The sequence below is a fragment of the Paroedura picta genome, chromosome 4 (assembly GCF_049243985.1).
Source record: "Paroedura picta isolate Pp20150507F chromosome 4, Ppicta_v3.0, whole genome shotgun sequence".
Lineage (NCBI taxonomy): Eukaryota > Metazoa > Chordata > Lepidosauria > Squamata > Gekkonidae > Paroedura > Paroedura picta.
Genome location: NC_135372.1, coordinates 81,158,069 through 81,591,460, shown reverse-complemented (window position 1 = coordinate 81,591,460; position 433,392 = coordinate 81,158,069). Strand labels below are relative to the sequence as shown.

Sequence of the window (433,392 nt, the reverse complement as noted above, 5' to 3'; positions counted from 1 at the left end):
TCTCCTCCACCCCCGGAAGCAGTCCTCAACCAGGAAAAGGTTGGGGACCACGGGTCCAAGGGACTCACAAGAGTCTTCTCCAGCACCAGAGTTCAAAAGCCTCAATTCTTTGAAGCTCGGCCTTACTTATGGTTCAACTTTCACAGCCATACATTGCAACTGGGAAGACCATAGCCTTGACTAGACGCACTTTAGTTGGCAGGGTGATGTCTTTGCTTTTTAGGATGCTGTCTAGATTTGCCATAGCTTTCCACCCCAGGAGCAAGTGTCTTTTAATTTTTTTGCTGCAATACCCATCTGCAGTGATCTTGGAGCCCAGGAAAATAGAATCTGTCACTACCTCAATTTCTTCCCCATCTATTTGTCAGGAATTGAGAGGGCCGGATGCCATGATCTTCATGTTCTTGATGTTGAGTTTCAACTTTTGCACTTTCCTCCTTCACCCGCATCAACAGGCTCTTTAGTTCCTCTTCACTTTCTGCCATTAGAGTGGCATCATCTGCATATCTGAGGTTGTTGATATTTCTCCCTGCAATCTTGATCCCAATTCGTCACTTATCTAACCTCGCCTTTCTCATGATATGCTCCACATACAAGTTAAATAGGCAAGGCAACAGTATACAGCCTTGCCAAACTCCTTTCTCAATTTTGAACTAATCAGTGATTTCATGCCTGGTTCTCAATGTTGCTTCTTGACCTGCATATAGGTTTCTCAAGAGACAGATAAGATGCTCTTAGGTTTAAGATGCATATAGGTTTCTCAAGAGACAGATAAGAGGTTTAAGATAGTGGAATATAAAAAAGATCCTGAGATGTGGTGCTCCTTTCTTCTGACTACATAGCTGCTCTCTATCCATCCTCAGTATATTATGAGGGAAGAATTACAGCAGAAAAAGTATGAGAACTTGCCACCTAAGCCTGACAAATTCTTGTGAACCAATTTAGTATATTCCTCATCTCACAGAGAAAATATAGAAAGATTTAAGGTCCAGGTTTATTCTTTCAACATGTAGTTGATTTTCCCTTAATAACACCCATATTGGCACATTATGTCAATCTGCAGGCAGTAAGATTCCCATGTGTGGAAGATACACTAAAAAATCCTGTGTGGTGTGGAAGCAATTTGGGTAGTCCTTGCAAACAGATGGGGGCACTTCTACAGGCAAGAACTATGGTTTATTTTACCTCATGTAATTTTGAAGAAGAGTCTTCATACCCTCTTGGAAAATGATATCTTCAAATAATAGGATGTTAGGCTCTGTCTACATCTCAATTTGGTAACACTTAACAGAGTAGAAAGAGCAACTGTAGTAAAAGCTGAATTCTTGCTCTCAACTCCAAACTACCTTTGTGTGGTTTAAAAAAAAATTATGTTGGAGCAGTTGACTGAAAATTGCCCACTAATGGCTACTTGACACACTTTTGTGCATATCTGAAGGGAAGCAGCTTTGCTTAAACTGTTTGCTGTTCACCAAAGGTATCAGCCCATTTCAGATGCGACATGGTGATATAGCTTGAGTTATAAAATCTTCCACGCTTCAAGTCAATCACCATTGCTTTGAGGGGAACAAAGAGAACGTCACTCTGTTCTGAAATGCATGGAGCAGTCTTTATTTACTTACTGGTGTAGTGGTCCCCAACCTTTTTGTCACCGGGGACTGGTCAATGCTTAACAATTTTACTGAGGCCCGGGGAGGGGGGTAGTCTTTTGCCGAGGGACGTTACCGCCGCCTGAGCTCCTGCTCCATTTGCTTTCCCGCCGGCGCCCCTGACTTCCTGCCACCCACTGGGGGGCGCTGCCAGCAACAGCTGTGCAGTGCCATGCCTAGGGGGAGCCCCAGCCATGGTGGCTGTTGGAGAGCACCAAAGGTGAGCCAATGACAGAGTGGCAGGGCAGCCCCCGAGGCAGCAGCCGGGGAGGACGATGAGGCGCCGTGGCCCGGTACCGACTGATCTACGGACCTGTCCCGGTCCCTGGACTGGGGGTTGGGAACCAGAGGTGCAGTTGATAGGTCCCACTCAGACAAAGCTGGGCATTGGGAGGATGTATAAGAGTGCTGCTGGATAAAATATAAGAGAAGGATGTCTTGGAATGTCTTTAGGTCTTTAAAGCTTAGGTTCTCAACATTCACAGAACCTTTCAGAGGTTGCCACACACATGCAGGTGAAGTTTTTTTATAGGGATTCATTGTTGTCAGAAGATAAGCAACAGCTGGAAATCACTTCTATGAAGCTTATGTATTCTCTATCGAAATTTCAAATGGCAACCATGTTACCTCATTGTGTCTCTCCTCTCCATCCTGCAACCTCATTGAGCCTGTCTGTCTACATTGAGAGGATGGCCCCTTTATTTGCCCAGCCCCAGATTCTAGCTATGTGGGCAGCAGTAAGCGGCTTCCTGTCACTGATGCCAGTCCCAATCAGCCTCATCCCCATCCTTCTCCTCCTGTAACTATCTGCACGTAAGCAAGTATTCCTTGAACATAAATCTCCCTTCATCTGCCCCCAGTACTGGGGGTTGGTAGTTAGGTTTGTTTTAAATGTTAATCTAATTCACAAGTTAATGTTATGTCAATGTAAATTCCATCCATGTGCAGTGTATACTTGATTGCTCTTTAAATGTGCATAGAGTAGTTCTGATGTTACAGACAACCTACGTACAGCTGAACATGTGATACAAACTCTACATTAGTCAGGTACTGATCCCTGATTTCATTGTAAGGTGACTGTGTGTTGGTTCTTTTTTTACTAATAGCTTTTATTAAGAACAACCAAAGTGATACAACATATTCTCTTATACTGGATCTTATAAAAATGTGGGATGGTTATGTCTGTATGTGGGGGGATAAGGTCATGATCATGAGCTTGGTGTAGTGCTTAGGAATGCTGACATCTTATCTGGTGAGCCAAGTTTGATTCCCTGCACTTCCTCCACATGCAGCCAGCTGGGTGACCTTGGGCTCGCCACAGCACTGATAAAGCTGTTCTGACTGAGCAGTAATATCAGGGCTCTCTCAGCCTCACCTACCTCACAGAGTGTCTGTTGTGGGGAGAGGAAAGGGAAGGAGATTGTAAACTTTGAGACTCTTCCTGGTAGAGAAAAATGGCATATAAGAACCAATTCTTCTTCTTAATGAACATTTTTCCCTGAACGTTTTCAGTCTTAGGAGACACTGAGTTTGTTTTATTGCAAACAAATGAAACTTACCCAGGAATGTATTGTGACAGTTTGGATTCTGATCACTGTGGCTCAGTCTATCCTTCTTTACAATTTAATGGACATGAATAGGTTAGGTCATACAGCCTCTTAGGACTTGAAAGGAAGTGTCTCCCTGTTCAGCTAAAGGAAGGGGGGAATTTTTTGTGGAAAGAAAGAACAGCTGTTAGATTCATTTCTCTCTACTGGGCCGGTTGGTTGAAATACCTTGGTGCATAGGGTTGCCAGTTTCAGGTTGGGAAACATCTGTTGATTTTGAAGATGGAACATGAGGATAGTGTTTGTGGGGTTATGAAGGTGAGGGGACTTCAAGAGGGTTTCATGCCCTAGATTCCACCTTCCAAAGTGGCAATTTTCTCCAGGTGAATTAATCAGTTGCTTGGAGATTAGTTGTAATTACAGAAAATCTACAGAAATTACCTGTAGATTGGCAACCCTGGGGGTTAGGATCTCACCTTGTGACTATCTACCAGATTTGTTGCCCTGTAGGAATACCTCTTGCTCACTGGCCTGTGCGCCACCTGTATATTAAAAAATAAAATCCCAAAGAGTTTCCAGTGGTCTTTCCTCCAAAGGGAACCCTCCAATCAGAAAAGGATGTGTCCTGGGACCTTTGCTCTTTAATTTGTTTATTAATGACATAGTGCAGAGACAGCACACAATTTGTGGCACCCTCTATAGGCCAGCAGAAAATCTCAGTCCTGCTGTATGCAGATGATATGGCCCTTTTCTCCTGACCAGAGTTGGACTAAGTAGGCTGCTGGATAGATTGGGTGATTACTGTAGGGAGGAAGCTCTAACCATTAACTATCAAAAAACAAAAGTCATCGTCTTAAACCCCCCCCCCCAAAAAAAAAGATCAACTTGGAGTATACAGGGCACCCAAATAGAGCAATGCAAATCATTTAAGTACTTAGGTGTGACATTCTCTGAGACCCTGTCATGGCATGCCCACATAGCATCCCTAAAAGCATCTTAACACAGCCCGCGGCGCTGCGGGTGCCGCGGACTAAATAAAGCTGTAAGGGCTGTGTGGGAGGAGTTAGGGCGGACTCGGTCCAGGATGAGGAAGGGTGCCGATTGGCCCCTTCCTCTGGACAGACCATCGGCCGGGCCAATTCCCACCCTACTGACAAGGAAGCAACTGCGAGCCACGCAAAGCGCGGCTCGCAGTTGCTTCCTTGCCAGCAGCCTGACGCAATGGAGGCACGAAGCGCCTCCAACGCGTCAGGCCGCCGCTCAAGGGAGCTCCCGGCATCCATTCAGAACACCTTTGTGAGACGTGTCTTAGCTCTTCCCAAAGGGGCCCTGGCCGCCTTGATGAGGGCAGAGCTTGGACTTCCCTCTTTTAGAGCTCGTGCACATTTAGCCCTGCTAAAATGGTGGAAAAAGAATACACTGTCTACTGCAAACTCCTTTAGCCATCAGTGCTTTAACTCTGCCATAGAAGCTAAAGGGTCACTTTCTACCTGCACAGATGGTATTATTTCACACTACACTGTCCCAGATGATTTACTAGCAGAATTAGGAAAAAACAAAGACCTAAGAGAATGGGTTTTCTCCCAGGACGCAAAAATTGACAGATCTTTAATTGTGCGTTACAGGTGTGCTCCATGGTTTAAGACCTTTAAAAAAACATCACAGCAGAGTCCCATATCTGGGTAATATAAATGTGAGCAAGCTAAGAGTAGCGTTTTCAGCCCTGAGATTTCAGACAATGCCCTCTTCTGTTCTGACAGGGAGATATGCTCAAATCCCTCTGTTACAACGTCTCTGTATTTGTGGGAACCTAGTAGTTGAATATTTGCCACACTATTTACTGGAATGCTCACTGTATACAGATTCAAGGAGGAAATTTTTAAATAAAATCATTCCAGAGGCATTTTCTTCAGCTCATGATAGATTAGGGTATTTGCTCTCCGATACGGACACATTTGTGTCACAAAGGGTTGCCACTTTTGGTTTGGCCACAAGAAAGATTCGAGCTGGCCTTGCAGCAAATACTGCATGCTAATGAGCAGAAGGTATGGGTGAATGTATGTAATTTTTACTGTGTTTGTTTTTGTTTTTAATAATTCTATTGTATCTGATCTTGCAATGGCCTATGGCCTAGTGCAATAAAGTTTGACTGACTGACTCCAAAGGGAACCAGCCTGGGAATGTATTTGCCCCTGGAAATTCTGTACTCAAATAAGAGAGGTGCACATAAGGCTGATGTTAGATGGCCACTGGCTTCTTGGAAAGAAACTGCAAGCTGGTGTTGGCAGCACTAGCAACAAGAAATTATGTTCCAGCAGCCTAAAGGCAAGTCCATGCAAACTTCATGGGAAAAAGATGAAATGAAAAACACCTTTGAGGCAAATGAACTTCTGACTAAGGACTGGTTTTGATATTCACTGTATTCTTAGGAATGACTGGTATTAACTCCACCCTGATCCCCAGTGCCTCCTAAATCTGTGTGATGATAAAGGAGAAATTTCATTTGAAGCAAAAGATGAACTACAATAATACAAATGAATAGGAGAAGGGAGAGTTGAAGGCGTCTAGACTCTGAATGCAGAGCAGATTCCCCCACTCCAGATATTCCTGCTGGTTTTTGGTTGTGACTCTCAGGCTATGAGCCCTTTTGCTTGGGCCCAAGGGCTTGTATCTCACAGCCTTGCCCAGGCCTTAAGTGCCTGCCCAGGAGAAAGGAAAACATTCAGCCTGGATGTTTCGGGCTATAGCAGCCATCTTTCCACAATTTGCCTTCCTACTCAAGTAGTTGAGTAGGGACATGGAGCTGGGAAAGAGAATGTGGCTGACAGTGAGAACGCTATAAGGGAAACCCTCCTTTTTATCCACTGCTGCTTATGCACAGCATTTGAGAACCCCACATTATGCAGCCAAGACTTATCCCAGCAGGAGGGCAGCAGGCAATGGCCTTGAGGTTGGCATAGAATCATAGAGTTGGAAGGGATCCTCCTGGGTCATCTAGTCCAACCCCCTGCACTATGCAGGACACTCACACAACCCTATTGCTCATCCACTGTAACCTGCCACCCCCTTGAATCTTCACAGAATCAGCCTCTCCATCAGATGGCTATCCAGCCTCTGTTTAAAAATTTCCAAAGATGGAGAACCCACCACCTCCCGAGGAAGCCTGTTCCACTGAGAAACTGTTCTGTCAGGAAGTTCTTCCGGATGTTTAGACAGAATTTCTTTTTAATTAATTTCATCCCATTGGATCTGGTTCATCCCTCTAGGGTAGCGATCCCCAATCTGTGGGCCACGGACCACATGTGGTCCATCGACTAATTGGAGGTGGGCCGGGAAGGACGCCTTCTCCCCTCCCCCAGCCCTTTGCTTCATCCCCCCCCCCCCGCCCCTTTATAACACACTTCGGGTGTCATTGTCTCCCATCACTCCCAGATGGGACTATCTCGTTGCAGAGAAACAAGCTCAGGGTTCCCATTGATTTGTCATTGACATGAGTTAAAATTTCCATGAAAATAAAATGTTCCTTATGTTCATTGTTGTGGCGTGTCTGTATCTTATTTTGAAGGGATGTTTAAACATTACCATAGCGATCAGAGAGCGTTAGGGCAGTGGTTGAGAGTAGAGGAGTAAACTACCCCCCCCCCACCGGGCCTCAGTAAAATTGTCAAGCGTTGAGTGGTCCCCGGTGATAAAAAGGTTGGGGACCACTGCTCTAGGGTATGCTTCAGACTGCATGGCTAGAGCAATGTGTAGGTCCATGGTCTAAAGGAGAATACCCCACTGCATGCGGGGACTTGTCTCAGGGGAGGCAGGCTGGTGGACACTCCTGAGAGCCCTCCCTGTACTCCTCCTGCTGCCTTTATTTACCTGGACCTTAGCCCTGTCACCTGGACCTTGGCCCTCTCCCTCCCTGCTCTTCAGTTGTTATGGCTTACAGTTGTCTTTTATTGTGACAGCTTGGGTGAGTTGGGCATTAGGATGAATCTTTTCACCTGGAAGGCAATGCCTGCATGCCCACATGCCACAGTTGGGGACTCCCCTAAGGGTTATGGGATGGAGCCAATTATGCAGCATGCCCGGCTTGGGGGCTGTCAACATGGCTTTTACCACCAGGTGGCAAAGGAATGACATAGTGATGCACATGGCCCTCTGGATTTTCCACCTCTTGGTTACACCCCCTAGCAGTTGGACTGGGGATGTGGGGTTCACTGGGTGACAGGCAGGTTGCCGGATGCAGGGTCCATCCTCATGCTCCCCCATTGCTCCTGCACTGCATTCAGTAAAGCCGTGGGTCTTTTATTTCCCCAGCACCTGTTTTATTCTGCACCTTTGCTCCCCTTTATTCCCTTCTCTCCATCCCACAGATGGCTGGTGCTAGGTTCACAGGAGGGAAGTAGAAACATCTGAATAAGGAGTGCTTGGGTTCAACAAGCTTGAGAACACTTTTTAAAGTGAAGATTGAGTACTAAGAGCTCCGTTTCCACGTCTTGTCTCCTTTGGTATGTGCTCCTGAAATTAAAAATAAAATGAATGTACAGGGCTTCCATTGCACTCTAGATTCTGTCCTTTCTTATAATTTTTTAAAAAGAGCAACTCACTGGAAATAAAAACTAAAACATTCTGTCATCCTTTAAAATCGCAGCAATTTTCTGGGCTGGAAAAAAGCTCAGTTCTCTTATGGCATTGTTGTGTGTGGTCCTCGGGGTCACAAAGTGCAGACTGTAGAGGCTGAGGGTGGGGAGTGCAGAATAAAACCTAGATCTGAATCATTTTACATAAAGCAGCCAATCTGCACAGTGCAAATGCACACTTCCCTCACTGGCTTCTGGGAATAGCTCAAGGTCCAAAGGTGGCCTTGTTCCAATGAAAAGAAGCCAAGATGGGGTGCAGGGAAAGGAAGAAACTGCAGCACTTCAATTCACATGTTCAAGTAGAATTGAGAAGCACTTGGAGAACTTCTGATGACCAGCAAGTACAGCAAGGAAGAGGTCTGCATATTTCTGACAGGTACCGGGGGCATTTATGTAACCTTTGATTTATTTTAGTGCATGCCATTTGTACTCAACTAATTCCCTCCTAATAAAAATAGTTTCCTCTTTAATATATTAGAAAACAATACTCTGACAAGAGCTAGTCAGGTTGCCCAGGAATAGTTTACTTCTTGTCTGGAAAATGGTATGGATATGGCATAAACATCACCAATTACTCCATGGTGAAGGAAGTGGAAGAAATGTTTATATCTTGAGCATGAATTCAACTTGCTTGAAGTTTTATAGGCTTTTTTTCTGGTGCCCCATGAAGAAATTTTGGTGGGCTGAAAAGGTCTGGAAAGAGGTGGGAGTTCAGACAAGGCAAGGAAACCATGTAGGGAGGCAAAAACTAAAACGGGTATAAGAACTTGTGAACAAAAAAATGAAAGTGTAAATAGGAGGACGAATAGGCAGCATACTTCTCTGTCAGCTTAGTATTGGTTACTGCTCTCTTTCTTTCATATTCTCTTTCCTCACAGGCTGTGCTGATCAAAATGACTGGAAATTATTTGCCCAGGCTATTATCTTTATACTATAGTTTTCTTCCTTCTCTCTCTCTCTCCCTCCCTCCCCCCCCCCCATCCCTTCCATTCTGCTCACTTACACTTTCCCATATGGTGACTTTGGAAAATTCCTCTTTGCATAGAAAGGACAGGAAATTCTCTTTGAGAGAGAGGGTTGCCTATTTCTCGCTTTCCGCCCCCCCTCTAGTTCCACTGATCACATCTGGAAAGGATCTGACTTGGGAAATTGTTTGGTGCTTGGAGTGTGTAATTGACATGGCGTAAGCCAAGGGAACTTGGTGTGAGAGAGTGTGTGCATGTGTGTATGTGTGCATGTGGGGGGGACAAGGGAAACATTTTTCTCCAGATATTTTCATCACTATCATCTAAGCAGAGGTGAGTTTGTTTCAGCAGTTTTCTTCTCTAATAGAACATAGTTGGGGGACAGTGAACAGCTGCTTTGATTTTAGCCATGGCAGTTTGAAAACTCATTATGCACACCCAAAAATGAATAACCTGGTTATACTAACAATAGGTTCTATTTTACTGTCCTGAAATACAGAATGCTGTAGGCATTGAATTAATTAACTATAGCTTGTGCATGTCTAATGGACTTTACTGGATAGAAAATTTTCTAGCAACTCTTGAGGACTCCAGATTATGCTAAGCAGAGCACCAAAATGTTCTCATGGTGCTGGGGATTTGGGGCTTGACAGAGGCTGCTGCTATGAACACTGAAACAAAAACCAGGACATGGTTGCTACTTAAACAGGAGAAATCTGTTGTACCTGTCTTCAGCTCTGTTGGGTGTCTCAGAATCACAGCCCAAAAGCAGTGGGGTCTTTGCATAGACTTGTTGTTGTGTGAGGCAACATTCTTTGGAGGAGGCATTTGAGAGCTAGGATTTCTTTAAAAACAAAAACAAACTTAAGATCTTATTTGAACTGAAAATGAAATCAAAAACTTCTGCCTACTGCTGTTTTAAGTAAGCAGATGTTTCTGAATCCTATCGGGTGGCACCAGAGCACAATTCAAAGCCAACGAAGCAGGAAAAGGCAGGCTGATATCAATAATATATGAGTCTTCTTACTTAGCAAAAGAATTGACTTCAAAACCAAAATCTATCTCCACGTTAATCTTTACTTTTGTCATACAATTTGTATTACAACAAATTATATTTACTGATATCAGAGATTATTCTATTTTGCAGTGTCTTTATCAGACTTTAGACATATAAACATTTTGGGCTTTATGGCATTCACTTACAAAAAGAAATAGGATCCATGCTCTACCACAGAAATGCAGCATGTGGATGTTGCAGTCTTTGGAAGGGAATTCACTCAACATCTGATGATAGAAGTTGGACTGTAGACAACAAACAGCTTCAATGCGGTTTTCCAAGCTGGAGCCAGCCTGAAGTCTTGTATTGCTCTTTGGGGAAAACTCTTGTGATGTGGAGCAGTATCAGCTTCAAAAGGCTTGAGTTAACTGCCTTCTCTGCCACGTGCCGACTGTATGGTTTGGGTTGAATCATGTTAGTATATAATTTATTTAAAATGTATAAGTGTGCTCCTATCCTACTATGAAGTATGCTAACTTCTATGGGACTGGCTTCTTAGAAAGTATATCCAGAGTACCAGCCTAATATTCAGATTTCATTGATACTGACTGTTTGCTGAGTGATATTCGATCAGCCATTCTCCCAGTTAGATAAATGCATGAACACCCATTAGAAAATATGGCTTTTCTTCCATGCTACAATGATCTGGTTCACAGTCACACAGTATCTGTTAGCAAACATTTGACAGCTAGAAAAATGGATTTTTGCTTTCTTTGCAAAGGCTTGCTGACATTTTTATATAATATAATGCACACACTCATTATTTTAATTGAGGGTTGCCAATTCTAGGTTGGGAAATACATGAAGACTTTTGGGTGGAACTGTGTTACCTGAATTGGTCAGGAGACATGTGTCAAGTTTGGGGAATAGCTTGCAAGAGATCAGGCAACTTTAAAAGTTGCCTATGTATATTAGGTAATTGCTGCACCCTGTGAACTTGAGGCAGACAACAGATATATAAGAATAAAATAGGCAGTCTTTATTTAATAGAAAGTAAAATAAAGAGACATAGACAAACGTGTAACAAGCACACTATCAATCTAGCAGATGGGGAAATAAAGGATTGAAAGGAAAAGAGTCTGTGATAGAGGGTCAATGGAAGGATAGTTACTAGGTCCTGAAAAGGTGGAGACACAGACGGCACGGAGTCCAGCAGGGCTCTCTGGATGGATCCAAGGCTCCAGAGTTGGCAAAGTGGGTTGCCAGAACAGGGACTTTTGTACCCTGTTGGATGGCGGAGTATGCTAGATCAGTGGTCCCCAACCTTTATTAGGCTGGGGACCGGCAGGGCATTGGGCCGCGCCCGCAGGGCCCGCGGCCACGCCCACGCTTTGGGCCACGCCCACGCTTTGGGCCGCGCCCGGCCGCGCCCGCGGGCCGCGCCCACGGATCGGGCCGCGCCCGCGAGCCGCGCCCGTGGGCCGCACCCGCGGATCGGGCCGCGCCCGCGAGCCGCGCCCGGCCGCGCCCGCAAGCCGCGCCCGTGGATCGGGCCGCACCCGCGGACCGCGCGGGCGCGGCCTGCACGGGCGCAGCCGGCCCTGATTCCCTCTCCCCGCCCTCCCGCAGTAAGTAGCTTCCCGGGTTTTTTACTGCGGGGGGTTTTTACTGCGGGGGGGGCGGGGAGAGGGAGCCGCGGCCCGGCCCCTTGGCCTTTGCGGCCCGGCGCCGGGCCGCGGCCCGCAGGTTGGGGACCACTGTGCTAGATATTGCACGCACACTAGATGGGCTGTCTCAGGGTTGAAGCAATGGGTAAAATGGGTGCTAATGGCTCAGGAGATGGGTGAGGGAGGGACTTGATGGCTCTGGTAGTACAATGGGATGGTTCCAGGGGTCTCAAGAGACCAGCTAGTTGGGTGTAGGGGAAATTCCCTCCTGGCAAAGTGGCTTGGGTTGAATCACAAGTATGAAGACAAAGAGGATGGGCAAGAGCTCTCCGGTGCACCGTCTCTGCTGGCCACTGAATTAGCAATACAAAGGAGTGGGAGAGGAATGAATGCAGAGCACAAGGGTTGCAGCTGTCAGGTCAGACCGGTGGCTTTGGTCAAGCTGAAAATGGAGTCTGGCCAGGCTAGAAAACCTAGAGTCTGGCTTTGGCATAAGCCTAGACTGGTAGAGGAGGCCATGGGTGATTGGGCACTGTGTCCAGCGATGAAGGGTTCCATCATACATAACAACAGGGAGTGGCTAAGATTTGGGGCAAGGAGGGACCTCAGTGGAGTATAAAGCTATGGAGTCCACCCTCCAAAGCAGCCATTTTCCCTAAGGCAACTGATCTCTTTAGTTTGGAGATGAGCTACAATTCCAGGGAATCCCCAAGTCCCACCTGGGGACTTGCATCCCTAGTTTTATGGCTTGTGGACATGTCTTTAAGTTGCATTGACCTATAAAAGAATGGTGGGCCATATATAGTTTACTTAGGAGGGCACTGCCTGTATTTTGTGTTACAGCAGAGTCAGGAAAAGCTATACCTGTCAAATTCCGTTTCTATACAACTACTAGAGAAATAGTGTCCTGTTTTACATCTGGTTACCTGTTTTTTCATTGGTGGTAAGCCTTCATCTGAGAGTACAGTACCATGCTATTTAAAGAGCAAAGCAGGCCTGCTTTTAATTTTTTTACAAAAACACCTTCTATATTTATGTTGTAGCGGTAGTGCCAGCTTTTACAATCAAAAAGCTTGGGAATGCCAACTCATGGTATTTTCCTTGATTTCAGTGGAAATGTACCCAAAATTCATCATCCTGTTTCCTGTGTTGTGGCTGTTGGCACTTGGCTCTAGCAGGATTCAAGATCAGAAGGATGAAGACAGCAATGATTTCCCAGAAAATTCATCTGAAATGCTCAGCCCAGAACGCAACTCATTGACTCCAGATTGCCCTAAAAAATGTAGCTGTTTTCAGGAAGGGATTGTGGATTGTGGAGGGTTTTCTCTGAAAGAATTTCCTATTGATATACCAGAACTGACCAGCCACCTTTCCTTGCAGGTAAAGTAAACAAAACATGGATCACAAATTAGTTGTGGGAGTCCATTGTTATCTAGTTGCAGCCTAGTGATTTAATGATTGTATGTGCGTGCGTGGGCAATGCATAGTCTATGGCAGGCTTATCAAGATTGCTTAAGGGGAAAACATTATAAAAATGTTCATCATTGATCATTTTGTGTAAGAAAAAGGGGGCGGTTTTCTATACAAAATGTGCAGTTCTAAATCAGATACAAGCAGCTTTGAATCAGTAGGCAAAGAAAAAAGGAAGATACTTAGGGAGCTGAAGCATCAAAGCGCCACACATATAATGGTTTTTCTTGTGCTGCTGTGACCTTTAAAATGTCTCAGCTTATATCCTGGTCCTGGAGGTCCTGCTGATATTGTCCCTGGAAGTGTTAAGTTTCAGCTTCTAAAAGGCATGTCTTAGAATTAACACCAAGAAAGACCCACAGGAATATAGTTAGTTGTTCCTTTCCCTTTTGGCCTAGCGATTTACTCAAAAACATTGTGTGTTGATTGAGAGCACTGCTCAGTTAACATGCAAGCAGCCCCACTGTAGGCAGGCCAGCGTCAAAATTCACCACCCACCCCTATTCACTTCTACATTTCCCTTAGGAAACACCCTGTGTAAAGAGCAGTGCAAGCTAGGTCCCTTTTGGTCTATTATGGCCTGGAGGCAACAAACTAGAGAACAACTAGACAGGTTTTTTTTTTTTTTAAACACAATTTCCCAATAGGAATTGGTAGCCATATTGTAGCCATGCGTCCCAAGGCACAATTCCATGTAAAGGCATTGTAGGGCCCAATTTGGATCAGGACTAGAGCACCAGTTTTAGGAGTCAAACAGCCTGGGGATTATTTGCCCCATCAGGCAGCTGCATGAACAAGGAATACCTTCATGCACAGTGGTTGAATAGAGCAAATAAGAGTTGGGGAAATGGCACAGGGGAAATCCCTTTTCTTTTGCGCTATAGTCCTCCTTACCAGAATTGGCCATCTGTTGGGCTACCAAACATGGAGAACTTGCAGCTGGTGTATGGCTGCAAGTTTCTGTAGTATCACAAACACCACTCGTTTGACTCTTAAGGGACACAAACACCCTCCTATGGCAAAACTCGCAATTTGTGATAGGACATGGGTGACTGTTACTTGAAAGGGGTGGACAATGTACAGACGTCTACTAGGCATGTCCAGCATTTGAGTGCATTTACCATAGCTCTTTTGATCCCAGCCCATGTGGCCTTGCCTAATCCTGTCTTGGGTTCTCTATTTATTGCAGTACAAGCAAAGGCTTTTGCCCCCAAAGCAGCTGTTGCAGCATCCTATACAAGATCAGTAGGGCAGGAAACTGAACACTGTGCCCTACAAGCTCACTCAAGAGATAAGCATTCTTGTCATTCAGAGCAAGGTGAAGATTCTTGGAAGTGCCTTTCTGTTTTAACTGGGAGTCCTCTTAAAGGCTTTAGCTGCTGATCAATCTTCTCTCTTCCTCCAGAACAACCAGATAGAAGAAATTTTTCCAGAAGAGCTTGCACGTCTTTACAATCTTGAAACTCTCAATTTACAAAACAACAGGCTCACTTCCAAAGGTAAGCCGGGAAACTTCAGGATAACATCTGAGTGCGGATAAAAGCTGAGATGGATGAGCTTATTATAGGGCAAAGCATATGGCCATTCAGCACTCGGGGAGGGGGATTAGAGTTGTGCACCACTTCTGACCTATACATGTTGATTTGAAGGTTAGAATAAATCCTACATCTTTGTAAGGATCCTGTTTTCACAAAGAGAACCCATGCACTAGGAAAGTACTCCCCCAAGTCCACTCTTTTATAATTATGCTAGTTCACTCTGCCCAGAATTCTGTACCCCCTGAATTCTGATTTAAGAAAGAGGATATCTTCTTTAACCGCTCTGCGGTTAAAAATAAAAGGCTAAGGGCTCCCTGGGAGGAGCCCGTCCGTGATGGGGACGGCAGAGGATTTGCCTCCTGCCCCCCAACTGACCAGTGGCAGCCCCAATCGGCTGACGCGAAGCACCAGCCGATTGGGCCCTCCGCTGCTCCGCCCGCCTCCTCAGCCACCCACCTCCCAACGTCGCCTGCCTTCCCCTGCCGCCCGCCATTCCCAGCCCGCCAGCCCCAGAGCCACCTCACCAGCCGACCGCCCTACCCTTCCTCCATGGCCGATTCCTCGCCTCGCCTGCTATGTCACCCTTCTGCCTCCCTCGCCCGCCCCAGACTGCCTCACCTCCGCCAAGGCTACCCATCACGCCTGGCCCCCCAACCACCGTCCATCCCCGCTGTCTTCCACTACTCTGCACCGCCTTCCCCGCTCTCTATTCTAACCCCCCAATATCCTTTCCGCCTCCTACCCTCCACCCGCCCTCAACGAGTTGCCGCGCCGCCGTCAGGCTCTGCGCCCCTTCTGCTGTCCGGCTGCTTTGCCTCGCCGACTTCGCGCCCCGTCCCTGCGGCCGCCTCCACCACCCCGCCCCGCAGACCACTCCCCCCAAACACCAGTGCGCCGCCGCCCACACCCCCCTCCACCCCTCCCCACCCTGCCGTCCGACACCACCTGGAACGCGCCCCGCCCACAGGGTCATGCTGCCGCCCACAGCCTGAGCACGCTCCCAGCACACACGGCGCCCCGTCCTCTGCGATCCTTCCACCGCACGGTACGTCCTCTGGCCTCTGTCTGCCGTGCCCCTCCCCCATTCCTACCTGCCATACCCACCCGCCTTCTCTATCCCCACCCCGCCACTTTCCTCTGCACAACCAGCCACCCAGCCACCCATCGCTACTGCACCCTCCCCCTCCCCAGCCTTCCCCCTGGCCCCCCACCTTTCCCTTCATCTCCCACCTTTCCTTCCTTCTGCCCACCATTCCATTGCCCCGCCCTTCCTACCTACCTACTTCGTCCCTTCCTTACTCTTCTTTTCTCACTCTTCCTCCCTCTCTTTCTCTCTTCATCCCTCTTTCCCTTTCTCTCTTTCTCCATGCCTCTCTTTCTCCCTTACTTCTACCCATCCCCCCAAGCACATTCCTAGCGTCCGCTGTATTTGACTACAGCAGGCTTAATGTCTAGTTTAAAACTAATTCTGAAATATAAATATGTCATTTAAAGCAATGTGCTCCTGTGCTGAGAGAAACATTACACAAAAGGAATCTTGGTATGACCATATTTATAATTATATCAAGATTTTGGTGAGATGCTCAATCTATGCTCACGTGGACATTGATTGTGTGTGTGTGTGGTTACAACAAAGGAACAGAACATGAACTTGGGAGCAAATCATGCAAGCACAGCATTCTGTCAAGAAACCTGAAAACCGTAAAAAGAACAAAGGATAATTTTGGAAAATAAGTGGTAATCTGAAATTCTAAAATATGAGAAATTTGGATCAAAGGAATTCCAGATGCTTCCCTGCAAAGAAATAAATAAAAGGGCTGCACTAGTCCCAGGAGATAAAACATAAGGTCCAAGCCAATGTTGCAAAATCAAAAAAATTATATTAGTTTAAAATTTCCTTCATGTTTGGACAATAGTTCACTAGTGGAAGGGAAAATATACACAAATATATGTATCAGCATTTTTTGGGAATAATACTTCACCCTTCTTCAAACACCATGAAGTTCCATTGAAGCACTACCTGGATTGGTTTCCTTTGGAAAAGAGATAATTGGAGTCTATTGGCTTTTTTGTAGAGATAATTGGAGTCTTTTGGCATTTTTGGCAGAGCAGTGGTAGACATACATAAGCACTTCTTCAGGACAGCAGACTCACATATCAGTTCCTCAGTGAGAAAGATCCTAGGCTCCGACTGAATAATCCATTTTTATAAAGTTCATTAGCTGGAAATCTCACTTAAAAGACGGCAGGACGGAGGCGGAAGGCCATGGGGCAGCCAAAAGCCTCCATGGTGGCTGGATGTTCCACTTCCTGCCTCTCCCTGGGCGAGGAGTGGCGCTGGAGCCTCATGGCTCTGTGTGGTCAGCACTGTGGTGTGGAGAAAGGCCTTCTGAGCGGGCACACAGTTCCACATGGGGCCAGGCCCAGCAGAAGCATACCTGGCCACCTCCATGTGAATCAAGGAGCAGTACTGTTGCAGAAGCGGGGATGGCACTAGCTCTCAGTTTGGAAGACCAAGAGCTGGCTGGGAGGTGGTGACGGCCCACTGTGTTTGCATGGGGTTGGGAAGTGGCAACATCCCACTCAGCCCACAGGGAGGCAGATGGGCAGAGAGCAGGAAGGCTTCCGGTGGGCCCAGTTCTGTGCGGGACTAGAAGGCCACGGATAAGGCCCCACCCACCCCACCCAACATCTCAGGTCGCACAGCTGGGAGGTGGGCTCGGGCCATGGAGAGGCAGGCAGGCAGGTGGCAAGGAGGCTTGTGGTGAGTCTTCTGGCAGGACCGGCCCCCACAGGACCGGGAGGCCGTGGGGAAGGCCCTCCCAGCCCCATGCAGCAACTCAGAGCATGCGGCTGGAGGGCAGGGTCAGGCCACAGGTAGGCAGGCGTGCAGGCAGTGGGGAGGCTTTACAGGACATGGCATTCACAGGGCCTTCCTGCCCTCCCAACAGGCGGCACCAAGGCTGGGGCCAAGCGACATCCCAGGCTCTCCCTTACTCCCAGTTAGTTAGTTAAAAATATTTTTACTCTTGTACTCAATATTTTCTTGAACTCAGCACAATAACATATTTCAAGGACACAAAATTTAAGACTCTGTTACAAAATAAAAGCTCATAGAACCTAGGTGTTTTTGAGGCGGGGGGGAAAGAATATTAACACAGCCCTCCTTCAGAAGCTAGAAACCCTCATTGCTGATTGTTCCTATGAGCTTCTGATTGTCCAAACATTCTTTTTATTTTTAGGACTTCCAGAGGAAGCATTTGAACAACTGGAAAGTCTGAATTATTTGTACCTTGCAAACAATCAAGTAAGGACATTTGACAGATGTAAGAATTGCTGCATAAATATGTTTATTTCAGTACTTGGAACATGTAATAAGTATCCCCAGGACAGAGGGTGGGTTAAGAAGGGCCTTTTATTGTTTTGGTTGAAGGGGGAAATTGATGCAAGGTTCACTGCAGGCAACACTGTACAGAGCTGCATAATGACTGTTAAAGGAAACAGGTTTAATAGGTTACATGCTACCATTTTCTCCTTTGAAAATATTCAAGAGGCGAGAGAAAGTACTATTGAACAGCATATTTCCATACACGTATTCAGTTTTGCGCAAAGGAAGACTGTGCATACTTTTGCACACATTGGTATTCATAAGACTAGGAAGCGGCCAACTTCTAACAAGTGCCAAACTCTTTTGGCTTTCAAAGGGTTTAGCAAGCAGCCTCTTAAAACACGTTTCCCCCTATGGACTTAAAAATAAGCATTCCAGAATGGCTACAGTTTTGCGGGTCCAGTAGTATACACATATCCCGTACAAAGTTATCCTCTTGCATTAATACACCAGAATCAAAGGTGTTATCTTACCTGACTGAGCTATGGAAGCCCATTTGAATGGGCTCTTCCTGCTGCATTACAACAAATGTCAGAGTGGCAGGAGGACTGATCATGTGATATGTTGTGCTCACTTAATTACCCGTTTTGTTGCACACAAGCACAGAGCTAATATATATCCAATTCATCTCACAATTACTACAATGAAAATGTGGAGCCAAATATATCCTAAATGTCATAAATATACTTTATGAAAAGTATAAGTCCCCCATCACAAAAGGTGGAGTTTTGAAGAAAGACTTGACCAGCTGGCCATGATTCAGTCTTGGAGCAAAGCTATGAAATTCAGTGTAAATGCTAAGTCAAGTTCCTTTCTCTACAGCTTCAGCTACAGCAGTACAACTGAATATTGTGCCCAATGAAAGGGAAATTGCTGTAACTGTACAAATGAAATTACTCTATTGTGGCTGAGTTGCAGTATCAAACTGCTTCTCTAGTAACATCATGTCCTTTCCTTCCCTTTACAGCTATTTTCCATGTAACAGTTTTGGCAAAGAGCAGTTCCATAAAAGTAGAACACATGCCAGATTGTGACTAATATTCCAGAACGTTTCTGTCCAATTTCCCCCCTTATGCGATAAAATAGTTTTTGACCTTTCTTCCTGAGACTGCAGCAGAAGAAAATTGCATCCATATAATAGAAGCAAACTTCAGAATATGTTCTGCTTTTATTTATTTACTGCATGGCATGTGTAGTGTAGCCTGGGAAGGGACATTGCCTGGTTCCACATTATGCCCCCTAGTATTCCTTAGAGCACTAGTGCTCCATTCAGATTCTTGGAGGTTTCCCACCCCAATACTAGCCAGGGTCAGCCCTGCTTAGTTTCCGAAATCTGACAGGATCTGGCTTGCCTGGGCTATCTTTTCTACTGGGACATTATGGACATGCAAAAACAGCTTGTTGCTTTGACTATTGAGTTCCAGGACAAGCCAGACAAAATGCTTTCTGCATCATACACTCTGCAAGGGGAGATGCTATAACCAAGACCTGCATGGTTTTTCTTCAGCAGGAAGGAAGGGCTAAGATGGAAATGCTGAACTATCATAGGTACATCATTAGCTGCCTTGTGGCTATTTTAATAGAAAGGTATAGCAATGATCTATAAATAAATAAGTAAAATAATCTCTGCCCATGCAAAAACAATCTCTGTACTTAGAATCAGATTCCTCTTCTGGTATAAGATGATTGTGCACAAGATTACAAATCCTCAGAAATATTATTATGCATAGCTTAGGGAATTTTAAAAGAACAACTTTTGGAGCATAATTTCTTATATAAGTTGAAGGTCATTAAAAATAGTCCTGTTTTTCTTACTGAGATTTTAGAATGTCCTTGCCAAAGTCAATATTTTATAGCATTTTTACTATAACCCTGAAACTAGCATTACTCAGAATTAGGAATCTTGTAAATAAAATGCACTAGAACAGTGGTCCCCAACCTTTTTATCACTGGGGACCGGTCAGCGCTTGACAATTTTACTGAGGCCTGGGGGTGGGGTAGTCTTTTGCCAAGGGACACCGCTGCCGCTTGAGCCCCTGCTCCACTTGCTTTCCCGTTGGCACCCCTGTCTTCCCTCCGCATGCTGGGGGGCACTTCCAGCAGCAGCTGCGCAGTGCCATGCTGAGGGGGAGCCCCAGCCATAGCGGCTGCTGGAGAGCACCAAAGCTTAGCCGTCAGCAGAGTGGCAGGGTAGCCCCTGAGGCAGCAGCCAGGGAGGAGGACAAGGAAGAGCCATGGCCACGGACTGGTACCAGTCCCCGGACCGGGGGTTGGGGACCACTGCACTAGAAGATCATACATAAAAATTTCATTCTGCAGATGCATATTTGAAGCATTTTCTCTATGGTCTGGTGAACATGAGAAAATCCTTGCTGGATGAGATCAGTGGTCTATCTTGTCCAGTCAACCAGTTGTCCTGCAGAGCCAACATACAGGGCCGAGAGGACAAAGTCTTCTCCTGATATCGCCCCCTCATACTGGTATTCAGAGGATTACTGCCTCTGAAGGTGGAGATCATGTCATCTTTGTGCTTTGTGTACTGCTTAGTGTACAACTGATATGAAACATTGAATATTATTAGAATTGACTCCCATTACTTTCCTACAAGCCCTCAGATGAGGATACTCTTCATAAAGTACATGCATAGCTTTTAAAAGCAACCTAAAAAGCAGCCTTCAGAAGGGTTGTTTCTATCATTATCTACTCTGTGAGAGGGTTTAGAATGAGAAGGCAGAGGGACTTTGTCATGTGCTCTTGCTTTGTCAAGGGACTATCCTAAGAGGAGCAGTGACCTATTTCTGAAAAAGATTATAAATGCTGCAGGAAATGTACTTGTTCTCGGAATCCACTTTTTCCATTATTAATAAAACAACAACATTCCTAATCCAAACAAAAGTTCTTCCAGGCATATTGCAGGAAAAGATAGACTGTTTCCTGCAGTGATCATTTATGTCACTGACAACAGAGATTTTCTTTTCTGTGAGGGTAATAATTTTCCATGTCTTTTGAGGAACAAACAGCCTGGTAACTGTCTGTTGTAAAGGTAACTATGATGGTGGATGAAGTTTTATGTTATATAACTTTGGCCTTATATTTGTTTTTCAGCTCACAGCAGCTCCAAAATTCCTCCCAAGTACCTTGATCAGTGCAGACTTTGCTGCTAATAATCTCACTAAGATTTATGAGCTCACGTTTGGACAGAAGCCAAATCTGAGGTAAATAAAGAAGTCAGGAGGCAAGGAAACGAAAATATATTACTGCTTTTGAGGTAGAAGGGGGAAAGTGGTTGTTTAGGTTTTTAAAAGCCATTTGTGGTCCGCAAATAATGCTTGGAACAAGAGAAGATAATTGTTTATCATAGAAGGGATTCAAGCCAATCATATACAAATGCATCATGTTGGCATCTGTTGGATGTTATTCTATGGTGGAAAATATATACCATATCTCTTAACTGAAAATTCAGCTCTCCCTGTGATCATTTTTCAAGCGGTTCCAACCTGTGACAGCTTTAAATATTTGTTATAAATGCATCATGCATCAGAATAAAAAAGCTATGTGGCTTCCACCCACACGTGAAAAGTTTCTGCTCAAAATGTATACAGCACTTAAACAGTGGGAATTTCTACACGTGAAAAATGAAGCTGGACAGCCTCCTAATGTTGGTGACATATTCAGGGCCCTCCACATGACATTACCTACATCCAGAAGTTGCCCAGCAGCCACCTCATGATTTCACCATTTAAAACTCACGTTGCGGTAAATCCAGGAAAGTGGATTTACCACCATAAAATGTGCAAGCCAGAGAGAAAACAGGGCAAAGCACGTATGGAAGGGGAAAGTCACAAGGGGAAAGGGAAAGGGGAAAGGGACATCAGCTTGCTCCCACCCTCCCCCTCAATTTTCTGTCCAGTGAGAGAGGCAGATTCTCACTCCCTGTCAGACCAACCTTCATTAAGTCTCAATGTAGTGTTTTTTTACTAAGAGCCTCCTTCCCTTCCTCCTCTCGGCTTTCAGACCCCTGGAGGCAATACGGGTGGCATGGGGTGGCATGGAAGCAGCACGGGCAGCGTGGAGGGAGAACAGATGATGTGGAGGCAGCATGGGGCAGCACAGAAGCGGCACAGGTGGCATGGAGGCAGCACCCCACTTAAGAAGTGCTTGGAGAGGGAGAGGGAAGGCAGGAGCCCTAGGTGATTGCAGAAAGGAATCACTGAGCGGCAGGAGGGTGGGCCAGCAGGTTGGGGAGGGGCAAAGAGAGGAGAAGAAGAGATGGGGGTCTGACAACTGAGAGGAGGAAGGGAAGGAGGCACTTAAAAAAAACTACAAAGAGACTTAATGGAACTGATGGGGGGGGCTACGTCCCTTGCTGTGCCCTCTGCTGGCTGGCCGTGTTTGGGTTTTTTGGGGGGTGGTTACCTGACATGGCAATGCATAGCAATGAATACACATTACCACGTGTAGGTTTAAATTTTTTTTAAAAGCTAGACCACCAAACTTCTGATTGGTTGCCTCCATTGATTGACAATAAGATTACAACACGAAAAAAGGAAAGTTCACAATAGAATACCAACAGAAAAACAAGGAACCTATTCAGTGCTTGAGTCCTCCAATATAAGATTGTTGTAACAATAGTGAAAGATAGTCAGTGTGGAAAAATCCTACAGTATTTCCTTATATTAGTGTTTTAATAATATCAATAATCCATTGGCTCAAAGGTATCAGGGAATACTGTAGGATATTCCCAAGAAATTTGGATCTGCGCTGTTAGTAGTAGAATTTTGGGTTGAATTGTTTACTTTCTTTGGGTATTTAAAACTGCTGATGTGGGGATCTCATCCACAGCAGAAATGGTCTAGGTGGACTCCTGAACTGTATCATAGGTACAAAGGACTCTGAACTCTGAGGTACTGGTGGCAGGAGTTGTGCCATTTGTCTTAGGGTCCCATAGGGACCACGGGGGAAGGGGTGGGATCATCAGTAGAGACATGAGATGGTCACAGGGTTTCCCCAATGTCCCTGGGCCAGCTGGAAGGAACAGAGAAACGCTGGCAAGCTGCTAGTATAATTACTCATAGACCCCTGACAAAGAGGTTTCGAGTTCATTGTTCAGAAAACTTCCTGGAATAAAACAGAGCAGTTCAGTTTATACGGATCCCAAATTTACTTGTTTTTCTTTTATATAGGTCAGTGTACCTGCATAATAACAAACTTGAAGATTCTGGGTTACCAGAAAGTATGTTCAATGGGTCCAGCAATGTGGAAGTACTGATTATGTCTAGCAATTTCTTAAAATACGTTCCAAAGAATCTACCCCAAGCACTATATAAGCTACACCTAAAGGTAAGAGTCCCAATTCCATGAGGTCTTTGGGGGCTGGGTGTGGGATCGTATCTCTCTACATGTCAAATGCTTATGCTTGTTTAGATCTGAGTATTTGGACTGTTTGGATTATTATTATTGATAATAATGTTATAAACAACAGCACCCAGGAATGCATAAAAATATTACCATGACGAATACAATTAATGCAAACAACTCCACTAAATCTGAGAGAGTCCAATAACAACGTCAACAGCTAAATCATCCCTAGGCTATGAAGTCAGTAGACAGGATGAACAAATCCATACAGTGCTTCTGCAAGCAGAAGCTTTCAGGAGCTTTTTAATCGCTGGCAGAATGTGTGAAGGAACATCTCCTTTGCCAAAGGGTCTTTTGCCATTCAACACACTTGTATGTGTCAAATGGCAAAAGATCATTCGGTGTAAGTTATGCCAACATGGTTAAAAATTTGGTTCCCAAATTTTGGTTTTATTGGTTATCTGTTCAGAACACTTCCTGAGAATAGGAAATCACAAGATCTGTGAAGAGGCCTCCTTTAGAAAAAGGGCAAATGTGTGAGACAGTCCGCTTGCAGGCATGTATGGTACATGTAAGACTTGCTCCAAAACTAGAAACATTTAAGCCTTCCTTTAGGGCAGGGTTCCCTGACATGTCGCTCAACCATACTTAATTCCCTTGGTACTTGCTGAACATTTCAGGAAGTGGACATGGCTATTATAACGCACAGTTTTTTCTGGCTGCCCTCCTTCAAATGAAAAGATTTTCCACTGGAAGACCAGGAGGACTTGCAAGAACTTGGGTTTTTCTTAACAAAAATAGAGTCCAATACTTCAGACCAACACAGCTACCCACTTGGGCTTTTCTTAGTTAGCATGTGGTTCCAAAATTGCCAAAATGATGATGGGATCATATTCAGCAACTGCATAAAGCAAGGGATGCAAAGTGGCAGAAGATTCCAGGGAGCAACTCTGTGCTTGCACACTACTTCATCATTGGTTTCTGCATGAAAGCTGAGAGTGGCACCTGGTCTCAGACTAGTGCTGAATGCATGAGATAATATTTTTAAGGTTTAAAAGGTAGCAACCTTCGGAAAGCAAAACTGAGTAAAGTGTGACTATATCTGAAGTGTTAGGGAGGGCTTTGAGCCAACATTAGCAGCTGCTTGCTTTGCCGTAGAAAGGGCCAGCTCGTACCTTGGGAAGAGGCCATGGCTCAGTGGAAGAGCATCTGCTTTGCATGCAGACGTTCTCAGGTTCAGTTAAAACGTCCAAGCAGGAGCTGGTGTGAAAGACTTCAGCCTGACTCCCCAGAGAGCTGCTTCCATTCTGAGAAAAGAATACTGAGCTTGATAGACTGATGATCTGATTCCATAAAAGGCATCTTCATGCATGTCCATCTATGTTTCTAGAAGGCTATGCTCTACTTCCTATGTTTACTTATCACAGAACAACAAGTTGGAGAAGATTCCCAAAGGAGCCTTCAGTGAACTGTCAGGACTTCGAGAACTATATCTGCAGAATAACAAATTAACAAATGAGGGAATGGACAATGAAACCTTCTGGTGAGCACATAGAGTAGGTCTTCTTTAGTAGATGTTAAAGTCAGTGATGTGCTGTGCACTGGGCAATCAACAAATGAATCAAAAAAGTAATTGTAAATATCATTACTATAACTAATTCCTGCCTGGCCTGACCAGGATGGGGGCAGAGGGCAGCAGGAATCCTGCCTTTTGGTATTGGCAAGCAGGGAGAGGAAGATAAATGGGGAGGGACAGAAAATGAATGAATAAAAGCAATAGCTAGTAAAGAAAAATAATGAAAATAATGTTTTTGAAAATTAAAAAGCAAAGGTGGTTCCCTACTATGGCTTGTAAATTATTAATTGATCCAATAATAATAATAATAATAATAATAATAATAATAATAATAATAATTTGGTTTTTAATACCCCAAAGGAGTGTCAAGGTGGCATGCAATCACATTTTCGTCCTCTCCCCACAAGAGACACCCTGTGAGGTAGGTGGGGCTGAGAGAGCTCTGACAGAACTGATCTCCTAGAACAGCTTTATGACAACTGAAGGTTACCCAGCTAGGTGCATGTGGAGGAGAGTAGAGGTCACCACTCTTAACTACTGCACCAAGATCATAACAAGAGCTCTGCTGGATGAAATCAATGGTCCATTTCATCCAGCATCCTATTTTCCCATAGTAGCCAACCAGATACCCTGGAAAGTGGAGGTGAAAGCACCCATTTGCTTTTCCCCTACCCAACATATGACGTTCAGAGAGATACTATGTAGCTGTAATGACTAATAGCTATTTGATGTACCCATGAATTTGTCTAATCGTTTAAAAATCCACACTACTGACCATCATATCCCATGGCAGCAAATTCCTTTAAGTTAATTATGCATTGTGTGAATTATTATGTCTTTTTGTCTGTCTTGAAATTACAACCCACTATTTTCATTAGGTGTCCCTGAATGCTAGTCCTTTAGGAGAGGAAGTAAAAGTTATCTCTATCCACTTTTGCTTTTTTCTATAATTGTTGCTATACTGATTTGGCATTTTCTTTGGACTATCTACTATGTATGTGACCCCAGCATCAATTTCCTGATCAGTCACTATCTGCTTGGACTCCTTTTACATATAGAGTTAGAGGGGTTTTTGCCCATATGTGCATCACTGTACATCTGCTTATGCTGAAACTTATTAGCCATGTTGTTACCTACTCAATTTTGAGAGACCCATTCAGAGCTGGGGTCTCACTTTTCAAAAAGTGTTGGGGTCTCACCATTCTGAAAACTTTGGCTACCTCACTGCTCACCCCTGACTCCAGATCATTTATGAATAAATTAGATATGATCTATGCCTCTGAAGATTTGTGCAGTTGGAACAACACTACTTTTTTCTTTCAATTGTTTGACCAATCCATGTACTCCCCTCTCCTTCTTGTTGTTTAACCAATTACCACCTATCCCATTAATGTTAAATTTACTCACTCTTAGTTGAGAGACTTGGTTAAAACTTTTTTGAAATCCATAATGTCTTCTGGCTTGCAAATCAAGTAGGTAGAACCTTCCTCTTTAGGGTTCCCTAACTAACTGTTCAAAGGCACAATTATTTATGGTAACTAGAAAGTCATAATCAGAAGATGCATTTACCCAGTCAATATAAAGGTAGGTGAAGATACCCGTGATTACAATATCTTCCTCTTTGGATGCCTCCCCTATTTCTTTTTTTTTAATCTCAAGATTACCTTCTGAATTTTAGCAATTGTGTCAGCTTTCGTAGACTGTATGCGGATCAGTGGTGAGCCATTCTCACATGTACATATGTTCATGAAATCTAGACCCTGGATTTTTAGGATGCTGGTCCTTGGATAGAAATCACAACAAAAGCACTTTGAGACATTAATCTGAACAACTGTATATGTGAAGGCATAAACGAGTGTGTAGGAAATAATGTTAAAAAATAATAGGAAACTGCTTAGACTGAGGCAGCCTATCAAACTCACCACTGTCAAGATCTCAAGTGGGAATATTTCCAAGTTATCTATCTGAGCTTTTTCAGCTGGAGATGGCAGGAAGGAAACATGGGGGCCCATTCCGCACCAGGATCATTGTGGCAAATTGATTACTGAAAGAAAAAACGGAATTTAAAATAGTGGAATTCGGCGTAACGCATACCTGCCTTTGTAGTGGAATCCAGTTGCGTTTCAATCGTTTCCCACAGGTTTCCAGTCTCGGCAAAAATTGCTTGAAAGGAAGCTATTTTTGTCGTGCTTTGTCCCGCCCCTGGCCGTCAATCAAACGAGCAGCCAATGGGCGGTTGTTACCATGCTCCGGAAAAGCCCCTTTGCCTTTAAGAACATGTTTTTTTTAAAAAAGAATAACACGTTGCAATGAATATGCCTTGATTCCTTGCTTCCTCCTAACGTAGAGACCCAGCTAGCTGGCAGCTGGACTATGAGCTGCTGATTCATCGTTGCCACGGTCCCCCCGAGTGAAAAAAAAAATCCCCCCTCCCGTGCACGGGTGTGATTTTCAGCCGAAAATAAAGGGAACTTGCAAACAGGGCTGTGTTGTGCTTGGTGACTTGAGGGGAGCTTTAAAGCAGCTCTGTGGAGGGACTGCAGCTGGAGAAGCCTCGCTGGGTGAATGAAGGTTCGCTGGTTCGTTGCTCTCCACTCGCTCCAAGAAAAAAAAAATGGCGATCACTTTGCCGGAAGTTCAGAGGAGAGAGCCAGGGGGAGGGACTTTGCTGAAACCGCAACAATGGTAACGCACAGAACTTTTTTGCTAGTGTTGCAGATTGGTTGCAAGAGTGTAGCGCTTTCCAGAGGGTGAATCCACTTTTTGGGATTTCCCTGGAAGCGCTACAATGAAGCACTTCTAGCGGGACTGTTTCAGGAGTGTGGCAGATTGTGTACAACGTTGTGCATAACTGCATATTAGTAGCGATTACAATTTTCCACATTCTTGCTATAATAAACTTGTGCGGAATGGACCGGGATATTAAACAGGCAAATAACATTGTTCTATTTAGCGCTGAACTATGGGCTCTCCTCTGCCTCCCCCAGACTCCACTTCATTTCTGATTCTGAGCATTGTGGACAAGGAAAGTAGATACAGAGTCTATTCTTCCATTTTTTTAAACAGCAGTTGTAACTGAAAACATTCCTTTTCTGTTTTTCTAAGGAAACTTTCAAGCCTTGAGTACCTGGATTTGTCCAGCAATAATCTTTCCCTCATCCCAAGTGGCTTACCTCGAAACATTGTTCTTCTCCACTTAGAGAAGAATGCAATCAAAACAATTGGCAAGGATGTCTTGACCCAGATTAAGAATATGGAATACTTACTGCTTCACAATAATAAACTGAAGGCCAATGGGATTGATCCACTGGCTTTTCATGGCCTGAAGAAGTTGCACACTGTCCACTTGTACAACAATCAGCTGGACAGGATTCCCAGTGGGCTGCCCAGACGAGTGAAAACTCTGATGATTCTTCACAATCAAATCTCAGAAATTAACAGGAATGATTTTGCTTATACGTATTTTATGGAGGACCTAAACCTGAGTTATAATAAAATAACCAGCTCAAAGATTCATCGGGAGGCCTTCCGCAAGCTGAGGCTGCTTAAGTCCTTGGATCTTTCAGGCAATAACCTTCACACCTTGCCTTATGGTTTCCCAAAGAACCTGCACAGTCTTAAACTGAAAGTAAATGAGATCAGCTCCATTCCTAGGGGGACTCTATCTGGAATGTCAAAGCTACAGGAGCTCTACCTCAGCAACAACAAGCTAAAAGTCAGTTCAATTCACAGTGAATCATGGAGGGACCTCACCAGTCTCAAGGTACAAAAATATCTCTAATTAAAATTATATCCATGGCATGGTGTGATTCTTTCCGTATAGATGTAGCCAGGGGGAATATATCTCACTGTGTTTTGTAGTAAGGAAATTCAAGTCCTGCAGTTAGAGTCTGCAAAATAAAGAATTATGCATACTATTAGCATGAAAGCCCATTTTAAAAATGGGAATTCAAAGGAGTCTAAGGGGTTAGGGAAAGCCCCCCCCCCCCCCCCCCGTGGCTCCCACTCTGCAACAGTGTCCTGTCGGCCCACGAAGCTGGCTTAGCAGGCCAAAGGGATGGTGGAAAGGCCCCTCCCGGTGGCTCCCTCCAGCACCAGTGTCTCTTAGGGTCGCAAAGCCCTGTTGCCACCTCTCAGAGAGGCGGCGCCAGGGCTTTGTGGCCTGCAGGGAGGCTGGAAACCCACTCCCGGCTCCCTCAAAGCGGGAGCGTCCCTGCAGGCCCCAAAGCCCTGGCGCCACCTCTCTCCTCATGGGTGAAAATGGAGGCCACAGCTGTGTGGCTGCTAGCAGGCAAGGAGGGAGGTTGGGAGCTGGAGGGAGAGGGCCACTCTGGGTATGGCCAGCTTTGTGAACAGTCCTCTTAGGTCTGTATCTGAGCAACTTTTAGAAGTATTGTAAAATCTTTTCACTCATCCTGGCTTTTACCTAAACAGAAACAAAGATAGCTTGTATCATACATTTCACTATAATAATGATTTATTTATTAAAAGGGCTCAATAATTAAGTTCAGTATAGCAGTTTTAAATAGCGAACCCTACATTAGATTTGCGTTGAAAACATGTCCCGTGCTGTTCCATCTGCATGCTTAATTATTATTCCCTCAAGATTTTGGAATGAGAGGGGCTATAAATAGTAAATGCAGGTATACAAATGTAAATATTGGCCATCTTTTCATTTTGTCATTTAACTAATTCTGCTTTTCTTGTTTCTAGCTAATACCGACAAAAGTGATCAATGTACCAAGTGGTCATTTTGTACAGAAACTTGATTTTGTATCATTTCCACTATATTTTTCTAGTCCCAAAATACTGAATAATCTCTGTGCAATAACTTCTGGCTGGTTCTCCAGGCAGCTGATTACCTCCTCCCATACTAAGTCTTTTCAAGGATTAGTCATGATTAGCTTGAATCTTAGGTTTTAACAGCATGGAATGCACTTCAGAAAGACAGGATATATTCTTTATTTATTAAATATTTTCTCATTTTCCTTTGGAATAATAAAAAGGAATTTACAAACTCAAAATCCATGTTTAGTAAAATGTACACTATCTACACTGTATTTTGTTATAAATCAGAAGTAAAACATAGGGTTAAAAAAGACTTCTGTCCCACTAATCACAGGCTTACTTTAGGTAAACAGGCATTTTCTTCTGTAATAATGTTCTTCTTATGCAATAATGTGTGCATGACAGTATATTTGCCTGTCTCTGAAATTCACTCTTTCTGAACCAGTTCACTGGCATGGGCAGAAGATATATAATCAAGAAGCTCAAGAAGAATGAGAAAGTAATAATTGCATTTGAGAAATAGGTGAGCTTGTACCTGGGAAAAAGTAAAACAATCAATAGACCATTTCTTTCTTTAGGAGCTTTTTATGCTTCATCTCTGGAGAGCCAGATTAATCCTCTTCAATGGCCTTTAGTCCTAATTGCATCCCCAGACATTCTGAACACCAACTGCTGAACTCTCCTATGTTGTACAGCCAATAAAAGTTACAGCAGCAACTATTGGCCCTGTCACATCTAGAATACCGGCCGGGGGGGGGGGGGCAACACCCTAACAAAACTACAGGGAGCAAGGAAAAGAAAGATAAGTCACATGAAAAAGTTCAATATTATATGCCTGGACTTGCAGTAATTCCCAAGAAACTCTAGACGAAAAAGCTAGCTGCTACTTGGAATTCTTTAATTTGAAAGAACTGGGAACTGAAAATGGGACTTTCTGGATGCAATACATATAAGCTACCACTGAGGCACATATTGCAACTTGCCCAGCAGCTCATTTCTAGGGCTCCATTTATTTATTTACAAAATTTGTATTCTACCTTTTTGCCCAAACAGGGCTACTATGTTAGCTAACAATAAAAAGTAGAACACCATAAATCTATCATATAACCAACTTAAAACTGAGTAAAATACATGTATAAACATGTTAAATATATGGTGATCATATTAATTAGTACTAAAGCCTGTTGTGGGCTGAAATGGTTTGGTGTGGGTTTTGTGAAGTGTTGTTGCCAGCATGGTTCTTTCCCTTTCCATCAGCTGCCCCTCTCCCTACAGTCGCCAGGCTGGTTGGGGGTGCAGCAAGAGGAGAAAGGAAGGGGGAAAGACATGGCTAGGCCAGCTCCCAAGGTGGTGGCACCTTCTCAGTATGATGGTGCCAACAGTCGCAGAGGTTGGACCTTGGATTCCCACTGCTTTCCTCAACTGAGTTTTCTATCCTGGCCAAATGCCTCTTGAGTGCCATAATACTAGGCCACATTTGTCCTGGTGAGGAGGGTGGTGGCTGTTCCCCCACAGACAATTGGGGTCTGGTGATATATCACGAAAGACTAAGGGCTGCCTTGCTATGGAGGCCTTCCTCAGGGCATGAGTCCCTTTTGTGGGATGCATTTGGATTCTTGTGGGCACATTTAGTGTCAGGGAGCTGGGGCAAATGAGGCAGGGGAGTGTCACACCTTGAACTCAGGGCCTTGCTCAGGGAGGGGGGGATTTCACCAGAAAAACTAATTTATCAGGAAACCAGTTGGTATGGTGCATGGTTATCAGACCCAATTCCCTACCCAGCCAGTTGTGTGTTCATGGCTCCCCCCCCCCCCTCACAGGCAGGAGGCACTTTTGATAAGAGGGAAGTTTCAGGGAAGAGGCCTGCTATGACCCTGAAGAGTCTCACACACCACAAGGAGCCTTACATACCCATATACACCCAGTGTCTGATGTGCCTGGCCTTGGACCTGAGTAGAGGGAAGGGAGTATCATGCTCCACTGCTTGGGGAGTGACAGACTCCGGCCCCAATCCTGAAGGTGCTGGACTCAGTAGGGCATAGCCACATGCTCAAGACAGCCATGGGAACTGCAGTCCTGGAGTCCTGGAGCACTGAAATGCTCTTCTACTCTTTGCCAGTTCTGAGCTGTCAACATGGTTGGTTTTGTCAGAGGACTGAGTCCTGGGGAGAAGTGAGCCAGGGATTGCATCCTGGTTGGTAAGCAAGGGTGGTCAAAGGCAACTGAGTAGGCAGCTGAGGAGGGCGGGGCAGGGGACAATTGCCCCCCCCCCAGTGAAACTGACCATGATGAGTGGGAGACCCGAGGGATCTGCCTAGCAACTGCTGATGGATATTCCACTAATAGGAAAAGGATACTGGACTGCCTTTTGCCTATTGGTGGAATATCCCCTACTCAGGGCCAGTTGTCTTCTGCCAGTATGGTACACGTTTTAATATATGGAAAGATGGAAAGATATTACAGGTAAATAAGAGTGGAGAAAAGGCAAGGCCAGAAGTAATGGTGCAAGTGAGGCAATAGCAAGATCAGCCCAAAGAATGAGCTGAGGTTGCTGGGACTAAAGGTGGGACAAAGCCAGCTGTGAAAAAATTGGGGGTTGCACCTGCCTCAGCCACAGAGCATTTGAATGCCACATTTCCATTTATACTCCTTTCCTCTCATCACCAACATATCACTAATTTAGGCAATTAGATTCTCCCCTACACAGAATACACAAAGAAGAATGTCCTAATATCCTGTATAGTAAGTTGAGCCCATTTCAAAGCATCAAAGATAAGGTTATTAATTCTTCTAATTGTCTACTTTCTGTACATTTCTTCCAGATATTAGACATGGCTGGCAATCAGCTGACTGCTATTCCATCTGATTTACCTGAATCTCTAGAATATCTGTACCTTCAGAACAACAAAATCACCACAGTGCCAGAGGATGTCTTTGATTCCACGCCCAACATAAAGGGAATTTATCTCAGGTTTGTTACCTTTATGTAAATTGGTCACACAGTGAAACCATCTTTTTGTGCATACAATCCGAAAGGCTAAAGAATGAGGTTTTTCACTCCTAAAACAAGTATATACACATTGTGATTGTGGTTCCAAGGTGGGATATGTATTTTGCTATAATTAACTGAACTTTCCCAAACTCTTGGCAGCATTCATATCTTTCCCCTTTCCTTCCTTCCCACTTACCAACCACCCTTTCTATATGCCCCTATTAATCTTCATTATTTACTTATGCTTCTCCCCACTGGGGACCAAAACGAACATATATCATTCTCCCCTCTATTTTATCCTCACAACAACCCTGTGGGGCAAATCAGAATGAGACTGTACAAGTGCCCCAAGGTCATCCAGTGAGCTTCCATGGCAGTGTGGGGATTTCAGCCAGGCAATCCCAGATTGTAATCTGGCACTCTAAGCACCATGTCACCCTGGCTCTCAGCTTCCCTCCTCCCGGCAGCCTGTCCCTGGGAAAAGTCTGTTCCAGTTTAAAAGGTGTGTGGTAGCAAGTTATTCAAGTAAGTTGGGAGGTGGTTACTGCCAGGTAGGGACGTGAGCCTCCAGGGATCTCCTGGGGATCTCCTGGTATTACAGCTCATCCCTAGACTACACATATCGATTCCTCTGGAGGAAATGGCTGCTTTAAAGGGTGAACTCTGTAGCATTTTACCCCACTGAGGTTCCGAATCTTATCCAGGCTTCACCCCCAAATTTCCAGGAGGTTCCAAACCTGGATCTGACAACCCTGTTCCCCCGTCCCCTGCCAGTGATCAAGAGGGACCTGGCACCCCTACCGCCGGGCCCAGCCAAGTTGTATGAGTTGTGAAGTTGCTGCTAGGTCCAGGTGAGCAATCTGGAATTACCTCATTGGGTAGCCAGAGCCACACCTGGATGAATGGTGCAAAACTGTTGGGTAGGAAGTTTTCAGGTAGTTGCTATTGCACCTCCCTTCACCCCTAGGAGTGCTCCCTTCAGGTCAGGGCAGGGGGCAGGTGTAGACTGTAAAGCCAAAATAGCCCTGGAAACGTCTCATCCCCTGAGTTTTACTAACATAAACCAAAATTTGAAAGCTAGCAATATTGTTCTGATTGTCTAGTTTAATCAATGGCAGGAAATGGGGCAGCAACCCTGAATTCTCATTCATTTCCTAAAGTAGGAGTATATCTCTTGTCTGACCATGGCCCCAGTATCTGGATTTTAAGTATCCATAGATGGGGGCATATAGAGAATTAGATATATGGCTAAATGGGGAATTCATAAGACCCTCATGGAGGGACGGAATCCCATCCTTATTCTGCTGGCCCCCCAATCACCAACTCCTGTTCCTCCCCTCACCTAGCTGCCTGCCTTGCCACCATTTCCACATTTTACATGGCAGGGTGTGGTGGTAGTATGGCTGTAAGATGTTCCACTCTTCCCTGTCTAATTGCCTGCATTGCTGCCCCTCCACAGCTCACAAGGTGGCATCTCCCACTCCTCCACCCATATAGCTGCTGCCACACAGATCATGCAATAGTGGGGGTAACAGAAGCACAAGCTCCTGCATCTACCCTGCCTGCATTACCACTGCCTCTGTGGCTAACACAACAGTGGGGTAGGGAGGTATATGACCATTCCCTGCTTCTCCTCCTCCTGCCTGATTGTGTTTGTGACTATCAGATATTGACATCCATCTATTGCCTCTACCATGAGGAGGATGAAAGGCTGAACCAAACAGAAGTGCATGGTCAAGCCACGCATCCCTGTTGGGTGGTGGGACTTACTCCTCTACTTTTTTATCTTTTTAGGTTTTTTGCAGACATGGTAATCTTCCATGTTTATTGAAAGGTCTCTCTCTCTCTCAAACTAAATGGCCCTGATCTGCAGATTTATATCCACAGATAGGGCCATGTTGAGAATTTATATATTGCTATTCGAATACTTTGGCTACCTCATGAGAAGGAAGGACTCCCTGGAGAAGAGCCAGCTCCCAAGGCGGACGACAGAGAATGAGGTGGCTGGATGGAGTCACCGAAGCAGTAGGTGCAAAGTTAAATGGACTCCGGGGAATGGTAGAGGACAGGAAGGCCTGGAGGATCATTGTCCATGGGGTCAGGATGGGTCGGACACAACTTCGCACCTAACAACAACAAATTGGGATATAAGCAAAAAATCCCCCAAAGTAAATGGAAATTAGTACAGAGTTGTTTTAGACAGGCAATTCATGGTCAACTTGGATTGTGGTCTATTAGATCTCCAGAAGAACAGTGATAAATGAGTTCTTTATACTGGCAATAATAATTTAAAAGCAGAGGATTGGGAATGAATGCAAGTGATTGTCCTTCTTATTTTCAAGGTTTAACAAGATTGCATTTAATGCAGTAAAAGAAAGCACATTCCAACGACTGAAGCATCTGCAAGTGCTGGATATTGAAGGGAACTTTGAATCCAGCGATCCTCTGAAGAATGGAGATGATTCTGATGAAGAAATGGAAGAAGACAATGAAGAGGATGAACAGGATGTGGAGGAATAATGCAGACATTGACTGAATCAAGCATAGCAAATGGTAGAAAATTAATTTTAATTATTTGGAGAGGGGCGCTAGTTGTACTGTCCTTTAATTTGAAGGTTAACTTCAGCCAATACACAAAAATAAATTCATGATTTACTCTGGAGTTGCTATGCTGGCAAATGAATGTCTAGAATGGAGATCTGTGTAATGTCATAGTTTAACTAGCAGAAAAACCCATTGTAGAAAAAGTACAATGGGCCCTAGCTTCCCCACTCCCCGAGGCAGGCCTGCCAAGGTCTGGCACGGCTGCAGCAGGGCTGTTCAGGGCGGGGCGAATGCTGGCGACATCTCCCTCCCTCCCAACCTAGGCAGCCCTGGCAAGGCCTGATGAGGCTGTGGTGGAGCTGTTCAGGGCAAGCACTGGCAGGGGCAAGTGCTGGCAGGAGCTCCCTCCCTCCTGCCAGCCTGCAGTCCCAAGCCCTCCATCCTGTACCTGGCTTACCTTTTGCAGTCGAGTAGAGTGGGCTGGCACTTCCACTTGGAAGAAGTTGGAAGGGGATGTGGCCAGGGGCAGGATAGCCTACCTGATTGGCTGTTCATTGAACAGACAGCCAATCAGGTAGTTGTTGAGTCCCAACTCCTCCCACCACCCCAGTCAAGCTTTATTTATGTTACGAATGGGTGATATCACAAGATGAGCCAGGGTATTACAGAGGAAGAGCAATATCTACACAAGTATAATAGTATCAGGTCCTTTGTGACTTTCTGCTGAGCGCAATAACCTCATGCTACTGTGCCTACATGGCTTCACAGATAGGCTATGCTTATTCTCTTTTCCATTCTGAATCTTACAGCTCGGATGTGTGTTCAATGAACAACAATGTTATGGGATATTGTTGGATATTGGGCACTCATAAATATGATCACTTTTTTCTTGGCAAGGATTTTATTATTAACAGCTGTACTATGGCAGAAATTCAATAGGTGCTGATTCCCCTTTTCCTAAAAAGCTTCAAATCTCTATTTATGCCTGTTATAGAGTGTTTGAAGGAATGGGAGCTCTATGCACAAACCCAGGAGATCTCTGAGGGCCTTTCCGCACAAGGACCAATGTTGCCAATTGGTCCTGCAAAGCGGAAACACTATTTTTAAAACTGCAATCTTTGCGTTACGCATACCTGCTTTTTTAGTGGAATTCAGTAGCGTTTCACTCGTTTCCCACAGGTTTCCGGTCTCGCAAAAATCGCTAGACAGGAAGCGATTTTTTTCTGTGCTTTCTGGCCATCAATCAAACGTACAGCCAATGGGCGGTTGTTATCATGCCCCGGGAAAGCCCCTTTCCCTTTAAGAACAGGTTAAAAAAAATACGTTGCAACGAATATGTCTTGATTCTTCCTAACGTAGAGACCCATCTAGCTGGCAGCTGGTGTGGGAGCTGGTGATTCATCGATACCACGCTCCCCCCGAGTGAAAAGAAAAATTCCCCCCCCGAACGGGCGAGATTTTCGGCCAAAAATAAAGGGAACTTGCAAACAGGGCTGTGTTGTGCTTGGGGACTTAGGGGAGCTTTAAAGCACTTCTGTGGAGGGACTGTAGCCGGAGAAGCCTCGCTGGGTGAATGATGGCTTGCCAGTTCGTTGCTTTCTGCTCACTCCGAGAAAAAAAAATGGTGATCGCTTCACCGGAAGTTCGGAGGAGAGAGCCAGGGGGAGGGACTTTGTTGGAACCGCAACAATGGGAATGCACAGGTCTTTTGTTGTTGCAGATTGTTTGTAAGAGTGTAGCGCTTTTCGGAGGGTGAATCCACTTTTCCCGATTTCCCTTTAAGCGTTACAACGAATCGCTTTTTGTGGGATTGTTTCAGGAGTGTGGCAGATTGTGTGCGACGTTTTGCGGAACTGCAAATTAGTAGTGTTTACAATTTGCAAGCCTTCTGCTACATTAAAGTCATGTGAAATGGCCCTGAGAGTTAACCTGGGTCTTAGTATTCTAACTGTTACTCACCCTGGACTGTTGGGCTGAACTTGCTTTATAAAATCCTAGCCAGGTCTGTCATAAGATCCTTTGCTTAACCTAACTGCATTTTCAATAGTAGGTGCCACTGCCATGATTTATTTCTGATTTCATGTTTTGCAGGAAGTCATGCAGTGACATGTATCTCTGTGTTCGTGTATCGGCATATACCTGTATCTTTCTAGATATGCAGAGTGCAATGGATTACATGAAAGTGGTGGCTTTGGTGATGCTTGTCCTGGCCGGTTGTTGGAGACAGTCTGCCAATGCTGGGGAAGCCCCAAGCACCATTCCAAATCTACTTCATCTTTTCCAAGAACGTCCGGGATTATAAAGGATGGGGAAAGGGATAACCAAAAGCTGGCTTTTGTTCCCCTTCTTGCACTTGCTGTTTTGACCTCTACAAAAATGAGACTTTTTAGGGAAAATTTCACCACATAACTTTTGCCACTGTTTTTTAAATGAACCACTGTATACTTTCTATATAAGTTTCCATTGTAAAAACATGAGGCATCTTAACCATCAAACAGTAAAAAGGCCAACTCACCATACCAGATAGCTCCGTCCCTCTTTTGGTTTAATATGTATATTTGTGTTTGAAAAGAAATCATATTACGGCTGGATCCCATTTATATCCCTATTCCCAAAGCCTGAGATATGCACCCATCTTTATCAAGATTTAAACTATCAAATTATTATGTGTTGTGAAAATAAAAATGTATTTTTGCCTTTAAAATGCTTGTCAGACTTCCTCTGTCTCTATACTTGTGTGCACAAATGCACAAACTTTGTTTTCTGTTGAAATACAAATATTCATTTTTATCTCCCTGTTTTTATTCCTCTGATGAAGTGGAGTTTTGCAGATATTTTGAAACATGATATATGATATTGTGAATGACTCCTTTTCATAAATCCATACCACACAATCAATTCTGCCAGCGGCAGCCATGCATATGTATCAAATCAAATCAAAATTTATTATACGATCAAAGACCAGCAAGTCATAAAATCCAATGATCAAAAGATTATGTATATGTATAGTTGCTCTAACTGCTTGCCTTTAGATTCTTCTCCTGTTTGTGTTTGGAGCTTCTATGAGGCTTTTTGGGGGGGGAGCACAAGAGGAAAAACAGGACAATGGACAAAGGGCAAAAGAGGTAAGAAAAAGTGACATCACCCTGTTAATGTTTTAACCCATCCCATATGTCCTCATCCTGACCTGGATGGCCCAGGATAGCCAGATCTTGTCAGATCTCAAAAAACTAAGCCGGGTCAGCCCTGGTTAGTCTCTTGGATGGGAGGCTACATAGCAAATCCATGGTTGTTATACTGAGACAGACAATAACAAATCACCTCTGAAATTTCTCTTTCCTAAGAAACCTTATGGATTGCCATAACTTAGCTGCAACTTGATGGCATTTTACCTCCACACTGATCCTCCTTACAAGAAACTAAAATATTGTGTACTAAGAATTCTATCCCTCCAAATGGTTAGGATACTATTATATCCTGCTGTTACTGATGGAAAACATCTTTAGCTGCACACAACACAAAGCTGTGCAACAGAAGTTTGCTATGAAAGTGGAGGGGGAAAGGGGTGGGAACTCTTGAGGCCCCAACCAGCTGTCATTGCATCTTCCTCTGCTGCCCACCATCACTTTGGTCCCCAACCAGCCACTGCTGCCTCCTCCTTTGCCATGTGCCGTTACCTCAAGCCCCAACCAGTCACCATCACCTCTTCCTTTGTCCGCCATCACCTTAGGTCCCAACCAGCTCCTCTTCCGCTTCTGCCTGCCATCACTTCAGGCCCCAACCAGCCACCACTGCTTCTTCCTCCACCACTTGTCTGCTGCAGCAGCGAGCCTCTCCTTGTCCTCTTGCTGCCACTCCCAACACCATCACTTCACCATGCCCAACCAGGGAAAGTGGTTGTTCCACTCCTCTTGGCTATCAAACCGGGACTCACGGAAAGGATTCCTGCCTTCCCTTGCCAGGCATGGTGAAGGTGTGCCAACTGTGCAAGGGGGAGATCTGTAGGGCAGGGGTTGCCTTGACTTCTTTCTGATTCTCCAGTAAACCTGCCCAAGGAGGCTTACAAAATAAAGCTGAATTAAAACAGAAATTTAAAGTTGTTAAAACCCAACAATAAAAACCCAGTCAGAGCATAAAGCAGCTTAAAATGAATTTAACAGTTTGCAGGCTAAAAGCACACCATTAAAATGGTGTTAAGAGATCAATGCCTTAATTAAAAGCCGGGGTGAATAGAAGTGTTTTGGCCTGGCACCTAAAAGAGAGTAGTGCAGGCACCAGACAAGCTTCAATAATACTTTTTGTTGGAGAGACCCTTTCTTCTCTATCAAGGAGTATTCTTGCCCCATGCATGACCACATACTACTTTTGGATTCTATAGGTATATTTGGAACAGTGAGTGCAGTAATAAAATAGCTGCCACAAACTGGCTGCCACAGAAGGCAGAGCCAGGCACACAATATATGTCACAATTTAACTTCAGTTGCACAGTATAGATTCTTGTGCTGTCTCAAGAGCCAGGTCTGCTAGCTTGGCTCCCCTTGGCTACCAACCCAGGTCTCCAACAAACTTGGGGATCAGCCCTACGTTGATAGCTGATGTTTTCCCATACTATTACATGAGAAAAAAAACAGTAAAAAAGGCAAATGCCATTTTGGGCTGTATCAACAGGGGCATCACATCAAAATCACAAGATGTCATACTCCCATTGTATACGGCACTGGTCAGACCACACTTGGAGTACTGTGTGCAGTTCTGGAGGCCTCACTTCAAGAAGGACGTAGATAAAATTGAAAGGGTACAGAGGAGAGTGTCGAGGATGATCTGGGGCCAAGGGACCAAGCCCTATGAAGATAGATTGAGGGACTTGGGAATGTTCAGCCTGGAGAAAAGGAGGTTGAGAGGGGACATGATAGCCCTCTTTGAGTATTTGAAAGGTTGTCACTTGGAGGAGGGCAGGATGCTGTTTCCGTTGGCTGCAGAGGAAAAGACGCGCAGTAGCGGGGTTTAAACTACAAGTACAACAATATAGGCTAGATATCCGGGAAAAAAAATTCACAGTCAGAGTAGTTCAGCAATGGAATAGGCTGCCTAAAGAGGTGGTGAGCTCCCCCTCACTGGCAGTCTTCAAGCAAAGGTTGGATGCACACTTTTCTTGGTTGCTTTAGGATGCTTAGGGCTGATTCGGCGTTGAGCAGGGGGTTGGACTAGATGGCCAACTCTATGATTCTGTGATTCTATGATTCTATGAGAATCCATTTCTCACAAGTTTTTTGGTAAATCAAGGACTAAGGTAAAATTAAGACCTAGCCCTGATACTATCCTGTTGCAACTAGGATATTACTATAGTATACTATAGTATAGATGTACAATTTTGAAATGAGTGATCAGCTAAGAGTGTGAAAGTTGTTTCTTAATAATGTTTTTTCCCTAGAAATGGAGGAAGAAAAGTATATTCCCAGTATAAAAATCACACAAGGCAGTTTTGCTACAAACACACATGTTTGGAAGGTGTTATGCAGTGTAGCTTCCATTAATGTGTCCAAATAATAGGCACATCCGCCTCTGTGATATGGCAATTAGCTTCTGATTGGCTTTGTGACATGAATGGAGGAGTTCTGTTCTCAATAAAGTCTATAAGACCTTTTGGCTTTAATGAGTGCAACCCTAACAGCAGGGCCTATTGAGCTTTGGGAACCTGAGTAGGTACTTTACCCTTGGACTCCTTAGATAAAGAGAAAATGTCACAAAGGTCCTGATTGTCTAATGACCGTAAATCTGATTGCAATCAGAATGGCATGTATATAACTCCCTGCTCCCATTCTGTGCTGAAAATATGGAAAAAGCTCCAGTGTATCCTTGGACTGCAATAGTTGGTTGCCAACACTTTTTAAAGAGAGTTGACAGTGATTGGAAAGAGGCATTGTTTCCTAAACATATTTCTTTTGCCTCTGGTCAGACAAGTTTTTCTATGTTTTTTAGGTGAAGGTGGGAAGGATGATACAGACAAAACAGTGTTGCTTTCATTGCCACTGCAAAGGCATGTGCATTGGTGATGAGACTTCTCTGTATGCTTTCTAGCTGCCATTTTTATACACATGCACAAAAATTAGTTAATTATTTCACATATCCCCTTTGGATCCCTTTTGGCAACAAGCAAATAATTAAAAATCTGATAGGAGGAATCTCTAGCTATAGATCAGCATGAAACACACCTGATAAAAATCCATGATGACCTAATATGTCAAGGAATCTTTAGGGAAGTCAGTTATTTCCTGAACTGGTGATGTTACCCAGTCCATATGCATAGAAATTTAGCCATCAAGGCTGGGATTCTGATACGTGTGCACTGTATTTTTGTCCATTTTTAACCTGGTTCATTGAGGAGAGGGTGGTGAGAATTTTTTTTTCTTTCAGCTGCAGCAGCATTTATGGTAACCTGAAGTGCCAGCACAGCACTCTGGCCATGTTTTAAATTTTTAATTCATGTTATTATATTTTCAACAAGAAAATGATGCACAGTCTAGCAGGGGTGGCCAAACTGTGGCTTTCCAGATGTTCATGGATTACAATTCCCATGAGCCCCTGCCAATTGGCCATGCTGGCAGGAGCTAGTGGTAATTGTAGGCCATGAACATCTGGAAAACCACAGTTTGGCTACCTCTGGGTGAGTTTGCTTGGATGCTGAAATTTCAAATCAGACAGTAGGAGTCTGGCTGACAGATATACAAAACTTTTTTTGTGAAGTGGGAAGATGCAGAATCATACACAATCATGTTTTTAAAATTAATTCAAAATAATAAAATAAATTCCAGTAAGTTTTATGTTTCTGCTCAATGTTCTACTGGGACCCAACTGGTTGAGGGACTTAAGAAAATATTCTCCAGTTTTTAGCAGGAAATGATAGACTAGTGCTGAGACAGTCTGCAGACGTTCAGTTGATGAAATAGGTACAGGAAAGCTTGACCTTGACTCTCATTCAGAGAAGCTCAGCAGGGAGGGTCCTAAGGGCCTCGTTTGTAATCCCTTCACTGGTAATCCCCTTTCTGAAAGGCGGCAGATTTCCAGATTGACCATCTGCTCACTTTATACTTCTGCTGTTATTAGTAAGAGGTAATCTGTATTACAATGGATGAAAATGACCCTCTAAGTCAGATTATTTTGTCTTGTCTAAACATTCAGATTTTGGGAAATAATCGATCAGAATGCAGGCATAGATTGGGGCCAATCCAGCCAAAGATTTCTTATTTTTTTCTTAAAATCCTAGCTTTCGCAAATTGTCAGCATACATTATTGTGCAAACAATATAATACATCAAAAAAGTTGTTGGTGAAAAGCACTTTAGTTTTCAATTAAAACTGAAAAGCAATTTGAAGCCCCACTCATTTAAACAGTTAAGCAATGAAACTTGCAAGGGCTTCAAGCTTGATTGTGCTCATTATTTGCCCTTGACCAAGATGGACTTGAAATGTTTACTTTTAGTGGAATCTAATTTAGAGCAGCAACATCTAACTTGCTAGAGTAAAGCTTCCAAACTGCCAACACTGCACTCTTTCGGGAGTATTCAGGACAAGGGTCTTTTTGCCTTTTGTGCAGTATTGTTTCTGTACATTGCTGGGTTGTGACAGTGGACAGTTAATCAGGATTGTTTAAAGGGTGCAGAAGTAATGCAGGGGTAGTCAAACTGCGGCCCTCCAGATGCCTATGGACTACAATTCCCATGAGCCCCTGCTGGCAGTGAATGCTGGCAGGGGCTCATGGTAATTATAGTCCATGGACATCTGAGGGGCCCCAGTTTGACTACCCCTGAAGTAATGAGTCTGTGGGGAGCTATGGCAACCAAGAAATGAACTGATCTAGGGAGAAGGGACAAATGAAAAAGACACCCCTACTTTTTTTATCTCCCTCTCCCCCAAATATAATACCAGAGGGACAGGCTAGGGTCAGGAAAATGACACACGTCCAAAAACTGCTGCCAGAAGTGACTGCTTTATAGCAGGCCTTATGAAGTGTGTAACAAGATGGGAAAGAACTGTTATTCATTTATTTATTTACAAAATTTATATCCTGCATTTCTGCCCTCACAGGGATCATCAAGGCAGCTAATTATTTAAAATACATGTAATAAAATCACCTTTTAAAACTATTAATATTTCTTGGGTTAAATGTTTTGAAAAATCATTTTCCTTGGTAACACAGAAGCATTATGCAGTATCCCCAATTCTCCATGTTTTCTGATTAAGGGGGAAATGCTTTTCAAATAATTTACAAAGATGATCTAACTCCAATGGTAATGAGAGAAAGAACTTTTACTTACAAAAATTGAACCAGATCTTACTTGATACATTTGTATAGGTACATTTAACTATTTGTTTGTTGGATTGTTTGTGTTTGTTGACCACAGCCCTCAGACACATGTCTTAACCTTAACCCCCCCCCCCCCCCCAAAAAAAAAACCCAATACATAGAAGACCCAATATTGGCAGCAAAAAAAAAAACAATCTACAGAACTCCCCTTTCCCATCAATCCGTACCCTACCACAACAGTTACCATTGCCCCAGGGGGGTATCTAGTGGCAATGCCCGGCCTATGGACCTGTGGATGGTGGGACCTGATCTTCCTAGCCTGGCCTCAATCAAACAACTGGTGGAAGAGCACAATCTTGCAGGTCCAGCAGAACACTGACAGCTCCATCAGGGCCCTCAGCTCTTCCATGAGCTCATTCTACCAGGTTGGGGCCAGGAACGAAAAGGTCTTGGCCCTGGTTGAGGCCAGGCATGCCTCCCAGGGGCCAGGGACAACAAGCAAATTCATACCCATGTGAGTGGCATAAGGAGACAAACGGTCCCTCAGATAAGTGGAACTCAGGATACAGATGGCCTTGAAGGTAAGAACAAAAATATTGAACCTGATCCAGAAGCCAACTGGTAACCAATGCAGCTGCCTCATCATAGGCTGGACATGGGCCCTCCAAGATGACCTTGTGAGGACCCTAGCTGCCACATTTGGTACCAATTGCAATTTCCGGGTCAGAGACAAGGAAAAGCCTGCATAGAGTGAGTTACGTTCATGATCTGAGCCTCCATAGATAAGGAGGCATCAAAGATCACCCCCAAATTCCTGGCTGCAGGTACAACTGTAAACTGTACCCCGTCCAGGTAGGGGAGGTGTGCTTTCTGGTCCTGACTTAAGGTGCCCATTCGTCCCGCATCTCGCGGGACAATAACACTTTATGAAGAAATGTCCCGCATCCTCTGGGCTTTAAAAAAAAAGTCCTGCCTGGCCGCAGGCAACCTCATAAGCCACCACCTCACCGCCGGCAGGGCCTGGGCCCCGAAGCAGTGCCCTCCGCACGACAGGTTGGGCCATGGGAGAAGCCCAGGTGAGGATGCCTGGCTGCAGCCCCCTCGGCACCAACAGGAGGGGGAATGGGGGAGAGGAAACAGGCTGCTACCGCCCCACCACCACCACCACCACTGCCGAGCAGGAGCTGCTGCCCCCTAACCGTTGCCCCCGCCACCCCCGCCTCTCACTGCCACCGCCCTCGCCGCCCCCACCACCCCTGATGTCCCGCTTTAAGCTCCCTCACAATCTGGTCACCTTATCCTGGCTACTTCTACCCAGTCACAGGACCTCCATCTTAGAGGGGTTGAATCTCAGACAGTTCTGCCTGAGCCATCCAGAAACTTCTTCCAAAGATCTGGCAAATATTTTTTCCCAGTGGCTTTCCCTTTGGGAACTGACAATGTCCCCAATGGCATCTGAGTTCAGGGGTTCCATTTATTTATTTATTGGATTTTTAACTCAAAAATCATCTTGCAGCAGGTTACAATTAAAAGATAAAAACTTCAATACATCTAACATTAAAAATCATTAATCATTAGTTAAACAGCATACTCTGGTGGCGAGAAAATAAAAGCCCACCCCCTGAGATCTTCCCCACATCCCCCACTCACTCCAGCACCTCAGGGCTTAGACTCCCAGGGGTGTCGATTGATCTTAAACATAATTCTTGATGTACATAAGTCTTAATTGTGGAGGGAGTTATTGTTTAACTTTCAGAGATGCTTACTTGTCTGATATTACTGATCTCACCCCTGTGCATCTTTTGATGAATGCAGTTAGCAAGCTGCTGTGTCACTAGGTCAGATTAGGTACATATTGTCTACGTTTGAACATACAGGACTTGTTACTGTCTACATAAAATATCATCAGAAAGCAGGAGAACTATGTGTTTGAGTCTCAGGCTGGATTGCTGCTTTTTCAGGAAGCTATCAACATCTGGATCTATTTTAGGGCTCTTGCAAAACTAAACCCCAGAAGAGCTTGCTTTCCCCCTCCACCACTATGAGACAGGGAAAGACGTGCTTGCTAGAATTCCCGTGGACTCTTGATGTATTTTCAATTTTCAGTGCAAAAATGTATACTCCTGGAGTCTTGATAGTTAAGGTACAATTTATCTTTTTGTCCTATTTATGCATTCTTGCAGTTTAAAGGCATAAGAAATGCCTTACTGGATCAGACATAGTTTGGCATTATTTGCAAGTCTCCCAGCAACGAGCAGACTCCATGCTGTCTGCCAGAAACTGACCAAAGGTCCACCACAATATATCCTGCCTCCCATGTCCTAGAACAAAAGTAGTTAATCTGCAGTGTTTATATGGGATGGATGCATTATTTAATCTTAACTAGCATTCCAGAATGTCTTAAGTTAACTGCAGATTAATCCACCCCAGGCTTAATACTTGATTGGCAATGCAGCAGAAGAAAGAATTAGGAGTGTTTGTCTTGTTTATTTTGGATTCTAAAACAATTAAATTCCACAGTTTGGCCTCTCAGGGTCAAACTAACTGTGATGTGAGAGATCCAAGATACAGATCATTCTTTTTTTTTTTTAAGCTTCAGCACTGGGGCTAAAGGATCAAGGAATAGGCATTCGCTTTAACCTCTTCCAATCCATGCCTTCACGGTTTCCTTGCGTCTAGTTAGCCTCTGGAGAACACATGCAAACACCTGTTTGGTACCCAGTGTACTGAGAAGCAATAGGCTAAAACTTCCTTTTATCTAAATTAAGCACCAGCAATCAAATTGGAGACAGATTAATGAAATGTTGCATCTTCCAGTGTTCTGAGGGGAAATACAAACATCCCCATGGGCACCCACCTGGCGCCTCGAAACGCGAACATCTTCATGGCAGACCTGGAGCAACACTTCCTGAATACTCACCCACTCTCACCTCTCCTTTTTTTATATATAATTTTGTTATTTATTATTATATAAAGCATTTACAGAGAAATTGAGAAGAAAAAGCGACCAGCTGATATGGTTTGCCATCTCTTTTAACATACATATTCAGTTCCCATCACATATTATTCCTAATCTAGAAGTTTTTACCATTTTTCTTAGCCAAGTGATTGTTAATACATATGAGAGTATGATCTGTTATAAGAATACATTCTGTTATTATCTTAAATGATATTAGGTCACTCCCCTTCATAAATTGGCCCTGGCCCAAGAGTTACTACTGCCATCTTGTTAATGCCTATGAAGTATGGTTTGTCATCCTCTTTTAGCATACATATTGACATACATATTCAATTCCCATCGCATATTAATCCTGATCTAGGAGTTATTACCATCTTTCTTAGCAAAGTAGTTGTTGATACATATGAGAGTATAATCTATTATAAGGATATATTCTATTATTGTCTTAGATGATATAAAGTCAGTTCCCTTCATATATTGGTCCTGTCCTAAAAGTTACTGCTGCTGTCTTTCCCACAGGAAGCCAGGAGAATACTCCATTGTTCAACTCATCCTTCAGGTGGTCGCAGAAAATGAAATTGTGTTTTTTTCCATAGTAGAGTGTTTCTGATTGTCCTTCTGTCAGGGCCAAAGAAGTCTCTTACTTGATTCTTGCTTGCAGTCGCCTTTGAGTAGGATCTGAATACTTTATCAATCTGGATCTCTTCCTCTGGTCGCACAGGAATATCTCCTGATAGCTTCCTGGTTGCTGTCGCTTTTGAATAGACTCTTTTTATTTTGCTGATCCAAATCATTTCCTGCTCTGAATAGACTTCCAGGTTTTCGGTGCTTTCCTTCCTTGAATCTGTTTTCCCAGGTTCTTCAAAGGTACTTTGGGTTTTTACATCTCTGGCTCTCTCCCTCTCCTGTTGATTAACTTCTAAACATTGAGTTTTCGTTTGATTTATTATTGGCAAAGCTGTATCAGCTGCTCTCTCCGGGCCGTCGGCTCCGTCCAAAAGCTCCCCCTTAATCCCACGGATTTCCTTTTCCAGCTTATTGACTGCTTTCAGTATCTTTGAGTTCCCTTCGTATAACAAATGGAAAAGCTGTGCCTTAGTTAATTTCTCCATAGTTCCAGGCAGTCACAAATTAGAAATAGAAAGTCTCGTACGGTCTCGCGGGAGCACGGGCGATCCCAAATTATCAGTTTGTCGATCTCTGTATCAAGTCAGTTACCCCCACTGAACTTTTTTCACCAAAACTTCAAAGTTCTCTCTTTGTTTGGTTAGTGGGTATAATTAGCTGGGAGTCTCTCACTCGGCGAAAGAGGGAATTCACTTGTAAATTGGTTGAGGAGGGGGGGGGAAGAGCTTGTGGAGAAAGAAAGGGAAGAGCCAGAAAGCTTTCAATTCTTACTGTTGCAGACTCCAGCTTCTGTCAGCGCTTCTATCAATCTGGTAAAAGATGGTCTGGGAAGAATGTAGGGTCAGCTGGTCGTTTCAAGCTTGTAAAGTTGTTTGCGACAAGGACGCCATCGTGACCTTGAGCACACGCCGCTATTAATCCGGGGAGTTCGGTCCCCCTACCTCCCCACGGATCTGTAGGACCCTCAGGATGCCGTTCCCGGTTCCTGGGGCGACCGGCGAGCAGATTTGCGTATCTGCTCAGGTCAGCCAGGTGCAGAAGCTCCTGACCCTCGGCATGGCTGAAGAGCTGAACAGAAGTCCAGCTTTTTATGGCGCCATCTTCAGTCGACTCCACTCACACCTCTCCTATACCTACGATTCATGGGGAAGTTTCTCATTGCAGGGGGGGCGGGGAGAGGGAGCCGCAGCCCGGTGGTTGGGGACCACTGACCTATACCATCAAAGGCCTATACACCTGCTCATCTTCCAACTTAGTATATGTCATCAAGTGCCAACAAGGTCCCCTGTTCTCTACATAGGGCAAACAGGTCAAAAGAATTAATGGGCACAAGTCTGACATTAAAAACCACAAAATTGAAAAACCTGTAGGGGAACACTTCAGCCTTCCAGGACATTCAATAAGGGACCTGAGAGTATCTGTTGTATTGCAAAGGAACTTCAAGAACAGGCTAGAGAGGGAGATTGCAGGAATGCAAGTTATTACAAAACTCAATACTATGACATACCCAGGACTCAACAGGGACAAAAGTTTTTTAGTTCACTATTCATGCTAACCTTGTTCAACTTTTGTATCCATATTCCTCACTATTTATTTTATTTGTGATAATGTGACTGTAAGATATGGGAATGTAATGGAATTTTGAGTTTGACTCCCTGGCCTTGGGATAATTACCAGCAATTCCCTGGCTGGAAAGTTTCACAGTTGTATGGAGACGGATGAAGCAAGCAACATGTGGAGAGGTGAGAACCTTTGATCACTAATAAAAGGCAGTTTGGTTCTCCCTGTGTAAAGTACACTGAATTCCACGCGATTGTTTGGCTGTTTTGACAAAGGATTATCATTGGCTGTATTTGGTTGTGACATAGTGTACCGATGTAACAGAATTTATTTTTGCTATATATTCCCTGTCATTTAAGAAGATCATAGTCTGACGAAGAGTGCTTGCACTCGAAAGCTCATACCCTGAATAAATCTTTGTTGGTCTTAAAGGTGCTACTGGACTCTGATTTTATTAAACAGTTGTTGTTGTTGTTAGGTGCGAAGTCGTGTCCGACCCATCGCGACCCCATGGATAATGATCCTTCAGGCCTTCCTGTCCTCTACCATTCCCCGGAGTCCATTTAAGTTTGCACCGACTGCTTCAGTGACTCCATCCAGCCACCTCATTCTCTGTTGTCCCCTCCTTCTTTTGCCCTCGATCCTTCCCAGCATTAGGCTCTTCTCCAGGGAGTCCTTCCTTCTCATGAGGTGGCCAAAGTATTTGAGTTTCATCTTCAGGATCTGGCCTTCTAAGGAGCAGTAAAGGCTGATCTCCTCTAGGACTGACCGGTTTGTTCGCCTTGCAGTCCAAGGGACTCGCAAGAGTCTTCTCCAGCACCAGAGTTCAAAAGCCTCAATTCTTTGACGCTCGGCCTTCCTTATGGTCCAACCTTCGCAGACATACATTGCAACTGGGAATACCATAGCCTTTACTAAACACACTTTTGTTGGCAGGGTGATGTCTCTGCTTTTTAGGATGCTGTCTAGATTTGCCATTAAACAGCTATGCATCTAAATTTTCTGCTGCAGCTACATTGCATTGTGACGCTAGAAGTGTAGAAGTGATACCTGGTGCAGTTCTACCACAATTTTAGTTGATCAGGTTCCCTGTATTATTTTCTCCAGTTAGTGTGCCATCCTAGGCCTGTTTTTTCTAAAATGCTAAATATTTTATTTGATCAGGGGTAAAAGCAGGAGGAAATAGAAGTGAACATGGGCAGTTCAGAGCTCCTTTCCACTGTGATATATATTTCAGCTCATACAGAGTTGCAGATGGTTTGCTTTATACTATCTTTTGAGCCTACTGCAAATGCATTCTTGTTGTCTTCTGGAGAACATAAGAGAACCATATTCACCAGAGTCTACACATACCACTTATATAATCATCAGCTGCAGTGAATATATGACTATGGAATGATAAGTGAGCCACATGCCTGAATATGAGATCGAATTCAGAGTTTGCCTGCCTAATTGGGCCCTTCAGCTAAACTACTGAAAGCAGTTTCTAATGGGACATGGCAAAAAAGACAGGTCAGTGTAGTAACAGCAGCAGTGTGTTTTGGCTCTTAATAAATATATATATATATATAGACGGTTTTCTAGAACAGTAGGTGTGGATGTTGCAATGAAAAAAGGGTACATGGCCCCTGGCTATTAAATAACCTATTCAAATTGAATGTCTAAACCAAATTGAGGGCTCCAGCAACATCCAGTCAGCTTTCAGAGAGCTGAGGCTATTTTGGGGAAAGGAAAGGCACTTGACAGTTGGTCTGATTCTTGGCTCAGAGATATCAGAATTTTAGGTCTGGTTCGAAGAGAAGACTTATTAGAGGTAGAGTCTGACTCCAGGGTGAAACAGTCTGGGTAGACTGGTATACCCTCTGCATATAAATTGACTAATCTGGTTCAACTCTATCCTTCAGAAACTGGAAGAGTTACTGGAAACTGTTTACCAAGGCTGTAGGACTCAGACAGTAACTGGTTCCAGGGAAATTCCCTGTAGCCTGATCAAAAAGATATCCGTAGTGAAATATCACCTGCAATCTCTGTGACTTCTTGAGACGACAAGGTGTATATAAGGCTTTCTGACACTATGACCCATGAAGAAGACATTATTTACCTCCGTGCATGATGTGCTGTGCCTGTGACTACTTAAGCATTCAAACTATTGTAAGAAGAAAAATAACAGTTGTGCTGTTTTTTTGTAAGCCTGCCTCAAGAGTCTCATGCAGCATACTTCACTATTTAACAGCTGCTGAAATAAAGACTTAAACATTCTATACCAGTGGTTCCCAACCTTTTTATCACCGAGGACCACTCACCGGGGACCACTCACCGGGGACCACTCAACGCCTTTTACTGAGGCCTGGTGGGGGGGGGGTAGTTTACTCCTCTACTGTCAACCACTGCCCTAATGCTCTCTGATCGCTATGGCAATGTTTAAACATCCCTTCAAAATAAGATACAGACACGCCACAACAATGAACATAAGGAACAGTTTATTTTCATGGAAATTTAAACTCATGACAATGACAAATCAATGGGAACCCTGAGCTTGTTTCTCTGCAACGAGATAGTCCCATCTGGGAGTGATGGGAGACAATGACACCCAAAGTGTGTTGTAAAGGGCTGGGGGGGATGAAGTAAAGGGCCGGGGGGGGGAGAAGGCGTCCTTCGGGGCCCACCTCCAATTAGTCAAAGGACCACATGTGGTCCGCAGCCCACAGGTTGGGGATTGCTATTCTATACTATACCACCTTGAAAGGGAAGAGAGGAGGTATAAATTTCTCTGAAAGGTGGCAGTTACAATGTTTAAACAGGAAAGCAAGAGGATTGATCTCACTCATTTACTGTAATAATTTTATTTAATGGTTGTAAATTAGAATGCCAGCATCCATGCTACTCAGCAAGGAGAGCGAGATATTATAGGTCATTCCTAGGGTGGGAAACAGTAGCAAGCTTCTAAGTCTTAATTCTTCATTTCAGAGAAGAGCAGAACAGCTCAGAATCTTGCTTGTTCTACTCCTTTATTGCTCATTGTGTTCCAACGTGACTTCTTATATTGCTAAACAAATCTCACATGATCTTACAATATGATCTACAGATACACTGACATTTTCATAAACATTTGTAAGCGGGTGGCTAAAGATGTCGTCCTGAGAGGGTGGCAGGGCATCTGCTCTGCTATCTCTGAAGCCTGACAGGGGTCAATTGCGCAAGCAATTGGCAGAAAAGAGGAGGGGTACGCAAACCCCACCTTACCTTTCTACCCAGGAAGTTCTTGGGGCCGTCTCCTTTAGGGAGTATATCTCCCTGGATTATAGGCTGTCAGCGTTCCAGGTCCAGAGGACGACTGCCATTTTCTATCTCGGACTTTCTTTTCTTTCTTTAGTCTTAAAGTAGCTGCTTCAACCCTACACGATGATTTACCACAAATGAACGTTTTGAACTGAGGGGAGGACATCGGCTGAGTTCCAAAACATCATTTACTGCAAGTATCTCTCGTTTTTTTTTTCTCCGTCTCTCTTCCTGCATCAAAGCCCTTTGTTTCCCCCCTCCTCTTACTCTGCTCTGCCCGAAGCCACCTCGTTATGAGGCAGGCTAATTCTCCTAACTAAGCAGAAGAAGGACTCAAATCAACTCGAATTAATTGGCAAAAGCTCTTATTGTAATTGTTTTGGTTTTCGGAGATAAGAGATAAGAGCTGTGAATGGGAAGATCTCACGAGAACTCTGTGCCAGCACGAGAATATCTGCCTTAACTGGCTTCAATACGTCACATGCCAGAGGATAAAACAGAGGACCTCTACTGGCCACTTGTAAAATTGTTTGAGGCGGGTTTTTTTAAAAGTCAAAAACATGTCTATGTTAAAAAGATTGGCTCATCTAATAGAGATACAAACCCAAGATTTCAAAGTATTTATAGATGGATTGGTCAAAAATATCTCCAAGGAGATCCAAGATGGCAAGGAAGAAGTCTCCAATAGGAATGATGGATCAATAACAGTGGCTGATGACAGCTTTAAACAAGGTGGAAAACCAACAGCAGAAGAGAAATCTGAAATTCATATCTTCAAGGAGATCCAAGATGCCAAGGAAGAAGTCTTTAACAGGAATGATGGATCAATAACAGTGGCTGATGACAGCTCTAACCAAGGTGGAAAACCAACAGTAGAAGAGAAATCTGAAATTCTGGAGACCGAAAATGGGATGCCGGAGTTCTGCAGCCCAGATAAGGACACCCTTTTAAAAAAGACATACAGCCATCTCAAAGCAACAGTGTACAAAAATCAATCAAAAGAAATATGGATCTGCAGTGAAAGTAACCGATTTAAAGGAGCTCTTTGGGGAAAAAAATGTATTGATACTGGAGTCCAGGAGGTGCAATGGCCTCAAGATTTATCGATGCATATTCTGTGGGAAAGAGTACAACTGCACTTTCTACGCCAAAGGCCAATGGGACAGAATATAAGTCTACGAGAACGACAAGATGTAGCAAGAATCGAGATGAGACCCCCTTAAGAAGACCGAAAGCTCATATTGTTTTATGTTTAACTAGAAAATAAGCCCGCTGCAGGCAAAATGCAGCGGGCGCTACGAGGGCACGCGATGAGGGCGTCAGGGCTGTGCGGCGGGGCTTTGGAAGTCCGGGAGGGGTGGGATCTCGCGGCCTACTTGGTTTCCTGGGGTGCGAGCGGCGGGCAAGCTGGAGGGCAGTAGGAAGTGGATGGGCTGCGGCTGGGAAGGTGGCTGGGCACTCACCGGGAAGCTGGCTGGGCAGACTGTGAGTGGCTGGATGTAGAAGCGCTGGAGGTGGGAAGCTTGGGCCGCGTGGTCGAGTGCGCTGCCGGCGGCGCTGGGTGGGCCGAAGTCTCCCCCACCGGCTGCTGCCGGTGGGCGGGTCCGGTGGGCGATTAGTGATGGGCGGCAGCGGGGCGTCCTGCGCGTGCGCGGGCGTCGGGAGCAGCCTCAGCCGGCGTCATGGGAGCTGGGCGGCTGGCGCTCCGTGGTGGGTCGGATCAGTGCCAGCGGCGGTCCCGAAGCATCCCCCGCCGGCCGCTGCTTGCTGCCTGGGCCGGGGGGCGATGTATTGTTAGTGGCAGCGGCGACCTGCAGCCTTGCAAGGCTTGGAGGTAATGGCGGCGGGCGGACGGCCGTGACGGAGCGCAGAGGGGGGCGGATCGGGAGGCGCTTTGTGGGCGGAGAGGATCGCTCACCAAAGCCGGGCCGGAGGGTCCCCGGGGAAGTGAGCCGCGCCACGCTCAGCCAGACGGCCGTCCCTGCGGGCTCCGACGCAGCTTGTCTCCCCGCCTGTCTGCGTCCTTTGACGGCAGCGGCTCCCAGCAGCTTCCTTTACTGCCCGTGGATACTGGTGGCGCTGGAGCTCTCCGCGTCGAAGCGGCCAGGCAGAGCGGCACATAGGCTGCAAGTGAGCCAGGCCGCCACCGCCACACGTGGGCCAAGAGGGCAGCGGGGGAGGAAAGGAGGGAGGCCGCGGCGGTTCCCTTTTGCAGGCGGCGCGGGATGGCGCTGTCGCTCGGGGGAGGTCCCGGGCTCGGTCAGTCGACAGCGTGAGACGGCGAGCTGCGTCAGGCCGGCCGTAAGGGAGCCCCCGGCAGCCGCGCTGTGCGCGGCTGCCGGGGACTCCCTTGCGGCCGGCCTGACACGTCGGAGGCGCTTCGCGCCTCCGACGCGCCAGGCCACCGGCAAAGGGAGCAAGTGCGAGCCGCGCTGCGCGCGGCTCGCAATTGCTGGGGCTGGGAATCATAGGGACCAATCGGCAGGCGCTGCGCGCCTGCCAATTGGTCCCTACGATTGTCTGTCCAGAGGAAGGGTCCAATTCGGACCCTTCCTCATCACGGACACATCCCGCCCTAGAACCCCTTAGCCTTTTATATAGTCCGTGGCGCCCGCGGCGCCACGGGCGGTTTAAAGATGTTATACTGTATTCTATATTTCTATTTTTATGAAAAAGGGGAAGCAGTGTCTCTTTCTCTCTTGTTTCTTGTTTCTTTTCCTTTGTAGGCATATAGGTAATATAATCATTAGTGTTGGAAATATAAAATGGGGTTCTCCCCCCTTATTTTTTCTTTCTTCTATTAGTGTATTGTTCTAGGGCCAAAGCCTACACTGACCTGTAGAAAATGTTTAATGTTAAGCTTTCAACTTAAATCTGAAAATATACCTGTCAGGATGGCTCTTAGAATGGGTCAAGTATAAATTGTTTTGTAGATGTATCAGAATTAAGGATAAGGAGAAGCTATAGAAGACTGAAAGCTTATATTGTTCTATGTTTAATGTTAAGCATTTAATCTAAACCTGGAAATCTTATTATTCTCTGTATTAACAACATATACTGTATCCTACATTGCTATTTTTATGAAAAAGGGGAAGCAGTGCCTTTTTTCTCTCTTGTTTCTTTTCCTTAGTAGGCATATAGGTAATATAATCGTTAGTGTTGGAAATATAAAATGGGGCTTTCCCCCCTTATTTTTTTTTATTGGTGTATTGTTATAGGGCCAAAGCTCATATTGATCTGTAGAAAATGCAAAGCTCTCAACTTATACCTGTCAGGATGGCTCTTAGAATGGGTCAAGTATAAATGGTTTTGTAGATGTATCTGTATTAAGGATAAGGAGAAATTATGAAATCCTTTTGTAATTTTTTTTCTTTGTACATCTTTAAGGCAAAGCCCTACTTTCCTCTCCCTTCATCAGGGTATTGATACAGGGCCAAAACTCATACTGTTCTATAAGAAATGTTTAATGTTAAGCATCTAACTTAAACCTAGAAATATCTGCCAGGATAGCTCTTAGATTGTATCAAGCAGTTAGCGTGAGGTCTACAATCTCTCAAGTAAGTTGATTAATAATAACTTTTCTTTTGTATATCTAAACAGGCCTTTTTTTAATGTAGTGGAAATGTGGATGGCTCTTAGACTCATGGCTCTTAGAGTTTTGGGCAAAAGTTTATATCACTGTGGAGTCAATGTGGGGTCGTATATTTTCAAATGATGATTATATTTTATTTTCTGCTTTTTGTATCAATAACTCGTGTTGCATCCTATATTTCTATCTTTATGAAAATAAAAAAATAATTACAATAAAAAAAACATTTGTAAGCATGATCTATAGTACTTTTATTTCAGTTCTCACATTACTGAGTTTGCTTGTAACTCGGGGGGGGGGGGTATGTGAGGCAGGGAGGGAAGATCTGGCCCTTCCTCCTGAGCCTTTTTTATAACCTTCAGGGAAAAGTGGTCAATAAATGAAATATTATCATTGCTGAAATAATAATTAAAAACTTTGGATGTGATGTAAGTGCATCAGAGGATACCCCTGTGGTAACTCCATATCATTTCCCCTGAACCTAAAAGACCTGGGGATGCTGTTCACTGGCCTGGCTTTCTAAGCTCAATATAGGCCTCTGTGACCCAGATCTCATACTGATCCCCTACCTGCCTGTTTTTGCATCTGCTAAAGACACTGTCCTCAGACTGCTCTAGCCCCCAGGCAGAGCAGAGAAGATGACTGGCAGCTATTTTATCTCTATTGCTAAACCACTGCAGGTACCAAATGCATGCAAGGAAGGGGGGGGGAGGCTTTTGGTTATATTATGTGAGAGCAATCACAGAACGCTCTTATGATGCAATAAGGAACTACAATTTTTTAAAATAAAATGTTGCACTTATCCTATGCCTATTTAAACATTTTTTGGCTTTGTGTGTATGTGTATGTGTGTGTGTGTGTCCATGACCTTTGTATAAAGTCTAGAGAGACTAGGGCTGAATCTGCACTAACTTTGTTTATTCCGTTGTGGATCCTGCTGAATCCAGATTGATTTGAACTTGGGTCTTTCTCTCTCTACCCCCTTCCCCATCTTTAAACCGCCCGGCGCTGCAGACTAAATAAAGCAGTAAAGGCTGGTGGGGAGGAGTTAGGGCGGGCTCTGTCCAGGATAAAAACTCAAAGGAGCGAATCAGGAGCCGCTTCGCGGCTCCTGATTCGTTCCTCCGAGTGTCAACCCTGGACCAAGGAGGCAATGGGGAGGCGTGCGAAGCGTGCCTCCCCATTGCCTCCTGGGCCGCCATTGCCTCCGCCTCGATGTGGGGAAAGGAGCAGGCGCGGCGGCCCTGCTCCTTTCCACCCGCACACCTGCCCAACTCTGCCTTCTTCCGGCCGCTGGAGTGGCCGGGAGAAGGCTGCCACTAACTCGCAACCTTCTGGCTTCGCCACTGCTGCAGCAACAGACTTCGGCCGTCCAAAATGGCGCTGCGGACTCCGACTCTGCCACCCAGCCGATGCACACTCACCGGCCGGCCGATGCCTCACACCCACCATGCCGAGCCACGTCGCCGCCCGCCTTGGAGCAGCCCGCGATCCACCACCACCTCACGAGCAATGAGGTGAGACAGACGGTAGGCCCACTTTCCATACTCAAACCCCAGCCCCGCCGAACCCTTCCCCAGACCGGGTGGGGGGGGGGAATCAGGAGAAATGCTTCTGCGGCCTCGCAGACCCGCCCCAAGCCATCTAGCGCCCATCTTATTTCGAAATAAAATGGGCTTTTTATCTAGTTGAAAAAGAAAAGTGTTTTGCACGTGGTTAGGGAAGCTCAGAAGGGGAAGGGGGAGCCAAGCACAGCAGGAGCCTCTTTCTTTCTTTTCTTGAAGGGGGGAAGGAGAGGATTGGAGAAGCAAAGAAGGAAGAAAAAAACCCAAGAGGCAAATTTCTACTGAAAGAAGTTTAGGTTTCTGGATCTTCTGCTGAGAAAAGTTAGGGCTTCCCCTTTAAGCCTGGAAACCAATCAGGGCTTCTCTACCATGGAGTTCAGCCCCAAATTCAAAACCAGCAGAGCTCCGCATGCTTTCTCAATCTGATTCTTCAAATATTGAGGGTTATATCCACTCTAGGATATTGAAGGATAAAGGTAGGGTCACTCCAGATCAATCATGCTTGTTGCAGAGGGAAAATTTAAATTGGACAAAATCGAAATGGAAATCACATTCAGTGGATATGGCAAGGACTGAATCGACCTGGGATTGGAATAAAAGCTCCGTGCAGATTCATCCCAGGTGTCTGGTATGGCAGGCAGCCTCCCCCTCCTGCTCTTTGGCTCCAAAGGAAGCAAAAAGGGGAGGACAGTAGAGGAGATAGATTTGTGAGTTGTGCAATGCCACAGCATTGCTTCTGGGTATGTACCTGATATTGTAGCATTGTGCAAAGGCATTCTCCAATGTCTTCATGCACCTTGAAGCTCCTGGGATTACACTGTGTGAGAACACAATAACTCCAGTCAATAGCTGGAAACTTTATTGTAGTTAGAATGCATGTGGTATTCCCCCATTACCTTTACTGCCACACTTAGCAGTAACTATGAGGGGACTTTCCAGCCCTTCTCTCGACTGCTGCTTGACCTCAATTGCCTGCAAGGGAAATTATTATTTCAATTTATTTTTCTTAAGTTTTTAAAAATGGCATCATGCTGATGACACACCACCAGATTACTATCATGATATTGATGAAACACTATAAGATTCAGTTAAAGCCACAGAGTTTTGAACAAATCTGAGAACACTGCATCAACATCACACCAGTGACATGATGGTATGTTTGTTTGCTGGAAGTCACATTGTTTAATTCCCCCCCCCCTCTCTGTCACTGCCTGGCAACCGTAAGCCATGCTGAGGCTCACTATTACCACTAAGTATGCTCTCAAACTTACCATTTCTCAGTATTTTAAGGCAGATTATATTTTGGCCCCCATTAGTGATCTTGGCACTGAGAACCTATCGATAAGCTTCCATTTCTGCACATTGTTAAAAATAGCGTTATGTCAGCCGAATGGCTTAACACTAAATATAATCACGCCTCCTGCCCCCTCCTCACCTTTCAATGTCTCACTCTTCTCTGCTGCCATTTCACGCTTCTTCCCCTCCACATGACTGCTTGAAATGGTGGAAGAGAGCGACACGGTTTTTACGCAACTCTCTTACACCTGTCAATCAAGCCAGGCAGCCAATCTCCTTTCTCTATGCTTCAAAGCAGTGGTCCCCAACCTTTTTATCACCGGGGACCACTCAGTGCCGGGGACCACTCACTGGGGACCACTCAACGCCTTTTACTGAGGCCCGGTGGGGGGGGCAGTTTACTCCTCTACTCTCACCCACTGCCCTAACGCTCTCTGATCGCTATGGTAATGTTTAAACATCCCTTCAAAATAAGATACAGACACGCCACAACAATGAACATAAGGAACATTTTATTTTCATGGAAATTTTAACTCATGACAATGACAAATCAATGGGAACCTTGAGCTTGTTTCTCTGCAACGAGATCTGGGAGTGCATCTGGGAGAGATGGGAGACAATGACACCCGAAGTGTGTTGTAAAGGGCCAGGGGGATGAAGTAAAGGGCAGGGGGGGGGAGAAGGCGTCCTTCGGGGCCCACCTCCAATTAGTCAAAGGACCACATGTGGTCCGCAGCCCACAGGTTGGGGATCACTATTTAAAGGACCTGAGATGCCCACTATTTTTTAAAATTCAATAGTTGAAATGCCTATGTATCTAATCTATACAAAGATTCACAGTGCTTCTTTATTGCCACCCCTTATGGAATCATGAGTCTTGCTTCTTTTAAAAATGAATCTCCCTCCAGATTGCGGGGGGGGGGGGGGACTTAGAAAGGCACGCTTTGTGCTACAACTTTGGGGGAAAAATTTTTTTGGCTTTGCCTGCACACTTTTATGCCTATTTGTTGCTCCAGGCAATTTGCTTTAAAAACAAAAACAAACTCCCATCCCCAGGAAAAGGAAGAGGGAAGCAGGTGCGAGGGTGGGACATTGGAGGTGGAGATAATGCGTCTTCGCCTCCATACATTTTTTTGCTGGTGGCCTGCTGATTGCTCTCCAGTAGCTACATAAGTTGGTGAATCTACTTTTGGTTTTAAAATGGAGGATGTAGCTGGCCATTTACTGCTGCATGTTGGCAACATCATATGGAGGGGCTGAAATATAATGACAATGAAAAGTATGGATTTCACTATTTTTAGGGTGCGTAAATCCTTTCAGTATTTACAGGAGAACAGTTTGGAGATCACTTGGTCTATAAATAATGAGAGTATTGATTAGTGGCATGTGATAATATTTGGCAGTATTTGATAGCTGAAATGTAATTGTGTACTCTGACGTGTGTGATAATATCCAGTACTATTTACTATTTGAATTGTTATGAATTTTCATATTGAATAAAATAAAGCCATCAAGTAAGATGCCAATATATCTAGAACATTCACATTTGAATTCTGAGGCAAACACTTCATGTTTAAATGTGGAGGTACAAATACCAAATTATGAAATTCCTTATACAAAAACAGAATGGCAAAAATTGAAAAACTGACTAGTGTAAAGTATGAAAATATTTTATTTCAGCTCTATGACACAATAAATAAGAAAGCACTTCAGTCTAGTAGAGGACGACATGTTTATTAAAAACAGTTTCCATTTGAAAACATTGGTAATACATGAAGAGCTGCTTTATAATATAAGAACTCAAAGAGGTGGGAGAAGAAAGGGGAGAGGGGAGAAAGGGGAGTGGGTAAAGAGCCCTCAGAAAGACAGGGATAAAGAAAACAAGAATCAAATATCCACAGCAACTTTCTACAGAAGTCAAATCTTAGGGCTGGCACAGATGTGTAAACAGTGTCAGATCCTTTACTCCCCCCCCCTCCAAATGGCTCTGTGTCTCATTTTCACTAGACCACTTGTGCAATCCTATGCACACTTATTTGAGATTAAATTCACTGAATGCAATGGAAATTATTTTAGAGCAAACTTGCATAGGGTAGCACAATATAGGACATAAAAATTACTCCCTATCTATAATGAAAGAATAAGGCAGGGGTGAAACATACCCAGACTGCCAGTGTAGCAAGTAATCTGGGAAAGTAAAACTTCAGGGAAAGAGAAAGGATGAGGCAAGAGATGGGAGTGTGCTGAGACATAGTCAATCAACTGTGAAACCAAGCTCAGACTGAAGAAGAAGCCATCTGCTATGAAAGACATCTTTTCTCCAAAGCAGGCACTGAAAAGGAAGGTAGCTTCCAGTCCCAAGAGAAGTTAAGTTCCTAGTGGCCACTTCTTCAGAAGCCTGCAGCATAGGAGATATATGGATTTGGAATCCAACCTTAAATCACTGCTTGCCAAGCAATGTTCAGAGTAACACTGAACACTACCACATAACATTTCTGCATGTAGGACATTCGAAGGCAAAAGGATCCTGTACTTTTGAGATTTTGCTTTTAAAATAGTTTGTCATGTAACTATATCTTGTCATAAACTTACACCTGCCATAATGTTGGTTTATTTATTGCAGTTTAATCTTTACTTTCCTCTGAGGAGCTTTGTGATGAACATAGTTCTGTGCCCCTTACCATTTAACCATCACAACAACTCTGTGAGGTGGTAGGCTTCGAGATAGCAATTGGCCCAAGTTCCCCGGTGAGCTTTATGGCTGAATATAATCTGAAACTAGACTTCCTTGGTCTAAGTGTTTAACTAGATAAGATACTTGATCATCTCCCCACACAACCTTTTAAATATGAAATAGCAGCCATACGGTGAACTCTTTGGATTGTCATTCTTCTTCTGCATGTTTGTCTATAGACATGGACAAGGGTCAAATCTGACTGTCAGAACCAGGCAGGGCTGGAACAGAATCCCCCACCACCACCAAATTAAGTCGCAGGCTGAATTAGGGGGACTGCGTTTGACTGCTATTTTTACTTTTAAACAGATGAGTAGCTCCCTTTGCAGATCAACTAAAATCTCATCTAGTTAGGGCCTAAGTTTGCATATATTCTGGCTTTCAGGTTAGAATGAACTCTCTTTAGCACAATGATTGAAGATATTCTAATCATACTCCATCAAATCCAATTTATGACACTGAAATTGGCACTGTCCATTCAATAGCCACAGCACTGCTCCCTTATTCCTCAAAGCGTTCCACTGTCAAATATATGTCATTTCCATATAGAAGCAAAGGAATGCATGGCTGTACACTTGGGACTGAAGCAAGTCTAGCTAGGGGGAGAAAAGCATGATTATGCATTCAGAGGAGCAAATTGAAAGGTGCTCATAAAAATATTATGATGGAACTGAGAATAACATTACAATATTACTGGGCCATCTTCATACACGTTTCATCTTCTTTCTGTCCATAAGGTCTATATTAGTCAAGAGATCTGGGACATAAATGGCTTCATATATAATCTATACAGATGAGAGAACATTGCGTACTCTTCTTTAGCACCAGTTCTTTTGTGTTTGGGCTCCCACAGTCCAGACACTCGGAATACTAACACTTGTGGAGCTAGATTTTTAAAAAAAGGATTGAAGGAAAAAAGAAAAAGCAGCAGCATGCATCTGGCACTTGGAAGGCAAACTGACATTTGCTTGTTGGGATCTTTTGGGATTGCAGCTTAACAAACTGACTTTTCGAGAGTTTCAAGAATGAGACTGTCCTGGTAATAATAAAGTCTTAAATTAATAAAAAAAACCCTATTGTTTCAAAAAGAAATATAATTTGCATCATGCACATTATAACCCTTGCAAGCAAAAAAAAAAAATTGCCAAATAACAAACCACTGTTTCAAAATCCCTGTCATGTCTCATCGATGCTCCATCGTCATTGCAGTCAATGGAGATACAGGAGAAGGACAATTAAAATGCAACTACGGAAATGCATGTTGCAATGAAATGGGCCTATTAGATACACAGAAAACAATATTTCAATGTGGGTTAGAATGAGGGAGAGTGTGGTCCGTGATTTGTTATGCTGCAACTATTTTTATTTTGCAAGGTTTATAACAATACAATCTTACAAACACGAAATGATATCCTGGCCTGTCCTTTTCAGCTTGTTGCCACACTGGTTAAATGTAAAAAGATTTGTTCCTTGATGCTAAAAGATCAGTGCGATTTCCATAGATCATTCTGGAACTAAGCATGACACGTCTCTTTGGTTAGGGAAACAAAAGACATTACTGAATGCTGTAGACTTCAAGATTAGTGGGTGTGAGAGAGGGAGAGCTGTTAGGAGCCACTTTAACAGGAACAGACTTTTTACCTCCACAAAAGTATTAAATACGCTTTTGGAATCATATCAGTTGCCCAAAATAAGATTAAAGTTGTCCATTTATTAAGTTCCTTTGTGCTAAAATCACCCAGCCCATTGAAAAAGCCACACCCTTTGAAACTGTCAGTCTTCACAGATGTTCACAGCTGGCCTCATAACTTTAGTGCACTCACGACAGTCATTCTATGCTTTTCACTCAAGGCAGAATACTGTCCCTACCGTCAGCTGTGAGGTAATTGGGTATTATTGGGTTTCAGATACCACCAAATTTAGCAGTTACACATTTGTTTCTAGTTCATTGATTTCAATAGTGCAGTGGTCTTTACTGCGGGATTTCTCTGTGTGGTTATCTATGTGGTTTTCTTCTTGCTCCACTTGAACAGGTATGTGATGCTGGAAGGTTTTTGCTGATGCTGGACCACGGATCTCATTCATGCCCTTCACACAGCCATTTCTTTGGTAAGCCATGATCTGGTGGATGCTGATAGGCTTTGTTTCACAGATCAAAGGCATCTATAAACAAATCAGCAAGATACAGATAATGGTGTTATAATTTAGATAAAAGTGTGGCAATCCAAATATCTCTCTTACATGCCACCGTTCCAAAATACCATTTTTGAGCCCTCTCTATCCTGACTTCCACCTGGTGGAACGAGCTCCCAGAGGAGATCAGGGTCCAAATGGAACGAAAACAGTTCCACAGGGCCTGCAAATGGGAACTCTTCTGTCAGGCATTTGATTGAGGTTGAGCAGGACCAACAATACCCATTAGGCCCCTGAACCTCCCTCCCAGGAATACATGCACCTGACTCGAACCATGGACCTGTTTGATTGTTGTTCTGTTGAACTGTTATTCTTCTGTTGTTGTTATTGTCATTACCATTGCTGCTGTTTCTATTCGATGTAAAAAACTGAGTTTGATGTATAGTTCCTTTATGTTTCATGTGAACTGCCCTGAACCTCAGGGGAGGGTGGTATACAAATGTGATAAACAAACAAACAAACCATCATTGTCATCATCATCATATACCATAATCATCATAACTTCATAAGAGCACTATATAAAACACCAGGTGCACTGGCTAGTTACTCACTTCTTTAAAAAGGAGGTGATTGGTCTTGAGTGGGAGATATTTGACCAATAGGATCTTCCCAGCAACAATACTGCCTTTTTTCTATTGGTAGAATATCCACCATTCAGGGCCAATAGAAAAGCTTCTATATCCCCTCCACGGTTTTAAAACACAGCAGGACTCAGGCTTCTAACAGGTTGGGACTCAGTTCTGGAAGTCACATGAGCAGGGTGCCCTCCAGGCATGAGAAAGAACTTGTAAATTGCCACTGTGTGGGGTCAAACCAACCCATCTGGGATTGGGAATTCCTCTCTTAACACCCTTAACAAAGTTAAATAAGTGCACCCTGTTGATGCTCCTTAATTCCTCCTCTGGTTAGGTGGCTACGAGGATTCAATTGCTTTGAAAACGCCTCTCTTCCTGCTCCCAAGCAGGAGCCAGATAGCCCACTGTCAGGTCAGGTGTTGCTAGCACTGTTGCCATTATTGCATGGAGAGCTGATGAAGGAGGGACAGCATCCAGGGCAATGAGCTGGGAACCTCGCCCCCTCTCCGGGTGTGCCCCTCCCTTGCTTCCATGTTTACACAGAAGTTAGTCACACAGTGACTTATCAAAATTATCTTGTCGGTTTGGTCCTACCTCAGACCCATCCTTGGTGAATTCTTTTCTGCAGATGTGAGCCATTATTCCAGCAGCAAGGGCATCCCCCAATACATTGATCATGGTTCGGAACCTGTCCCTGTCAAACAAAGCAGTAACATGCAGAGGTTTGTTTTCGTGCAATCTAATATCATATATGCTTATTCAGAAGTGAACAATCAATACGAATTAAGTGTTGTCAAGTCATAATCAACTGGCTCCCTGCATGAGGTTTTCAAGGCAAGAGAAGAGCAGAAGTGGTTTGTGATTGCCTTCCTCTCCATACTAACCCTGGCTGTCCTTGGTGGTCACCCATCCAAGAAGTTGTGACCACAGTTCCTTTCAATGCAGTTGGGCTTCCTGTTTCCCACTGCTATCAGAGGTTTGGCAATTGGTGTCACATTGAGTCTAAAGGTGGTGGCCTTGATTGTGGAATTTTCTTTCCTGCACGTTGATACCGTCTTTGTTAGTATTCTGGCAAATATAGATTTGTTTAAGAGGGTTTTAAAATTTAATATAATTAATTTTTCTCCCTATTTTAATTCTGCTGATGTTAACCGGATTCCCTATTTTAACCTTAAGTAGATAATTTGGCTCCTTGTTTTGATTCCCTAGTAACTTTATTCAGTTTTATTCTGCTTAGGGGTTTTGTTTTGGTTTTTTAAGATTATTACATATTAGTTTTTTGTGACTGGTATTTTTTATTAATGCTACTTGTAAGATGTTTTGGCTAACTTTGCTAGACAAAAACAATATGAATATTTAAAGAAATAGCCACATTCATTCTGGAGACCCACTAATCCAACCCAGCTCTCCAACTGGCCACGTGCTTCTGGTCTCCTGATTTCATTTTGCTGGCAACCAGCAACTTCACGGGTTCATCTGGAGCTAATTGTATGACGTGTGAAATCCAGCAAAATTTTAGGGGATTTGAAAATAAAGGAAGAATCTTCTTATTCTACCAGTCCAGAAATATTAAGAATATTTTGCAAATAATAAAGGAAGCAAATCTTGAGCCAAGTATTAAAAATAAAACTGGAACATACTGTAAAGACAAAAACAGGAGAACAAGGAAGGGAAATGTACTTTATATAGGCCATTTTTTTAAAAGAAATATTCGCATGGGGAGCCATTAAGCATGTCCAGATGCAGAGTAGAAAACACAACATTTTCATTCCAGTTGGAAAAGAAACAGACTGCGGACATTTGCTGCTGATGGATAGAGAGGCAAGGACTGCATAGACTGAAGGAAAGGAATGAATTGCTGGAAGATAAACATCTGTATGTTTGAAAATACTATGAAGTTGTGTTTCTCTCCATCTCTCCATTGCTGTCACATTAGCTTTTAGTAACAATTAATTTTCTCTCATGACCCCTTTTCCTTTATGCATAGCCTGCTAAAATCTGTTTCATTCTGACTTCTCAGTTTTTCAGAAGATGACATAGAAAAGGGAAACATTTGCAAAATGCAGTTTTTAAGCTGATTTCAAGAACATAAAAAATTGAGGGGAAAGGGCAGATGTATTAGATGGAACTACTTTTAGTACTATATTTGAAGCTAAATCAAGTTCATCTTGGCAATGCAACATTAAATCTGAAATTCATCATGTGATTTCCTCATTTTTCCAGTGCAAACAAGCACATCTGAAAAGTCAATCACATTGGTTAATATATTGACGTGGGTCATAAAGCTGAAATCCAGGAACATCCAGATGTTTGGCTTAGAAAAGCAAGTGAGGGTCCAAGAGCAGCATTGTCCAGATTTTAGCTTTTTATCTTAATAGAGAATGAAGTTGAGTTGAACCCAAAAGGTTTTCATATGCTGTTAAGTGTGTGTGGATGTATATGAATAAAGATAAACTTCCCATTATGAATTTCAAAGCTAATTAAGAATAACAGCAATTTGCCGTAACATTAGATGTTTTAAAGTACTTTTCTTTAAAGTATAGCATAAGTAAGCAGCTTTAGATATTGTTACAGATTGGTAAAAGGTGTCACTTTTGATTGGTGGAAGAATCTATGCAGAGTATGTATTGTGTAAGTACACAGCACTTACCATACAGTCATTTATATACATTTACTTTCTTATTAGTCAGTCAGTCAGTCAGTTAGGTGCAAAGTTGTGTCCGACCCATCATGACCCCATGGATAATGATCCTCCAGGCCTTCTTGTTCTCTACCAATCCCCCGAGTCCATTTCAGCTTGCATACTTTCTTTATAGTTTTCCCCAAATATGAATATTACGTATAGTTAGATATTAAATAGTTGTTTTTTCAAAAGATTTGAAAAGTATGTGATATCAGTTAAAAGGTACAGAGCAATAACAATTATTTAAGGTAAGAGTTCACACTAATTAACTGACAGTAATATCTATATACAATATCCACCTGGAGAGTAAAGTAAAGGATGTTAATAAGAGCTGGCCTTCTGAGCCTTTCTGGTACTGGCTAGATATCAGGAAATGTTTTCTTTTCACAGTCAGAGTAGTTCAGCAATTGATGTCCTAAGAAGGTGGTAAGCTCCTCCTCATTGGTGGTCTTTAAAAGCAATGGCTGAACAGATACTTATAATGGATTCTTTTAGGCCAGGGGTACCCAAATTGTGGCTCTCCAGGCGTCCTTGGACTACAATTATCAGGAGCCCTTGCCAGCATAGTGCCAGTAGGAACTCATGGTAATTGTAGTCCACACACATCTGAAGAGCCACAGTTTGGCCACCCCTGTTTTAAGCTGATTCTGCACTGAGCAGGATCGCCTGTTTGATCCCTTCCAATTCTATAATGATATGATCTATATTATCTGCCTCCTTTTATTACCTATCACTGTACACGGCAAAAAAGAAAAAAAATCAGATGTGGTGAGGTGGAATACATTTACCCAAATTATCTACTTGCTTGTTTACTGCACTTCTGCTTTATCTCACACAAGGACTAGATCAGGAGCACAGGTAGATGATGCTTAGTTGGAGCCTATAGATTGGATTCAAGATTTTTATTCCATAGGAACCTGGAACGTCAGATCCATGAATCAAGGCAAGCTGGACGTGGTTAAAGAAGAAATGAGAAGACTGAACATCGACATTTTAGGAATCAGTGAACTAAAATGGACAGGAATGGGTGAATTTAATTCAGATGACCATCAGGTATACTACTGTGGACAAGAATCTCGCAGAAGAAATGGAGTAGCCTTCATAATCAATAAGAGAGTAGGAAAAGCAGTCTTGGGATACAATCCCCAAAATGACAGAATGATCTCAGTTCGAATCCAAGGCAAACCATTCAACATCACAGTGATCCAGGTCTATGCCCCAACCACTGCTGCTGAAGAGGATGAAGTTGATCAGTTCTATGAAGCCCTACAACACCTTCTAGAAGCAACGCCAAAAAATGATGTGCTTATCATCATGGGGCATTGGAATGCTAAAGTAGGAAGCCAAAAGATAACTGGGATAACAGGCAAGTTTGGCCTTGGAGTACAAAATGAAGCAGGGCACAGGCTGGTAGAATTTTGTCAAGAGAATACAATGGTCATAGCAAACACTCTTTTCCAACAACCCAAGAGACGACTCTACACATGGACATCACCAGACGGTCAACACAGAAATCAGATTGACTATGTACTCTGCAGCCAAAGATGGAAAAGTTCTATACAGGCAATAAAAACAAGACCAGGAGCTGATTGTGGTTCAGATCATGAGCTTCTTGTTGCAAAATTTAGGCTTAAATTGAAGAAAGTAGGGAAAAGCACTAGGCCACTCAGGTACGAACTAAATCATATCCCCGACGAATATACAGTAGAGGTGACAAATAGATTTAAGGAATTAGATCTGATAGACAGAGTGCCTGAAGAACTATGGACGGAGGTTCGCGACATTGTACAAGAGGTAGCAACTAAAACCATCCCAAAGAAAAAGAAATGCAAGAAATCAAAATGGCTGTCTGAGGAAGCTTTACAAATAGCTAAGGAGAGAAGGGAAGTGAAAGGCAAGGGAGAAAGAGAAAGATACACCCAATTGAATGCAGAATTCCAGAGAAAAGCTAGAAGAGATAAGAATGCCTTCTTAAATGAACAGTGCAAACAAATAGAAGAAAACAATAGAATGGGGAGGACCAGAGATCTTTTCAAGAAAATTGGAGATATGAAGAGAACGTTTCATGCAAAGATGGGTATGATAAGGGACCAAAATGGTAGGGACCTCACAGAAGCAGAAGAGATTAAGCAAAGGTGGCAAAATTATACAGAAGAACTATACAAGAGCAAGCTTAACATCCCTGATGACCACAGTGGGGTAGTTACTGACCTGGAGCCAGACATCCTGGAATGTGAAGTCAAATGGGCCTTAGGAAGTCTGAGCAACAATAAAGCTAGTGGTGGTGACAGCATTCCAGTTGAACTATTCAAAATCTTAAAGGACGATGCAGTAAAAGTGCTACACTCAATATGCCAGCAAATTTGGAAAACTCAGCAATGGCCACAGGATTGGAAAAGGTCAGTTTACATTCCAATCCCAAAGAAGGGCAATGCCAAAGAATGTTCAAACTACCGCACCATTGCACTCATTTCTCATGCTAGCAAAGTTATGCTCAAAATCCTACAAGCTAGGCTCCAGCAATATGTGGACTGAGAACTTCCAGAAGTACAGGCAGGATTTCGAAGAGGTAGAGGAACTAGAGATCAAATTGCCAACATACGCTGGATCATGGAAAAAGCTAGGGAGTTCCAGAAGAACATCTACTTCTGCTTCATTGACTATGCTAAAGCCTTTGATTGTGTGGAGCACAACAAATTGTGGCAAGTTCTTAAAGAGATGGGAATACCAGAGCATCTTATTTGTCTCTTGAGAAATTTATATGCAGGTCAAGAAGCAACAGTGAGAACTGAACATGGAATCACGGATTGGTTCAAAATTGAGAAAGGAGTTCGGCAAGGCTGTATACTGTCGCCTTGCCTATTTAACTTGTATGCGGAGCACATCATGAGAAAGGCGGGATTAGAGGAGTCACAAATTGGGATCAAGATTGCAGGGAGAAATATCAACAACCTCAGATATGCAGACGATACCACTCTAATGGCAGAAAGTGAAGAGGAACTAAAGAGCCTGTTGATGCAGGTGAAGGAGGAGAGTGCAAAAGTTGGCTTGAAACTCAACATCAAGAAAGCAAAGATCATGGCAGCCGGCCCTCTCAATTCCTGGCAAATAGATGGGGAAGAAATGGAGATAGTGACAGATTTCATTTTCCTCGGCTCCAAGATCACTGCAGATGGGGACTGCAGCAAAGAAATTAAAAGACGCTTGCTCCTAGGGAGGAAAGCTATGGCAAATCTAGACAGCATCCTAAAAAGCAGAGACATCACCCTACCAACAAAAGTGCGTTTAGTCAAAGCTATGGTATTCCCAGTTGCAATGTATGGCTGCGAAAGTTGGACCATAAGGAAGGCCGAGCGTCAAAGAATTGAGGCTTTTGAACTCTGGTGCTGGAGAAGACTCTTGCGAGTCCCTTGGACTGCAAGGCGAACAAACCGGTCAGTCCTAGAGGAGATCAGCCCTGACTGCTCTTTAGAAGGCCAGATCCTGAAGATGAAACTCAAATACTTTGGCCACCTCATGAGAAGGAAGGACTCCCTGGAGAAGAGCCTAATGCTGGGAGTGATCGAGGGCAAAAGAAGAAGGGGACGACAGAGAATGAGGTGGATGGATGGAGTCACTGAAGCAGTAGGTGCAAACTTAAAAGGACTCCAGGGAATGGTAGAGGACAGGAAGGCCTGGAGGATCATTGTCCATGGGGTCGCGATGGGTCGGACACGACTTCGCACATAACAACAACATAGATTGGATTCAGGCTATCATTTCCTTCACTAGAATGAAACTTTTAAACTTCACCTTGCCACTGCAACTCACCGATCATCATGAAATGCTCCTCTTGGGGGACTGGGGGAATCTGAGGAATGGCATGAGGATGGTGTACAGCAGGAAGGGGTATCAATGGAAATTGCCAGTTTAGGCTGGATTCAACCGTATGTTGTTGTCATTTCTATTATTATTTTGTCATCATTGTACATGCTACTTCATTCAACAGCAGAAACAAAACAATTACAAACTCCTGCCTCAACTAACTTGTAATTGTAGCACTGAAACTTGGTAGGAGGCAATTGTGACAGAACTGGGTGTAATGGTGGTAGATTTATATCTTCAAATGCTGCTTGTTGCTGAATAGGTGCTGTTGACAGAGAGTGATTTCAACCAGAAAAGTTGGAGCAGGCTAAATTTCCCTTGACCTACCACTTCTGTTTCCCACAGTTACTACACTCAGTCACATTTCTCCTGCATTTTCAACACACTGGAAAATGGCTTGTTACGTTAATTACTCCTTTTCTCTTTCCAGCCACAGCAACTTTTCATGCTGATAATTTATAACAAAACAAAATAAGAATGAATGATCTATTGTTACTTTGATTGCAATGAGAATAACTGTAATTAAAGCCCCCCAAATTGATAATTAAGAATCTGTTCAAGAATACAGCCAGGAGTCTGACTAGGATATACTCAATTCTGAAAATTAATAGGAAGCAATATAAAGCAAAGGAGAAACATTGTAACACACAGAAAGCCTGAGAACTTGAACAGCTTTTTACATAGCAAAACTGTGTGCCTGATTTTGTTATTGTATTTTTTTATCTCCACCGCTGTCTCCTTTTCAGAGACTATTTTAGTCTCTAAGGCTAGTGTACACCTTGTGGCATTGTTCCAGCAACATACGCAAATCTAGCACGCTATGGCAATGTACCAACCTGAGCCAATGTTCCACTAAGAGATGCAAAAATAACCAAATATTATAGTGCAGTAAACTTTTATGAGATACATGAAGAAATAGCATCATGGGACAGACTTGCCCAGCCAATATGCTTCGTTATCTGGTTTAAACAAGTTACAATGTGTACTGCTAATACAAAATGGATGCCAACCAACTACCTTTGAAAATTAGCATTTACTCAATAAGAGATACAAAGTAAGATTGAATAGGTTGGTTCATGTCTTGCACAGTAAGAAGGACAAGTGCTATTTTCATAATACCATTTGCCGGTGTATAAGACGACTGGGCGTATAAGACGACCCCCCAACATTTCCACTCAAAATACAGTACATACAGTACTATGGGCCACTATGGGCAGCTATGTCTATCTCAACTAAAATGCACCCGGCATTTAAGACAACCCCCCCACTTGGAGGCATGTTTTTCAGGGGGAAAAGTAGTCTTATACGCCCGCAAATACTGTAAATTAATTCTGGGTGAAGATTATTAGTAGCAGTAATTTTAAAACAGTACTTTTAATATGCAATGTCCTTTCCAATCTGTCTGTTATGGAGATTTCACCTTCATGTTCATAGCTGATAGGACTGCATTTAGAAGCAATATGCCTTTGTATTAAGAATCTGGGGATGAACAGTAGAAAATGTCTGTGTCATGATATGACTGGAACGGCTTGTACCACTAAGTTTCTTGATGCTTTATATATCTGTTCTTTATTTGTCAAAAAACACATGCATATTTAAAATGCAAAGGGCTGCATCAGAACAGAAGACTCCAGCAGTTCCCCACAACTCCAGCCTGCCCTTCTCCTTTTCTGGACTTATGGGTTTACTAGGAATAAAGCCCATTGTAGCGAAAATACAATGGGCGCTAGCAGGCGCTCCGCCTTTCCAGGGGGTGCGGGCAGGGGTCCCTGGAAGCGCCCCTGTACCCTGCGTGCGCGACGGGGCCACCGAGTGGGTAGAAAGGGAGAGGGGTGGCAAATGTGCCGCATCGGCTGCGGTGCACACTATGGCAGGGGTCCCGGGGGCAGAGCGAGGAAGAGGCGAGGGCAGCGTGAGGCAAGGAAGCTTACCTGTGAGAGTGGCCATTTTGGAGGGCGGGCGGTGGCTCAGCGGCGTCCTTGTCGTGGCGGCGGGCAGCAAGAGGAGGTGAGAAGGGAGGCCGTGGGCTCCTGCGGTGGTTCCTCGGTGGTCTCGTGATATCGGCGGTGAAGTTGGAGCGCGGGCGGCGGCTTGTCGGCGGATTCTTAGTATCTGCAGCCATTTTGGAGGCTCATCGTCGGCTCATCGTCGGCCTCTGTGTGTCGGTGGCAATGTTGGAGCGCGGGCAGCTGCTCGTCGGCGGGCTCGTTGTCTCCGCGGCCATGTTGGAGGGCTGGCCGCAGCGGCGGCAAACGTGTTGGAGAGGAGGGCTTAGGAGGTCAGGCCGTGGTGGTGGTGGCGGCGGCGGCGGCGGGGAAGGCCGGGGAAAGGCGGGCAAGCAGTGAGGCGCAAGTGGAGGGGGGGGAAGTGTGCGGGCGGCGGCAGCCGTGGATGGATGTTGGGGCTCAGGTGTGGCGGGCAGGGAGGGCGGTCCGGGGTGCGGGTGGGAAGGGTGTGGTCGGCGGCATCCGGTCAGGCGGACCACAATTGTGGTCCGTAGGCGGAGAAGGGCATTCGCTGGGCGGAGGGAAAGCGATTTTCCCCGAGCCCAGAGAAGTGGGGCGAGCCTCCTCCCTGACGGCCATCCGGGCAGGATGGTGGCTCAAGAGGACTGGAGTCTGTGGCACAGCGTTCGGGAGATGGGCCAAGTATAAAATAGGGAGGCGCGATGGCCCTGGAGTGCCACTCGGAGGAGCGAATCAGGAGCCGCTTCATGGCTCCTGATTCGCTCCTCCAAGTTTTTATCCCGGACAGAGCCCGCCCTAACTCCTCCCCAACAGCCCTTATTCTTTTATTCTTTTATTTAATCTGCTCCGCAGGAGCGGATTAAAGATTTTAAACCCCACAGACTGTGATCAAGGGAACATTTGGTGAAAAATAAACAAATGATACCAACCTTGGATACCTTCAAGTAAACGACATTGTCATGTTCATTTTGTTATAGACTGTCTCTATCACACTGTGCTCATGAGCCTTCTGGGGGCATTTAATTTTTAACTATGTCCTGAACTAGATGAAGTTGTGGCCTGAGTCAGACCCAAGCTGTGGAGTGGTGGGCTATGGCTTTCATGACCAAGCCTACTGCTCCCTCCTTCAACTCACGGTGTGCTGTAGGTGCCTATAAATTGAACTGTCCCATGATGATACAAACCATCTGGACTTAGAGATAAAAGGAAAGCCCAAGTCACTTCTAGTCACTTACAATGCCCAGTCAACAGCAATTATTAGAGTGATGTCATCTGTAGGCAGTCCCACTGATGTCAGGACGATGACCATGGTTACAAGACCAGCTTGTGGGATTCCAGCGGCACCTATACTGGCAGCTGTCGCTGTGATGCTTTTATAAAACAAGCAGAAAGACATTTAAGATTTCACAGAGAAGTCTGGAATTAAACAGATATGAATGCAGGAGAATTGGAGAACAAGTCTGTGCATTCTGGTTCCTAGCTCATACTGAGCTGCTTGTATGTATCTGCCATCACACACAGAATTCAGCTTTGAATTCATTCAAAATATTTGTGATGCATGCTGAATTTTATTAATTGGCCAGACTAGAAGATTTTATTTATTTATATATTATTGCACTTCTCTGGAGGCTCAGGAAGGATTAAAATTTTAAAGAAACATACAGATTTAAAAATCTAAAATTTAAAACTGATTTATCCAGCTCTGCATCCTTAAGAAGAAGAAAATAAAGAGGATGGGGGATGATGGCAAGAGATATTCCCCAAGTTGGAGATTGATTAGGTTAATTTGGAAAGGGAGGCCAGCAAAGTTTGCAGATGTTATTCTGAGGCCTCAACCATAGCTCTGTGGAAATGTTTAACTTTTGTTGCTGTTCCAAACCTCTCAGTGAGCCTTGTAGAGTAGACATCTGAGTAGATTGTTTTGCAGTTGTTGCAAAAGAGAATTCAGTTCCTGACTTCTTAAACAGACCTTTAGCACAGGTTGCATAACTTGTATCCACAAAGCTGAATTCAGTGCACTAGGCCTTTGTTCTGGTTTACCCAAGTTGGCTGCCAGATATGATTGTTGAGGTGCATTTGGTGGGCATTTGGGGAGGGAGACATAATATACTGGGCAGTATAGAACAAGACAAATAATTGCATCAAAACTAAGTGCAGAGATTTCCCTGCTTTTGGCAGTAAATCCTAGCATGCGTCAGAATTGAAAATGCACATTATAAATACATTCCCACATAAAGCTGATTTCTTCAGCTGTGGCAGAACAGCAACGTGACTGATCTACCAATAATATATCAGGGATTTATATGTTTCATTATTTGAGAGGGGGAAGGGAAATCTACCACAGCTTTTCTGGAAACCAACTGAATGAAACAGCTCTCCCCAGTCTGCCAGAACTTGTTGAATGCCAAGACTTAACCTGAAATTTGTGACATAAAACAAAGAGCATGCCTCAGAGCATCTGAAGAGTGTTTTCCTGTAATAGCCACAGATATCTGGCATTATGGGGAAATGCTTTCGAATTGGAGGTAGTGGTTTATGGGTTCATTTGGGAAAAGTTCATTCAGGATTCAAGACCAAACTAATGTAGAATAAAAAATATGTACGGCATAAAAGAAGATTCAAAACACCAAGAAGACAGTAGGGTTCGGTGCTTTGGCCGCCAAAGCAGCCATTTGTGCCCGAAGCAGCCAGTGCCAGGCCGTGGGGGGGAGGGGTGGCGCCGGTGCCGCTGCCTGCGGGCAATCGCCGGGTTCTGTGCCACCCCTCTCCTCCCCTTCCCTCCCCCTGCACCATGGCACTGGCTGCTTTGGGTGTGAATGGCATACACACACTGCTGTACCCTGCACAGTGGAACTGTTTCACTGCAGCTGCATTCCCTGGGGGGATGCAGAAAGCAGTGCACCAGCTTGCACTGCTGGAATGTGTCCCCAATGGAGATACAATAAACAGTGGAGCAAGCTGCTCCTCTGCAATGCTCCGGCAGCGGCCTGGCATAGCTGCCGCCATGTATCTATAAGAACTTTCCCTCCTTATAAGTAATTGTCCTTTCTTAAACTTAGTTAAAATACTAATTTCTGAACACATTTATTGATTTATTGAACACGTTTATTGATCATAGCTTAAAGTATGAGTCTCGTATGTCCAGTATTATAATGACAGAAAAACGTCCCACATTTATTGGATCAAATTGTTGTTTTTTTACCTGATAGTGATGATCTGACCAAAGTCCAGCTCATAATTATTAACTTGAGCAATGAAAATAGCTGCTACTGCTTCATAAAGGGCAGTTCCATCCATATTAATAGTGGCCCCCACCGGAAGCACAAATCTGGCAATCCTCCTATCCACATGGTTATTCTCTAACAAGCACTTGAAGGTTATAGGCAACGTAGCTGAGCTGCAAGAATAAAACACATTAAGAATAGGCAATTTAACAGGACTGTTAGGGTTGAGAAATCTGTATTGTTTTTAAAACAAATACCTGGGATATCCAAGATTCCAAAGAACCGTGTTCTCTGCAGGAGAATAATATCCTCCATAGAGTATTCTAGCATCTAGCATCCTGTCCTCAGGAATAAAAATAGGGTTGCCAGCTCCAGGCTAGGACATTCTTGGCAATTTGGGGAGAGGAGTTATGAACCCTGGGGAGGGCAAGGTTTCAGAAGGAGAGTGGCCTCAGCAAAATATAATGCCATAGAGTCAACTATTCAAAGTAGCCATTATCTCTAGGGGAACTGAGAGAGTAATAATTTCAGGAGGTCTCTAGATTCTACCTGGAATTTGGCAACCCTAAAGAAAACCCCTACACTCCTATTTTTTAAAACTTCTATGGAGGCCAATGGCACAATTGTTCCTGGCACACATCATCTCATGATGTGCCATGTTCACTCTGACCTCAAGATGACTATTATATCAGATTCTTGGAATATCTCCATCTTGCATTAACTGCATCCCTCATTACATACAACATTTCTCATAACAGCATGTTCTGCCTTGCATACTCTGGCTTAGTTTTGCAGACTACCTAGGTTGTTTCTTATGCAAGGAATCAGAATTTTGCTTAGTATGAAAAATATTAACTGCATCCCTTCCCCTTTAGGAAGAAAACTTCCCTTAGCACAGCAATTCTGATACAAGTTCCTCCAACACCACACCCCAACACACATCAGTTACTTTAACTTATTAAGAACTGGTTTATCAAGAATTATGTTCACTTATTAAGGACTGGTTTCACTTATTAAAAACTAATTTATCAAAAATTACTTATTAAGGACTTGTTTATCAAGAATTTCAAGATGTTTTCTATTATCATGTCTTGTGACTTCCTGCTAATTGGGAACCCAGACTGAAATGGATCTACATAATCAGATTATACAAGATGCTTAAACCTGACCCTTGAGTCCTCTCTAAAGTTATTAAAATCATGCCCTTAATGTGAATATTATGTAAAGCCCTTCTGTGTGTATTGTTTAACCAGAGAGGGTACATGTGGAATTTACAGATCTGTGATCCAAAAATAATTACCTGTTTATGTTAATTTCCCTACAGCTCAATGATGTCTAGTTTCTGTCTATTTTACCATAGCTGCTTTCACAACTAAATCAGCTGCCTTGTGCAATCAAACAGGGCAGCACTACTACTACCACTCCAGCCATAGAAACACAATTTATAATTCCAGCTGGGTATTAGGAAGTCATCCCGTGAAATATTATATGCTATAGTGTGGCTCTTTAGTGTAATTGCTTTAGTGTTTTTTGAATCACAAAGATATAATTGGAATAAGACATTTATCCTTTTATGCTGTATGTAATCTGGATTATAGAGTTAGTTTATAGAGGACCTCTTCTGATGTGAATGCAAGTTAGTATTTGCAGGAACATATTTAGGAACATATTTAGCATTAGACTAGCTAGTCATCAGAATCTTTTCAGACCTTCATTTCTATGATACAAACAGGAACATTAGTGTGGTCATATTGCACAGGATAGAATAATTCCATGGGATGGGGTACAAATCTTGTAGATCACCTTCTGCTATCTACCAACCGTGTAGGGAACCATTGCAGAGTGGGTACCATCCCAAGTAGTCCCAAGAAAGGTGGTCCCAGGAACATTGAGAAGTCAAGGAGAAGAACTAGCAGGATCAAGTCTTCCTATTCTTTCTTCCAAAGAAGTTTCCTCACAAGGGGAACAAGGTAGTTTCTGTACCAAAATCTCACTAGAAGCAGGATTAATAAACAGATGTCTTCCAGCACCTTGAAAACTAACTATATATTCCATCATAAGTGTTCCTGGAGGTTTCATTTCTTCAGATGCAGTGAGTGGATTCTCACTATATGGGAATAGATTTTATTAGTATTTAAGATGCCACAGGACTCTCTGTTTAGCTTTATTGCAGCAAACTAACATAGATAAATATCTGGCATGAGAAGCAGGACTGAAGAGGAACTTCCGGAAGTACTTTGAACAGCCACAATGCTTGCCCAAGACTAGTAAATTAGGTCTAGCCACCTTTAAAGGTGTAGGAACGGCATCTTCATGAAAGGTGGTGGTTTCTTGTATTACACTCTGATGAACACTTGTGGCAAGCAAAATGTGCTCTGGCCACAATCCTTGGGTGACATCAACAAACTCTTGAGATCAAAGAAGCTTCTGGGAGAGGACCTTCATTCAACACAGAATTCAAGTCAAAACAGATGTTGAGTACCTTGATCCCCAAATTATAATGGGTTCATTTAGCAACATATGAAAGATTAGCATCCATTTCAAATATTCTTCAATGTGAAGAATATAGAAGCATCATTAGTAGCATTTCTGCATTTTGTTCCACTTCCTTGTATTGATTTTACAGAGTCCCATCTACTCATCAATTGGTTCTGGTATGTTCTATTACTCAAGTGATTTATGTGTTACATCATTTGCATGATACCTGGATGATGTGGCCAAAGCAATAAGCAAGGCTTGAAGAATCCCTCTGATGAAGACAATTGGGTTCTTCTTGGTGATGAAGAAGTACATCATTGGCAGAATGAAAAGTCCATGAACTACCAGGCCACAAACCACTGTAATGGCATAAAAACCTAGCTTCTTCCCAATGGCTGAAGGATCATCCATTTCCAAGATCTTACCAGCAATAAGAAACACTATTCCGAAAGGAAAATACCTAAAAAAGAAAAATATATACTGCATGTAAAAGAGAACATAAAACTGAAAACGGTTAACAATTGTAAATTTAAAGAATGTCAGGACTATTTTATTATGTCAATAAAACAGTACATCTGCAATATAACAATGGCCAGCTCCAGAGGTTTGGGTGCACTGAAAATCTAATTTCAGCTATGGAGATAAGAAAAGTGGTGATTAACTCTTTCTTCTTGGGTCCTTTGTTGTGATCAAAATAAAGAACTCTTCCCTGTCACTAGTGGAGAAACAAATATAGGGAGCGTGTGTTGGGAAGCAGAGTATGATTCTGATAAAATAAAGCAGCCTGCAAGGAAAGAAGTAAGCAGATTCTTCTCTAGCATCACTGCGACAATCAGCTCTCATGGCTGTATTTCTGAAACCAGGTGATGGGTTTGTATATTGACTGTTGTTTCACCCCTCAATTTATTGTTTTTATTTAGGTATTATTTCAATTTCTATTCCACCGCTCCCGCACAAAGTGGGCCCCAAAGCAGTTAATAATAGTTGTTGTTGTTGTTGTTGTTATTATTATTGATGGGAATATTCATATTATAAGCTTCAGTCTCAGGGACAAATTCCATGTTTTATTTTCTTACATGTTCATTGGAAAAAAAATGCATCCACATTGGGACTGTTTTCAAGATGGGAACAGGAATTCTTTAATCCTTTACCTTTGAAAAAATTGCCCCACAGCTACTTTTAACTTTGCTGAAGAAAGCTTATTGATACTTGTATTTTTCCCCCAGTTGGGACACAACCAACTCAAAAATTGCTTTGTCATTGAGGAAATGGCCAGGGAGGAAAAGTTAAAGAGGCTTTTCTCTCGCTGACCTTTTCCACATTAGGAGATATACCTAGTTTTAACATTGCTTTGGATTTCGATTAGATGCTGTGAGTTGAAATTTGCTTCCCACATTTGGGCTTTCCTCCCCTCATTTTCCAGGCTGTAATTCACCATATACTCTCCACATTGTTGAAAGAAAGCATCCTCCCATGATGCTTTGCTCCCTTCCCCTCTTCTAAACGTTTTTTTAAAAAAATGGTACCTGCTTGCACCTTTCTTTTAATTGCACCCCTTCATTTCACCATTTCATGCCCCTGATCCCCTGCCCCCTACATCCCAGGTCCTTGAAAAGAAAAGGTTATCATGTTACAACACTGCTGCAATGTCATGCAGAAGACTATTTTGAAATAAGAACAGTGAAAGCAGCAAGGACTGTCTGGGTGACGGCTGCTGCAGGGGGCAATGACAGTGTGCTCCTGAGAAACCAGGCTGTGAGCAACAAGATGCCTGAGGTGAAGGCAGGTGCCACTTGTCTGCACTGCTGCCTCCAGCCTCTGATCTGCAAGGACAGCTGTGGTAGAGAAGAAGAGCCATGGCAGGGCTGGCAGGGGGAGTAGAGGAGGAGACTGGACTGACATATGCATGCACAGGTCCTGCTGCCTCCAGAAGTCAAGAAGCCCTCAAGAAGCCAAACCTGTCCAACCCGCCGCCAAGGCTCATATGCACAACAAACCTGCCCTTCATTGCCCGGAGGCTTGGGACACCAAAGGGCCGGAGCATTATGCACACAAACCTTGTCAGTGAGTTGGAAAGGCTTGGTTTCTCACATACATGATGTCTCAAGGCATCAGGAATTGCGCATACTGGGAGGAGGGTGGCTGGTCAGTCAGTCTAGCCTCCTCCATTCTTCCTGCCAGCCCCTGCCATGGCTCTTCTCTGATGTCATGGCCATCCTCATGTACAAGAGGCTGGAGGCAGCGGTGCAGGCAAGTGGCACCCATCTTCACCTCAGGTCCTTGCTGATTGCAACTTGGCTTCTCAGGAGCACACTGTCATTGCCTCCAGCATCAGCTGTCAACTGGGTGGTCCCTGCCGCTTTCACTATTCCAATTCTTTTTTAATCAGTCTTTTGCATTACGATGCATCGGCATTGTAATGTGGTAACCTTGTTTGTTTTTTTAAAACACACCTGGAGAGCAGGAGGGAGGAAGTGATTGAGGGCATAGAATGGTGAAATGAAGGGGTGCAATTAAAAGAAAGGTGCAAGCAAGCACCACTTGTTTCAAGCAGTCTCTGAATTATGCCCCCCAGATGCTCAGTAGATAGGAGCACTAGGGCACCTGTTCCTCGGGAAGGGGAGGAAGGGAGGGGAGAGGGACAATGGCGATGAGGAAAGGGGAATACCCAAACAACTCAAAATGATGGATGTGGGGGAAAAATTGCATGCATTTCCACATTGGGCAGCCCTATATTTGACCCTATTAGACCCCGCTTGAAAAGATGAAATCCGATTTTCTGGGGATTCCTTTGCTTGTGGGACAAGTGGGGGGCAATTTGGGTCTGCACCTGAAAGAGATTTTACTTTGGAAATGGACAAAAAAAATCAACCTTTAAAAAAATGCAAACCATAAAAAAATGCAAACCATATTGTTAATGTGGAAATAATCTCCCCCTGCCCAAACCCATAAAGCAGTCCCATATGGCTGCAATTGAAAACGAAAGAGAATTCAGAAGAAAGCAAAACATGTCATTCGACAAAGAAAAAATGAAATGGTTGTCACTCAGTTCACGCAGGTGATTTCAGAGCCCAGCAGCACTCTGACATGAAAGGATTCCAGAGCAGAGAAGTCAGTCATAAGGGTTTCATGAAGACAGGCAGGTTGAAAATTATGACCTAACAAGAAATGTATCAATGGCATCCAGAACTACTTGAGTTCCTCCAGCAAGATAATGCTGAAGAACATCTTTTTTTCCAAAGAGAATATATACTCCTGCTCATCTTACGATGAATATTATTTAGCTATCCTACTTCAGATCATGCCACTGAAACTTTTGGGTTTCAAGTTTCACTTCTCCCAACATACCATTTACTTACCACACAGCAACAGCCACTATCTTCATGACAGATTCGTTTAAGCACTGGCAAAAGCTCACCAAGGGAACGCCACTGCTACCCATTCTACCCAGCATTATTCCTGCAAACAAATAATATCTTTGTTCCATTTTACTTGCTTTCAGATCCATTTCCACAATTCACCACATTTCTTAACACAGAAAACTATTTTATGTATGTATGTATGTATGTATGTATGTATGTATGTATGTATGTATGTATGTATGTATGTATTTATTTATTTATTTATTTATAATTTTATTTATATAGCGCCATTCTCAGAAATTCTACTTTCCACTCATCACAAATCTGGCTCTGCATCACATCGCAACAGGTGACAAATTTTATCATTTGATTGAGAGTTAGGAATACATTAGATTCTTTAAAAAACAAACACCCTGAGCTAACTTGTCATGACAACCAAGTCTCTTAAAAATATGTACATAATCTTTTTACACCACCCAAATTGTTCCCCTGTACTTTTTAAAATGTAAAGATATACAGCCGTGTTGTACACCGCCCTGAGCAGCAAGGAAGAGTAGTATATAAACTGAATAATAAATAAATAATAAATCATAATAATAAGTAACATTTAAGATGGGATTTTACAGTGAATCCCAGCTGGCTTGAGGGGCCTTGTTGTTGGCCTTCCAGAGGAACTGGTTGGCCACTGTGTGAAACAGAATGCTGGACTAGATGGACCCTCACTGGTCTGATTGAGCAGAGCTCTTCTTATGTTCACATGATGGGAAAGAGCTGGGGCAATAATACTAAACATCTAGGAAATATGGGAGATGCATGTCTCCTAGGCAATAAAATGTCACATTTATTTTCTTTTGGTCTGTTCCTCATGACACCAGAAGCTAGATATTAAACAGATTCTGGAAGAAGGGTAGTTGAATAGTGTTGCCAAAAGAGCCCTGTCCGAGGAATTGAGGCCTATTGCATATTAGCAGGAAAAAAAGGGTAATTGTGGAATCTTTGTAGTCCTCAACCAGCCTGCATATATCTGGGAACATTGCTGAAAATTGGAGGAAACTGAGGCAGATATTTGAATGTCACCTACCCTTATCTGTGCTGAAGCAAAACCTGATACAATAACACCCATTCTGATGCACATGGTGGGAGAGGAAGCACTGAAGATTTATAATGATTTCCAATTAGCAGAAGGAGAGAAGCTAAAAGCTTTGTATAATAAAGACTACATTTAAGGACTACTCTATACCCAAAGCCTCACGTTATCTTTTAACGTTTTTTAAACGTTTAAACCTAATTTCCCCTTCTTTTGGTCCACTTTGAGTAACAAGCTAGAAGGGATGGGTCATTCAGAAAATTACAGATAATTTAATAGAACGTTACAAGTATGTCAAGTTCTCTGACACCTTAAAATGCTTATCAAGGTTATTTTAAATTCCTGCCTGATTTTTCAGTACACTGGAAATGCACGGCTACAACTCACAAAAAAATACCTCAAAAGTCTGTATGCTCTATACCTTTTGGGAGGTATCACTTTATGTAGATCCCATTCATCGCTTCAGGTTGTGAGGGGAATCAGTTGCAGTGTTCATACAATATAGGAGCACACTGATGGAGCTGATACTTAGATGGACATTGACTGCGACCAAGTTCCTGCAGCAATTAAAATTAATGCCAAAGTAATGTCCCAGCTCCTGTTTGGATGCCCCTTATGGGTTCCTGCCTTTAATAAATCTATTGTGGGTGTTCAATCTGCTTTCTATAGGCAAATTGCAGGGGTTCCCGATTGTGTCTCCTACCATGCCATTTGCGCAGAATTTGGCCAAATTAGGGTAGAGACAAGGGCCTGGATAGCTACTTTTAAATTTTCATAGAATCATAGAATCATAGAAATGGAAGGGGCCATACAGGCCATCTAGTCCAACCCCCTGCTCAATGCAGGACTAGCCCTAAGCATCCTAAAGCATCCAAGAAAAGTGTGTATCCAACCTTTGCTTGAAGACTTCCAGTGAGGGGGAGCTCACCACCTCCTTAGGCAGCCTATTCCACTGCTGAACTACTCTGACTGTGAAAAACTTTTTCCTGATATCTAGCCTATATCGTTGTACTTGAAGTTTAAACCCATTACTGCGTGTCCTCTCCTCTGCAGCCAGCAGAAACAGCATCCTGCCCTCCTCCAAGTGACAACCTTTCAAATACTTAAAGAGGGCTATCATGTCCCCTCTCAACCTCCTTTTCTCCAGGCTGAACATTCCCAAGTCCCTCAACCTATCTTCATAGGGCTTGGTCCCTTGGCCCCAGATCATCTTCGTCGCTCTCCTCTGTACCCTTTCAATTTTATCGACGTCCTTCTTGAAGTGAGGCCTCCAGAACTGCACACAGTACTACAGGTGTGGTCTGACCAGTGCCGTATACAATGGGACTATGACATCTTGCGATTTTGATGTGATGCCCCTGTTGATACAGCCCAAAATGGCATTTGCCTTTTTTACCACTGCATCACACTGCCTGCTCATGTTTAGTTTACAGTCCACAAGTACCCCAAGGTCTCGTTCACACACAGTGCTACCTAGAAGTGTATCCCCCATCCAGTAGGCATGCTTTTCATTTTTCTGACCCAGATGCAGAACTTTACACTTATCTTTATTAAATTGCATCTTGTTCTCATTTGCCCATTTTTCCATTGTGTTCAGATCTCGTTGAACTCTGTCTCTATCTTCCGGAGTATTTGCCAGTCCTCCCAATTTGGTGTCATCTGCAAACTTGATGAGTAGTCCCTCCACCCCCTCATCTAGATCATTAATAAATATGTTAAAAAGTACCGGGCCGAGCACCGAGCCCTGAGGTACCCTGCTACTCACCTCTCTCCAGTCTGATGAAACACCATTGACAACAACTCTTTGAGTGCGGTTCTCTAACCAATTCCCTATCCACCTAACTATCTGAAAATCCAGATTGCAGTCCTTCAACTTATCCATCAGAACATCATGGGGAACCTTGTCAAAAGCTTTACTAAAATCCAAGTAAATGACATCAACCGAATTTCCCCGATCCAGCAAACCTGTTACTTGGTCAAAAAAGGAAACCAGGTTGGTCTGGCAGGACCTGTTGGAGACAAATCCATGCTGACTTCCTTGGATCACCAAATTGTCCTCCAGATGTTTGCAGATCGTTCCCTTTAATATCTGCTCCATTATCTTCCCCACAACAGAGGTCAGACTCACTGGTCTGTAGTTTCCCGGGTCATCCTTCCTCCCTTTTTTGAAGATCGGAATAACATTTGCTCTCTTCCAGTCCTCCGGGACATCTCCAGTCCTTAAAGAGGTTCCGAAGATGATGGACAAGGGCTGTGCAAGTTCTCTGGAAAGTTCTTTGAGTACTCTCGGGTGCATTTCATCCGGACCAGGGGATTTGAACTCATCCAGTGCAGCTAAATGCCTCTCGACAACCTCTCTATCCATGTTAACCTGCCACCCAGACACTGTCCTTTGGCTATGGCCATCTCTAGATGTGCCTAAACACTTTGACCTGTGGGAAAAAACAGATGTAAAATAGGCACTAAGGCTTTCTGCTTTCTCTGCATCTTCCGTTAGAGTTTGTCCATCCGCACCCAACAGTGGGCCTATTGCCTCCTTCACTTACGTTTGCTTCTCACATAGCTGAAAAATCTTTTCTTGTTACAATGGGCTTCCCTGGCCAATCTTAGCTCACCTTCAGCTTTGGCCTTTCTTATGATTGATCTACAGTGCCTAGTAACCTGTAGGTACTCTTCTTTAGGGCTCTGTCCTTCCCTCCATTTCCTGAACATTTTCCTTTTCTTTCTTAGTTCCTCTTGAAGTTCTCTGTTCATCCAAATAGGCTTCTTAGAGCTCCTGCAGTGTTTTCGTCTTTCTGGGATAGTCATTGATTGAGCATGCAATAGCTCCTGTTTGAGTAGCGCCCACCCTTCACATGCTCCCTTCCCTTCCAGCATTGTCGTCCATGGTATGACACTCATCATGTCTCTGAGTTTATTAAAGTTTGCCCTACGAAAATCCAACATCCGCGTCTGGCTACAAGCTTCCTTGGCTCCCCATCTCAAAAGGAATTCTATGAGGACATGGTCACTTCCCCCTAGGGTCCCCACCTCCTTCACCTCATCCACCAACTCTTGCCTGTTGGTCAGTATTAAGTCCAGTATGGCTGAACCTCTTGTGGGTTCATCTACCATTTGATAAATGAAATTGTCAGCCAGGCAAGTCAGAAACTTGCATGACTGAGGACTCTTCGCAGAGTTTGTTTCCCAGCACACATCTGGGAAATTGAAGTCACCCATGATGACAAGGTCCTGCCGCTTGGATATTGTCTCAAGCTGCTCACAAAGTGCAGCATCCGCATCCTCTCATTGGTCAGGCGGTCGGTAGCAGACACCAACCACCACACTGTTTGTTTTCCCCTCGCTTATTTTCACCCAGATGCTTTCCACTGTAGATATGCTCTCCTTCACTAGAATTTTCTGACAGGTAAGCCCTTTCCTCACATACAGTGCCACTCCTCCACCTCTTCGATCTATTCTGTTTTTTCTGAACAGTTCATATCCATCCACCATTACATTCCAGTCATGAGAATCATTCCACCAAGTTTCTGTGATGCCTACTAGATCATACCTTTCCATCAGCATGAGAAGTTCCAGCTCTTCCTTTTTATTGCCCATGCTTCGGGCATTAGTATAAAGACATCTGAATCCTTTTACTTTTGGTTCCCTATGAGCTGGCCTTGCCGGTTGGGCTGCCTCCGATCGTTTTCCTTCCATACACTCCCTATGTTGATCGTCTCCTTCCCCTAGTGGCTTTAGTTTAAAGCTCTCCTGATGAATCTCCCCAGGTTCCTGCCAAACACATTCTTCCCCAGTTTCAATAAGTGCAGTCCATCAGGTGCTAGTAGGCCTTCCTCAAGAAAGCCTATCCCATGGTCCCAGAAACCAAATCTCTCCTGCCGGCACCAACTACGCAGCCAGTGATTCACCTCCATTATCTTCCTCTCCCGACGCATTCCTCTTCCCTTGACAGGCAAGATTGAAGAGAATACCACTTGTGCCCCCATTTGCTTGAGCTTCCTCCCCAGATCTTGATAGTTTTTTTTAATAGGAGCGATGGTATTCAGGGACATGTCAATTTTGGGTCAGACTGTTTTTTAGAATAGAAACTGGCAGCCTTTTAACTTGTCTAAAAAGTGACCCTCTTAAATTTCAATGGTTCCAGACTATTGAACAAAAATTAGTCTCATTGGCATCGATCTGAACTCCCTACTACCTCTGGAAGAAAAATGTATCTTCCGGATTATTAAACAGAGAATATTAGACCATGAGCAGCAGGAACTCATACCTACCCAGCCTCGAGTCTGCTCACCAGCATTCTTTGGCATCACTATGCAGAGAAATATTATGCCTACATATTTGCATCTCCTTGATGTCCCACCCTTGAGAAGAGCTTTTCTCCTGGCACGAATGAATGCTTTCCCCTCAAAGGTCTTAGAGGGAAGATTCCACCGTATCCCATACCATGAGAGACTCTGTCCGTGTGGTTCTGGCTGCCCTGACTCTGTCTCACAAATTTTGTTAGATTGCCCCTTATATGAGCAGTGTCGGGATGAGAGCTTTGTTGCTTTGCTGGGAAACAAGCCTTCTGTAAGTAAATCTATGACCTTGCAATTTGTGCTCTCTGACAAAGACCCAGAGGTAACCATTTTAGTTGCCAGTTTTAACTAAGATGCTTTTATAATATGCTGCCTACCTTGTATTTTATCTTTTATAGTTTATTTAATCATTTTAAGATCTGTTTGGTTATGTAACCCTATTTTATTATTTTGTTGAAATATTAAACCCTATTTATAAACCCATATATAAACCCTATTTATATATGTCTTATACATATTTTATGCCAATAAAAGGTTACTGACTGACTGACTGATTGGGACAAAGTGGGACATGATCTAAGGCTTAGACAGTATTAGAAGTAACTAGAGCTGCATATTTAAAATTAAATCCAGCAAAATGTGGGTTTGGAATAACTGAACTGACATTTCTGTAAGATGTTATCTATACAGAGTAGGTGAAATATTGACACAGAAAAATTGAGGTTATCAAGATGGCCCTTCAGCTTCCATCTAGTCCAGCATTCTGTCTCACACAGTGACCAACCAGTTTCTCTGGACATTCAACAACAGGGAATCCAGTAAGGCTCTTCTTATGTTCTTATCTTGACCCAATCCAAAGCCAGGATGGCCCAAATTCCACCTGCCCTAGTGATCTTCTGTCCATAAAAGAAGGGCTTCATGCGATAGCAAATTGTTCCTTGGTCCAGAGCTCCGCTGCTGACTTCTGAGTTGGAAGTGCAGGTATATTTAGATCTGAGAATTAGGTCACTGGTGTACTATATTATACCATTAGACTTTGGACAGTCTGCAACTCAGTTGCTTATAGTATGAAAGGTATGCTGTACGTTTTCTATTGTTGAGGCCTTATTCAACGGACATGATAAGAGTGATGCATAAAGGCAGAAAGAAGTGCTGATGCATCTATTAAAACAGCATGTTGACGAAAGGACTTGAGGATTCCCAGGACTGCAAACTGGTGGCAACAAAGTATGCACAAGAAATTATAATTCTAATATATAGAGTTTATTATGGCTGAACAAATGGTGCACCCTCAGAAATATCAAGTGTGAACAGGATGCGGTTAATTGTCTGATCATTTCCAAAAAACGACAAGACTTGCTGATATATAAAGATGATGTGCACTTGTGTTCAGCACCTTTAGTATCTTGGCAGAAGAAAATAGGATGCCAAGCTGAGGCCAAGCAAGGCACATAATGAAGACCAGAGGGAGCAACAGTTGCCCCAATAGTCAGGGAGAAGGGCGCAAGCTCCGAAGATGGCCTAACAAACTTGCCAAGGAGGCTGGAATAGGACAGGGAAGTGATTGGTAAAGTCTGATTCCAGAATGATAGTAATGTCCCCTCTACAAAAATGCTAGCATAATCAGAGTCTTTGCTGATTTTCAAATGAAAAGAAATCCAGAGATATAATCAACTGTTGTAATTTAAAGACACAGGGCACATAGAAGATGGGAGTTTACAGAAGGCAGTAACTGCTGGATAGAAGGCAGTAACATTAGAATGTAATACATTTTTTTTCTTTGATGTGTCTATCATGTGATCCAATCTCTAGCTTATCTCATGCTTCTTGGTCCCAAATCTGGCACCTGAATTTATGGCAGGAATCACTTCACTCAGCATAGCAGTTTCATATTGCTCATCTAATGAACCTAACCTCTCCCCCGCCCCAATGTGCACTTAGTTATACCCAAGCCAAAAAATAAACTAGAAATTAGCTGTTTGTGGTCAGCTCATAGGTATCTGAAAGGACCGAAAACACTTGCAAATACTGGGCATAGTAAAAATCTATCTCCCAAATATTTCAGGTTTCCGGCACCAGGAGTCAAAATGGAGAGGAAGCTTGTCTGCCAACAGTTTGGAGGCATTTCCTTCCATTTAAATTTTAAAGGGCCATTATTTTCTATGGGAATACTTGGTCCTCCAAATGTCCTACCCCATAGAAAATAATTACCCTTTAAAATTTAAAAAGACAGGAAAGGACTAACTGCTCATTGGATAGACCTAGGATGTAAGGCTAGGCCTACCAGCCACAGGAAATAATGCAGCCCTTATTTCTTATGAGCAACAGAGAGACCAAGTCTTCCCACAGAAAACAAAGCCCATGGAAACTGCCCAAATGGTCCTGGATTTTCACGACTGCCAAATAACTGACTAAAAAATCCCCAAACAATAAGATGTCCCAAACATTTGTGATAATGAAACTCATGACCTCCCTAAATCTGGGTCAGAAATTAATCCCATTTTTTGATTGCATATTCCTCTGACCTATGCTGAAAAACACTAATATGCTAATAGAATTCTATATTCTGCAATATTAATTTGTACAACAATTCCAGATTTGCATAACTAAAGCAGCAATTAATTTCTATAATTTTTCTAGTCACAAAATTAATGTGTAAAACAGGGCCCCCCAATATAATACCCATGGACACCAGGGTACCCACTGACACCTTTCCTGGTGACCACCCAGTGTGGGTGGGGTCAGGCAGGGCTCTTGCTTAGCAGGGCATTTTATTGGACATCCATTAATTGAGCAGATTAAAATAACTTTGTTTCCATGGCAGCTGCAATCACAGTGTTGTTTTTTGCCTCCTTTTCCAGTGTATTTTTAAAATTACCCCTCTTCTTCCTAACACATGAGCAATTTTGCAGCAGGCTCTACCTTCTATGGTAGCCATTTTGGGGTTACATTCCCCCCCCCACACACACAACTGGTGCTAGAATTCCAAAGGTTTCCACAAGATCAAAATGCTTTGTGTCCCCTTGTATCAAATACAGAATTCTGTGCAGCAGTATAGCTCAGCTTCTGTAAACCTGAATGGATGTAAACTTGTTTTGCACTATATTCTCCACAAGTAATTTACAATGCAACTCTACACCCTGACTTCAGTAGATCTAAAGGGTATAACTGAGTTTAGGACTGCATTATAATACTGGTGCAATCTCTAGTATCTATCTGAGTACAAAGTCTCTACTCAGTGGTAGCTGTGAAGTGAATTTGGAGGCTTCTGCCCAGATTCTAGTAGAAAGTCTGGGTGACAAAAAGAAAGTATCTCAATTGGCCGCATTTGGTATTCTTGCTTGGCAACATTAGCAGACATTAACATATGGTTTATGAAATACCAGATGTCTTTTTGTACAGAATAACTCATCAACTAACAATACAAGAAACTGACAAATACAAGAAAGAGTTGAACGTCATAAAAATAATTATGTACTGCTAGCTTCCCAACCCATAAGGAAAATTAAAGGCTCCACTGTTTTTAAGTTCAGATGACATTCTTGTTTATTTCTCTCTGTTTCTAATCTTTCAAAAATACACACAGTGGATAATATTTCTTAAAAGGTTATGTTGGTTGGTAATATATCTGCTTCGACCCCATGTCAAATAGTATCCCAAATACTACTTCCACATGATATTCAAGATAAGGCTTTAGTGACCCACCACAGAAATAGTCATCATGATTGTGAAGCATTGTGAGTCTTCCCTTGACGAGGCTGCCCCCTTTTTGCCTGCCATCACATCCCAATTCTTTGAGGCTCCTCAAGTCTCAGAACTGGAAAAGGGGGTATTGGGCAAGGATTTCAGCGTCCAGGTTCACCCCTCCCCCAGAGTGTGGCCTTTTGACTAAGGCCAACACCTCCTTCTTTCTCCTTGATCTGAGCCCATTCTGCACACCTGTGATAATACACTTTCAATGTGCTTTTCCAGCTATATTTTCCAGAAAATATAGCTCTAAAGTGTACTGAAAGTTCATTATTTAATAAGCCCTGATATCATAGCCTCCTGCCTCAACAATCCATTTAAACACCAACCTCATAGCCTGGGTCACCATCTGAGCCAGCTACTGCAGCCCTGCTCCCATTAAATGCCCCCTCCAACTTCTCCTGACCTTTTCCTTGCCCTCACAGTCCTGCCTCAATGGGCCTTTCTGCTGGGCTGTCACGTGCTCGCCTTCTAGCAGTTTACTGGGTTGGGGTCCAGTCAGCTCCTGACCCAAGCTGTTCCGGATGAGTTGTTGGTCACGGTTGGGCCACCTGCTTGCATGCCGCACTCCTTTGAGGCCTCTAGTGCTTTGGAGCCTTCTGCAGCCCTGGAGAGGATGACCCCATCCTCCAACATCCTTAATACTGCTACTTCTGGGAGTACTGGGTCTCATTTCTTGATCAGCCAACACATTATCTGTCCTTCCCATTGAACCCATCTGCACCACTAGCACCTCCTTCAGGAGTGTGTGTAAGGGGGTCATCTGGTTACATTGGACTTGGCTATGGTGGAGCAAGACATAGGAGCATGGTGGAGAAGGCCAGAAGAGGTGCAACTAGCTTCAAACAATCACTCACTACAAGCCCCTAAGGTTTGCTGTGAGTGGCTAAATCATTTGCAAAAATTCCTGGACACAAGATAGAACTTATGTCATGGAATTATGGCTCCCAGGTGGGGGCTACTATCACCATGCCCAGGGTGAATAAAGCAGTGTTGCATGGTAGATTTGTTTAGCTGTTGGTGAGAAAGAGCCAGGTTTCATCAGAAAAGCATCCTAAAGGGTTACATGGGATAGTATGCCTATTATATATACTTGGTGCACAGCTCCTATATAGAGTCATGCCTCTGCAATCCATTATAAAATAAAATCTGCTTAGTGGGAGATATAACTATATTTTGGAGATTTGCCAGGACATTCCACTAAATCAGGCATAGAGAATTTGTGACCAGGGCTGGTTCCAGGTTTTGGGGTCCCTGGAGAAGCTACTGACCCCTCCCAGGTACAGCTCGGACACAGACAGAAAAGGCAAGTGGATACAAGTTGCCGCTCCTAATTGACATGCCTTAATGATTGTGGAGCAGCTATTGTTGGCCAGCCTGCCCTCTCCCTCTGGTTATGGCTGCTCCTCCTCCTAGTAGGAGCCCTCATCTGATAGAGGAAGAAGCTACCACCTCCATTGGGGGTGCATTTGTTTTGAGGGTGGGCAGCTCTGCTGCACATAGACCCCCAGTGTACCACTATCACCATCCAGAAAGAGATAGTAGGCTGCCCTCACTTCAGTTGCACAGAGGCTGGCCTCTCAAGGCCAAGGGGCACTGGCAGCTGCCAGCAAACCCAACACCAGCCCTGCTTGCAACTCAACAAGCCACCCAAGCACCCCCCCCCGGGTCAGGTGATCATCAATGTCTTGTCACTGAAAGCATCATCATGTGTGCTTCCATACACAGATCACTGCCAAAACCTCGCCCATCAAGTGGCCAGTGATCTATGTGGGGCCCCAAAGTTTCATGAGACCCAGTCATCTTGCAAGCTGGGAGGGTAGGAAGAGGTTTTCCTACACTTGTCCCACATACATATGCATTCTAAGATCACCTCCCAATAAGCAAAATTTTTACTTGCCTTTGTCTTTTTAGTTGAAGGCAGATTTTGGTTTCTTTAATTTTAGTTTAGCTTAATAGGATCTGACCTGCTCTAGTTCCAGTAAAATTCATACCCTCTTCTACAGACAATCTGTGGAATCATCACAATCCCCATTTTGGTTTTTTTGGTTTTTTTTTCCATTCTGAGGATTAGACATCCAGTTAAGTGTAATGGTTGTGCTTTTACTATTCCCCATCTATACTCATTCAGTTGTTCAAAGACATCCAACACTACAAAACTATTTGATAGTGCATGCCTGTAAAAAAATCTTTCCATACAACAGCAAGTCGCAGGCTCTGGATGCTTTCCCATAAGGCTTCAAGTGGCTTTTTGTAAACTAGTTTGTAATGTGATTATAAAACTTTCATTGTCCAGAAAACACATTCATGTTACAAATACTTTCTATTCTAGATTATCAGTGATCACATGTCTACAGACTTTGCACCAAAGAGATTCAAAGCTGACTATTCAGGTATGAATGCATTCTCTGAATGTCAAGGCCTGCTTTTGGTACTGGGAAGAAAGCGATTAGTAGCAATGGGAAACTAAACCATTTCCTTTGCTGAGAATAAGGGAGCATTAGTTTGATGAGAAGGACTAGAAGAGTGTAGGCCAGACAATCAGGGAACTGTTTCAACAAAAAAAGATGCATTCCATTGGAATGACAGGGTTCTTTAAAACAAAAAACTTGAACGCACAAATTGCGTAAAAACTTTGTGCTGATAATGAGCTGAATCTCAGAGCGCACACATCTGTGTATACAAGATGGGTTCCAGATCTTGCTTACTTCCTGTTTCAGGAGAACAAGCTGCAAAACCCAGTTATTTCACAACACAAGTGCCATACGTATCAAATTGCAAAGCCACGCTATATTTTATGAATGATGCTAATCTTCTTCCTAGCAGAAAGGTGACGGCAGTTTTGCTTCTGAAGCTAGGTTGGGTTGATTATGAAAGAATAGAAGTCTTCTTGCTGAAAGCTATAAGAAAGGGGAACTCTCTCCCTCTTGTTCTGAGGATCACTGTCATTTGGTCTAGGAAACAGAGCCTTCTTCATTTGAGTTAACTTTTTCTTGCCATCTCCCACTGCCTTTTCCACTAAAGACAATGGGAAGCTAAGGTGAAGGGAAGCTAAGATGATTTTGTCAAACTAATACTTCAAATAAAATTTACATTATTCAGAGCAAGAGACAAACGAGCTCAGGGTACAGCCATGAGAAAAAAGGATTAAACCTCTTAAATATTCTACTGCTCTCTGCAGGACACACTGAGAACTGCTGGACTGAATCCCATCGAGTGTGCAACCTAAATTAAAGGTTAAACTAAAATATGAATAGCAGTTCAGAAACTCATGCCAGCATTTAAATTAAAATTTAATTACATTTGACAAAATTGAGCACAATACAGGAAAAGTTATTAAGCCCCACAGTTGACTAAACACTCCCATGGATCAAAAGTTCTCCCTGTGCATGCTTCATCAAAATGGATGGAATTGGTATAAGAGCACAACTACGCAATACTCATTTGTTTACATAGTGTTCCAGGATACAGCTCCAACTGCATTTTCTTTTAACATTAAATTCTGAAGTTATCTAGTGCAGCGGTCTGCAAGCTTCCGCTTGCTGCGGACCGCTGCGGTGTAGTGGTCGGAGAGGGCGGCCCGGGGGCCCGCGCACGCGTGGCAGCCCCAGCGCAAACGCGCATGCGCGGACGGCCGCGCACGTGTGTTTGTGCCCGACAGGGGCGCAAACGCGCGTGTGCGGCAGTCCGTGCATGCGCGTTTGCGCTGCCGCCATGCTGGCGGCCGCGGCTTCCCCTCCCGGCCCCTCCGAGCCGCGAGCAAATCGGCCGCTAAAGCGGCCGATTAGTTTGCAGCTCGGCAAGCTTCTCTTCCCTCCCCTCCCAAAGCGAGAAGCTTTGGCGGCCGATTTGCTCGCGGCCTGGCGAACTTCTCACTTCGGGGGGGGGGGAGGGAAGAAGGAGCCGCGGCCCGGCGCCGAGGCCTTCGTGGTCCGGCGCCGGGCTGCGGCCCGCGGGTTGGGGACCACTGATCTAGTGTATTCAGGTACTCTGGAATTTGGTTTTCTGAATAATAATCTAGATACACCTTTACAGTTCCCAGTCTGAAAACTGCCCAGGAGAAAATGTAGTCCTACATTCGGTATCCAGTTCTTCTTCAAGCTTCCTTGCCATAGCAGTAATGGCACCAGCAGCCCTGCCAGGCCCTCTCCCACCTTCTCATGCCAGTTTATGGCTTGGTACCTTGGCAGCTGCCCCCTTCCCCTTGGTCATTAGCAAGTCCACTAAAGGGAGTGTAATTTGGGCATAGGACAAAATGAAATCATGGTAAAAATCATGGCCTTGGGAGCATGCTGAAAACTTACAGAATGAGTTGGCTGATTCACTGGTTTGGGCCTCTGTTCAGAGCCTGGTCCCTGGTGTTGTTACTTAATTTCATAATCACATTTACAGGAAGGGAGTCAAATAGACATGGCCACATGGGGCTACCTTATACTGAATCAGACTATTGGTCCATGAGGGGCAGTATTACCTGCACCGATAGGCTGCAGCTCTCCAGGGTTTCAGGTAGAGGTCTTTCACATTGTCACCACCTGATCCTTTTTGGTGGAAAGATCTGGGATTGAAACTTAGACCTTCTGCGTGCCAAGCACATGCCCTGCCACTGAATCACACTCCCTCCTTTTTAGAAGCATTTGTTCTTTTAAGCATTTGTTCTTATATATGAAAATGTATCACCTGATTGAGACAGATTCACTCTCAGTTATTCTTACCTAGCAACTCAAAATTTCATATACAGAGATGCTATCTGTACATGAGCCCAACCACAAACAATGACTGAATCACAAACCTTTTTTGAATGGTTGGCCTGTGACAGAGGTAAATAACAATATCCACATGCTGTTCTCAAGCAATTTCAATTATGCTGTGCAAGTTACACAGCTACACAAAAAGGTAGAATAGAGAAGAAGAGCTCATTTTTTTCTACTATGCTTTTCACTACTCGAAGGAGTCTCAAAGTGGCTTACAATCATCTTCTCTTCCTCTCCTTACAACAGACACCCTGTGAGGTAGGTAGCGTTGAGAGAGCTCTGAGACAACTGTGACTGGCCCAAGGTCATCCAGCTGGCTACATGTGGAGGAGTGGGGGATCAAACCTGGTTCTCCAGACTAGAGGCCACTGCTCTTAACCGCTATACAAAACTGGCTTTCTCTGGAGATGGGAGAATCAGGGCCATTCTGCACAGCATTGTGTAACGCTATTTATTCTCATTATTCACGACGTCATACACAATCTGCAACAGTCCCGCAAAAATCACTTCGTTGTAGCTATTTTCAGGGAATCCACAAGAGTGGATTCCCCTTTAAAAAAACGCTAGACTCTTGAGAACAACCTGCAACACATCCGAAAAAGACATGTGCATTCTCAATACAGCGGTAGCAAGCATGTCCCTCCCTAATCTCTTGCTTCCGGTGTTGCAAGTCGGAAACTTGTGTGTTACGAGAGCAGCGCTAGTGGGAGAGCCTTTTTTTCGATTGAACCAGCTGTGTGCGTTACCGAGACCTGCTGCTTTTGCTTGCTCAGACTTAGCAAAATTGCCCATTGTGTGGAATGGCCCTCATAGTGGACTACTGGATGCAAAATAAATCAGTAAGAATAGTGGAATGACATCAAGAATGCTAAACAGAAACACTATACTACATTAAATAATATCTGTACTCGATGTGCATTTGATTTATGCATTAAGAATACATACCCATGGTAGCCGAGAATATTACAATTCCCAATACGTTCATGCCTTCACTGGTACCTGGTTCAGATTTGTAAATCACTTCTGGTGATGGTGTGATATCCAAGGCAAAATTTTGAATGTTGGATCCATTTTCATCCTGAACACCATAGATTATGATTCGACGAGTGGTGCTTTCAGATGTTACCTTGTTGGCTTTGACAATAGGGATGCTTTTGGTTCGGTACTGAAACAGCAGACATAATTTCCATTATATTGGGGAGGTCACTCTTTCTGGGTTTTTTTTCAATGGGAGTGCCTAGAACTTTTCTAAAGTGAAATCTAGTTACAAAAAGTGCAAAACATTTTAAAGATATAGGGATCTTTCTCAAATGGCAAAATCATAGGGGAAAGTTGTAACTTGATGATAAAGAACATTCCTGTGCAAGCTTATCAATTTACCTACACTTTAGGGGAAATGTAATGTCAGTAAAGTTTTATTTATTATTTATTTATTTTTCAATGTATATACTGCTGCTCCCTGAATAGTCTTGCAGTAAAACATTAAAATACAATAAAACTCCAATAAAATCCTCCCAAATTACAACAGCAAAAGCAGCAGTGGTCACATCATCTTAACCCAATCCTATCCCACCTTGTTCAACCAGTGTCCAAGTTCTCTTCCGGTGAGAGTGGAAGCAGTTTTGATAAGCCTTGGGGGGATCCTTAGTTGGACTACTGGGACTCTGACCTGGCCTCAACCATACGCCTGGTGGAAGAGCTCCGTCTTGCAGGCCCTGCGGAAAGCTGACAACTTCAGCAGGGCCCTCAGCTCTTCCGGGAGCTCATTCCACTAGGTTGGGGCCAGGACCGAAAAGGCCCTGGTCTAAGTCGAGGCCAGGCAAACATCCCAGGGGCCCGAGACAACCCCTCCTAATATGCTCTAACCCTCCTACCCAGACTGGCTGTTTCATCTAAAATTGCCTTTGTACATTAATTCTGTTTTAACAGGGATTTCAGGTGATGAAACTGGCAATCCAGTTCTGTCTTTTTCCAGAACGCTTTTGTGATGATTTTTGGTTTCTTTTGAATGAATGAAACTGCATCTCTAGCCTCTAATGTAAGCCCCTGCAGGGCCCTTAGCTCTTCCAAGAGCTCATTCCATCAGGTAAGGGCCAGGACTGAAAAGGCCCCGGCCCTGGTCAAGTCGCCATGGCTGAGATTGAGATTTGTGAAAGATTTCCTGTCTCTTTAATTTCAATTTATCAACAATGCAGGTTGGATTAGGACTGTAGCCTCAGCAGTGAGGAAGAAGGGGTTAAAACTTCTCACAGTTCCATTTTTCCAGACCTAAATACCTCCTATGGTCACAAAAGGGGAAGATTTATACCCCTCTTCTTCAGTCTTAATCTTCCCTAAGGAAAAGAGACCTGATTACAGAAGGCTCTTTCCTCTTGTTGGATTTTAGCCAGTAGAGAGTTTGGCTTTGAAGTTAATCCACCTAGAATTCCCACACACCCTTTCTTCAAAACCTCAAGCTTCACCAGGCTTTCCCCCCTTTTTTTGCAGGAGCGCTACAGTACAAGGGTGCTGAGGAAAGATTCAGGTGGGTAGCTGTGTTGGTCTGAAGCAGTAGAACAAAGTTTGAGTTCTGTAACACTTCCCATAACCTTCCCTGGCCAGAAAAATCGGAGCTTTAATAATTAGTTTTACATAGAGCCAATTTACATAAATAACCTGGACAGCACCTAGGGAATGCCTGTGGTGAAAATATCTTATAATTAAAAATGGAATGGGAGGGGCTGTGTTCTTACAAATGATGACATGCCTGCACTTGCCAGGGCTCAAGCATACAACAGTTTTTCATAACTTTCATAAGTTTCTTTTACAATTACTTTGGGCAAAGCCCACTGGAATTAGTAACTCTGCGTGGGATTACACTGTATATCTGTCTGTCTTTCGTACCACAGGATTCTTTTTATATGTTTTGCCGCTTTCAAAGGACTCCCTTTTTCCTTTGAGGAAGATGTTGATACTTTTTAAACACTTTTTGTTAATGTGCATCCAAAAAAAAAAAACACACAAAGAGGAATTACTATGGTCACTTTGCTAATTCATCTGCTCCAGAAGTAGAACGCTAGCATCCACGTTGGGTCTGGGCTTCCCTATAGTTACAGCTCATTTCCAAACTACAGCTCATTTCCAATTCTCGTGGAGAAAAGGATGCTTTGGAGGATGAATTCTATGGCATTATACCCCACTGGCTACAGTACACCCCACAGAGGCCTGTGTCCTCCCCCAGGCTACACCCCCAAATCTCCAGGAACTTCACAGCCTGGATTTGGCAATCCTACTCCTGACCCACCACCAGTGGTTAGGGGGGACTTGGCAACCCTATTCAGAAGTCAGTCAGGGCACTGCTGGGTACCTCATAGCAGACGGACAAAAGCCTTCAAAATGGTGTAACAGTAGGTGTTGGGAGTGGATAAGATATAGCATTTCACTTGTGCCTCCCAAAGCAAAATTCATGTTGCCTAACAATGATTCTGTTCATGAAATGTTACTCAGGTACCAAAACCTGAAAGATCCCACTAGCCAGCATTTATAGTTGGTAGGTTGAATGTGGTCACAAGCTGTGCGTATTTGTTTTATGGCATAGTCACATGCTGTATATATAACATAAACCATGGAAGACATATTGCAAAACAAGTAAAACCACACCTACAATCAAAGAATCATAGAATAATAGAGTTGGAAGGGATCTTCTGGGTCATCTAGTCCAACCCCCTGCACTGTGCAGGACACTCACAACCCTGTAACCTGCCACCCCCTTGAGCCTTCACAGAATCAGCCACTCTGTCAGATGGCTATCCAGCCTCTGTTTAAAAATCTCCAAAGATGGAGAACCCACCACCTCCCGAGGAAGCCTGTTCCACTGAGAAACCGCTCTGTCAGGAACAACTTCTGGATGTTGAGACAGAATTTCTTTTGAATTAATTTCATCCCATTGGTTCTGGTCCGTCCCTCTGGTGTAAGAGAGAACAACTATTCTCTATATGGCAGCCTTTTAAATATTTAAAGATGGTTATCAGATCCCCTCTCAGTTGTCTCCTCTCCAGGCTAAACAGACCAAGCTTTCCCAACCTTTCCTCATATGTCTTGGTCTCCAAACCCCTCACCATCTTTGTTGCCCTGCTCTGGACATGCTCCATTTTGTCTACATCCCTCTTCAAGTACCTCTTGCAGGGCACTGAGAAATAAAACATTCATGATTTATTATGATTGTGCCTACTAACAGGCAACATCTGGCTTGTTGGTCTCTAAAATTATTATTACTAAATAAGATTGGGGACATTCACACCAATTAGGGAAAAAAACCTGTCCTCCTCAACTCAATCCTTCTTGAACCAATAGGCTTGCATTGGGCCCTGGTAAGCCCTATAGGTTTTATCCAATCTTATTTTCTTGCTTATTTGAAGATGCTCTCTAGCGTATTATTAACTGTGATCCACTCACCTGTTTAAAAGTGGCCTCAACAAGGTTTGAAGGAAACATGTTCCTGAAAACAGATAATAAATATATTGCCATGAGATTACATATAATTTATATTAATTCAAAATCAATTGACTAGTAAAGAAGTTTGATTGTCCAGCCTTTTCTAATGCAGAACCTGTAACCAGCATTTTTTCCTAAAATAGAAACATATGTTAATTGAAGACTCGCCAGTGCTACTAATGAAGTAGTACAAAAAGGCCATCTTGTTTCTCTCAAGTAGTTTTTTCTAGATTCATACACAGTGTTGTTCTCTATGGTTTCCCTACAGTTATAGAACTGCAAAACTCTACCCAAGCCCCAACATCTTATGAATGCATGGCATAAAACTAGTTTGCTTGTGTTCATGCAAGATGTCAGTTATCCATTATGGCAGCGAGCCCCAACCCCTGGTCTGTGGACCGGTCCTGGTCCGTAGATCAGTCGGTATTGGGCAGTAGCTCCAGGCAATTTGCTAAAAACGGCCATTAAGGTCTTATCAGCCGTCCCTTAAGACTACCCTCCCCCTCTCCCCCTGGCCTCAGCAAAATTTTCAAGCATTGACCGGTCCCCAGTGATAAAAAAGTTGGGGTTCACTGCATGATGGCATTGCATTCAGCAACAAATGTAAGTTATACATACAATAACCCATGAGGCCTTCTTCAGTGTTCTAAATAATAACACACATTGAAAGTATAAAATAACTGTTCCAGGAAAGGCAGGTTGTATATGAATCAATGGGATAATGTAGCTTCAAATAATATTTACAAAGTTTGGCTGAATCAGGCCTATGTGTATTGAGGAGCCCATACCTATCAGAGATAATAACTTTGTACAACCATTCTCCTCTATTCACAGTGTATGTCCAGGACTGAAACAAGTGGTTATTTATTGTAGGTGTGATCAATATTTTGGTCTAGTGGTTTATTGAATGTATAACTTATATTTTTGCTGTGTGCAATTTCTTAATGGATGTGACACCCACTATGTCTTTATTTAAATTATAGCTTAATTTGTGAAAGATAATTGATCTGGAATAAGAGATTCCCACTGAGGATTTTTCTTTAACCTGAACTGAAGGCGATCTAGGCATGTGGTATCATGACAAATTTCAAAAAGGAATATGCACTGAGTCTCCCTGGCTGCAGCGACTGTAATTAGCAGCATTACAATGTAACTGGGACTACTCGAGAGCAGGAATATCAGATGGTTAGTAGCTAGATTTAATGTTAGCCAAATTTGTGGAGGATTACAGCATTTTATTTCTTTATCATTCTTTATCCAGCAGGAATTACAACTGCTCCTCTTAATACGGGAGTCTGGAATTTTTCCAATATATTTTAAATAGATTGGTTTGTAGTTAATTTTTTTATTTTCTAGCATGCACCATTCTTTGAGGGTAGTTTTGTTCAAAGGTGGTCTGGTGGGAGGATGTCCTTAATGTTCTTGGAAAAAATCATACAAGAAAGCAAAGACGAGTAAAGCAATTTGCACTGACATATCTGCTCATTGTTGTTGTTGTTAGGTGCGAAGTCGTGTCCGACCCATCGCGACCCCATGGACAATGATCCTCCAGGCCTTCCTGTCCTCGACCATTCCCGGAGTCCATTTAAGTTTGCATATCTGCTCATAGAATAGTGCAATTTCTTTATACCAGAAAGGTGTATTGGCCTAGTTGGTGGGCAAATGCTGACCACTCCAGAGAGAGGGGAAATGGTACAATGGAAAAGGTTCTAATGTGCACTGGAATAAGAATGCAATAGGGTTCCATGTAACCCCCCCGACCAGGTTTTGTTATACAGAAACATAATTTGGGGAAAAGTTAACTTGACAGATAAAAAAAATGATCAGAGGTTTTGTTGGCTGTATCAGAGTTCTGTGGAAACTCCAAAGTCCCATTTTAGTACAGACTGCTTTTTAAAAGCCTTTTCTCCACAACATAGAATAAAGGACAAATACTATAGGAATTGGCTGTTGTAGGTATTCCAAGCTGCATGATTGTGGTCTGGAAGTTTTACTTTCTGACGTTTTGCCAGTAACTGCGGCTGGCATCTTTAGAGGCAGAACACAACAAAATGGAAATCTCTCTGTGCCAAAGTGGCATTCCCATCTTGCTATCCTACCTCTAAAGATGTCAGCCACAGTTACCTTCGAAATGTCAGAAATTAAAACTATCAGACCATGACCACCTTGTCCGGAATACCCACAACAGTCAGTTCATTCTGGCTGCAAAAGTCTTCAACTATAGGAAATTTCAATGACAGTTTTGATGGGACTGCAAACAGTATTTCAGAGGCAGGAGAGACCTACCGGCATGGTCTCTGGTGTTCTCATATTTGTTAAGAGACAGATTCCACATTTTTGAAGAAGACTGGTTGAATCTATTGAATCTATGAAAGCTTATGCTAGAATAAAAGCTAATTAGTCTTTGAGATGCCATAAGATTCCTGTTTAGTTTAGTTTTTAGTTTTTTTAGTGCTAAGTCAGGATCTGAAAATGGACATAATAAACCTTAAGAGTAGTTTGCTAATCTGTTGGCTTCGGTTGATAGAGTGACTAACAATGCTATTGTGGGGTAGGATTTATATAGCTACCTTCAGTAAGATAAAGCTTTAAGAGTTTGTTCTTCCAGGAGTGTCCTAGCTGAAATGGAACTCTTTTGGAAACATATGTAGTTTCAATATTTAGTACATATACTCCAGTGCTGAGGAATCCTAATATACATTCATCTAAAATCTGTTGTGTTACCATGTACTTAAACCTGTGCCAGTACCCAATAATGGCAGAGAACCAATAAGGCGCACATAGAGCTAATTTCATGACTGATGTCACAAACTTCTATTGAATGTTCATCAGAAATTCTAAACTGTGCATTGAATGAAGCAGAATTCTTAAAAGAGCAGTCTCAGGTTCAGTTTGGATGTAAATAAATGCTGTTCTGTGATTGAATTGCTGGTTGCAAGAAAGACATGGTAAATCTAGACTTTTATAAAAAAGATTGGAACACTCTACAACTTTAAAGTAAATTTATTTGGGCAACACACTTCATGATGATACTGTTTCTGCATTTCATCTTTCATTTCTCTAGAACCCTGTTTTTGCCTAGAATTTAAAATTGATTTATATTATATAGCCTTTCATAACACAGTCTTTAGAAACTGCACTGTGTGATATGGATGACTGATATCTACTATTGAGTTTTGTCTCTTTTAAAAAATAATACCCCCCACGGTTATTTTATATACCATTTGATGGTATTTAATATTCATCAGAATTGATGAACTTGTGTATGTATGTGAGAGAAGGAAGGAAAAAGTCATTCCAACAAAGTATGCTGTTCTGCCCATGAGTGCAGGTAAACACAAGAACTGTCACTTTACAATAAATATAATGCAATTTTTAAAAAGTTGATCGACAAATTTGTGTTTGTAATCTTTACTGAATCAAATAGAATTCTCAGGTATCTTATTCGAGAAATATTTCTTCAGGGATTACCTAGACTTGATTTAAAATACTTATTTCAATTATTATTTTGATATTTTGCATCAGTGTGAGAAGATCTGATTTATCTCTACTAACCAGTCCCCTGGAGGGCTTAGTATTGTACACTTATAATCACTGGTAGTCATCTGAAATTTTCATTATGGTGTCCTATTAGTTCACATTTCATTTATTACTTAAATATTTATACTGATTTTCTCCTCAACAGGGCCCCAGGCAGGTTAAAACATTATTTTTCCCTTCTCTATTTTATCCTCACAACAACTGTCCTGGAAGCTGTGAGAGAATGACTAGCCCAATGTCACCCACTAATTTTTCCTAGCTCTCAAAGCACCCACAATCAAACCAGTGCACATATAGTACTGCACATCACTCCCTTGCATTGTGGAATAAAGACCATTATAACATCTAATCACCTACTGACATAGCCAGGATATCTTGTTTTCCATGTTTGGACTGAGGCACCTGTCTTTGGCCATTCAAGGCAAAACTTTGACAGACAGCTCACTTTCTTCCAGTATTCTTGTTATGCCATTCTGGGTGCAAAATGGTATTCTAGGCAGTATGTTTGCAGTATTTCCCTTCCTCTCCCCCAGTGGACTCTGGCTCTTACTTCTTGTATTCCTAGTCCCCAGTTTGCTGTTTCCCTGTTTTAGCAGAGATAATATTTGCAAAATCTGGGATCATTAACTATTGCTGCTGATCATAACTCAACATATAAAAGGTATAACACACCCAAGTATATAGGTAAATGACTGCAGCAGAACAAAAGAAAAATTGGGCTATACCTCATTCACAAGCAAAACCACACACACCTCAAGCCATCTGAACCAATGGGGGTAATCACATTTTACAGTTTTAAGAGGGAACATAGTTGGGTTAGTCCATGCGGAACAAAATAAACATCAGTGTCAGGGAAACTGTGTCTTTCATTACAAATTAACTCTTTAAAATGCAGTATGTAAACATTTCAATTTGTCAGAATAGATGTCATTTTTCTGGATTAAGGGGAAGTTTCTCACATTTCTCAAAGTACACAATATTTTGTTTCATGAATCCAAACAATACAATTACAAAGTATTTGACTCTGTGGTGAAAGTGAGGAATGAGCACAGCCGGTGGACAAAGAATGGATAATGACTTTAAAAATGATTCTGTATATAGAGCCTCATAATCAGTAATAAAAACAGAATGGACGTGGCCAATAATAATTTCCTGTAAATTTTCTGTTCGGAGATTCCAATTTGCACTGGGGCATCAGTCACTCATTGAAGACTTGAAAGAGCCCCCTGCCCAATCATGGATTCTCCCTTTCCTTTAAGGATTGGCTAATTTAGTCAAAGGATATATACACAGACTGAGCTGGATAAAATGGAGCAAACTGACAAACTATTAATAGTAACCATGAGGAAGCACTAAGATAGTGAGGGTGAGAAGAAAAGTAGACAGAGGTCTTAAATTAGCATGGAATTTGGCTTCACAGCAGGGTAGGGTCCGCAGGCTGCACCATGTTGAATTGCATGCTGTGAAAGCAAAAAGAGACCACTCACAGATTGATTCCTATAGGATTATAACAGGCTCTAAATATCTAACTGTAGGTATAAACTTTTATTAGTCTCCTGTGATAAACAGTTTTAATTATGATTTCCAGATCTAAACAAAATGGACTTTCTTTTAAAGGCAATATACAATAAGAATTAAAACACTGTCTTTCCATATAATGAAGAGAGATCTCTGTTCAATTTTTAAATTGAATAGCATAGACATACAACACAAGGACTCACTTATTTTAGATTGTTTTATACATATTATCTTAATTCACTATTATCTCTACTTTATACCAATTCTTAACTTATTTGTTCTAAGCAAGATTACTAAAATATAAAAAGCCAGAACCCATTTGAATGGTTGGGAAAATTTACCACAAATGTATAAAATGTTGCAGCTAAATGAGTGACAGGTCTGCTATGTCTTCTAATAAAAAGAGGTAGTGTCTCCATATAATCTTTATTTTGGAAGAATTAAAAGATTTCCATAAAAGGATAACATCAGGAATTTTTCTCTCTTACTGTCTGGAATAATGACTGGTAGTTCACTCTAAAAAATCCAAGGTCATTTTTTTTGGGGGGGGGGATCTCATGTACATCACAAGGAGTTCCCCTGTTATAAATACCTTCGTTTGGCTAGAGATTAACTTGGTCAGTATAAGCTGTTCATGTTAAAAGATTGGTTACAGTGCCACCAAATATTAGCTGTTGTTTCTTTTATTCATCTAGGGCTCAGTATATTCCAGCTGCCATCAAACCATTTAATGCCAAGGTGGCTGCACAAAGTGTATATGGGGCTGGTATCTGGATTGATAAAACAGAGGAGTCCTTGGATTCAATTCTTCTTCAATGTCTACATTCCATCTCTAGAATACTGAATTGTGTAGCTGGGGGGGGGTCTTCAAGGTGACTTGGGACAGCCATCTCTTGAAGCTCAGGAATGGTTGAAGTTTTTCCCCACTAAAGTTAAAATTATGCACTCTGATACCTCAGCTTAATCAGACAGGACTCTTACTTTTCCCATTGGGATAAACTTGTTGAACAAGGACTCCTTGGACTTCCTCGGATTTAAAAGTACAGAAAGTTAGGAGAATGAATAAGGAACCTCTATTTAAGTATGAGTCATTATTTAAGTTTTCTCATTAATCTCACTGATGCATGCCCAACAAACAGATTTCAAAATCCATTTAAAATTCTGAATTTACCCCAAAGTTTGAGGAGAGTGGGGAAAAAACAAATTCCTGGTTCTGCTGAGCTTTTGCAAAGCTTCACATCAGATACATGAATATAGTGACTAGGATTGCCAGGTGTCCCCACTCTGGCCACTGGCAAGGGATGGGGAAGAAGAGTTGCAAGATCCAGTCTGGGAAACTCCTGGAAATCTGGGGATGGAGCCTGGGTAGCACAGGGACCTCAGTCCACACTCCATTTTTTCCAAGGGAACTGATCTCTGTAGTCTAGAGCGGGGGTCGTCAACCCCCAGTCCGCAGCCCAGTAATGAGCTGCGAAGGCCTCGTACTGGGCTGCCGGTGGCCATGCCTGCCTCTCCCCCCGGCAGTGAGAAGTTCGCCAGGCCGCAAGCGAAGCGGCATCCAAAGCGGCCGCCTAAGCAGCCACCAAAGCGACCACTTCACTCGCGGTCCGGCTAGCTGCTCGCTGCGAGAGGGGGGAAGAGGTAGGCACGGCTGCTGGCACGCTGGTGGACACAAACGTGCATGTGCAGCAACTCTGGGTGTGTGCGTTAGCGTCCCTGCTGGTGCAAACGTACATGCACGGCAAGCATGCATGCGCAGCAACTGCGCTTGCACGTTTGCACTCAGCTGCCGCGCATGTGCGGCGCCTGGGCCGCCGGCTCTCCCTCACCCCCGGAGGCAGTCCTCAACCGCAGAAAGGTTGGGGACCGCTGGTCTAGAGATTAGATGTAATTCTAGGCACCACCTGGAATTTGGCATCCCAGGAGGAGAGACAATCCAAAAGGTAGGCTTTACTAGTAGACAAAATACAGAACTGAGGAAAGTGTCAGTTCCCTTCTCTGCTTGTCCAGTACTCACTGGCTTCCTATTGATAGCACACAGCGTCTTCTGTTCCATGAATCCTTTATTTCACAGGTTTACAGCAACACAGTATTGCTGTCTGATAGCTAGGAAATTTCATAGCAACTTTGTTGCAAGAGAAAAATTTTTAATTCCTACTACAAATGAGAAAGCATTTCGGGTTCACAGCTGGCAGGTGACAACCCTCCAGGAGAAACCAGGCTGAAAGGATGGACTTGCTAGTGTCAGTCTGATGAGCAACGTCAATTCCAGTACAAAATTGGAAGTGACGTCTTTATTATGGCTCTTGTTGCTAACTATATTAGATTGATAATGTAGTAAATGTAGTGTAAAGAAGGAATGAAGGCCACTAGGTATAAACAAAGTAGCTTAGACGTATTTTAAGGGAATGAATGTGAATTTTCACTTGCTCTTTTTGCCTAGACGTTTTTCTGAATGTACATAATGCATTTTTGTGCTACTTTGTATTTCTTACTTCTAGGTGCTCAGTGAAATGTACAGGCCCAGACGAACTTTGCTTCATATTGTGCACAGAGCCTTCAGAGCAACTCCATGGTAAGGTCTAATGGCCCTAAATCCCTACGTTCATTTTCTATATGTTATGACCTTGAAAAAGGAACGTTGGTGCTCTTTAAAATGCACTTATGAGCAGCATTTAATGCTGGAGGAGGGAAGTCAATGGAGGGTTCAAATTTCCCCTCATCACGCCAATTCCCCAGGGCAACAATGCACAAACTATCCCTAGCAGCTTGGGGACAAGTAAAGGAGGTGTGCAATATTTTCAGCTGTGAACTTTAGAAAACTCTGTCAAGGCAAATAAATTGAGTGATATAACACACTATCCTTTATTGTACGAATCCCACTTCAACTGATCTTAGAGTGGTTAGTATCATAGGTGTCAACTCATTGCTTCCATTCTAAGCACCCACTCATACAATACTTTGGTTTCTATTATCATAACACTTCTTCCTTTTAGAAGAGATTATTACTGTCTTTAGCCAAAAGGTTTAATTGATGTAGCCATTGGAAATGATGTCCAAAACCTTATCTGAACTCTCACAGTCACTTACTGTATCAATAGGTGATATGTCTTGAGCCTCTAGTTCATTTGTATCTGATCTACATTCTCAGTTGCCTGAGCCATCATTAGCTCAAGGTTCATAAAGTTTCTCAAATCTGTTCACCTATGAAGAGCTTATTAAAGCAGATTTAAATACATGCACATGTCAAATAGAGTTTTAACATCCAGTTTCACATAGCAAGGGATTGTACTTGCCATCTCTTCATTTATAGGGTGGTTGGTTTGGAAGCTAATGGTGTCTCAGATGGAGGGACTAGGTTGGGCTAGACATGCCAATTTATGGGATCTCATTCTTACTCTCCTTCTTACTCTCTACTATCAGATGCCTTCTATGATTCAGCCATTAGAGCTGATACATGCTACAGATGATTTATGTTTCTTTAAAAGTGGAGATGGAAAAGATTCACAGCTCTCATCAGCAAAGGGACATGCGTACTTTAAAACCCTGAATGATCTAGCACTAGCCTAACATTTTGGAAGAGGGTAGGCAATGCTGACTTGGGAAGAAAACAATTTTAAGCAGTTCTTCTATACAGATGTTATAAAAGCAACAGGGGACCTAACCACAAGTAAGAGGCTCTTTCATTATTCTGGCAGAATACAAATTGGGATATGATCTTCAAGTACTTTCCAAAAGAAAGTTTTTATATTCTGTTCTCAGCAATGAGTCATGCAGATATTTGCACAGCTTTATAAATTGAGATGTTTATTTCTTCTCAGCAGGAATCCAGCTGTTCTCTGTATGCCAATGCGCATGCTGTTTTCTCTCCCTCTGCCCAGGTTAGAGATGAATGATTATAAACTGTCTCCTTCTGTACACCATAACATAACATCACTGTGCCACTGGCATCCATTCAGCACAGACAATGAACCACTTCCAGCACTCAGTTCCCCTCCTAGAACACTGGGAGAGGAAGGCCTGCTATTATCTTCCTGCACTCCACAGGCAGTGGTGGTCCTGGTGGCAACTAGAGGGTATAACAAACTTCACACAAGTTAAAGTCCCCATCTCAGAGTGATTCTTTGGCTGCAGCTGTGCAGAGGATGAAGTGATGTATCATCTCATTCCTGGTGGCTATTCATGCAAGTTCAAGAGATGAAAAGTTGCCTCCATTAACATGTTAGGATTTTGTTTTCAGTATATTGACTGTTTACAATTTATCCCAGATTGGAATATTTAATATCCGATTACTACTTGTCCACAACTGGACCTTCTCCAAGACTAATCTGGGCTGCAGCATGCTGCCAGCCACTCTGATAGCTGCCCGCATGGGAAGAGGGCTGGCACTGCCAGGCCAGGCAATCTGTAGCTCCTATTTAGCACAAAGCATCTTAAGCCGGAATAGTCAGGCTATCAGACAAATGGGGAAAATGTATAGGAAATCAGGGAAGGCCATTAGGCCTGCTAGTGATTAAGCCTGGCCTATTTACCACATTCACCATCAGAAGTGCTCGCTGTACAGAAATACATCAAAATGTAATGTATCTTAAAAGACTATCACTCTTCACTACAAAGTTACAGACAGGGTAATGTTTTCCATTTTATAAAATCAGTAACAATGAAGGCTATTACCGAATTAAGTCCAGCAGTGCATCTGCAGAGCTCATTATTGGCTTCCCGCTTTCCTCAGTGTTCTCCTTCTGGGCTGCCCCACCAGGATGGATAATGGAGACCATAACAATTCCCACAACCACAGCCACAAAAGTGGTCCAAAGATAGTACGTGACTGTGATGATGCCTAATCGACTAGACGTCTTAGCGTCAAGAGCTGCTAGCCCAGACATTAAGCTGTTGGAAAGAAAGACAAGATAAAATGTAACCGTTGCCAAATGCTTACTGAATAATACTTATTGTTACAGTCCACAAGATGTCAAGAGAAAGTGGTTGGATACCAGAGAGCCATCTTCTCTTCAGAGTTTATGACATATCTCTTCTTAGGGAATTAGAGTCTATGGCTAAACGCTATATACACGCTACATGGATTATAATGGGTGCACATGTGTTTCAAAGACAGCTTTCACCTTTAAAATACACAGATTTGGGTGCCATATTTGAAACATAACAACATCTTTCATAATGAATGTGATTTGTCCATATTGTACTTGTGCTTCAGAAAATAAAGATGATCAATCAAAGATCCTCACCATTGCCCTAGCCTTAAAAAGAGGCCTACCAGTCTGACACAGTAAATCTACTTACAGGTTATTGTACTGGCAATTTAATCTAAATTAAAGGTAAGGCTAAAACAAACAAACAAACAAACATCTTCATCTTGGATGGACAGAAAAATTCCTACACAGACATAATTTATCTAGTCCTTACCCAGAAAGATGCAAAGGGTCCTGGCATATATTGCATGCAGGGGGTCATTCTTTGGATACATTTTATAGCCAGATATGCATGTATTCAGTAAACAAATATAAAAATAGTCTTTCTGTGTTATGTGTGGTTGCAAACCTCCATGAAGAGAAGCCTAGAGATCTTCTGGAATTATAACTGATTTCCAGACTACAAAGACCTGCTCTCCTGGAGAAAATGGCTGCTTTTGAAGAAGAAGAGTTGGTTCTTATATGCCACTTTTCCCTACCCGAAGTGGCTCAAAGCGGCTTACAGTCGCCTTCCCTTTTCCCTCCCCACAACAGACACCATGTGAGGTGGTTGAGGCTGAGAGAGCCCTGACATCACTGCTCGGTCAGAACAGTTTTATCAGTGCCGTGGCAAGCTCAACGTCACCCAGCTGGCTTCATGTGGGAGAGTGCAGAATTAAACCCGGCATGCCAGATTAGAAGTCCGCACTGCTAACCACTACACCAAACTGGCTTGAGTGTAAACTCTATGGTATTACATCATGACTGAGGTCTCTCCCCTCCACAAAACCAAACTTTGGCACCTGCATCACAGCAAGGTCTCAAATATGAGCTGATAAAAAAGTAGAAGATAACACTACACTTTGTTAAATGCAAAATGGCTTAGATCTAAGAAGCTATACCTATATGACATTTCACTGAAGGAAGAGAAGGGAGGGGCAGTTTTGCCCAGTTCCCCCCCCCCTGTCTTCAATTCTTCAGCCCTTCTGGTTCTCAGCATCTTTTGGAAGGATCTTTCAGAGGAAGGGGTAGGCTTGGAATATTCAATTTCTGCTGATGGATCCCAAAGACGTCCAATGCATGGTTTTGTAAGCAGATTTTGCAAGAAATGCCTAGGACAGAATTCACATACATACTACAAAGCTACATTCCAGCATTTACAATGTTTAAAACTTCATATTGCCATTATTTAAATACCAAGCATGTTAGTTGAACAAATGCAAATACCCCGTTGAGCCTGCTGGAGGTGGTGGCCACCTGGGCACTGCAGTTTCCCAGGCTTATAATCCTGGCCGACTTCAATGTCCATGTGGATGCACTGCCCCCAGGACTTGGCTCGCACTTAGAGTTGGCCATGGTGACACAAGGCAGTTCAAGGTGGTGGTTTTCCTTTTAAGTCATACATGGCATGGGAGCAAGGTATCAGAAGGACAACGTTCTCCCATACATTCCTGCTTGGGAACTAAGATCACAGAAGTCCCCTTGATTGTCTCATCAAATAAAGCTCATCTGATGGGTACATGAGAGAGGGCCTTTTCAGTGATAGCCCCATGATCATGGAGCAACCTCCCAGGGAGGTGTGTCTGGCCCTCTCACCCTCAGTTTTTAGGAGTTAGCTGAAGACAGTTAAATTCATGACTAGCAAGAAAGGCCATTGCAACTAGGAATGCAATGGGCGCTAGGACCCAGGGGACACCGGCAGGCACATCTCTCTCTCTCTCTCTCTCTCTGCATCACAGCAGGAGCCATAGCAGGTAATCAGGGCTGTTTGTAGCTGGGAATGAGGGCTCATTTGGGCGGCTCTCTCTCTCTGTCTGTCTCTCTCTCCCTCCCTCACAGCAGGAGCCATAGCAGGTAATCAGAGCTGGTTTATGGTTTGGCTGAGCTCTCTGGGTCTCTCTCTCACACGCTGGCTCCTGCAGTGTCTGAGAGCAAAGTGGCTAGTGTCCAGGGAGGGAGGGCGGGAGCCGTAGGTACAGGGCCAATCAGGGTATGGCCAGCTTTGCTGGCTGCCTCCTGATTGGCCCTATTCCAACTCAGACAGCCAGGACACTCTCCACCCCCAAGGCTGTTTCACAAATATTAAGAGGAACAAAGGATAAGGATGGCATTAGACCTCTGAATACTGGCAGTTTTAAATTATTGATTATTTAATTGATTTAATGTATTCTATTGTGTGTTTTTTTGTTAATATTATTTAATATGCCTAAAATATTCAGAATTATATTGTTTAGAAGCAAATTATTAAAGCAAAAGAGAGGAAGTGAGCATCTTATTTTAAACAATGATCAACAATGTTGGTGTTTTATATATAGCTTTTTCCTTAAGTAGCAAGGTTGTAAGTTGAACAAACTTTGAGTCCAGTGGCACTGTATGTCCAATTCATGTGCATCCATATTTCCCCAGACACAATGTTATGGAATGAAATTAACCATTCATACTTATAGACAAAACATAAGCAGTAAATTAACATACAGCAGAATGAATATGTTTAACAGATTCCAGAGACAAATATGAATAACAAGTTATTTGGATTTTTTTGGATTCAATTCCAGGGGATTGAATTTCAGGGGGAACAGTGGGCTCGATAAATGTCTAAATGAAAGAGGAATAAGCAAATATATAATCTATAGTGCAAGTTGTGAGTCATAGTTTAATATCACCTGCTTGAAATTCTATTGAATCATAGAATCAAAGAGTTGGAAGGGGCCATACAGTCCATCTAGTCCAACCCCCTGCTCAATACAGGATCAGCCCTAAGCATCCTATTGTGTTTTATTATTTACATTGTGAACTACCAAAAGTCTCTGCAAGGTAGAAAGATAGCTAATCACTTTTTAAATAAATAAAAATAAGCCATTCCGTTCAGGTCTAGTGGATTCAGTCCCTCTAGAACCGCCTTTTTCAACCTTTGAAATAGCCTCTGAAATATTCTTCAGGCTTCAAGTAACTTGAAAAGTGATGCCAGCTGGCAACTCCCCCTGTCATGCCCCTGAAGTCATGTGTTTACAGTGTTCATGGCATCACTAATAAAATGCTTGTTAAATAATGTTAGTTTCATTTTTGTGTGTGCTGTATCTCGCTTGAACAAAACAAGGAAGCATTCATAGAATCATAGAATAAGGGACCTCATGGGTCATCTAGTCCAACCCCCTGCACTATGCAGGACATTCACATCCCAATCGCTCATCTACTGTACCTGCCACCCCTTTGCCTTCACAGAATCAGCTTCTCCGTCAGATGGCTATCTAGCCTCTGTTTTAAAATTTCCAAAGATGGAAACATCTCAGCTGTTATAAAGCCCACTGCACAAACCAACAATTCTCCTCAGGGGAAATGATCTCTGTGATCTGGAGATCACTTGTAACTTTCAGAGCTCACCAGATACTACCAGGGGGTTTGCGATCCTAGCAAGACCTGAGAATATCTTTTCCCAGGGTCAGAAATGGCTGCCAGGGCAAAGGGAAGCCTGGAAAGAAAGGAATCCTTGTGCAGGCTGTCCTTGCCTAGATCCAGGTGTAGTTGCTCTGAGCTAGGAATGTTAGCCTCGAGATGGGGCCTGGGGATACACCAAATTACAGTTCACCTCCCAACTACAGAGATCAATTTTCTTGGAGAAAATGGCTGCTTTGGAGGGTAGGCTCTGTCACATTGGACACAGTCCTCTCCTGCTTAAATATCTGATTTCCTTTGCTTGCAAATATCTGATTTCCTCCAGCCTTTTCTGCTGGCAGGGCTTTGAGAAGTAATTCTGAGAGGGGGAAATGGGGGGAGCCAATGGGGGGAGTACAGCAGATTCAGATCTTCCTTCCCACTCCTTTTCCATTATGTGTGAATTCAATAAGACCACCATAGACCAAACAGATGAGCAGAAAGCCACTCTATCCTCCTTACTCCTCCCCAGGTTAGTTAATTTAAAACTGTACATTAAAAAAATTAACCCCCCCCCCCCGCAACTTGAGTAACCCCTCAGGGGCTCAGGAGTAACAATAATTATTTCTGTATGGCACTACATGTACATTACACTTCAAAAATTGCTATTAAAAAGGGGTGAGGTGGTGGCAATGTATGCTACCCTGAGCTTCATCAAGGGACAGATATACAAGAAAATAAATAAATAGATATAAAATACACAAACTAATGAATGAATATTAATAGCTTGAAAGCTGTAGGATATCCACAGAAACATTGTGGGTTTCAGTGCTTTAATTAACAAGCCAATAAAATACCCCCAAACCATAGCTACTTTCTTTTCTGATTATTTACACTAGATTCAGATTCAGAGTACCTTTATTGGCATAAAATTGCAAAGCATAAAACGAAAATTTCAAACAGTTCCAGATGTAAAATCTATAGGAAAAGATTTTCATTTTAAATTGCCAGTAAAAACTTTGCTACTTTTATAATAATTGCTCAGTCATTTAGTATCATTTTAATCCAGTGTTTCTCATTAACACAACTGAATTTCAATTTCTTCAGATAATTAGCTAACGGGCAACGATAGACATCAAACTTGGGGCACACCAGAAGTATATGGTACAATGTGTCAGGGACACGACATCCATGTAAACAGTATCTATCCTGAGGAGGGATCTTCAAAAATCTACCTTGGGTGACATTTGAGGGAAAGATGTTTAAGCGAGCTACTAAAAATGCTCTTCTTAACTGGTGTGTTTCCAAAATTTGGAGATACATGGGCATGGATTTGTAAGTTAAGGGAATATCCCAGAAGTGAGGAGAACATACACTGTTGTTAGAGGAGCCCAGAATCTGGGTATCCTGATCTTCTAGTCTCTGTGATATTAGTTTTAATATCGTCCTTTCGTCTTACATGCTAAGGGTTGAGATGTCCAGACCCATAATTTGAAGTTTTTGACATTTTGCCCAACCAGCTGAAAGAATAAGGGTCACTCAAAAGGTTAATTAACAAACTACCCGTTTGGGCATGGAAATGAATTTTTAACCAGTATTTAAAGGACTGAAATTAAGCCTGGGCTTCTAGACATTTAGATTTTAAACAATGATCAACATTGTTGATGTTTTATATATAGCTTTTTCCTTAAGTAGCAGGATTTTAAGTTGGCCAAGTTATGCGACAAGTATATGGTTTGCCACACAGTTTGGGACTCCTAGCAAATTTCTGAAAAAGAAAGATTGGATTTTCTCTAATTTATTTTTAAATGCATCCATCCATATTGGGATTCCATAAGGATTCTGAGGAATTATTTTGGCATTGTAGATTTTAATGGCTGCTTGAAGGTTTTTGTTGCCTTTTTGATGATAAAACTTGGCTAAAAGGGACAACTGGCCTTTTGCAGATTTGATTGTTTTTTCTCTATGGTTGGCCCAACTGTTATTATAAGAAAAAATTATGCCTAAATACCTGTAGTGATTGACCTGTTCTATGGGTTTACCATTTATTATCCAGGGAAACTTATATCGGGTCTTTACAAATACCATGATCTTCGTTTTTTCAAAGTTTATTTTTAGTTGATTGTCACTACAGTAATCTCCGAATGACCGGAGATAGCGTATAAGGTCAACTCGAGTTCTAGATAAGTTAACTGTGTCATCTGCGTATAAAAGAAGTGGAGTGGGTCTTTTGCCAAGAATGGGGGGATAACCATTAACTTTGTCAAAATAGAAGGGTAAGTCACTTAAAAAAGATTAAATAGCTGAGGGGCAAGGATGCAGCCTTGTTTCACTCCTATGGTTATTTGGATTTTTGGTGTTAAATTTTCCTCAGCAGAATATTTGACTTGGCAGTGTTTGCTATGATGGAGCTGTTTTAATAGAAACAGTAGATGCTGGTCTATGTCTAGATTGTTTAATTTTATCCAGAGTTTCTCTCTGGAAACTGAGTTAAAGGCTTCTTTTAAATCAATAAAGGCAACAAATAATTTGCCTCTCTTAGGTTTGGTGTATTTCTGGCTTAAAAAAGCTAAAACAGTTCAATGATCTAAGGTAGTGTATCCCTTCCTAAACCCTATTTGCTCTGGCCCTATGATGTAATTGTTGGATGTCCAGTTTATAAGTTTAGTGGCCAGTTATTTTGCAAAGAGCTTACCTACGGCTGACAATAGACTGATGGGTCGGTAGTTACTCGGAAGGTCAATTTTTCCTTTTTTATATATTGGGATTATGATAGAATTTTGCCATGAATCTGGGATTAGTCCTGTTTGGTTGATTTTTGTAAACAGATGTACTAGAGGAACAGTCCACCAGTCAGCATAATGAATAATCAAGTCTGGAGGGATCCCATATGGACCGGGTGACTTATGAGGTTTTAGAGATTTTATCAGTTCAGAAATCTCAGCAGGTTTAACGTTTGGCCAACAGGAAAGGGAAGAGGATTGTCCAATGAACAGTTGAGGGTCTAGTGAAGATGGTGATGTGAACAATGTGGAAAAATGGTCCATCCATTTGGAAGCTGGAATAGGACAACAGTTTTATTTGACTTGTTTGTTAAGGCATTGGTCACAATTCTCCAGAATATCCGGTTATCAGATGAATTTAGTGCTTTGTTTAATGACTCCCAGTTTCTGTTGTGGAACTCAGATTTTTTTTTTAGCAACAAGAGACTGGTATTCGGCTTTAGCTCTGAGATAGTGGGATTGGTTATCAAGAAATATTGATTTATTGAATAGCATGCAATAGTGCCCTAATAGTTTCTTTTTCAATAAGCATTCTTTATCAAATGAAGTAGGGGTTGAGATGTTATTAGGAGGTTTTGATAGGTGATAAAAAAGCCCAATTACTGATTCATAGTGTTTCAAAGCAGAGTTAATGGAGTCTCCTGTAAAGAGCTTATGTCTCAAATCTTGCATTTTGGGGGAATTTATCACTTGCTCACCCCCTTCAAGGATCGCTGCCTTGTTGTGGCAAGGGGGCTTGCGTAGTTCAGTGAAGCTATGAGCTATGCCGTGCAGGGCCACCCAAGACGGACAGGTCATAGCTGAGAGCTCTGACAAAAGGTGATCCACTGGAGAAGGCAATGGCAAACCACTCCAGTATCTTTGCCATGAAAACTCTATGGACAGTTCCAATAGGCATAACGATATGACGCTGGAAGATGAGCCCCTCAGGTCGGAAGGTGTCCAATATGCTACTGGGGATGAGCAGACGGCTAGTACGAGTAGCGCCAGAATGAATGAAGCGGCTGGGCCAAAGCCGAAAGGACGCTCAGTTGTGGAAGTAACTGGTGGCGAAAAGACAGTCCGATGCTGTAAAGATTTTTATTCCATAGGAACCTGGAACGTCAGATCCATGAATCAAGGCAAGCTGGACGTGGTTAAACAAGAAATGAGAAGACTGAACATCGACATTTTAGGAATCAGTGAACTAAAATGGACAGGAATGGGTGAATTTAATTCAGATGACCATCAGGTATACTACTGTGGACAAGAATCTCGCAGAAGAAATGGAGTAGCATTCATAATCAATAAGAGAGTAGGAAAAGCAGTCTTGGGATACAATCCCCAAAATGACAGAATGATCTCAGTTCGAATCCAAGGCAAACCATTCAACATCACAGTGATCCAGGTCTACGCCCCAACCACTGCTGCTGAAGAGGATGAAGTTGATCAGTTCTATGAAGCCCTACAACACCTTCTAGAAGCAACGCCCAAAAATGATGTGCTTACCATCATGGGGGATTGGAATGCTAAAGTAGGAAGCCAAAAGATAACCGGGATAACAGGCAAGTTTGGCCTTGGAGTACAAAATGAAGCAGGGCACAGGCTGGTAGAATTTTGTCAAGAGAATACAATGGTCATAGCAAACACTCTTTTCCAGCAACCCAAGAGACGACTCTACACATGGACATCACCAGACGGTCAACACAGAAATCAGATTGACTATGTGCTCTGCAGCCAAAGATGGAAAAGTTCTATCCAGTCAATAAAAACAAGACCAGGAGCTGATTGTGGTTCAGATCATGAGCTTCTTGTTGCAAAATTTAGGCTTAAATTGAAGAAAGTAGGGAAAAGCACTAGGCCACTCAGGTATGAACTAAATCATATCCCTGACGAATACACAGTGGAGGTGACAAATAGATTTAAGGAATTAGATCTGATAGACACAGGGCCTGAAGAACTATGGACGGAGGTTCGCAACATTGTACAAGAGGTAGCAACTAAAACCATCCCAAAGAAAAAGAAATGCAAGAAATCAAAATGGCTGTCTGAGGAAGCTTTACAAATAGCTAAGGAGAGAAGGGAAGTGAAAGGCAAGGGAGAAAGAGAAAGATACACCCAATTGAATGCAGAATTCCAGAGAAAAGCTAGAAGAGATAAGAATGCCTTCTTAAATGAACAGTGCAAACAAATAGAAGAAAACAATAGAATGGGGAGGACCAGAGATCTTTTCAAGAAAATTGGAGATATGAAGAGAACGTTTCATGCAAAGATGGGTATGATAAGGGACCAAAATGGTAGGGACCTCACAGAAGCAGAAGAGATCAAACAAAGGTGGCAAAATTATACAGAAGAACTATACAAGAGCGAGCTTAACATCCCTGATGACCACAATGGGGTAGTTACTGACCTGGAGCCAGACATCCTGGAATGTGAAGTCAAATGGGCCTTAGGAAGTCTGAGCAACAATAAAGCTAGTGGTAGTGACAGCATTCCAGTTGAACTATTCAAAATCTTAAAGGACAATGCAGTAAAAGTGCTACACTCAATATGCCAGCAAATTTGGAAAACTCAACAATGGCCACAGGATTGGAAAAGGTCAGTTTACATTCCAATCCCAAAGAAGGGCAATGCCAAAGAATGTTCAAACTACCGCACCATCGCACTAATTTCTCATGCTAGCAAAGTTATGCTCAAAATCCTACAAGCTAGGCTCCAGCAATATGTGGACCGAGAACTTCCAGAAGTACAGGCAGGATTTCGAAGAGGCAGAGGAACTAGAGATCAAATTGCCAACATACGCTGGATCATGGAGAAAGCTAGGGAGTACCAGAAGAACGTCTACTTCTGCTTCATTGACTATGCTAAAGCCTTTGATTGTGTGGAGCACAACAAATTGTGGCAAGTTCTTAAAGAGATGGGAATACCAGAGCATCTTATTTGTCTCTTGAGAAATTTATATGCAGGTCAAGAAGCAACAGTGAGAACTGAACATGGAATCACTGACTGGTTCAAAATTGAGAAAGGAGTTCGGCAAGGCTGTATACTGTCGCCTTGCCTATTTAACTTGTATGCAGAGCACATCATGAGAAATGCGGGATTAGAGGAGTCACAAATTGGGATCAAGATTGCAGGGAGAAATATCAACAACCTCAGATATGCAGATGATATCACTCTAATGGCAGAAAGTGAAGAGGAACTAAAGAGCCTGTTGATGCGGGTGAAGGAGGAGAGTGCAAAAGTTGGCTTGAAACTCAACATCAAGAAAACAAAGATCATGGCATCCGGCCCTCTCAATTCCTGGCAAATAGAAGGGGAAGAAATGGAGATAGTGACAGATTTTATTTTCCTGGGCTCCAAGATCACTGCAGATGGGGACTGCAGCAAAGAAATTAAAAGACGCTTGCTCCTGGGGAGGAAAGCTATGGCAAATCTAGACAGCATCCTAAAAAGCAGAGACATCACCCTGCCAACAAAAGTGCGTTTAGTCAAGGCTATGGTCTTCCCAGTTGCAATGTATGGCTGCGAAAGTTGGACCATAAGGAAGGCCGAGCGTCAAAGAATTGAGGCTTTTGAACTCTGGTGCTGGAGAAGACTCTTGCGAGTCCCTTGGACTGCAAGGCGAACAAACCAGTCAGTCCTAGAGGAGATCAGCCCTGACTGCTCTTTAGAAGGCCAGATCCTGAAGATGAAACTCAAATATTTTGGCCACCTCATGAGAAGGAAGGACTCCCTGGAGAAGAGCCTAATGCTGGGAGAGATCGAGGGCAAAAGAAGAAGGGGACGACAGAGAATGAGGTGGATGGATGGAGTCACTGAAGCAGTAGGTGCAAACTTAAATGGACTCCGGGGAATGGTAGAGGACAGGAAGGCCTGGAGGATCATTGTCCATGGGGTCGCGATGGGTCGGACACGACTTCGCACATAACAACAACAACAAATCACTTGCTCAATCTGAGGGACCAAGAATGGAGCCCAAGTTAATTTTCTAAAATTCAGGGGATAGTCTAAAGTTACAGAATCTACCTTTGAACAGGAGTCCATCAATTCTATCTTAACTGAGAGAATTAGAGGCATGTGGTCACTTTCTGTTCGACTGCCAACTACAAAGTTGCTGATCTGACTAACAAGGGACTAGGAGACACAAACGAAATTGATGACGCTATTACCTCTAATCGAAAGATGTGTACTCATTTGAGTTTGGGAATTTTTTTGAGCCATTTAGAATTTTTAAATTCATATCAGAGCACAATTTGATAAAATTTGTGCTCGCCCTATTGGATTTTGGGTCTATTCCATGATAAAGACATCTATTATTGATTCCTATTGGATTTGAATTTGTTAGGGCCTTGGTTCCTAGTGTAGCATTGAAATCTCCAATAAGGGCTAAGTCAGCCTGTGGATGGTCACTTTTGAGGGTTGCAATATAATGTGTCACCTCTTCCCAGTTTAAATATCCCTCAGTAGCCTCCAAGATTGGGGGAATGTAGACGTTAACTAAGATAATACTTGGATTGGCATTAATTAAGAGAGCTTGGGCATAGGGGGGGCATCACCTATATACGATATTGTTTCTTTAAGATTTGTTTTCACAAGGAAGCAGAGGCCCATTATTTACACTAGCAGCAGTATTTTCTGGAGTAAGGTGCCCATCTGTACCGCATCTTGCAGGACCGTAATGCTTTCTGAAAAATGTTCCTTGTCCCGGGACTTTTCATAAAAGTCCCGCCTGCTGCGGGCAGCCTCACAAGCTGCTCGAGGAAGGCCGGGTGACAGAGCCATCTGGGAGCTGGGTTTTGCTCCCTAGGGGAGGGGGAGGGAGAGAATGCAGGAGGCGACAATGAGGCTCGACTGAACTGGATGGTTCCTCTGCAGCGTCCAGGACCGGCAAGGGGGCCGGGGGCTTTGCTTGGATCTTGCGGCGCCCGCCCAATTACAAGTGAGAGCAATGGGATAAAGCTCAGCAGCTGTGGAGCTCATGGGGCGTGCCTCCCCCTCTGCCTTTGGGGCTTACTGGGGCTCTTGCGAGCTGCCTGCAGCCCCGCCCACATTCTTTTCAAGGTTCTCCTGGCAGGTGGCTGGGTCTCACACTCTCTCCTGCAGTGTCCAGTACCTGCCAAGGTGAGCTGGGAGAGCTGGGGGCCTTCGTCAGATCTTGCAGCACCCGCCCGATTACAATCGGGCAAGAATCGTGAGAGCGACAGGATGAACTCAGCGGCCCTGGAGCTCATGGGGTGTGCCTCCCCCCTCTGCCTATGGAGCTTATTGGGGCTTGCATGAGCTGTCTGTAACCCCACTCGCATTATTTCTGCCGCCCCCCCACTGCTGCTGCTGCCGCTGCCGCCCCCCTCCCTGCCACCCCCCTGTTGCTGCCACCACAGAGCAGGAGACCCCCCCACACCGGTGTCCCTCTTTAGCTCCCTCACAATCTGGTCACCTTATTCTAGAGAAAAGAATAAAACCTCATAAAAATGCAGGTACTTTCCAATGCCTTCAGCATAATTAATTAACAATAACTGGGCAAACAAGTGGGTATTATTAGGATGACAAAATGATTTCCCATGACATAGTGATTGCTGTTTGATGAAGTTTCTAAACATTATGCTGAAGTGCAGCTTAACCTTTATCATAGATTTGGCAAAAACATAGTGGTGGGATTTAGTATTCAGGTTCATGACATCCAGTAAATTAATTAAGAAAATGCACTGCTTTACTGTTTGCCAATCTCTAATCCTGTAGGTTTTGATTTCAGTTCAGTGTATACTGATGGGGGGGGGGGGGAAGGGAGGAACTAAAATAAAAAAAACTAGAGTTTGTTGTTGGTTGGTTGGTTTTTACTTCCATGTTTGTTGGTTTTGCTTTTTTGTCCTAGAAGCCCTTCCCATTTAATCCAGATATTGGAAGGCTGATTGTGATAAACTCACAGTTTAGTTATCTGCAGTGTCCTAGTATGGTGCCTGTTATTGCCTATGCTTTCACAACTAGCCTTACATATTTAATGCTCACAGAAAATCGATCCAGTTGGATAGAAATGGTTGAACATAAAATCAGAACCATCGGAATAGCTTTGGACACCCTATATTTAGATTCATTCAGGTCTGCTTATAAGAAAATTAAGTGTAGAATTCTGGATATTGAACTACAAGAATTAACTAGTGCAGCTGATAAAACATGCTCCCCACTTAACATAGGAATTCGACCTAGACTGGAGTCTACAGCTCTGCATTTTTATCAATTAATTAATTCACAATGGAGAAGGGCTTTTATGTTAGCGAGGTTAAACGTTTTACCCTCTGCCTTGCTAACTGGGAGACTCAATAATGTTCCCTATGAAAATAGAATTTGTCCATGTGAATTGTATTGAATCTGTCTTGCATGTTCTATTATACTGTCCATTTTATGAAGGGATTTGAGTCACATTTTTATCCTCTTTCTTAACTAGGTGTGCCAGGTCTTCTGACCAGGCCAAAGTATTGTTTTTAATGGACAACCAGAACCCTGTGTTAATTGAGGGGATGGCAAAGTTTCTGTCAGCTGCTATTAGGACGCGTCTAGCTAAACTTGAAAGTTGATAATTGTTTACTCTCATAATTTATATGCTATTATAATGGTTCTATTAATTTTATTATCGTCCTCTGATTTTTACATGTCTGTAATGGTTTTATTAATTCTCTTATCCCTTTTATCACGCTAATAAAGTATATGCTTAGACTGTAAATGAAGGAGGAAGGAGAAAATGCATGGAGAAGTAGAACATTTGCTGAATGTCATCTACCATGGAGTGAATACAATACACCAGTAAAAGCCTATGCTTTCATATTATGGGGAAATAAAAATTTCTCTTTGGGGAGGGGCAAATTCTTATTTCTCTTAATGTAGTAAATTATTTATGGTGTATTGGTAAATTCAATAGACAAAAGGAAGAGGTTAAAGTAGTAGAAACAAGCAAATTGTTAAGGTGATTAGTGTTTCAGCAAACAAATAATTCTAAAAAAGTTGCTGCAACCTTTTCTAGAAAGCTGCTTCATCCTCTCAGGATATATTATTTCCATTCTGAGCTGCTTTATAATCTGACCTGCTAACCACAGAATAAATTTCAACCAAGATTCTGAGCAAAGTCCTGTTTCTCACTTTGACTCTCTCATGTTGAGCCTCCAGGAACAATTAACATTATTTATTTTCTGCCGGCCTAAGGCTTGGGCTAGAACCTATTAAGCTGTATTGCTTTACATCTTCACCAAATTCAGATGCAACATCCATGTACAAAGTCCTTTCTGATTGTAGTGGTTTATACTCATTTAGTTAATGCTTTATTGACATGAGCGGTATTTAGTTTTTTTGATGCCTAACAGTACACACATAAAAATGTGCTAGAGTTTCTAAAGCTTGAGCCCAGGACATAAAATAACTAAACTGGTAAAGGAGAAGAACTATCATTTCCAACCATGGCAAATTTATACAGCTGTTAGGAACCCAGATACTGCTAGGACACAATGCAGAACTTGTCTCCTCTGCATGGATTGCTAGTGTAGCTATCATGTCTGTCTTTCTATGGCAGCTTGTTTTTCAAGCATTAGCAAACGGTAATCCTTCTTTCCAATCACTTGCTGAATTCACAAGAGCAGGTCAGACTAGTTTTGTTCTAGCCACTTAAAAACCCTATTACAAGATATATACCAGCATAATCTGAAGTGACTATTGCAAATATGGGAGTAATGATCTGTTTATTTACCTAACGACAAGTGCATTCATATTATGTGGATATGGATGAGAGCTTACAAAAAACTCATATTTTAAGCCTTGTTTTGCCCAGCAAACTATTGTACTTCTAGTCCTAGGGAAGGAAACAGGTAGAAGATACTGCTCTCATATGATGTGAACACAAAAACTTAACTGTTTCCTGTTGAGACCTCTGGGCATTCAACTACACAATTAATTTAGGTTGGATGGGATCCATTATTTGTAAAGATAGCTAACATATGACAAAATGGTGATTGGGTGGTGTATCTGAAAGTGACAAACGAAAGGCACCATATCACACCTTTCCCTTATCTATAGTAGTCCAATTACAGATGATGTCAGATTACAAACTGGGGTATAGCCTACTGTTAGCATACAAACTGATAAATCCTGGAGGGGTCTAATAATGAGATTGCCCTGTCTTTGGAGCATGGTCATTAATAAGATCATCATCTGTAATAAGATTATCCTGTCACTAGATAATGTTGTGAGTAGGTTGATGTTGGGATGGGAAAGTCCTCAAACGTCATTATCTGTTGAGAAGCAGTTCATTAGGGGTACCTGTTGATAGGGCAGAAAGCCTAGTTGGTACTATTCACTGCTAATCTCATTGCAAGTACTACGAACAATGATAGTAAATCTCGGAACTACTATACTTTGAGAGCAGGACAAGAACCCAAGAAAACTACTTGCCAATGAAGATAATTAAGATCTCCTGCATATACACTTCACACACTGGATAAAACAGGCTTACAACAAAACATCCAGTAAAGGAGGAATGTTGCATTATGGAAAGTCAAGAGTCAGTATTATTGCATTATCTCAGTGGCTTCAAGCATTTGTTGACCCAAGAGGCAAATTTGCAAATGCACCAGATTATAATAAAGAGCTAGCTGCAGTTCTGGACAAAGCTGGTTAGTAATTCTAACATAGAGAGGACTCTGACATTGAGACAAAGGGGAATATGCATGTCTGCAGATTTACAGTGCAATCCTGTGAAAAGCCATTCCAGTCTAAACCCACTGTTTTCAAAGGAAACTTGAGCAATTCTACAGAAGATTGCAACATTAGGCTTGGATCCACTAGAGGTCCACTATCCCACAAGAGCAGCATTTTGAAAGGGGGTGCATTTTGGGCTACAGAAAGAAAAGGGAGGACAAAGTTGTGTTACATGGATGGAAATCCTTCTGCTCACAGAAGCACTCTGGTGGATCCTTCATCACTGCTACCTGATGGTTTAAACTGAAACCATTTTCTAGAATTTAGAAACACAGCTAGCACAATTTGTATTATTTCATTATTTCTAAATAACATTGGCCAACAGATTCCCAAACTGCTTAAATGGAATTTGGTCTTATATCAGTTCCTTCTAGATCCCATTATGTTTTCTGCTCATCATTAATTGTTTCCCTTTCTGAATGATATTAGCTTCAAATGCCCCCAACCCTGGAAAAGGGAAACACAAGGAGTTGTCTGAAAAATGCATTCAACTCATGCCTCTCTAACTTGGTCTCTTCCTCCCCCATCAGAAGCCATCTGGATATTGCTTTGAAATAGATGGATTATGGATAAAGTTGTCAAAGGAGATTAGTGTGATTAGAAAGACATTAATCTTGTCAAGAGGTAATGGTCAAGTATTAACCAGCAGCAGTTGCTACAAGACCAATGATTGTTTTCATTCTAATACTTAGGTTCCAACTGTACATTGTACTATCCTTAAGCCATTTTGTTAGGTGTGTTGTGGAAGTTCTCAGCTCAGAATTCAGTTCCTAGGCATACAGAGAACAACTTGCATTGGGACCATGGGAATGTGGAGAAGTGTCTAACCCCCTTATCCCCAAGTTCCTCCAAGCCTTCTGGGGAAACTCAGATATACTAATAGCTACAAAATAAGTTTGACCAGTGGTGCAAATAGCAATTCACTGATTCTGGGAGGGGAACGGCATGAAGGAACAGCTGACATGTGTGGGACATCAATTTATACTTCAACAGAAATATATTTCAACTGCTTCTCCTGAATCAATTTCAAGGGTGAATTACTAGCTAACACTCTTCTAAGATTCACTGTATGATAACACAGAAGCTTAATAAGTTATGATTTGGTTCTTTTTAGGTCTGATTTAGCTCTAACACAATCTTATTGAAAACTGCAAATTATTCAGGAGCAAATGCTTTAAAGCGGTAGGAACAGATGGCCTACAGGTCGGCAAAATAACCTGACCCCAAGCAAAAATAATCAGAGGCTAGAGGAAGCTAAGGCTTAAGATATTGAAATGAAATGATCATTTTAAAATGGTGTGGTAATGGATGAAAATTTCTGCCTCCATAGTAACAAAAGGGTCTACAGATTAAAAAAAAATTAAAACCTGGGAATTCAGAGGAGCTAGTAGCTAGAACATTATAATGTCCTATTCTATAGTGATATGTCAATTGCCATTTAAAAAACCCTCTGAGAAAGCCCTTGGGTAGTAAGTTTGAGAGCCAGTTTGGTGTAGTGGTTAGGAATGCGAGCTAGGTTTGATTCCGCGCTCCCCCACATGCAGCCAGCTGGGTGACCTCGGGCTCGCCATGGCACTGATAAAGCTGTTCTGACCGAGCAGTGATATCAGGGCTTTCTCAGCCTCACCTACCTCACAGGGTGTTTGTTGTGGGGAGAGGAAAGGGAAGGTGACTGTAAGCCGCTTTGAGACTCCTTCAGGTAGAGAAAAGTGGCATATAAGAACCAACTCTTCTTTTTCTAAGTGGGGAGGAGAATGGTGGCCATAGGGGTGCATAGGAAACATTAACAAACAGCAATATTTGTTTTCAAAAGTGGGGACTTTACAAAAATGAGGGGACAAGTTAGAAGGATACAGTAAGGGAAACTCAAGAGAGCCAGATCCCTATAGGATACTTGAAAGCTATTAAAATCACCTTAACTGAAGCCCTTATAGAATGGCATTCCCCAGAAGTACCAGCAAATGTAAAACAATGCCTGCATGGTTAATGACCCAAGCCATGGAAAACATTAAAAGACTTTTAAAAAACAGAAAAAGAAAAAGTGAAAGGTCTGCCCCAATGAAGTGAACCAAGGGGAGAACAGACTCTGACAAAAGAAGTGCAAGTTAATAATAACACAAACAAAATAATTTGAGGAGTGGACTGCTACAAGCATCAAGTTAAGTATTTCTTTAAATATATCCATAGCAGTAAACTCACAGGGAGGCAGTTGGGCTTTTGGATGATCAAGTAATAAAATGAATGCTAAAGGAAGGAGGGGAGAGGGCAGAAACCCTAAATGAATTGCTTGCATTTGTGTTAGTACAGAACAGCCTTTCTCAACTTTTTACCATTGAGAAACTCTGAAACATTCTTTTGAGAAACCACAGAAGTGATGCGATTGTACAGACTATGGTTGGGCAACATAGCTGTGTACATGCCCACCCGGACCCCTCCCCTTCCCACCCCCTCCAGGACATTTTGGGAGGGGTGGGTGGGTTGAAATAACCATATATGGTTTTATCACCCGATGTATTTTTAATACATTTAAAATATTTTAAAATTATTTAAGAAGAATTTATTCTTATATGCTGCTTTTCTCTGCCAAAGCAGCTTAACGATTGCCTTCTCTTTCCTCTCCCAAGAGACACTCTGTGAGGTAGAGCGGGGAATCAAACCCAGCTTGCCAGATTAGAAATCCGTGTTTTTAACCATTACACCAAGCTGGTCCCCACCCATTTAGGAAACCCTTCCAGGGTTGTCAAGGAACCCCAGGGTTTCACAAAACCCTGGTTGAGAAAGCCTGGTGTAGAAAATGAAGGGTGACTACCTAGACAAGAGCAACTATTTTCATGGAGTCTGAAGACCTGAGTCAAACTGAGGTGATAATGAAATATCAAGTTCTAAACCTATTCAGGAAATATAAAACCAACTAGAACTAAAGTCCATTTTATACAGCAATAAAATGGGTGCTAGGCAACTCTGGGCGGGGAAATCTTCTCAGGGCGAAGGCTTCCCGGGTCATGGATTGGCGCAGGCAGCAGGGCACGAGCTGGGGCATTTTGGGGGGGCCGTGGACAGCCACCCGGCCACCCCGCAGCATCCCGGGGGCTTCAACCATCTGCAGGAGCGGCCTGGCGAGGGTGCCCCGGGGTGCGGGAGAAGGCGGCGAGCGATAGGCCAAGGGCGTAGCATCCCGGGGCCTTCTGGCAGCTCCTGGGGCCGGGAGAAGGCTGTGAGCCCCCCCCAGCGCTCCGTCTCGGGGCCTTCTTGCCCCAGGAGCGGCCTTGCTGCGTCGCAGATATGGCGAGGGGCTGGGAGAAGGCGGGTTCCCACCCCCACCCCGCAGCGTGTCGTGGCCTTCTCCTGGGCCGAGGAGCAGGTTCGCCATGTCAGCGGCGCGGTGAGGCTGTCCCTTGGGTCGGGAGAAGGCCTCCACCGATGTCGGGCTCCCCCCCCATGGCCAGGGTTCCCAGGGCGGGAAAGGGGGCGGGGAGCGGCCTGCCCATGCCGCCTCTGCTCTGTCCATTTTTATAGATGGGCTTTAATTCTAGTAACATAAGAAAATAATAACATAAGAAAATAACATAAGATGGAGGACAATAAAATACCAGCCCATTCCCCTGTTCAGCATGGATCAATAACTCTCTCTCTACCTGGGAACGAGGCCCCTAGTTGACCTCAACGTAGAGATCCTCAGATGGCAACACCAGGTACCGCTCTGGCCTCAACCATACGCCTGGCGGAAGAGCTCCATCTTGCAAGCCCTGCGGAAAGCTGACAACTCCGACAGGGCCCTTGACTCTTCCGGGAGCTCATTCCACCAGGTTGGGGCCAGGGCTGAAAAAGCACATCAACATGTCTCTGGTTTCACTCTACCTGGATTTTCAGTTCTGCTAAATTTGAAGGGGCACCTTACTACTTTGTCAACAGACTCCTTAATACTGTAGTACGGGTATCTGTCCAGATTAAGGACATAAAAGCATAAAATCTAAAGTAGCAGCTCCTATAAAATAGGAATGAAGAGCGACAGAAGGAAGATCTTCTTTACACTTAGGCTGTTTGAGTGTGAATATGGGGTTGTATATGAAATGGCCCATGTTTACACTGACACATGGTCTAGGAAACACATATCTATGTTAACACATAGAAGTCTAAGGTTCTGAGAACTGGACTACATTAGCATGGAAAAACTAATGCCTGGGGATATTTTTTCTCTGGCTTAATGGGGAAAGCCCTAGGGATGCAACAGGTTAGGAAGCAAGACATCATGTCTTAATGAGAGGGTTTCCTGCTTTCCATATGGGGAAAAAGTCTCCCTGTGGTAGAAGCCTTTCATTTTGCTCTGCTTAAAGGTAAAGGTAAAGGTATCCCCTGTGCAAGCACCGAGTCATGTCTGACCCTTGGGGTGACGCTCTCTAGCGTTTTCATGGCAGACTCAATACGGGGTGGTTTGCCAGTGCCTTCACATTTGTAAATTAAGTGAATATTCACGTTTCTAGAGCCTTGTAAATTTCTAGAGCTTGGTAATCCAAAGTAAAGTAAACCTTGGTAGCACATCTCTTGAACTTCTTGCAGTTAGCTCAAAGCAATTCAGATGTTTCCACTTCAAAGATTGCAGTACAGAAACCAGGCTGATACAGGGCTGCATCTGGAGACTCGTGTTCATATTCCCCTATGTTTTGCACAAGGAAAACCAAGTACAAGCCAAACATATACAAACAATTTTTATGCATTAGTGTTGATGATCCCTTTAATTCCTGTTGCATGCAAGAATGGTGTCAACAGAAGAAGAGTTGGTTCTTATATGCTTTTCTTTACCAGAAGGAGTCTCAAAGCAGCTTACAATCATCTTCTCTTTCCTCTTCCCACAACAGACACCCTGTTAGGTAGGTAAGTCTGAGAGAGCCCTGATATTACTGAGCGGCCAGAACAGCTTTACCAGTGCTGTGGAAAGCCCAAGGTCACCTAGCTGGTTGCATATGGGAGAATAGGGAATCAAACCCAGCTTGCCAGATTAGAAGTCGGTGCTCCTAACCACTACACCAAGCTGCCTCTCACTGATTTATATGAGGTTGTATATTTTTATTTTATGCTTGCGCTAGTAACAAAGTCCTTATGGAGACATCACTGAGAAATGACAGCTGTTCCAAGGTGAAGGTTTCAGCAGGGAATTTAAATTGGTGGAGTGACCCATTCATGGCTAGCCCAAGGGTTTTTGGCACCCTGGACAAACTGTGATCTTGGCATTCATTTAGGTTAGCATTTCATTTTCTACAGTGGCCAAACAAACATTTTGAGAAACAAAAAAATTGTAGAAAGGATATAGCTGGGCCATGTAAGCCCCAAGCAAGAGACATTTTGACATGCACAGCATTTGCTTATGAGCGCTATGTTCCAATTCTTGCCAGCCTCTCCTTTTTTTACTCCCTCTAATCCCCTTTAAGATTCTGAGAAACTTACTCTAGTAACCATGGGGACGCCTTTTCCTTAATCAGCATATATAGGCAGTGAAGAAAAAATGTCAACCAATATATGAACTGGAAGAGACTGGGCATTTCTGCACATTGGTCTAAATAGCGAAACACCTACTGAATAGCAAAGCATCAGGGTCAGATCTTAGTTTCCAACATACAACATATAGAAAGGACAGGGGCCATTATTAGGGAGGGCTGGCCCACAAGCAACTTTCAGAGGCTCTGAAACTCCACTTTTGGGTCCCGACCCACAAGCTGGGAAATACTGCCATAGAATCCACCCTCAAACCATTCATTTTCTCCAGGGGAACTGATCTCTGTAGTCTGGAAATGAGCTGTAATTCTGAGAGATCCCCAAGTGCTAACTGGAGGCTGGCATTCCTATATCAGTAGCTTAGTAGCAGCAATATGATCAAGAATTGTTCCCCTCTACTCCAGCCAATACTTCCCGCCAACATATTTTAACCAGAGGACAGACACATCACATTTGACTAAAGTCCATAGAAATTCCACATTTCTAATATATATATTTTTAAATTGGCCACCAACTTCCGCATTCCAGATCCGAAACACACATTCTGTTTCAAGTATTATTTTTGTGTCACAACTTATAATTACTAATCTCCTTTCATTAGTATGTCAGCTAGGATGAATGTTAATTTTAAAAAATGAATGGCAAAATACATATGTAGAAAATGTCACAAATCAGTTAAGGCATTTGAAAAAAGAATGTTAAGATTCCTTGATGATCGAGGATATTTCCTTAAAGTGTGTGTGTGTGTGGGGGGTTATTATTGGGAGATAACACTGTTCAAGTACCTATTAAGGTCTGGAAAAAGTAGCCCCTCCCAGCTGCATAGTGAGGGCAAGTATGTGTCCTGCATGCAAAGAAAGAGTAGTTTGAATTGCAAATGCCAGTAGCTACAGAAGTTGATAGACTTATTATTTACTTGTACATACTGAAATTGCTAACTTATGCCATAAAATATTACCCATGTGATTAGACTGATTTGTAATAAGATTTTAGCAATTATGTATTATGTAACATACATGTAATTTATTAATGTAAAATAACTGAAATACAAAGTGTGCTTTGGATCAGGTGTAGGTCACAACTTGAGTTAAGAAAATAACAATGAATATTTTGCTTAGTTATGAAGTACACGATTCCACATGGACTCTTGGTCTATTAATTTTATGAAGCTTTACATGTATTTGATAGTTTTCTGTAAATATATAAATGAATGCCCTACACTGTAAAGCAATACATTTAATCAAATAACATTATATAAGAATAAAAAACATTGACATGTATTATTATAATATATGTAGTGACAGATGGAGTGGGGTAATGTGGTTGCCTTTGCAATGGCACAGCAGACATTACATAATTCATTTGTCTATTATTATTTCCCAAACAAGGGATTATTTCTGACAAGCACCATTTTCAATATACAGTGGACTTTAATTAACTTCACAACATGGTGCACACCCCAGCTTATTGAGAGGGCAAACAATAAAGCATGAATAGGATAACCCTATGTTATGCACAAATGCTTTTTTGAGCCTCAGTGACATTTCTCCTTAGAAAAGCCACATGATAAGATATAAGAAGACCTTAGTAGATACCTGAGCCTTCGGGGAAAGGCAGCATATAAATTGGAAAATAAATAAAGAGGGGAAGTAATGCCTCTACCCCTGCCTGCTTTTTACCCATTCCAGATCTCTGTTCAGGGGGTTTCAGCCTCTATTGCTCGTTGTCCAGAGGAACTGGTTGGCTATTGTAAGACAAGATGCTGGACTAGACAGACCTCTGGCCTGATCTAGCAGGGCTCTTGTTATATTCTTATGTGTTTGCTCTTCATGCAATCTGATTCAACTATTTATTTCAGTTACAATTTCTACAAGTTTTTACTGGCAAATCCAAATGGGTAATACAGTGATCTTCTTAGGAAAAGCTGCAGTTTTTTAAAAAAAAATGAACTGATAATGGATAAGCATACATCATATAACAATTTACTATGGCATTTGCCTATGCAGATATCAGTGAAAGTGAGTTTTACTTTCTTATTTCAAGGAACTAAACTACATATTGTAATCACCAACTAGTTATAAGCAGTTATTCATTTACTTACCTTGAAACAACTAGTGGCAGAATAAGCATTTTCAACATTCTCATAAGTAACTCTCCCGGAAACTGGAAATAGCTAATTTCCTGTGAAAACAAAGAAGTATGTTAAGTCTTCCCCAAGAAACAGTAAAAATCCTTTGATTTCTGTAGTATTCTGTACATCCTACAGTATGTGATATAGATACTGGAAAGATGAAAATATAAACACAAGGGATGAAAGGAGGCTCTGGTAATAACAGGTTTGTCTTACACACGCTGTGCAATTCTAGTGCATAAGTAAACCCCAATGAGTTCAAGGGAACTTACTGATTAATAAACGTATTTAAGATTGCAGCCTAAAGCAGACATTCTAAGCAGAGCTACACTATTCTACAGTTAGAGAGCCTCTTGTGGTGCAGGGTGGTAAGGCAGCAGACATACAGTCTGAAAGCTCTGCCCATAAGGCTGGGAGTTCAATCCCAGCAGCCGGCTCAAGGTTGACTCAGCCTTCCATCCTTCCGAGGTTGGTAAAATGAGTACCTAGCTTGCTGGGGGGTAAACGGTCATGACTGGGGAAAGCACTGGCAAACCACCCCGTATTGAGTCTGCCATGAAAACGCTAGAGGGCATCACCCCAAGGGTCAGACATGACCCAGTGCTTGCACAGGGGATACCTTTACCTTTACCGTTAGAGACTTTGAGTTTAAGAATTTGTTATTTATTTATTTATTCATTAGTTCATTCCCGCTGCTATCAGAAAGCTGTCTCGCAGCAGGTTACAGAAAACCCTATGTGATAGATAAAAGTCTTAAAGCCAACAATAGCCTGGTGGCAATCTTTAAAAAAAAAAAAACAACCTTCCAACACCCCCCCCCCCAGTGCCTCAGTGAGAGCCCAGGGGTGCCTGCCATTCCTGTTTATTCCAGCTGTCATTAAGTGTGGAGGGGCCCCTAGCTTCTTGTTGAATGTTATCACATTACTTTGAGAATAACATGGCGAATACTCTTAACATCAGAAAAGAATTTGGCCTTAGATACATTTAAGAAAAAATATTAATGCACCTTTAAGCATTTATCCACATTTCTCTTAATAGGGAGGTTTTTCTGAAGGATAATTTCTATTCATCACTGTATAATTTGCAAACAAAGCCCAAAACAGGTTTAGTCAATCTCTCTCTTTTTCATTGCACATTCAAGAATCATTGATTTGGAAGGGACCCCCGGGGTCATCTTGTTCAACCCCCTGCAGAATGCTTTTAAAATTTGTACTGTAAGAATGACACTATTTAAAATAAAACTAAGTTCTCAGCTAATAAGAATGCCTCTGGGCCTTTGGGCTTGGAATGAACATCGTTGGACCTCCTTCTCCATCCCCCATTAGTTATAGTGGTGAGGAATGGGGTTTTCTGCCATGTTGGGAGTATTTTAAAGTCTTTTAATGGGAGTTTTAATGGTATTCTTTAGACATTGTGACCCACCACGAGCTGTTTAGGGAGTGGTGGGAAATAAATCTAAATAATAATAATAATAATAATAATAATAATAATAATAATAATAATAATAATAATATTTTAGATACCTATATTTTAATATAATTTGGGGGGGAATGCTTATTCAGCAAACACATTTAAGAAGCTATTGTGGCTTGTGAAGATGGAACACTATTAAAACAGATGGATTCTTCAGAAAGATGCAATTACCAGACCTTTCTTCCAAATTGCTATGAAAGAAACTAATAAACGATCCCACCATCACGGAGAAAAATTCCAAAGTCACTCCAAAGCTGTACAAAGCTTCAACAGCTTCAACTACAAAGTAAGTAAATAAAAACATTCCCAAAATATATATCCATAGCTTTGTAGCTGTAAAAGTTTAAGCTCCAAGTGATGAATGGGAAAATCTTACAATCAGAGCCTTCTTCCTTGTTGACTAATGGAATCCTGTGACATGACTGAAGCAGAATTTTGGCTGGAAGCCATGCCAGTTATTCTGGAGTACTTTCAACAGAGTCTAATTGAGATCAATGGGACTGCACCAGAATAAATGGTTTAGAAGCATAGCCTTTCTGTATACCCTTAGCTTGTTCTCACTAAGACAGTAGCATTTATCTTTCATCCATAACATTCACAAAAGAGCCAGTTAAAAACAAAATTACACTCAAGCATTGTATATCATATTTTGTTCCATTTCAGGATTCAAAATGTTATGCATATATAACATTCTACAATGTTTATTATTAATTCTGAGATTTCTGAGGCAGCTCTATATATGAAATATACAAAACCTGTAAAGCTAACACAACAGACTCCTTCACACAAAAATTAATAATAGCTCTAGAACTAGGCAGAAATCATAACATATGCCCTCTAATGGGTGACAGGATCTCCTCTTTTGTTACAAGCTCCCCCTCCTCATTTGTCACTGACCTGTGGGGAGAGACGTCTGGTCCTGAGGAAGAATCCAAGAAGACATCCCACTATGACAGATAACACTGAGAGAATAAGCAAACCATTTCTTTTACAGGCATCCTTGACCCGAACCAACATTGCATCCAAAGTCACTGCCATGATGTCCTTGGTACTTTCTGCAAGAAGCTCAGCATCCCATGGAGACAGGAACCTCACCAGCCGCTCTTGTTAGACTAAGCAGCTCTGGCTTGGTATAGATTAGATCAAAGCATTTCTAGTGCTGCTTAGCTGACCTGCAAGGTCATCTCTTCTGCCAATAGCCACCAAGCATGCAGCTGGCATTATTTCCAAATTAATACCAATAATCCTATTAGCGACTACATCAATAAGAACCTAGAAGAAGATTAGGGACTCTGGAAAATTAGAACAGAGTGGAGTAGTATTTTTGAAACAAGTGAGCTTTCCAAGCAAAGCAGCATTCTGTAAGGAAAACAGATGAATATCATGATGCATTTGTCAACCTGCATAGCACAGTGTCCTTAATGGCAGAGGCTGTCAAGAGAGCAGAAAAAGCTGTGCAGAAATTGTGCTTGCAAGCAAGGCCTAGGTGAGTAAGACCAGCACAACAGGGCAGGATGGGTGAAAGGCTAAATAGTGGTTAGGTTTACTTTCCATTATTACTATTAGGGTGAGGAGAGAATGGATAGGTATATGTATATAAAATGCTTTACAAGGCATGATGAAGCCAGGAGAAAATACACTGGAAAGCTAACTAATGATAACCAGCACTTGTTAATAGCTTGAGCATTTTGCTGAAGGGGTGGGGGGAGGGGAAATTTTACTTTCAGAGAATATCAGATGTGAGGCTGATTCACTTTTCCTTAGCATTCATGAAGCCTGTCTTTCTGTTTTTTAATTATGGTTATCATTACAGAACACTAGTAGTTTAGATATAAATTGCAGCAATATACCAGGTATTTCACAAAATATGAAATAGGATGGGGTTTGTGGCTCAATGGTAGAGTGTCTAGGACTGAAGGTCAATCCCCCTTCAGGTTTTTTTTTTAAGTGATGTGAAAGACCTCAGCCTGCATCCCTGAAAATCTACCTCTGTTAGTAGAGTGGGAAGTACTGATCCAATTAGACCACTGGTCTGATTGGGTATAAGGCAGTTTCATGTGTTCATGAGGCATGTCATTTGTTTAAACGCAGCCACAATTTAAAATGTAAAATTCCTTATGCTGTGAGAAGAATATTGCAACTGGAAAACGCGTAAAACAATAGGAAATACTATTAATTAGCAGTTTCAGGGGATGCTTAGGACAGGCTTTCTCAACCTGGGGTTTCTTGACATCCCAAAAGGGGTTCGTGAATGGGTGGGAATTAATTAAATCTATCTATCTATCTATCGTGTGTGTATAGAGAGTATATAATTTGTTAAACATTTATTGGGTAATATGACCATATATGGTCATGTTGGCCTCCCCCAATGCCCAGTGATGGGCCTGGAGAGGGTGGGAAGGGGAGAGTCCCCAAGTGGGCATGTATACAGCTATTCTGCACAATCATACCACTTCTGAGTTTCTTGAAGCCTGAGGAATGTTTCAGGGTTTTTTTCATGGGAAAAAAGTAGAGAAAGGCTGGCTTAGAAAAATCTCTCAATGAGATCCAGAATTAAGCATTGCTTAAGTCCATTGGTTGTGTTTCCTGATGGTTTGGGAAGTTAGAATAAGCATGAGTGTGGAAACTGTTCTATATATAATGGAAATCTCAGAAAAAGGCATCAAGATAGGCACAGAAGATACGTGCAAATGAACAGCTTTGACCCTTGACCATAGCACTAAGACATTTGCAGCTGTAAGGAACTGTGCAGTGCAGTCCTATGCATTATCTAGAATTAAGCTCCAGTGAGTCAAATGAGATTTAGCCTCAGTATGTGTAAGACAGTGGCCTTATTCTACAATATTTTTCCTACCTAACACCCATTGAACTTAGTAGAATTTACATCCATGTAAATGGAATCAGGCAGCATAGTTGCAGTATTAATCAAATGTATAGTTCGATTTTATGAAGTTACGAGCATCTAAGCACACGAAAATCACTAGGATAGGATAACAGGAGATGAAAAAATTGCTATTTTCAGCATAATTTATTTTAAAATAAATGTATTCAAGATCAGACTATAAAACTGCAAAGCTCTTTTCAGGAAAGAATCAATCAGGGTATTACGAAGAGATCCCTACACTTTGATATGAAGGGAACTGGTTCTTATTGTGCAAAAAGGAATGGATATACACAGATATGCCTCCGGAACACCCAAAAATGAAAACATTTGGATAATCCAAGCACTGAATGGTTTTCTTAGAACAAGGTATGCTTGTCATATTGTTACACATTAACTTGAAAGTTTGCAAATCTGCAAATCTTCCTTTCTCAACTCTGTCTACTGTACAGCCACTATTACTAACTAATCCAAAGGAATTTACAATATTGATTGAGGCAATTCTTACAACAGTTTTGAACACCATTATCCTGTTTTACAGCTGGAGGAGCATGGCTGAGAGACAGAGACCTGTCCAAGCCATCAGTGTGTCTCTGGCAGAGAAGGGACCTGAACTTGATGCTATATGGCTTCTAAAGGTTTCTTTTTTAAAGCTCTTGGATCTACCAGCCTATTTGAATGTGAGCATGAGGAGAGAAGCTTCTTAAACATGATACAAAATATTTACTCAAGACTGGCATTTAATCAAAATTACTCAACACAAATCAATTGCCGTGTCATTTATATAAAAGATTTATATCCTGCTGCTTAACCAAAGGTATCTGATTTGTCTTCTACATAAAATGAACATTTAGAACAATTGTCATTATGAAAAAGGCAAGAATCAGTTCAAAGGAAGTCAATTTTTAAAAGTAGCAATGGCAAACCAAAACAAGACAAAAGGACATGTCCCTACCCACACAGGCAACAAGCATAGGGGTCAGAGTATTGGACTTTCAAACTACTGTACAGGAGCTGTGGCTCAGTGATAGAACATCCACTTGGTATGCAGGAGGTCCCAGATTCAGTCCCCAGTATCCCCAGTTAAACAATCATAGAGTTGGAAGGGACTTCCAGAGTCATCTGTAGAATGCACGAAATTCTCAACTACCTGCCCGCCCACAGAGACTCAAATTCCATGCGCAGACTATCTGCCCAGCCACTTGCAATCTGCCTCAATTCACAGAATCAGCATTTCTTTGAGCTGTCTATCTAGCCCCTGCTTAAAAACTTCCAAGGAGAACTCACCACTAAAGTGGGGCAAAAATAACCATGTAAGTCAGGCTGAAGTCTTCAGAGGAAGAAATGCACTAAGTATAGCCCAAATCAGGCATTGGTCTGATTCGCCAGTTAGAGGGGATTCCCTTCTCCTTTTCCATTTGAAGTTGAAATTCATGATTGGGGGAGGGGGGCGTGACTGGTAAATGCCCGCAGAAAGGGAAACGGGGTTCCCTCGGAGAACGAAAGAGGGGAGACACGGACACCCCTTTCCCTGGGGTAGGTCTGCAGCAGCCGCTCACTTTTCCCTGGCCGGCCGGCTGGAGTCAGCTCCTCCCAGAGGCGGGTCGTGGCAGGCAGCCTCGCCTCTCTTGCGGAACTCCACCGTACACAGTCCAGAAAGGGCCGGAGGGTGAGGACGGTTGCACGCAGAAACGCACGAATCCACTATGGCGGCCCAGGCGGTGCTCGCGTCTTCCTTCTCCCGCTTCCGGGGGGCTTCAGCCTCTCAGTTCCAGCCTGTCTCTGCCGGGCTGCGAAGGAGCTACAGCCAGGATGGCTCCACCTCGCAGTTCTTGCACCGCAGCCTCGTGCCCACCATGCACTATCAGAAAAGCTTGCCGCGGTAAGTTCGTGCCTCCTCGGCGGGACCGGCATTCAGTCGCTGCGCTCAGCCGCACGATCCGACCTTTCCCTCGAGCCATTCAGCCGGTTCTCCTGCCTTTAATGCAAGTCCTAAAGCGCCCCTTTCGCCGCCGCTCTTATTCGTGAACTAGTCGTGACACGCCCATTCATTAGTAGAACGCACCCTTGCAAGAAGCGGAAGAATGGCTGCGCTTCTGTCGCCTCTCAGGCCACCTTTGTATAGGTCGAATTAAGAGGGTGGATTATCTCGTGTTGAGCTTGAAACTGTGTGCCCAACTGGAGATGCCAAGTCGTGGACACCCACATACTTTCTAGTTGTAGGAAATATAGTTTCTCCGTTGGTGCAGCAATATGGCAGGGTGGGAAAACTGCATTTGCTGAAGCTTTGCCTTACATGCAACTCTTAAAGGTACAACAGTACACTGGACTTTGCATCTACTCCCTCACGAGGACACTTCATCTGCCCTTTAGAATTATACAAGTAGGGTTCTGTTTCCTCTATGCTTGTGTTTTATTGACTTTCATTCATTCAGTTGTCTTTCCCTTTCTTCTGGCAGATTCCTCATAAAGCATATGTAGGATGAAATTTTAACCTTATAATAATTACTGTACAAGAACTGCTGCTCCTGAGCTGCATACATTAACTGAGCAGAAAGCCTTTCTGCATCCATTTTGAGTGAATAGGAAAAAGTACAGCATCACATAGTCCCAACTGTGAATGTAGCAGAGTGATTACTGTATAAGATTACTGCAGTAATCTTGGAGAGTGTTTTGATGTGTTAACTCCCAGTGAATTCAAAGTCGTTCCTGGAAGTGGGCATTTCCTTGTGTGGAGATCAGGGTTTTATGTGCCATTTAAAAAGAGATGGCATACTGCACATATTGACAAGTATGGTCTCTACTTCAACCTTCATCAGTGCTGCAACAATTATCTCCTATAAAATTCCTCTCTGAAACTTTGAACCTATGGCCTTCTAAAGCTTATGACACAAGAGGAAAACAGGATACAAATTAACTCTTATTCATTACCAGGGATAGGATAAATAAGATTATTTATGAAAGAGGGTTAAAATATTTACAGGTAACACAGCTTTTGCTAGATTCATTAAGTTATACTGTTTCTGTTGTCAATTCCAGAATGAGACCTTCCCTCAGCCTCAGGATTCTCACAGTGTAAATGTGGGACTCTCCCAGAAACCACAGAGAATTAGCCAATTTCCCTCAAATACTGGACTTTGATACATCTCCAGTTGGCTTCTTTTCTATGGCTTCTTTTCACATACCCAATTTTCAGGCTAAAATTTCAGTAATATGAGAACTGAAGCTACATCATTTTTGTTTAAAGAAGGAAGAAGAGCAGGGAGAAAATCCATGCAAAGAAGGGCACAAACCTTTTGGGGGAGAGACAGCAGTGCTGCACAGTGGGTGGGTGAGGCATTAACAACTACTGCAGCTGCCCTATGACTCCAGCTGCTATTGAATGAAACTGACAGCATGCATTTTCTGTACCATAATGACCAGGGGAAAGATCTATTCCACAGGCTTCAAGGTCGCTATTTCTTGTGGAAATTATGTGCCTGACATATGCTATTTACAGTGGCAACTGTTTCCAACCTGGATATAAAGAAACTCTTCTTTTGGCCAAGATTAACAATATTCAGGGAACAAAATGCTAGTTCAGGGCAAGATCAGGCAAAAGACAAGCAAAAGAATGCTTGGGGGATTAGCACTGAGTCAGGAGCCCCCAGATTTTTGGTGACCTTGGAAGCCATTATTTGGCCTTGGAAGCCATTTCCCCCAAATGCTCTGGCACACGTTGTGTTGGAAGGGGCCATACAATCCACCAAGTCCAACCCTCTGCTCAATGCAGGATCAGCCTAAAGCATTCAGTATATGTCCAGCCATTGCTTGTAGACTGCCAGTGAGGGGGAGCTTAACTATTCTGTGGAAATGTTTTTCCTGATATCTAGCCAGTGCTGTTCTACATGTCATTTAAAACCATTACTGTGGGTCCTATCCTCTGATGCCAACAGGAATCATTCCCTACCCTCCTCCAAGTGACAACCTTTCAAATGCTTAAGGACAGCAATCATGTCCCCTTTCAACCTCTTCTCCAGGCTGAACATTTCCAAGTTCCTCAGCCATTCTTCATGAGGCTTGGCCACCAGGCCCCAGATCATCCTTGTCGCTCTCCTCAGCACCCGCTCAGTTTTGTCCATGTCCTTTTTGAAGTGAGAGAGAACAGCAGTTCATTTGGGAGGCCTTGAGATATAGTGAGATATAGTCTTTGTTAATGCAATACTGAATCTTGCTAGGTCTTGTAAACTGGCAGAAGTTCTGTCACATAATGAAATGAGCCAGAAGCATAACTGAATGGCAGCAAAGAATCTGAGTCAGGGCTGGCATGAAAAGCCTTCTGCCTTTAGGTGGAGCCAAAGTACAGTATGTAGGTGAAAGGTTAGCACTAAAAGTCAAGGGTTATTTACATGATTGCTGTCCTCATTTTGTATATGCTACCAGTTTCAATAGGACACTCATGCCCTTTTACTACTGATAAATACCAGGCAAAATGAAAATAAGCACTCATCTTGTTTATTTTGCGTATGTTCGTTTTAAGTATACATTATTCGTGTCTCCTGTCTTTTACCATTATCAAATAGAGGTCCCTTTGTTCCATGTAAAACCTACTCTGTACTCTCCATAGAAAGTTATATCCCACTGATTTCTGTGGGATTTAGGTAAAGTGCCACCCTATACAGAGTTATACCTTTCTAAGCTCACTGACAGAAGCGGTCTTGGGTATAATTCTGTTTAGGATCCTGTTGATTGTTTCAGAACTATTTTAACACCATTTCCTAATTTTGGCATTTAAATATTGAAAGCTTCTCCAGATACAGTATTTTATATTTATACTTAGATCAAATCCAAATACTTGATGAAGTACAGAAACACCTGTGCAAAGAACAATAGAATTACATAGTGTTAAATACCTTTCTTCTTAGAGCAGGGTTTCTCAACCAGGGTTTCGTGAATGGATGGGAGTTAATTCATTTTTATATATTTTTAATAAAATTTGTTAAGCACTTATTGGGTGATATGACCATATATGGTCATGTAGACCCAACTCTCCTGAGCCAAATTGCCAGTGATGGGTATGGAAGGAGTGGGAAGGGGAGGGCTGTGGGTGGTATCCTGCATGATCATGCCACTACTGGGGTTTCTCAGAGCCCGAATAATGTTTCAGGGAGTTCTCAATGGTAAAAAGGTTGAGAAAGAATGCCTTAGAGCAGTGTTCCCCAACCTTTTTATCACCGGGGACTGGTCATCGCTTGACGATTTTACTGAGGCCTGGGGGGGGGGAGTCTTTTGCCGAGGAAAGTCACTGCTGCCGCCTGAGCCCTTGCTCCACTTGCTTTCCTGCCGAGGAGGAGCCTCAGCCATGGTGGCCGCTGGAGAGCACTAAAGGTGAGCCGGCAGCAGAGTGGCAGGGCAGCCCCCGAGGCAGCAGCCAGGGAGGAGGACAAGGATGAGCCGCGGCCTGGTACCGACGGATACACGGATTGGTACCTGGCCCGGGGGTTGGGGATCGCTGCCTTAGAGGCTGTGGGGGTGATCTGGGCCAATGACCTGGGTTCTCCAAACCTTATTCCATTTTCCTAGGCCACCCTAAAGCCCTCAAGCCAGCCCCCATCAGCTGTTGACAAGGTTCCGGATCTTCTGCCTGCACAGCAACTCTCCAGCATCCAAGTTTGCACTTGTGATAGCTCATTCATTCCATCTGTGTTCCTGTCAGACTTGATGCTTAGTTAGGAGATAAGGTTGATTTGACCTTATTCTCGGCATACACCGTACTACCTGCTTGTTTCCCCATCTTCCTCCAGCTAACTTATTGAAAACTGCATTCCAAAAGAGAAGGCTAATTGTACTTTAGAAGAGGCCTGTTGAACCAGAAAAACAAACCCATCTGCAAAACATAAGCAGTTTCTAATAAGTAATTAATAGCTGACTAATAATTTCAGAAACTTGTCACCCCATAATTGATAAAGGTAATGCATTATTGCATCATTGATAATGAATTATCTTAAAGAGTTTCAGGCCTTTATTTAATGCTGTAAATTGGTAAATAGGCTAACTGGGAGTTCAAGAATGGTTTTAGTTGCACAATCAACTACACAATGATGTATTTATATGTGTGTTGTCTCTTTTGATCCACTATTAGTTTGCCAGTTCCGAAACTGGAAGACACAATTAGAAGATACCTGAACGCTCAGAAGCCTCTTTTAAATGATGATCAGTTCAGGTAAGAAGAAATAAAGGGTGTGAGCCAAACAAATCCTGTGTGGTGCCAGCAGAACCTTCCCCTTCCCTTTGAGAGTCAGCACAAGCAGTTTGGATCAGCACACCAATGCAGACCCACCATCAAAGTACTTTAACCTTGAACAGCATTTCTTCATTTTCAGCCCCAAGTTTTTGCAGTCAGTTGGGGAAGGAATGTAAAAGGAAGAGCCAGTGTATCCCAAAACTTGTGTTAGCTGTCAGAACCCTCCTCTGCTAAGGAGCAGTTTAGAGCTAAAAGAGCCAGAAGCATTCATCTTAATACCACTCCAAAGCCCTAATGAAATGCTCTGACCAAAGTAAACAAAAATGAATGCCAGGCAGAGGCCTGGGAAAGCACTTTTCAAGATGCAAGTCAGAGCGACTGACTGGCTGCTACCCCCTCCTTTCTTGGAGAGACGCATGACTTAGAACAATGGGTCACAATAATCCTTTCAGAATCCAAGCTTGATTTCATGCTCGCCCATTACCCTTGATTAAGCAGCAATTAATCAATGCTTTATTCACCCCTCCCTACCACCCTTCCTGCCTGGTGCTAGGAGGACCATCAAACCTCCTCCACCCTTTTGTTTACCTCCGATAGAACTATCTAGTTATTGTCCTCTGGCAATGAGTCAACCTAACTCAGGATACATTTTGTCTTATAAATATGCTAACCCAGCAGTGTGTGTGCGCGTGCGTGTCCTTGGATCCTTTGGCATCCCACCACTTATGTGGACTCTTCCCACTCTCGCTTACTGAAATATTGATAATTTCCTTCCACAGCTTGTTGCTGCTGCGGACATCCTCAGGACCAGTGAATATCATCCTTCTTAGAAACAGCTTTCCCCTTTCCTCCCTGCTTTTCTTAATTAGCTCTTGTATGCATTTATTGTGTGTGTGGACCCTTGTTTGTATTTTCAGTGTAGTAAAAAACCTTCCAGTTGAACATATGCCTGGTTATTTCTGAGAGTTCTTATAGATGAAAGTCTCAGTTACTCACCTGTTACTCCAAGCTAGTTCCCCCAAACTAAGTGGAGACTGCCTGCTTTGGGTAAAACTTGTGGCCTTGGGACCTACTTTATCCTTGTGTCAAGAAGCACAGTTTAACTAAAACTATTCTCTCTCTCTTTTCTAAAGGAAAACAGAGCAACTTGCTGTCAACTTTAGGAATGGAATTGGTAGAGAATTACATGAACAGTTGGTTGCACAAGATAAGCGAAATAAGCATACTAGTTATATTTCAGGTAAAATAGATTTTGTGAATTATCACTTGTTATTGATTCTGTTCCTTAGATGTGTGTATTTAGCATGTATATTCTGCCTTGTGACTGGAAAAGATTCTCAAGGCAGCTGTTGATCAAATCAAAATCCATTTGATGTTCTTAACAAAATAAAAAGAAACTATCTAAATTGAATCAAAATAGTAGATGCATCCAATTAACAAAAAAAACCCCCTTCACAACCTAGACTCAAAACCCCCAAAGTCTTCTCAAATACTGTATTTGCTGGCGTATAAGACGACTGGGTGTTTAAGACGACCCCCCAACATTTCCACTCAAAATATAGAGTTTGTTACATTATATTACAGTACTATAGGCCACTATGGGCAGCTATGTCTATCCCAACTGAAGTGCACCCGGCGTATAGGACGACCCCCCCCCCCCCACTTGGAGGCATGTTTTTCAGGGGGGAAAAGTAGTCTTATACGCCAGCAAATACTGTAACTGTTTTCACTGCCTGGCCTTTTGAGGTATCCCTGGGAAGATATTCCATAGCTGTACTGACTCTGCCAGAAAAGGCTTTGTCTCGAACCCCCGCACTTGGACAATGGAGTCAACCCATGTCCCCAGGTATTGCTCTGAGTGTCCGAGTAGGTATATGCTGAACTGAAAACAGACTGTGAATTCATTTGGAATGATGTACTATGAACGCATTAAATTTCATAGAATCAGATAGGTGCCAACTGACACATCTGTACATCACTCTTCATAGTATACCCTACTGTATTGTGGGACTTGCCTATAGCTACATGTGCATAGGATTACACTGTCTGTTATTCGGGTACAGTTAAACTCATGAGGAAATGTCATTGAAAAAATACTGTTTAGCACTATGTTAGTTGAGATAGTCATGTTCTGTGATGGTAGGCAATGCTTTAAATTGGGGATTCTATGAATAGAAGAATGCAAGCTGGATAACCATGAGACTTGTGGGACATATACACTACTGTGAAGTTTCCTTCTATGCACAAATCTCCCTTTTCCAAGTCATGATTAGTACTGGAACTTGAACGGTTTCACCATTTTCTTGTTTTTTCTCTCTTTTAAAGGACACTCAACTGTTCTCATAAAATATATTCAGTCATCAGGTAGTAGTCTTTGTGTAATTGACTGACTGTGAAAGTGACAGCTAATGCATTTGGAAAAAAGGAAAAAGTAGTGGTGAAAAGAGCTAATGTAGTAATCCAGATGCTGCTTCAAAATGAATGTAAATCTGTTTCAGGATGTTGAACCAAATAGGATCTCCAGAATTCAACAGACTCAGCTATAAAATCCTTTGTCCCTGGAGAGAGAGAGAGAGAGACAGACAGGAAAGGGAGCAGCTTCAGCCTTTAACACAAAAGCACTGTCTTTTGTCAAAGAACAAGAAAAGGAAAGATGCAGACAGAGGAAGACCAGAGAATAAAGAGAAGGAGACAGCAAATGTAATAGAACAAAGGACAGACAGAGAGGAAAAGAAAGCAAGAGAAGGCTTATATTATTTAGGTTAGTAAATACTATTTATTTAGCATTGGTAAGTTTTTTTACTGTGTATATCCTTTTGGAATTTGTGAATATATAAATGAAAAGTAGAAGTGTCTATATACCAAACATACACAGTAAATACCACGTTCCTCATGATTTGCTTAGGACATCATCAAATCTAGCTGACATATTGAAGAATGATAATGACTGGATTCATCATGTTTCTTTTCTCTGAATGGGAATTTAAGTGCTCTCTGACACATAGTATTTGCTCAGAAGTATTAAAGTGATTCCAAACTGATAATGGACCATTTTATAGTATTTAAAATCTCTGGAACAAGAATATTGTTTTCTCTGTTGTGCCTTTGTTTTTCTGCTACCTTGTTTTTAATATAATTAATATTAATATTAACGAAATAAGTTATATGAACTTATTTCATCTAAATTATCATTAAGAGGACAATGAGCAAACTAACTCACTCTATGTTTATTGTGACAGAAAGTTAAGCAGAGTGCACATTTTTTGTTGTTGACATCTTTTGTGTATGTTTTCAATGTTGCCTGAAGATTTGCTAGTTTGGCTATTGCATTCTGCACTGTTAAGAATTGGCTGCATGAATGTAACAGGACATGCCAGTGTAGCAACCATTGGCCTAGTAATTCCCTCATTTCATTGGCTGACTCCATTTTCATGAACCAAACTTTACTTAGCCTTGATAGAAATTGAGCAAAGAAAGCCCCTCAAAACATACACTCTGAAATTTGTTCCAACTTACTGGTTTTAATAAGACGCAGCAGTGACTAACCTTTTATCTTCCATTAACATTTTACAGAACTTGTGGTTGGGGGAAAAAACCCTACAAATAGTAAACCAAGCATAACTAGAGGAAAGCCAGGAATAGGAGTGATGCACTGGCTGGGAAAATGAGGATTACTGCAGAGAAAAAAATAGAGGAAACAGAAGGGCAGAAGGATGTTCCTCAAAGATGAAATAATGGCAGGACAAAGAGAAGAGTAAACTATAAGTAGATTCTCAGCACTAAACTATACCTCCAAAACAATATAAGCCACCTGTTAATTTCACACAGGAGAAATCAGTATAAGCTTTATTTTTTATTTCAGGAACATGGCAACTAAATTGTGCATGCTGCACGTCAAAGACCAGAGATTAAAACAGAAGACCCTGTCTATGAGTAGGCTTGATACTTTGCATAGTAATGAGATTGTCTGTCTAGTGGTTGTTCATCCATATTTAACACCTCTGTATTTTAGGTCCCTGGTTTGACATGTACCTAAAGGCTCGCGAATCAGTTGTTTTGAATTCCAATCCATTCATGGCTTTCAGCCCCGATCCCAAAGCTGAATATAACGACCAGCTCACAAGGGCAACCAACATGACTGTTTCGGCTTTGCGTTTTTTGAAGACTCTCAGGGCTGGCTTTTTAGAGCCAGAGGTTTTTCACCTCAACCCCTCCAGAAGTGATACTCAAGCTTTCAAAAGATTTATTCGATTTGTGCCTTCCTCTCTTTCCTGGTTTGGTGCCTATATGGTCAATGCTTACCCACTGGACATGTCACAGTATTTCAGGCTTTTCAATTCCACACGATTGCCTAAGCACAACAGGGACGAGCTTTTTACAGATGAAAAGGCAAGGCATTTATTGGTGCTTAGAAATGGAAATTTTTACATATTTGATGTAATTGATAGAGAAGGCAATGTCATGAAGCCCTTGGAAATTCAAGCACATTTAAAATACATCCTTTCAGACAACAGCGCAGCTCCTGCATTCCCTCTTGCTTCTCTGACAACTGAAAGTCGAGATTCATGGGCATCGCTAAGGCAGGAGCTGCTTGACAATGGTAACGAAGAAGCCTTAAGGAAAGTGGACTCAGCAATCTTCTGTCTATGCTTGGATGATTCTCCAGTGAGAGACCTCATCCACTTGTCCCATACTATGCTTCATGGGGATGGCACCAACAGATGGTATGACAAGTCATTTAACCTTATATTAACCAAAGATGGCACGGCAGCAATTCATTTTGAGCATTCGTGGGGAGATGGAGTGGCTATGCTGAGATTCCAAAATGAAGTATTTAAAGACAGCACCCAGTCGCCTGCTGTCACACCCCTATCACAGCCTGCTGCAGTGGATTCTTCTTTGGCTGTTCAGAAACTGGCCTTTAAATTGAACGATACTTTAAAAGAAGGAATTGTCAAGGCCAAACAAAATTTTGACGATGCTGTGAAAAAGCTGACAGTGGAAATATTTGAATTCAACAGAGGGGGTAAGGAGTTCTTAAAGAAGCAGAACTTGAGTCCTGATGCTGTAGCTCAGCTGGCATTCCAGATAGCCTTTCTGCACCAGTATGGCCAAACTGTGGCTACGTATGAGTCTTGTAGCACAGCAGCATTCAAGCATGGCCGTACAGAAACTATCCGTCCTGCTTCAGCTTATACAAAATCCTGTTCAGAGGCTTTTGTCAGGGAGCCACACAAATACAGCACAGCAGAGATGCAACAGATGATTGCAGAATGCTCCAAGTATCACAGCCAACTCACCAAGGAAGCTGCTATGGGTAAGTGTGAATGCTGGGTAGATGTGATACCATCGCCACCTCCTGCGGGCTAGATTCAAAACAACTTCTTAACAGAGGTTTTAAAAGCACATTGATAGCTTTAAAATGTTCTGAACAGCAGTCCTAAAATGCTCACGTGTGGATCAATTGTAAGTACCTTGTTCAAATAGCAAATAAACAGTATTACTTCAAGCATTCACAAGCATCAGTTGCAGACTTCTCATTTATTTTATTTTATTACATTTATATACCACCCTCCATTGTGGCTCAGGACAGTTTACCATAGAGATATTCAAAGATAAGTCTACATTTTAGTGATACAGCGGGTCATACATAATACCATATTGCTTAAACAATAAGGTTTGCAGCTGCTATTTTAATAAACTATTTGTAATTGATTTACATGAGCTTTTATGACTGCTGTTTAAGACATTTTTAAACTATGGATGTGCTGCAATCGAAATCTGAAAGGTTGGATTTTTAAATTACCAACATTATGTATTTATTTGAATTGATACTTCGTGATATGTGAATATCTCTGACTTCTCAATATTTAGTGTTTGATGTTAGGACTATGAAATAATTCTCTATAATTTCAGATGCTTTTTACATGCTACTTTGAAGCCACGTACGTACAACTTTTGTTGGTTATGGGCATGGTGCAATAATTCGCAGAATTGCTTCAGTTGGAATAACCCTAGAGAATTGCAGTGATGAAGACTTACATGCATATATCAGCTCCGCCTGAAAGCTCTCAGATTAGTTTCTGTCATTCTGCCTATCTCAAACTGCTATTAGTACCTGGATTTCTTTTAGTTAAGACTTCTAAAGTTTCTCTGAATTGCCACCAACAAATAGTTGATATAAATGTATAACCTGTCTTTCTCTGGTGCATCTCAGGACCCAGGGGGACTGTATTTTATCTGTTATTAGCTGCCGTGAGCTGGCAGGCCACGGGTGGTGGCCTATAAGTTAAATAATAGCATTACAGTTGACATACATTAAAAATATTTAAAGCCAACATATAATGATCCATTAGGAGGATATTCTCCCTTTTCCCAGGTTAAGGCTGCCCCAAGAACTCTTACAGCCTTCCTGGACTGCCCAGGAGGTGAGAGAACACAAGAATAGTCATTCTGGTTCAGACCAAGGGCTCATAAAGTCCAGCATTCTGTTCACAGTGGCTAATCAACAAGATTGCAACAATACCATCCGGTCTTTGCTCCCCATCAACTGATTTAAAAAGGTATTCTGCCCCTGGTACTGGAGGTTGTTGTTGTGGTCATACAGCATAGCAGGTAGCCATTTGAAGCTAATCTTGCCTTTACTGTAAACTCATTTGGTGGCCTTAGCCTATCTGGACAGGTTTTGTACTTTTATATATTCAATTACTCAATTTATACTCTGTCTTTCTCCTCATTGGGATCCCAAAGTAGCTTACATTATTGGTCATGAAACACTGGCTGTTGTTTGGCTATGATAAAATAAAACCAGTTAGGGATGCATTCAAGAGCTGCAGAAGGCCATGGGAGCATAATGCCATCCTTTCTTACCTAATTGTCCTAGTGATCCTGGAGGTAACATATGTGGACCACTCAAACTATCTACAAGATTACTTTAGGATCAAATACCAACAATAGTAACACGTGTAACTGGAGTTTTACGGCCAATACATCTCACTCATCACCCTAGCCATAGCATTCATCCCAGTTGTGGTTTCTAGATGCACTTCCAGGTCAGCCCCACATACGGCTCATTGCTGTATTCTAGATGTTATCAAGGCACGTACAAACCTATCGTGTGGCGTTTTGTCAAATACATATTCAGTGTGTGAAGTGCTTATGATATGTCACTTTGAAAGATGTGGAATAAGGTATAACAAGCAACATTTTTTGCTCAGTCACTATTGCATTTTATTTTGGCAGGTCAAGGTTTTGACCGACACCTGTTTGGCCTGAAGTATTTGGGAGAATCCACTGGCATACCCTTGCCGGACTTTTACCAAGACCAAGCTTATGCACAGATCAATCATATCATTCTGTCCACCAGCACTTTGAGCAGCCCAGCTGTGACCATGGGTGGGTTTGCCCCAGTGGTGCCTGATGGTTTTGGCATCGGGTATAGAGTGCTTGATAACTTCATTGGATGCATTGTTTCTTCCTATACAGCCAGGAATGCGCATGAATTCCTTCAGTGTGTACATAAGTCACTGGATGACATATTTAATATTTTGGAAGGTAAACACATAAGTAAGGGCTAGTCTGTTTGAATATGCAGCATCCCGGGACCGGTAGAATGCTTTCAGGAATCTGATTGCAATTTCAGAACTGCATCTGCTGTCTTGTGCTTCCTTTGAAAAGTGTTAACTTTTCAGGGGAGAAAAAAATCATGAATTGAATTCTGTACATACGTCTGATTGTAAAATAGTGTTGTCTTTGTACTGATGGCTTATCTGTGGTTTCAGGTCCTAGGCTGCTCTGCTGTCAGCTAGTGTGGCTGATCTGTATAAACTTGTGGGACAAAATTATTAGGTGAAGTATAGAAAAACATGCTCTGTTGAGCTGCCAAATTCAGTGAAGAATACCACTGCTGCACAAAAAGCTTGAAAAACACTTTTTGATGATTAGCATCTCTACATATTAATTGTAGCATCCGTTAGAAAGTGTTAGTACCCTCTTAGCAGAACCTAGAACCTTCTTTTAAGTTATACATTGATAAAAAACATACACCAGGGGATTACGGAAAGAAGAACAGAGCATATATGGAGTAGGGCTATGTCCTTCATAGTGCCTTGGCCTGGCAAGATCTTGGAAGCTAAGCAGGGCCAACCCTGGGTGGTATTTGTATAGGAGACCTCCAAGGATTTGGGTTGTAGTTCCTCCAAGGAACACTATGAATCTTGATGCAGAAAACGGCAAATCACCTCTGAATGTCCTGTGCCTGGCTGCCAGACAGTCCTCAGAGCTCCTGGCAACACTTCACATGCCATATAATAAAAAATAACCATCTTAGCATTTAAAGAAACAGAATCATTTATGTTGTGTCAACAGTGTTTCTAATTGCTATACTTTGATCACATAGCTGATATGTTCTGAGAAGCATTCTATAAAGTCATGTTATAAGTCAGCCTAAAAGCTTCTGACTTTATCTCAGGCCGAAGACAGTCCTTTTATATTCATTCAGTATAAAATAATCCTGCATCCATATAGTACCTCTACTGAACTTTGGCTCCAATAGCAAAACTTTTCACAAGTGAAATTCCATCTAAATATGCGGAAGAAGTTCCTGACAGTTAGAGTGGTTTCTCAGTGGAACAGGCTTCCTCGAGAGGTGGTGTGTTCTCCATCTTTGGAAATTTTTAAACAGAGGCTAGATAGCCATCTGACAGAGAGGCTGATTCTGTGAAGGCTTAAGGAGGTGGCAGGTTACAGTGGATGAGCGATAGGGATGTGAGTGTCCTGCATAGTGCAGGAGGTTGGACTAGATCAGGGGTAGTCAACCTGTGGTCCTCCAGATGTTCACAGACTACAATTCCCAAGAGCCCCTGCCAGCAAACGCTGCCAGTAAATGCTGGCAGGGGCTCATGGGAATTGTAGTCCATGGACATCTGGAGGTCCACAGGTTACTACCCCTGGACTAGATGACCCATGAGGTCCCTTCCAACTCTATGATTATATGATTCTAAATATATGACATGATTATTGAAAACTGAATTGCTGAAACAAGTAGCTTGGGAAGGGCAGCTAGAATACATATCCAAATTAAATGCATCTGTTCAACAGTATTACCTGTACCAGAATGAAATGCTTGTACTTAGAATAATGGACTTATTTTTTAAATATATTAAGGAGAAAACAACGTTTAAAATGTGCCTTTGTTGGAAACCCCTTTGATGTACCAAGGATTCAACAGAAGCTGAAATGTGAACAATCAGGATCCCTGTTTTATGTATTCATGAATCATGGAATCGATTGAAATAAACAATAGCCTTAAGAACATTGTCTCTTATATGATGATGGAGCCCTTGCAGAGTCCCAGATTCTTACTCCTTCTACTCTCTCTAAATATAGCATGTAAGGAACAGGCAAGAAGGAGAGACTAGTTTAACTGGAAGTATTCTAGACCCATATGGTTAGATCCTTTTTTTCAATGGGAGGAAAGACTACAGGGGCACCAGTCTCAACCATGTTTCTGCATTGCAGGGGAAACAGAATAATTATGGTGGAAAGAGTGTTTCAAGTCACAATGCAAAAGACATAACACGCTTGAATCCATTCACTTTTTTCAAGTCCTCTAATTTTTTTAAAAGGTATACACCAAGACTTTAAAACCTCTGCTGAACATTTTTCCCATATAGGACACTTGTGAATGAACTTAAACAAATTTAAGAACTTACACAGCATTGATATTATGCCCTCTCAATTTTTCTTACTTCTGCCTCATCAATCTGATGACTTCTACGCAGGAATTTAGGAGCTCCATTAATATATAGTTGTTACACTTGCAGCTTTACATGAGTCCCCAAACCCCTCCATACTTCTGTGGTGCTAGCATGCTGTGTTCTGGATTTGTCCTGCATACTAAACCGTGCTGCTTTTAAACTTTGTGAGGACATGGGTGGGGGTTACTCTTTAGAAAGTAAAATACTTTATTCTTGATTCAACAATTACAAATTAATATGGCTGTGGAAAAAGTAACACCGTGACAAACAAGTTTCAACATTTGACAAACCTATGGGTAACTTCATAGATTCCGACAGATTCCTTTATTTTTTCATCATAGTCATTCCAATCCTGTGGAATTAAATTCACAGTGTTAGCTACATACAAGGTAACTTCTGTACTAGGCAGCGGAAGCTCTAAGCGAAAGTTTAGGATTCTGTGCTTGGAGTTGAGCCTGGATTTCTGATACAATAACTTCTCCCTTGCACTGAGAAGAAAGTTAGAAAACAGCCATTCAACATTTAACTTGACTTCTAGCTTCTTTATCATTTTTAGCTTAAGCAATAGTTTTCCTATGGTGAAGTCCACAGTCACCTAAACAGACAGGCTTCACTTGAAGCAGAAAAGGGATTCAGCAACTGAGCTGTCTACCTGCTTGTCTTCTACAATGGTGTCATTATGTGCCAGCGACTGTAACCTGTTCTCAGTAAAATGTCTATTCCTCTCCTGTATTTGGCAGAGTCTGAGGATTTGTTTTCTCTTGGAGGGGGAAGAAAAATACATGAAGATGGGGATCTTTTACATGAGAATGTTCATCCCTCCAAACTGGGGAGATGTACTGAGGGCTGCTAACAAAGTGCTCAGTTGGAGGAATTAAGTTAGGATACAGCTTTATATTAACACTACAGACTGTACCTTTTCCAATAAGTTAACATCAGTGAAAGGTGTTCCAGATTCTGCACCTTCTGCAACAAACCCAGCCTGAAAATATTCAGAAGGCCATTATTAGCTTCCCCAGTGAGTGGAAACCCAATAAGGATTAAGAACATGGCAAACGGGCACAGATTATCCCCTCCCTGGACCAGTTCTAGGGAACTACCCAGTGCTATTTGGGGAAATGGGCATGTAGAGACAGACTGGCCATTAAGGCCACCAGGTATAACATCGTGTGTTGATGGCCTGGAGGGCTGCCTTCCCCTGCTAGGGCCTCCTTGACCCCAAATGAAGGGCAGCCCTTGCAGCCACCACTGTGGTGAGTCAATAGACCTTGTCCTGTGGGGAGTGGGCAAGCCACCGTGAGCAAGCTGATGATTCCAACCCCATGCAGGAGAACCACCATGTAGGGTAGGGAAGCCCAGGCCTGAACTAGGCATGCAAGGCATTGTTGCAAATGAGCCAGATGCCCTAGCACTATATGAGGTGGGTAAGCGGCTGTGACTGACTCACTCCACATGGAACTGGGGACGCCAGCTTGCTCATGGCAGCAGTTCACCTGCCCCCTGAGGCCAGGACAGGCCCCTGCTCCTTCCCCACTCTGTTTGAGTAGGGGCAGTCTAGGGCCCTTTCTATGTGCATTGTGGTTCCCAGTTCACTCCTGATCTCAGGTAACCACATCAGTTCAGGTGCTGCCTCTGGTGGGGCAAATAGTGGCTCCCTAAGATCGATTCAGCTTGGGAAAAGAGAGTGTGGAAAAGGTCTAAGCCCCTTCTCAACATGATCCAAATCTAAATTAGGTCCTTGCATGCTTGAAAAACAAAGCTTCTCTGCCACCCAGGGGTGCAGCCGGGGGAAAATGCAACATGTAGTTGGACCCACAATGTTGAAATGAAGTGGAGGCTAGGGTCTACAGAAAGCTGTGAATGAAATTTTTTGTTCTCTTTTTTATTGAGCTGTCACAAAATTCTCAGAATCTACTGCAGTATTTCTCTTCCCCTCCCAAGTCCCCCATTGAAAATGTAACATTTTGAATATTTAAAAACTTAAAGCTTGCTAAGAGAAATAGACTTTTGCAAGTTTTCAGGGAATGTATCATGTGATGTTATTCCAACTGAGCATTTTCATATCATATGATATCTGAGCAGGAGGAAAGAATCACCATTTTTGCTTCAAACATGGTTGCAGAAATTGGTCTCAACAAGTATAGTTACATCTGTATTTAGGCTCAATAGACAAATGCTTCACAGATGCCCAGCAAAAAATGACTTGCCTGTGGTTGGAAGTCCACTGGTTCAAGGCCACGACACTCAAACTCAACTATTGTTTTAAAGGTCTCACTGTCTTCAGCCTAAAATTAAGACCAAAACAGCTTTCAGTCAGGAGAAATGAATACTCATTTCCCAAATATCACATCCCATAAAGACACAAAGTACCAATAGTCCAGCATCTCTAATAATTCATTGACCTTATATGTTTCCAAGTCTAATTCCCATCTTTCAGAAAAACAATGAACAATCCATGAGTAACTCAAGGAGAGAAGAAAATATACTTTGTACTTCAGTGATTAGGGCTTGGTTAAACCACAGCCCATAGCCAAGTAATCAATGGTACAAAAGTTCTTGCATTTGGAGCATAAAATGTATAGGAATAGCCAATTAAAATAATAAGTTGCTCTCCTTATCCTAAGATTTAAAAATACTTTCAGCATGTATCACCTCATTTATCTGGAGCTTGGTATTTTCAAATAATTTATAAAGCAGACTCCCATCTTCCTAAACCAGTCATTCTTTACACAGAAGAGAGATTGTGTATCTGCAACCACCACAGAATCATACAGGACATGGAAAACAAGAGCATATCCAAAACAAAAGGAATCCTACAGGCACACTGGTGACAAGGCACAGGCAAATCTGGTAAAACAGACAATGTAAAGACGAATGTTGCATCCATACTGAAATGCAGTTGCTCATGCATGTCTACATAAAAGTAATTCATGTAGAATTGGAGTTTAATCAATTTTAATTTAAACATCCTCCCATGAGTGCCTTTAATCAAGAAGTGCAGTTGCACTTAGAACCCTTCCGTGCCTGGGTAGCTTTGGGTGAAACACACAATAAGTTGCCATTTACACTGAAATATAGCAAAAAGACATGAACTTACATTGTAAGGCTTTATGGTGTGACTTAAGATATCTGCAAGGGAAGAAGAAAATGTATAGCAAAAGAGGGAAATGATCACTTATGTGGTGTACTGGTTATACTGCCAGGACAGAACTAGGCAAGGAAGCCCCTGTTCAGATCTCCCCTCAGCCATCAGGCTGGCTCGGATGCCATTAGGTTGAGAGAAAAAGAGAACCTGGTCTATCTCATGGGGCTGATGCAAGGACAAAATGGAGCAAGAGAGGACCATGTGTGGTATTTAGACCTTGGTGACATAAAAATGCAAGAGCTAAATGATAAGTTTCAACATGTTTATAAATGAATATGAAATAAATAAGATGGTAACTCCCAAAGCTGAATCCAATACTTAATTTTCTATGAATTCCATGTCAATTATTTTACTGCATTTTAATTTAAATACCCTCCTGTAAATAGATTATGTAATGGGTTGTTCCATAGTTAATCAAGATGAGAAAGACAGTGTCAAGAAACACATAAACATTAAAACAGTAAAATGCTCAATGTACTAATTAATTCTTTTCAAAGTGAGAAAACACAGAGGTTCTTAGATTACAGTTAAAACTGAAAATAATGACTCTCCTTGCTGCAGACAAAACGGCAACCCAAATGCTGCTCCTGCCTGCCACGCCTCCAAGAGCTTGGAGGTGGGGAGGTGAATGCTTGTTGTGGGAGAGGGCAATAGGGAACACCCCCCCCCCTTTGCCAACGGAAACACTAGATGGGAGCTAAGAAAAAAGTCATTAAAATATACATGCAAAAATTAAAACCATTCCTCTCATAAGAGCAGTTTTTTTTTTAAGAAAGGAAAAGGAAATCCTCAATGAAAGCAAAGCATGCTTCCAAACGAATACTGAATGTTATTACATCAAACATGCATTTCTGACTAGACAACTACTTTCTGGGGCCTCAGGTTCATGAGCTGTTTATTTTGAGCCCCTATCCAGTTTTCCTTCAGGGCTGACCTTTGTACAGTGAGCATCTTATCTGGTAGAAATAGAAATTTTAGCTTGGCACATTATAAAAGTGTTCATAGTTGAAAATTCTATAAACTGGATATGACTGCTGACTGAATCTGATCTACAGATGTGCCCTTAATCAGGGGGATTGATCTTACCTGCTCATAGAAGGCACTTCTGCCAGTAGAGGGAATTGCCCCCTCCTGTTGCAATCTGTCCCCCTGTCCCACATTATCTACTGCTAGGGACTGGTGGCCTGCTAAGAATAACATGGGCAACAAAGGGGGAGTTTCCAGTGTGTAGGAAATGAGCAAATATCTCCCCTTTCAGCAAATCTAAAACTTGTGCAACATGTCTCACTTGCCCTTAATTGTGATTCAATTTTATTTATGGTGTGATGTGATGTTTTAATACAAATATATTGCAGTTGAGATTAAGATTAAAAGTAATCTTAAAAACAAGTAATCCCTACAATTGCATGAAACAGTGAGCCCAAAATATTCAGTCTATATAAATAAAATGTATGCTTGAGGAGACATGGCAGATGTCCCACTGTTGTTGCTGCAACACAAATGAACTCCAGCCAAATTTCTTAACCATGAACAAAGTTGAATACACTTTATCCCAGCATATGATGATATTTCTGAAGAAACTGTAATCCCTGATTACTCCCAATTATGGCTTCTCACTGCATTTTCTTAGAATAAACCCTTTCATTTAGAAAACACCTACATGTCACATGGCCTCTATTAACAAATCCAGGAAAAAAACTTCCTCCAGCTGAAAGACAATAGTTAAAAATAAGGTTGACAGACTTAACTCTTTATGCCCTGTGGGATGGAAGTACAGAAATTTTACCTACCTATAGAGTTTTCTCTGGAGCACAGCTTGCATTTCTGCACCATTGTAGCACTCCCTCTGCCTCCTTTGAGAGGGTGACTGTCCTAAACAACATTTCCCAAGGAGTCATTAATGTCAAAATTGTACAGCTCTACAGGAAAAGCTATCAGCTACAGCTGATACTAATGCAATATTTAGATTGCTTTGAAAAAGTAGAGCCCTTTTTCTTTGGGACTGCTGAATTTGTATATCAACAATTTTCAACTAATAAAATAAATCTGATGAGAACAGATCTTTAGTATATTTCTTATTTTTTCAAAAATCCTGTATGTTCAGCCCTTTCAAAATACAGCACTTGATTCAAGTACAGAACTCTGTATTTAACTGTAACATGGATATTAATTGGGAACAATTTATGAAGGGCAAGTATATAAATGAGCCAAGAAATTATTGCTCTGAAAAAGTTTCAGCATTGTTTAGAGATGATGGACACTGGGGGGAAAATAGCCCTTGTCCGTGCTAAGCTACTAAATATCATCGGGCTAGTAAACACAAAACTGCAGAGCCATGTAACTAACAAGTAGACCTGAATATTGAGTGTCTGCATAGGCACTGTGCAGCTAATCCATAAGCAGTGCAATCAGTGGGAGCTGGTAACCTCTGTTCCTGTCAAAGTCAAGGTAACATTGCATCATCTATCCCAGTGGTCCCCAACCCGCGGGCCGCGGCCCGGTGCCAGGCCGCGGCCCGGTGCCAGGCCGCGGCGGCCATGGCGCCAGGCCATGGCTCCCTCTTCCCACCCCCCCCGCAGTAAAAAACTTCCCAGGCCGCAAGCTTGTGGCCCGGGAAGCTTCTTACTGCGGAGGGGGGGGGAGAGGGAATCAGGGCCACGCATGCGCGGCCGAAATCGCGCATGTGCTGCACTTTTGGTCACGCATGGCGCATGTGCGGCCCGGCCGCACATGCACGGCATGCGCGGGCGGGCAGTTGCCCTGCCGGTCCCCAGCCTCAAAAAGGTTGGGGACCACTGATCTATCCCACTACCCTCTCCAAGAACCTGTTCAGGCACTCCATAGATCCACTGGACTCATCTGATAAGGAGAAACAGAGTTGTCATATGTACATTGGCGGCATCTCACTCCAGTTCCATGCATCCAAACAGATCTAACAGAAAGCTAAAAATGTCGACAGCATAATTTCTAAATAGTGGATAGGGAATTGGTTAGAGAACCGCACTCAAAAGAGTTGTTGTCAATGGTGTTTCATCAGACTGGAGGGAGGTGAGTAGCAGGGTACCTCAGGCCTCGGTGCTCGGTCCAGTACTTTTTAAGATATTTATTAATGATCTAGATGAGGGGGTAGAAGGACTACTCATCAAGTTTGCAGACGACACCAAATTGGGAGGACTGGCAAATACTCCAGAAGAGAGACAGAGTTCAACGAGATCTGAACACAATGGAAAAATGGGCAAATGAGAACAAGATGCAATTAAATAAAGATAAGTGTAAAGTTCTGCATCTGGGTGAGAAAAATGAAAAGTTTGCCTACTGGATGGGGGATACGCTTCTAGGTCACACTGTGTGTGAACGAGACCTTGGGGTACTTGTGGATTGTAAACATGAGCAGGCAGTGTGATGCAGTGGTAAAAAAGGCAAATGCCATTTTGGGCTGTATCAACAGGGGCATCACATCAAAATCACAAGATGTCATAGTCCCATTGTATACGGCACTTGTCAGACCACACCTGGAGTACTATGTGCAGTTCTGGAGGCCTCACTTCAAGGACATAGATAAAATTGAAAGGGTACAGAGGAGAGCGATGAGGACGATCTGGGGCCAAGGGACCAAGCCCTATGAAGATACGTTGAGGGACTTGGGAATGTTCAGCCTGGAGAAAAAGAGGTTGAGAGGGGACATGATAGCCCTCTTTAAGTATTTGAAAGGTTGTCATTTGGAGGAGGGCAGGATGCTGTTCCCATTGGCTGCAGAGGAAAGGACACGCAGTAATGGGTTTAAATTACAACGATATAGGCTAGATATCAGGAAAAAAATTTTCACAGTCAGAGTAGTTCAGCAGTGGAATAGGCTGCCTGAGGAGGTGGTGAGCTCCCCCTCACTGGCAGTCTTCAAGGAAAGGTTGGATACACACTTTTCTTGGATGCTTTGGGCTGATCCTGCGTTGAGCAGGGGGTTGGACTAGATGGCCTGTATGGCCCCTTCCAACTCTATGATTCTATGATTCAATGATTCACTCATGTCAAATGCTAAGCTGCCAACTATTTCCTTGAAAAATAGATGCAAACAGTGGCCCAATGAGGCAGTAAAACCACCAACATGTGAGTTATTCATAAAGTGACAGGCAAGTGGTTGACCACTTTGTGAAACAGGATGCTGCACTGGATGGGACCGCTGGTCCAAACCTGCAGAGGCCTGCATCTTATGACAACACTTCTCAGTCTCCCAAGTATTAAATGTAATCCATCTAAACACCTGTAAGCACCCCCAAACATTCTCAATTCTCATAGCATTTGAACCAAGTTGATTCTATACTGTGTACATTATAGTTTCACATTCATGTGTTACATTTTAGAGACTTACCATTAATCGTAAATATTGCCATTTTTCTGAAACCTCGCCACAGTTCCCACATTTCAGCTGAAAAAGGAAAACCAAACACAAACTCAAAATGCACTGAAAAATCCAACAGCAGAATGGTACCACAGGGGGAAAAGACTAGCGTAAAATTAATGGATGGATGTGAACTGCAAGTGAGTCCCAGTGAACAAAAAAAAAAAGCTCTGAGCAAGTCAGATCTCAAATATATCATCACAGATTACCACCAAAGATAGAGCAAGAGTAAAGGCTAGGGCTTGATCCAAATGTCTTTTTTCCTAGGAGTTAAATCCTATGTCTACCCCGATTTCCATTGATTCCCTATGATCTATCTTCCTCTCTAGCTACAGCCCTGGCACAACATCCCATGCAGTTTCCAATTAACCCCAACCCTCAGGAGTTTTTCCAGGGAGCTGCAACAGGAGGGGAGAGCCAGCAAAGCCCTGTTGCATGGGTAGACTGGAGTTTATTTATAATTTATAGACCACCCCTCCACAATTACAGACTTGGAGCAGTTCACAACAGTGATATACATTTAAAATAATAAAATAAATTAATTCCATTACCATCATAGCATAGCTGGCAAGTTATAATATCATGGTAGTAGTAAAAATATCTCCTAGGGGAGGAACATGGAGAGGATAGGAAGGAGGCCCACAGAACTCTGGCAGCTCTGTCAGGGCCCAAATCTCCACTGGCAACTCATTCCACCAGAACTGAAAAGGTATCTTGTGCCAACAAAGTTCCTACAGTTAGCTTTCGTGGCACCTGAAGATCAGGGAATTTCTTTTCTCTTCTTGCCAATAGGAATCTTATGTAACTACATTCTTTGGAAGTGTAGCAGTCCATAACGCGCTAAACCTATACATGCAATTTGAGTAATCATGACCATCATATTTATTAAATGAATGTCTCAATGAAACATTGGGAGGGAAGAGAGACTGAAAAGCAGAATGGGCTTTATTCATTTCCATATAATTTGTATACAGCTTTGCTAATGATAAATTGTTTTTTGAAATGTAGTGAGAATAAACTTTTAAAAGACAAACAAACAACCAGCAAGGTGGCAAAAATGAATCAGTTAGGCATCTGGGGCAGTTTTATATAAAATATATAAAATAAATATAATATATTATATAAAATATATATAATATATATTATATATTTTCCATTCTTAGACCTGCTGTTTAAAAATAATCTTCAGAGATCCTGATCAGAGTGCACCACAAGATTAGGTAGGTTGAGTCTTTTCTGGGGTGGCACCATTTTGGTAGCACAACCTCTCCAGAAACTATTCCTGCAGTTACAGTTGTTTTCTTTCAGATAATAACAGCATTTTTAAAAAGCCTGATTTGATCAGGTTCACCTCAAAACTATATTATGTACTTTAGTGATCCAAGAATCCATAAATATGTAAACAAAGAAAGGCCAAAGTCTTCCCATAAGCACTTTCCAAATCTGGAACCCTTATTGTGAATTTCAAATGCTGGTTGAGTTTACTTAGTGGAGATTATATCTGAAGAAATGTGTTTGCACATGAAAGCTTATATACCTTGAAAAAAGCCCTAAGATGATTCCATGCTTGAGAGGAGTCAGGGGGCAGAAGGGCAAGGTCTCAGCTAACTGCTGTCAGCAATTGGTTATCTATTTGCCCGTTATTCTCTTAATATATAAATATTTAATATACACAAAATGTTTCCCATGCAATTCAATCTCAAATGAATACAAACTAATCCAAATTGCTGTTCCCCCCCCCCCCCCTATTTATCTCTGGAATCTGTTAACCATTTTCATTATGCTGTATGTAAATTTCCTCTCATACTCTGCCTATAGATATGAACAGCTAACTTCCATTCTATGATATTGCATTTGGGACAGTGTGTGTGCACATAGAAGCTCATACTTGAAGAAAACTTGTTGGTCTTAAAGGTGCTCCGCTGCTTTGAAGCAACACCCGCCTGAAACTATCTTGGTGGGGGAGAGAAAGGTACTCTACACTCGTTTTATTGTTGCTAACCCCATAGGCCGAGAGCAAAGGACAAGAAACTCTGGTTCCTACTGAGCCCACTAGTGCCCACTTACTGCTACTTGGTTCTTTCACACTAGAGGGCGACGAAACATCCTTCACCTCGGAGCAAGACATAGCCCCTGCAGTTTGCGCCAATTCCCTAGGTGCTTTGCATAAAGCTGGCCACGGCCTTCCACACATACCTTCAGATACCAGCGGAAATCGTCCCCCACCGCTCTGAGATTGGTGATATTTTCTAAGGTGGCTTTCAACTGCAGCCCAGTCTTCTGCAAAGAGACGTGCGCATATCAGGCGCGGGCCGTGAGCCAGCCCCGCACTCACCCGAGCCCCTCAGTGTTTCTCTTACCCCCATCGCTGAAAGAGCAAAGTCCCACAGCAAGCAAAGAGCCGCAGCGGGTGAGAGGCCAAACAATGACAGGACCGGGCCGGGGTGGGGGAGAGAAGTCTCCGGTCGTTTTGCACAACACGCAATCCGGACTCCAGCCGCGTTGGCTCAAAGGGATCCAGACAGCTGCTGCAAAACCTCGCGAGACTTGGGACGGGCTCTCTCCCTCGAGGCTGACCGTACTGCACAAAAGACAGAAGCGACTATTTGCCCATACTCAAGATGGGTGCCGCGTGCGTGACGACGGCGCTTTAAAATGGAATACGGACCTACTGTTCGTAGCCATTGGCAAGGAAGTAAATTTGTCCGCGGTACAATGTTTGTGACTGACAGGAATGTGGTGCTGTGTGTGTTTCGTGTAGGGAGCGGGATTATTTGCCACAGCAATCGATTATAAGGCACTCGGTCTTCGGTTGGGTAGGGAGCAAAGACTCGGCAACAGGCCCTGTGCTGACATTCCTGGAGGGCGGGGCTTGGAGAAGTCACTCACCATGCCTCACCTAGAAGTTTACAGCCCCATGCACAATACCCCAGGTTCAGTCCCCGTGGTATCAGGCTGCAAGTGACATGAAAGATTAAGACCAACTCCCAGGTGGAGTCAGGATTACAACAGGTCTCTAGAGATCAATTCCCCTGGAGAAATCGGCAACTTTGGAGGATGGGCTTTATAGTATCATATCCCACCCAGACACACCCCTCCTCCCCAGGCTCCTATCGCACTGATGGTGTAAAATGTATATGTGAACCATATGTTGTTTACTTTGCTGCTTTAGAAACAATGTGGTTAGGAGGATGGGACTGCCCTGTTGCTATTACAAAAGCAGATTGAACTGTATGATGAGCTGTAATAACTAGGATCTTGAATTATGCCCTGCACAGAATATACAGTATTTGAATGTGTGGCTTGTAGCCTGCCTCATCCTGGGGAGAAGCAACCACTTTCAGATTAAAGATCTACCTTCCCCAAAAGATAGGCATAATAGTGATAATATGGCAAAAAGAGCTCCTCAAGGCATGAGGCAAATTCTGAGAACACACGAAAACCTGATTTCCCCCCCCCCCTTATTTGTACTGGATTCAGATTAAAGGGATTTGTTTCCCTTCCCTTGGAAAGATCAACTGTGGTAGTGGAACTGGTTATAATGTATGAAATGTGGCTAGTAGTTACTGATATTAATAAATTAAACAGTACAGCCTCAATACCAATCCTCGTGAGGACCCCACTGCACACTTGGAAGTGTCAATTTATTTCTGCACTTCCTGCCATTTAACCAATTTTTAATCTATTAGAAAACCTGTTCTTTTATCCCAGGATTGTCAAATTTACTCAGTTGTCTTTGGTGAGATAACGTGTCAAAATCTTTTGAAAAGTCCAAGTATATAATGTCTACTGGGTCACCGCTGTATACATGCTTGTTCACTTTCTCAAAGAACAAATGGTTGGTGAGGCAGGATTTGCCTTTGCAGAAGCCATGCTGATTTGTCCACAGCAGACTTTGTGCCTAATAATAGATTTTTTAAATTAGTTTTCTTGGACAGATGTTAGGATAAGTGGCCTAGAATTTCTTGCTTCTCCTTTGGATCCTTTTAAAATATTGCTGTAACATAAGCTACTTTGGAGAGCCAGTATGGTGTAAACCCACTTGTGGGGAAGAGTGGTATACAAATCTAATAAACTACAGTGGTTAAAAGGGCAAAAGACTTATGCTATCAGAAAAGAAACCAGGGTATAAAAAAATAACAGTAGTTAAGAGTGGTGAACTTTAATCTGGAGGACCAGGTTTGCTTCCCCACTCTTCCACCTGAAGCCTGCTAAGTGATCTTGGGTCAGTCATAGTTCTTCCTCAGCCCACCTACCTGACAAGATATGTGATGCGGAGAGAGGAAAGAAGGAGATTGTAAACCACTTTGAGACTCCTTAGCTCTTCTTCTCTTCAGTCTTCTGGTACAATAGCTGAATATAGTGTTACATATATGGGTTAGATCAGTGGTCCTCAACTTTTTTAACAACGGGGACCGGTCAACGCTTGACAATTTTACTGAGGCCCGGGGGGGGGGGTAGTCTTTTGCCGAGAGACGTCGCCGCAGATGAGCTCCACTTGCTTTCCCGCTGGCGCCCCTGAGTTCCCGCCGACCGCTGGGAGGCGCTGCCAGCAGCAGTTGCGCAGTGCCACGCTGAGGGGGAGCCGCAGACATGGCAGCCGCTGGAGAGCACCAAAGGTGAGCCAGCGGCAGAGTAGCAGGGCAGCCCCCGAGGCAGCAGCTGGGGAGGAGGAAGAGGCGTAGCTACGGCCCAGTACCGACTGATCCATGGACTGGTACCGGTCCCCGGACCAGGGGTTGGGGGCCACTGGGTTAGATGATCAACTACTTCACATCTGAATTTCCTAGGTTCTCTAGGGGCATGCCATCAGGGCCTGGAGACTTACTGGCTTTTAATTTCCCCAATAGGTCTATAACAGGGGTGTCAAACATACAGCTCATGGGCTGGAACTGTCCCAATCCAGGGCTCTTCTGTGGCCCACAAGCAACGAGTGCTGTTCTCAACCTGTGAGGGAAAAGGGGTTACAGGACAACAAAAGCACCCCCTGGAGGTTTTGGAAACAGACTCTGTCAGCCTTTCTCAGTTCTGCTGCTTGTACAGGAAACACAGGAGCAATGAGAAGTGGCAATGGGGGGGGGGAGGGTCTGGGAGTCATGCTTTTGTGGATTCCTCAGTAAATCAATTTCTTTCACTGATAGGAATCAATGAACTGCTTAATAAGCTTTGCCTGTATTCTTTATAAAGAATGTCTCCAAATACCTAGTATTTTAGAGCAGTGGTCCCCAACCCACGGACCGTGGCTCCCTCTTCCCGCCCCCCCCCCGAAGCGAGAAGCTCGCCAGGCTGCGAGCAAATCGGCCGTGGAAGCTTCGGCGGCTGATCTGCTGGCGGCCCGGAGGGGCGGTGAGAGGGAGCCGCGGCTGCCGGCGCTAACGCGCATGCGCAGACCACCACACTTGCGCGTTTGTGCCCGGCAGGGGCGCAAACGCACATGCACAGCAGCACTGCGCACGCTCATACCGCAGCGCATGCGCTGCAAGTCTGCGCATGCATGTTTGCACTGGGGCTGCTGCGCGTGCGCGGGGCGCCCTCTCCCCCCACTCCGGCGCAGCGGTCCATAGCAACCAGAAGGTTGCAGACCGCTGTTTTAGAGCATGTATGTCAGATTTGTTCATAGTAACAAATTAGTTTGACACCCCTGATAGAACATAATTTCTGGTTACCTCAATTTGCCTCAGTTCTTCACACTTCCTTCCTCTGTAACAAGTGGCTGTAGCACAGGTACATGCCACATTACCCGAAATGAACAGAGAAACACAAAAATTAATTGAGGTTCTTTGTCATCTCCCCATCTTCCCTTTATTTCTTTGTCATGCAATAATCCAATGCTCCTCTAGTGGATTTCCTATTCTGGACATATTTTTTAAAATGTTTATTGCTTATATTAATGTTTCTAGCATACCACTCTTCAAAATATTTTTTTCTAAGCCTAACTACTGATTTACAATGCTTTTGCCAGAGCCCGTCTACCACTGACTGAACCTCATTAGACATTTTGATGTATTCAAAATTGAGTATAAAAATTACCAAGTATAATATAGTGCAAATGTATATCAAAATGCAATTAAAAAAACTCAAACCACTACAATGGCTTTACGGATATGTGACTATTACTCAGAATAAGAAGTCACCCCTCCAAAGTAAAATAAATTCTGAATACACTTTTAAGATCACAGTTTTGATTACAAACTTCCTAAATAAAAAGATACTTCAGCATTTATTAAATTCACTCTATACAAACTAACATACATAAAAGTCATTTAATAGAAGACACATGGAATGAGAAGAAATTTTACAATGCAAACTTAAATTGGCTTAATTTTGAAGTGTAATCCAATAAGACTGAAGACTAGACACTTGAGGTCCTGGACAAGGTAGTAAAACACTCTTAGACCCTCTGGATCTCTGAAATGTAAAAAAAAAAAGTTTAACCATTTTAGAGCAGGCTTTCTCAACTTTTTTTTACCACTGAGAAACCCCTGAAATATTCTTCAGGCTTCGAGAAACCCCGGAAATGGTATGATTGGGCAGAATATGGCTGGGAAGCACAGCTGTGTACACACCCTCCAAGAACCCTTCCCACCCCCTCTATTGACAATTTTGAGAGTCAACATGGGGAGTCAACATGACCATATATGGTCATATCACCAATAAAAATATATTAAAACTTAATTAATCAACCCATTTTGAAAACCCTTCCAGGTCTGTCAAGAAACAACGGGGTTTCATGTAACCCTGGATGAGAAAGCTTGATTGAAAGTTAGAATATTAGACACAGTGGAAAATACAATAAGAGAAAGCCTCCTACAATTAATCAAAACTACAACTTATCAAAAGCATCTTTAGGCCTGGCTCTTAATAGCTGGATCAACCAGCATGTGGCAATTATACATGACTGTTTTTGTTTTGTTTTTTAAGAGGGGGTAGCAAGATAGAATAATGAAATGTCACAGCTGAGATCTACTCAAACTGCTAGTTGAATTCTCATCTACTAAAACTTAGAACATCAAATCCAATACTCAACTTTGGCTGCTGCAGCTGCCCCAAAGAGAAAGTCAAGTGACAAATTAAGCATGACAGCTAAAGAGGTACAGTTGCTGTCCCCCATCTAAAATCCCTCTTTATGTTGTGTGATGCTTCTGTAGACATAAAATCAGAACTATTACTCAACCATTTTCATCTTGACTCATTCTTGGGAGCAAAACCTATTGAACAACATGTGAATTACTTCTGATTTGACCTGTTTAGGATTGCTCCCTAAAATGGGTCACTTATGGATTTTGGCTACGGCCTTGATATCACTGGATTAAAGGACAATGTGATTCAGCTTGTAGTCTTAGAAACAGTCATACAAAACTATTTAGAAAGCAGCTTAGCTAATCCTTTAAAAAACTACTTACTTGGACTGATTTACATCAATGAGAGAACCAATTTTTGACGTGGTAAATGATATGTGTTCATCGCCAATTACAATCTCAAGCTCCTAGAAAAATAAGCAGAAATAAAATTGTTTTATCATATACTGCCTTAAAGATCCAATGTTAAGACAATAATGTCTATATATATACACACACACATTCTCAATCCTTGAATAGGATGTACCATTCAAGAGGCTTGGATCTATTATTAATATAGCATAATTACAAGATGACTTTTTATTAATGAAGTGAAATATAAGTAGCTGGCCTACAACAGTCTTGAAGTAAGCATATTTCTACTGACATCAGGAAATGTGCTAACCTGCCGGCCAACTCTGTCAGGTGGTGGCCACAGTGCATCATCTTCTTTTGTAATTTCACTGTCATCAATTATCCGCTTCAGCTCTTCCATCACACTCTTGTGGACGTATGCCTATAAACATGTAAATACATGCACCAATTCTTTAGGAAGATAATCTTTATATAAAGACAAAGAAAATATTATTTACCCACTATCTTTTCTTTTTATACACGCATGCCATTATCCACTGAAATAGCATGTGGGAAGTATATATAAGGCATATATTGCTCTTACAAGAGAATCTGCAATCAGTACTAAAGCTCCCAACACTTGAAGGGGTGCAATTAACACCGGTGCTTACCATCAAGAGCTTGGGCATGATTTTGGATCCCTCCTTATCAATGGAGGCACAAATCATGAAGACAAGCCCGCCTGACAGGTGAGAAAGGTTGCACCTTACCTCTCAGAGCCCAACATAGCAAAAGTGATTCATGCAACAGTGACATCTGGACTAGACTTCTGCAACTTTCTCTAAGCAGAGGTGCCCTTGAGATTGCTCTGGAAACTCCAACTGGTTCAAAATGCAGCTGCACAAGTCCTGACAGGGACTCAATGGAAAGCACACATAACACCAGTGCTTACTCAGCTGCAATGGCTCCAGACTGGAGACCATATCAGGTTCAAGGTGCTAGAGTTAATCTTTAATGCCCTAAATGGTCTGGGATCGGTGTACCTGCTCCTTACTTTATAATCGCTCAAGAGCTTTAAGATCTTTGGATCTACATCTACTCAAGGTCCCCAGCCAAGAGGTGAAACTGGGCTCAACCAAGGTCAGGGCTTTTTTGGTGCTGGCCCCAGTCTGGTGGAACATGCTTCTGGGAGACATTGGGGCCCTGAGAGATGTTAATCAATTCCACAGGGCCTGTAAAACAGAGCTGTTCCATCAGGCTTATGGTTGAGGCATAAAATAGCACCCATCAATGTAGGCTGGGCTCACTTCTGAGAAGAGGAAATTCAGAAGATCAGCTCCTGCCAAAGGACTCCCCTTTCTGAAAATTTTATGTAGGGGTGTTCTCGGTAATAATTGGAATGTTTTAACTTTAATTCTGTATGTCAGTTTCGAAGAAGAATTATATGCCACTTTTCTCTACCCAAAGGAGTCTCAAAGAAGCTAACATTCGCCTTCCCTTTCCTCTCCCCACACCCTGTGAGGTAGGTGAGGCTGAGAGAGCCCTGATATTACTGCTCAGTCAGAACAGCTTTATCAGTGCTGTGGCGAACCCAAGATAACCCAGCTAGCTGCATGTGGGGAAGTGGAGAATCGAACCCAGCTCTCCAGATTAGGAGTCCTCACTCCTAACCAGTACACCAAGATGGCTCTCTACACCAAGCTGGCTCTCTTTTATTGCTGTTACCCACCCTGAACAATTCTGAAGGATGGGACAGAAATAAGCATTTATTATTATAGTACAACAACAAGTTTTATTTATGGTCATTCAGACCAAAATTCCAATGTACAATTAAGATACAAAATAGATATTTGAATACAAGAGGGGCATTTAAAATCAAAAATATAAAATATGTTGGGGTTAAAACTCTTCATTCAAACAGCATTGGCTATTTAGTATTTAATCAGTATGTTACGCAGTTAAAGAGGAAACTTTCGGGCATATAAATACCACACAATTTAATGGCAGCTGAACAAAAGTTTGCAGCACATAAAGTTTTTTTTTTGTTTTCGTCAATTAGAAGTTTCTTTATATTCTTTTAAGGGAGGCTCTAACGTTGGCTGGATTAGGTTGGTTCTTATGCCATTATAGATGAGATAGTGTAGCAAAATGTGTTTGCTTGCTTCTAACTGGTCACTATTATTATATTACTATATGCAACTTTTGTATAAGTTTACCAAATAAGTATAATGTAGTAGAAAGTTCCTTTTCTACTACACAATTTTAATATGCACAGAGAAACAGCAATATAAAATATTACAAACTATAATATTTAAAATGCAGAGCCACAGTTTTCAATGACAGCTAAAAAGATTCTATGTTTTCTGCAATTAGGAATATTAGGAATTTAGTAAAAACAGCAGACAAATACTCTCAACACTTTCCCAGTTATTTATAATTCAGACATCCAGTAATGTTTCTAAAGTACTATAAAAACTATAAGATATACTAAGGTCTCTACATGAGCTTTGTTTGGATTCAAGATTCATACACCTATTAGTGTTAGAGTTAACTCACCTCTTTCCTGATCATCACATCATTTTTATAATTGCTGTTGTTAGCATATCTGAGTTTACCTGTTGAAACACAGAATTAAGTAATTCAGGTATATACAAAAGACGACCATTACTGCTTTAACCTAGAATCAATTAAACCAGTTCTATATTCACATATCAGGACTAAAAAACAAAATATTATTCCCTAATCAGAAAAAAAACGATTGTTTATTTTTTTAACTCTAAAATAGCCGCCTAGTTCCTTACCTGACCAGTACTGTTGCCTTCCTGCTAAGATCAGGTTGACAGCAACCCAGGAGAGAGCCTTCTTGGTTGTGGCATCATAACTCTGGAACTATCTTCCCAGGAAGATTAATTTGTTCCCTTTGGTTGCCATCTTTTGCCAATGGATGAAGAATGTTTCATCTAGTATTCCTTCAGTGATCCCTCCTTTCTATTTTTTCAATTTTTAAATGGTTTCATATGCATTGTTTTGCTTTGATTTTAATGGCTATTAAAATGTATACTTTAATATTTATTTTAGTCATTGACTACCTTGATCGCCCTGATCAGAGCAGAAAGGCAGGATATAAATCTTGCACATAAATTAACAAATGCTTGTCTCTTTGGGCATCACAATCACGAAGCTCTTTCCTCTACCTCCCTGGGTATGGGGGAAGGGGTCTGGAGTTGGATGGGAGCCATTAGTCAAAATTGCCTATTTAGCCTGGTTCCAACAGATTATGCTAGTATGTTCAGGAGACATCCATTTTCTTAGTCATTTACCATACGAGGCTTTTATTCCGGGTCAAGTGGAATATTCTGGATAGGGTAGGTTCTTCAGACAGCTACTACCTGCCACTTTTGCAGTAGGATTCCTCCTTTTCTCATGATTTTTGCTTGACAGTTTTCGCCCCCCCCATTACTGCACTTTTCTGTGAACTGAGCCAATAAGTGCCATGCAGCTTTTCTTGCAATTGTCTTTACCGCAACAGAGCTTCCTTGTGATATCTTGGCTCAGCCCAACTCCATTCATCATTCAGCCTTAGGCCCTTAACCTGTGGCAAACTGCAGACTACAAACACAACCTCACCTTCTTCTCACGGTAAACAAAAACCAGGCTTCTCTGCTCACTTCCAATCAGAAGTCCCCAGCCCTCAGCAAGTGCTCTTCATCCACCCACCCCCGGATGAAGTTCCCCCTTGCCTCCGAGTCCCGCGCTCAAAGTATGCAAATACCTCCCGGCTTCGGCCTTACCGTCCGGACGGAATTCGAACTCAAGAAACTCGTGCCCGAACTTCCCCTTGTGCCCGACGTAATACCGCAAGTAAAAATCACTCGCCATGGCTCCCCTCGCGCACCAACCCGCCGAAAGACCAGCAGGCTCCACGAAGGAAGCGTCCACTTGCGCGCGGTCGCGCAAAATGTACGTCACCCAGGGACTGCGCACGCGCGGGTCGAAAACCGAATCATGCAATCGTCGCTCGCTTGCACGCGACCGGTTTAGATCATAGAGATAAAGCCTAGAGCTGTACCGGATGGAAGTTTTTGCTAGCTGTTCCGTTTTACAAATGATTTGGTTTTCCATGCAAATCATGGAGATGCCCAGCCCTAGAGTGACGCCAGTCATTAAAAGCTCTTGACCAACGGCTACTTTTATAATTCGGGCTTTATAGTCACTCTGTTATTTCTTTCTCTCTGGGATTGTATGTTATTCATAAAAGAGGCGTGGCGAAGAACTGAACAAGGTGTAAAAGGAAACGCAGATAGAGAAGTTTTGAGCTCATTGTTCATAGGCATTCAGCCTAAGGTATTGTTTATGTATTTAGATTTTTATACCGCCCTTCTATACGGCTCTGGGCGGTAGTAGAAAGGTGTTTTGGTTTGTTTGTTTTTTAATCAGGTACCACCTCTGACCAGAATCATGCAGTGTTAAAGGTAAAGTATCCCCTGTGCAAGCACCGAGTCATGTCTGACCCTTGGGGTGACGCCCTCCAGCGTTTTCTTGGCAGACTCAATACGGGGTGGTTTGCCAGTGCCTTCCCCAGTCATGACCGTTTACCCCCCAGCAAGCTGGGTACTCATTTTACCGACCTCGGAAGGATGGAAGGCTGAGTCAACCTTGAGCCGGCTGCTGGGATTGAACTCCCAGCCTCATGGGCAAAGCTTTCAGATGGCTGCCTTACCACTCTGCGCCACAAGAGGCTCTTTTATGCAGTGTTGGCAAACGCTTTGTGTGCGGTTTCTTCCTTACACAATCACTTTGAATAATTTGGGCCTCTTATAAGAATAATCCATGTTAAATTAGTAATTGACTTGAGACTGTACAAACCTTGCAAGGCACTTTTTTGGAGGTGACTGGTATAATCCCTTGTGGTGAACTTGTGAGGCCGATCCACGGCAATTGGTAGTTTATGCCATCAATTGTGTTTGTATCCAGCTCTCCTGCCAAGGAACTCAGGGTTGCATACATGGTCCTATCCCCCCCTTTTCCCTCATACAACCTTTCAAGGTAGGTTAGACATGAAATACTAACTTGAGATGGCTTAGTGAGTTTTTTTTAGTAGAGGTGGTATTTAAAACTGCCTTCCAGATCTTTCTGACATTTATTACTCCATCGTGGTGGAAGTGACATGGCCCAGGTATGTTGGCTATTTTGCACCCTCCAAGTGCAGTTTCAACTATTCAGATACACTGCAGGCACAGAGAAGAAAGCTGAATTTGTGTCAAAACCTGTTTACCCTCCCCCCACCTTTAAAAGATAAATCTGCTGTGCATTGAAGCTCACAAGCAGTATGAGCTACAAAAAAAGAACAATGCTTGAATACATCATCTACATTGATTTAACATGCAGTATTAAATCAATATTAAAGCAGGATCAGGAAGTACACCCCCCCTCCCTGGATGGGGTGCAGCTCATGGCTGTGCCTGCGGCCAGGAATTTGGGGGTGATCCTTGATCCCTCGTTTTTGGAGGCTCAGATCACAAAGGTAGCCCAAATGGTGTTTTACCATCTGTGCCAAACTGGGCTACTAGTGCCCTACCTGTTCCTGGAAACTTTGGCCACAGTGATCCATGCAATGATCACTTCCAGATTAGACTTCTGTAACTCGCTCTTTGTGGGCCTTCCTTGTCTCTGATCTGGAAATTGCAGTTGCTGTAGAATGTGGCTATTAGGGTCCTCAGGAGATCACCTTGGAGGGCCCATGTCCAGCCTATGCTGAGGCAGCTACACTGGTTACCAATTAGCTTCCTGATCAGGTTCAAGGTTTTGGTTCTTTAAGGCTATCCACTTTCAGGGCCCTGCATATCTGAGGGACTGCTTATCTCCTTATGCCCCCCACAGGGCTCTTTGTTCCGCAGGAATTAATTTGCGGGTTATCTCCAGCCCTTGGGAGATACGGCTGACCTTGACCAGGGCTAGGGCTTTTTTAATCCTGACCACGACCTGGTGGAATGATCTCCTGGAAGGTCTGAGGGCCCTGATGGAGTTATCAACGTTCCGCAGGGCCTGTAAGACATTTGGTTGAGGCCGGGCCAGGAACATTGGGTTCCTCCCTGTATAGGCATAGCCTCTGGTCTGCTGGGCAGAGGCACTTCTCTCGAGGATGAGAGTGGATATTGGGGACTGCCTTATAGTCTGCAGTTGGGGTAGGGATATAGGGACTAGCTACTTCCATTTCAGTGTATCTGAAAAAGTGTGCCTGCACACAAAAGCTTACATCTTGAATAAACCTTGCTGGTCTTAAAGGTGACGCTAGACTCAATCTGGAAGAGTAACCTTTCTAAAGAATGCTGTTAATGTTTTGCAGTCTGTCAACACAAGAAAGGGTCTTGTTAGACCATTTTTTTTTTGTCATAATGCTTGTCTCCCTGGTCTCCAAATCTTATAAAATTAAGACAGCCCAGTAAATATCTTTTAAGAAACTGATTGTTGTGGGGGAACCGCAAAGAAGGCAGGGACTTGTGAGACACTTAATGTTGAAACATAACTAGTTTAATTAAAGAATCTGATGTTAAGAAGATCATTAGAACTGTTTTGTGAATAGCTATATGCTTAATAGACACAATAAGAATTACGTTTAAGTAAAGAAGTTGTAATTTAATCAAGTGTTGGTTAATTTTCAGGGCTTTGTTGTACTAAGTATGCCTAATGCAAGTATAGGTTTTGAGACAGGCTAATAAGTGTATGAACATTAATAACTTGTGTGCTTATTTGCACACTTCAGTTAGAAGGGTTTTTCATAATTGCTGTGCAATGGGAGCTTTTGGTGCCATGAAAACAAAAACACACTGCAGTTACCAATAATTTTTTTTTAATCTCTCTATAGAAACAGTGCAGTGTCTTACAAATGTATTCATTTGGTTTTCAGTATTACTACTGATGTAAGTACAGCAAATATTATAAAGAGCAGAGTCCCTCCCCCCCTCCCAATCCCAGGCTTTTTGTTCAGCTTAAAACAGAAACACAAAAGGCACCAAGCAAGAACGTATCCCAAAAGAACTTCAATATGACAAGACAGAAGTTGGAAATGGTTACAGTTTTAAACAATGTCTTCATGTTCCCATTATATACCGAAAATAATCCTGTTTTTTGTTTCCAAAAAGCAAAATTTGGTTATTGACTTCAGTTACAAATCTGTCCAGTTGGAAAGCAGGAAAACTTCACATCATAGTAATTTACAGTAGTTTTTTGGGGGGAACCCCAAATTCAGCTTCTTTATACACAGGATTTGTACACAGTTTATTATTATTTTCTTTAAAAAAGTATCAAAACTGTAGAGCCTTCAAATCTATTTACAGATTGAGGTTCGTCACAGGGGTATTACATACAAAGATTTTGTTCTCATCTTTTCTTCATACACACAGTGCATGACCTTGAATTAATGAACTGAGCAACTTAAAAAATAACTATTGCAACTGCATTTCTTCCTTCCTACCTCAAGGAAAAGTGTTTATTTACTCATAGGCCATTGTTCTCTAAATCTGAACAAAATCGGAAATCTTCATTCTTCAATGCTCATGATAAGAAACAAGTGTGGGCAGAATTCTTTCCAGTTACTCAACATATTTTTATGTGTACAAAAGGAGATTCAGAGGCATGTTGGTTGCATCAAGTGATAAATGGTGTGATTGAACCACTAGAGATTAATGGCTTGGACTTCGACATTCTCTTCAACAGTAGGCTTTCACAATTTCCCTTGCCCTTACCTCTATTGCTTGACAAATCCATTATTGAAATCTGGGATAGGAGGTAAGAAGAGGATTGTGATTTAAAATGAAGACTTATTGTTACTAAAAACCAAGAAGATATTCTGTTGTATATGTAAGCCCTTATGTCTGCTTAAAACAGCTTTTGGCCACTTTTGATTTTTATTAATTTAGAACTTGTATATGCCACCTTGCCAGAAAAAACTGCTTGAGGCTGTTCACAACATAATGAAAACACATGACCAGATTAAAACTGACTCAACCAGCAATAAAAACCATCTCAGCTGACCAGCAGCGCATCAGCAGAAAACACCATAGAAGCAGGCCAAGACAGAATGCTTTAAGCCCATACAAATATTTAAAAAAACATTTAGAAGGTGATTAATTTAGGGTAGACTGATGGCAAGAAAGAATGCAACTATTTCACAGTTTATTTCATGACATTTTCTCCCACAGAGCTTTTTGGGAAATAAAAATCACTATAGCCTTAGGTATCACTTGATGCTTTGCAACTAGACACGTGAACATCCTCCACTGTAAGGTGCTTTATTTGTGATGGCACAAAATGATATCAAATTTGCATCTGTTGGGCTTGATCTGTAAAGACTGATTCACACACCAACCCACTTTTATCACTTGATATTTGCTGAATTAGTTATCTCCGAGAGCAATAACAAGTGCTGCACCTCTTGATCACAGATTAAACTGTAATAAAAAAAAACAGTTCTATACAGAATGCTGTTGTCTCATTTGTCAACAGAAGCTTTGAGTCCAGTGTAAAATCAGCTTTTATTTACAACCATTCTTCAAGTTAAAGATCTATCTTGGAAAGATAATCTCAGCACTTCTAAGATGCAGATTTGGACTTCTCGAATACAGTCAACCCAGGTGAAGCAGCAACTTAATTTTGATTCTTGTGCTCATGCATTTATTGTACAAAGTAACTGGAAACACAGTGAATGTGATGCTCAGAGCAATGCAGAGTTTCCCAACTGTATATTTCCAAAGTTTTCTTGTACAGAAATGCAGTATTTGCAGTTTGACTGAACGATGACTAGGGTGTGGAAGGCAAATGTTTAAGTCTTTCCCCGTGTCATTTTTTTCCTGTTAAAATCCCTCCCACAAGTTAATGTTTGCCCTGAAGTGGGAAAGTTGCCAGTATTTTGAACAAACTTGCAGCCCTCTGCCACTGAATTTCATTAAAAAAAGAAAACACTAGAACCAGAGATTTCTTGTGCAACATCATTTAGCCCTTAGTGGCCTAGTGCAACAATCTACCCAGGATAAAATCTGCATAACTTTGTCTGGATTGTGTTCTAGGTAGGTGTTGTGCAAGAGATCTCTGATTAGCTGTCCCATACCACTTCTGCACCAGGAATTAGCCCTGCCTTACTGGTCATCTGGTGGCGGGATAAATTCCTGAATCTGCTTGATGTTGGTGGTGAGACAGGCCCATTCCAGGTGTGGCCCAACTCAGGCCCTCTGTTGCCCTGCGGCAAGGGAACATGGATATATCTGTGTTCCCTTTTTTGCCTCAGGCAGCAAAGGGGCCTATGCTGGGCCTGGGCCATGGGGAAGGGAAGAGTCGGTCTGTCCAGGCACAGCTGCCAGAAGGGGAAAAAATGCCCCAGGCAGCTCTGCAAAGCTGTCTGGGATTTTTTGTTGTTTAAGAATGCAGTATTGCACCCCCATGCAATACCACATTCATAAACAAAACAAACATCCCACATTCATAAACAAAACAAACATCCCCATAAACAAAACAAAAAAGCCCCTGCTGCCCTGCTGCGAAGTGGATCCTTGCTGTACTGGCTGCCCGTGCAGAGGCACAAATCCAGAGCGGATGAGGTGCCAGTGGCAAAATCCTCCCATGTGTGGGCGCGGGAAGAGCCAGGGCAACCTGTCCCAGCTCAACAAGCAGGCTGCAGCCTGGTGCACCTGCCTCCGTGTAGTAAGCATCCCAGTGTTTTGTTTTTCTATGAACTTCAGATGCAGAGGGCTACCAGATTTACTCTCTGATTTCAAAGGGAAGACAATACAACTGTTGTTTGCATTCTGGTGCCCTGTTTTTCTGGTATAGCCAGATTACCTGTGCTAATCATCAGCAAAACCCAACTGTAGTTTGACCTAAGTTGGGGCTCCTTGGCTATTCTAAAGCTGGTGGTGACAAACATTAACTTAATTAGCCAAAGGATATAGGCAGAACAGAGACCATCACTGGAATAAAAATGTATTAATGATTATTTGTGATCTTTATTTAAAGTGACCATAAATAGAGGACGAAACTCTTTCTTTTTACATATAGAGAGGAAAACTGCTGCCAATTAATTCCTCCCCCTCCCATTATTTTAAAGCTAGTATCACTAATAACAGTTCTTAGTTATCACTTGAAAAGATCTGGGAGAAACTGAGTTCTAGTTTACAAACACTATTTTTGATGCATCAATCCCTTTAAAGCATAAAGGAACAAACCGACTGACAAATCCTTTAAATGATTCAAATGCCAGTAAGACTTGAAACCTTTTCTACCCTTATGCATGTATGCACAAAAGAAAGCCCCATTGAGTTCTATGGAACTATTCTTAAGAATTGTGTTTAGGATTGCAGAATAAGCTTGCTAAACTATGTCTGAAAATCCTGAAGTAATAGTTTGGGACAGCAGGCATGTGCCACCGACCCAGAGTTCTGCCTATGCATCTCCTTGCACACAACTGAAGTAAATGGGGGAATTCTGTACGCAATTTTTGTGTGCACATGAGATTTACTGGATTCTTCTTCTGGGCTAAAATTTGGTTTTTGTGTTATGTGAGCACTTTGTTTCTTAGACAGTCATTGACTATCCTACTGTAACAGCTGCAATTCTTAGTCAGTGGCTTTAAACTTCAAAGCAAAATATTCACAAAACATCCCTTAAGAATTCAATTATTCTATTTCCCATAGATCTGGGCTAATCTTGTAAAATATATTCATATATGGATAGATATATACACAGATCATCTATGCACAGCAAGGCAAACATACAAAAAATAAATATTCTCACCCTCTAAGTATATATACAGAACAAAGCTCATATCCAGAATTTGTTAATAAATATCCTAAACAGTTTTATAGATCTCTTTTTCTCTCTTACGTTGATGGATAGCCACAAAGTATGTTTGATATATTTACAAAAACTCTATAAATATAGCTTTTAAAAATGACGTGCAAGCTACTGACCCTTGAGTCCAGCTGGTTATATACAGTTAGTAGCTCAGCAGCAGAATAGCCTCCTCACATGTACAGATGGATAGTGCAAGAAGTTAAAAAGGTGTATAAAAGATTATACATACAAAACTTTCACATCCTTTGGATGTTTGCAGTTTATTACAACTTTGTGGTTACCCCCTGCAACATAAATTAAAGGAGGGGGAGAAGGAGATGAAAGAGAGATGTATTTGTGATTCACAGCAAGTGTGTTCAGTGCATATCTGTCAGTCCACCAGTGGTGTGTGCGTGTGCAGGATGGTGTAGGTACACAGTCCTCATGGCAACCCATCGTCTTCAAGACTTAACGCTACACGCTGTTGAGAAAAAAAAAGAAAGAGAAAAGCATTAGTGCTCCAAGGCCTACAGGAACTGAATCTTGGAAATGGGTATCCTATATGCATGAAATAAATTCTGTTTATTAAACACTGGCCTAATAACGGTAAGCTTCACAGGAAAATAACAATAAAGCCAGCACATGTTTGCCCAGGCTGCCCTGAGTTCCAATTTTAAGTTACACTGGAGTATTGCAGAATGCTGAAAAAAATGAACCATTCAGTGAGTCTGTCTCCTTTACTACTCTATATTTCAGTGAAGAGGAACTTCCCTTCATTCGGACATCAAAGGTAATTCAGCACAGGCCACGAACACAATTTGTTTGCCAGGTCTGCACGCTCCCCACATCCCTCCTAAATCCTCTCGTGCAGAGTGGGATCAAAAGCTTTCCAGTCTGATCAAGCTTCAGTTTTCTGTGATGGTCAAATGCAGGTGCCTCAGCAAGACTCAAGTTTGATTAGTCCCCAGAAGTTTGTATTCTATACTAGGATTTAACTGAAGTACAGAATCCCAGTTTGTGGGGAGTAATGTTCGGCTTACTAAGGCATTTGGATTTGTACTGAATGGCAAACTGGATCAAACTGTGGAGTGTTTAATCAAGTTGCATACATGAAAGTACCTGGGAGGTGGGAGAAGTGAAGGCAACATGCAAGAACGGCAATGACTGTGTCTGCACCCAATTGCAGTTCAGTTACACTGGCTCAGGGCTGGCACCATAAAATTCTAAAACTCTCTTACTAATTCTGGAAGATTTGTCGGAAAGATCAATCAGAAGCTTACTGCTGGGTATACATGTCCAATCTGTGCTGTTCTCCCAATATGAATTTCATCTTCATCTTCCTCTTCTGTAGTTTTCCTGTACACAGGGTTATCAAAGTTCATGCTTTTTGTGTTCTTCCGTTTCCAGTTTCTCCAGATGAGGTATCCTCCCATGCACAACAAACCAATCACCACTAGAACAAAGAAACAGGAAGAAATACACAGTTTTAGTTGCTTCCAATGAGTGGGGATGGCTGTAATTCTCAAGCTGGCTCTCCAGAGAGGTCTGTGGGTTCTCTATACCAGGGGTGGTCAACATGTGGTCCTCCAGATGTTGATAGACTACAATTCAGCAAATGCTGACAGGGGCTCATGGGAATTGTAGTCCATGGACATCTGGAGGACCACAGGTTGACTACCCCTGCTCTATACCATGTCAGGTATGACCTCGAAAATTCACCTTCTAAATCAAGTAGAAGCATGCTTACCCACAGGAACAACAATTCCAATAATGGCGGCCATAACAGTTGATCCAAAACCTTGCCCGTCATTAGCATCTGCAACAAAGAAAATCAACTGAGATTCAGTAAAAGAGCAACACATGCATCAGGAGAAGCCCTGGAATCTACAAAATCTAGTTGCTTTTGGCATAACAAGAAGCGCTCATTTGTTTTCACATATTTATTTTATTATACCGCCCTCCCCGGAGACTCATATATGACAACATATGCAGGAGACAGGCCTCTATTGTCGTACACAAGCTATGCGAACATTTTTCCAATGCCTCCATCTTTAGTACTAGCACTTATGCAAGACAGCACCACTTTTCTCTATACTAAGGAGTGTAAAAGTGGCTTACAATTGCCTTCCCTTCCTCCCCCACAACAGGAACCTCGTGAAGTAAGTGAATCCTGATGGCCTGCAAATTTATTAATGTTTGATGGCTAATGCTTACTAATCAATGAAGATTCTTGCTGCTCCTGGTGTTTTAACAAGCCCAGTCTCATTGTTTTGGCCTGAGGTCTGGAAACAAATCTGTTCTGGTAGAACAGATGTGGAGAATAAATTTCAGTATTTGGGCTCAAGGCTACACCAAGCAGAAAACTCAGCTTTGCATTAAAAAAAAGTCATGCAACTCATAAATTATCTGGAACTGAGGACTGAAGGTGTGGTGTCTGCACATGGTCTGGTTTTAGGACAGGTTATGGGATGAAAAAAGCTTTGGTCACCATGATGGATGACCTGCATTGGGAGACAGACAGAGCAAGTATGACTCTGTTGATTTTCCTGGATCTCTCTGTGGCACATCCCTTTCCAAGCTGGGAGTGGGAGGTGCCATGGGAGGTGGTCTTGTCCCTCTCAGAAGGTGGTGCTGAATGACTGCTCCTCAAACTTGGCCTGTGTGGTCTGGCAAGGCTCTATACTTTTCAATAGCCTTATGAAACTGCTTGGTGAGATCAGCCAGAGACTTGGGCTGGTTTACATCAGTATGGAAAAACCTTTCTGTTTAAGGAAACTTTACAATATGAAAGAAAAGCCTAAGAACACCTGAAAAAGCCTGTAACTAAGAATTAGGTGTGAAATAACTGATTTGTATTAAGACAACTGATTTCTTGATTCCAACTACCCTTTCTGTCTTTGTAAATAGAATCTTAAAGTTATTTGTTGGAAAAATGTCTCAGTGCCATTCTGACAAAGGGTTTATTGATGAAAAGATGGCTCTATACCTTCCTCAAAGGTTCCAGGGTGAATAAACCAAGAAGAAAAAATTGTGTCTCTAGAACCAGCATTACATTTTATGGCACACACACAGCCCAGCCTGATATAGTGACATTTATGTCAGATCCAGCCCCCATGGCAAATGAGTTTGACATCACTGTTCTAAACTGTTTAGGCCGGAAATGGGACCCATCATTAGTACCCACTGCCGACAAGATACCACCATGATGAAATGCAAAAGAAGTAGACATGAATGAAGGCAGGAACTTCAACTGAAAAGATGAAGGGACAAGAGAAGGGCTAGAATGAATACAGGAAGGCACTTTTCTAGCTCCCTCTTACACAGCGCACCTGCTGGCCTGGCTGCTGTAGCACCATGTAGTGCCTTTCCATGTTAGTCATTTAGGATTTTTCTGGATTCTCATTTTCCTTGCTTGTAACTTTTAGTTGCTTCATGGTTTTTTCTCCTGTTCCGCATGTGCTTTGCTTCCTTTAGTGGATGATTTGCTATTACACTGGTTTATGTTAGGCATACAACCCTGCGATTGAAATCTGCAGGGAGAGATGCCAGGCATAAATTAGTGGAATATCGAAGCAACCACTACAGGCAGCAGAGCATGTGCAGAACAAACATTCTGCCCCTGAAGCAACTGGAACCTACAAGCAAGGAAAATGAGAATGTCATAAAACTCTTAGTAGCATTTACAGTTGATCACAGCAACTGAGATGCCTACCAGTCAGAATCACCTATTGAAGGTAGCCATTTTATTAAGATATGAAAAAAGAAGTGTTCAGATGTATGGTTTGCTTGTAGCCCTTGTGTGTTTGACAGCAACTGCAAAAACATGTAGATGAGAAAAGTACAGTACTATTTATTATGAAAAGTCTACTACATGGCAAAACACCTCCCAAATGAGGAAAAGTAGAGTGCTTTTGCTATATTTGCAGTTCTGCTGAGGTTTTGGAATTCCAAGCATGGAATTGCTCCTGGAAAACACGTAATGAACAACATCTTTAGGCAGAAAACTTGCTTGTGTTTTTTCAGCACTCTGCCTCTGGAACACAAGATCAAAAGATTTGTCTGCTAAAAATGTATCCTGTTGGACTACCCATCACAAATAGACTCTGACTACCACAATCCTGGAACCTGGAATGTCAGATCCATGAATCAAGGTAAGCTGGACGTGGTCAAACAAGAAATGACAAGACTGAACATCGACATTTTAGGAATCAGTGAACTAAAATGGACAGGAATGGGTGAATTTAATTAAGATGACCATCAGGTATACTACTGTGGACAAGAATCTCGCAGAAGAAATGGAGTAGCCTTCATAATCAATAAGAGAGTAGGAAAAGCAGTCTTGGGATACAATCCCCAAAATGACAGAATGATCTCAGTTCGAATCCAAGGCAAACCATTCAACATCACAGTGATCCAGGTCTATGCCCCAACCACTGCTGCTGAAGAGGATGAAGTTGATCAGTTCTATGAAGCCCTACAACACCTTCTAGAAGCAACGCCAAAAAATGATGTGCTTATCATCATGGGGGATTGGAATGCTAAAGTAGGAAGCCAAAAGATAACCGGGATAACAGGCAAGTTTGGCCTTGGAGTACAAAATGAAGCAGGGCACAGGCTGGTAGAATTTTGTCAAGAGAATACAATGGTCATAGCAAACACTCTTTTCCAACAACCCAAGAGACGACTCTACACATGGACATCACCAGACGGTCAACACAGAAATCAGATTGACTATGTGCTCTGCAGCCAAAGATGGAAAAGTTCTATCCAGTCAATAAAAACAAGACCAGGAGCTGATTGTGGTTCAGATCATGAGCTTCTTGTTGCAAAATTTAGGCTTAAATTGAAGAAAGTAGGGAAAAGCACTAGGCCACTCAGGTATGAACTAAATCATATCCCCGACGAATACACAGTAGAGGTGACAAATAGATTTAAGGAATTAGATCTGATAGACAGAGTGCCTGAAGAACTATGGACTGAGGTTCGCAACATTGTACAAGAGGTAGCAACTAAAACCATCCCAAAGAAAAAGAAATGCAAGAAATCAAAATGGCTGTCTGAGGAAGCTTTACAAATAGCTAAGGAGAGAAGGGAAGTGAAAGGCAAGGGAGAAAGAGAAAGATACACCCAATTGAATGCAGAATTCCAGAGAAAAGAGAAGAGATAAGAATGCCTTCTTAAATGAACAGTGCAAACAAATAGAAGAAAAGAATAGAATGGGGAGGACCAGAGATCTTTTCAAGAAAATTGGAGATATGAAGAGAACGTTTCATGCAAAGTTGGGTATGATAAGGGACCAAAATGGTAGGGACCTCACAGAAGCAGAAGAGATTAAACAAAGGTGGCAAAATTATACAGAACAACTATACAAGAGCGAGCTTAACATCCCTGATGACCACAGTGGGGTAGTTACTGACCTGGAGCCAGACATCCTGGAATGTGAAGTCAAATGGGCCTTAGGAAGTCTGAGCAACAATAAAGCTAGTGGTGGTGACAGCATTCCAGTTGAACTATTCAAAATCTTAAAAGACGATGCAGTAAAAGTGCTACACTCAATATGCCAGCAAATTTGGAAAACTCAACAATGGCCACAGGATTGGAAAAGGTCAGTTTACATTCCAATCCCAAAGAAGGGCAATGCCAAAGAATGTTCAAACTACCGCACCATTGCACTAATTTCTCATGCCAGCAAAGTTATGCTCAAAATCCTACAAGCTAGGCTCCAGCAATATGTGGACCGAGAACTTCCAGAAGTACAGGCAGGATTTCGAAGAGGCAGAGGAACTAGAGATCAAATTGCCAACATACGCTGGATCATGGAGAAAGCTAGGGAGTACCAGAAGAACGTCTACTTCTGCTTCATTGACTTTGCTAAAGCCTTTGATTGTGTGGAGCACAACAAATTGTGGCAAGTTCTTAAAGAGATGGGAATACCAGAGCATCTTATTTGTCTCTTGAGAAATTTATATGCAGGTCAAGAAGCAACAGTCAGAACTGAACATGGAATCACTGACTGGTTCAAAATTGAGAAAGGAGTTCGGCAAGGCTGTATACTGTGCAGGGCCACCTAAGACGGACAGGTCATAGCTGAGAGCTCTGACAAAAGGTGATCCACTGGAGAAGGCAACGGCAAACCACTCCAGTATCTTTGCCATGAAAACTCTATGGACAGTTCCAATAGGCATAACGATATGACGCCGGAAGATGAGCCCCTCAGGTCGGAAGGTGTCCAATATGCTACTGGGGATGAGCAGACGGCTAGTACGAGTAGCGCCAGAATGAATGAAGCGGCTGGGCCAAAGCCGAAAGGACGCTCAGTTGTGGAAGTAACTGGTGGCGAAAAGACAGTCCGATGCTGTAAAGATTTTTATTCCATAGGAACCTGGAACGTCAGATCCATGAATCAAGGCAAGCTGGACGTGGTTAAACAAGAAATGAGAAGACTGAACATCGACATTTTAGGAATCAGTGAACTAAAATGGACAGGAATGGGTGAATTTAATTCAGATGACCATCAGGTATACTACTGTGGACAAGAATCTCGCAGAAGAAATGGAGTAGCCTTCATAATCAATAAGAGAGTAGGAAAAGCAGTCTTGGGATACAATCCCCAAAATGACAGAATGATCTCAGTTCGAATCCAAGGCAAACCATTCAACATCACAGTGATCCAGGTCTATGCCCCAACCACTGCTGCTGAAGAGGATGAAGTTGATCAGTTCTATGAAGCCCTACAACACCTTATAGAAGCAACGCCAAAAAATGATGTGCTTATCATCATGGGGGATTGGAATGCTAAAGTAGGAAGCCAAAAGATAACTGGGATAACAGGCAAGTTTGGCCTTGGAGTACAAAATGAAGCAGGGCACAGGCTGGTAGAATTTTGTCAAGAGAATTCAATGGTCATAGCAAACACTCTTTTCCAACAACCCAAGAGACGACTCTACACATGGACATCACCAGACGGTCAACACAGAAATCAGATTGACTATGTACTCTGCAGCCAAAGATGGAAAAGTTCTATACAGGCAATAAAAACAAGACCAGGAGCTGATTGTGGTTCAGATCATGAGCTTCTTGTTGCAAAATTTAGGCTTAAATTGAAGAAAGTAGGGAAAAGCACTAGGCCACTCAGGTACGAACTAAATCATATCCCCGACGAATATACAGTAGAGGTGACAGATTTAAGGAATTAGATCTGATAGACAGAGTGCCTGAAGAACTATGGACGGAGGTTCGCGACATTGTACAAGAGGTAGCAACTAAAACCATCCCAAAGAAAAAGAAATGCAAGAAATCAAAATGGCTGTCTGAGGAAGCTTTACAAATAGCTAAGGAGAGAAGGGAAGTGAAAGGCAAGGGAGAAAGAGAAAGATACACCCAATTGAATGCAGAATTCCAGAGAAAAGCTAGAAGAGATAAGAATGCCTTCTTAAATGAACAGTGCAAACAAATAGAAGAAAACAATAGAATGGGGAGGACCAGAGATCTTTTCAAGAAAATTGGAGATATGAAGAGAACGTTTCATGCAAAGATGGGTATGATAAGGGACCAAAATGGTAGGGACCTCACAGAAGCAGAAGAGATTAAGCAAAGGTGGCAAAATTATACAGAAGAACTATACAAGAGCGAGCTTAACATCCCTGATGACCACAGTGGGGTAGTTACTGACCTGGAGCCAGACATCCTGGAATGTGAAGTCAAATGGGCCTTAGGAAGTCTGAGCAACAATAAAGCTAGTGGTGGTGACAGCATTCCAGTTGAACTATTCAAAATCTTAAAGGACGATGCAGTAAAAGTGCTACACTCAATATGCCAGCAAATTTGGAAAACTCAGCAATGGCCACAGGATTGGAAAAGGTCAGTTTACATTCCAATCCCAAAGAAGGGCAATGCCAAAGAATGTTCAAACTACCGCACCATTGCACTCATTTCTCATGCTAGCAAAGTTATGCTCAAAATCCTACAAGCTAGGCTCCAGCAATATGTGGACCGAGAACTTCCAGAAGTACAGGCAGGATTTCGAAGAGGTAGAGGAACTAGAGATCAAATTGCCAACATACGCTGGATCATGGAAAAAGCTAGGGAGTTCCAGAAGAACATCTACTTCTGCATCATTGACTATGCTAAAGCCTTTGATTGTGTGGAGCACAACAAATTGTGGCAAGTTCTTAAAGAGATGGGAATACCAGAGCATCTTATTTGTCTCCTGAGAAATTTATATGCAGGTCAAGAAGCAACAGTGAGAACTGAACATGGAATCACGGATTGGTTCAAAATTGAGAAAGGAGTTCGGCAAGGCTGTATACTGTCGCCTTGCCTATTTAACTTGTATGCGGAGCACATCATGAGAAAGGCGGGATTAGAGGAGTCACCAATTGGGATCAAGATTGCAGGGAGAAATATCAACAACCTCAGATATGCAGATGATACCACTCTAATGGCAGAAAGTGAAGAGGAACTAAAGAGCCTGTTGATGCGGGTGAAGGAGGAGAGTGCAAAAGTTGGCTTGAAACTCAACATCAAGAAAACAAAGATCATGGCAGCCGGCCCTCTCAATTCCTGGCAAATAGATGGGGAAGAAATGGAGATAGTGACAGATTTTATTTTCCTCGGCTCCAAGATCACTGCAGATGGGGACTGCAGCAAAGAAATTAAAAGACGCTTGCTCCTAGGGAGGAAAGCTATGGCAAATCTAGACAGCATCCTAAAAAGCAGAGACATCAGCCTACCAACAAAAGTGCGTTTAGTCAAGGCTATGGTATTCCCAGTTGCAATGTATGGCTGCGAAAGTTGGACCATAAGGAAGGCCGAGCGTCAAAGAACTCTTTTTTGAACTCTGGTGCTGGAGAAGACTCTTGCGAGTCCCTTGGACTGCAAGGCGAACAAACCGGTCAGTCCTAGAGGAGACCAACCTTGACTGCTCTTTAGAAGGCCAGATCCTGAAGATGAAACTCAAATACTTTGGCCACCTCATGAGAAGGAAGGACTCCCTGGAGAAGAGCCTAATGCTGGGAGCGATCGAGGGCAAAAGAAGAAGGGGACGACAGAGAATGAGGTGGCTGGATGGAGTCACTGAAGCAGTAGGTGCAAACTTAAATGGACTCCGGGGAATGGTAGAGGACAGGAAGGCCTGGAGGATAGTTGTCCATGGGGTCGCGATGGGTCGGACACATAACATAACAACATAACAACATAACAACCACAATCCTCCATCAACAGGCAAATGAGACATGTATTTGGATGGTCAATATACAACAAAAAGTCCTGCATCAGAAAATGTGAATGGTGTTGAAAGGCAGAATACTGCTATCTCAAAGAGACCGCATCATTATTATCCTTTGAGCAGTATAAAGAAAGTGGTTCATCATCCACACACCCTTTACTTACAGTGTTGGGAGAGATTACTGTTCCTTGTTGTTGTCATCTTAGGCTCTGTCTGGCTGGTTGTGGTTGTATGAAAACTTGTAGTATCCACAAAGGTGTGTGATGTGGTTTCTTGGCTTTCTGTGCTTGTATTACTGGTGTTGCTGGTTGTAACAATGGTGGTTGTAGTGGTAGTGATAAAAGCAGTTGTAAGGTCGGTAACAGGGGAAAAGTGAGTTGGAGTAGAAACTGGCACAGTAGCTGAGGTAGTTAGAAGCTCTAAAAACACAATCAGTATAATCATCATCTCAGTAGGTAAACAGGACAAGTACTGCTTTATTTACCAGAGAAGCCAAGGTTTTATCAAAACTGTATGAGACAACAATAAGTTCAGTTAAGGAGGAATAATGAATATAGTCCGCATTGCAGACTATTGTGCGTAACCTTGGCCAACATATCTCTTTAAAGATATAGAAAAATTTAAAAACTACAGAAAAAGATCAACTGCCAAAATAAAGTTTATGAATGAAGACCAGACCAAGTGGAGCTTTTGGATTAGAAAACATTTAAAGGGATATATGAAAACTGTGTGGTGCCATCAATTAATGGCAAAAAGACAACAAATAGAAATTAGAGGCCGCAAATAAGTGCAGCCCCCATTGAGGCCGCGACGGATGACAATGAAGGGCAAAGGCACGCTTGTTGCATGCTGCAGAGGCTCCTGGCGGCACACAGAGGAGGTGTGATGTGGCTGCCTATTTATAGGTGCCACGTGCTCCTGCTTGGCCTCTCAGTGCCTCATGCTGCCCAAACAGCTTCCCTTCCTCCTGCCCTTTGTTCAATGGTTTGTTCATGTTGCAAGTTTCATTTTTGTTACTGTTGTCACAGCTGTGGTACAGGCATGGTAAGGAGCCCGTTGGCAGGGAGTCCAGTTTGTGCACTGGACTCCCTGGGGGTGGGGGTTTCTCTAACGAGGCCGGCCCAGCTGGGTGGCCAGGGGCTTGTGTCCAGGTGGCGGGGGGGGGGGGGGGGGGTACCAATTAGGAGGTGGACACCCATTGGTCCCTGTGTGTTGCCTCCCATAGAAAAGATACCATTGATGGGATGGGACCACTCTCCTGGCTGGGAGGAAGTGGGTTCCATGAAGTCATGGTTCCAGTCAATAAGCAGCCGAGGTTGTATTAAAGGCTGCAGCCATTTTAACGCTAAACAAGAGAGTCGCATATTCATTGGTTAATCGCCGGCCTGCTAGTCAATATATATTTCTCTCTCCCCATTCCTCGCCATAAAATATGAAAAATGAGGCTAATCATTGAAGCCGATTGCCGGTAGGCTTAGGAAGTACTTTAGCAGTGGAACAAAATTTGTGAATTCCCTCTTTATGTGTTTGAAAGTGGTTTGAACATAGAAAAGGAAAGCAATGTGCCCTGTCAGTATTTCTGTGTAACATCAGAAACTGCTATACTTGTGAAAAATTATTCATAATATTCCAAATGGAAGCAGTAGTGCTCTTTCCAATGGACGTAGGCATAGGCTACAGGGACGTCCACAGAGTTAAAGTTGTCTTTACCTTTGTAGCACCTTTTCATGTCAGGACCCAACCACATGTCGTCAGGGCAGGCACATGTATACTTTGGGGAATGTGGAGAGATTTGAGGTGCAGGAAGACAAAGGTATTCACAGCCTCCATTTGGAAGAGAACTGAGTTCACAAGATTCTGGACCTATAGGAGGGAAAGAAAATAACAGCAATATATATAGACTAGTAATCAAGCCCGCTGTAATTTAAATACAGCGGGTGCTAGGCCAGGGAGCCCCCGGCAGTCGCATGGAGCACGGCTGCTGGGGGCTCCATTTGCCGGCAGCCTGACGCAGGTGCCTCTCGCCACGTCAGGCCGTCGGGCAGGGAATTGTAGTCCATGGGCATCTGGTGGGCTGCAGTTTGACTACCCCTGAACAGTAACAACAATATATGGGCAAAAGCAATGCTTCTGCAGAGTTATTTATGGTAGGGCAGTTGCACACGTGAAACTTATAACAATACTAGTAATCAAGCCCACTGTAATGTAAATACAGCGGGCACTAGGCCAGGGAGCCCCCAGCAGTCGCGCGGATCGCTGCTGCCGGAGGCTCCCTTTGCCGGCGGCCTGACACGTCGGAGGATCCAGGAGATCTCAGTAATTACCAACGGGTCTCAAATATCCATTTTTCATTGAATGGGTAGTGACCGGACAATTCCAAGATTTATTGGATCCAAGGTTTATTGGATTGGATCAGTCTGGGTTTAGGCCCATTCATGCAACTGAAACAGCATTGTTCACTCTGGTGAATAAATTGTGCCAGCAGATAGATCAATCTTTTTCAACCGTTTTACCATTGAAAAGCCCCGGAGACATTCTTCAGGCTATGAGAAACCCTGAAAGTGATGTCAGCAGGCCACACCTTCCTGCCAGGCCCCCAGAACTCACACATCACCAGAAATCCCCCAGACACTCCCATCAGATGTGACATTGCATCTGCATGAAACCACTAGGTGAGGTCCTCAAGAGATCTGGCCTGCATTGTCATTCAACTTGTCTGAAGGTCATTTTGGAGTGGATGTGGGATAATAAAGTCAAGTATAATCCAGACAAACAGAAGTGCTATTGTAGATGGAAAGTCTGATCCATGATTTAAGGCAGGGTTTCATAAATAGTCACAGAAGGGTTTTGCCAATTGGGTGGGAGCTAATTAATTTTAATATATTTTTTAATTATCAAAAACAATTATTGGGTTATATGATCACATATAGTCATGTTGATATGCCCCCCTCTCAAAATGACCAATGATGGGAATGTGGAAGTAATGGAGCGGCATAGGCCTGCCCCGTCCCTGTTTCTGCAGACTCCCACAGCAAGCTCCCTTTGGTGAAGAAGCGCAAACTGGTAGCTTGCCCAGGGTAGAGGTATGGCTCTGTTCACAAATCATCTGAAAATATTTCTGTACTGCCTCTTCCTGTGCTGTGGGAATGATCTGGCAACGTCACATCTGGTGGGAATGTCTAGGTGATGTTACTTCTGGTGACATGTGATTTTCGTGGGGCATGGCAAGAAAGTCTGGCTTGCTGATATTGCTTCTTGGGTTTCTTGAAGAATGTTTCAGGGGTCGTCAACAATAAAAAGGTTGAAAATGGCTGATTTAAGGTGTCATCCATTCTGGAGGGGACTGTACTTCTCTTGACGGAATCGGCTCATATTGCTGGATAGGCAAATGGCAACTGTGGCCAGCAGCACCTTTTACCAGCTTCAACTGGCTAGCCAGCTGTGTCTTTTCTTGGTTAGAAACGGTCTGGCCACTATGGTGCATGCCCTGGTCACATCTAGATAAGGTTGGTACAATGCAATGCAATAGGTCTGTCCTTGAGACATGTTCAGAAATTTCAACTGGTATAGTATCTGCTGCCAGTGGGTTGTAGGGGCCATATCATTCCAGTCTTGGGCCATCTACACTGGCTACCAATTTGTTTCCAGGCATAATTCTAGGTGCTGGTCTTGAGTTTCAAAGCCCAACATACCTGCTCCCTTATGAACCCATCTAACACTACCCTCATCTTCAGAGACCCTGCTTCAGGTACCAATGCCTTCTGAGATTAGATGGGTGGCAATTCAGGAGAGGCCTTCTCAGTCATGGCACCAAAGATCTGGAACTCTCTTTTGAGGTACATTTGTCTATCCCCTTCTGTTGTCATCTTCTGCCAGTGCCACTTTTTTTCTTTCATGTGGCAATTCCATCAGCGATCTGTCCATTCTGAGCCATGTTTTAATCACTATACATATTTTAACTTTGTTTTTAATTTGTTTTAATGATGAGAATTGTGGGTTTTTAAAAAATGATTTTATCATGTATGATTTAAATTCTTAGCTGATTTAGATTTGCCTGGCTTGACCAGAGCCAGGGTCTATTCGGCCCTGGCTCCAGCCTGGTGAAATGAGTAGCCAATTGAAATCCAGGCCCTTATGGAGCTGTCAAAATTCCACAGGACCTGTAAAACAGCACTCTTCTGATGGGCTTTGACTTATTTTAGGCTATCCACAGTCCAGTTAGCCCAGCAGAAGGTATTTAAGAGGGTGAGGCAGAGGGGTACTGGTTTCATCTGTTCTACTATTATTGTAAACCACCCCAGGCCTGCTTGCAGGGAGGGAAAGTATCATCATCATCATCATCATCATCATCATCACCACCATCATCATCATCATCATCATCATCATTCGATTTATTGCCCGCCACTCCCTTGCGGCTCGTGGCGGGTTACAACATTTTAAAACCCCAATAAAATCCATTAAACACAACTACAGTATGTGGAGTATAAATTCTGTAAATCAATTCAGTCAATAAAACAGAATCCCCAAATCAGACGTGGGTTTTGCAATACAACCTTAACCAGATACACCCTTTTAAATCCGATGAAGTCTTAGAAGGGTGTAACTCTTCTTCGGATTATACTGTTAATACATTATGTAGTGGATATAGATCTGTCTCTGATAACCTACTACAGTTATAAAATTTGGTCCATTGTTGTATACAATGCATTCCTTACCTTTTGGTTGTTTTAACTCATGAAACACTACAATATCATGTGGATTATTGAGATTCTCTGCTAAAATGGAGATGTCCAGCCCATTCAGCCGGTTGGCACTGAAGATTGCCTCATTCTCCAGGTCAGTCCAGAATACCCTATCCTGCAAAAACAGAGACTGCATTGTGCACCAGACTGACTATTTTAAATATGTCTTCCTGCATATCTATCTCCTTGGTATTGTCCTAACCCTTCATTCAGAGTTCACACACAAAGGAAGTGGGCTAGAGTACCATTAAGTTCTGTCAGGTCTGTCCTAAAAATACATTTCCAAGGCATTGTGAAACTGATTAAAATCAATGGTGCTCAATGCATCATAGACTCGTTTTAAGATTTCAGTTACTGGGTGCTAATCCACCACCTCCCTGGATGATGACACCTCATCTCATAGAGTTGGAATGTGCAAGATCAGTACATGAAGAATGCCCTGCAGGGGGCATTGGAGGAGATGTGTAGTTAGCATATTTAGCTCAGGAACGTCCTGAAAGTTTTCAAATAACTGTGTATGGATTAACTCAATTGGAGACCTCCTGGTCCTTTGAGCATACTTCCTCCTTGCTTGGCTCCAGTACAGACATGGCATAATGCTGTCAGAGACTGCAGGATTCTCTTTCTCTCCTCTTTCTTTCTATACAAAATTGTTTCTCTTCATAATAAAATTATTTTTGATGAAGGACACATCTTCTGGTGCAGCCCCTGGGATGCAAATGGGTATGGACACGACGTGTGTAGCCCTGCCCCAGGGAGTGACCCAGAAGAGGCTGGGGCAGCTGCACGGCACCATAGCAGGTGGATGCCTGGGGCAGCGTGGGGTATTGCAGGAGGAGTCTGGGCCACCGCTGCACTGCTCGGGGAGGCCTGGGCAGACATGGGGCAGTGCAGTAACTGAGCGGACCAGTGCAGTGGCCAGGTGGGCCAGTGCTGCTACAAAAGTGAGGATAGGGGGAGAGAGCAGGGAGCCTGGGTGGTGGGGAGGCCTCTGGAGGCTGGGACAGATGCCGTGTGGCTCCCGGGGGTGGGGCAGCTGCCCTCCAGGCCTCCAGGGGCTGGCACGCAGGATGTGACAGTAGCATGGGCCCAGGCACTGCCTTCCAAGCTGGGAGAGTCGGGGGCCCTCCTGGGAAAAGAGGTAAGGAGGGAAGACTCTTTGTGTGCATGTTTGTGTACATCTGGGTGGGGGAGGGTCTGGGAAGTAGGTCGGGGAAGGAAGAGAGAAGGAGAGGGTGGGGAGGGGGAAGTGGGGAGGGAAGGGGTTTGCATGTGTGTGTTTGTGAGAGACAGAGAGAGGGAGGGAGGGGGATGGATTAAAGAGCTCTTGAGCAGGTATGTGTCTCACATATCTGTGAGAGCCTGGATGTCACTACTTTTATATTCTTTTAAGCAGCCTGGTGCTCTGCCCCATGAATCGTCTGATCTTTGCAGCTACCTCTGAGGACAGCCACTGCAACCACTTTGCCTGAGCCAAGAAGGACCTCATGAGGCTGGGGGGAGGGATTGGCCTCATTCTCTGAAACCACTTCTGCTGCCATTGCACTTCAAGTATCCTGAGGGGAAATGAGCTCAGAGAAAGTGCTCTTTTCTAAGACCATCTACACATCCTTCTCCACAGACCTTTAAACTTCAAGCCAACAACTGCAGGCACTGTTCTTTAATAAAAACAGGAGCAATAATACTATTATCAACAGAAAGCACATCATGTGCCAGATAATACTACCACAATGTTTTCAGGCTGCTTATTAAAAGCCCTGAGAATGTTTTGTTTAGCTTAATTATGAGGAAGTGAAAGGTAAGAAGGATGTAAGCTCCCTCCTATTTTGTAAAGAGGAAAGGAGTATTATTTATTTATCCTTTGCTGTTGCTATATAAGCATCTCTACTATACTATATTTCAGAGCTCTCCCTTCCCCATGCACTCTTCAAAGAACAGCGAATAAAATATAATCTACTGAAACAGGCTGCTCAAGAAAAGAAATTCTAGAGATGAACTAGCCCACAGGTGAGGCAAGTGTTCCCAGACTGCTTATCAAAAGGCCATCTTGTATTCTTAACGGTATTTGTCTGCCTTGTGGGGCCACACTAATTCATGAGCAAGATCTGAAGGGGTTTTTTTGGAAACTGCAACACTCCCTAGTATCCGAGAGAAAGTGCCATTCCATGCTAAATCTTCCTTCTCTTCCACACCTGTATTAAATTAGTTTTCATGTCAAGCAATCCACTGAATTTCTGAGAGATTCTGTCAGGATTACTCTGGCCTGTTTCAGGGTACACTTCCCCAAATCATGCAATCAAAATATGTTGTGCGATCTAACAAAACCATACAACTTACATAATTCTAACTTCTACCAGACACCCATTTTTTGCTCTCTGGCACTTCCTAACAGTGAGGTTACAGCTTTTGACCTGGTCCATTTCTGACTTGCGCATTCCTTAGAAAAGCTTTCATCCTGCTCTTTCAATGCATCTTAAATAGCCAACTAGCAGTCCCACTCCACAATCCGACTCCTTGAATCACAAATATGACACAGTCCTAGACAATTGCACCTCCCACTCTAACACTGTCCAGTTATTTGCTACTAACATTCAGTACTGATAGCTCTTCTTTCAGTTCCAGACCTGCTACTAATCAGTTCCTTGGCTAAGGCTGGAGCTGGTATTCAGGTTCTAGCTAGGATAAGTCGTATCCCCTGGTCTCATACCTCAAATACTGCTAGTCCAAATGGATGGCTCAAGTAGTTTGCAGAAGAGATGAGAACTTTCCTGTTGTTGCCAGTGAAATCTACACTTGAAAGTAAGTGCAATTTGGAGTCTACCCAGTAGAGACGCTGATTCAACAAATCTGAGAAGAAAAAAAGCCAAGGTGAAATACAACCCTATGCATTTGACCTTGCTGTTTATTACTGTGGTTACTATTGCTCCCCCAGCATCCTGCAATACATCTTTTGTAAATATATAGTGCTTGAAGGTATTCAGGATGAGGTTCGTTTTTGCAGCGGGCAGGTGGGCTTAGACATGCTCTCGTGTGCCAGGGGCAGCCATGCTGCTCTTCTACATGTTTGTGCCACACGGAGAGGAAATTATATGCTGTATTCACAAGCACTCAAAGTTGCTGGCAATGGTTGCCTCCTACCCCAATAAAACTATAATAAGATGAACACATTTTATAATTAACACCATTAAAATTAACCCACCCCCTGGAAAGCCAGCAGTTTCATTCAAACAAAGTTTGAGATCAGTGGCAACTTTAAGACCAACAGAATTTCATTCTGAGTCTAAGCTTTTATATGCATGAATGCTTCTTTAGATACACGGAAACAGACTTCCTCAAGCCTTACATATAGATAGTGGTGGTGGGGTTAGTTGCCAGGATGAGCTACTTAGATCTGTGAATAGCAACAAATTAGCATACAAGTAAAAGCGTTCTTGCATCTGTTAACTATGTTTGAGTTCAGTGGCACCATTAAGACAACAAAGTTTAATTTTGGGTCTCAAAGGTGCCATTGAACTCAAACTTTGTTTTTTCTTTGTATGCTAATTTAGGATGCTTTGGGCTGATCCTGCGTTGAGCAGGGGGTTGGACTAGATGGCCTGTATGGCCCCTTCCAACTCTATGGTTCTGATTCTAATTTGCTGTAATTTACAGGCACTAACTGCTTTAATCCAGTCTTAGCTATACTTATTGCTCAGTTACTTATGCATCTTGGCTCTAACTAGCCCTTCCTGGCAACTAACCTGCCCCCTCCATCTTTATGTAAGGCTTGAGAAAGTTTCAATGTATTGGAAGAAGTGTTCATGCATAGGAAAGCTTATACCCAGAATTAAACTTTGTTGGTAATTAAGTTGCCATTGGACTCTATTCCATTCCTTCAGACCAACATGGCTATACATCTGAATCTAGTTTTAATCAAACATCTTCCTGGCATTAAAAAAATCTTCAACTGATGCTGGCAGGCCTGTGAAAATGATGCCAATTGCTTGCTTTTGTGTGTGGATGCCACAACTTGGGATGGCAGCTGAAAAGCTTATCCCCGAGTGTCTACCCATTGCATGTCATTGACCTTTATGCACGGCGACCACTACGTTGGGCGGCTGCCATGCCATTGTGACGGGGCAGGATGCCCCACCATTTCCCGTGAACGTACGGGAGCAGGCTGTGCAGGGCTGCCCTGGCATAGCGCGCTCACTTGCGCTTTGCACCAGGGCCAGCAGGGTAAGTGGTAGCGGCCGGTAGGGGAGGTTGGGAGGGGCCGGGAGGAGTGTGGGGGGGCGGGCTCCCTCCACATGCTATGACAGGGGCAGGGGGTTGCCCCTGCCAACTCTGCGGCTCCGCAGGGGTGTGCGGTGTCCCTATAGGGACACCGTAGATCAGGGCCAGGCGGGCTGAAAGGCCCGGTGCTGGCAGTTATGCACAGCACCGGCCCTCCCCAGCCCCTGCAGGCAACCGCAGTATCCAGGAAGCTGCGTAAGTTCCCGCATTTCCATCATGCGGGCCTTCCGTGGCCCTGGGCCGGGACATGCCCATGCTGGTGGGTGGGGGCTTGCATAATCGAGGAGTTTCCCCAATGTCTTGCTGCCACCAGTGCAGGCATTCTGGCCCGTGCATAATGGGTCAGAGAGTGTGCATTGCTCTTGGAACATTCACGTTCATTTGCTTAAGATCCTCTCTTCTGGCAATTGTTTCCCAGAAAATACTGCCCCACCCAGCTGTTTCTCCAGACAGAAGGTAAGAGAGACAGGGTTCTGCATCTTTCCCCATGTGGCTGGAAGAAAGATGGAGAGGAGAAGAGGGATTTGTGCAAACTCTTTTTCTGCTCTTTCTTTCAGCTCTTCAGTGAAGCTGCTCTGTACAAACTAGCAGAAACCAGGAGGCAATTTATACATCTCCTGCTCATTGCCTACTTTAATGTTATGGAATGAAAAGAACCAAACCAGCAGAGGAATCTCAGGAGGATTCGCACCATCTGCAAACATTAGTATTGATTGAGAGAACCAGCCACAGGTAAGAAAAAATCCTCTGAAACATGTATGATTATTTTCCTCTTTCTTAGTTAACTGAACAATCTGAAGGTTCCAGAATCTTGGGATTTGTGATGACCCAGTTTCAGTTTGGCTGCTTACCTAAGGTGATGCCATTGGGCCACTCAATGTTTTCTTTTACAAGCACTTGCCGATCCACACCATTCAGGCCAGATTTTTCAATTTTTGCTATGTCACCCCAGTCAGACCAATATAGGAATCTGTAAGAGATGGGAAGTCTTAAATCAAAAGGTGCAGTTCTGCCATTCCTAGTCTGTGGTGGCCGTGTCTTTAAAACAAACTTAATCCCATTTTGCTGACATTAAGATAACTGGATTCTATATAGGAGTATGAATTAATTTGAATGAGATTAAACCTATATTCATAAGGTGCTTCTCATATTCTCTTGTTCAGTCATAGAACTGCAAAATGACTACTGGGTGTCCAGCACCAGAATCAAGTGCTGTGGCTGTGTGACAATCATCAAACTCTGAACTTGATTCAGTATGAAAGCTCTCGGAGACAAATGTATGTGGCACAAAGTGCTACCATTTCAATAGGACCTGAGCAAAGCTTTTGAATTCACAAAATGGAATCATATTGAATCAATCTCCTAAAGCTAGAAACTATGAAAGATACAGAGGACATCCAAGCCAATGTCCTGATTTGTGGGGATGTCCTCCATACTCCAACTTCCTAACAGCCCTAGATAAATCATGTACCAATGTATGGGTCAGTCATGAGTCTTACTAATATTGAAATTCTCAATATCTTGCAAAAGGAGTTTTCACATGTCATAACACATTGTCACAGGCAGTTGCCTTGTGGCAAAATATGACATCTTTCCCTCTCTTTCACACCTACCCTTGTATTGGATCCACTGCAATGGCTCTGGGTTCACTTAAATTAGTACTGAAAAGTGTCCTTCTTTTAGCACCATCAGCTGTGGCTACAGAAATGGTCTTGTTTCCTGAATCTGTCCAGTAGATATTCTTGTGAACCCAATCTATTGCCAGGCCTTCAGGAGAATTCAGTTGGCTGTCTATTAGCACCACATGTTCCGCTGTGTCACTGGCTTTGTCTATGTAGGCACTGTGGAGACCAAAATTGACACTATTTACAGAAAAGTAGTAGTGGTGGTACTGATACCAGAATGGGGGTGGGGGAGGAAGGATGAAAAAGGAAGGAAATGTCATCAAGTTGTAGCATTAGTACATTCTAACTAGAAAATTTTACAGCTCAATTTAAATTCTGTATGCAAAAATTCAGAATCACTACCTTGTTATGTACATTTGCTTTAGTTTGTGTATTAATTAGTGAAGGAGACATAGCTCGTTAAGAACAATTGTTCCTATGGGTCAATTCTTCCATTTGGTTATGCTTCCTGTGAGTACTTCTGCTTTATGATAAATAAAATAATATATGGTCTCCTATTCCTAAAAACAAAACAAATAACGTTTAATGGGGGAAGGATGGTTTAGTTGGAAGGATGATGATAACTCAATTAAAAATAATCTTTCTGTGCTCTGTTATCTTATTGCTTCTGCTAAGGATAGCAGAAGCAAATGCTCCTCAACTAATGTGATGGTGTGTCAGGAGGGGAGAGTTATTTCTCAGAGACAACACACAATCCTTTAATTTTTACTGAACTATGTATACATTTATTCATAAAGTTTTTATGCCACCTCTCCAAGGAACCTACGCATGGCAGCTTACAAAATAACGGACAACAAAAGAGGGAACAAAATAACCCAACCTTCGGAGGGAAGTGGAAGGAGGAGGGGGTGGTCAGGGGTGGGAGACGGAAAGTTGGTCGCTGGCTGGTCACTGGACAGGCAAGCCAGTTGGAAGAGGCACTCAGTTGGAGGAGACACAGCCACCCCGAGTGAGTGTTAAGCGCTGAGTAGCACTTAAGCCATGAGACACACGCCTCCTCCAAAGCCTTACCAGAAACATTTAAGTGGAAAAGATTTGTATCCCGCCCCTCACACTGTCTCAGGGCGGCTACCAAGAATAAGATTAACAGTGAAACTTATAATGGTGGTGTCAGGCTTGAGATGGAGGGGATTTATTTTCTGCACTAATTTGCTCTTCAGCAGGAAGTTCAAGCTGGCTACCTTGACAGAGAACAGCAGACTTTGGCTCCTGGACCACTACCTGCTGTTGGCTATCTGCCTTGTTATAATCTGGCACAGTCATGACTTGGATTCTGTTGATATGCCATTTGACTTCCAGAGAATACAGTAGGTGGCACCCTTCTCTTTCTGGTGGACCAAAAGACCTTCCTTAATGTTATAGTGTAATGGCTAAGAATGTGAAGTGTGCTGCTAGCATTATTATTGCACATATGTACAATGACTTCAGTTGTTCTGTATGCCTATGGTTTGGTTGCCATTATGCATCTGAACTGCAATGAGTACTTGGATCATACACTGCCTGTTTTGTTTTTGCATTTTTGAACAACTTGTGCATATTCCTAAGTCAAAGTGTTAGTGTTTTCAAAGAGCTGGCATCCATTGAAATGGAGTATTGGTAATGAAGAAATCATCTAAGTTAAAAACTTTCAAATATCTAGGTATTACTTTTAGTTACAATGTTAGTCGGACAACACACGGGAATAAGATAATAAATATGGCCAGATGTTCAGCTGCTCAAATAAGACAATTTTATTTCTTAGAGGAAATCAATATGTCTTTGCTGCTGTTAGGATTTTCAATAAACAGAAAGAATTTTCCAAGCTGGCGATGGCAAAAAGTTTTATTCAGAACAAGTTCCTAGGTATAAAACCTTGTTTTCGTATTTTACTTCCTCAGTAAACTTATTTCTGAATTGTTTTTTTCCCCCCAGGGATACGAACAAAGTCTTCAACCCTCTGCCTAATTCTTATATTTTATATACCTTATATTTTATATTTTAAGTCATATAATTTGGGTCTATTAGTATCAAAGATCCATAAAGGTAACATCTTATAAATGTCATTTATGAGATGTTACCTTTATGGATCTTTGATACTAATAGACCCAAATTATATGACTTAAAATATAAAATATAAGGTATATAAAATATAAAAATTAGGCAGAGGGTGTAAGACTTTGTTTGTATCCCTGAAAAAAAAGAAAAAAAAAGAAAGAAAAAAAAACAATTCAGAAATAAGTTTACTGAGGAAATAAAATACGAAAACGAGGTTTTATACCTAGGAACTTGTTTTGAATAAAACTTTTTGCCATCGCCAGCTTGGAAATTTCTTTCTGTTTATTAATCTTTGGCTGACGGGTCATCTCTGCTTGTTAGGATTTTCAAGGCTAAAACTGTATCCTAAATTATATTTGTCATTCCTATCTGGATTAAGAAATTTAACAAAAGTAGAGAGGGTATACAGGCTTATTTTCTCTGCCAAATATTAGGAACTTTTTGATACTAGAACTTGGAGTATAACTTTTAAATACTGGTTCAAAATGTACCTGAGATCTGAGCCAGGAAGTTTAATATTTCATCTAATAAGTGCAAGTTCTGTAGTCATATCCTACCATTTATCACGGGCCCTATCACAGGATATGCAAGGCTGGAAAAACCAAAATAAATAAGAAGCACAAGCAAGTTTTTAACCAGGAGGACTGAACCAGTTAGCGAGAGTTAGAAACACCAAGGACAACTACCATGAGGTTCATGTGTAGGATTTTCATCCATATACAGAGCTGGATCCTGCACAAAATTTCCACTTGTGCTACAGGTGTTGCACAAGCAGAAATGCAAGAAAAAGACTGCATTAGCCTTGTGTGCCAAATAAAACTTTGTATATCACCACTTGCATTTCCATGTGCATACAATCGATCTTGTGCAATCAATTTCAGAGCACTATAACATATAGATAGAGTCTCTTGTGGCGCAGAGTGGTAAGGCAGCAGAAATGCTGTCTGAGGCTGTCTGCCCATGAGGCTGGGAGTTCGATCCCAGCAGCCGGCTCAAGGTTGACTCAGCCTTCCATCCTTCCGAGGTCGGTAAAATGAGTACCCAGCTTGCTGGGGGGTAAACGGTAATGACTGGGGAAGGCACTGACAAACCACCCCGTATTGAGTCTGCCATGAAAACACTAGAGGGCGTCACCCCAAGGGTCAGACATGACCCGGTGCTTGCACAGGGGATACCTTTACCTTTATAACATATAGGGAGGAAAGCTCTAGGTGCTGAACAAGCTCTTGCACAACTGGGACTGCTTATGTTTCCACTTGTGCACCACAGGATACCAGTCATGTGCTAGCAGTGGTTGGTTGAAATTGGGACATTTGCGCTCTTATCACCAGTTAGTCATACTTTCACCATGGAAATATTCTAAGTAGATATTTGAGTCAAATGCACCTGGCTGTAATGGAGGACAAGAGCAATTCAGGTTCCAGTGCACAATTCTGACATTGCTGTATCAACAACATGACATTTCACTGAGCAATTAGATACAGCCCCAGAACACTCATCTAAGCATTGCACTCTCTGCATTCTTGATGCCACACTGGAGAAGCAGAGAAATGGATCTTGCAGTTAAGTGACTATATTGTGTGTTGATGGCTACTACCTTCAGTGACTCCTGAATTATACAAATTCTCAGAGGGCAGGTCTATTAAAGGTTCCTGCGCTCAATAGAGCAGTATTTTTTATGAGAGGTCACAACATTAGCAGTACATAAAATGAAGCATGCCTAAGGATAGCTGAGTGACATCTTCGCACCTGTAGATCTTCCGATAGAATAAATCACACCAGAATATCCTATTTGTTGCCACCTCCACGTCCAAAGCGACAACGTTCTTAAGCATAGGGATGACACGGGAGTAGTCCCTTTTCACCAGGTCGATCTTGCGTACTTCGTGACGGTTTGTGAAAACCAAGTATGGGCTCTTCCCTGCCAGAAAACAAAACCCTGAAAATCACCTTTCTTTCTCAGGACTTTACAGAATAGCACAGATCTAGTTGCTGTATCTAAAGAGCATGCCTGAGCTGGGAGAAAATCAAATAGCTTTCAGATGCACTGAAAGGAAGGGCTTGCAGCTGTTCTCACCACTATGTCCAAGTTGTATTTGTATCAGCTGAGCATAAAGCCACCCATCCCTTCCCACCCCAAACTTGGAAGATGGAGGAATCATTCACACATATGCACAGTGTGAACTTTTTTTTTATGTTCACGTGAACACATCAATCTCTCTTGCAGTGAAATCCACCTATTAAAACCCACACAGAAAGCTACACGTGAGATTCAGGTAACATTGCTTTGCACGTTACACTACTTTCCTTTATGGCTTCATTAAGAAGCTAGAAAGAGTGGTAATCAATCCTCATTCTATCCAGCAACTGAAGACATCACAGGGAGATGGTCTTCCCATATAGATCACAGATGTGTAGGGGGAGCCTGCAGAGTGTTTGGGTGTCCACAGCCTCTAAAAGGCACAGGCAGTCCTCATAGTTGCACAGATTGAACAGAATCAAGTGATTTATTAGAAAAAAAATCTATAGCAGGTTCCATTTACCTCACCACAGGTATAATGGAAAAGTGAGAAGCCAAGAAAGCAAATACATGTTAAGCAACACACACTGAGCCATTTATATCTTTAGACAAAGTTGCCAATTTGGTATTTGCAAGAAAGCTGCAGAATACCGACCCAGGTTGTACCTTTGTATGTGCATTTTTGAAACTAACTTCGTCAAGATATTTTGCGTTCTGATCTTATTTTCATGCAGTTGATGGGTACAAATAATAACAATGAAAATTGTTAATTGAGGCCGGGCGGAAAGAAGATCAGCCCCCCCTCACAAACTGGCGGTAGAGAGCGTCACCCCCCTCCTGTAGTTGAAGATGCGGAGAGCAATGAGTAGATTACGCCATCGCTGTTGCCATTACTGTAAATTATCGGATTTTATTGTCATTTTATGGTTTTAGGGGACGGGGTTATGTAAGCCGCCTCGAGCCTTTGGGGGGAAGCGGGGTATAAATATAATAATAATAATAATAATAATAATAATAATAATAATAATAATAATAATAATAATAATAATAATGAAAATTGTTTTGCATTGATCCCAGTCATGTAGCTGCAAAAGAACAAGCTTTTTTGGTTTCCAATTTTCCTTTGGTTTCTCTTTACCCAGAGTCTTTTAGTCCAAAAGCTGGTCTTGGTACCCTAAGACTTATCAGCAGAATGGATCTGAGCATTTGCTTACCTACAGCTTTGCAGTTTTTGGACAAAGTGTCCATCTCGTAACCCTTGTAGCATTCACATTTATAGTCTCCCTTGTAGTTAATGCAGATCTGACTACAGGCATCGGGATTCTCACATTCATCTATGTCTGGAAGGACAGTTTGAAAGTCATCAGTAACTCAAATTAAGGCCATCAGGGGAAAGAATGAGCCCTGGAGTAAGCCATAATTATGTATGTTTAACAATGAAACACAAGAAATTGCCCTTCCCATGCAAATTACCGCCACATGTCTTCTTGTCCAGGAGCTTGTATCCAGGAGGACATTCACACTCATAGCCAATCTTCAGGTCTTTGCATATGTGGGAGCAACCACCGTTGTTGAGTGCACATTCATTCACCCCTAGAAAATACACAGATTATTTAGGCAATACAAAAAGTTTAGTCCTTATTGTACAAGCAATTTTCAATCACTTGATTTGAAATTTCTTCAGATAATTTAGTAGTAGAATTTTAGCTCAGTTTGTATCTTGTTGGCCTTTTGGGCCACATTTTTCTCATTATTTTTACAGTTCTACAGAAATTGTGCTTTAATTTGTAAGCAATCATGAAGGACTCCTTGAGCCAAATGGTGGGATAGAAGTTTTTAACAATTAACTAAAATATTCACTGTTCTTACACCACCCTCTACATCCAAGAAAGGCATGGATATATAATGGATCAGAAACCTCAAAAGGGACTGCCAGTTCTGGTGGAAGACAGAATGACTTTCCTGGACACCTCGGTGCTTCCAAGGCCGTGGAAGTGAACAACAGTAAATTGTGGGGTCTACCTTTTTGATTCTATAAATCCACTGTCCACCAATACCACCAACAAAGATGGCAACCAGAATTTCCATTTAAATTAAACAAATTTCTATGTCACTTATCTCATTTCAGAAATGTTTGATGCTATTCTATTTTCTCTAAGTGGCACTGGAAACAGCAAGGTGCCTGCTGTTCTAGACACCCTGCCAATAATAGTTTGGTCTAGCCCTGACATTTTGCATGAACAAAGGCAGTATCATTTGTTCCCCCCACTGGCAATAGCTGAAATTGAAAATCCAGTACAATTTTATCCCAGCAACTTTAAACGGCAGAGGGGTTGAAAAAGGTCATTTCCATGCCCGAAACAACATTTTGTTTGTCGTTTCAATTAACCTACACAAAGTGTGAAATAACATTTTCTTCCAGGTGTGAGATTTGCTATACTGTTAGTGCGGCAATCCTGGGGTTGTTAGGACCTGCCTATATGTATACTGCAAGAGAAGAGTTGATGATGTATATTTTTCCCAAGTCCCTTCCTTTTTCTTTCAAGGGTACTTTATTTAGCTGATGTCATGATGCTTTGAAGGACATTTATGAAGCATTCCAGAAAACAACAGCCTTGCTAAAGACCCTAATGCAAAAGGTCCATCCCTTCCTAACAGAGAGGTTATGATTAATGACAGCAGCAGGTTCACTGGGACTGGTGTTGGTGTTGATATGGTGGTTTATGTTGGCTGCTGTTGGTTATTCCCACTGACCTTGCCTAATAGCATTATCTAGGCTGGCTGCAAGCCATTTAGGCCATGCACCTGTTGAAGGTTGCTGGAAATGGATTAAAGTTCTCCATATGGTTATTCCTATGTGGGACAAAAAATCATATTGGGACAAAAAAAATGTCAGATTCAGGATTTAGGCTTCTGGGGTCTGTGACTGAGAGGGGAAAAGATTTTGGGGTTGTAGTAGGTAGCTCAATGAAAGTGTTAACCCAGTGTGCTGTAGCACTGAAAAAGATAAACTGTGCAAGGGATGATTAGGAAAGGAATGGAACACAGAACAGCCAATATTGTAATGCTCTTATATAGACCTCTGCTATAGTGTGGCCGCATTTGGAATATTGTGTACAGTTCTGGTCACTGTACCTTAAAAACGACATTGCAGAGGCGGAAGAAGTACAGAGAGGAGCAACCAAGGAGATTATGGGTTTAGTGCACCTTCCCCATGAGGAAAGACTAAGAGTCCAGGAGTTTTCAGCTTAGAAAAGAGAGGACTAGGGGGGACAAGATATAGACAGAGGTTTATAAAATTATGAATGTGGTGGAGTGAGTTGACAAAGAGAAATTTTTTCCCTCTCCCAAAATATTAGAACTCAAAGACATCCAATGAAGCTGATGGGCAGTAGGTTCAGGATAGACAAAATGAAAAACTTCTTCACACAGAGAGTGATTAAAATGTGAGACAACGCAATCTAGAATGGTACCAGATAGATATCGGGGGGGGGGGGATTCACAGTCAGAGTAGTTCAGCAGTAGAATTGGCTGCCTAAGGAGGTGGTGAGCTTCCCCTCACTAGCAGTCCTCAAGCAGTGGTTTGGCATATACTTATCAAGGATGCTTTAGGCTGATCCTACACTGAACAGGGGGTTGGACTAGATGGCCTATATGCCATCTTCCAACTCTGATTCTATGACGGCCATATGAATAAACAGCTTTTAAAGAGGATTAGCTATAGTCATGGAGGATAGGTCTTTCAGTGGCTACCAACCATGGAGACTGAGATGAACAACCACATTCAGAGTCAGTCTCTAAATCTCAGTGCTAGAAGGAACATCAGGGGAAGGTCTCATCATCTATGCCCTGTTATTGGCATTCCAGAGGAAATGGCCATCATGTGAGACAGGATGCTGGACAAGATGGACCACTAGTCTGATCCAGCAGGACTTATGGGATTTTGCAGCACAATATGCCAAGCTCTATTGTCCAACACCTAGCAGACTTGGGGGTTCAAGGTGCTGTCCTTAAATGGCTCCAAAGTTGGGGACAGAGGGTGATGGTAGGGGAGAGCATCTCTCAGTCGCATGTGGGGGTCCACAGAGAGCTATTCACTCCCCAATGTTATTTAACATCTACATCCCTTCACCCAACTGATCTGGCATTTTGGGCTGTGTGGCCATCACTATTGTGATGATACCCAGCTGCATCTGTTGATGGATGGCCATCTGTCTACACCTCTGTACTCTGGCCAGATGTCTAGAGGCTGTGGCAGACCGGCACAAGCAGAACTAGCTGAAGTTAAATGCAGCTAAGACCAAGGTCCTTTGTCTGGGTGGTGATTCTCTAGATGGGCCAGTACAACTCCTGGCTCTTGATAGAATCTCAGAGACTATCAAGAGCCTAGGTGTGATTCTGGACTTCTCCTTATCCATGGAGGCCCTGGTTACAAACATCACCCACCAGATCTTTTATCATCTTCACCAGGCCCAACAATTAGTGCCCTATCAGTCAGCATCCAACCTAGCCACTGTGATTCATGCAACGGTCACCTCCAGCCTGGATTATTATAACTCACTCTACATAGGACTTCCCTTGAGACTGTTCCAGAAACTTCAATGGGTCCAGAATGTGGCTGCAGGGTCCTTACCGAGACGTGCTGGAGGCTCCATATAGGACATGTTCTCACCTAGCTGCATTGATTCCAGATTGAAGAGCGGATCAGGTTCAAGGTCTTAGTCCTCACTTTTAAACCCCTAAATCAGTGGTTCTCAACCAGGGGGTCAGGACCCCTTTGGGGGTCGAATGACCCTTTCACAGGAGTCTTGGCAGGGCAAGCAGCTTAGCCAGGGGGGGGGGTGCCATCCACACAACAACCTTGCTGGGTAGATCGAAATAGAGCATTTGTCTGTCTGGAACAGCGGAAAAGAGTGAGATTGACATGGTGGAACAAGAGGCAGAACTGAACTGAGAAACCATAGGGGGGAAAACAATTCATATACAATCATGAACAATGGATCTTCACACCATTGGTCAGCTTTGGTTTAATTTCTGTGAAGGAACACTTGCATAATTTTATGGTTGGGGGTCACCACAACATGAGGAACTGTATTAAAGGGTTGCAGCATTAGGAAGGTTGAGAACCACTGTCCCTGATCTGGGACCTTCGTATCTATGGGACCGCCTTTCCCACTATGTCCTCCAGAGACCATTATGATCTAGCCAGCATAACCTGCTTAGGATCCCTGGCCTCAACCTGATCAGATTGGACTCAACCAAGCCTTTTTAGCCCTGGTGGAATTCTCTGGCAAGTGCAATGAGAGCTCTCAGACATTTCCGCAAGGCTTGTAAAACAGAGTTATTCTGCCAGATCAAGATCTAAAAAATGACCTGATCTACTACCCTCCTTGTCAGAACTCACCGACCAACTCAATGGACCATATTTCAAGTCCCCTCTTTCTCTCCCATGATGGAAGAGTGGACAATTGTTTAATATATGTTTTTAATATTATAACATAATGTATTTACATTTATATGCTTGTACTAATTTTATATGTTTTATCTCTACTGTAAACCACCCTGAGTCCCAAGGGGCAGGGCAGTTAATAAATACACTTATAAACAAATAAACAAACAAACAAACAAACTACAAGTAGAGGTTTAACAGGTTTAAGCAGGATAGCCTGGTCTGACATAGCCAGAAGCATGCTCCATAATTTCTATAAATTATTCCCTTGTCTCAGACTAGGTCTAGTGATTACCACGGCAAGATCTGTCAAATGCCCACAGCAGACTTCAAGGCTTTCTCTAATCTAGATGCATTTGTCCATTGATTTACACTGATTCTGAGACACCAGAGTAACTAATGGTTGTGTTATGCCTTGAAATAATAACATCTACTACTGGGCAACGACTGTATTCTGCAAATTGAATTGGTGTTCCAGACTCATACCAGCAATTATTATTATTTATTTAAATTAACTTTACTTTTCTAACCTTGCCACTCAAAGGGGCCAAAAGGAGGCTTACACATTTTTAAAGTGGTCTTTGATATGACAGATGATGATGTATTGGTGAAGTACATCATCATGACTGTGGTGATGTTGTTGGGTAACAATGCACCAATTAATTAGACCTAATTACCAGTTTGGTGAATTAGAGGGTCAGTTCTCTCATGGTTTTTTATTCTCTTTGGTCAAATAGATTATAGAGTTTCTATTGGAGAAGCATAATCAGTAATAATCAGTAATATGGAATTTGTTGTGTGAAATTCTTCAAGGGTCATGGCTCCTGCCTATGATTATCACCCATCTTCAGTAGGTCTAGCTATATCAGGTTGCAGATGACACTCATTATTACTATTGTTTACAAAATTTTCACCCTGCTTTTCTTCCCTTTCCATTACTGGAGAACCATTAGGATTATTATTTATTATTTATTGTATGGCATGTGTAATGTAGCTAGACCATCCAAGGATTGTCTGGCAGCCAGGCAAGGGGAGGTGGATTGCCACTGCTTGCCTTCGTAGCATGACCCTAGTGTTCCTTGGAAGAACTATCACCCAAATCCTTGGAGGTCTCCCATCCAAATACTATCCAGGGTCAGCCCTGTTTAGCATCCAAGATCTGATGGGATTAGGCTTGCTTGGGATATCCAAATCAAGCCCATTAGGAAGAAAGGTGTACTATATATAAATCAATAAAATCAAAGTACACAAAAGCTACCGTGAAAAATTTTCTAATACTATCTGAAAGCTGTGGCCAAATGGCAAAGTGGGAACAAGTGGGAGCTGAATCCAGATGAGAGTAAGATGATGCTGGTTAGAAAAATGACGTTGGACTGATTTGCTAGCACTGGATGGGATGAATTTATCTTTGTATAAAGAGTTTGGGGGTGCTCTTGGACCCAACATTTTAATACAAAAACACCTTGGTGTTATTGCTAAGAACACGTTCCTACTATTACAACTTGCTCATAAATGATCCGCTAATCATCCCTTCATATATGGGGGAAAGGCTGGATTTTGAATACAGAAGGATTTACGATTTTAATGATATGCCCTTTTGTCAAGAAACAGTAGTCAAGACTAATAGCAGTCACCTGTTAGCTGAAAGACAGTTTATTCTTCCAATGTATCCAAAACAAAAAGCAAAAAATATCCTGACCCAAATCAAAGTCAAGAACCCAACAATGTCAAAACAAAGGGAATAAATTCAAGCCTTTGTAGGGTAGAACACAACTTTAAAATTAAATGCTAATATTTATTAAAATTAAAAATAATCTGCAGCATACTTTGGATGAAGGTTGGCTCCTACATGACAGCATACCTTGACCAGGGACTGCTTTTGAAACATTAAAGGCCTTAATTTGTTTTCTGGACCACAAAACTGATTAAGGTCCATAGTGTCCAGAGTATATTGTATCATTTTATGTATAGTAGATAGATTACACTGTATAGAAAAATCTTTGTAACTCTTGTATTTTATATATGCTGTTTTTATTTCATGCCTGACCATTGATAAAGGCAGTAAAGCTGAAATGCTTCTGGTCATTGGAGGCATTGGTATGCATGGATGCACTGATTTTATTGAGGCTATGAGATAAACTTTGGGTTTTTAATTTTAATAAATATTAGTACTTAATTTTATAGTTGTGTTCTACCTTATACAGGACTGAATTCAGTCCTCTCTATTTAGCCATGCTCATCCATGTTGGGTGCTTTCACACATGCTAAATAAATCAATTTCAGTGACCATTTGCAAGTGGATATTGCCAGCTAGCACAGAAAAATCCAGTTGCAAAGTACACTGAAAGTGATTTAAAGTGTGTTTTTTACTATGTGTGAAAGTGCCTGTTATTATAACTTCTAGACTGGACTGGAGTAGCACAGTTTTAATGTTACTCCTATTAGTCCAGAAGCAACAATTAAGCTCACAGGCTAAGTAGGGGGAGCTGCTTTGACAAACAAGAGCTGGGTTCTTTAGATCCCACTTTTTAGTACCCAAAGTTGGTTACAATCACCTATTTTTCCTGAGATTGAGAGAGGTCTGAGCAAACTATGAATGGTCCAAGGTCACCCAGTTGGCTGCACATGGAGGAATGAGGAATCAAACCCTGTTCTCCAGATTAGAGGTCACTGCTCTTAACCACACTGACAAAATAACCCCTGCTTTGAAATGGGTACACTGGATGCCTATTTGCTTCCAGGCTCAATTTAAGGGCCATTCCGCACGACTTTAATATAGCACTAGTCTTACATTTTGTTTTCGCCACTAAAACTGCGTTCCGCATGACGTCGTGAGCAATCTGCAACACTCCTGCAACACTATAGCTTCGTTGTAGCGATTTCCGGGGAATCGGGAAAAGCGGATTCACCCTCAGAAAATCGCTACAGTCTTGCCAACAACCTTGCGAAAAAGACATGTGCGTTCTCAATGTAGTGGTTGCAACCAAGTCCCTCCCCCTGGCTCTCTCCTCCGAACTTCCAGCGAAGCGATCGCCATTTTTCTTCCCTCGGAGTGGTGAAAGCAACGAACCAGCGAGGCTTCATTCACCCAGTGAGGCTTCTCCGGCTACAGTCCCTCCACAGAAGTACTTTAAAGCTCCCCTAAATCCCCAAGCACAACACAGACCCTGTTTGCCAGTTCCCTTTAATTTCAGCCAAAAATCACGCCCGTGTGGGGGGGGATTGTTTTTCCACTTGGGGGGAGCATGGTAACGATGAATCGCCAGTTCACACGCCAGCTAGATGGGTCTCTCCATTGCAACAAATCAACGCATATTCGTTGCAACGTGTGTGTGTGTTTTTTTAAACCTGTGCTTAAAGGGAAAGGGGCTTTTTGGGAGCATAATAACAACCGCCCATTGGCTGTTCCATCTGATTGACGGCCAGGGGCGGGAACAAGCACAGAAAAAAAATCGCTTCCTTTCTAGTGATTCCTGCGAGACCGGAAACCTGTGGGGAACGAATGAAATTCTACTGGATTCCACTACAAATGAAGGTATACGGAACGCCGAGATTCCACTATTTAAAATAGTGTTTCCGCTTTGCGAAAGCAATTGGCAACATTGGCCCTTGTGCGGAATGGCCCTAAGTTTCTTCTTCTTACATTTAAAGCCCTTCATGACCTACATGTCTGAAAGGCATTTTTAGGTAAGCATGCAAAACCATTCTGAGTAGACTCTTTGTTGATACTGCCCTGTTTGGCAGACAATCTGCTGACATTTATCTGTAAGAAATCTCTTCCTGAAACTGCAATGGAAACAAACTTATGGCTTGGCAGACAAAACTTATTTCTTGATGTACTTGGCCCTTCAGAGTTTTATTGTATTTTTGCTGTATTAGGCATATTGTAGGAGCTTTGATTCTTTGAGAAAGATGGTCTACAAATATTTCAGCAATAGATTAATGATAGATACCTAACAACTCTGACATTTAAACCAATTTGATAAGCCTTTTATCTTATGGAAAAGATTGCATACTCAAAATGTATGGTATGAAAATGTCCTTAGAATTTTTAAAAGAGGCAATCTGCAAACATCTGAGGGACTATTTGTTGATCTGGGAAAGTCAGCATGAATTTGTCTTCAATAGGTCCTGCCAGATCAACCTGGTTTCCTTATTTGACTGAGTGAGGGGTTTATTAGATTTTGAAAACTCAGTGGATGTTGTTTACCTGGATTTCAATAAGGCTTTTAACAAGATTCCCCATGATGTTCTGATAAGTAAACTGGAGGACTGCAGACTGGATATTCAGATGGTTAGGTGGATAGGGAACTGGCTAGAAAAGTGCACCCAAAGAGTAGTTGTCAATGGTATTTCATCAGAGTGGAGGGAGGTGAGCAGCAGAGTGCCCCAGGGCTCAGTACTGGATCTGGTACTTTTCAATATTTTCATCAATGATTTTGATGAGGGGTGGAGGGACTACTCATTAAATTTGCAGATGACACCAAATTGGGAGCACCCCAGAAGACAGTGTTAGAGTTCAATGAGGTGTGAACATGCTGGAAAAGTGGACAAATGAGAACAAAATGCAATTTAACAAGGATCAATGCAGAGTTCTACATCTGGGTCACAAAAATGAAAAGCATGCATACTGGATGGGAGATACACTTCTGGGTAGCAGTGTGTGTGAATGAGATTTTGGGTTACTTGTGGACTATAAACTAAATAGGAGCAGACAGTGTAATGCAGTGGTAAAGAAGGTGAATGCAGTCTTAGGCTGTATCAACAAAGGCATCACATCAAAATTGCAAGATGCCGTAGTCCTGCTATATTTTACATTGGTCACACTGCACCTGGAGAACTGTGTGCTATTCTGGAGGCCCTTCAAAAAGGATGTGGACAAAATTGACAGGGTGCCAAGGGGAGTGATGAGGATGATCTGGGGCCCAGAGATGAAACCTTATGAGGAAAGGCTGAGAGACTTGGGAATGTTTAGCCTGGAGAAGAGGAGATTGAGAGGGGACATGATTGCTCTCTTAAGTATTTGAAAGGGCAATGAGGGCAAGGAGTGGTTCCTGTTGGCAGCAGAGGCTAGGACGCACAGTAATGGGTTTAAACTATGTGTAGATATCAGGAGGGAAAAATCACAGTCAGAATAGTTAAGCAGTGGATTAGGCTGCATAAGGAGGTGGTGAGCTCCCTCTCACTGGTGGTCTTTAAGCAGGTGGCTGGATATATACTTATCAAGGATGCCTTTGGCTGATCCTGCATTGAGGAGGGGGTTGGACTAGATGGCCTGTATGATTCCTTCCAACTCTATGATTCTATGATTCAGTTACCTCATGTTGCACACGATGATATTATTTTTTATATATATTTCTATTTTAAGCACTGTTTCAATGTCTGAAATATTTTAATGGTTTTATCTTGGGGCCCATGAATTGGTGGAAAAGCAGTAATGAAATATATATTTTAAATAAAATAGTAGTGTGACACAAACTCACAAACCTTTTATGAGGATATACCAATTGTTATTTATGATGATCCCATTTACTTCCCTTCCTCAGGGGCAAGATTTTCCCTCCATTTTCTTTCCTTTTACTGACAGCTGCCTTAATAAATGGTTTTCTACTTTGCTGAAGAACTCTGGCTGTTCCACCCTGTCACTGTATGATGTTTTAGCTGTTGGCTCAGCTCAGGAACCTGGATATATTTACTGGTCTTCACTTTGTTTTATTCAAGGGCTACAAATAATTAGATTCCAGGTCATTTTACATTCAGGCAATGAACAGAGACAAGGAGAACAGGCAAACGTGTTAATGCAGCAATTTGTTCCTGGATCCTAGGCATACAATGAATGGGAGAGATTGTTTAAAAAGGCGGTAGAAATAAAGAAGAATGAGTGTACTGTACCACATGCTTTTAGGGGCTCATCAGACCAGTCCCTGCAGTCCCTTTGTGAATCACACACTTTGACTTCCTCTATGCACTCTCCACTCTTACACTGAAACTTGGTGGAACTCTTGCACGTCGCTTCTGTTGCATCAGGCAAAGGAGGGAAAGCAGTGGTAGTTAGATTAGGCACAAAGAAATGATGGCTGGACATCAAGATCAAAGAGGATGTAAATTAGAAGGAATGGGATGGAGTTAGGCAACGGAATACTTAGTGGCAACATATAACGAGGGTTGTGTCAAACAGCAATGCCTGACAGTGCTGTGAAGAAAAGCACTTGCCCAGTGGTTTTGGAAGAGGGCCTAAGGATGCCCTTCCCATCCCTACCATCTTGGATCTTTGCCCAGTGGTTTTGTAAGAGAGCCTAAGGATGCCCTTCCCATCCCTATCATCTTGGATCCACCCATACCAGGGCACTGCCTTACTTACCATTAATACAGCCTGCTTCATCACTGTTGTCAGGGCAGTCATGGACTTTATTGCACTGTTTTGCTCCATGGATGCAGGTCCCATCACCACACTGGAATTCATCTGGGCTACAGGTCACCAAGGCTTGAAAATAAAGCATTACAGAAAACTGTAAACCATTATGCATGTTGTTATTAGGTATAGTGACAGGCAATTATGATTACTACTCTCAAAAATTATGAAAGTTTTGGAAACTGCTGTTTTCTTCCTTGGAGAATAGCATCACCTATGGGTAACCTATGGGCATTTTCTGTACCTATTATCCATTACACTGTATTTTATTTTCTATGCATGTACCTTATTCTTTCTCCAAGGAATTCAAAGTGGCCTAACATGGGATTAACTATTTTATCTTATGAATAGACCACGAAACAGAGATTTATGCAAGTTTACTTATGGAACTTCATGACCAGTTAGGGTTTTGAACCCATCTTTATCCACTCTATCAGTACTGGCTCTCCATATGATCTCAGATAGGTCCTGCTGAAAATGGTAGAGGGGGGAATATAATAATGTTTTTCCCAGGCTGCTCTCCACTTTTATTCTGCCCCTTTTTGCTCAGCAGGATTCATGGTATCCACAGAATCATAGAATCATGGAGTTAGGAGGAGCATTCAGGCCATCTGGTTCAACCCCCTGCTCAAAGCAGTATCCACACCAACAATGCATCCTTGGCTGAATTAAGGTGGTATCAGTAGATCCACAGGATCCAAACCACAAAGTTTTTAGATAAGATAAATGAACAACTCCCAAGATGAATTTCAAAGCTTACAACTATATGAATAGAATTATCTGAAATCATTCATCCGAGTACTTCCTCCCTTGGGGAATTGCATTCTCATCCTAAATGACAGAAAATCACTGCCAACGAGTAGCTGGAGCAATACAAAGCAGGTGCTAATTCATGTGGATAGAGTGCCCCATGGCAGCATCTCCTTGGCAATTTCACCAACTGTCCCTAGGATCAGAAATTATGACCCTTCAATAACCTGGAAACAGTGAAGAGGCAGCAAAAAAGAACACAGCAGGTACCACAAGGCATACTAACTTGGTGCAATCCATCACATAGCACAAACACACAATAGGGACGGAGGATCACTATACGGAACCATGCTCTGGCAAAATTAATGTTTTCAGCAATGATTTATACTGCTTCTGTTTATCTTCAATATTTATCTAAATCCACAGAATTATAACATGGAAAGGTAAATTTGTGGATCACAGTATATGTTTAAATGCAGACAGATGCATGAATGTACCAAAGTGTTACTTTATGCTAAATGCTATTATTTACAAAAAAGAAAACATGCATCTCCTCTTGGTGGGAATGCACAAACTCCCTTCAGAGATGTAACATGATGAAAAGTGCACATTCATCTTATAGCATGTGAAATTGCTCTGAATACCTCTAATGTGTTTATGTTTCAAAGTAATCTTTTCTACGTGGTTTACTCACCAACATATGGTCATTGGGGAATTATTAGCTTATTTCTGTGTTTTAGCTGGGAAACCAACTGTCAAGCCACAACCTACTTCCACTTAAGCCACTTTAGCCTTGTTAAAGTTAATGGGACTAAACTAATTTAATGAAAAAAGCAGCAGTTAAAATATTTTTAAAATTGCATGCTTGGGATCCAAGTAGCCATGGGATCAAGCTTATTCTTAATTGTCCATGACAGCCTGTTAGCATGCCATTACCAATCATTAACTTGTCTATGTGATTCTAGTCAAAGGGACCAAATATGAGAGGCATGGCCTTCTGTTTACCACATGCACTCTGAAATGGAGTTACATGACATTTCATTCACTAGCAACGAGTCCCTGCAAAGGTGAATATCATATAGAAGAACAATATATGAAAGGGACAGATCGAAAATTGGGACCCTCTGGGATAGTTTGTTAGGGCCATACTATTTTTTTTAATTTGATTTCTATACCGCCCTTCCATATGGCTCAGGGCAGTTTACATACAACATCATAGTGGATACATGGAACGAGTCAACATACAACATAGTCAATATACAACAATAACAACCCAACAGAGGTTCTAAACAACAACTTCGGTGGTCCCAACAATAACAACATACAAGCTAAACTCCCTAGAGAGGTCAGGCTGCTTCAGGCCATGGAGGGGATGTCAGAGGTGGGGGTGACCTGTGGTCGGTCTCAGGCAAATGCCTGGTGGAGGAGCTCCCTTTTGCAGGCCCTGCGGGAGTTCAGGCAGGCCCTGACCTCTTCAGGGAGCTCATTCCACCAGGTGGGGGCCAGGATAGAAAAAGCTCTGCCCTCGTTGAGGACTGACGTGCTTCTTTGGGGCCAGGGATCACCAGCCAGTTGGCAGTGGCAGAGCATAATGCTCTTTTGGGGGCATAGGCAGCGAGACAGTCTCTCAGGTACACTGGGCCCAGACCACGTATGGACTTGAAGGTAAGAACCAAAACCTTAAGCCTGATCCGGAATTCAATTGGGAGCCAATTGAGTTGTTGAAGTATAGGCCGGATATGAGATCTCCACAGTGTGTTGGTGAGAATCCTGGCCACTGCGTTCTGCTCCAATTGCAGTTTCCGGGTCAAGGATAAGGGTAGACCTGCATAGAGCGAGTTGCAGTAGTCCAGTCTAGAGGTGACCGTCACGTGGATCACTGTGGCTAGGTGTTCTGGTGCCAAGTAGGGAGCTAGTAGTTTGGCTTGGCATAGGTGGTAGAAGGCTAGCCGCGCTACTCTTGTGACCTGCGCCTCTGTAGGGCACATGATGTGAGATCAGGATAATGGTGCACAGGGTTAGAACTGCCTTTTCCCTCTTTCAATCTCCCCCTCCCTTCTGTCTCTGACTCCCTTCTAATTCTCTCCACCAGACAATTCCCCCTTCTTTCCTCTTCCCTCAATCCCCTCTTCTTTCTTTTACTCTCCCCCTCCCTCAGGCAACCACCTCCTTTCTCCTTCTCCCCCCAGACAATTCCCCATTTTTTCTCCTTCTCCTCCCCTCCATAGACAATTCCCCCTTCTCTCAGTGTGGGCCTGACCCATGGATTTAGGTATCTGCTCACACTTGAGAAATACATATACAGATTTTCAGGGATTTTATCTCTTTTTGTTATTATTATAGTTTCCTATTTGAAAAAAGCCTGTAGATTACTACACCAGTATGGGAGCCAATTACTAGCATTTGTGTATTCATCTGCTTCTGTGCTATATAATGGTTCTCCCTAATTCTGTATGTTGGCTGCAAGGAGGCTCTGCCCAGAGAATATTAAATGTTCAGTCCTTGCAAGTGGGAATTGTCCACTTTCCCACAGATGGCTGCTTTTCAGCTGTTCTACTTCTGCGTAGTTTTAGTATGAATAGTACATCTCATTTCAGTGTCACAATTATGAATATTTCAGTGAAACATTTTCTCCATTTCCTTTCCTTGCAGTCTCTGGATGATTAACCAGCTTAAGCTATTTAGCTTCTGAAAAATGGATGAAACATCTCAAAACATTGCAACAATTTGTGAAAGGCACAAAAAGAAATCCATTATTCAGTAACTCAGGGCCTTTCACAATCTGACTAGGAACTTCTGTTGCACCCCACATGGTGTGATAAAGCCAACTGTTGGCTGCTCCAACTTAAGGTTCAGATATTCTTCAGTAAAGCCTTAGTGGGCCTGAAGTTAGGCTGCAATTGCTTTCTACATACAATATTTAAGACAATTTGAAAGCCAATCAGAGATTCTATTATGAGCTACCCAACACAAATGTGATACAGTAGCAAGCTCTCTCACACACACTTCCAGAAGCCTGGAGGCTCACTGGCACAATTAAAATGCAGTATCTACCTCAGAGGTGAGTTTCCAAAGTCTCATTGCCTTCATCATAATCGTGTATGATTTCTACTATGAAACATGTACCTAACCCAACCAAAATATCTCCTAGCTGCTAGTGACAGGATCTTCTGGGATAAAACTGATGCAAATCAAAAGGTTCTGATCTTGATAGGAGGAACATACCACATTGCAGTATGCTTCCACCTTCATCACTTCTTCAACACGTCAATAAGTCAAAGGTTAAAGTGAATGTTGTACTGTAAAGATATGCATGCTTTGGAGTCAGCCTCATTGAGGCTCACTGGGACTAACCTCCAAGTGAACCCACAAGGGACTGGCCTGCATGAGCTGCCATCCCAAATTGACAGGCAAGTCCACAAGAACCCATCTCACTTCTCAACATAATTTAATGTCCTGTGAACACTCACGGCAATCTTGCTCATCTGACTTGTCTTTGCAGTCCTCATCTCCATCACACTTCCAGTTGAGGTGGATGCATTCCCCATTGCCACACCGGAACTCATGAGCTGCACAGGTATTCAGGAGTTGAGGCTTGAGTTTATAGCCACACTTCTCCGTCGATTCATCGGAATGATCCTCACAGTCAGCCTGGTTGTCACAAACCCAGGGCTCCGGTATGCATTGGCTGTTGTTGCACTGGAACTCGTTGGGACTGCAGGTGAGCGGCGAACACTTCCTCTCATCACTCCCATCACCACAGTCATCATCGCCATCACACACAAATATGGTGGCTATGCAGGTCTTGTTACTGCACTGGAACTCACTTGAGGAACAGACTTTGAGGTGAAAGCAAAAGAGACAAGTTTAGAGAGCTCAACGTTAGTTTGCAGAGCTTCTTTGCTAGGCTTTCTGCCACTCCTAAAATAGTCACTTTCCCCTCCCCATCTCATCTGTTTACTGAGGAAAATATGCTCAGATTTGCATGTGTCTATGCTTTTTATGAGACCCCACTGTTCTGATGCATTCACTGGTTAATGGGACTAAACTAAACTCAGTGAAAGCAGCAGTCAAAATTTCTCTTGTCACCTTTATCTTCATCCACTGCCCCACGCCTGTTTTGAGAAGAAGAGCTGTTTTTTTATACCCTGCTTTTCACTTCATCCCCCACACCTGTTTTGAGAAGAAGAGCTGTTTTTTTATACCCTGCTTTTCACTACCCAAAAGAGTCCCAAAGCAGCTTACAAACACCGTTCCCTTTCTCTCCCCACAACAGACACCCTGCAAGGTAGATGTTACTAAGAGAACTGCTCTACGATAACATCTCTAAGAGAACTGTGACTCTCTAGCTGGCTGCATGTGGAGAAGTGGGGAATCAAACTTGGTTCCCCAGATTAGAGGCCACCACTCTTTAACCACTACACTACACTGGCTGACTGGATGTAGTTTCACTAATTCTTGCAGAATAATCTCTGCATGCATGCCAAGGCTATAGCCTGCTTTAGCCCATCCTTTCCTTCACATGATTCTTGGAAACAGTTACAAGATCTAAGGTTGTGCTACCCATATTCCAATTTCTTAGTTATCAGCATGGGGAAATCTGAGAGTTGGAAAGTTTTTACTTGTCCTCACTATGTTGACTGCATTCTCAGTTGTGCAGCTGAGCAGATACTGTGTGGGCAAGTCATAAAGATGGTCACAAATGAGTAGAGTATAGGGCATTGCATGGAAATGGCCATATATTTACTTCATTCATACCCTCCCCAAAGCTCAATAGCAACATTATTTTTATAGCTTGTCCTTCCTGGTTGGCTCAGGGTAGATAACAAATAGGCTTACATTATCCTCTGCTCCATTTTATCCTCACAACAACCTTGTGAGGTGCCACTTAGCCTTGTCCCCCTCCGAAAGGCCCCAAGTAGCCTATGTGGTTCTACTTTGGCTCAACACAGTGCTACCTCAATGAACAAAGATATTGTCAGTTAGGCACCAAAAGAGTGCAAGAAGTTGCTATTCTTCTAAGAAGGGGTGGATTTCCAGCCTATTTCCTCATGTTTATTAATTGAAACATACACAAATTTAATACTGCCTGTTGTCAAGCATTACAACTGAACTAAAGAGGGGGGAAAACACTGGCCAGATGGCCCAAAATCTCTTTCAAGCGTGAAAACTGCCAGGTGGCAAATATAACCGAGAGGAGTCCTAGAATTGTGGGTCAGTAAAACAGGAAGCATTGTGCTAATTTGGAGGAAAAGAGGAGCAAATCTGTTGCTAATAAAAGCCAAAGAACAGTGGTACAACCACCTGGCAGAGGCCAGGAATATGGGTGTTCATCTAGGTACTCCAAATAAAAAATCAGGAGGTTGGGAAAGGCAATTGGTGAATGGCAGAAGAATATCCTGCAGACTACTCCGCACTACAGTATTCTTTGACAGGACTTTGATTACCAAGCGTGTCAATTTCATTCCCTTCCAAATATAAGTATATTTCAGAATTTCACAGCATGCCTTGTTTTGAACATATTAAGTGGGATGCACAGGGCAAAGACTCAGTGAGGTACGCAGGGATTTCACTGCTGAGTTGCACTGATAAGCCCCCTTTTCAACAGACTGAACATTCCCCTGGAAGTCATGGTGAGGCATTTGCATACAAATTAGACTATTTCCAAGCGATAAGTTGGGCTCGATTTTCTCCTCCTCCTTCCCTCTTGGCCTGCTAGATTTAGAACTGAACCAGAGATATCTACCCTGCCAAGAATTCCCTTAGAACACACTTAATAATTTGTAATTTGCTTGGTAATTAAGGGAAAAAATACCTGTTCCAGCAATTTCAAAGATCCCTGGGAAAATGATCACTTCTATAAATTATATTAAATGAAATAATCAGTCTTGGAAAACAGTCTTTTAATTGCTCTGTAGCGCTTTGTAGTTGCTAAGTGAAATAGATATTGCTGTGCTTGCACAGTTCTCATGATAAGCCACTCTTGCTTAGATGTGCTAATAGCTGGGAACAACAACAACAATACTACAGGAAGAGTGATAGAATATTAAATTGGGAGGTAATTCAATATTAAGGTATCTAATTCGGTTCAAATTCTAATTTCAGATTTCTTTGCAAATCAGAGAGTTGGGTGTCCAATGGCCATGATTTGTACCTGTTCCTGACTGCAATGTCCCCAAACTGTGTTGATTAAAGGACGTAGACAAAATTGAAAGGGTACAGAGGAGAGCGATGAGGATGATCTAGGGCCAAGGGACCAAGCCCTATGAAGATAGGTTGAGGGACTTGGGAATGTTCAGCCTGGAGAAAAAGAGATTGAGAGGGGACATGATAGCCCTCTTTAAGTATTTGAAAGGTTGTCATTTGGAAGAGGGCAGGATGCTGTTCCCATTGGCTGCAGAGGAACGGACATGCAGTAATGGGTTTAAACTACAAGTACAACGATATAGGCTAGATATCAGGGGAAAAAATTTCATAGTCAGAGTAGTTCAGCAGTGGAATAGACTGCCTAAGGAGGTGGTGAGTTTCCCCTCACTGGCAGTCTTCAAGCAAAGGTTGGATACACACTTTTCTTGGATGCTTTAGGATGCTTTGGCCTGATTCTGCGTTGAGCAGGGGGTTGGACTAGATGGCCTGTATGGCCCCTTCCAACTCTATGATTCTATGATTCTATGATTCTAACAGTTTTTAGGCTTTGTTGTTGTCTATGGTTTTATGGAATTGGATATTGTATGCTATGTGATTGTGAACCACTGTGAGCCAGCTTGCTGGGAGCGGCGGTATATAAATCTAATAAATAAATAAATAATAAATAAAGAAGGAAATCAGGTTGGTCTGGCGGGACTTGTTAGAGATAAATCCATGTTGACTTCCCAGGATCAGCAAATTGTCCTTCAGATGTTTGCAGATTGCCCCCTGTAAAATCTGCTCCATTATCTTCCCTGAAACTGAGGTCAGACTCACTGGGATAGCATTTACTATCTTCCAGTCTTCTGGCACATTTCCAATCCTTCAAGAGGTCCTAAAGATGATGGACAAAGTTTCCGCAAGCTCTCATGTGCACACCATCTGGCCCAGGGAATCTGAACTCATCCAGTGTAGCCAGGTGCCTCTGAACAACCTCTCTGTCTGTTTCAACCAGCTACCCAGACTCTATACCTTGCCTACTACTACCTAGATGTGTTCGTATTCTGGGAAAAATCAAAAGCAAAATAGGTACTGAGACTTTCTGCTTTTTCTCTGTCCTTTGTCAGTGTCTCTCCATCTTCGCCCAACAGTGGGCCAATTGCCTAATTAATCCTACAGATGTTTCTCACATATCTGAAGAAGCTTTTCTTGTTATAGTGGGTTTCCCTGGCCAACTTCGGTCCCGTTGATGGTTGACCCACAGTGCCTTGTAACTGGCAGATATTCTTTAGAGGTCTGTCCTCTCCATTTCTTGAACACTTTCTTTTTCTTCCTTAGCACCTCCTGTAGGTCTCTGTTCATCCAGACAGCCTTCTTCAATCCCCTACCATGTTTCTGTCTTGCAGAAATAGTCATGACTTGAGTATGCAATAGCTCTTGTTTAAGAAGAGCCCACCCATCACTTGCTCCTTTCTCTTCCAGAATTCTTGTCCATGGGATGACTCTCATCATGTCTCTGAATTTAATAAAGTCTGCCATAAGAAAGTCTAACATACACATTTAACTACGAACTTCCTTGGGCCCCCAGGTCAAAAGGAATTCTAGGAGGACATGGTCACTCCCCCCGGATCCCCACCTCCTTCACCCCATCCACTAGCTTTTGAAATAGCTATATTTTGATTCCTTGTATTCTTCACACAGTCTTGGAATGTATAAACAAAACCCATGTGGTATTTTGAATGTTGGATCAACAAGCATCTCAGCTGTCATAAAACCCCAATTTCATAACAATGGAATATACAGCACAGAAATCCCAATTTGTAGCAGACATTTCAGAGAAAGTGTGAAAAGTTGGGATCTGATAATGGAATAAGGCTGCCAAGAAGCAGCATTGTATAGTGGTTAGAGCAGCCCTTTTCAACTTTTTTTTGCCATTGTGAAACCCCTGAAACATTCTTCAGGCTTTAAGAAATCCCAGAAGTGATGCAAATATGGTTTGGGAACATAGGTGTAGATGCCCACTTGGAGCACCTCCTCTTCCCATCCCCTCCAGGCCTATCATTGGCTATTTTGGGAGGGAAGTGTGAGTCAAGGAAAGGTTGGATAGATAGGAAAGATCAGGGTAGAATCCATTCCACTAAGTCTCCTGAGAAAAGATTTCTTATTCTTATACCACTGGAGGTGCAAACTATATCTGCATTAAGATGATGGTATAATAGCATTTTCATTTTCATTCTCACTCTCCTCTCCCAAACTGGCTTCTTCAGCCATTTATGGCCCTGACTGGTTATTATTCACTGTGTCCACATATCAAGCAGTGATTTGAGGTACTGGTGACTGACTTTAGACCAGTCACTCACTATGAGTTTCAGACCAGTGGTCCATCTACTCCAGTATCATGTTTCATACACTGATTAACCAGAACCTTCCCTTGCTGTTATCTCCTGGAACTGGAATTCAGAGATTGACTGTTTCTGAACATATGTCTAGTAGTCACGGATAAACTCTCTGCCTAGCATATCTCAGATGTTGTTCTGTGAATAAATGGAAAAGGGAAGAATTCTGGATCCATGTTATGCAAAAAAGTACAGTAGTAATGAAGTAAACAATAAATCAGTAAATAGTGGGAAGAAACTGGTATGAGGGATTGTCTTGTGGACTTTTAGGCGTTGAGTATATGTTTAATCAGGACCTTTTTAAAGTTTGCTATGAGGAAAGAGTTAATGTTAGGGAAAGATGCTGTGTGTGAATGACCCTGCAGTAATGGTGGCCTATATGTAGTGCATGTTGGAGGCCCACAAGATTGTGGAGATAAGAATCCCATCTTTCCCCCCATTGTGACTCCAGACCAGTGGTGACAGTGAGAGCACCTGGGGGCCTCTCCTGGTGTCCCCCACCACTGCAGCCGGCCTTTAAGGTTCTCCTGGGGTCCTTTGCTGTAGCCCCCAGAATGCTAAGCTACTGTGGCAGGGCCTGAAGCAGACAACACTTTTTCAAAAATCAATTTGGGGGGAATTTAAATCTCCAATGTATTTAAAAAAAACTTTTTGGATTTTCTGCAAACCTGTTGAGTATCCCAAGTTTACAGAAAAATACATTTACTATTGGGGTGGTCCTGATCCACATTTAGATATCTGCAAATGTGAGTCACATTTTGTTATTAGATACACAGATGCTGTTGATATTATGAATTTTCCTTCAGCAGGGTGCAAAGCAGCAGAAGAAAACAAAGATTTCTTTAGGCATGCTAGGACTACATGTCATCTAAAAGTATCATTCTAGTTTCATAAACTAATAATAGTAACAATAGACCAGGGTTTTATATTACGACAAGCTGGAGCCCCCTCCCCCACAATGCTCTATTCTTAACTGGCCCCTGATAAAAGTCAAGGAACTTATTCATCTCTCTTAATAGCTCCACAGCTACACTTTCAGATCACTACCCTTAATCTTGTGTTAAATATCAATTTCTAATGGCTAGATATAAGCTTTCCTTATGAGTTCAAAGGTTTTTAATACATGTGAAAAGTTCAATGACTATGCACACCACTAACATTAATATTTCAGGGTTGCACAGAAGCAACTGCCTTTGTAACATTTCTTCAAATAGATTACAAATCATTGAGCAAAGTTTGCATAAGCTCTTGAGTTCCTGTCCTCCCCAAACCCCTTTTTGGCAAGACTAAACCAATTTACACACTTCAGCTGGGAATTTCTGCAGATCTAATGAGCATTTTTCCTTTCTTCATTAGCTCATGTCCACCCCTCCTTCTGCTTGTATGTTTTTCTCCCTCTTTTGAAATCTGCTAGACATACAAATCAGAGATCTCCACAAATATGTGCAAAAATGATCCTCTGTTCTAATAGTTCTTCCACAACCCAACACATGTACTTTGGTGAACATTCATCAAAGGACCTCTCAGGCAATTAGTGGATGTTAACACTTAAATGGTGATAAAGTTGCTGCCTTTGGCACAAGCCATCTGTATACATGCTTTGATTTTGCTGCCAGTTATATTATGAGCTTTGTTAGTATGTAAGGGAGGAAACAAATATGGATTTCTTTTTTTGCTCTGAAAAAAAAAGTTCCACGTCCCAAGGAAGAAATGTCAAACAAATATCAGAACAATGTCATCAAAGTGCTCTTAATATAAACCTTCAAAATCCTGGACATGTTTAACTAAGAGACTTCAAAGTAATAAATAACAATTGCAAAATTTACTCAGAAGGTCCATCTCATTCCTATTTCTTCCTGATTTGAAAAATTAGAGGAGCATAGATGATGCAAGAAAAATGCATGTCTGTTTAGCTATAGATCAACCTACATATTTCATGGGCAAATATACATACTACAGATGTTCTGAAAAGCTGGCTTGCTTATGTTTTGCATAATATTTGCTTAATATTTCATATTTTTATCTGTTACTGAATTTGAGAGATTTGAGGGGGGGGGGGTAAAACACTGGTTGTCAATAGATATGACCTACCATGGTGGTTAAGAGCAGTGGCTTATAAGTTGGAGAAAGCTTTAAAATCTTTCTTGGTTTTAAAGGAGCCACTTACAAGATGGTGGAGATGGTTATTTCAATAGGATCATTATGGTGTCAAAATAGGTTTTTGAAGTTGTATAGATTATTATTTTCCTCCCCCAAAGGAGGAGTACCCCACCATATGTCATTGGTGGTGGTCAGCCTCTCCCCTGATTTCCCAGTGAGGTGGTTGGGTTGGTTGCAAGCTTGCGGCCCGGGAAGCTTCTTACTGCGGGAGGGCGGGGAGAGGGAATCAGGGCACGGCCGGGCATCGCGCATGCGTGGCCCGTGCGGGCACGGCCCGATGCGCGGGCGTGACCCGATGCACGGGCGCGGCCCGTTGCCCTGCCGGTCCCCAGCCTCAGAAAGGTTGGGGATCACTGTTCTATGGCATCATGTCCAGTGTTGAACTCCACTGCCTACCCAAACTCTGCAGGCTCTACCTATAAATGCCCAGGATTTCTCAACCCAGAGTTGGCAACACTAGATGGTCCATAAAAACGGAATAAACAAATAATGGAATCAGCTCTAATGAAGCCAATCACAAATGCCAATTCCTCCCTCAACCATTTCATCATTCTTCATCAGAGCTTGACTAGAACAGTAAGGAACAGATTTGTGCCTAATGGTTTATAAAGATTCCTCTTCTGGAGGCCCAGTAGAGGAGTTTTGTTTTCATGCTCTGGATGCCCTAATTGCAGATGAAAACAAATTCTGCCATAGTTCAAACTATCTGGGGATTTTGGTGATTTTCCACCTTCCCTTATAGTGAGTTGATCTTTACAACTTATTTCTTGCTGACAGATATTGCTGGCATGATGTATCTCAGCCTCTTCAATTTTTTTAATTCAAGAAATAATTTTCTTGCGTAATTTCTGTTATTATTAGGGACATTTGGATATAATTGCTATTGTTTCAAAGGAAGATATTTTGACTAAGACCCATATTTCCAAATCAAAAAATATTTTTATAAGTTAACTTCAACAACGGATATTTGGTTCAGGTGGGTCCAAAGCAACAGAACACAGTTTGAATCCAATGACACCCTTAAGACCAACAAAATTTAATGCTGGGTATAAACTTTCAAAGACCCTCTTGTGGCACAGGGTGGTAAGGCAGCCGACATGTTGTCTGAAGCTCTGCCCATGAGGCTGGGAGTTCAATCCCAGCAGCCGGCTTAAGGTTGACTCAGCCTTCCATCCTTCCGAGGTCAGTAAAATGAGTACCCAGCTTGCTGGGGGGTAAACGGTAATGACTGGGGAAGGCACTGGCAAGGCCACTCTGTCTACCAAGAAAACGCTAGAGGGCGTCACCCCAAAGTGGTGCGTGCACAGGGGATACCTTTACCTATAAACTTTCATGTTCATACACACTTTGTCAGATATTTGGTAGGGCTGCCTCTTGCTGACAACCCTCTTTGCCCAGAGGCAGTCCATAGTCTACATCACTATGTCACTCCACAGATTCTCTGGTGATTTCAACAAATACCCTGTGTGTAATAACATATATCACCCTGGCTCCCATGAACGGACTGGTAACCCTAACATTTGAAGATGCTATACTGAGAAAAATCTGCTTTAGATCCACATTTGACATGCCATTAATTGAACAGGATGCAAAATCTGCCTATTTCCTGGATTTCTCCTCTCCTTTTCAGTCTAGTGCGGAAAAATCTTTGCTAGAGTCTTAAGAGCTTTCCTTTAGTCAAATTAAAGTTATCAGATTACATTCAGATCCTCTGAATCTCTGTTGAGTTCCTAACCCACTTTTAATATTCTGATTAGAAAAATGAAATCGGATTAGAAAACCAATGGTGACGGATGTGCTAAAATATTCCCATACTAGGTCCAAACCAGTTCTCATGTCAGATCAAGGTGTGTATCTCAAGCCAATTCCAGATCAATAGGCTGGTGTGGTTAAGGCACGGAAAGACACAGTCAACAAGATGAAAGCAGGCAAAGGCAAATGCTAATAGTACAGCTGGGAAATGAACTGATGGAATACCGGTATATCTCTTCTCCTTCTTTTGTCTGGTGAAGGCACTTTTATGGCCTCCAATAAGCAGGAATGATTTGGGGTCTATTTTGAAACCTTTCCTTGGAATGATTTAGGGTGGTGACTAAATCCAGCACTGATATACTTCAAAGACAGGCATATCTTAGATGATGATGATGATGAAGATGAAGAAGAGGAGGAAGAAGAAGAGTTGGTTCTCATATGTCACTTTTCTCTTCCTGAAGGAGGCTCAAAGCAGCTTACAGTCGCCTTCCCTTTCCTCTCCCCACAACAGACACCTTGTGAAGTGGGTGAGGCTGAGAGAGCCCTGATATTACTGCTCAGACAGAACAGTTTTATCAGTGCCATGGTGAGCTCAAGGTCACCCAGCTGGCTGCATGTGGGGGAGTGTAGAATTGAACCCAGCATGCCACACTCCTAACCACTTCATCAAACTGGCTCTCTACACCAAGCTGGCTCTCTTTTATTGCTGTTACCCACCCTGAACAATTCTGAAGGATGGGGTAGAATTACATAGCCCTCCTCAGTGTCATCTGCCCTTTAAATCTGAGTCCCCACAGCTGCAACCTGTAAGAACCAAGAAAAAAGCCTTAGAAAAAATAACTATGGAATTTCATGGACATTCAGCTCTCCATCCAGCATTACAAGTTCTGATCTGTCCTGCAGTGAAATTTGAACACATATGAGCATATGCAGAAATTTATTCTTTTAATCTCTATCTTGGCTGGTGCCTACCTTATTCTTCATTAGGTGCTAGGCCAAAACATTGCTCTTTATTTAGGTTTTTAACACAGGGATTCCATCTTGTAAAGCTGTTGTATGGTTAGTTTCCAGCCTGTGGACAGCATCATTTTATACTACTCTGTTTTAAGTGCTTTTATTCTTAATATTTTATTGTTTTTACCGTTTTAAACTGTAAGCTGTCTTGAGCCGGTTTGAAGAAGTGGCATATACACTTTCTGAATAAATAATCAAACAGCTGCAACCCCCAAAGCTCTTTCCTTATGATATATAAATAATGTTTCTATTATAATTTTAAATATGATACAATAATTTTGTGATTGGGAAGATCCTGGCAAAGAAGACAGAAATTAAAAATTTACTTTGTAATCCCCAAAATGCATTTGAAACCATTATGATAGTTTCCTTGCCTTCAAGCATAGTGAAAAGACATGGTGAAAAGAACTTTCTTTTAATATATTTCAGTTTTTGTTGCTGGCAAAGAACATAAAGTAATTATAAATGATCATGGAGATTGGCCAGGTGAACGGGAAGAAGAACAGATTATCCAGCAAAAGTATTTAACAAATAAGGTAAAGTTATAAAAGAATGTCATACCTCAGTTTTACAGCTGTGTAACTACTGGACAGCTGGAAGGATTAATGCCTGTACTATTCATAAATTAAACACTGCATACAGCTGCTACTTGATCACTACATAAGGTATTAGAGCTCCTTATGAAGTAGGAGAAATTGCAGGGAAATCCTCATTGTTCTTTAGGAAAAGTCTCAACATATATCCTGGAGGTTAGCAAGAAGAAAAAATAAGAATGACTGTGTTTGGATCCAATCCCACCCAGACAATGAAATAAGGGTGGCTTTTGTACACAAATATCAGCTGTTTGTCATAATTAAATGTAAGGCAGTTCATTTACAAAGTCTTTTGCACAAATTGAACAAAATGCATGTTGTAAATGCTTGTTAGAGAGTTCAAACAGGGACACAGGCATTTTTGTTTCTCTTGTACAAAGATGTCCTCTACTAACATCCCTTTAAGGTGGATAGGATGAACAGCACATCAATGGGGGGAAAAAACAGAATGCTAGATCCCAGAGCCTCAAGTTCAAATCATTGTTCATCCACAGACCTTCTGAACAGCCCAGAATAACCCAGTTTGTTTCAGTCTCCAATTTTTCAGTCTCCATGGTATGCCTGTCCCTGCCCTTCTTGCTAGTGCTGCCACTACCAAGATAGTGTGCATCTGCTCAGAAGCACAAACACAATGGAAACTATGTTGGACCCCACTACAGCCAGTAACCACCCCTTCTTCTCTGTAAAAGTACAGTGTGGCTCAGCTGTGAAAAGAAAAAAAATCTTTAAAGAGCCTAAAGGGGGAAGAGGAAATGAGGTGGAAAAGCTTAGTTCTGCCTCCTGCCCCTATTGGTTGCAGGTGGAAGGTCCGCCTGGACTACCCCTCCAGACTCAAACGTCACACAACAGATCACACCCTACATCAACAAATAAATGGATTAGGTAACCCTGAGATGCTCACTAGTGATTTGGACCATCCCTCCTAAAACACATAAGTCACAAAATGAATCCAGAAACAAATCCACACACCAAAGCAAGAACCAGGGCCTGAGAAAGAGCCCTAGTAAACAAGAAGAAATAAGGTATCTACAGAGACCCATGAGGAAACAGATCACAACAGTAGCACGGCTGGCATTTTTTTCTCCTTCACCAGGCCAAACTACTAGCACCCTACGTGACCATGGAACACCTAACCACAGTGATCCACGCAACAGTCACCTCTAGACTGGACTTCTGCAACTCGCTGTACCACAGGCCTGCCCTTAAACATGATCTGGAAACTACAGCTGGTCCAAAACGCAGCAGTCAGGTACTCACAGCAACACCATGGAGGTCCTACATTCGGCCCATCAACCAACAGCTGCGCTGGCTTCCAGTCGAATTCCAGATCAGGCTTAAAGTTTTTGTAATCACCTTTAACGCCATATGTGGCCTGGGCTCAGTGTACCTTAGGGATCGCCTCTCTGGCTACACTCCCCTTACATTCTGCTACCTCCAACTTCTTAGTGATTGCTGGCCCCAAGGGAGCTTGCTTGACCTCAGCCAGGGCCAGAGCTTTCTCCATCCTGGCCCCCACCTGGTAGAACAAGCTCCCAGTGGAGATCAGGGTCCTGCCTGAACTTCCACAATTCCGCCGGACCTGCAAAAGGGAGCTCCTCCACCAGGCATTTGGTTGAGGTCGACCTGAATCAATCACTTCCCATTGGCCCCAAGCCTCCCTCCCATGGAAAACACCGCCCCGTAATTTTGTTACTGCATTATTATTCTTCAACTACTGAGGTATCTGTATTATGGAAACTATTATGGAAACAGGTAAACTGTTACCTGTTTTATGCAAACTGCCCTGAGCTACAGGGGAGAGCCAGTTTGGTGTAGTGGTTAGGAGTGTGGACTTCTAATCTGGCATGCCAGGTTCAATTCTGTGCTCCCCCACATGCAACCAGCTGGGTGACCTTGGGCTCGCCATGGCTCTGATAAAGCTGTTCTGACCGAGCAGTAATATCAGGACTCTCTCAGCCTCACCCACCCCACAGGGTGTCTGTTGTGGGGAGAGGAATGGGAAGGCGACTGTAAGCCGCTTTGAGCCTCCTTCGGGTAGGGAAAAGCGGCATATAAGAACCAACTCTTCTTCTTGTAGACCTAGCAGCCAGGTTGCACAACTCAACCAGACTTTGTCTTTGATCTAGTCAACCATTTGGTCCTGGTCAACCACCTAGCCTTCCTAGGTGGGAGCAATATAGCCTTCAGCTGGTTCTCCTTAGGATTGGTCCCAGAATGTAATCATGGACGGAGAGAGATCGTCGCATGCTAGGCTGCTCTTTTTCTGGTGGTCTCTGGGAAACTGTGATCCATCAGGCAGCTGATATACTTCAGCTGTGTCTTCACAACCCATGTATCCTACCCTGCTTGATAGTGGATGGATTTTAATTGGAATTGATTTTTAACCATTTTATATTTTAAAGATTATTTATTGTATCTTTGTATTGTTTTTATTGCTGTGTTTTATTTACTATTAGCCGCCCTGAGTCCCATTTGGGGGAGAAAGAATGAAATAAAGTAATTAACACAAGGTTCCAGTGTTCTTCCAGTGTTCTAAACCAGTGTTTTGAGGCTGTGGTGAGGAGGCTAAAGCAGAACATACTGAAGTCACTTCTGAAGACATTGGGAAGGTCTTAGCAGCAGTGGATTAATTTTGTTTTGAGAAGTTAGCATTTGAAGAGCAAGTAAAGTGCTTGTGGGTGCTCATGGACCCAGATTTGGTATTTGAAAAGCCAGCTGGCATAGTGGCCAAGACTGCCTTCTACCATATGCACCTGGTTTGCTAGCACTCGCTTTTGCTGGTCCAACCACACATGCTTTTGTAACCTTGTGGTTATACTGCTGTAATGCACACTACATTGGGCTGTCCTAGAAGAAAACCGGAAACTGCAGCTGGTTCAGAATGTAGCAGCCTGATTATTGTCAGGGCTTAGCTGATGGGAACAGACCTTGTGGGCGTCTTTTCAAAAGTGACACTGGCTGCCAGTTTCTTTCTTTCCAGTTCAAGGTCTCTTTAAAGTTCTTTATAGCAATGGATTCACTATCTAGATTTAAAGGACTATCTCCTCTTTTATGTCCCCATGCACCAGCTTTTGTTCTCAGGCTGCTACCTACTGCCTGTTCCCCAACCTAACATGGCTCATCCAGAACCCAAGTCTTTTTCATTGTAGCTCTCATTTTGTGGAACTGGCTTCCTGAAGAGGCGAGGGGCATGACTACCTTTAGAAATTTTTAGGAGATGCTGCAAGTCCATTTTATTTACCCAGGCTTTTAATTCCAGATGATGAGCAACATATAGGATCCATGAAATTGCTAACATTGAAATACCATAGTTTGGAAATAGTTTAGGTGTACAGAATTCCACCCAATGGGAAGACCATTAAGACTAGGAAACATTGTTTACACTATTAATATCATAGGACTGACATTTTTCTATGGCAAGCATGGGAGAAGGCAGGCCCTTCTTTCATCTACCCATCACAGAGTTTGCTGTCTTTTGATTACTGCAGAAGGAATTCATATTACCAGAGGGGAGAAAAAAGATCACGGGAAAGAAGTTTTCTGTTCCTCAGGCAAGAACAGAAACACTTTGGAAGATGCAAGAATGCAAGGATTCTAGTGTGCATTGGAACAAATGTACAGTACTGAATAACAAGTACATGACTGGACTACTATCAAGCAATGGCACACTTTATCTTCACCTTCAATAGATACAGCAGGATAATCCTCCACAGGAATCACCCACTTCTTGTATTTTAAGGCCCTTTTAAAAATCAGGCAATGAGTATAAGATGTCAAATACTATACAATAGTTCTCCAATCCGAATGAGTAGCTGCTGCAACAGCTGTGTGTGTGTCTATGTTGTGGAGGAGGAATTCTGATTAATTTCTTTCAAAACTTAATAAGACGTATGTTCAGGAAAATGAAGCCAAAGTTGTTTCTGTTTGAAGGAACTCATGCTGCTCTCCCAGATAAAAACATCCCTTTGGGTGCCTAACTCAATAGATCAATAGAGAGAGATGCCTCCATTAATAGTATGGATATTTCATCTGTGAGATCACTGAGCTGCAGGTGGTTTAGTCTCTGGAGCAGAATTAAGCAGGATGCATTGTGCTTTTAGTAACTATTGCTTAAAGCTAATGATCGGATGGTTCATGGGAGCACTTAAAATCAGATTAAGTGGTACTCAGAAAGGAAGAGAGGCTTCTATACTGTACTGTGACTCTGGGGAGGAGCAAGACTTTCCCCACCTCACCTTCACTGCATGAATACAGACCTAACACAACATGTTGCAACCACTTAGTGAGCCAGACAACTGTAGCATCCTGCCAAGCGAGAATGAGGCTTTGAATATTCTTCTGCAGATTTCCAGTGAGGTTTTGATATTCCTCTACAGACTGCCAATCAGTCACAGAAGAATAGTGAAATGTTCGGTGCCACTCAGCACAATAGGCAGACATCTTATCAAATACCATAGACAAGAAGGGATCAACACCCCTCTCTTGCATGCCACACTCCTCCGAAGCATCTCCTTCTAGTCTCACTTTAGTGTCACAAGACAAAGAATCTTAGAAACATCATGTTTGCTTACTGACAGACAGATGAGCCACCAATTAGACACCTATTTTCCCAGATACTATCAGGCTGTTGGCTCATTATTCCCCATGTGAATACTAACCACCTCGCCCCACATGGCCAGTTAGTATTTGATAAGACGTCTGCCTGTATTGTGTTGAGCAGAAAAGAGAATTTCGAAAGCCTTCTTAAAGTCCAAGGATATAATGCGTGCTGGATCACCACTATCATTCCTTTTCTCACTCCAGTCCCATACGTTCATCCTAGCTGACCTTGCAGGGTTGTGGTGCAGATAAAAAGGCAAAGATAATAACGCAAGCTACTTGGTTCACATTGTTGCAGAGGCTGTGTGTGGGTGTTGGGCGTGGGGAGACTGAAAGGTGAAGGCAGAGGGTTGGCTGCAGGATGGGAAGGAGAGAGGGTAGCCCACTCCGTGCTGGGAAAGTCTGGACGATTTGAGAGGTGGAGCTTGGGAAAGCTGGGGTTTGAGGAAGGGGGGGGGGAAATTCAAAAGGTATAACGCCATTGACTGAGCTTTCCAAAGCAGCCAGTTCCTTTATGGCAACTTAAACTACCAACCCCCAGGTGGGAGCTGCAGATCAACCAGAATTACAACTGTTCTCCAGGCGACAAAGAAAAAAATGGCTGCTTTGGAAGGTGGCCTCTGTGGCATTCTGCCCTGTTGCGGTCCCTCCCCTCCCCAAACCCTCCCTTCCCAAGGCTCCATGTCCAAACCTCCAGGGATTTCCCAGCCCAGAGCTGGCAACCCTGCCGAGAACTGATCTCTGTAGCTGGCAGATCTGTTGTGATTCCAGGAGGTCTGCAGGCCCCACATGGAGTTATGTTTAGAAATGTAGAATGGCCAAATATTTTGAAGCCAGGGAAAAACATGTTTTTGTTCCCAAACAGAAATTTTGGGAACAACTGAAATATCTGAAACACTTTATTTTGCAAAAGAAGATGAGACAATGTAGTGTGTGATACATCAATCTAGCCTAAAGATTGCAGAAGCATGGGTCAGTGTGGCTGTTTCATGTATCTACATATGTTGGAATACACCGACACCAACAGACTGGGAGATTCCAGCACCAAGCTTGAGGCTATCTCTGCCAGCTCAGACAGAGTATCCAGTAGCAAACTAGGTCTATGGTAAACCAGAAGGACACCCGATCTATCCCTGGTACCCAGCTCAAGCAACACACAGTCAATGGCAGCAATATTCTGCATTGGGAACCGGAAGAAGGAGAACAACTCTCAGAGGGTAATTCCCCCATGACAGGAAGCTTTAATATGATGAAAGGCTGTACTCCAAACAAACCTTTGAGTGAGCAAGATAAAAGGAGGGTGGGAAATCAGACACAGGAAGAAGCAAGAGGGAGCCGTAACATTCGTTTTTCCTTTCCAGATTGGGAAGACGCATAACACAAAGATAAGACAGGAAGAGTGAAGAAGATGTTAAACTGAGAAGAAATGGGATGGGAACTAAAGGTTTTTACCAGTTTTGGATAACATAAAGGATTGGCATCAATTCTGGGCAAACCTCATGAGTTTTAAACAGCTGAGATATTGTTGTCTTCATTGGGGGGGGGGGGGGCGGGACCACAGGAGATTTGTGGCACTTAAAAGATCAACAACACTTTATTCCAACAAACTTTCATGGATAGCAGCCCACTGTGCAGATGCTATGACTAGATCTGCACTAAGCTGTCATTAGATACAGGAGGTTTGAAAAAACGGGAGCAAGGCTGAGAGACCATGAAATTCAGGAAGTACAAATCTAATCAGCAGAAATACAAAGGGCATTCACTAGTTATGTCAAGCTATTTAAAACCTGGACTGGGAAGGGAGAATCAGCAGAGATTTATGGTTCCAAGCCACTGACTCAATGCCAAACCTGTTTTTTGGAATTGCTTGACTCACTTTTCCCTAGTGTTACCAAGGCTCAAGTCCCCCCACAGCCTATGTATTTATTCTTATGCACTATACATTCTGACTCAGGAGTTTATGGCACTTTCTAGCATGGAATTTTTTAACAGGATCCCTGAGTCCAATGGGCTATGTCTCATGGAATGTATTCACATGTGCAGCCATTGTTGCAGAAGTTGGAGCACTAAAATTAGATCCAAACTACATGATATATGTGGTATGTGCAGTACTACAATGGGTCAAAACCATCCCCAGGGAGCCATTTTGGCTTGGGGAAAAGGCACAGCGGGGAAGGCTGAGTCCTTCCTCCACCCACATTGCAGTCCCAATCTCAATCAGTTTCCTGTGGCTTTTGAGTAAGTGAGTTCACCGTGGTATTGCTGGGAAAGTGAGTTGGGTCAAGGAAACCACAACCCCCAAGCACATTGTGTAGTTTGGCCCTTACTTCTTACTATCTGCTAGCCTGAAGCAACTGTATCCTTGCACAAGACACAGCAAAATATATTTCTTTTGATACAGTTTCAAAACTAAGCTCTTCCTCCAAGCCTTGGGTCGAGGCCAGTGAACCAACTCCATCAAACTGGAGCCCCAGGGGGGCCTCATCCACAATCTGCACTCTGCAGATGAAGAACTGAGCCACGGTGCAGTGTTAATCATCAAAAATGTTAAATGTTCTACTGTTCAATGTTATGCCATTAGTAATGTTATATGTTCATAATTATGTTTTTTCCTTGTATTGGATCACAACTTTCCTTGTATTGGATCACAATTTCAAATGTAAACCATCCTGAGCCGTAAGGAGAGGCAGTATATAAATATAATAAAATAAATGAAAACGTGAACTATGTGCTGTACATTGCATTATTCAATGAACACGTTATTTCATGAAAAGTATTAAAACACTATGTAGCTCCATCCTTTTTGCTATTGTTTGCACAAACTGAGCTAACTACACATTGCTTCCTGCTCGAGCATCACTAAATCCAACCCCAATGACAGAGAAAATGGGTTTTCAGCGTATACTCATTCACTACTACTCTGTGCCCTAGAAGCCAGGGGAGACTGAGCAATCCATGTGTCCCTGCATCAACATCATGTTAAGAATATCCCCTACTCCTCCTCAGTGCTATTTTGGATTTTAGCAGATAGATAACCTGCTCCACTGTATAATGCACTGCACATATCCTGATGAAGGCAGGCAGGTGTGTGAGAGGCAGGAGGGATAAGGCACTCTGCTGTGGGAGCTACAGAAGTTCAAATAATGGTATACTGAAACTTACCACTAGTGCAGCCAGCCTCATCAATTCCATTCTCACAGTCTTTCTCCCCATCACATCTCCAGGAAGAAGGGATGCACTTGTTGCTGGAGTCTCCACAGCTGATTTTTTCAGCTGGACATAGTTGTCTGGCTATAAAAATTGCAAAAATAAAACACCTGTTACTTTAAAGAGGAACAGTCATTAAACAACTCTGCAAAAAATCTTACATGCATTGCATTTTAGGCATATTTCTACTCAAAGCTGAAATTTTTTGGTAGAACAAATCTTGCTAGAAACCTTTGTTTGTGGTGGCCGAGGTCATCATGCTTCACAGCACTAAGGCATCCAGACTCTCAAAACACACTGTGGCATGAGGCAAAGCTTTATTTGACCCCTCCCCTCATGTATGTTGAATAACCAACAGTGGTGAGGTTCATTTACAAAGATACAGAAAACACAAGAATTGTAAAGGAAAACATCCATGATTAATAGAAAAAAGATTACAAAATGGAATGTGAAACAGATTTTAATAAAACAAAATCCCAAGGATGAGGAAATCTATGAAGCAGATAACAATTGGTGTGTGGTTTTCTTTTACAACATTCATACATTATGGAAGTGCTGCACTCTTCCTTATGTATTATCCTACTACTGCTCAACAAATACAGGTACTATATTTTACTTTATAATGGTTACTAGTGGTCAAGATCTGAAAAATCAAATGCTTAAGTAGAAAGCCCTACTGGGTTAAATTATTATACCTCTCTTTGGGTCACAGTCATAGATGTGCATCCAAAGAACTGTGAATATACCAGAGCTTTTCTAGATTCCCTTTCTACTGCAGCTGCCCCAGAAGGCTAGGGAAGCTCCAGACAGGCTATGGCATGCTGTGAGATAATGCAGATAGAAGACATATTCTCAATTCACCAGTGCATGTGTGGAAACACTGGGCTGCATCCAGCAATATGTCAGCAGAAGGTGCTGGCAACTGTGGATTTTCCTGTGTGCCTCAACCTCAGCAGTGCCTTCCCCTTGAGTTGGTGGACCTTGTGCTTCCCCACTCCTCAGTGCAGCCTCTCACTCACAAGACTTTTAGTGGTATGCGCTGAAGATCTCAATTACATTTTGTTTCACTTCCTGTTAAGTACATAATAAATTTATAGTCGAGTGGCACCTTTAAGACCAACAAAGTTTTATTCAAAGTATGAGCACTTTGTTGGTCTTAAAGGTACCACTCAACTCTAAATTTGCTCTGCTGCTTCAAACCAACACGGCTACTCACTTGAATCTGTAAAGTACATATTAGTGTGTGTGGGTGTGTATGTTTACACACACACACTTGTGTAAACAAAAAAGGATTGTCCTAGAAAGAATCTAGAGGTGTATCTGTATACAGCTATAGATGCATTCCAGGTCAATTTTTTTCTGTTTTTCTATCGAGATTGCCTATGTAGGGGGAAGCACATGCCAGAGACAGTCCCCAGATACAAAGAATGCTTGAACCCCTAGAGCTGACATCATCAGAATGCCACAGCAATGGTATTTTACCTCCGCTTCTCCTTTTTTCCATGACATAATATCCTATTTAGAAACACTCTGGCAATAGAAGCTTTACTCAGTTTTACATGTAAGCAATTTAATTTCTATAATCTTGCACTTTTAACCCACAATTCTGGCACACACACAAAAAAGGACTAAGAAATTACAAGACATGGCAGGAATGGACAAGAAACAAAACAACTGTTCAGGTGAAAATGTATTTATTTGAGGGCAAGTCTCTGAGGAATTGGCCTTCTCTGTTTCTATAACAGAATTTTCTCTCACTGTCAGAAAGGCCTGAGGGTGAAGTTGCTAGAGAATTTGTACTTTTTGAAAGGATTGGGGGCAGGGTGGGTGGGACAAACAATGAAAATATGAAATTACAATGAAACTCAGCAAACTGACAAGGAAGATGTATGTATTAGGATTATTTTGAGCCCTAACCTGGACAAGAAGCAGCTGCCACAAAAAAAATGGGGGGAATGGAATGAAGGGAAGAGCCTATTTATGAAGAGAATGAGACATGAGGTTAATCATCTAATTAACAGAGTAATTGGATACATTTTTAAAAATGCATGCAGTAGGCCTCACATTATTCATTAATTCTAGCCAGGGAATTGAATGGAACTGGTGGCTAAGCATGAGCTAACACAATCTTCACTGTCATACCTAAGCCTTACAATGTGAATAGGATAAACTTGTGAAAATACACAAACAAAATAAAATCAAAGAATACTGGGGCAGGGTGGGGGGAGCCAAGGATATTTTGGTCTGTATCTCTGAGGCAATCCTGATAACAGCAAGCTATGGAATACAGTCACAGGTGAAGAGGAACACCTTCTGCTTACTTGCTTACATAGCTTTTCCACTGGTGTCCAAAATATTTCCTTTCTTATAGTGGGAAGAAATGAATGGTTATCTTAGTACATGATAGTGACCGCTGTCCGGGCTGGGGAGTTTGTGGCGATGCAAAACACAGAGAGGCGGCCTTCCCCAAAAGAGGACATTGAACAAACTCGGTTAAAATGTCAGACACATCAAGCCCAATTTATCACAATGAAACACAAATGCCAACGATGGACAACAATGCTTTATTTATAGGGAGACATGGGAGAAGACGACAAGACGGTTCCATTGACTCGCCACAGCCAATAGCCCATTCATTCTACTTGCTTTCTTTACACACCAACATTACAAATTCTTTCACAGAAATCGTAGAGCCTAACTGGCGCCCCACTGCTTGGCTTCCTCTTGTGCCACTGCTGAGCTTTTCAGGCACAGAAGCATTATGTATTAGGGAAAGGAGAGATAACAGAATGGATTTGTTTTCGCAAGACCATTTGTCAGGTTCTCACCATACAGGTACTCAACACGCATGCGCAAAACGGACTTTGCTCACTTCTACTTATGGGAAACCTACAGACCTTTTCATTAGCAGGCTAGACAGCATCCGTGAGTGTGAAAAAAGGCCCATTTTTGTGGAAATGTGCTACTAACTTGAACAATGAAGCTAGCATTCCCACTACCATGTCAAGAATTTCTAACATTGTCCTTGATTTGTTCTGAGACAAGAAAATAGTAGGCAAGTGTTTTGCTGTGATAACACGCTAGATCAGGCTTTCTCAGAGCCAGTTTGGTGTAGTGGTTAGGAGTGCGGACTTCTAATCTGGCATGCCAGGTTCGATTCTGCGCTCCCCCACATGCAACCAGCTGGGTGACCTTGGGCTCATTACGGCACTGATAAAACTGTTCTGATCGAGCAGGAATATCAGGGCTCTCTCAGGTTCACCCACCTCACAGGGTGTGTGTTGTGGGGAGAGGAAAGGGAAGGCGACTGTAAGCCGCTTTGAGCCTCCTTCGGGTAGGGAAAAACGGCATATAAGAACTAACTCTTCTTCTTCTTCTTCAACAGGGGGCTCATGAAACCCTAGAGTTTCTTGACAGCCCCAAAAGGGTTCTGCTGATTGGGTGGGAGTTATATATATAACATATATATATGTTTTTAAAAAAATAATGACATGACCATATATGGTTTCTACCCTCCCAGAATGGAAAATTATGGGCCTGGAGGAGGTAGAAAGGGGAGGGGTCCCTGTCATAAAAATCCCTGCTGGCTGAGGCTTGTGGCACATGGTAGAGGCTGGAGTCCAGAGAGGTAAGTACTCTCATTTTAATTTAACTGTATTGGGGGTTGCAGGGGGGTGACAGAGTGGTGGATGGCAGCCCCAGCACTGTTCTGGCCCAGCAGAGTGGGCTGCTGGGCTGTTTCTGGCATGGCAGAGGGCAATGTAGCCTCCAACACTGCAGCTGCTCCATCTCTGGGTGAGGATGTGTTTTGACTTCTTGGGTGCAATCCCGGCCCCATCAGCCACACTTGGGGGAGTTAAAGGGGAAGTACTGCAGCCATGAGCCTCTTGTGGTGCAGAGTGGTAAGGCAGCCGTCTGAAAGCTTTGCCCATAAGGCTGGGAGTTCAATCCCAGCAGCCGGCTCAAGGTTGACTCAGCCTTCCATCCTTCCGAGGTCGGTAAAATGAGTACCCAGCTTGCAGGGGGGTAAATGGTCATGACTGGGGAAGGCACTGGCAAACCACCCCATATTGAGTCTGCCATGAAAACGCTAGAGGGCGTCACCCCAAGGGTCAGACATGACTCGGAGCTTGCACAGGGGATACCTTTACCTTTACCTTTACTGCAGCCATCCCCTTCCCAGCAGCACTACAGAAGGAGAAGGAATGGACTAGTGAGGTGCTTGCCCTCATTGCATTCCCAGGCAACCCAATGCAAGCCTGCATTTTTTTAAAAACTAAGAGCCATGTGGAGTGAGAAGTTGCTTCCAACAAGTCCGGCTGACTTTTGTTTCATTCACTGCAGGGGAAGAGAAGAAAATGAGTGGATGGGGGACATTGTTGCAGCTTTTGTCTGGAAAACAAGGGAAGCTCCCAGTAGCGTGGGGAAAAAGGGGGCCCAAATCCTTGTCCCTGCAGCCCGATTTCTGCTTTTTCTTCCAGGCCATGGCTAGCCACCCCCAGGTAAGCTGGAGAAGGTAGAGCGCTGGCTCATGGCTGCCCCTCACGAGCCAGCTTGGCTGAACCATGCAACTGCAGCAGCCAAATGAGCTGCATGCGGGAGCTACCTTTCTAACCGGCATGTGTGGAGCTTTGTGAAGAGGACAGACAGGGAGGCCATCCCAGAGACAGCAGCCCAGTATTGGGGGTGGGAGCAACAAAGGCCTACTCCAGCCCTGTTCCCAGACCAGCAGAGTAGGCTACTGAGACATTTCTGGCATTGGGGGTGTGGGAGCAACCGAGCAGGACGTCTCAACCAGTGGGAGTGTCCAGGTGATGTCAAATCTAGTGACATGTGACTTCTGGGGAGGTGTGGCCTGTTGACATCACTTTTGGTGTTTTTCCAAGCCTGAGGAATGTTTCAGGGGTTTCTCAATGGTAAAAGATTTAGAAAGACTCTAGACAAATATTTAGAGTGGCATACCTGAGGGACACTTTAAAAACAATTACAGAGACTGGATTTGTTCAAACATCAGCTTCAGGACATTTAACCAGTCACTACACTGGACCATTAGCTAGTGAATTAATTCTGATGACCACTGAGACAACAAAGGACTGGGGGGAAAATTGCTATTCCCTGTTCAGCAAAACAGACAAATATTTTATCTTCATCCATAAGGTATATAGATGGACACCCCCTTCACCCACAAACACACTTGGAAAATATAACAAGTGATGTAGTGTGCCCCCAGTGCTATTTATGATGGCTTGTTGTGAAATTTACCTTGCACTAGCATCCTCTGTGTACTTTCCTTGCTGTTGCCTACATGAAACAGCTCTGGGTAAAATGTTATGTTTTAAGGCTAAAATAATTTCTGGTCAAAGGCTTCAAATGAAATTATTCTCAGTAAACCAAATATGTTGAATAAAACTTTTGGTATCAGAATTTTGTCATGCTATTAACAGGATCACAGCAGTGAAACTTGATAAATATTAGCTATTATGTTATTTTGCTTGATAATTACTTTGTTTCTCAAGTCCCCAGGCTAATAGCTTATGCTTTGCACAAAGAACTACAGCCCTCTAACAAATACAAGTCTTAGGTTTTTGAACAAAAACTGCACTCTGGGGCAAATGAGGTCAAGCATTTTTCTTCTCTTTGGCATCACTCCTCTCCCTGACTTGGGGAATCATTCTGAAGTGTACTAGTTGCATAAGGATACTTGGCATAGACAGGAAAGACACCTGAGTTGTTTTACACAGATTAACATATTCTGTTATCATCTTGGGGATAAGTATAAATGAATGATCAAGAAATTTAAATCCAATACTTAATCCTACATAAACTCTGTGTTTTATCAGGATATCCTGAAAGGTATTCATTTCAGGACAAAAAGAACCAGGGCCTTATAACTGCGGGTGAATACTTGGAGGAAACATCAATATTATGTAAATGACACCTAGACTTGGGCTAAAAAAACAAAAATAAGCTTTGTCAAAGGATGACTAGATATATCACAATGGTGCTTAGTATGGGAACTGTTGAGTTATTACAACGGCCCGGTGAAACTAAATGCTAAGTATTATTGTTTTGATATTTCTGTCATCATATATTTTTTCTGTCAACTGATACTAACAGAACAACTAACATCATTGTGGTGGGAATCCACAAAAAGTAGCCGTGGTACCTGAAAAGGTGGGCACTACTGATCTATTGGACTAAACTGGTAAAAGTCACCTAGGAGTATGGCTGATTAAGAGTTTAGGAGATTGAGTATTCTCTCTCATCAGTAAGCTTACTGCTGCCTTTCTCAACTCTTTTACCACTGAAAAACCCCTGAAACATACTTCAGGCTTTGAGAAACCGCAGAAGTGGCCTGATCATGCAGAATATGGCCAGGAAGCAGAGCTGTGTACCCCCCACCTATGGCACCTCCCCTTCCTATTCCCATTGGCCATTTTGGGAGGGAAAGTGATATATGGTCATATTACCCAATACATTTTTAACAAATTTAATATATATATATATATAAATAGTTAACTCCCACCCATTCAGGAAACCCTTTCAGGGCTGTCAAGAAACCCCAGAGTTTCACAAAACTCTGGCTGAGAAAGCGTGGCTTGCTGAATAGTTGGTCACCCTTCTCATGGGAAGCACACTTCAATGAGACTCATATATGCTGAAATATTCAAGGATTCAGTGCAACAACTGTGGCCTTTGTAGTCACAATCAGGTCTTCCTTGCCATCTTTGAATTACAATTCTCTCTTTCAGGCCACAATCTGACCAAGGCCTCAAGTTTTGTGATATGTGCAGGGGTCCAGGGGCCTCCTCAGTGCCCTTGGATTGAGTACATTTCCTGGTTCCATCTAGTTATTGAATTGCTCTATTTTCTTTATTTTAAGAATGTCTTACAGAATATCTAGTTAGCTTTTAAATGCCCAGAATAGTATTCAAAACGTATGAAATACCACAGAAGGCTGAGGTAGGTAATTCACAATTCAGTTTCAAAGCCAGAAATCAATAAAAACTTTAGTCAAACTGGAACATGCTTTTCAGTCAGTCAGTTGACCCTTCCTCTGTGCCATGTCCTAATCCTATTTCCTCCTCATGTCTTTCACTGAAAATGCTTTAAAAAAAAAGGGGGGGGGGGATATCCTCCAGAAAATTCCAGAGGAGAAAACTCTGTAGTTCACTCTAAAAAAATACCCTGCTTTACCCACTTGCAAATCAAATTTCTCTAACTAGAGGTGCATAGAATCTCCAGATGTATCTCCACATGTGTAAAGCGGAGGGAGGTAGCATTCCTAATATGACAACTCGAGCCATGTAGGCCATTTTGAATGCCCTTCTTGCAGTTTTGAACAATTAAAAAGAAAATATGGCATAAGCATGTTATTTAGAGCCTGTGCTAATTGCAGCTCCTTGGCATATGTTTATAGGCATGTTATCTTCTTTTCAGGCATTATGGTATTCACTGCTACAATACTTGGCAAGCAAGCTATAAGCACTACTGTGCAATCTCCATTCTTGACAAAGACAGACTGAGGTAGGAGCACCACCATCTGTCTCCGCGCTTTCTATGGAGAAGAGATAGACAACCCAGGCAAAGTTCTTAAAATACAAAGGTGTTCACAAGACATATGTCTAAAAGTAAAAGCAGGATTTACAGGGTTGTTCTCAAAAGCCCTTCAGACAGGAAAATTTCAGCACATGAACTTGTAAGCCTCAAATGTAAGAGTGGGTATTTGAGGAAATTGTCTTTCACAAATCTGTTGAAAGAGCAGGTGCTGTTTCTAAAGTCCAAAGCCATATGGTTTAGATGAACATTTCCTTAAACTGATCTGAAGAAATGAATGTATCATCAAGCCTCAGAGCTGCAGCTGGTCCAATAAGCAAGTGACAGCAACTCATAGTTTAAACAGAGAATGCAGCAGCTTTGCAGACGATGAACTCTGGATCCATCTGCCACTGTTTTCTTTAATTCCTTTGTATACTGTCTTCCCAGATTTGGAGAAGCACTACTGGTAGTCCTAGAGCTATACTATTTCCATGTCAGGAGGATGCATGGTCTATGGTCCAGTTGAGACTGCGGGGAGATGAATTTGCTGCCTCAAGTAAACTGCAGATATTGCTGACTTATCCTGTGTTCACTGATAATTCAATACCAAACATCATCTCTCCAAAATACATTAGAATATCTTTCTAATGCATTCAACAGATGCCTGAGAATAAGTTTATCCTGTCTATAATACCTATCCAATACTTTTTAGATTACTAAACTTTTTAGAGTTGGCATGTCATCTATTCAAATGTGTCAGTCTATAGAAACACCTCTCAGATTCTTGCATAAAACTCTGTTTGCATACTTGAAAAGTTGACCAATGCAAATGCAAGACCCCAGCATTTATGCAAGCAAGACAGCCATCAATCTGTCCTCACTACTAGTAAATGCAGGGGATGTGCAACTCAGTCCAAATGGACATACTATAGTTTAGGCATCTTTTTGTGAATCCTCTTGCTTCAGTAGTTTGTAGATCTCCAGGCTACATGAAGCTTTGGATAAAAGAACTGTTACCTTTTTATTGTAGCAAACATATTTGACATTCCTTGATCTACATAAATTGGGAACTTCACAGCCTTCTCTTCATCAGTCCATTGTGAAATGATGGAATATGAATGATCAGTTGAGATGAGATAATGATTAGTTACGTTTGTTGCCAGGCAAGATTTTTTGTCCAGAAAAAAGTCATTTCTTCATTATAGCTGCCAAAATACACAATTCCTTTAAGTTAGAGGAAAAGATAAGTGCCATGTCATAGGGCTGCTCAGTGCTAATTAACTAATTATCTGGAATAATAGTTTGGGGGGAAGAAACCTATGGGTGAAGATCAGAATGAACTTGTACATAAAGAATACTTCACAGAATATTTTGAGAACCAGGAAGATAAAACAATTATTACATTACCATTGCACATCTATCAACTTTTTTCATTCATTCAAAGGAGAGAGAGAGAGAGAGAGAGAGAGAGAGAGAGAGAGAGAGAGAGAGAGAGAGAGAGAGAGAGAGAGAGAGAGAGAGAGAGAGAGAGAGAGAGAGAGAGAGAGAGAGAGAGAGAGAGAGAGAGAGAGAGAGAAATGTTTTGGAAGAGACTGAATTATGAAGGTCAGAGTGCTGCCAGTGTGAAATAAGCTTTGCAGTCAGTTAAGAACACTTGAAATTCATTTTACAAAAGTGCAAATGATCAAAGACAGCATCACATGGGAAAAGGCACCAGAATTCCTCAGTCTGCTAATTGACTTAAATGCAGATTAAATGTTGCAAGCTTCCTAATACTTGCAACATTTAATGAACCCAGTATAATGTTTGGTGGTCCTCATGTGACTCAGGTTCTCTCCTGCCTCAAGGGCAGCTCCATTCATGGCACTAAATGCATAATTTTATCTTAGTCATAATGATTATGTATTTCTAGACCATTTAGTTCAGGGGTAGTCAAACTGCGGCCCTCCAGATATCCATGGACTACAATTCCCATGAGCCCCTGGGAATTGTAGTCCATGGACATCTGGAGGCCACAGTTTGACTACCCCTGATTTAGTTGCTCCAAAAGATTCCTAAACAATATAATCCCTGTCTCGGGCATTCATCCAGTCTGGTGTCTTGTGGTTGATTCTCTAGAAGGACAACAAACTTGCACTTGGGCTTAGTTTGCCACATATTCTGTCACAGCTGCTTCACAGTCATCAAGGTAACTCAGGCTTCTCGATTTCTAGGACTGTATCCTAAGATTTTTAGTGGCAATGATACTTGTCCGAGTTCCACAACAGAAACTGGGAATCATTAAACAAAGCACTAAATTCATCTGACAACTGGATATTCTGGAGAACTGTGACCAATGCCTTAACAAACAAGTCAAATAAAACTGTATGTCCTATTCCAGCTTCCAAATGGGTGGACCATTTTTCCACATTGTTCATAGAATCATAGAATCATAGAGTTGGAAGGGGCCATACAGGCCATCTAGTCCAACCCCCTGCTCAATGCAGGATCAGCCCTAAGCATCCTAAAGCCAAGATGTAGAATCATAGAATCATAGAATCATTACCGTTATTACCATTCACATAACCGTCTTAACTAGACCCTCAACTGTCCATTGGACAATGCTCTTCCTTTCCCTGTTGGCCAAACGTTGAACCTACTGAGATTTCTGAACTGATAAAATCTCAAAAACCTCATAAGTCACCCGGTCCAGATGGGATCCCTCCAGACTTGATTATTCACTATGCTGACTGGTGGGCTGTGCCTTTAGTACATCTGTTTACAAAAATCAACCAAACAGGACTAATCCCAGATTTATGGCTAAATTCCATCATAACCACAATATATAAAAAAAGGAAAAATTGACCTTCCGAGTAACTACCGACCCATCAGTCTATTGTCAGCCGTAGGTAAGCTCTTTGCAAAATATCTGGCCACTAAACTTATAAACTGGACATCCAACAATTACATCATAGGTCCAGAGCAAATAGGGTTTAGGAAGGGATACACTACCTTAGATCATTGCACTGTTTTAGCTTTTTTAAGTCAGAAATACACCAAACCTAAGAGGGGCAAATTATTTGTTGCCTTTATTGATTTAAAAGCAGCCTTTGACTCAGTTTCCAGAGAGAAACTCTGGATAAAATTAAACAAGCTAGACATAGACCAGTGTCTACTCTTTCTATTAAAACACCTCCATCATAACAACCACTGCCAAGTCAAATATTCTGCTGAGGGAAATTTAACACCAAAAATCCAAATAAACACAGGAGTGAAACAAGGTTGCATCCTTGCCCCTCAGTTATTTAACCTTTTCTTAAGTGACTTTCCCTTCTATTTTAACAAAGTTAATGGTCATCCCCCCATTCTTGGCAAAAGACCCACTCCACTTCTTTTATACGCAGATGACACAGTTATCTTATCTAGAACTCAAGTTGGCCTAATACGCTATCTCCGGTCATTCGGAGATTACTGTAGTGACAATCAACTAAAAATAAACTTTGAAAAAACGAAGATCATGGTATTTGCAAAGACCTGATATAAGTTTCCCTGGATAATAAATAGTAAACTTATAGACCAGGTCAATCACTACAAGTATTTAGGCATAAACTTTACTTATAATAACAGTTGGGCCAACCATAGAGAAAAAACAATCAAATCTGCAAAAAGCTAGTTGTCCCTTTAGCCAAGTTTGATCATCAAAAAGGCAACAAAAACCTTCAAGCAGCCATTAAAATCTACAATGCCAAAATAATTCCAAAATAATTCCTCAGATACTCTATGGAATCCCAATATGGATGGATGCATTTAATAACAAATTAGAGAACATCCAATTTTTCTTTTTCAGAAATCTGCTAGGAGTCCCAAACTGTGTGGCCAATCATACACTTGTAGCAGAACTTGGCCAACAGAGTCTAGAAGCCCGGGCTTGGTCTGTCCTTTAAATACTGGTTAAAAATTCATTTCCATGCTCAAACGGGTAGTTTGTTAATTAACCTTTTGAGTGATCCTTATTCTTTCAGCTGGCTGGGCAAAATGACAAAAAAACCCTTCAAATTATGGGTCTGGACATCTCATCCCTTAGCATGCAAGACGAAAGGACGATACTAAAGCTAATATTACAGAGACTAGAAGATCAGGATACACAGATTCTGGGCTCCTCTATGTTCTCCCTGCTTCTGGGATATTCCGTTATCTTACAAATCCATGCCCATGTATCTCCAAATTTTGGAGACACACCAATTAAGAAGAGCATTTCTAGTAGCTCGCTTAAACATCTTTCCTTCAAATGTCACCCGAGGTAGATTTTTGAAGATCCCTCCTCAGGAGAGATACTGCTTACACGGATGTAGTGTCCCTGACACGTTGCACCATATACTTCTGGTGTGTCCTAAGTTTGAAGTATTTCGTCACCCATTAGCTAATCATCTGAAGAAATTGAAATTCAGCTGTGTTAATGAGAAACACTGGATTAAAATGATACTAAATGTGAGGGACACAGCAACTATTATAAAAGTAGCAAAGTTTTTACTGGCAATTTTAAATGAAAATCTTTTACGATAGATTTTACATCTGAAACTGTTTGAAATTTTCATTTTATGCTTTGCAATTTTATGCCAATAAAGGTACTCTAATTCTGATTCTGATACTTGTATGTAGCTTAGATCTTAAGATATTCCAAAGCATTCATCAGAAAATGAAACTACTGCAGTCAGTGTAGACTGGATAACAGATGTCATAACTTGAATAAAGACATTACTCATATCTTTAATGTGTCCCTTTTTCTGCATGCCAACCTTGGCTCAGTTTTAAAATCTGCCTGAGTTTCTGAAGTCCAGGAATTTGTTGGACACACTATCATATTGATGGTAAAAGCATCCTGTGGGAGTCCAAACCCTGAAATAATGTTCCCAGGAGGCATGTAGGACCTGCAGGAATAGTTGGGGCAGGACTGGAAGTCCCCAATGAGGAGGAACCAGCAAAATTCACCCCTTCCTTGTGCCCATGCAAATCTAGGTAGGATCCAAGCCATTTTATTAATACATGCCCTAGGTCAGCGATCCCCAACCTGTGGGCTGCGGACCACATGTGGTCCTTCGACTATTTGCAGGTGGGCCCCGAAGGACGCCTTCTCCCCCCCTGTCATGAGTTAAACTGCCAGTTTAATTGTCATGAGTTAAAATTTCCATGAAAATAAAATGTTCCTTATGTTCATTGTTGTGGTGTGTCGGTATCTTATTTTGAAGGGATGTTTAAACATTACCATAGCGATCAGAGAGCATTAGGGCAGTGGTTGAGTGGTTGAGAGTAGAGGAGTAAACTACCCCCCCTCACCGGGCCTCAGTAAAAGGCGTTGAGTGGTCCCCGGCGTTGAGTGGTCCCCGGTGATAAAAGGGTTGGGGACCACTGCCCTAGGTAACAAACCAAATGGAAAGTTTATATGACAACATGGCTTAAATAGGCAATAGCAATTTTTAAATTCACATTGTGATGAAACTGGAACATACATGAAGATCTTTAGTCTATGTAAAGTAGACTTTGTGACAAATTCTGTCAATACATTCAGACTCAAGTGGTGAAACATCAGGACCATCTAAGTAGATAAAAATAGTCACTACCTGCTAAAATTATCATGAATATTCATACCATTAATTATACATCCTACTTCTACTATAATAGTTCTGATGTTCACCAAAGACACAGATTAAACAGTTCCTTTGCTGCCAGAATTTCTCTCTAATTAATATATGCTTAGCCACTTCTAAAAATAACAATTAATTATGGACTTTAAAGAGCCCAAGCTACACCTTTCATCCAATTCTCTTTCTGATCAAAAGGAAGGAAAATATTTTATTCTAACAGTATAACTCAGGGGTAGTCAAACTGTAGCCCTCCAGATGTCCATGGACTACAATTCCCATGAGCCCCTGCCAGCGTTTGCTGGCAGGGGCTTGTGGGAATTGTAGTCCATGGACATCTGGAGGGCTGCAGTTAGACTATCCCTGGTATAACTTATTGTAATGTTCAATTTTCACTTTTATTCTGTTTCTCTGACAATTGCAGGTATTTAGAATGCACTACAATTTCTGATCTTGAGTTGGTGAGGCCCCTTCTGGAAAATGGGATAGAACAGCAAATCTCAAACATACTTTCATATATTTTTTATTAAATATCACAAATACCACTAATGGAATTTTATCTTTGAGATCTTCCATTCCAACCAGAAGCTGCATAGCCCATATCACAGCAAGGATAGCAGCATACAACTACAAACATCATTCTTGAGCTCAAACAGGACAGTAAGGACTGTAAGGAATCTACTTTTTACAAACTGAGGAGGTCTTAAGTAAGATAGGAGAAGTATAATGTAACATATGTGGGTTATCCTGAAACTACAATTGTGATTGCATGGGTGTTTTGTGCCAAAACACAGGGTTTCATGTCTAGATTTGCCATACTACTCCCTCATCCCGGGTGTGTATCATGCGTTGCTTTATACAGCAATGACAGCCATATCAAGCAACCTGCTTCCATACCACAGCACACCTATGGGGAAGGAATGGGCTAGTCTCTTTTAAGCAAATACTACAGTGGTTCTCAACCTTCCTAATGCCGCAACCCTTTAATACAATTCCTCAAGTTGTGGTGACCCTCAACCCTAAAATTATGCAAGTGTTCTTTCACAGAAATTAAACCCAAGTGGACCAATGGCATGACGATCCATTGTGTTTTTTCCTGGAGTTTCTCAGGTCAATTCTGCCACTTGTCCCACCATGCAGATCTTGCTCTTTTTCGCTGCTCCAGACAGACAAATGCTCTTTCTCGATCTACCTAGCAAGGCTGTTGTGTGGATGGCACACACACACACCCAGCCAAGCAGCTTGCCTATGAAAGGGTTGTTCAACCCCCAAAGGGGGTCCCGACCCCCAGGTTGAAAACCTCTGAGATACAAGAATATTTATACTTCTGCACACCACTACAGTTAATTTGGGCTCATCAACTGATCTAGAAACCATTCCCCCTTCAGACAGGAAATGGAACCCCTAATAGCTGCTAGATAGAACATTGGAAAGATGCTTGCAAGAAATCTAGTTTTATATTCTAACCCATTCTATTATGTCCAGCAGTCATTTGAAGAACTTCTCAGAAGGATGCTCCAGAGTTAGAAGAAATAAAAAAAATTCTTGCTTGACATCAAATCTCAATAAAGGTAAAAGTAAAGGTATCCCCTGTACAAGTACTGGGTCATGTCTGATCCTTGGGGTGACGCCTTCTAGCGTTTTCATGGCAGACTCAATATAGGGTGGTTTGCCAGTGCCTTCCCCAGTCATTACCGTTTACCCCCCAGCAAGCTGGGTACTCATTTTACCGACCTCGGAAGGATGGAAGGCTGAGTCATCCTTGAGCCGGCTGCTGGGATTGAACTCCCAGCCTCATGGGCAGAGCTTTCAGACTGCATTTCTGCTGCCTTACCACTCTGCACCACAAGAGGCTCTTTCAAATTTCAATAGCTATGGATAATTCTGAGCAGTCAAAATATTCTTGTATCCACTATAAATGTATTACACTCTTAAAGCAGCTTATTTTAATCAAAGGAATAATTTGAAAGGGAGAAACATCCCAAGCACTTTTAAATAATAATTCCAGTCTATACTTATCCTCTGGTTCAGATTGCAATGAGTCTTGATCCACTTATATCAAAACAACAGACGGATACCATCTGTGCTAGCAGTATACTGTTGGATGATTACTTCATAGATTGTGGCTCATATGAAAAAGGTCTAAAATTTACATGCTGTAAAACTATTTCATATTGCTTTTTCTGACAGCGGCACAATTTTGTAAAAATGAAAATACAATATAGGCAAATACAACTGCTAAAGGTGGTATAGCAGAATCAAGATATTTGGCAGCTCTGATACTGAGTACAAAGCACTGGAAATGAAGCTTGACTATGAATATTCTACCCGAAGAAGTCACAGCTTACAAACACCAGCACATTGCTCTAAAGTTCATGATTGATATAGGTATATATTTTTTAAAAATTTGGAAGAATGTACTTAAAAAATACAGGAAATTGTTGTAATGGCAAAAATATTTTGGCCATAATGGACAATCTATGCAGTATCATAGGCTCCACTCCTTTAGCTATACTATTACATATTTGAGAACCACAGAATATTTTAACTTTGCAAACCCTTGAAGATATTTGGATAGTTATGTTAGACGAGGCTCTCAGTGTAACAGGAAATATCAATTTAAGCAGTTGGACGCTAAGCAGCGATCCGGTTTGTCATGCCATCAGGGTTCTGTCCATGGTGCTGAAACTTCAACTGTCATTCTGCCATGGTTTGTTAAATTGATTCTGTGCATGCTGTTCCATCTTCCCCTTTATCAACAGACACCACCACGTGTGAAAACTGTGTGCTATTTTACAGCAACCGAGCATGCAATAGTTTCAAAACATGGGAAACAAAAGACATGATATTCAAAAATATTACATTGTGCCATGACATTTTCTACAGTCAGGTAAAAAGTCAGCCCTAATACAATCTCAGTATATTTGCTATCTCCTACCCAACTATAACCCTCACATTTCTGTAGGTCCCTGCATGTTTTCCATGCTTGGTGATATCTTTCCAGAACTTGGAACCTTGTCTTCAAATATAAATCAGATATCCCTTCCTTTGCTTTTTGGATAAACTAATTTTGCTTGATCACCAGTGTTTATAAATCCTTCAGTTCTTTACATTCTACTCAAGGTCCTCATAATCTTTTGAAAACATGGTGCCATCATATTCTGTTGTTTTCACCTTTCTTCTCTGTAACTATTTATAAATAAACTAGGGACAAAGTCCATTGCATTCAGGAATACAATAGGCGCTAGATGGGGGTGGTGGTGGAAGAACTCTGCAGATGGCCTCTCCCTCCCCCCAGGACCTGGAAAGATTGCAAGGCTGGAAGCCCCCAGGAATGGAACTCACCAGCAGGGGCAGCTCTCAAACAGCAGGGATCTGCAGCCTCTGAGGGCAGTGGGAGGAGGGGGTGGTCAGGGGTGGAGGACAGAAGGTGACTGGCGGGCTGCTGGACAGACAGGCAAGCTGGTTGGAGGAGGAGGGATTCAGGGGTGGGACAGCCACCCTGAGTGGGTGTTAAGGGCTGAGTGTCTCTTAAGCCATGAGACCAGCTCCTCCTCCTAGCCCTTACCAGAAATATTAAGTGGAACAGATAAAATCCAGGGAAGGTAGTAAATCAACACTCTGAGGATTTGGCACTATGTGCCACAGTCTGAGATCTCTTTATCCTCAGAACTGGCATTTTAGTTTATAGAATTTGTTTCTTGAAATTCACTATATGAAGCTGGAACAGAAGAGTTATTCAGAAAGTTCCATAAATAATTTTATAAACACTACAAATGATTTATAAATATATTCTTCTTCATAAAAATCAGCAACATAAGGAACCTAAGTCCTCCTAAAATCAGTTTATTACAACTCGTACTTTAAAGATGGGGGGGGGGGAGAGAATCCTAAAAGTTCACACTCCATTTAAATGATCAGAGACAAGCACATTTTAAAGTAGCTATTCTGGAATACTGTATTCACCAAACTCTCTTCACATCATGCAAGATAAAAATCAAGTTCAATGCAGAACAATCCTTATCCATGGTTCCTCTATATATTTGTGAAACAGCCTGGGGGGTGAAACGTGTCTGGCTGTCCAAGTTGGAATAGGGACAATCAGGGTGCAGCCAGCAACACTGGCTGCACCCTGATTGGTCCTGCCCCTACAGCTCCCACCCTCCCTCCCTGGACACTAGCCACATTCTTCTCAGACGCGGCTGAGTCAGAGAGAGACACACAGAGCCCTGCCAGACTGAACACGAGCCCTCATTCCCTCCTATTGCTCCTGCTGCAAGGGAGGCAGAGAGAGACACAGAGAGAGCCACCCCTGCTGCAACGAAGGGAGAGACAGACAGACAGAGGGAGCTGCCCCAAACTGCACACCAGCCCTGATTACCTGCTATGTCTCCAACTGAGACACGCAGCAGTGAGAGGGAGAGAGAGACAGAGAGAGATCTGCACCTCCCAATGTCCCCTGGGTCCTAGCACCTATTTAATTCCTGCTTGCAATGGGCTTTCTTGCTTATCTTTAAACAGCCCGTGGCGCCACGGGCGCCACGGACTATATAATTCGTTAAGCCCCCTAGAGGTGGGCTTTGTCCGTGATGAGGAAGGGTCCGGGTTGGACCCTTCCTCACGACAGACAATCGGAGGGACCAATCCTCCGATTCCCAGGCTGAGCAACTGCGAGCCGCGCGCAGCGCGGCTCGCAGTTGCTCCCGGTCTGACGCTGCGGGAGGCGCGAAGCGCCTCGCGCAGCGTCAGACCGCCGCCCGAGGGAACCCCCAGCAGTCGCGCGAAGCGCGGCTGCTGGGGATTCCCTCCTTGCCGGTCTGACGCTGCGGGAGGCGCGAAGCGCCTCGCGCAGCGTCAGACCGCCGCCCGAGGCAACCCCCAGCAGTCGCGCGAAGCGCGGCTGCTGGGGATTCCCTCCTTGCCGGTCTGACGCTGCGGGAGGCGCGAAGCGCCTCGCGCAGCGTCAGACCGCCGCACGAGGCAACCCCCCTTTCAAAACCCCTTTTTATAAAGGGGCTTTGAAACTAGTTATTAATAAATACATTTAGACAAGCATAGTCATTTCTTTGTTTTGTCATCTGAAAACGTGTGGTGGGTTGTCCTATAGATCTGCAAATCAGGACAGAGCCCTCATGGTATTTTTAAATGACTACATTAATCTTTAAGATGGTGGCAACGTCCCCAATTCAGATCTGTGGACCTTGTTAGCTCTAGTTTGGCCCTAAGTATAGTTGTCAGAACTTCAACACACATTCTTTGCCTGAAAGCCAATGTTGCAGAATGCAGCAAACTTGTATTTAAAACACTGCAACCAGACTTTGGAATGGTTTTCTCCATTAACCCTATGGGTACTTTAAAATGGGCTTTTCAAAACACATGGGGAAAATGATGATTTATTGACTGGGAAGTTGTGAGATATATAACAAAGAAAAACTATGGGATTTGTGAAATAATAGATATTCCAGTAAGAATTGAATTATGTGTAAAGGCAATATAAGTAAACAGTGAATAGGAAGCTCAGCCTAGCTTGCATTTTTACTCTTCACAATTCAGGAGCTTGTTCATCCCTTTTTAAAATCATGAAACTACAGCAAATGAGTAAAATAAGTAAAAAATAAAACAAAAGGATGCATCATATCTTAAAATCCCCAAGGCAGTTCCTTAACACTGCTGGTTTGTCAAGGAGATGTGCCAGGAATGACTGTACAGCAGTTAAGCAAGTAGATAATTATGGAAATAAAAAGTTTTTATAATGGATATTTTAAAAATTCAAATGATTTTATTGCACATTTTCACCGCATTGCATTAAATGGATAATTTAATATGTGGTTGGAGCCAAGAATAATATGCAGCTATTGTTACTGCCTATGCTGTGCTCTTTCTTGTACAAACTGCTAGTATGCATTGTCTGTAAAAAGGAAGAAAAAGAAGAATCCAGGAATTCAAAATTCTTTACAAGGGCTCACATTCCTGCTGCTACCAGAATTCTTTAACACTTGCCTACTGCCTTTATCTTTTTGAGGTATTTCAAAACTTTCATACATAATGCTAAACACAGAGGATGTGAAAACTTTCCATTGATCATACTCTTCCATTGCCCACAAGAACTTTATTACTATATTTCATGAGTGTGATGCCAATAAAATACTTGAGGGCTGGAATGTCACAACCTAGCACTTCTATTAAGAGGCTAAGCAATAAACATAACTCCCTCCCTATGTCATGCAATACAATACAAGTAGATTAACCATAGAGACAAGAGTTTGCTTGAGTAGCCCCATTGACCATTGTGGGGTAGTGGTAAATGAATACTACCTAAAACTTTCCAAATTCTCCATTTTGGGGCCCACATAACTGGCTAGAGTAGTAATGTTGATGACTAACAATACTGCAGCATAATAAAATGTGTACATTTTAATGGAGAAGGCTAACAGCTGTAAGTGGAATTAGTTATGGTAAAAGTTGGATCAGAACTAGCACATACAATAATACAATACAATCCACACTCCAATCCATCTTTGACCTAAGTTTTCCAAAGACTAGGAGCAAAATTATGCTCAGAAGATATTCTGTGAGCACCTGATATGCAGGTAGCCACTCTGACTGTCCTCTTAATTTAAGTAACTATGTTACCCACTGATAGACAGGGAATTTGTTACTAGGATGTATAATTAATGAATACATTTCTACCTGATGTTCAGAGCGGGAGAAGCTACTCTCTTGTTTAACTCAAGCTTCTGACAGAAGGCTTTATTTCCAACACTCAATACTTATGCTAATTTGTAAAATGGTCAAGCCATCATAAGATTACTTTATTTTCTTTTTATCATTTTTACAGAAGACCCCTCTAGAAACAAGTCACTATGCAAAAATAAGGGGAACAGGGGAAATAGTAACATATAGTGAATTTATAATGTCAAAAATAAATGTGGGATTTGAACCTGATGAATGGACGCTCTTTAGTGCATCAGCTTAAAATATGAATTAAGAGCTGAGCTAAAGAAAGGATGGATGTTGAAAAGTTAGTTGTTGAATAGGCTGCAACATTTTTCATATATAGGATTTGTGATTCTATATAATCATTGTAGCTGCTGCACTGGGCTTCTGGCTTCCTGACAGATATTTACTTTTTTCAGGGCTTGTCTGTAGGAACCCTATTTCTGAGATGTGAACTTACAAAGACTATTTGCAAGTTCATCATTTTAGGGTAATATAATCAGAAAGCGAAGACAGGAAGAACAGCCTGAGAAAAGGTCCCTTGCCTTGCCTTGCCAAAACCCCCTTGAAAGGACGGGCTGACTGGTGGCTGCAGCTGAGATGAAACTTTCCACCTCAGGCCACCACCAGCCCACCAAGATTGTTCCTGATGACCATAATGGCCAATCTGTCTCTGTCAGAAAGATGGGAGCTTCTGTGAAGCATGAAATAAGGGCCAGCAGGATACAGGTGCAAGCCTTCTAGAATTTGGAAGCCAGGGTGATTGCTAAGCAGCAACAAATTATACTGGGGAAGGAGAATCACAATCATCTGAAGCTGAGGCCACAGCCAAGCAAAGCAGGGAAAAAGAGCGAACTGAGCCATATACTTAGCTAGTTAAGATTCTTTCTCCAATTTACATAACAAGCCCAGATAAGGAAAACTGACCATCTCTGACTGAAACACAACCTCAGTTCCCATACTTCTTCAGCATATTATGCCAGAATAGTGCCAAAGTTAACCCATGATTTTCAGTTTCTCTATTTTTAAAGAGCTGTTGTGATTAGATGCATCTACTGAGGAACTCTAGTATGTCAAACAGGCATCAGGATGCTCATTCAGTTCATATGAGCCAGAGACCAGGGTTTTGATTGAGACTAAATTGGGAATTTCCAATGATTCTTCCTTTTGCTGAAGCCCTTCTTGTGTCATTCTTCAGGGTGATCCCTGCAAGGGGAACGGGAGAAAATTCTAAACTCCTGATAGAAAATTCAGTCTAGAACCAAACTGTTCTGTCTCACTGTCACCTGACAAGAGTTGAGCATATATTCTAGAATATATCCAGCACACTAAGTAAAAGCTCCCAATAAATCCCATGCCTTTCTAGTGCATTATTTGAAAGCCACTGACTTAAGTAGTCCTACAGATTCTGTAGGGCAGTGGTCCCCAACCTGTTCCAGGTTGAGGACCGCTTCCAGGGCTGGGGGAGAGCCGGTGGCACGGGTACCGTGTACGCGCTGCAGCGCAGTGCAAACGCACATGCTTGGAGCTGCCGTGCATATGCATTTGCACCCACCAGCAGGGCACAAACGTGTGTGTGCAGCAGCGCTGCGCAAACGTGCATGCATGGGGCTGCCGTGCATGCACGTTTGCGGCCCGCCGGTGGGCGCAAATGCGCCCACGTGGCAGCTACATGCAAATGTACATGCGCAGAGCTGCCACACATGCACATTTGCGTCAGCCAGGGTGCAAACACGCATGCATGGCACCTTTTGTGCATGCGCATTTGCGTCCGCCGGCATGCTGGCGGACGCGTCTGCCTCTCCCCCCCCCCTGCAGCGAGAAGCTCGCCAGGCCATGAGCCAAGCAGCCGCCAACGCCTGGCGAGCTTCTTGTTGTGGGGGGGGAGGCAGGTAGGCAGGCGTGGCTGGCGGCGGCCTGGTACCGAGTCCTTCAAGCCGGGCCGTGGACCGGGGGTTGGGGACCACTGCTGTAGGGTGTAAAAAAGATGGCTAGTTCAATTGTTGGATATATCCTCCTGATGATGGAAAGCAGAAGCCCTTTGCTAATGTGTGTTTTTGTTTCCACAAAGCCCCCAGTGACAGCATTAATAGAGCCCGGTCTCTGAAGAAATCTCCTATGAGGAAGCTGTGTGTCTAGCTTGTACCTTCTAATGTTTCTGATTTTGTACCTAACAGCTGTCTTTTAATTCTTTTCTTGTATAGAATCATTTTCTCCTCCCCCTGTATTCTAATACTACAATTATAATCAAAAGCAGATATGGGAGATTTCACAAACTCAGGGACGGAAATTATATTAAAGGTAGGACGTTCATGCTTGTGAGGGATATTACCATCTGTAGACGACAGTAAGCTTTGAAAAAGTACTTTTCATCTGTGGGAAACTGAAGTTAAAAGAGATCCCCAGATGAGCAAACATAATGAAAACCTGTCAACTAAGTGATCAAACCCATGAAAGTGAAGCATACAGGTCTTCATGAAACCAGCAAGTATGAGGTGTTTCACCACGGTTGGTTGGGAATTTTCCTTTTGACAAGTCTTACTCAGCTATCTGATGTCCAATGAACCAGGGGTAGTCAACCTGTGGTCCTCCAGATGTTCATGGACTACTATTCCCATGAGCCCCTGCCTGCATTTGATGGCACGGGCTCATGGGCTCATGGGAATTGTAGTCCATGAACATCTGGAGGACCACAGGTTGACTACCCCTGCAATGGACCATGAAAAGAAATACAGAAAATTATCAGTATCTACAGTGGATTAATAACAAAAACAAGACTAAACATAATTTAAATCTGCTGACTAATACAGAAATCTAAACTGCAAACAGCCAAAGGGTGGGGGTGGGGGGCGCGGACATCATGATATGGTTTTGCAGATTTTTTAAAGACTGCAGAAATCACATGGAGATTTAGACTTCCAGCTGGTCCTTATCATTATATTGCCCTAGATATCTATAGCTAATGGCTGTTGCCACTTACCATATGGTAAGAACCCTGCTGGATCAAACAAATGGTTCATTCTAGTCCAGCATCCTGTCTCACACAGTGGACAACCACAGAGAAGATGGGAGGAAGCTGCAAATGTACGCAGTTTGCATTCCTTGGTCTCATTTTACACACATAACCATGCATTCACCCTGAGGGTAACTCTTGTTAACCCACATTTTCACAACCTATCTCCTCACATGTGCAAATGGAGCTGTCTTATATTGAATCAGACCATCTGTCCATCAAGGTCCGAATTTACTCATGCTGGCAGTGGCTTCTTTATGTTCTCAGGCAGATGTCTTTTCCATCACTGATCACTTGTTCCTTTTTAACTCTGGAGATGCTGGGATTTGAACCTGGGATCCTCTTCATGCCAAGCTGATGATCTGCCACTGAACCACAGCCCCTTCATTTCTGACTGATACTCAGCCGGGAAATGTATAAAAGTATCAGGAAGTGTCAAAACTCTTCTGCACCTTTAACTCAGGTTTTCACCAATGCAATCACAAGTTGCTAGCCAACATTACAATATATTGCAGCTTTTTCAAAACAAAAGATTATTTAGCTAAATGTACAAAGTAATTCAAAAGCAGATTTTAAATTTAGCCTCTGCAATAAAAGGGGGAAACCAGCAAAAACTGGTGAAGTGAACCAATGTTAGCTGGTTGAGTGTATTTTTCAGGGAGTTTTCACAGCTCAGCTAAAAGAGGGGGGAAAGAAGCTTGATGGGAAACTGTAAGAAATAAATGGCATATGACTGGATTTCAGCAACTTTAAAGTTATTCATTTGTTTAGAGGATTATATCCCCAATGAAAATCTTCCTAGGTAAATTGATCACTGGCTCTTAAACAACTATTTTATGTCAAATAGAGGTTAATTCCACACCAGTGGTGCCATTCTGGGCTGCTGGTACAATGCTGCAGAGCTGCATGCTCTGCAGCGTATGGAGTCCCCACAGAGGACACATTTCAGTGGGATACCCGGTGTCCCACTGAAAGGAGTCCCCCCGGGAAACGTGGCTCTATGCAATCCCACCTTCCTGTAAATGAAACAAACAATGCCCTGATCCACCCTGCGGTGCCAGGACTCACCGTGAAGCCATCCAGGGCATTGTTTGTCCCCTGCACGCCTCCATAGGGCGGGGAGGAGCTGGGCTTGGAAGCTCTTTCTGTCCAAATGGGCCTGCCGTGGGACAGACCCTGTTGGCCCCCACAGCACCAAAAGCTTTTTAGCACAGGGCTTCTAGGGCCTGATCTGTGCCAAGCCTGGGAGAGCGGCAGCCTGGCACCAACATCATCAAGATGCAAGGGATCTGCCCCACCTCCATATGCCCCTGCATCATGATATTTCACCTGTATTGCCTGATCATTTTTACTGGAGAGGCCAGGAATGGAACCTGGGACCTTCTGTGTGCAAAACAGAGCTGGTTTCACTGAGCCACAGCCCCTCCCTGAATGCACATGACCTAGTGTAGACTTGTGTGTGATGGATCATGATGGAAACATTAGGAGTGGTGGGTTACACTTAATAATGAAGTATAAATTTCCACTCTCACTCATCAAGAAAAAAATAATTCCATGCCTCACAAAACTGAACTATAGACTCCTGTGATACTTTTAAAATACTGGGATAATATTTGAAAAGTATATCCCAAGATCAGCCCAATTATTCCACAGCAGCTCCACTGATCCAATGCAAGTGACAAAGAGTACTTGAAACAAAGAAGAGCTGTGATGAGTGGGATTCGGTAATAACTTTAACTTTAAATAGTATTTAGAGAAGTCACACTGAAGCCGAGAGACAATCACATATTCAAACACTAACCATATGCAAGTCTGACATTATCTGCTGGCCGCACCATCCTTTAACCTGAACTGTGTGCTTCATATTGAAAAAGAAACCTCTTACTGCTAAGCCACAGGCAAGGAAGTGCAACTGAAGCCGCTGTTCAGGTTGCAGCAGGCTTCGACCTTTCTATAGGTCAGGTTGATCTTCTTTATGTGTATTACTAGGTTCATAAAGAGGCTGATGGAGGTCAAATGAAATCCTCATGGGCCTTAGAGTGATCTGCATAGTCTAAACATAGGCCGTTCAGTTGCCTTGGGTTGGAGAGATTTACAGGCGGAGAGCAATGGGAAGCACAACTGCTCAATTGGTTTAAGTCTGCTCAATGAGAGAGGTGGTGCTGCATTAATAAGAAGACTCTGACTAGGAAGGAGGCAGACAGACACCAAGCCCTGGAGTATTATCAGTATGCTAATGTCACTGATGAGGTGATTGTTCTCCAGCACAGGCCTCTTTCTTGCAGCCAAAGAGAGCACCAAAGTCCTGTGTTTATCTTTTCTAATTAGGCAGCTGTGTAAAGTTAGCTATTAGGGCTTAAGAATAACGGGGATGAAGATAGTTAATTGTACATTCCTATCTGCAGTGTACACTGGCAACATCAAATAAACTACCATGCTTGTTGCCATGATCCACCCTGGAGAATACACTTCTGTGATACATGACTTGAAATTCAATGCACTGTTTGCAATTAGTTTATACAAGCTCTAACACATGGGGGAAAGAGACAACAGAAGTGTCTTTCTCTAGATTTAAAGGACTCTGCTTCACTGCTTTGGCCATTTTTTGAATAGAAGAATAGCTTACGAATGTTAAAAATAAAACATATTAATAAAACAAGAAGGCATTCTCTGCCTCCTCAAAATCTGTGGATCCAGCCCAGTTTCTTCTGATAGATTTAGAAGACAGCAAATACAATTGCCTTCAAAGCCTGAGAAAGCTGACTGCTTGATTAAACAGCAGTCAGTTGATGGGAAGAACTTATCAATACTCTTTTTGGGCCTGTCCCCTCTTCTTCTAAGCTTTGTGGACTATACACCCAGTCCAAACAGGCCCTGCTCATGAACACATATGAAGCTGTTTTTACCATTTGAAACCACTGGTCAATTAGGTCAATATTGTCTAGTTAGTATAATTGGCAGCAGCTCTCATGGAGAGAAAGGTCTTTCCTAAATCGTGCTACCTGAGATCTTTTAAATGAAGATACCATGGATGGAGCCTTTCCCATTTAAACTATGCTCCTCCGTGATGCTATACTATTCCACTCCCTGCCAATCAGTTATATTGCTTGTCTGTACAACTATTAGAGGATCACAAAGTATCCTTACCTTTTAACTGTTGTGATAGATCCCCCCTGACTCCATCTCTATTCCATCTGTTATTCTCACTGGATTCCGGCAGGGAACCATTGTGAATAGCTTACGGCAATTAACTTATTTTTTTCCAAAAGGCATAATTGTTTCTGATGTGGCACCTCCCTCCTTTTAAAATTCTTCAGTATGGCTTCCAAGTGGACATGCTTTGTAGGGATGGGTATGAACCAGTTCATAAGCTGTCATAATTCTGACATGAATTTTGCCTGGTTAGTGCCCACCTGAACAGAGATTCAGGAAGGTGCCTCCCCTAAACATTTCCTAGACTTTTGTCAAGTTGGGGGATTTTTATTTATTTATTTTGATTTATTTTCGGATATATATCCCACCACTACACTCCAGGGATTCAGGCCATTTAGCAGCTGAATATTGTGGTCCACCTGTCAACTGCTAGGTTTAAACAGCTGATCTGCTTCACTCCTCCTCTTTCCAAGTGGGAAAAGCAAAATGGAGTGCTGAAATGGTTGTCAACCATTTCAGCCCTACAGTAGATGGGTATGCCAATAGTATCACAAATCAGTTTCACTTCTCCCTGCTTTGAAGCAGGAGAGAACAAAAACAATTGCTGAAATGGCTACCAGCTGCTACACAGTTTGTAACAGTTTGGCCAGTCCGCCAATCCCCTGTGAGGTTTAATTGGCTAGCAACCTTTTTGCTTCCCTGTGCTTTGAAGCAGGGGAAAGTGAAAGACCGTTGAAATGGCTTGCAGACATTTATATAAACACTAGACTAAAAGCCCGTTGCATCCAGGAATGCAACAGGTGTTAGTGGTGGGCCCCCTTATGATGTCGCCGTTGCCACCTTACCTGGTACTCCTGCTGACCATGGGGCCAATGACACTGGAGCTGGTAGTTGTGCTGTGCCGCACCCAAGTGGTCAGTACTGGTGTGTACAACAGCCAGTTTGGTGTAGTGGTTAGGAGTACAGACTTCTAATCCGGCATGCCAGGTTCGATTCTGCACTCCCCCCATGCAGCCAGCTGGGTGACCTTGGGCTCACCATGGTGCTGATAAAACTGATTGGCCCTTGCAGGCAGAAGTGCAGGGCAGACACCGGACATGTCCTGGACAGTGTTCCACCCGTAGTGGCTCTTTAGAAATATTAGGAGTCACTAATGGTTAGGATAGAGTTTGAATAAATGGATTTTGTTGCTTGTATGATTAGAGCATGAATATTCTATATCTAATTTATGCCAATAAAGATACTTTGACCCCTATACCTGGTTTTGCTTCTTGGTATTGAGACGCATCTTAAGGAGATTATTCCAGATTGCAAATGGATGTTATTATTATTATTATTTAGATTTATTACTCGCCTCCCCCAAAGGCTCAAGGTTAGTTACAACATTTAAAACCCCAATAAAAACCCTATACAAAAATAAAACAACAGCACAAATATACTCGACTTGGGGATAAAATGTGGTGGTAAAACACAACCCCTACCTACAGCCAACCCCGAAGAAACCATTTTAGAGGGGAGGGAGACAGAGGGTGCTGTTGGAATTCACTACTGCCATTCCAATCACTCCCATAGGGGGTCCCTGATCTTCCTTGCCACCTGGCCACAACCAATGACCTGGCGGAAGAGCTTTCTGCAGGCCCTGTGGCCTCCAGGAGCTCATTCCATGAGGTCAGGGCCAGGACCGAAAAGGCCCCGGCCCTAGTCAAGGCCAGGAATGCTTCCATGAGGCCAGGGATGACCAATAGATCAGTACCCGCAGAGTGTAATGCCTTGCGGAGGGCATAGGGCAACAGGTGGTCCCTCAGATATGTAGGGCCCAGACTGTGTATGGCCTTAAAGGTCAAAAACAAAACTTTGAACTGGATCAGGAAAATAACTGGCAACCAATGCAACTGCCTCAGCACAGGCTGGATATGGGCCCTCCATGATGTACCTGTGAGGACCCTAGCAGCTGCATTTTGCACCAGCTGAAGTTTCTGGATCAAGCACAAGGGCAGGCAAGCGTAGAGTGAGTTACACAAATCTATTCTGGAGGTGACCGTCACATGGATCACTATGGCTAGGTGTTCAGAGGACAGGTTGTGCAACTGTTCCATATTACATTTCTCTAGTGCAGATTTTCAGAAAGCATAGCATTCTGGCAACTGTGCCTAGTATTAACAAGCAGAGGCTTAAAACAAGTAAGATCGCTTGAAGGCAACAGCGAAGATAGAAGCCAAATCTATCCCAGCAGGATAGATCCTTTTGCAAATTCAACATTACTGTAACTGTCCCATTGCTCTGGAACAGTGGAGAGTCTTTAAATATTCATTCATATTCATTCATGGGAATTTAACCCAAAAGAAATGGAACTGACACCTTAGGTACGTATGAGCATGTACATTTACACTTATATATGTACACACCTATTTATTTTAATATGACCAGCACTGTTATGTTTGGGGAAACTGTTATGTGCATGTGATCCTAGCGGGGCTGCACAAGCCTTGTCAAGGGCTTAAACAAAACATACTATTCCTCAAATGTTAAACATTAAAAATGTTTTTTTTTTGCTAGCATATTCATGGGGACTCAGATGGTGGCTATCTCCAGGAATGAATTTCTCTTCTGGAATAATCAAGAAAGAACTATAGGCAATGAACATAATTGAATGAGGTATTTTAAATGATTTTCACTTGTTTACTTATTGACTGTTAATTCTTTTAATGTTATTTAATGTAATTTGTATCCAATTTTACATTGTCAACCATCCTGAGCCAGCTTGCCAGGAGGGGAGGTCATATAAATTTAAGTAATAAATAAATGATAGGGAAAAAGGAAGTATTTTTTGAAGGATAGGTTGGTTGGTGCTGAAAAACCCCAGCCATTTGGATATGTGTGAGCTTTTTCATTTGAAAGTCAAATAGAGCAGGGATGCTCGCTGCTGAGAGCTGAAGGGTAGGGGAAAGCTGAAGACAGCAACACATTTTACAGGCGACTCTCTTTTGCCTGTCAATCAAGCCAGACAGCCAATCCCCTTCCTCCATTGACTAAAATGGGAATTTTGGCTTTTCCGCCTTTCCAGAGGCTTGGAGGAGTCATGGTTTGAGGTACAACCTCCAAAATTTTCGAGTAGCTCTGGGCGGCTCTTTCCTGATTCCCCTCTGAATTTCAAAATTTATGTACAGGGTCAGCTTCCAGGGGTCCTGAATTGGGTGCCCCCGTCCCTCCATTCTATCCTATGGAAGGATGGGGGCACCTACTTCGGGGGCCCCTAGAAGCTGACCCCTTGGACTAATCCTTTTGAAATTCAGAGGGGAATCAGGGAAGAGCCTCCCAGAGCAACTTTAGAGAGGCATGCTTTGTGTTTAAACTGCGGGGCGAAATGTTTTTGCTTTGCCTGCATGATTGAACTCCTATTTGTGACTCCAGGCAGTTTGTGTGTGTGTGCTTTTTTAAAATGTCCCCAGGAGAACAGAGATGGGTGTGAGGGTGAGAACTGGAGGCGGAGATAGAGCTACTTTGGCTCCACACATTTCCTTGTCATGTAATTTGCTGGTTGCTCTCCTCTAGCTTGCGCTTTTATTTTGGGGAATCCACTTTATGCGATTATCCAGCTAGCACTTTAAAATGGAGGATGTAGCTACTGGTTTGCTGCTTGGATGCTGGATGTTGGAGACATCGTGCAAAACGCCAAATATATGGCGTCTGCAGAAGGTAAACATTTCACTATATTCCTGGAATGTGGAAAGGCCCTCAGAATCCACTCTCATTTCCTAGAGATGCCTGACATTACAAAAATTATGGATTTGTATTTCTAAAGCCTGGGTACTACAGCCATATAGTATAAAATGTATAAAATAAGGAAGGGAACTAGGCAATTTAAAATGCCCACATCTGTGCTTATAGATTTATAATAAAGGAAAATAAATTACAACAGCAGTCTTTTTTATTTAGTACATTTCAATTTTCATTTTATTGACTGATCTCAGTCAAGTAAGTTCCCCAGTTTCAACTTCAACAGATATGTTTTATGTTCCTTTCCCTAAATGGTTGCCATTTTAAAGACAGGAAGCAATAATCACCTGGAATAAGATTATATCTCTCTAGCACAGTGGTCCCCAACCTTTTTATCACCGGGGACCACTGCCTGACCTCTTGCTCCACTTGCTTTCCCACCAGCGCCCCTGACCTCCTGCTGCCCACTGGGGGGTGCTGTCAGCAGCAGTTGCGGAGTGCCACATCAAGGGGGAGCCCCAGCCATGGTGGACACTGGAGAGCACCAAATGTGAGCCAGCAGCAGAGTGGCAGGGCAGCCCCCAAGGCAGCAGCCGGGGAGGAGAACGAGGAAAAGCCATGGCCCGGTACCAACTGATCCACGGACCAGTACCAGTTCCTGGACTGGTACTTTTGCTCTAGCAAATTGCCTAGCTTGACTGCTTTACAAATTTCTAGTAGTAAACGATTGCTTAAACCTGAGATGCAATTCATACACAACAGATATGGGAGGTAATGATCACATTAACTACAAAGTGTTTGGCTTTAAATCTATATCACTAAAATATCTTTTTCAGGATAACTGCACAAGTATGAGAGGATTTGATTAATTTTATCCCAATTTCCTGTTTCAAATTGATCAAAGAATATTTCCAGAACCACTCAGTGGGAGTACTCACTGCAAGTTGCTTCAGATTCATCCGACCCATCAGGACATTCCTCTTCACCATCACACTTCCATCGAGATGGAATGCAGTGGCCGTTGTTGCAGGTAAAATCAGTTTCAGCACAGGTTTTCTTGGCTGAAAGGAGAAATTGAAAGACAATTCAACCTTGGAATAATTTGATACTCTGGATTAATTCTGCAAAGCAGAACCACACAGAACAAGTGAATATGACCCTACATCCCAGCTTCTTAAAGGTCCACATACACCTTACCAGTTGGGGCTGGATGGGAGTCATTAAAAACCCACAGTCCTGCAAGGAGAAGTAACCACCATTTCTACCCACTATGTCAGCAGGACTTCCTGTGCACAGTTATTTAAGAACTAGTGACACTATTTTTTTAAAAGTAGAATTAGAAGACATTTTAACAATAAAACCTTTGTCTGAATCTTAAAGATTTGGGATTGGAGCCGAATTAAACAAAAATAGCATTAAATTTAGGAAGAAAAAGTGTAATAAGCACAGATATGGCAACGAGAACAGATGAGGACAAAAACTCCTGCATCATGCTATTTCTGAAGGATAGGGTGGAATATAAATACATGTATATATGTATAAACCTATTTGATACTCATTTAAAAGTCATGTCTTCATTCAAAAAACCTTGGGCATGTAATTTTATAACTGCTATGCAAATCTGATAATAAGGAATCCCCTTAGCTCCTTCGGAGAACTACAATTCCCAGATGTTAGCACAATTTATATTGGTAATGCAAACATACCCTAAGAAACAAGAATCTAGATAAGCAAAAATGTAATGATGGCTAAGAACAGAGGCTAAGACTCTCTGCTGTGAAATACTCAGTGAGCAAATAACAGACTTGCCATGTTAATGCAGCTCTGGAGACAAGATGAGTCTTGCCAATGCCCACCCACTGGAAACATGAACAGTGACACTAAAAACAGATAGCAATGCCAAATATTAAATGTACCATAAAGAAACACTGACACAACAAACCTGTCCGCTTGGTAAAATATGGACATTGTTATGCCAAAATCAGCTAACAAGCTGTAAAGGGAAGCTGTGTCAACGCATATGTATATGAAGTAGGAGAAAGGCTGTGATGACATATTAATTTTGTGATTCATAAAACATGTGGCTTCCTTGCTGTGACAACCCAGAAAGAAATACAGTAAAGCTTCAACAGACAGAGGCATAATCTTCCCAGACAAGTATCCCACAAAGAACAGAGTGCATAGATTTCCCTTGTAGGTAATGCAAGAACTCTTGCGTTGGCAATAGGAGTTGGCCATGTCACAAATAATAAAAGGTAAAGGTATCCCCTGTGCAAGCACCGAGTCATGTCTGACCCTTGGGGTGACGCCCTCCAGCGTTTTCATGGCAGACTCAATACGGGGTGGTTTGCCAGTGCCTTCCCCAGTCATGACCATTTACCCCCCAGCAAGCTGGGTACTCATTTTACCGACCTCGGAAGGATGGAAGGCTGAGTCAACCTTCAGCCAGCTGCTGGGATCGAACTCCCTCATGGGCAAAGCTTTCAGACGGCTGCCTTACCACTCTGCGCCACAGGAGGCTCTGTCACAAATAATGGTTCTATTCTAACTCAGAAAAACTAGCCCATCAAAATGACGGTGTGCATTTTTTGCTCTCTCAAAGCCTCCCCCCCACACACACACACACTTTACCCTTTTCACATCATTTGTCTGCCGCATTCTCATGAGGCCTCTGGCTGATCTGTTCTGAAGTCACAGTGGGTTTCTTCAGATGGGAATGTCACAGAACCTCTAGTCGCTACTGACTTTTCTGTCCTGAGGTTGCAGAGGAGGAGGGCAGCTGAGTGATCTGGGTCTACTTAGAATCCAAATTCCAAAGTTCACAAGTAGCTTTTGTTATATTGAAGAGAATCTTTATCATCTTTATTTATGAATCCATGCTGTGGGTTTACAAAAAACATTTTGGTGCACATTCAGTCTTTTGGAGGAAATGGATGACATGCTGCTCATATTAGAGATTTTCTGGTTTTGCAACTGGCTGGTAATTGAGGAATCTGCATCTTAGGTTTCCAGTTTACAACATTTTAAAGAAGTCTACCTAGAAGAAGCAACCAATTTTGATTTATGAAGTCTAATGGAAAATATCTGTAGGCACCTATATTACCGTGAAATAACGGTCTGCTGAATTAGCAGCACAGTGATAGGAGATAGGTCCAGCCCAAGAGGCTACAATACATACAAGCAGGTGCCTCTGTTTTCTCTGAAATGTGGTGAAACAGAAGCCTTTGAAAGTTGCAACTTCATGCCACAGAAGGCAGATTTTGCTTAAAGTTATTGCAAACTGCTTATAGTATTCTAGCTTTAGGCTGTAAATATATGCCTTGACTTCTAACATTGTCTTTGTGCAGTCCTTCAATTCTCCTTAGGTCAGAGGCATTTAGCCGTTAAGGTCTAATAGTGTCATAAAGTATGTGGACAGTCAGGCTCCATATTTTGTTTTGCCTGCTTTGGCTTTAGGCAGTCTTCTTCCTATTGCAATATTCAGCCAAGGGGCTCCTGTGCCTTTGCTTCTCATTTGCTGCGCAGCCACAACAAAAGCCTTAGAACAATGGAGCCATTTCTGCTCTCATCTTCTACAACACCCAGACTGGTATCGTTGGTAGGAGGGACTGCTGACAACACAATGGTCTGCCAACATTCCTGAGTGATGGAGATATGCAGATCCTTCAACTACACAAACTTTCAACTACACAAACACAGATGGTGTTACTGGTTGCTTTGTTCCCCAAACACTGTTCTTTGGGAGGGACAATTAATTCATTATCAGTAATCATAACAGGGGAGAAGAAATACAGTGTTGACAATGAACTGAAGGGTGGATCACGGTGTTAATATGCAACCTTACAATCAGGTTGCCTGAAACATCTTTCCTCTCACAACAATGTCATGTGCACCAACCTAACATCTTGCAGAATAAGCTAAAGGGATCAACACTGCCAATAATCAAATCTACCCAGAGGTCTGTGTCAGATTAATAGGAAGGAAAGAAATCTGTATGGCCTCTCATCTCAACTGAAAACATCTAAATATCTTTAAAGGACACTGCTAAGAGACAGAACCCAAAGGCTGTAATTATTCCTGCTGCAATAGAGCACAGAGATCCTGCACACCCAATGTGCAAACCCCTCTTTTAATTAAAGCAAACATATTTAAACAAACACTACTGAATATGATTAACCCTGAAGGATATGCTGGCAATTCATTTGCCACTAATCATTAAACCCAATGCTTCCTTAGAGAAACCGCAGGCCCTTGGCAAGACAGCACTCACAAGCCATTCCTTCGTTTATTAATTTGTACTCCTTATCACTTCTACATGGGAAGTGCTTTCCAGCAACTGTCTCATTCACAATATTTCTATGAGGTGGATCATCCAGGCCTATCTACCCCTCCATTTTACACGTGGAACTGAAGTTGAGAATGGATGGCGTCTTTGCCCAAACCTATTGCCAGCTGTACCAGACTTCCACCCAACCTGCCACAGAATATAAGGCAGAGTTTTAGGCAGGTGCAATCCAAGAATTTACCTCTTGGTTTCTCAACTGGGGAAGGAAAGAGATCTCTGTAGAGAATGATTGGGATCCTAGGAGTCCACTGCTTCACAATGTGAAGAGATACCATGTGTTCTAGTCAACAGGGTATGCAAAAAATGGGGGCTTGTTTGGATATATTGGAACCCCAAAATATCAGTATTCCCTACATCCCCAGATTCAGACTACCTGTATGGTATTAGGAACCTTCCCACTAAGTTTCTGAATTTTCTGATCCATTATTCTTTAAAGAGAAACTTTCCAGCAATCAAGTTCTGGCTTCGTTTGCATTTCAAATCTAACCCTAAGAGCCTCATTTTCTTTACATTAGCTGAATACCAATCATCTATGTGGTTAAGACATATTGAGGGGAAATTAAATCTATAGGAGTATCTTTAGATTCCTTGTATTCACCATCTGAAAAACCTGCATTTGATTTAATAAAAACAGACTGCTAGACATAGAACTGCAACAACTCAGCAGTAAAACCAGACATAGCTTCTCCCCAATGAGCTTGAGCATTGCACCAAGGTCTCTATCCCTAGTTGCATACTTTTACCATCTAATTATCTCACAACAATGTAGAACTTTCATGTTAGCCAGAACTAGTGCTCTACCTTCTGCTGTGTTTTCAGCTAGGCTTTTTGTCCTAGTGGACATCACAGCATAGAATCAATAGCACATTTTTTTCATTGTTCATTTTATTTGACTATCTGAGCTAAATTCCTAAACCTGCTGCTTTATAAAAGAAAACAGCAATCTGTTGAAACTAAGATATTGTTTTTTCTGACTTCCCAGAATACTGTCTTAACTGAATTAGTTGCAAAGTTTTTTACAACTTGCAAGGAAGTGTCATGAACATGAATGTACCATATCTCATTCTAAACTATATTAGCTTTTGTTTACTTGGTTTATATTGCAGTAGGATCTTTTGTGTATTATTCTCTTATACTGTATCTTCAATATATGTGCCAATCAAGGCTTTGCTGTTGTTGAGAAAATATCTAGGTGACTAGAAGAAGAAGAGCTGGATCTCATAGGCTGCTTATCTTTATCTGAAGGAGTCTCAAAGTGGCTTACAATTGCCTTCCCTTTCCTCTCCCCACAACACTCACCCTGTGAGGTAGATGAGGCTGAGAGAGTCAGGACTGCTCTTGGATATTACTGCTCTGTCAGGACAGCTTCATCAGTGCTGTGGTGAGCTCAAGGTCACCCATCTGACTGGATGTGGGAAATCGGCTTGCCAGATTAGAAGTTGGCGCTCCTAACTAGAGTTGGGCGCTTCAACGTTCGAAGCGACCATTACTGCCCAAAGCAGCCAGGGCCGCGGCATGGGAGGGAGGGGAGGTGGGAATGGCCGCTTTGGACAACAAAGTGCCCAACCCTACTCCTAACCATTATACCAAACTGGCTTTCTAGGGGGATGTTCTAAAGATAAAGGGTCCAAAATTGCAGCAGACCAACTGGTGACCACCCTTTAAATAACCTCCACATTTCAAGTAGATTGGACTAAGGGGTCCAAATTTATAGGCCTCTGAACAAGATGCTTCCAGCCATCCTCCATTATTTACATGGTGGGGGTGGGGACTGTATGCTGCTTCCAGAGCAAAACGCCATGCCTACAAGTAGCAATCATTGACAACCAACAACAGGTCCAACAGCGCCACTGCAGAACCCAGTAATCCCAGTAGAATCACAAGCCAATGTACCAAACCAAACAGAACCAAAATTAAACCAGAGAATTTCTGTAGTGGATACTTCAGGGTTAGGTAGCACTTTCACTAGACCAGCAGAACCAACTGCAATATGCAGAAGCCCAGCAGAACCCAGTGCCAGTATGGCATTGTAAGCCCAATATAACCAAAGTCAAACAAGAGACTCTCTACAGTAAAAACTGAAGGCGGTGCATTTTTGCAAAACCAATGGCCCAGCAGAACCCAGGGCCACTGTATCTGTGCAAGAATCAAAGGAGAACAAATTCAAAACTTTGCAAAAAACACATTTGGCTCAGGTAGATACAAATGCACAACTCCTACTAGTTGTAGTAGGAGAAAATAATATGAAGGTCAGAAATATAAAATGAGGGGCTGGTCTTAGAAATCATTTGAAATCCAAAGTCAAAACAATACATAGAACCTATGAATAATACTAGAACCTATTGAAGGGACTGGGAAGGAGCAGTGCTCAGCATCTATATGCCCCAATGCTAATGTATAAGCAATGATACTAGGCAGCAAGGAATTTATTTTACATTTTACTTCCCTTGCTCTACTTTTCTCAGTACTTTCCACCTGGAGAGACATATCTGTCAAGCTAGAATACAGAAAAGATGTCCAGGTGGGCTGTCATGGCAACTTGCAACCTAAGAGAATAATTAGCAACACAGGTTTCTAATGCTAAGAGAAAAGCTAGATTTAGGGGGCTGTTTCTCTTCTCTCATAAGGAAAAGCTGACAAGAATGAAAATAAGCTACAGCATTTTAAACACCAAGCATTATTGGACATTTTTCTTCTCTGCGACAATCTGAAACCTTACTAATTTTGAAAAATTTCTGTATGGCCGGTGTGTGGATGAATGTACATGAAGAAACAGAAAGAGAGAAAGAAGGAGAATATGTACAAGAACACAATTAAAATATTTCTGTCGTGCCTTTTGATTTGTTTATTTACAAGGCGGCTAAAAAAAAATAGTCCTAGATGGAAAGGATGGGAGATTTACCTTCAATTGCTTTTCCAGAAACAGCATTTTAGTTGGCAATTTGGACTGCAGTGGGAGGTAAGGAAGTTGTGCTCTTTGGGCAGAAACCCCTTCCCTCCACAGAAATTGCTGCTGGGTCTGAGCCAACATTAACAAAAAGAAAATGCAAAGCAGTATCAGAATAAGATGGCTGAAAGCTGTATACTAACTCCCAGGTCAGCCATCCTTACCCATGTTTCCTCTTTATATTTGTGAAACCGGACTCGGGGAGGAGCGAGTCTGGCTGTCTGAGTTAGAATAGGGCCAGAGTGTGGCCAGCAAAGCTGACCGCACCCTGATTGGCACTGCCCCTGCAGCTCCCGCCCTCCCTCACCAACCGCGTCTGCAAGGTTCCACCAGGTAGGCGGCTGCAGCAGCGGTGGGGGGGGGAGGAGAAGATCCCTTCCCTAGGGCCTGCCAAGCACTCTCCACCTCACCAAGGCAGCAGAAGCACTTGGCGGGCCGCAGGGAAGCAGCTGAGGTGGTGGTGGGGAGGGCAGGTTCAGTTCCCTTCCCTGCAGCCCGCCAAGCACTCCCGCTGCCTCACAGAGGTGGAGGGAATGCCTGGCAGGCCGCGATGAAGTGGATGTGGCAGCGGGGTGGGAAGTTCCCTTTCCTGTGGTTTGCCAAGCGCTGCCTCCTACGGGGGCCTGGGGGGGAGGCTTTCAAAGCCCCTTCTTATGAACGGGCTTTGCAGCTAGTATTTACAATATTTGACTTCAAAACAGCATTTGAGGGTTTACATTATTCTGGCCCTCAGAATAATTATGTAAAGTAGGCCATCTCCTACTGCAGATGTGAAATAACAATGTTGAGATTTGGTGGCTTTCCTAGTCATCTGATACACTGAAGTGGCATATAAACTGAAGACTTCTCTGTTCTTAGGTCACTGTATTACACTTGCTGTCAACATCAGTGAAGGTTTTTTGCTAGTGTTTTTTCTACTCTCATCTTGCTATCAGAAATAGTTTTAGCATTTTCAGATGTGTTTATTTTTTAGCAAACCACAAGCATTCTCTGAGTTATAGAGGCGCCCAATTTACAGATAGGAAAAAAGTAGTCCAAGATAGAAGAACATGCCCAAGGCATCTAAATTCAGTGACAAATTGAAAACTATTACGATGGCCTCACCCCCATAAGTGGCAGGCCAGGGCCAGAAAGGGGACAAAGGCTGGCAATCATAAGGTCTGTCTCAGGCACAGGCGGACAGGAGCTGCACCTATGACCCGGCCAGCCCCATGCTATGGCAGGATAGAATAAGGAGTGCTGAGCCTGGCCCCCTATTTAAAGGGCCTCCCACATGCTCAGCCACCTCTTCCTGGAGGCCAGTAACATTGTTTCATTGTGCCCTTTGCTCCAGGTGCAGTCTTTCCACATAGCCTGTCTTCAATCACATTACAGGAGCCAGCAGTGTCAGCTGTGGAGAAGGAGGCTGCAGACAGGATTAGGTGCTCTCCAATGGGGAAGGGGTCTCTCCCAAACCAAGCATTTTAAGTGTTGCTATGGATGGTACAAAGTGGTTTCATCACATTGATTTAGCTTTATTGCTAAAGGAAAGGGTAAGCCTTCAGGGAACAGAAATATCCCTCACCAATTGTTCTGTAACTCAGCCATGCTCTTTCCATGCAATTTAACAAAATACTGTTAATCTTCGTTCTAGCACTTTGTAGCATAATAAAGTCATTTATCAGAATATTTTAACCCCTTATATTATATAACCCCTTATAACTTGCCCAAACCTTGTAGAACCAAAATAGCTAGGAAAGAATAACTGTAATTCTTTCTGAAATTATCAATGTATCTAATTCTCAGCATGGCTAAACAAGTGGATACTTAAATCTGGAGAGTGGACTTATGAACAGACTCACAAACAGTCTGAGAAAAGCCACAGGTATGGAGAACAATATAAAAATATGTATACTGGGAGAGGTTACCCCTCCATAATAGAAACTGTGCTTTTAGCTTTAAGAAACAAATGGCCATTGCTAGGCAACCACAACAGTATTACCATGCTTCATGCCTTGGTTTCTGTAAGTAGAAGGCAAGGAGGGCTGTTTTGGCCTTTGACAAAGGATCAATGGGGCAGCAGCAGCTACCAGGTGACTTGCTATCACTCATCTAGGTCTGGCTGTTTGCTGCTGTTCAAGAGCAGTGACTCCAGAAAAGCTAGCATGGAGCAGTGATTAGAATTTCAGATGAGGAACCGGTAGACCTAGGTTAAAATTCCTAGTCTATTATAGCAGCTCATGGGGTGACCTTGGGCCAGTCACATACTCTTATGCTAACCTATTTCAGTAGCTGTGAGGATAAAATTGAGGAGAGGAGAATGATGTCAGCTGCTTTGGGTCCCCATTTGGGAGAAAGGTGGGATATTAATAAAGTAAATAAATATTGGTTGGTGTGTGGGAAGGAAAGAAGGAAACAGAGAAAGGTTAGGATATGGAGGTTTCCACTATGATGAAAAGAGGAAATAGTGTGGGAGAAAGACGCAGGGGGAAATGAGGTACCCTGCAGAAGTCCTTGCAGAATGCCTACCATGTAATTTGAGCCAGCTTGGTATAGTGGTTAGGAGTGAGGACTTCTAATCTGGCAAGCCAGGTTTGAGTCCCCGCTCCTTCTCCCCCGCATGCAACCTGCTGGGTGACCTTGGACTCGCCACAGCACTGATAGAGCTGTTCTGACCGAGCAGTAATATCAGGGCTCTCTCAGCCTCACATACCTCACAGGGTGTCTGTTTTGGGGAGAGGAAAGGGAAGGTGACTGTAAGCCACTTTGAGGGGGGGGAAGGTGAGCTACCTTTCACAAGTCATTGAGGGTCCTCCACTTGTTTTAAAATATTTGTGTGCTTATCTTTCCCCTGAGGAATGCTATAGGATAAACAAAATCACAATTGCAAGCATGCTTTTTTATAAGGTGACCAGATTGTACCACTTTTGGAGGGACATCTGGGGGTACTTGGCAAATTGTACTTATGTTGAAATTAAAATATATATATATTACAATACTATTTTTGCATTCTATGCATTCTATGATACTTTTTGTTGCTCCATATAGACCAAATTTTTATCAACCCCCCCCCCCCCGGGCAATGGTGTCCTGATTTACCAATGTTAAAATCTGGTCACCTTAGCACTGACACGTGTTAAGTGGGTAGAAGGGCACCCTAGCATTGCAGATTATGATGTCCAAACAATATTTGAAGTGGCAGTAAGAAACAATCCAAGTATACAAAGGAACCCTTTGATCAGAACTATTTTGCCATCATTTGACCAACTTGTTTGTTTGTTTGTTTAATTTCTAGCCCACCATCCTCCTTGTACTCAAGGCAGGTTACATATAAAATCCCCATAAAACCCCATCCTAACAACAACACACATCTAAAATATACTAATATGGAAAGATCCCTCCTACTTCCTGCAATCAACTAACAAGGGTTTGCTAGATATTATAGCAGAACTTGAGGGGGGGGGCATTGATTTTGCTAACCCAGCCTCAACAAAAGATCTGGTGGAAAAGCTCCATTTTCCAGGCCCTGAGGAACTTTGCCAGCTCCGACATGGCCCTCAATTTAGACTTAACAGATTTTTTTTTAATGGCCATAATTTTTATTGCTGTTTATGTTGTATGTTATTTTTTGTGAATAGATGAGTTCTATTGTTTATCATAGAGCCTCTTGTGGCGCAGAGTGGTAAGGCAGCAGTCATGCAGTCTGAAAGCTCTGCCCATGAGGCTGGGAGTTCAATCCCAGCAGCCGGCTCAAGTTGACTCAGCCTTCCATCCTTCCGAGGATGGTAAAATGAGTACCCAGCTTGCTGGGGGGTAAAACGGTAATGACTGGGGAAGGTACTGGCAAACTACCCCGTATTGAGTCTGCCAAGACAACGCTAGAGGGCGTCACCCCAAGGGTCAGACATGACCTGGTGCTTGCACAGGGGATACCTTTACCTTTACCTTATTGTTTGGGGATACCTTTACCTTTACCTTATTGTTTATCATGTTAAGGGGTTTTGTTGTTGTTTTTATTAAATGTGCAATTACTGTGTTAATCAAAACATATCCGGATAATTAACAGATAACATCAATATTGGACAAAAGATCACTGAAGCTACTCAGGTTAGCAACCAGACTTCAGAAACTTACCATAAACACACATATAAACATTGGTTGATTTTATATTTTCAAACTATGGCTTTCCAAATGTTCTCAGAAAATGCATATCTGAAAGGAAATCTAGCACAGCTGTGCAACATATAAAACAGAAATGCGAAAAGCGAAGACTTCATCACAGAATCTTGTGCAGTAGAATAATCTTTCCTTCCTACCTCAACTGTAGTTCCTTTGCTGCATTATCCCTTTACTGCTAAAACCACAATAAACCTGCTCACTATTTGCAGAATGACAAATTCAGTGGCCCCAAATTTAGCTCGCAACTGACAGACAGGGCCTTTACTATATTCCACCATTGGGAGGATTACTTTTTAAAAAGCAGCCAGTACGACAGAGCATTAGAGTGTGCCACTTTTAAAATGGTGCCAGACACAACATAAAGAATTGGATGGAACTGGTTACGGCAAAGACATACATCACCACCACTCTTTCTTTGGACTGTGGATACAAAAATGGGGTGGTGCAAAAAAACAAGTAATAGCCATACTGTCCACTGAAAACAAGGATTAGCTAGCCAACCCAGTCATAATTGAACTCCTGTTTCTCAATGCCTGTTAAGCATGTTACAGGAGAAACCATTAACCCTTTGTGATAAAGAGAAAGTTCTTTATATATAAACAGGGTCATAGATATTTGGTAACAAAATGATAAGGAAAGAAATTCAGTTTTATTTTAGCCCACAGAGCAATTTCAATTCCCATCAAACAGAAGGAATCTTCTTAAATGCCTGTCTCAGTAGTTTTTCAGTGCATTTACTGAGGGACGAATCTGTTCTTTTGTACTTCAGATTTCTGAATTGCAGGGGAAAGATAGTTCCTTTTGTTTCATGATTTAAATGCTGAGGGAAGATAAAGGGAAAGGGGAGCTGCACTATATAAATAGATGCTTTAAAAGGCAGCCATCTGTTCTGGTTTTTATGGGATCATTCAACAAGGCAATGCCAAAACCTGCAAGCTGTAAAAGCTCGGTTGCAATCAGACAAGGGTTATGTTTGTAGATATCAGAAGATCAGATAAATAGGCATATACTGGACTAAGCAGCTAACCAAGAAAACAGATGCCAGATAAAAAGTGGTGTTGAGAGAATTGAAGGGATGGGGAGTGATTTGCAGAGATTAAGCTTTGGCACAATACATAGTAGAGGAAATGGCTTCTCAGAAAAGGTTAAGCTATAAGGTGCCAACTCCAAATGGTGAAGCTTGCAGGGGGGGGGGGGATAGGGAAGGGACCTTGGCAAGGCATAATGCTTAGGTTGCCAGCCACTGGCTGACAATCAACAGGAATCTGGGAGGGCAGAATTATAAGGGGTTCTGGTCAGACAGCCACAGATAGTGGCACAGAGAACCATTTACGATGTTTACTGACATGCCAACAAATACTCAGGTTCTAATATCAGACCTTGAATCCATTGAACATAATTCTGAATAGATCTTCACAAATTAACATTCTGTGTTCTATTCTAACAAACTTTCCAGTCCAGAAATGGCTCCAAAAGATTGACTGAACTGGAATATTATTCCAGTATTGGGATTTGAGAGTAACAGGTAATACAAATACTTTGGGGGTTGAATATACCCTAACCTGAAAAAATACTTTTTTTGCAGTAGTGCTTACTCCCAAAGACATATCCAGAGGATCTCCACATCAGTACTGAAATCTGTTTATAATGCAAATGTTTGGTGAGTGAGCCAGTTTGGTGTAGTGGTTAGGAGTGCGGACTTCTAATCTGGCATGCCAGGTTCGATTCTGCGCTCCTCCACATGCAACCAGCTGGGTGACCTTGGGCTCTCCACGGCAACAGATAAAACTGTTCTGACCAGGCAGTGATATCAGCGCTCTCTCAGCCTCACCCACCCCACAGGGTGTTTGTTGTGGGGAGCGGAATGGGAAGGTGACTGTAAGCTGCTTTGAGCCTCCTTCGGGTAGGGAAAAGCGCCATATAAGAACCAACTCTTCTTCTTCTTCTTCTTCTTTGTGCTGCAAAATGGGAAAAAACAGTAGCTAAAAAAATTCATTCATTCAGTAAATTGTTGGTAGTAACTGCAGATGCATACCTCTGGGTTCAGAGGCAGAACAATTCTGAGAATCAGGCAATAGATGTTGCTTGTGGGCCCGGACTGGCCACTTCTAGAAACATGCTTGACTACATGGCTATTTTTAAGTTCCAATACCTGCTAAAATGCCCCTTGCCAAAACACCAGAGCTCATGAACTTGCCAAACAAAACCAAATCCCTAAAATTAGGAATTAGAAACTTCTGAAATCTGACTTGCATAATACATGTGCAAGTTTATATAATAAAGGAATTTTAAAAGTATAAAAATAAAAGAACATCTGTGTTGGCCTAGTTAATTTCCCCCCCAGTTTTCTTTTGTGCATTTGCTATTGTTTAACAGCCTATGAACTGAAAGAGATAGTTTCATACTTGAGTTGAACAACTCAGCTGGAAGTTAAGATAGCTTAATGTACCAAACCCCACTGGGCAAAGTAATAACATCTTTGCCTTCCAGAAATACTCAGAGCTAACAGTCATTGTGATCCCTTTTTATTACCAAACTTTCTACAGCATAGAGGGCTGGCAGCAAAGCTTTTACTCCTCGCCCTGGGGCTTGTTTGCAGTTGACGTCCAGGGCAAGACTAACTGATGTTTCCTAGGGAGTTGGAACTCTAGAGCTCAGCAGTTGTGAATTACAAGGCCAATGGTTTTGTGTGCCATCTCTGTCCCCTCCCCTACTTGCTCCATTTTGTCACCACCGCCAGTAACATTTTCCTTGACTATAGCCCCTATTGACTTCTGTGATGGTTTAATAGTAGCTGTTGTTTACTCTGTTGTTGTTTAAATTTGCATGCAGGGTTAGTAGGCACAAAACTTTTCTGTATCACCCCCCCAAACAGCATTTGTATTCCAATAGCCAGAGTTGTCTTGGTAACACTTAGGTGACTGGAAAGCATTTGCCAAGGGGAAGCCTCATTCTGCTCTTGCTCACTGATCTCCCTGCGGCTTATAACAGGCTGTGCAGTGTTTGGGAGCTCTAGTGCCTTTTAACTTGACCTCAGGACCACAAGTCTTTGTGTGGTCTGGCTCATTCTGCCTTGGCACCCTTTGCAAGGAGTCTGAACATGTACAAAAATAAATCAGTTATTTCTGCTGCTTTGCAGATTATTGAAATATAATGCTATGGGGTTCAGACAGAGGTGATCACAGCAGACACTTGTGTAGACTACTGTACAAATGGTAATAAAGAATTTTTTTTAAGAGTAATTGACTGTCATTTTCTCAGCCAAAGTCAGAATGATGGAGCAGCTTCTCCAAATTATGTTCAACAAACTCTGATAGCTAATTGAGACTTTGAGCCACATAATTTCAAAGCAGGGTTGGTTCTTTTTTCCTGACATTCAGCCCTGTGACTTCCTTGTCATCCACTCTACATTTATTTCCATCACTAATATTAATTTCCTAAATTACACAGAAATAATCCCAGGCCTGCCACCAAGTACACATTTAATCACAGCAAACCTGGTCTTTCTGACAAAAGTACCTGGATAAAGCATATGTTTTCAAATACGGCCTTTGCTACATTCACACTGTCATGGACCAACTATCAGCATACTAGGAAGAAGCTTCGGTCCTAGATCCATGACAGTCATCCAACTATCGGCCCGTCTCGCACTTAGCGTTTCTGTGGGAAATGCTTGAAAAAGCGGTCATGGATCAACTGTCAGCATACTTGGAAGAAGCTTCGGTCCTAGACCCATTCCAGTCTAGTTTCCGTCCTGGTCATGGAGTAGAGACAGTGCTAGTCGCCCTAATGGACGACCTCCATTGCCAGCTGGAACAGGGCGGGTCGGTGCTGCTTATATTATTAGATCTTTCAGCTGCGTTCAACACAGTAGATCATGAGCTTTTAGCTCACCGTCTCGTGGATGCTAGGATCAGAGGGACTGCCCTTCAGTGGCTGATCTCCTTTCTCCAGAATCATGGACAGAGGGTAGCATTAGGAGAGAGCTCATCAAGCCGTCACCAACTGGTTCGTGGAGTCCCCCAGGGGGCAGTTCTCTCTCCAATTTTATTTAACATCTTTATGCACCCTCTTGCCCAACTGATGCGGAGGTTTGGGCTGGGTTGCCACCAATATGCTGATGAAACCCAGCTCTTCCTCCTGATGGACAGCCACCCTGACTCTCCACCAGAAACATTAGCCAGCTGCCTGGAAGCAGTGACGGGGTGGCTCAAGCAGAGTCATCTGAAGCTCAACCCTTCAAGGATGGCGGTCCTATGGATGGGCAGGAAAGGTCCAAGTGAGTAAATGTGCCTACCCAACCTGGATGGAGTGTGGCTATCAGTGGTCCACTCTGCCAGGAACTTGGGAGTGATTCTGCACCATCCACCTTCCAGTCCTGCCTGGCAGAGAAACCCTGAGACCTCGGGGGGGCTCACTCTGCAGAGGCTGCCGATTGCATGCCTGTGTATGCCACCTTCTGAGTCTCCAACCTGAGTCAGCTGCCTCCTTAAGATCCTTCTTCGTAGTCTGAGGCTCCAGCCCAAAAGCCTTGAGCAGGCTCTCAGCTGACTACTTGAAGTCCCTTCTTCAGTGTCTTCAGGGCTGTTGTGCTGGACCTATAAGTGGGCATAGCCCCTAAAAAATTTCCTTTGCTCGTCATGCAATTAAATAGTAGGAAAAGGTTTCTTACCAGTGGGTGAGTGGAGCTAGCAATGAGCCTGCTACCCAAGTGGAGGGCTATATGAAACTGGAAGTCCAGCCTATGGTCACCCATTAAGGCCATTCAAAATAATTTGAATATGAATAGCCCTACCTGAGTGAGCAGTGGCGTGACCTAGACTTCCCCCACTCAAGGAGAACTTGCTAAGATGGCAAAATTGACTATCTTACTGAAAGATAACTCAGCAGCTCTTTTAAAACAAGATTGGAAACCCCTATTGGAATTTTTCTGACAGAGAGACAAAAATGACAGAAGGCTATGAAAACTAATATTAAGATAATATAAATGTATTAAAGGATTATATTACTAGAAGATAAAGGAGAAAACAGAAGATAATGATTGTATAATGCTCTTGCAGAAAACTGTATTTGTAACATTATTTTGTTCTGTTTTTTTTAATTTTATTTTTATCCTGCCACTCCCCAAAGGCTCGTGGCAAGTTACAGAAAAAATACATAAAAACCCAAATAAAACTAACCCTAAAAATTTTAAGTTACATCACATTGATTAAACCTCAAGATGGTTGTGACAAAACCAATTAAAAGAGTGCCCCCCTACCTCTGGGGTAGATATAGGGGGATGACATAAGCTGTCAGAGATGGTTTCAAGGGGGGGGGGTCAGACCTTCCTGGGTGCACTGGCCTCAACCAAAGACCTGGCGGAAGAGCTCCATCTTGCAGGCCCTGAGGAATGCTGAAAGCTCCTGCAGGGCCCACAGCTCATTCCACCAGGTTGGAGCCAGGACCGAAAAGGCCCTGGCCGATGCCAAACACACCTCCCTGAGGCCGGGCATGACCAACAAATTTGCGTAACAAATTTGTGGGGAGCATAGGGAGAAAGGCGGTCCCACAGGTATGTGGGATCCATACCGTGTAGGGCCTTAAAGGTAAGCACCAAAACCTTGAACCAGATCCAGGTAGCAACCGGTAGCCAATGCAGCTGCCTCAGCACAGGCTGGATATGGGCCCTCCACGATGTTCCTGTGAAGAAATGGATCACGGTGGCTAAATGTTCAGGGGACAGATAAGATGCTAGTAGCCAAGCCTGGCGAAGATGGGAAAAAGCCTAGCCAGCTACTCTCTTGACCTGGGCCTCCAGTATTAACAAGGCATCCAAGGTCACACCCAAGTTCCTGGCCTGGGATGTGGTGACCAGTTGCGTCCCTGTCAAAGAGGGCAAACACACTTCCTGATCTTCCCCCTACCTCCCAGCCAGAGGACCTCCGTCTTGGAGGGGTTGAGTTTCAGACAACTCTACTTGAGCCACCCAGCCACGGCATCCAAACATCTGGCAAATGGTTCTGGGGGAGATGGTTCTGGCGGATGTCCATTAGAAGATACAGCTGGCGTCATCCACATATTGATGACAACCCAAGCCATAGTTCCGTACCAGTTGGGCCAGAGAGCGCATGAAGATGTTGAATAGCGTAGGGGAGAGAACCGAGCCCTGTGGGACCCCACATGCGAACTGAGCCTGGCCCAACAACTCATCCCCCACCGCCACCCTCTGAGTCCGGTTTAGGAGAAAGGAGCGAATCCAACTCAACGCTGTGGCTTGTATCCCCGTCCTGGCGAGGCGACAGGCCAGCAGTTCGTGGTTGACCATGTCAAATGCGGCTGACAGGTCTAAAAGAACTAGCACAGCCAAACCGCCCCGATCCAACTGGATTTATTAATGAAAATCTTTAATAATATTATTTACTTACTTACAGACAGACAGACAGACAGACAGATAGACAGACAGACAGGCACGCAAAAATTAAAAGATGGTAGCCATTCTGGGGACCTGGCCAGGACTTGCAGCCTACTGTTTGCAATGTATTATAGCACACATATGCTCTTAATCAAACAAGTCAGTTAATCAGCATGGTCAGGACCCTGGAGATTGCCCAAGTTACTCATTTGACACCTGCCTCTTGCCAGTTCCCACAGGAGTCACTCATGTACCTGCTGCTCTCTCAGCCCAGCACCAGTAACAGTAATGCTGAGTATGTAATCTCCAAGTGACTTGAGCAGACCTTGGGGTCCAATATCAGATTAGCAGCACTCTGAAGTCTTAAGTGGCAAGGCAATGGGAGAACTCTAGGTGGACTTAGCTCACCAGCTTTGCCTCAGGAGATTGTACCTCAAACATGAATATCAAAATACCTTTGAACATTAAACTTTCCAAGATGAAACTACACAACTACAGTAGATCCATGTAATATAAACACAGAAAAGGCTGCAGCCTGAAATATATTGAGACAATTCACCTAATATTCCTATTGCCCTTTGCTGCTCCCTATATTTGAACAGCAGAGCTTAGTAGTCAGTTTCTATTATTTTCATACAATTTGTGCATGAATTATGTAAATAGAATCAAAATAGCAAACAATGTATTTTATTTCATGTTATTTTATGCCTATGATGTTCCCAGACTGCATATCCTTTATTTTTGCACCAGATTGGATGATGGACTAGAATAATTACTACTCTACAATAGGTTATTTATAAAAATCAGAAACGGATATCCTAGGAGGACATTTATGCAGTTAATTGTTGTGGGCCAACAACTCTTGAATTCATCTTCAGCTTGTTATTTCTTAAATTCAAAAGATCATTCAAAGTTGAAAAAAAAATCAACATTCCAAGAAATGAGCTTTGCATGTTTCTCTGGATAAGACCTAGGACATGAGGTTATGTAAAAGAAACAGTGTTATATCTGGTGAGTGAGGTTTACAGAATCACACAACAATGATACATTTACAGTATCAGGAATAAAAAGAGAAAGAGCTGGGGATTTTATACCCTGGTTTTCACTACTCCAGTGGTCTCCAACCTTTTTATCACCAGGGACTGGTCAACGCTTGACACTTTTACTGAGGCCCGGGGGGGGGGGTTAGTCTTTTGGCGAGGGATGCTGCCACTGCCTGAGCCCCTGATCCACTTGCTTTCCCGCTAGCGCCCCTGACTTCCGGCAGCAGCTGCGCAGTGCCACGATGAGGGGGAGCCCCAGCCATGGCAGCCACTGGAAAGCACCAAAGGTGAGCCGGTGGCAGAGTGGCAGGGCAGCTCCCGAGGCAGCAGCCGGGGAGGAGGACGAGGATGAGTCGTGGCCCGGAATCGACTGATCCACAAACCTGTACTGGTCCCCAGCCTGGGAGTTGGGGACCACTGCACTAAATGTCATAGCAGTTTACAACCACAGTTCCCTTCCTTTCCCTACAACAGATACCCTGTGAGGTAGGTGGGGCTCAGACAGCTCTAAGAGAACTGCTCTGCAAAAACAGTTCAAAGAGAACTATGACGAGCCCAAGGTCTCTTGGCTGTATATGGAGAAGTTGGGAATCAAACACAGTTCTCCAGATAAGTGTCCACCACTTTTTAATTATGAAACCACACTGTTGCTAAAGCTTCTTTATCCTCAAGAAGATCCTTCAGTGACTTATTCCTATCTTGAACTTCCAAACACTCAAAGATCTTCATAAGCAGCTAACCAGCAGAACATGAAACTCATTATAGTTTAGTAAATGAATATGCCTCTGTCTTTTTGACCTCTTCTAAAAGCTTAATCTGGCACTCAATTAGACCTTCTAGTGTATCAGCTATCCAAAATATGCATCACCACATGATGTCTGACACAGATCAACATTAAAGTGCACAAGTGGCAATAAACATTTTGGAAACCCTGAGTGAAAAAAAAACTAATATTGTGCCTTCTTGGCACTCTCAATTTCATTTTCCCCAATGACAATATAGCAGTAGTGGCAGTGACAGTTGCGTGAATGGAAAACAGAAACAGCTGGTAGGAGTTCTAAGGAGCAATGAAGATTCACAGAAAAATCCAAAAACATTCCTTTATTAAAACCAACCATAATGGTACGTAAACAGTGTGCAATTTCTATAGACCTCTTCATTGGTGTGGCTGTTTAAGGGGTAGTTGTTTCAAGTCATGACCTTGGGGCCACTAGTTTGTCCCAATGTGGAGGATCATATAGGCTAAGGAAGCATTGAGGCACAGAGAAAAGTTGTTATCAGACATCCTGCATTGAGCAGCGGAGTGGACTAGATGGCCTGTTTGTTCCCTTCCCATTCTATTATTCTATTATCTTTGGCCACTGTGAATATAAGAACCAATGTTAAATCAATTCTCTTGCTAACAGGTCCCTTAAAAGGCTGAGAGCTATGAGGGGAACTTTATATATTAATATTATTGTAGTAAGGAAGATAGAACTTAAGAACTCCCCTTTAAAACCTTGTATATATGCTAAAGAGTTTCAGGATCTGTTAAAGCCTGGGAACTTGGATTTATAGATTTGACAAGAAAGATGGTTTTTCTGACTTTGGAGGAACTGAAGAGTAGTTTCAGGACAAATCTCAATATTTCAGTATCTTCAAATGAGAAATGGCATTTTGTCATTATTAAAAATAATGATGAATGTATTTCCATTGATAAATGATACTAAGAAGATATTTTGTGGACAAAATCATCCCAAAGGGTAATTGGCAAGAATGTACCCAGGTTTTTAGGAAGGGCAAAAGATAAAATGGAATTGTGAAACTAGGAGAAAAACTTATCTAGACTTGCCCATTTTACTGAAGGAATGGAAACAAGCATTTCATAGGGTATCTAAGGTGTTATTAAATGATAGAATCAGAGAGAACTGTTTGAAAATGCTTTAGCACTGGTATTTGATTCCTGCAAGATTAGTCAAACTCTCAGGGGGTTCTGACATTTGTTGGAAGTGTGAATCTCTCTCTTTTTCTTTCAGCAATGGTGGCCTTGTCCTAAAGAAATACTGGAATACTGTGCCTAAAGAAACTGAGATTATTTTGCAATGTACATGCAATTGCTCAGTGAAAATATATTTATTGAATGACTATTCCACTAGTATGAATTTGCCTCAAAGGTTATTACCTCCACAGGTTATTGTGATAAAAATGACCTTGCCACAGAAACAGAAGAACCAGTCAGTGACATCTTTGGGATGGTAGCTAAACAAAATGTGGTATTCATGGCCAATTAATAAGACATCCACATAAAATATCCTCATACAGGGACATGTGCACTCAGAAAAACTAGTCTGTTGCTAAATTTGCAAATCTTTGCAAATTATTTGCATTGTAAAGGATATGGAGATATGCAACAACAGTTATTACAATCTGTATCAAGGATGGTTCTGTGTATTTAGAGATTTGTAAAGTATGGATAGAAGTTTGAAATATCAAGTTAGGGTAATAGAATTTTGTTAGTGATTTCGAGATGATAATATGTACAGTACTGTAATGTGTGTTTAAGTACAGTTTAGATATGTAATGTAATTATATATCTATAGCTGTTTTAATAATTTTTAATTTAAATTATTGTAGAAGGAATAGATGGAGATGTCTTCTACTAATATCTGAGTTTCAGAAATCCTAAACCATCATCATTATTCTGCAAATGCTATTTAGCTTGCCTCAGTACACACTTGCTCTTTTGGCACTCTTTCTTAACTTTTTTACTATTGTGAAACCCCTGAAACATTCTTCAGGCTTTGAGAAACCCTAGAAGTAGTTTCCCTAGAACCCCAGATTATGGTTGGGAAGCACAGCTACCCTTTCTCTTTCTCTCTAGGTGCATAACTGGCCATTTTGGGAGGGGGTGAGTTGACAGAAAGATAAAATAATTAATTCCCACCCATACAGGGAACCCTTTCAGGGCCGTCAATTAAACCCCAGAGTTTCACAAAACTCTTGTTGAGAAAGTCTAGTTTAAGGCATCATGATATTATGTTGCAGGGTGTATTTTGACAATAGGGCTGGTTTGGCAGAGTAAGTCAAGGATTTTAATGAACTCAGTTCAGGATGACTTTGGGACTTGTAGATGATTTAGAGTATCTGGCTTGGGTCTCAGGCAGGCTATTAAGTGACAGAAGTACCATATATCACAGGGACAGCATATGTTGTAAAAAAAAACTGCATCCTGCAGAAATGGTGATTACTGAATTGATGTGTATATTTTAAGAGTACATACTGGGTTATATTATGACTAATAATTTGTATGCCTAAAACAGACTCACTGTACTTTTAATCTCACATACATGTATATATTTAATGTTTAATCACGCATGCACATACAGCCCAGATCAGAGTACAAGAACTCAGGAAGACCTCACAGTTTTTGGAGTGACTATATACATTAGATATGTTAAGCCAGGCTCTTTCCACCTTTCTTGGAGGCCCTGGAAGGGTTTTCCAAATGGGTGGGAGTTAGTTACTTTTTAATATATTTTTAGAATGTGCATATGGCTGACCTGCCCCCACTTCACAAAACTGTCGATGGGCTTGGAAGGGATGGGAAAGAAAGGGGCCCTGGCTGGGCAAATACACAGATATGCTTTCAAACTATATTCTGCCCAATTGTGCTGCTTCTGGGGTTTTTCAAAGCCTGAAGACTGTTTCAGGGGTTTCTCAATGGCAAAGAGGTTGAAAATGGCTGGGTTAAGCAAAGCAGAAACAATAAAACAGGAGCTAATTCTGGATTACCCCCCAAGGAAAGCCAAAAGGATGCTGCTGAAATCACAAATCCTCACTGCTCAGACAGCTTCTGTTGCTTTCTCCTGCACAGGAAACCAGGTCAGAAGTTTTGCAATAAATAAATAAAAACCTGATCCTGCTAATCAATGAACAATAAGTGGTAAGAGGAAAAACTCAGAATCCTCCCATGCCAGACAAATTCAGTGTCTGAACCTAGCCACCTAGTCTGCATGTACAAAAATCTAATCTAATTTTACCAATATTTTCAAAGATCCCTTAAATGTTGGTCTGAACCAAGAGAGCAAAGTTTGAATCCAAAGGCACCTTTAAGACCAACAAAGTTTAATTCTGGGTATAAGCTTTTGTGTACATGGAAACTTCTTTAATCCAAACTCAGTTATGCATACTACTCAGTTATTTTATGCATCTTGACTCTAACTAAAGAGCCTGTTGATGCGGGTGAAGGAGGAGAGTGCAAAAGTTGGCTTGGAACTCAACATCAAGAAAACAAAGATCATGGCATCTGGCCCTCTCAGTTCCTGGCAAATAAATGGGGAAGAAATGGAGATAGTGACAGATTTTATTTCCCTGGGCTCCAAGATTACTGCAGATGGAGACTGCAGCAAAGAAATTAAAAGACGCTTGCTGCTGGGGAGGAAAGCTATGGCAAATCTAGACAGCATCCTAAAAAGCAGAGACATCACCCTGCCAACAAAAGTGCGTTTAGTCAAGGCTATGGTATTCCCAGTTACAATGTATGGCTGCGAAAGTTGGACCATAAGGAAGACTGAGTGTCAAAGAATTGAGGCTTTTGAACTCTGGTCCTGGAGAAGACTCTTGCGAGTCCCTTGGACTGCAAGGCGAACAAACCAATCAGTCCTAGAGGAGATCAGCCCTGACTGCTCTTTAGAAGGCCAGATCCTGAAGACGAAACTCAAATACTTTGGCCACCTCATGAGAAGGAAGGACTCCCTGGAGAAGAGCCTAATGCTGGGAGCGATCGAGGGCAAAATAAGAAGGAGACGACAGAGAATGAGGTGGCTGGATGGAGTCACTAAAGCAGTAGGTGCAAAGTTAAATGGACTCCGGGGAATGGTAGAGGACAGGAAGGCCTGGAGGATCATTGTCCATGGGGTCGCGATGGGTCGGACACGACTTCGCACATAACAACAACAACAATGTTTTGTTGTAAACCGTCTTGAGAAATTCCATTATTTAAGCAGTCCCATTGCTCCACTCCACTCTACATCCTGGAATTTGAATAAAATGCTTCAGAATAAGCAGTGGACTAAAAGAATGACAGACCATGACAGCCTCCATTCTTTCTTCAACCATCGTAAGCAATTCCTCTCCATTAAATAAACATTTTCTAGTTTATATGCGTGTGTGTATATATATCAATCAATATTTCAATCAATGTGTATATATATGCAACATTTTAGCTCCCTTTTAAGGAAGAGCAGGAATTAGTATCTTCCCTTTAGCACTGCTTAGACATAAATATCTGGTCCACTTCAGACTGAATTACACTATCACAGAGTTAATTTAGGAACAGCTGCCTAGCAACCTTGAACAGGGCAATGTTAGACACCTTTCCCATCTGCTGTTATCTCATAGGACTCACTAAGGTGGTCCTTCCTATTTACTGAAGTACAAATAATCCTATTAGCATTGCCTTCTTCACCCTATTCCCTACATTCCCATTGACATACTTTATTTCTTAATTCGATAATGTTTCTCTGTGTTTTCCTCCATTAAACATAGGTCACTAGTGAAGATCAGTGAATCAAACAGGTAAATTCCAATAAAACAAATTAGGACATAGTAAGTGTTCTTTCTCCAATTATTCCCATGCTAAGGGATGGACAATTTAGCCTATTATTGCTCACCAACTACACCCTCTTCAACTGCAGCTTAGTTTGGCACTCTGCTGAGCAATTAGATTCTTCTACCACTCTGAGGGCAATAATGCCCAAGCTACATTTTCACTTATTTTGTTAGGTTTTCTGTATGCCCTATCTATCCTAAGAGCTCAGAGTGAGTTACAAACAGGTAAATATACAATTCATTACTTCATTAAAGATTCATATAAAATCTAAATATAAAATTATTAGTACTTATATATAAAATATAACATAAAATACATAATATATACATTATACAATACATATCCTTATCCATTGTTCCTCTTTGTGAAACAGCCCTGGGGGTGGAGAGTGTCCTGGCTGTCCGAGATGGAATAGGGCCAATCAGGGTGCAGCCAGAAAAGCGGAGCGGATTAAATAAAGGAGTAAGGGCTGTCTGGGAGGAGTTAGGGCAGGCCCTGTCCGGGATAAAAACTTGGAGGGCCCTCCGAGTGTCCATCCAGGCCCACCCAGCCAATGGGGAGCCGCGCAAAGCGCGGTTCCTCATTGGCTGCTTCCCCCGGCCGGAGACTCACCGCGCACACTGAACTAGCAGCCGACGCAGTGAGTCCTCCGGCTGGGGTACTCCTCCTCCTGCTTCTCCCGGCCACAGGAGCGGCCTCGAGAGGCACCAGCCATTGTCATGGGGGGGGGGGAACCACTCCTCCTTCTCCCGGCCGCTCCAGCGCAGATGGTGGCCGCTTGGGGGGAGCCATTCTGACTTCTCCCGTCCGCTCCAGCAGCCAGAAGAAGGCCGCAGACAATCGCCGCCGGTGGGGGGTGGGCCACTCTGGCTTCTTCTGGCCGCTGCAGCCGCCTCGTTGCTTCGGAAATGTGGCAAGCCCACTCCAGCGGCCGGGAGAAGGCTGCAGGTGGTCCCTGGTGGAGGTAGGCGCTTCAGGGGCTGGCCCAATCCAGATGGTCCTTTCACAAATATGAGGAAAACTTATGGTAAGGATGTATAACTAATGGAAATCAAGTCAGAAATCAGGCAGTGAGGCCAGCTGAAATCAGATGTACTTCAGGCCTCAACCATAGGCATGACAGAACAATTTTATAAGTCCTGATATCATTAGGGAGTGTCCCACTAGGATGGGACCAGGCCCGAAAATGCCCTGGCCCTAGCCCAAGCCAGTTTGATTTCTTTGTGGCCAGGGATCCTGAGCAGATTCTGATTGCTATATCTAAATGCTTTTGGGGGGATGTCATAGGAGAGGCAATCCCACAGATATGATTTTGAAGGTTATAGGATTTTGAAGGCTAAGACCAAAACCTTCAAACTGATTCAGTATTTAGTCTGGAGCCAGTGCAGCTGGGAGAGCACAGACCAAATGAGTGCTTTTCAATGGGCCCCTGTAATATTCTGGACCAGTTAAAGTTTCCGGAGTAACTTCAAGAGCAACCCTGCATACAGCGAATTACAATATAATTATAAAGGATATCTGAAAAAAGACGATTCAATCCAATCTACAACTGCCAGGGATCTGAACGTATGCATACCTAATTTGTCTTGCAGCCAACTTTCTGCTAAAAATAAGCATGCAATTGAATCTTACCATTTTGTTTCATTTGTAGCCACATTCTATACTACAAGTCACTGGAAGGATTTTTGAGCTTGAGGAACACATATTCAGTAAAATAACAAATTAATAGGATCCAATGTACTTTTTCTATAACCAAGGTTATTTTTTGATCTCTCATAAGCCCTCTAGTGTTATCTTTTTAGATATCCTTGTCCTTTAAGAACCTCAAAGCAGTGCACATAACCCTTCCAATAAAGGATTGAAAGTAACCTTGTGAAAATTAGATGGAGATTTGAACCCGGTTGTAACATAGCACTCTAAAAACTACACCACATTGCCCCCCCCAACCCACACTTCTCTCTTAATCTCTTCCTAATTGCCAACCACAATTTACACCTTTCAGACCATACCAAACGAATTATGGACATACTAGTAAAAAAGCCCACTGCAGTCAAAATGCAGTGGGCGCTAGGAGGGCACGCCATGAGGGCGGCGGGGCTCTGGGGGCTGGCTTGGGAAGACCGGGTTTGCGCTGTGGGGCCGGGGACCCGCGGCCTACCTGGATTGTGGTAGGCTGGCAGGCCGTGGTGGAGGGCGTCGGCACTGCCGCAGGGTGCTCCTGAAGGGTCCCGAGGCATCCTCCGGTGGGCAGCAGTGGCTGGGCGGCCCGAGGGGGTGATGTCCCATGGCAGCGCATCCAGCGGTCGACTCAGGAGGCGGGTAGGGAGCCCCCGGCAGCCACGCTCCGCGTGACTGCTGGGGGCTCCCTCGGGCAGCGGCCTGACGCATCGGAGGCGCGCCAGCAAAGCAGCAACTGCAAGCCGCGCTGTGCGCGGCTTGCAGTTGCTCAGGGCTTGGAATCGGAGGGACCCTCCGATTGTCTGTCCGGAGGAAGGGTCCAATCCGGACCCTTCCTCATCCCGAACAGATCCCGCCCAAGAACCCCTTACAGCTTTATTTAATCCGCGGAGCCCGCAGCGCCGCGGGCGGTGTTGTGACTAGATTTAAAGCCCCTTGTACTTGTAAATACAACGGGTGCTAGAAAGGGTGAATGGGAGGAGACAGTTGTGTGAATGAAGAAGACAGATCTGCAAGGAGGGAGAAAAGAAGGAAAGAATGCAGAGGGGGTGGAAGGCAGGTGCAGGGTAAGGAGGTGGGCCAGAGGTGGCCAAGTTAAAGAGTGAATGGAGAAGAGAGGGAGGAAGATAGCAGCAGATGGAGAGGAGTGAGGGCACAAAAGAAAGAGAAAGATAAGGGTTTGAGAGGGCTCCTTGCCCCCGCCCAGCCCTCGCAGCGGTGCGGGCTTCCCCCCGGGGCCCCCTCTGCCCCCGACTGCGGCGCAGCCTTCCCGCCGGGCCCAGAAGCACACCCGGGGCCCTCTGTACTCACGCTGTCGCACCTGGCTGGAACTCTGTCCTGTCCTGGTGAGGGGCCCAATCGGAAGGCACGATGGCACCACCCACTCTCCGCCCACTTATCCCTTAACCAATTATTTATACCACTCCCCGAGCGGTTTAAAGATGATATTTACTATTTTCAACAATTTTATTTTTGTTATACTTAATACATTTTTGTGCCAACTTTCTCCCCAATTTAGGGTCTCCAAGTTAACAACCAATCAACAAAACAAAACAAATACAATTAATTCTACATTTATTACATTTCTATCTCACTTCTCTTCCATCATGGAACTCAAGGTGACATACACAGGATTCCTAGGGTCTCCCATCCAGATTTGCTGACATTAAGTATAGGCCTTCCAACTACACTCTGAGACCAGATAAGCACATAACCAACTCATCATGGGCTCTCCAAATAGTTCTATGATGGATAAGAGCAGATGGGTCACGACATGTTTGAAGCCTGACCATTTCTGAAGTAATACCATGGTTGGGAAGAGCTTTATAATGCTGGATGGTATTGTTTTATTGCCACAAATGGACAATTTATTAAATGTATTAACACATTTATATCCTGTCTTTCCTATTGGTTCAAAATTGGCTTACAAAACTAGTTAAAACAGCCCCAGCTAAAACCAATGGTAATGTGACAAGCCCCAAATCCACCCCCTCTTTAGCATCTCTTTCATATGTTAATACCTATCTATAGACTGGACAGGTTTGGACAGGCTTCTTGCTTCAGAACCCAAGACCCAGTTTTGTTGAGGTCCTTTTACACGTGTGGGAGAGACTTCAAGATAATCTATCCCTTCTGTGCATGGAAGGAGTGTGATTTCTGCATACATCCATTTGAATCTCCAAGCAGGGAGGGGAAATCAGATGCTCAGGTCTCAAGTAGGTTAGCAACCTTTCCATGTATTTATGTGTACCCTAGTCCTGTAAACTATATCTACTCTAGGATTGTGCCTATAGAAATAAGGCTGCATTGGTTAAGAGAACACATTGCTTCCTATTCCACATGTCATGCATGCTGCTGGCTCACACTTTGAGCATGGCCTAGTTTTGGCTGCTCCTTCTGGCAGCTGAAATAGAGAGGACAGTGGTCATGAATACTGAAGGGAAAGGCTCTGAGCCCCATTTAACAGGGGATGAGGAGCTGCAAGGGATTTCTGCTGGCATGAGAGGATTTCCATGAGCAATAATGACTTTTGCTCTAGCTTCTGAGCAGAGCTGCAACTCTTTAGGGGAGTAAAGGCAGCCTGCTGAGGCAGAAGCATCTCAATCTCATTGTAACTCAGGCAGGAGGGTAAGACTGCAGGTGAATCTTAAATCATGTCTCCAAATAGGTTTTAATTGGTTTCAGCCCCTGGAGTTGTGCAAGAGATTCAAATCTGCTTATGTGTAGCAAAAGCCATTAAAGTATATGCCCTGATAAAGAGAAAATATATTCTCTTAATAAAGTAGGATTCCATCTATTATTCATTTCTATTACTTTCCTAATATGCTTATACAAAATCTGGAAATTATCCTACCAAAAGTTTAATATGTGGAACAGTAGATGTACTTGACATTCTTCTGCTTACGTAAGTTAGAGTATTCTGAGGCTTTACTTATAATGGTTTTTTGTGCAAAGTCTTTTCTCCCCAAGACATATTAGGCAACCTTTAAAGGGGGGAAAAAGTATTAACTAAATCTACTTAAGCAATTAAAGTCTGTTTCTGCACCAAGTAGGGAAGTGTAATGCAATTCCATTTTCTTTCAGCAAATTTTGACTGATGAGCACTTTGGGTTATAAAGACATTGTGTAAGAGAGATACTTTACAATGCAGGAGAAGATGGTAAGGATCTCAGAGAACAGATAAGGTGCAAGCATTTCTGGACCCATACAGGTTCTATTCCGATTAAGATAAATGCCTTCACAGATTTCCAAGAAAAAAACCTGTTTCAATATAATGAAATAGAACATGATCTTCTTTTTACTTCAATGTAGCTTATAGTAAACAAAAGAATCTCTATAGTATCTAATTTATCAAGACAAATACTCTCTTTGTGTTAAATGTCATCAAGCCACTTTCAATTTATGGTGACCCTATGCATTAATGTCCTCCAAAACTGTCATAATGCTCAACAATTCTTATAATAAAGGCTGCTACTATACATGGAACAAGAAATGCCAGATGTTCAAGCTGGATTCAGAAAAAGAGAAACTACAGACCATACTGCAAGTTTACACTGGTTAATGGAGCATATGAGAGAATTTTAGAAGAAAATCAATTTGTGTTTCATAGCTTGCAACAAAGTTTTAGACTGTGAATCACTAAAAACTATAGCTGACTTTAAATGAATGGGTGTGCCACATCATCTGATTGTTTTGATGCACAACCTATATTCTGGCCACTGTTAGGACAGAATATGGAGTAACAAGAAAATCCATGGTTCAATCTGCCAGCGGGTGAAGACTTTGTTGTTTTGTTTAGTATTTCTTTCCTTCCTGTTTACTTCGCCACTCTGAGGTCTTAATTGGGTGAAGAGGTGGGATAGAAACATTTTCCATAAAAGTCAATAAGTGAGCAGATCCTTAGCATTTTCAGTAAAAGGTAACAGGTGTTAAAACTGTTCTCTGCCTGGCATTCTGGAGAGCCACTGTCAGTTCACAATGCTGAACTAGACGGACCAGTGATCTGACTCAGTGCAAGGCAGTTTCAAATATCTCTGTGTTGGGTTGTTAAATGTATTTGTCAAAAGTTTATTTTGAGACTAAACAGACTCTGTTGCCAGAAAAAAAATTCTTCACATTTTCCTCTTGTGCTCAGAATTCTTTTATTCTTCTGGCTCCTCTTTACTTTGTATATATCAGGGGTAGTCAACCTGTGTCCCGCCAGATGTTCATGGACTACAATTCCCATGAGTCCCTGCCAGCATTTGCTGGCAGGAGCTCATGGGAATTGTAGTCCATGAACATCTGGAGGGACACAGGTTGACTACCCCTGGTATAGATGATACTGGGCTTAATGCCCTGACAGAAAGCAATTGACAAGAAGAGAACAAGGGTAGAAAACACCCATAGACTTCAATGCAAATTCCCAGCCTCTCAGGTGTTACCATTGTGTTAGGAGGTGATGTTCTCTTTTTGTCTCCTATAATAACGGCAGAAGTCCCCGGTCCCCAGCCTGAAAAAGGTTGGGGACCACTACTCTATATGGTTCATGATCAGACCATTTTTTGTGCCCAAAAGGAAGAACATAGGAAAATGCATTGCACATCCTTGAACTCAACCACTAGCCAATACTGTTTTCTTTTCTGATCTTCCATGCAGCAAGTTAACTTCCTAAAGATTCTCCTGCAGTATAAAAAAACCACTGGATACTGTAATATATATAATATAAACAAACATTACTATGGAAGCATTGGATAGATCAGGACTCCATTGCCTCAAGATCAGATAGCTTTTTAAATCTAGTTTGGGAAACTGACCAAGTAATGAGAATATTTGAATAAGTAAGTTCCATTGCTAGAGGGGTTTAAGGATAATTGGAGGTTTAGATATAACAAATCCTTTTGCACCACAGGGAATTGAAAACCAAATGCTAGCAGATGGAAAGGACTGTGAAGCAGGAGAACATCCCATATCTAAATTTCAATGATCCAAAAATTTTGCCAGTAACTTAAGACAAATATTAATTAGTCATCAATGATGTATTTTACAAACTATGCCAAAACAATTAGGATAGCCAGCACTTGAAACAGAAAATAGTTCTTATTGAGCAGGCTCTAGGGGGAGGGGGGCTATCCCAATGCAAAAACTATGTATTCAGCCAGAATGCAAACATTGTTTAAAGGCTGCCAGGAGAAGGTGGTATGGCCTGGCCCTTAGCTGCTCAGCAGCGGAGCCAAAAAGAAAAAAGGAGCAGGCAGGTCTTTCTTCTTCTTCTGATACAATGGCATTCCCTAGAGCACATTTTATAAAGTGAAGTCACAAGAAAAGCTAATAAGCTAGTCAGCTTCTGGGGATGGGGGAGAGAGGCCATGGAAAGGAAAGTTGTACAGATTCACAGTGTGAAAGTGGTTCAGAAAACATACTTGGAAGTCTTAACGCAGGAGGAAGGATTATTTAGGGGTTTGATTAAGACTAACTGTTTGTACTTTAGGCTTCTTATTTCCCAGGGGTCCTGGCATTTTGAATGCTGAGAGCACACTAGGAAGAAACAATATTGGCACCTACAAATAGAACCAAAACTGCACATTCTGAAAAAGATGCTGAGATGATCTGTGTAGTATCAAAATAATCACTATGACTTCAGGATTAGTCACAGCCCAGCTGCTGAGCATCTTGTGCCGCTGAACAAAATAAGAACGTTTTTTGTTGTTGAGCAGAGACTACTGAAGAATAGATTATATTCCTACAGCAGATTCTGAAGAGAGAAGTAGGCCATTTTAGGGACACAGTCAAGGGAGGCAGAGGTGTTTGAATTTTCTTCTTCCTTATTTCAACTACGTAAATACAGCACTTTGGCTGCTCTCCAATGACACAACCACCACAGGTCTGTCTAAGAGCCATGAATGTATGTTGGTCTCAGGTTTGTGTCTTTCCATCATATCTCCCCCTTCTTCATCCCATAGGAGTTGGGGAGGCAGGGACAAAAGGATGATATCAGCATGATGGCATTACATCTCTTCCAGGAAAACAAAGAAGTGATGTTACTCTGCTCCAGGAACCTTTATGGTGAAACTATAGTTTCTGTGATTCCTAGAGCAGAGTAATATCAGTTGCCAGATGTCTCCCCAAAAGGTGTAATGCTATTGCACCAATGGTGATTTTTACAATTATTCTTTTCTGGCAAACTGATAGAGTGGTGGCAGGTGATACCAGCAGAGGGTATTTCATAAATTTTTCACAAACTGGGATTCTAAACCATAGTTAAATGCTATTTAGAATTCTGGTTTTTGGAGTAGAAACAAATTCCATATTGCCCAGGTACTTGCATTTAGACAGTGAAAATCTCCTTATTTTGGACAAGTTCAGTCATCCTGTAGGGGATAGGTATGCATGAACACCAGAATGTGTGCCTGCATGAGCAGAGGATGTTACTTGGCAAGGCAAAAAAAGGGCTTGCCTATACATGATGTCTCAGGGGAGAAGTCTGTAAGGGTAGTCTGTAAGGCAAGTAAACAGGAATACCTCCCGACACAATTGCCTGCTCCACTGATTCTAGCCTCTTACTCTGAGATTTTGATCTCTTCATGGTTGTTTATATTAGATGGATGCATTTTAATGAATTTTAATTGTTCAAATTGCCTTGGACAAAGGAGGAAACTAAAATCTTCAGTACTTTAACATGTCATATATGAAAAGTCTAGTGGGATTAGTTCAATTTTACTCTTCCATCCAATATTGCCCTCAAGTAAATAAGTGGCACAAAATTCTATAAAGGATACTCTTCCTTTCCCAGTCTCTGTTTTATGAAGCATGCTGAGCAAAACATTCCCATTCCTGGAAAATACAAGTTTTTAAAAAGATGACAGAGACGTCAAGCTTTAAACCCTTTTTGTCCAGCAACAGTATTCATTGCTGCAATTACATGAGCAGATTCCACAATGAATGCATATGGGAGAGGAAAAACAACCACAGCTGAGATTGTGTGTCTGCCTTTCTCCTCAAAAGAATAATTTAATAGCAGAGGATGAAGTAACAAAGAACGCCAGAAAAAAACCAGGCTGACCTTTCACTCTGAAGCCAAACCTTCCATGAAATTAATAGCCATCACTGAAAGGACAATCTAGGCATCCTGCCAAGAAACCCTTTTGCACATCATAGCTTTCCACAACAAGATAAGTCAGTTTTGCAGAAGCCAAAGTAAAATGCTAAAAAATTAAACACGCAACAAAACACAAACTCTTAGGAGATAGTTTTCCCTATACTACTTAAGTAAAAGTACATAATTTTCTTCCTTTGCATGTACAAATGAGTTATACAAATCTATGTTCAAGGGGTCCCTTTCCTCTCCCCACAACAGATGTCCTGTGAAGTAGGTGAGGCTGAGAGAGCCCTGATATTACTGCTCAGTCTGAACAGTTCTATCAGTGCTGTGATGAGCCCAAGGTCACCCAGCTGGCTGCATGTGGGGGACCAGGGAATCAAACCCGGCTCACCAGATTAAAAGCCACCATTTATATTGTTATTTTATAAAGGCCTATGGCCATATACAAATAAATCTTACTACTATTTATGCATGGCACAGGGTAGGGGAACAGGTCTGTACTATGGCTGATGGAGAAGGGCTATGAGGAGCAAACTGGAAATTTAGAATGCATCTTAAATACCTTAGATTGATTCATAAAATTAGAAATGCTGCATTCCTAACTTTGCAATAACTGCCTCTTTAAATTAGAAATGGGCAGAAATTCATATGAACAGAGCACAGTCATAATATCAATAAAGAGAAGCATACACAAGAAACATCTACACACACAATGCGCAAACATCAGGATGAATCCAATAATCAAGCACATATAGTTTATTTCTTGAGAAAAAATCAAGATAGAATACATACATGGAGGGTGTAATGGGTGATGGTACAACATGCAAATTGTTGCATTAGACTCATATGGCGTATTGACAATTCATGGAAATGTTGCCAATGTGGTACATATAAGCAATCAATCTGTATTAAAGTGTTTTGAACAGCCAAAACTGGATGCCAATAGTAGAAGCAAATAAAACAGAGAAGATAAGGAAGTTCATCTGAGTTTCTCCTCACTATATCTGCTGTACTAATAGCTACTTCACCCAAGAAAAGTGGTGTAGAAAAGCCAACTATTCTTATGTGTTTTAGTAATGACTAGCATGTTACCTTGCCCCAAGTATTTGAGCCTCCTTCGGGTAGGGAAAAGCAGCATATAAGAACCAACTCTTCTTCTTCTTCTTAATAACTGAAATGTTCTTTCTCATACATTAGCACTGGTGATACAGAAAGTACAGTAGCCAGTGCTTTTTGGTTGTTTGTTAAATCCATATAAAGTTTATGGAACAACTGAAATAGTATAATCAAGTTCTTCACTACCCAAAGGTGTTTCAAAGCGACTTACAATCACCTTCCCTTCCTCCCTCCAAAACAGACACCCTGTGAGGTAGGTGAGGCTGAGAGAGCTCTGAGAGAGACTGCTCTGTGAGAACATCTTCTAATAGGACTGTGACTAGTCCAAGGTCACCCAGCTGGCTGCATGTGGAGGAGTGGGAATCAATCCCAGGTCGCCAGATTAAAAGCCACCACTCTTAATCACTATACCAAGGAGCACTCAATGACATTTACGAGCAATAGGTTCAGGATAGTCAAAAGGAAATGCTTCTTTACTCACAGTGAGGGACGGTATATAAACTGAATAAATGAATAAAATCAGTAATCACACTCATTCACTGCCAGTGGATGTTGTGATGGCCACAGGCTTAGATGGCTTTAAAAGGAGATTAGACAGGGTCACAGAGAACCAGTCCATTAATGGCAACTAGTCATAGTCACTAAAATGAGCCTCCAAAGTCAAAGGCCCTATGCCCTGTGTGTTGACCCTCCAGGGCAAATGGTTGGCTGCTGTGTGAAAGATGATAATGGTCTATATAGACAACTGGTCTAATCCAGCAGGGCTCTTAAGTATGCTTATTGAGGAAAGGTACACTGCCTCCAAATATTTATTTAGCAGTTTGATTTAGGAGATATTGAGGGAAGTTATACCCTGGAGAAACTGCTATCATACATTAAAGCATGGCAAGAGAAAAGAAAATGTAGATTATTTGTCAAAATATGCTATGGAGATGAAGAACAGTCAGATCATTTCAGATCACTGAATACCACGTGTAATGCAAGTAGCATCTTTCCAGCTGCCCTTTATTTCTCCTGTGCTCCAATTCATGGACATTTGTGAGCTTCTTTGGGGTATACGGAAGACACATCTTTCCTTTTACTACCATCTGTATACTTCCCTCCTTATTTCATAGCACTAACCATCCTACCCTATTTTTATTTATGCACAAATGGTCCTCCCCACCAGACAATAAATCCTCCTTCATTCACAACTCTAGCAGATGCAACAGCTCAGACCATAAATCCAAGTGAAAACACAGTATACTAAGATAGCAGACACTTTACTGCACAAGTCTCTGTAAAGATAAAATGCTAAACCCAGTGCTGTCCTTTGCCATTATGATTAACTGCATGTGCTTATGTCTTGCACTCCAGTGGCAGACAACAGAATATAGAAGTAAGTTACATCGCAAGATCATCACTACAGCTGAACAAGGTACAGCTATCATGGCCCGGATCCTATACATTATTTAAAATCCCCAAAGCCTTTCTCTTGCTTTCTGCATATTAATGCACTCAGGAAAGTGGAATATAGAAAATGCAGAATATTTGTTTTTGAAGAAAAACCAACTGGTTCCTTCATGCATTAATTGAAAACTGGAAATCTGAAGGATGGAATCCTACTAGCTATTAATACAAGTAAAAGTAACATATCACAGAAAATGGCTCTTAAAAACCAGTCCATATTATTATTATTATTATTATTATTATTATTATTATTATTATTATTATTATTATTATTAGACTTGTTACTCGCCTCTCCCCGGAGGCTCGAGGTGAGTTACAGCATAACCCCCCCAATAAAACCGTACAGTAAAATCCATACAACCCCAATACACAATAATACACAAAATAAAACAATAAAAACAATAAAACAGATGCGGCAAAAACTCAAATAATGTCTATATAAATTACCCCTGAGAACCCATTCTAGAGGGTGGCAGGTGATGGAAAACAGAGGGTGCTGGTTACATTTTGCTACTGCTGCCATGTTGCTATAAGGGGGGGGGGCAGATCTTCCTTTTGGCCAAGCCTCATCCAATGACCTGGCGGAAGAGCTCCATTTTACAGGCCCTGCAGAATGCTGTAAACTCCTGCAGGTTTCATTCTATTGGATTTCCAGCCAAAGTAATACAAATTTTAAAAACCTGTTGACTTCAGTAAGAGTTTTTAAAAAGACTTTATATGGCTTGGCATTTAAAGGACAGAGAAATAAGAGGAAACTAATAAAAGTTTTTAAAAATTCAGTGTGTTGATTTCTTTTGACTCCATAATCAAAAATAAAAATCTATTCAGGCAGTCAAGAGACTCCCTGCTACAGTCAATTACATCAATAGGCCTTCCTTTAAGAAATGGATATAGAAGAAGAAGAAGAAGAAGAAGAAGAAGAAGAAGAAGAAGAGTTAGTTTTTATATGCCGCTTTTCCCTACCCGAAGGAGGCTCAAAGCGGCTTACAGTTGCCTTCCCTTTCCTCTCCCCACAACAGACAACCTGTGAGGTGGGTGAGGCTGAGAGAGCGCTGATATCACTGCTCAGTCTGAACAGTTTTGTCAGAGCCGTGGCGAGCCCAAGGTCACCCAGCTGGCTGCATGTGGGGGAGTGCAGAATCAAACCTGGCATGCCAGATTAAAAGTCCGCACTCCTAACCACTACACCAAACTGGCTCTCTGTGTCTGTGCGGTACTAATATCTGATTATGATTTCCAAAGGACTGAGATCACTGAGTGTTGACTCCAAAACCTCAAAGCTTGTTACCCTGCGGATCAGCTCAGGAGTTAACGCTATATAATCTATAGTACTGGCCTCCTGGCCAAAGATATAAGTAAAGGCACCTCCAGATTTAGCCAACTTGGTGCCATGAAGTACATATAGATTAAAAGAGGAGAACAGTTAAAAAAATTAGACCAGGCTTATTAATAATCAAAGCTCTAGAGGAGTGCCACATAAAAATGTGCTCTGATATCTGCCTGTTGATTCCAACACAGGGGTTCATACTACCAGGTCCTACTCTCTCAATGAAGTCACCAACTAAAATTTTTTGGGCTTTGGAATACAAAACTCTCAGATCCTTGTTTGATACTCTTAACACTATACCATCTTGCCATGGACCCAGGCAGGTATTTGATTAACAAGCAACTGCAAATAGGCAGGAAAACTCTGCACAGCAATTTGTGTGCCCCCTGTGTTAAGCAAGAGATCACAGTTTGCCATAAGCAAGAATTTCAAGGGTTCAGCAACAGTGAGAATGAATGGTACGATATAAGCATCTTAATAAACAGATTCAGGTAGTCTTCTGGTCCTTGCTCCTAATACTTTTTGTGATTACTGCCAGTCACTGTGAACTTAATGATCTCCAATATATTTCTACTACATGGACAAGTATATAGTATTGTCATATGATAGGTGGAATATGAGAAATGTATGGACAAGAATGGTCACATGAGAGATGGTGAATCAGTCTTTGGACATGTCTTAAAACACATGACCTGAAATATATTTTAAGTTCAGACTATGAACTGTTTGATAACATTGTCTGGGAAAGTAGAAGAGACCTTTGCCAGGGACCACTTAAGCCTTTCCCAAATGCATCCGCAATTTTACTTACGTTGAAGAATAGTTGGTTCTTATATGCCCCTTTTTTCTATCCAAAGGAGACTCAAAGCGGCTTACATTTGCCTTCCCTTTCCTCTCCCCACAACAGACACCCTGTGAGGGAGGTGAGGCTGAGAGAGCCTTGATACTACTGTTCGGTCGGAACAGCTTTATCAGTGCTGTGGCGAGCCCAAGGACACCCAGCTGGCTGCAAGTGGGGGAGTGCAGAATCGAACCCAGCTCACCAGATTAGAAGTCCACACTCCAGATTAGAAGTCCACTACACCAAATTGGCTCTCTTTCCTCTAAGGATAAAAGGTATGTCCCAAAGTTAACAAAGCCATTTTTCATTGAACATTCTTCTCGTTTGGGTACAAGTTTTCAGGTACTCCAAAACATACAATATGACTCACAGACTGATTCTGCACAGTGGCAGCCAAGCCAGGCTGCCACCGGTTCTGTGCAATGAGGCAATTAGCCCCACTGCTCATGGGGGAAAATTTTCCCCAATGGACCTGGTCCACCCCAGATTTCTACCTCCACACAGAGGCAGCTAGGGCAAGACAGTTCCGCCGTGCTTCATGGAGGGGGCTGGGTAGGTTTTTTATTTTCACAAAGGTGGGATTTCATTCACTGAACATTTTAAAATTCCCCGGTCGGCTCCACAAAGCACCACAGAGCCAAGTGGGGTTCTTCTTATGTCTTCTGAAATCTGCATCTACAGTATTGCTTATGATGTTGTCACTGACTAAGTCTTCCCAGTGCTGCAGAATTGACAGTAGAATGAAATTTCAATAGTCTCGTGTGTCACAGTTTCAGCAGTGTAGCCATGCTGGTCTGCAGCCATAAAGTGAGCTTCCAGTTCAGTAGCATCTTAGAGATTTTTTGGATATGTATGAACTTTTGAAGAAACATTGACCCTTGAAAGCTTATACCCTAAAAATCATGCTAAACTCTAAGGTCCTACTGGGCTTGAATCTAACCCTCACCTGTCACAGAGATTTATTGAAGGCGGAGAACGGACTAATTCTGCTTTCAGTACAGCCATGATGTTTCCACTGCCCAATATGGATATTTTGGGGGACAGAGAAAAAGACAGGAGGTTTCTATTAAAATGTAAATACATCCAGCTTGAAATTAAGGTCCAATCCCATCTGAAACATTAATGCACACACTTAAAAGAAAATCTCCCGCTGCCACTGGCATACCACGAGTATTTCTGTCACTGGGATAGTAGGAACACTCTGGTAGGTAATAAGTTTTTATTGAGTTCTCAAAGCTGAATCATTCGTCCATCCGACTTTTTAATTTCCCACATGAATGCCTCCGTGTTACATCAGCTCGTGGTGCGTTTGGGCAGGCTATAGTTCACACTGAGCTAGTGCCTGAACTCAACTCTGGCAACATTCCCAAGCAAATACCCAAACTAAAAATTACTGCTCTTTCACAGCAGTGTTCAGGTGCCACTTCTCCCGCAGATGGCTAATTTGCACAGGGCTATTTATGCAAGACAATTAATGGGCATTTCCCCCAACTAAATTACCATAGAAAAAGAAACCTGAAGACTCAGCTTTCCGTAGGAAGGCAGGCACAGGAAACTGAGATCAACTGAGGATTGAGAGAGACAAACATTCTCAGTGTACCAGAAGTGTTTTCCACTCCCATTTGCTGCCTTGGAACAAACACTTCAGAATACTTTAGAATTTATTCAGAGTCCAGTAGCACCTTTAAGACCAAAAAAGATTGAATAAATCTTTGTTGGTCTTAAAAGTGCTACTGGACTCTGATTTTATTGTGCTACTTCAGACCAACACAGCTACTCATTTGAATCTATCCTTTAGAATTTATGGCAGTTTTCAGTGTGAACTGGTTGCAGTGACTACAGTAAAATATATTGTTGTTGTTGTTGTTAGGTGCGAAGTCGTGTCTGATCCATCGCGACCCCATGGACAATGATCCTCCAGGCCTTCCTGTCCTCTACCATTCCCCGGAGTCCATTTAACTTTGCACCTACTGCTTCAGTGACTCCATCCAGCCACCTCATTTTCTGTCGTCCCCTTCTTCTTTTGCCCTCGATCGCTCCCAGCATTAGGCTCTTCTCCAGGGAGTCCTTCCTTCTCATGAGGTGGCCAAAGTATTTGAGTTTCATCTTCAGGATCTGGCCTTCTAAGGAGCAGTCTGGGCTGATCTCCTCTAGGACTGACCGGTTTGTTCGCCTTGCAGTCCAAGGGACTCGCAAGAGTCTTCTCCAGCACCAGAGTTCAAAAGCCTCAATTCTTTGACGCTCGGCCTTCCTTATGGTCCAACTTTCGCAGCCATACATTGCAACTGGGAATACCATAGCCTTAACTAAACGCACTTTTGTTGGCAGGGTGATCTTTCTGCTTTTTAGGATGCTGTCTAGATTTGCCATAGCTTTCCTCCCCAGCAGCAAGCGTCTTTTAATTTCTTTGCTGCAGTCCCCGTCTGCAGTGATCTTGGAGCCCAGGAAAATAAAATCTGTCATTATCTCCATTTCTTCCCCATCTATTTGCCAGGAATTGAGAGGGCCGGATGCCATGATCTTCGTTTTCTTGATGTTGAGTTTCAAGCCAACTTTTGCACTCTCCTCCTTCACCCGCATCAACAGGCTCTTTAGTTCCTCTTCCCTTTCTGCCATTAGAGTGGTATCATCTGCATATCTGAGGTTGTTGAAATTTCTCCCTGCAATCTTGATCCCAATTTGTGACTCCTCTAATCCCGCCTTTCTCATGATGTGCTCCGCATACAAGTTAATAGGCAAGGCGACAGTATACAGCCTTGCCGAACTCCTTTCTCAATTTTGAACCAATCAGTGATTCCATGTTCAGTTCTCACTGTTGCTTCTTGACCTGCATGTAAGTTTCTCAAGAGACAAATAAGATGCTCTGGTATTCCCATCTCTTTAAGAACTTGCCACAATTTGTTGTGCTCCACACAATCAAAGGCTTTAGCATAGTCAATGAAGCAGAAGTAGATGTCCTTCTGGAACTCCCTAGCTTTCTCCATGATCCAGCGTATGTTGGCAATTTGATCTCTAGTTCCTCTGCCTCTTCGAAATCCTGCCTGTACTTCTGGAAGTTCTCGGTCCACATATTGCTGGAGCCTAGCTTGTAGGATTTTGAGCATAACTTTGCTAGCATGAGAAATGAGTGCAATGGTGCGGTAGTTTGAACATTCTTTGGCATTGCCCTTCTTTGGGATTGGAATGTAAACTGACCTTTTCCAATCCTGTGGCCATTGCTGAGTTTTCCAAATTTGCTGGCATATTGAGTGTAGCACTTTTACTGCATCGTCTTTTAAGATTTTGAATAGTTCAGCTGGAATGCTGTCACCACCACTAGCTTTATTGTTGCTCAGACTTCCTAAGGCCCATTTGACTTCACATTCCAGGATGTCTGGCTCCAGGTCAGTAACTACCCCATTGTGGTTATCAGTGATGTTAAGCTCGCTCTTGTATAGTTCTTCTGTATAATTTTGCCAGCTTTTTTAAATCACAGAAGCAGAAGGGACCTCACAGAAGCAGAAGGGACCTCACAGAAGCAGGTCCCTACCATTTTGGTCCCTTATCATACCCATCTTTGCATGAGACGTTCTCTTCATATCTCCAATTTTCTTGAAAAGATCTCTGGTCCTCTATTGTTTTCTTCTATTTGTTTGCACTGTTCATTTAAGAAGGCATTCTTATCTTTTCTAGCTTTTCTCTGGAATTCTGCATTCAATTGGGTGTATCTTTCTCTTTCTCCCTTGCCTTTCGCTTCCCTTCTCTCCTTAGCTATTTGTAAAGCTTCCTCAGACAGCCATTTTGATTTCTTGCATTTCTTTTTCTTTGGGATGGTTTTAGTTGCTACCTCTTGTACAATTTTGCGAACCTCCGTCCATAGTTCTTCAGGCACTCTGTCTATCAGATCTAATTCCTTAAATCTATTTGTCACCTCTACTGTATATTCGTCGGGGATATGATTTAGTTCATACCTGAGTGGCCTAGTGCTTTTCCCTACTTTCTTCAATTTAAGCCTAAATTTTGCAACAAGAAGCTGATGATCTGAACCACAATCAGCTCCTGGTCTTGTTTTTATCATAGAATCATAGATTCATAGAATCATAGGGTTGGAAGGGGCCATACAGGCCATCTAGTCCAACCCCCTGCTCAACGCAGGATCAGCCCTAACCATCCTAAAGCATCCAAGAAAAGTGTGTATTCAGCCTTTGCTTGAAGACTGCCAGTGAGGGGGAGTTCACCACCTCCTTAGGCAGCCTATTCCACTGCTGAACTACTCTGACTGTGAAAATTTTTTTCCTGATATCTAGCCTATATCGTTGTACTTGAAGTTTAAACCCATTACTGCCCATTAAACCCATTTTACTGACTGTATAGAACTTCTCCATCTTTGGCTGCAGAGCACATAGTCAATCTGATTTCTGTGTTGACCATCTGGTGATGTCCATGTGTAGAGTCGTCTCTTGGGTTGTTGGAAAAGAGTGTTTGCTATGACCATTGTATTATCTTGACAAAATGCTAACAGCCTGTGCCCTGTTTCATTTTGTACTCCCAGGCCAAACTAGCCTGTTATCCCGGTTATCTTTTGGCTTCCTACTTTAGCATTCCAATCTCCCATGATGATAAACACATCATTTTTTGGCATTGCTTCTAGAAGGTGTTGTAGGGCTTCATAGAACTGATCAACTTCATCCTCTTCAGCAGCAGTGGTTGGGGCATAGACCTGGATTACTGTGATGTTGAAAGGTTTGCCTTGGATTCGAACTGAGATCATTCTGTCATTTTGGGGATTGTATCCCAAGACTGCTTTTCCTACTCTCTTATTGATTATGAAGGCTACTCCATTTCTTCTGCGAGATTCTTCTCCACAGTAGTATACCTGATGGTCATCTGAATTAAATGCACCCATTCCTGTCCATTTTAGTTCACTGATTCCTAAAGTGTTGATGTTCAGTCTTGTCATCTCTTGTTTAACCACGTCCAGCTTGCCTTGATTCATGGATCTGACGTTCTAGGTTCCTATGGAAGAAAAGTCTTTACAGCATCGGACTGTCTTTTCGCCACCAGTTACTTCCACAACTGAGCGTCCTTTCGGCTTTGGCCCAGTCACTTCATTCATTCTGGCGCTACTCATACTAGCCATCTGCTCATCCCCAGTAGCATACTGGACACCTTCCAACCTGAGGGGTTCACTCAAGTATTAGCATTGTTGACTGACAATTTTATTATTTATTAATTCTTCTAATCAAGCATTTCAGAATTATGTGCCAGTTTTAGCCAACAATGGGTCCTGGTTCTGTAAAGGGAAGAGAATGGATAGAAAGAATACCTTCTTAACAGTAAAGTTCAAAGTTACATGCTCTGAGGAGACCATTCTCCTTGCTTGTGGCACACTGAACATCCTGGAAGGGTTGTGCTGGAAGAAGACTAGACTATATTATGTCTGGTCCCATGTAAGTTCCACCTGGATCTTCTGTGGTGCCTTAGCCATCCCAGCAGATTTGTAGTCAGTCATTCGCAACAAACTCTGAATGTCCTGCTTTTAAATGTCATTTGCTTCTTATATCTTTGTTCAGCTAATTTCTCAGTTCCTACAATACAATGTTTAGAGTCTACATACTTGTGATTTCTTGTCTACACATGGAACCAGATTTTAGCAATCAGAACTGCTGTCAGGTAATGATACTTTTTCTATAATGCTATAGAGAGCTATGTAGATGGAACACAGTTATAGGGAAAGCCTTGATATCTAGTCATGTAACATTTTTTAATCCTTCCTTCCACTTAAGTGGTTAAGGCAACTTACACAAAAAATTATAAAACAATTAAAATTAGCTCCATGCTGTGGGGTAAACTGCCATCCCAGGTGCCTTTTTGGGGGGCCACAATTAATATAGAAGTTGCTCTAAAATGCCTCTCTTAGGACATTGTTATCTGCCCATTCCTATTCAATTTCCTAAAGTACACATGTATAAGGTGACCAGATTGTCCCACTTTTGGAGGGACATCTGGGGGTACCTGGCAAATTGTACTTATGTTGAAATTAAAAAATATATATTACAATACTATTCTTGCGTTCTATGCGTTCTATGAAACTTTTTGTTGCTCCATATAGACCAAATTTTTAATCAAGAACCCCCCCAGTCAATGGTGTCCCGCTTTACCAATGTTAAAATCTGATGGTTTTAACATCAGATCGGAGGTGCAAAGCGCCTCCAACGCGTCAGGCCGCCGGCACGCGGGACATGATGGCCTGCCGACTTGCCGGCCACACGCTGCCCCACTAGCGCCCGCTGTATTGTACATACAGCGGGCTTGCTTACTAGTTTACAATAATGCCGATAAATGAAACAATTTTTGTTATGGACTGCGCTGATGGCAGAGCCTCTGATGATTACCTTAACAAGTAGGCAGGTTTATATGGAAGACAATAAATTTTCAGGTACCTGTTTAGAGCTTTATAGGTCAAAAGCAGTACTTTAAACTGAGCCTGGGAAACACAAATGCAGCTCTTTTACAAATAAACACATTGGTGCATAAATATCAGTATTGTTTATGCAGGCTGGCAGCTGTTCACCTGGATCTCAGGTGAGATCACCTGACCTTTTAAAAGCAAAGATACTGATTGAACCTGGGACTTTCTGCATGTCAAAAAGACCCTCTACTTCTTAGCCAATGCTCCTCCCCAACACTATAATTTTATTACAATTCAGTACAGCAAATAATGGTTAATTAATAATTAATAATCTGCCATATTCTGGATCATGCCAAGTAGGTTATTCAAACAGAAATATATTCCCAACCATCAGTCAGCTATATTCATTTTACCTCTCAATCCCACAAACTGAACTATTTCTTGCCATGACTCTCCACAACCTAATCCATCAGTTGCTTTTAAAGGGCACCCCTGAAAAGGACGTGAAGTCCTCAGAACTACTTCATTGCTTTTAGGTGCTGTAAATTTTATCATATGTTGATTACTGTGTCCTTGGAGTAATTAGCTTGTTAGGTTGACAGGGGGTGTGTTAATTCCATTAACGCTCTGTTAATTACATTCCCTCAAGCAATATCACTGTAGCTACCTTGAGTGTCAGCAACACTCTGACACAAGGGCATTTAAAAGGGGAATTTGGGGGGGGGACTCAATTCGAGGAATCCACCAAATGTGATAAAATATGTAACTCTCTTGAGGAATGGAATTAACACATTGTCCTCATTCAAAGAATGTTCCAGAATCTTGAATACCAAATCCCACTTCCTCTCATACACTTTTAAACCATTTCTGTATATGTTTGATCTAAGCTGAGAAACTTAAAAGATACCTATAGGCCACTTGGAGACCTGATTCAAATAGAGAGCCTCATCTATAACAATCCCAACCAGTAATGTATTTCCTACTACAAATAGATTAAGTTTATTGTATCATTAAATGGGCAAGCTCTTCTGAGCAAAACTGATAACCTAAGTTGCTAGCCAGCACCATTTATCGGAATCGCATCTAGCCAGTTTCAGAAAGCTGTATATGCTACTACTCTGATTCTGAACAATACAAAGGGCTAGCTACTACCTTGAAAAAAAAACTACTACCTTCTAGGCACATGTCCTAGAAACAGAGTATTAATGGCCTACTCGTTCCCATTAAGGTTGCCTGCTAAAATCTACAAGATAAGATAAGATACATTTATTTGTATATAGCCATAGGCCTTTACAAAATATAAAATACAAATTTACAAACAGTAAAATAGAATAAAAGGAACTGTATAAAAATATAAAATTTAAGACCAAAAAACTGAAACAGCATACAAAGTGCAAGAGTGTTAAGAGGCTGCCTTAGTGGTTGTAACATTGGCCCTTATTTTCCTTGCAGCCAAGGCAAATAGGGCGGTTTTATATGTTACATCATCAACCTGGTCAGATAAAAGATAGATTATCTTTTCAGCAACGGAGTGAAGGTTAGAACCCCGTAAGGTCTCATTGAGGAATTTGGCTCTGGGTTGAGCATAAAGTAAGCAGTCAAAGATGTAGTGGGGTAAATCCTCCAGAGCTTGTGCACCACAAATACAGAAACGCTGGTTTTTTGGCGTACAGCTAAATCGACCCGCCAGTACCTCTGTAGGCATCGTTTCGAATTGAAGTGATGTAAAAGCTACTCTGAGATTATGGTTACTGATCTTCATTAGATAAGAGGATCTACGATGGTCATATTTAAACCGCTTAAACCATGTTGCTGTCTTAATTTCCAAAATTTGCATTCTGTCTAACTGGGCATCACTTTTGAAGATCCAGTCTCTAAGGTGAAAGTTATTAGCTGAAGGATTTAGGAGGTCATTGGGGATGGAGTAGCGTGCAATAAGGCTATTAATAAGGCAATGCCGTGCTGGATCCTTAGATAACATTATATTAAAGGACTGATGACTAAATTTGTTTATGTTGGCTAACCTGAGGTTTTTCCACTGTTTTAAAATTGCCAAATGTACTCGGGCACTAAGAGAAGGCAGACCTGTTTCTGCCCTCATCAAAACAGCCGGAGTTCCCCTAGGTAGGGCTAGAATTCGCCTTAAGAATATATTTTGAACAGATTCTAGCCTAGGTATGAAGTTTTCCTTCCATCCCCAGACCTCTACTCCATACAAAAGATGGGGGATAACCTTGCACTTGTATAATTTGAGGGCTGGATCGATGAGGAAGCCTCCTGTTGTATAATAAAACTTCAGAATAGTGCCCACTAGGCGTGTTGCAGAGGCTCTAATGGTGTCCAGATGAAGTTTCCAATTCAGCCTCTCACTAAATGTGATACCCAGATATTTAAATGAGTTGCACTGGCTAACAGAATTTCCAGATATGCTCCAAGAGAACTTTTTGGCCCTTTTTCTAAAGACCATTACTTTTGTCTTATCGTAGTTTATTTTAAGACCTTCTTCTTTACAATAAGCACCAAGTTGTTGTAGTAGTCTTTGCATCCCAATTTTTGTGAGGGAAATTAGGGCCATGTCATCTGCGTAAAGTAAAATAGATATTTTTTGACCTCCTAGTATGGGAGAAACAAATTGTGGGCCAGAGAGTCTTTCTACAATGTTGTTAATGTATAAATTAAACAGCAGGGGAGCCAACACACATCCCTGCTTGACGCCCTTGCATGTTGGAATTTTGTTGGTTAGGGAGCCAGAAATTCCCACTCTAATTTGAGCATAAGTGTCAAAGTGCAACTCCCGCAGCAGAAATAGGAGCCGCCTATCAATGTTCAAGTCTGCTAATTTTTGCCATAGGCGCTGCCTGTCTATAGAATCAAAAGCTGCGGCCAAGTCAACGAATGCAACGTACAACACTTTCTTAGGGCCATTTATCCCTGAATAGACCAGTTGCTGAAGTATCTGACATTGGTCAATAGTACTAAAGCCCTTTCTGAATCCAGCTTGATGTGGGTATAAAATATGATTTTCATCTGCCCATTCCTCCAGCTTAATCAGTAAGTACTTACTGTACAGTTTTGCTGCTATGTCCAACAAACTAATAGGCCTATAGTTATTTGGAGCTGATTTGTCCCCTTTTTTGTAAATGGGCACAACAATGCTAAGTTTCCATCCAGGGGGGATTTGGCCTGTATTGTTAATTTGCGAGAAGGTTTTTGCTAGTATAGGAGACCACCATGATGGAAAGGCTTTATAAAGATCTGTAGGGATCAGATCTTCCCCTGGGGACTTACCAGATGTCAATGAGGAGATCAGGCCTTTGATTTCAGCCTCTGAAACTGTGGGCCAAACTGGGAGATCTGTTAGATCAGGAGGGATATGTTGTAAATGTGACATGGCTGTTGGGGGTGAAGCCAAATGGGCTCCAAAGACCTTGCTAAAATGCAGGGCCCAATCTTTAGCTGGTATTTGAGCCTCCAGATGATGGGACCAGGTGTTTAAACTATTGGAGACTAGTGCCCAAAAGCGTGAGTCATTTTTCTCAGAAACCGCCCGATCTAATTCTTTCCATAAGGATTTGGCATGTTCGAGCTTTTTTTGTTTAATTAATTTTTTGTATTGTGATCTTAAATACAAAAGTTGGGGCATCCAGAACTCATTAGTATTTCTCCTTGCTTTCCTCATGGTGTGGGTTATATATTTTTTGAGAGTTTTACACTCTTGGTCAAACCAACCATTATTTGAATATGGTGAAAGTTTGATTGGTCTGTTATTAACAAGAAACGGCTTTAGGAGAGTAGTAATAGCTTCCCAGATTTGGATAGCATCATTATCTGACTGAAGGATAGCATGCCTCAAAGATTCTGTTTCTGGGTTTGCAAAAAATTGGGAGAATTTGGATTGAAGCTGGTCAGACCATTTGAGTCTCCTAGAACATGGTAAACCTGCTAATTCAGAAACTGGTTTCAAGATTTTACTGCCAGTAGTTTTAAGTGTTAGTCTCAGTGGGCAGTGGTCACTTAACGAGCTATCAACAACCTCAAACTTGGCTACTAGGTTAAGTAAATCAGATGAGACTGTGATGTAATCAATCGTGCTAGCTCGATAAGTTGATAGGTAAGTATAAGCACCTCCTGATATATCCAAGTTGGTACCATGCAAAATGTGTAGATTGGCCAAAGAGAGCAGTTTTAAAAGTTTGAGGCCAAATTTGTTGACAATCCTGTCCTTTGAGGAACGATCCGAGAGATAGGCATGGGTGGCTATTTGAGTACTCTTATTACCTCCTACATCAACTGCCCCAGAGCCTATTCTTGCATTGAAATCACCACCCATTATAATATAGGAATTTGGATAGTGAAGGAGCAAGGATTCTATGGTATCAGCCAGGGAGTCCCAGAGATCGTCTCCTTGGCTCTTACTACTATTAGGTGGAATGTATACATTAATACATATTAATCTTCTGGGGAAAAGTCCCTTAACTAATAGGACCTGGAAGTTATTGTACTGACTATTTTCTAAGATTAAAACATCAACCGTTAAATCAACTGAAACAAAGGTAACCAGGCCTCCACGCCCCCGTCCCTTTGTATGTATCTTGGTTGCTGGGACTGAGAAGGCCTTGTAGCCCTGAATAGAAAGGAAATCCTGTTCCTGGATCCATGTTTCCTGCAGGAGAATAATGTCATGAATTTGCAGAAACTTTAAAAAAACAGTGTCGTGGAGCTTGTTCTTCCACCCCCCAATATTCCAGGACAAACACTTTAATTGTCAGGGCTCATTTGTGATCTTATTCAGATCTCCCTCCGGATCCAGGACTACACAGCCATTATTACATAATGGTGCAAGTGTAGTGCTTTCCTCTCTCGGTTTTTTTGATTTTTCATTGGGCAGAGTGCCCTCTAAGATCTCCCGATTGGTGCTGGTAGTGGGTTCGTTTTGCTTCCCTCTACTTGTTAAAATTGAGGTTGGGATCAGCGGCTGAGATGACCCAGATGTACTTGCTGGCGGTACATTGTTTTGATGAGGAGATTCTGTGCTTTGTGAGTGCATGCCTTTTGAAGTACTCAAAAGCTTAAGCCTTAGATGTTCCAATCTGGTAGTGATCTCTTTTTGCTCTGTAGGTGGAAGATCAGAGTAGGAATTCAATAGGTCTTCTTCTATTGTGTTTTCAGGTTCAAAATGAGTTGGATCCAAGCATGGTTGAGTGGGTAGATCAGTCCACTGTATCAAATCTTGCTGGCGAGCATCCGTTGATGGTTCTTCAGAGTGACTACCCAATTTCATCAAGGGATTAGTATGCTGCTTCGGCAATAAAGGCTAAAATCTACAAGAAAAGCCCTACCTCGTGTGCTACAGCCATCACAGGTAAGGCTATAGAATCATAGAATCATAGAATAGTAGTGTTGGAAGGGACCTCATGGGTCATCTAGTCCAACCCCCTGCACTCACAACCCCAATCGCTCATCTACTGTAACCTGCCACCCCTTTGCCTTCACAGAATCAGCCTCTCAGTTAGATGGCTATCTAGCCTCTGTTTAAAAATGTCCAGAGATGGAGAACCCACCACCTCCCGAGGAAGCCTGTTCCACTGAGAAACCACTCTGTCAGGAACTTCTTCTGGATGTTTAGATGGAATTTCTTTTGAATTAGTTTCTTCCCATTCATTCTGGTCTGTCCCTCTGGAGCAAGAGAGAACAATTCTGCTCCATCCTCCATATGGCACCCTTTTAAATACTTGAAGATGGTTACCAAATCCCCTCTCAGTCGTCTCCTCTCTAGGCTAAACAGACCAAGCTCCCCCAACCTTTCTTCATAAGTCTTGGTCTCCAAACCCCTCACCATCTTGGTTGCTCTCCTCTGGACACGTTACAGTTTGTCAACATCCCTCTTCAATTGGGGTGCTCAAAACTGAACACAGTACTCCAAGTGAGGCCGAACCAGAGCAGAGTAAAGCGGTACCATCACCTCCTATGATCTGGACATGATACTCCCGTTTGATACAGCCCAAAATCCCATTTGCCTTTTTAGCCACTGAGTCACATTGCTGACTCATGTTCAATGTATGGTCTACTAAGACTCCTAGATCCTTTTCGCACATACTACTGCCAAGACAAGTCTCCCCCATCTTATATTGGTGTTTTGGTTTTTCCTACCTAAATGCAGAACTTTACATTTGTCCCTACTGAACTTCATTTTATTCAGTTTAGCCTACTTCTCGAGCCTATCAAGGTCATCCTGTATTCTGTTGCTGTCTTCAGTTGTGTTTCCTACCCCTCTCAGTTTAGTATCATCTGCAAATTTAATAAGTATCCCCTCTAATCCAGCATCCAAATAATTTATAAATATGTTGAACAACTCAGGCCCCATCTGGCACAGGTACCTCCCAATGACAGTCTCAAACAGGTATGAAAGTGGACTCTCTCATTCCTTTCACCTCTGGTAAAGAGGTTGTTCATAGTTAGAAATATCTGTTCTTGACATAAAATTCTGTAGATTTCTCTCCACACAACAGCTTTCTTGTTGAATTTGTCAAGTTTTTGACTTTAGGCAAACACTCTATTCAGTGCTCAATTCAGACATCACAAGCTAATGTGTTGATTCACAACATGCACAAACCTGGTCATTTGCCAGGCTCTCTTTCCTCCTCCCCTTAAGAAATCAATATGAAAGAAGGTCTGCTCAAAGCCATGGAGGGTTCAGACTTCCTTGGTTGGTTAAAAAGATAAGAACTGGGCTGGAAGCCAATAAGCACCCCATGAAACTGTAGGAAGACTGGACAGATGTGATCTCTTATAGATACAAACCAACAAGCAAGCTGTAGAGTTTCAACACTTGGCTCCCAAAATGAGATAATAAGGAAATAAATTCAGCATAGCCATCCTGAATGTGGCATCTGGTAGACTGATGTGACCAACATCAAAGCACAGATTCCATTAAGCCTTGCCAGTGGCAATCCAGGACTCTAACTCACAAGATGTTCTGCCTAGAGTCCTTTGCTGCAGGCATCCATAGGAATGGGCTTGTTCTGTATTTGGAACTGAGAGTACATGCAGAGTTATACATGCAGACTCTTCTTTATCACTAGTTGCTGCCTTTCCCCAGGTAACTGGAATTCAAACCACGGTTTCTAAACCAGCTTGAGCCCTGGCAGTTCTCCTTCCATAAAAATGAAACAAATTTTAAATTTCCCATGTGACTTTTTGAAAACACAGGACTGGTTTGAAGAAGCAATGCATTATGATAAAACACACAACAGGTGGAATTTATAGTAACATTATAGCTCAAATTATAACCAATATATCCATTTTCTAATGTTAAACTAGGCACCCACCAATGAGTTGCAAGAACTTTACAGAAGAGTCAGACAGTACATTGACACAACTGTCACAACCTAATATCAAAGATTCCTGGTAAAACAGAATAGTGCAGTGGGTCTGGGCAGATTACAGAAATGAGAAGATTATCTGGTTTTCCTAATAATGATCCTTCCCCATGGCATCTACAAACCAGTAGAGTAATTTACCCTCCTGAACAAGAAATAGGGATGCAGTAATTGGCTCATTCAATTTTCTTTCCCAATGCATAGGAGATTAGGAGATTAGGAGACTGTAGGACTCAGCCTACTATATAAAGTCACAGGAAAACATTCTTGTTCATAGCATATTGACTTTGCTTTTAATCTATGGCTTTTAAGTTGGCCATTGATCAGGAAATGAACAGAAGACAATGTATATTAACTTTAACTTCAGCTTGTCAAATGAAAGAAACACCACACAATCCACTGGATTCAAAACTAGAGAAAAAGGGAATGCAAAAATAAACAGAAGACAAACAGGCAGAATTTCACCCCCGCCCCCCCTGCAAGAGACTTCAGAAGAGAGAAGATACATATTTCATATGGCAGCTACTTTGATTGTACACTCAATCCTCCACCTCTTGGCCAGATAACTGCTGCTCTATTGAGGCAGGACTTTCTAGAAGATGTTTTATTTAACACACCATTAGCTAGCTATCTTATGAGAATTCTGTGAGTTAAGATCAATAGGTCTCTGAGACACATCCAACATTATTTCCAATATCATTTCCCAAATCAAGGAATGTGTTTCACCCTAAGCAGAATTATTATTGTTGTTGTTGTTGTTGTTACTACTACTATTATTATTATTAAATTTATTTCCCACCACTCCCAAGACCTGCTCGTGGCAGGTTACAACTGTTCTTAGCTATAACCCCGATAAAAACCCAATTAAAACAGGACGTTAACAACAATAGCAGCACAGAAACATGGCGGAATTAGACAATCACCGGTCCCCCAAAAAATGTCTAATAACAGGGGTTGGAAGAGGAGGCCATCGATATCACCTGGCCCAGGTACTGCCTCGTTTGGGGGGGGGGCAGCCCAATCTTCCTCACTGTCCTGGCCTCAACCATAGACCTGGTGGAAAAGCTCTGTTTTGCAGGTAATGTGGAACACCGAAAGCTCCCACAGGGACTGCAGTTTGACCAGGGAGCTCCTTCACACCTTTCCAAGGCCAACTCCAGTTAGGATTGGACTATTAGCAAACTCAGTTAAGAAAATTGTAAGCCTGATGGACAGGACCATCAAAATAAACTAAAATATGGGTGTTTTAATTGGCAGTACAAAATCACAAACCTCAGTGTCTTTAAAATAAATCAATATTTTAAGGGCAGGTGAACTGGGTGAGGAGGGAAAGAAAGAACAAAACAAAAAATTCAGGTAGTAAACTGATTTTAGATTCCAAGCTGCCTTTATGTCAGTGTACAGAAAGAAGGTGACTCTTCATTCTTGCCTGAAGGTGTAGGCCAATCTTCATGCATCACCAAAGAGTTAATCTGGTGCCACATCTTTCATTCCTCTTTCATTGATAGGATAATGGCAGAATTTGCAATCTGCTTCCATATGAATTTCTCAAATTCCTATGCAGTTTCAGATAATATTTATTTATTATTTTTAAACACCACCCTCCCCGAAGGCTCATACTTGAACCTACAGAATAACTTGGTTTTGGGACCAATCCTGTATTTGCACACCCTCAAAAAACACACACACACATAAACACACACACACACACACACACACACACACATTCTATACAGTGGCTCTGAACATATGGAGGGACCCTGCCGGAGGCCAACATTTAATGCTCTATTTAATATTATTTTCAAAGAAATAAAGAACAAAACCATGTGCCAAATAAACACTGACATTATTTAAATAGACTTTCAGGTATGAAAACTGTTTACTAGAAAGCACGTTATAAAACCATCTGAGAGCTAAACGATGTAAAAAGGAATAAAGGTCCAATCCCACACCTCCCACAATTGTGGAATTTGGGTAAATGAATGAAAATGTCATTGCCAGCAAACACACAGTGCCTATTGAGCAGCTTACCTCAGTGTGGACAAAAGGCTGCATTCATTTGTGACCATCATGTAATATCCTGGAGATACCTTGACTTGGGAGGGATGATTTAGAATTTATTTTGGAGCAGGAGAAGGAGCTGATAAATATGTTCTACAAACATTCCAACAACTTGTCTTCTACACAGCAGTGATCGTCTGGCTGATGCTCTGGGCTGTCTGTAATCCTGGCTGGACTTCTCATGTTTGCTGCCAGCATTTTTGCCCTTTCCAGTATATAAGCTGGTACCCACAGCCAATAAGACCAGCTTGTTTGGTGTACAAAGCTCAGTGTAATATACACAGGGTGATTTTCTTTTCAAGTACTAAAATAAGCACATGCCTGCAAATGTAGTTCCAGGTTCCACTTTCAGATCAGATACCCTGAAAGCTAAGCAGATGCAGTTTACAGAACACTGGGAACCAAGGTCCAAAGATGTGAATCACTGAGGCAACATATGCCAATTGATGCAATGATTTTCATTACTGCAATCCTTGATTTATTTAGTGAATTTAAGTAACCATTCTTGAACTTGTCAGATTGACACATGTTGAAGCGACTATGGTGATCTCATCCTCTTTCCTCACTCACAGGATTTTCCTTTTTTCTTTCTTTCTTGCTGAGCAACCCCTACATTTATTTTCTGCTTATTTATTGGTCTTTGGCTGTCCCACCCTGTCACATTTATAATATATTTTGATACTGATACACAGTCCAGGGACTTGACGGAAGAGACAAAAATCACCTTCTTATTTTCTACTTCTGAAATGGACCCAAGAGGTTTTTGAAAGTTCAAAATAAAAATATTTTAACTTGAAGGGGAGAAGGCCAGGTGGGATTCTGATTTTAACTTACAAAAACGGGTTTTTAAGGTTCAGAAATGTACAACTCAATCCCCCAAATCCTTCTGTATATACTGGCCAGGGATCACTCCTCTTTTAAGAGTTATCTCCCTGTTCACTGGGCAGGGACTACTCTTCACTTGGAGCTCTCTCCCTTTTCAACTTGAATAGGGATTCTCACTGATCTACTCACTCCTTCTTTGCCTCTTTCCCAGTCCTCAAGCAGTGCTAAACTGACTTGTTTGTTTCCAATTGTCATTTTTTAACTGAACCACCTGTCAGAAGAGCGTGATGAGGATGATCAGAGATGCAGAGGAGACTGACAAGGATGATCAGCCTGGGGACCAAGCCCTAGGAGGAAAGACTGAGGGACTTGGAAATGTTAAGCCTGGAGAGCAGGAGGTTGAGAGGGGACATTATTGCTCTCCTTACATCTTTGAAAGGTTATCACTTAGAGAAGGGCAGGGAGTGGTTCCTGTTGGCAGCAGAGGATAGAGCCCATAGTAATGGGTTTAAACTATGTGTAGAATGGTACCAGCTAGATATCAGGAAAAATCTTTTCATAGAGTACCTCAGCAGCAGAACTGGCTGCCTAAGGAGGTGGTCAGCTCCCATTCACTGGTGGTCTTCAAGCAGCAGCTGGACAGATACCTATCATGGATGCTTTAGGCTGCTCCTGTACTGAGATAGCCTATATGGCCCCTTCCAACTCTAGGATTCTGTGAAACAAGACTGAAACTTCTACCAGATTTTTGAGAGGTGGGTACCTGGGAGGACAGAATGTGCTGTGCTGTTTAACAGAAGCAAACGCGAACATAATTGGCCTTCTTGCTAAGAATTGTTTTTAAATTAATCTACTATTCTTTATTGGATTTTTAGGCCATCTCTCCCATAATGGGCTCAGGGCAGTACATGTTGCTGCATAACTCAAAGAAGGTGCCTGGATTAGAATTTTCAGCTAATGACCACTAGCACACAGAATGAAGTCCGCTAGAACAGTGGTCCCCAACCTTTTTTGGGCTGGGGACCGGGGGGGGGGGGAGAGAGGCTCGGGGACCGAGGGGAGGGAGAGGGAGGCACAGGCACTGGCGCCCGCAAACCAGCAGGCGTGGCAGGTCCACACCTGCGCGTTTGTGCCCACTGGACTGCCGGTGCCCTCAAATGCCCACCGGTGCACCAGTGCCCATGCCTTCCCCCCACCACAGTGAATGCGTGCGATCGCTCCCGGCGCAGCAAGGGAGGCGGCGATCGATCTCGGCGTAGTAAGCATGCACCGCGGGGGGGGGGGGAGGCATGCCTGCTGCTGTACCCACACCTTCCCCCCCCACCGCGGCTCGATACCGAGGCCTCTACAGCCCGGTACCGGGCCTTAGCCCGATGGTTGGGGAATACCACACTAGAACATAAGAAAACCTCTGATGGATCAGACCAATGATCCATTTAGTTCAGCATATATGGTTACCAGAGCCTCTTGTGGCGCAGAGTGGTAAGGCAGCCGTCTGAAAGCTTTGCCCATGAGGCTGGGAGTTCAATCCCAGCAGCCGGCTCAAGGTTGACTCAGCCTTCCATCCTTCCGAGGTCGGTAAAATGAGTACCCAGCTTGCTGGGGGGTAAACGGTAATGACTGGGGAAGGCACTGGCAAACCACCCCGTATTGAGTCTGCCAAGAAAACGCTAGAGGGCGTCACCCCAAGGGTCAGACATGACTCGGTGCTTGCACAGGGGATACCTTTACCTTTACTTTTATATGGTTACCAGAACTTGCTCAAGGTCTCCATCCTTAAAGAGCCCTGGCTCTAGCTTGATAGAACACTCTACCTAATGAGATCAGAATTTAGAGCAGTTCCACAAGGCCTGTAAGACTGAGTTGTTCTGCCAGGCCTATGGCTGAGGCCAGGAAAATAACATCTAAAATACTGGCCTTCCCATTCAACCCACCAAACCCCACAACATCAGATAGCGTCCCTCTGTGAGGGTATAGACGAGGTGGGTTGTTTTAAAGTAATCCGTTGAATAGACATTTTATCATATTAATGCATCCTTATCCATTGTTCCTCTTAATATTTGTGAAACAGTCCTTGGGGTCGAGAGTGTTCTGGCTGTCCGAGATGGAATAGGCCCTCCCTCTACAGCTCCCGCCCCCCTTCCCTGGATGCAAGGCACTTTGCTCTCAGACCCCTGAGGGAGACACACAGAGAGCCCTGCCAAATGACAAATGACCCCTGATTACCTGCTATTGCTCCCGCTGTGAGGGAGAGAGAGACAGACAGAGACAAACTGCAAACAAGCTCCAAATTGCAAACGACCCTTGCTTCCCTGCTAGAAGGAGCCCTGATTACCTCCTATGACTCCTGCTGCAAGAGAGAGAGATATTTGCGTCTGCCAGTTTCCCATGGGTCCTAGCGCCCATTACATCCCTGGTTGCAATGGGCTTTCTTGCTAGTTGTTTTATATTTGTTGTGAGCCATCCTGACCTGGAAGGGATGATGATTATTATCCTGTATCACTCAATGGCCAACCAGTTCCCCTGGACAGCCAGCAACAGTGCATAGAAATTGAGTCCTTCCGCTGATATTGTCTTTTGATGCTAGATTCAGAGGATTAGTGCCTCTGAATGTGGAGCTTCCCCTTAGTCACCATGGCTAGTAGCCTTTGATACACTTATCCTCCATGAATCTATCTAATACACTTGTAAAGGTGATTACTCCTGTGTCCATCACTACATCCCCTGGCAGCAAATTCCACATTTTAACCACTCTCTGTGTAAATTAGTATTTCCTTTTGTCTACCCTGAACCTACTGCCCACCAGTTTAATTGGGTGCCCTAGAGTTATAGTATTTTGTCAACCTCTATCATATCTCCCCTTGGCATCCCTTTTCTAAACTGAAAAGTCCCAGATTCTTCAGCCTTTCTTGATTGTGAAGGAACATCATACCCCTTATCATCTTGGATGCCCTCTTATGCATCTTTTTCAGCTCTGCAATGTCTTTTTTGAGATATGGAGACCAGAAATGTACACAGCATTCCAAATGAGGCCACGCTACAGAACTATACAGGGGCATTACAATATCAGCCATTTTATCGTTAATCCTTTTCCTAATCCCTAACATCCCTTCCCTATATTGGAATAAAACCTTAATTCCTATATTGAAATAAAAAGAAACAATTCAAATTATTTCAAAGCACCACAAGCCACAATTTTGGAATCTCATTGTAGGGACCAGTGCTAAAAGCAGTCCCCAAAGGAAAGCCAAGTTGCACTATTTATTAATTTATTAATTTAGACCAGTGGCCACTGAGATGGACTGTGGACTCACCCTACAGAGGCATGATTTTAGATGGCACCACTTTATTTATATACATGCCAGGAATAGCAAGAAGAGAGGTAATAGTAATGCTGCACTCAGAGAACCAGACACAGACTGAAATGAGGAGTTAGCTAGTCTAGAACTTGACACAGGCCCACATAGACTGACTGAGCCAGCAATTCCATTCAAGGAATACAATGGGGGGGGGGGGGACACCATTTCTGAACTGCCTGGTACCACTGCTCCAGACAGAACATAAGCTGATAGATACTTTGAAGAACATATTTGGTTATGATTACTAGCAGCTCTGAGTTGCGATTTTCAATTTTGTTTTAATTTTTAATGGATTTCATGTGTATATTTTATCTATGTTGTAAGCTGTCATGATTGTCATGAGGAAGAAAGGGGTTGCATAAACAAACAAACAAACAAACTCTGCCTTAGAAATGCCAGACCCCATATACGTGTGAGGAAACATTAAGAGACATTGCTAATGGAGGATGAGATCAGGATTGCTCTCTCTCAGGCTGCTCATGTATTTTAGAATTCAGGCTGGTCAAGCAGCTGTGGCATCAGACTGTCAGCCTTGGAGCTATCCAAGGTTCTGCAGCTTGCCTCCAAGCCCAACTCCTGCTCAGACTTGCGGAAGAAGAAGAGCTGGGGGCTTGTATCCTGCTTTTCACTACCCACAGGAGTTTTAAAGCAGCTTACAATTGCCCACACTTCTTTTCCTCAAAATAAACACCCTGTGAGGTAGGTGGGGCTGAGAGCACTCTGAGAGAACTGCGATCAACCCAAGGTCACCCAGCTGGCTGATGTGGAAAAGTGGGCAATCAAACCCTTTTGCTGATATTAGAGGTGCCACTCTTAATCACTATGCCTCACTGGCTCCTGGTGGGAACTGCATACATTTGATACTGCCCTGGACAATCATTCAGATGTAAAGACCTTTCCTTATTAACACTTGCTGCTTTAGAAACTCTAGCTCCTTCTCAGTGGGTTAGAGGCTTGGGGAACTTGAAGACTGCTAATGTAAAGGGACTGCCTAAGGTGGTTTCCAGTATGAATATAACAATACAAGAGAATACAAATTCAGTAAAACAGCAGGTAAACAAAATATTAATGCTAAAATCAGAAAAGATAAATCAGTAAAATTGTAGTAAATGGAATCTCTTCAGATGACTTCTGGTCACTTCAAGTCAAATATATCTCACTCCTGCCTAAAGTCACCCTGAGCTTCTTCATTCAAATTTCTCCGTAGAAGCCTTTTAACACTGAGCTATTGTCACTGCTAGTCACCTGGCCCATACCTAAAGCTGAATTTCTAACTTTGGTTCTCAAAAAAAGCCAATTTAAAAGCATTTGTGTCACAATCATAGCACTGGTTTCTATGGCTACTTCCTCAACATCATCTGCAATTAGCCCAAACCACTTTGCTCTTCTGCCCCTTTATTTCCAATTCATTTCAGACATTCAGAAGCAGCAAAAACACTGACCACATTAAAGAGGGGCCTGTGAAAGAACTTGTGACCAGGATTAGAGGGGTCTGACAAGAGGTATTAACATGCCAGAAACACAGCAGCCGACTTTTCATTTGGACCTTTGCACTTTTAACCAGGACTTTCAAAGAACTTAAATGAGGAAAGCAAGTTGTCATGGCAGTGGCATAAGGAGCGGCATCTATGAAGGAGGCATTTACCAAGTTGGCTTTCAAACCCTTCCAGTTAGATTGTTTCCCCACCCCCACCCCCTTTGGAGAATTACAATGACTATATTTAACTGCCTGTTACAAACCCTTTCTCTTTTCTCCACACAGCGTCAGCAGTGCATGAGCATTATACACCAGGGGCCTGCTGACACACAGATGATAGAAAAACACAGGCTCCAAGGAGAAGGCATCAGGAGGAGGGGGACCAGAGACCCAAAGCACCATGGTAGAATTCAGGCTTCTTATTGTTATATAGAGCTTTCCTATGACCATTAATAGACTAATGCCCTGTTCTCCCAGCAACACATTAATCCCGCATGTACCTCACAATGTTCCTTATTCATTTCACTCATCTGTGCCTTTCAATAAGAGCACAACTGCCAGTTCCATTTTGTTGTTGCCACCTTGGCAGGAACAGGAGGAAAGAAGGCTGTTATTACACATGCTGTTTGTGCTTGCATTGTGTTAGCACAAATCCCTTGCATTGTCAGCTGAGGAGCACATCACATATTTCACTCTGCCTCATAGGAAATGCCACTGCCTGCTGCACAAAGAAGAGACTGTCCAGCCAATTTCCTTTTAGTTATCTCCCTCTATCCCAATTCATCCACTAACAAAATGCACATGTGGTAACATTCAACTAGCAACTTCCTGCCTTGATTTTAGCTAGAGGAACTTGTTCATCTAATTGTATCAACAATGTTTGAGTCATCTGTACTAACAATGTTTGAATCTAGTGGCACCTCTAAGACAACAAAATTCTATTCTGGGTATAAGGTTTCATGTGCCCACATGCATCTTCACATGTACTATGGCTGTCATTTCTGCATAATATCTTCCCATCAGACTTCAGAAAGACCTTTCAATTTATCTTCCACAGGCCAGATATCCTCTCTTCATTAGATCTGACAGCATATATTCTGCAGTAGAAATTCATATCAAAGCTGGGCAGATGAGTCTTACTCCCCATACTTGGAGGAAAGATGTCTTCAGCTCATCTTCAACCTGATTCATGAGGCTCTTTGGCTTCTTTGTTTGACAGCCACAAATAGCAAAAGTGCTGGATCTGAATTATTGTGAATCTAGTTTCATGAGAAACAAGTTCCAGAGGGGAAGCTGGGTTCATCTGCTGCATCCAAAATAATACAGAATCTCATGGCTCCCTAAGGACTAATGGATGCATTGTAACACAAGCTTTCACGAGTTAAAGCTCATAGAAAGGAACACAGAGGGTTCACAATAGCATATGCCACAATAAATTTGTTAAGGTTTAAGGTGCATCAAGATTCTTTGTTTTACATTGGAGGTCAGGGCCAAAAAGGTGTGGGAGGGACTAAATCTCATGGGTCATAGGACCATCTTCATTGCACTGTCAAGTGGTAATGTAGCACAGAAGGAAGATGCACAAGATCAACTGGGGCACAAGATCAAGATCTTGTCCAGGGCACAAGATCAACTGGGGACTAAAGACAATACATTTAAGAGGCACTAGTTAATTGGAGCGTGAGCTCTCTCACAACTTCTCTTTCTAGAAGCAATAAACAATGGATGGCTACCATAACTACTGCTCCTTTAATCTGTAGGACAGATCAATTGCCCTGACATCTTTCCTTAGTGGTAAAAGTAGTGTAATGCTCAGAGTGTCTGACTAAGATCTGGGAAACCCAAGTTCAAAACCTGACTTTGCCACAGAAGATTGTTGGGTGTTCTTGTTCCAGCCACACACTCTCAGCCTTGCCTACCTCACTGGGAAGAGAATGCATTACTTGGGGGGGGGGGGGAGGTAGTGTATACAGAAAGTTATTATACAAATAATAACATTTTGATTGTTATGTAAACAAACCTTTCATCAGCATTGTTTGTCAACAGCAATACAAATAGGAGGGGAGATAGCAAACTAGAACATGGCTGCTTTAGGCTGATCCTGCATTGAGCAGGGGGTTGGACTAGATGGCCTGTATGGCAAGTTCTGGCATGATCAGGCTAGTGTAGGCCATCTTTGTCAGGACACATAATCTCTAGTAGTTTCATCTAAATTCTACTACTAGATGTATCTTGGGAAGTCAAAAGTTAAGTAAAATTGCTTTGAAAGCACTGTATAATTTTGCTTGGAGTTTCTGATCTGAACAGGATTGACAAAGTATAAATGAAAAAAGTCACTTGTTCTTTAAGAGCTGTGCAAAAAGGGCCTCTTTTGTCTCCTTTTCTTTGTAATAAATGCTTAAAACAACTTATATGTGGCTCCCAGATACTGTCCTGTGAAGCCAGTTTACAGGGCAGTCCTGCTTCGCTTCAGGCCTATCTGTTCTACAAGCTTATATTCATTTCATAACATTTTAACTCTCATAGCTTTCCTCAGAGAGTCCTAAAATCTGTAGTTTGATGAGCCCCACACTGAACCACAGTTCCCAGATTTCCTAGGAAAAGCAAATAACTGGAAAAAACAGTTCAAATCTATGACATGCAAATGTACTGGATAATAGACTGACACAATGTGTCCTTTGTCCTTCTACTCCACTCACAATGCACCCTAGCATCATTAACCAATTCTACAATGTGGTGAAACCAATTCTACAATTCTACAATGTGGCTCTTGTACAAGAGCCAACTGAAAAATTGCCTACTGCCCTACCCGAAGAAGTCATGACTGACACTTTATATCACCTATTGATGGAATGCCTTAGATTTCTTCACTTGCAAAAATTACTAGTATAATATTGGAGAACATTGAAATCTAGTACTGCAGACAAGAAGGACACCATGCATAAAATTCTAGGTGAAAGTGATCCGGAGATTATCCGAGAAATAGCCAAGGTATTGTTAACAATACAAAGGGTGAATTGTTCATATCTGAACCCTATACCGGCTAAAAACAAACCTCTGTGATCCCAATGTAGACCGCACATCACGATATGGCCATCTTGTAATATTTATATGTTATTGAAAGACTGTTCATATCACTTAATTGCACTATTTCAGCTATACCATTTTTTCTTTTTGTCTTTTTAAATCATTATTATGCCAAAAAAGGTATTCTTTGATCTGTAATCTTACTGCCCGTAGCATGTTATAGTTGAAATGCAGAATATCAGTTCACCTACAGTGGAAATATGGCAAGGACTGACACATCAAGATATACTACAAGAGTTTTTTTCCTAAGCAAAGTGACAGGGTTGCATGTCTCTGAACCCAGTTATATGTTACACAGTCCAATTCGGGAAGGATATGACAAAGACTCTGAAAACCTTAGTATTTATATTTATATGCACATTTACAAGAAGAATATGCCATCATGGCAAGTTGCAACCCCATCCATGAGACGTTCCAGGAAAGAGGTGAGCAGATGTAGCTTGCCATTGCCTTCCATAGCAATACCACTCTTCTTCGGTTGTCTCCCATCCAAGTACTGGCAGTGGCCAGCCCTGCTTAGTTCCCAAGCTTTAACAAGCCCAGGTCAATTAGTACGGGGGGGGGGGCAATTCATAAATTTATAACCTTTTATCTTTTTCTTCCTTCGTTATACTTTTAACATTTCTGTGTTTTTATTTCTTCCTCTATTTTAATGTAGATATGAAAGACAATGGTAAATACATAATTTAGACTATAAGCCTACCAGTGAGTAGGTTTCAGATTTTAACTCTAAAATTTCCAGCAAAACCCCCTCCCCACAAATATATCATTCAGACCAGACCTAACAGAATCAGTGGGTAGACTTGATTTCATCCCTAGAATGCCCTACAGCCCCCCTGAGAAATGAACAAGGCACTTCACATTCTTTGGCATCACAAGGCTTTAAATGCTGTAAGCTGATCCATTTCACTCAAACAGGGAAAATGACACACTGACAGCTTTTAGCTCAAGCAATATAACACTCTTTCTTGATCACAGCATTCATAGCCTCTCAATTCCGGCTCTCAAGTTAAATGGAAAGCTTGACTCCTGACATTGGTAGTGCTTAATTCCCCCTCCCAAACCTTTTCTATATTTCTAAACAAATCAGTCTGCCGGCACATAGGAAGCAAGGTCAATCAGTCTCAGTACCAGGGTTTGTTATGGGGATTAGTGAAGATGTTACTGAATTGCAGGAGTTTGGAAAATGCCACAGCAATAGGTGCCTGTAAAGCAAAGTAGGGTGTTTCCACCCAATTATGTCTCTCAGCTAACTAGCTTACACTTTACTGCCAGCATTCCCAATGCCCCAGTTTGTTACCTTGAAACATGTATGCATGACACCCATCCACACTAGGCAGCCTTGCTCTTGGCAGCCAAACTGCACTCTGAACTCAGTTTACAGCCTGCATAAACTAGCAGACAAAAATAAACGTCAAAATTAAATAGCTCCTCCATAAAGTGAGCAGCAGAAGAGGAAAGGAAAGCAATTGCATAGCAAACAGAGCCTTGCCAAGGGATTATGAACTCCTCAGAGAGAGATTTCACAGTCCAAAACAATGCAGAAGCCACTTTTAAAATGCAACATCATCTCCCTCAGAATACAGGAATAGTCACTGGAACTCTGTACCTGTGCATTCTTGACCACTATTTATCAATGATCAGGAAGTATATACTTGATAAAACAAGACACATGTGCCATACACACCTCAAAACCACACTGGGACCCCCAGACAGCACAGTCTGTTACAAAAATCACAAGAAACTCACATATTAGAATAATGTAGAGATTATAGAGATTTAAGAAAATCCAGCCTACACTCCCACTTCATATACATTAATCTCCATTTTGTACCAATATAAATACAAGCTTCAAGCATACAATAGGAAAAAAAAGAGTGATTTGGTAATACCTGATTTAAATGCCCGGACCCATCATGCTTAGGTCAGCATGAAGTATTTAGAACTTTTTTTATTCTGCCCTTTCCCCAAGGAGCTCAGAAAAACACACATGGTTTTCTACTGCTGCATTTTTATGTTCACAATAACACTGTGAGGTATTTGGGAATGAAAGAGATAAAAGATTGTGTCCCTGTGTATGTAACAGGCTCAAGTTCACCCAGTGAGTTTTACGGGTTGAAAGAGGACTTGAAGCTGGGCTTCCACAGTCCGAGCACAACACTTTTATTAATTTCAATGTATGACACTTAACACTGATCATTACCCAGTTTCAAATTTGATTTGTTGTCCCATCAGACATGAAAACCTACTAGATTTCCACACAAAGCATAATACATCAACATTCATTTTCCCTTGATTTATTTTTTATTCATCTACCAAGCTCCGTCAAATCAGTTTTGCCCTGGCATAAAATAGAAACAACACAGAAGATCTTCGCATTACAATTCAAAATGGGATTTTGTTATTGGTCCAATTTTGGGTAAAGTAATTCAGGGATGGGGATTTCATACAATGAATTTGCTTCCATTAAGTGTTACATTGGTTCAAACAGAGCCACCTCCCCCCCACCTCCCTCCCCCCATGCTATCTTTTTTGAAGTTGGGAGGGATGTCCTAAATTAAGTGCTATAGACATAAACCAATATAGTGTTACGGTGGCACCACTGAGATGCTTTGACTCCATTGACTCAATGGAATCAATGGAGTCAAGGCATCTTTATGACCCATTATGCACAGGCTGGAACACCCGCACTGGTGGCATCAGGGCATCGGGGGAAATCCCTTTTTATGCATGACAACAACACCAGCATGGGTGTGGCCCAGCCCAGGCCCATGGAGGGCCCGCATTACAGGAACACGGGATCTTCCGTGGTCCCTGGGATACCGCGGGCGCTGGCGGGGGCTGGGGCAGGCCGGTGCCATGAGTAACTGACAGTGCTGGGCCTTTTGGCCCAGCCACATCCCAATCTACGGTGTCCCTGCAGGGACACTGCACACTCCTGCGAGCTCCGCGGAGCCGGCCAGGGCGTCCCATGGGAGGGCAACATGCTGCTCTCTTCCAGCGTGTGGTAGGAGCCCGGCCCCTTCCCACTCCCCCCTGGCTGCTGCAACCATTGGGCAGCATTCTGGGCTTCCCAGCCCTGGCTCAAAGTGTACGTGTGGGTGCGTGCTATGCCGTGGCATCTGCATACACCGGGGAGCCCCACCCCCGGGCGTACATGGGAAACGTTGGGGGATCCTGCCCCGCTGCCTGGCATAGCAGCTGCCGTGCATAATGGGTCGATGCTGCTGCTATAGCATTGAAGTGTTATACTGGATTAACACTATACTGAAGAACATGCAGTGAAAAAAGGCAGGGGGAATGTGGAGTTGCAGGAAATGCTATGGATATTTTAAACAGCACACCACAGTAATTCAGAGTGCAATGAAGAGATAGAAAATGACAGTTTTCTCAACAGCGGTTTCCTCAAAAGCAGCTCAACCACTTTGCTAACCTGATGCAAGAAGGTTTGTATGAACAGGTAAAAAAAATCTACTAGCAGCCAGATATTAAAATGAGTCAGCTGAAATGACAGAAAAAATCCATTAGCAGCCAGTTACTAAAAGGGAATACATGAGCAGTTTGAAAATGGCCATAGTGTCGGCACTGCTTTAATCTCGGGTAGGGTTCATACTCTACCTCTTAGGCCCCCAAACAATAGCCCTTTAATTTACAAGCCTGTCTTCACTTCTCATTTTGATAGCAACATGATAAAATCTAGAATAAACATAAAACTGCATTTGGTTGTCAATTTGACTCTAAGACACACAGGCACATCTGGACTCCCTGGCTCTTGTTCTTCTCTTGAGCTGTGCCACCTGCTCCTGCCATGGGCTCTACCTTCTGTTCTTATCTGCCCTTCTGTTTCTCCATCCTTGGCTCCAGCCCTAGAGCTCACTTACTATACCAGTAGAGTTGCCAGACATCCTTTACATTTGCACACAAAACACACTCACTGACAGTGTCCCACATTTCAGAGACTCTACTTCTACAGCTGAACTTGTTTTGGCAATATTCATTTGGTGGCCACTACCAGGTATTTAACACAGGAGTAAAAAAACTGAAATGTGGCCCCTTTCCCCCCTGCTTTTGTTTCCAAGCAAAAATATGACAACAATGCAGGTTCAGAATTTTAGCAGCGTCTTCTCTGTCCTGGTGAACTATGATTACTAAATCTGTTCTGACTAGATATAATGGCAGCAGATCAGCCTTGTTAATGTGAGCTACACCTAACAACTACAAAGCAGAAGAAGATGGGGACATTTAAAGCAGATAAGCGGAACACTGAAAATGTCTGTTTCCACCTTTTTCCCTATTCAATCACCCACCCCCAGCCCCACTTTTCTCTCATAGCAATTCTGAGTGGAAATAAACCCAGCTTGAGGGCAGCTGTGAGACTGCTGGAGACCAAGGAAGTCAAGTGAAAGAAAATTAAGAGGCTTTGGGGAAAGACAGTGGCAAGTTCAAAATGCCAACGAAGCAACATATCCAGTTGAATAAGCATGTAATGCAGTGTCCTGCATCAGGACAACAGGAATAAGTTTCAGTAAAAGCATTCAGTGCTGGTTTCTGTCTGAGGCAACAAGGCTGACAGGAAAAGAGACAGAGAGAGGAAACAGAAACATTCACTCTGATACTATACAAAAGATTAGACAATTTAGTGTTAGCTCCAATAAGAATTGCTCTAGGTATCATTATTGCTTATTATTATTATACATTATTATCTTCAGAACTATGCAGGAACATGAAAGCTTATACCCTGAGTTAAACTTTGTTGATTTTACACAGCTACCCAACTGAATCTATTTTGTTATATATTATTATTGTTAAATAATGTTCTATGTAAAATGACTAACCTTTTAAAAATAGTCTACAGGGGTTAATGTCAGTTACTCTAGCTTCTCTTCTATCCTGAGGTGCTTTACTTGCCAGAGGGAAGTGTGAAACAAGGAACATATTTAGTTATGTATCTTGGATAGCCTGAAGCAACTGAATATATAACTGAATGTTTTTCATTGGGTTTCCAAAGGGGAAGAGGAGAGACTGGAACTATGCTTTACTTCCCAAGAAAGTGAAGCACACAGATATGATAGAAGAAAAAGCACATCAATTCCTATCCTTGGCTAGCACACTCCCACCTCCATCTTTTTCATACTAATGTGCGAAAATCAATTCTATTTGGTTTGACATAAACACTCTGAATACAAAACGAAGCAAATTTTCTGCCTGAAACCTTCATGTTTTCTCATGACCTGTGAAATCCAATAGAAACTAGAATTAACCAGCTTCGTATATATGCAATTGGTCATCTACAAAAAGCTGTTAACATTTGCAATCAGAATGTAATAACAAAGTACGTGAAGAACTTGCTGTTACAGCCACTTGGTAACATAATCAACACTCAGATGATCCCCTTGAGGCTTATCTTGACCCTGGGGCATCATATTATCTGTTACACCCTATCCAACCCAGCTGCTGTCACCAAAGATGAAGCTTAAGAGAAGGCCGATCAAGTTGCCTATCAGAACTCTGATAAGAGCAAATCCTGTAAAATGACAAGGAAGACGAAAAACTTTGCCTGAAATAAAGTGGTGTGACTGGAGAAGGATGAGAGAAAAAATACTGGCATTTTACCCTTCTCTGTGAAGTTCCAAGAAAAAAGTGCTACTGGGTTTTCTTGCAGTCTTGAGACACTACTAAATCCTTTATCGGCATTCACAATTTAGAAACCAAGATAACGTTTGATACGGTAAGGAGATGGCAGCTTCTGATATGAATTTGCTGAGCATGTTTGTATTTAAAATCTAGTGCTGTGTAGTTGCCCATCAAGACACGTCTTGCCTGAATGAATACTGATACCCTGCTGAAATCATACAGATTCCTCTTGGGCGGGAAGTCCTCCATTATCCTAATTTACACTCGTTTCATCTGCTCCACAACACGATCAAATCCAACACAGGGATGACCATGAACCAACTAAAAGAAGCGGTCATTGACAGAGACACGTGGCGGAAACTTTCCTATAGAATCGCAGAGGGTCGGACACGACTGAACGGATGATATTATCATCTGATACAAGCCACCTGACACAATTATTTCCGCTCTCCTCATAAATCTATGCTCCTCATTCAATGCCAGGTGCTTTCTATTGCTTGTCAGGAAGGCACATCTCTGGAGGTGCAGGTTTGGTTGCCCACAAAACAATTGTTACTAACAATTCCAAGCAATATTAGACCCATCTGTAACCGCTCGGTGTGTGGTATCATATTTGGTTAAAGGCCTGGTGGGCAGACAGTGGGCAGGGCCAGTCCAGGTGAGGGCCTGATCAGAAGGCACAAAGTTCTATCCAGTTGGGAGTCACCCCCCACTCTGACTGGCCATGCCCACTCAGGGCTTTGGCCCAATCATTGGGCCAAAGTTCTGACAGGGCCCGCCCACCCAGGGGCAATCTGGAGACATCGCTGCCAATCTGCCCCTGACCACCACGGGAAGAGGAGTTCAGTAGGGCTGCCAAGGGGGATGAGAACAGAGGCTTGGACAGGCTGCGCCAGCTCTTCTCGCCCCAAGGCTGTCCTAACTGTCACATCAAACTGTAATTTCCCTCTCTTTGCCTCAGAACACTAACAGAGCTGGCAGGAGGCTGGTGAGTGCACTCCCTCCCCCCTCCCTTCAGTCCTGCTGTGAAGGAGCCTCTGATAGCCCCTGACTAAGGGGAGGTATTTCCGAGAGCAACACAGGGGAGTCTGAGGGCATGGGTGTAGGCATTCCTTTTGAGGGGGGGGATTTCTCCTGCCAAACAGCTGGCTGATAGGGAGGCCACAGAAAAGCCCCTTCTCACTTAAAATACTGCTCTGGCTGGGGGTTAGACACATACAAGCCATGTGTATATTTTCTTTGCAACTCTCTGCAGATTTGAGGCCTGCTGCACAGTGTTATTCTGAAGACGAAACTGGATGCTGTTGCGGAGGTTCTTTTGCCTCCTGTTTTATCTACACAACAACCCTGTGCAGTAGGCCTCAAATCTTTCAATTCAACAACAACCTGTATGGGAGGCCTTAAATGTTTGTTCTCCACAACAACACTGTCCAAACTCCAAAGCAGCCCTTTCTGCCTGGGGAGTTGATCATTTTAGTCTGCAGATGAGCTATAATTCCAGGAGCTCTCCAGGCCCCACCTGGAGGTTGGCTACCCCTGGTTGGAAATATTCCTGGAAGTTTGGGCCAAAGTTCTTTGTACTGTGACTACTCCATTATTAGGGCAGGGGGACATTTCGGTGTCTGTGGCCTAATTCACACAAGAAAGGAAATGATGCAGAACTGAAATGAACTGGTTGCCATGTAATCTCCCCCTAAGAAGAGTCTCCAGTCTGATTTTCCCTTCACATATCTGAAGACATGTTTCTGGAAAGCTCATCTGTAACCACTATGCCACAATTCCCAAAGGTCAGTCCTCTCCCACACTCAACAGACATTCCAAACCACAGCTTCTTGACACCCATCTCTCCATACCCATGCCCTCATTTGCCACCACGCCACCACAACCTCCCACACAACACACACATTCAACCTGGACAGCTCCTCCCCTTCCTCTTCCCACCGCCAAGCTTTGCCCCTATTAAATAAATAATATTCAACCACCAAAGCAAGATAGTCAACACTAGAGAAGCATTCATCACAAGCAGTTTTGAGAGTGGCAGGATAAAAATCATCAAATTATAAATAAAATTAAAACATTAATTGGTGGTTTAGAGGGGGCAAAGGGCAGGAGAGGACTAACACTTGCCTTCTGTGCTTTTACTGCAACAAAACCAAATTAAAAGCTCGCCTTCAAGTGTTCCATAAACTCTCTCTTGGTTGACAGAGAGAGGTCTATGGACAGACAAAGTCAAGGCTATCAGAGTATAAGAAGCTTGGGAAATGATGCTTCAGAAAATTATCTTCATTGTTTTTTGTAAACATTTCTCTTTGGAATAACTAACTGAATTCTCGGCATTGGTCACAGGAATAATGAGACCAGTACATTTAAAGGACTAAGGAGTGTGCTCAGCATAAAACAGCAACATTGTCTGATGGGAAGATCATGACAGACATCCCAGAAATTTACCCCTACTAGCTTTGCAGCTCCTGCATCTACAGAGCTCAGGTAGCAAAGATTCATGCCAGCTAAGATGCCCATTCACTGATCCATGTTCATTTTATCGTGCTACTCTGCAGCCTGCTTGTATACATCCCCGCAATTTTCTCCCAGAACAGCCCTCGTGCTTCAGATACTGGCAGAAAGTAACAAAGCAGTGCCAGCCTGCCTTGCTGTGCACAAGCCAAGCAGCTGGCTTAGACTGGAGCTGGTTCCTTCCTGGACACTAACAAAAGATCAGTTGGCTGCACTGCTCCGGATGATACACTCTCTTTACAAAAACCGGCCACTTTTCTTTTCGCCTCTAATCCATGCCTTTCAGAACCCTTTAGGAAATGATTGAGTGTAATCACTGTGCTAGGTCTTAATTGAAGGGATCATCCGTGCACTTCAACAACTTCCTTGTCTCACCATAGTCACAACATGTCAATGGACGAAAATCCTTCTCACTACTTTTGACACTTTTATATCAATGGCATATTATTTCACAATGCACAATCCCAGCTAGTCCTCCCTGAATTAGAGGAAAATATCAGAGATTGTTCAAAGATCTCAGAAGCCTTTTGTTTCAGACAGGCTTTCTTAATCAGGGTTTCTTGATGGCTCTGGAAGGGTTTCCTGTTTTTATATATTTTTAAAATTTGTTAAACATTTATCTGGTGATATGACCATATATGTTGACCCCCCCAATGGCCAATGATGGGCCTGGAGGGGGTGGGAAGGGGAAGGGTCCCAGGTGGGCATGTACCCAGCTATGCTTCCCAACCATATTCTGCACTATCATGCCACGAATAATGTTTCAGATGTTTCTTAGTGGAAAAAAAGTTGAGAAAAGCTGGTTTCAGAGCTGTATCAGTTGGTTACCTGCTTATAAGTATGGTGACTGAGTAGCTGCTTGAAAGTTGTAGAATCCAGGATACTTCAAAGCCCAACATATCCTAAACACTTCATCAAGCGTTAGCACTGATCCCTGAAAGATTGGTACCCCATAAAGCTTATTATAATCCTTTCAAGTACTTCAAGCATTAAAATCAAGGCCTACAAAGGCTATCTACTCATAGTAAGATTGACAGGACCAAAGTCTCTTAAGCACTAGCCCACCTATGGGTCAGGGGTTGCCAAGGCCAAGGCTCAAATTTCTGCTATTGCATTAGTGAAATTTTTTGGAAAGCAGATAAGCATTGTGCTAGTTCAAAAACCCTATGATCAAGCCCACTCCTGAAGAGCTATGAAGAGTTTTCTGCATACTTCTTAACTAAGCACAGCTAGGAATTTCTCTTACTCCCACATATAATTTCTTTTTGTTGACGAAAGGCAAAGCAAAACTGCCTTGAGAACCAACCTTGGAGTTTCATCTGACAAAGGGCACTGTGACCACAAGGGAATAAGGATGGCAAATCCAATGAAAACAAGCAAAATGAACTTCAATAAAAGAATGATAGTCTGCCAATTTACAAGCCACCCTTACAAGTATAACTTTGCTTGACTGCCTGGTATGCCACACAAAATCTGCATATTATGGTTATTAATACTGCAGACTAATAACCCAAAAGGAAGAGATTTCTTTTAATGTGCTTTGAGATCCAGAAGTATTTTCCCCCACTTCATACATTTGTTTTGACCTCAATATATGCTTTAAGTAAGGCATATATTGTCACTTCCTTCACATATCCTAAATGTCATAATGACATGCTTTGTCATCCATTTTCATACTCCCTGCAAAATCCAAAATGCACCATAACAGAATGTGCATCCCATGACAGAAGCATGACAGACTGAGCTAATATTGTATGTGTGTGTGTGTGATACATCTACATACAATGATACTCTTCTGTAGGGGCAAAATTACCTGAGAACAAACTCTTATCCAGTGTAAAACAATAAATTAATGGGTAACAATACCCATATAATATTCATTCTATTAAAGCAAAAACCATTTGCAACAGTTTAATACCCTTGGCAGAGACTGTAATAGGTTGCAATGTGACAGGAAATGCATACATAGTAATCACAGACCTTGACTATAACTCATTAATTTCTCTAGCCCATTATGGATGGCAGCAGCTCAGTACACTGCCCGGAGGCACCGGCAGTGGGGAGGGGAGTGGGGGGGCATGGGACCCCCACCACACGATGGCTGGGAGCGGCATCCCACTCTCCCACCAAGGTTGGGGTGGGGGGAACTCCCCAGACAGCTCTGTGGCTCCGCAGAGCTGACAGGGACGTTTGGTGTCCCTGCAGGAACATCACAGGTCAGGGGAAAATTATGCACGGCTCCAGCCCGACCTAGCCCCCACGGTATCCCAAGGAACATGGAAAATTCCACACGTTGTGCGCAACCGGGGCTGCCCTGCTGCCACCACCCCAGATTATGTGCCCCATGCATAATCATTCTCTGTTTCATTTCATTCTTCACTTTACTCCTTTTAACAACTAATACATTTCTGCAGGGCCTGCAATAGGGAGCTCTTCCGCCAGTCATTTGGTTGAGGCCAACCAAAATCAGCAACATTTACAGGGCCCCTGCACCCTTCCTCCCAGGAATCCCTACACCCATTCTGAACCTTGGACCTGTTCTATTTGTTATAGACTGTTACCCTCTGTTGTAGTTGCAAATATTAAAGTCATTATTGTTGCAATTCAATCATATGTTATGTAGAAACTAAGTTCCATATATTGCTTATGTTCCATGTAAACTGGCCTGAGCCTCAGGGGAGGGAGGTATATAAATATAAAAAATAAGAATGAATTATTTGTTTGACAAATAAACCATAAAGAGCTCAAACTATTTTTGACTTCTATATGGTATTAATGTTTCTTAAACCTAATTCATGTTCATTAATAAATAGGTTAATGGATAAACTATGAAGTAATTATCATCTCAGATGTGACACATCTAATAATCTCCTTAAACATTGTTGCTAACTCTAATGGAGTGTTTTAATGCTCTTTTCCAAGCAAATTCATTGTGGCTTGGGAAAATGCCTTAACTATCCCAGAATAATGGTCTGAGCCAAACTGACAGATGGCACTGTATAATTGCAAGCCTCTTCAAACTTAAGAGTAGACAGGCATATACCTCTTTCTACAAATACCACCCCCCAAAAAAAAAACAACAACAACAACAAACCAGCAATTAAAAGCACACGGGGAATAATATTCTAACTTCTACAATATTCAGGTCAAGCCTTCATTCTACATACAGCACCACAAACACAAAATGACATACATAACTATCAACTGATATCTCATTGGTTGTTTCAGTGTTAAGCAGTCAAACTGTCCTCTTTCAGAGATTAAGTGCATTATTTTTTCACATTAAATACTATGTGCCTGTTTTGACAGTTATGTATATCATTTTGTGTGTGTGATGCTGTGAACATTTTCATGTCATCTAAGTCAGCTTTTTGCAACTTTTTTACCATTGAGAAACCCCTAAAACATTCTTCAGGCTTCGAGAACCCCCAGGAGTGGTGCTATGCCACCCTGTATACTTTCCCTAACACTGTCGCTTTTCATACCCAGGAATATGTTTGGTTCCAGCTACAGCAGGAGAAAAAATGGAAACAAGCATGTCAGGCTAAGAGGTGCATTTGGCTGACCAGTCTATATCTCAGAGGCTCTATTGTACTGTCTGACAAAATGTATGTCAGCTTTAATATCCCTTCTAGATCTCAAGCCTCTGTAGTATAACAAAGGATCACAAGGCCCTGTTCTAATGTTTGAACAAAACCATGTTATTAATTTATTTGTAAGGCAATGCCCTAAGATATTTTTCCTGTACAGAGGTCATGCTTTTCCCTCTGTAAATGTTAGCAGAAAGCTGTCGCCAAGAAATAGGTCAATCTAGTTTCCATATTTCACCCTTTAGCTTTCCTTAGAATTTACAGTTCATTCTGACTTTCTGCCCAATTCAACATCACTTCAAGATGAACTAGGAAGAAAATGATATGGAGTAAAACAGCAATTAAGGCTGCCATTTGGCAACTGTTGTGGGATCTCCTGTTATATAAGTTTGTGGCATCCATCCAGTAACCTGATGAAGTGGTAGCCTTACACCAATTAACTTCTGTTAACATCCTTTGTTGGCCATCTGAGCAAAGAAGCCTTGGATGGGAGCATCAGGCATAAATCAAGTATTCATCCTCTGTTTGATAAGCATAGAAGAACAGCATATTAATTGTGCCACATGATACTCAGGAGACAGCCAGTACAGCAGAGTCTTCTCAGATCCTTTTCAGCTTGTTAAATACAAAAATCAGATATAAAAATTAATAGAGCCACAAAGAAATCTTGTCTGCATTAGCATGGTAGAAATTATCTTTGGTTACATATACTGGTTAGGGAACGATAGGTACCTGACACCACTGTGCCCATATTCCTCTCTGCAGGCCTCACCTAGGATGGCTGGGTTAATCCTGGTCCAACCAGTTTACTCTTCTCTTCACAGGGTGAAGGTGGGCACTGCTGCACCCATTCTTCTCTTTGCTAGCAGCACCACACCTAGGTTGCCAGAGGTTGAAGTTGGGTGCCACCATGTGCCTCTTTACTTGCCACAACATGCCCAGGGCCAGCAGGATGAAATCAAGTACCATCGTGTTCCTCCTTCCTGGCCCACTTTTTCCAGATAAAACAAATGACCAGACTGCTCTGGAGCAAACAACCCTTGACTGCAAGATCTGGGAAACAACCGCCATGATGATGTATGTTCACCTTGGCTTCAATATGACTAAGAGAATCTGCATGAAGAATGAGAATACAAGCATGAACAGAAAGTATGTGAATGGGCTAGACTTGAGTCTACTAGAACCTCAGAGACCAACAAGGGTCTGGAATTATAAGCTCCCTTCATCAGATACAAGTTAGAAAGGAACCAGATAACATTATCCAGTTATCAGGAGTAAATGTAAGGAGACACAACCACTCTGATTCCCCAGTTACCTCATTTGTCCTGCCACTCCTCACCCACTATGGAACTGCCACTTATACTAAAAATCTGGTGTTTTAATGCACTTCCTGGGTTGGTTCTACCTCCCCCCAGTCTTTAACAGGCAAGCAGAGTTAATGAATGAATCCATCATAGTTCTTATACCATTTAGGCTACTGTCATAACCTGAAACATATTCTTATCTCAGCTTGCACTTGGCCGAAATAGGTAAATAAATATTATTGTAAACCACCATGAGCCAGCTGGCAGAGTCTGGGAGTGGTGGTTAATAAATGCTAATATAAAATTTTTAAATAAAATATAAAGGGAATGTTCAAGATACAACCCCCCCCCTCACCTTCACAGGTGAAGTTTTGTCAGCAAAGGTCAGGGGGGTATTTGGGAATGCACTGCTGTATTACAGTTGATCACTACAGCCGGAGGCAGCTGTAACACAGGGCCCCTGATCCATTTTAGCACTCCCTCATGCCTTGTTAGGCAGGTGAGGAGTGTTTAAAAATACAGGACTCTGCTCCTTTAAAAAGACTGGGCCCTGCTTTGGCAGGCTTGTGGGGAGTGTTTGAATGCACCAAACATCAGTGGGGCTGTCACGATTAGTTGTGAGCTTCTTTTAAACACTCCCCCCTGCTTTGGCATGCTGGCAGAGAACACTCAAAGTCCAAGGCCCCACATTATGCAGTATGTATTTTCTTTCAGTACTCCCCTCCTTTTGCAGACTGGGTGGGGGGGAGCACTGAAAGTGAGCATAAGCAGCCTAGAGCCCAGTGCATTTTTTGTGCAACAAGCTTTACCGCTAATCTAGCATAAAAACAATGCCACTTGCTACTTCCTCTGGTCCTCCTGAAGAGCTGCTGACATACTGTAGTAATCAGTAGGCAGATGAATTACTAAATAAGTACAGTGAGCATGATTTTATATGGTCAAATGAAGTTTTGCTCGCACAAATGGCATAGATCCTTAAAATGAGTTTACGTAAAAAAAACATTGACTGAAAAGTAGCAAATTTGCTTTGTGAGGAAGGAAAAAAATCCCATAAAAGGAAAGAACATCCAGAATGCTTTTTTACTGAATTATACTTTGAAACCAGGATGCAGCATATCCATTAATCTGGAGGTGTCACCAAGCATTAATGCAGTATACTAGAAAAATTCTGGGGGACCCAGAGAGACCCAAGCTCATATCCCCACTCTGCCATTAAGTTCAGCTGGTGACTTGGGACCAGTCAGTCTCTCTCAGCTTTACCTTCGTCACAGGACAGTAGGGAGCAGAGCAAGGGTTACTGTGAATTCCTGAAGAGAACCAGCAAGAAAAAAATGCAATACATAAATTACAGATTACATAAATACATGGCCATATTTCGATAGCTGCTGCTGGTTTACCTCCCCCCCCCCAAACCCTATCCAAAGAACTTGGGTCAGAGGTTATAGTGTAAAGGTGAGTGGCAGCAATGTGCCCCAAGGCCACCCAGTGAGTGTTTGAGCTGAACATTCAAATTCATCAAATTATCTTTCAGCCCATTAGCCTACAATCTTGCATCTGTTCCCCATATCACCAAAATAGCTAGCAAAATTAGATTTGGTAGCAGGTTTGATTTATAGACCCTCCAGGGCAGTATAAACCAAATATTTTAAGAAATATGGGAAACTGGACTCTCATATTATTAAACGAAGCAACAATACATCAATCATCAGATATTTATAAGGGCAGTCAAAAGCACCTAAGTACTCCAAGACAACTAAGTCACCATTACAGCGCACTTCTGTGCATGCCAGATAAAACAAAGAGTTCCCCATATTCTCTGACCCTCTCATACTATCACTAGATATTTACAGAATATTTCCTCTTGGTGAATCATGGAGGCAGCAAAGTACAGGTATCAAAAGAATTACAACTGTGAATGAAGGCTGCAGTCTGCCACATTGGCTTAGGCATCGCAAAAAAACTTGTAACAGAAGGATTTAACAGACCTGTGAATTCTCATCAGACCTCTGTAGTGGAAAGCCTTGGGCTTTCGTTAGAGAACTTCATATAACACTTGCTGGTATCTTAATGAAAATTTCCTGAGGGAAGCACACAGCCCCTGTTAGATCAGCATGTGAACATTTTTTACCAGTGAAAGAATGCTATAAGATACGTGCAGAGACCTTAAGCTATTGAGACCAAGGAAAGGAAGTGATCCCACAAAAATGACTCATGGCACAGAAAAAGTTCAAAGCCACACATCACACTGACACCTTGCTACTGAGGCTGCACGCCCATTTGAAGAACCTGTTCAAACCTTGGACTCATTTCATGCCTGGCAGATGGCTTGCCAAATGCAGCACTCACCATTTTCTAGGTCAGCAACTCTTAACAGGGGCCATATGCCCCCCCCCCAGGGTACAATCTACAATCTGGGGAGAGCATTCATAATTCTGGTAGGAAAATGGGTCCATTTTAGCTTTTAACATTAGGTAACCCGTTCTCCTCACTTGAATGGCTTCCGACAGGCAGTGATGGAGAGCTCTTGCACACTGTCACAAAATAAGGGAGTTGATACCAATGGCTGGAATAATCAAGCGCTAACCTTATTTTTTTAAGGCCAAATAGGGATCCACAACATGCAAAAACAAAACTTATTCCATACTTAATTCCACTACAAGGCAACTAACGGGTTTTAGAAGAATCAGACTTCTCCTTTCTTTGTATCTCTATATATCACGCAAAGCCACCCTGGCTCCGAGCTGTCAAATATGCCGCCCAGCCTTTTCCTTACAAGCCTTTTCCAGCCTTTTCCTTGCCCAGCATTTACTGGTGCTTGAGGGAGGTGTGCCTTGTTCCTACTTCGTGTGAAGAACAGCTGCAACCCTCAACGGTTCCTCTTCCATGAAAGCATCATTGCCCCAAGGTTTTGATTTGAGGATTTGTCCCTTCAGCTGATGACATAAGGGTGCCCATTTAAGCTTAACCCCCTTTCTCTGCCTGGTATTGTCATTCTATGAAATTGCAGGCCAACCAACCCACTAGGGTCAGGGGCCGCTCACTCTTGCAATCCTTAAAGCAGGTTAGGGAGGGGGAGAATCTTAAAGCTACAGCTTGCAGCAAATTGAGAGGGAGAAAATTGCTACTCAGCCCCCAAATAAATGACCAGCTTGCACTCCCTCTGAAATGTTAGGAGGGAGGGTGGGTCAGAGATGAGTGACAAGTCAAAGAGCAGGTGGAAAGGTGCTTTAAGTCCTCATGTGGCTTCCCCCCCACACACTGTGCACCTCCTTACATGGGTGCAGCAGCACCCTCTGACTCCCCTCTGCAGATTGCCAGTACAACCCCAGTCTTTCAACTCATTCTCATGTGAGTAATGCTGTCAGGAACTGAAATGTACCCTGCTCACCCATCCTAAAGACAAAATTCCAGATCCTAGGTGTGTCTCCCAAAAATGGCACACAGGAAAGAGGAATCATACCACGGGTGAAGTGGCCAGTCAGTTTACAGGAGATTTCCCAACGGGCCAGTGCTAGCCAGGAGTAAGCAGAACCAAGCCCAACAACTCCACCAGTGCCTCAGGAGCTACCTGGGCTCACTCTTCTGCTGAAAGCCATCATTGGCTCTGAAAAGTCCAAAACGGAACAGCGAACAAAGAATGCACAGTGTTAATGCACCAAGAAATTGAGGAAATGTTGCATGCACACAGGGCTCTGCTATGGCTTCAAAGGGCAAAGGCATGATATAAACATGTTTGTTTCTGTTTGTGAAATAAATGGGCTTTGAGAAGAAATTTGAAGGATACCGGAAAGAGAGTACCGTATTTGGCGGCGTATAAGACGACTTTTCCCCCCTGAAAAACATGCCTCCAAGTAGGGGGGTCGTCCTATACGCCGGGTGCACTTCAGTTGGGATAGACATACCTGCCCATAGTGGCCTCCCGATGCTCGCCCAGTGCCCACAGTGTAAGGTGACCAGAATTAAGGGACACCAAGGCGGCAGCGGCGCCCCCCCACACTGGGCTCACCAACTCTGCTGCTGTCTTGTGAACTCACTGGGCCCGCCAAACTTGGGCCTGCGTGCACACCACATCATGCCGCGGCAGCAACATAAGACTCTGAAGTGGGAGGGGGAGAGAGAGAGAGCTCCCGAAGGGCCAGCCGGGCGAGCGAGTGGAGAAGGAGTGGAGAAGGAGGAGGATGCTGGGGGGGGGAGGTGCCAGCCTCTGCTCCCCCTCCCTTTCCTTTTCCCTTTCGCAGTTTCTGGTGTTTTGAGGCCGCCCCCATTTAGGAAGAGAGCAAACACAGCCAGCCCAGTGCTGGGGCCTGAAAGCTTGGCGCACAGGGAACTCTACTCCTTGCTCTGCCCCCCACTCGCTTGCTCGCTTCCTCTTTGTTTGCAGTTAAATAAGCAGAGGAAGCTGTTTCAGTTCAAGGCATCACCGTGCACAAAAGCAGCCTCAACTTGCAAGAGAGAGAGTTACCCCTCTACTCTCGCCTTTCTTGGGGGAAGGGAGGTAATCACTAATCTGAGCATACTTTTTTGCTTTCTTTTCTTTTTTTATGGCTCTCTCTCTTTCTCTCTCTCTCCTCCCCCCCCCCTTTCCGATGCTCTTTTACGTTTTATTTGGTGTTTGGAAGAGGGGGTAGTCTTATACGTCGAGTATATAACAAACTCTATATTTTGAGTGGAAATGTTGGGGGGTCATCTTATACGCCCAGTCATCTTATACGCCGGCAAATACGGTACATAGTTAGGCTCACTGGCTCAATAATGAGTAGAATGAATGCTGCACTATCAAGATAATCGTCAGAATAAAAATAAATCTACAGTGTCCATCTTAGTATGCGTTGTTTTATACAGAAAAAAGCTATTTTTATTTGTGCACTACATCAAAGCAGCTCAAGGAAGCCTGAGTTTCACAACCACCCTGTAAGATGGTTCAACTAAAAGTGCCTTTTCTTATACTACCTCACAACTAAGCAAGAACACAGTCTGGATTTCTTACTTTGCACTGTGCTCACTTAACATGCTCAGTTAAAAAAAATTTTTACTGCAAATTAAAGCCTTTGTTATGAAGGAGAGATACCAGTCTGCACTCTAAGCAAAACCAATACACATACAAAATTGAATGACCAGGAAATGCAATGAGAAAGAAAATTGGTAAGAGACTTATTAGAACCTTTTTTATTGTTGTTTAGATAGATGCCTAGAAGAGAGAATTAATTCTCCAACTTTATCAGTATTCTTCATCTTCTCCTGAGAGGAGAAACCACAGCTTCCGTAATCTGCTCCTTCAGAGTAAAATTAAATGACATCATTTTCACGGCTGCTTCAGAAGCAAACGCAATTATCAAGCACATTTACTTCCAAGTAACAATGGCCAACCGTAACTGGTAAGGGCAGCAGACAGAATTCTGTTCTGCAAGTGCCCGGACGAGGGCTGCTCAAGCAACATGATTGCCCCTCCAGTCCACCAATGTAACCTGCAAAAGCAAGGGCAGAACGGTGTCCTTGGCTGTCAAGGAGGTAGACAGGAGAAATAAAACTAATTCTCCTCTGCATTAATACAGTTGAAAGAAGGCAGGTATGAACCAAACCCCAAGAGAGACCTTCGCTGTGCAGCCATAATAGTAATTAGGCCGTCTCCTTTTCTGTGCCAGTTGACCCACAAAAAGCTGAGAGCGCTGATAAGATTAAGGTCAGGGAATAGCTAGTATCTATATATTTGAAGGGGAAAGTCCCAAATTCCTCCCATACTGGGACTTGGCTATGATTATGCCCTATCATACAGGTCCTAGAGATTCTGCAGCTACAAATATCACCAGATGATTTAGCAGCTAGAGAACGCAAATATTAAATCTACACACTGGTGTGTGGCTTATTTGTCCGATTAATTCCATGTGCAAAATTTAGATTTCTGTATTAGGGAGGAATCCTAAATGACAGCCCCTTGAAATACCTTTATCTGTATAAGAATATTTAACATCCAGTGGATATGCAAGGGTCCTCCACGAACATAGTAAGGAGCCATGTTATTGCACTATTTGGGTATTTTTAGATCATATAAGTCTGGTAATCTTAGTACTAACCCTGGTACATTTTTGTCACCCACAGGAAGTTGGTTTACCACCCTGGTGATTGAAAAATGATATAAAAACATATTTTATGTATGTGTTTTTCTAAAACCATTGTGTGTACTTAATATTGACCTCTGAGGAAAACCTGTATAGCAGTGGTCCCCAACCTTTTTCAGGCTGGGGACCGGCGGCAGCAGGGAGGGTGATTGCCCGGCCGCGCACGCCAATAAAAACTGGTGTGGGTGTAGATACCGTATATCTCAAAATAAAAATTCACTAGAAAGAGGAAGGAGAAAACACTCTGCATCCTATGAATAGAGCCTCAGGGTGGTAGCAACAGTTCTAAGTAACAGAAATCCCAGCTGCAAAGTCTGTCTTGTTAAGTGAATGAAAAATAAACAATCCTGATGCAAACATGGTGATCTATTGGGTTCATTAATTCCTCTAAAGTTGCCTAGATTTTACTGTGGTACAGTAAGATACAGTGACATAATTTTCTATGAATATTCTGAAGAAAATTGAGTGTTACATTTGAAAACATTAAGTGTTCATAAGTGGTTTCTGGCGTTCCCTACAGCAAACTTCTATGTCTGTTTCCTGTAAGCCTTCAATAACCTAGATACATTTTACTCTTCTTTTAGGAAGGCATCACAATTTATCTTATTTTTCTCTCTGACACTTTATATGTTCCTTTGCCAATTCATCACCAACTGAGAAAGGTCCACACCCAGTTAATCAGTTAATCTTTTGAAACAATCTTGTACTCATTTGTTTATACTTCTGTTCTTTAAAATGCTAGTACTTCTGGCTCCTCCATAATAACTGTTTGCACCCTAGCTTGGGTCTAACATGGCATACAAAACCTTAAGTCACAACAAATTAGTTACTCTGAAGCATCACAAAATTATTTGCTATTTAACAAAACCAGAGATTATCTGGAAAGGGAAAATGTAGCGTACATGTTTTGGTGCATTTATTCCCCACAACAAACCAACTGGGATATCATTTGCATTTCCTAGTTGTGAAGCATGACCTGAGAGAAAGTGACACACTATGGTTTGTTGGGGATTAGAGTCAGGATTTCTAAAGCCAATATTCTGACCCCTGGATAAAGCAATCATTTACGACAGCCTTGCTATCTTTCCCAGAAACATAAAGTACTTATCCCTCTCTTCTCACCTTCCCCATATGTATAAACTAAATAAGGCACCAGTACCATTTGCTAGATTAATTGATTTTCCCCGCTCTTACTTGAGCTTGATGTATTTCTTCATCACCCATTCTGTTCTATTACACAAATGCTTCCTCTGAACAAAATTCACACATTCAATTGCAAGTCACTAGGCACTGATTAATCAAGCAACATCCATATATGCATCGACCAGTCCTTATTACAAAGGGACAGAGTCATTACTGGAATTATTAAAGTTATCTGTTGCTAGAAAGAAGCATTTTTAGGCATGACAACTCTTCAGAGGTCTCTGAAGTATGCTGAGAAGTCTGCTTCACACACACACACACATATATATTATATTTTATAAAATTAACTTTCTCACTTCACAGGGAATAGACAGGTAGGCTAGATTTGCAATTCAATAAGTCTCTTGAAGAATCAAACACTGACATGTATAACAACATGACTGCCAGGCATTCTGGGAACAAACTGGGATGTTCTGCAACAGAAATCATGTAACTAAGGTGTGTTAATTTATTTTGAGACGATAAATGTGGAGTTTCCTTTAAGATGTATACCCTACTGTTAAAATAAGCTGCAGCACACTAGCTATGAATTGTTGTTGTTGTCGTCAGCCATTCAGTCATATCTGACTCTTGGTGATCCCATGGCTTAGCTTTTGCCACAATACCTGATCCTGCACTGCCTCCCTCAGCTGTGCAATATTCTGGCCAGTGTCCATTTTGATCAAGTCTAACCAATGTGTTCTTTGTCAGCCTGGTTTCTTTTTTTCCACTGACCAATCCTAGCTTAATTGCTTTCTCCATTGAGCTATATCACATGATATGATCAAAGTAAGTGAGACGGAGTTTCGTGATTTTGCCTACCAATCATATATCAAACTCTATGCACTGTAGTATTTCCTTATTTGTGACTTTCACTGTCCATGGAACCCACAGAAGCCTTCTCCAACACCACGGTTCAATTAAATCCAACTTTCACAGCCATAAGTGACTTATGGAAATAGATCTAACTAAAGCTCTGCCCATGAGGCTGGGAGTTCAATCGCTGAGTGACCCAGTGCAATTTGACGGTTTATTTCCATACTGTAATCGCCACACACATCAGTTTGTGACCCAAGAAAAATGAATTCCTAAACACATTTGATCTCTTCACCATCGGTTTTTGTTATTGTGACATGTCTGGTTTTTGCAGTGCTCATTATTTTTGTTTTTTTTAGCATTTAAGAAAAGCCCAAATTTCTTTCTTACTTCATTGACTTTTGTAATTAGCTGTTCTAGGCCTTCCTTAGTTTCTGACAGGAAATTTGTGTTATCAGTATACAAAGATTATTTATATTTGTACTGCACCTATTTGGCCAGATGATTGTGCTGAGGCTGAGGGTTTGCCAGAGTTCAGTCTGGGAGGTTGGGAGCCAAAGGAAACAGAGTTCAGAGCAAATGAGGAGGGAAGCTGAGTCAAGCAGAGCTGGGGTCAAAAGCCAGGGGAAGAGTCAAAACACAGATTGGATTCCAAAGTGGAATCAGTAGCCAAATGTTGAAGAGCTGGAACATGGTCAATAACCAAGCCAAGAGCCTGGAACCAGGATTTACAGGAACAGAGCTTCCATGTAGTGAACCAGAACAGGAGTCATCTGGGAAGATGGACAAGCCATGCATTGCCCCCACAAAGGACCCTATCTCAAGTCCTTCTGAAATAGCCAGAATCAGAAGAAGAGTTGGTTCTTATATTCCGCTTTTCCCTACCCGAAGGAGGCTCAAAGCGGCTTACAGTCGCCTTCCCATTCCTCTCCCCACAACAGACACCCTGTGAGATGGGTGAGGCTGAGAGAGCCCTGATATCACTGCTCGGTCAGAACAGTCTTATCAGTGCCGTGGCGAGCCCGAGGTCACCCAGCTGGCTGCATGTGGGGGAGTGCAGAATCGAACCTGGCATGCCAGATTAGAAGTCCGCACTCCTAACCACTACACCAAACTGGCTCTCAGGTGGGGCAACCCTCAGCCAGAGGCCCTGCTGCTGGAGCTAATCCTCATCAAAGGAAGAGGTTGCGCTGTGCCCCATCTACCTTGACAGCACACTGATCTCCTGATAGCTGTCAAGGTAGATCGCCTCTGCTGTTACTGCCATCCTGGGGAATGCCTGGGGCTTGTGGGGATTTGATGCCAGTAGGGCTGCTCCTCTGGCGAGTTTTCCAGCCCTGGATGAGTCTTGTCCTGGGGCTTAACATAAGCCAGCACAAAGGGCTGTGTCTCAGCCTGGCTGGGCCCAGGCTGCTCCTCATCTAGCATATCCAAGGCCAGGTCTCCCGGCAGCTCTGGAGAGCAGGTCAAACAATCCCTCCAGACCAGTGTCCTCTGGCACCAGCTCTGGTGGTGCAGCCAGTGTTTATAATCTCTCTCATAATGATCTCAGCATACAGGTTTTAATAGCTATATTCTATGAACTGCTACTGTTTATATTTCCAATGGGAGTATCTCTCCTTTGGTTGCTTCTCCCTACCAGTGAATCTCAAAGGGTATTTTGAATTCAGCCACCAGGTAATTTAATTAAGCCTGCAACATTTTCTGGTGTCCATTTTAAGAATGACACGAACCAGATTTTTGGCCTCTGTCAAAATGCTCTTCCTTCTCTTCACCTCCCCACATAGTAATTGACATCTGACAAAAAGTCTTGGGGAACAAAAAAGCATGTCCTCAGTTGGTATTTCTTTTTTTACTATAAAATGGTTTACACTACTACTCTTTTGAGGATTGTTCCACCAGCTGACAAAGCTACCTATAATTGTTTCCCTACTGGTTATAGTAAATTTCTTCAACGCAAAGCACTGAAGTGGGTTATATATAAATTAGGAGCTGCTTCTAGAATTGCAGGAGAGAAAATTAGTAGTTATAATACCATTTGTCTTTGAATAAGTTGCGTTACAAAAAACAAGCAAAAGGTTTCCCCAATTGTCAAATATGTCTTAGAATATGTTTGATCCAAAAAGATAAATCTATAAAGACTTCTGTGCATTTTTCTTCTAGTTCTTTCTTGATAAGTGAGCCCTGCTTTGATACTAAAGGGAATACTGGTACCTAGCAGAGTGAATCCAAGTCATTTTCATGAGAAAATGGGAACAAAGAGAATATATAATATTTGCACCAGTGGAAAAATCTTGATTTAACATTGGATGGGGGCTGGGGGAATTTCCAGTCTTAAACTAGGAAACCAGATTTTCTAAATGTTTTTTCATTCAGCATTAAAATTGTAATTTGCTTTTTTGCATTTAAAAATAAATAACCCCAAAATATAATAGCCAGGAACTGAATTAAAAATCTTAAAATATATTGCTAAACTGAATAAGAAGAGGTACGGGGGAAAGAACAGAGTATACGTAATACTACTGAAGCGATCACTGGCACAGAAAGGGTATGTCCCCTTTGAGGGATCACCTACAATAAGGGAAAAGGTCTACACGGGGGTCTTCCCCAACTTAATAGCCACTCTTCTTCCGGCCAGAAGTTACTCCAGCACCTAAGCATGTTGTTGTTGTTGTTGTTGTCCTATCAGTCAACCCTTCCTCAGGTGAGGAAGAGAGAGAGGAAGCTGGCCCCAGCCCTCAGATGCTGCAGAAAGACTCATCCGATAAAGTAAAGACACCATCAGGTACAGATGGGGAGTTCCAGCCTGCGCTTGGTATGAAGGAGCAAGTGGGCCCAGAGGGAAGTGCAGAAGCAGTATGCAGTTGGCAGCCCAGCACCAGGCAATTTCTGCCTATGAGCTGGAGTCACTGCAGGATCAGGGCTAACAGCCTTATTTACCCATTGAGGACTTGTAGCTATTCCTTGATAACTCAGCAAGTTGAGGAGCTACACTTGGCCTTGAATCACTCCTGATTTATATATATACTAGTTTCAAAGCCCCTTTATAAAAAGGGGTTTTGAAAGGGGGGTTCCCTCGGGCGGCGGTCTGACGCTGCGCGAGGCGCTTCGCGCCTCCCGCAGCGTCAGACCGGCAAGGAGGGAATCCCCAGCAGCCGCGCTTCACGCGACTGCTGGGGGTTCCCTCGGGCGGCGGTCTGACACTGCGCGAGGCGCTTCGCGCCTCCCGCAGCGTCAGACCGGCAAGGAGGGAATCCCCAGCAGCCGCGCTTCACGCGACTGCTGGGGGTTCCCTCGGGCGGCGGTCTGACGCTGCGCGAGGCGCTTCGCGCCTCCCGCAGCGTCAGACCGGGAGCAACTGCGAGCCGCGCTGCGTGCGGCTCGCAGTTGCTCAGCCTGGGAATCGGATTGGTCCCTCCGATTGTCTGTCGTGAGGAAGGGTCCAACCCGGACCCTTCCTCATCACGGACAAAGCCCACCTCTAGGGGGCTTAACGAATTATATAGTCCGTGGCGCCCGTGGCGCCACGGGCTGTTTAAAGATCAGCCAGAAAAGAAAGAGCCTGTGTTCATAATCCTTGCATGCTTTCACCTTCTGGACCATGACCTGGCTTGTGCTCCTTAGATTTGCCCTTCTGGTTTGATGCTTGGATTTTTTAATAGTTGTGGACTGTTTTGGGGCTGTGCCTCTTGCTCCAAGTGCCTGTCTCAACCAGGATGGACTTGAAGTTGTACCTAGTAATATCAGCTTCATGCTAGTCTAAAGCATATTACGATAAACACAGACACATACATATATACACACTACTAAATTCTCTATTCTGTTTTGGGACTGATGGTAATCAACTGAGCCAACCCTAGAACTTCAGGATGTTACACACCCTCTTCAGGTAGGCATTCCATATCATAATTTTTCTTTCCCACAAGACACTTTGGTAATCTGGATGAGAGGTGAACTGGCCAATGCTATCAGGAAGACTTGCAATAGGCTGATGGTCTGTTCTCTTTCGGACCCACCTCAGCCTCAAGTGAGGGATCAAGCATTCTCCTGCTGCAGCAAGACAGGAGCCCTTACTTTGTAAAGAGCAGGGAAGGATGTGCCTAGCCTCACCAGCTTGCACTCTTGGCTTCGGCATACTCACTGTTTTGTTCAGACAAGCTCAGTTTAGGTGGGTATCGCTCTTCATGGCAAGGGTCATAGGTTCACCTATCAGTACAGCAAGGCATAGGCCCAGCTTGGGCTCATTTACTTGCTTGCTGTGGCAGAGGAAAAGTTCAACCTGGCCTTGCTGGCCTGGTGCAGCAAGCAATTTGCCAGCCGAGCTTTGCAGTGTGGGGCTGATTGGGAAGGCTCCCTTGGGGTGAGAGGCCAGCAGGTCCAGGGCATACTGGGGGCAGTCCCCTTTCCAAGTCTGGGCAAGACAGTAAGTTTAAAAAGTATCATAAGGATAGTTTATGAATATCTGCTTTGTGAACCTTTACATACAAAATTTCACATTATTAATTTCTAATTCTGTGTCCAATTATGGTGTTACTAGAAAATAAGCCCGCTGTAGTGTTAAGACAGCGGGCGCTAGGCGTTAGCTCTGCCCCCCCCCCGGTCGGCGCGGCCTACCTGATGCCGCAGAGTGGGAACGGGTCTGTGTGTGTGCGGGGCGGGGGACGCTGGCGGCTCTGGTGCAGGCGCGACCGAGAAGGGGCCCGCTTCCCCCGCCGAGCTCGGCTCCTGCGCTGCCGCCATTCATGGCCCCCGCCGGCAATCGCGGCGGCACTCCCGTGGCGGATCGCAGCTCTGCTGGCTGGTCTTCCTGCTGGCTGGTGTAGCGCCGCTCGCAGCTCCGGCGCGAGTGGCGGCTCCGTCGGTGCTGGTGGCGCTGCTGCCGGTGGCCTGGCCTCCGCCGCTGGTGCCGGTGGGCCCTTGGGCGGGCGGAGGGCGGCTTGTGGTGGCTCATTGGGGCGCGGCCTGACGCTCTGCGCGGCTGCCAGGGGCTCCCTTGCGGCCGGCCTGACGCGCCAGGCCTCCGACGCGCCAGGCGAGCGGCTAAGGGAGCAACTGCAAGTCGCGCTGCGCGCAGCTCGCAGTTGCTGGTGCTGGGAATCGGAGGGACCAATTGGCAGGCGCTGTGCGCCTGCCAATTGGTCCCTCCGATTGTCTGTCATGAGGAAGGGTCCAATCCGGACCCTTCCTCATCACGGACACATCCCGCCCTACAACCCCTTAGCCTTTTATTTAGTCCGTGGCGCCCGCGGCGCCACGGGCGGTTTAAAGATGTCCAGTTAGACTTTTAGGAAGGAACTCAGAAGTTGAGCTGTACAATAAAATAATGTAAAAATGGTAATTATTTATTACTAGCAGTAGAGCCCGCTGTCAAAAAAATACAGCGGGCCCTAGGGGAGGGTTTGCTTCCCCTCACGCTCATGTAGCAAAATGTTCCCCAGGCCCCAGGGCTTGGGGAGCATTTTAAAGGCGAGGGGAGGGCTTTAAGACGCTGGCCAAGCCCCGGGGAAGGCGCTCTGCGGCTCCTGGAGCCGCGGAGCGCCTTCCCCGGGGCTTGGCGAGCGTTGTAAAGGCAAGGGGGGGGCTTTAAGACGATGGCCAAGCCCCGGGGAAGGCGCTCCGCGGCTCCTGGAGCCGCAGAGCGCCTTCCCTGGGGCTTGCCCAGCGTTGTAAAGGCGGCGGGGGGGCTTTAAGACGCTGGCCAAGCCCCGGGGAAGGCACTCCGCGGCTCCTGGAGCCGCAGAGCGCCTTCTCCGGGGCTTGGCCAGCGTTTTTAAGGCGGCGGCGGGCTTTAAGACGCTGGGCAAGCCCCGGGGAAGGCGCTCCGTGGCTCCTGGAGCCGCGGAGCGCCTTTCCCGGGGCTTGGCCAGCGTTTTAAAAGCGAGCCATTTTCAGGGCAGGGGCCAGGGAGCCTACCTTCGCTCTCGGCGGCCAGCAAAGTAAGGGCTGCCGGAGCGAAGGGAAGCTCTGGTGGGGGGGGCGGGTTGGGAGGCGCTTCGCGCCTCCCAATTAGTTTGTGGCCGGGCAAGCAGCCAATCAGCAGCCGCGCTGCGCGCGCCTGCTAATTGGCAGCTTGGGGGTGGACTGACCAGCAGAGGGCCCAATCGGGAGGCGCTTCGCGCCTCCCGATTGGGCCCTCTGCTTGTCAGTCAAGGGGAAGGGGCCTATCGGCACCCTTCCTCATCCCGGACAGGGCCTGCCCTTACTGTTTTATTTCTTCCGCTCCGCCAGGAGCGGTTAAAGATAGTGCAAAATTAAAAACAGATTAAAAATATATATAAAAACAATACAGAACTAACTGCTCATAAGGCCAAACGCATTTCGACCCTACTGGGTCTTCCTCAGTGGTCAGAATTGTAACAATACACTCTATATAAAATGTCTAAACTCATTATAAAGTCTAGCTGAGTGGTTGAATGAGATCCTGGAAAATAATGAAAAATATCAGAATGAGCATGATTAAAAAGGAGAATCTAATATGTGAATCATTCAAACATGAGTGGTGACTTACTGTAAATTATGGCTCCTACCAATATATGTAAATTTTAGACTTTTTGGAGACCACCTCCTATGTCATATGTCTAGGCTCATTACTCTGTAAAAATAATAAAAACAAGAGACTACTTATGAAGAATTAAAGAGTAAAATTGCCCATATTACCAACAGGATATCCCCATACATATCTTCGCTATAATATAATTCTGTGCTGAGAGTGTATTTCATATGCATCAGAAAAAAAGCTATATCATTGTATTGGGAAAGAAACTATTTATGCCCATCTATAAGGTTGATGTAATTCTGCTACTATTGCATCAGCAAGTGTCCGTGGGTTGGCCTTGAAGTCCAGAAAAAAGATGTGTGTGTGTGTAGGGGAGAGAAAGGGGGGGGGAGGAAGAGGGGGAAGACACCATCTCAAGTCTACCAGCTGCAAAGTAAAATACAATTATACAACGTTGATACATATTAAAATGCCAACATCCAGTCCATTTCCTCATTCAGGCCACGTGAAAAAGAATTCAGTTGGTATATCCAAAATAGTTCTCTTTTCCTCAAAAGTTTGGATGATATATCTGCTGATGATGTAAACACCTGTTTTAGACTTTTAGTCATGTCTTTGTCTAGCTCTTTCCCACCTTATACTAGGAGCTCATGATTACATTAAACTCTATGATGTATTGTGAAATGACCCAGAGAAATATTATCTTTAGGACAAAATACTGGGATAATAATCCTTATCCATTGTTGTTCCTCTATATATTTCTGAAACAACCTAGGGGGCGGGACGTGTCTGGCTGTCCGTTGGAATAAAACCAATCAGGGTGCAGCCAGTTTTGTCCTGATTGGCCCTACCCCTGCTGCTCCCGCTGTCCGGCCCTGCTCTCAGACGTCTCAGTGCTTGGAGCCAGTGCCTGGACCCAGCACCCGCCCGCCCCACTTGATTTGACTGCGAGCTGGGGACCAAAGCCACCTTAAGCTGCCTGGCCAAGGGCCAGGGGAGGGGACCCTTTCAGGGCCCATTCTTAGGAACGGGCTTTGAAGCTAGTAATTCTATAAAATGACATATATACCATATATGGCTTAAAACTTCCTAAGATATTTCTCACCTAATTAAGTTTGCACAAGGAAAAATAGTCCTGGGACTTGTTCCTCCTTCTTTTCCAGAAAAGCATTATCAATTCTCTATATATGAATTTTCTACCTGGCTATGTGAACCTATATTTAGATTTGAGGCCAGTTTGTTACCACAGTACTACATTATAGGCATAATCACTAGAGAAAGAGGTTTCAGTGCTTCAGTCACAAGGCTGACCTTGAGCAAGCTTATATTTCTCTGACTAATCTTGCTCACATGGCTGTTCAGAAGAAAAAGAAATATGCAAACCTACACTGGAAGCTTCAAGCCAAAGCAGCAGTCCCAGAAATATTAGTCAGCAAAAACACAAAACAAAAGAAACCAACTTTAAAATTAACCCTTTCACTGTTTTATTTACCTCAATTGCAGAACAATTACAAAAAACATTACAAACGGACAGTTTGGTTTTCAAGATAAGACTGCCTTCAATTAGGTCAACAGACCAGCCTGATGTCCTTTATGTAATAAGATGTCAGATGAGAGGAAGGACTGCCTAGGAAAAGTATGCAAATTGCACTGAAAAATATATCAGGGACAAACAGTGGCTGGCGGAAAACAGTCAAGGGGCAATGCTCCATTAAATATTAAGCTGTTCTCGGCCTGCATTTAAAGTTCTTAAAACATCTCTAAATTATCTCAGGTCCCTTATGGCACTCGGCCTGCCTTTAGTATCATAGTGTGACAATAATAAGAACGCCAAGGGAAATGACCTTATTCCAGCTCAAAAGCCTTTCATTTCTCATATTCTTTCTCACCACTCAAATTGCATGGGTCATAATGTTTGACAGGGGGCCACTGGGGGATAATACTGAACCTATAAGAATGTTGTTCTTGCTTCGGTGTAATGCATAAGAGGTTGGTCTCAGAGCTGTGATAGGTGGCACAATGAAAATGTAAATTGAGCTACATTGTTATTGCTGCAAAGTGTTTTTTCTTGTTAGAGACTAGCAAACAGGCATGGCATTTTCAAAGTTGGAAAAAGGATTATTTCCACAGAAGAGTTCAGTAGCAAGCTTTACGTTCCACAAAAGTGCTTTTCGGATGTCCCTAGCTGCTACTGGAAGAATTATTTCAGTTTGAGGCCTGTATTAACAAAGGGAACAAGTCAGAGCAAAATCTGAAGGAGAAAAGGGTGGGAGTGGGTGGGAATTTTATTTTATCAACAACTGACAAACCTCCTGAACAAAAACAAACACTCAATTCACAAGTGTTGTAGTTAACAAGCAGAGTCAAGGACTAATCTACCGTGTTAATTGGATTGAAATTTTTGGAGTTGGTAGATTTTAAGCAGAGCACTAAGAAAAGCTTCAGCCCTCTGAGGCAAGGAGCCAAGGGAACCAAGAAAAGGCAGGAAACACAACTTTGGGGAATGCCAGTGACTATTCAAAGAGGCAGCCGTCATCCATAGAAAGGAAAGGGCAGCTGATTTCCATGAAAACGAGCTTTCCTTTCACCCTTCCCCCTCTCTCACCCACCTCACCAATTTAAATATCATTTTGGTTACCAAAGTCAGTATCCGGGAAAGATTCATCGCAACACTAGTCCCATCATTACAACAATAAAAATGTCAGTGTGAGGGGGAGGGGAGTCATTTGCATAGCAAATCTTTGCATAAAGTCAGCTGACTAATTACACATGCTTCCTGCATTCAAGGCTTATACAAGATGGAAACAAGTAACTAGACGTTTTTCCAATCTGTGGGATCAGATCATTGGGTTGGACTGATGAAAAATGTAGTATTTCACTGGGACTGAGAGAGAGTGTGTGTCTGTCCACAAGAGTAAAGCAGAAGAGAAGATACCAATAGCAAAGAACAGATGAAACATCCTTGAAAGATAACAAGGGTTTAACATTTATTCTGTGTCAAAAAAAATCAACACTCCTCCCATTCACTCATCACAAAGCACAGAGATTTGCGCGATGTTCAGTTAAACATTCATGATTGCCTCATAATGTAAACTTAATTGCATTAATTTTTCAAAAAGAAATATATGCAATTATTCATGTTACATCTGTAGCATACCCCACAGGATATTCCTTGGTAACTTTAAGCATTTCGGACCAATGTACACCTGCCATTTATTCGGATTCTCTAAATGAGTTAATAAATAATGGATACTCAAGACCCATATTCAGTCACCTGGAAGGTATGCGCCATTATTGTTTTCCTCCCTGAAGACAAGCTGGACTACCCTTGTCAAAAGTGTAAATTCACTTTTAGGAGTAAATATTAGGGGCACAGAGGACAGGATTAAAACCCTGCATGAAATCTAGGAAGGAAAGGGTTTCATTGACAGGAACTGTGCAAACCTACATAGGAACGAAGAGACCAGTCCAAAGGAGAAGGCGGAGGGAGAGCTGACTTCTTATGGAACCTCCCCTTACTGCTACAAAATGCCTCAAGCAAGATGGCACTCAGAGCCATTGGAGCTCAGAAATAGATTTCAGGCCCTTGCAGGGGAGGTGGAAGCAGCAACAAGGGCAGAGGAAGAACCAACTCAAAATCAAAGACAGAAAAAAGAAGGCACAAGGATTGGAGGAAATGGTATTTGAAAGAAAAGGAAATTGTTGGTCATCAGTGACTCTCTACTGAGGGGCATGGAATGTCACATGGCTAAGCCTGACACCCTTGTCTGAGAGGAATGTTGCTTGCCAGGGGCAAAGATTAAAGTTATTATAGAATGGATGCCAAAACTGATCAAATCTATGGATTTGTGATGGTCCACATGGGAATGAACTAGATGGCCATGAACACAATTGCACAATTAATGCTGACTATGAAGATCTTGGGAGGCAGCTGAAACAAAAGGGGGTACAAGTAGTTTTCTCTTTGATTCATCCTGTAAGGGGAAGAGGAACGAGTTGGGAACTGAAGATAATGGAGACCTCTGGCTGTATTGGTGGGATTTGGATTCTAGGGCCATGGGTTTGGTTTTCTAGATGCAGGCCTACTAGCCCATGATAAATTTCAATTATCCAAGTTAAGGATGGAACCTAGGAAGATTCATCAGGAGAGTTTCACACTGAAACCACAAGGGGAAAGAGATGTCCAACACAGTGATTCTAATGTAGGTGACCAAACAGCAGTGGCCCACCTGGGAAGGCTAAGTCTCAAATGGAACAAAGGGTAAGAGGCTTTAGGTGCCTATATACTAGGAGTGGACAAACTGTGGCTCTCCAGATATCCATGGACAGGCTCATGGGAACTGTAGTCCATGGACATCTGGAGAGCCACAATTTCGCCACCCCTGCTATATACCAATGCCCAAAACATGGGCAATAAAAAGGAAGAGCTTGAGCTTCTCGTACAGAGAGATATGATTTAGTAGGCATTACAGGGACTTGGTAGAATGACTGGAATACAGTAGTGGGTGGATAGGAATTGTTAAAAAAACAGGACAGGTCAAAGAGGAGGTGGTGTGGCACTGTACGTAAGGAGAGAGGTTGCCTGTGAAGAAACATTAAAGGAGGAGATTGACACTCTGTTGGAAAGTATTTGGGTGAAGATAGGGGAGGGAAAAACAAATAGTACAGTGGTTGGTGTCTGCTACAAACTGTCTGACCACAGTGAGGAAGTGGATGCGACCTTCCTTGAACAGCTTGATAGAATATCTGGGAAACAGGACCTTGTAATTATAGGTGACTTCAATTTCCCTGATGTGTGCTGGGGAAAAAAACTCTGCTAAGTATCTAGAATCATGCAACTTTCTAATCTACCTGGCTGACAATTTCATTTATCAAATAGTGGAAGAACCTACATGAGGACTGGCCATACTTGACTTGTTGTTGTTGTTGTTGTTGTTGTTAGGTGCGAAGTCGTGTCCGACCCATCGTGACCCCATGGACAATGAGGATTCAAGGCCTTCCTGTCCTCTACCATTCCCCGGAGTCCATTTAAGTTTGCACCTACTGCATACTTGACTTAACACTGACCAACAGGCAAGAGCTGATGGATGGGGTGAAGGAGGTGGGGACCCTGGGGGGAGTGACCATGTCCTCCTAGAATTCTTTTTGAGATGGGGGGCCAAGGAAGTTCATAGTCAGACATGTATATTAGACTTCTGTAGGGTGGACTTTAACAAACTCTAGAGACATTATGATGGTCTTCCTGCGGACAAGTAAGCTGGAATAGAAAGGAGCAAGTGACAGGTGGGCTCTCCTTAAACAAGAACGATTGCATGCCCAAGCCTATATGGAAGAACAGATAACTTCAGGAAGAGATAAGGAAGAAAAAGGAAATGGAGGGAAGGAAGAACTCTAAAGAAGAATATCTCCAGGTTACAAGGCATCAGAGAGGCTACGAGAGGCCAAAGCTGACAGAGAGCTGAGACTGGCCGGGGAAGCCCACTATAAACAAGAAAAGCTTCTTCAGATATATGAGGAGCAAATATAAGGTAAAATGAGGCAATAGGCCTGCTGTTAGGTGAAGATGGAAAGGGCAGAGAGAAAGCAGAAAGGCTCAGTACCTATTTTGCCTCTGTTTTTTTCCGGAATAATATGGACACATCTAGGGAATGGCAGCAGGCAAGGTATTGTGCCTGTGTGGCAGGTTGACAAGAACAGAGTGTTTGTTGAGGAGCACCTGGCTGCACTAGATGAGTTCAAATTCCCTGGGCCAGAAGGTGTGTGCCCATAAGTGCTCAAAAAACCTTCTAGAGAACTTGCAAAAACCTTATCCATCATCTTTAGGACCTCATGGAGAGGTGCCAGAAGACTAGTGACAAGGGATTGCTATCCCAATCTTCAAAAAAGGGAGGAGAGATAACCTAGGAAACTACAGGCCAGTGAGTTCTACCTCAGTTGCAGGGAAGATAATGAAACAGATTTTAAAGCGGGTGATCTGCAAACATTTGAAAAAAAAGAGTTGGTTCTTATATGCCGCTTTTCTCTACCTGAAGGAGTCTCAAAGCAGCTTATATTCACCTTCCCTTTCCTCTCCCCACAACAGACACCCTGTGAGATAGCTGAGGCTGAGAGAAACCTGATATTACTGCTTGGTCAGAATAGCTTTATCAGTACTGTGGCGCGCCCAAGGCCACCTAGCTGGTTGCATGTGGGGGAGCGCAGAATCAAACCCGGTTTGCCAGATTAGAAGTCCGCACTCTTAACACTACATCAAGCTCCTAACCACTACACCAAATTGAAGGACAATTTGATGATCTGAGGAAGTCAGCACAGATTTGTCTCCAACAGGTCCTGCCAGACCAACCTGGTTTCCTTCTTTGACCAAGTGATGGGCTTACTATATCATGGAAACTCAGGTGATATGGATATCAGGAAGGCTTTTGACAAGGTTCCCGATGATATTCTGGTGGGTAAACTGGAGGACTGGCTTTTCGGATGATTAGATGGATAGGGAACTGATTAGAAAACCATACCCAAAGAGTGATTGGCAATGCTATTTCATAAGATTGGAGGGAGGTGAGCAGTAGGGTGCCACAGGGCTCAGAACTGCATCTAGTACTTTGCAACATTTTGATCAATGAACTGGATGAAGGGGTGGAGGGACTACTCATTAAATAGTACTTGGGAGGAGTAGCAAATACCCCAGAAGATATAGAGTTTAATGATATCTTATTATTATTATTATCATCATAATAATTATTAAATTTATACCCTGCCACTCCCACATGGCTTGTGGCAGATAACAATATAACTAGTGCTGGAAAAGTGGGTAAATGAGAATAAGAGGCTATTTAATAAGAAAAAGTGCAGAGTTCTACATCTGGGTCACAAAAATGAGAAGCATGCATACTGGATGGGAGATACACTTCTGGGAAGCAGTATGTGTCAATGAGATCTTGAGGTGCAAAAAGATCCATTGCTAGTGAGAACAAATGCAAAGATCATGATTTAGACATCATACATTCACAATTTCTCATGGCAAGATGTAAAAACTTTGCTACTGGTTCAATTATGTCAATTATATCGCTTCTCGGCCTTTTGGCTAAGATCAAATGTAGAGATCTTGAGGTACTTGTGGACTGTAAGCTAAATATAAGCAAACAGTGTGATGTGGTAGTAAGGAAGGCAAAAACAGTCTTCGGCTGTATCACATCAAAATCACAGGATTTCATAGTCCCACTGTATACCACATTGTCAGACCCCACCTGAAGTACTGGAGGTACTGGAAGCCTCACTTCAAAAAGGACATGGACAAAATTGGGAGGGTTCAGAGGAGAATGACGAAAATAATCTGGAGCCTGGGGACCAAACCCTATGAGGAAAGGCTGAAGAACCTGGGAATGTTCAGCCTGGAGAAGAGGCGGTTGAGAGGGGACATGATTGCGGTCTTTAAATATCTGAAAGGTTATCACTTGGAGGAGGGCTAGGAGCAGTCCCTGTTGCCAGCACAGGATAGGACCTGCATTAATGGGGTTAAAGTAGTAATCAGGGGGAAAGTTTTCTCAGTCAGAGTAGTCCAACAGTGGAATTGGCTGCCTAAGAGGTGGCAGGCTCCCCCATACTCGTAGTCTTTACCCAACAGCTGGACATCATGGATGCTTTGATTGAGCAGGAGGTCATTTCTATGGCCATTTCCAATTCTATGATTCTATGAGTTCAGTCTCTGGCAAATAAAGCAGGCCTCCAAATATCACTAAGACTTCCCTCCCTTCTCATCTATCGTCACACAGAATTAGCCCTACATGACACCTCAGGAATGAAAGATGGAACAGAACATCATGGCAAATGAGGCTTAAAGGCATTTAGCTTGTTGCTAAAGAGCTGCTGAATGCAACAAAGGATAGAGACCTGAGACAATAATCCTACGTGAAAAATAATCCTGTTTCTGCATCAGGCCATACAGTTGTTCACACAAATGAATGTCTTAATGGAACAACACCCATTACATAATGTTACTTCAGAATATAGCTAAAGGCACAATGTTGAATTGTCAAAAACTCCCTGTGTGTTTACGAAGGTGCCTACCTTTATCTCCTAGCTATCTGCAGACACTGGCTTCCCTAGGTGTTCTGTTTTTATTTGGGAAGCATTTGAAAACATGCTTTATTCTATACCCTGCACCTGCAGTCTGAAGCCGCGCAGTTGCAAGAGAGCTGTTTGCATGACATTGTTCAGCTTTCATTGGCAGCCATAGAGTAAAAAAGGATTTTTTAAGTAGAAGAAACAAGAATGAAACAGCTTGCAAAACCCTTCCAGCATTTCAATTACTCTCACACAACTACAGCCTAATTGCATATGTTGGGGGGGGGGTGTTTGTGGGGGGGTGCCCCCTAGAATCTCATCTAGGGAACAAACACAATCTTTATAATCTTTTGATGATGACTATTTCAGCACCCACCTTGTCCCCCCCTCCACACTGCATGCTAAAGCACAGAAACAGAATACATCTTTATTTGGCTTCTATCCTCCTCTCATCACAAGTATTGCCAGAGTCTGCCAGCCACCACAAGGCTTTAATGAGCCGCCAAGCACCATTTTGATAGCCTGGCTGCCTTTTTAGACATTTCCATTATACATCAGACTTCAAGAGGCAAAATGCTGCCAGCTCTGTCTGGTACCCAAAGCAAGGAAACAACGGCCAGATCTTTTGTGAAGATTCCGCATCTGCTCTATCTGACAGAAATGGGAGCAGTAATGATGAGCTGGCTTTCTCGGGAAAACAAACATGCCTGAAAATAATGATTTTATTTTGTTTTGTTCTTTCACGAGCTGAAAAGAAATCTCTTAATGCCTTCCACTCATGCTTCAGACGTGGAAATAAGGTCTGGTAGTTACAACAAACTGGTTTAGGAAAAAAATAATGAAATGCTTTTAATATACGTATGCAAAGCAGAACTCTGTCTTTCCTGCTTGCTGATTAAACAAAAAGGGGAGGAGGGAGGAGCCAAGCAACTTAAAGCAAACCTTACAGCAGCCTCCAAAAACTCCTTGCACTGTCATGGAAGAAACATAACGGATGAAAGCTGGGGCTCCAACTTGAGTGACTAACAGGAAAACTGCAAACTGTGACACATACTCCTCCTCACCTGCCCCTTGCAGGACTTCAGATATCAATTAAATATATCATTTCAGATGTGGAGCCATCCTGGAAAAGCAGATATTCCAATATAATAGCCACATAATTGAGGTTGCATATGGTGCCTTTTGTGTGATTTCAGTGTTGAAGAACTTTGACAGTAAAACATCTTTCAACTACAACACAAGAGAGCTTTTCAGCGCAGGTGATAGAACTGTACAGAATGCTTCACCAAGTTACGGAGATACCCGTCTATACTACTTTGTAAAGTTTGCTGTAAATTGGATCCTGTTATGTAATTTTGCCTGGAGGATCATTGTCCATGGGGGTCACGATGGGTCGGACACAACTTCGCACCTAACAACAACAAATGTAATTTTGCATCATTTAATGTGGCATGTTAACACTTATGCTTTGCTTCAGTTCTGTTTGTTAGACATCTGGTTGGCTCTACAGCACAAACACTATTTCATTGTTTATTGAATGTCCCATCTCGTTGATTGTATTGACCTTGAGTCCCAGTGAGAAAGGCAGATTCCCATAACATAGAGACCTGCAAGTAAGATGTCCCTTTTTAAAAAATGATCGCCATGAGGGGGTTTAACTTTCCCCCCTTGTGCTATATTCTTTAGTATAAGCTATTCCCTCATTATCACCACCAAGAGCTGCTATTTGTTTTATGTGGAAGAGCTGGGAAAAACAGCAGCTTGAGATGGTGACTGAGACAAAGTGGCGCCAAACAATTTCAATGGTTTAGATTTCTTCCCCTCCCCCAAAAAGTCCTGCACCTACTTTCAGCATTTTATAAAGTGGAAGGATATATGCTCATGTTATCTCTAGCAATCAAATAGAGTTTGGTTCTGAAGTTTGCCAAGGAAAAGACAGAGAGAATCTGTTTCTTTTCATGTATTACAGCAGGGTGTATAAGGTTTCAGTAAGTTTGATCGCTCTGGAGGCCATCTAAGTCTCTCTTGATTAGCATCACGACAGCAATTATCCTGGTTTTGCTGCTGTTATCATTTGGTGTCTGGTGGGCGTCAGTAATTGGCTGTTACAACTGAAAGGAGGCAATTCAGTTTTGCCAGCAATTTAATACCTGCAGATCCCAACTTCAACAGCCAAACTTTTCACACACTGCAGCCCACTTTACACATGACTCCTTCCTCTCCCCCCAAAAAGTTCCTGTACAAGAAGGAATTTACATCTTCACAAAGGAAAATCATGGTATACTTTTTACTTTTGTGTGTTTGGAAGTTAGAGTGATTGTGTGGGGCGGGTGGGTGGGTATGTACTCTTTTCACTGCACAGAGATTTTGTTACATACAAGGGTTGTTCATAGATTCATTTTTCCTTATTATACCTGCAAATATATGTGAAGAGTTATTGCTACCGGGTCACGTCCAGTTTGGTGCAAGGGCAGTTTGCTCATATTGATCCCTCAGTGGTCCCCAACCTGCGGGCCGCGGCCCGGTGCCGGGCCGCAAAGGCCATGGCGCCGGGCCGCAGCTCCCTCTCCCAGCCCCCCCCCGCAGTAAAAAACTTCCCAGGCCGCAAGCTTGCGGCCCGGGAAGCTACTTACTGTGGGAGGGCGGGGAGAAGGAATCGGGGCCGGGCTGCGCCCGCGCGGCCCAATCCGCGGGCGCGGCTCGTGGGCGCGGCTCGATGTGCGGGCGCGGCCAGAAGCGTGGGCGTGGCCAGCGCGGGCGCGGTCCCCGCGGGTGCGGCCCGATGCCCTGCCGGTCCCCAGCCTAATAAAGGTTGGGGACCACTGCCCTATATGAATCCATTTGCACAGATCTAGAGATGACAAAGTGCTCAAGTGGCCAGCAACCAGGGGAAAACAATGTCTTGCCCCTTGCACAGAGGCTTAATGCAAAGAAATGTTAACAATGCCATTATACACCCATCCACATATTGCCTTCCTTTCCCACTCTCTAGAAACAAATTTATCTGGCTCTTCTCCAGCCATGATGGGACTGCCGAAGAGTGCTTGCACTCGAAAGCGCATGCCCTGAATAAATATTTGTTGGTCTTAAAGGTGCTACTGGACTCTGATTTTATTGGGACTGCTGTTACTCAGCCATAGAACCACTTCAGAATAAATTACCATGGTTAGAGTGAAGAAACAGCACACTCTTATATTCTGATTTCACAAACTTTCTTCTCATTTCCCCTCCCATTCCCTGTTCACAAGTTGGCTACTCTCGCATAGTTCTCTATCACACACACAACTGTCCCTCTACTCTCCTTCATCAGTACCCTATGCCAACAACATGTTTATATTTAGAAAACATGCCCCTCTGGTCACACAAATGTAGTTTATTGAAAAAAACAGGATTTCAAAAATTAACACATCTTCAAAAACAAAGTCAATGGGAATATTAACCTGCATTTTGAATATAACTAAGCCTAGACTGTGTTCTTCAAGCACAAAAAGCTGTTTTCAACTGATTCATACCGGTGATCTATCAAGGTCACTATTGTCTATTCTGACTAGCAATGGCTTTTCAGCATTTCAAGCCAAACAGATGTGCTACCACTGATGTTGAATCTCTAAATCTGGTTTTAATCACAGAATTGGTAGTACATTGTTGCAAGTTCTGGCAATATACCATGGAAATTGTTTAGGGACTTCACATTTAAAAAGACAAGACACCTTTGGAACAGTGACTGCTTTGTCTAGCACTAAAATCAAATAGTTTTCATATGAACACCATGCAGCAGATGCAGTATTGCAAGTTTTTTTGATGGAATGCTGTCATCTTAAAAGGAAACAGGCCCTTTTACTGAGGGAGCCGGAGAGCAACAGCCTGTACACCAGCTGAAGTAAGAAACCTCTGCGCTGGTACAACCACCAAGGAATGTTAATGACCCAATTAAGTAATTATCTCAATTACCAGAGTTCACAGGAAGACCATTGACTAGGAGAGATTCACTTTTATTTCATTAACTATTTGTTAACATTAAAATTGTGTTACAATCAGTATCCTGTACACCAGTACCTGTTTAAAGGTAAACTGATTGTCCCGTGCATCTAAGAAACGCATTGTAAGCAAGCAAAAATGTTTTGCAGATGTACCAGATGATTAGCCCTTGAAACCATGTCCACCCATTAGAAGTTACAGCTTTAATATAAACTACTTATACATGCACAGTCCATTTGGGGATACAAAACTGTGAATCATTTAAGCATGCAGATACGGCACATGGATTACCCTTATCCATAGCTAGAAAAACAAAGAAGCCAAAAAAAGGTTTAAGGGATACAACACCAGCTTTAAAACCTACTGTTATAAATTAGAATTTAAGAAATAAAAAGGACTTCCCAACCAGGGCTCCCTGAAACTCTTGTTCTCCATGTCCTTTCCCCTATATCCTGCCTTAATGGACTCAGCCACACTTCCAGCCCGGTTCTCAGATTCCTTGAAGCCTGAATAATATTTCAGGGGCTCCTCCACGGTCAAAAGGTTGAAAGAAGCTGCAACAGATAATGGAAGACATGGGAAAATGCTTCCACATGGAAGCTGCAATGTGTTAGGGACAGGCTCTCTTAAGAAGACTCCACATTTCAAAAGGTCTTGATATTTGTGTACACCACACCCATAAGTGGCATCCCAACTACTACTGCTCTCAACACATGGAATGAACTACAGTCTCTCATATCAAAAAGACAAAACTATATTGACAGTTTTGAGCAAAGCTAGACACAACTGGAACACTGTCACTCTCCCCCTTTCATATATATAGTAACAAAGTCAGATGGGCTAACTGCACACTATACTTATATTTGGATATAAAAATGGGCTGATCCCTGCTCATTCCCAATTTATATATAAATAGGCATGTGAATCATTAAACATAGCTGCTTCTATCATGTCTGAATTTGGTACCTATGCTGGAGTAAGATGTAACTAGGGTTCCAAGTCCCATATTTCCTTCATAAGGTAAATGGTTGGGTACTTGCAGCAGATATTTACTGAGCCCCCTGTTCTCCATGGGTGGAGCTGTGGCTCAGTAGAAGAGCTTCTGCAAGATCCCAGTTTCAGTCCCTGGCATCTCCATCTAAAATGATCAGGTGAGGTGAAAGACCTCTACTGGAGACCATGGACAGTCACTGCCATTCTGAGTAGGCAATACGGACCTTGAATGACCAATGGTCTGATTTAGGATAAGGACGTTTCATGTGTTCAGTTTTACCTTGCAAACACCACTTCACAACCCATTTGCTCACTACTGAATTCTACCATGAGGAAAGAATAGGTCAGAATTGGCCAGAGAACAGAGTATTTATTTCCACCTAAAATTTATCTCAGCAAATGTTGATTCAAAATCCACATGTGCCAAGATGATATGAGAATTAGCACACCAGTCAGATAGTGTCAACTGACCAATAAAATCAGCATCTATTATTTGGTCATGGTCAACTTCATCGGTGAAGGCCATCAAGTAGAGTGGAAGCTTACTTTTTTATGTCATTATGGTACCATTCATTGTTGCACAACTGAGTGCCGCCAACTCCACAGCTTTGCAGCTCTTGGGGCAAAGCCCCTGCTGGCCACTAATAATGAGCAGGCATCTCCTGGTAGGAAAACTTAATGGCCAGCTATTTAGTACAACTGTCAGTTAGAACTTTACAGTCTTAACACTTTTTGCTACTTTGCACGGTTCCAGTTATAATCCATTTTTCTTGAAAGCTGAAACTGTGTTGATTGACCCTGGTTTCTGAGGTTAAAAATCAAAGGGAAAGAATACTGCAATAAATTCAGCACATTTATACAAACCTGCCCTCATATTGGTAAAGGTCAAGGTGGCTCAAAACAATTTTAAGCCTTAGTTTTATTGGTTTGTAATAAAAGTTAATTTGCTAATCAAACTGGATAATTATTACCAACACATTCCTAAACCCAGTTATATTCCTCTAAATCAATCAATCAATTTATAAGATTATCACTCTGCTTAGAACAATAATCTTAATCTATCTTTTTTGTTGTCTGGTCAATAAATGCATCATTTTTGACTGTTCAAATGGCCAGTGCTAGATCACATGCAGTTCCACTCTTAAGAGACCAGCTATTTTATTGTGACATGAGCTTCCATAAGCAAAATCCTATTACATGTATAGCAGATTAAGTCAAGCACTTTAAGTTATTGAGGCTACTCTTCTGGATTCTACTCAAGAAAATTATTCAGCCTAGATACAGGTAATAATTTTCATAGAGAAAGTTTTTCCTAATCAATTTTTCCATCCTACTGCTAGCCAAAATGTTTCTGTAGTACTTCAGAACTTGAAAACCAAAGAATATTATTTTTGTCACATTTGTATTCTGTCCTTCCAAGGAGTTCCAGGTTACCAACAGCCCTGTTAGTTAGCTCAGAGTAGTAATACTACTGGCAGTTAGCTCAGAGTAGCAATACTACTGAAACCTTTAACCAACCAGAATATGAATTTGCTATTTTTATAATGAATAGCTGCAATTCAAGACAAATATCCTTTCTATCTCCTTGACCCCTGAAAGATATTAGCATCATAGGCACCAGGGAACCCGGGAAATGAAGTCATCCAATCCATAACTTTACTGCAGGCTTCTAGCAAGATCTCCCTATTACATGCCTCAGAGTACTGTACAAATTATTTGGCAGGTAGGAGGTCAATATAGGCAGAATAAAGATGCAACACTTTTTGTTTGCCTTAAAATTTGACCACAGCTTTATTAACAAACGTACCTCCCAAAGGAGGGTTGGCACAGCATGGACAATGAGCCAAACCTAAGCAGCCTGCCACTACCACCCCACAAGGGAGTCCATTCCCGCTGGGAATACGGATCTCCTTTATTGGGATCTACTAAGATGGGAAACGATCCAGATGGGGGGCCAAAGGGTGCAAACCACCTTGGCCACTTGGTCAGTTAACGAGCCACATTGGCTTACCCTGCCAGGTCGGTTCCTGCTCGTAACCAACTCCCATTTAAAGAGGCCCCAACCCCTGTAGGGAGACCGATCACACACCGGCTCCCCACGAATCAGGCTCATTATCCAGTGCAGACCCCGCTGTGACAAAAGCATGTAACATAGCAAACCCAACAAAACAGAAACAAGGGAGGGAGGGTGGGCAGCTGGCCGTCAGCTCGGTGAAGAGGCGGGAAAGCATTAGGCAGTGTCTTAAAAGGATGCTCCTGGCCCCACCTCCCTCTGCCCATGTTGTGTCTTCTCCCGCCTGCCCTCCACCCCGCCAAATGGCGGCTTGGGTGAGTCCCCACCGTCTACTATATTAATTCATCCTATGATGGAAAAAAGTAGGGAGGAGTTCACCTGGAGGAGTAACTTTTCTCTCATTACGCTGGGGGTGGGGAAATACCCTCTAACACTGCACTCACCCAGTGGCATTCCCCATGGATGCGCTATCATTTGAGATATAGTGTGGAAAACACAGGTGGCAGTGATGTTCAATGGATTATTTCCTTAATTGGTTAAGCTCCCCTTGACCAATATATGCTCTGCATTAATCTCTGTCTTCTCTAGACTGTGCCAAAATATTATTCACAAAGAATCAATTCTCCTACCATTCCCTTAATTACAAATATGCAATTATTTTGTTCCTTGCTTTCAACCAATTATTTTGTTCCTTGCTCATTTTGGATCATCTCAAAGCAACAAAAATACAATGACCTAAGAATTTCTCATATGGAAGAAGCTCTGCCATTTCCATTACAGGTGTACCAGCGTAGAATCCAATTATCCTTTGTGTGGTCCTTGCAGCCTGATGAGCTTCTCCCAAACTCTCTCATTTCCCTATGGAAGTCCGAGTACGAATATTGTTCACCTTTAGGCTGTACCTTGTGATATGTTTCCAGATACATTTTAAAGACATCAGGAAGGCACTCCTAAAACACATTTAACCAGCAGTAACATAAAATAAGGGATTACAGCACTGTTTTTTCCAGGAACAAGAACTCTGACATTATTTTCTCCAGATCAGAATAACAACATTCTTCAAATATTTATTTATGATCTTAAAATATGAAAACTGGAAGATGAGATGGAAGCTAATCTTAATGACAGAAGTACTCAAAGGGAAAAAAAACTCTATATGCCAATTTCCTGCCCCTCTATCAGTCCAGCTGCGGCATATCTGACTAGATTTAAAATAAGACAAAACATTTTGGCACATGCTCAGTAGCAATATCAGAAAATACAAGCAATAAATAGCTCAGCATGCTCTTCTTTGCCAAGTGCCCTTTTCCTCACATCCGGGGTTTTTTTTTTTTTAATCTGCCTTCCCAGGCAACAACTTTCGATCTGCAACAGTTAACCTCTCCCAGCCTACCATCAAAAAAAGAAAGTAGGATGAACTTAAGAACCTGATAGGATTGGTACATGATAGGTGGGTTATGACAATAGGTTAAAAATGGCAGCTTACAAAGAATCCTTGAGTTTTTCATTTGTGACAACTGACCTAAGATGGAGCCACAGAATTTTTGGAAAAAAGGATTTATTTTGCCTTAAATGCACATGTTGGCAATCCTATGTTTTGCCAGTGAGAAACACTTGCAAACCTTAGCTTACCCCATCCAGAAAAGCTGTGTCAGGAAGAACATTTTAGCACAGCTCTTAACTCCCTTGCTCTGAGGATACATTTATAATAGAAATCTGCACAATTATACCTTCAGCAACGGATTTAGTACAAGTTTGAAGCAGCAGCAAAAAATAACAATGGTATAGGATGTACCGTGAATGCATGATTCACCTTTTTCCAGAGCGTCCAATGCAGCTTCACTGTACAGGATCATACATTTTTATGTAGAAATGTGCTTCTTCCCCATATGGATGCCACCTGATGGCTGCTGGCCCAATGTCAACTAAGCATCCTATACTGAGAGCTTCAACATCATGGTTTGAATTATAGGTTTCCTCCCCTTCTCTTTACACCCCTTGTTTATTCTTTTGCTCTGACAAAGAACTCAAAAGCTTGCACAGCACCTAATGTCATTTTGATTGGTGTTAATAAAATGTATTCCATGGATTTCTGTCTCAGAAAGTTATAAGTAAAGGAATAGAGAACCAATGTTAAACCTGTACAATGAGACCAAAATATATGTATTCAAACACCAGAACGCATGAAAATCTAATTGCATTGTACACACAATAAAATGAACTATTCTACCACACATTCCTGTTTTGTTTAACTAGAACTTTTAAAGAAAAAAGGCAAGACTAGAGGGTTAACAGGTAACTTGCCAAGGAATCATGCAAGGAGAACAGCAGGGAGTGGTGCCACAGCCATGTATAAGAGAGAGAGACAAAGTAATGGGCACAGGGGGGACCACACGGGGAAAGGCTTTAAACATTCCTTTCCCCCAATGATTGTTCCAAAGAAATTAGAATTCCCCCACAGTCGTTTTCTAGTTTAACAATTTAGTAACTTCAAAGTAAACCTGATGTGCTGAGTTTGTAGAGCCTTGCTGGACTCCCCTCCACTGCAGCCCACAGCATGCCAACACAAAGGAATTAATCTGAATCCCTGTTAAAAGCTAGCTGCCACACGCATTCCTAAGATGATTTACACCATGTTCATCCATACTTCTTTTCACCTGTCACTGTTCTCTTTTAAACCAACCTGCAGCTGCACAGGGAACTATACCCAGTCATCAGTCCCATACAATGTTCTTGCAAAACCAATTCAAAGACTGGTTCAGTTCCAAAACTGATTACTTATTTCCCTGTCCCCTTTATAAAAACCAAGCCCACTAGGAATGGGTTTATTCAGAATTTAACCACCTACTTTCATCCCGTTTTGCTTCATGCCAGATCGCAGCAACTGATCTTAGATATGACGATGATGCTATCCATTCAGTCATGTCTGACCCTCAGCAATTCTATAGGAAAATCTTTGCCTTAGATATATGGACTAGAAAATAAATACTAATCTTGATGAGTTGTTGGGAGATGGAGTCATTGCCTGATATTCTTAGAACTTTTGTTCCTGGCAGCATCAATTTCAGTGATGAACAGAGCAAGCAGGCTGTGGAATTCCTCTAGCTTTCATTTCAGCATGCAAAAGTTTCAAGGCATATAACTCCTGTGCAGCCTTCAAAATTCAATAAATTCCCTTCCTCCTCCGATAATACTCCACTTTTTTCATCTACTCCATAAGTGGTAGGCCCATGCCTTCTATTTTTCTTCTATTTTTAATTTTAAAAGTCTATTTTTTAGAAATAGTGGGAAATGGAATAAAAGTTGCAGTTTAAGGTCAAGCTAGAACCATTTATTGATCCATATGTCTGTCCATTCATCTATATAGTAGGGAAGGTCCTCTTTTTTAAGGCTGAATGGAACAAGCAAGTAAGGGGAGCTAAGCCATCCCCTTTCCCCATTTTACCTCACTGCATTCCATTGCTTAAAACATTTCCTTCCAGTTCAGGTTCATTCTGGAAAGAAACTAGACAGAGAAAAATGCTCTGAACATCAGGGTGAGAAGGGGAGCTTTAGCTCCTCTTACACATGCACCATTTCGCACAGATGAATAAGTTCTCATTGGTTGCTGTCCCCATCATGTTTGGCCCTTAAATCAACTTGCTATAACTTAATTTGCATGTTTATTCTGGTTTCAGTGCATAATTTGTTGGTGTGTTTTCCAAGAACAAGCAATTTGGCAGTCTTGCTCTCATTTTTCACAAGTGATCATCTGAGGAGTATGTAGCCTCGTATCTAATGTCTATCAAACATTTCCTTAAAATTAGAAATGTGTGTTTAATACAAAGCTGCTAACAATATTGCTTTGAAGAAATGAGGATAAATATAAGCTAGAGGCAGGCAAGAGGGTCGCTCAGGGGTGACCTGTCACTCTCAAACCAATTAAAAGCAGACCTCTATACCCAGCTCATTACTGCTTCGATCTGTCTTATCTTTTCCATAGCACCTTCTCTCTTTCCATTTTGGACAAAGGAGACAAACAAATTGTGATTTTTCAGATTTTGATATATTGCACCCCAACCCTGATTCCCACTGCTCATATGGCATTTGGATTTGGGGTTTGTTTGTTTGAAATCTAGAATCTTTTCAGCTCCATTATACCCAATGGAATCAACATAGACAATGGGAAAATCTATCTGAGGGTATCCAGGGTTCTGGTTTTTTTTTAAATAGAAGCACCGAAATTTCAGCATAGCTTCTGATGCTTCTCCTCAAAAGTCTCCCCAGATTTAAAAAATATTGGGCTAGGAGGTCCAATTCTGTGGGCCCCCAAAGAAGATTCTCCATTGTTTCCAATGGTGGGGGGAAAACAGGGGGAAAAGCGCAAAAAAACCAAGGATTAATGTCAGGAGAACCAGTGGATGTACAGAGTACCCAGTAGAACCAGTACTATTGTGGCAAAGGGGGGCTGCAATCCCAAAACTGCCAGCACATATAAAATGCCCAGAAGAACTACTCCATGTACAGAGTGCCAACAATGGTGCTCCCATGTTTCATTGTTTTGAACAGAGTGGAAAAAAGAAAGTGTTTAAGAGAAGGAAAATATTTTGCTGGACACATGCATTGCACCGGTACAGCTTGGCACTCTGTACATGAACTGGCTATGCTGGGCTTGGATTTGTTGAGCTGGCATTTCCACAATTGTACTGGCTGTGGAAAATGCCCCTCCACGTCCAGTTTCTACTGCAGAGATTCTCTAGTTTGACATTAGTCCCTGCTTCTTTGCTGGATTTTGCTGTTATTTATATGACAGATGCATTCAAAATGGGAATTGTCACCTGAATAGTGCACAATATTATTACTTCAGCATTCAACCACCTCATTCTTTTGCATGCACAAGCCATCTGGCAAACTGCTCGAAGTAATGCTTCCATCCCAAGTTAGCTACTATCCTTTTCATTAGTGTAAAGGTAAAGGTATCCCCTGTGCAAGCACCGAGTCATGTCTGACCCTTGGGGTGACGCCCTTTAGCGTTTTCATGACAGACTCAATACAGGGTGGTTTGCCAGTGCCTTCCCCAGTCATGACCGTTTACCCCCCAGCAAGCTGGGTACTCATTTTACCGACCTCGGAAGGATGGAACGCTGAGTCAACCTTGAGCCGGCTGCTGGGATTGAACTCCCAGCCTCATGGACAGACAGCTTCAGCTAGCATTTCTGCTGCCTTACCACTCTGTGCCACAAGAGGCTCATTAGTGTATTAGGGTACTAATGATTTTATCGAATTCACAGAGTGTGTGTGCATAAAACATGTATGGGTGTCAAGCACTCTTTAGCATGTGTGTCTTAACTTTCCCACTCTGCCTGTTTTCCAGATGGCTGATGGAAGAAGAAGAAGAGTTGGTTCTTATATGCCGCTTTTCTCTACCTGAAGGAGGCTCAAAGTGGCTTACAGTTGCCTTCCCTTTCCTCTCCCCACAATAGACACCCTGTGGGGTGGGTGAGGCTGAAAGAGCCCTGATATCACTCCTCGGTCAGAACAATTTTATCAGTGCCGTGGTGAGCACACGGTCACCCAGCTGGCTGCATGTGGGGGGAGTGCAGAATCAAACCCGGCATGCCAGATTAGAAGTCCGCACTCCTAACCTCTACACCAAACCACTACACTCCTAACCACTACACTACACCAAACTGGGCCATCCACTGGTGTACAATTTTTCATCTTACTTAAATCTAGTTACAAGTGCTTTACATGGAAGCAGAATTCTATGAGAACACCAGCCTGATGCACATTGTAACATGATGTGCTATACTCAATTCATCTGGATGCCTACAGCAAGCAACTGAGTGGTTCCAGACACTGGATAGGATATTTTACATGCAATACTCAACATATGGTGGATGCAAGCTTGGTCTGGATGCACAACTTTATCACAATCAAGGGAAGAGGACTGGTGGGGGGCAAAATTTTAGGGTGGTCTCAATATCAGCACAAGGGCCCCGAGCTGGGGCTCTCTGACAGTCAGCACAATGGTGTTTTACTTCCTGTAGAACACCTGTACTCTGCCCTTTCTGCTATGATCTCTCTTTCCCCCTTCTTCTCTCTCAACCCCCCATCCCCAACACAGAGCAAGAGTGAGAGATGGCTACTGGGGGTTAGTTCAATTTCCTCCGACTGGCTCCTTCCTGCATCTGTATAGCCAGCTAGCCTCACACTCTACATACTGGGATGGCAGCATGTGAGATTCCATTTCCTGAACTGCAAAGAGAAGCTTCTCTGCCACAAGAAAAGGATTGTTGTCTGGTAAATGAGCCCCTAGCTCAGTCTTTGGGGTTGGAAAGCATAGCTGTTTACACACCCACCTGGGGCCTGTCCCCTTCCTGTACCCCCCCCCCCAGGCCCATCACTGGCTATTTGTGGGAAGGGATGCAGGTCAACATGACCATATATGGTCATATCACCTGATAAATGTTTAACGCATTTTTAAAATATATTAAAAATTAATGAACTTCCACCCATTTGTGAAACTCTTCCAGTGTCGTCAAGGAACCAACCCTGGTTAAGAAAGCCTGCCCTAGCTGGAGGCAGTGGAAGAGGAAAGGGGAGACTTCTCCATTATCTTATGCCCCATAAAGGAATATGATGGAGGAGGCAAAGCTGTGAAGACTCCGGAGTCTTCACAATTTGCCAGAGAGGAAAAAGGATTTCCAGGCATTGTTCAGAATTAACCATAGGAAAAAGATCAGCGTTTAAAAGCAGTGGGAGATCCAGATAAGGTTGCCAACTGACCAAGGAAGAAGGTTGGTTTGCACCTGTGCTTTTAAAGAGCGCCTCACTATAGAAATCAGCAAGCGAATTTTTGACAAAACAGAGCAAGCACGTGTTACTGGCTTGCTCCTGCAGTTCTAGCTGCTGTGAGATGCACAGGAGCAGGAGCTAGTAATAAAAAGTTGGCAACCCCTAGTTCTGACTTCAACTGAGTGAGGAGAATTGCTGGGGATGGGGGGCATTTGGTGCTGATTAATGGAAAGAGATGGCTGCTGGATAGATTTGGGGGGGGGGGAGGAACAAGAGAAAAGTGAGGGAGGGAATTTAAGGCTGCAGTCCTCCTGTGCATATTTACATGTCCCCCACCCTACTTTTACAACAATGATTTCGATGAGATTCTAAGTTTTTAAGATTAACTGGTTTTTATGGTTAAAGTTTAAATTGTTATAAATGTGGAAATATAAATCATTTTAAATGTGAAAGCTTTAACTTGTTTACTATGAACGTTGTAAGCTTGCCCTGAGCCCTCAGGAAAGGGCAGCATAGAAATATATGATTAAATAAATATAAATGAATAAACTAAACCCCACTCTTTGGGTTAAAAAGGGCAGGATCCAGCCACCTGGAGCAAGGCCAAAAAATAAAAATGCAATTAAGTTTTTATAAATCAGAACATTTTGGCTAGGAGAGGAAGAGGGGGTGTCTCTTTCTGTTCTCTCCTTTCTGTTTAAGGAAGCAGCAGCAGCAGCAGGAGAAGAAGATAGGGGAGAACTGAAGTCAGTTGGATTTCAGTATCCAGAGTCTATGGGGGAGGGGGAAAGAAGGTGGGCTGGCAAAAGAGGTGGAAAGAGGAAGGGGATTTCCAGTGTGAAGAGGTGGGCAAGTTGAATCCCATAGAAATCGCGAATTGCCACCCAGCCAAATGAGATGCCCCCCCCCACATGTGCACACACAAGGATGTCCCTCAACCATTGCTGGCCCATCCTTCATCAATGTTGCCTCTGGGTAGAATATGAAAATGCGGGCAGCCAGACACAGGCAGTTGCTCAAGAGCCAGAGTAGGCCATGTCTGGCTGTGCAGAGAGAACTCAGCAGCAATGGCACTTTCTCCACCCTTGGCAGCTGTGGCCATGGCTGGCCTATGGCAGTGGGCCTTCTCCCACCTGGGAATGGGCCGTGGCTGGTTCCTCAAGGGCATGAGGAGGAGGCTTGTGGCGACAGCAGCAGTTCTGGGTGTCGCTTCCTCCCCACTGGCCACCACTCCCCACTTCTTTCAATTTCCCTTCCCATGTCTGAGGCAGGGAATGAGAAGAAGGGACCCCAGCTTCTGAACCCAGAACCATGTAGAGGCCAGGCGGAACAAGCCCCCCTCACACTCCTTTTCCCCACCTTTCTTTCCCCTTTGTTCTTCCTTGGGGAAGCATACAGGTGTGGCAGCGAGTACACATTTCAAAAGGCTGCATGCACCAATGCCCCTGCCCCAAGGAACTTCCAAGGACTCCCAGCACGCATCACTTTAAGAAGTGAGTTGTCGGGTGGGGCATGGTACCCATTTTATTATACAGAATGAAGATATATTAGCTCTAACCAATTTCTCCTTTTCCAAAGCAAGTCAATGATATAGAGCAAGAGCTTGCAGAGTGCTGAGCTAGATTTCTTCAAATTTGTCTCATCTCATTTAATGCTGGCATCTGTTAGGTGGGTATTTAAAAGTGGGACTTCCCCTCCACCACCATATCTTATTGCAACATGCACAATGTAAATAAGTTAAACAAAATCTGCTCTTTAATAATTTTGCAAATGTTCCTTTATGTTCCTTACCTAGCAAGTAATTATTTTATTCATGGATGGTGGCAGCAAGTTGTTATGGTTTTGATCATGGTCATATGGGGATGGGGGGGGCTATGCTGCCTCTCAGCAGCCCTGCTTGAACTATTCCACCTTGTGACCTCTATCTTGTTCTGTACACTGGATGGGTATGTATCCCTGCGTTCCATATTTAGGGCTACTCTGCCCAGCCCTTATTCATGTAGCTATTTCCTGAAGAAGAATATGTCTAATATTTGAGTATCTACTGTAATTACACTTACAATTCAATTTCCTGTCTGTGATAGATGGACTCCGATGCTTTTTTCTAGAAACAGAAAATAATAAAACTGAACTCTTTAAAGGTCTTCATTTAGTGTGCTTGATTAATTGTACAACTCATTAAATAAGACACCAAGAACAAACTGTTAAGCACAATTAAACTAAGTACATGGAATCATGAGGAAAGATTTCCTATTCAACAATAAAAAATACTTTCATCATGACCACTAACAACCAATTTACTTGGGATGGGCCTTTTCCTAAACAAGCAGTTCTCAGAAAACCTGCTAAGGGTCAAGGCTGTTAGAATCAGTGGATTTCTTCAGATAACCCAAACACTTAACTTTAGATCTTTAATTTTTATTATAATTTTCTTTTCTCAAAAAAGGCAAGCATAATTTGTCAGAAACTCTCCCAACACAAAGTCAATGTGCATATATTTACCTATAGAGAATACCTGACCAGTTTTTCACTAAACCTCTAAATCTGAATCTTGTCAATATGACCTCAGTATGCGTGTGTGTTAAGTGCTGTCAAGTCATTTCCAACTTATGACTACCCTATCAATCAATAACCTCCAAAATGTTCTATTGTTAACTGCCTTGCTCAGTTCTTTCAAAATGAGAGCCAAGGCTTCCTTTATTGGGCCATGCTTTCCTTCGAGTCAATCCACCTGTTATTCGGTTTTCTTATCCTGCTGCCTTCAACTTTTCCTAGTATTATTGTCTTTTGCAGAAACTTCAGAATACAAGCTAGTAATTCAAAGGATGGAACATTTCATTATGGAAAAACATTCAAACCTAGAGATATGTGAGGTATACAGCTGAATTAAAACCCTTTTTTCTGACATTCAGCACATTTCCACATGCAATAAATATAGTGAAGCATTTTCCGGACACTCTGCATGATATTGCCTACATCCACAGTGTCTGGGCAGCAGCCAGCTCGCTACAGCATGTGTCAAGGGGAAGATGTGGCAAGAAGACTTTGAAGTGTGGTCGCAGGTCGCAGGCATCTTGCCATTCTGACCACTGTGAGGAAATGCCCCTAGTCACACGACCTGCAATCTGAAACGGTACAACGGAAACAGGCTTGCTGCTTCAACTCTACTGTAATCCTGATAACAGGGCTGCTACTTTCCACCTTCCCAACACATGGGAAAGATTCTAGAAGTAGTGTCTGGCCAACAAGTTCTATATACAACAATAACAACAAGCCTTTAGTAGCATATAAAAGTACAATATAAGAAGGGAAAGCAAAAGGATCCACTGCTAAAGTTCTATATACAAGAACAGTCTGATAGACATAAATGCTAACCAAATGTAGTAGAATACAATACAGTGTACTGAGCTAGGACCAATGCAGTATCCAAATGTATCTTTCATCACACTAGTAAAAGGACCACAGTTGCCCTTGGATGACCCAAATGAGCCAGTTCTAGGTAACAAGTTCTTATGGATATATCATTCACAGTCAAATCTTAAACACTGTTACACCCTTTTAAGTCAACTAATTAATGGGATTAGAACGATATAAAGATATAAATCTAGAGATCTCTGGAAGCTCAGGTGCAAGGTATGAAACTTCCCAGGATATTGTAAAGGCAACTGCTCCCATAGATAACATAGCCCATTGTTCCCTCACCATAACTGAAACTAAAAGTTCCAGGCAGAAAAGAAAACGGTAGGAGAACAGTTAAAAGAGTGGCACTCTTCTATAGGTAACTCTTGCTACTTATGGAAAACCAGTAAGGGGGCGAGAATAGCTGTAACACTGCCCAATACATACAAGAGCCATGAAAGTAGAAACCAGAACCTGGACTGACAATATACCAGATATTGACTTATTCCAATCTTTAGCAACAGGAACAACAAAATCACACTTCAAAGAGAGATTCTAGAATAAAACTGCTGAACTAGAATTCATTGTGAGATTCAACCCCTGTCCCATCTCCTGCATCCAATCTGAACAAGTATTGTCATGGTACTGAAACACAATCACCATATCATATGGTTACGAATTCACTATATTCCCCATTAATTAATGGGATCCATGACTTAAAAGTTAAAAAGAAGTATCCCATCACACTACCAGAATGGTGCATATCATCAATATTTCATCCTAGTATCCACATTCTACCTTCTTTTCTCATATTCCCATTTTTCCTTCTCTGCCAGCTTATCTAAGCATATTATTAGCTCATATTAGAGTGTAGGTCTGGTAGTCTTGGAATTGCTGCAGGAGATGCAAATTACTCTAGCTTAAAACAAAAACAGGAAAATACAAATCAACAGCTACATGTCAGAGCAATCCTGTCTAATTGAACTTAGACTCAAATTCCTCTGCTGTGTGGCCCTCCTTTAAAAACAACAAACCCAGAAACAACAGATTTACAGACAGAAAGGCCTGTGTGACCCTATGCTAAGGATCTGAAAAATTCCCAATGTACAGTATTCATGCACAATGCACACCTTTAAAAAAGAAGAGATGCTTGCTGGCTGGTTTTTAACACACACAAACATCCCTTTAAAAAGTTTCTATAAGTGTGAACCTATTTGTTTACAAGATTACAATTCTGCTACATTAAGGGAGAAAGCAAGTAACAGGTTTGCTGGATCGGGGAAATTCGGTTGATGTCATTTACTTGGATTTTAGTAAATTGGGAGGACTGGCAAATACTCCAGAAGATAGAGACAGAGTTCAACGAGATCTGAACACAATGGAAAAATGGACAAATGAGAACAAGATGCAATTTAATAAAGATAAGTGTAAAGTTCTGCATCTGGGTCAGAAAAATGAAAAGCATGCCTACTGGATGGGGGATACGCTTCTAGGTCACACTGTGTGTGAACGAGACCTTGGGGTACTTGTGGACTGTAAACTAAACATGAGCAGGCAGTGTGATGCAGCGGTAAAAAAGGCAAATGCCATTTTGGGCTGTATCAACAGGGGCATCACATCAAAATCGCAAGATGTCATAGTCCCATTGTATACGGCACTGATCAGACCACACCTGGAGTACTGTGTGCAGTTCTGGAGGCCTCACTTCAAGAAGGACGTCGATAAAATTGAAAGAGTACAGAGGAGAGCGACGAAGATGATCTGGGGCCAAGGGACCAAGCCCTATGAAGATAGGTTGAGGGACTTGGGAATGTTCAGCCTGTACTCTGTACTCACGGGAGACATCAGTTCTGTCAAAAGAGGGGCAAGTGACCTGTCTACTGCTCTAATTGCTGTCAAATTAGCTTGGTATAGGAGCAGCTCCCAGACCGGACAGATACCACTACGACAATAGGCAGCATTAATAGACAGTTATTCTAAGTTTCAGGTGTTGATTAACTGAACACATGTTGTATTCATCTTGCATTATCTGCGGTGAGGAAAAACAAGAGAGCCAGCATGATGTAGGTTAAGAGCGGCAGACTCTCATTTAGAGAACTTGGTTTGACTCCCCACTCCTCCATATTCAGCCAGCTGGGTGACCTTGGGCCAGTCACACCTCTTAGAGCTGTTCTCACCGAGCTCTCTGAGCCCCGCCTACCCAACAGTGTGTCTGTTGTGGGGAGAGGAAGGGAATCATGTTTGTAAGCCTCCTTGAAACTCCTTGGGGTTCTCTACTTATACCACGGTGGTATCAGCTCTACCACAAAACTGGACATGTCTTAATATAAGTAACACAACATGCTGTCAGAAATGCCTTTCTCTAACTCTGCTGTAGAGCCTCTTGTGGCGCAGAGTGGTAAGGCAGCTGTCTGAAAGCTTTGCCCATGAGGCTGGGAGTTCAATCCCAGCAGCCGGCTCAAGGTTGACTCAGCCTTCCATCCTTCTGAGGTCGGTAAAATGAGTACCCAGCTTGCTTGCTGGGGGGTAAACGGTCATGACTGGGGAAGGCACTGGCAAACCACCCCGTATTGAGTCTGCCATGAAAACGCTAGAGGGCGTCACCCCAAGGGTCAGACATGACTCGGTGCTTGCACAGGGGATACCTTTACCTTTACCTTTAACTCTGCTGTAGGGTGCGTCTGAAGACGACACCTACAAAATTTCCTGACTGTTGAAACTGAGCTTCTCATTGCCCAGGCCCCTCTTGGTTGTGTCCCAGGAAGTCTGGCAGGCAGAAAAGCTTTCCAGAGTTAAAAGGTCAGCTGACAACTCTGATCTGATCAGCTTCTGATCCACCATCACTCCAATAAATTTTGCCGTCTATAAGCAAGGCAAAGTTCCCTAGGAGGGACAGTGAAAGCCAACCAACCCTAAACAGTGCAATTCAGCAGCTATTTTGTCCAATCTGAACAAATCTGTTTTTCAGCAGATTGTGAGTTTTGAACATGACCATGTTTGGTTCCTGAATGGACTTGCTGTGAGAGTTGCAGCATCCCTAATCTTCAGCAGAGTTTTACCCTTCTAAACCTATTGAAGTAACTTTGATTAAGACTACATTGTCACAGTCTAGTTTTAAAAAGCACTGTTCCTATTCCAACATCTTCACATTTTTGCTCAATATTATAGAAGCAGTGGCAAGAGAGATGAATAGAGGTTGGTTGTCATAATTGTAGCAAAAAGCAAACCACCAGCCTAACATCTATTCATAATTACATTACTGCATGAAAAAACTCTCAATTTAATTTAACTACTGGAGCCAGAAAGAAAGCAACTCGTTAAGAAATGAATTTATCTACCACCAGTGAAAGGTATGATGTTAAATTTACATATAAACAAGCAATAACAAGGAAATCATGCACAACTATTTTGTCATAGAAGACATTTAATTCAAAAATGATAAATAAGGTTCTGATTGGATCCATCCAGCCTTTTCAATGTCTTCACAAATTCCCAACTTAATTACAGCCCTGATTCTACATGGATTTTATTCATGCAGCATCCTTGATTCTGAACATAGCCTTTTGGGGGATCAGCGAGGACTCTTTCCCCCCTTTTTCATAAGGGGAAAAATGATCAGATGCAACCTTTTGTACTTCTACTAAGAACTGCTTAGAGAGAACATTAAAATCATTGCTGACAGTATGAGATGCCACCATGACATTTCTAGGGACCACAGAAGACTGAAATTGGTCAAGCTCAGAAACTGAATATAAGAATATATACAAACATCCAATGATATACCAGCATCACAAACATGGGTTTTCATATCATTTGCTACAGAATACAATAGATCAGTGGTTCTCAACCTTCCTAATGCCACAACCCTTTAATGCAGTTTCTCATGTTGTGGTTTCAAGTTACAATTAACTTAACTTCCAGAATGTCTTTTATTTAGAATATTTAAAATGGAGGCAACATGTTAGCTCTAGGATAAAGCAAGAGGAAGTTCAGCTGATGCTGAACTATCAACCACTGGACACACTTCACAGAACTTAAGTCATCCTAAGAACAACCTCTATATTAGTGCTCCTTGCTTCCAATTTCCAGGGAATAGTCTAAAATGCTACATAAATGCTAACCAAATGTAGTAGAATACATTACAGTGTACTGAGCTAGGACCAATGCAGTATCCAAATGTATCTTTCATCACACTAGTAAAAGGACCACAATTGCCCTTGGATGATCCAAATGAGCCAGTTCTAGGTAACAAGTTCTTATGGATATATCATTTATCTTTTCTGTTCCTCACTTAGGATTAATAATGCACTATTCCAGAAGGAAATAGTGATGCTACAATGGGATTTTGATCATTGAAAAGCACTCTGCATGCAAGTGGTACATGAAAGAGCAAATTATGAAGTCCAGCTCTACCTACAGCACTTGTGTTAAATCTGAACACTTGATCAATCTTCAAGTTGAGCTATGATTCCAAGAAAGGGTCATGGTCTGGAGAACAAATCCAGTACAGATAGTAAAATTTGCTGCTCCTAAATCAAGTAATTGAACAAAAAGAGGCTAAGTTTCACTTAATTATGACTAAGGGATTACTGCGAAATAACTGAAATATCTTTACAGCCTTTATAAAAATGGCTGTACTAGCTCTAGAAACAGGACTGGGAATAGGGAGGAATGATAACTATATCTATTAATTTCTAATAAATTAAATCCAGACATCCATTTTATCACAAGTGAATAGAGTATAAGGAGATACGATATGCAATTCAAAGGTTAAATTCAGAAAACAATTCAGAGTCTGAAAGAAATCCAATCACTCTGCAACAGAATCCTAAATATTAAGCTCACTTCAGGGACAGAAATAACCTTAAGTTGAATTCTAACACATATCCCCAATCCCAACACAATAAATAAAAATAGGCATCCAGTTCTTTACCTAGGACATTTTACATTGTTGGGTTGTCAGAATAATTGAAATATTCAATGGGTGATTCCACACCAGTGGCACCATTCTGAGCTGCTGCTAGTAAAGTGCTGCAGAGCTGAATGCTCCGTAGCATACGGAATCCCCACAAGGGACACATTTCAGTGACGGATCATCACCGGCACAGAAATGTGTCCCCCGGGGGAATCCCCCCTGGGAGACGCAGTGCAGGCAGGTAGGTTCTGCTGTGTGTAGGGGTGTTGTAGTGTGCTGGATGGTGGGACTGCGTAGAATGCCCTGCACACTACACACACTACACAAACAACCCTAGCCTGCCCAGCAGTGCCAGGATGTACCACGAAGCCAACCAGGGCATTTTTTGTCTCCTGCAGGTCTCTGTTGGGTCTTCTGCAGGCCTGGCTCTTCCTGTCCTAATGGGCCTGCTGCGGGACAGGCCCCATTGGTCCCTGCAGCGCAGAAAGGGACCACAGAAGAATCCATGTTCCTTTAGTACCGGGCTTCTGGGTCCCAATCTGCACCAGGCCCAGCAAGGTGGTGGCCTGGCATCGTTGACATATGAACATGGGAATTAGCCCCGGGTCCATATAGACGCTGCTCCGGCTTTTACCACTCTTGCGGAATCAGCCAAAGGCTGAGTGAAGAAAAAAAATAGACAGAGATGAAAAGCGGAACCACTGAAATAGAAGCAGAATCATGGTCAAATAAAACGTATTAGCCTATGCACGTTGACATTTTGTATTACCATGAAAACTTGTCAAGTCTGAAAGCTCATGTGAAGCCAAAGAATGAATACCAAACCAAGAATACCAGATCTTGAAAAGTCATCAAGACTTCAACATACAGTATTGCCTTTGATACTAGTCTCATTAAGGAAGAAATGTCCTCAACAAACAGCAGTACACTTTTCTGAAAATGCCACAGTCACACCAGTATGTACAGAAAGTACAAAATGTTGATAATTTTTTGAGCCCCTAATAGCATTTTATCTATATATCTGACACCTGTAACTACAGGAATGCTAGGCTGATCTCTACTATTCTACACTAGATTCTAGTAGGATAAACACAGATGGCTGCAGGATAAATTCCATATTAGTTCTACCCCCTTGCACTTTCTTGTTTTTATCTTCTAGTTTAGTATCTTTGTGGGAAAGATGGGGTAAAAACATTTTAAATAAATGCATAAACGAGGGAAGCTGCCCAAATACCTCAATGATTCTCATTGTCTTCTGAACTGGTGATTTTCTTCTTGGTCAAAACTTAGATTATAAGCAATGCATTTAGGAAGCAATAGTGCAGTTGGCAATGTACAGACTAACACCTTATTGTTGTTTAACTGGACTAACCCCTGAAGCAGCAGAAGTTTACATCAGCTCTCCTGAACAAAGCTACTTTCATAAAAAGATTAAGTATCTTCATTCAGCAACACTGAAGAGGACTCCAATGAAAACTGATTAAAGCTGTAATGTGTGGCATTCTTTCACAAGGCAACTGTCATAATTTGCTCTGTAGGCATGTGTACTGGCCTTCTGTAATGCCGCGGCTCCCTCTTCCCGCCCCCCCTCACAGCGAGAAGCTTGCCGGGCCGCAAGCAAATCGGCTGCCTTGGCGGCCGATTTCCTTGCGGTCTGGAGGGGCGGGGAGAGGGAGCAGCAGCTGCTGGCATGCCGGCAGCGCAAACGTGCATGCGCAGCGCAGCGGTCCGCGGCCTGATAAAGGTTGCGGACCTCTATTCTAGCGGATGGTACATTTCGGATCTTAGCAAAGAAATCAAGAGCTTTTAATATCTAGCCTTTGGGCAAGACTCAGCTCTACAAAAAAAGGAAGAAGGCTACCTCAAATGGAGAACAAAAGAATGAGTCAGTCACACATCTCCAAGAAAAGCATTATTTGGCCCGGTGAGGCCAATAGTTTTAAACAATACCTAATCCAAGCATAAACAGCCAGGCTGGAAGCTGGTATAGTAACAGAACAGATCAAAGTCTGAAAGAAACCACAGCAACAAAGAACTACCATTCTTGTAGGGTAATCCAAGTCTAAGATCCAGTTCACACAACAATCCTAAACAGAGTTCAATAGGTATATTGAATGGTATATATTGAATAGGTATAATGTAATTCGGTATAAGAATTGGTTCTCTTCCAATTAAGTTTCAACGTCTAACAAGTTAGTGGATCAGGCACATATATATTAGGTTCTGGATTCTGATGCTTATATGTTTTGGTCGCTGTTGGTCTCCTGCATTCACACTGGTTAGCGTGCACACAATAATAAATTAATTGGATTCTAGGAGACAGCTATATAGTACTGGCACAAAACACTGATTAATACTGACTACTAAAAATATATAGCCACCCTGATCTTGTCAGACCTTAGAAGCTAAGCAGGGTCAGGTCAGCCCTTGAAAGTACCTGGATCAAAGACCACCAAGGAAGTCCACGGCTGCTATGCAGATGTAGACAAAGGCAAACCACCTCTGTTCATTTCTTGATTGAATTATCCATCAGTGTCACCCATAGATTAGCTGCAACCTGAGGCCACTTTCCACTATAGGTAATCACTGAGATGATGCAAGTATATTGTTAACACAGAATACCACTTCTTGTTTACAATTTCTCACATAATGTAATAAGTTTTTAAAGATGGATTTGACTGGAAAAGGGGTAAAATATCACAAAGGTCAACATGGCAAAAACATACCAGTGCCTTCCTGCCTATCCACCTTCTCACGAATGCTATAGTTGCACAATGATGGGTGAAGCTGTATGCCTCCAAGGGAGATCACAACTAATGCAATTTGAGCCCCATAAAGTCCTCACAATTCAATAATTTATTCTGATTTTGATGAACAGTTGGAATCTATGCCAAATTTCAATTTCACAGCAAGGTTGGAGACACCTTGTATACATGTAGTAAAATACATCCATTATATAATGTGTGAGAAATTATATTCTGAATACATGTCATTTACTATAAACAACAAATTTCCATGTAACAATTCATGTTCTGCAAAGCAGCCTTTACAGTCCATATGAAATCTAGTGAGAAATGCCCTCATCTTAAGAAGCTCTTTCATGGACTCCACACTTAAGGTCTGTGACTCCCATCTTATTTTTCTCAAACATTCAGGTTTTTGCCATGTAAGAGAGATTTTTTTTCATAGAAAGGAAGAAATGTAAATTATACCAAAACTCTTCCACTGCATTTGAATTCATATAAATATTCATGAAGTCAAGATGAATTTTTTTTTGTTTAAATCAAGCTCATTATTCTACATACCTTTCCAAATGTGTGACATAAAATTGGGTATCTTCCCAGCAGCCAGCACCAGATGTTGGTGCCAGAGGACAAATGGCATCTGAATTAAACAGCTCTCTGGGCTATGGACAATGATGTTATCAGTTCAAACATGCTACTATTTGCAATGTTTAAGCAAGCAGCAATGCAAGCCTCCAGCACAGAAATTTAAACAAAAGAAATTCTTTAATCATCATTGTAACTTTAATTACTGACTAATTGTGTCACTGCTTCTAAGTGAACTACAAATAAAATTCTGGACTGTTCTTTAAAATGTATTTGGGGAAGAAACTAGACAAACACTGGTATTAGCAAATAGAGCGTTATAATCCTATCTCTGTTCAGGGAGGACTGCATTCTCCAGCTATCACTCCAAAGAACTGCCACCTAGGCCCATTATGCACAGAGTGGAAGGTCCGCATTCAGGATGGAATGACGGCGGCTAAAATCACCAATTATGCACTCTGCAGGTGGCAACCAGGCGCAGAGTCAACATATGCCACCGAAAAAGCCCCATTAGCGGGATGCAGAAGAAAGTGGAGCTTCCCCGGGCCAGGGCGCAACCAGAACCGGCTCCAGAGTAGCCGCGTGCATAATCGGATACTTTGGGCTTTGCCGCCATTGTGTTCCATCCCATGTGTAAGCAGTTTGCTTCGCTTCTTCCTCCTCTGCGTTCTCCGTGCAGCTGTTTCAGCGGCCATGCATAATAGGCCCTAATGAACACTATCCTCAAATGCAGAGAAAGGTGCCCAAAAGGAGGGGAAGAATGAGGCAAAAAAAAGGCACTTAGTCTAGAATACCTGTAATGAAATTTCCTTTGATACCTTCATTATAGGAGGTTACGGTAGCATCCATAAGCCTCATGCAGCCCTGTGACCATTCACACAGATGAGGCCTAGGAGTTCCAATTTAAAGGGTTTGTCAGAAACAACTGCTCCACTTCACATTTTGAAAAAGTATATAAAATTAACACCTGCACTTTTGAGAAACCCATCCTCCAGGGTCTAGAAGCACCCGGTTTTCACAAAACTCTGATTGAGAAAGCCTGATATATATTGTATAATGCGGTCCTCAGAGGTAAGAGACATTCCTGTCAGAAATGGGACCACCATGTAGACCTAGGGAGGCCCGTGGAGGTGAGGGAGGAGAAACATTCACTGAGGAGAATCCTAATTAGGTGGTAGAAATTATGAGATTGAAAATAAAACTGGCGAAAATACCAGAGAAAGCCAGAACTGAAGCTGAGAAAGAGCAATGGATACAGTTAGCCAAAATTCAAGCCAATAACGAAAGAGCCAATATTGAAAAAGAACAACAATTCAAATTAGCCAGAATTCAGTCGGAACAATAAGCAGCTAAGATGGCTCAGCAGGAGAGGGAGAGAGGAAACCTGAAAGGGAACATATAAAGGAATGTATAATATGAAAATGAAGGAAATTCAGTTAAGGGCAGAATTGCCAATTCTCAGAGAGGTGGGGAAAGGACCTCAGTGAAACAAAAGAAATTTCCATGTTATCAAAAAGGAGGTGATGGGGAGGCATTTTTCATCAGTTTTGAATGAACTTGTTAATATTTTGGGGTCCCAAATAAGACAGAATCATTTATTTGCATCCACAGATTTTTAAAGTTTACTCTGAGATGAGCGATGGGTAGACCATAGAATATTTGCTTTTTAAAGAGAGGGTCAGAGTTAGATTTGGGCTGATCACTGGATGAACCAGAAAAGCTTTCAAATAAATTAAAAAGAAGCAGGGCAAAGCATGCTCAGCAACGTTGTTGTTTGGGTTGAGGGAAGCAAAGTACAAATATCTGAAGAACTGAAGTAATTAACAGGCTTATAACAGTTTTATAGACAAGTTACCACATAACTGAGAATGTTTCTGAAGGATAAGAAGTTAAAACCAGAAGATGAAGCCACCACTTCATTAGATGAGATGGAATCAGGAAGATCTCTTTTCCTCCCCCCATCAAGAAAAATAAAGTTTGGGATTCCTCAGAGAAACATCTAAAATCAACCCTGCAAGGCAGAACATTCCTGAACTAAATAGAGGTGGACAGTGTTTTTTAACAGCTAGGAAGAGTGACACATGAAAGTCCGTTGCCCAAAGTTACACAGAAAAAAAGCAAAACTTCAGCCCAAGACTGTCAAATTAGCTGAAAAGGACAGAAGTAGTCACAGAACTCCCAAAACAGAGAGAACAGGTGGATTCTTACAAGTCTTGAAAGTGAAGGAGGATTTAAGCAGGGAATATTTGGAGTTTGTAGACATAAACAACAAACAAGTAAAAGGCTGCAGAGATACAGGGACTGAAGCCACATTTACAAAGACTAATTTAAGTAAAAAACGAATACCAGGAAGAACATACAGGATTAAGGGAATCAGTGACCTGGAGTTTGAAGTGAATTTAGTGGACCTCCTAACTAAATAACTAAATATAAAGAAATACAGGGGAAATGGATCATGGGAATGTGAGGAGAATTGGATGTTCCAGTAATGATCTGGTCTCACAAGCTATGGTAGTTCAAGTAGTGATCAGGAATTGGGCACAGAGTCAGGCTTCAGGGCAGCAGACTAGGATTGAGATTCAAGTGGTTGCTTGCTACAGATACAGTTTTAATCACCCAGCAGAAAATGTACAAACTGAGCCTAGAGTGATGTTACAGAATTCCTTAATAAGCAAAGGCAAGATGAAACTTTGCAAGATTTGTGGCAAAGGGCTGAGTTTACCAGCCTTCTGGAATCTAAAACAGAGATTACTCAAAGAAATGTACTGAAGTGTTTGGGAAAACACTGGAACAAAAGCCTCTCAAAGATTTAAGTCACTGTGAAAAGCTTAAGAAACTCTAATTAGTGTTAAATATAAGAACTAAAGTCTGTGCATGTTCTGATCTCACCTCAAGAGTTTTTTATTATATTACAAGTTACATCGGAAATTTTACCCATGATTTCACCTGATTTTCCCCTCTATGTTAAATAAAATGTTTTGTCAATACAAACCATCCTTATTGAATTAGGTCAGCAACACCTGGCTTTGAAAGCTTGGCTATTGACCTTCAAATATTGGCTGAGAATTCTGAGAATACCTACTCTGGTAGCCTGCTAGGTGACCTATTATGTGACCCGTACATTTCCAGTTGGTACAACAGAATTTTACTTAAACTGAAAAATATTGGGCTCGATATTATGTGGCTTATGGGCCTGAGTGAAAAAGACAGTTTCAAGGTAATTTCACATAAACTTGAGGATATCAAAATGCCAGTTTTATCTTCCGTCCCATGTAATAACCATTCCCCCCAATTCCGGTGCATTTCATCCAACTATAAACTCCTACCTGCTTATCTTTATCAGCTGGATTCTCATTTGGATAGGAGAGCTTTCCTTCTTGCCAGAGTCACCTCCTTTCCCTCAAGCATGCCTGGGGAACATTCCATCAGATCCCCACCTTCAAAAGACTCTGTCTACATGGTTGTAAAATCCCAGACATACTACCACATATTGTTTTGGAATGTCCAGTCTTCTCTCCCCAATGAGCTTCTATCCAGTCATATTTGATGGATTTAAATTCCAAAGTCAATTCTAAATCCCTCATCATCAAATTAATGCTTACATAAAAGGATCCTATTGACAGAGTAGCCGATGCCCTTGAAAGCATGTTTCAAATAAATACCATGCTTGTTAGTATGGGAACATAGTCTTGTCTAACCCATTTTGTTTCCTTGGATTGTGACTGTGTATGCCAATAAAGGTTTTCCATTTCAATACAAAATGTCTCAAGTTCCATTTAAGTTAGGGAGCTTCCAGTCCTTCCCTCAGGTTCCTAGGCTGAGCAAAAAGCCAAAATATTATACTGTGACAGGGTGGGACAGTCAGAGTTCTTCAGGAGAGAAAAAAATGCATTAGTAAAGTGGCTCAGGCAGAAAGGGAAAGGAAAGCAAAAAATATTGCCTCTGAGGGGAGAAAGTGGGCCAGGAGTGGGGGAGCATCATAGCTGCTTTGCAAGACAACTAGAACAGTGCACCCTGTGCTAGGATACCCAGATACAGAGTCACTGAAGAAAAATTAGAGAAGGTTAAGACTGTCACATTATAGTACCATGGAAGACTGCCTTCTCCAACAGTATTCCTTTTGTACATTTATTCACCCTACCCTGTTCCAGCACCTCGTAGTCTTACATAGCCTGTACTCCGACAGCCACTGTTAGCATTTTGGGCAGGATTAACCGTTACACTAAACAAAGTAGTCTTTCAAGTCAGCTATGCCACAAATGAAAAAGAAACCTGTGTTAATCTTAGTAGATTTTGACTTTACTATATTATTCTCTTTCTTTAAAAAAGAGGAAAAGGCAATACTGCAGCAGGAAGAAAGTTGGTGAAATACCAGACTGGGAAATCCCTATTACATCATGTCTAACAGAATATAAGACAAATTCGTAGTTATTTATACCCACCAAAATCTTCTACTTTCTACTTCCTATCTCAGTTGTAAGCATGACAAAAGAAGCAAAATATCCTAACCAAAGTGGGTGGCTACTGCAAAAACACCCTTAAATCTAAGATTCCTTTGCCACAAAACAAGTACCAAGACAGCCAAGAAATAGAACCACAAGAACAACCGCAGTTTGTTCTAAGAAAGCTGCTTTCAAGAAGCATGGTGAGTACCACCAACAGCCCAACTATTTTCCTCAGAACCATAAAATCAATGGTCATTATGCCATTAAAAATTTAACTATATCCTGTTGTCTGTTGGGAATATTTACACTCACACAAAGAAGGCCCAATCTATTTTATAAGTTTGTTTACATTCAGACAAATACATATTTCTGGAACTGAAGCTAAATGCAATAACCGAATCAATATTTCATATACGATATTAGTAAAATACAAGGTACAGCAATATCTGAGATTAGTACTTAATTAATTGTACAATTGCTATGAACTTTAAAGCAGCTCATGATAATTATCATTTCTTCCAGTGTAACTTACATTGTATATGCATGCTACCAACTAACCTTCCCTTGCATTGCTGAATCAAAACTGGCCAACTCTTCCTGAATCACAGGAATCAGAACCAAAGGGTTCTGTTGTCTCTACACATTCCTAATGAAGACAAGTTCTTTCAAACAAAAGCTTCACACACATCCACTCAGGAAAAGCAGTGGTGTCTTTTGCGAAATGCAAAGTATAAAAGTAAGATTCATTGCCAGATTCAAAGATCAGCCTTTTATCTGATGGTGGGTAAACACCATTGCCTACAATTTAATAACCCAGATACAGAAATACATGTCATATAAAAATCCACCTAAGAGACATGGAGTAAACTTTTAAAATCCAGGATAAAAGGGAAACAACCTAAAGAGAACAATATAAGGAAGAGCCTCTAGAAGAAATAAACATTCACACTATGTCTGAAAAACACTACAGTGCTGTTCTCCAACAGACCTATACTTCTAGGACAGTGTAATTTGAATTACACATCAAGTATTTTCTTCCTGGAGGCATGAAAAGATTTTTTGTCAGTTGAGCAAGGCCTTTTAGAAGTCTCTCATATGCATTAATAGCTCTCACACATGAAACTGAGATGGCACAAGTTCCCACATGAGGAGTTGTATCACAACAAATACACAATTATCTCTTAGGTTTTGTTCTAACAACCAAGGACCTTATCACTTCAGCATGCAGATGAGGGCTTACATGATAGAATGTGAAAATAATCCACTATGTAGAAGAGTTCCAAGTTATATAAAAGGCTACAATAAATGTCAGATCTATATTCTATGTGCTTGGAGACGGGGGGGGGGCAGAAAGTGGGAGAATCAAGACACATAATCGTCTCATTCTCTATTTCTGGGAACTAGGCCTTAAGCTTTCATCAAAAACAGAATGTTTTTAAAGCTACATATATAATTTAGTCCTCTCCAGTGCCTGCTATCATTTGCTAGCTTGGCTGAGCATTCCAAGTTTATGGGAGCAATGCTGAGGACTTCATAAATTATAACAATAATGTTCATTCATTCCATGTTTTCCTAAATGAGACTATGGATCTTCTTCATGCACACACAACTTTACCACCATTCTGCAGTTTAAAGGGTCTTCATCATATTAGGCATCATCTAATGAGCAACTTCTTCAGATACAGTGAAATAGAATTTCCTCAACCATTACATATAGGTAGAGAGCGGATGGGGGTGTAACGGTTGAGGAAATTCTGTTTCACTGTATCTGCTTGCACACAAAAGCTTATATACCTTGAATAAAACTTTGTTGGTCTTAAAGGTGCCACTATAGTCCAAGTCTAACATAATTCCTTAAATTCAAATTGCACAGGACTGTGTTTATTCCAGAAACCTGAGGGCTACCTAAAACACACCAATATAGCTCAGCCAGAACTTAATATCACAAAAGCAGTTTGAATAATTGAGGAACTAATTTTTTAAACCCAGCAACACCTCATATTGTTTAAAGGGAAGTTATTGCATAATGGGTGCTTTCCCATCCAAGTAACTGCACTTGAAAGAATTCACGGGCTTGAACAATCACCTGGCTTGGCATATGCCGATAAAGAGCTTAATCATTCCTGGCCCTAAAGGATTCATCATGACAGTGCAACAATAAACTGCTTGGAGTAAATTTAGACTCAAAGTAGCTCCCTCACAACACGTCCTCTCTTCTTCCTAAGCCAAGGGCAAGAAGGAGTTGTCTCGAGCAGGCAAAGGGGGCCGGCCGGCCCAAGGCCTCTCCGGCACGCTTTCTTCCGCCCCTCCCATCTTTTTCTAGAAGAGAGTCAATACCATGTGACTTATCTGACGGTGCCCCAGTAGCCAATCACAAAGGCGCCGGCAAAAGACGCACTTTCATTCATTCATAAACTGGAAGGAAATAGCATCTCAAGCTGTACCGTGGAACTTTGAAACCGCATTTCTAGCCCCGGGCCATTTTTGAAAAAGGAAAATAGTCCAGCAGATAATCTAAACTCCTTCTTAAGAGAAGCTGAGTGACCCGTGGGTTGGATAAAGGTTTAGATCCAAAGAAGTACATATAAACCTTCCCTTTGAATGCAGCCACTCTTTTTCTAGTCTAATATATAAATGTCAACCCACCCCTAACCGCAGCACGGGGAAATCCCGGGGTGTCTGAGGAGCCTCATTTCCCTCTCAGCCGTCTTCCTACCAAAGTCAGTAGGGGGAGAACAAGCCGTCTAAAATGGGCAAGAGTCTTCCCCCACTCCCCCGAAGAAAGAGCCGGTGTTGGCTCGCGTTGAAAGGCCAGCAGGCTGTCGCTCAGCTTGCGAGAGAGGACTGAAAGGGGCCGCTCGGGCCCGAATACTCACGGCAATCTGCTTCGTCGCTATTATCCGAACAATCATCATCTTCGTCGCATTTCCAAATGGAAGGGATGCAGCGCTCGTTCCTGCACTGGAATTGGTCGTCTTCGCACTCCTTCGCGGAGCCTGCAATTGGCAGGGGAGACAGACCCAGGACCCGGGATCTTAGCAACAGGGGGACGGAGACTCGAGCAAACAGACCCCCCCCCCCCCCGCGACGATTCTCAGCCCTCCGCTTCGCAATCCGCTTTCAGGCAGCAAGCAAGCAAGCACGGAACGTTCTAGGCCACATCCCCAGTTCTTCGAGAGCCCGGAAAGGCGCACAAAGACCCTTGATAAGAGGGAAGGGAGAGCATCTCCATTGGCAAGCCATGCTGTACCAACACCCACCCACCCCGCCCGATTTTCGGGAGGCAGCAGTGATCGTGCCCGGGGACCGACGGAGGATGAGTAAGCGGGATGACAACAAAGGCTCATTCTGAGCCAAATCGGACTCCCTCAAAAGATGCGTTTTCCGCCTTTCGTCCCGCTGTTTTTAAAAGGGCGACAGGCGCCCGTGCAACTCCCCTCCCCTCCTCCCCAGTAAACATCTCGCATCCATTTCTCCAAGGCTTGGTGCTGCGAAAGGATGGGCACACCCCAGAAGCAATGAAAGGGCAGGACCCCAACGGATCCGTATTCCTGAGCAGGAAAGATCTCCTCCGAGAGAGCGGAAGGGCTGGCTCCGGCCGAGATGCCCAGCAGCAGTCGGCGCCCTGACCCTTACACCGCGGCATTAGCCTCGCAGTCCCGTCCTTTGGCGGCAGGCTCGGCCTTCCCCAGGTACACCAACGTGGCTCGCTTGGGCCGGGATCCACGCACCCGCCACCCCCGAGCCAGCGGCAGCACTTGGAGCAGCCAAGCAGCAGCCAACGCGTGGCTCGCACTTGCTCAGTAGGCTCCGCGCCGAGGCGTCCGGTCCGCCGCTTCCGAGCGCCGCGCACCCACCTTTGGCGATATGCAGCTTGATCAGGAGCAGATGGAAAAGCAGCAGCCGGGTCAGAGCTGGCCGGCACATCGCGCTCCCTCCTCGCCTGCTGCTTAACGGCCCCTGAGCGGCGGGTTGCATGCAGCCCCGGCTCTCTACCTTTGGCAGCCGAGCAGGAACAGCATTTCAACCCAGCCGAGTGACGCTCCCCACTGGGCGGGATTTCAGCGAGCAAGCCACACCTAGGCATGCCCGCCTGTCGGCTGCCTAGACGCGAAACCACGTGGCTGGGCAAGAAGGAGGGAGGGGCCAAACCTACACCCCCACCCCCTTCCCCGTGGATCTGACGGCAGGTCACAGCCCTCCGTCGCCGCTCATGCTTCGGGGAGCGGGCGGCGGTGGGGCTTTCCCGGTGGCCTTTGCAGAACGAGCCCTGCAGGTAGACCCGGTTTCTAGGAAGGAAACGCATCGCTCTTCCAAGTCCACAGAGTGAAGACATAGATGGAGGGTTCCAGCCTCGGAAGAACTGAGGAATGAAACCACTTATCTGTAGTCTGTAAGGAATTAGATCAATCGTGTGGCCTAGGGCTGTGTCCTCCCTAATCCAATGCTAATTATTTTATCCTAATAATTATGCTAATTATTCTACTCCAAAAGCCATTTTTAATCATGTTTTTAAATGAACAGACCCAGTACTTTAGGAATATGTGGTGTGGGTAAAAGTCAGATAAATATAATTTTAAAAGATCCTCATGAATTCATGATTTTTTCATTGCAACAAAATAAAACCACTATTATACTGTAGACTAGCGATCCCCAACCTGTGGGCTGCAGACCACATGTGGTCCGTCGACAAATTGGAGGTGGGCCGCGAAGGATGTCTTCTCCCCCCCCCCTTTACAACACACTTCGGGTGTCATTGTCTCCCATCACTCCCAAATGGGACTATCTCGTTGCAGAGAAACAAGCTCAGGATTCCCATTGATTTGTCATTGACATGAGTTAAAATTTCCATGAAAATAAAATGTTCCTTATGTTCATTGTTGTGGCGTGTCTGTATCTTATTTTGAAGGGATGTTTAAACATTACCATAGCGATCAGAGAGCGTTAGGGCAGTGGTTGAGAGTAGAGGAGTAAACTACCCCCCCCCCACCGGGCCTCAGTAAAATTGTCAAGCGTTGAGTGGTCCCCGGTGATAAAAAGGTTGGGGACCACTGTTGTAGACAATGTCTTACACAGCTTCACAAAAATCATGCATCTGTGACATTGCGGGGATGCAATGGCACAAAAACAAAGTTTAAATAAATGGATCTTCATGATTTTGACACTAGATCATCCCAAACTCATCATAAGATCACTTATTGTATTAATAGCTGCAACAATCACCACAAAAATCATAGCTCCACACCTTCGTGGCCACACCACAGAGCAAAAACATGGATTGAAAGCACAAGTCCTCATGGATCCTCAGGGAGGTTGTATCCAGTCACCGCAAACTAACCATCAAATCACATATCATGCCCATGGCCATAGTTCACACCACAAAAATGATTTGGGAGTGACTAAAGGTCAAACTTGCTTGCCTTCCCAGATCACCCACTTACTCAGTGATCCATGGGGGTAGCAGTGCCTGTTCCTTCCACCCCTATATGCCTGTATTTTTGCCCTCCACAGTGTATAGAGTAACGTTTGCAACTCCTGTTCCTCCCCACCTTCCTAGACATCCTCCTATTCGCTGCTTGATAACAAGCGGGCAGTTTCAGTTCCTGTTTCCCGTTCACCACCTGCCTACCACAGTGCCTTCTTGAATGTTAGGGCAGTGCTGGCCCTCCAAGCTGGCTGAAGCAGCCTCCTTGTCTTTCCCTGCACAAACATATTAATTTGTTCAGGGGGATTTAACACCCCCTCTATTTTAAAAGCTTTTCCCCCTTGCAAATCTAGATGGGGGGGGGGGGAGTTGAATAAACAGCCTTCCATCTCCACAGCCCCAGTACACAGATTTACTTATCCACAGATGGGACCATCTTGATAACTGGCTATATTGATGATGGACAGAATGAAATATTTTAATTCAACTGTCCATGACAGATAAATTGGTAGTACTCTACACTTCAATGATTCTCTGCTTTGATGGCATGCTGTTAACCAAATTGATGTCCATTTCTGTGGCTGCTCTATTGCAAGAATCGTTTTGATGTTCACCTTCTTTTCGACTCCTAGGAAATGTTATTCCACTCTAGGGTCTGTTCCAAACTAGGTTTTCTATTCTCAGGGAAAGTCACTGCATTCAGTGGTCTGTCATTTCAGTCACAGAAGATTCTTTCTGTTCCAATGGTCTGTTAGTCCACTGAGCAGACTGTCATTCCTGTTACAGAACACTTTTTCTACTCACAGGGCCCATCATTCCACTCCAAGGGCTGTCATTACAGGCCAAGAATACAAGAAAGACTGTCATTTCATTCTGGGGGCTTTCATTCCAGTCCCAGGGTATTTTATCTTGTTCGAAGAATTGTTATTCTGGGGGCCTTCAGTCCAGTCTTTGAACATTGATTCTGTTCTGATGAATCGAAATTCTACTCTGAGGACTGTCATTCCAGTTCCCAGAGCAAGATTTTCAATATCTGTTTCACGTTTCCTTGCAAATTTTGTGTGCTGTAATGTATTTCAGTGGATCCCATACAAATCAATTGGTATTCCTGGATTCTATTATATCCAATGGGACTTCAGGCATCAACCATTGTGGTCCTTGCCCATTCTTGCCATTTGTTGTAGTATATTCCCCAGGTTTCTGTTCTCAGGAAACATAGAACTGGTATATTAGGAGAGGGTTTCTGAATCCAATCACTAATGGTGGGACATCAGATAAGCTAGAGATAGTATGTGGAACTTGGCCTGTTTGTGGCATTATCGGTCACTATCAGTTTGTCAGATTTCAGAAGGCAGCAGCAAGACAGTGATAAGAATGCAATACTTTATATTCAAGTTTAAGGTTAGATTTCCAATGGGATAGAAAGAACAAAGGGCAGATACTCTTATTAACCACTACTTCTATAATGTTCTCATATGGGAAGCAATGATGCCAAAGAACACTGTGCAACCAAGTTTAATGTAAACCGCCCTGAGCCTTCAGGGAGGGCGGTATATAAATCTAAGTAAATAAAAAAATAAATAAATAAATTTAGGTATAGAGAATAGCTTATTTGAAAATATATTGTCTTTCAGAGCTGATGACTGGAACATGTGAAGTAATTAAAGGAGTCGTTTTCCGCACCATTCAGTAATGAGTGTCTGTACATCTGGTACTACTATGGAGAACCTTCAAACCCACAAGGACTTCTGAGATACCTTAATGAGATACCTTACTCTTTCCCACCTTCTGGGAGTTCCAATATCCTCCTTCCTACTCTCTTTCCCCACAACCAACCATTTTCGTTTTTATCTATTCTTCATCTTCAGCTATGTTTATTACATTGAGCCAGTTTGGTGTAGTGGTTAGGAGTGCGGACTTCTAATCTGGCATGCCGGGTTTAATTCTGCGCTCCCCCACATGCAGCCAGCTGGGTGGCCTTGGGCTCAGATAAAACTGTTCTGACCAAGCAGTGATGTCAGGGTTCTCTCAGTCTCACAGGGTGTCTGTTGTGGGGAGAGGAAAGGGAAGGCAACTGTAAGCCGCTTTGAGCCTCCTTCAGGTAGAGAAAATCGGCATATAAGAACCAACTCTTCTTCTTCTTCTTCTTCTTCTTCTTCTTCTTCTTCTTCTTCTTCTTCTTCTTCTTCTTCTTCTTCTTCTTCTTCTTCTTCTTCTTCTGTACTACATTCATACCTCACTTTTCTCTGCAATGGAGACCCAAAGCTTATATCAGTCTCTTTAAAATTATCTTCACGACAAATGTATGAGGTAAGTTAGTGATTGGCCCAAGTTCACTCAGCAAGGTTCCATGGCAGAATGGGAATTTTGAACCTGGGTCTGCCAGATTCTAGTCTGAAATTCTAACCATTATACAAAAGCCAGTGTACCACATTGGCTTTTGTATAGAGGTTGTTGTTGACCAGTATCAAGCAGCTGAGCCTGGGAGAGTCACAGAACTTTCACAGTATGAAGTACTCCAGTAGTTGCTTCCAGGCCTGACTCTTTCCTCAAAGATAAAAATAGCCCTGTAAATGCCCCCCCCTCTTACTTTTAACTGACAGAAACCAAGGATTAATGGCTGGCAATACAGTTGTGGGTGCCTAGCAACAGCCAAAGAGGATATTTGTTTCTTAAAGCTACATGAGCTGCTTCTTTCTTGGAGGGTTAACCCTCTCAATTATTTTTTTAAAGCTTTCAGATTTTCCTGCATACCAAAGATGTTTTTCACATTTCTAGAATGATCAGATTTAAATGTCTACAAATTTAGCAATGTTGAGAAATAAAAATCTGAATACTAAGAAAAGATTCATCCAGTCCAGTGGTCCCCAACCCCCGGTCCGTGGACTGGAACCGGTCCGTAGATCAGTCAGTACCGGTCCACAGCTCCTCCTCATCCCCCTCCCTGGCTGCTGTCTCAGAGGCTGCCCTGCCACTCTGCTGCCTTTCATGCTTTCCAGCGGCCGCCATGGCTGGGGCTCCCTCTTGGTGTGGCACTGCTCAGCTGCTGCTGGTAGCGCCCCCCAGCAGGCGTCAGCGGGAAAGCAGATGGAGCAGGGGCTCAGGCAGTGGCGATGTCCCTCGGCAAAAGACTACCCCCCCCCGGGCCTCAGTAAAATTGTCAAGCGTTGACTGGTCCACGGTGATAAAAAGGTTGGGGACCACTGATCTAGTCAACGAGGTCTGTTCATTGATAGGGTACTGTGTATTAACAGCAACTTATTCAAACAAATATGAAGATTTAGTATGCCCTTGTGGTAGCTAGATAAGTAGAATAAATAAACCTGAATACCTCGTTTGTTCTGAGCCATTGGAATTCATCTGGCCTAATTTTGCATCTGAAAAAGACTATCCCAAATTACAATTTAGTTTTACACATGTGGCATTACATCCTTCCTAAATGATATAATGTAGAAGTAAATAAATACCAATGTAGTCAATGGAATTACATTCATATGATATCAGCATAAACATGAAGGCCTAGAGATTATTCTTGAAAGAGGCAAAGCGGCTTTAGCTAGAAAATGCCAGCCATTGTATTTAAAAATTCAACTTAGCTGCTATACTTCCTTTACAGAAAATGAATAGGAAAGAAAAAATAAATATGATTTTCCCCAGGATACTGGGTTGATTACTCTTTATGTAAGATCAGTAATAGAACCTGCACATGGACCAAAATTCTACCTTGTATGCTAAAACTGAAGATTGTACAAGTTGAAGCAATAAATGAAAACCACAATAACAACAAATGGAAAACAGCAAATGTGTGATAGATTATAAGTATGGCAGACTCTTGCAACTGATTGTTGAACTGTCTATGGCATTCTTAGTAACACAGGAAAATCCATTTGTTTGATTACTAAATGATTTGTAAATTTGCAGTCTCCTTAGAGCTACTGCTTAATTCTTTAGAGACACTGTAGTAAAAATGCCCAGGCCCAGAAGGCATCATTATGTTCGATTTTTCACAGTGATGCAGAAATGATGCAGCAAAACACACACACACACACAACACTAGAGATGAAATTGTAATGTTAATTAATCATTTCATTGATCTTTGAATTTTATTAGACCTTCAGTGAATCTGTTCTTTCTTATGAAACAATATGATATATGACATCTTCATGAGGAATCATAAATGTCACAGGGAGTGAAAGCAAAAAACAGCAGTTTCCCACATACATATCATAGCCTCTGAGGGTCCGCCTTCCTACTGATGTATTCTAAAAACCCACTCCCAAAGTCAGGGAGCCTTTCAGGGCAATATTCAGTTCCCAGAAGAAGTTTCAGTCAGAAGTGGAAATGGTGGAAATATCTCTATATACACTTTATTTGGGCTCTTGTGAAGGGAAAAAAGCAGAGTAGAAATTTTGTAAAATACTTAAAAAAATAAATTTCTATGGAAATTTTCTGATCTCAGTGATAATTTAGAAAAGAACAGATTGTAATTGAATCATGGGAGAAAGCCAACAGGAGATGAAATATCTCTGGTTCAGGGGTATTCAAGCAATATCTTTCAGCCCAAGTCAGATCAGTACTCTACTTAAATAAAAGTCTATATAGACCAAACAATAGATGTGCTCCTCCTCCCCCGTTTTCCATCATTCTACTGCAGGTATGGTCCAAAGCATACTCTTGCTATCTAGCTTCCTATCTGAGAACCCAAAAATGCTGTCTCCCCCCCTTGCAGCTTCCTCCCCCTGCTTCATGTTGGAATGTTCTTTCCCCTCAGCCTCCCGTTGCCACTGTCTTCTCTCACTCAGCCGCTTGACATTTCCGTGATGTAACAAGAGGGAAAGGGAGGGGAAGAAGAAGAACAGCTCAGGAGGAACAGTAGGTAAGAAAGGAAGCCAAAGGAAGAAGAAGAAGCAAGAAGAGCAAGTGAGGACCTCCAACCTTCTCCTTTCTGGCACTTCACTGACCGTTTACACAATGGGAACTTCACTGCTCCACCCCCCTGTAAGGAGCAAAAATTGGGGGCAGATGAGGTGCACCAGGCCAAATGCTCCCCCATGTGGGTGCAGGAAGAGGTGGGGCAACCTGCCACGACTAAAACTCCAGCCTGCAGCCCAGCATGAAACCTCCAGTGCATAAACGGTCACTGCTGCCTTTCTCCCCTTTGCCACCACCACCTCTTGTCTTGTTGCCATCTCATTCCTTCAGCAATGCTTCTCTGTCTCTCTCTCTCTCCTCCCACCATCCACGGTGATCTATATCATTGTCAATTTTAAAACTGAAATAGCACGCAGAATATTTTCCCTTTATTTATTGCTTCATCTCACATATAAAGAAGTTCACTTATTTATAGACTGGCAAGTCTAAAAAAACCCACCTTTAACAATAGCTGAAGAGCAAGAAAGACAGCTTGGCTCCTTGCTTCTCTGACAGCTTCTGGCCACTTGACAACTCTATATGCTGGACAGTATTGCAGTTTTTATGGTTGCACTGTCTTGACATCTGGCTATAAGGCTCCCATCTGTTAAGCATCCCATTGCAAATGTTCTCCCATGCGAGCAATTTAAAGAACAACTTCTGTCACAGTATTTCTTAAAACCAAAAGAATGTAGTTTCAAATCTTTATGAAAAATTAAGAAGGTTGGTTGGCACCCTTATAAAATTTTTAGAAGTAATCACTGTCAATGTGCAGTCGCATCCTTCCCCTCAGTCTATGGTGCCAGGGATTCATCTAGTTCAAAGTGATCTCAAAAAAGAAAAAAGAAGCTTTCTAAGAACTGGCTATGAGAATGTTTCTGAAGCAACACAGCATGTTTATTAAGTGCACAGAAAACCAGATAGTAAAAAAAAATCAGATATCTATGAAAATCGCATAGAAGAAGCAAGATGCATTCCTTTTGCTCTCTTTACATGGTACTGTTTGTGGACAGACCATTCTGCAATATATTGTATGGTAGTTAAATGACATTTTTATCTACCTTTGATTTCCTCTACCTTTGTTAGGAGAGAGGATATGTATGAAAGAGCTGGCCTCCACTTGTTCCAAGAAGAAACCAGCCTGCTAGTGCTTAAAATTGCAAAGGTGGTAGAACACTTTTTAAATTGAATCAGGAGGGAAAGCCAACAGGAGATGAAATATCTCTGGTTTAGGATAGCTCATCTTTAAGAGATGAAGAGGTAGCTGTTACTATTCTAGAGGGAAATGGATTAGGATTGTCCACTGACTGCCTAGCAAGGTCTAGAGGCCATAGGAGTAAGGTTGTAGGTCTCATGTGTCTGAGGAATTATAGATGTTTATATGTACATAAAGACTCCAAGGTAAAATGGTGGACTGGGAATGCTTAGTGTCAGAGGAGAACATAGACATGGTGGGCATTTCAAACACTTGGTGGGATGAGGATAATGAGTGGGATACACTGATCCCTGGATATAAATTATATTGGAAGTATGGTGAGGGGGGGGATTGGAGGTGGAGTGGCTCCATACAGTCCAGTAAAATTGACAATCTAAGAGAAGAAGATTTGCTTACAGAAACACTATGGGTAGAAATAGTAGATACAAAAAGAAGCTGAATTCTGGGAGTTTGTTATTGCCCATCCGATCAAAGGTTAGAGGATGATTTTAAAATAGCAAAAGAATTAAGGAAAGCAGCTAGACAAAATAATTGTATATGGTTTTAATTACCCACACATTGATTGGGTCAATATGTGTTCATAAGGAAAGAATTCTGACTGCTGCTGGGCAAGGGAGGAGAGATAGGGTATTAACTCCATAGAACAGCCATCTTTTAACATATTGGGAATTTTATGAGTTGGGTAGTTTTATTCTTCTATTTTATTATTTTATTGTAAACTGCTACGAGTCTTTGAGAGTGGCGGTATATAAGTCAAAATATAAATAAATATAATAAATAAATCAGGAGAAATAGTTTGAGTTTCTAGATACTCTCAATTACTGTGCCATGGAGCAGATGTTTACAGAACCTATCAGGAGGGGAGTGATCCTGGACTTGGTCCTAAGTAATGCTCAGGACCTGGTGAGATATGTAAACCTGATAGCATCAGTTGGGAACAGTGATCATAATACTACTAAGTTAAGCATTTATATAAATATAAGGAATCCCCCCCCCAAAAAAACAATCACATTTAACTTTAGAAGGGGAACTTAGAAATGTAGGATAAAATGTAGGATATTTACCTAGATTAGAACTGATTTTTTCAGGTAGAATATTGAAGGACCTGAATAGGGAGGGCTGGGACCTCAACAGGATATGATGCCATAGAATCCTCAATGAAGTCAGAGTTCAGGGGTACTCCTGGAAATAAAGGCCAAAAGTGCACAGACCCTACCAACCCTACTCAACCAGCCACGTCTTTGCATTGGTGGCTGGAAATTGCTATGCCCACAGTTTGTAACTAGCAGTAAAGAAAGAACTTGATTTTCTTTTTTGCTGCCTTTAATTAATTCTGACTTCAGTTTTCCCTATAGAAGAGTTATAAGTAGACCAATACATTTCAAAACGTTGTTACATGTTGTTAAAATATTCCTGTCTGATATTAAAGGCAAGGCCATAAAGGAGAATGCTTAAGTAGATGAAGGAAGAGGATATAAAGCAAGATTTTTTAAAATTGACTCTTCTGTTCACTTTTTGTTTTGCTTATACATGAACAGACAGTTCATGAACTAGCAAGCACCACTGCCTCCTTCATAATGGTTTTTAATATATTTTTAAGCCTAAACTAAGAGCTCTCTAAAGTGAATCAGGATTCTGTGTATTCCACTATGCCTAACAGCCATATTGGCTGAAAGATTCCACACCGCTCTGTGTGTATCTCTTAAATGCTCATGGCTCCCATGTTTGTATAAACTGTTCTGCCAAGTCTACACTATGCATTTGAGCAAGCATATATCCCAGAGGTCTTTTTCCAGTCAAGCTGATTGGTGATGTTAGTTTATTAGGAAGATGCCAGGTGGAATACTGTAGTGAATGAATTTGGTGTTCTTTCTGTGACTTTCCCACAAATTTCCCAGTCCTGCTTTTACAGCGCAATATGGGGAGGGCAGCAAAAACAGGGAGTTAGTTCAACTTGAAAACTCCAGATGTTGTGTCCCCCCCCCCCACTACTGCAGTCTGGCCAGTTAGACTCAGATGACAATCACCATCCACCCCCAGGTGGCCAAGCCAAGCAGAATCACCCCAGAATCCAATCATGGCCCTCCACCTTACAAAAACCAGCCAGAAAATCTTACAACTCATTAGTTAGGACATACAGCTTGGGAGCCGTGCAAATGCAAGTGATGAAGCACTTTAGTGGTGGAGAAAGCACAGAGTGCGGGGTGCAGCACTTGGTGCCGACACTCAAGGAGGGGATCAGAGTCCATAATCCGTAGCACCTCCAAAAACTAACCTCACAACTGGTTCCCTTCCTTCCCTACTGACCACTATGTGAAGAGAGGAAGGACTGAGTGAATAAGCCAGATGATGTGGTGATTAGTGCTTGCCCGTTTAATAGGTCTTGATAGATATAAAGTCTTAGCTCACAAGGCACACCCAGCTAGTTCCATGAATTCTAAGAACTATAAGACAGAAACTGGCTACTGATTTAGTAATTTTTGGTGATTTGTCTTTCAGTATTTTGTTAACTATGGCTTTGTTGTTTGCAGCTATTGGCTCTAGCATTAGTGTTACCGAAGGAAGGATAAATTTGGTATGGGCCTTATCATAGAAGGGGTAATCCAGAAGGACGTGCTCTAAATCAGGGGTAGTCAACCTGTGGTCCTCCAGATGTTCATGGGCTACAATTCCCATGGGAATTGTAGCCCATAAACATCTGGAGGGCCACAGGTTGACTACCCCTGCTCTAAATCTTCTACTTGTCCTGAGTTACAAGGACATAGTCTTTCATAAAAGGGTATCTGTTTATACTTCCCAGCCAGTACTGCAGAGGGTAACACCATATACCTAGCCAAAGTAAAAGCTCTTCTAAGGCTATTACTTTTCAGGGTGAAGAGATATGAGTAGGGGAAAGACTATATCCTTCTGCTGGGAAAGTAAAATGAATTGCATTGTTTCCACTGAAATACATTAATACTACATTACTACACACAGCAGTAATGATGAATGCAGAATAGGTCTGTATTGAAACTCACTGGACACTGATTTCTTTGGGGTTGGAATGACAGAGCCCAGAGTAGAATGATGATTATTCCATTCCCAGATTGCTCTATTGAAGAGGGAATTGGAGAATCTGAGGGACCTTTTCCGTACCAATAATCTGGCCCAGTGCAGTGTTTGTCCAATCGTGGGGCTAATTTCCACTTCCGGACATCGGCATCTGTGTTCCCATGCCACGGGGCAAATGAGGGCCTGCACTGCGCCAGGCCTGAGACCGCCTTGGACTGGCACTAATGTCGTCTGGAAGTAGACATTAGCACCACAATTAGTGCTGCCCCAGGCCAGATTCCTGGTGTGAAAAAGGTGTGTTCTGTTTCAGGTAAAGGTAAAGGTAAAGGTATCCCCTGTGCAAGCACCGAGTCATGTCTGACCCTTGGGGTGACGCCCTCTAGCGTTTTCATGGCAGACTCAATACGGGGTGGTTTGCCAGTGCCTTCCCCAGTCATGACCGTTTACCCCCCAGCAAGCTGGGTACTCATTTTACCGACCTCGGAAGGATGGAAGGCTGAGTCAACCTTGAGCCGGCTGCTGGGATTGAACTCCCAGCCTTATGGGCAAAGCTTTCAGACGGCTGCCTTACCACTCTGCGCCACAAGAGGCTCATTCTGTTTCAGGTAGGTGCCAGCTTATGCAGAATAACTCAGGCAGATAATGGAAACAGTTATCAGAGGCAGGATGCCAGAGTTCTAATTAAGAGAGTCCATAAATCACACTAAAATAGTTGTCACAAGCCAAGGTCAGTTTTCCAAAAGCAATCTGATAGAGCAGCAACAAATCAGTCTCTCAAGGAATGAGACTCTGCCCTTTTACTTTTTCTGCCTTGAGCCCTAAGTCACTCTTCAATTGTGGATTCCCAGTACTATGCCCTGAGGTGCACTGACCTGCAGCTTGACTTGCAAATCTCCTTGAAGCCTGCACCGACATTGCTCTTGGAGAATTTGGAGGGGATAAGGCATCTGGTTGACCCTGAACTGCGAGCATGGGGCAGGGGAAGGGAATGAAACATACATCTCAGAGGGCCATTCCGCACCGGGATCCATGTTGCAAATTGTTTGCAGAACGAAAAATCGCCATTTAAAATAGTGGAATTCGTCATTATGCACACCTGCCTTTGAGGTGGAATCCAGTTGTGTTTCTATAGTTTCCCACAGGCTTCCGGTCTCGGCAAAAATCACTAGCCAGGAAGTGCTATTGCTTAGCTCATCCCGCCCCTGGCCGTCAAGCAGCCAATGGGCGGCCGTTAGCATGCTCCAAAACAGCCCCTTTCCCTTTAAGGAAGTTAACAAAAAAACACACACACATGTTGCAATGAATCTGCGTTGATTTGTTGCTACGGAGAGACCCATCCAGCTAACAGGTGGTGTTTGAGCTCCCGTTTCATCGTTGCCACGCTCCCCCCGAGTGAAAAAAAAAATCCCCCCCCTCTCACGGGCGCGATTTTCGGCCGAAAACAGTGTGAAAAATAAAGGGAAAATAAACCAGCAAACGGGCTTCTGTGTTGCTTGTGCTTAGTGACTTTAAACAGAGGGACTGCAGCCGGGGAAGCCTCGCTGGCTAAACGAAGGCTCGCCGGTGCGTTGATCTCTGCTCGCTCGGAGAAAAAAAAATGGTGATCGCTTCGCCGGAAGATCAGAGGAGAGAGCCAGGGGGAGGGACTTTGTAGAAACCACAACAATGGTAACGCAGAGAACTTTCTCGCTAGTGTTGCGGATTGGTTGCAGGAGTGTAGCGCTTTCCGGAGGGTGAATCCACTTTTTGGGATTTCCCTGAAAGTGCTACAACGAAGCGCTTTTTGCGGATCGGTTTCAGGTATGGCAGATTGTCAACGACGTTGTGCATAACGGCAAAACTGTAGTGATTTCAATTAGTAACCATTGTGCTATTTTGGATGAATGTGGAAAGCCCCAGAGTTTCTTAACTGAGATTCCTTGTCTGATAGGTCAGCTGCTGAGTTGGCTGGTGACTGCTAAGCACCAAATCCAGCTGTTCTTCCTCAAAGCTGTAACGAGATCCTGGATATTCCACGACAGGGTGGTGCTTAATGCCCCCACATTTGAACCTACCCTAGTGGCCCTCTCTCCTGCTACTGGTGAAGGTGTGCTGTGAAGCGTATCCTCTTATGAGGAAAACACATAGGGTATAAATGGTAGCCCCTTCTCCTTTTGCTCTTTGGGGACTCTCTGCTCTGCGTGGGCATTGAGGCAACTGAGTGCCTGTGGGGCAGACAACTTGAGCCCCTTCCCCACCATTGTGTTCTGGATCTGTTGACAGGAGTTAGTCTCCCTAAGGGGATGGGGGTATATGCTCCTGATAATGAGCTGAACTCTTGTGCCCCCCCCTGAACCCCTTGCCTGAGATGGACACTGGACTCCATCTCCTTGTCACATGGCCCCTGGTAGATTCTGGCCGCCCTGTCCATCAAAGTGCCACGGCCGCCAAAGACTGTAGCAGCACAGTTGCTATAGGTGCTACGCAGGTTATTATTAGAAAGCACTGTGAACCCTCTGACTATGTCTGTTGGGCTAGCTTACACCCATAGGGAATGGACTAGCTCAGACTCAGCAGCAAGCCAGCATACCACGGTCACAGCACAAGATTGCTCTGCTCATGCAACTTTTCCTTTAGAATTTTACATGTGCTTAAAATACTGCAGAGTAATAGATGTTTTTGGGGTCTGCAAATCTATTACACTCTTTTAAGACCAAGGACTTCTCTGGATAAAGGATAGTGTAGAATGGCATTGTACATATCCAAAAGTACACTAGATTCTAAATCCATGATTAAATGCTGCTAACCTGGAGATGAAATTGAAAAAGATAGTGGCTGTGGTCAATCTCTAGTAACAGAGTGCATTTCCCTTAATGGAATGAGACTTCTGTGCTTCCCCCCCACACACACACACTGTAGCAAAAATATAAGATGCTGACCTGGGGATGAAAGGGAGGAATCAGAAGAAATCCCCCAACATTCATGGAAATTAACCATAGATCCAGCATAGCGTTAGGATTATGACACTGAAATACAGGATTTCATCTTTGATTTCCATGCAGGTCTATACATAACTTTCAGAAAGTTCTTTTCTCCTTGCCAGAGATTAGTTCCATTGAAGTGGGGCAGAGGATAATAAGAGGTGCCTCTACTGAGCAGTGATTGAGGGTCAGGAGGGCCCATAATGCTACTCCTGATGCTAGCCGCCTTCTGATATTCTCTTGTAATGGCCACTGCTAAGGGGATGGTCTCATTTCCCTTTTTTAAAAAAAACTTTTCAGTGCACTTCAACAAGCTGTCACTATATTCAAATGCCATAAATCAGGCTCCAGGATAGTGTGACATCCAGATACAGGTACCTAGTCATTTGTGTCACTTCCCCTTCCTCCAAAAACCTCCAGTGTTTTAAATGAAGTTTAGAATCCTGGTTTACAGGAAGAAAAAGATTCCAGTTCACCCAAGTGCTTGTATCATAATTATATTTGTTGACCTTTGTAATAACTGCCTATGGAGCATTTTGTTATCTCTTCAGGAGCATTTTGTTATCTTTTCAACTTAATGGTGGCTTAGGTCTCATTTATATAGTATAGCCATGATTAGAAACTTCATTGTATTAAATTAGAACCAGAATTTTTTTATTATATTTGACATTCAAGATGTTCCCTATTAATATTTTTCTTGGTTAATTAAACAGTCATTTGAGTACTAGCTCATGACCCGGCCTCTTTACCAGAGATGAGGGTACACTACTTATGCACTAAGATACTTTGGTAAGGAAATTAATTGCAGAAGTCTGTACTGCTGAATGTCTCCGAAATTCTGTTCTCTGATCTTGGGAAAGAGAAAAAAATGTATGTAATCACACATACAGGCTAGACTTCAGGAAAGTGAATTTTAACAAACTTAAAGTTATCTTAGGTAGAATTTCATGGTCAGAAAAACTTAAGGAGATGGAAGTCCAAGAAGGTTGGGAGTTTCTAAAAAGTGAAATACTGAAGGCACAGTCAGAGACAATTCTTTTGAGAAGGAAAACTGGGAGGAACCTAAAGAAATAAGGGTGGCTCCATAAAAGCTTTCAAAAGAATTAAGTAAAAAAAGACTTATTTAGGAAAAGGAAAGACCTTATAACCAAGGAAGAATATAACCAAATAACCAATGCTTGTAGGGAGAGTGTTAGAAAAGCTAAAGCTCAGTATGAGCTTAGGCTAGCAAGAAATGTTAAAAACAAGAAAGGGTTCTTTAGTTATATTCAAAGAAAAAGAATCAGGACATGGTAGAACCATTGCAGAGACAAGAAAGTGACATTGTTACAGATGATGAAAAGAGGGCAGATCAGGGAAAGTACAGAATACACTGAACAGTCACCCAAAAAGTCCAGATGACAACAGAATGTCCAGAGTCACTGTCATTGCTAACAATCCAGGTCGCCAGGGAGTGCAGGAGCAAAAGCATGGATTCAGGCTATGTTTGCATCTACACAGCATTCTTCACAGCTGTTCCTTAAATCAGGCTGATCAGTCTGCATGGGAGTCATCCTGTCACCACTCACTGTCATTCTTTGTACACCAGCAACTTACTGGGCATGCTGATTGTCTCCTCTTCTACAGCATGACCCTAAGTCTTTGTTGGCATCACCTGGCTGGTTTGGACAAATCAGGGCTACTTGATACAGGCATGGTGATTTTGTTACCCTAGGGGTAGCCCATAATGGAAGAGTGCCTCACACAGAGACACCTTCATGCACAGAAGCCCATGACTGGACTTTGAGCAGGTTGGCACACACAGAAACCAGCCTGGCACAGACTGACTATGGAGTCAGTAGGACCTTTCAACAAACCTAGGAAGCCAGGCCAGGTTTCCATCTTGTTTGGGCTTCACTAGATTTCTTACATTTCCTCCTTGCCCAACTGACTGAGCTAAATGTGCATATTATCTAAATTAGCGGTCCCCAACCTTTATAGGTTTGAGGACCGCCTCTGGGGGTGTGGAAGTTCCGGCGGCCCGGGTGCTGCGCATGCGTGGCAGCACCCCTGGTGGTGAAAACGCGCATGCGCAGAGATGCAGCGCATGCACATTTTCACCACCAGAGGGTGCTAATGCGCATGCACGGCAGCCCCGCACATGCGTGTTTGTGTCCGCTGGCATGCCGGCTGCCACGCCTACCTCTTTCCCCCCTCGCAGCAAAAAGCTAGCCGGGCCACGAGCGAAGCGGCCGCCTCTCACGGCCTGGTGAGCTTTTCGCTGCGGGGGGGGGGAGAGGCAGGCGTGGCAGCCCGTTACTGAGGCCTTTGCAGCCCTGTAGTGGGCCGTGAACCAGGAGTTGACGACCACTGATCTAAATCAGCCCCCCCTCCAGCCAAAAGACCATTAGACTATCTACAGAAAAGGAATATCCCTTCAAGGTACTAACTGCAACTTCTTTTGTCTCTCTTGCCCAGTGTAACTTCTGCCTAGCAGCATCTCTTATCCCCAAATGTCTTCCTCCAGTCCTTCCTGATAAAATAAAGACGGGGCCATTAGTGACACAGCTACCCAAGGTATTGTTCTACTTGATGAGATTACTCCACACCTCCCACTCTAGTGACTTCACAGTTCAAACCCACCTATCAGGCACTCATATTATCAGAGACCAATCAATAATCATGGACCTCCTAGTGGGCAGTCTCTGGGGCTGACCCGGGAATTTCAAACACTATATCAAGCCTTGCGCACACCATGTGTTTGTGTGTATGTGCTGTTCCCTCCACACCCAGCATCCTGTCCACCCCTGATGCCGTCAACCCTGTGTCTTGGCTGCTTGGATCCAAGAAAGGTGCAGTATCTTGTCCCCCCTGTAGAACTTAGTGAACTTGTCCCCCTGTAGAACTATGTGTATGTATGTTTTTGCTTCTGTGTGTGTTTTGAGTGTATCCAAATATTTTCCCCAAATAAATCCCCTGAATGTAAGCTTAATTGTCTTCATTTAAGAAGGGTTTTTTTCCAGGGAAAGGACCCCGTAAAAATTGGTAGTAAAAGATCCTGTGTTACCTAGCCTATTGCTATATACATGAATCCTCAGCAATTTGGGTAACAATTTTAGAGGCACAACTTGAAGTTCCTGGGTGGGGCTCTGCCTCATCAGCTGCAATTCTTGGTCGTTGTGCTTCCTGCTATTTCAACTCTCTGAGAAACCCACTTCTCCACTTCATCTCACAAACTGTCATCACTGGCCAGTGGGGCCATGACAGAAATAGAGTTGTCAGGTACCCCTGGCCTCTGGGGGAAAATGAGGGTGGGTGGCAAGATTCAGGTTGGGAAACTATGGAGATTTTAGAAGGATGGACTCCAGTGAGGTACAAATGCTGTAGAGCAGTGATCCCCAACCTCGTTATCACCGGGGACCGGTCAATGCTTCACAATTTTACTGAGGCCAGGGGGGGTAGTCTTTTGCTGAGGGACATTGTTGCCACCGCCTGAGCCCCTGCTCCACTTGCTTTCCCGCCGGCAACTCTGACTTCCCACCGCCTGCTGGGGGGCGCTACCAGCAGCATGTGCACAGTGCCATGCCAAGGGGGAGCCCCAGCCATGGTGGCCACTGGAGGCTTCCGCCATGTCATTGTGGTGGGGTGGGATGCCCTGCTGTTCTCTGCGTACACACGGGGGAGGGGCTCCCCCAGCATTGCGGCCAGCCCCACTGTAACACCCATGTGCACACAACGCGGGGCTGGAAGCTCTGGGTATGCTTTGCGGCAGAGGAAGCAGCAGCAGGAGGGCAGGGGGCCCCCACCATGCTTTGGCAGGTGAGTGGCATGCCACTCCCCCACCAAGGTGGGGGTGGGGGAATGCCCCCATCCTGCTCCATAGCTCCGCGGAGATGTCATGGGCGTGTGATGTCCCTACAGGTGCATCATAGATTGGGGGAAGGTCTTTGATTATGCAGAGGGCTGGCCCACCCTAGGCCCTGATGGTGCCTGCGGCATCTCAGGGATTGCGGAAGATTCCGCGTTCTCTTACCGCGGAGCATCCAAGGGCCTGAGTTGGGCCAGGGCTCGGCAGTGCTCGGGATGGCGGTGACACCAGGCATAATCGGGGATAAGCCCTGCAGCCCTGTCACCACCAGCTTGGACATTCCGCCGTGTGCATAATCAGTTCTTAAAAACGATTGTTTATATTAACATAAAGTGTTTATATATTCATATTTATAGTAATATATTATATTGATATTGAATTATTATTTAGGGAGTGCTACTTAAGCAAGATGTAATAAGTTGTAATAACGGCATTGGCTTAAGCAGATGTTGAGCTGAACAAAGATAGTCATGGGTTTATAGAGGAAAAAAGACAAACCATAGTGGGGGAAAGACATAATTAAAATAAATGATAGAGTATATTTAACATGGGAAATAGCGAAGAGAAAACTGCTACCAACATGGTTGACAAGTCCCCAGACTCACTTGAACTGTAAGAAATGGGCCCTGAATTCCAAAGAAAGACAAGGAGAATTTATACTGCATGTGCTGGTAGGTGCGTATGTGCATGTGGGCACAGTTTCCTCACTTTCTTACCATGTGTCAGGGAGAGCTGACTACATGCTACACATCAAATACCAATAATGCATGTGTGAAAGCTATGAAGCCCAAAAGAAAGCCAAGGAAAACAAATCAAAAGTTTAACAAATATTCTCCAAGAAATCTCAGAAAGAACCAATCAATTTTCAATCAAAATGAAGGGAAGAAGGAGAGATTGCCCATCATTAGATTTGTGCATGAGGACAGCACTGCTCTCCCACCCCATAACTATCCTGGATTTCCCCTATATTTGCTCACAGGTAAAGTATTAATTGCTGGGGGGAAACTAGTTTCTTTTCTGCCCAGGTATGCCATAAAAGAGAAGAGGTCATCTTATATTTTCATACAAGCTAGAGTTATGTCCAGTTTTCTTTAAAATGTATAATTTTGTTAGGAGGGAGTCATTTTACATTCAGAGTTCCCTTCCTTTCTGGTACATATGATAACAAAGAACTAACACAGGTCATGTATAGCTTAAGAACTCTACAATGAAATACAAGCTTGGTAAAGTAGCCTACTTTTATATTTCATGGTATAAATAAGAATAACAAGCAAAAAGAGAGAGAGAGAGATACCCAACTCTGAACAACAAGATATTATTGAAAAGTCTGAGAGATCCCTGGCATGTAATGACAGGTTATTATTACTGTGTTCAAAGACAGTGTCACAGTATACCCCCCCCCCCCGGGCTTTGTATCAAGATGTTATTGGCAAGATGGCCAAGCTGGTGCTTTTCTTGTTAAACAAGTTGTGTTTTTTCACTGTGCCCAATGAAGCATGGAATGTGTGCCATACTCCTTTGTTTGAAAACTGTGAAAAAGAGAGGGATCCTGGCTTTGCTTATCCAAAGCACACCACCTAATTAACATAGCTTCTTTTCTGCGTTCCTGTTTGTGATAACGTGCCTCAATGGAAATACATTACAAAGTTAATGTTATCTAATTTGGCAACATCAACAAAGGTGCCATCTCATCATATTTCCACATCATTGAGCAGTCTAACTACCTGGATCATATCGATGGAAAATGTATGTAACATTGATAGGGGATGGTTAGGGGAAAAAGACGAAGGCTGTCAAAAAAGAATCACCAGATGAAATAATACAATGTCAGAGTAGGCATAAAGAGTTATAATCATCTTTTCGTTCCTTGTAATAACTGCTATTTGCTTATTTTCACTCTCAAGCAAAATCTGTCCAAGAGAGGAGATACCACCAATTCTTTTCTTCCAGCTCACACAAAACAGTATATTTTCAAGGATGCTATTCATGTTAATATAAAAGACCTGAGAGAGTACAACGTACGTATGGCACATTAAGACTGTAAACTGGATCTACAACAGAGGCATGGTGATTTCTAAATGAGCTGTCCAATGAAAGTTATTGAAGAAGAAGAGAGATCATTATTGATAATAATAATAATAATAGAAAGCCAGGAGATGGCTGAGTTCCTGAACAGCCTTACTGTCTTTTGCCAGCACTATTTTACAGCCTAGTAAGAGTATATAAAATTATTATTTTAATAGAACTTCATGGAGAAATAATGTATTAAATATGCTAATTGTGCTCATAAAAGGAATCTAGTCTGATTCTAGATAACAGGCTATTGCCCAGGAAATGTTATGTAGAATTTTTAATTGGAGTTATGGATAAGTCGAGAACCATTATCCATCATGCAAAAATTGCTGCAGTGTGGCAGAGAGAGAAAAACACAGAATCACAATATGTCTTACATTCAGATCTCAGAATTTGCCTGTGCAGCTGCACTCAAATCCCAGACCCCCCAAATAACATGCGATGTGTATCAGCAAAACTGTCAATCTGTCATTGACAATATTGATCCAACATTGTAGCCTTCCCCAATTATCCCTGTATCCTGAGTACACTAAACTTCAAAGGCTTAACAGTCTAGCTGTGTTTTGAGTGAAGCCTGCAAGGAGACCCACATGCACAAATCAGCTTCTAAGCACAGATAGCCCTGTTGATGGGGGAACTGCAGTATATTGTCTAACGATCTGTATAATCTTGCTAAGTGGGCTGCCATGTATGGAAGCTTATTCTCTAGGATAAGAAAATCAACACATTTAGCTTGTAATGTATGGTTGAATAGTAACCTCAGAATTAGACTTGTAGTTTAAAAAAATAAATTAAAACAAATACTGAACAACTTTCATCACTATATGTATACCAGCCTTTCTCAACTTTTTTTGCCATTAGTTCTTATTTATTATATTTATATACCACCCTCCCCGGAGGCTAATTAAAAATTAATTAACTCCCACCCATTTGGGAAACTTTGATTGAGAGAGCCCGATCTATACCGATAGCTTGTTCTCTGAACAAGAAAGTTCCACTTAGCCTTCATTGTAATAGAGCTATCCTCCAATAATTTATTCAACTCTCTTCTAAAACCCTCCTCATAATTGAAAATCATTTTATTTGGTGGCAACAAACGCCATACACTGTGAAGTAGTATGGCCCATCAGTTTTGCAGGCAGCCCCTCCACTCCAAAATTCTATTGTTATGGGAGAGGAAGAAAACTCCTTCCCTTTGACTTTCTCTACCTCACACCTTAGTAGCTTGCTCCCAGAAAAGAGTTCTTGGGGAAAGACGATACAACTTCTGGATCCTTTCAGTGGCCCTTCACTGCCTTCCCATATTGGAGGCTGACTCAGCATAGGAACTCAGTGTAGGACCCCATCATAAATCCAGGCAGTAAAAATAATGGAACTGCTACCTAGAGCTGAAGACAGGCAGATATTCTAGCTTTGGTGAAAGTGGTTCTCACACACATTTTCTGCCATGAAAACAATCCCCCCATAAGGTAGCAAATGGGTTTTTAGACCACTTTCACCACTCTTTAGAATGATATGCCATCCATAATGTTGCCTACAGCAATATCCCTCACCATTCTAAAATGTGTGTGTGTGCTTGTGTGAAGCTTAGTCAATGGAATAATGAATGACCAGTTGAAAACCTCACTGCTGTACTTAAAGAGTAAATTACTATTTGGTTTGGAATTGCACTGCAATCCCATAATGAATAAAGGTTATTTTCAGTGCCTGCCTGACATCCCTAAGATGATGATGATGATTTAGTAAATTCTATACCGTCCTTCCATAATGGCTCAGGGCGGTCTACATACAATTACTGTTACTATGACTACCGCTGTGTTCTTTACTGAACAGAAAGTTCTAAGAGGCTGTCCTTTTAAAAATTTCCCTTTTAATGTCTGTTTTAATTAAAGTATCATCACTGTAGCTCTGCATAAGAGCAGCACTTAACAATAAAATTTATTACAGCATTAGAATAATGCCACAGGCTTGACCCTTCTATAAATCTGTTAGTGATTTTTAGTGCATTGATTCCTATTTCTCTCCAGGGCTTAAATTAGATGACTAAAAACATTCTTAATAGATTAGAGAAAAGAGCCAAAAATCAACAAAATGAACTGCATGATATAAAAAACATACAGTTGTAACTATCAGAAAAGAGAGGGAAATGGACATGTATAAACGGGGGATGTCTGGGTTATAAACAGCACTGCTTTTTTTAAAAAGGGGGCCTGTAATGTTAGTGACACAGATTGTATGTGCATGAGCAATCAGGATGATCTCCATAGACATCTTTATCATTTGACAGCTGTTGGCTTGCACCTGTTAATGAGCCATCATAGATACCACTTTGTAGAGAGAACTTTTATGCCACCTCAACAACAATGTTTTTAATGGGATCCATTTGCACATTGAGCTACCAATCAACAAACCAGAAGTGAGTAATGGGTATAGGAGTAGAAATAGAATGAGTGTATTGCCCCTCCCCCTGACACATGTATGCATGGAATCCCCGTGCCTCTGACCCCCACAATCAGGAATGCTGAATTCTTCCAGTCATAGGGTTAGAGTCTGTTCATGATATGACAATTACACAGATGCTATGGCCATATTCTGCCAGCTGCATATAGTTGGGGTTGTGTGGGGTGTGTGTAAGGTCAGCACCTACTTTCCACCTGGCACATGTGTTCTGAAGAGGGGGAAGAAGTAAGGGAGATCTGTGCTAGCTTGCTAGTTGCAAGCCAACAGCAGCTGAGTTACATCATGGCCTTGTTTCTTTTCCTCTTGGAGATATTAAAGGCCTGCGTGGGGCCAGGGAGACAGAGGGCCTGAGTTAAGCAGTCTTGTTGATCAGGTACAGCCAAGGATGTTATAGTTTTGTTCGTTGAAGTGTATTATTTGGTTAAATTGATGGATTTTTTTTGGGGGGGGGGGTATTATCATGTGAGCAGCCTTGGGTCCCTTCAGGAAATGAACCAGTGCACCAATGCCAAATGAACGAATGAACAAACGAACGAATGAACATAGGGAAATCAAATAAATGCATATGCATATGTGAATAAGACTTTGGTGAAGTTGTTTCATAAATTCAACTACAAGGGATCAGAACAATCAACACATAAATTAGCCCTGACTTGAAAGATTGTACCTTAAAGTACAGGAACCAGTTTGAAGCATCGTGTTTTTGTATGGGTATTGAAATATTGCTCTGATTTGGGTGGCCCAGGCTAGTCCGATCTCATCCAACCATAGAAGCTAAGCAAAGTTGGCCTTGGTTAGTATTTGGATAGAAGACCATCAAGGAATTCCAGGATTGCTAAGCGGAGGCAGGGAATGGCAAACTGCCTCTGATAGTGTCTTGTGTTGAAAACCCTATAGAGTCACCATGAGTTGGCTGTTATTTAACGGCACTTTACGCACACATTTTGCTCAGTGGAGCATTAGGATAGGTGTAGGTCCCACTTCCAAGTGAGGTCATGTGTACTTGTTCTTTTGGGGGAAACTCAGGTGTTCTTATCATTTCATCCCCTTCAAGCTCTTTGGGTTCCTCTTTCTCATACAAAGAAAAGAACAAGTTAGACTTCCCACTTCTATCACTCCATTCTCACAAAGGGCAAGCTGCTACCCCTCAGTTTCAGTTTCTAGTCTTCAAAATGGGAATAGAGACCTATGATAAGGAAATGCTATGAACTTTGGGGGTAGAGATGGAGTGGGTGGGATTGGGGCCAGGAGGGACCTCATTTGTGTACACCCTCCAAAACAGCCATTTTCCTCCAGGGCAACTGATCTCTTTAGTCTGGAGATGAGCAATAATTCCAGGGGATTCCCAGGTCCCACCTGGAGGCTGCCATACCTATGAAGATAATATGTATAACATTTAAAGAGTATCATGTATATTAATTAATAGTATTAGTAATAGTAAAAGTAATGAGGAGAAGTGGTAGAAGATCGAACATATTGATCAAATGTGTCATGGAGGGCAGTGCTGCACAAAAGAACTCGACAGCTTTTCAAGTCCAAGGAGAAGTTTGTTGCACTGTGCCTTTAAGAGTTTCATAGCCCTTTAAATTTTAGCCAAGACTTTTTTGTCTCTCAACGCAGTTATCTTTGGCTGTCCTTTCAGCTTTTCTTTCCCTATTGAGAGCTCCTCAGCAGGAAAGTGAGAGGGGAGGGCAGCAGTACCATTAAGGCCTATTATGCATGGCCGTTGAAACGGCAGCATGGAGAACATAGAGGAGGAGGAAGCAAAGCAAAGCGCTTATGCACAGGACGGAACGCAACGGCGGCAAAACCCAGAGTATCCGATTATGCACGTGGCTGTTCCGGAGCCGTTTCTGGTTGTGCCCTGGTCCTGGGAAGCTCCACTTTCTTCTGCATCTCGCTAATGCAGCTTTTTCGGTGACATACGTTGACTCTGTGCCCGGTTGCCACGTGCATAATTGATTATTTTAACTGCCACCATTCCACCCAGAATGCGGACCTTCCATTCCGTGCATAATGGGCCTAAAAGAATCCCATCTAGCTCCCCCCCCCAACTGCCATTCTAGCCTCAGCTTGTTGAAGCTTTAGAAATAAGCAGGATTGGCCATAAAAGACCAGCAAGGAAGATTGGGATGGCTATGCAGAGGAAAGCAGTGGCAAACCATCTCCCCTTATCTTGTGCCTGGAATGTCACGTAGATTGGTTCACCATGAGTTGGTTGTGTCTTAAGAGCCTCTTCCTTGCCTTCTTTGGCTATGTTGTAGGTAGACATTTCTTTTTAAAGCTGATTTGCTGCTGATTTCTAGTACCACATAGCTTTACCAAACTCAGTCAGAGAGTTTCAGTGATGTTGATTCAGATCACATGCGTAGTCTAGTAAATCCACTAGGTTTAATGAGACTCTGTCTCAGGTAAGAATGCCTAGGACAGCCTTTCTCAACTTTTTAATGCTTGAGATACCCTTGAAATATTCTTCAGGCTTCAAGAAACCTCAGAAGTGGTGTGATTGTACAGAATATGGTTGGGAAGCATATTTTCCCACCCCTTTCAGGCCCATCATTGGTCATTTTGGGAGGGGAGGGTTTACCAAATTTAAAAAATATAAGGTAAAGGTATCCCCTGTGCAAGCACCGAGTCATGTCTGACCCTTGGGGTGACGCCCTCCAGCGTTTTCATGGCAGACTCAATACGGGGTGGTTTGCCAGTGCCTTCCCCAGTCATTACCGTTTACCCCCCAGCAAGCTGGGTACTCATTTTACCGACCTCGGAAGGATGGAAGGCTGGGTCAACCTTGAGCCGGCTGCTGGGATTGAACTCCCAGCCTCATGGGCAAAGCTTTCAGACGGCTGCCTTACCACTCTGCGCCACAAGAGGCTCTTTAAAAAATATACTAAAAATTAATTAACTCCCACCCATTTGGGAAACCCTTCCAGGGCCATCAAGAAACTCCAGGCTTTCACGAAACCCTGGTTGAGAAAGCCTGGCCTAGGATTACAGCCTTAAAAATATGAATTGCCTTATACCTAGCCCAGAACTGTCTACTCTGACTAGAAATTGATTTCAAAGTCTCAGCTATGGACGATTTCAGGCATGCTACCAGAGATACTTGTCATCATCTGAATTTAAGAACTTATGTTCTAGACTAGGGGTGGCCAAACCGTGGCTTTCCAGATGTCCATAGACTACAATTACCATGAGCCCCTGCCAGCAAATGTTCCAATTTTCACAACAACTGTACCTCTGTTAGGGCTGCCATTGCACATACTGGGAATCAGAAGGCCAATGATGGAAGCCACCTACCATCAACCGTAAGCCTATTGTAAAAGACCCTAGTTGACGATAGACGTACTTTTGGGGGGCTAGGGACCGCAAGGAGGTTCGCTGCCTGAGAGCATAAAACTCTAACTAGGGTGAGGCGGTCTCATATTATTAGACAAAAACAAGCAGGAATGAGCTAGCCTGGACGAATTCTAATTTCAGGCCAGTTATTTAAACGTGAAATAGGTAACTGCAACAGGTAACTGTACTGCAGTGATTCCATCAGTACTATTATATAGAATATTTCTAGCTTCCCAAGTGTGTTGGATGATAGAGAACTATAAGCAATACAATCTATGCTTAGAAGGCTTTTATTTAACATTAAACTAAAACGAACCTGAACTATTTCTGCTGGCAATGTATCTGGCCTATTCATTTTCAAAATGCTAACAAAGGATGCTGTTTCTAGGGGTGCAGCCCTGTACATACAATTCTTAGCCAAAACAGACCATTCATGATCAGCTTCTCAGCATCTAGATGTCACTGCTGCTTTCACTTGCCAGAACCATACTGAAATTACATGCAGATTGATGTTTCAAATGTCATCATCCCAGCGGAATCAAGACATTCTTCCCCTTCACATCAGAGATAGAAAATTAAAACAAGGATCGCTCATTCACTTTGGGAGCCCTGGTGGGGAAGGGGAAAAGGACAGACTTGCTCATCCATCATCAAATTGAAATCTGACTATTAATGGGCTGAAAAGGGTTTTTCCTGCTTATGCTCAAGCCTGTCATTTGCTGTCCTTTTTATCTCTTACTTGGCTCTTTCATGCCTTGTATCAAAGGCTGTTCCACTCTGGCTGGTAAAAGGAAGCCCTAGCCCCCCTGCAGATAGCTTGCTAATGAAGCCACCATGTATTCATGACCAAATCATTGATGCAAGAAGCATTCTGATACAGAGCTCCCCACTCTGTGCATTTTTGCAAATGAGGTTATAGTCTAACTGCCTGTAATTAAACCAATAGAAACCAAAAAAACTTTTATGAATTCCACTACTGATGATACGCTTGGCTGCACTACCCCTTGTTCACTTGAATTACTGTGAGTCTTATTGCCTTTATAGGATTACTATGTCAGTTTCTGCTGTTAGATACTGCTGGACACTCCCCAATGCACGGATAGTCCTTCAGGTCCAAAGTAGATTCACTTCTTAATTGCTTTGAGAGCTGGAAATATGAAGTCTAGGAGAAAACCAAGAAAAAGAGCTTTCAGGGACAAGATTAAAGAGTTAAGCAGTACCGTCTACATTTGCAGTGGTGTGAAATCTGTATTTTGCAAAGAAACAGTGTGGTATTAAAAAACCAAAACCAAACACCACGATATAGAATGTGCACAACACCAGCCTCATGACATTTCCTAACCTATGCTGTTCCCTTTTCCACATGTTCCCACTCACTTACTTCAGAGGTTGTTGTGAAGATAAACTGGGGGAGAAGAGAATGATGTAAGATTCTTTGGGTCTCCATGTGGGAGAAAGGGACCTGAGGGACCGCCTGTTGCCCTATGCCCCCTGCAGAACCTTACACTCTGCGGGTACCAACTTATTGGTCATTCCCGCCCCCAGAGAAGCACGCCTGGTCTCGATTAGGGTCAGGGCCTTTTTGGTCCTGGCCCCTACTTGGTGGAATGAGCTCCTGGTCAAGCTGCAGGCCCTGCGGGAGCTTCCAGCATTCTGCAAGGCCTGCAAAATGGAGCCCTTCTACCAGTTCTATTGTTGAGGCCAGGGTGGTGAGGAAGATTGGGTTGTTCCCCCCCCCCTCTGGTGCTATGCAGCACCTAGGCTAGGTGGTATCGATGGCCCCCTCTTCCAACCCCCATTATTAGATTTTTTTGGGGGGGGATGATTGTCTAATACCGCCATGTTTCTGTGCTGCTATTGTTGTTTATGTCCTGCATTTTAATGGGATTTTATTGGGATTTTAGCTAAGGACAATTGTAACCCACCACAAGCTGGTCTCAGGAGTGGAGGGAAATAAATTTATTATTATAATAATTAATAATAATAATAACAGTATAAATCAAATAAAAGAAATAATTTGTTTTAGCAGCCTGTCCTGCTGTTAAATATATTCTGCATATTCCTTTTTTCAGTTTTACTATTCTGTCTGAACTTTGACCAACCATAGCTTCATCTGACTGTTCTTAAAATAATCTTAAAATTTAAAAAGTCATTTACTGTTTTATCCTCATGTTTGGGATCAATGACCCTGCCCTTATTCCAAGGGACTGCAATCCATATCAAAGGAACCTTGTGCCAGCAAGCCCCAAGGCAGGGGAAGCTGTCAATCATCTATCAGGGCATTGCTTTGAAAGAATCTACTCTGGAGTCAGCCAGCTTGAAGGAGGCCAGCTACATAAGGTGACCAGATTTTAACATTGGTAAAGTGGGACACCATTGACCGGGGGGGGGGGGTTCTTGATTAAAAATTTGGTCTATATGGAGCAACAAAAAGTTTCATAGAATGCATAGAATGCAAAAATAGTATTGTAATATATATTTTTAAATTTCAACATAAGTACGATTTGCCAGGTACCCCCGGATGTCCCTCCAGAAGTGGGACCATCTGGTCACCTTATCTTAGCGGCATGCTCAGCAGCAGAAGCCAACTTTCCAGAGTTCTTACTTTCCAGAGCCCGGCACTGAGACCCAGGGAAGCTCTAACAGAGAGGTCGGATGAGTACACAGTGCTGACCTGCTTTGAGGAGGAAGGGCAGGGGAGACAGCTCTTTAAAGAAGTTGAGGGGGAAGGGCCACTGAGCTCTCCTATCCAGGGCAAGTATCTACTGAATCAGAAGCCTCTCATTCCCCAGGACTGGGTTGGGGAGGGAGGACTCTCTGAGCCCAGGGTTGGCCTTCCCTTGGCGAAGCATTTAAAAGGTGTGCCCAGAAGCAACCAGGGAGGAAGAGCCAGACCCACTCCTTGGCAGGTCAGAACAGGGAACTGGCAGAGCAGAGTGTGGAAATTGGCTGAAGGGAAGCCTCCTCCTCTTTCTGTGTTCTGAGGCTGTATCTTGGGCCTTTGCCCAACTGAAGAATGAGGCGGCCCTTCTGGACTCAGACCTGGCGCCAGTGGAACCTGACACCTCCTAATAAATAGTGCATGGAAAGTGCATCAAGTTACAGCTTACAGCAACCCCAGCAAGGTACTTTCAAGACAAGTGAGAAGCAGGGGCACGTTGCCGTTGCCTTCCTCTGCAAAGTCTCCCATCCAAGTACAACTGAACCTGCTTTGCTTCTGAGATCTGGTGAAATCAGCTGTACCATGGCACTTTCCCTCTCCTTTTCTTATTATGCATTGCAAATGGTTTGAGGATTGAATTACAGAGAGAGAAGGTTTCTAGACTTGCATTCTCACTTCAGGGCATTCAGTGAAGGACTGCATCTGAAAACTCTGCCTCAGCATGGAGGATTTTCCTCAGCCTTACCCTGCTGTAAAAGTCATGTGAGGATGCCCAGCAAGTTACATAGTCACATGAATCAAATACAGCTTGAATCTATTACTATGAGTTTTCAACATGCCACAGTAGAACAAAGAGAATGAGCACATACTACTGTACAAAATAAAACCCTTCTTCACAATAGTTATATTACTTTGGACTGTGAAAGATATTCCTAGGAGCTCTGTAAAAGTGCTGTCACAAGCCTGATAACTCTATAGTAAATCCGTCTCTATAGTAAATCCGGTGATCAAGTGGTGGATGGGTATGAACAAGGGCTGCACCAAGATGTGGAGGAATAGCTCAACTTCACTGTCATCGCCCCATCGCTCTTTTTGGCACATAATACAACCGCAGTTTAGCTTTTGATTGAAAGCTCAGCCAAGATACAGTTACCTTTGAATTCACAGTGATTGTAATACAATTTTCACTAATTTCCTTGCCATTCGTTTTGGATAAAAACATTAAGGGCTGCTTATGATACCTGTATATTCACTAAATGCAAAAGAAAGGCAGCTTCTGTGTCTCCCACACACATACTCACTGGAACCCCCAAATGTGCTTTTGTGGGCCAGTAGAGTTAAAGGAACAGTGTGGGGGGGGGGGGGCAAATGCACTGGAAGTCTGCAGCAGGAAGGGGAATTGGCAAAGATTTCCCTCACTTCAACCAAAGATAGTAAAGTCCTTCTATCAGATGAGCAGCTGGTGCCCAAACAAATGGTACTTTAGGGTCCAAGCTATAGAATTGTATATGATAGATGGATAAACATGCTAGATTTGTATTGCACTGATCTAGCTGTTTCAGTCTTGATGGTAATACTACTTGCTGCTGCAAACAGATTTACTTTTCTGGAACAGAATTTGACGAATATTCTAGACATGAAGTTCCTGAATCTTTTTTCCTTTTTTTGCAAAACAACACACAGCACAAAACAGGCATTAGAACAATGTTATTTGAATGTGTTACTCAAATAGGATCCATTAGCAGCATTATTTTATCCCATACAGATGGAATGGCTCTGTTCTAATTCTCATTCGGATTGTCTCTCCTAATTGTCTCTCCAAACGGCATTTAACAGCCAAGTCATACGATTATGCTAGCATCATTCTCCCAGGATGGCTGTGATGGCCTTCACAATGCTATATAACTGGCTGTTGATCATCCTTGCAGAGTGAAGAAGGTCCCATGATGCAATGGAGAACCTCAAGAGTGTGCCATGCAAAGTGTTACTACTTCCTTGAAATGAGGGCTAGATAGATATTAGTTCAAGTGATTCAGTACTAGGTTTATGTACAGACTCTCACAACATTTCAGGATATTTGGAGATTCTTTGAGGAATAGCAGGATAAAAACACAAGTCGTGGATGGGTGGACACAGAAACATGAGACTGCATATTGTTTTGGCTTCCATTTTTAACTTATTTTTTTTAATTTATTTATTTGCTGCCCTCCCCTGTAGCTCAGGGCAGTTTACATGGAATGAGGGAGAACATGAAACAATAAAGTATAGCTCAGTAACTGCATCAAATAAATAACAGTAATAACAGTGATTACAGTGTTTAACAACATCAACATGTTAACAGTCCCATGGTTGGTCAGTTCAGGATGTTTGCTACATGGGGAGAGGTTCTGGGGGTCCAGTTTGGTCAACCTCAGCCTTATGTTTTATTCACATAAGAACATTTGTATTTATCTGTCTGGTTATTTTTTCCAGAGAGTTTTTCTTTGCAACCTTCTGCTGATTGAAGGTCAAGCTGAAATTCACTGCCAATCCGCCTTCCCATGTCAGAAGAATGAGTCATATAAAGACAAGATTTTCAACATTCACATTTAATCTGAGATTCAAGATTCTTCTGACTGGAAAACAAAATAGATTTTCTTTCTGTTTGTCATATAGTGAAATTCAGCTATTTTCCCTAATTCCAATAGACATTTGTGGTCACTGTCAAGGTCTTGCTTGTATTAGCACTACATTTGCCCTTGATTCAGGCAAAGAGAAATTTGTAACAAAGAGACAATGGTCTGCCACCCAAAGGTTGAGATTTCTCTTTCCTGGTTTGCACATACTGTTGCCACTACCTGACTTCATGGTAATTAAATCGAGCTCAAAAAACAAGCATGATCATGGATTTGCTTAGAGGTCAAATTTCTAGTGCTACTTTCCTGCCTACAAGTTTAGTCAGCAAATGTATTGGATTCAATAATGTGATACAGTGTTTTTTCAGTTTCTCCTGAGAGCCTCACATTTTCCAGATTTATTCTGTGAAATAATTATGTTTCCTAGGGAGAAACAATATTTACTGGTATTTTTAATAGCAGTAATTGAAGGGAGAATTTTGCTAACCAAAGCAAGAATTAAAGCCATAACAATTTATTCAAATTCCTGTGCTTACAATTCTTGTTCATCTTACTTCTGTCAGTACCAATTGCAACAATTTGTTGATGTCTCTGATCAAAGATAAGCAGCTAGAACATGAACTAGAAACCAGAAAGCAAGTATTGCCTTCAATTAGGTGAGTACTGAGGCAACAAACCATCATATGCTTCTATTGGACCAGCAGGTGTTTGGCTGCCATTTGGAGTTGTCACCATTGCAGCCTCATCATTTCAGCCAAGCACTTCTCTCAGGTAAGTCCTAGGTCTATTTCATATGTAGCATTGAGTGTGCTGATTCACAAATAATTCCTATTGTCTCCACTGTTTCTTGGATTGTGAGGTTTGGTTTACATGTCTGAGAGTTTGGGTCTAAGAGACTTTGACACATTGGATTGCAGACCTAGTGTGGATAGCAGAACACTTACGTGGAGCTACTGTTCTGCATAAATCCAAGGCAGGAGTATTTGTTTGTTTGTTTGTTTATGTTTATATACCACCCTTCCCTGAGGCTCAGGGTGGTTTACATGGAACGTAAAGAATTATACATTGAACTGAATATTGCCAATAAACTAGAATATAACAATAGTAACAGAAGATAACAATTTAACAGAATAGTAATCAGACAGGTCCATGGAATAGATTCTGGTACACGGATTCCAAGGAGAGAGGTTCAGGGGCCCAGTAGGTGTTGTAGATTATGGCTGACCTCAACCAAATGCCTGGTGGAGGAGCTCCTTTTTGCAGGCCCTGAAGAACTGCTTTAGGTCTGTCAGGTCCCTGATCTCCTCTGGGAGCTCATTAAACCAGGTGGGGGGCCAGGACACAGAAGGCCTTGGCCCTGGCTGAGGTCAAGCGGGCTTCTTTTGGGCCAGGGATCATTAGTGGTGGCAGAGGGCAAAGCTCTTTGAGGGGTCTAGGCAGAAAGGCAGTCCCTAAGGTACACTAGGCCCTGACCACATATGGCCTTAAAGGTGATTACCAAAACCTTTAGCCTGATCCAGAATTCAACTGGTAGCCATTGTAGTCGGGCCAGATCAAGGCCAAGGGCAGGCCTGCATAGAGCGAGTTGCAGAAGTCTAGTCTAGAGGTGACCGTCACATGGATCACTGTGGCTAGGTGTTTTAGGACAGGTAGGGCGCTAGTAGTTTGGCTTGGCAAAGATGGTAGAATGCCAGTTGTGCTACTCTTGTGACCTGAGCTTCCATTGAGAGGGAAGCATCCAGGATCTCACCCAGGTTCCTGGTGGAGTGAACTACTGAGAGCTGTACTCTGTCCAGGGTGGGCAGGAGCGCTTCCTTGCATGGTCCCTTCTTACCCAGCCACAGGACCTCTGTCTTCAGGCAACTCTGCTTGAGCCATCTCGTCACTGCTTCCAAGCATCTGGCTAATGCTTCTGGGGGAGAGTCAGGGCGGTCATCCATCAGGAGGAAGAGCTGGGTATCATCTGCCTATTGATGGCAACCCAGCCCAAACTTTCACACTAGTTGGGCAAGAGGGTGCATGAAGATGTTGAAGAATTGATTGATATAAGATTGATTGATATAAGCAACTTTGAATCCCCATAGGGAACAAGGTAAAATAAAAATATGGAAGGGCCATAAAGGAATCTCAGATCTATTTTGAAGCTGTTTATGAGCATATAGCAGCTTTTTACAATCTTTTGACCATTCACCCAAGACCGCTGAAATATTTTTCAGGCTTTGAAGTGCCAGGAAGTGATGTTAGCTGATTACATCTCCCTACCACACCTGCCATAAGTAAGAGAAGTCTCAATCAGCAAAGCCATGGCCCCTCCCCTTCCCACCCCCACCAAACCCTTCACTAGCCACTTCAAGAGGGGGCAGGTCAACCTGCCCAAATAAATTTAAAATGTTTCTCTCCTCTTTGCTTGGAGACAGAAATGGCAAGCACAGGGTGGGAGAGCTGTCCCCAGCCACCAGTTTGAAACCCCCATGACCCAGTAGCATTGAGAGGGCTTCACAGTTCCACATTACTGTGGTTGGAGAACCCTGGGATATACAGTAGGAAATGGTATAATTATTCCAGAGAGTCCATGTAAAATACATGGAAAATATAAGCCCCAAAGAACTTTCATTATTAGTGAACCAGTAAGTAAATTGCTTGACCCAAAGCGATTACTTGTACATTACATCCAGCTGAATGAATGTGGAAATGCTAGACTAGACCAAAAGAAAAACACTGACCAATTTGAATCCTATGCCATTTTATGAAAAATGTTCACGTATCACCAAGGTTTGGGACCCTCCATGAAAATTTACTTTCCATTCGATAAGGGAAATAGGAATGCAGGCCTGCCTCCTGTCAACATGACACCAAATGTCACTTTTGTTTTCTAGCTTAGTAACCAAACCACTCATGCAGAACACAGTACATGGATTAAAAGAGATGAAAACCTTTCATTTCACAAATAACAAAAGAAATGGTACACAGTACCAGGTGACAAGATGTTCATTCAATTCAGGACATCATCTACAAGAACACAACATACATTCAATACAAAAACTGACTGTCCCTAACGGAACAAGGCAGTAATGGACTAACAGATTGTCCCTAACGGACTGTCCCTAACGGAACAACGCAGTAATTGGAGTTATAAAAAAGCCAATTTTTTCACATGTATATGATTGCCAGTTGCTGAATAGGTCTATTAAATACTCTTGTTAATACCCCAGTTAATGAAAATGCCATAAAGGCCTGTGAATTCTGCCCCACCTTTAGATTACTGAAGGCACCGACTGTATCCCTCTCAGCACCATCTGTTCTGGATGGTTTCTGTGCCTGGAGTTGCGTCCTATAATTGCAAAAGAATACAAACATTACTGATTCACTGTAGCTGTTTTTATTGTCTTTCTCCAAAAGCATCTGCAAACTAGCCTAGTAAATAAAGTGTCCCTAAGTAAGCAGCGGAAAGTATTAAGGAGCTAACCAATTTTAATCATTGCGCCCAGAAAGATGAAACTGCCTCTTAAATATTTCAGCATGGCTATTCTCTAGGAAGTGTTTATGACAAGCATATAATTGCACAAGGAAAAAAGACAAATTGGAAGCCATCCAAGCTCATCCATATTTAAGTTTGTGTACTCAGTGCACACATGGCTTGGGGAAAAACAGCAAAAACATTTGGCAATCTTCTGGTAAGTGGTGGACAAGAAGGAAGAGGCAAATGAATCTAGTGATAGTAAGGGGCTATCTGAGAATGCAAATGAGTTTGATGGGGAGAGGGACCCAGAATTTTCACAATGATTGTGAAATCACATGGTATAGTTTTAGTGGTGTTTAATGATACACCCTTCATTTATAATCTCCCTTTCTCTCTGATGGGTACCCAAAGAGCCTTACATCATTCTTGTCTCTTCTGTTTTATACACAAAACAACCCTGTGAGGTACAGTAGGCTGAGAATGTGTAA

General features: G+C 42.7%; 6 protein-coding genes and 1 long non-coding RNA gene across 23 annotated transcripts; 3 read left to right on the top strand and 4 right to left on the bottom strand.

The window, feature by feature from the left end:
- The first annotated feature begins 7,943 nt into the window (after nt 1–7,943).
- PODN (podocan) lies at nt 7,944–37,814 on the top strand. 3 transcript variants are annotated; one of them, XM_077333706.1, is made up of 11 exons: nt 7,944–8,184; nt 12,568–12,836; nt 14,332–14,425; nt 17,707–17,771; nt 20,958–21,067; nt 23,036–23,192; nt 24,638–24,753; nt 27,892–28,549; nt 32,397–32,545; nt 34,909–35,119; nt 37,202–37,814. In XM_077333706.1, exons 1-10 carry the CDS (start codon nt 8,076–8,078, stop codon nt 35,084–35,086), a joined length of 1,905 nt encoding a protein of 634 aa, XP_077189821.1. In that variant the 5' UTR covers nt 7,944–8,075; the 3' UTR covers nt 35,087–35,119; nt 37,202–37,814. The 3 variants fall into 3 exon arrangements, with proteins under 3 accessions (XP_077189821.1, XP_077189823.1, XP_077189822.1); XM_077333708.1 differs by having other exon boundaries at nt 8,007–8,203; XM_077333707.1 differs by lacking the exon at nt 7,944–8,184 and adding an exon at nt 8,889–9,125.
- A 22,129-nt stretch (nt 37,815–59,943) lies between these two features.
- On the bottom strand, nt 59,944–138,493 carry SLC1A7 (solute carrier family 1 member 7). Of its 6 annotated transcripts, none has more exons than XM_077333693.1 (12): nt 138,108–138,426; nt 134,837–135,298; nt 132,437–132,516; nt 109,458–109,673; nt 99,687–99,729; nt 96,198–96,417; nt 81,367–81,466; nt 78,234–78,467; nt 75,508–75,702; nt 73,541–73,675; nt 64,386–64,485; nt 59,944–63,186 (listed from the first exon to the last, which is right to left on the bottom strand). In XM_077333693.1, the coding sequence occupies exons 2-12, from the start codon at nt 134,975–134,977 to the stop codon at nt 62,950–62,952; spliced, it is 1,701 nt and encodes a 566-aa protein (XP_077189808.1). In that variant the 5' UTR covers nt 134,978–135,298; nt 138,108–138,426; the 3' UTR covers nt 59,944–62,949. The 6 variants fall into 6 exon arrangements, with proteins under 6 accessions (XP_077189808.1, XP_077189810.1, XP_077189809.1 ...); XM_077333695.1 differs by having other exon boundaries at nt 96,252–96,417; XM_077333694.1 differs by having other exon boundaries at nt 134,837–135,231.
- A 1-nt stretch (nt 138,494) lies between these two features.
- Nucleotides 138,495–152,356, top strand: CPT2 (carnitine palmitoyltransferase 2). Of its 3 annotated transcripts, none has more exons than XM_077333690.1 (5): nt 138,495–138,702; nt 142,942–143,022; nt 144,177–144,283; nt 147,056–148,360; nt 150,286–152,356. In XM_077333690.1, the coding sequence occupies exons 1-5, from the start codon at nt 138,527–138,529 to the stop codon at nt 150,618–150,620; spliced, it is 2,004 nt and encodes a 667-aa protein (XP_077189805.1). In that variant the 5' UTR covers nt 138,495–138,526; the 3' UTR covers nt 150,621–152,356. The 3 variants fall into 3 exon arrangements, with proteins under 3 accessions (XP_077189805.1, XP_077189806.1, XP_077189807.1); XM_077333691.1 differs by lacking the exon at nt 138,495–138,702 and adding an exon at nt 145,542–145,804 and having other exon boundaries at nt 142,941–143,022; XM_077333692.1 differs by lacking the exons at nt 138,495–138,702; nt 142,942–143,022; nt 144,177–144,283 and adding an exon at nt 144,303–145,804.
- A 628-nt stretch (nt 152,357–152,984) lies between these two features.
- On the bottom strand, nt 152,985–163,134 carry CZIB (CXXC motif containing zinc binding protein). 7 transcript variants are annotated; one of them, XR_013230306.1, is made up of 9 exons: nt 163,011–163,042; nt 162,703–162,923; nt 162,539–162,622; nt 160,313–160,369; nt 157,737–157,818; nt 155,899–155,930; nt 155,009–155,086; nt 153,718–153,783; nt 152,985–153,153 (listed from the first exon to the last, which is right to left on the bottom strand). XR_013230306.1 is itself a non-coding variant. In XM_077333701.1 (8 exons), the coding sequence occupies exons 1-8, from the start codon at nt 162,706–162,708 to the stop codon at nt 153,076–153,078; spliced, it is 483 nt and encodes a 160-aa protein (XP_077189816.1). In that variant the 5' UTR covers nt 162,709–162,883; the 3' UTR covers nt 152,985–153,075. The 7 variants fall into 7 exon arrangements, 4 of the variants coding, with proteins under 4 accessions (XP_077189816.1, XP_077189819.1, XP_077189818.1 ...); XR_013230307.1 differs by lacking the exon at nt 153,718–153,783; XR_013230308.1 differs by lacking the exon at nt 162,539–162,622.
- A 3,409-nt stretch (nt 163,135–166,543) lies between these two features.
- MAGOH (mago homolog, exon junction complex subunit) lies at nt 166,544–171,722 on the bottom strand. The gene is made up of 5 exons (XM_077333700.1): nt 171,546–171,722; nt 170,311–170,369; nt 168,086–168,196; nt 167,746–167,828; nt 166,544–166,750 (listed from the first exon to the last, which is right to left on the bottom strand). The coding sequence occupies exons 1-5, from the start codon at nt 171,631–171,633 to the stop codon at nt 166,651–166,653; spliced, it is 441 nt and encodes a 146-aa protein (XP_077189815.1). The 5' UTR covers nt 171,634–171,722; the 3' UTR covers nt 166,544–166,650.
- Nucleotides 171,723–174,024: 2,302 nt separating this feature from the next.
- LRP8 (LDL receptor related protein 8) lies at nt 174,025–398,978 on the bottom strand. 2 transcript variants are annotated; one of them, XM_077333684.1, is made up of 19 exons: nt 398,743–398,978; nt 397,762–397,881; nt 267,714–267,836; nt 236,974–237,102; nt 218,642–219,010; nt 214,371–214,493; nt 213,902–214,024; nt 204,034–204,153; nt 203,775–203,900; nt 202,290–202,461; nt 198,435–198,662; nt 197,673–197,791; nt 195,254–195,393; nt 192,520–192,661; nt 189,515–189,667; nt 187,969–188,223; nt 180,326–180,394; nt 179,859–180,031; nt 174,025–179,059 (listed from the first exon to the last, which is right to left on the bottom strand). In XM_077333684.1, exons 1-19 carry the CDS (start codon nt 398,861–398,863, stop codon nt 179,021–179,023), a joined length of 2,844 nt encoding a protein of 947 aa, XP_077189799.1. In that variant the 5' UTR covers nt 398,864–398,978; the 3' UTR covers nt 174,025–179,020. The 2 variants fall into 2 exon arrangements, with proteins under 2 accessions (XP_077189799.1, XP_077189800.1); XM_077333685.1 differs by lacking the exon at nt 213,902–214,024.
- Nucleotides 335,782–342,446, top strand: LOC143835672 (uncharacterized). The gene is made up of 2 exons (XR_013230309.1): nt 335,782–335,944; nt 341,885–342,446. It is a non-coding gene; the product is annotated as an uncharacterized LOC143835672 (long non-coding RNA).
- Nucleotides 398,979–433,392: the final 34,414 nt, after the last annotated feature.

Coding starts and splice junctions, on each gene's coding strand:
- CZIB (XM_077333701.1), bottom strand. Junction 155,931..157,736: donor CTCCAGAGAAAACTCTATAG/GTAGGTAAAATT, acceptor CTTCCCTTGCAG/ATATCTTAAGTCACACCATA. Junction 155,087..155,898: donor ACACCATAAAGCCTTACAAT/GTAAGTTCATGT, acceptor TCTTAATTTTAG/GCTGAAGACAGTGAGACCTT.
- CPT2 (XM_077333690.1), top strand. CDS start 138,527: ATGGCGGCCCAGGCGGTGCTCGCGTCTTCCTTCTCCCGCTTCCGGGGG. Junction 138,703..142,941: donor TATCAGAAAAGCTTGCCGCG/GTAAGTTCGTGC, acceptor ATCCACTATTAG/TTTGCCAGTTCCGAAACTGG. Junction 144,284..147,055: donor GCATACTAGTTATATTTCAG/GTAAAATAGATT, acceptor TCTGTATTTTAG/GTCCCTGGTTTGACATGTAC.
- SLC1A7 (XM_077333693.1), bottom strand. CDS start 134,977: ATGGCAGTGACTTTGGATGCAATGTTGGTTCGGGTCAAGGATGCCTGT. Junction 96,418..99,686: donor TTGAGGCCACTTTTAAACAG/GTGAGTGGATCA, acceptor CTGCTGTTTCAG/TACCGAACCAAAAGCATCCC. Junction 63,187..64,385: donor TCACCAAGGATGGGTCTGAG/GTAGGACCAAAC, acceptor ATTTGTTTATAG/ATGCCTTTGATCTGTGAAAC.
- PODN (XM_077333706.1), top strand. CDS start 8,076: ATGGGGTGCAGGGAAAGGAAGAAACTGCAGCACTTCAATTCACATGTT. Junction 17,772..20,957: donor TGTACCTTGCAAACAATCAA/GTAAGGACATTT, acceptor TTTGTTTTTCAG/CTCACAGCAGCTCCAAAATT. Junction 24,754..27,891: donor ATGGACAATGAAACCTTCTG/GTGAGCACATAG, acceptor TGTTTTTCTAAG/GAAACTTTCAAGCCTTGAGT.
- MAGOH (XM_077333700.1), bottom strand. CDS start 171,633: ATGGCGAGTGATTTTTACTTGCGGTATTACGTCGGGCACAAGGGGAAG. Junction 168,197..170,310: donor ATGTGATGATCAGGAAAGAG/GTGAGTTAACTC, acceptor ACATGTTTATAG/GCATACGTCCACAAGAGTGT. Junction 166,751..167,745: donor ATTGATGTAAATCAGTCCAA/GTAAGTAGTTTT, acceptor TTTACATTTCAG/AGATCCAGAGGGTCTAAGAG.
- LRP8 (XM_077333684.1), bottom strand. CDS start 398,863: ATGCAACCCGCCGCTCAGGGGCCGTTAAGCAGCAGGCGAGGAGGGAGC. Junction 219,011..236,973: donor TGAGGCTGGCTGCACTAGTG/GTAAGTTTCAGT, acceptor TTCACCTCAAAG/TCTGTTCCTCAAGTGAGTTC. Junction 180,395..187,968: donor CAGTAATCTCTCCCAACACT/GTAAGTAAAGGG, acceptor TCTTTGTTGCAG/ATGCTAATGACGGGCAAGGT.